General features: G+C 51.1%; 2 protein-coding genes across 5 annotated transcripts; one reads left to right on the top strand and one right to left on the bottom strand.

Annotated features, from left to right (window-relative positions):
• Positions 1-91,174: 91,174 nt before the first annotated feature.
• Positions 91,175-356,040, bottom strand: LOC140386467 (retroviral integration site protein Fli-1 homolog). Of its 2 annotated transcripts, XM_072468838.1 has the most exons (9): positions 355,895-356,040; positions 232,970-233,163; positions 226,524-226,675; positions 155,885-156,088; positions 153,775-153,846; positions 149,125-149,187; positions 141,770-141,829; positions 141,631-141,678; positions 91,175-92,920 (listed from the first exon to the last, which is right to left on the bottom strand). In XM_072468838.1, the coding sequence occupies exons 1-9, from the start codon at positions 355,910-355,912 to the stop codon at positions 92,397-92,399; spliced, it is 1,335 nt and encodes a 444-aa protein (XP_072324939.1). In that variant the 5' UTR covers positions 355,913-356,040; the 3' UTR covers positions 91,175-92,396. The 2 variants fall into 2 exon arrangements, with proteins under 2 accessions (XP_072324939.1, XP_072324940.1); XM_072468839.1 differs by lacking the exon at positions 141,631-141,678.
• Positions 356,041-423,073: 67,033 nt separating this feature from the next.
• Positions 423,074-473,807, top strand: LOC140386466 (protein c-ets-1-B-like). Of its 3 annotated transcripts, none has more exons than XM_072468836.1 (8): positions 423,074-423,553; positions 426,482-426,589; positions 448,899-449,015; positions 456,315-456,401; positions 460,817-461,050; positions 464,220-464,525; positions 470,189-470,307; positions 473,319-473,807. In XM_072468836.1, exons 2-8 carry the CDS (start codon positions 426,508-426,510, stop codon positions 473,529-473,531), a joined length of 1,158 nt encoding a protein of 385 aa, XP_072324937.1. In that variant the 5' UTR covers positions 423,074-423,553; positions 426,482-426,507; the 3' UTR covers positions 473,532-473,807. The 3 variants fall into 3 exon arrangements, with proteins under 3 accessions (XP_072324937.1, XP_072324938.1, XP_072324936.1); XM_072468837.1 differs by lacking the exon at positions 423,074-423,553 and adding an exon at positions 425,429-425,574; XM_072468835.1 differs by lacking the exons at positions 423,074-423,553; positions 426,482-426,589 and adding an exon at positions 448,139-448,355.
• Positions 473,808-496,731: the final 22,924 nt, after the last annotated feature.

The following is a 496,731-nucleotide window of genomic DNA, read 5'->3' as shown; positions in this document are numbered from 1 at the left end:
TGATCATTGTGTGTGAAGCGGGTACTCACATTTCTGCCAGTGCAATGTCTTGACACGTGAGAGGGCTGTGTCAGAGCTCTCGCTGCGGTTCCTCCTCGCTTCTTGTCTGTTTATGCTTCTCTCACAGGACAAGCCCAACTTTACTCGTTAAACAGCTCCTCCCACCATCAACCCACCTACAGGCAGACAGACCCACGCGTTCCACCCAACCAGGCGGAGTTTCCAATGCGTCAGACAGTGCCAGCAAAGAGAGAGAGTGCGAGAAAGAATGGAGAGAGAGAGGGGGCGGGGGAGAGAGAGGGGGGGGGGGAGAGAGAGGGGGGGGGGGAGAGAGAGGGGGGGGGGGGAGAGAGAGGGGGGGGGGGGGGAGAGAGAGGGGGGGGGGAGGGGGAGAGAGAGGGGGGGGGGGGGGGAGAGAGAGGGGGGGGGGGGAGAGAGAGGGGGGGGGGGGGAGAGAGAGGGGGGGGGGGGGAGAGAGAGGGGGGGGGGGGGGGAGAGAGAGGGGGGGGGGGGGAGAGAGAGGGGGGGGGGAGAGAGAGGGGGGGGGGGGAGAGAGAGGGGGGGGGGGGGGAGAGAGAGGGGGGGGGGGGGAGAGAGAGGGGGGGGGGAGAGAGAGGGGGGGGGAGGGGGAGAGAGAGGGGGGGGGGGAGAGAGAGGGGGGGGGGGGAGAGAGAGGGGGGGGGGGAGAGAGAGAGGGGGGGGGAGAGAGAGAGGGGGGGGGGAGAGAGAGAGGGGGGGGGGAGAGAGAGGGGGGGGGGAGAGAGAGGGGGGGGGGAGAGAGGGGGGGGGAGAGAGAGGGGGGGGGGGAGAGAGAGGGGGGGGGAGAGAGAGGGGGGGGGGAGAGAGAGGGGGGGGGGAGAGAGAGGGGGGGGGAGAGGGGGGGGGGAGAGAGGGGGGGGGGAGAGAGGGGGGGGAGGGAGGAGAGGGGGGGGGGGGAGAGAGAGGGGGGGAGAGGGGGGAGAGAGAGGGGGGGGAGGGGGAGAGAGGGGGGGGAGGGAGAGAGGGGGGGGGAGAGAGGGGGGGGGGGGGAGAGAGAGGGGGGGGGGAGAGAGGGGGGAGAGGGGGGGGAGAGAGGGGGGGGAGAGAGGGGGGGAGAGAGAGGGGGGGGGGAGAGGGGGGGGAGAGAGGGGGGGGAGAGGGGGAGAGAGGGGGGGGGAGAGAGAGGGGGGGGGGGGGAGAGAGAGGGGGAGGGGGGGGAGAGAGAGGGGGGGGGGAGGGGGAGAGAGAGGGGGGGGAGGGGGGGGAGAGAGAGGGGGGGGAGGGGAGAGAGAGGGGGGGGGGAGGGGGAGAGAGAGGGGGGGGGGAGAGAGAGGGGGGGGGGGAGAGAGAGGGGGGGGGGGAGAGAGAGGGGGGGGGAGGGGGGGGGGAGAGAGAGGGGGGGGGGGAGAGAGGAGGGGGGGAGAGAGGGGGGGGAGGGGAGAGAGAGGGGGGGGGAGAGAGAGGGGGGGGAGGGGAGAGAGAGGGGGGGGAGAGGGGGGGGAGAGAGAGGGGGGGGGAGGGGAGAGAGAGGGGGGGGGGAGAGAGGGGGGAGGAGAGAGAGGGGGGGGGAGGAGAGGGGGGGGGAGAGAGAGGGGGGGGGGAGAGAGAGGGGGGGGGGGGGAGAGGGGGGGGGAGAGAGGGGGGGGGGAGAGAGAGGGGGGGGGGGGGAGAGAGGGGGGGGGGAGAGAGGGGGGGGGGGAGAGAGGGGGGGGGGAGAGAGGGGGGGGGAGAGGGGGGGGGGGAGAGAGGGGGGGGGGGAGAGAGAGGGGGGGGGGAGAGAGGGGGGGGGAGAGGGGGGGAGAGGGGGGGGAGAGAGGGGGGGGGAGGAGAGAGGGGGGGGGGAGAGAGGGGGGGGGGGGGAGAGAGAGGGGGGGGGGGGGAGAGAGGGGGGGGGGGGAGAGAGGGGGGGGGGGGAGAGAGGGGGGGGGGTGAGAGAGGGGGGGGGGGGAGGGGGGGGAGAGAGGGGGGGGGGGGAGAGGGGGGGGGGAGAGAGGGGGGGGGGAGAGAGGGGGGGGGGGGAGAGAGGGGGGGGGGGAGAGAGGGGGGGGGGGGGAGAGTGGGGGGGGGTGAGAGGGGGGGGGGGGGGAGAGAGGGGGGGGGGTGGGGGGGAGAGGGGGGGGGGAGAGAGAGGGGGGGGGGAGAGAGGGGGGGGTGGGGAGAGAGGGGGGGGGGGGAGGGGGGGGGGTGAGAGGGGGGGGGGGGAGAGGGGGGGGGGGAGAGAGAGGGGGGGGGGGGGGGGGTGAGGGGGGAGTGGGGGGGGGAGAGAGGGGGGGGGGAGAGAGGGGGGGGGGGGGGAGAGAGGGGTGGGGGGGAGAGGGGGGGGGGAGTGAGGGGGGGTGGGGAGAGAGGGGGGGGGTGAGAGAGGGGGGGGGGAGAGAGGGGGGGGGGAGAGGGGGGGGGGGAGAGTGAGGGGGGGGGGGAGAGGGGGGGGAGAGAGGGGGGGGGGAGAGAGGGGGGGGGGGAGAGAGTGGGGGGGGGGAGAGGGGGGGGGGAGGAGAGGGGGGGGGGAGAGAGGGGGGGGGGAGAGGGGGGGGAGAGAGAGGGGGGGGGAGAGAGGGGGGGGGAGGGGGGGGGAGAGAGGGGGGGGGAGGGAGAGGGGGGGGGGGGAGAGGGGGGGGGAGAGAGGGGGGGGTGGGGGTGAGGGAGAGAGGGGGGGGAGAGGGGGGGGGAGGAGGGGGGAGAGGGGGGGGGGAGAGTGGGGGGGGGGGAGGGGGGGGTGAGGGGGGGGGGAGAGGGGGGGGGGAGGGGGGGGGGGGAGTGTGGGGGGGGGTGGTGGGGGGGAGAGAGGGGGGGGGGGGAGAGTGGGGGGGGTGTGGGGGGGGTGTGGGGGGGGGTGAGAGGGGGGGGGGTGAGGGGGGGGTGGGGGGGTGGAGGGGGGGGTGAGTGGGGGGGGGGGGGTGAGAGGGGGGGGTGGGGGGGTGTGTGGGGGGGGAGGGGGGGGGGTGTTGGGGGGGTGAGGGGGGGTGTGGGGGTGTGGGGGGGGTGAGGGTGGGGGGTGTTGGGGGGGGTGAGTGGGGGGGGTGAGGTGGGGGTGGGGGGGAGGGGGGGGGTGGAGGGGGGGGGGGGGGGGAGAGGGGGGGGGAGTGAGGGGGGGGAGGGGGGGGTGTGGGGGGGGGTGAGGGGGGGGGGTGGGGGGAGGTGGGGGGGGTGTGTGGGGGGGTGGGGTGTGGGGGGGGGAGAGGTGGGGGGTGTGAGGGGGGTGAGTGGGGGGGGGAGTGGGGGGGTGGGGGGGTGTGGGGGGGTGGGGGGGTGTGGGGGGGGTGAGTGTGGGGTGGGGGGGTGTGTGGGGGGGGGGGTGAGAGTGGGGGGGGAGTGGGGGGGGGTTGTGGTGGTGGGGGGTGGGGGGTGGTGTGGGGGGGGGGTGGGGGGGGTGGGGGGTGGGGGGGGGGGGTGTGTGAGGGGGGGGTTGTGTGTGTGGGGGGGGGGGTTGGGGGGGGAGTGGGGTGGGGGTGGTGTGGGGGGGTGTGGGGGGGTGTGTGTGGGGGGGGGGGAGAGGTGTGGGGGGTGTGTGGGGGGGGGTGGGTGTGTGGGGGGGGGTGTGAGGAGGGGGGGGGGGGGAGTGGTGGGGGGGGTGTGTGGGGGGGGTGGGGGTGTGTGGGGGGGGGAGTGTGAGGGGGGAGAGGGGAGGGGGGGGGGAGAGAGAGAGGGGGGGGGAGAGAGGGGGAGGGGAGAGTGTGGGGGGTGGGTGAGGGGGGGAGAGAGAGGGGGGGGGAGAGGGGGGGGGAGAGAGAGGGGGGGGGAGAGAGAGGGGGGGAGAGAGGGGGGGGGAGAGGGAGAGAGGGGGGGGCGAGAGAGAGGGGGGGCGAGAGAGGGGGGGGGAGAGAGAGAGGGGGGGGAGAGAGAGGGGGGGGAGAGAGAGGGGGGGGGAGAGAGAGAGGGGGGGGAGAGAGAGAGGGGGGGGGAGAGAGAGGGGGGGGGGAGAGAGAGGGGGGGGGAGAGAGAGGGGGGGAGAGAGAGAGGGGGGGGGAGAGAGAGGGGGGGGGAGAGAGGGGGGGAGAGAGAGGGGGGGAGAGAGAGGGGGAGGGGGAGAGAGAGGGAGGGGGGAGAGAGGGGAGGGGGGAGAGAGAGGGGGGGGGGAGAGAGAGGGGGGAGAGAGAGGGAGGGGGGAGAGAGGGGGGGAGAGGGGGGGAGAGAGAGGGGGGGGGGAGAGAGAGGGGGGGAGAGAGAGGGGGGGGAGAGAGAGGGGGGGGAGAGAGAGGGGGGGAGAGAGAGAGGGGGGGGAGAGAGAGAGGGGGGGGGGAGAGAGGGGGGGGGAGAGAGAGGGGGGGGAGCGAGAGGGGGGGGGGAGAGAGAGGGGGGGGGAGAGAGAGGGGGGGGGAGAGAGAGGGGCGAGGGAGAGAGGGGCGAGGGGGAGAGAGGGGCGAGGGGGAGAGAGGGGCGAGGGGGAGAGAGGGGCGGGGGCGAGGGGGAGAGAGGGGCGGGGGCGGGGGGGAAAGAGGGGCGGGGGCGGGGGCGGGGGGGGAGAGAGGGGCGAGGGGGAGAGAGGGGCGGGGGGGAGAGAGGGGCGAGGGAGAGAGGGGCGGGGGGCAGGGGGGAGAGAGGGGCGAGGGGGAGAGAGGGGCGGGGAGAGAGGGGCGAGGGAGAGAGGGGCGGGGGGGCGAGGGGGAGAGAGGGGCGGGGGGGAGAGAGGGGCGGGGGGGAGAGAGGGGCGGGGGGGAGAGAGGGGCGGGGGGGAGAGAGGGGCGCGGGGGGGAGAGAGGGGCGAGGGGGGGAGAGAGGGGCGAGGGGGGAGAGAGGGGCGAGGGGGCGAGGGGGAGAGAGGGGCGAGGGGGGAGAGAGGGGCGAGGGGGAGAGAGGGGCGGGGGGGAGAGAGGGGCGCGGGGGGGGAGAGAGGGGCGGGGGGGCGAGGGGGGGAGAGAGGGGCGGGGGCGAGGGGGGAGAGAGGGGCGGGGGGGCGAGGGGGGGAGAGAGGGGCAGGGGGGGAAGAGAAGGGCGAGGGGGGAGAGAGGGGCGAGGGGGGAGAGAGGGGCGAGGGGGGAGAGAGGGGCGAGGGGGGGAGAGAGGGGCGGGGGGGGCGAGGGGGGAGAGAGGGGCGGGGGGGCGAGGGAGAGAGAGGGGGGCGAGGGGGGAGAGAGGGGCGGGGGGGCGAGGGAGAGAGAGGGGGGCGGGGGGGAGAGGGGGGCGGGGGGGAGAGAGGGGGGGGGCGAGGGGGAGAGAGGGGCGGGGGGTTAGAGAGGGAAGGGGGAGAGAGGGGCGGGGGGTAGAGAGGGGCGGGGGGTAGAGAGGGGCGGGGGGTAGAGAGGGGCGGGGGGTAGAGGGGCGAGGGGGAGAGAGAGGGGCGAGGGGGGAGAGAGGGGCGAGGGGGAGAGAGGGGCGAGGGGGAGAGAGGGGCGAGGGGGAGAGAGGGGCGGGGGGGAGAGAGGGGCGAGGGAGAGAGGGGCGAGGGAGAGAGGGGCGGGGGGGAGAGAGGGGCGGGGGGGAGAGAGGGGCGGGGGGGGAGAGGGGCGAGGGGGAGGGGGGCGTGGGGGCGAGGGCGTGGGGGAGAGAGGGGCGTGGGGGAGAGAGGGGCGTGGTGGTGAGAGGGGCGTGGGGGAGAGAGGGGCGTGGTGGTGAGAGGGGCGTGGGGGAGAGAGGGGCGTTTGGGAGAGAGGGGCGGGGGGGAGAGAGGGGCGAGGGGGAGAGAGGGGGGCGAGGGGGAGAGAGGGGCGGGGGGGCGAGGGGGAGAGAGGGGCGGGGGGGAGAGAGGGGCGCAGGGGCGGGGGGAGAGAGGGGCGAGGGGGGGAGAGAGGGGCGAGGGGGGGAGAGAGGGGCGAGGGGGAGAGTGGGGCGAGGGGGAGAGTGGGGCGAGGGGGAGAGAGGGGCGAGGGGGAGAGTGGGGCGAGGGGGAGAGTGGGGCGAGGGGGAGAGAGGGGCGAGGGGGAGAGTGGGGCGGGGGGAGAGGGGGGAGAGAGGGGCGGGGGAGAGAGGGGCGGGGGGGAGAGAGGGGCGGGGGGGGGAGAGAGGGGCGGGGGGGAGAGAGGGGCGGGGGGGGAGAGAGGGGCGGGGGGGAGAGAGGGGCGGGGGGAGAGGGGGAGAAGGGCGGGGGGAGAGAGGGGCAGGGGGGCGAGGGGGAGAGAGAGTGGGAGAGCAGCGGGGGGAGAGAGAGTGGGAGAGCAGTAGGGGGTGAGAGAGTGGGAGAGCAGTGAGGAGAGAGAGTGGGAGAGCAGTGAGGGGAGAGAGAGTGGGAGAGCAGTGAGGGGAGAGAGAGTGGGAGAGCAGTGAGGGGAGAGAGAGTGGGAGAGCAGTGAGGGGAGAGAGAGTGGGAGAGCAGTGAGGGGAGAGAGAGTGGGAGCGTACAGATGGGGAGGGAGAGAAGGGAGCAGTGGGCGGGGAGTAGCGGGATAGCATAGAAACATGGAAAATAGATGTAAGAGGAGGCCATTCGGCCCTTCGAGCCTGCTCCACCATTCATTATGATGACGGCTGTTCAGCAAGTTCAGTCCCACCTTACCCCCATACCCCTGGATCCCTTTAGCCCCAAGAACTGTATCTAATTCCTTCTAGAAATTACACAACATTTTAGTAGTGAATTCCACAGCTTCACCACTTTCTGGGGCGGCACAGTGGTTAGCACTTCTGCCTCACAGCTCCAGGAACCCGGGTTCAATTCCAGACTTGGGGGTCTGTCTGGGTAGAGTTTGCATTTTCACCTATGTCTGTATGGGTTTCCTCCGGATGCTCCGGCCCACAGTCCAAGGATGTGCAGGTTAGGTGGATTGGCCATGCTAAATTGCCCCTTGATGTCCAAATGGCTTCGGTGCGGTACTGGTTTACGGGGATAATGTGGAGGTGTGGGCTTAAGTAAGGTGCTCTTTCCAAGGGCCGGTGCAGACTCGATGGGCTGAATGGCCTCCTTCTGCACTTTAAATTCTATGATCTATAATTTGAAAGTTCTCCTCACCTCAGTCCTAAAAGGTTCGCCCCTTATCCTCAAACTATGACCCCTGGTTCTGGACTCTCCCACCATCGGGCACATTCTTTCTGAATCTACCCTGTCTAATCCTGTTGGCAGTGAGGGAGAGAGCGATTGGGAAATTAGTGAAGGGGGAGAGAGAGAGAGTGAGAAAGCAGAGAGGGGGGGAAGAGAGCGGGAAAGCAGAGAGGGGGGAGAGAGCGGGAGAGCAATGAGGGGGAGAACGAGTGGGGTAGCAGCCAGGGGGAGAAAGAGCGGGAGATCAGTGAGGGGAGAGAGTCAGTGGGAGAGCAGTGAGGAGTGGGAGAGCAGTGAGGGGGGAGAGAACGGGAAGGAAGCGAGGGTGAGAGAGTGTGGGAGAGCATTCGGGGAGAGAGAGAGCAGGAGAGCACTGAAGGGGAGAGAGTGGGAGAGCACTGAAAGCGGAGGGTGAGTGGGAGAACAGTGAGGGGCCAGTGAGTGGGAAATCAGTAAGAGACAAAGAACTGGAGGGCAGTGAGGCTCAGAGAGAGCGGGAGAGCAGCGAGGGGAAAGGGGGAGTGGGAGGGGAGAGGGGGAGTGGGAGGGCAGAGACGGGGAGGGACAGCAGGAGAGTAGCGAGGGGGAGCGGGAGAATAGTGAGGGGGGGAAAGGATGTCGGAGAGTAGTGAGTGCATAGTGGAAGCGGGTAGCAGTGAGCGGAAAAGAGCACTGGAGAGGAGTGGAGGGAGTGCGCGGGAGCAGTGAGAGAGAGTGGTGTTGTGTTTGGTCCTCCATACCTTATGAAGGAATCCACCAAACACCTAGACTTGTCCAAACCAGGATCTTTATTGTATCTCGTGCGGTAAGATAGCAATCTGATTCAGAGCACGTTATCATAGAGTCTGCTAACTACTCCTCTGGAACCTGCACCTAGCAATGACCATTCACTTGTGTGTCTTATTACACCCTCTGGTGGCTGGATGTGGCTCTTCCTCAGAGTCAGTGTCAGAGTTGCCTACTATTGCGATCTCCACATCGCTGTCATCACAGTCGTCTCTATGTCCTCCCATTCGTCAACCTTGTTGTCGATGGTTTGGGAGTGAAATACAAGAACAGTTTCAAAGACCTGGAACCTACCTTCGATGCCAGCTTTTCAAAAATAGGATGATTTCTTCCGTTTCTGGCTCAGTCAATGGCTGATCTTCTGTTGTTTCAGCAGCTTCAATTTTTAAATCAACATCTCCAAACCCGCCCTCTCCACAGAGTCCAATGCGGCCTGGGCTCCCCTGTGACCACCTCATCATTGCTTGTGTCATGATATGCAAACATGCAGCTAACATACACATAGAATAGGGCACGACCAATGAGCAGTCAGGACACTCAGGGGTGGTATCTCACTATAAAAGGGATGAGGCACTCACACCCCACCTCTTTCCACAGACCAACATCTACAGAGTGAGACAGGGTGTATCTTCAGCATCACACCCTGTCTCACTCTGTGAGACATGGCTAAGAGCAAGGCTGGTTCAGTTAGACTGAGTTACTACATTCAGATTAGCAGAGTCAAACTCATTGAGAACTGTGCTAATAGTTCAATAAAACACATTGAACGTACTTCAAAGTCTGGAGCATCTTTTACTCAAAACTGCATCAAGTGGCAGCTTGTGTTATTCCAAATTACATAACACAACATGATACCAGGTGTCGGTTCAATCTAGTTAGTTCAACTCAGCAAGATCCGTGACGACCAGCGAATGTATACCGGCACAATGGAAAAGATTCCCGCTCCTCACCAGCTCAGGACCTCCGGCAATCTCAGTGCCAACTGGCGGACATTCAAGCAGAAATTTTAGCCTTACGTCGAAGCATCAGACCTCACTGGTGCGCCTGATGCACGGAAGATAGCTCTTTTCCTCACCACAGCGGGTGATCATGCCTTGGAAATATTCAACTCCTTTCACTTCGCCGAAGGCCAGGACAAGACGAAGTTTCAGACCATCCTGGACAAGTTTGACAGCCACTGTGAGGTGGACACCAACAAAATCTTCGAGCGCTGCATATTCAAGCAGCGATTGCAAGGTAAAGATGAATCCTTCAACTCATATTTAACTAACCTTAGACTGCTAGCGCAATCCTGCAACTTCGGTGATATCACTGACTCCATGATCAGAGACCAAATCGTTTTTGGAGTTCACTCTGATCCTCTGAGAGAGCAGTCACTGAAGATCAGGCATATCACCCTGCCAGTCGCGATTGAAACATGCACAGTGCATGAGCACGCTGAAAATCGCTATTCCCAGTACAAAACGGCAGAAAATGATAGACTAGCCTCCCACGAGGCGGAGAGTGTGCAGGCCATCTCTCGGATGCAGCGCCTCAACATTGATGAAAGCGGCCATTTCGCGCGTTCTTCCCGGGTCCCGACGCATGCGTGATGCGAACAGGATAACGAAGCAGCCGAAACCCACACTGCGCAGGTGCAGACGTCTGAGAACCACACTGCGCATGTGCAACGACGCACGGAGCATCAGGCCACCGACGTCTTGACGTGTTCGAACTGTGGCATCGCCCATTTAAAGAAACATTGCCCTGCAAGAGGCAGACGCTGTTTAAACTGCGGGAAGCCAGGCCACAATGCAGCCCTGTGCAGATCTGCACCACCAGTCAGGAGCCAGTGCCCAATTCTGACGACGGCGCATCCGGAGTGTGCAACAACGCCTACAGGATTCTGATCCCGGCAGTGCAACGGATCCAGATGATGAATGCCTGGACAATGCCTACCATGTGGGCATTATTACAACGTGTGAATATGCCACACCAGACACATCGCAAGTCCAATCCATCCTAGCTGTGGATTCCGAGGACGAAAGGCGAGCAGTGATGAAGGTCAACCACTGCCCCATCCAATTCAAGCTGGACACAGGTGCCTCTGCCAACCTCCTCCCACAGGCAGACTTCAGACGCATTATGAAGCCCCCCACGGTCCTTCCAGCTGCCTGCAAGCTCCTGGATTACAATGGGAATGTCATCACGGCACTGGGATGCTGCCATCTGCAGGTATCCAACCGACACACACAAGCACGGTTATGCTTTGAAATTGTTAAGCCGGATAGGGCATCCCTACTAGGTGCGCACGCCTGCAAACAGCTGAACCTCATTCAAAGGGTTTACACCACAACGCCCTCCCATGTGGATTTTCAGACCGGTATCGACGACATCCTCGCCCAGTATCCAGATGTGTTCAACGGGATGGGTATGCTGCCGTATCGATACAAGATTCTGCTACGACCTGATGCCAAGCCAGTGGTCCACACACCACGACGAGTTCCTGCTCCACCGAGAAAGTGCCTGGAGGCACAGCTCAAGGATGTTCAGCAAAAAGGCATATCCAAGGTCACCGAACCGACTGACTGGGTCAGCTCGATGGTGTGCATAAAGAAGCCTTCGGGGGACCTGCGCATCTGCATTGATCCCAAGGATCTCAATAAGAATATCATGCGGGAACACTACCCCATCTCGAAGCGGGTGGAACTCACGAGTGAGATGGCACACGTGCGCTTCTTCACCAAATTGGGTGCATCACAGGGATTTTGGCAAATCCAGCTGGAGGAGTCCAGCAGAAGGCTCTGTACCTTCAACACGGCTTTTGGCAGATACTGCTGCAATCGCATGCCATTTGGCATCATCTCGGCATCGGAGATCTTCCATCGCATCAGGGAGCAGATGATGGAAGGCATTGAAGGAGTTTGTGTGTACGTGGACGACATCATGATATGGTGAAGAACATGTGTCCCGTCTCCAGAAGGTATTCCGCCGTGTACATGCCAACAACCTAAAGTTAATCAGGTCCAAATGTTGTTTTGGCACATCGACGCTCAAGTTCCTAAGCGACCAGATCTCACAGCGTGGTGTGCGCCCGGACACTGACAAAATCAAGGCCACCGAGGTGATGAAGGTCCCTGAGGACAAAAAGGCAGTGCTGCGCTTCTTGGGTTTGGTCAATTTTCTGGGCAGGTTCATTCCAAACATGGCCACACACACCATGGCCCTATGCAACCTGGTGAAAACGTCAACTGCCTTTGAGTGGAAGGCGGCACACCAGACAGAGTGGCTGGAGCTGAAAGCCAAGCTCACCACTGCACCAGTCCTGGTAGGACTGGGAGACGAAGATATCCACAGATGAGAGTCAGGACAGCATCGGTGCGGTGTTGCTTCAATGAGATGACACATCATCCTGGGCACCAGTAGCCTACACATCAAGGGCGATGACGCCCACTGAAACCAGATATGCACAGAATGAGAAGGAGTGCTTGGGTCTTCTCACCGGCATCCTCAGATTTCATGATTATGTCTACGGCCTGCCGACGTTCACTGTCGAGACGGATCATAGGCCTCTGGTCCACATCATCCATAAGGACCTGAACAAAATTACGCCTCAGTTGCAGAGAATCCTGCTTAAACTTAGGAGGTATGACTTCAACTTGGTGTACACACCTGGCAAGGAACTCATCATCGCTCCGTCATTGTCCCGCTCCGTCACCTCGCCCAGTGAGCCGCTGGAGATCATCCAGCACATCGAATCGCAGGTGCAACTGTGTGCTAGCACTCTTCTGGCGACAGATGAGAAGGTAGTTCTCATCCGTGATGAGACAGCCAAAGACCCCCTCTTGCAGCTCGTCATCCACAACCTCACCAATGGCTAGCAGAAAGGGCAGTGCCCACAATTTTACAATTTGAAGGATGACCTGACGGTGATTGATGGTATCCTCCTCCAGCTGGACAGGATTGTCATTCTGCTGAGTCTCCAGAGCTTGGTGCTGCACCAGATTCATGAGGGACACCTGGGTGTCGAGAAGTGCAGACGCAGAGCCCGGCATGCTGTCTACTGGCCCGGCATCAGCTAGGACATCACGAACATGGTCCTGAACTGTGCTACCTGTCAGCGGTTCCAGCCAGCGCAGAGCAAGGAGATGCTCCAACAGCATGGCATAGTGACCTCTCCGTGGTCCAAGGTTGGCATCGACCTCTTTCATGCGAATAGTCGCGACTATGTATTGATCATCGACTATTTCTCGAATTACCTTGAGGTGCTGAAGCTCGCGGACCTCACCTCTCGGACCGTCACCAAAGCCTGTAAAAGGAGACGTTCTCATGGCATCCCAATCACTGTCATGAGCGACAATGGCCCGTGCTTTAGCAGTCGGGAATGGTCCACGTTTGCCAGGTCATACAATTTCCAGCATGTCACCTCCAGTCCGCACTATCTGCAGTCCAATGGAAAAGTCGAGAAAGGGGTGCACATTGTGAAACAGCTCATCTGCAAGGCTGCGGACTCTGCTTCCGACATACACCTTGCACTGCTCGCATACAGGGTGACTCCATTGTCCACTGGCATGTCGCCGGCTCAACTCTTGATGAACAGGGACCTGTGGACGACGCTTCCAGCCATACACCTGCCCAACCTGGATCACCTCCCGGTGCTTCAGAAGATGCAGCAGCTCAGAGACCATCAAAAGCAGAGCTATGATGCCCATGCCACCGATCTGGCCATGTTATCCCCAGCAGACACTATCAGGATCAAGATACCGGATGGTGGGTGGTCTGCCCCGGCTGTCGCTGTTCGACAGGCCGCGCCCCGCTCTTATGTTGTACGTATGGCTGATGGCTCCATCGTGTGAACGAATCGACAGGCACTGCGCAAAGTTGACTGCCCGCAACCACTTTCTCCTCCATTTCCATATGTTGAATTGCCACCTCCTTATACCTCGCACCACGAGGCCACCGGTTAGGCTTCCATCCCGCCTGTCAAGGCGCCATTGTCCCCTCCGCCACCTCTCCGGCGGTTGACCAGGATCAGATGCAAGCCTCAGTGACTGGACTTGTGAATGTTTGTTTTGTTTGCTCTGTTCTGTTGTCCTCTGTCAGTCACGTAAGACAGAATCATTCACATGTAAATACATTCACATACGCCAACAAAACATAAAAAAGGGGAGATGTCTTGATATGCAAATATGCAGCTAATGAACACACAGAATAGGAGACGACCAATGAGCAGTCAGGACACTCGGGGATGGTATCTCACTATAAAAGGGATGAGGCACTCACACCCCACCTCTTTCCACAGACCAACATCTACAGAGTGAGACAGGATGTATCCTCAGCATTACACCCCAGCATGTGGCTTCGAGCAAGGCTGGTTCAGTTAGATTGAGTTACTACATTCAGATTAGCAGAGTCGATCTCATTGAGAACTGTGCTAATAGTTCAATAAAACACATTGAACTCACTTCAAAGTCTGGAACATCTTTTACTCAAAACTGCATCAAGTGGCAGTTTGTGTTATTTCAGATTACACAACACAACAGCTTGCAGACCACTGGAGCCATGCCTCTGGAGCCTCATCTGTGCTTCTGGAGAAGAGATGTGCAAGTGGCTCATAGCGTTCGGCATCCGTCTCCCCTTCCAAGTCATCACTTTGTGCATCATTGTCGACAACTTCGAGCAGATATTCGTAGCAGTCGTCATTGTATTGAGCATCACCTGCAATGATTTGACCTGAAAAATATAACCTCGTATACGGAATTATTTGTTCACGAAATAGAGTGCCAATTTCAAAATCAGCCTTTTGTTTGGCCGCCGAAGCTTGGCTTAAAGTTCCACACGGTGGAACTTCAGTGGGACTGAAGAAATTGAAGAACGATTCATTTGGTACGGTTCTTGGAGTGCTCTGACCCCTGTACTTTGGTTTTGTTTGGACTGTTCTCATTTTACATTGTAACCCTCCCTCCAGTCGATTGTGCAGCCTGTGCAGCCGATGATTTGTGGCTCAGCAAAGAATGATTTCAGTGGCCATGAGTCCAACTGATACACTTTAGTGATCATCTCATTAGTCCCGAATGTAAACTCCAGAGGGAAGCTCCACGGCTTCCCATGCTCTGTCTATTTAACACTCACATCTTGCAGGTGCTATAATACAGGTTCATCAGGATCTCGTATCGTGCCATTGAGTCTGTGCACGTTCTTGAAGACTGTTAACCAGAATTGCGGAATGCTCACCAGCAGTTCCGTCCCTCCATCTGACTTACCATCCTCAACCAGGATTTCTTCTAAATCCTCATACACTGTGCACACTGTAATGTAGGAATCCACTGTGCTCAGGTGACTAGCTATCTTTGTGGATATTTAGCCGCTCAACTAGATTCAGGGATTCACATGATTTTATCCCAAGTATTGCGTCCACATTAATGTCGACACTATGAAAGAGTATGCTTCATGCCTGCTGTTGAGAACACTAGTTCGCAAACAGTAGAGGTCTCCAGAGTTCTTGTTCCGAAATCTATCAGCAGCTCTGGCCGATCAACAAAGTTCCACTGCACGTTTAGCTTTTGCAAAGCATGTCGACTCACGAGGTTGGCCGTCGCTTTAGGGTGAAAGTCACAACGTATGAAAGCATCATTCAGCATCACCATCGATTTTAATATATGTAAAGGTCTGCGGAGAGTTCTTACTATCTTCAGTCTTTCTTAGGATTTTGTTTTCATCTTTATTTTTCGTACTCTTCTGGTTCCTCGCTGCGATGAGAAAAACTGTTCTTCGGTATTTATCTCATCAACTGCATGCACCGCTCATGCATGGTCCATGGTGGAACGCGCAAAACATTGTTTTGCAAAGTGCCCAACACCACTGCACCTGGAACAAACTTTTCCAAAGTCCGGACATTGCCGTGGGGCATGTCGAGTGCCACCCTTTTGGCACAAGATGGCAGAGGTGGCTCATGTCGGCCGCTTAAAGTGGCTGCCCAAGCTGAGACCACGTTTCTTCATGACGTGCATCACAGCACTAATGGTGCTGGCTTCTCCTTTCAAGTTGGCGCCAAACATTTTTGAGAAGAGTGCACCAATTCTCTGTGCAGCTATCTCGCTTGCCTGGCAAATCGTCACTACCTTTTCCAGCACCAAATCTTCCTCCCGCAATAATATCACCCAAAGCTTATCATCATGTAAACCAAAGACAATTTGGTCGTGGATTAGCGAAGATTTCAGGTCACTGAAGTCGAATGAATTGGGCCTTCAGACTCAAGTTCTTGATAACACGGTAGCACAAGTGGCTAGCACTGTGGCTTCACAGCGCCAGGGTCCCAGGTTCGATTCCCCGCTGGGTCACTATCAGTGCAGAGTCTGCACATTCTCTCCGTGTGTGCGTGGGTTTCCTCCGGGTGCTCCGGTTTCCTCCCACAGTCCAAAGACATGCAGGTTAGGTGGATTGGCCATGATAAATTGCCTTAGTTACTAAAAAGGTTAGGAGGGGCTATTGGGTTACGGGGATAGGGTGGAAGTGAGGGCTTAAGTGGTCGGTGCAGACTCGATGGGCCGAATGGCCCCCTTCTGCACTGTATGTTCTATGTTCTAAGACTGTCAAATGATTCACAAGGTCTCTGGGTACACATATGGAACATATAGCACTCAAATGTTTCATTCTTCTTAGGGAAACAATGTTTATCAAAGTGCTTCATCACTTCATCAAATTTCTTGTGATCCTCCTCATTATCAAACACAAACCAGTTATACAGTTCAAGCACTTGTGGACTTGCCACTGTTAGCAGCAATGTGATTCTCTTTTCATCAGGCTGAGCCTGTAGGCGCAGGGCCAAAACATAAAGTTGGAACTTCTGTTTGAACACCTCAGGACTCATCTACATAACCGGACATCTGAAGCTGTGGGGGGCCCGTTTTGATGCCAATATTGAGAGCGGCGCCGGTTTTCGTATTCTCCGCCCTCTGCAAAGTGGGGTACTCTCGGTACTCCATTGCCTGAGGCCTGCCCCGCGATGTTCCGTCCCCAACCGGCCGAGTTCCCGACGGTGTGGGTTACGTGTGCTCACACCGTTCGGGAGCCTCGCATGGCGGCTGCGGACTCAGTCCGGCGCCGCCTCAGGCGGGGGAGGGCCATTCCGTGGGCTCGGGGACGTCATTCGGGGCTGTGGGCGGGTGGTACGGGGTGCGCGAGCAGCCGAAGGGGGGCACCACTTTTGCGGTCCGGTCCGCGGGCTGAGTCTGCCATGAAGCACGGCGCAGCTGCTCTACGCTGCCTCCCTGCTAGCCCTCAGCAAAATGGAGAATCGGTGGCCGTTTTGCGCCAGTTTTCCTGGCGTAAAAGACCACCATTTTCACGCCGGTGGAGGGACTTAGTCTCGCAAACGGAGAATCCAGCCCCTTGTGTTTGGTCCTCCATACCTTATGAAGCAATCTACCAAACACCTAGACTTGTCCAAACCAGGATCTTAATTTGTTACAGAGCACGTTATCATGGAGTCTGCTTATTACTCGTCGGGAACTGCACCTAGCACCGACCATTCACTTGTATGTCTTATCACCCTCTGTTGGATTCAACAATTATAGAGGGGGTCATTTAAGAGAATTAGCTAAAATATACTGGAAAATAAAATGATTCCTGAGGATGATTCTAGAGAAGGAATGCCTGGGTCTTCTCACTGGCATTCTCAATTTTCACGACTATGTCTACGGCCTGCTGACATTCACAGTTGAGACGGATCACAGGCCTCTGATCCACGTTATCCACTAGGACCTGAACGACATGACGCCTCGGTTGCAGCGCATCCTCCTCAAACTCAGAAGGTACGACTTTGTACACACCTGGCAAGGAGCTCATCATCGCTGATGCATTGTCCCGCTCCATCACCTTGCCTAGTGAACCGCTGGAAATCATCTGGCAGATTGAATCACAGGTGCAGCTGTGAGCTCGCAGCCTCCCGGCGTCTAATGAGAAGGTGGTTTGTATCCGCGAGGAGACAGCCAAAGACCTCCTCTTGCAGTGTGTCTTGCACCACCTCACCAATTATCATAGAATTTACAGTGCAGAAGGAGGCCATTCAGCCCATCGAGTCTGCACCGGCTCTTGGAAAGAGCACCCTACCCAAGGTCAACACCTCCACCCTATCCCTATAACCCAGTAACCCCACCCAACACTAAGGACAATTTTGGACACTAAGGGCAATTTATCATAGCCAATCCACCTAACCTGCACATCTTTGGACTGTGGGAGGAAACCGGAGCACCCGGAGGAAACCCACGCACACACGGGGAGGATGTGCAGACTCCGCACAGACAGTGACCCAGGATGGAATCGAACCTGGGACCCTGGAGCTGTGAAGCAATTGTGCTATCCACAATGCTACCGTGCTGCCCTCTTGGCTGGCTGGCAGAAAGGGCAGTGCCCTCAATTTTACAATGTAAAGGATGACCTGACGGTGATTGATGGTATCCTCCTCAAGCTGGACCGGATTGTCATTCCACTCAGTCTCCAGAGCTTGGTGCTCCGCCAAATCGTCGAGAAGTGCTGGCGCAGAGCCAGGCAGGCTGTCTACTGGCCAGGTATTAGCAAGGACATCTCGAACATGGTCCTCAACTGTGCGACCTGTCAACGCTTCCAGCCAGCAAATGAAATCGACACCTCCCCGTGGTCCAAGGTTGGCATCGACCACTTTCGTGCGAATGGTCGTGACTACATGTTGATTATTGACTATTTCTCCAACTACCTTGAAGTCGTGAAGCTCTCAGACCTCACATCTCGGACCGTCATCAAGGCCTGTAAGGAGACGTTCTCCAGGCATGGTATCCCACTCACTGTCATGAGTGACAATGGCCCATGCTTCAACAGCCACGAGTGGTCTATGTTTGCCAAGTCATACCATTTCAAACATGTCACTTCCAGCCCACACTTTCCGCAGTCCAATGGGAAGGTTGAAAAAGGGTGCACATTGTGAAACAGCTCATCTGTAAGGCCGCGGATTCTGCTTCTGACATCTACCTCGCGCTGCTTGCGTACAGGGCGACCCCACTGTCCACTGGCATGTCGCCGGCTCAACTCCTGATGAACAGGGACCTGCGGACGACACTTCCAGCCATACACTTGCCCAACCTGGATCACCTCCCGGTGCTGCAGAAGGTGCAGCAACTCCAAAACCAGCAAAAGCAGGGCCGTGATGCTCATGCCACCGATTTGCCCGTGTTATCCCCGGCAGACACAGTCAGGATCAAGATACCGGATGGTGGCTGGTCTGCTCCAGCTGTCATTGCTATGTTCTGTTTTCTCACATTAGACAGCTGTCTTCACATGTAAATACGTTCACATATGCCACCGCTTGTAAATATGTTAATATATGCCACCACATGTAAGTACGTTCCCATATGCCAACAAAACATAAAAACAAAAGGGGAGATGTCATGATATGCAGACATGCAGATAATGATTTTCAGACAGGCACAGACAGGCAGCTAATGAACACAGAGAACAGGACATGACCAATGAGCAGGCAGGACACTCAGGGGTGGTATCACACTATAAAAGGCACGAGGCACTCACACTCCACCTCTTTCCACTGATGAACATCTACAGAGTGAGTCAGGGTGTATTTACAGTATCACACCTCCAGCACGCGGCTAAGAGCTAGTCTGGTTCAGTCAGACAGAGTAACCACATTTAGGTAAGCAGAGAGTTGAACTCACAGAGAACTGTGCTAACTGTGCTACTGGTTCAATAAAGCAGATTGAACTAACTTCAAGGTCTGGAGTATCTTTTGGGTAAAGCTGCATCCAGTTGCAGCCTGTGTTACCCCAGAGTACATAACACAATACATGCTATGAAAACTATTCACAAGGCAACATCAGTAATCAGTATTTTTAACGCAGTTCATTATGAACTCAGTCTATCTGGGAACTTCCTCTTCCCCTGGGAGCAGGTAGTTCAACAGGTTGTGTCTCAACAGTAGAGGTCGTCCAGGTTGGATTTTCAGAAACCAGACTTTCCTCTTGCAACGGTGTAAAGTGTTCTTAACTTCTTCAGTCCCCACTGGAACAGTACTTGGCCTGTTTTGGCCCCTGCCACACACCTACATAGAACTTACAGTGCAGAAGGAGGCCATTCGGCCCATCGAGTCTGCACCAAACCAGTTCAGCCCTCACTTCCACCCCATCCCCGTAACCCAATAACCTCACCTAAACTTTTATGGTCATTAAGGCAATTTATCATGGCCAATCCACCTAACCTGCACGTCTTTGGACTGTGGGAGGAAACCAGAGCACCCGGAGGAAACCCACGCAGACACGGGGAGAACGTGCAGACTCTGCACAGACAGTGACCCAGCAGGGAATTGAACCTGGGACCCTGGCGCTGTGAAGCCACAGTGCTAATCACTTGTGCTACCTGGGACCGAACTCGGTCCACTTCTGCAAAACACTTGTGACCAACACAGGGCTATCTATTTCAAAAGGCCTCTCACTGCCCCCCTCCCCCCCCCCAAAACCACCCCCCCTCCAAAACCACCTCCCTCCAAAACCACCCCCCTTGATGCATCATGATTCTTCTTCTGATCGCTTTGCCTTGACTCCACCCTCCCCGACAAATTTGGAAACACAGGTCTGACTTGGTTCTTCACCCACAGTGTTGCTAACTTTTGCCTCAGTTTAATTGCTCTGTTTTATCACCTTTGCTCTTGAGTCGCCAGGTATCTTTTTGATACCGCCACGTGGTTCAAGTCTGAGTAATGATCAATAATCCAATACACCGCTTAGTAAGATTTAAATCAAAGCACATTTATTATACACAGTAATCACTACTCATGTATAAATTCTACGTCTAAGCTACTTCTACAGCTAACAGGCCTATACTTAACTTGGAACTGGCCCACCAGGTCAGGGAAACGAATGGCCTTTCGTTCGGGTTCTGAGCCTGCGGGATTCGAAGTTGGTACAGATTGGTAGTTAGGAGCGCCTATCTCGTAGCGAGCGTTGAAGTAAGACTTACTGGATATCGGCGGCGGCTGGACCGGTCACTGTCTAGGGTTGGTTCACGTTGCTGAGTGACCCGGTCCAGAAGAGAAGCAGAGGGACGATTTGCACTTGGGCTTGATTCTTATAGTCCCCCGGGGCTTCCCGCCTTTCGGGGTGGACCCTGTACCTGGTTCCAAGTGATTGGACTTTGTCCCTATCACTTGGTTCGATTTTCTCCAATGCTGGAGCGGTTCCCTGATCGATGGACGGTTCTGAGGTGGTCATTCACCTCCTTTTGTGTCGGCTTCTGTTGGTGCCGAGGAGTCTGGTTTTGCTTTGTGTGTCTAAATGTTGCTCATTGTTCCCGGGGATTGCTCATTAGTATGCAGATGGCTGGTGTTTTGTTATGCTGATGGTTGCCGGTATCGATCTTGTCTGGCCTTTCCAGAGGTAAATACACACTCAACCTGCAGCTGCTCGTTTGTGTCCTGTTGGCTGACTTTCCCATCAGCCTTTGCCGTTAGCCATTCTAAATCGGGAGTTAGCCATTCTAAATCGGGAGTTAGCCCGATTAGCTTTAACTGGCTACAACAGCCTAGCGTTAACTCAGCAGGTGTTACTCATGTGCGTGACCTGCTTCTGTGACTAATGAGGAAACGCACCAAGTCTGTCTCCAGGGACGCTGGTGGTTGGTTTTATATGACTGTCTTAATGGATTTTCCATTCGAGGAAGGGTGGCAACGTGCTGTATGTGTGTGTTTAATCCCGTTTGATGACATGAAGTGTTGGAACTCAGCACTGGTAAATGCTGTCCTGGTGTCTGAAACCAGTACCTCTGGCAGACTGTGAAGGACGAAGCCGTGACGTAGCTTCTCCACTCTAGCAATGGCAGTTGTGTACTTTGTTTTGTAAATGTCTAACCACTTTAAATGCCTGTCCAGTAACAGCAGGAACACTATACCCATGAATGGATATGCGCACTCGACATGCACTTTCACCCAAGGTGGGCCTGGCCATTCCCAAGGGTGCATTGGGGCTGCAGTTGGTAATTTCTGTTGCCGTTGGCATTGGACGCACTGCTTTACCATTCCTTTGATAGCTGTGTCTATCCCGGGTCACCAAACGTGACTACGAGCCAACATCTTCATCTTTCACATTCACGGGCAGCCGCTGTGCAATTCATCAAGTAGCTGCTTTCTTCCAGGTCCGGGGTGGGGGCGATCACTCTTGCTCTCCACAGGAGGAGACCATCCTTGCAGCTAAGTTCATCCTTCCTTGTTTGATAAAGCTTCATCAGTTGTGACGTCCTGTTTTGACACCAATCATGTCAAGTCACATGCATGACTTTTGACAATACTGGATCTCTCTCTGGGTCCGGTACTTTATCTGTTGCGCAGATACAGGTACGGTATCAAGAAAGTTAGGGCTAAGACGATTTCCTGAGGCATTGATGGGGGTGATGTACTTTCTGGTAACGGAAGACAACCTAAGGCATCTGTGTTGGCGATGTCTGTCTTGGTCAGTGTTGGAAAGTGTATACGTAAGCAGCCAATGACAAAGCCCAATGTTGTATCCTCACGGACGCAGTTGGGGGATTGCTTTGTCTCCCTTGAAAAGCCCAAGTAAAGGTTTATGATCAGCGATGACTGCGCAGTGTCTCCCATAAACGTACTGGTGACATTTTCTGATACCAAAGATTTCATAGAATTTACAGTACAGAAGGAGGCCATTCGGCCCATCGAGTCTGCACCGGCTCCTGGAAAGAGCACCATACCCAAGGTCAACACCTCCACCCTATCCCCAAAACCCAGTAACCCCACCCAACACTAAGGGCAATTTTGAACACTAAGGGCAATTTATCATGGCCAATCCACCTAACCTGCACATCTTTGGACTGTGGGAGGAAACCGGAGCACCCGGAGGAAACCCACGCACACATGGGGAGGATGTGCAGACTCCGCACAGACAGTGACCCAAGCCGGAATCGAACCTGGGACCCTGGAGCTGTGAAGCAATTGTGCTATCCACAAGGCTACTGTGCTGCCCTAACAAGGCTACCGTTAGGGCCTGGCCTGGCCTTCAGCCGCATTAAGGCAGATATTGCAAAAGCCGCGATGCACGCTGTGGACGAGTCCATTCCGTTCCAGGTGGAGAGCGATGTGTCGGACTTTGCCCTGGCCGCTACCCTCAACCAGGCGGGCAGGCCCGTGGCTTTCTACTCCCGTACCCTCAATGCCTCCGTAATTCGGCACTCCTCCGTCGAAAAGGAAGCCCAAGCCATTGTGGAAGCTGTACGACATTGGCGGCATTACCTGGCTGGCAGGCAATTCACTCTCCTCACTGACCAATGGTCGGTTGCCTTCATATTTAATAATACACAGCGGGGCAAAATCAAGAACGACAAGATTCTGAGGTGGAGGATCGAACTCCCCACCTACAACTACGATATCTTGTGCCAACCTGCCCCCAGAAGCCCTATCCCGTGGTAAATGTGCCAGCGCACAAGTAGACCGACTTCGGGCCCTCCACAATGACCTCTGTCACCCGGGGGTCACGCGTTTTTTCATTTTATCAAGGCTCGCAACCTGCCTTACTCCGTCGAGGAGGTCAGGGCCATGACCAAGGACTGCCAGGTCTGCGCGGAGTGCAAGCCGCACTTCTATCGGCCAGACAGAGCGCACTTAATAAAGGCCTCCCGCTCCTTTGAGTGCCTCAGCATCGACTTCAAAGGGCCCCGCCCCTCCACTGACCGTAACGTGTACTTCCTCAACATTGTTGACGAGTACTCAAGATTCCCCTTTGCCATCCCATGCCCTGACATGACCTCTGCCACTGTCAACAAGGCCCTGCACAGTCTCTTCACCTTGTTCAGTTTCCCCACCTACATCCATAGCGATCGGGGTTCCTCCTTCATGAGCGACGAGTTGTGTCAGTTCCTGCTTAGCAAGGGCATCGCCTCAAGCAGGACGACCAGCTACAATCCCCGGGGAACGGACAGGTGGAGAGGGAGAACGCGACGGTCTGGAAGGCCGTCCTTCTGGCCCGACGGTCTAGAAGTCTCCAGTCTCCCGCTGGTAGGAGGTCCTTCCCGATGCGCTCCACTCCATCCAGTCGCTCCTGTGCACTGCCACCAATGAGACCCCTCACGAATGTATGTTTGCCTTCCCCAGGAAATCCCCCTCAGGGGTCTCGCTCCCGTCCTGGCTGACAGTCCTGAGGAATTTAACAAACGAATGTGATATAAAATAGTTAGTTCAAATATTAGTTACAGTATTGTAGATAGTAGTGAGTTCACAGAGGACAAAGAACAAAGGAATTCACAAAGCATGGCAAGGAGAATGGGGAAAAGAATGCTGGGCAACAAGCGGCCTAGGGTTAAGGAATGCAAAGTGAGCCAATCAGGATATATGGCCAGGTCAGGAGGTGTATAGGATGACCTATGGGAATCTTGTATGTGAAACTTGATGCCATTTGAATGTATTTGCAGAGCTTTCTTTGTCTCCGACCTCACTCGGTTCTAGGGTTCCAGGAGACAGCTTGTGTGTTCTGAATCTCTGTGGAGCGAGTCAGCCTTCAAGCTGGTTAAAAATAAATAATACTATACCTACAAATCCATCTCGAGTTTTATTGAGGCCAGACTGACGGGTAAAGAATTCAATATTGTCAGTCCCAGGGCCCATCCTCCTCCGGAAGCATGCAAGGGGTCATAAATCAGATCCCCTCGTTGAGAAGGTCCTGCTCCTCCATGCCAATCCTCCATGCCAACCCACAATATGCCTACGTGGCACATCATGACGGGCGGCAGGACACAGTCTCCCTTCGGGATTTGGCACCTGCAGGTTCCCCAGCGACCATCACCTCCACCCCCGACCCTACACCGACTTCCCCCACCACTACCCGGCTACTTTGAGATTTGGCACCCGCAGGCCCACCGGCGACCATCACCATCACCCTCGCCCCTATGCCGCCCCCTCCCCAGCCCCCCCCTCCACCGACTCAACTGCTGTGCGAAGAAGAAGACAACACGCTCCCGGACACGCAGGTCTCGACACCAGTGCACACACCACAGCCGGGACTGAGGCGATCACGGCGGGAGGTCAAAGCCTCCGACAGACTCGAACTTTAAGTTCACTCACCCCTGCTGGACTCTTTTTTAACAGGGGGTGAATGTGGTAAACCACTGTTAGTGTATAATATGTATTGTGGTAAACTGTTACTGTACTACATGTATTGTGGCAAACCACTGCCTGATGGCTCCGCCTGAGGCTTCTCCCCTCGGGCTCGGTATAAAGGTGGCTGACCTCTGGCCCTGCCCCAGTGAAGACCCCCGCAAAGTGAAGATACCTGCAAAGTGAAAACACCCGCAAAGTGAGGACACACGCCAAGGTAAAACACCCGCAAAGTGAAGATACCCGCAAAATGAAAACATCCGCAAAGTGAAAACACCTTCAAAATGAAGACACCCGCAAAGTGAAGACACAGCAAAGTAAAGACACCAGCAAAGTGAATATACCAGCAAAGTGAAGACACCCGCAAAGGGTAGATACCGGTAAAGTGATGCCACATACAAACTGAAGACACGAGTAAAGTGAAGACACCAGTAAAGTGAAGACACCCGCAAAGTGAGGACACCCGTAAAGTGAAGACACCCGTAATGTGAAGACACCCGTAAAGTGAAGATACACGCAAAGTGAAGATACCCGCAAAGTGAAGAGACCTGCAAAGTGAAGACTCATGCAAAGTGAGGACACAGGCAAAGTGAAGACACCCGCAAAGTGAAGACAACAGTACATTGAAGACACCCGCAAAGTGAAGACACACGCAAAGCGAAGACACAAAGTTAGAATTGCGCAAAGTGATGGTACCAGTAAATTGAAGACACACGCAACGTGACGACATCAGCAAAGTGAAGACACCTACAAAGTGAAGACACACGCAAAGCGAAGACATCAGCAAAATGAAGACACCTGCAAAGAGAATACATCAGCAAAGTGAATACCCTGCAAAGCGAATACACTAGCAAAGTGAATACACCCGTATAGTGAAGATCTCAGCAAAGTGAAAACACCCGCAAAGTGAAATTACCCGCAAAGTGAAGACACCTGCAAAGTGAAGACACACGCAAAGTGAAGATACCAGCAATTAGAGACACCCCAAAAGTGAAGTTACCAGCAAAGTGAAAATACCTGCAAAGTGAAAACACCTTCAAAGTGAAGACACCTGCAAAGTGAAGACTTCAACAAAGTAAAGACACCAGCAAAGTGAACATACCAGCAAAGTGAATACATCAGCAAAGTGAATACCCTGCAAAGCGAAAACACTAGCAAAGTGAATACACCCGTATAGTGAAGATCTCAGCAAAGTGAAAACACCCGCAAAGTCAAAACAGCAGCAAAGTGAAAACACCCGCAAAGTGAAAATACCCGCAAAGTGAAGACACCCGCAAAGTGTAAATTCCGCAAAGTGAAGACACGCGCAAAGTGAAGATACCCGCAAAGTGAAAACAACATTCAAAGTGAAGATACCCGCAAAGTAAAGACACCCCAAAAGTGCAGGTACCAGCAAAGTGAAATTACCCGCAAAGTGAAATTACCCGCAAAGTGAAATTACCCGCAAAGTGAAGACACCTGCAAAGTGAAGATACCAGCAATTAGAGACACCCCAAAAGTGAAGTTACCAGCAAAGTGAAAATACTTGCAAAGTGAAAACACCCGCAAAGTGAAGACACCTGCAAAGTGAAGACATCAGCAAAGTAAAGACACCAGCAAAGTGAACATACCAGCAAAGTGAAGACGCTCGCAAAGGGAAGATACCGGTAAAGTGAAGAAACCCGCAAAGTGAAGACACCCGCAAAGTGCAGATACCAGCAAAGTGAAGACACCCGCAAAGTGAAGACACCCGCACAGTGAACATACCAGCAAAGTGAAGACACCCGCAAAGTGAAAACACCCGCAAAGTGAAGTCACCCGCAAAGCGGAGACACCAGCAAAGTGAAAACACCGGCAAAGTGAAAACACCCGCAAAGTGAAGTCATCCGCAACGTGAAGACACCCGCAAAGTGACTACACCTGCAAAGTGAAAATATCTGCAAAGTGAAAACACCAGCAAAGTGAATATACCCGCAAAGTGAAAACACCCGCAAAGTGAAGACACCCGCAAAGTGACTACACCTGCAAAGTGAAAACACCCAAAAGTGAAGACACCCGTAAAGTGAAGACACCAGCAAAGCGATGACACCCGCAAAGTGAGGACACCCGTAAAGTGAAGACACCCGTAATGTGAAGACACCCGTAAAGTGAAGACACCAGCAAAGTGAAGACACCTGCAAAAAGTGAGGACACCCGTAAAGTGAAGACACCCGTAATGTGAAGACACCCATAAAGTGAAGATACCCGCAAAGTGAAGACACGTGCAAAGTGAAGACTCATGCAAAGTGAGGACAGAAGCAAAGTGAAGACACCCTCAAAGTGATGACAACAGTACATTGAAGACACCCGCAAAGTGAAGACACACGCAAAGCGAAGACACAAACAAAGTTATAATCACGCAAAGTGAAGATACCAGTAATGTGAAGACACACGCAACGTGAAGACATCAGCAAAGTGAAGACACCTACAAAGTGAAGACACACGCAAAGCGAAGACATCAGCAAAATGAAGACACCCGCAAAGAGAATACAGCAGCAAAGTGAATACCCTGCAAAGCGAAAACACTAGCAAAGTGAATACACCCGTATAGTGAAGATCTCAGCAAAGTGAAAACACCAGCAAAGTCAAAACAGCAGCAAAGTGAAAACACCCGCAAAGTGAAAATACCCACAAAGTGAAAATCCCGCAAAGTGAAGACACGCGCAAAGTGAAGATACCCGCAAAGTGAAAACACCCGCAAAGTGAAGACACCCGCAAAGTGAAGATACTCGCAAAGTGAAAACACACACAAAGCGAAGACATCAGCATAATGAAGACACCCGCAAAGAGTATACATCAGCAAAGTGAATACCCTGCAAAGTGAAAACACTAGCAAAGTGAATACACCCGTATAGTGAAGATCTCAGCAAAGTGAAAACACCCGCAAAGTGAAGACCCCCGCAAAGTGAAGATACTCGCAAAGTGAAAACACACGCAAAGCGAAGACATCAGCATAATGAAGACACCCGCAAAGAGTATACATCAGCAAAGTGAATACCCTGCAAAGTGAAAACACTAGCAAAGTGAATACACCCGTATAGTGAAGATCTCAGCAATGTGAAAACAGCAGCAAAGTGAAGACACCCGCAAAGTGAAGATATCAGCAAAGTGAAGACACCCACAAAGCGAAAAGACTAGCAAAGTGAATACACGCATATAGTGAAGATACCAGCAAAATGAAAACACCCGCAAAGTCAAAACAGCAGCAAAGTGAAAACAGCAGCAAAGTGAAAACACCCACAAAGTGAAGACACCCGCAAAGTGAAAACAACAGTACATTGAAGACACCCGCAAACTGAAGACACACGCAACACGAAGACACAAAGATAAAATTCCGCAAAGTCAAGATACCAGTAAAGTGAAGACACACGCAATGTGAAGACACCTGCAAAGTGAAGACACCTACAAAGTGAGGACAAAAGCAAAGTGAAGACATCAGCAAAATTAAGACACCTGCAAAGAGAAGACATCCTCAAAGTGAATACCCCGCAAAGCGAAAACACTGGCAAAGTGAATACACCCGTATAGTGAAGATCTCAGCAAAGTGAAAACAGCAGCAAAGTGAAGACACCCGCAAAGCGAAAACACTAGCAAAGTGAAAAAAGCAGCAAAGTGAAAATACCCGCAAAGTAAAGACACCCCGAAAGTGCAGATACCAGCAAAGTGAAAATACCCGCAAAGTGAAGACACACGCAAAGTGAAAATATTACAAAGTGAAAATACCTGCAAAGTGAAGACACATGCCAAGTGAAGACACCCGCAAAGTGAAAATACCTGCAAAGTGAAGACATCAACAAAGTAAAGACACCAGCAAAGTGAACATACCAGCAAAGTGAAGACACCCGCAAAGGGAATATACCGGTAAAGTGAAGATACCCGCAAACTGAAGACACCCGCAAAGTGCAGATACCAGCAAAGTGAAGATACCAGCAAAATGAAGACACCCACAAAGTGACTACACCTGCAAAGTGAAAACACCTGCAAAGTGAGGACACCCGTAAATTGAAGACATCCGTAAAGTGAAGACACCGGCAAAGTGAGGACACCCGTAAAGTGAAGACACCCGCAAAGTGAAGACACATGTAAAGCGAAGACACCAGCAAAGTGAAAATTCCGCAAAGTGAAGACACCCGTAAAGTGGAGACACCCGCAAAGTGAAGATACTCGCAAAGTGAAAACACCGGCAAAGTGAAGATACCCGCAAAGTAAACATGACGAATGTGATAAAAAATAGTTACTTTAGAGATATTAGTTAATGTAATGTAGAAGATAGGCCACTTTAATTCTGGTTAGTTCACAGACAAAGGATTTCAGACCGCATGGAAAAGCAGGAAGAGGTGTGTCTACGAGAGTGATGCTGAGTAATAGGGGCCAGAGGAAGGGATTGGAAGTGAGCCAATAGGAATAGATCAAACAGGTCAGGAGGGACATAGGATGACCTATGGGCGTCGAGTATGTGAAACTTGATGCTATTTGAATGTATCAGTACAGAGCTCTTTGTTTGATAGCCTCACTTGATTCCGGAGGTACAGAGAGCAAGAGGCATTCTGTACTGCTGTGAACTGAGAAAGCTTGCAAGCTGAATAAAATAACTAATGCTGTACGTGCAAATCCATCTCGACTTTTATTGAGGCCAGACTGACGGGTAAAAAAACTGAGGATTTAACATTTGGTGCCGTAAAGCCGGGATTTCTCAGGACGGTCCTGACCAACTGCGAAATCAGGATTAGACTGATTATGAACAGGAGGATGGGGAAAAAAGGGCCCTCAATGTACAGCTGGAAAATGACCGCGCATTGATTTTTCCCCTCTTCTTATCGTCTGATTAGTCTGGTCACTCGCGGTTGGTACAGAAAGATCGTCTCGGCGAAATCAAAGGCCAGTCTGGGGATTAGCAATTTAATTGATGGGATTTCATATAGTTAATTCGGCTTGGGTTAGGTTATGTGGTTGATGCAACATTTGAAATTGTAAATGGTTCAACTTCATGTGTGAGTTAATTCGGCTTGGGTTAGGTTATGTGGTTGATGCAATATTTGAAATTGTAAATGGTTCAACTTCATGTGTGAGTTAATTTGGCATGGGTTAGGTTATGTGGTTGATGCAACATTTGAAATTGTAAATGGTTCAACTTCATGTGTGAGTTAATTCGGCTTGGGTTAGGTTATGTGGTTGATGCAACATTTGAAATTGTAAATGGTTCAACTTCATGTGTGAGTTAATTCGGCTTGGGTTAGGTTATGTGGTTGATGCAACATTTGAAATTGAAAATGGTTCAAATCTATGTGTGAGTGTGTTAAATATATAGTTGATTAAGCTAAAATTGTACCCTTGGACTGTGGTGGCGAAGGGTGCAGTTCTGAGGACTAGTTGAGATTGTGGGGAATGATGCATATTGGTTGAAGCAGAAGTCTCTCAAAGGGTTAACAGCAGCAGGCAAAATTAAAAGACAGACAGTGCTTCTCACTCAGGCTTTGAGATAACAGCAGCAGCCTGTAGTGTAATCGGATACCTTTCCTTTGAGTCAGTGAACACCAGCAAAGTTACGTTTTGAATTAATTAAAGGAAACCAGTGGGTTTCTCCACCTCTTTGATAAAAGTTATTATTTTTGAAAGCAATTGATTGAATTTGCCAGAATCTTAAGTTTTACTTACTTGAAATAATGTTTATCTCATTTTATCAGGAGATTAATAGAAACTTAAAGGAGGTCACGGACACCATTTTAAAAAGTGTAAATCTGGAGATGATAGTTGATTTTGCCAACATTTATGTGAATGTAAAAGAAAAAAAAACTTGTTAAAGAAAAATTGTTAAGATAAAGAAATAATTAAGTTGTAAATGTTATACAAGTTTGTGTTAAGCAAATCGTAAATTTAGTTCGGAGTTGAGATCAGAACTAAGCTTGCAAGTTGCAGTAATTCAATTTGAATTTTCAAACATTTTTAAGTTAAAAAAAAACCCCACTGTTAGAACCTTTTCAACCAAGTAGAGACAGGAAAGGCACAGGTGAAACAAAAGATGAGCTACGTAGTTCAATGGCTGGCCTTGAATTGACAGAAAATGATAAATTCAATAATTTAGAAAATGTTCACTAAATGTTCCGACTGCACCTGTAGCATTGTCTGCACTAATTCCAGAACCACCAGAGTATAATAATTGATATCCAGTCACTGCTCCCAGATTCCAATTATGCCAGTAACTCAAGCCCTTTTGGGTGATAGTGTGGGTCCTGATTTACCATCTTCACGATCAGTAGAGGAAGAGGAGCTCTGTTCCACAAGCCCAGTTAGCTCTAGGACAAGATCTCGGACAGCGAAAGAGGGACTTGACCCTCACCTGAAACAATTAAGTATACCACCTAAGTCTCTCCAAACTAAGGAGAAACCACAAGGTTCGGGAACAAAGGAACCTGCAATAGATGATTTTGAAGAGAAATAACTCCCCCTAGTGACAGGGAGAGACATTGAAGTCTTGGAACAAAGGGGAAATAACTAGAGAGCCCCCTGGTGAGATTCGGAGACAAGTGCCGATTAGGAAGATACCAAACCCACCCAAAGGGACCCTCAGCTCCTTTTTATGGCCCACCGAATGCACCAACAGCTTTACAACCGAAGCCCCCTCTGAGGGGCCATTGGTCTACTGGGAGAAGAGGACGAGGCAGATATAGAGGGAGCAATGCATGTTTTAATTGCGGCCGTGCAGATCACTGGCAACAGGAATGCCCCTTTAAAACACAGGCAGTAGAAGGAGATTATCCGACCCAAAGGAGAGGGTACCCACCGAGGGGAGGACAGACGAGATATACTGACTTCTCCCAGGAAAACCCTTTCCCAACACAGGATTGACTAGCTAATTTAGCCATAAGGACTCTCCAATCGGACAGGGAACCTATTATCTCTCTGCAGATAGGAGATCAACATCACCCATTTGTAATCGACACTGGAGCAGCCATGTCTTCTGTGCAATCAGCACTTCGACTACCATTATCCGACCACACGCAGCAATTGTCGGGGTTCCAAGGACAGGTGTGTGAGTGTCCTATTTCTGAACCTGTGACAGTCACTTACGAGAATAAGTCTGCACATCATCAGTTTGTAGTGACTACTGGATTGGACTGTAACTTGTTGGCCCGAGATTTACTGTGTATCTTCCAGCTACAGCTAGAGTGCGGAGATGAGGGAGTAACGGTTACATCATGGAGGATGAGACAACAGTGCTATATTTCCATCACCCCCCAGTGGTGGACGTTAGACATTGAACAGTCACTGCATCACGTTACCCTGGCCTATGACAGAACTGGACGAAACAGGGAGTTGGAGGACAAATACCGGCCATTAATTGGGACCGAATGGCCAGTCAAGGTTACAGCCACAGTCACGGGAAAAGAAGGTACAGCCGATTTTGTTACAATATCACCACAGTTATGGCCACAGTCAGCTTCGGTAAGCCCTCATATTACACGTCAGGTCCACGACCAGTACCATGCCAGGGATATGGGGCGAATGGTAAGGAGGGCAGTGGATCATTCGGATCCAACAGAGTACGCACTTCAAGTCATGCCGGACGGTACTACCATAAAATATTTTGAGGTCCCTGAAATGATTAACACTCGACTGCAGCATCACAGGGGACATCAATATGTCAATCCACAGGTCTGGGCGGAATACCCATCACAAGTGGGAAAGAGCCAGTAGGATTGAACCAATATGCCAATTCCCCGCCCCTACAATAGCCAAGGAGGTTCGTCATTGGCTGGGTATGGTGAATTATTGTCGGCAGTGGATACCAAACATCGCTGTCTATACAAAGCTGCTGACGCCTTACACTCGCGAAGAAGGGAACTTTACTCTCACCACCGAGGCACTCGAGGCCTTCCGTTGACTGAAGCAGGCCTTGTTACAAGCACCGGCCCTCGGTAGGCCCCTATACGACCGACCATTCCGGATATACTGTACTGTTCTGGAAGGATGTTCAACAGCGGTACTCACCCAGCAACATGGGGACAAGGATCGGCCCGTAGCATATTACTCTTCCAAACTCGACGCAGTGGCGTTGGGCCACCCTGTTTGCACCCAGATCTTGGCAGCGATATACAATAGTTTGCAGGCTGCTGCCAATATCACTCTCCAACAGGATATTACGGTGTATAGCTCCCACTCGGTAATCGCACTATTGGGGCAACTGCAAACTCAACATCTTACCGCAGCTCGTCAGAATAGGTATGAGACATACCTTTTGAACAATCCACGTCTGACATTTAAATACTGTACCACTATCAATCCAGCCTGTTTTCTTAGCGGTCCCCCTGTCCATGAAGACGCACCTGGCCATGACTGTTTAGCCTTGATTCAGGAAACTACAACAATAAGGGACGATCTGAGTGATATTCCGTTAGAACAACCTGACATGATTATGTATGTTGATGGCAGTGCATTAGTAAGCCCCACTGGCCGGAGACTGTCCGGTTATGCAATCGTAGATCAGGATGGTCTGATTCGAGAAGCGGCAGCTCTCCAGACCCCTTATTCAGCTCAACAAGCCAAACTTTTTGCCCTCACCCGTGCATGCATACTTGGGGGAGATCGTCGGGTAAATATTTACACTGACTCCCGATATGCTTTCGGGGTAGTTCATGACTTCGGACAACTCTGGAAGAATAGGGGATTCCTTACCTCGGCAGGCACAGAAATATCCAACCGGGGTTTAGTTAATGACTTACTGCAGGCCCTCCTTATGCCCGCGCAGATTTCCGTTATTAAATGCGCTGCCCACACGAATGGTAGGACCCCAGTTGACGTTGGTAATGAACAAGCAGATTGTGCAGCGCGAACAGCCGCGCAAATTCAGCAAGTGATGGTGCCTAAGATGTTAAGTCAGACTAAACGATCTACTATAAATATGTCTGCTTCTGACAAGTTAATGCCAACCATCCAAGACGTCATAAGGTTACAGGAGGACGCTCCTGAGAGTGATAAACAAATGTGGAAACGGTTAGGTTGTACAGATGATTCTGTTTCCTCTTTATGGACCACGCCAGCACATCAGACTTGTATGTGTACACTTTGCAACTCATTGTGGGGCTCGAGGGACTAGTGATTTGTTGCTGGACACTTGGTGGCACCCTAAAATGCAGGGGATGGCCCAAAGTATCAGTAATCGGTGTTTGATTTGTCAGCAATATAACACCGGAAAAGGTATCCCTTGTGGGATGGGGCAAACCCCGTTGCCCAGTGGTCCCTTTGAGACGCTCCAAATGGATTACATTGAGTTGGAAAGGTGTCAATGTTATAAATATGTTTTGGTCATTGTGGATGAATTCAGCAGATGGGTCGAGGCGTATCCGACTATCGATAATAAAGCTGCTACTGTGGTTAAAGTCTTGATGCGAGAAATCATTCCCCGGTACGGTATACCAGCTCAGATAAGTTCTGATAATGGGCCTCATTTTATTGGACAAATTAACAAGGAGTTTTGCTCCCTGTTGGGCATACGCCAGCTGTTACACTGTGCTTACAGTCCGCAGGCGGCCGGGTTGGTTGAGAGACACAATCAGACCCTCAAAACTAAATTGGCTAAATTAAGAGCAGACACGGGACTGACATGGCTTAAGTTGCTCCCCATTGCCCTCTTCCAGCTGCGGGCTACACCTGCGGGTCCGGCCCGGCTCTCTCCTGCCGAGATTCTTTATGGCAGGCCTCTTAGAACTCCCTGGAGCCTGCAGGTTCCCAGACTGGTTCAGTTTCACCAGATGACTGAAGAGATGACCACCTATGTTCTAGCCCTCACGCAAGTGCTCAAGGAACTCCATGGCCAGGTCCGCGCGGCTCACCAGCCATCGCCCCCAGTACCTAGCTCACTTTCAGTCCAGCCCGGCAGTTATGTCATGGTCAAAAATTAGACTAGGAAGGGGTCGGAGCCGCGATGGGACGGGCCCATCCAAGTTCTCCTTACCACCCCCACAGCAGTTAAAGTGGAGGGGCGAAGTGCTTGGGTCCACCTACATCACTGTAAATTGAGTCCATCTCCACTACTGTAAAAGGTCGGATACTAACCTGCCTCCCTTCTCCAGTGCTATTTTACAGGTGTGGAGCATGATGGAGTGGCTACGCACCGTCTGTGTGATATTTGGCCTCACTTCGCTTGGAGTGTTATTGGCGATGGACATGGAAAAGGGGAATATTATATAATTTTGTAACCCCAACCAATCTACAAGGATACGTCACCTATGCAAAGGTGATGTTCTTCGCTGCCCCCATATACGAGGACATGGTATCGACTCATGGAAGGTCGTCAAAGTTAAGGAGAATGCAGGACTCCTGAAGTAATTGCACAGGTCCCGGCGATGGGAAGGGAACATTATATGGACATTGCCTTGTTTTTGGAATACATGTAAATTCGATTTTGGATGTGTTAAGAGTGGTGCAATAAAGGTAACATCAGGCCGTCAGAAGAGCGTAGGAAGAGGCTATGAGAAAGTGAAAGGGACTAGAGAGAGGACGGGGCGTATGAGAAGGGAAGTACAGCTAGAACATAGGTTACCGGGAGATACACTTAAGTTAGTTAAAGGCCAAACTGAGGAAAACCAGGGTAGTATGAATCTCTTCTACCAGATTTACCACCGCTTGTATGGCCAGGGACGGGTTGTCTGCTACCCGAACCCCGCAGCGGTGTCTAGGTTATTTTCTGTTTCACCGCTTTGGGGCACTCCCCAAACGGTGGTTCATTGTCAGCGTTCCGAGCCACTGCCCGAGCAAGTCACTCTTCCTTACGATCCGGGTTCAGCACCAACGGCTATTTGCCTTCCCCTTCCTCGGGATAATTCCCATTCACAGTACGATAGGCTGCAACGGTGGAGGGCGTACATACCTAGCCACTTCACTCCCAATAGGGATTCCCGGTCGTATGAGAATTGTTTCAGCAGTGAAGGATACGGCTGTTTGCTGGTAGAGGTGGACACGAATATAACATGTCTGTTCCCCACCTGTACGGACAGGAGGTGCCATATCACCCAGGCGTCTGGCCAATGCGTTTGTTACAACACCACTTGCGTTCCATTGAACGCCAGCCTCCAGCTCCTTTGTGGCTGGGCGAATGTCTCTCATATCACTGTTGGGACTAGGGCTTTCCGCATTGCTAGGCGGCCCGAATGGGCGTTTCAAAGCTGGATAAACTGGGCTACTGGGGGGTCCTTACGCAACCGATATGCTGATTGTGATGCTAGCCTGCACACGGAGCAAGGATACTACTTTTTATTTAATGGTACAGCGACCAACGTTTTGTCAGCCCCATTTCCCCGCCGAAGTGCTTTTGGGACTCTAGTCCCTACCACAGTCCCCTGCCCTTCGGCGTGGAAGCTGCATAATCAGTTAGCACGCCGGGCAGTCTCTGCTGAATTTTGCGAGAACTGGAAAAAACCTCAGGTTCTTGCACCCAACCGGGGCCACTCAGCCGGGTGGGGGATTTTGAGCGTATTGACACTGGGAGGTGTGGGGGGTTCCTTGGCTGTCAGTGATAGGAATTATTTTATTTGTGGCCTTACCATCTTGGGAAATGAAACTTTGGGAGCCCTCGGGGCAATAACCAAGGAATTGTCTCAGCTACGGTTGTTTGCAATGCAGAACCGGTATGCTCTTGACTATCTTCTGGCCCGTGAGGGTGGGATATGTGCCATAGTGCAGGGCAAGAGTATCATGGGAGTTCAAGACTTGACCGCTAACATCACTAAATTTATGGATCGCATACGGGATCACCTGGACGGGATGCAGGATCCTGGCTCTTGGGGTAACTGGGGATTTGGAGGTTGGAAGGACTGGTTGATAAATATGGCCATGTATTTAGTGGTAGCTATCGGCTGCATCTTTGTGGGCCTGGCCATCCTTAAATGTGTGATGGGTAGAATGCGGGGTGCACTGGATCAGATCAACGCCCCTAAAAACTTAACTGTTAAAATCCATGAGGGTGAAGCAGATGAGGGGGGGGGGGGCTAAGCCAGGAATTGGAAATGCAGCGACGGATCTTTTTAGATGAGGAACCGTAGCTATGGATTGGATAGTCCGGTTATCATGGAATGATAAAAGGAGGGAATGACGAATGTGATATAAAATAGTTACTTTAGAGATATTAGTTAATGTAATGTAGAAGATAGGCCACTTTAATTCTGGTTAGTTCACAGACAAAGGATTTCAGACCGCATGGAAAAGCAGGAAGAGGTGTGTTTACGAGAGTGATGTTGAGTAATAGGGGCCAGAGGAAGGGATTGGAAGTGAGCCAATCGGAATAGATCAAACAGGTCAGGAGGGACATAGGATGACCTATGGGCGTCGAGTATGTGAAACTTGATGCCATTTGAATGTATCAGTACAGAGCTCTTTGTTTGATAGCCTCACTTGATTCCGGAGGTACAGAGAGCAAGAGGCATTCTGTACTGCTGTGAACTGAGAAAGCTTGCAAGCTGAATAAAATAAATAATGCTGTACCTGCAAATCCATCTCGACTTTTATTGAGGCAAGACTAACGGGTAAAGAAACTCAGGATTTAACAAACACACCCCAAAAGTGCAGATACCAGCAAAGTGAAAATACCCGCAAAGTGAAGACACCCGCAAAGTGAAAATACCTGCAAAGTGAAAACACCTTCAAAGTGAAGACACCTGCAAAGTGAAGACATCACCAAAGTAAAGACACCAGCAAAGTGAACATACCAGCAAAGTGAAGACACCCGCAAAGTGAAAACACCCGCAAAGTGAAGACACCCGCAAAGTGAAGACACCAGCAAAGCGATGACACCTGCAAAGTGAGGACATCCGTAAAGTGAAAGTATCTGCAAAGTGAAAACACCAGCAAAGTGAATATACCCGCAAAGTGAAAACACCCGCAAAGTGAAGACACGAGCAAAGCGATGACACCTGCAAAGTGAGGACGCCCGTAAAGTGAAGACACATGTAATGTGAAGACACCCGTAAAGTGAAGATACCCGCAAAGTGAAGACACCTGCAAAATGAAGACTCATGCAAAGTGAGGACACAAGCAAAGTGAAGACACCCTCAAAGTGGAGACAACAGTACATTGAAGACACCCGCAAAGTGAAGACACACGCAAAGCGAAGACACAAACAAAGTTAAAATTCCGCAAAGTGAAGGTACCAGTAAAGTGAAGACACACGCAATGTGAAGACCTCAGCAAAGTGAAGACACCTACAAAATGAAGACAACTGCAAAGTGAAGACAACAGTACATTGAAGACACCCGCAAAGTGAAGACACACGCAAAGCGAAGACACAAACAAAGTTAAAATTGCGCAAAGTGAAGGTACCAGTAAAGTGAAGTCACCCACAAAGCGAAGACACCAGCAAAGTGAAAACACCCGCAAAGTGAATACACCCGCAAAGTGAAGACACCCGCAAAGTGACTACACCTGCAAAATGAAAGCATCTGCAAAGTGAAAACACCAGCTAAGAGAATATACCCGAAAATTGAAAACACCCGCAAAGTGAAGACACCCGTAAAGTGAAGATACCCACAAAGTGAAGACACCTGCAAAGTGAAGACTCATGCAAAGTGAGGACACAAGCAAAGAGAAGACACCCTCAAAGTGAAGACACCCGTAAAGTGAAGATACACGCAAAGTGAAGACACCTGCAAAGTGAAGACTCATGCAAAGTGAAGACACAAGCAAAGGGAAGACACCCTCAAAGTGAAGACGACAGTACATTGAAGACACCCGCAAAGTGAAGACACACGCAAAGCGAAGACACAAACAAAGTTAAAATTGCGCAATGTGAAGGTACCAGTAAAGTGAAGACACACGCAACGTGAAGACATCAGCAAAGTGAAGACACCTACAAAGTGAAGACAACTGCAAAGTGAAGACATCGGCAAAATGAAGACACCCGCAAAGAGAATACATCAGCAAAGTGAATACCCTGCAAAGCAAAAACACTAGCAAAGTGAATACACCCGTATAGTGAAGATCTCAGCAAAGTGAAAACAACCGCAAAGTCAAAACAGCAGCAAAGTCAAAACAGCAGCAAAGTGAAAACACCCGCAAAGTGAAAATACCCACAAAGTGAAGACACCCGCAAAGTGTAAATTCCGCAAAGTGAAGACACGCGCAAAGTGAAGATACCCGCAAAGTGAAAACACCCGCAAAGTGAAGACACCCACAAAGTGAAGACACCCGCAAAGTGAAGATACCCGCAAAGTGAAAACACCGGCAAAGTGAAGATACCCGCAAAGTAAACACACCCCAAAAGTGCAGATACCAGCAAAGTGAAAATACCCGCAAAGTGAAGACACCCGCAAAGTGAAAATACCTGCAAAGTGAAAATACCTGCAAAGTGAAAACACCTTCAAAGTGAAGACACCTGCAAAGTGAAGACACCAGCAAAGCGATGACACCTGCAAAGTGAGGACACCCGTAAAGTGAAGACACCTGTAATGTGAAGACACCTGCAAAGTGAAGACACCAGCAAAGCGATGACACCTGCAAAGTGAGGACACCCGTAAAGTGAAGACACCTGTAATGTGAAGACACCCGTAAAGTGAAGACACCAGCAAAGCGATGACACCTGCAAAGTGAGGACACCTGTAAAGTGAGGACACAAGCAAAGTGAAGACACCCTCAAAGTGAAGACAACAGTACATTGAAGACGCCCGCAAAGTGAAGACACACGCAAAGCCAAGACACACACAAAGTGAAAACACCTGCAAAGTGAAGACACACGCAAAGTGAAGATACCAGCAAATAGAGTCACCTCAAAAGTGAAGACACCCGCAAAGTGAAAATACCTGCAAAGTGAAGATACCCGCAAAGTGAAAACACTGGCAAAGTGAAGATACCCGCAAAGTAAAGACACCCCAAAAGTGCAGATACCAGTAAAGTGAAAATACCCGCAAAGGGAAGACCCACACAAAGTGAAAACACCTGCAAAGTGAAGACACACGCAAAGTGAAGATACCAGCAAATAGAGTCACCCCAAAAGTGAAGTTACCAGCAAAGTGAAAATACCTGCAAAGTGAAGACACCCGCAAAGTGAAGGCACCCGCAAAGTGAAGACACCCGCAAAGTAAAGACACCCCAAAAGTGCAGATACCAGCAAAGTGAAAATACCCGCAAAGAGAAGACCCACACAAAGTGAAAACACCTGCAAAGTGAAGACACACGCAAAGTGAAGATACCAGCAAATAGAGTCACCCCAAAAGTGAAGTTACCAGCAAAGTGAAAATACCTGCAAAGTGAAGACACCCGCAAAGTGAAGGCACCCGCAAAGTGAAGACACCCGCAAAGTAAAGACACCCCAAAAGTGCAGATACCAGCAAAGTGAAAACACCAGCAAAGGGAAGATATCGGTAAAGTGAAAACACCCGCAAAGTGAAGTCACCCGCAAAGCGAAGACACCCGCAAAGTGAAAACTCCCGCAAAGTGAAGACACACACAAAGTGAAAACCCGCGCAAAGTGAAAATACCCGCAAAGTGAAGACACACACAACGTGAAAACACCTGCAAAGTGAAGACACATGCAAAGTGAAGATACCAGCGAATAGGGACACCCCAAAAGTGAAGTTACCCGCAAAGTGAAAATACCTGCAAAGTGAAGACACACACAAAGTGAAAACACCTGCAAAGTGAAGACACACGCAAAGTGAAGATACCAGCAAATAGAGACACCCCAAAAGTGAAGTTACCAGCAAAGTGAAGATACCCGCAACGTGAAAACACCTTCAAAGTGAAGACACCAGCAAAGTAAAGACACCAGCAAAGTGAACATACCAGCAAAGTGAACATACCAGCAAAGTGAAAATGCCCGCAAAGGGAAGATACCCGCAAAGTGAAAACTCCCGCAAAGTGAAGTCACCCGCAAAGTGAAAACTCCCGCAAAGTGAAAACTCCCGCAAAGTGTCTACACCTGCAAAGTGAAAGCATCTGCAAAGTGAAAACACCAGCAAAGTGAATATACCCGCAAAGTGAAAACACCCGCAAAGTGAAGACACCAGCAAAGTGAAAACTCCCACAAAGTGAAAACACCAGCAAAGTGAATATAACCGCAAAGTGAAAACACCCACAAAGTGAAGACACCAGCAAAGTGAATATACCCGCAAAGTGAAAACACCCGCAAAGTGAAGACACCAGCAAAGTGAATATACCCGCAAAGTGAAAACACCCGGAAAGTGAAGACACCAGCAAAGTGAATATACCCGCAAAGTGAAAACACCCGCAAAGTGAATATACCCGCAAAGTGAAAACACCCGCAAAGTGAAGACACCAGCAAAGCGATGACACCTGCAAAGTGAGGACACCCGTAAAGTGAAGACACCTGTAATGTGAAGACACCCGTAAAGTGAAGATACCCGCAAAGTAAAGACACCTGCAAAGTGAAGACTCATGCAAAGTGAAGACACCCGCAAAGTGAAGACACCCGCAAAGTGAAGATACCCGCAAAGTAAAGACACCCCAAAAGTGCAGATACCAGCAAAGTGAAAATACCCGCAAAGTGAAAACCCGCGCAAAGTGAAAATACCCGCAAAGTGAAGACACCCGCAAAGTGAAGACACCAGCAAAGTGAAAACACCGGCAAAGTGAAGAAACCCGCAAAGTGAAGACACCAGCAAAGTGAAAACACCGGCAAAGTGAAGAAACCCGCAAAGTGTCTAGACCGGCAAAGTGAAGAAACCCGCAAAGTGTCTACACCTGCAAAGTGAAAGCATCTGCAAAGTGAAAACACCCGCAAAGTGAAAACACCCGCAAAGTGAAGACACCCGCAAAGTGAGGACACCCGTAAAGTGAAGACACCTGTAATGTGGAGACACCCGTAAAGTGAAGATACCCGCAAAGTGAAGACGCCTGCAAAGTGAAGACTCATGCAAAGTGAGGACACAAGCAAAGTGAAGACACACGCAAAGTGAAAACCCGCGCAAAGTGAAAATACCCGCAAAGTGAAGACACACACAAAGTGAAAACACCTGCAAAGTGAAGACACACGCAAAGTGAAAACCTGCGCAAAGTGAAAATACCCGTAAAGTGAAGACCCACACAAAGTGAAAACACCTGCAAAGTGAAGACACACACAAAGTGAAGATACCAGCAAATAGAGACACCCCAAAAGTGAAGTTACCAGCAAAGTGAAAATACCTGCAAAGTGAAGACACCCGCAAAGTGAAGACACCCGCAAAGTGAAAATACCTGCAAAGTGAAGCCACCCGCAAAGTAAAGACACCCCAAAAGTGCAGATACCAATAAAGTGAAAACACCCGCAAAGGGAAGATATCGGTAAAGTGAAAGCACCCGCAAAGTGAAGTCACCCGCAAAGCGAAGACACCAGCAAAGTGAAAACTCCCGCAAAGTGAAGACACACACAAAGTGAAAACCCGCGCAAAGTGAAAATACCCGCAAAGTGAAGACACACACAACGTGAAAACACCTGCAAAGTGAAGACACACGCAAAGTGAAGATACCAGCAAATAGAGACACCCCAAAAGTGAAGTTACCAGCAAAGTGAAAATACCTGCAAAGTGAAGACACCCGCAAAGTGAAAACACCCGCAAAGTGTAAATACCTGCAACGTGAAAACACCTTCAAAGTGAAGACATCAGCAAAGTGAACATACCAGCAAAGTGAACATACCAGCAAAGTGAAAACACCCGCAAAGTGAAAACACCCGCAAAGTGTAAATACCTGCAACGTGAAAACACCTTCAAAGTAAAGACACCAGCAAAGTGAACATACCAGCAAAGTGAACATACCAGCAAAGTGAAAACACCCGCAAAGTGAAAACACCCGCAAAGGGAAGATGTTGGTAAAGTGAAAACACCCACAAAGTGAAAACACCCGCAAAGCGAAGACACCAGCAATGTGAAAACTCCCGCAAAGTGAAAACACCCGCAAAGTGTCTACACCTGCAAAGTGAAAGCATCTGCAAAGTGAAAACACCAGCAAAGTGAACATACCCGCAAAGTGAAAACACCCGCAAAGTGAAGACACCAGCAAAGCGATGACACCTGCAAAGTGAGGACACCCGTAAAGTGAAGACACCTGTAATGTGAAGACACCCGTAAAGTGAAGATACCCGCAAAGTGAAGACACCTGCAAAGTGAAGACTCATGCAAAGTGAAGACACCCGCAAAGTGAAGACACCCGCAAAGTGAAGATACCCGCAAAGTAAAGACACCCCAAAAGTGCAGATACCAGCAAAGTGAAAATACCCGCAAAGTGAAAACCCGCGCAAAGTGAAAATACCCGCAAAGTGAAGACACACGCAAAGTGAAGATACCCGCAAAGTGAAAACACCGGCAAAGTGAAGACACCCGCAAAGTGAGGACACCCGTAAAGTGAAGACACCTGTAATGTGGAGACACCCGTAAAGTGAAGATACCCGCAAAGTGAAGACACCTGCAAAGTGAAGACTCATGCAAAGTGAGGACACAAGCAAAGTGAAGACACACGCAAAGTGAAGATACCCGCAAAGTGAAAACACCGGCAAAGTGAAGATACCCGCAAAGTGAAAACACCGGCAAAGTGAAGATACCCGCAAAGTGAAAACACCGGCAAAGTGAAGATACCCGCAAAGTGAAAACACCCGCAAAGTGAAGATACCCGTAAAGTGAAAACACCCGCAAAGTGAAGATACCCGCAAAGTGAAAACACCGGCAAAGTGAAGATACCCGCAAAGTAAAGACACCCCAAAAGTGCAGATCCCAGCAAAGTGAAAATACCCGCGAACGTGAAGACACACACAAAGTGAAAACACCAGCAAAGTGAAAACACCAGCAAAGTGAAGACACCCGCAAAGTGAAGTCACCCGCAAAGCGAAGACACTAGCAAATGAAAACAGCTGCAAAGTGAAAACACCCACAAAGTGAAGACACCCGCAAAGTGACTACACCTGCAAAGTGAATGCATCTGCAAAGTGAAGATACCAGCAAAGTGAATATACCCACAATGTGAAAACACCCGCAAAGTGAATACACCCGCAAAGTGAAGACACCCGTAAAGTGAAGACACCAGCAAAGCGATGACACCTGCAAAGTGAGGACACCCGTAAAGTGAAGACACATGTAATGTGAAGACACCCGTAAAGTGAAGATACCCGCAAAGTGAAGACACCTGCAAAGTGAAGACTCATGCAAAGTGAGGACACAAGCAAAGTGAAGACACCCTCAAAGTGGAGACAACAGTACATTGAAGACACACGCAAAGTGAAGACACACGCAAAGCGAAGACACAAACAAAGTTAAAATTGCGCAAAGTGAAGGTACCAGTAAAGTGAAGACACACGCAACGTGAAGACATCAGCAAAGTGAAGACACCTACAAAGTGAAGACAACTGCAAAGTGAAGACAGCAGCAAATTGAAGACACCCGCAAAGAGAATACATCAGCAAACTGAATACCCTGCAAAGCGAAAACACTAGCAAAGTGAATACACCCGTATATTTGACGACTGTGAGATAAAATAATTGTTTTAGAGATATTAGTTACTGTAATGTAGAGATAGGCCAGTCTCATTCTGGTGAGTTCACAGACAAAGGATTTCAGAACGTATGGCAAAAGCAAGGGGGAGGAGTGTCCTGCAAAGGAGGAGAAAAGGATGCTGGGTAATAGGGGGCCAGAGGAAGGGATTGGAAGTGAGCCAATTAGGATATATGGCCACGTCAGGAGGGGTATAGGATGACCTATGCGAATCGTGTATGTGAAACTTGATGCCATTTGAATGTATCAGTAGAGATTCCTTTGTCCTACAGACTCACTCGATTCCGGTGGTACAGAAAGCAGGATGTGTTTTGTACCGCTGTGAACTGAGTCAGGCTTGCAAGTGAAATAAAATAACTAATGCTATACCTGCAAATCCATTTCGGCTTTTATTGAGGCCAGACTGACGGGTAAAGAAAATTGTGTTTTGACATTTGGTGCCTGAAACCCGGGATTTCTCAAGACGGTTCTGACCAACCGCGAAATCAGAATTAGACTGATTATGAACAGGGAGAGTGGGAAAAAGGGCCCACAATGTACAGCTGGAAAGTGACCGCGCATTGATTTTTCCCCTCTTCTTATCGTCTGATTAGTCTGGTCACTCGCGGTTGGTACGGAAAGATCGTCTCGACGAAATCAAAGGTCAGTCTGGGGATTAGAAATTTAATTGATGGGATTTCATATTGTTGATTCGGTTTGGGATAGGTTTTGGGTTGATGCAACATCTAAACAGAGATGATTCAATTCCATGTGTGAGTTCTGATTCGGCTTGGGTTAGGTTTTGGGTTAATGCAACATCTAAACAAAGATGATTCACTTCCATATGTGAGTGTTTTGAATAACTGATGTGACCTCAGGATGAGGGTTCAGTTCAATGAGTGTTTTTAAATCTGAAGGCGATTCAATTCCATGTGTGAGTGTTTTAAATCTATAGTTGATTAAGCTAAAATTGTACCCTTGGACTGTAGTGGCGAAAAACGCAGTTTTGAGGACTAGTTGAGATTATGGGGAATTGCTTGGATAACACAAATGATCCAGGCATGTCACTGCAAATATTATGCAATATTTATCCGGATAAAGCAAAAGATTTCATTAAAATGTCAGCAACGTTAAGGAGCAAATTGGGTGATGAATGGCCACTAGGGGGCACCAAGACCTAGAAATCATTAAGAAAATTCAGGGACACATCTGGAAAAAGAGTCAAAGTATGAAAGCAAAAGAATTAATTGGATTATGGAGACAATATTGTCAAGAGGAAAGAGATAAGATCATGTTATCAAGTTGGCAGGACAATGCCCTTAAAATGGGAATTCCAATTAGTGAAGGGGGTAACCAAAAAACATTACAGGTCTTGAAAAAGGAATGTGCATTCAAAAAACGCGCAAGTAAAGACAGGGAAGGCTCGGGTCAAACAAAAGATGGGCTACCTAGTTCAATGGCTGGCCTTGAATTGACAGAATATGACGAATTGGACGATTTGATTATGTCGGCAAGGGTTCCGACTGCACCTGTAGCAGTGCCTGCACTAATTCCAGAACCACCAGAGTATAATAATTTATATCCAGTCACTGCTCCCCAGATTCAAATCATGCCAGTCACTCCAGCCCTTTTGGTTGATAGCGTGGGTCCTAATTTACCATCTTCACGATCTAAGAGGGAAGAGGAGCTCTGTTCCACAAGCCCAGTTAGCTCTAGGACCCGATCTCGGACAGCGAGAGAAGGGCCTGATCCTAACCAGAAACAATCAAGCATACCACCTAAATCCCTTCAGACCGATAAGGGGGAACAGCAAACTCCGAGAACAAAGGGAGAGGGAAGGGATGGTTCTGAAGAGAAAGAGCTCCCTCTAGTGACAGGGAGGGACGTCGAAGTCTTGGAAGAGCCAGAGGAAATAGCTAGAGTGCCCCCTGGTGAGATTCGGAGACAGTTGCCGATTAGGAAGATACCAAACCCTGACGCTGTGACGGCCGGGGCCCAGCCCACGATAGACGTTTATTTCCCATGGAGATCCAGTGAGATGATGGCTATTATGGCTACAATCCCAGATAGAAAAAATCTCCTGCTGCTTTTCTGGATTCCCTGAGAATTACCATCTCAATTTATCAAGCTGATTCTAGGGACCTCTGGGCCCTAGTCCAGCAGGTTTTAACCCCAGCGAGTACTGCACTCACCTCAACCACTTGAATTATGCTAGCCACGCCGCACTTCAGCAAGCCCATGCGTTGGACGACGATAGACGGACACAAATCCTGAATGCGTTGAATAGCACATTTCAAAAGCCCATAAATATTTCTGCTATCTTAGACCTCAAACCTAAAAAGATTGAAGAGCCAGAGGAATTTCTGGAACGTTTTAATGAAATCTACTGTGGGCAGTCAGGCGACTTGCCATATCAAAATGGTCAGAATTCCCTTCAATATTGTGCTATGTTAATGCATTGCCTACCACCTTCCGTGGCTACTGCTGTGAAATGTCATAACATGAATTGGACAAAGAACAACCCTTCCCAGATGGCAAGGGCAGTCAGATTTTATTGGAAGGATGGTGTAAGCCAGGAAGGAGACTCAGTTACAAAGGTTAAGACTGAGTATGTAATGAAAAAGGATGATCTGAGACCCCAACAAGCGGCAGAAACGGTAGCTTACCAGCTGGAACCCCAATATTGTGACTTTGGGTGGGTGGATCAGCGAGGGGGAGGATATCAAACCCACCCAAATGGACCCTCAGCTCCTCTTTATGGCCCACCGTATGCACCAACAGCTTTACAACCGCCGCCCCCTCTGAGGGGCCATTGGTCGACTGGGAGAAGAGGACGGGGCAAATATAGAGGGAACAATTCATGTTTTAATTGCGGCCGTGCAGATCACTGGCAACAGGAATGCCCCTTTAAAAGACAGGCAGCAGAAGGAGACTTCTCGACCCAAAGGAGGGGGTACCCACCAAGGGGAGGACAGATGAGATACACTGACTTCTCCCAGGCAAACCATTTCCCAACACAGGATTGACAAGCTAATTTAGGAGAGCATAAGGACTCTCCAATCGGACAGGGAACCTATTATCTCTCTGCAGATAGGAGATCAACATCACTCATTTGTAATCGACACTGGAGCAGCCATGTCTTCGGTGCAATCAGAACTTCAACTACCACTATCCGACCACACCCAGCATTTGTCGGGGTTCCAAGGACAGGTGTGTGAGTATCCTATTTCTGAACCTGTGACAGTCACTTACGAGAATAAGTCTGCAGATCATCAGTTTGTTGTGACTACTGGATTGGACTGTAACTTGTTGGCCCGAGATTTACTGTGTATCTTCCAGCTACAGCTAGAGTGCGGAGATGAGGGGGTAACGGTTAAATCATGGAGGATGAGACAACAGTGCTATATTTCTATCACCCCCCAGTGGTGGACGTTAGACATTGAACATTCACTGCATCACGTTACCCTGGCCTATGACAGAACCGGACAAAACAGGGAGTTGGAGGACAAATACCGGCCGTTAATTGGGACCGAATGGCCAGTCAAAGTTACAGCCACAGTCACGGGAAAAGAAGGTACAGACGATTTTGTTACAATACCACCACATTTATGGCCACAGTCAGCTTCGGTAAGCCCTCATATTACACGTCAGGTCCACGACCAGAACCATGCCAGGGATCTGGGGCCTATGGTAAGGAGGGCAGTGGATCATTCAGATCCAACAGAGTACGCACTTCAAGTCATGCCAGATGGCACTGCCATAAAATATTTTGAGGTCCCTGAAACGATTAACACTCGACTGCAGCATCACCGGGGACATGATGTTTTGGAATATATCAATCCACAGGTCTGGGCGGAATACCCATCACAAGTGGGAAAGACAAATGTTACACCTATTAAGGTAACGATTAAGGACCATGTAAAGCTGCCTTCCATTCGGCAATACCCCCTGAAATCCCAAGCTGCCCCGTCTATAGACAAATTAATCCAAGAGCTGTTGCAACAGGGTATTTTGGTCCCTTGCCAATCAGAATGTAACACCCCCATACTTGCTGTGCCTAAACCAGCCAAACCAGACCAGTACCGATTAGTACAGGATTTACGTTCAATCAATGCCATCGTACAGCCGTTACATGCTCTCGTCCCTAACCCTGCCCACATACTGGCTCAAATTCCAGCTCAAGCCCGGGTCATCGCCATAATTGACCTTCAGCACGTCTTCTTTGCCCTCCCATTTGCAACTGAAAGCCAATATTTGTTTGCCTTCACTTACAATGGACAGCAGTATACCTGGACCCGACTGCCACAGGGGTTCGTCAACTCACCTACGCTCTTCTCCCGATGTCTGCAGACCCAACTCCAGGCCTTGACATTGGAGCATGGTTCCACTCTAGTGCAGTATGTAGATGACATATTGGTAGCAAGTCCTGACGAGCCCAGTAATAGGGATGATGTGATCCAGCTATTAAACCACCTATCCTCGTTGGGTTATGTTGTTTCACAATCAAAGGTCTTGGTAGCTCAGAGAAAGGTTAAGTTCTTAGGAGTTTTACTTACAGCCACAGAAATAAGTCTCGAACCCAGTAGGATTGAACCAATATGCCAATTCCCCGCCCCTACAATAGCCAAGGAGGTCCGTCATTGGCTGGGTATGGTGAATTATTGTCGGCAGTGGATACCAAACATCGCTGTCTATACAAAGCTGCTGACGCCTTACACTAGTGAAGGGGAGAATTTTACTCTCACTACCGAGGCACTCGAAGCCTTCCGTTGCCTGAAGCAGGCCTTGTTACAAGCATCGGCCCTCGGGAGGCCCTTGTACGACCGACCGTTCCAGATAGACTGGACTGTTCTGGAAGGATGTTCAACAGCGGTACTCACCCAGCAACATGGGGACAAGCACCGGCCCGTAGCATATTACTCTTCCAAACTCGACCCAGTGGCGTTGGGCCACCCTGTTTGCACCCAGATCTTGGCAGCGATATACAATAGTTTGCAAGCTACTGCCAATATCACTCTCCAACAGGATATTACGGTATATAGCTCCCACTCGGTAATCGCACTATTGGGGCAACTGCAAACTCAACATCTTACCGCAGCTCGTCAGAATAGGTATGAGATATACCTTTTGAACAATCCATGTCTGACCTTTAAATACTGTACCACTATCAATCCAGCCTGTTTTCTTAGCGGTCCCCCTGTCCATGAGGACACATCTGGTCACGACTGTTTAACCTTGATTCAGGAAACTACCACAATAAGGGACGATCTGAGTGATATTCCGTTAGAACAACCTGACATGATTATGTATGTTGATGGCAGTGCATTAATAAGCCCCACTGGCCGGAGATTGTCCGGTTATGCAATCGTAGAACAGGATGGTCTGATCCTAGAAGCGGCAGCTTTCCAGACCCCTTTTTCAGCCCAACAAGCCGAACTTTTTGCCCTCACCCGTGCATGTATACTTGGGGTAGATCGTTGGGTAAATATTTACACTGACTCCCTATACGCTTTCGGGGTAGTTCATGACTTCAGACAACTCTGGAAGAATAGGGGATTCCTTACCTCGGCAGGCACGGAAATATCCAACCGGGGCTTAGTTAATGACTTACTGCAGGCCCTCCTTATGCCCGCGCAGATTTCCGTCATTAAATGCGCTGCCCACACAAATGGTAAGACCCCAGTTGACGTTGGTAATGAACAAGCAGATTGTGCAGCGCGGACAGCCGCGCAAATTCAGCAAGTGATGGTGCCTAAAATGTTAAGTCAGACTAAACAATCTACTATAAATATGTCTGCTTCTGACAAGCCAATGCCAACCATCCAAGACGTCATAAGGTTACAGGAGGATGCTCCTGAGAATGATAAACAAATGTGGAAACGGTTAGGTTGTACATATGATTCTGTTTCCGCTTTATGGCCCATGCCAGCACATCAGACTTGTGTGTCTGATATACTGGCTTTATGGGTCATCGAATGTGTACACTTTGCAACTCATTGTGGGGCTCGGGGTACTAGTGATTTGTTGCTGGACACTTGGTGGCACCCTAAAATGCAGGGGTTGGCCCAGAGTATCAGTAATCGGTGTTTGATTTGTCAGCAATATAACACCGGCAAAGGTATCCCTTGTGGGATGGGGCAAACCCCGTTGCCCAGTGGTCCCTTTGAGACGCTCCAAATGGATTACATTGAGTTGGAAAGGTGTCAATGTTATAAATATGTTTTGGTCATTGTGGATGTATTCAGCAGATGGGTCGAGGCGTATCCGACTATCGATAATAAAGCTGCTACTGTGGTTAAAGTCTTGATGCGGGAAATCATTCCCCGGTACGGTATACCAGCTCAGTTAAGTTCTGATAATGGGCCTCATTTTATTGGACAAATTAACAAGGAGTTTTGCTCCCAGTTGGGCATACGCCAGCAGTTACACTGTGCTTACAGTCCGCAGGCGGCCGGGTTGGTTGAAAGACACAATCAGACCCTCAAAACTAAATTGGCTAAATTAAGAGCAGACATGGGACTGACATGGCTTAAGTTGCTCCCCGTTGCCCTCTTCCAGCTGCGGGTTACACCTGCGGGACTGGCCCGGCTCTCTCCTGCCGAGATTCTTTATGGCAGGCCTCTTAGAACTCCCTGGAGCCTGCATGCTTCCAGACTGGTTCAGTTTCACCATATGACTGAAGAGGTGTCTAGGTTATTTTCTGTTTCACCGCTTTGGGGCACTCCCCAAACGATGGTTCATTGTCAGCGTTCCGAGCCACTGCCCGAGCAAGTCACTCTTCCTTACGATCCGGGTTCAGCACCACCGGCTATTTGCCTTCCCCTTCCTCATGATAATTCCCACTCACAGTATGATAGGCTGCAACGGTGGAGGGCGTACATACCTAGCCACTTCACTCCCAACAGGGATTCCCGGTCGTACGAGAATTGTTTTAGAAGTGAGATCCCTGCACAACCGATATACTGATTGTGATGCTAGCCTGCACACGGAGCAAGGATACTACTTTTTATTTAATGGCACAGCGACCAATGTTTTGTCACCCCCATTTCCTCGCCAAATTGCTATTGGGACTCTAGTCCCTACCACAGTCCCCTGCCCCTCGGCGTGGATGCTGCATACTCAGTTAACCAGCCGAGCAGTCTCAGCTGAATTCTGCGAGAACTGGAAAAAACCTCAGGTTCTCGCACCCAACCGGGGCCACTCAGCCGGGTGGGGGATTCTGAGCGTCTTGACACTGGGAGGTGTGGGGGGGTTCCTTGGCTGTCAGCGATAGGAATTATTTTATTTGTGGCCTTACCATCTTGGGAAATGAAACCTTGGGAGCCCTTGGGGCAATAACCAAGGAAATGTCTCAGCTGCGGTTGTTTGCAATGCAGAACCGGTATGCTCTTGACTATCTTCTGGCCCGTGAGGGTGGGGTATGCGCCATTGTACAGGGCAAGTGTATCATGGGAGTTCCAGACTTAAGCGCTAACATCACTACATTTATGGATCGCATAGGGGATCACCTGGACAGAATGCAGGATCCTGGCTCTTGGGGTAACTGGGGATTTGGAGGTTGGAAGGACTGGTTGATAAATATGGCCATGTAATTAGTGGTGGCTATCGGCTGCATCTTTGTGGGCCTAGCCATCCTTAAATGTGTGATGGGTAGAATGCGGGGTGCACTGGAACAGATCAACGCCCCTAAAATCTTGGCTGTCAAAATCCATGAGGGTGCAGCGGATGAAGGGGGGCTACTACAGGAATTGGAAATGCAGCGACGGATCTTTTTAGATGAGGGACCGTAGCTATGGATTGAATAGTTTGGTTATCATGGGATGATAAAAGGAGGGAATAACGAATGTGATATAAAATAATTGTTTTAGAGATATTAGTAACTGTAATGTAGAGATAGGCCAGTCTCATTCTGGTGAGTTCACAGACAAAGGATTTCAGAACGCATGGCAAAAGCAACGGGGAGGAGTGTCCAGCAAAGGAGGAGAAAAGGATGCTGGGTATTAGGGGGCCAGAGGAAGGGGTTGGAAGTGAGCCAATTAGGATGTATGGCCAGGTCAGGAGGGGTATAGGATGACCTATGGGAATCGTGTATGTGAAACTTGATGCCATTTGAATGTATCAGTAGAGATTCCTTTGTCCTACAGACTCACTCGATTCCGGAGGTACAGAAAGCAGGATGTGTTTTGTACCGCTGTGAACTGAGTCAGGCTTGCTAGTGAAATAAAATAACTAATGCTATACCTGCAAATCCATCTCGACTTTTATTGAGGCCAGACTGACGGGTAAAGAAAATTGTGTTTTGACATAGTGAAGATCTCAGCAAAGTGAAAACACCCGCAAAGTCAAAACAGCAGCAAAGTGAAAAAAGGAGCAAAGTGAAAACACCCGCAAAGTGAAAATACCCGCAAAGTGAAGACACCCGCAAAGTGAAAACACCAGCAAAGTGAAGATACCCGCAAAGTGAAAACACCGGCAAAGTGAAGATACCCGCAAAGTAAAGATACCCCAAAAGTGCAGATACCAGCAAAGTGAAAATACCCGCAAAGTGAAGACACACGCAAAGTGACTACACCTGCAAAGTGAAAACACCTGCAAAGTGAAAATACCTGCAAAGTGAAAACACCTTCAAAGTGAAGACACCTGCAAAGTGAAGACATCAGCAAAGTAAAGACACCAGCAAAGTGAACATACCAGCAAAGTGAAATACCAGCAAAGTTAAGACATCCGGAAAGGGAAGAGCCGGTAAAGTGAAGATACCCGCAAAGTGAAGACATCAGCAAAGTGAATAACCTGTAAAGTGAAGATACCAGCAAAGTGAAGACACCCGCAAAGTGCAGATACCAGCAAAGTGAAGACACCCGCAAAGTGAAGACATCAGCAAAGTGAATACACCTGTAAAGTGAAGATACCAGCAAAGTGAAGATACCCGCAAATTGAAAACACCCGCTAAGTGAAGATACCCGCAAAGTGAAAACAGCAGCAAAGTGAAGATACCCGCAAAGTGAAAACAGCAGCAAAGTGAAAACAGCAGCAAAGTGAAGATACCCGCAAAGTGAAAACAGCAGCAAAGTGAAAACAGCAGCAAAGTGAAAATACCCGCAAAGTGAAGACACCGGCAAAGTGAAAACAGCAGCAAAGTGAAAACACCGGCAAAGTAAAGACACCCGCAAAGTGAAGATACCCGCAAAGTGAAAACAGCAGCAAAGTGAAAACCCCCGCAAAGTGAAGATACCCGCAAAGTGAAAACAGCAGCAAAGTGAAAACAGCAGCAAAGTGAAAATACCCGCAAAGTGAAGACACCGGCAAAGTGAAAACAGCAGCAAAGTGAAAACACCGGCAAAGTAAAGACACCCGCAAAGTGAAGATACCCGCAAAGTGAATGACACGCAAAGTGAAAACCCCCGCAAAGTGAAAACACTCGCAAAGTGAAAACACTAACAAAGTGAATACACCCGTATGGTGAAGATCTCAGCAAAGTGAAAACAGCAGCAAAGTGAAGGCACCCGCAAAGAGAAGGCATCAGCAAAGTGAAGACACCCGCAAAGCGAAAACACTAGCAAAGTGAATACACCCATATAGTGACGATACCAGCAAAGTGAAAACACCCGCAAAGTCAAAACAGCAGCAAAGTAAAAACAGCAGCAAAATGAAAATACCTGCAAAGTGAAGACACCCGCAAAGTGAAAACACCCGCAAAGTGAAAACACCCGCAAAGTGAAAACACACGCAAAGTGAAGAAACCCGCAAAGTGAAAACACCCGCAAAGTGAGGACACACGCAAAGTGAAGAAACCCGCAAAGTGAAAACACCCGCAAAGTGAGGACACACGCAAAGGGAAAACACCTTCAAAGTGCAGACACCAGCAAAGTAAAGACACCAGAAATGTGAACATACCAGCAAAATGAAGACACCCGCAAAGGGAAGATACTGGTAAAGTGAAGATACCCGCAAAGCGAACACACCCGCAAAGTGAAAACACCAGCAAAGTGAAGACACCAGCAAAGTGAAAACACCAGCAAAGTGAAAATACCCTCATAGTGAAGACACCCGCAAAGTGAAGATATCAGCAAAGTGAAAATACCTGCAAAGTGAAAATACCAGCATAGTGAAGACAACCGCAAAGTGAAGGTACCAGCAAAGTGAAAATACCCGCATAGTGAAGACACCCGCAAAGTGAAGATACCAGCAAAGTGAAAATACCCGCATAGTGAAGACACCCGCAAAGTGAAAATACCCACATAGTGAAGACACCCGCAAAGTGACTACACCTGCAAAGTGAAGACACCCGCAAAGTGAAAACACCCACAAAGTGAAAACACATGCAAAGTGAAGACACATGCAAAGTGAAGACACCCGCAAAGTGAAAAGACCCCCAAAGTGAAAACACCCACAAAGTGAAAACACATGCAAAGTGAAGACACATGCAAAGTGAAGACACCCGCAAAGTGAAAAGACCCCCAAAGTGAAAACACCCACAAAGTGAAAACACATGCAAAGTGAAAACACCCGCAAAGTGAAGACACCCGCAAAGTGAAAACACAGGCAACGTGAAGACACCCGCAAAGTGAAATCACCCCCAAAGTGAAAACACCCGCAAAGTGAAAACACCCACAAAGTGAAGATACCTGCAAAGTGAAGACACCAGCAAAGTGAATACACCCGCAAAGTGCAGACACCCGCATAGTGAAGACACCAGCAAAGTGAAGTCAACCGTAAAGTGAAAACACCAGGAAAGTGAAGACACTCGCGAAGTGAAGACACCAGCAAAGTGAAGACACCCGCGAAGTGAAGACACCCGTAAAGTGAAGACACCCGCATAGTGAAGACATCAGCAAAGTGAATAACCTGTAAAGTGAAGATACCAGCAAAGTGAAGACACCCGCAAAGTGCAGATACCAGCAAAGTGAAGACACCCGCAAAGTGAAGACATCAGCAAAGTGAATACACCTGTAAAGTGAAGATACCAGCAAAGTGAAGATACCCGCAAAGTGAAAACACCCGCAAAGTGAAGATACCCGCAAAGTGAAAACAGCAGCAAAGTGAAAATACCCGCAAAGTGAAAACAGCAGCAAAGTGAAAACAGCAGCAAAGTGAAGATACCCGCAAAGTGAAAACAGCAGCAAAGTGAAGATACCCGCAAAGTGAAAACAGCAGCAAAGTGAAAACAGCAGCAAAGTGAAGATACCCGCAAAGTGAAAACAGCAGCAAAGTGAAAACAGCAGCAAAGTGAAAATACCCGCAAAGTGAAGACACCGGCAAAGTGAAAACAGCAGCAAAGTGAAAACACCGGCAAAGTAAAGACACCCGCAAAGTGAAGATACCCGCAAAGTGAAAACAGCAGCAAAGTGAAACCCCCCGCAAAGTGAAGATACCCGCAAAGTGAAAACAGCAGCAAAGTGAAAACAGCAGCAAAGTGAAAATACCCGCAAAGTGAAGACACCGGCAAAGTGAAAACAGCAGCAAAGTGAAAACACCGGCAAAGTAAAGACACCCGCAAAGTGAAGATACCCGCAAAGTGAATGACACGCAAAGTGAAAACCCCCGCAAAGTGAAAACACCCGCAAAGTGAAAACACTAACAAAGTGAATACACCCGTATGGTGAAGATCTCAGCAAAGTGAAAACAGCAGCAAAGTGAAGGCACCCGCAAAGAGAAGGCATCAGCAAAGTGAAGACACACGCAAAGCAAAAACACTAGCAAAGTGAATACACCCATATAGTGACGATACCAGCAAAGTGAAAACACCCGCAAAGTCAAAACAGCAGCAAAGTAAAAACAGCAGCAAAATGAAAATACCTGCAAAGTGAAGACACCCGCAAAGTGAAAACACCCGCAAAGTGAAAACACCCGCAAAGTGAAAACACACGCAAAGTGAAGAAACCCGCAAAGTGAAAACACCCGCAAAGTGAGGACACACGCAAAGTGAAGAAACCCGCAAAGTGAAAACACCCGCAAAGTGAGGACACACGCAAAGGGAAAACACCTTCAAAGTGCAGACACCAGCAAAGTGAAGACACCAGAAATGTGAACATACCAGCAAAATGAAGACACCCGCAAAGGGAAGATACTGGTAAAGTGAAGATACCCGCAAAGCGAAGACACCCGCAAAGTGAAAACACCAGCAAAGTGAAGACACCAGCAAAGTGAAAACACCAGCAAAGTGAAAATACCCTCATAGTGAAGACACCCGCAAAGTGAAGACACCCGCAAAGTGAAGATATCAGCAAAGTGAAAATACCTGCAAAGTGAAAATACCAGCATAGTGAAGACAACCGCAAAGTGAAGGTACCAGCAAAGTGAAAATACCCGCATAGTGAAGACACCCGCAAAGTGAAGATACCAGCAAAGTGAAAATACCCGCATAGTGAAGACACCCGCAAAGTGAAAATACCCACATAGTGAAGACACCTGAAAAGTGACTACACCCGCAAAGTGAAGACACCCGCAAAGTGAAAACACCCACAAAGTGAAAACACATGCAAAGTGAAGACACATGCAAAGTGAAGACACCCGCAAAGTGAAAAGACCCCCAAAGTGAAAACACCCACAAAGTGAAAACACATGCAAAGTGAAAACACCCGCAAAGTGAAGACACCCGCAAAGTGAAAACACAGGCAACGTGAAGACACCCGCAAAGTGAAAACACAGGCAACGTGAAGACACCCGCAAAGTGAAATCACCCCCAAAGTGAAAACACCCGCGAAGTGAAGACACCCGTAAAGTGAAGACACCCGCATAGTGAAGACACCAGCAAAGTGAAGACAACCGTAAAGTGAAAACACCAGCAAAGTGAAGACACCAGCAAAGTGCAGACACCCGCATAGTGAAGACACCAGCAAAGTGAAGTCAACCGTAAAGTGAAAACACCAGGAAAGTGAAGACACTCGCGAAGTGAAGACACCAGCAAAGTGAAGACACCCGCGAAGTGAAGACACCCGTAAAGTGAAGACACCCGCATAGTGAAGACACCAGCAAAGTGAAGACAACCGTAAAGTGAAGACACCCGCAAAGTGATGATACCCGCAAATTGATGACACCCGCAAAGTGAAGACACCCGCGAAGTGAAGACACCCGTAAAGTGAAGACACCCGCATAGTGAAGACACCAGCAAAGTGAAGACAACCGTAAAGTGAAAACACCAGCAAAGTGAAGACACCAGCAAAGTGAAGACACCCGCAAAGTGAAGACACCCGCAAAGTGATGATACCCGCAAATTGATGACACCCGCAAAGTGAAGGCACCCGAAAAGTGAAGGCACCTGCAAAGTGAAAACACCCGCAAAGTGAAAACACCCGCAAAGTGAAGATACCCGCAAAGTGAAGACACCCTTAAAGTGAAGACACCAGCAAAGTGAAGACATCCGCAAAGTGAAGACACCAGCAATGTGAAGACACCCGCAAAGTGAATATAGCAGTAAAGTGAAGACACCCGGAAAATGAAGACACCCGCAAAGTGAAGACACCCGCAAATTGAAGATAGCAGCAAAATGAAGACACCCGCAAAGTGAAGATACCTGCAAAGTGAAGGCATCTGAAAAGTGAGAACACCCGCAGATTGAAGACACCAGCAAAGATCGGTGGTTAAAAAAACAATCCTTGTGTCAGCATATTGAGATGAATGTAGAAATCTCATATGTATTGTGTTATATGTGTTTGGTGCAGTAAGGATTAAAAGCCTGCGTTGGTGTGTGTGACTGCTACAATCATGTTTTAAAAGAATTCTGTTTTGAAAGGTTTTTGGGAGTTAGAGGTGCAATTAAAACATTGTTGAAGTTTGGGCTCATGGAATATTTTTGCATCAAGAGGGTTTCCTAGGGTGTATTTAATATGAGACCTTTGTGCTCAGTTAGTAAGATGATGTAATTAGTGAGAAAAGCTGGAGTACCATACTTCTTAGCAGAGAAGCAGAGATTGTTCAGTGGGTTTCTGAATGTCAAAATATGAACACATTTTCTGAAGACATCAGTTTGAGATCCTGCATTTTTCTGATAGGGTTTAGGTATATCTCTTAATATGGTCTCAAAGAACATATCCTAAGCAAGAATACCTGAGTCTGCTAACTGTATTTAAAAGTGCATTGAGATTTGAAATGTTTTTGTTGTTTGAGTAGAAGAAAAGATAGCAGTAAAGGGTTATTGTGTCACTTGTAAGGAGCCTATTTAAAATCCTTGTTTCATTTTTAATTCCTGTATTTTTGGCTGCTTCAACATTGCAGATTTTGGGTTTAAACTACAGACTTCTAAACTCCTCCACCCCCTCCCGCTGCTGCAAGCTGCTATTTGAACTGGCCCAAGGGGATGCCCCGTCATGCAGTGTGCTGTGTGGCATAGTCCCATGATGTAATTTTGCTGGACTTGGCTAGCAGACAAGCAACTCTTTTGGGTCTTGTTCGATTCTTGATTGTGATTGGTGCATCTCTTCAGAAGCTTGTGGAAAGTTTCTGCAAAGAAAGGCAGGCTGGTTCTCAGGTTTTAGTTTCACTTTGGGGTGAAGCTGAAGATGGCTTTAAGTTCTTTCCCCCTGAAGGGGATGAATCTCTGTCAAAACCGCCAGTTGGAGGCTCAATTTTCTCCTCAGCTGAGCTGGTGGGCATTCTCTGTGTGACTGTTTTCCAAGTTAGTTTTTGGTTGGATCAAGAAGCTGGAGAGTACCCACCCTGGTCTCTCTGTTCTGATAGATCTCTGTCTGAAGATGCAGAGTAAAGACCTTTCTCTCGCTACAGTCAGTTTGACTCAAGGACGGTCAGTCCAGGAGTAATTGCAGGCAAGGTCAGTGGCTTAAAAACCCTCTTTTAAATTCTCATATTGAGAACGTCAGATTGACTCAGTGAGGCTGGTAGTCCATCTGGTGAATGTGAGTTAGAATTGCACAGTCCTGCGGGTAATTTCCTCTGTGAAAGCCCAAATCAGTGGAGGGGAAAGTGGCTCTCCAGAAGAATTCCTGCAGCCCATGAGGTCTAAATGAAGGCAGATACTAGGAGATTCAAACCATCCAATTGTTTTCAACACTTCGCATTCTAAGAAGATCATCGCCTACAAAGACCACTACCTCAGCAGTGGAGATACGCATCTTCATCTCCAGTTTTAATCCCTTATTTTTGAAATCTTTCCTATCCACCCACCATGTGTGCCTGTCTTGTGTGTGACTGGGTGGAAGGTGGGACGGGGTTTGGGGAATATTTAGATTATTAGACCAATATTCTATTATTTCCATTACAAGTTTATCTCTGCTCTTGTTAGAAATAAACAGTTTTTAATATGTTTTACTGACAAATATGGTGCCTGTAAGTCATTGGAGCAGTCAAGGGTCAAACATCTTAGGAAAACATACAAATTATTGGTGAATTTACTTATGTTGGGACTTGCCTGTGGGGCTGGAATTGATCGGGCACTAGCCCAGCGTGTCGTAACGCACTTTATTGGTTAGCATTGTTTAAGTGGTAATTGTAAGCTTTTTTTTTGCGATGTTAAGGATTTTTTAATACTGTGTTAGTAATAACGTTTGTTTTCGCATACCTTTGGCAGGATTCTCCGTTGGCGGGATCCTCCACTTCACCGGCAGCGCACTGACACCCGCGGATCCCCCGACGGCTTGGGGCTGTCCACAATTTGAAACCCCATTGGTCGGCTGCCGGGACGGAGGGGTGCGCCGCACCTGAAAACGGGTCTGGCCGGAGGGAGAACCCCGCCCCATATCTTTATTCTGTGAAACCAACCCTGGAGCGAGGTATCCTTTCCTCACAGCCTTACACAATTAAAATAAAAGATTGAGGTTTCTGTCCAGTATCAGAGCCACTATTGGGGTCTGATCTTGATAATTTGAGAGTAGTTGTGGTTTTGTCCGCAAGGCTCGTGGACCCAAGTTAGAGGTGCAATTATGTGTAAAAAAAAAACTTTCTTTAAAAAAGTAATGAAGTCATAACTTTCTGTTCAATGTTGAAAAAAGGGTCATTTCATATCGAACGGGGATTCAGACTGTCATGACCAGCCCCGCAGGTCAACTTCCCCAACAGTTGATGATCTGGGAGAGACCCCTCGATTTGTCATCATCCGGCTGGGATAGCCCCCTGACTGTTACAAATCCGGGTTAGGAGGAATGTCTTCGTTTCTTTATTCAACCCACTCTCTGCTGGGAACAACACGTTTTAATCTAACAAGGTTCCCTTTCCCTTGGAAACCTTTTCATATCCAATAGGTACGTTCAAAAAGAAGCCAGCTTAACCAGGTTTTCTTGAGTTAAGATAGAGTTAGATTTTTAACTTCTAAAAAGGTAAGCAGAAATGGTCAAACACATTCATTTACATTAATGTGGATTACAGATAAGAATTGTGTCTGTCCAATGGTGAGTAAATATAAATAGAGTTAGAATCAACAATCCTTGAGCTGCGAGTAGTAGATGATGACGCATTGCAGCCGTTACGGATTGATTCCAATGTTGTCAACTTTTGCAGGGGAGTAGAGATTCTTCGATTCACATGTTCTGTAGTATGGTAGGGAGATTAAGCACACACTTATACACACCATACGCACACACTCGCACTCATACACACACTGACACACCCACACTCATACACACACACTGACACACCCATACACACACACACACTCGAACTCACACTCATACACACACATACATACACACTCATACACACACACTCATACGCACACTGGTGAACTCACACTCACACACTTGTACTCACACATAATCACAGGCACTTGTACACAAACTGACATGCTCACATACTCACACACACTCACATACACTTATACTTACAGACACTCTCACACATTGACACACATTCATAAACAGACACACACGTGCTCTCACACTCATACACACTCACGCTCATACATAAACTCATACTCATACACTCATACTCACACACTCGTACACAGTCACACTCATACACACTCTTACACAGGCACTCATACTCATTCACATACCATACTGACACACACTCACACACCCACTCATTCGCACACTCATAATCACACACAGACTCACTCACACACACACTCATACTCGCACACACTGACACACACACTCATGCACACACTCACTCATACATACACCTTCACACACACACTCATACTCAGACACACATACTCATGCACACACACTGATGCTCATACACAAACACACTCACATTCATACACACACACAAAAACACTCAAACAAATGTCTAAACTCAAACAGTGACACACTCACACAAAAACACACACATTCACTCACCCACAGACACACAGATACACACAGACTCACTCACACACAGACCTTGACACACAGACACAAACACACACAGCGACACACACATGTACACAGACACTACTACACACACAAACACACACACACACACTCATACTCGCACACACTGACACACACACTCATGCACACACTCACTCATACATACACCTTCACACACACACTCATACTCAGACACACATACACATGCACACACACTGATGCTCATACACAAACACACTCACATTCATACACACACACAAAAACACTCAAACAAATGTCTAAACTCAAACAGTGACACACTCACACAAAAACACACACATTCACTCACCCACAGACACACAGATACACACAGACTCACTCACACACAGACCTTGACACACAGACACAAACAAACACAACGACACACACATGTACACAGACACTACTACACACACAAACACACACACACAACCTTTACAGGGGAGTAGAGATTATTCGATTCACATGTTCTGTAGTTTGGTAGATTACACACACACACGCACACTCTCATACGCACCACATTCACACTCATACACACATTCACTCACACTCATACACACACACACACACATTCATACTCACACAAACACACGCTCATACGCACACACTGACACATCCACACTCATACATACACATTCACACACACTCACACTCATACACACACACGCGCTCACACTCATACACACACACTGGCATGCTCACACTCATACATACACACTCACACTCTTGTACTCACACACACTCACATGCCCTCGTACACACACTGACATGCTCACACTCATATTCACACACACTTATACTAACAGACACTCATACTCACACAGTTGTTGCTAATTTGTGTTTCTCTTTATTTGGCTCTGAATATGGCGGTCAATATGATCGCCTTCCTTAATTCTAATTACATTTTGCTCTAGAGTCGCCAGGTATCTTTCGATACCGCCACAAGGTTCAAACCGAATACTGATCAAAGGCACGATACACCAGTTAGTTAGTTCAAAGTTAAATGCTGATTTATTTACACACGCAGTTAAATATACTCATGCACAAATACTACAGACTAAACTAGCACTATTGCTAAAGCCTATACTTAGCTCCGGGCGCCCACTCAGTCAGAGGAACAATGGCCGTTGTTCGGTTCTGAGGCTGCTGGGGGGAACTGGTACAGGGGAACAGCTAAGGTCGTCTGTCTGGTAGCGTGCGTTGACCTTGGACTTACTTGTTCTGGTGCAGCTGTTGGGCAGGTCTCTCCTCGGTGAGAGCCAGAGTCAAGAGAACGATTCTCTCTTGGGGGATTCTTCTTATACCCAAAAGGGGCTTCGTGTGCTTTTGGGCAGGCCTTGAACTTGGGCCCAATTAATTGGGCCGTTTCTCGATCGTTCCTATTGATTTCCTCCAATAAAGGGGTGGGTGCCCTGATGGCTGGGCGTGTCTTAGGTGGTCGTTGGCCTGCTTTGTTCTGGTCTCCTCTGGCGCTGGGGTGTCTGCCTTAGTATCATTTACTTAAATGTTACTCTTTTGTCCCCAGAGATGGCCCATTAGTATGCTAATGGGTTTGCAGTGTAGGTCTTGTCTGGGAGCTGCGGCTCAAATCAACAGACAAACCCTGAACCTGCTTGTTTTCTCAGTATTGTCCATTTTCCATGCAATCTTTGCAAAGTGTCCATTTTTTAATCAGTAAGTGGCCGTGCCAGATGGCTACACACCCTCCTTGTGATCCTCAATGCGAAGCGTGAAAGATCACATTACTGCGTCGTCTTCGTTCTCTGACCAAGCGGGGCGCCCATAAGCACTTCACGGGCTCTACACAGCCCTATCTTATGAATTGCAATTTTTACCTAAAACCATTTTACGTACATACACCAGTATAAAACTCTACGGGCGCTATGACATTCAGGCATGCATTACAAATTTAAAAATCTGGAACCTCTAACTATCCTCAATAAACTATTCTCACTCAAACAATCAACAATAATTCTACAACACTTTAAATATACAGAAAGCAGCAACACAAGTTTCTCTGGCTTGACAGTCAAGCACAGAGGTTTATATTTCTTTATTGAACAAAACACACACAAAGAAAAATGGATGCACTTTAATTCACTCAAGGGGTTGGGGGTTTGGTGAAGTCCGAAAATAGGGGACCTATGCATGTATACCGGGGTGTGAGAGCAGGAGGCTCTCCTTCGACATTTTCTGAGTCTAAGTGTCTGCAAGACACTGCAGAGTATCGCCAGTACTAAGAGTGATTCTACTATGTACGATAGTGAATACCAGGTGATAAACTTGTCACACCAGGTCAGGGTGTCGGTAACTGTCTCGGGGGTAACTATCTCAGGGTACAGTGTATGGCGGGGTGGGAATCATTCACAGCCTGTGTGGTAGGGGTCAGGGGGGTAGCATCCACGTGCAACTGCAGAGATCCCGCTAAGATCCAGGTGTAGAACATGAAGGTTGTCTTCATCTTTCTGTCTTTTTTTTCTTCCTCTGGGGTTCCTGAGGTTCCGGAGTTCTAAGGACACAAGCATAATATCTGTTATTATCTTGCTTAAGATCTCGTATGTCTGTCTGTGTCCTTTGTTGCCAATTACCCATTATGATTGGTCACCATCTGTGACTCCCTCATTAAAAAAAAACCGAATCTTTGGACAAGACATCCGAGAAAAATACTGCCACAGTGCAAGCTGTCTCGCATCCTGTGCGATCTACCATCCTAGTGTTTGAGGATGTAAATAGCATACAGAAGCAACCTAAGGGTCGCCAAAAACAAACAAAAGTATTTCGAACTGAAAGTGCCAAAATGGGGTGCGTATGGGCCGCGGCGGGAAAGAAATGGGTGGAATCCCTGGGTAGGACGTTGATAAGTGCCATTTGTGCTCTACCCGAGCGCAGCTGACCAGAGGGGGGTCCTCAGGCAGGGCGGGGTTCAAAGCCGTTTCTCCACTGCCTGAGCAACCGGCAAGAACGGGTAAGAATGTGGTCGTCGTGGGGGCTGCCTCTCGTGATTGAATCAGAAGAGTAGCTATGAGCGGGGTCTGTCAACAAACTAGTTCCTCAGAACGGTTGTCTGTTGACAAACTGGTTCCTCTAACAGCCATTGGGCGTCAAAAGGGTGGTGGCGTGGGGCCATGAAAACTTTCAAATTCACGAACAACATTTAACATGTACATTAAATGAACAAACATACAAACATGGTGCAGGTCCCATCAGAAAGGACACCGTATCTCTCCATCAGTTCCTTTTTGCCATCATCTGGACACCTCATTGCTCAGTAGCGAACAGGGTCGCAAAGGGATTCGTTTGGTGGGAGTCAGACTCTATGTCATCATCTCCTCCCGGCTGCCATACGCTTGACTGGAGTAGTTTGGCTAAAGCTGCTTGGGGTGAATTGGTGTCCATCTCATCATTCCGGATGAGCCTGAACGAATTGTCTCGGTGCCAGAATCGTCTGTCGAGGTTGGAGCTACTAGGTTATAATCCGTAATCGTCGGGCGGTGGGTCTGGGTCAGGGGCTTTGATGTACATGATTTCGAAGGGGTCACTGGAATCATGCTCGGATTCGCTGGGAGTGGGGCCTGGTGCAGGGGTGTAATCATAACGTGGTGTGCTGTGGCTGTCGTCATTGCTATCGCTATCAATGTTGCTGTCGCTTCTGGTTGAAGGAAGGGAGATGAGGAGGCGTGCCTCTGGGGGTGGAGCTGCAATTGTGTCTGAGGACGAGCTGGACTGGCTGGGGAAGGGTAGGAATACATCATATGTGGGCGGGGCGTGCTCGTCTGCTGCTGCGAGCAAGATGTGATGCGAATGGTTGTTCTGCGAGCCATAAGACTTGAGCTGGTTTATGTGAAACCACGCAGACTTGCCATTGGGATATGTGATCTTGTATACAGAGGGGCTTACTTTGTCCAAAATGGAGTACGGTCCGGAAAATTTGGGGGAAGGAATGAACTGGGGTTGTATAGGGAAAGCATCACTTGCTGCCCTACTACAAACTCGGTGGCATGTACCTTTTTGTCGAAACAAGCTTTGCATTGTTACCTCCTGGTCCCAGGTCTCACAGCTGCTGTGAGCTGGGCTGCCTTTATGTTCTCAATTAGCTGCTGTACAGCATTTTCATGTGTGAGGGCGGTGACTGCGGGGCTGGCAAAATCCAGTCCTAATAGATACTCTGTCCCTTTCATGGGGTGTCCGGTCATGAGGGTGTGCGGGGTGTATCCTGTGGACGTGGATACCATGTTTCGTAGGAACATTAAAGCAAATGGGAGAACTGAGTCCCAGGTGCTGTTGTTCTGTTGTACCATTTTCCTGAGAGTGGCTTTTACAGTTCTGTTCATCCACTCTACAATGCTGCTTGACTGGGGGTGGTAGGCTTTGTGAAACTTCTGCCTAATTCCGAAGATTGTGAGGATGTTTTTCATTACTCGTCCTGTAAAATGGGAGCCTTGATCGGACTCTATACTGCGTAGGAGGCCCCATCTTGTAAAGATGTGCTGTGTTAGGATTTTAGCTGTTGCCTTGGCCGTATTCGTTCTGGATGGAAAAGCTTCCACCCATTTTGTGAAGGTGTCGATGACCACCAATACATACTTATAACCATTTCTGCAGGGGGGTAGGGGTCCTATGTAATCTATCTGCAGATTCGTCCAGGGGCCATTAACGGGGCGGGTGTGACTAAGCTGAGCCTTTTTTGCATATCTGTCCGGATTGTTCTGGGCACAAATTAAGCAATTTTCAATATAGTGAGTAACATCAGCTTTTAAATCAGGCCACCAGCAGAGAGGTCTGAGGTGGGTTAGGGTGGGTTCAATGCCTTGGTGTCCATGATTGTCATGGAACTGACAAATAATCTGGTTCCTGTTCTGGCTGGGAACTACATAGATGCCTTCTTTCAAAATCACACAATCATGTGTGCTAATTGTGTTCTTAAATTGGTTATATGGTGCTGGGAAGGTTCCTTTTAAAACTTCCCTGAGTTTTTCATCTTCCTTCTGGGCCTTTGCTAGATCCTGAATGTTGGTCTGTGAGACCTGAACCGTGTGTACTGGGCTGCTCTCGGAGGGGTTCCAAAAGTAACCATGTCTGGTACCTGCCTTCGCTAGGGCGTCTGCTTTAACGTTACCGGGGGGGGGGGGGGGGGGGGCGGGGAAGAATGGTGATGACTGCAAACCTTAATTATACTGTATTTCTTATCTTTAGCTGTCTCTAGGATATGCCGGAGTAATGGGGCTGAGGGTAGGGGCTTCCTTCTGCGGAAACAAATCCTCTAGTTTCCCACAGGGGTAGGAATTCCATTAAACTATTACAGACAGATAAGCTGTCCGAATATATGTCTGCTGGGGTCGGGAACGAGTCAGGGTAGTCTACAATGTACGCTATGGCTGCCAGTTCTGCTGCCTGTGAGCCTAGATGTCCTGGCAACTTTAGTGAAATCTCATCTAGGGTGCGTCCCTGTACGGCCTCTACGTAAATGCCGCAACCGGTGATTCTCTTTCCAATCAAACTGTGGAAGAGCCATCCACATAAATTTTCAGGGGTTCGCACGTGTCTGTGGGCTGGGGTCTCTGGGGTATATTACCTGCTTTCCTGGGAGCTGACTTAGGTATAAATGGGCCTGTGTTGTGCTTTGTGGTGATGATCTCACACTCATGTGGGGTACCTGCATGTTGCAAATTATCGGTAGGAAAGTGTGCGACTTGGTTCTTTTAACTGTAATGTCCCGTCCCTGTAAAAGAAGGGTCCAACGGGCTGCGCGGATTTGGCTGACTGTGTCATTTAAGTCGACCGTCTAATAATAGCTGTGTTGGGGTGTGTTCACTGAGAATGGTGATGGGGTTGAGTCCTATAATGTAGGCAAAGTACTGTACTGCCCAAAAAACTGCGAGCAGGTGCCTTTCGCAGGCAGAAAATCCTTGCTCGACAGGATCTAACACGCGTGAGGCGTATGTCACGGGGCGTAATTGGTCATGGCGTTCCTGGAGGAGCACGGCCGAAAGGGTTCGGTCGGCGTTTGCAACTTCGATTGCGCACGGGGAAAGTGGATCTGGAACCTGTAATGCGGGGGCTGTGCTGAGGGCTCTGTTTAAAGCATCCACGGCATCCGTGTGCTGTGGAAGCCATTCCCAAGGTGCCTGGTTCTTGAGAAGTTCGGATAGGGGCGCTGCTTTTGTGGCGAAACCATCGATATGGTTTCGACAGTAGTTAACCTGTCCTAGAAATGACCGGAGGGCTGAGACATTATGGGGAAGGGGCAATTTAACGATCAAGTCAATTCTCTTTTGCTCGATCTCGCGTTTACATTGAGGGATTACTGTACCCAAGTAAATCAATTTTTCCTGCAAAATCTGGGCCTTCTTGGGGTTGACTTTACATCCAATCTGTTTTAGGAGTCCTAGGAGTTCGGCGAGAAGCGAAATGTGCTCTCCCTTTGTGTCTGTTTGTAGCAGCAAGTCATCTACATACTGGACCAGACAATCGGGTCGGGAGAATTTTGCTAGTCCATTTGCCAGCTGTCAGTGGAAAATAGAGGGGGAGTTGTGGAAGCCTTGTGGAAGGCACGTCCATGTGTATTGTTGTCCCTGGAATGTAAATGCGAGTTTATATTGGCACACTTTATCCAATGGAATGGACCAAAAGCCGTTACTAATGTCCAAAACCGAAAATCCTTTTGACTGGAGTCCCTGTTTGAGCATGGTCTCGGGACTCGTGGCTACGGTGGGGGCTGCTACTGGGGTTACTTTGTTCAGTTCCCGGTAATCGATGGTCAGTCGCCATGATCCACCAGGTTTCCTGACGGGCCAAATTGGTGCGTTGTTTGTGGAGGCTACTGATCTGAGTACGCCTTGATCAAGCAGACTCTCTGTTACTTTGGAGATTTCTCCCTCTGCCTCTTGGGGAAAACCGTACTGCTTTTGGGGTCTGGGGTCGGGACCTGTAATATTCACCAAGCCAGCTATTTTGCCACAGTCGTGCTTGTGCTGTGCAAATGCTGCTTTGTGTTGCTGCAGGACTTCTGTAACTTCTTTATTCTGACTAATGGCTCGAGGGTCGAACCAGAAGTCTCCTACTGAGCTAATTCTGTTTTCATAGTCTCCAACTGTGAGCGTGGCAGGGGCTCGTGCTGCCGTTGCCATTCTCCATACACATTTATTAACTGGATCAAAAGAGAGGTAGTGGGAGCTCATAAAATGGATTCCTAGGATGTGTTCAGCTGTCTGGGGTAGATCGACCAAAACTACGGGGTGTTTAGTTGTAATGTTCCCTATTTGTATCGCTACAGGGGCTGTGACGTGTCCTTGTTGTAAATGACCTGTAAAGCCGCTGAGTGTGATGGTGTCTGTTGTAGGTCATGTGTCTCGCTGAAACATCGTGGAGGATTTGAGTGTGGTGCGGGACCCTCCTGTGTCCCAAAGAAATTCTACGGGGTGTCCCCGGACTTTGCCTGCTACGACCGGTCTACCGGACTTGTCCCAAAGGGTGTTGCAGACCCAGGTTGGGGAGCCCGAACACCGTCAGTCGGTGCCGTTCATGTCTATGTTCTCTGAAAGGGCGCTGACGCTATGGATTGGCTTTGTCCTATTCTTATTTAGGGTGCCTGTCTGTTGGTTTCTCTGCTGCTTTTGGGGCGCGTTGCACTCTGGTGCAAAGTGTCCTAATTGTCCACAGTTGTAACATTCCTGGGATTTAGGCTGTGGTGGGCTGTTCCTGCCCTCATTTACCCATGCAGGGTTCTGGTGCGCTTTAACTGGATTCATGTCTGCCTGCTCTTCCTCGGGTTTTGTACATATGGTTTTGCCTTGGACTGATTACTCCCAAGCGTGGGACAATCTTTTCAAAACCCATTTCTCGTTGTGGGCCTCGTCTGAGGGATTGTAATTTGCGCAAACTCTCTGTCCTGCCTCTGTCGCATGGGAGACAAGGATTCGAGTCCATTTTGCCATATTATCCGCAGAAAAATGGGCGCGGGCTAACTCCCCAAATATTGCTGTGAAATGTATCCACAAGTGTCCAGTAACCGCTGTGGGGTGCTCTGTTTTCTTTTGCCTACACTTGTTTAGGCCTTCTACGGGATCTCCTCTGTTAAAGCTGATCGCATCAAGGATCGCTGTGTGCATCTCTTGGAGTATGCCTCCTCCTACATTCTGTGGGTTGGGAAGGGCTGCCACGACAAGGGTCGAGGCTTAAAACTGTGAGCTACACTTGCTCCTTTTCATCCAGGCCGTACATGGTAGCCTGCTGTTTAACTCTAGCGAAAAATTGGCGGGGGTCTGATGTGGGAAGGAATGGTGTAATTTTTCCACACGCGTCCCGTAATTGGGTCACGGTTAACGGGGTTGTATATAGGAAATCTGCGTTTCCTTCTGCTGCGGCCCTGTGGAGTGTGGTTACAGGGTTCATGGGGGTGTGTTCTGCCTGTTCAGTCGGGGGTTGGGGTGCTTTTCTCTTTTGGGGTTTTTCTTGCGTCCATGTCCCGTGTACGTATCTGTGGGTAGTTTCATTTAACTCCTGCCAATTGGGGCCGTTTTCCTGGTCTAACTGGGGTCCAAATGTACTTTGAAACCCATTCTGGACAGAAAGCAGAAATTGCAATTCTGCAATTTGCTTCCGGCACTTTGCATGATCTACTGAGCTCTGTCTTTGTTCCGTCGTGGAAGTGTGGAGGGGTCATAGGACTGCTTTTAAATCATTGCACTGTTTCTGCAATTTCTCTACCTGTTGCTCGGTTTCTTGTTTTACCAAGACCGCACGTTGTGTGTTCTGTTTACCTTATATCCCTGTTAGTACACATGCATTAACACATTTCCGAATCTCGGAGGTTTGATCAGTATTGCTCTTACACTTGTGGTTTTTCTGTTTCCAATTGGATTCCAATTCAAATTTGGGTTCTCTCGGAGTGACTAGGCCACGTCTAGGTCGAGTCCTGTCAGAGGTTGGCAGTAAATGTTGCTAATTTGTGTTTCTCTTTATTTGGCTCTGAATATGGCGGCCAATATGGTCGTCTTCCTTAATTCTAATTACGTTTTGCTCTAGAGTCGCCAGGTATCTTTCGATACCGCCACAAGGTTCAAACCGAATACTGATCAAAGACTCGATACACCAGTTAGTTAGTTCAAAGTTAAATGCTGATTTATTTACACACGCAGTTAAATATACTCATGCACAAATGCTACAGACTAAACTATCGCTATTGCTAAAGCCTATACTTAGCTTCGGGCACCCACTCAGTCAGAGGAACAATGGCCGTTGTTCGGTTCTGAGGCTGCTGGGGTGGAACTGGTACAGGGGAACAGCTAAGGTCATCTGTCTGGTAGCGTGCGTTGACCTTGGACTTATTTGTTCTGGTGCAGCTGTTGGGCAGGTCTCTCCTCGGTGAGAGCTGGAGCCAAGAGAACGATTCTCTCTTGGGGGATCCTTCTTATACCCAAAAGGGGCTTTGTGCGCTTTTGGGCGGGCCTTGAACTTGGGCCCAATTAATTGGGCCATTTCTCGATCGTTCCTATCGATTTCCTCCAATAAAGGGGTGGGTGCCCTGATGGCTGGGCGTGTCCTAGGTGGCCGTTGTTCTGCTTTGTTCTGGTCTCCTCTGGCGCCGGGGTGTCTGCCTTAGTATCGGTTACTTAAATGTTACTCTTTTGTCCCCGGAGATGGGCCATTAGTATGCTAATGGGTTTGCAGTTTTGGTCTTGTCTGGGAGCTGCGGCTCCAATCAACAGACAAACCCTGAACCTGCTTGTTTTCTCAGTATTGTCCATTTTCCCTGCAATCTTTGCAAAGTGTCCATTTTGTAATCGGGAAGTAGCCGTCCCAGATGGCTACACAGTGACACACATTCATACACAGGCACACACATTCGCTCTCACACTCATACTCACACACACTCATACTCACACACACTCATACTCACACACACTCATACTCACACACACTCATACTCACACACACTCATACTCACACACTCGTACACACTCTTACACAGACACATACTCACATACATACACACACCATAATGACACACTCACACATCCATTCATTTGCACACTCATACTCACACACACTCACTCACACACACACACACACACTCATACTCACACACACTGATACACATATTCATACACACTCATACACACACTCATATATACACATTCACACACACATACTCACAAATACTCATGCACACACACTGATGCTCATACGCACACTCACATTCATACACACTCATGCTTACACATGCATACTCACATTCACACACTCATACAAACACTCATGCTCATACACACTCATCCATGCACACCCAGCCCACACACACAAACGCACATACTCACACACACACTGACACAAACACACTCACAGACACACACTCACACACAAACACTTAAACACATGTCCAAACTCAGTGACACACAAACGCTCACAAAAACACACAAGTCACACAGATATACACACACACAGACCCTGACACACAGACACAAACACACACACCGATACACACACTACTACACACACAAACACACACACACAGCCACTTACACACAGACACACACAAAGACACACACACACACTCATGCACACACTTTCACACACACTCTCACATGCGCACACACGTACTCTCACACTCATGCCTATACTCTGACAGGCACTTTCACACAGGCTCAATGTGATGAATGTAGCAATTTCAGATTTCTAGGGGGGACTGTTCCGTCGGCGGGATCCTCCACTTCACCGGCAGCAGACTCAAGCCTGCGGATTTCCCGATGGCATGCAGATGGCCACAATGAGAACCCCATTGGCCAGCTGCCGGGGTGGAGGGTCCCACTGCCAGCAGGCGCACGCCCTGCCAGAAAACAGGTCTGGTGTGATGGAGAATCCTGCCCGTTGTATTATATGCATTTTGTGCAGTAAGGGTTGAAAGCCTGGATTAGTGTGTGTATGTATGCCTGCTGAAATAATATTTTTTAAGAGTCCTGGTTTGAAAGGTTTTGGTAGCCAGAGGTGCAAGTAAGGCATCATAAAAGCTCGGGTATTGGAGTTTTGTTTGGATTAGGTGGTTTCCTGTGGAGTTAATGAGAGTTATTGTTTTTCACCTGGGTAAGATGATGTAATTAATGGGAGGAGCTAAGATGCCAGGCATTTTGCAGAAAAGTAGTTGGCTGAGTTTTAGATTGGGATGAGAACAGACATTACGCATCTGCACTCACTGCAGTTCAGTTAAAGATATGTCTGTAGACAGATTAGCAGCTTCTTTCTAAGCAGTTCAGAATTATGTGGCTGGAAGGTGAGTTGAAACAAGCTGAGAAGCCACTTCTCAAGGTATACAGCCAGAGTTTCTGCATGGTTCTGACAGGATTCAGGCCTACCTCTTACAGCAGTCTCAAAGTAGAGTATCCAGACATCTCTGTGCAGCAGGTATTCCTGAGTGCTAACTGTATTTGAAAGTGGATTGAGAGCTGAGGTGGTTTTTGTTGTTTCAGTGGGAATGAAGATAGCAGTTAAGGGTGTCACTGTATTGATTAGCATTATCCAAGCGGTAATTGTGAGCTATTTTCTGGTGTGATGTGACAGATATTTTAATAGTGTGTTAGTAATAAAGTTTGTTTTCATAAACTATATCCCTATTTCTTTGTGTAATCGCTCTTGGAGTGAGGTATCACTTCCTTACAGTCTTTTATTTTTGGAAAAATATTTTATTAAGGCACTTACTTGTATTATATATTTTAACAAAATAAGCAACCACCCACCAAACCAACAACAGAATCCAGCCAACATGGCTTACATAAACAACTCCCCAATCCCAATTCCCCACCAACCTTCCACCACCTTACCCAACTCCCCATGCCTCCCCTTTTTAACTCCCTCCCCCCCACTGCTGACAGCTTTATTGTTCCCAAAGAAGTTGATTAACGGCTGCCACCACCAGGCGAACCCTAGCATCGATCTCTTCAGGGCGAACTTGATTTTCTCAAGCCTGAGAAACCCGGCCATGTCACTGACGCATACCTCCCTCCATGTCAACAAAATCTGTCTCCGGGTTACCAGGGAGATAACGGCCAAGACATCGGCCTCTCTCACCCCCTGGACTTCCGGATCTTCTGACACACCAAAAATCGCAACCCCTGGACTCAGAACCACCCGTACCTTTAATACCTTCAACATGACGACGGCAAATCCTGCCAGAATCCCCCAAGCTTCGGACATGCCCAAAATATATGGACATGATTTGCAGGCCTATCCTCTATCCCTTCAAAGAACCTGCTCATCCTCATCACCGTCATGTGTGCCCTGTGGATCACCTCAAATTGTATCCGACTAAGCCTGGCACATGACGAGAACGCATTGACTCACCTCAGGGCGTACTCCCACAACCCAACCTCCAACTCCCCACCCAACTCTTCCTCCCACTTTCATTTCACCTCCCTTATCGGGGCTCCTCCCCTCCCATCAGCTCCTGATAAATCTTTGATACCTTCCCCTCCCCACTCCCACTTTCGACACCATCTTATCCTGTATCCCCTGGGGCGGTAGGTGCGGGAAGGTCGATACCTGCCTCCGCACAAAGTCTCTCACCTGCAAGTAGTGAAACCCATTCCCACCGGGCAGCTCAAACTCCTCCTCCAACTCTAACAAACACGGAAAGCCCCCATCTATAAACAGAATCCCAAACCGCTCGATCCTCGCCCGCTGCCACCACCGAAACTCCCCATCCAGCACCCCCCTGGAACAAACCGGTGATTCTTTCCTCACAGTCTTACAAAATTAAAATAAAATATTGGTGTTTCTGTCCAGTATCCGAGCCACCGTTGGAGTCTGGTCCGGGATCACACACACACACACACACACACACTGATACACACACACACTGACACTCACACTAGCATGCACACACTCACACACATTGACACACACACTGGCACACACATACTCACACACATTGACACACACACTGGCACACACACTCACACACATTGACACACACACACTCACACACATTCACACACATGCACATACACGCACATAGAGACATACACACAGACACCCACAGAAACAGACACACAGGAACATACACACAGGGACAGAGATACACACACAGACACACACACAAACACGCACACTGATACACAGGCACACACACTGACACACACAGAATCAGACACACACACACACACAGATACACCCGACATAGCCATTATGTTCCTTTGTCTTTACCCGGGATGGTAATCAGTCTGGACGTTTTTTTAAATGCACCTCATCTGGAAATACAGTGTGGGGTTCCATTGTCACTGAGACAAACACTCTGCAGCCACTCCTGTCAGTGGCTGACTGCGCATTCTTCTTTGTGTCCATTTTAAAATATAAAACACAGGACTTTTTATAATCCAGTATATTTGTATATAATTTCATTTATTTCTTTCTCCTCATCATAACAATAGATGCCATTGAACGCCAAGGGGCAATGGTTAGATTCTCTTGTATTGGAGGTGGTCATTGCCTTTGTAATGAATGCAGAAATTGTAATATATTATATTTTATATTTGTGGCAGTAATATTATTAAAGAACCTAGGTTGAGATATCCAGATTGTGTCTGCTAAAGGTGTAATTAAGAAGTCATAAAACATGAGGTCATGATTGATGTTAACCATTTACTTGCATACATATAGAGGGCTAATTGGACATTGTTATGATTGCTGTAGATTCCCCAGAGATAATGTATGAGGGGTCATACTTCGACCTAGCTAAGCAGGTAATGAGACATCTGGTTGGGATACAGACAATGTAATAAATGGGAGGAGCCAGGTCTGTCTGCAGTTTGCCATTGGTTTTGAGTCTGACAAGACAGAAGGATTTTAAGATGAACAGCAGTTTTGCGAAATCCTGCTAGGTTGAGCAGTCCTGGTTCTGCTCCTGAAATGGTCTCTCTCTCCAAAAGTCTCCACAAACAAAGGAAGTAATCTGTTCACTATATTTATAAGTGACATTTAAACTGTATTGGATTGCTGAAATTGAATTAGTATCTGGTATAGATAGTAAGTTTAAGTGTTTCCTTGTGACTAAGAACTGTTTAATTGTTAATTGTAAAGCTATTTCTTTGATGTTGATGTGGTTAATTCTGTGGTTAAATTAAAGTTTGTTTTAACAGAAAGGACGCCTTTTGGTCAGAGTCATCACTCTTGGGGTGAAGTATCCTTTCGTCAATGTTTTACAAATTTGAAACTAGTTTGGGGTTCATGTCCGGCATCTGAACAAAAGCTGAGGTCTGGTCCGGTGTCCTAACACCTGACACTTGTGTGTCGCGAATGTAACTTGCCACTTGTCAGCCCAAGCCTGGAGATTGTCCAAGTCTTGCTGCATTTGGACATGGACTGCTTCATTGTCTGAGGAGTCGTGAATGGTGTTGAACATTGTGCAGTTATTTGTGAACATCCCTACTTCTCAGCTTATGATGGAAGGGAGGTCATTGTTGAAGCAGCTTGATGAAGATGTTTCGGGTTCACGACCCTGAGGAACTCCTGCAGTGATGTCCTGGAGCTGAGATGATTGAACTCCAACTATCTTCCTTTGTGCCAGTTATGATTCCAACCAGCAGAGAGATTTCCCCCTGATTCCCATTGACTCCAGTTTTGCTGGGGCTCCTTGATGCCACACTCGGTCAAATGCTGCCTTGATGTCAAGGGCAGTCACTCTCACCTCACCTCTGGCATTCAGCTTTTTTGTCCATGTTTGAACCAAGGCTGTAATGAGGTCAGGAGCTGAGTGACCCTGGCGGAACCCAAACTGAGCGTATGTGAGTAGCTTATTGCTGAGTAAGTGTTGCTTGATTGCACTGTTAATGATTCCTCCCATTACTTTACTGATGTGGGGAGTAGACTGATGGGGTGGGAATTGGCCTGGTAGGAATTGGCTGGGTTAGATTTGTCCTGTTTCTCGTGTACAGGACACACTTGGGCAATTTTACACATTGCCATGGAGATGCCAGTGTTGTAGCTGTACTGGAACAGCTTGGCTAGAGGTGCAGCCAGTTATGGGGACAAGTACTAGTGCTGGAATATTGTCAGGGTCCATAGCCTTTCCAGTATCCGTGCCTTCAGCCGTTTCTTGATATCATGTGGAGTGAATCGCATTGGCTGAAGACTGACATCTGTGATGCTGGAGACCTGCGGAGGAGACTGAGATGGATCATCTACTCGTCCCTTCTGGCTGGAGATTGTTGCGAATGCCTCAGCCTTGTCTTTTACACAGATGTGCTGGGCTCCTCCATCATTGAGGATGGGATATTTGTGGAGTCTCCTCCAGTGAGTCGTTTAATTGTCCAGCACCATTCACGGCTGGATGTGGCAGGACTGCAGAGCTTAGATCTGATCCGGTGGTTGCGAGATCGCGCAGCTCTGCCTATTACTTGCTGCTTGAGCTGTTTGGCACACAGGTAGTCCTGTGTTGTAGCTTCCCCAGGTTAACACCTCAGTTTTAGACATGCCTAGTGCTGCTCCAGGCAAGCTCTCCTGCACTCTTCATTGAATCAGGGTTGATCCCCCGGCTTGGTGTTAATGGTAGAGTGGGGGACATGCCGGGCCATGAGGTTGCAGGTGAGACAGGATACATCCAGGAATGGTGATAGTGGTGTCCGGGCCATTATCTGTAAGGTATGATTCTGTGAGAGTGAATATGTCAGGCTGTTGCTTGACTAGTCTGTGAACTAGTCTGTGAGACAGCTCTCCCAACTTTGGCACAAGCCCCTCGATGTCAGTAAAGAGGACTTTGCAGGGTCGACAGGGCTGGGTTTGCTGTTGTCATTTGCGGTGCTGAGGTTGATGCTGGGTGATCGAGTGGAGAGAAAGTGTTGCAGGAGGTGTTGCTGGTGTAGGACCCACACAGGAACGGGGCAGGTCAGCAAATCACCGTGAATCTGGGCAAAATACCCTTGGCCATTCTACAGCATCACCAACAGAAAAAGCCCTGATGCCAGAAACATGCTAATCCGCGGATAGCTTCCTCCCTAGCCACACTCTGCAAGAGAAAAACAGTTCAAAATCCACCGGTATGCAGGTAAATGGGCTGGATTTTCATCAAGGCAGTTTAGATTCACAAAAGGAAGCAAGTGTGTAACCACAGAGAACTCCGCGAGTGAGTGATCGGTCCTCAGAGTGGGTTAAAATTAATCCAGAACATGGGGTGAAGAACACATTCTCCCCGTGTCTGCGTGAGTTTCACCCCCACAAACCAGAGATGTACAGGGTGGGTGGATTGGCCACGCTAAATTGCCCCTTAATTGAGAAAAAAATAAATTAGGTACCTTACATTTATTTTTTGAAAAGAAAAAGGGGCTGGGGAAAGGACACAGAGGAAAGAGGACATGGTAAAAGGGACATGGTAAAGAGGACAGGATAAAGGGGACTGATTAAAGGGCACAGGGTAAAGGGGGCATAGTAAAGGAAACAGGGTAAAGGGGATGGGGTAAAGGGGACATGGTAAAGGGAACAGGGTAAAGGGGATGGGGTAAAGGGGCCTGGGTAAAGGGGACTGGGTAAAGGGGACTGGGTAAAGGGGACGGGTAAAGGGGACGGGTACAAGGGGACGGGTACAAGGGGATGGGTACAAGGGGATGGGTACAAGGGGATGGGGTCAAGGGGATGGGGTCAAGGGGATGGGGTCAAGGGGATGGGGTCAAGGGGATGGGGTCAAGGGGATGGGGTCAAGGGGATGGGGTCAAGGGGATGGGGTCAAGGGGATGGGGTCAAGGGGATGGGGTCAAGGGGATGGGGTCAAGGGGATGGGGTCAAGGGGATGGGGTCAAGGGGATGGGGTCAAGGGGATGGGGTCAAGGGGATGGGGTCAAGGGGATGGGGTCAAGGGGATGGGGTCAAGGGAACAGGGTAAAGGGAACAGGGTAAAGGGAACGGGGTAAAGGGAACGGGGTAAAGGGAACAGGGTAAAGGGGACAGGGTAAAGGAGACAGGGTAAAGGGGACGGGGTAATGGGAACAGGGTAAAGGGGACAGGGTAAAGGGGACGGGGTAAAGGGAACAGGGCAAAGGGAACAGGGTAAGGCGGACACGGCAAAGGAGAAAGGGGAAAGGGAACAAGGTAAAGGGGATGGGTAAAGGGGACATGGGAAAGGGAACAGGGTAAAGTGGATGGGTAACGGGGATGGGTAAAGGGAACAGGGTAGAGGGTACGGGCAAAAGGGATGGGTAAATGGAACAGGGTAAAGAGGACGGGTAAAGGGAACAGGGTAAAGGGGACAGGGTAAAGGGGACAGGGTAAAGGGGACAGGGTAAAGGGGACAGGGTAAAGGGGACAGAGTAAAGGGGACAGGTTAAAGGGGACAGGGTAAAGGGGACAGGGTAAAGGGGACAAGGAAAAGGGGACAGGGTAAAGGGGATGGGTAAAGGGAACAGGGTAAATGGGATGGGTAAAGGGTACTGGATAAAGAGGACCTGGTGAAGGGAACAGGGTACAGGGGACGGGTAAATGGAACAGGGTAAAGGAGATGGGTAAATGGAACAGGGTAAAGGGGATGGGTAAAGGGGACGGGTAAATGGAACAGGGTAAAGGGGATGGGTAAAGGGGACGGGTAAATAGAACAGGGTAAAGGGAACAGGGTAAAAGGGACAGGGGAAAGGGAACAGGGTTAAGGGAACGGGTAAAGGGAACTGGGTAAAGGGGACGGGTAAAGGGAACAGGGTAAAGGAACGGGTAAAGGGTACTGGATAAAGAGGACCTGGTGAAGGGAACAGGGTACAGGGGACGGGTAAATGGAACAGGGTAAAGGAGATGGGTAAATGGAACAGGGTAAAGGGGATGGGTAAAGGGGACGGGTAAATGGAACAGGGTAAAGGGAACTGGGTAAAGGGGACGGGTAAGGGGAACTGGGTAAAGGGAACTGGGTAAAGAGAACTGGGTAAAGGGGACAGGGTAAAGGGGACAGGGTAAAGGGGACAGGGTAAAGGGAACAGGGTAAAGGGAACAGGGTAAAGGGAACAGGGGACAGGGAACAGGGGACAGGGTAAAGGGGACAGGGTAAAGGGGACAGGGTAAAGGGGACAGGGTAAAGGGGACAGGGTAAAGGGGACAGGGTAAAGGGGACAGGGTAAAGGGGACAGGGTAAAGGGGACAGGGTAAAGGGGATGGGTAAAGGGTACTGGATAAAGGGGATGGGGTGAAGGGAACAGGGTAAAGGGAACAGGGTAAAGGGGACTGGTAAATGGAACAGGGTAAAGGGGATGGGTAAATGGAACAGGGTAAAGGGAACAGGGTAAAAGGGACAGGGTAAAAGGGACAGGGTAAAAGGGACAGGGTAAAGGGGACAGGGTAAAGGGGACAGGGTAAAGGGGACAGGGTAAAGGGGACAGGGTAAAGGGGACAGGGTAAAGGGGACAGGGTAAAGGGGACAGGGTAAAGGGGACAGGGTAAAGGGGACAGGGTAAAGGGGACAGGGTAAAAGGTTCAGGGTTAAGGGTTCAGGGTTAAGGGAACAGGGTTAAGGGGACGGGTAAAGGGGATGGGGTAAAGGCACCGGGTACAGGGAACAGAGTAAAGGGGACGGGTAAAGGGGACATGGTAAAGGGGACTGGGTAAAGGGGACAGGGTAAAGGGGACAGGGTAAAGGGGACAGGGTAAAGGGGACAGGGTAAAGGGGACAGGGTAAAGGGGACAGGGTAAAGGGGACAGGGTAAAGGGGACAGGGTAAGGGGGACAGGGTAAGGGGGACAGGGTAAGGGGGACACGGCAAAGGAGACAGGGGAAAGGGAACAAGGTAAAAGGGATGGGTAAAGGGGACATGGGAAAGGGAACAGGGTAAAGTGGATGGGTAACGGGGATGGGTAAAAGGAACAGGGTAGAGGGGACGGGCAAAAGGGATGGGTAAATGGAAAAGGGTAAAGTGGACGGGTAAAGGGAACAGGGTAAAGGGGACAGGGTAAAGGGGACAGGGTAAAGCGGATAGGGTAAAGGGAACAAGGAAAAGGGGACAGGGTAAAGGGGATGGGTAAAGGGAACAGGGTAAAGGGGATGGGTAAAGGGTACTGGATAACGAGGACCTGGTGAAGGGAACAGGGTAAAGGGGACGGGTAAATGGAACAGGGTAAAGCGGATGGGTAAAGGGGATGGGTAAATGGAACAGGGTAAAGGGGATGGGTAAAGGGAACAGGGTAAAGGGGATGGGTAAAGGGGATGGGTAAAGGGTACTGGATAAAGAGGACCTGGTGAAGGGAACAAGGTAAAGGGGACGGGTAAATGGAACAGGTTAAAGGAGATGGGTAAATGGAACAGGGTAAAGCGGATGGGTAAAGGGGACGGGTAAATGGAACAGGGTAAAGGGGATGGGTAAAGGGGACGGGTAAATAGAACAGGATAAAGGGAACAGGGTAAAAGGGACAGGGGAAAGGGAACAGGGTTAAGGGAAGGGGTAAAGGGAACTGGGTAAAGGGGACGGGTAAAGGGAACTGGGGAAAGGGAACAGGGAAAAGGGAACAGGTTTAAGGGAACAGGTAAAGGGAACTGGGTAAAGGGGACGGGTAAAGGGAACAGGGTAAAGGGAACAGGGTAAAGGGAACAGGGTAAAGGGAACAGGGTACAGGGCACAGGGTAAAGGGGACAGGGTAAAGGGGACAGGGTAAAGGGGACAGGGTAAAGGGGACAGGGTAAAGGGGACAGGGTAAAGGGGACGGGTAAAGGGAAGAGGGTAAAGGGGAAGGGTAATGGGGGCAGGGTAAACGGAACAGGGTAAAGGGAACAGAGTAAAGGGGACAGAGTAAAGGGGACAGAGTAAAGGGGACAGGGTAAAGGGGACAGGGTAAAGGGGACAGGGTAAAGGGGACAGGGTAAAGGGGACAGGGAAAAGGGGACAGGGAAAAGGGGACAGGGAAAAGGGGACAGGGTAAAGGGGACAGGGTAAAGGGGACAGGGTAAAGGGGACAGGGTAAAGGGGACATGGGAAAGGGAACAGGTTAAAGGGGACAGAGTAAAGGGAACAGGGTAAAGGGAACAGGGTAAAGGGGACAGGGTAAAGGGAACAGGGTAAAGGGGACAGGGTAAAGGGGACAAGGTAAAGGGGACAGGGTAAAGGGGACAGGGTAAAGGGGACAGGGCAAAGGGAACGGGTAAAGGGAACGGGTAAAGGGAACAGAGTAAAGGGGACAGGTAAAGGGAACGGGTAAAGGGAACGGGTAAAGGGAACGGGTAAAGGGAACAGGGTAAAGGGGACAGGGTAAAGGGGACAGTGTAAACGGGACAGGGTAAAGGGGACAGGGTAAAGGGGACAGGGTAAAGGGATCAGGGTAAAGGGGACAGTGTAAAGGGGACAGGGTAAAGGGGACAGGGTAAAGGGGACAGGGTAAAGGGGACAGGGTAAAGGGGACAGGGTAAAGGGGACAGGGTAAAGGGGACGGGTAAAGGGGACGGGTAAAGGGAACGGGTAAAGGGGACGGGTAAAGGGAACGGGTAAAGGGAACGGGTAAAGGGAACGGGTAAAGGGGACAGGGTAAAGGGGACAGGGTAAAGGGGACAGGGTAAAGGGGACAGGGTAAAGGGTACTGGGTAAAGGGAACAGGGTAAAGGGGACAGTGTAAAGGGGACAGTGTAAAGGGGACAGTGTAAAGGGGACAGGGTAAAGGGGACAGGGTAAAGGGGACAGGGTAAAGGGGACAGGGTCAAGGGGACAGGGTCAAGGGGACAGGGTCAAGGGGACAGGGTCAAGGGGACAGGGTCAAGGGGACAGGGTCAAGGGGACAGGGTCAAGGGGATGGGTAAAGGGTACTGGATAAAGGGGAGGGGGTGAAGGGAACAGGGTAAAGGGAACAGGGTAAAGGGGATTGGTAAATGGAACAGGGTAAAGGGGATGGGTAAATGGAACAGGGTAAAAGGGAACAGGGTAAAAGGGACAGGGTAAAGGGGACAGGGTTAAGGGGACAGGGTTAAGGGGACAGGGTTAAGGGGACAGGGTTAAGGGGACAGGGTTAAGGGGACAGGGTTAAGGGGACAGGGTAAAGGGGACAGGGTAAAGGCACCGGGTACAGTGAACAGAGTAAAGGGGACGGGTAAAGGGGACAGGGTAAAGGGAACAGGGTAAAGGGAACAGGGTAAAGGGGACAGGGTAAAGGGGACAGGGTAAAGGGGACAGGGTAAAGGGGACAGGGTAAAGTTGAACAGGGTATAGTGGACAGGGTATAGTGGACAGGGTAAAGGGGACAGGGTAAAGGGGACAGGGTAAAGGGAACAGGGCAAAGGGGACAGGGTAAAGGGGACAGGGTAAAGGGGACAGGGTAAAGGGGACAGGGTAAAGGGGACAGGGAAAAGGGGACAGGTAAAGGGTACTAGGTAAAGGGGACGGGTAAAGGGACCGGTAAAGGGAACTGGGTAAAGGGGACAGAGTAAAGGGGACAGAGTAAAGGGGACAGGTAAAGGGGAGGAGTGAAGGGGACGGGGTAAAGGGGACAGGCTAAAGGGGAAGGGGTAAAGGGGACGGGGTAAAGGGAACAGGGTAAAGGGGACAGGGTAAAGGGGATGCGTAAAGTGAACAGGGAAATGGGTACTGGATAAAGGGGACAGGGTGAAGGGAACAGGGTAAAGGGGACGGGGTAAAGGGGACGGGGTAAAGGGGACGGGGTAAAGGGGACGGGGTAAAGGGGACGGGGTAAAGGGGACGGGGTAAATGGGACAGGGTAAATGGGACAGGGTAAAGGGGAAGCGTAAAGGGAACAGGGTAAAGGGTACTAGATAAAGGGGACAGGGTGAAGGGAACAGGGTGAAGGGAACAGGGTAAAGGGGACGGGTAAAGGGGACACGGTAAAGGAGACAGGGGATAGGGAACAGGGTAAAGAGGATGGGTAAGAGGATGGGTAAAGGGAACAGGGTAAAGGGGACAGGGTAAAGGGGACAGGGTAAAGGGAACAAGGTAAAGGGGACAGGGTTAAGGGAACAGGTTAAACTGTACTGGGTAAAGGGGACGGGTAAAGGGACCGGTAAAGGGAACAGGGTAAAGGGGACAGAGTAAAGGGGACAGAGTAAAGGGGACAGAGTAAAGGGGACAGAGTAAAGGGGACAGAGTAAAGGGGACGGGGTAAAGGGGACGGGATAAAGGGGACGGGGTAAAGGGGACGGGGTAAAGGGAACAGGGTAAAGGGAACAGGGTAAAGGGAACAGGGTAAAGGGGACAGGGTAAAGGGGACAGGGTAAAGGGGACAGGGTAAAGGGGACAGAGTAAAGGGGACAGAGTAAAGGGGACAGAGTAAAGGGGACAGAGTAAAGGGGACAGGGTAAAGGCGACAGGGTTCAGGGAACAGGGTAAAGGGGACGGGTAACGGGACCGGTAAAGGGAACAGGGTAAAGGGGACAGAGTAAAGGGGACAGAATAAAGGGGACGGGTAAAGGGGATGGGTAAAAGGGATGGGGCAAAGGGGACAGGGTAAAGGGGACAGGGTAAAGGGGACAGGGTAAAGGGGACAGGGTAAATGGAACAGGGTAAAGGGGATGGGTCAAGGGAACAGAGTAAAGATCACAGGTTAAGGGGACAGGGTGAAGGGAACAGGATGAAGTTGATGGGTAAAGGGATCAGGGTAAAGTGGACAGGGTTAAGGAGACAGGGTAAAGGGAGTGGGGTAAAGGGGTTGGGATAAAGGGGACGGGTAAAGGGAACGGGGTAAAGGGAACGGGGTAAAGGGAACGGGGTAAAGGGAACAGGGTAAAGGGTACTGGATAAAGGGGACAGGGTGCAGGGGATAGGGCAAAGGGGTCGGGGTAAAGGGGACAGGGTAAAGGGGACAGGGTAAAGGGGACGGGTAAAGGGGATGGGGTAAAGGAAACAGGGTAAAGAGGACATAGTAAAGGAGACAGGGTAAAGGGGATGTGTAAAGGGGACAGGGTAAAGGGGATAGGGTATGCACGGGGACAGGATATGGGCAGCACGGTAGCATTGTGGATAGCACAATTGCTTCACAGCTCCAGTGTCCCAGGTTTGATTCCCGGTTTGGTTCACTGTCTGTGCGGAGTCTGCACATTCTCCCCGTGTGTGCGTGGGTTTCCTCCGGGTGCTCCGGTTTCCTCCCACAGTCCAAAGATGTGCAGGTTAGGTGGATTGGCCATGATAAATTGCCCCTAGTGCCAAAAAAGCCCTTAATGTTGGGTGGGGTTACTGGGTTATGGGGATAGGGTGGAGGTGTGGGCTTGGGTAGGATGCTCTTTCCAAGAGCCGGTGCAGAATCGATGGGCCGAGTGGCCTCCTTCTGCACTGTCAATTCTATGATATTCTATGAAAAGGGGACACGATAAAGGGGACAGGCTAAAGGGAACAGGGTAAAGGGGACACGATAAAGGGAGCAGGGTAAAGGGTACCGGGTAAATAGAACAGGATAAAGGGGACAGGGTAAAGGGGACAGGGTAAAGGGGACAGGGTAAAGGGGACAGGGTAAAGGGGACAGGGTAAAGGGAACAGGGTAAAGGGAACAGGGTAAAGGGGACAGGGTAAAGGGGACAGGGTAAAGGGGACAGGGTAAAGGGGACAGGATTAAGGGGACAGGATTAAGGGGACAGGATTAAGGGGACAGGATTAAGGGGACAGGGTAAAGGGGACAGGGCAAAGGGGACAGGGCAAAGGGGACAGGGCAAAGGGGACAGGGCAAAGGGGACAGGGTAAAGGGGACAGGGTAAAGGGGACAGGGTAAAGGGGACAGGGTAAAGGGTACTGGATAAAGGAGACAGGGTGAAGAGAAAGAGGTAAAGGGGACAGGGAAAAGAGACATTGTAAAGGGGACAGGGTCAAGGATACTGGATAAAGGAGACAGGGTGAAGGGAACAGGATGAAGTTGATGGGTAAAGGGATCAGGGTAAATGGGACAGGGTTAAGGGGACAGGGTAAAGGGGACAGGGTAAAGGGGACAGGGTAAAGGGGACAGGTGAAGGGTAACAGGGTAAAAGAAACTGGGTAAAGGTGACGGGAAAAGGAGACACTAAAGAAGACAGGGTAAAGGGTGCTGGATAAAGGGGATGGGTAAAGGGGATGGGGTAAAGGGAACCGGTAAACGGAACAGAGTAAAGGGGACAGAGTAAAGGGGATGGGTAAATGAAACAGGGTAAAGGGAACAGTGTAAAGTGAACAGGGTAAAGGGGACAGGGTAAAGGGGACAGGGTAAATGAAACAGTGTAAAGGGGACAGGGTAAAGGGGACAGGCTAAAGGGGACAGGCTAAAGGGGACAGGCTAAAGGGGACAGGGTAAAGGGGACAGGGTAAAGGGGACAGGGTAAATGGAACAGGGTAAATGAAACGGGGTAAATGAGACAGGGTAAAGGGGACAGGGTAAATGGAACAGGGTAAATGGGACAGGGTAAAGGGGACAGGGTAAATGGAACAGGGTAAATGGAACAGGGTAAATGGAACAGGGTAAATGGAACAGGGTAAAGGGGACAGGGTAAAGGGAATAGGGTAAAGGGAATAGGGTAAAGGGGACAGGGTAAAGGGAACAGGGTAAAGGGAACAGGGTAAAGGGGACAGGGTAAAGGGGACAGGGTAAAGGGGACAGGGTAATGGGGACAGGGTAAAGGGGACAGGGTAAAGGGGACAGGGTAAAGGGGACAGGGTAAAGGGGACAGGGTAAAGGGGATGTGTAAAGGGGATGGGTAAAGGAAACAGGGTAAAGTGAACTGGGTAAAGGGAACAGGGTAAAGAGGAAAAGTAAAGGGGATGGGTAAAGGGAACAGGGTAAAGGGAACAGGGAAAAGGGAATGTGTAAAGGTGATGGGTAAAGGGAATAGGGTAAAGTGAACTGGGTAAAGGGAACAGGGTAAAGGGGAAAGGTAAAGGGAACAGGGTAAAGGGGACGGGTAAAGGGAACGGGGTAAAGGGGACAGGGTAAAGGGTACTGGATAAAGGGGACAGGGTAAAGGGGATGAGTAAAGGGGACGGGTAAAGGGGATGGGGTAACTGGGACGGGTAAAGGGGATGGGGTAAAAGGGACGGGTGAAGGGAACAGGATAAAGAGGACAGGTGAAGGGGAGTGGTGAGGGGGACGGGTAAAGGGGACAGGGTAAAGGGGACAGGGTAAAGGGGATGGGTAAAGGGGATGGGTAAAGGGGATGGGTAAAGGGGATGGGTAAAGGGGATGGGTAAAGGGGATGGGTAAAGGGGATGGGTAAAAGGGATGGGGTAAAGGGTAATGGGTAAAGGGTAATGGGTAAAGGGTAATGGGTAAAGGGAGCGGGGTAAAGGGGACATGGTAAAGGGTACTGGATAAAGGGGACCGGGTAAAGGGGACAGGGTAAAGGGGACAGGGTAAAGGGGACTTGATAAAGGGGACAGGTTTAAGGGAACGGGGTAAAGGGAACGGGGTAAAGGGAAAAGGGTAACGGGGACAGGATAAATGGCAAAGTGGAAAGGGTTCTCGATAAAGGGGACAGGTGAAGGGAATGGGGCAAAGGGGACAGGGTGAAGGGAACAGGGTAAAGTCCAAAGGGTAAAGGGAACAGGGTAAAGGGTACTGGATAAAGGGGACAGGGTGAACGGAATGGGGTAATGGTGACAGGGTAAAGGGAAGAGGGTAAAGGGCAAAGGGTAAAGGGTACTTGATAAAGAAAACATGGGGAAAGGGGACGGGATAAAGAGGATAGTGTAAATGGGACAGGGTAAAAGGCTGAGTAAAGGGCAGTGGGTTAAGGGGACGGGTAAAGGGAAAGGGTAAAGGGGACAGGGCAATAGGAACAGGGTAAAGGGGTTGGGGTAAAGGGAAAAGGGTAACGGGGACAGGGTAAAGGGCAAAGGATAAAGGGGACAGGATAAATGGCAAAGTGTAAAGGGTTCTGGATAAAGGGGACAGGTGAAGGGAATGGGACAAAGGGGACAGGGCAAAGGGAACAGGGTAAAGTCCAAAGGGTAAACGGAACAAGGTAAAGTCTAAAGGGTAAAGGGAACAGGATAAAGGGCAAAGTGCAAAGGATACTGGATAAAGAGGAGAGGGTGATGGGAACAGGGTAATGGTGACAGGGTAAAGGGAAGCGGGTAAAGGGCAATGGGTAAAGGGTACTTGATAAAGGGGACGGGGTAAAGGGGACGGGGTAAAGAGGATAGTGTAAATGGGACAGGGTAAAGGGCTGAGTAAAGGGCAGGGGGTAAAGGGGATGGGTAAAGGGAACAGGGTAAAGGGGCCAGGGCAATGGGAACAGGGTAAAGGGGTTGGGGTAAAGGGGACGGGTAAAGGGGACGGGTAGAGGGGATGGGTAAAGGGGACAGGGTAAAGGGGACAGGGTAAAGGGGACAGGGAAAGGGGACAGGGTAAAGGGGACAGGATAAGGGGGGCAGGATAAAGGGGGCAGGATAATGGCGGCAGGGTGAAGAGAATGGGGTAAAAGCGACAGGGTAAAGGGGTTGGGGTAAAGGGGACAGGGTAAAGGGGACACGTTAAAGGGGTCAGGAAAAGGAGACCGTAAAGGAGACAGGGTAAAGGGTACTGGATAAAGGGGACAGGGTGAAGGGAACGGGGTAAGGGGGACAGGGTAAAGGGGTTGGGGTAAAGTGGTTGGGGTAAAGGGGACAGGGTAAAGGGGAGAGGGTAAAGGGGACAGGGTAAAGGGGACTTGATAAAGGGGACAGGTTTAAGGGAACGGGGTAAAGGGAAAAGGGTAAAGGGGACAGGATAAATGGCAAAGTGGAAAGGGTTCTGGATAAAGGGGACAGGTGAAGGGAATGGGGCAAAGGGGACAGGGTGAAGGGAACAGGGTAAAGTCCAAAGGGTAAAGGGAACAGGGTAAAGGGTACTGGATAAAGGGGACAGGATGAACGGAACGGGGTAATGGTGACAGGGTTAAGGGAAGAGGGTAAAGGGCAAAGGGTAAAGGGTACTTGATAAAGAAAACATGGGGAAAGGGGACGGGATAAAGAGGATAGTGTAAATGGGACAGGGTAAAAGGCTGAGTAAAGGGCAGTGGGTTAAGGGGACGTGTAAAGGGAAAGGGTAAAGGGGACAGGGCAATAGGAACAGGGTAAAGGGGTTGGGGTAAAGGGAAAAGGGTAACGGGGCCAGGGCAATGGGAACAGGGTAAAGGGGTTGGGGTAAAGGGGACGGGTAAAGGGGACGGGTAGAGGGGATGGGTAAAGGGGACAGGGTGAAGGGGGCAGGATAAGGGGGGCAGGATAAAGGGGGCAGGATAATGGGGGCTGGGTGAAGAGAATGGGGTAAAAGCGACAGGGTAAAGGGGTTGGGGTAAAGGGGACAGAGCAAAGGGGACACGTTAAAGGGGTCAGGAAAAGGAGACCGTAAAGGAGACAGGGTAAAGGGTACTGGATAAAGGGGACAGGGTGAAGGGAACGGGGTAAGGGGGACAGGTAAAGGGGTTGGGGTAAAGTGGTTGGGGTAAAGGGGACAGGGTAAAGGGGAGAGGGTAAAGGGGGCAGGATAAAGGGGGCAGGATAATGGGGGCAGGGTGAAGAGAACGGGGTAAAAGGGATAGGGTAAAGGGGACAGGGTAAAGGGGACAGGGTAAAGGGGACAGGGTAAAGGGGACAGGTTAAAGGGGACAGGTTAAAGGGGGACAGGGTGAAGGGAACAGGGTAAGGGGGACATGGTAAAGGCGACTGTGTAAAGTGGACAGGATAAATGGTACTGGGTAAAGGAGGCAGTAAAGGAGACAGGGTAAAGGGTACTGGATAAATGGGACTTGGTAAAGGGAATGGGGTAAAGGGGACAGGGTAAAGGGGACAGGGTAAAGGGGGTTGTTTAATGGGGTGGGATAAAAGGGACTGGATAAAGGGGAACGGAGAAGGTATATGCTGACAGTTTGTGCGAGGTTTGAGTATTACACAGGTTGTCCTCTAAATGAATCTTTATTGATTTGAATACATAAAAGCTGAAGAAATCAGTGACAAGTATCTCCCCGATTTAAACAGAAGCATTCCGATAAATTATTTACAAACAAACAATCCCACAAAACCTCTTGAAACAAAATATGCTACAATTGACATCGGAGAGTGGGGAACGAGAGCTCAGGGACATCTTTCCATCGCCCCCAACAATCACTCACCCTCCCACCTCCCACCAAACGTTAGTCTTCTAAACCAAACACCCAGTATTTAACTGATGGGGAGAATCTCAGTATAACGGTGAGGTGAGTGAAACGTTGACAAGTCCCGGTCTCAATGTGATGCCGAATGAGTGGAACGTTCACATGGTCCGATCCCATTCAATCACTGACTCTACCCACCCATTTAATCCCCTCCCACATCCCCATGTACTCTCCCCTATCAGTGACTCTACCCACCCATTTAATCCCCTCCCACATCCCCATGTACACTCTCCCCTATCACTAACTCTATCCACCCATTTAATCCCCTCCCACATCCCCATGTACTCTCCCCTATCACTGACTCTACCCACCCATTTAATCCCCTCCCACAGACTCTACCCACCCATTTAATCCCCTCCCACATCCCCATGTACACTTTCCCCTATCACTGACTCTACCCACCCATTTAATCCCCTCCCACAGCCCCATGTACACTCTCCCCTATCACTGACTCTACCCACCCATTTAATCCCCTCCCACATCCCCATGTACACTCTCCCCTATCACTGACGCTACCCACCCATTGAATTCCCTCCCACAGCCCCACTGTTCCCAGGGGAAGGTTTGACGGGGGCCCATCAAAAGAATCATAGTATTGGGAAGCTGGTTTGGGGGCTGGGTGATGGTTGGATGGGCGGGGGTGGGGGATCTGGGTGGGTGTTTCTTTGAGGGGCAAGTTGTGGTGTTGGGGAGGTGTTCCTGTGGGTTTGGGTAGGGGCTGGTTGTTGGCCAGCTGGAGGGAGCTGTATCGGGGAGTCTGGGTGGGGATGTCTTGGTTTGGAGGTCTTGGTAGTGCGCTGTGTGGGGTCTGTGACTGGGGGGGACTGTGTGTGGGGAGGGCTGTGCATGGTATCTGGCTGGAGGGGTGTGTGGGAGGTTGTGTGAGGGGTCTGGCTGGGCGGCCTGGATGGGGGTCTGGGTCGGAGGGCTGTGTGTTTGGGGGGCTGTATGGGGGGAGGGGTGGGGGTCTGGGTGGGATGCTGCATTGGGGGCTGTGTGGAGTTCTATATTGGGGTTGTGTTGGGTGGCTGTGTTTGTTTGGGGGGCTCTGTTGTAATGGGTTAAGAGACATAGCAATTAGTTGTCTCATTTATGTTAAGTATCCAATAATTGACACTGATATGTAAAGGGGCTTCAGGTGGCCTCCGTGCCTGGTGATGTGTAGTTAGAGTTGTGTGCAGAGTCTGTTGGAATGGAATAAATGTGTGTTGGTGAAAAACGAACATAACTTTCACAACACAGAAACTAAAATGTCTAACATCTGTTTGGGGGGTTGTGTTTAAGGGGCTGTGTTGAAGGACTGTAAGGGGGTGGGCTGTGTGGGGAGCTGGATGTAGAGCTGGGTGGAGTTTTGCTTGGGTGCTGAGGGTGTCTTGGTGCATTTGGGGGAGAGCGGGGATGGAGGAGTTATTTGGGGGGAAGGCGGGGAATGGGGTAGTTGTTTGGGGAGGATGGGTGGTTATTAGGAATGAAGGAGGTGGGGGAGGGTGGGGGATGGGCTGGTGTTTTGGGGGATGGGCTGGTGTTTTGGGGGATGGGCTGGTGTTTTGGGGGAGGGCGGGGAATGGGCTGGTGTTTTGGGGGAGGGCGGGGAATGGGCTGGTGTTTTGGGGGAGGGCGGGGAATGGGCTGGTGTTTTGGGGGAGGGCGGGGAATGGGCTGGTGTTTTGGGGGAGGGCGGGGAATGGGCTGGTGTTTTGGGGGAGGGCGGGGAATGGGCTGGTGTTTTGGGGGAGGGCGGGGAATGGGCTGGTGTTTTGGGGGAGGGCGGGGAATGGGCTGGTGTTTTGGGGGAGGGCGGGGAATGGGCTGGTGTTTTGGGGGAGGGCGGGGAATGGGCTGGTGTTTTGGGGAGGGCGGGGAATGGGCTGGTGTTTTGGGGGAGGGCGGGGAATGGGCTGGTGTTTTGGGGGAGGGCGGGGAATGGGCTGGTGTTTTGGGGGAGGGCGGGGAATGGGCTGGTGTTTTGGGGGAGGGCGGGGAATGGGCTGGTGTTTTGGGGGAGGGCAGGGAATGGGCTGGTGTTTTGGGGGAGGGCGGGGAATGGGCTGGTGTTTTGGGGGAGGGCGGGGGATGGGCTGGTGTTTTGGGGGAGGGCGGGGGATGGGCTGGTGTTTTGGGGGAGGGCGGGGGATGGGCTGGTGTTTTGGGGGAGGGCGGGGGATGGGCTGGTGTTTTGGGGGAGGGCGGGGGGTGGGCTGGTGTTTTGGGGGAGGGCGGGGGGCGGGCTGGTGTTTTGGGGGAGGGCGGGGGGCGGGCTGGTGTTTTGGGGGAGGGCGGGGGGCGGGCTGGTGTTTTGGGGGAGGGCGGGGGGCGGGCTGGTGTTTTGGGGGAGGGCGGGGGGCGGGCTGGTGTTTTGGGGGAGGGCGGGGGGTGGGCTGGTGTTTTGGGGGAGGGCGGGGGGTGGGCTGGTGTTTTGGGGGAGGGCGGGGGGTGGGCTGGTGTTTTGGGGGAGGGCGGGGGGTGGGCTGGTGTTTTGGGGGAGGGTGGGGGGTGGGCTGGTGTTTTGGGGGAGGGTGGAGGGTGGGGGGTGGGCTGGTGTTTTGGGGGAGGGTGGAGGGTGGGGGGTGGGCTGGTGTTTTGGGGAAGGGTGGGGGGTGGGCTGGTGTTTTGGGGGAGGGTGGGGGTGGGCTGGTGTTTTGGGGGGAGGGTGGGGGATGGGCTGGTGTTTTGGGGGGATGGGCTGGTGTTTTGGGGGGATGGGCTGGTGTTTTGGGGGGATGGGCTGGTGTTTTTGGGGGGATGGGCTGGTGTTTTGGGGGGGAAGGGCTGGTGTTTTTGGGGGGATGGGCTGGTGTTTTTGGGGGGATGGGCTGGTGTTTTGGGTGGGGGATGGGATGGTGTTTTGGGGGATGGGATGGTGTTTTGGGGGATGGGATGGTGTTTTGGGGATGGGATGGTGTTTTGGGGATGGGATGGTGTTTTGGGGGATGGGATGGTGTTTTGGGGGATGGGATGGTGTTTTGGGGGAGGGTGGGGGATGGGATGGTGTTTTGGGGGAGGGTGGGGGATGGGATGGTGTTTTGGGGGAGGGTGGGGGATGGGATGGTGTTTTGGGGAGGGTGGGGGATGGGATGGGATGGTGTTTTGGGGGAGGGTGGTGGATGGGATGGTGTTTTGGGGAGGGTGGGGGATGGGATGGTGTTTTGGGGGAGGATGGGGGATGGGATGGTGTTTTGGGGGAGGATGGGGGATGGGATGGTGTTATGGGAGGGTGGGGGATGGGATGATGTTTTGGGGAGGATGGGGAAGTTGTTTGGGGTCGGTGAACAAGGCACTGAGATTTGATAAGAGATGATACCTCCAGCTCATTGGCCGGTGAAGCCAAGTGGAACATATATAGATCCTGGCACTTAATATTAACCACCATCAAATGAAACTATACAATAAAAACAATTATATATAAAATTGCTTGCCAATTCTGTGCTACAATACATATCACATGTAAAAACAAGAGATAGCAGTTTCCACCTTTTCTACTGTCTCTGCGAAGAAGCAAGTCAGCTGTCATTGGGAGTCCCAGCCAGCTCAAGGCCTTACCTTTACGTTCCTGTTTATTGCCAGTTAGACCACGCTGGGCTTAACGGAGGAACATTGGATGAACAGCCAGTTCAAAGCGAAACAAGATATAACATCAAATTCCCAAATCACCACTGGACCCAAAAGAGTGGATTGCACCTGCAGTGTCCTCCATCTCCAGGGGATATAACGGCAGGGACAGTGTCTCTCTCTCATTTACACATTGTCTTGGAGACCAGTTTCTCCGCTCCCTCGGGGCACTCCCGGTAACAAACACCCCTGTGTGGAGGGAAAGCCAAGGGCGGCGTGCTCCTGAACCGGCGCTGCTTTATTGCGGGTCAGTAGTAGGATGCGAGGTGGGACGGGACATGGGAGGCCGGGTGGCGGGTGGCACCGGGGCTGGGGTACATGGTCGTCGCGGCTGAGCTCCAGTAGGGATTCGTCGAGCCAAAGAAGCCTGCCGAAGACGCAGGGATGGGTGAAGGGTGAGACGGCACAAAGTTTATCTTTTGCGTGTGGTAAGTTGGCATGAAAGGCAGCTCAGATGAGTACTTGTAGATGGGTGACTCGGGCGGGTGAGGTTGGTGAGCCTGCGCGATGCCCTGGAAATCAAACTTGTAAGCGTAGCGTTTGCCGTGGACCTTCGTCATGATGTTTTTGTCGTAATAGTAACGGAGAGCCCGGCTCAGCTTGTCATAATTCATGTTGGGCTTGCTCTTCCTCTCTCCCCAGCGCCGCGCAACTTCGTCCGGGTCCGTCATCTTGAACTCTCCATTCGTCCCCTCCCAGGTGATGCAGCCAGAGTTGGTGGCATCCGAGAGCAGCTCGAGGAGGAACTGCCACAGCTGGATCTGCCCGCTCCCTGAAAATTAATCCACAGACCGAGAGTGAGATAGAGAGAGTGAGACCCGCATGACTGACGGTGAGACCCTCGAGAGTGAGACCCTCGAGACTGACAGTGAGACCCAGAGAGTGAGACCCTCGAGACTGACAGTGAGACCCAGAGAGTGAGACCCTCGAGACTGACAGTGAGACCCCAGAGAGTGACAGTGAGACCCCAGAGAGTAAGAACCCAGAGAGTGAGAGTGAGACCCCAGAGAGTGAGACCCTCGAGACTGACAGTGAGACCCCAGAGAGTGAGACCCCAGAGAGTGAGAGTGAGACCCCAGAGAGTGAGAACCCAGAGAGTGAGAGTGAGACCCCAGAGAGTGAGACCCTCGAGACTGACAGTGAGACCCAGAGAGTGAGACCCCAGAGAGTGAGAACTTCGAGACTGACAGTGAGACCCAGAGAGTGAGACCCTCGAGACTGACAGTGAGACCCAGAGTGAGACCCTCGAGACTTGACAGTGAGACCCCAGAGAGTGAGACCCTCGAGACTGACAGTGAGACCCAGAGAGTGAGACCCTCGAGACTGACAGTGAGACCCAGAGTGAGACCCTCGAGACTGACAGTGAGACCCTCGAGAGTGAGACCCTCGAGACTGACAGTGAGACCCAGAGAGTGAGACCCCTGAGAGTGAGAACTTCGAGACTGACAGTGAGACCCCAGAGAGTGAGACCCTTGAGACTGACAGTGAGACCCCGGAGAGTGAGACCCTCGAGACTGACAGTGAGACCCAGAGTGAGACCCTCGAGACTGACAGTGAGACCCTCGAGAGTGAGACCCTCGAGACTGACAGTGAGACCCAGAGAGTGAGACCCCAGAGAGCGAGCCCGTCGAGACTGACAGTGAGACCCCAGAGAGTGAGAACTTCGAGAATGACAGTGAGACCCAGAGAGTGAGACCCTCGAGACTGACAGTGAGACCCTCGAGAGTGAGACCCTCGAGACTGACAGTGAGACCCTCGAGAGTGAGACCCTCAAGACTGACAGTGAGACCCAGAGAGTGAGAGTGAGACCCCAGAGAGCGTGACCCTCAAGACTGACAGTGAGACCCCAGAGAGTGAGAACCCAGATAGTGAGAGTGAGACCCCAGAGAGTGAGACCCTCGAGACTGACAGTGAGACCCTCGAGAGTGAGACCCTCAAGACTGACAGTGAGACCCAGAGAGTGAGAGTGAGACCCCAGAGAGCGTGACCCTCAAGACTGACAGTGAGACCCCAGAGAGTGAGAACCCAGATAGTGAGAGTGAGACCCCAGAGAGTGAGAACCCAGAGAGTGAGACCCTTGAGACTGACAGTGAGACCCCAGAGAGTGAGACCCCAGAGAGTGAGACCCTCGAGACTGACAGTGAGACCCCAGAGAGTGAGAGTGAGACCCCAGAGAGTGAGACCCTCGAGACTGACATTGAGACCCCAGAGAGTGAGAACTTCGAAACTGACAGTGAGACCCAGAGAGTGAGACCCTCGAGACGGACAGTGAGACCCTCGAGAGTGAGACCCTCGAGACTGACAGTGAGACCCAGAGAGTGAGACCCCAGAGAGTGAGAGTGAGACCCCAGAGACTGACAGTGAGACCCTCGAGAGTGAGACCCTCGAGACTGACAGTGAGACCCAGAGAGTGAGACCCCAGAGAGCGAGACCCTCGAGACTGACAGTGAGACCCCAGAGAGTGTGAGTGAGACTGAGAGAGTGAGACCCTCGAGACTGACAGTGTTACCGAGAGAGTGAGACCCGGAGACCGAGAGTGAGACTGAGAGAGTGAGACCCTGGAGACTGACAATGAGACCCACACAGTGAGACCCCAGAGAGCGAGAGTGAGACTGAGAGAGTGAGACCCTTGAGACTGACAGTGAGACCCCAGAGAGTGAGAGTGAGACCCCAGAGAGTGAGACCCCAGAGAGTGAGACCCCAGAGAGTGAGACCCCAGAGAGTGAGACGCTCGAGACTGACAGTGAGACCCCAGACAGTGACGGTGAGAACTGAGAGACAGAGAGAAAGACCCCAGAGAGTGAGAGTGAGACCACGGAGAGTGAGACGTTCGAGAATAACAGTGAAACCGGAGAGTGAGACCCTCGAGACTGACAGTGAGACACAGAGAGTGAGAGTGAGACCCTTGAGACTGACAGTGAGACCCAGAGAGTGAGGCCCCAGAGAGTGACAGTGAGACCCAGAGAGTGAGGCCCCAGAGAGTGACAGTGAGACCCAGAGAGTGAGACCCCAGAGAGTGACAGTGAGACCACAGAGTGTGAGACCGAGAGAGTGAGAGTGAGAACTCAGAGACAGAGAGAGAGACTCCAGAGAGTGAGACCCTCGAGACTGACAGTCAGACCCCAGAGAGTGAGACCCCAGAGAGTGACAGTGAGACCCAGAGAGTCAGACCCTCGAGACTGACAGTCAGACCCCAGAGAGTGAGACCCTCGAGACTGACAGTGAGACCCAGAGAGTGAGACCCTCGAGACTGACAGTCAGACCCCAGAGAGCGAGAGTGAGACCCCAGAGAGCGAGAGTGAGACCCCAGAGAGTGAGACCCCAGAGAGTGACAGTGAGACCCAGAGAGTGAGACCCCAGAGAGTGACAGTGAGACCCCAGAGAGTGAGACCCTCGAGACTGACAGTGAGACCCCAGAGAGTGAGACCCTCGAGACTGGCAGTGAGACCCCAGACAGTGACAGTGAGAACTGAGAGACAGAGAGAGAGACCCCAGAGAGTGAGGCCCTCGAGACTGACACTGAGACCCGGAGAGTGAGACCCTCGAGACTGACAGTGAGACCCCTGAGAGGGAGACCCTTGAGACTGACAGTGAGACCCCTGAGAGCGAGACCCTCGAGACTGACAGTGAGACCCCAGAGAGTGAGACCCTCGAGACTGACAGTGAGACCCCAGAGAGTGACAGTGAGAACTGAGAGACAGAGAGAGAGAGACCCCTGAGAGTGAGACCCTGGCGACTGACAGTGAGACCCCTGAGAGCGAGACCCTCGAGACTGACAGTGAGACCCCAGAGAGTGAGACCCTTGAGACTGACAGTGAGACCCCAGAGAGTGAGAGTGAGACCCCAGAGAGTGAGACCCCAGAGAGTGAGACCCCAGAGAGTGAGACCCCAGAGAGTGAGACGCTCGAGACTGACAGTGAGACCCCAGACAGTGACGGTGAGAACTGAGAGACAGAGCGAAAGACCCCAGAGAGTGAGAGTGAGACCCCAGAGAAAGAGAGTGAGACCACGGAGAGTGAGACGTTCGAGAATAACAGTGAAACCGGAGAGTGAGACCCTCGAGACTGACAGTGAGACCCAGAGAGTGAGACCCCAGAGAGTGAGAGTGAGACCCCAGAGAGTGAGAGTGAGACCCCAGAGACTGACAGTGAGACCCTCGAGAGTGAGAACCTCGAGACTGACAGTGAGACCCAGAGAGTGAGACCCCAGAGAGTGAGACCCTCGAGACTGACAGTGAGACCCCAGAGAGTGTGAGTGAGACTGAGAGAGTGAGACCCTCGAGACTGACAGTGTTACCGAGAGAGTGAGACCCGGAGACCGAGAGTGAGACTGAGAGAGTGAGACCCTGGAGACTGACAATGAGACCCACACAGTGAGACCCCAGAGAGCGAGAGTGAGACTGAGAGAGTGAGACCCTTGAGACTGACAGTGAGACCCCAGAGAGTGAGAGTGAGACCCCAGAGAGTGAGACCCCAGAGAGTGAGACCCCAGAGAGTGAGACCCCAGAGAGTGAGACGCTCGAGACTGACAGTGAGACCCCAGACAGTGACGGTGATAACTGAGAGACAGAGAGAAAGACCCCAGAGAGTGAGAGTGAGACCCCAGAGAAAGAGAGTGAGACCACGGAGAGTGAGACGTTCGAGAATAACAGTGAAACCGGAGAGTGAGACCCTCGAGACTGACAGTGAGACACAGAGAGTGAGACCCTCGAGACTGACAGTGAGACCCAGAGAGTGAGGCCCCAGAGAGTGACAGTGAGACCCAGAGAGTGAGACCCCAGAGAGTGACAGTGAGACCACAGAGTGTGAGACCGAGAGAGTGAGAGTGAGAACTCAGAGACAGAGAGAGAGACTCCAGAGAGTGAGAACCTCGAGACTGACAGTCAGACCCCAGAGAGTGAGACCCCAGAGAGTGACAGTGAGACCCAGAGAGTCAGACCCTCGAGACTGACAGTCAGACCCCAGAGAGTGAGACCCTCGAGACTGACAGTCAGACCCCAGAGAGCGAGAGTGAGACCCCAGAGAGCGAGAGTGAGATCCCAGAGACTGAGAGAGAGCTCCCAGAGACTGAGAGAGAGCTCCCAGAGACTGAGAGAGAGCTCCCAGAGACTGAGAGAGAGATCCCAGAGACTGAGAGAGCGATTCCAGAGACTGAGAGAGAGAATCCAGAGACTGAGAGAGAGATCCCAGAGACAGAGAGATCCCAGAGACTGAGAGAGATCCCAGAGACTGAGAGAGATCCCAGAGACTGAGAGAGAGACCCCAGAGACCGGGACAGAGATCCCAGAGACTGAGAGAGAGATCTCAGAGAATGAGAGGGAGACCCCAGACACTGAGAGAGAATCCCAGAGACTGAGAGAGAGATTCCAGAGACTGAGGGAGATTCCAGATACTGAGGGAGCTCCCAGAGACTGAGAGAGAGATCGCATAGACTGAGAGAAAGATCCCAGAGACTGAGAGAGAGATTCCAGAGACTGAGAGAGAGATCCAGGGACTGAGAGAGAGATCCCAGAGAATAAGAGTGAAATCCCAGAGACTGAGAGAGAGATCCCAGAGACTGAGAGAGATCCCAGAGACTGAGCGAGCTCCCAGAGACAGAGAGAGAGGTCATAGAGACCTAGAGACCCCAGAGACTGAGAGAGAGATCCCAGAGACTAAGAGAGAGATCCCAGAGACTATGAGAGAGATCCCAGAGACTAAGAGAGAGATCCCAGAGACTAAGAGAGAGATCCCAGTGACTGAGAGAGATCGCAGAGACTGAGAGTGGGACCCCAGAGAGTGAGGGAGATCCCAGAGACTGAGAGAGAGATCCCAGAGACTGAGAGAGAGATCCCAGAGACTGAGAGAGAGATCCCGGAGGTTGAGAGAGAGATCCCAGAGACTAAGGGAGATCCCAGAGACTGAGAGAGAGATCCCAGAGACTGCGAGAGAGATCCCAGACTGAGAGAGAGATCCCAGAGACTGAGAGAGAGATCCCAGAGACTGAGAGAGAGATCCCAGAGACAGAGAGAGCGATCCCAGAGACTGAGAGAGAGATCCAAGAGACTGAGAGAGAGATCCCAGAGACAGAGAGATCCCAGAGACTGAGAGTGGGACCCCAGAGAGTGAGGGAGATCCCAGAGACTGAGAGAGAGATCCCAGAAACTGACAGAGAGATCCCAGAGACTGAGAGAGAGATCCCAGAGACTGAGAGTGAGACCCAGAGACTGAGAGAGAGATCCCAGAGACTGAGAGAGAGATCCCAGAGACTGAGAGAGAGATCCCAGAGACAGAGAGAGCGATCCCAGAGACTGAGAGAGCGATCCCAGAGACTGAGAGAGAGATCCCAGAGACAGAGAGATCCCAGAGACTGAGAGTGGGACCCCAGAGAGTGAGGGAGATCCCAGAGACTGAGAGAGAGATCCCAGAAACTGAAAGAGAGATCCCAGAAACTGAGAGAGAGATCCCGGAGATTGAGAGAGCGATTCCAGAGACTGAGAGAGAGATCCAGGGACTGGGAGAGAGATCCCAGAGACTGAGAAAGAGATCCCAGAGACTGAGAAAGAGATCCCAGAGACTGAGCGAGAGATCCCAGAGACTGAGAGAGATCCCAGAGTCTGAGAGTGGGTCCCCAGAGAGTGAGGGAGATCCCAGAGACTGAGAGAGAGATCCCAGAGACAGAGGGCGATCCCAGAGACTGAGAGGGAGATCCCAGAGACTGAGAGGGAGATCCCAGAGACTAAGAGGGAGATCCCAGAGACTGAGAGGGAGATCCCAGAGACTGAGAGGGAGATCCCAGAGACTGAGAGGGAGATCCCAGAGACTGAGAGAGAGATCCCTGAGACTGAGAGAGAGATCCCGGAGACTGAGAGAGGGTTCCCGGAGACTGAGAGAGAGATCCCAGAGACTTAGAGAGAGATCCCAGAGACTGAGAGAGAGATCCCAGAGACTGAGAGAGAGATCCCAGAGACTGAGAGAGAGATCCCAGAGCCTGAGAGTGAGACCCAGGGACTGAGAGAGAGTTCCCGGAGACTGAGAGAGAGTTCCCGGAGACTGAGAGAGAGTTCCCGGAGACTGAGAGAGAGATCCCAGAGTCTGAGAGAGAGATCCCAGAGACTGAGAGAGAGATACCAGAGACAGAGAGAGAGATACCAGAGACAGAGAGAGAGATACCAGAGACAGAGAGAGAGATCCCAGAGGCTGAGAGAGATCCCAGAGACTGAGAGATAGATTCCAGAGACTGAGAGAGCTCCCAGAGGCTGATGAGCTCCCAGAGGCTGAGAGAGAGATCCATGAGACTGAGAGAGAGATTCCAGAGACTGAGAGAGAGGTTCCAGAGACTCAGAGAGAGATCCCGGAGACTGAGAGAGATCCCAGAGACTGAGAGAGAGATTCCAGAGACTGAGTGAGACCCCAGGGACTCAGAGACCCCAGAGACTGAGAGAGAGACCCCGGAGGCTGAGAGAGAGATCCCAGAGACTGATGGAGATCCCAGAGACTGAGAGAGAGATCCCAGAGACTGAGAGAGAGACCCCAGAGACTGAGAGAGAGATCCCAGAGACAGCGAGAGAGATCCCAGAGACTAAGAGAGAGGTCCCAGAGACAGGGAGAGAGATCCCGGAGACTGAGAGAGGGTTCCCGGAGACTGAGAGAGAGATCCCAGAGACTGAGAGAGAGATCCCAGAGACTGAGAGAGAGATCCCAGAGACTGAGAGAGAGATCCAGAGACTGAGAGAGAGATCCCAGAGACTGAGAGAGAGTTCCCGGAGACTGAGAGAGAGATCCCAGAGACTGAGAGAGAGATCCCAGAGACTGAGAGAGAGATCCCAGAGACTGAGAGAGAGATAGCAGAGACAGAGAGAGAGATCCCAGAGGCTGAGAGAGCTCCCAGAGGCTGAGAGAGATCCATGAGACTGAGAGAGAGATTCCAGAGACTGAGAGAGAGGTTCCAGAGACTGAGAGAGAGGTCCCAGAGACTGAGAGAGAGATCCCGGAGACTGAGAGAGATCCCAGAGACTGAGAGAGAGATCCCAGAGACTGGGAGAGATATACCAGAGGCTGAGAGAGATATACCAGAGACTGAGAGAGAGATCCCAGAGACTGAGAGAGAGATGCCAGAGATTGAGAGGGAGATCCCAGAGACTGAGCGAGGGATCCCAGAGACTGAGTGAGAGATCCCAGAGACTGAGAGAGAGATCCCAGAGACTGAGAGAGAGATCCCAGAGACTGAGTTGAATATCCCAGAGACTGAGAGGGAGATCCCAGAGACTGAGAGGGAGATCCCAGAGACTGAGAGAGAGATCCCGAAGACTGAGAGAGAGATCCCAGAGACTGAGAGAGAGATCCCGGAGACTGAGAGTGAGACCCAGAGACTGAGAGAGAGATCCCAGAGACTGAGAGAGAGATCCCAGAGACTGAGAGAGAGATCCCAGAGACTGAGAGAGAGATCCCAGAGACTGAGAGAGAGATCCCAGAGACTGAGAGAGAGATCCTAGAGACTTAGAGACCCCAGAGATTGAGAGAGAGATCCCGGAAGACAGAGAGAGTGATCCCAGAGACTGAGAGAGAGATCCCAGAGACTGAGAGAGAGATCCCAGAGACTGAGAGAGAGATCCCGGAGGCTGAGAGAGAGATCCCAGAGACTGATGGAGATCCCAGAGACTGAGAGAGAGATCCCAGAGACTGAGAGAGAGACCCCAGAGACTGAGAGAGAGATCCCAGAGACAGCGAGAGAGATCCCAGAGACTAAGAGAGAGGTCCCAGAGACAGGGAGAGAGATCCCGGAGACTGAGAGAGGGTTCCCGGAGACTGAGAGAGAGATCCCAGAGACTTAGAGAGAGATCCCAGAGACTGAGAGAGAGATCCCAGAGACTGAGAGAGAGATCCCAGAGACTGAGAGAGAGATCCCAGAGACTGAGAGAGAGATCCCAGAGACTGAGAGAGAGATCCCAGAGACTGAGAGAGAGATCCAGAGACTGAGAGAGAGATCCCAGAGACTGAGAGAGAGTTCCCGGAGACTGAGAGAGAGATCCCAGAGACTGAGAGAGAGATCCCAGAGACTGAGAGAGAGATCCCAGAGACTGAGAGAGAGATAGCAGAGACAGAGAGAGAGATCCCAGAGGCTGAGAGAGCTCCCAGAGGCTGAGAGAGAGATCCATGAGACTGAGAGAGAGATTCCAGAGACTGAGAGAGAGGTTCCAGAGACTGAGAGAGAGGTTCCAGAGACTGAGAGAGAGATCCCGGAGACTGAGAGAGATCCCAGAGACTGAGAGAGAGATCCCAGAGACTGGGAGAGATATACCAGAGGCTGAGAGAGATATACCAGAGACTGAGAGAGAGATCCCAGAGACTGAGAGAGAGATGCCAGAGATTGAGAGGGAGATCCCAGAGACTGAGCGAGGGATCCCAGAGACTGAGTGAGAGATCCCAGAGACTGAGAGAGAGATCCCAGAGACTGAGAGAGAGATCCCAGAGACTGAGTTGAAGATCCCAGAGACTGAGAGGGAGATCCCAGAGACTGAGAGGGAGATCCCAGAGACTGAGAGAGAGATCCCGAAGACTGAGAGAGAGATCCCAGAGACTGAGAGAGAGATCCCAGAGACTGAGAGTGGGACCCCAGAGAGTGAGGGAGATCCCAGAGACTGAGAGAGAGATCCCAGAAACTGAAAGAGAGATCCCAGAAACTGAGAGAGAGATCCCGGAGATTGAGAGAGCGATTCCAGAGACTGAGAGAGAGATCCAGGGACTGGGAGAGAGATCCCAGAGACTGAGAAAGAGATCCCAGAGACTGAGAAAGAGATCCCAGAGACTGAGCGAGAGATCCCAGAGACTGAGAGAGATCCCAGAGTCTGAGAGTGGGTCCCCAGAGAGTGAGGGAGATTCCAGAGACTGAGAGAGAGATCCCAGAGACAGAGGGCGATCCCAGAGACTGAGAGGGAGATCCCAGAGACTGAGAGGGAGATCCCAGAGACTAAGAGGGAGATCCCAGAGACTGAGAGGGAGATCCCAGAGACTGAGAGGGAGATCCCAGAGACTGAGAGGGAGATCCCAGAGACTGAGAGAGAGATCCCTGAGACTGAGAGAGAGATCCCGGAGACTGAGAGAGGGTTCCCGGAGACTGAGAGAGAGATCCCAGAGACTTAGAGAGAGATCCCAGAGACTGAGAGAGAGATCCCAGAGACTGAGAGAGAGATCCCAGAGACTGAGAGAGAGATCCCAGAGACTGAGAGTGAGACCCAGGGACTGAGAGAGAGTTCCCGGAGACTGAGAGAGAGTTCCCGGAGACTGAGAGAGAGTTCCCGGAGACTGAGAGAGAGATCCCAGAGTCTGAGAGAGAGATCCCAGAGACTGAGAGAGAGATACCAGAGACAGAGAGAGAGATACCAGAGACAGAGAGAGAGATACCAGAGACAGAGAGAGAGATCCCAGAGGCTGAGAGAGATCCCAGAGACTGAGAGATAGATTCCAGAGACTGAGAGAGCTCCCAGAGGCTGAGAGAGCTCCTAGAGGCTGAGAGAGAGATCCATGAGACTGAGAGAGAGATTCCAGAGACTGAGAGAGAGGTTCCAGAGACTCAGAGAGAGATCCCGGAGACTGAGAGAGATCCCAGAGACTGAGAGAGAGATTCCAGAGACTGAGTGAGACCCCAGGGACTCAGAGACCCCAGAGACTGAGAGAGAGACCCCGGAGGCTGAGAGAGAGATCCCAGAGACTGATGGAGATCCCAGAGACTGAGAGAGAGATCCCAGAGACTGAGAGAGAGACCCCAGAGACTGAGAGAGAGATCCCAGAGACAGCGAGAGAGATCCCAGAGACTAAGAGAGAGGTCCCAGAGACAGGGAGAGAGATCCCGGAGACTGAGAGAGGGTTCCCGGAGACTGAGAGAGAGATCCCAGAGACTTAGAGAGAGATCCCAGAGACTGAGAGAGAGAGATCCCAGAGACTGAGAGAGAGATCCCAGAGACTGAGAGAGAGATCCCAGAGACTGAGAGAGAGATCCCAGAGACTGAGAGAGAGATCCAGAGACTGAGAGAGAGATCCCAGAGACTGAGAGAGAGTTCCCGGAGACTGAGAGAGAGATCCCAGAGACTGAGAGAGAGATCCCAGAGACTGAGAGAGAGATCCCAGAGACTGAGAGAGAGATAGCAGAGACAGAGAGAGAGCTCCCAGAGGCTGAGAGAGATCCATGAGACTGAGAGAGAGATTCCAGAGACTGAGAGAGAGGTTCCAGAGACTGAGAGAGAGGTTCCAGAGACTGAGAGAGAGATCCCGGAGACTGAGAGAGATCCCAGAGACTGAGAGAGAGATCCCAGAGACTGGGAGAGATATAACAGAGGCTGAGAGAGATATACCAGAGACTGAGAGAGAGATCCCAGAGACTGAGAGAGAGATGCCAGAGATTGAGAGGGAGATCCCAGAGACTGAGCGAGGGATCCCAGAGACTGAGTGAGAGATCCCAGAGACTGAGAGAGAGATCCCAGAGACTGAGAGAGAGATCCCAGAGACTGAGTTGAAGATCCCAGAGACTGAGAGGGAGATCCCAGAGACTGAGAGGGAGATCCCAGAGACTGAGAGAGAGATCCCGAAGACTGAGAGAGAGATCCCAGAGACTGAGAGAGAGATCCCGGAGACTGAGAGTGAGACCCAGAGACTGAGAGAGAGATCCCAGAGACTGAGAGAGAGATCCCAGAGACTGAGAGAGAGATCCCAGAGACTGAGAGAGAGATCCCAGAGACTGAGAGAGAGATCCCAGAGACTGAGAGAGAGATCCCAGAGACTGAGAGAGAGATCCTAGAGACTTAGAGACCCCAGAGATTGAGAGAGAGATCCCGGAAGACAGAGAGAGAGATCCCAGAGACTGAGAGAGAGATCCCAGAGACTGAGAGAGAGATCCCAGAGACTGAGAGAGAGATCCCGGAGGCTGAAAGAGAGATCCCAGAGACTGATGGAGATCCCAGAGACTGAGAGAGAGATCCCAGAGACTGAGAGAGAGACCCCAGAGACTGAGAGAGAGATCCCAGAGACAGCGAGAGAGATCCCAGAGACTAAGAGAGAGGTCCCAGAGACAGGGAGAGAGATCCCGGAGACTGAGAGAGGGTTCCCGGAGACTGAGAGAGAGATCCCAGAGACTTAGAGAGAGATCCCAGAGACTGAGAGAGAGATCCCAGAGACTGAGAGAGAGATCCCAGAGACTGAGAGAGAGATCCCAGAGACTGAGAGAGAGATCCCAGAGACTGAGAGAGAGATCCAGAGACTGAGAGAGAGATCCCAGAGACTGAGAGAGAGTTCCCGGAGACTGAGAGAGAGATCCCAGAGACTGAGAGAGAGATCCCAGAGACTGAGAGAGAGATCCCAGAGACTGAGAGAGAGATAGCAGAGACAGAGAGAGAGATCCCAGAGGCTGAGAGAGCTCCCAGATGCTGAGAGAGAGATCCATGAGACTGAGAGAGAGATCCCAGAGACTGAGAGAGAGATGCCAGAGATTGAGAGGGAGATCCCAGAGACTGAGCGAGGGATCCCAGAGACTGAGTGAGAGATCCCAGAGACTGAGAGAGAGATCCCAGAGACTGAGAGAGAGATCCCAGAGACTGAGTTGAAGATCCCAGAGACTGAGAGGGAGATCCCAGAGACTGAGAGGGAGATCCCAGAGACTGAGAGAGAGATCCCGAAGACTGAGAGAGAGATCCCAGAGACTGAGAGAGAGATCCCGGAGACTGAGAGTGAGACCCAGAGACTGAGAGAGAGATCCCAGAGACTGAGAGAGAGATCCCAGAGACTGAGAGAGAGATCCCAGAGACTGAGAGAGAGATCCCAGAGACTGAGAGAGAGATCCCAGAGACTGAGAGAGAGATCCCAGAGACTGAGAGAGAGATCCTAGAGACTTAGAGACCCCAGAGATTGAGAGAGAGATCCCGGAAGACAGAGAGAGAGATCCCAGAGACTGAGAGAGAGATCCCAGAGACTGAGAGAGAGATGCCAGAGACTGAGAGAGAGATCCCAGAGACTGAGAGAGAGATCCCAGAGACAGAGAGTGAGACCCAGAGAGTGAGAGTGAGATACAGGGACTGAGAGAGAGATCCAGGGACTGAGAGAGATCCCAGAGACTGAGAGAGAAATCCCAGAGACTGAGAGAGAGATCCCGGAGACTGAGAGTGAGACCCAGAGACTGAGAGAGAGATCCCAGAGACTGAGAGAGAGATCCCAGAGACTGAGAGAGAGATCCCAGAGACTGAGAGAGAGATCCCGGAGACTGAGAGAGAGATCCCGGAGACTGAGAGAGAGACCCCGGAGACTGAGAGAGAGATCCCGGAGACTGAGAGAGAGATCCCGGAGACTGAGAGAGAGATCCCGGAGACTGAGAGAGAGATCCCAGAGACTGAGAGAGAGATCCTAGAGACTGAGAGAGAGATCGCAGAGACTGAGAGAGAGATCCCAGAGACTGGGTGAGAGATCCCAGAGACTGAGAGTGAGATCCAGAGACTGAGAGTGAGACCCAGAGACTGAGAGAGACAGCAGAGACTGACAGAGAGATCCTAGAGACTTAGAGACCCCAGAGACTGAGAGAGAGATCCCAGAGACTGAGAGAGAGATCCCAGAGACTGAACGAGAGATCGTGGAGACTGAGAGAGAGATCCCAGAGACTGAGAGAGAGATCCCGGAGACTGAGAGAGAGGTCCCAGAGACTGAGAGTGAGATCCCGGAGACTGAGAGTGAGACCCAGAGACTGAGAGAGAGATCCCAGAGACTGAGAGAGAGATCCCGGAGACTGAGAGAGAGATCCCAGAGACTGAGAGAGAGATCCTAGAGACAGAGAGAGAGATCCCAGAGGCTGAGAGAGCTCCCAGAGGCTGAGAGAGAGATCCATGAGACTGAGAGAGAGATTCCAGAGACTGAGAGGGAGATCCCAGAGACTGAGAGGGAGATCCCAGAGACTGAGAGAGAGATCCCGGAGACTGAGAGAGAGATCCCAGAGACTGAGAGAGAGATCCCGGAGACTGAGAGTGAGACCCAGAGACTGAGAGAGAGATCCCAGAGACTGAGAGAGAGATCCCAGAGACTGAGAGAGAGATCCCAGAGACTGAGAGAGAGATCCCAGAGACTGAGAGAGAGATCCCAGAGACTGAGAGAGAGATCCTAGAGACTTAGAGACCCCAGAGATTGAGAGAGAGATCCCGGAAGACTGAGAGAGAGATCCCAGAGACTGAGAGAGAGATCCCAGAGACTGAGAGAGAGATCCCAGAGACAGAGAGTGAGACCCAGAGAGTGAGAGTGAGATACAGGGACTGAGAGAGAGATCCAGGGTCTGAGAGAGATCCCAGAGACTGAGAGAGAAATCCCAGAGACTGAGAGAGAGATCCCGGAGACTGAGAGTGAGACCCAGAGACTGAGAGAGAGATCCCAGAGACTGAGAGAGAGATCCCAGAGACTGAGAGAGAGATCCCAGAGACTGAGAGAGAGATCCCGGAGACTGAGAGAGAGATCCCGGAGACTGAGAGAGAGATCCCGGAGACTGAGAGAGAGATCCCGGAGACTGAGAGAGAGATCCCGGAGACTGAGAGAGAGATCCCGGAGACTGAGAGAGAGATCCCGGAGACTGAGAGAGAGATCCTAGAGACTGAGAGAGAGATCCCAGAGACTGAGAGAGAGATCCCAGAGACTGGGTGAGAGATCCCAGAGACTGAGAGTGAGATCCAGAGACTGAGAGTGAGACCCAGAGACTGAGAGAGACAGCAGAGACTGACAGAGAGATCCTAGAGACTTAGAGACCCCAGAGACTGAGAGAGAGATCCCAGAGACTGAGAGAGAGATCCCAGAGACTGAACGAGAGATCGTGGAGACTGAGAGAGAGATCCCAGAGACTGAGAGAGAGATCCCGGAGACTGAGAGAGAGGTCCCAGAGACTGAGAGTGAGATCCCAGAGACTGTGAGAGAGATCCCAGAGACTGAGAGAGAGATCCCGGAGACTGAGAGTGAGACCCAGAGACTGAGAGAGAGATCCCAGAGACTGAGAGAGAGATCCCGGAGACTGAGAGAGAGATCCCAGAGACTGAGAGAGAGATCCTAGAGACAGAGAGAGAGATCCCAGAGGCTGAGAGAGCTCCCAGAGGCTGAGAGAGAGATCCATGAGACTGAGAGAGAGATTCCAGAGACTGAGAGGGAGATCCCAGAGACTGAGAGGGAGATCCCAGAGACTGAGAGAGAGATCCCGGAGACTGAGAGAGAGATCCCAGAGACTGATAGAGAGATCCCGGAGACTGAGAGTGAGACCCAGAGACTGAGAGAGAGATACCAGAGACTGAGAGAGAGATGCCAGAGACTGAGAGAGAGATCCCAGAGACTGAGAGAGAGATCCCAGAGACTGAGAGAGAGATCCCAGAGACTGAGAGAGAGATCCCAGAGACTGAGAGAGAGATCCCAGAGACTGAGAGAGAGATCCTAGAGACTTAGAGACCCCAGAGATTGAGAGAGATATCCCGGAAGACAGAGAGAGAGATCCCAGAGACTGAGAGAGAGATCCCAGAGACTGAGAGAGAGATCCCAGAGACTGAGAGAGAGATCCCAGAGACTGAGAGAGAGATCCCAGAGACTGAGAGAGAGATCCCAGAGACTGAGAGAGAGATCCCAGAGACAGAGAGTGAGACCCAGAGAGTGAGAGTGAGATACAGGGACTGAGAGAGAGATCCAGGGACTGAGAGAGATCCCAGAGACTGAGAGAGAAATCCCAGAGACTGAGAGAAAGATCCCAGAGACTGAGAGGGATACACCAGAGACTGAGAGAGAGATCCCAGAGACTGGGAGAGAGATCCCAGTGACTGAGAGAGAGATCCCAGAGACTGAGAGAGTGATCCCGGAGACTGAGAGTGAGACCCAGAGACTGAGAGAGAGATCCCAGAGACTGAGAGAGAGATCCCAGAGACTGAACGAGAGATCCTGGAGACTGAGAGAGAGATCCCAGAGACTGAGAGAGAGATCCCGGAGACTGAGAGAGAGGTCCCAGAGACTGAGAGTGAGATCCCAGAGACTGTGAGAGAGATCCCAGAGACTGAGAGAGAGATCCCGGAGACTGAGAGTGAGACCCAGAGACTGAGAGAGAGATCCTAGAGACTGAGAGAGAGATCCCGGAGACTGAGAGAGAGATCCCAGAGACTGAGAGAGAGATCCTAGAGACAGAGAGAGAGATCCCAGAGGCTGAGAGAGCTCCCAGAGGCTGAGAGAGAGATCCATGAGACTGAGAGAGTGATCCCGGAGACTGAGAGAGAGGTCCCAGAGACTGAGAGTGAGATCCCAGAGACTGTGAGAGAGATCCCAGAGACTGAGAGAGAGATCCCGGAGACTGAGAGGGAGATCCCGGAGACTGAGAGAGAGATCCCGGAGACTGAGAGAGAGATCACGGAGACTGAGAGAGAGATCCCAGAGACTGAGAGAGAGATCCCAGAGACTGAGAGAGAGATCCCGGAGACTGAGAGAGAGATCCCGGAGACTGAGAGAGAGATCCCAGAGACAGAGAGAGAGATCCCAGAGACTGGGTGAGAGATCCCAGAGACTGAGAGAGGGATCCCAGAGACTGAGAGAGAGATCCCAGAGACTGAGAGAGAGATCCCAGAGACTGAGAGAGAGATTCCGGAGACTGAGAGGGAGATCCCGGAGACTGAGAGAGAGATCCCGGAGACTGAGAGAGAGATCACGGAGACTGAGAGAGAGATCCCAGAGACTGAGAGAGAGATCCCAGAGACTGAGAGAGAGATCCCAGAGACTGAGAGAGAGATCCCGGAGACTGAGAGAGAGATCCCGGAGACTGAGAGAGAGATCCCAGAGACTGAGAGAGAGATCCCAGAGACTGGGTGAGAGATCCCAGAGACTGAGAGTGAGATCCAGAGACTGAGAGTGAGACCCAGAGACTGAGAGAGACAGCAGAGACTGACAGAGAGATCCTAGAGACTTAGAGACCCCAGAGACTGAGAGAGAGACCCCAGAGACTGAGAGAGAGATCCCAGAGACTGAGAGAGAGATCCCAGAGACTGAACGAGAGATCCTGGAGACTGAGAGAGAGATCCCAGAGACTGAGAGAGAGATCCCGGAGACTGAGAGAGAGGTCCCAGAGACTGAGAGTGAGATCCCAGAGACTGTGAGAGAGATCCCAGAGACTGAGAGAGAGATCCCGGAGACTGAGAGAGAGATCCCGGAGACTGAGAGTGAGACCCAGAGACTGAGAGAGAGATCCCAGAGACTGAGAGAGAGATCCCGGAGACTGAGAGAGAGATCCCGGAGACTGAGAGAGAGATCCCGGAGACTGAGAGAGAGATCCCGGAGACTGAGAGAGAGATCCCAGAGACATAGAGAGAGATCCTAGAGACTGAGAGAGAGATCCCAGAGGCTGAGAGTGAGATCCAGAGACTCAGAGTGAGATCCAGAGACTCAGAGTGAGATCCAGAGACTCAGAGTGAGATCCAGAGACTGAGAGTGAGATCCAGAGACTGAGAGTGAGACCCAGAGACTGAGAGAGATACCAGACACTGACAGAGAGATCCTAGAGACTTAGAGACCCCAGAGACTGAGAGAGAGATCCCAGAGACTGCGAGAGAGATCCCAGAGACTGAGAGAGGGATCCCGGAGACTGAACGAGAGATCCCGGAGACTGAGAGAGAGATCCCAGAGACTGAGAGAGAGATCCCAGGGACTGAGAGAGAGATCCCAGAGACTGAGAGAGAGATCCCAGAGACTGAGAGAGAGATCCCAGAGACTGAGAGAGAGATCCCAGAGACTGAGAGAGAGATCCCAGAGACCGCGAGTGAGACACAGAGAGTGAGAGTGAGATCCAGGGACTGAGAGAGAGATCCAGGGACTGAGAGAGAGATCCAGGGACTGAGAGTGAGATCCAGGGACTGAGAGAGAGATCCAGGGACTGAGAGAGTGATCCCGGAGACTGAGAGAGAGATCCCGGAGACTGAGAGAGAGATCCCGGAGACTGGGAGAGAGATCCCGGAGACTGGGAGAGAGATCCCGGAGACTGAGAGAGAGATCCCGGAGACTGAGAGAGAGATCCCAGAGACTGAGAGAGAGATCCCAGAGACTGAGAGAGAGATCCCAGAGACTGGGTGAGAGATCCCAGAGACTGAGAGTGAGATCCCAGAGACTGAGAGTGAGATCCCAGAGACTGAGAGTGAGATCCAGAGACTGAGAGTGAGATCCAGAGACTGAGAGTGAGATCCAGAGACTGAGAGTGAGATCCAGAGACTGAGAGTGAGACCCAGAGACTGAGAGAGATACCAGAGACTGACAGAGAGATCCTAGAGACTTAGAGACCCCAGAGACTGAGAGAGAGATCCCAGAGACTGAGAGAGAGATCCCAGAGCCTGAGAGAGAGATCCCAGACACTGAGAGAGAGGTACCAGAGACTGAGAGTGAGATCCCAGAGACTGTGAGAGAGATCCCAGTGACTGAGAGAGAGATCCCAGAGACAGCGAGAGAGATCCCAGAGACTAAGAGAGAGGTCCCAGAGACAGGGAGAGAGATCCCGGAGACTGAGAGAGAGATCCCAGAGACTGAGAGAGAGATCCCAGAGACTGAGAGTGAGACCCAGAGACTGAGAGAGATTCCAGAGACTGAGAGAGAGTTCCCAGTGACTGAGAGAGAGATCCCAGAGACAGCGAGAGAGATCCCAGAGACTAAGAGAGAGGTCCCAGAGACAGGGAGAGAGATCCCGGAGACTGAGAGAGAGATCCCAGAGACTGAGAGAGAGATCCCAGAGACTGAGAGTGAGACCCAGAGACTGAGAGAGATTCCAGAGACTGAGAGAGAGTTCCCAGAGACTGAGAGAGAGATCCCAGAGACTGAGAGAGAGATCCCAGAGACTGAGAGAGAGATCCCAGAGACTGAGAGAGAGATCCCAGAGACTGAGAGAGAGATCCCAGAGACTGAGAGAGAGATACCAGAGACTGAGAGAGAGATCCTAGAGGCTGAGAGAGATCCCAGAGACTGAGAGATTGATTCCAGAGACTGAGAGGGCTCCCAGAGGCTGAGAGAGCTCCCAGAGGCAGAGAGAGAGATCCATGAGACTGAGAGAGAGATTCCAGAGACTGAGAGAGAGGTTCCAGAGACTGAGAGAGAGATCCCAGAGACTGAGAGAGAGATCCCAGAGACTGAGAGAGAGATCCCAGAGACTGAGAGAGAGATCCCAGAGACTGAGAGAGAGATCCCAGAGACTGAGAGAGAGATCCCAGAGACTGAGAGTGAGATCCAGAGACTGAGAGTGAGATCCAGAGACTGAGAGTGAGATCCAGAGACTGAGAGTGAGACCCAGAGACTGAGAGAGATACCAGAGACTGACAGAGAGATCCTAGAGACTGAGAGAGAGATCCCGGAGACTGAGAGAGAGGTCCCAGAGACTGTGAGAGAGATCCCAGGGACTGAGAGAGAGATCCCGGAGACTGAGAGTGAGACCCAGAGACTGAGAGAGAGATCCCAGAGACTGAGAGAGAGATCCCGGAGACTGAGAGAGAGATCCCAGAGACTGAGAGAGAGATCCCGGAGACTGAGAGAGAGATCCTGGAGACTGAGAGAGAGATCCCGGAGACTGAGAGAGAGATCCCGGAGACTGAGAGAGAGATCCCAGAGACTGAGAGAGAGATCCCAGACACTGAGAGAGAGATCCCAGAGACTGAGAGAGAGATCCCGGAGACTGAGAGAGAGGTCCCAGAGACTGAGAGTGAGATCCCAGAGACTGTGAGAGAGATCCCAGGGACTGAGAGAGAGATCCCGGAGACTGAGAGTGAGACCCAGAGACTGAGAGAGAGATCCCAGAGACTGAGAGAGAGATCCCGGAGACTGAGAGAGAGATCCCAGAGACTGAGAGAGAGATCCCGGAGACAGAGAGAGAGATCCCAGGGACTGAGAGAGAGATCCTAGAGACTGAGAGAGAGATCCCAGAGACTGAGAGAGAGATCCCAGAGACTGGGTGAGAGATCCCAGAGACTGAGAGTGAGATCCAGAGACTGAGAGTGAGATCCAGAGACTGAGAGTGAGATCCAGAGACTGAGAGTGAGACCCAGAGACTGAGAGAGATACCAGAGACTGACAGAGAGATCCTAGAGACTTAGGGACCCCAGAGACTGAGAGAGAGATCCCAGAGACTGAGAGAGAGATCCCAGAGACTGAACGAGAGATCCTGGAGACTGAGAGAGAGATCCCGGAGACTGAGAGAGAGATCCCAGAGACTGAGAGAGAGATCCCAGAGACTGAGAGAGAGATCCCAGAGACTGAGAGAGAGATCCCAGAGACTGAGAGAGAGATCCCAGAGACTGAGAGAGAGATCCCAGAGACTGAGAGAGAGATCCCAGAGACTGAGAGAGAGATCCCAGAGACTGAGAGAGAGATCCCAGAGACTGAGTGAGAGATCCAGAGACTGAGAGTGAGATCCAGAGACTGAGAGTGAGATCCAGAGACTGAGAGTGAGACCCAGAGACTGAGAGAGATACCAGAGACTGACAGAGAGATCCTAGAGACTGAGAGAGAGATCCCGGAGACTGAGAGAGAGGTCCCAGAGACTGTGAGAGAGATCCCAGGGACTGAGAGAGAGATCCCGGAGACTGAGAGTGAGACCCAGAGACTGAGAGAGAGATCCCAGAGACTGAGAGAGAGATCCCGGAGACTGAGAGAGAGATCCCAGAGACTGAGAGAGAGATCCCAGAGACTGAACGAGAGATCCCGGAGACTGAGAGAGAGATCCTGGAGACTGAGAGAGAGATCCCGGAGACTGAGAGAGAGATCCCGGAGACTGAGAGAGAGATCCCAGAGACTGAGAGAGAGATCCCAGACACTGAGAGAGAGATCCCAGAGACTGAGAGAGAGATCCCGGAGACTGAGAGAGAGGTCCCAGAGACTGAGAGTGAGATCCCAGAGACTGTGAGAGAGATCCCAGGGACTGAGAGAGAGATCCCGGAGACTGAGAGTGAGACCCAGAGACTGAGAGAGAGATCCCAGAGACTGAGAGAGAGATCCCGGAGACTGAGAGAGAGATCCCAGAGACTGAGAGAGAGATCCCGGAGACAGAGAGAGAGATCCCAGGGACTGAGAGAGAGATCCTAGAGACTGAGAGAGAGATCCCAGAGACTGAGAGAGAGATCCCAGAGACTGGGTGAGAGATCCCAGAGACTGAGAGTGAGATCCAGAGACTGAGAGTGAGATCCAGAGACTGAGAGTGAGATCCAGAGACTGAGAGTGAGATCCAGAGACTGAGAGTGAGACCCAGAGACTGAGAGAGATACCAGAGACTGACAGAGAGATCCTAGAGACTTAGGGACCCCAGAGACTGAGAGAGAGATCCCAGAGACTGAGAGAGAGATCCCAGAGACTGAACGAGAGATCCTGGAGACTGAGAGAGAGATCCCGAAGACTGAGAGAGAGATCCCAGAGACTGAGAGAGAGATCCCAGAGACTGAGAGAGAGATCCCAGAGACTGAGAGAGAGATCCCAGAGACTGAGAGAGAGATCCCAGAGACTGAGAGAGAGATCCCAGAGACTGAGAGAGAGATCCCAGAGACTGAGAGAGAGATCCCAGAGACTGAGAGAGAGATCCCAGAGACTGAGTGAGAGATCCCAGAGACTGAGAGAGAGATCCCAGAGACTGAGAGAGAGATCCCAGAGACCGCGAGTGAGTCACAGAGAGTGAGTGTGAGATCCAGGGACTGAGAGAGAGAGATCCAGGGACTGAGAGAGAGATCCAGGGACTGAGAGAGAGATCCAGGGACTGAGAGAGAGATCCAGGGACTGAGAGAGAGATCCCGGAGACTGAGAGAGAGATCCCGGAGACTGAGAGAGAGATTCCGGAGACTGAGAGAGAGATCCCGAAGACTGAGAGAGAGATCCCAGAGACTGAGAGAGACATCCCAGAGATTGAGAGAGAGATCCCAGAGACTGAGAGAGAGATCCCAGAGACTGAAAGAGAGATCCCAGAGACTGAGAGAGAGATCCCAGAGACTGAGAGAGAGATCCCAGAGACTGAGAGAGAGATCCCAGAGACTGAGAGAGAGATCCCAGAGACTGAGAGAGAGATCCCAGAGACTGAGAGAGAGATCCCGGAGACTGAGAGAGAGATCCCAGAGACCGCGAGTGAGTCACAGAGAGTGAGTGTGAGATCCAGGGACTGAGAGAGAGAGATCCAGGGACTGAGAGAGAGATCCAGGGACTGAGAGAGAGATCCAGGGACTGAGAGAGAGATCCCGGAGACTGAGAGAGAGATCCCAGAGACTGAGGGAGAGATCCCGGAGACTGAGAGAGAGATCCCAGAGACTGAGAGAGGGATCCCAGAGACTGAGAGAGAGATCCCAGAGACTGAGAGAGAGATCCCAGAGACTGAGAGAGAGATCCCAGAGACTGAGAGAGAGATCCCAGAGACAGAGAGTGAGACCCAGAGAGTGAGAGTGAGTTACAGGGACTGAGAGAGAGATCCAGGGACTGAGAGAGATCCCAGAGACTGAGAGAGAAATCCCAGAGACTGAGAGAAAGATCCCAGAGACTGAGAGGGATACACCAGAGACTGAGAGAGAGATCCCGGAGACTGGGAGAGAGATCCCGGAGACTGAGGGAGAGATCCCGGAGACTGAGAGTGAGACCCAGAGACTGAGAGTGAGACCCAGAGACTGAGAGTGAGACCCAGAGACTGAGAGTGAGACCCAGAGACTGAGAGAGAGATCCCAGAGACTGAGAGAGAGATCCCAGTGACTGAGAGAGAGATCCCAGAGACTGAGAGAGTGATCCCGGAGACTGAGAGAGAGGTCCCAGAGACTGAGAGTGAGATCCCAGAGACTGTGAGAGAGATCCCAGAGACTGTGAGAGAGATCCCAGAGACTGAGAGAGAGATCCCGGAGACTGAGAGTGAGACCCAGAGTCTGAGAGAGAGATCCCAGAGACTGAGAGAGAGATGCCAGAGACTGAGAGAGAGATCCCGGAGACTGAGAGAGAGATCCCGGAGACTGAGAGAGAGATCCCGGAGACTGAGAGAGAGATCCCGGAGACTGAGAGAGAGATCCCGGAGACTGAGAGAGAGATCCCAGAGACTGGGAGAGAGATCCTAGAGACTGAGAGAGAGATCCCAGAGACTGAGAGAGAGATCCCAGAGACTGGGTGAGAGATCCCAGAGACTGAGAGTGAGATCCAGAGACTGAGAGTGAGACCCAGAGACTGAGAGAGACAGCAGAGACTGAGAGAGAGATCCCAGAGACTGAACGAGAGATCCTGGAGACTGAGAGAGAGATCCCGGAGACTGAGAGAGAGATCCCGGAGACTGAGAGAGAGGTCCCAGAGACTGAGAGTGAGATCCCAGAGACTGTGAGAGAGATCCCAGAGACTGAGAGAGAGATCCCGGAGACTGAGAGTGAGACCCAGAGACTGAGAGAGAGATCCCAGAGACTGAGAGAGAGATCCCAGAGACTGAGAGAGAGATCCCAGAGACTGAGAGAGAGATCCCGGAGACTGAGAGAGAGATCCCGGAGACTGAGAGAGAGATCCCAGAGACTGAGAGAGAGATCCTAGAGACTGAGAGAGAGATCCCAGAGGCTGAGAGAGAGATCCCAGAGACTGGGTGAGAGATCCCAGAGACTGAGAGTGAGATCCAGAGACTCAGAGTGAGATCCAGAGACCCAGAGTGAGATCCAGAGACTGAGAGAGATCCCAGAGACTGGGTGAGAGATCCCAGAGACTGAGAGTGAGATCCAGAGACTCAGAGTGAGATCCAGAGACTGAGAGTGAGACCCAGAGACTGAGAGAGATACCAGAGACTGACAGAGAGATCCTAGAGACTTAGAGACCCCAGAGACTGAGAGAGAGATCCCGGAGACTGGGAGAGTGATCCCGGAGACTGAGCGAGAGATCCCAGAGACTGAGAGAGAGATCCCAGAGACTGAGAGAGAGATCCCAGAGACTGGGTGAGAGATCCCAGAGACTGAGAGAGAGATCCCAGAGACTGAGAGAGAGATCCCAGAGACTGAGAGAGAGATCCCAGAGACTGAGAGAGAGATCCCAGAGACTGAGAGAGAGATCCCAGAGACTGAGAGAGAGATCCCAGAGACTGAGAGAGAGATCCCAGAGACTGGGTGAGAGATCCCAGAGACTGAGAGTGAGATCCAGAGACTGAGAGTGAGATCCAGGGACTGAGAGAGAGATCCAGGGACTGAGAGAGTGATCCCGGAGACTGAGAGAGAGATCCCGGAGACTGAGAGAGAGATCCCGGAGACTGGGAGAGAGATCCCGGAGACTGAGAGAGAGATCCCAGAGACTGAGAGAGAGATCCCAGAGACTGAGAGAGAGATCCCAGAGACTGGGTGAGAGATCCCAGAGACTGAGAGTGAGATCCAGGGACTGAGAGTGAGATCCAGGGACTGAGAGTGAGATCCAGGGACCGAGAGAGAGATCCAGGGACTGAGAGAGAGATCCAGGGACTGAGAGTGAGATCCAGGGACTGAGAGAGAGATCCAGGGACTGAGAGAGTGATCCCGGAGACTGAGAGAGAGATCCCGGAGACTGAGAGAGAGATCCCGGAGACTGGGAGAGAGATCCCGGAGACTGAGAGAGAGATCCCAGAGACTGAGAGAGAGATCCCAGAGACTAAGAGAGAGGTCCCAGAGACAGGGAGAGAGATCCCGGAGACTGAGAGAGGGTTCCCGAAGACTGAGAGAGAGATCCCAGAGACATAGAGAGAGATCCCAGAGGCTGAGAGAGAGATCCCAGAGACTGAGAGAGAGATCCCAGAGACTGAGAGAGAGATCCCAGAGACTGAGAGTGAGACCCAGAGACTGAGAGAGAGTTCCCGGAGACTGAGAGAGAGATCCCAGAGACTGAGAGAGAGATCCCAGAGACTGAGAGAGAGATCCCAGAGACTGAGAGAGAGATCCCAGAGACTGAGAGAGAGATCCCAGAGACTGAGAGAGAGATCCCGGAGACTGAGAGAGAGATCCCGGAGACTGGGAGAGAGATCCCGGAGACTGAGAGAGAGATCCCAGAGACTGAGAGAGAGATCCCAGACACTGAGAGAGAGATCCCGGAGACTGAGAGAGAGATCCCGGAGACTGAGAGAGAGGTCCCAGAGACTGAGAGTGAGATCCCAGAGACTGTGAGAGAGATCCCAGAGACTGAGAGAGAGATCCCGGAGACTGAGAGTGAGACCCAGAGACTGAGAGAGATCCCAGAGACTGAGAGAGAGATCCCGGAGACTGAGAGAGAGATCCCAGAGACTGAGAGAGAGATCCCGGAGACTGAGAGAGAGATCCCGGAGACTGAGAGAGAGATCCCGGAGACTGAGAGAGAGATCCCGGAGACTGAGAGAGAGATCCCAGAGACTGAGAGAGAGATCCCAGAGACTGAGAGAGAGATCCCAGAGATTGAGAGAGAGATCCCAGAGATTGAGAGTGAGATCCCAGAGACTGAGAGAGAGATCCCAGAGACTGAAAGAGAGATCCCTGAGACTGAGAGAGAGATCCCAGAGACTGAGAGAGAGATCCCAGAGACCGCGAGTGAGTCACAGAGAGTGAGTGTGAGATCCAGGGACTGAGAGAGAGAGATCCAGGGACTGAGAGAGAGATCCAGGGACTGAGAGAGAGATCCAGGGACTGAGAGAGAGATCCCGGAGACTGAGAGAGAGATCCCGGAGACTGAGAGAGAGATCCCAGAGACTGAGAGAGAGATCCTAGAGACTGAGAGAGAGGTCCCAGAGACTGAGAGAGAGATCCCAGAGACTGGGTGAGAGATCCCAGAGACTGAGAGTGAGATCCAGAGACTGAGAGTGAGATCCAGAGACTGAGAGTGAGATCCAGAGACTGAGAGTGAGATCCAGAGACTGAGAGTGAGACCCAGAGACTGAGAGAGATACCAAAGACTGACAGAGAGATCCTAGAGACCTAGAGACCCCAGAGACTGAGAGAGAGATCCCAGAGACTGAGAAAGAGATCCCAGAGACTGAACGAGAGATCCTGGAGACTGAGAGAGAGATCCTGGAGACTGAGAGAGAGATCCCGGAGACTGAGAGAGAGATCCCAGAGACTGAGAGAGAGATTCCAGAGACTGAGAGAGATCCCAGAGACTGAGAGAGAGATCCCAGAGACTGAGAGAGAGATCCCAGAGACTGGGAGAGATATACCAGAGGCTGAGACAGATATACCAGAGACTGAGAGAGAGATCCCAGAGACTGAGAGAGAGATCCCAGAGATTGAGAGTGAGATCCCAGAGACTGAGCGAGGGATCCCAGAGACTGAGAGAGAGATCCCAGAGACTGAGTTGAAGATGCCAGAGACTGTGAGGGAGATCCCAGAGACTGAGAGGGAGATCCCAGAGACTGAGAGAGAGATCCCGGAGACTGAGAGAGAGATCCCAGAGACTGAGAGAGAGATCCCAGAGACTGAGTTGAAGATCCCAGAGACTGAGAGGGAGATCCCAGAGACTGAGAGGGAGATCTCAGAGACTGAGAGAGAGATCCCGGAGACTGAGAGAGAGATCCCAGAGACTGAGAGAGAGATCCCGGAGACTGAGAGTGAGACCCAGAGACTGAGAGAGAGATCCCAGAGACTGAGAGAGAGATCCCAGAGACTGAGAGAGAGATCCCAGAGACTGAGAGAGAGATCCCAGAGACTGAGAGAGAGATCCCAGAGACTGAGAGAGAGATCCCAGAGAATGAGAGAGAGATCCCAGAGACTTAGAGACCCCAGAGATTGAGAGAGAGTTCCCGGAAGACAGAGAGAGAGATCCCAGAGACTGAGAGAGAGATCCCAGAGACTGAGAGAGAGATCCCAGAGACTGAGAGAGAGATCCCAGAGACTGAGAGAGAGATCCCAGAGACTGAGAGAGAGATCCCAGAGACAGAGAGTGAGACCCAGAGAGTGAGAGTGAGATACAGGGACTGAGGGAGAGATCCAGGGACTGAGAGAGATCCCAGAGACTGAGAGAGAAATCCCAGAGACTGAGAGAAAGATCCCAGAGACTGAGAGGGATACACCAGAGACTGAGAGAGAGATCCCGGAGACTGGGAGAGAGATCCCGGAGACTGAGGGAGAGATCCCGGAGACTGAGAGTGAGACCCAGAGACTGAGAGTGAGACCCAGAGACTGAGAGAGAGATCCCAGAGACTGAGAGAGAGATCCCGGAGACTGAGAGAGAGATCCCGGAGACTGAGAGAGAGATCCTAGAGACTGAGAGAGAGGTCCCAGAGACTGAGAGAGAGGTCCCAGAGACTGAGAGAGAGATCCCAGAGACTGGGTGAGAGATCCCAGAGACTGAGAGTGAGATCCAGAGACTGAGAGTGAGATCCAGAGACTGAGAGTGAGATCCAGAGACTGAGAGTGAGACCCAGAGACTGAGAGAGATACCAAAGACTGACAGAGAGATCCTAGAGACCTAGAGACCCCAGAGACTGAGAGAGAGATCCCAGAGACTGAGAAAGAGATCCCAGAGACTGAACGAGAGATCCTGGAGACTGAGAGTGAGACCCAGAGACTGAGAGAGAGATCCCAGAGACTGAGAGAGAGATCCCAGAGACTGAGAGAGAGATCCCAGAGACTGAGAGAGAGATCCCGGAGACTGAGAGAGAGATCCCGGAGACTGAGAGAGAGATCCCAGAGACTGAGAGAGAGATCCTAGAGACTGAGAGAGAGATCCCAGAGGCTGAGAGAGAGATCCCAGAGACTGGGTGAGAGATCCCAGAGACTGAGAGTGAGATCCAGAGACTCAGAGTGAGATCCAGAGACCCAGAGTGAGATCCAGAGACTGAGAGAGATCCCAGAGACTGGGTGAGAGATCCCAGAGACTGAGAGTGAGATCCAGAGACTCAGAGTGAGATCCAGAGACTGAGAGTGAGACCCAGAGACTGAGAGAGATACCAGAGACTGACAGAGAGATCCTAGAGACTTAGAGACCCCAGAGACTGAGAGAGAGATCCCGGAGACTGGGAGAGTGATCCCGGAGACTGAGCGAGAGATCCCAGAGACTGAGAGAGAGATCCCAGAGACTGAGAGAGAGATCCCAGAGACTGGGTGAGAGATCCCAGAGACTGAGAGAGAGATCCCAGAGACTGAGAGAGAGATCCCAGAGACTGAGAGAGAGATCCCAGAGACTGAGAGAGAGATCCCAGAGACTGAGAGAGAGATCCCAGAGACTGAGAGAGAGATCCCAGAGACTGAGAGAGAGATCCCAGAGACTGGGTGAGAGATCCCAGAGACTGAGAGTGAGATCCAGAGACTGAGAGTGAGATCCAGGGACTGAGAGAGAGATCCAGGGACTGAGAGAGTGATCCCGGAGACTGAGAGAGAGATCCCGGAGACTGAGAGAGAGATCCCGGAGACTGGGAGAGAGATCCCGGAGACTGAGAGAGAGATCCCAGAGACTGAGAGAGAGATCCCAGAGACTGAGAGAGAGATCCCAGAGACTGGGTGAGAGATCCCAGAGACTGAGAGTGAGATCCAGGGACTGAGAGTGAGATCCAGGGACTGAGAGTGAGATCCAGGGACCGAGAGAGAGATCCAGGGACTGAGAGAGAGATCCAGGGACTGAGAGTGAGATCCAGGGACTGAGAGAGAGATCCAGGGACTGAGAGAGTGATCCCGGAGACTGAGAGAGAGATCCCGGAGACTGAGAGAGAGATCCCGGAGACTGGGAGAGAGATCCCGGAGACTGAGAGAGAGATCCCAGAGACTGAGAGAGAGATCCCAGAGACTAAGAGAGAGGTCCCAGAGACAGGGAGAGAGATCCCGGAGACTGAGAGAGGGTTCCCGAAGACTGAGAGAGAGATCCCAGAGACATAGAGAGAGATCCCAGAGGCTGAGAGAGAGATCCCAGAGACTGAGAGAGAGATCCCAGAGACTGAGAGAGAGATCCCAGAGACTGAGAGTGAGACCCAGAGACTGAGAGAGAGTTCCCGGAGACTGAGAGAGAGATCCCAGAGACTGAGAGAGAGATCCCAGAGACTGAGAGAGAGATCCCAGAGACTGAGAGAGAGATCCCAGAGACTGAGAGAGAGATCCCAGAGACTGAGAGAGAGATCCCGGAGACTGAGAGAGAGATCCCGGAGACTGGGAGAGAGATCCCGGAGACTGAGAGAGAGATCCCAGAGACTGAGAGAGAGATCCCAGACACTGAGAGAGAGATCCCGGAGACTGAGAGAGAGATCCCGGAGACTGAGAGAGAGGTCCCAGAGACTGAGAGTGAGATCCCAGAGACTGTGAGAGAGATCCCAGAGACTGAGAGAGAGATCCCGGAGACTGAGAGTGAGACCCAGAGACTGAGAGAGATCCCAGAGACTGAGAGAGAGATCCCGGAGACTGAGAGAGAGATCCCAGAGACTGAGAGAGAGATCCCGGAGACTGAGAGAGAGATCCCGGAGACTGAGAGAGAGATCCCGGAGACTGAGAGAGAGATCCCGGAGACTGAGAGAGAGATCCCAGAGACTGAGAGAGAGATCCCAGAGACTGAGAGAGAGATCCCAGAGATTGAGAGAGAGATCCCAGAGATTGAGAGTGAGATCCCAGAGACTGAGAGAGAGATCCCAGAGACTGAAAGAGAGATCCCTGAGACTGAGAGAGAGATCCCAGAGACTGAGAGAGAGATCCCAGAGACCGCGAGTGAGTCACAGAGAGTGAGTGTGAGATCCAGGGACTGAGAGAGAGAGATCCAGGGACTGAGAGAGAGATCCAGGGACTGAGAGAGAGATCCAGGGACTGAGAGAGAGATCCCGGAGACTGAGAGAGAGATCCCGGAGACTGAGAGAGAGATCCCAGAGACTGAGAGAGAGATCCTAGAGACTGAGAGAGAGGTCCCAGAGACTGAGAGAGAGATCCCAGAGACTGGGTGAGAGATCCCAGAGACTGAGAGTGAGATCCAGAGACTGAGAGTGAGATCCAGAGACTGAGAGTGAGATCCAGAGACTGAGAGTGAGATCCAGAGACTGAGAGTGAGACCCAGAGACTGAGAGAGATACCAAAGACTGACAGAGAGATCCTAGAGACCTAGAGACCCCAGAGACTGAGAGAGAGATCCCAGAGACTGAGAAAGAGATCCCAGAGACTGAACGAGAGATCCTGGAGACTGAGAGAGAGATCCTGGAGACTGAGAGAGAGATCCCGGAGACTGAGAGAGAGATCCCAGAGACTGAGAGAGAGATTCCAGAGACTGAGAGAGATCCCAGAGACTGAGAGAGAGATCCCAGAGACTGAGAGAGAGATCCCAGAGACTGGGAGAGATATACCAGAGGCTGAGACAGATATACCAGAGACTGAGAGAGAGATCCCAGAGACTGAGAGAGAGATCCCAGAGATTGAGAGTGAGATCCCAGAGACTGAGCGAGGGATCCCAGAGACTGAGAGAGAGATCCCAGAGACTGAGTTGAAGATGCCAGAGACTGTGAGGGAGATCCCAGAGACTGAGAGGGAGATCCCAGAGACTGAGAGAGAGATCCCGGAGACTGAGAGAGAGATCCCAGAGACTGAGAGAGAGATCCCAGAGACTGAGTTGAAGATCCCAGAGACTGAGAGGGAGATCCCAGAGACTGAGAGGGAGATCTCAGAGACTGAGAGAGAGATCCCGGAGACTGAGAGAGAGATCCCAGAGACTGAGAGAGAGATCCCGGAGACTGAGAGTGAGACCCAGAGACTGAGAGAGAGATCCCAGAGACTGAGAGAGAGATCCCAGAGACTGAGAGAGAGATCCCAGAGACTGAGAGAGAGATCCCAGAGACTGAGAGAGAGATCCCAGAGACTGAGAGAGAGATCCCAGAGAATGAGAGAGAGATCCCAGAGACTTAGAGACCCCAGAGATTGAGAGAGAGTTCCCGGAAGACAGAGAGAGAGATCCCAGAGACTGAGAGAGAGATCCCAGAGACTGAGAGAGAGATCCCAGAGACTGAGAGAGAGATCCCAGAGACTGAGAGAGAGATCCCAGAGACTGAGAGAGAGATCCCAGAGACAGAGAGTGAGACCCAGAGAGTGAGAGTGAGATACAGGGACTGAGGGAGAGATCCAGGGACTGAGAGAGATCCCAGAGACTGAGAGAGAAATCCCAGAGACTGAGAGAAAGATCCCAGAGACTGAGAGGGATACACCAGAGACTGAGAGAGAGATCCCGGAGACTGGGAGAGAGATCCCGGAGACTGAGGGAGAGATCCCGGAGACTGAGAGTGAGACCCAGAGACTGAGAGTGAGACCCAGAGACTGAGAGAGAGATCCCAGAGACTGAGAGAGAGATCCCGGAGACTGAGAGAGAGATCCCGGAGACTGAGAGAGAGATCCTAGAGACTGAGAGAGAGGTCCCAGAGACTGAGAGAGAGGTCCCAGAGACTGAGAGAGAGATCCCAGAGACTGGGTGAGAGATCCCAGAGACTGAGAGTGAGATCCAGAGACTGAGAGTGAGATCCAGAGACTGAGAGTGAGATCCAGAGACTGAGAGTGAGACCCAGAGACTGAGAGAGATACCAAAGACTGACAGAGAGATCCTAGAGACCTAGAGACCCCAGAGACTGAGAGAGAGATCCCAGAGACTGAGAAAGAGATCCCAGAGACTGAACGAGAGATCCTGGAGACTGAGAGAGAGATCCTGGAGACTGAGAGAGAGATCCCGGAGACTGAGAGAGAGATCCCAGAGACTGAGAGAGAGATTCCAGAGACTGAGAGAGATCCCAGAGACTGAGAGAGAGATCCCAGAGACTGAGAGAGAGATCCCAGAGACTGGGAGAGATATACCAGAGGCTGAGACAGATATACCAGAGACTGAGAGAGAGATCCCAGAGACTGAGAGAGAGATCCCAGAGATTGAGAGTGAGATCCCAGAGACTGAGCGAGGGATCCCAGAGACTGAGAGAGAGATCCCAGAGACTGAGTTGAAGATCCCAGAGACTGAGAGGGAGATCCCAGAGACTGAGAGGGAGATCCCAGAGACTGAGAGAGAGATCCCGGAGACTGAGAGAGAGATCCCAGAGACTGAGAGAGAGATCCCAGAGACTGAGTTGAAGATCCCAGAGACTGAGAGGGAGATCCCAGAGACTGAGAGGGAGATCTCAGAGACTGAGAGAGAGATCCCGGAGACTGAGAGAGAGATCCCAGAGACTGAGAGAGAGATCCCGGAGACTGAGAGTGAGACCCAGAGAATGAGAGAGAGATCCCAGAGACTGAGAGAGAGATCCCAGAGACTGAGAGAGAGATCCCAGAGACTGAGAGAGAGATCCCAGAGACTGAGAGAGAGATCCCAGAGACTGAGAGAGAGATCCCAGAGACTTAGAGACCCCAGAGATTGAGAGAGAGTTCCCGGAAGACAGAGAGAGAGATCCCAGAGACTGAGAGAGAGATCCCAGAGACTGAGAGAGAGATCCCACAGACTGAGAGAGAGATCCCAGAGACTGAGAGAGAGATCCCAGAGACAGAGAGTGAGACCCAGAGAGTGAGAGTGAGATACAGGGACTGAGGGAGAGATCCAGGGACTGAGAGAGATCCCAGAGACTGAGAGAGAAATCCCAGAGACTGAGAGAAAGATCCCAGAGACTGAGAGTGATACACCAGAGACTGAGAGAGAGATCCCGGAGACTGGGAGAGAGATCCCGGAGACTGAGGGAGAGATCCCGGAGACTGAGAGTGAGACCCAGAGACTGAGAGTGAGACCCAGAGACTGAGAGAGAGATCCCAGAGACTGAGAGAGAGATACCAGTGACTGAGAGAGATATCCCAGAGACTGAGAGAGTGATCCCGGAGACTGAGAGAGAGGTCCCAGAGACTGAGAGTGAGATCCCAGAGACTGTGAGAGAGATCCCAGAGACTGAGAGAGAGATCCCGGAGACTGAGAGTGAGATCCAGAGACTGAGAGAGAGATCCCAGAGACTGAGAGAGAGATCCCAGAGACTGAGAGAGAGATCCCAGAGACTGAGAGAGAGATCCCGGAGACTGAGAGAGAGATCCCGGAGACTGAGAGAGAGATCCCGGAGACTGAGAGAGAGATCCCGGAGACTGAGAGAGAGATCCCAGAGACTGAGAGAGAGATCCTAGAGACTGAGAGAGAGATCCCAGAGACTGAGAGAGAGATCCCAGAGACTGGGTGAGAGATCCCAGAGACTGAGAGTGAGATCCAGAGACTGAGAGTGAGACCCAGAGACTGAGAGAGACAGCAGAGACTGACAGAGAGATCCTAGAGACTTAGAGACCCCAGAGACTGAGAGAGAGACCCCAGAGACTGAGAGAGAGATCACAGAGACTGAACGAGAGATCCCAGAGACTGAGAAAGAGATCCCGGAGACTGAGAGAGAGGTCCCAGAGACTGAGAGTGAGATCCCAGAGACTGTGAGAGAGATCCCAGAGACTGAGAGAGAGATCCCGGAGACTGAGAGTGAGACCCAGAGACTGAGAGAGAGATCCCAGAGACTGAGAGAGAGATCCCAGAGACTGAGAGAGAGATCCCGGAGACTGAGAGAGAGATCCCGGAGACTGAGAGAGAGATCCCAGAGACTGAGAGAGAGATCCTAGAGACTGAGAGAGAGATCCCAGAGACTGAGAGAGAGATCCCAGAGACTGGGTGAGAGATCCCAGAGACTGAGAGAGAGATCCCAGAGACTGAGAGAGAGATCCCAGAGACTGAGAGAGAGATCCCAGAGACTGAGAGAGAGATCCCAGAGACTGAGAGAGAGATCCCAGAGACTGAGAGAGATCCCAGAGACTGAGAGAGAGATCCCAGAGACCGCGAGTGAGACACAGAGAGTGAGAGTGAGATCCAGAGACTGAGAGTGAGACCCAGAGACTGAGAGAGATACCAGAGACTGACAGAGAGATCCTAGAGACTTTGAGACCCCAGAGACTCAGAGAGAGATCCCAGAGACTGAGAGAGAGATCCCAGAGACTGAGAGAGAGATCCCGGAGACTGAACGAGAGATCCCGGAGACTGAGAGAGAGATCCCAGAGACTGAGAGAGAGATCCCAGAGACTGAGAGAGAGATCCCAGAGACTGAGAGAGAGATCCCAGAGACTGAGAGAGAGATCCGAGAGACTGAGAGAGAGATCCCAGAGACTGAGAGAGAGATCCCAGAGACTGAGAGAGAGATCCCAGAGACTGAGAGAGAGATCCCAGAGACTGAGAGAGAGATCCCAGAGACCGCGAGTGAGACACAGAGAGTGAGAGTGAGATCCAGAGACCGAGAGAGAGATCCAGGGACTGAGAGAGAGATCCAGGGACTGAGAGTGAGATCCAGGGACTGAGAGAGAGATCCCAGAGACTGAGAGAGAGATCCCAGAGACTGAGAGAGAGATCCCAGAGACTGAGAGAGAGATCCCGGAGACTGAGAGAGAGATCCCGGAGACTGAGAGAGAGATCCCGGAGACTGAGAGAGAGATCCCAGAGACTGAGAGAGAGATCCCAGAGACTGAGAGAGAGATCCCAGAGACTGAGAGAGAGATCCCGGAGACTGAGAGAGAGATCCCGGAGACTGAGAGAGAGATCCCGGAGACTGAGAGAGAGATCCCGGAGACTGGGAGAGAGATCCCAGAGACTGAGAGAGAGATCCCAGAGACTGAGAGAGAGATCCCAGAGACTGAGAGAGAGATCCTAGAGACTGAGAGAGAGATCCCAGAGACTGAGAGAGAGATCCCAGAGACTGGGTGAGAGATCCCAGAGACTGAGAGTGAGATCCAGAGACTGAGAGTGAGACCCAGAGACTGAGAGAGGCAGCAGAGACTGACAGAGAGATCCTAGTGACTTAGAGACCCCAGAGACTGAGAGAGAGACCCCAGAGACTGAGAGAGAGATCCCAGAGACTGAACGAGAGATCCTAGAGACTTAGAGACCCCAGAGACTGAGAGAGAGATCCCAGAGACTGAGAGAGAGATCCCAGAGACTGAGAGAGAGATCCCGGAGACTGAACGAGAGATCCTGGAGACTGAGAGAGAGATCCCAGAGACTGAGAGAGAGATCCCAGAGACTGAGAGAGAGATCCCAGAGACTGAGAGAGAGATCCCAGAGACTGAGAGAGAGATCCCAGAGACTGAGAGAGAGATCCCAGAGACTGAGAGAGAGATCCGAGAGACTGAGAGAGAGATCCCAGAGACTGAGAGAGAGATCCCAGAGACTGAGAGAGAGATCCCAGAGACCGCGAGTGAGACACAGAGAGTGAGAGTGAGATCCAGGGACCGAGAGAGAGATCCAGGGACTGAGAGAGAGATCCAGGGACTGAGAGTGAGATCCAGGGACTGAGAGAGAGATCCAGGGACTGAGAGAGTGATCCCGGAGACTGAGAGAGAGATCCCGGAGACTGAGAGAGAGATCCCGGAGACTGGGAGAGAGATCCCGGAGACTGAGAGAGAGATCCCAGAGACTGAGAGAGAGATCCCAGAGACTGAGAGAGAGATCCCAGAGACTGGGTGCGAGATCCCAGAGACTGAGAGAGAGGTCCTAGAGACTGAGAGAGAGATCCCAGAGACTGAGAGAGAGATCCCAGAGACTGGGTGAGAGATCCCAGAGACTGAGAGTGAGATCCAGAGACTGAGAGTGAGAGCCAGAGACTGAGAGTGAGATCCAGAGACTGAGAGTGAGATCCAGAGACTGAGAGTGAGATCCAGAGACTGAGAGTGAGATCCAGAGACTGAGAGTGAGATCCAGAGACTGAGAGTGAGACCCAGAGACTGAGAGAGATACCAGAGACTGACAGAGAGATCCTAGAGACTAAGAGACCCCAGAGACTGAGAGAGAGATCCCAGAGACTGAGAGAGAGATCCCAGAGACTGAACGAGAAATCCCGGAGACTGAGAGAGAGATCCCAGAGACTGAGAGAGAGATCCCGGAGACTGAGAGAGAGATCCCGGAGACTGAGAGAGAGATCCCAGAGACTGAGAGAGAGATCCCAGAGACTGAGAGAGAGATCCTGGAGACTGAGAGAGAGATCCCAGAGACTGAGAGTGAGATCCCAGACACTGAGAGAGAGATCCCAGAGACTGAGAGAGAGATCCCGGAGACTGAGAGAGAGATCCCAGAGACTGGATGAGAGATCCCAGAGACTGAGAGTGAGATCCAGAGACTGAGAGTGAGATCCAGAGACTGAGAGTGAGATCCAGAGACTGAGAGAGAGATCCCAGAGACTGAGAGAGAGATCCCAGAGACTGAGAGAGAGATCCCGGAGACTGAGAGAGAGATCCCGGAGACTGAGAGAGAGATCCCGGAGACTGAGAGAGAGATCCCGGAGACTGAGAGAGAGATCCCAGAGACTGAGAGAGAGATCCTAGAGACTGAGAGAGAGATCCCAGAGACTGAGAGAGAGATCCCAGAGACTGGGTGAGAGATCCCAGAGACTGAGAGTGAGATCCAGAGACTGAGAGTGAGACCCAGAGACTGAGAGAGACAGCAGAGACTGACAGAGAGATCCTAGAGACTTAGAGACCCCAGAGACTGAGAGAGAGACCCCAGAGACTGAGAGAGAGATCCCGGAGACTGAGAGAGAGATCCCGGAGACTGAGAGAGAGATCCCAGAGACTGAGAGAGAGATCCTAGAGACTGAGAGAGAGATCCCAGAGACTGAGAGAGAGATCCCAGAGACTGGGTGAGAGATCCCAGAGACTGAGAGTGAGATCCAGAGACTGAGAGTGAGACCCAGAGACTGAGAGAGACAGCAGAGACTGACAGAGAGATCCTAGAGACTTAGAGACCCCAGAGACTGAGAGAGAGACCCCAGAGACTGAGAGAGAGATCCCGGAGACTGAACGAGAGATCCTGGAGACTGAGAGAGAGATCCCAGAGACTGAGAGAGAGATCCCGGAGACTGAGAGAGAGGTCCCAGAGACTGAGAGTGAGATCCCAGAGACTGTGAGAGAGATCCCAGAGACTGAGAGAGAGATCCCGGAGACTGAGAGTGAGACCCAGAGACTGAGAGAGAGATCCCAGAGACTGAGAGAGAGATCCCAGAGACTGAGAGAGAGATCCCGGAGACTGAGAGAGAGATCCCGGAGACTGAGAGAGAGATCCCAGAGACTGAGAGAGAGATCCTAGAGACTGAGAGAGAGATCCCAGAGACTGAGAGAGAGATCCCAGAGACTGAGAGAGAGATCCCAGAGACTGAGAGAGAGATCCTGGAGACTGAGAGAGAGATCCCAGAGACTGAGAGAGAGATCCCAGAGACTGAGAGAGAGATCCCGGAGACTGAGAGAGAGATCCCAGAGACTGGATGAGAGATCCCAGAGACTGAGAGTGAGATCCAGAGACTGAGAGTGAGATCCAGAGACTGAGAGTGAGATCCAGAGACTGAGAGTGAGATCCAGAGACTGAGAGTGAGATCCAGAGACTGAGAGTGAGATCCAGAGACTGAGAGTGAGACCCAGAGACTGAGAGAGATACCAGAGACTGAGAGAAAGATCCCAGAGACTGAGAGAGAGATCCCAGACACTGAGAGAGAGATCCCAGAGACTGAGAGAGAGATCCCGGAGACTGAGAGAGAGGTCCCAGAGACTGAGAGTGAGATCCCAGAGACTGAGAGTGAGATCCCAGAGACTGTGAGTGAGATCCAGAGACTGAGAGTGAGATCCAGAGACTGAGAGTGAGATCCAGAGACTGAGAGTGAGATCCAGAGACTGAGAGTGAGATCCAGAGACTGAGAGTGAGATCCAGAGACTGAGAGTGAGATCCAGAGACTGAGAGTGAGACCCAGAGACTGAGAGAGATACCAGAGACTGAGAGAAAGATCCCAGAGACTGAGAGAGAGATCCCAGACACTGAGAGAGAGATCCCAGAGACTGAGAGAGAGATCCCGGAGACTGAGAGAGAGGTCCCAGAGACTGAGAGTGAGATCCCAGAGACTGAGAGTGAGATCCCAGAGACTGTGAGAGAGATCCCAGTGACTGAGAGAGAGATCCCAGAGACAGCGAGAGAGATCCCGGAAACTGAGAGAGAGATCCCGGAGACTGAGAGAGAGATCCCGGAGACTGAGAGAGAGATCCCAGAGACTGAGAGTGAGATCCAGAGACTGAGAGAGAGATCCCAGAGACTGAGAGAGAGATCCCGGAGACTGAGAGTAAGACCCAGAGACTGAGAGAGAGATCCCAGAGACTGAGAGAGAGATCCCAGAGACTGAGAGAGAGATCCCAGAGACTGAGAGAGAGATCCCAGAGACTGAGAGAGAGATCCCAGAGACTGAGAGAGAGATCCCGGAGACTGAGAGAGAGATCCCGGAGACTGAGAGAGAGATCCCGGAGACTGAGAGAGAGATCCCGGAGACTGAGAGAGAGATCCCAGAGACTGAGAGAGAGATCCTAGAGACTGAGAGAGAGATCCCAGAGACTGGGTGAGAGATTCCCAGAGACTGAGAGTGAGATCCAGAGACTGAGAGTGAGATCCAGAGACTGAGAGTGAGATCCAGAGACTGAGAGTGAGATCCAGAGACTGAGAGTGAGACCCAGAGACTGAGAGTGAGACCCAGAGACTGACAGAGAGATCCTAGAGACTTAGAGATCCCAGAGACTGAGAGAGAGATCCCAGAGACTGAGAGAGAGATCGCAGAGACTGAGAGAGAGATCCCAGAGACCGCGTGTGAGACACAGAGAGTGAGAGAGAGATCCAGGGACTGAGAGAGAGATCCAGGGACTGAGAGAGAGATCCAGGGACTGAGAGAGAGATCCAGGGACTGAGAGAGAGATCCAGGGACTGAGAGAGAGATCCAGGGACTGAGAGAGAGATCCAGGGACTGAGAGAGAGATCCCAGAGACTGAGAGAGAGAGATCCCAGAGACTTAGAGACCCCAGAGACTGAGAGTGAGACCCCAGAGACTGAGAGTGAGACCCCAGAGATTGAGAGTGAGACCCCAGAGATTGAGAGTGAGACCCCAGAGATTGAGAGTGAGACCCCAGAGATTGAGAGAGAGACCCCAGAGACTGAGGGAGAGATCCCAGAGACTGAGAGAGAGATCCCAGAGACTGAGAGAGAGATCCCAGAGACAGAGAGTGAGACCCAGAGAGTGAGAGTGAGATCCAGGGACTGGGAGAGAGATCCAGGGACTGGGACAGAGATCCAGGGACTGAGAGAGAGATCCCAGAGACTGAGAGAGAGATCCCAGAGATTTAGAGACCCCAGAGACTGAGAGAGAGACCCCAGAGATTGAGAGAGAGACTCCAGAGACTGAGGGAGAGATCCCGGAGACTGAGAGTGAGACCCAGAGACTGAGAGTGAGACCCAGAGACTGAGAGAGAGATCCCAGAGACTGAGAGAGAGATCCCAGTGACTGAGAGAGATATCCCAGAGACTGAGAGAGTGATCCCGGAGACTGAGAGAGAGGTCCCAGAGACTGAGAGTGAGATCCCAGAGACTGTGAGAGAGATCCCAGAGACTGAGAGAGAGATCCCGGAGACTGAGAGTGAGACCCAGAGACTGAGAGAGAGATCCCAGAGACTGAGAGAGAGATCCCAGAGACTGAGAGAGAGATCCCAGAGACTGAGAGAGAGATCCCGGAGACTGAGAGAGAGATCCCGGAGACTGAGAGAGAGATCCCGGAGACTGAGAGAGAGATCCCGGAGACTGAGAGAGAGATCCCAGAGACTGAGAGAGAGATCCTAGAGACTGAGAGAGAGATCCCAGAGACTGAGAGAGAGATCCCAGAGACTGGGTGAGAGATCCCAGAGACTGAGAGTGAGATCCAGAGACTGAGAGTGAGACCCAGAGACTGAGAGAGACAGCAGAGACTGACAGAGAGATCCTAGAGACTTAGAGACCCCAGAGACTGAGAGAGAGACCCCAGAGACTGAGAGAGAGATCACAGAGACTGAACGAGAGATCCCAGAGACTGAGAAAGAGATCCCGGAGACTGAGAGAGAGGTCCCAGAGACTGAGAGTGAGATCCCAGAGACTGTGAGAGAGATCCCAGAGACTGAGAGAGAGATCCCGGAGACTGAGAGTGAGACCCAGAGACTGAGAGAGAGATCCCAGAGACTGAGAGAGAGATCCCAGAGACTGAGAGAGAGATCCCGGAGACTGAGAGAGAGATCCCGGAGACTGAGAGAGAGATCCCAGAGACTGAGAGAGAGATCCTAGAGACTGAGAGAGAGATCCCAGAGACTGAGAGAGAGATCCCAGAGACTGGGTGAGAGATCCCAGAGACTGAGAGAGAGATCCCAGAGACTGAGAGAGAGATCCCAGAGACTGAGAGAGAGATCCCAGAGACTGAGAGAGAGATCCCAGAGACTGAGAGAGAGATCCCAGAGACTGAGAGAGAGATCCCAGAGACTGAGAGAGATCCCAGAGACTGAGAGAGAGATCCCAGAGACCGCGAGTGAGACACAGAGAGTGAGAGTGAGATCCAGAGACTGAGAGTGAGACCCAGAGACTGAGAGAGATACCAGAGACTGACAGAGAGATCCTAGAGACTTTGAGACCCCAGAGACTCAGAGAGAGATCCCAGAGACTGAGAGAGAGATCCCAGAGACTGAGAGAGAGATCCCGGAGACTGAACGAGAGATCCCGGAGACTGAGAGAGAGATCCCAGAGACTGAGAGAGAGATCCCAGAGACTGAGAGAGAGATCCCAGAGACTGAGAGAGAGATCCCAGAGACTGAGAGAGAGATCCCAGAGACTGAGAGAGAGATCCCAGAGACTGAGAGAGAGATCCCAGAGACTGAGAGAGAGATCCCAGAGACTGAGAGAGAGATCCCAGAGACTGAGAGAGAGATCCCAGAGACTGAGAGAGAGATCCCAGAGACCGCGAGTGAGACACAGAGAGTGAGAGTGAGATCCAGGGACCGAGAGAGAGATCCAGGGACTGAGAGAGAGATCCAGGGACTGAGAGTGAGATCCAGGGACTGAGAGAGAGATCCCAGAGACTGAGAGAGAGATCCCAGAGACTGAGAGAGAGATCCCAGAGACTGAGAGAGAGATCCCGGAGACTGAGAGAGAGATCCCGGAGACTGAGAGAGAGATCCCGGAGACTGAGAGAGAGATCCCAGAGACTGAGAGAGAGATCCCAGAGACTGAGAGAGAGATCCCAGAGACTGAGAGAGAGATCCCGGAGACTGAGAGAGAGATCCCGGAGACTGAGAGAGAGATCCCGGAGACTGAGAGAGAGATCCCGGAGACTGAGAGAGAGATCCCAGAGACTGAGAGAGAGATCCCAGAGACTGAGAGAGAGATCCCAGAGACTGAGAGAGAGATCCTAGAGACTGAGAGAGAGATCCCAGAGACTGAGAGAGAGATCCCAGAGACTGGGTGAGAGATCCCAGAGACTGAGAGTGAGATCCAGAGACTGAGAGTGAGACCCAGAGACTGAGAGAGGCAGCAGAGACTGACAGAGAGATCCTAGAGACTTTGAGACCCCAGAGACTGAGAGAGAGACCCCAGAGACTGAACGAGAGATCCTAGAGACTTAGAGACCCCAGAGACTGAGAGAGAGATCCCAGAGACTGAGAGAGAGATCCCAGAGACTGAGAGAGAGATCCCGGAGACTGAACGAGAGATCCTGGAGACTGAGAGAGAGATCCCAGAGACTGAGAGAGAGATCCCAGAGACTGAGAGAGAGATCCCAGAGACTGAGAGAGAGATCCCAGAGACTGAGAGAGAGATCCCAGAGACTGAGAGAGAGATCCCAGAGACTGAGAGAGAGATCCCAGAGACTGAGAGAGAGATCCCAGAGACTGAGAGAGAGATCCCAGAGACCGCGAGTGAGACACAGAGAGTGAGAGTGAGATCCAGGGACCGAGAGAGAGATCCAGGGACTGAGAGAGAGATCCAGGGACTGAGAGTGAGATCCAGGGACTGAGAGAGAGATCCCAGAGACTGAGAGAGAGATCCCAGAGACTGAGAGAGAGATCCCAGAGACTGAGAGAGAGATCCCGGAGACTGAGAGAGAGATCCCGGAGACTGAGAGAGAGATCCCGGAGACTGAGAGAGAGATCCCAGAGACTGAGAGAGAGATCCCAGAGACTGAGAGAGAGATCCCAGAGACTGAGAGAGAGATCCCGGAGACTGAGAGAGAGATCCCGGAGACTGAGAGAGAGATCCCGGAGACTGAGAGAGAGATCCCGGAGACTGAGAGAGAGATCCCAGAGACTGAGAGAGAGATCCCAGAGACTGAGAGAGAGATCCCAGAGACTGAGAGAGAGATCCTAGAGACTGAGAGAGAGATCCCAGAGACTGAGAGAGAGATCCCAGAGACTGGGTGAGAGATCCCAGAGACTGAGAGTGAGATCCAGAGACTGAGAGTGAGACCCAGAGACTGAGAGAGGCAGCAGAGACTGACAGAGAGATCCTAGAGACTTAGAGACCCCAGAGACTGAGAGAGAGACCCCAGAGACTGAGAGAGAGATCCCAGAGACTGAACGAGAGATCCTAGAGACTTAGAGACCCCAGAGACTGAGAGAGAGATCCCAGAGACTGAGAGAGAGATCCCAGAGACTGAGAGAGAGATCCCGGAGACTGAACGAGAGATCCTGGAGACTGAGAGAGAGATCCCAGAGACTGAGAGAGAGATCCCAGAGACTGAGAGAGAGATCCCAGAGACTGAGAGAGAGATCCCAGAGACTGAGAGAGAGATCCCAGAGACTGAGAGAGAGATCCCAGAGACTGAGAGAGAGATCCGAGAGACTGAGAGAGAGATCCCAGAGACTGAGAGAGAGATCCCAGAGACTGAGAGAGAGATCCCAGAGACCGCGAGTGAGACACAGAGAGTGAGAGTGAGATCCAGGGACCGAGAGAGAGATCCAGGGACTGAGAGAGAGATCCAGGGACTGAGAGTGAGATCCAGGGACTGAGAGAGAGATCCAGGGACTGAGAGAGTGATCCCGGAGACTGAGAGAGAGATCCCGGAGACTGAGAGAGAGATCCCGGAGACTGGGAGAGAGATCCCGGAGACTGAGAGAGAGATCCCAGAGACTGAGAGAGAGATCCCAGAGACTGAGAGAGAGATCCCAGAGACTGGGTGCGAGATCCCAGAGACTGAGAGAGAGGTCCTAGAGACTGAGAGAGAAATCCCAGAGACTGAGAGAGAGATCCCAGAGACTGGGTGAGAGATCCCAGAGACTGAGAGTGAGATCCAGAGACTGAGAGTGAGAGCCAGAGACTGAGAGTGAGATCCAGAGACTGAGAGTGAGATCCAGAGACTGAGAGTGAGATCCAGAGACTGAGAGTGAGATCCAGAGACTGAGAGTGAGACCCAGAGACTGAGAGAGATACCAGAGACTGACAGAGAGATCCTAGAGACTAAGAGACCCCAGAGACTGAGAGAGAGATCCCAGAGACTGAGAGAGAGATCCCAGAGACTGAACGAGAGATCCCGGAGACTGAGAGAGAGATCCCAGAGACTGAGAGAGAGATCCCGGAGACTGAGAGAGAGATCCCGGAGACTGAGAGAGAGATCCCAGAGACTGAGAGAGAGATCCCAGAGACTGAGAGAGAGATCCTGGAGACTGAGAGAGAGATCCCAGAGACTGAGAGTGAGATCCCAGACACTGAGAGAGAGATCCCAGAGACTGAGAGAGAGATCCCGGAGACTGAGAGAGAGATCCCAGAGACTGGATGAGAGATCCCAGAGACTGAGAGTGAGATCCAGAGACTGAGAGTGAGATCCAGAGACTGAGAGTGAGATCCAGAGACTGAGAGAGAGATCCCAGAGACTGAGAGAGAGATCCCAGAGACTGAGAGAGAGATCCCGGAGACTGAGAGAGAGATCCCGGAGACTGAGAGAGAGATCCCGGAGACTGAGAGAGAGATCCCGGAGACTGAGAGAGAGATCCCAGAGACTGAGAGAGAGATCCTAGAGACTGAGAGAGAGATCCCAGAGACTGAGAGAGAGATCCCAGAGACTGGGTGAGAGATCCCAGAGACTGAGAGTGAGATCCAGAGACTGAGAGTGAGACCCAGAGACTGAGAGAGACAGCAGAGACTGACAGAGAGATCCTAGAGACTTAGAGACCCCAGAGACTGAGAGAGAGACCCCAGAGACTGAGAGAGAGATCCCGGAGACTGAGAGAGAGATCCCGGAGACTGAGAGAGAGATCCCAGAGACTGAGAGAGAGATCCTAGAGACTGAGAGAGAGATCCCAGAGACTGAGAGAGAGATCCCAGAGACTGGGTGAGAGATCCCAGAGACTGAGAGTGAGATCCAGAGACTGAGAGTGAGACCCAGAGACTGAGAGAGACAGCAGAGACTGACAGAGAGATCCTAGAGACTTAGAGACCCCAGAGACTGAGAGAGAGACCCCAGAGACTGAGAGAGAGATCCCAGAGACTGAACGAGAGATCCTGGAGACTGAGAGAGAGATCCCAGAGACTGAGAGAGAGATCCCGGAGACTGAGAGAGAGGTCCCAGAGACTGAGAGTGAGATCCCAGAGACTGTGAGAGAGATCCCAGAGACTGAGAGAGAGATCCCGGAGACTGAGAGTGAGACCCAGAGACTGAGAGAGAGATCCCAGAGACTGAGAGAGAGATCCCAGAGACTGAGAGAGAGATCCCGGAGACTGAGAGAGAGATCCCGGAGACTGAGAGAGAGGTCCCAGAGACTGAGAGAGAGATCCTAGAGACTGAGAGAGAGATCCCAGAGACTGAGAGAGAGATCCCAGAGACTGAGAGAGAGATCCCAGAGACTGAGAGAGAGATCCTGGAGACTGAGAGAGAGATCCCAGAGACTGAGAGAGAGATCCCAGAGACTGAGAGAGAGATCCCGGAGACTGAGAGAGAGATCCCAGAGACTGGATGAGAGATCCCAGAGACTGAGAGTGAGATCCAGAGACTGAGAGTGAGATCCAGAGACTGAGAGTGAGATCCAGAGACTGAGAGTGAGATCCAGAGACTGAGAGTGAGATCCAGAGACTGAGAGTGAGATCCAGAGACTGAGAGTGAGATCCAGAGACTGAGAGTGAGACCCAGAGACTGAGAGAGATACCAGAGACTGAGAGAAAGATCCCAGAGACTGAGAGAGAGATCCCAGACACTGAGAGAGAGATCCCAGAGACTGAGAGAGAGATCCCGGAGACTGAGAGAGAGGTCCCAGAGACTGAGAGTGAGATCCCAGAGACTGAGAGTGAGATCCCAGAGACTGTGAGAGAGATCCCAGTGACTGAGAGAGAGATCCCAGAGACAGCGAGAGAGATCCCGGAAACTGAGAGAGAGATCCCGGAGACTGAGAGAGAGATCCCGGAGACTGAGAGAGAGATCCCAGAGACTGAGAGTGAGATCCAGAGACTGAGAGAGAGATCCCAGAGACTGAGAGAGAGATCCCGGAGACTGAGAGTAAGACCCAGAGACTGAGAGAGAGATCCCAGAGACTGAGAGAGAGATCCCAGAGACTGAGAGAGAGATCCCAGAGACTGAGAGAGAGATCCCAGAGACTGAGAGAGAGATCCCAGAGACTGAGAGAGAGATCCCGGAGACTGAGAGAGAGATCCCGGAGACTGAGAGAGAGATCCCGGAGACTGAGAGAGAGATCCCGGAGACTGAGAGAGAGATCCCAGAGACTGAGAGAGAGATCCTAGAGACTGAGAGAGAGATCCCAGAGACTGGGTGAGAGATTCCCAGAGACTGAGAGTGAGATCCAGAGACTGAGAGTGAGATCCAGAGACTGAGAGTGAGATCCAGAGACTGAGAGTGAGATCCAGAGACTGAGAGTGAGACCCAGAGACTGAGAGTGAGACCCAGAGACTGACAGAGAGATCCTAGAGACTTAGAGATCCCAGAGACTGAGAGAGAGATCCCAGAGACTGAGAGAGAGATCCCAGAGACTGAGAGAGAGATCCCAGAGACCGCGAGTGAGACACAGAGAGTGAGAGAGAGATCCAGGGACTGAGAGAGAGATCCAGGGACTGAGAGAGAGATCCAGGGACTGAGAGAGAGATCCAGGGACTGAGAGAGAGATCCAGGGACTGAGAGAGAGATCCAGGGACTGAGAGAGAGATCCAGGGACTGAGAGAGAGATCCAGGGACTGAGAGAGAGATCCCAGAGACTGAGAGAGAGAGATCCCAGAGACTTAGAGACCCCAGAGACTGAGAGTGAGACCCCAGAGACTGAGAGTGAGACCCCAGAGATTGAGAGTGAGACCCCAGAGATTGAGAGTGAGACCCCAGAGATTGAGAGTGAGACCCCAGAGATTGAGAGAGAGACCCCAGAGACTGAGGGAGAGATCCCAGAGACTGAGAGAGAGATCCCAGAGACTGAGAGAGAGATCCCAGAGACTGAGAGAGAGATCCCAGAGACAGAGAGTGAGACCCAGAGAGTGAGAGTGAGATCCAGGGACTGGGAGAGAGATCCAGGGACTGAGAGAGAGATCCCAGAGACTGAGAGAGAGATCCCAGAGATTTAGAGACCCCAGAGACTGAGAGAGAGACCCCAGAGATTGAGAGAGAGACTCCAGAGACTGAGGGAGAGATCCCGGAGACTGAGAGTGAGACCCAGAGACTGAGAGTGAGATCCAGGGACTGAGTGAGAAACACAGAGACTGAGAAAGACGCCAGAGAATGATGCATCCCGGGGACTGAGTGGAAGATCCCGGAGACTGACATATTCCCCTCCCCTCAAGGATTAATGCGTGTTTTCTGTTTAGTTTTTGTGTGGATGTGTTTGTGCGTTTATGTACCTATTTGTTTGTGTGAGTGTTTACCTGACTGTATGTGTATCTGTGGGAGGGTGTGTGTGTGTTTGTGTGAGTGTGTGATTGTGTGTAATTGTATGAGTGTGTGTGATTGTGTGCTTTGTGATTATGTGATTTGACTGCGTGTGTTTATGAGCTTGTGTGTTTGATTGTGTGTTAGTGTGCTGTGATTTTGTATATGTGTATGTCTGTGTGACTGTTGTATGTTTGTGTGTGTGTATCTGTGTGAGCATGTGTGTGTTTTTGTATGTGTGTGAGTGTGTGTGTGTGCGATTGTGTGGATGTGTGTGTGTTTGAGAGTGTTTATGTGTTTCGTGATTATGTGTTAGATTGCATGTTTTTATGTGTTTGTGTGTAGTGTGCGTGTGATTTTGTGTTCCTGTAAAAGTGTGTTTGTGTGTGAGTGTGTGTGTCTGTGTGAATGTGTGTGAGTTTGTGTTTCTGTGTGAGCGAGTGTTTGTGTATCTGAGTGTGTGTTTGTGTGAATGTATGTGTGTCGTATTTTTGTGTCTGTGTGAATGTGTGTTTGTGCGGCTGTGTTTGTTGTGTATCTGTGTGAATGTTGGTTTTGTGTTTGTGTGTCTGTGTGTGTGTGTCTGTTTATGTGTCCGTGTAAGTGTGTTTGTGTGACTGTGTGTTTATGTGTCTGTGAGTGTGTTTGTGGTTCTGTGTATGTGTGCATTTGTGTGTGCGTTTGTGCGAGTATCTGTTTGTGTGAGTGAGTATTTGCGTGAGTGTGTGAATGTGTGCTTGTTAATTTATGAGTGTGTGTTTGTGTGTGTCTGTGTTTGTATGATTATGTGATTGTATTTGTGTGCAATTGTATGATTGTGTGTTTTTGCGATTGTGGATTTGTGGGTCTGTGAGTGTGTTTGTGTTTGTGTGAGTGTGTGAGTGTATGTGTACCTGTGTGTCTGTGCAAGTGTGTGTATGTTTGTGTGTGTGTGTGTGTGTATTTTGTGTGAGTGTGTATATTTGTGTGATTGTGTGTTCATGTATGTATGTTTGTGCAATTATGTATTTGTGTGTCTGTGTGAGTGTTTATGTGGCTGTGTGAGTGTTTGTGTCTGTTTGTGTGTCTCTGTAAGTATGATTGTGTAAGTGAGTGTGTGTTTGTGTGCTTGTGTGAATGTGTTTGTGGGTGCATTTGTGATTGTGGCTGTGTGTGCTTGCATATTTGTGTGATTATGTGTTTGTGTGTGTTGATTGTGTGTTTTCATGATTGTGCGTGTGTGTTTACATTTTTGTGTTTGTGTGTGTGTTATGATCCCAGTCCAGACCCTAACAGTGGCAGATCTCTCTCTCAGTCTCTGGACTGAAACCCCATTATTTTAGTTTAGTTGTAAGACTGTGTGGAAAGAATGATTCGCTGCAGGAGTGTTTGCAAGGAGAAATAGGGGGCTAGATTCTCCATACCGCCGCGCCACTTTTCTGCCTCGACCCGCCGGTGGGATTCTCTGTGACGCCGGCCTGTCAATGGGGTTTCCCATTGTGGGGCAGCCCCACGCCGTCGGGAAACCCCCGGGCATCAGCAAAATGGAGAATCCCGCCGGGGGAGAATTCCGCCCCCAGTGTGGTTATTTTAAAATCAAAGCTTTATTATGGATACAATATTAAACTTCTTAACTACACACCCAAAAAGAGCAGCTTACAATTATCCCTTAAACACTCCTAATTTCCCATTAATCAACAAGAAAAGAAACATACAGCTCACAATCTATCTTACTGTGGGACAATTGTGGACTCAGCATCAGGCAGATCAGAATTCAACTCTTTTCCCCAAAGCTTTCTCCAAAATGCTGCCGCACTAAACCTTTTCTAAATGTCTATCTGTGACCTTGGCTCCACCCAACAATGACCTCACCTCCCCACGCTGAAATTCAAATCATCGCTGCGGGTTCCAAAGCACATTACTTCCCAGGTACTTTTCCAGCCAAATCGCAGTCCATTAGTCCAGACTGATAAACACATTCCTTTATCAATTTTGCCTTCTGTTCTTTGTTCTTTGTTCTGGCTACTAAAAGCACTCAGAATTCCTTTTAAAAAACCATGGCCACTGCAGTCAAACACACTCTAACCCCAAGCTTTTAACCCTTAAATTACCCAATATTTAGAATCCAATATTCCTAGTCTTCCAGTTGTCACAGTTTGTGTGTGTTTATATGTGTGTGAGAGTGTGTTTGTGTGTGAGAGTATGTGTGATTGTGAGTGTGTGGGTGAGAGAGTGGATATGTGTGAGCGTGTGCATGAGAGAGTGTGTTTGAGTGTGAATGTATGTGTGATTGTGTGTGAGTGTGTGTGTGAGAGTGTATGTGTGTGAGCGTGTGCATGAGAGTGTATATGTGTGTGGTTGTGTGTGAATGTGTGTGAGAGTGTTTGTGTGTGAGAGTATGTGTGATTGTGTGTGCGTGAGTGTGTGTGTGAGAGAGAGTGTATGAGTGTGCGTGTGTGTGAGTGTATGTGTGAGTGTGTGTGCGTGTATGAGGGAGTGTGTGTGAGTGTGTATGTGCATGTGTTTGTGTGCGTGTGTGTCAGGGAGTGTGAGTGTGCGCCTGTGTGAGGGAATGTGAGTGCGTGTGTGAGTGTGTGTATGTATGAGGGAATGTATGTGTTTGTGTGAGAGAGAGTGTGTGTTTGTGTGAGAAAGAGTGTATGTGTGTGTGAGTGCGAGGGTGTGTGCGTGAGGGAGTGTGAGTGTGTGAGTGTTTGTGTGTAAGTGTTTGTGTGTGTGAGTGAGTGTTTGTGTGTGTGTGTGTGAGTGTTTGTGTGTGTGAGTGTGAGTGTTTGTGTTTGTGTTTGTGTGTGTGAGTGTGAGTGTTTGTGTGTGTGAGTGTTTGTGTGTGTGAGTGTGAGTGTTTGTGTGTGTGAGTGTGAGTGTTTGTGTGTGTGAGTGTGGTTTTGTATTTGTGTGGTGTCAGGTGTTGTATTGAATATCTATGTATGGCGTCTCACCACCCACCTGGGTTAGCCAAGCGGCTAGTTGTCGGTCCCAGGAGCTGATACGGATCTGTCACGAGAAATCATGTCAGATAATTGTTAAGAGAGGCCTGACAGCTCAAGGACAAAACAAAGCAGTGGGGGAATGATGGTAAAGGTACCTGGGTGTAATCGAGGTGGCTCGTTAATCCTGGTTGGTGTCGGAGGCTGAGGGGGTGAACCTGCAGAATAACAGAAGCAAGAATGAAACCACAAATCACCCGAGCAGGCTCGGGGGTGGGTGACTGAAAACACATTGAACAAGACTGGAATGATAAGGGGACGGGTAAGATCACTGTGTGCGTGAGAACCCCCCACATTATTCATCGAGAGTGGTGGAACAATATCTTGCATTTTACTGGAACAATGTCCATAAATCAGACAATAAAATGAACAAAAACAGAATATGCTGGAAGAACTCAGCAGACATGGCAGCATTGTGCGGAGAGAGAAAGAGGGTTCACGTTTCGAGTCCTTGTGGCTCTTCATCAGAACTGAAGAGGGGTATAAATGAGCTAGGTTTTATGTTGTTGGAAGAGGGGGTGGTAGGAAGAACGAGGGGGAGGTATGGGATATGGTAGACGGTGGGAGAGACAAAATAACAGTGATGTAGTAGAACAAAAAGTCGAAGGGAGCGGGAATGGCTGTAATAAAGAAGTTTTCAGATGTCCAACATCAGCCATTTATTTTCGTTTGCTAATAAAATGAACTCTTAAGACAAGAGGGTGTGGTTGGGACAGGTGAGCTGAAACCTGGTTAGAGAATAGGTTGTAGGGAGAGTCTTGACTGAGTTGAGAATGTACACAGAGTGAGATCCCCAGAACTCAGAGCCCAGGCAGCCAAGGACATGCTCAAGGAGATGAAGGGGTAATGTTGTTGGATCCATAAGACCATAAGACATAGAAGCAGAATTGGGCCCATTGAGTCTGCTCCGCCATTCATTCATGGCTGATATTTTCTCATCCCCATTCTCCAGCCTTCTCCCCATAACCCCTGATCCTCTTATTAATCAAAAACCTATCTACCTCTGTCTTAAAGACACTCAGTGACTTGACCTCCACAGCCTTCCATGGAAAAGAGTTCCACAGATTCACCACCCTCTTGCTGAAGAAACTCCTCCTCATCTCAGTTTACAAAAAATTATTTTTATTCAGAATTTTCAACAGTCTTACAATTTACAGCAAACACAAACACCCCCATACATTAAGCCCCCACATCACCCCTTACCACTCTCCTCTCCCCCACCCCTCCCTCAACAGTCAATGGTAATCAACTCTCCAAAATGCTCCCTTCAGAGCAAATTTCACTTCCAGGGTCAGAAACTCCAACAGATCCCCCCGCCATGCTGAGGCACAGGGTGGAGTAGCTGACCTCCACCCCAACAAGACCCGCCTAACAGAAATTAACGAGACAAAGGCTAAAACATCTGCCCCCGCTCCTGCCCGTAGTTCTGCCTGGTCCGACACCCCGAATATGACTTTGAGGGGATCGGGCTCCACATCTGATGTATTGGGTGTTCTGGATCACAAACAGGTCACCAACACTGGAAGTGGTGCAACTCTATATTATTATAAGGTTAACTATATTAACATACTTGAACTGTGGGTAAATGCAATACCAGCTTTAACTGTTGACCCTTGCCTAGTCCTAACCAGGTGATGCACTCAGCACATGGTGAATGTCTGTGTTGCAGGCTGTGAGCTCTGTGCTCTGAGCTGGCTGCTACTAGAATGAGCGGGAACTCTCCTGTCCCCTGTATTTATAGTGCGTGTGCTCTCACTGGTGATTAGCTGCGGTGTTGTGAATGCTGATTGGTCCCACTGCATGTCCATCAGTGTGTGTGTGTGTGTCTGCACCATAATATTCTGGTGTATATTATGACATCCCCCCTTTTATATAAAGAACATGTGCCTGCGTGACAATAAATATCGTGTAGTGAATGTACCTGACTATGTGTGTGCATGTTATTTACATGACTATGTACATGAGGCTAATCTATTTACACGGGAAGGTGCCTGGTGCAGAGAAATAGGGTGTCACACCAACAACGAAATGAACATTCTATACAAACTACTGGAATGATGAAACAGGATAACAGAACAGATCAAAGAGTCCAACATTGTAAAACTCATAAGTCAAGTCTCTGAGGTGGGCGACGAATTCTGGTTGACTGCCTCAAGGGTGGGTCAGGAGCCACCGGCTGAGGAACGGGCTGGGCCACGGCAGAGTGAGGAGGATGCAGAGTATTCGGAATCTCCACATAGTCCAGGTTGGGGACAACAGGAGGGCGTGGCACCGGTGGAGGATCAGATAGCGAGCGTGGAAAGAGACGAAGAGCACGCCGATTGCAGCGGCGAATGGAACCATCTGGCAGACGAACCAGGAACGAGCGGGGAGACACCTGCCGAAGAACCACAGCAGTTGCAGACCAGCCATCCTCCGGAAGATGGATGCGGATGTTGTCATCCGGCGCCAGAGCAGGGAGATCAGTCGCCTGAGCGTCATGCGCCGCCTTGTGTTGTGCACAAAACTTGCATCCGCTGAAGGACCGGAACGTGGCCGAGGTCTGGGACGTGAATGGACGGCACCGTGGTCCTGAGGGTGCGACCCATGAGCAGCTGGGCTGGCAACAGGCCCGTGGAGAGTGGGGCCGAACGATAGGCCAGCAAGGCGAGGTAGAAGTCGGATCCTGCATCGGCAGCCTTGCAGAGGAGCCGTTTGACGATGTGGACGCCCTTTTCCGCTTTGCCATTGGATTGGGGGTGCAGGGGACTGGATATCACATGCACAAAGTTGTACCTGCTGGCAAAGTTGGACCATTCCTGGCTCACAAAGTAGGGGCCACTGTCCGACATCACAGTGAGTGGGATGCCGTGACGAGCAAAGGTCTCCTTGCAGGCACGGATGACCGCCGATGATATGATGTCATGCAGGCGTACGACCTCCGGGTAGTTAGAAAAATAGTCTACAATCAGTACATAGTCCCTGCTGAGCGCATGGAACAGGTCAACGCCTACCTTAGACCAAGGGGACATGACCAACTCATGGGGCTGTAGGGTCTCACGTGGTTGGGCCGGCTGGAACCGCTGACAGGTGGGGCAGTTGAGCACTGTGTTGGCGATGTCCTCATTGATGCCGGGCCAGTACACAGCCTCTCAGGCCCTCCTTCGGCACTTCGCCACGCCAAGATGGCCCTTGTGTAGCTGTTCCAAAACGAGCTGGCGCATGCTGTGCGGGATCACGATGTGGTCCAGCTTCAGGAGGACACCATCGCCGACTGCCAGATCGTCTCTGATATTGTAGAACTGCGGGCATTGGCCCTTGAGCCACACGTCTGTCATGTGGCGCATGACACGCTGTAGTAGGGGGTCAGCCGCAGTCTCGCGGCGAATGTGGAGAAGGCGTTCATCCGTGGCTGGCAGATTGGAGGCCGTGAAGGCCACATAGGCGTCAACCTGGCAGACGAAACCCTCTGGGTCACACGGGGTGTTGACTGCCCTGGACAGAGCGTCGGCTATGATCAGGTCCTTGCCCGGGGTGTATAGGAGCTGGAAATCGTACCGCCGGAGTTTAAGCAGAATGCGCTGGAGGCAGGGGTATTATCATTCAGGTCTCTTTGTATAATGTTGACCAGCGGGCGATGGTCAGTCTCGACAGTGAATTGGAGGAGGCCGTACACGTAATCATGAAATTTGTCGACCCCAGTCAACAGGCCCAGGCACTCCTTTTCGATCTGCGCGTAGCGCTGGTCCGTGGGGGTCATGGCATGTGACGCATATGCAACGGGGGCCCATGATGAGGCCTCATTGCGTTGCAGGAGCACAACCCCAATGCCGGATTGGCTGGCATCTGTTGAAATTTTTGTTTCCTTCGTGGGATCAAAAAATGCCAATACCGGGCTGTGGTAAGCTTGGTCTTAAGCTCCTCCCATTCGCGCTCGTGGGCGGGAAGCCATTGGAAGTCTGTCATCTTCCTGACCAGGTTCCGGAGACCTGTGGTATGGGAGGCGAGGTTGGGGATGAACTTCCCCAGGAAGTTGACCATGCCCAAAAATCGGAGGACCGCCTTCTTATCCACTGGCTTCTGCATGGCCGTGATGGCTGCCACCTTGTCCGCATCCAGCCGCACACCCAACCGGGAGATGTGGTCCCCGAGGAACTTGAGTTCCGTCTGGCCGAAGGAACATTTGACTCTGTTGAGGCGAAGGCCTTGGTCCCGTATTCGTTTGAAAACGCGCTGGAGGCGACTGATGGAGACAACTTCATCACCAAATGATGATGTCGTCAACATAGACGCGCACACCCTCAATGCCCTCCATCATTTTCTTCATGATCCGGTGGAATACTTCCGATGCCGATATAATCCCAAACGGCATCCTGTTGTAGCAGTATCTGCTGGACCTGTCTAGTTGAATTTGCCAGAATCCTTTCGAGGCGTCAAGTTTGGTGAAGATGTTGGCCCGAGCCATCTCGCACGTGATCTCCTCGCGCTTGGGGATAGGGTAATGCTCCCTCATTATGTTGCGATTCAGATCCTTTGGGTCAATGCAGATCCGGAGCTCGCCGGAAGGCTTCTTTACGCACACCATGGAACTGACCCAGTCGGTTGGTTCCGTCACTCTGGAGAGCACTCCTTGGTCCTGGAGGTCCTGCAGCTGCTGCTTGAGGTGGTCCTTGAGGGGTGCTGGGACTCTGCGAGGTGCATGACCCACAGGCGTGGCGTCTTGTTTGAGCAGGATTTTGTAAGTGTATGGAAGCGTGCCCATGCCTTCGAAACCGTCGCGGTGCTGGTCGATGATGGCATTGAGTTGCACCCTGATGTCCGCATCCTGGAAGGCAGACGTGTCCTCTGGAGAGAGAAAGTGTACTCGTTAAACGAGGTTTAGGAGTTTGCACGCCTGTGCGCCTAGCTGAGAGTCCTTCGAGGAGCCCACGATCTCGAACGGAAGGATGTCTTTTTGCGAGTTGTGCGTCACTTCGAGTTGGCATGAACCGGTAGCAGGAATGACGTTGCCATTGTAGTCCACTAGTTGGCAAGTCGACGGAAGAATGGTTGGTTTAACCCCAAGGGTCTGAAAGGCTGACCACGCTAGGAGATTAGCGGAAGCACCAGTGTCCATGCGGAATCGTATCTGGGATCGGTTGACCGTCAGGGTGGCACACCACTCGTCTGGATCATTGCTGTGCACCGACAGCGGCTGGTGGTTTTGATTCGGGGACAGCCTGTTCTTTGTTATAACAGCGACTCGAAAAGGCTCCCTCGGGTCCTCGGTGTCACTGGTCTGCAGGAAATTGTAATCGGACTCGGTGAACGTGGGTTGAATTGCCCGAACGTTCCTGCGAGGCTGGCTGAAGCGATGCGATTTGGTAGGCTGAGCTGCTCGACAGCAGGCAGCATAGTGGCCAAGTCTGCCACATCGTAGGCATTGTCACGATTTTGCAGGACATTGCTGCTTTAAATGGGCGGAGCCACAGTTGCCGCACGTCGTGACGTCAGTACGCTCGTTGCACCACCGCGCATGCGCGGTGCGGTCCTGCCTGGTGCGCGCCTGCACATCACGTTCCTCCTCGTCACCGTCCCCTCATTTGGCGCGAAAAGCACGCAAAATGGCTGCCCTCATCCAGGCTGCAGCCTTGGAGGTGTTCAATTGTTTGGACCTTTTCCGCCTCGTGGGGACCTTGCCGTGCCGTTTCAGCCGCCTGTATGTGGGAGTACCGGCTGGTGGCATTTTCATGCAGGACACAGGTCTCGATGGCAGTCGCTAGGGTGAGTTGCTTAATTTTGAGGAGCTGCTGACGCAGGGGGTCTGACAGAACACCAAATACGATCTGGTCGCGTATCATGGAGTCGGAGGTGGACCCGTAGCCGCAGGACTGTGCAAGGATGCGGAGGTGTGTTAAAAAGGATTGGAAAGGCTCGTCCTTACCCTGCAAGCGCTGCTGGAACAGGTATCTTTCGAAGCTTTCATTGATCTCTATGCTGAAGTGGGTATCGAATTTGAGGAGAACCGTCTTGTACTTTGTCTTGTCCTCGTTGTCTGCGAATGTGAGGGAGTTGAAGATGTGGATGGCGTGTTGCCCGGCCGTGGAGAGGAGCAGAGCAATCTTCCTGGTGTCCGAGGCGTTCTCCCTGTCCGTGGCTTCGAGGAAGAGCTGGAAGCGCTGTTTAAAAATCTTCCAATTGACCCCGAGATTGCCGGCGATGCGGAGCGGCGGCGGCGGGTTGATGTTCTCCATACTTCAGGATGCCGGAATGCTGATTAGTTGCAGGTGGGTCTCAGAAGTGCTAGTATGCAACCACTCCTTGTACCATGATGTGTTGGGTGTTCTGGATCACAAACAGGTCACCAACACTGGAAGTGGTGCAACTCTATTTTATTATAAGGTTAACTAGATTAACATATTTGAACTATGGGTAAATGCAATACCAGCTTTAACTGTTGACCCTTGCCTAGTCCTAACCAGGCCCAAAACATATGTACATGGTTCACAGGGCTCCTCCCACATGACTCACAGACATCCTTCACTCCCTTGAACAGCCGTTCATCCTAGACTTTGGAAGGTGTGCCCTGTACACCACCTTCAGCTGTATCAGCCCCAGCCTCACACATGAAGTCGAGACGTTCTCATCCTAGTTTTAAAGCATCGTCCCTTCAGTCTGAGGCTGTGCCCTCTGGTTCTAGTTTTTCCTAATGGTGCAAACATCCTCTCCACGCCCACTCTATCTAGGCCTCTCAGTATTCTGTTAGTTTCAATAAGACCCCCACCCCTCATCCTTCTAAACTCCAACGAGTACAGACCCAGAGTCCTCAACCGCCCCTCATATGACAAGCTCTTCATTCTGGGATCATTCTTGTGAACCTCCTCTGGACCCTTTCCAAGGCCAGCACCTCCTTCCTTCGATACGGGGCCTAAAACTGCTCCCAATACTCCAAATGGAGCCTGACCAGAGCCTCCGAAGTACATCCCTGCTCCAATCCAGAAATTCTGGGTTAGAGTCCCACCTCCAGGGATTTATGGCCAAATAGAGGGCGTTCATTATATGCCCAACAGATTGATTATCAAGGTTTAAGAACTTCTGAAACATTAATGGCAGGTGGTAAGATTGGGGCAAGATCGGTGGTATTTTGGGAAATAGCAGCTCTGGAAACAGCGCTTGGGTTGACGGTCCCACCTGTCACTGGACATGGCAGAGAGAGAGCCCACGTCCCGACACTTGGACCACATCCCGACACCGGGATCACATCCCGAGACCTGGTCCACGCCTCGACACTTGGACCACATCCCGACACCGGGATCACATCCCGAGACCGGGATCACATCCCGAGACCTGGTCCACGCCCCGACAGCTTGATCACACCCTGACACCTGATCATTACAGATTCTAAGGCCCAGGGCAGGGTGTGTTTAATCTCCAGGGGCCTTTAGAAATGAATCATATTCCGAATGTGCCGAGATTATGCCAAAGGTGTCCTTACCTTTTTGGATGGTGTTTCCACAGCCTGACCAACTGCCCCTCCGGACATCTTCATAGGAAACTTCTAGAAAGTGGGGGGGAGGAGACAGAAATGGGTCACATCAGCCCTCACCTGTTCAAGGATTCCCGGCCCCACACTCATGTTTCCTCCATTCCCCTTCCCAATAGACACCCTCCCACCCCCTCCCCACAGTTACCCCATCCCCACCAGCTCCCACGCTCACCCGCTCCCCTCCCCCACCAGCTCCCACACTCACCCGCTCCCCATCGCTTCCCCACGCTCACCCGCTCCCCATCGCTTCCCCACGCTCACCCGCTCCCCATCGCTTCCCCACGCTCACCCGCTCCCCATCGCTTCCCCACGCTCACCCGCTCCCCTCCCCCACCAGCTCCCACACTCACCCGCTCCCCATCGCTTCCCCACGCTCACCCGCTCCCCATCGCTTCCCCACGCTCACCCGCTCCCCATCGCTTCCCCACGCTCACCCGCTCCCCATCGCTTCCCCACACTCACCCGCTCCCCATCGCTTCCCCACGCTCACCCGCTCCCCATCGCTTCCCCACGCTCACCCGCTCCCCATCGCTTCCCCACGCTCACCCGCTCCCCATCGCTTCCCCACGCTCACCCGCTCCCCATCGCTTCCCCACACTCACCCTCTCCCCTCCTCCACCAGCTCCCACACTCACCCGCTCCACATCGCTTCCCCACACTCCCCTGCTCCCCTGTCCCAGCAGCTCCCACACTCACGCTCTCCCCATCGCCTCCCACACTCACTCCCTCCCCCACCACCTCCCCACATTCACCCGCTCCCCACCAACTCCCCACACTCACACCTCCCCCCACCACCTCCCACACTCACCCCCACCCCCACCACCTCCCCACACTCACCCCCACCCCCACCACCTCCCCACACTCACCCCCTCCCCACCACTGCCCCACACTCACCCCCTCCCCACCACCGCCCCATATTCACCCCCTCCCCCACCACCTCCGCACGTTCACCCGCTCCCCACCACCTCCCCACATTCACCCGCTCTCCACCACCTCCCCACATTCAACCCCCCTCACCCACCACCTCCCCACACTCGCCCTCCCACCACTTAGCGACACTCCCACCTCCCCACATTCACCCACTCCCCACCACCTCCCCACATTCACCCACTCCCCACCACCTCCCCACATTCACCCGCTCTCCACCACCTCCCCACACTCCCCCCCTCCCCCACCACCTCCCCACATTCACCCCCTCCCCTATTACCTCCCCACACTCGCCCTCCCACCACCTACCCACACTCCCACCTCCCCACACTCGCCCTCCCACCACCTACCCACACTCCCACCTCCCCACATTCGCCCCCTCCCCCACCACCTCCCCATACTCACCCCCTCCCCCACCACCTCCCCATACTCACCCTCTCCCCCACAACCTCCGCATATGCAGCCCCTCCCCCACCACCTCCCCACACTCGCCCTCCTCCCACCACCTACCCACACTCCCACCTCCCCACATTCACCCCCTCCCCCACCACCTCCCACACTCCCCCCCCTCCTCCACCACCTCCCCACACACAACACCTCCCCCACCAACTCCCACACTCACCCACCCACTCACCACGTCCCCATACTCAGCCCCCCATCACCACGTCCCCATACTCCCCCCTCCCCCCTCCCCATCACCTCCCCACACTCCCCCCACCACCTCCCCACACTCCCCCCTCCCCCACCACCTCCCCACACTCACCCCCTCCCCACACTCACCCCTTCCCCCACCACTGCCCCACACTCCCCCCTCCCCCACCACCTGCCAACATTCACCCAGTCCCACCCCTCCCCACACTCAACCACTCCCCACCCCCTCCCCACACTCACCCCCTCCCCCACCAACTCCCCCCACACACACCCTCCCCACCCCCTCCCCATATTCACCCCCTCCCCCACCACTGCCCCACACTCTCACCTCCCCACATTCACCCCCTCCCACACTCCCCCCTCCTCCACTACCTCCCCACATTGATCCCCTCACCCACCACATCCCCACACTCCCCCCCACCCCCACCACCTCCCACACTCACCCCCTCCCCCACCACCTCCCCACACACAAGCCCTCCCCCACCAACTCCCACACTCACCCACCCACTCACCACGTCCCCATACTCAGCCCCCCCATCACCACCTCCCCACACTCCCCCTCCCCCACCACCTCCCCACACTCCCCCCTCCCCCACCACCTCCCCACACTCCTCACTCCCCCACCACCTCCCCACACTCACCCCCTCCCCCACCACCTCCCACACTCACCTCCTTCCCCACCAACTCCCCACACTCACCCCCTCCCCACACTCACCCCTTCCCCCACCACTGCCCCACACTCCCCCCTCCCCCACCACCTGCCAACATTCACCCAGTCCCACCCCTCCCCACACTCAACCACTCCCCACCCCCTCCCCACACTCACCCCCTCCCCCACCAACTCCCCCCACACACACCCTCCCCACCCCCTCCCCATATTCACCCCCTCCCCCACCACTGCCCCACACTCTCACCTCCCCACATTCACCCCCTCCCACACTCCCCCCTCCTCCACTACCTCCCCACATTGACCCCCCTCACCCACCACATCCCCACACTCCCCCCCACCCCCACCACCTCCCACACTCCCCCCCTCCCCCACCACCTCCCCACACACAAGCCCTCCCCCACCAACTCCCACACTCACCCACCCACTCACCACGTCCCCATACTCAGCCCCCCCATCACCACCTCCCCACACTCCCCCTCCCCCACCACCTCCCCACACTCCCCCCTCCCCCACCACCTCCCCACACTCCTCCCTCCCCCACCACCTCCCCACACTCACCCCCTCCCCCACCACCTCCCACACTCACCTCCTTCCCCACCAACTCCCCACACTCACCCCCTCCCCACCCCCTCCCAACACTCACCCCTCCCCACCAACTCCCCACACTCACCCCTCCCCCAACCAACTCCCCATACTCCCCCCCCCCTGCCCCACCAACTCCCACACTCACACCCTCCCCCACCAGCTCCCCACACTCCCCCCTCCCCCACCACATCCCCACACTCACCCCCCCCATCACCAGTGCCCCACACTCACCCCCTCCCCAACTATCTCCCACACTCACACCCTCCCCCACCAGCTCCCCACACTCCCCCCTCCTCCCCCACCACCTCCCCACACTCCCACCTCCCACATTCACCCCTCCCCCACCATCTCCCCACACTTCACGCTCCCACATTCACCCCTGCCCACCATCTCCACACACTCCCCCTCCACCTCCCACACTCACCCCCTCCCCACCTCTGCCCCACACTCCCTCCTCCCCATCACCTCCCACATTCCCCCCTCCCCACCACATCCCCACATTCACCCCCCCCCCACATCCCCTCCCCATCAATGCCCCACACTCCACCCTCCCCCACTACCGCCCACACTCCCCCCTCCCCCCACACTCCCCCCTCCCCACCACTGCCCGCACTCCCCCCTCCCCATCACCTCCCCCTCCTCCCCTCCCCCACCAACACACTTCTACTCCCCACACTCACTCCTCCCCCACCTTCCCCCCCACGCACACCACTGTCCCACCACCTCCCAACGCTCACCCCCTCTCGACACTACCCCCTCCCCACTAACTCCCCCACACACCACCTCCCTCACCAATTTCCCACCTTCCCTCCCCCACCACCTTCCCCACAGTCACACCCTGCCCATCCCCTCCCCCACATTCACCCCCTCACCAACAACTCCCCCACACTCATCCCCATCCTCACCATCTCTCCCAAATTCACCCCATGCTCACCCACTCCTCCTCCCCCAAGCCCACCACCTGCTCCTCCCCCATATTCACCGACCACCATCCCCACTCCCACACTCACCCCCTCTTCCACCCCTGCCCCCACACTCACCTCCTCCTACCCCACACTCACCATTTCTACCACCACCTCCCTCACACTCACCCCCTCCCCCACCAACTCCGCCTCCCCCACCAATGCCCCCTCCCCCACCAACTCCCCCACACTCACCTCCCCTCCCCACACTCAGCTCCCCTCCCCCACACTCCCCTCCCCCATACTCACCTCCCCCATACTCACCTCCCCCACACTCACCTCCCCCACACTCCCCTCCCTTCCCCCCATCCGTTTCTTCCACTCTGCCCCTCCCCCTTACTCCATGCTTCTCCCCTCCCTCTTCCCCTTCTCTCTGCCTGCTCCTCTCTCTATATATATATCCCATTCCCTTCTTCCCACTTGTACTCCTCTGACTCTTGTGGTTACACTGTTACCCACCCTCCAGTCCTCCCTCCCTCTCATCCTCTCTCTCTCCCTCCCTCTCACCCTCTCTCTCTCCCTCCCTCTCACCCTCTCTCTCTCTCCCTCCCTCTCATCCTCTCTCTCTCTCCCTCCCTCTCATCCTCTCTCTCTCCCTCCCTCTTTCCCCCTCCCTCTCACCCTCTCTCTCTCCCTCTCTCTCATCTCCCTCTCTCCCTCCCTCTTTCTCCCCCCCTCCCTCCCCCCCCCTCCCTCCCACCATCTCTCCCTCTCTCCCTCCCACCATCTCTCCCTCCCTCTTCTCTCCCCTCTATGTCCCTCATTCTCCTCCTCCCACTGTGCCCTGTCTATCCAATCACATACCAGTTTTGACAGGAGCTCGTACTGGTTGCTGACTGTGCGAGTTGGAGTTTGGATAGGCGAATGTTGGGCTGTCTGTGAACAGAATAGAAAGTTATCCAGCTGTGTTCTCCAGCTGTGTTTCCAGCTGTGTTCTCCAGCTGTGCTATCCAGCTGAGCTCCCACAGGACATTGGCTGCAGCAAGAGTCATTGACACCTCTTTACACAGATTGATAACACAACTACACATGGAAACATGTTCCTCACCCCCCACTCCAGTTTCTCTTCTTACATTTTTAGGAGGGGAACCTCCAGGTGGTGGAGTTCCCACGTATCTGCTGCCCTTGTGCTCCTCTTCTAGATGTGATGTGGAGATGCCGGCGTTGGACCGGAGTGAGCACAGTAAGAAGCTTTACAACACCAGGTTAAAGTCCAACAGGTTTGTTTTGAAACACTAACTTTTGGAGCGCTGCTCCTTCCTCAGGTGAATGAAGAGGTGGGTTCCACAGTCACATATATAGACAAAGTCAATGATGCAAGGCGATACTTTGAATGTGAGTCTTCGCAGTAATTAAGTCTTTACAGGGCCAGACGGAGCGACTGGAGAGAGGGCCAATCACCGGTTAAAGAGGCGTGAATTGTCTTAAGGCAGGACAGTTGGTAGGATTTTGCAAGCCCAGGCCAGATGGTGGGGGGTGAATGTAATGAGACATGAATCCAAGGTCCCGGTTGAGGCTGTACTCATGCGTGTGGAACTTGCCTATCAGTTTCTGGATTCTGGATTCCTGAATTCATGTCTCATTACATTCACCCCCCACCATCAGGCCTGGGCTTGCGAAATCCTACCAACTGTCCTGGCTTGTAGGACTTCTTACTGTGTCCCTTCCAGATAGTAGCGGTCATGGATTTGGAAGGTGTTATCTAAGGAGCCTTGGTGAGCTCCTGCAGTGCAACTTGTAGATGGTGTACACGGCTGCTACTGTGCGTCGGTGGTGGAGGGAGTGAATGTTTGTGGACGGGGTGCTGATCAAGCGGGCTGCTTTGTCCTGGATGGTGTCGAGTTTCATGAGTGTTTTTTGAGCCGCACTCATCCATGCAAGTGGAGAGTATTCCATCACACTCCTGACTTGTGCCCTGTAGAAGGTGGACAGGTTTTGGGGAGTCAGGAGGTGAGTTACAGGATTCCTAGCCTCTGACTTGCTCTTATAGCTGCTGTGATCGGCAATGCCACCAAGGATGCACACAGACATATATTTTTTATAAATTTAGAGTACCCAATTCATTTTTTTTTTCAATTATGGGGCAACTTAGCGTGGCCAATCCACCTACCCTGCACATCTTTTGGGTTGTGGGGGCGAAACCGACGCAAACACGGGGAGAATGTGCAAACTCCACACGGACAGTGACCCAGAGCCGGGATCGAACCTGGGACCTCAGCGCCGTGAGGCAGCAGGGCTCACCCACTGCGCCACATGCTGCCCTCACACAGCCATTTATGTGTTCAACTGACACGATGATGTATTGTCAAACATGTGGAAGGATAACTAACAGAAATATATATACAGACAAAGTTACTTGACTTGCTTGGGAGCTACTCTAAGTGTGATTGTCCTGTTGAACGACCTATCACCAAATGATGCGGAACAGGTTAGTTAGGTGGACTGGCCATGCAAAATTATCCCTGAGTGTTCAAAAGATTACAGGGTACACAGGCATAGGACAGGGGAGTGGGCTGTGGTAGGGTGCTCTTTCAGAGGGTTGGTACAGACTCGATGGGCCGAATGACCTCCTTCTGCACCATAGGGATTCTCTGATTCTATGAACATTGTGCAATCATCCCCACTTCTGACCTTATGATGGAGGGAAGGTCGTTGATGAAGTAGCTGAAGATGGTTGGGTCTAGGACACTAGTCAGCGGGACTCCCGCAGTGATGTCCCAGGACTGAGATAATTGACCTTCAATCACCGCAACCATCTTCCTTTGTGCCATATATGACTCCAACCAGTGGAGAGTTTTCTCCCTGATTCCCATTGACTCCAGTTTTGGTCGATGTCAAGCTCAGTGAGCTCACCCCCCCCCCCCCCCCCCCCCCGTGCCCTGCCCGCCTGCACAAGGTAAGCAATGAGACTCACTCTCTCGGAGATAGTTGAGGTGGGAAAGCAGAATCTCCGCATTGTAGGTGGTGGTCAGGCGCGTCACATCATCCTTGGTCAGCTTACACAGTTCCTTCCCATCGATGTTTTGGAACAGGGAGCTGTCTATGTCCGAGAGGCTGTACTCCTTCACTGCCCAGTCCAGCCACTGCCTCACATGGTCCTGGCTCCACACACATGGGTCTGCAGAGAGGGGGGGAAGGGAGGGAGGGAGAGAGAGTCAGTGGCTAAATCAGCACCAGAGCTTAATTCTTCAGCTTCAAACCTCAGCTAATCCAATCGGCTCAGGCACACTCACAGGCAATGACGGACATTTGGAAGTGTAGGCAGCAATGGCCCTCACTCCACCACCCAGGACCCCTCCGCCCCACACCAAACTCTTTCTCGCTCTATGTGTGAGAAAGGATTCCCTGCCAGCGGCCCTGAACCCATCCCCACCCCACCCATCCACCCCCACTCCGCCCCCCCACCCCCACTCTGCCCCCCCACCCCGCAACCCCCCCCCCCCCACTCCACCATGGGATCTTTTACGCCAACTGGAGAGGGCAGACTGGTGCCTCGTCTCATCTGAATAAGCAACATGTTGGAGAGGAGGGGATTGAGGGGGTAAGGGAGAAAGTGAGCCTGTGGACGCGCAGAGGCGATCATGTTGTTAATTAATGCAGCCACAAGACTGAATATCACTCACTGAAAGTGTTACTGATTTCCCTCCCACACCGCTAGATAGACAATTGCTCATTTCAGCAGAAGGCATCGCCCATTCGACAGTATTGGATTATCCTTTCCTCCCGCTCAGCGGAAACACACTTTGCTGGAAAATCCGAATGAGCAGGAAGGTTCTGTCACAGTAATGCCACAATTCATCAGCAGAGGGCAGCGTCGCTGCACCCTCAGATCCTCACTCCCAATTTTCAGGTCAATATCGGTCTTCCAGATAAAGATTACTGAGGAAGATAGGGAAAGGGTGACCACCAGACAGAGGAAGAGTAGGAAGGCAGTGCAGGAGTCCTCTGTATACCGTTGTGGATACTGTTGTGGGAGATGGCTCACCAGAGGAAGGCAGCAGTAACCAGGTTCATGGCACAGTGGCTGGCTCTGCTACACAGGAAGACAGGAAAAAGAGCGGCAGAGCTATAGTGATAGGGGACTCAATGGTAAGGGGAATAGACAGGCATTTCTGTGGCCGCAACTTCAGGATGGTATGTTGCCTCGCTGGTGCAAGGGTCAAGGATGTTTTGGAGTAGCTGCAGGACATTCTGGAGTGGGAGGGTGAACAGCCAGCTGTCGTGGTGCATATAGGCACCAATGATATACGCAAAAAATGGGATGAGATCCTACAAGTTGAATTCAGGAAGTTAGGAGTTAAACTAAATAGCGGGACCTCAAAGGTAGTAATCTCAGGATTGCTACCAGTGCCACGTGCTAGTCAGAGTAGAAATGGCAGGATATCTAAGATGACTACATGGTTTGAGGGATGGAGCAAGAGGGAGGGATTCAAATTCCTAGGACATTGGAACCTGTTCTGGGGGAGTTGGGACCAGTACAAACCGGACTGTCTGCACCTGGGCAGGACCGGAACCAATGTCCGATGGGGAGTGTTTGCTAGTGTTGTTGGGGAGGGTTTAAACTAATGTGGCAGGGGGATGGGAAATGATGCAGGAAGTTGGAGGGAAGTAAAGTGGGAACAGAAACAAAAGGCAGTAAAAGGAAAAGTGGAAAGCAGAGAAACCAAAGCCAAAAATCAAAAAGGGCCGCATTACATCATAATCTACAAGTGCAACAAATGTCAAAATAACAAGCCTGATGGCTCTGTGACTCAATGTGAAATGCATTGTAATAAGGTTGATGAATCAACCCCACTGACAATTATTAATGGATATGATGTAATTGGGATCACGGAGACCTGGCTCCAGAGTGACCAATGAAATTAACGAAATGAAAATCGCTTATTGTCACAAGTAGGCTTCAAATGAAGTTACTGTGAAAAGCCCCTAGTCGCCACATTCTGGCGCCTGTTCGGGGAGGCTGGTGCGGGAATTGAACCCGCCAGGGGTATTCAATATTCAGGAAAGATAGAAGGAAAGGAAAGGGGAGGTGGGGTCGCATTGCTGGTTACAGAGGAGATTTATGAAATAGTAAGGATGGACATTAGCCTGGACGATGTGGAATTTATGTGGGTGGAGGTATGGAACACCAAAGGGCAAAAGGAGTTAGTGGGCTTCGTGTACAGACCACTAAACAGGAGTTGTGAAGTTGGGGATGGCATCAAACAGGTAATTAGAGATGCGTGCAGTAAGGGTACAGCAGTTATTATGGGTGATTGATTGGGCTAATCAAACTAGTAGCAATGCGCTGGAGGAGGATTTCCTGGAATGTATAAGGGATGGTTTCCTCAACCAATATGTTGAGGAACCAACAAGAGTGCAGGCCATCCTAGACTGGGTATTGTGCAATGAGAGAGGATTAATTAGCAACGTTGTGGTGCGAGATCTTTTAGGGAAGAGTGACCATAATATGGTAGAATTCTTCATTAAGATGGTGAGTGACACAGTTAAGCCTCAGGCAAGGGTCCTGAACTTAAAGAAAGCTAACTTTGATGGTATGAGACATGCATTGGCTAGGGTAAGCTGGCAAAGGATACTTAAGGGGTTGATGGTGGATAGGCAGTGGCAGACATTGAAAGAACACATGGATGAACTTCAACAATTGTACATCTCCGCCTGGCACAAGAGTAAGATGGGGAAGGTGACTCAACCATGGCTAACAAGGGAAATCAGGAATAGTGTTAAAGCTAAAGAAGAGGTATATAAATTGGCCAGAAAAAGCAGCAAGCCTGAGGACTGGGAGAAATTTACAATTCAGCAGAGGAGTTTAATTCGGAAGGGGAAAATAGAAAACGAGAGTCAAAGGTTGCAGAAAACATAAAATCTGATTGCAAAAGCTTCTATAGATATGTGAAGAGAAAAAGTCTGGTGAATACAAATGTAGGTCCCTTATAGTTAGAATCAGGTGAATTCATACTGGGCAATAAAGAGATGGCAGACCAGTTGAACAATTACTTTCAATCTGTCTTCACTAAGGAGGACAAAAATAACCTTCCAGAAATACTAGGGGACAGGGGGTCTAGCATGAAGGAGGAACTGAAAGAAATCCTTCTTAGTCAGGAAATTATATCGGGGGAATTGATGGGATTAAAACCCGATAAGTCCCCAGGGCCTGATGCTCTGCATCCCAGAGTACTTAAGGAAGTGGCCCTAGAAATAGTGGAAGCATTAGTGATCATTTTCCAGCATTCTTTCGACTCTGGAAGAGTTCCAAAGGATTGGAGGGCAGCTAATGTAACCCCACTTTTTAAAAAAGTTGGGAGAGAGAAAACGTGGACTTATAGACCGGTTAGCCTGACATCGGTGGTGGGGAAAGTGTTGGAGTCTATTATTGGATTGGTCCAAGTCAGCATGGATTCACTAAAGGGAAATAATGCTTGACAAATCATCTGGAATTTTTTGAAGATGTGACCAGTAGAGTGGGCAAGGGTGAAAACCAGTGGATGTTGTGTATCTGGACTTTCAAAAGGCTTTCGACAAGGCCCCCCACAAGAGATTAGTGAGCAAAATTAAAGCTCATGGTATTGTGAGTAATGTATTGACATGGATAGAGAACTGGTTAGCAGACAGGAAGCAGAGAGTGGAAATAAACAGGTCCTTTTCAGAGTGACAGGCAGTGACAAGTGGGGTACCACAGGGTTCAGTGATGGGATCCCAGCTGTTCACAATATACATTCATGATTTGTTTAAGGAATTGCATGCAGCATCTCCAACTTTGCAGACGACACTAAGCTGGGTGGCAGTGTGTACTGTGAGGAGGATGCAAAGAGGCTGCAGGGTGACTTGGACAGACTGGCTGAGTGGGCAAATATTTGGCAAATGCAAAATAATGTGAATAAATGTGAGGTTATCCACTCTGGTGGCAAAAACAGGAAGGCAGATTATTATCTAAATGGCGGCAGTTTAGGAAAAGGGGAAGTGCAACGAGACCTGGGTGTGATGGTGGAACAGTCGCTGAAGGTTGGCATGCAGGTACAGCAGGCGGTGAGGAAAGCTAATGGTTTGCTGGACTTCATAGTGAGAGGATTTGAGTATGGGAGTAAGGATGTCTTGCTGCAGTTATACAGGGCCTTGGTGAGGCCACACCTTGAATTGTGTATGCAGTTTTGTTCTAGTCTGAGGAAGGACATTCTTGCTCTTGAGGGTGTCCAGTGAAGGTTCACCTGACTAATTCCCAGGATGGCAGGACTGACATATGAAGAAAGACTGGAGCGACTGGGCTTGTACTCACTGGAGTTTAGAAGAATGAGAGAGAATCTCACAGAAATATATTAGAACGTGATGGGACTGGAGAAGCTAGATGCAGGAAGGATGTTCCCGATGTTGGGGACGTCCAAAACTAGGGGTCACAGCCTAAGAATAAGGGATAACCATTCAGGACTGAGATGAGGAGGAACTTCTTCTCTCAGAGTTATGAACTTGTGGAATTCTTTCCCACAAAATGTTGTTGGGGCCAGTCGTTAGATATATTCAAGAGGGAGTTGGACGTGGCCCTTTCTGCTAAAGGGATCAAGGGACATGGAGAGAAAGCGGGAGTGGGATACATAATTTACATGATCGGCCATGATCATACTGAATGGTGGTGCAGGCTCGAAGGGCTGAATGGCCTATCCTTCACCTATTTTCTATGTTTCTATGATTCTAATGTGTGTGCGGCACCTTCCACTGAGTATCAAAAGGCAATGAGTGTGTGTGTCTACTGCCACAGTGTGTGGGTGTGTTTGTACTGCCACAGTGTGTGGGTGTGTGTGTGTACTGCCACAGTGTGTGTGTGCTACCGTAGTGTGTGTACTGCCACAGTGTGTATGTGGCTGTGTGTGTACAGCAACAGTGTCTGTGTGTGTGCAGCCAAAAATATGTGTGTGTATGCTGCCACAGTGGTCTCTGTGTGTGCATACTGCCAGTGTGAGTGTGTGTGTACTGCCACAGTGTGTGTGTGTCTGTGTACTGCCACTGTGTGTGTGTACTGCAACAGTGTGTCTGTGTAAGTCTGTACAGCCACAGTGTGTATGTGCGTGTGTACTGACACAGTGTGTGTGTGTACTGACACAGAGTGTGTGTGTGTGTACTGCCACAGTGTGTGTGTGTAGCCATAGTGTATATGTGTACTGCCACACTGCGTGTGTTTGTGTGTATGTGTACTGCCACATTATGTGTGTGTCTGTGCGGCCATGGTGTGTGTGTGTGTGTGTACAGCTGCAGCATGTGTGTGTGTACTGCTACAGCTTGTGTGTGTGTGTCTGTGTGTGTGTGTGTGTACTGCTACAGCTTGTGTGTGTGTGTGTCTGTGTGTGTGTGTACTGCTGCAGTGTGTGTGTACTGCCAGTGTGTGTGCATGTGTGTACTGCTACAGCTTATATGTGTGTGGTACACTCAATAACGACGCTTAGAGTGTGAACGGTAAAGAAGGCTTTAATAAACTAAGAACTAGACTGGTGCCGAGACGTGTGCTAACAGCTATGCCGCCCACAAGGTGGCCCCTTATATACGGCTCCCAGATGGGCGGAGCCGGAGGCGGAATTCCCCAGGGTTCCAAGCCCGGTCTTAAAGGGGACATCACCTTACATGATGACAAGGGTACAGTGTTACAGTAACCGTTCATCACATTCACCCCCTGTTTAAAAAAGAGTCTGGCAGGGGTGATGTGCCATCATAAGTCCATCCGTCTCGGTGGCCGGATCGTCCTCATCGACCTCCTCAGTTCGGGCGGTGGTGCGGCGGACACGGACGTCTTGGTTGAGGGTACGTCCGGGAGCACAGCGGGTGGAGCTTCGGTCCGGGTCGGGGAAGGGGAACGGGGCGCAGGGAGAATAGGCGGAGCCGGGGGTAGCGGTGCCAGCGCCGGCGGGGTGTGTAAAGGGGGGTCGCGCGGTAGGTCCTCACCAATGGGGAGTGGGGCCGGGAGGGTGTATGTTGTAGGGGGTGCTGGTGTCCTGCAGGGGAGCGGCGCGGGAAGGGGCGTCTGTCGTGGGGGATCCAGCGGGCGCAAGATCCCAGAGGGAAACTGTATCTTGCCTGCCGTCGGGGTACTCGACGTAGGCGTAACTGGGGTTGGCGTGGAGTAAGCGGACCTTTTCGACCAGGGGGTCCGTTTTATGGCTCCTCGTGTGCCTCCAGAGAAGAACAGGTCCCGGAGCCGTCAGCCAAGGTGGAAGCGAGACCCCAGAGGTAGACTTCCTGGGGAAGACAAACAATCGGTTGTGAGGGGTCTCATTCGTGGCCATGCAGAGGAGCGACCTAATGGAGTATAGGGCATCGGGCAGGACCTCCTGCCAGCGGGTAGTTGGGAGACTTCTCGATCGTAGGGCCAGAAGGACAGCCTTCCACACTGTTGCGTTCTCCCTCTCCACTTGCCCGTTTCCCTGCGGGTTATAACTGGTCATTTTGCTGAGCAGATACTGACGCAGTTCATCGCTCATGAACGATGTACCCCGGTCGCTGTGGATATAAGCGGGGAAACCGAACAGAGTGAAGATGCTGTGCAGTGCCTTAATCACGGTGGCTGGGAATGGCGAATGGGAAGCGGGAGAACTCATCGATAACGGTGAGGAAATAGGCATCACGATTGGTGGACGGGAGGGGCCCCTTGAAGTCCACGCTCAGTCGCTCAAAGGGCCCCGAGGCCTTCACGAGCCGAACCTTGTCTGGCCGGTAGAAGTGCGGTTTGCACTCCGCACAGATCTGGCAGGCCCTGACCATGGCCTTGACCTCCTTGGTTGAGTAAGGTAGATTGCGGGACTTGATAAAATGGACGAGCCGGGTAACCCCCGGGTGGCAGAGGTCATTGTGGATGGCTTGCAGGTGGTCGTCCTGCGTGTTAGCGCATGTGCAGTGGGACAGGGCATCTGTGGGCTCGTTGAGCTCCCCTGGACGATACTTGATAGCGTACGTGTAGGTGGAGAGTTCGATCCTCCACCTCAAAATTTAATTGTTTTTTATTTTGCCCCTGTTGCGTGTTATCGAACATATAGGCGACTGACCGTTGGTCGGTGACGAGGGTAAACCTCCTACCGGCTAGGTAGTGCCTCCAGTGCCGCATAGCCTCCACAATGGCTTGTGCCTCCTTCTCGACTGCAGAGTGTCGAATCTCGGAGGCGGTGAGGGTTCGGGAGAAGAACGCTACTGGTCTGCCTGCCTGATTGAGGGTAGCAGCCAGGGCAATGTCTGATGCATCGCTCTCTACCTGGAAGGGGATAGTTTTGTCCACCGTGCACATAGCGGCCTTGACGATATCGGCCTTGATGCGGTTGAAGGCCAATCGAGCCTCAGCCGAGAGGGGAAAAATGGTGGTCTTTATGAGTTGGCGGGCTTTGTCCGCATACTTGGGGACCCAGTGGGCGTAGTAGGAGGAGAGCCCCAAGCACCATTTGAGGGCCTTGAGGCTGCGGGGGAGGGGGAGTTCCTTAAGGGGGCGCATGCGGTCGGGGTCGGGACCTAGGTCCCCGTTTTCCATGACATAGCTGAGAATGGTTAGCTGGGTTGTGTGGAAAACGCATTTTTCCTCATTATAGGTCAGTTTAAGGGCTCGGGCGGTCTGGAGGAACTTTTCGAGGTTAGCGTCATGGTCCTGCTGGTCATGGCCGCAGATGGTGACATTGTCTAAGTACGGGTATGTAGCCCGCAAACCGTACTGATCCATCGCCCTTTGAAAGATGGAGACCCCATTTGTGACACCGAAGGGGACCCTGAGGAAGTGGAAGAGCCGGCCGGCTGCTTCAAAGGCAGTATAGGGGCGGTCTTTTGGGTCGGATGGGGAGCTGGTGGTAGGCGGATTTGAGGTTGACCGTGGAAAAGACTCGGTATTGGGCGATCTGATTGACCATATCCGCGATGCGAGGCAGGGGGTACGCATCAAGCTGTGTGAATCGGTTTATGGTCTGGCTAGAATCCACGACCATCCGTTTCTTATCCCCGGACCGGACTACCACCACTTGTGCTCTCCAAGGGCTGTTGCTAGCCTCGATGACCCCCTCTCCCAGTAAACGCTGGGCCTCTGACTTGATAAACGTCATATCTTGGGCACTGTAGCGCCGGCTCCTGGTGGCGACGGGCTAACAATCGGGATTGAGGTTCGCGAATAGCGAGGGGGGAGCGAATTTCAGTGTCGCAAGGCAGCACACCGTGAGGGGGGGCAAGGGTCCGCCGTACTTCAGTGTCAGGCTTCGGTGGCTGCACTGGAAATCCAGTATCGAGCAGCAGGGGGGCACAGAGGTGGGATACGATATAAAATTTGAAACGGGTGTACTTGGCGCCCTGGATCGAGAGAGCCGCGATACAGTACCCCTGAGTGGGATTTGTACCGAGTGGGACCCAGATGCGAGGGCTATGGTTTGGGATGCGGGATGGGTGTGCAGGGAGCAGCGCCTTGCCATTTCAGGATGGATTAAGCTCTCCGTGCTCCCGGAGTCGAAGAGGCATGCAGTGTTGCGCCCGTTGACCTGGACCTGCATCATAGAGTTCTGCAAGCATTTTGGCCGAGTTTGGTCGAGGGTGATCGCTCTCACTCGCGGGTAGTCGGAGTCCTCAGCCGAGTCGGACTCGTAAAATTGCCGCCGCCATCGACTGCGCGTGTCGGGTCGAGAAGATGGCTGCTCCCATGATTCACACGAGGCTGATGACGCGTCAGAAGGGGGCGTGTCGGGTTGGTGTGCAGCCGCATTGCGAGGCCTGTGGGCCTGAAAGCCTGATTTTCTGTTCTTTGCTCATCTGGCCCCTGGGTCTGGCCAGGCAGACCATCGCAAAATGCCCCTTCTTCCCGCAGTCGCTGCAGATCGCGGAGCGGGCTGGACAGCGTGAGATTGGGTGCTGGCCCTGCCCGCAGAAGTAGCACGGTGTGCCCCCATGATGAGCGGGTCGCCGTATGGCGCAGGCCTGTAATATGGCTGAGTCTGAGGAAGTCCGGGGGGGCTCGCAGAGTCCGCGGGGTACGTACCCAAGTTATGTCGGGCCACCTCCAGCGTTAGCGTGTCCTGGAGGTCTTTTGCCCCGTTTCCGAGCAGCCGCTGCCGGATGTAGGTTGAGCGGATGCCGGACACGAAAGCGTCTCTTGACGTGCAGGTTCATATGGACTTCCCCTGTCACATCCTGGTGGTCACAGTCCCTGGCAAGCGCGGTGAGTTTTTCGACAAATTCGTCTAGCGATTCCCCCGAGCGCTGCCGGCAGGTAGAGAGCAGATGCCTGGCGTGCACCTCGTTGATAGGCTTGACGAACCGCTTGCGGAGTAGCTCGACCGCCTCTTCATAAGTCGTCGCCTTTTCGAGCGTGGCAGAGATTCTGTGACTCACCCGGGCGTGGAGTAGACGCAGCTTGCACGGCCCCAGGATGGGAGTCTCTGAGGAGTGCAGGTAAGCCTCGAAGCATCGGAGCCAGTATTAAAAAATTTCCTTTGCCTCCGGTGTCTGTGCTTCCAGGTTGAGCTTCTCTGCTTTAAGGCCTGCGTCCATCCTGATGTAGTTTAGCCTATTAAATTGTGGTACCCTCAATAACGACGCTTAGAGTGTGAACGGTAAAGAAGGCTTTAATAAACTAAGAACTAGACTGGTGCCGAGACGTGTGCTAACAGCTACGCTGACCACAAGGCGGCCCCTTATATACGACTCCCAGATGGGCGGAGCCGGAGGCGGAGTTCCCCAGGGTTCCAAGCCCGGTCTTAAAGGGGACATCACCTTACATGATGACAAGGGTACAGTGTTACAGTAACCGTTCATCACAATGTGTGTCTGTGTTTGTGTGTACTGCCACAGTGAGTGTGTGTACTGCCACAGTGTGTGTGTGTGTGTGTGCTGCCACAGTGTCTCTGTGTGTGCATACTGCCAGTGTGAGTGTGTGTGTGCTGCCACATTGTGTGTGTGTCTGTGTACTGCCACTGTGTGTGTGTACTGCAACAGCGTGTCTGTGTCAGTGTATGTGTAAGTGTGCACAGCCACAGTGTGTATGTGTGTGTAATGCCATAGTTTGTGTGTACACTGCCATGTGTGTGTGTGGGTACTGACACAGCATGTGCGTGTGCTGCCACAGTGTGTCTGTGTATGTGTAAGTGTGTATAGCCACAGTGTGTTTGTGTGTGTGTGCTGCCACAGTGTGTGTATGTACAGCCACAGTGTGTGTGTGTGTGTGTGTACTGCTACAGCGTGTGTGTGTGTACTGCCAGAGTGTGAGTGTGTGTGTATACTGCCACGGTGTGTGTGTGTACTGCCACGTTGTTTGTGTGTACTACCAGAGTGTGTATGTCTGTGAGGGTGTGCGTGTGTGTACTGCTACAGCTTGTGTGTGTACTTCCAGACTGTGAGTGTGTGTGTGTGTGTACTGCCGGAGTGTGAGTGTGTGTGTCTGTGTGTGCATGTGTGTACTGCTACAGCTTGTGTGTGTGTGCAGCCACAGTGTGTGTGTGTGTGTACTGCTACAGTGTGTGTGTACTGCCATGGTGTGTGTGTGTGTGTGTGTGTATACAGCCAGTGTGTGTGTGTCTGTGTGTACTGCCAGAGTAGTGAGGTAATGGGTAAGGTTTCAAAGTTGCAGGAGTGTACCGACAGGCAGGAAGGTGGTGTAAAGTGTCTTCTTCAATGCCAGGAGCATCCGGAATAAGGTGGGTGAACTTGCGACATGGGTTGGTACCTGGGACTTCGATGTTGTGGCCATTTTGGAGACATGGATAGAGCAGGGACAGGAATAGTTGTTGCAGGTGCCGGGGTTTAGATATTTCAGTAAGCTCAGAGAAGGTGTGAAAAGAGAGGGATGGGTGGCATTGTTAGTCAAGGACAGTATTACGGTGGCAGAAAGGACGTTTGATGAGGACTCGTCTACTGAGGTAGTATGGGCTGAGGTTAGAAACAGGAAAGGAGAGGTCACCCTGTTAGGGGTTTTCTATAGGCTTCCGAAAAGTTCCAGAGATGTAGAGGAAAGGATTGCAAAGATGATTCTGGATAGGAGCGAAAGCAACAGGGTAGTTGTTATGGGGGACTTTAACTTTCCAAATATTGACTGGAAATGCTATAGTTCGAGTACTTTAGATGGGTCCGTTTTTGTCCAATGTGTGCAGGAGGGTTTCCTGACACAGTATATAGATAGGCCAATGAGAGGCGAGGCTATATTGGATTTGGTACTGGGTAATGAACCAGGACAGGTGTTAGATTTGGAGGTAGGTGAGCACTTTGGTGATAGTGACCACAATTCGATTACGTTTACTTTAGTGATGGAAAGGGATAGGTTTATACCACAGGGCAAGAGTTATATCTGGGGGAAAGGCAATTATGATGCGATGAGGCATGACTTAGGATGCATCGGATGGAGAGGAAAACTGCAGGGTATGGGCACAATGGAAATGTGGAGCTTGTTCAAGGAACAACTACTGTGTGTCCTTGATAAGTATGTACCTGTCAGGCAGGGAGGAAGTGGTCGAGCAAGGGAACCGTGGTTTACTAAAGCAGTCAAAACACTTGTCAAGAGGAAGAAGGAGGCTTATGTAAAGATGAGACATGAAGGTTCAGTTAGCGCGCTCAAGAGTTACAAGTTAGCTAGGAAGGACCTAAAGAGAGACCTAAGAAGAGTCAGGAGGGAACATGAGAAGTCTTTGGCAGGTAGGATCAAGGATAACCCTAAAACCTTCTATAGATATGTCAGGAATAAACAAATGACTAGGGTAAGAGTAAGGCCAGTCAAGGACAGTAGTGGGATTTTGTGCTTGGAGTCCGAGGAGATAGGAGAGGTGCTTCAACTATATTTTTCGTCAGTATTCACACAGGAAAAAGACAATGTTGTCGAGGAGAATACTAAGATTCAGGCTACTAGACTAGAAGGGCTTGAGTTTCATAAGGAGGAGGTGTTAGCAATTCTGGAAAGTGTGAAAATACATAAGTCCACTGGGACGGATGGGATTTATCCTAGGATTCTCTGGGAAGCTAGGGAGGAGATTGCTGAGCCTTCGGCTTTGATCTTTAAGTTATCTTTGTCTACAGGAATAGTGCCAGAAGACTGGAGGATAGCAAATGTTGTCCCCTTGTTCAAGAAGGGGAGTAGAGACAACCCAGGTAACTATAGACCAGTGAGCCTTACTTCTGTTGTGGGCAAAATCTTGGAAAGGTTTATAAGAGATTGGATGTATAATCATCTGGAAAGGAATAATTTGATTAGCGATAGTCAACACCGTTTTGTGAAGGGTAGGTCGTGCCTCACAAACCTTATTGATTTCTTTGAGAAGGTGACCAAACAGGTGGATGAGGGTAAAACAGTTGATGTGGTGTATATGGATTTCAGTAAAGCGTTTGATAACGTTCCCCACGGAAGGCTACTACAGAAAATATGGAGGCATGGGATTCAGGGTGATTTAGCAGTTTGGATCAGAAATTGGCGAGCTGGAAGAAGACAAATGGTGGCGGTTGATGGGAAATGTTCAGACTGGAGTCCAGTTACTAGTGGTGTACCACAAGGATCTGTTTTGGGGCCACTGCTGTTTGTCATTTTTATAAATGACCTGGAGGAGGGCATAGAAGGATGGGTGAGTAAATTTGCAGATGACACTAAAGTCGGTGGAGTTGTGGACAGTGCGGAAGGATGTTACAAGTTACAGAGGGACATAGATAAGCTGCAGCGCTGGGCTGAGAGGTGGCAAATGGAGTTTAATGCAGAAAAGTGTGAGGTGATTCATTTTGGAAGGAATAACAGGAAGACAGAGTACTGGGCAAATGGTAAGATTCTTGGCAGTGTGGATGAGCAGAGTGATTTCGGTGTCCATGTACATAGATCCCTGAAAGTTGCCACCCAGGTTGAGAGGTTGTTAAGAAGGCGTACGGTGTGTTAGCTTTTATTGGTAGAGGGATTGAGTTTCGGAGCCATGAGGTCATGTTGCAGCTGTACAAAACTCTGGTGCAGCCTCAATGTTGGGGCTCGGCCCCCAAAGATGCGGAGCATTCCGCACCTTTGGGGCGGCGCGATGCCCGTCTGATTGGCGCCGTTTTGGGCGCCAGTCGGCGGACATCGTGCCGTTTCGGGAGAATTTTGCCCCCTGTCTCTGTGTGTGTGTGTGTTTCCCTGTCACTGTGTGTGTGTGTTTCCATGTCACTGTGTGTGTGTGTTTCCCTGTCACTGTGTATGTGTTTCCCTGTCACTGAGCGTGTGTGTTATCCTTTCCCTGTATGCATGTGTTACCCTGTCACTGTGTGTGTGTTTCCCTGTCACTGTGCGTGTGTGTTACCCTGTTATTGTGTGTGTTACTGTGTCACTATATGCATGTGATATCCTGTCCACTGTGTGTGTGTTACCCTGTCACTGTGTGTGTGTGTTACCCAGTCACTGTGTGTGTGTGTTACCCTTTCCCTGTATGCATGTGTTACCCTGTCACTGTGTGTGTGTTACCCTGTCGCTGTGTTATGTGTGTTACTCTGCCACTGAGTGTGTCTAACCCTGTCACTGTGTGTGTTTGTTACTCTGTCAACGTGTGTATGTGTTACCCTGTCACTCTGTTATGTGTGTTATTCTGTCACTGAGTGTGTGTTACCCTGTCACTGAGTGTGATTGTTACCCTGTCACTGTGTGTGTTTCCCTATCACGGTGTGTGTGTTACTCTGTCACTGTGTGTGTGTGCTACGCTATCGCTGAGTGTGTGTGTTACTCTGCCACTATGTGTGTGTTACTCTGTCACTTTATGTGTGTGTTACCCTATCGCTGAGTGTGTGTGTTACTCTGTAACTGTGTGTGTGTTTTCCTGTCACTATGTGTGTGTTACTCTGTCACCGTGCGTGCGTATATCACCCTGTCAATGTATGTGTATCTGTTACCCTGTCACTGAGTGTGTGTGTCTGTGTTACTCTGTCACTGTGCGTGTGTCATTCTGTCACTGAGTGTTACTCTGTCACTGAGTGTTACTCTGTCACTGTGTATGTGTCACTGTCACTGAGTGTTACTCTGTCACTGTGCGTGTGTCGCTCTGTCACTGAGTGTTACTCTGTCACTGTGTATGTGTTACTCTGAAACCGCGTATTAATCTGTCACTGTGTATGTGTCGCTCTGTCACTGAGTGTTACTCTGTCACTGTGCGTGTGTCACTCTGTCACTGAGTGTTACTCTGTCACTGTGTATGTGTCACTCTGTCACTGAGTGTTACTCTGTCACTGAGTGTTACTCTGTCACTGTGTATGTGTCACTGTCACTGAGTGTTACTCTGTCACTGTGCGTGTGTCGCTCTGAAACCGCGTATTAATCTGTCACTGTGTATGTGTCGCTCTGTCACTGAGTGTTACTCTGTCACTGTGCGTGTGTCACTCTGTCACTGAGTGATACTCTGTCACTGTGTATGTGTCACTCTGTCACTGAGTGTTACTCTGTCACTGTGTATGTGTCACTCTGTCACTGAGTGTTACCGTCACTGTGTATGTGTCACTGTCACTGAGTGTCACTCTGTCACTGTACGTGTGTCACTGAGTTTGTGTGTGTGTTACTCTGTCACTGTGTATGTGTCACTCTGTCACTGAGTGTTACTCTGTCACTGAGTGTTACTCTGTCACTGTGTATGTGTCACTGTCACTGAGTGTTACTCTGTCACTGTGTATGTGTTACTCTGTCACTGAGTGTTACTCTGTCACTGTACGTGTGTCACAGAGTTTATGTGTGTGTTACTCTGTCACTGTGTATGTGTCACTCTGTCACTGAGTGTTACTCTGTCACTGTGCGTGTGTCGCTCTGTCACTGCGTGTCACTCTGTCACTGTGTATGTGTCACTCTGTATGTGTCACTCTGTCACTGTGTATGTGTCACTGAGTGTTACTCTGTCACTGTGTATGTGTCACTCTGTCACTGTGTATGTGTTACTGAGTTTGTGTGTGTGTTACTCTGTCACTGAGTGTGTGTGTCTGTGTTACTCTGTCACTGTGCGTGTGTCGCTCTGTCACTGAGTGTTACTCTGTCACTGTGTATGTGTCACTCATTCACTGAGTGTTAACCTGTCACTGTGCACGTGTCGCTCTGTCACTGAGTGATACTCTGTCACTGTGCGTGTGTCGCTCTGTCACTGAGTGTTACTCTGTCACTGTGCATGTGTCGCTCTGTCACTGAGTGTTACTCTGTCACTGTGTATGTGTCACTCATTCACTGAGTGTTACTCTGTCACTGTGCATGTGTTGCTCTGTCACTGAGTGTTACTCTGTGACTGTGCGTGTCTTGCTCTGTCACTGAGTGTTACTCAGTCACAGTGTATGTGTCACTCTGTCACTGAGTGTTACTCTGTCACTGTGGTGTGCGCTCTGTCACTGAGTGTGACTGTCACTCAGTGTTACTCTGTCACTGTGTATGTGTCGCTCTGTCACTGAGTGTCGCTCTGTCACTGAGTGTCGCTCTGTCACTGAGTGTCGCTCTGTCACTGAGTGTCGCTCTGTCACTGAGTGTCGCTCTGTCACTGAGTGTCACTCTGTCACTGAGTGTTCCTCTGTTACTGTGCGTGTGTCGCTCTGTCACTGAGTGTTACTCTGTCACTGTATGTGTGTCACTCAGTTTGTGTGTGTGTTACTCTGTCACTGTGTATGTGTCACTCTGTCACTGAGTGTTACTCTGTCACTGTGCGTGTGTCGCTCTCTCACTGAGTGTTACTCTGTCACTGTGCGTGTGTCGCTCTGTCACTGAGTGTTACTCTGTCACTGTGTATGTGTCACTGAGTTTGTGTGTGTGTCGCTCTGTCACTGAGTGTTACTCTGTCACTGTATATGTGTCACTGAGTGTCACTTTGTCACTGTGTATGTGTCACTGAGTGTTACTCTGTTACTGTGTATGTGTCACTCTGTCACTGTGTATGTGTTACTGAGTTTGTGTGTGTGTTACTCTGTCACTGTGTATGTGTCACTCTGTCACTGTGTATGTGTCACTGAGTGTTACTCTGTCACTGTGTCTGTGTCACTGAGTGTTACTCTGTTACTGTGTATGTGTCACTCTGTCACTGTGTATGTGTTACTGAGTTTGTGTGTGTGTTACTCTGTCACTGTGCATGTGTCACTCTGTCACTGAGTGTTACTCTGTCACTGTGTATGTGTCACTCTGTCACTGAGTGATACTCTGTCACTGTGCGTGTGTCGCTCTGTCACTGAGTGTTACTCTGTCACTGTGCATGTGTCGCTCTGTCACTGAGTGTTACTCTGTCACTGTGTATGTGTCACTCATTCACTGAGTGTTACTCTGTCACTGTGCATGTGTTGCTCTGTCACTGAGTGTTACTCTGTGACTGTGCGTGTGTCGCTCTGTCACTGAGTGTTAATCTGTCACTGTGTATGTGTCACTCTGTCATTGAGTGTTACTCTGTCACTGTGCGTGTGTCACTTTGTCACTGTGTGTTACTCTATCACTGTGCGTGTGTCACTCTGTCACTGAGTGTTACTCTGTCACTGTGCGTGTCTTGCTCTGTCACTGAGTGTTACTCAGTCACAGTGTATGTGTCACTCTGTCACTGAGTGTTACTCTGTCACTGTGGTGTGTCGCTCTGTCACTGAGTGTTACTCTGTCACTGAGTGTTACTCTGTATCTGTTCGTGTGTCATTCTGTAACTGAGTGTTACTCTGTCACTGTGGTGTGTCGCTCTGTCACTGAGTGTTACTCTGTCACTGTGCGTGTGTCGCGCTGTCACTGAGTATTACTCTGTCACTTTGCGTGTGTCGCTCTCACTGAGTGTTACTCTGTCACTGTATGTTTCACTCTGTCACTGAGTGTTACTCTGTCACTGTGCGTGTGTCACTCTGTCACTGAGTGTTAATCTGTCACTGTGCATGTGTCACTCTGTCACTGAGTGTTACTCTGTCACTGTGCGCGTGTCGCTCTGTCACTGAGTGTTACTCTGTCACTGTGTGTGTGACTCTGTCACTCAGTGTTACTCTGTCACTGTGTATGTGTCGCTCTGTCACTAAGTGTCGCTCTGTCACTGAGTGTCGCTCTGTCACTGAGTGTCGCTCTGTCACTGAGTGTCACTCTGTCACTGAGTGTTACTCTGTCACTGAGTGTCACTTTGTCACTGAGTGTTCCTCTGTTACTGTGCGTGTGTCGCTCTGTCACTGAGTGTTACTCTGTCACTGTGTATGTGTCACTGAGCTTGTGTGTGTGTCACTCTGTCACTGAGTGTTACTCTGTCACTGTATATGTGTCACTGAGTGTTACTCTGTTACTGTGTATGTGTCACTCTGTCACTGTGCATGTGTTACTGAGTTTGTGTGTGTGTTACTCTGTCACTGTGCGTGTGTCACCCTGTCACTGAGTGTTACTCTGTCACTGTGTATGTGTCACTCTGTCACTGTGTATGTGTCACTGAGTGTTACTCTGTCACTGTGTCTGTGTCACTGAGTGTTACTCTGTTACTGTGTATGTGTCACTCTGTCACTGTGTATGTGTTACTGAGTTTGTGTGTGTGTTACTCTGTCACTGTGCATGTGTCACTCTGTCACTGAGTGTTACTCTGTCACTGTGTATGTGTCACTCTGTCACTGAGTGTTACTCTGTCACTGTGCGTGTGTCACTCTGTCACTGTGTATGTGTCACTCTGTCACTGTGTATGTGTCACTCTGTCACTGAGTGTGACTCTGTCACTGTGCGTGTGTCGCTCTGTCACTGAGTGTTACTCTGTCACTGTGCGTGTTTCACTCTGTCACTGAGTGTTACTCTGTCACTGTGCGTGTGTCACTCTGTCACTGAATGTTACTCTGGCACTGTGCGTGTGTCGCTTTGTCACTGATTGTTTCTCTGTATCTGTGCGTGTGTCACTCTGTCACTGACTGTTACTCTGTCACTGTGTATGTGTCACTCTGTCACTGTGTATGTGTCACTCTGTCACTGAGTGTTACTCTGTCACTGTGTGTGTGTCGCTCTGTTACTGAGGGTTACTCTGTCACTGTGTATGTGTCACTGTCACTGAGTGTTACTCTGTCACTGTACGTGTTTCACTGAGTTTGTGTGTGTGTTACTCTGTCACTGTGTATGTGTCACTCTGTCACTGAGTCTTACTCTGTCACTGTGTATGTGTCACTCTGTCACTGAGTGTTACTCTGTCACTGTGCGTGTGTCGCTCTGTCACTGAGTGTTACTCTGTCACTGTGTATGTGTTACTCTGTCACTGAGTGTTACTCTGTCACTGTACTTGTGTCACTGAGTTTGTGTGTGTGTTACCCTGTCACTGTGTATGTGTCACTGTCACTGAGTGTTACTCTGTCACTGTGTATATGTTACTCTGTCACTGAGTGTTACTCTGTCACTGTACGTGTGTCACTGAGTTTGTGTGTGCGTTACTCTGTCACTGTGTATGTGTCACTCTCTCACTGTGTATGTGTCACTCTGTCACTGAGTGTTACTCAGTCACTGTGCGTGAGTCACTCTGTCACTGTGTGTTACTCTGTCACTGTGCGTGTGTCGTTCTGTCACTGAGTGTTACTCTGTCACTGTGTATGTGTCACTGAGTGTTACTCTGTCACTGAGTGTCTTTCTGTCACTGAGTGTCACTCTATCACTGTGTATGTGTCACTCTGTCACTGAGTGTTACTCTGTCACTGTGCGTGTGCCACTCTGTCACTGCGTGTTACTCTGTCACTGTGCCTGTGTCGCTCTGTCACTGAGTGTTATTCTCGATCTGTGCATGTGTCACTCTGTCACTGAGTGTTACTCTGTCACTGTGTATGTGTCACTCTGTCACGGAGTGCTACTCTGTCACTGTGTATGTGTCACTCTGTCACTGGGTGTTTCTCTGTCACTGTGCATGTGTCACTCTGTCACCGTGTATGTGTCACTCTGTCACTGAGTGTTACTCTGTCACTGTGTATGTGTCACTCTGTCACTGTGTATGTGTCACTCTGTCACTGTGTATGTGTCACTCTGTCACTGAGTGTTGCTCTGTCACTGTGCGTGTGTCGCTCTGTCACTGAGTGTTACTCTTGTCACTGTGCGTGTGTCACTCTGTCACTGAGTGTTACTCTGTCACTGTGCGTGTGTCACTCTGTCACTGAGTGTTACTCTGGCACTGTGCGTGTGTCGCTTTGTCACTGAGTGTTACTCTGTATCTGTGCGTGTGTCACTCTGTCACTGAGTGTTACTCTGTCACTGTGTATGTGTCACTCTGTCACTGTGTATGTGTCACTCTGTCACTGTGTATGTGTCACTCTGTCACTGAGTGTTATTCTCACTGTGTATGTGCCACTCTGTCACTGAGTGTTACTCTGTCACTGAGTGTCACTCTGTCACTGAGTGTTACTCTGTCACTGTGTGTGTGTCGCTCTGTCACTGAGGGTTACTCTGTCACTGTGTATGTGTCACTCTGTCACTGAGTGTTACTCTGTCACTGTGTATGTGTCACTGTCACTGAGTGTTACTCTGTCACTGTGCGTGTGTCGCTCTGTCACTGAGTGTTACTCTATCACTGAGTGTTACTCAGTCACTGTACGTGTGTCACTGGGTTTGTGTGTCTGTTACTCTGTCACTGTGTGTGTGTCGTTCTGTCACTGCGTGTTACTCTGTCACTGAGTGTTACTCTGTCACTGTGCGTGTGTCGCTCTGTCACTGAGTGTTATTCTCGATCTGTGCATGTGTCACTCTGTCACTGAGTGTTACTCTGTCACTATGTATGTGTCACTCTGTCGCTGTGTATGTGTTACTCTGTCACTGAGTGTTACTCTGTCACTGTGTATGTGTCACTCTGTCCCTGAGTGTTACTCTGTCACTGTGCGTGTGTCGCTCTGTCACTGAGTGTTACTCTGTCACTGTGCGTGTGTCACTCTGTCACTGAGTGTTACTCTGTCACTGTGTATGTGCCACTCTGTCACTGAGTGTTACTCTGTCACTGTGCGTGTTTCACTCTGTCACTGAGTGTTACTCTGTCACTGTGCGTGTGTCACTCTGTCACTGAGTGTTACTCTGGCACTGTGCGTGTGTCGCTTTGTCACTGAGTGTTACTCTGTATCTGTGCGTGTGTCACTCTGTCACTGAGTGTTACTCTGTCACTGTGTATGTGTCACTCTGTCACTGTGTATGTGTCACTCTGTCACTGTGTATGTGTCACTCTGTCACTGAGTGTTACTCTGTCACTGAGTGTCACTCTGTCACTGAGTGTTACTCTGTCACTGTGTGTGTGTCGCTCTGTCACTTAGGGTTACTCTGTCACTGTGTATGTGTCACTCTGTCACTGAGTGTTACTCTGTCACTGTGTATGTGTCACTCTGTCACTGAGTGTTACTCTGTCACTGTGTATGTGTCACTGTCACTGAGTGTCACTCTGTCACTGTGTATGTGTCACTCTGTCACTGTGTATGTGTCACTCTGTCACTGAGTGTTACTCTGTCACTGAGTGTCACTCTGTCACTGAGTGTTACTCTGTCACTGTGTGTGTGTCGCTCTGTCACTGAGGGTTACTCTGTCACTGTGTATGTGTCACTCTGTCACTGAGTGTTACTCTGTCACTGTGTATGTGTCGCTCTGTCACTGAGTGTTACTCTATCACTGAGTGTTACTCAGTCACTGTACGTGTGTCACTGGGTTTGTGTGTCTGTTACTCTGTCACTGTGTGTGTGTCGTTCTGTCACTGCGTGTTACTCTGTCACTGAGTGTTACTCTGTCACTGTGCGTGTGTCGCTCTGTCACTGAGTGTTATTCTCGATCTGTGCATGTGTCACTCTGTCACTGAGTGTTACTCTGTCACTATGTATGTGTCACTCTGTCGCTGTGTATGTGTTACTCTGTCACTGAGTGTTACTCTGTCACTGTGTATGTGTCACTCTGTCCCTGAGTGTTACTCTGTCACTGTGCGTGTGTCGCTCTGTCACTGAGTGTTACTCTGTCACTGTGCGTGTGTCACTCTGTCACTGTGTATGTGCCACTCTGTCACTGAGTGTTACTCTGTCACTGTGTGTGTCACTCTGTCACTGAGTGTTACTCTGTCACTGTGCGTGTGTCACTCTGTCACTGAGTGTTACTCTGTCACTATGCGTGTGTCGCTCTGTCACTGAGTGTTACTCTGTCACTGTGTATGTGTCACTGTCACTGGGTGTTACTCTGTCACTGTACGTGTGTCACTGAGTTTGTGTGTGTGTTACTCTGTCACTGTGTATGTGTCACTCTGTCACTGAGTGTTACTCTGTCACTGTGTATGTGTCACTCTGTCACTGAGTGTTACTCTGTCACTGTGTATGTGTCACTCTGTCACTGGGTGTTTCTCTGTCACTGTGCATGTGTCACTCTGTCACTGTGTATGTGTCACTCTTTCACTGAGTGTTACTCTGTCACTGTGTATGTGTCACTCTTTCACTGTGTATGTGTCACTCTGTCACTGTGTATGTGTCACTCTGTCACTGAGTGTTACTCTGTCACTGTGCGTGTGTCGCTCTGTCACTGAGTGTTACTCTTGTCACTGTGCGTGTTTCATTCTGTCACTGAGTGTTACTCTGTCACTGTGCGTGTGTCACTCTGTCACTGAGTGTTACTCTGTCACTGTGCGTGTGTCACTCTGTCACTGAGTGTTACTCTGTCACTATGCGTGTGTCGCTCTGTCACTGAGTGTTACTCTGTCACTGTGTATGTGTCACTGTCACTGAGTGTTACTCTGTCACTGTACGTGTGTCACTGAGTTTGTGTGTGTGTTACTCTGTCACTGTGTATGTGTCACTCTGTCACTGAGTGTTACTCTCTCACTGTGTATGTGTCACTCTGTCACTGAGTGTTACTCTGTCACTGTGTATGTGTCACTCTGTCACTGGGTGTTTCTCTGTCACTGTGCATGTGTCACTCTGTCACTGTGTATGTGTCACTCTGTCACTGAGTGTTACTCTGTCACTGTGTATGTGTCACTCTTTCACTGTGTATGTGTCACTCTGTCACTGTGTATGTGTCACTCTGTCACTGAGTGTTACTCTGTCACTGTGCGTGTGTTGCTCTGTCACTGAGTGTTACTCTTGTCACTGTGCGTGTTTCACTCTGTCACTGAGTGTTACTCTGTCACTGTGCGTGTGTCACTCTGTCACTGAGTGTTACTCTGGCACTGTGCGTGTGTCGCTTTGTCACTGAGTGTTACTCTGTCACTGTGTATGTGTCACTCTGTCACTGTGTATGTGTCACTCTGTCACTGTGTATGTGTCACTCTGTCACTGAGTGTTACTCTGTCACTGTGTGTGTGTCGCTCTGTCACTGAGGGTTACTCTGTCACTGTGTATGTGTCACTCTGTCACTGAGTGTTACTCTGTCACTGTGTATGTGTCACTGTCACTGAGTGTTACTCTGTCACTGTACGTGTGTCACTGAGTTTGTGTGTGTGTTACTCTGTCACTGTGTATGTGTCACTCTGTCACTGAGTGTTACTCTGTCACTGTGTATGTGTCACTCTGTCACTGAGTGTTACTCTGTCACTGTGTATGTGTCACTGTCACTGAGTGTTACTCTGTCACTGTGCGTGTGTCGCTCTGTCACTGAGTGTTACTCTATCACTGAGTGTTACTCAGTCACTGTACGTGTGTCACTGGGTTTGTGTGTGTGTTACTCTGTCACTGTGTGTGTGTCGTTCTGTCACTGAGTGTTACTCTGTCACTGTGTATGTGTCACTGAGTGCTACTCTGTCACTGAGTGTCGTTCTGTCACTGTGTTTCACTCTGTCACTGCGTGTTACTCTGTCACTGTGCGTGTATCGCTCTGTCACTGAGTGTTATTCTCGATCTGTGCATGTGTCACTCTGTCACTGAGTGTTACTCTGTCACTATGTATGTGTCCCTCTATCGCTGTGTATGTGTCACTCTGTCACTGAGTGTTACTCTGTCACTGTGTATGTGTCACTCTGTCCCTGAGTGTTACTCTGTCACTGTGCGTGTGTCGCTCTCTCACTGAGTGTTACTCTGTCACTGTGCGTGTGTCACTCTGTCACTGATGTTACTCTGTCACTGTGTATGTGTCACTCTGTCACTGAGTGTTACTCTGTCACTGTGTATGTGCCACTCTGTCACTGAGTGTTACTCTGTCACTGTGTGTGTCACTCTGTCACTGAGTGTTACTCTGTCACTGTGTATGTGTCACTCTGTCACTGAGTGTTGCTCTATCACTGTGTATGTGTCATTCTGTCACTGTGTATGTGTCACTCTGTCACTGTGTATGTGTCATTCTGTCACGGAGTCTCACTCTGTCACTGTGTATGTGTCACTCTGTCACTGTGTATGTGTCACTCTGTCACTGTGTATGTGTCACTCTGTCACCGAGTGTTACTCTGTCACTGTGCATGTGTCACTCTTTCACTGAGTGTTATTCCCGATCTGTGCATGTGTCACTCTGTCACTGAGTGTTACTCTGTCACGATGTATGTGTCGCTCTGTCACTGAGTATGTGTCACTCTGTCACTGAGTGTTACTCTGTCACTGTGCGGGTTTCGCTCTGTCACTGAGTGTTACTCTGTCACTGTGCGTGTGTCACTCTGTCACTGAGTGTTACTCTGTCACTGTATATGTGTCACTCTGTCACTGAGTGTTACTCTGTCACTGTGCGTGTGTCGCGCTGTCACTGAGTGTTACTCTGTCACTGTGTGTGTCACTCTGTCACTGAGTGTTACTCTGTCACTGTGTATGTGTCGCTCTGTCACTGACTGTTACTCTGTCACTGTGCGTGTGTCGTTCTGTCACTGAGTGTTACTCTGTCACTGTGTATGTGTCACTGTCACTGAGTGTTACTCTGTCACTGTACGTGTTTCACTGAGTTTGTGTGTGTGTTACTCTGTCACTGTGTATGTGTCACTCTGTCACTGAGTCTTACTCTGTCACTGTGTATGTGTCACTCTGTCACTGAGTGTTACTCTGTCACTGAGTGTTACTCTGTCACTGTACGTGTGTCACTGAGTTTGTGTGTGTGTTACCCTGTCACTGTGTATGTGTCACTGTCACTGAGTGTTACTCTGTCACTGTGTATATGTTACTCTGTCACTGAGTGTTACTCTGTCACTGTACGTGTGTCACTGAGTTTGTGTGTGCGTTACTCTGTCACTGTGTATGTGTCACTCTCTCACTGTGTATGTGTCACTCTGTCACTGCGTGTTACTCAGTCACTGTGCGTGTGTCACTCTGTCACTGTGTGTTACTCTGTCACTGTGTGTGTGTCGTTCTGTCACTGAGTGTTACTCTTTCACTGTGTATGTGTCACTGAGTGTTACTCTGTCACTGAGTGTCTTTCTGTCACTGAGTGTCACTCTATCACTGTGTATGTGTCACTCTGTCACTGAGTGTTACTCTGTCACTGTGCGTGTGCCACTCTGTCACTGCGTGTTACTCTGTCACTGAGTGTTACTCTGTCACTGTGCCTGTGTCGCTCTGTCACTGAGTGTTATTCTCGATCTGTGCATGTGTCACTCTGTCACTGAGTGTTACTCTGTCACTGTGTCTGTGTCACTCTGTCACGGAGTGTTACTCTGTCACTGTGTATGTGTCACTCTGTCACTGGGTGTTTCTCTGTCACTGTGCATGTGTCACTCTGTCACCGTGTATGTGTCACTCTGTCACTGAGTGTTACTCTGTCACTGTGTATGTGTCACTCTGTCACTGTGTATGTGTCACTCTGTCACTGTGTATGTGTCACTCTGTCACTGAGTGTTGCTCTGTCACTGTGCGTGTGTCGCTCTGTCACTGAGTGTTACTCTTGTCACTGTGCGTGTTTCACTCTGTCACTGAGTGTTACTCTGTCACTGTGCGTGTGTCACTCTGTCACTGAGTGTTACTCTGGCACTGTGCGTGTGTCGCTTTGTCACTGAGTGTTACTCTGTATCTGTGCGTGTGTCACTCTGTCACTGAGTGTTACTCTGTCACTGTGTATGTGTCACTCTGTCACTGTGTATGTGTCACTCTGTCACTGCGTATGTGTCACTCTGTCACTGAGTGTTATTCTCACTGTGTATGTGCCACTCTGTCACTGAGTGTTACTCTGTCACTGAGTGTCACTCTGTCACTGAGTGTTACTCTGTCACTGTGTGTGTGTCGCTCTGTCACTGAGGGTTACTCTGTCACTGTGTATGTGTCACTCTGTCACTGAGTGTTAGTCTGTCACTGTGTATGTGTCACTCTGTCACTGAGTGTTACTCTGTCACTGTGTATGTGTCACTGTCACTGAGTGGTACTCTGTCACTGTGCGTGTGTCGCTCTGTCACTGAGTGTTACTCTATCACTGAGTGTTACTCAGTCACTGTACGTGTGTCACTGGGTTTGTGTGTCTGTTACTCTGTCACTGTGTGTGTGTCGTTCTGTCACTGAGTGTTACTCTGTCACTGTGTATGTGTCACTGAGTGCTACTCTGTCACTGAGTGTCGTTCTGTCACTGTGTGTCACTCTGTCACTGCGTGTTACTCTGTCACTGAGTGTTACTCTGTCACTGTGCGTGTGTCGCTCTGTCACTGAGTGTTATTCTCGATCTGTGCATGTGTCACTCTGTCACTGAGTGTTACTCTGTCACTATGTATGTGTCACTCTGTCGCTGTGTATGTGTTACTCTGTCACTGAGTGTTACTCTGTCACTGTGTATGTGTCACTCTGTCCCTGAGTGTTACTCTGTCACTGTGCGTGTGTCGCTCTGTCACTGAGTGTTACTCTGTCACTGTGCGTGTGTCACTCTGTCACTGAGTGTTACTCTGTCACTGTGTATGTGCCACTCTGTCACTGAGTGTTACTCTGTCACTGTGTGTGTCACTCTGTCACTGAGTGTTACTCTGTCACTGTGCGTGTGTCACTCTGTCACTGAGTGTTACTCTGTCACTATGCGTGTGTCGCTCTGTCACTGAGTGTTACTCTGTCACTGTGTATGTGTCACTGTCACTGAGTGTTACTCTGTCACTGTACGTGTGTCACTGAGTTTGTGTGTGTGTTACTCTGTCACTGTGTATGTGTCACTCTGTCACTGAGTGTTACTCTGTCACTGTGTATGTGTCACTCTGTCACTGAGTGTTACTCTGTCACTGTGTATGTGTCACTCTGTCACTGGGTGTTTCTCTGTCACTGTGCATGTGTCACTCTGTCACCGTGTATGTGTCACTCTGTCACTGAGTGTTACTCTGTCACTGTGTATGTGTCACTCTGTCACTGTGTATGTGTCACTCTGTCACTGTGTATGTGTCACTCTGTCACTGAGTGTTGCTCTGTCACTGTGCGTGTGTCGCTCTGTCACTGAGTGTTACTCTTGTCACTGTGCGTGTTTCACTCTGTCACTGAGTGTTACTCTGTCACTGTGCGTGTGTCACTCTGTCACTGAGTGTTACTCTGGCACTGTGCGTGTGTCGCTTTGTCACTGAGTGTTACTCTGTATCTGTGCGTGTGTCACTCTGTCACTGAGTGTTACTCTGTCACTGTGTATGTGTCACTCTGTCACTGTGTATGTGTCACTCTGTCACTGTGTATGTGTCACTCTGTCACTGAGTGTTATTCTCACTGTGTATGTGCCACTCTGTCACTGAGTGTTACTCTGTCACTGAGTGTCACTCTGTCACTGAGTGTTACTCTGTCACTGTGTGTGTGTCGCTCTGTCACTGAGGGTTACTCTGTCACTGTGTATGTGTCACTCTGTCACTGAGTGTTACTCTGTCACTGTGTATGTGTCACTCTGTCACTGAGTGTTACTCTGTCACTGTGTATGTGTCACTGTCACTGAGTGTTACTCTGTCACTGTGCGTGTGTCGCTCTGTCACTGAGTGTTACTCTATCACTGAGTGTTACTCAGTCACTGTACGTGTGTCACTGGGTTTGTGTGTCTGTTACTCTGTCACTGTGTGTGTGTCGTTCTGTCACTGAGTGTTACTCTGTCACTGTGTATGTGTCACTGAGTGCTACTCTGTCACTGAGTGTCGTTCTGTCACTGTGTGTCACTCTGTCACTGCGTGTTACTCTGTCACTGAGTGTTACTCTGTCACTGTGCGTGTGTCGCTCTGTCACTGAGTGTTATTCTCGATCTGTGCATGTGTCACTCTGTCACTGAGTGTTACTCTGTCACTATGTATGTGTCACTCTGTCGCTGTGTATGTGTTACTCTGTCACTGAGTGTTACTCTGTCACTGTGTATGTGTTACTCTGTCACTGAGTGTTACTCTGTCACTGTGTATGTGTCACTCTGTCCCTGAGTGTTACTCTGTCACTGTGCGTGTGTCGCTCTGTCACTGAGTGTTACTCTGTCACTGTGCGTGTGTCACTCTGTCACTGAGTGTTACTCTGTCACTGTGTATGTGCCACTCTGTCACTGAGTGTTACTCTGTCACTGTGTGTGTCACTCTGTCACTGAGTGTTACTCTGTCACTGTGCGTGTGTCACTCTGTCACTGAGTGTTACTCTGTCACTATGCGTGTGTCGCTCTGTCACTGAGTGTTACTCTGTCACTGTGTATGTGTCACTGTCACTGAGTGTTACTCTGTCACTGTACGTGTGTCACTGAGTTTGTGTGTGTGTTACTCTGTCACTGTGTATGTGTCACTCTGTCACTGAGTGTTACTCTGTCACTGTGTATGTGTCACTCTGTCACTGAGTGTTACTCTGTCACTGTGTATGTGTCACTCTGTCACTGGGTGTTTCTCTGTCACTGTGCATGTGTCACTCTGTCACTGTGTATGTGTCACTCTGTCACTGAGTGTTACTCTGTCACTGTGTATGTGTCACTCTTTCACTGTGTATGTGTCACTCTGTCACTGTGTATGTGTCACTCTGTCACTGAGTGTTACTCTGTCACTGTGCGTGTGTTGCTCTGTCACTGAGTGTTACTCTTGTCACTGTGCGTGTTTCACTCTGTCACTGAGTGTTACTCTGTCACTGTGCGTGTGTCACTCTGTCACTGAGTGTTACTCTGGCACTGTGCGTGTGTTGCTCTGTCACTGAGTGTTACTCTTGTCACTGTGCGTGTTTCACTCTGTCACTGAGTGTTACTCTGTCACTGTGCGTGTGTCACTCTGTCACTGAGTGTTACTCTGGCACTGTGCGTGTGTCGCTTTGTCACTGAGTGTTACTCTGTATCTGTGCGTGTGTCACTCTGTCACTGAGTGTTACTCTGTCACTGTGTATGTGTCACTCTGTCACTGTGTATGTGTCACTCTGTCACTGTGTATGTGTCACTCTGTCACTGAGTGTTACTCTGTCACTGTGTGTGTGTCGCTCTGTCACTGAGGGTTACTCTGTCACTGTGTATGTGTCACTCTGTCACTGAGTGTTACTCTGTCACTGTGTATGTGTCACTGTCACTGAGTGTTACTCTGTCACTGTATGTGTGTCACTGAGTTTGTGTGTGTGTTACTCTGTCACTGTGTATGTGTCACTCTGTCACTGAGTGTTACTCTGTCACTGTGTATGTGTCACTCTGTCACTGAGTGTTACTCTGTCACTGTGTATGTGTCACTGTCACTGAGTGTTACTCTGTCACTGTGCGTGTGTCGCTCTGTCACTGAGTGTTACTCTATCACTGAGTGTTACTCAGTCACTGTACGTGTGTCACTGGGTTTGTGTGTGTGTTACTCTGTCACTGTGTGTGTGTCGTTCTGTCACTGAGTGTTACTCTGTCACTGTGTATGTGTCACTGAGTGCTACTCTGTCACTGAGTGTCGTTCTGTCACTGTGTGTCACTCTGTCACTGCGTGTTACTCTGTCACTGTGCGTGTATCGCTCTGTCGCTGAGTGTTATTCTCGATCTGTGCATGTGTCACTCTGTCACTGAGTGTTACTCTGTCACTATGTATGTGTCCCTCTGTCGCTGTGTATGTGTCACTCTGTCACTGAGTGTTACTCTGTCACTGTGTATGTGTCACTCTGTCCCTGAGTGTTACTCTGTCACTGTGCGTGTGTCGCTCTGTCACTGAGTGTTACTCTGTCACTGTGCGTGTGTCACTCTGTCACTGATGTTACTCTGTCACTGTGTATGTGTCACTCTGTCACTGAGTGTTACTCTGTCACTGTGTATGTGCCACTCTGTCACTGAGTGTTACTCTGTCACTGTGTGTGTCACTCTGTCACTGAGTGTTACTCTGTCACTGTGTATGTGTCACTCTGTCACTGAGTGTTACACTGTCACTGTGTGTGTGTCGCTTTGTCACTGATTGTTACTCTGTATCTGTGCGTGTGTCACTCTGTCACTGAGTGTTACACTGTCACTGTGTATGTGTCACTCTGTCACTGAGTGTTACACTGTCACTGTGCGTCTGTCACTGTCACTGAGTGTTGCTCTATCACTGTGTATGTGTCACTCTGTCACTGTGTATGTGTCACTCTGTCACTGTGTATGTGTCACTCTGTCACTGTGTATGTGTCACTCTGTCACTGTGTATGTGTCACTCTGTCACTGAGTGTTACTCTGTCACTGTGCATGTGTCACTCTTTCACTGAGTGTTATTCCCGATCTGTGCATGTGTCACTCTGTCACTGAGTGTTACTCTGTCACTGTGTATGTGTCGCTCTGTCACTGAGTATGTGTCACTCTGTCACTGAGTGTTACTCTGTCACGATGTATGTGTCGCTCTGTCACTGAGTATGTGTCACTCTGTCACTGAGTGTTACTCTGTCACTGTGCGGGTTTCGCTCTGTCACTGAGTGTTACTCTGTCACTGTGCGTGTGTCACTCTGTCACTGAGTGTTACTCTGTCACTGTATATGTGTCACTCTGTCACTGAGTGTTACTCTGTCACTGTGTATGTGCCACTCTGTCACTGAGTGTTACTCTGTCACTGTGTGTGTCACTCTGTCACTGAGTGTTACTCTGTCACTGTGTATGTGTCGCTCTGTCACTGACTGTTACTCTGTCACTGTGCGTGTGTCGTTCTGTCACTGAGTGTTACTCTGTCACTGTGTATGTGTCACTGAGTGTTAATCTGTCACTGTGTATGTGTCACTGAGTGTTACTCTGTCACTGTGTATGTGTCACTCTGTCACTGAGTGTTACTCTGTCACTGTGCGTGTGCCACTCTGTCACTGCGTGTTACTCTGTCACTGAGTGTTACTTTGTCACTGTGTATGTGTCACTCTGTCACTGTGTATGTGTCACTCTGTCTCTGTGTATGTGTCACTCTGTCACTGAGTGTTACTCTGTCACTGTGTATGTGTCACTCTGTCACGGAGTGTTACTCTGTCACTGTGTATGTGTCACTCTGTCACTGGGTGTTTCTCTGTCACTGTGCATGTGTTACTCTGTCACTGTGTATGTGTCACTCTGTCACGGAGTGTTACTCTGTCACTGTGCATGTGTCGCTCTGTCACTGAGTGTTACTCTGTCACTGTGCGTGTGTCACTCTGTCACTGATGTTACTCTGTCACTGTGTATGTGTCACTCTGTCACTGAGTGTTACTCTGTCACTGTGCGGGTTTCGCTCTGTCACTGAGTGTTACTCTGTCACTGTGCGTGTGTCACTCTGTCACTGAGTGTTACTCTGTCACTGTGCATGTGTCACTCTTTCACTGAGTGTTATTCCCGATCTGTGCATGTGTCACTCTGTCACTGAGTGTTACTCTGTCACTGTGCATGTGTCGCTCTGTCACTGAGTGTTACTCTGTCACTGTGCGTGTGTCACTCTGTCACTGATGTTACTCTGTCACTGAGTATGTGTCACTCTGTCACTGAGTGTTACTCTGTCACTGTGCGGGTTTCGCTCTGTCACTGAGTGTTACTCTGTCACTGTGCGTGTGTCACTCTGTCACTGAGTGTTACTCTGTCACTGTATATGTGTCACTCTGTCACTGAGTGTTACTCTGTCACTGTGTATGTGCCACTCTGTCACTGAGTGTTACTCTGTCACTGTGTGTGTCACTCTGTCACTGAGTGTTACTCTGTCACTGTGTATGTGTCGCTCTGTCACTGACTGTTACTCTGTCACTGTGCGTGTTTCGTTCTGTCACTGAGTGTTACTCTGTCACTGTGTATGTGTCACTGAGTGTTAATCTGTCACTGTGTATGTGTCACTGAGTGTTACTCTGTCACTGTGTATGTGTCACTCTGTCACTGAGTGTTACTCTGTCACTGTGCGTGTGCCACTCTGTCACTGCGTGTTACTCTGTCACTGAGTGTTACTTTGTCACTGTGTATGTGTCACTCTGTCACTGTGTATGTGTCACTCTGTCTCTGTGTATGTGTCACTCTGTCACTGAGTGTTACTCTGTCACTGTGTATGTGTCACTCTGTCACGGAGTGTTACTCTGTCACTGTGTATGTGTCACTCTGTCACTGGGTGTTTCTCTGTCACTGTGCATGTGTTACTCTGTCACTGTGTATGTGTCACTCTGTCACTGAGTGTTACTCTGTCACTGTGCGTGTGTCACTCTGTCACTGATGTTACTCTGTCACTGTGTATGTGCCACTCTGTCACTGAGTGTTACTCTGTCACTGTGCGTGTGTCACTCTGTCACTGAGTGTTACTCTGTCACTGTGTATGTGTCACTCTGTCACTGAGTGTTACACTGTCACTGTGCGTCTGTCACTGTCACTGAGTGTTGCTCTATCACTGTGTATGTGTCACTCTGTCACTGTGTATGTGTCACTCTGTCACTGTGTATGTGTCACTCTGTCACTGTGTATGTGTCACTCTGTCACTGTGTATGTGTCACTCTGTCACTGAGTGTTACTCTGTCACTGTGCATGTGTCACTCTTTCACTGAGTGTTATTCCCGATCTGTGCATGTGTCACTCTGTCACTGAGTGTTACTCTGTCACGATGTATGTGTCGCTCTGTCACTGAGTATGTGTCACTCTGTCACTGAGTGTTACTCTGTCACTGTGCGGGTTTCGCTCTGTCACTGAGTGTTACTCTGTCACTGTGCGTGTGTCACTCTGTCACTGAGTGTTACTCTGTCACTGTATATGTGTCACTCTGTCACTGAGTGTTACTCTGTCACTGTGTATGTGCCACTCTGTCACTGAGTGTTACTCTGTCACTGTGTGTGTCACTCTGTCACTGAGTGTTACTCTGTCACTGTGTATGTGTCGCTCTGTCACTGACTGTTACTCTGTCACTGTGCGTGTGTCGTTCTGTCACTGAGTGTTACTCTGTCACTGTGTATGTGTCACTGAGTGTTAATCTGTCACTGTGTATGTGTCACTGAGTGTTACTCTGTCGCTGTGTATGTGTCACTCTGTCACTGAGTGTTACTCTGTCACTGTGCGTGTGCCACTCTGTCACTGCGTGTTACTCTGTCACTGAGTGTTACTTTGTCACTGTGTATGTGTCACTCTGTCACTGTGTATGTGTCACTCTGTCTCTGTGTATGTGTCACTCTGTCACTGAGTGTTACTCTGTCACTGAGTGTCACTCTGTCACTGAGTGTTACTCTGTCACTGTGTGTGTGTCGCTCTGTCACTTAGGGTTACTCTGTCACTGTGTATGTGTCACTCTGTCACTGAGTGTTACTCTGTCACTGTGTATGTGTCACTCTGTCACTGAGTGTTACTCTGTCACTGTGTATGTGTCACTGTCACTGAGTGTCACTCTGTCACTGTGTATGTGTCACTCTGTCACTGTGTATGTGTCACTCTGTCACTGAGTGTTACTCTGTCACGGAGTGTCACTCTGTCACTGAGTGTTACTCTGTCACTGTGTGTGTGTCGCTCTGTCACTGAGGGTTACTCTGTCACTGTGTATGTGTCACTCTGTCACTGAGTGTTACTCTGTCACTGTGTATGTGTCGCTCTGTCACTGAGTGTTACTCTATCACTGAGTGTTACTCAGTCACTGTACGTGTGTCACTGGGTTTGTGTGTCTGTTACTCTGTCACTGTGTGTGTGTCGTTCTGTCACTGCGTGTTACTCTGTCACTGAGTGTTACTCTGTCACTGTGCGTGTGTCGCTCTGTCACTGAGTGTTATTCTCGATCTGTGCATGTGTCACTCTGTCACTGAGTGTTACTCTGTCACTATGTATGTGTCACTCTGTCGCTGTGTATGTGTTACTCTGTCACTGAGTGTTACTCTGTCACTGTGTATGTGTCACTCTGTCCCTGAGTGTTACTCTGTCACTGTGCGTGTGTCGCTCTGTCACTGAGTGTTACTCTGTCACTGTGCGTGTGTCACTCTGTCACTGTGTATGTGCCACTCTGTCACTGAGTGTTACTCTGTCACTGTGCGTGTGTCACTCTGTCACTGAGTGTTACTCTGTCACTGTGCATGTGTCACTCTTTCACTGAGTGTTATTCCCGATCTGTGCATGTGTCACTCTGTCACTGAGTGTTACTCTGTCACTGTGTATGTGTCGCTCTGTCACTGAGTATGTGTCACTCTGTCACTGAGTGTTACTCTGTCACGATGTATGTGTCGCTCTGTCACTGAGTATGTGTCACTCTGTCACTGAGTGTTACTCTGTCACTGTGCGGGTTTCGCTCTGTCACTGAGTGTTACTCTGTCACTGTGCGTGTGTCACTCTGTCACTGAGTGTTACTCTGTCACTGTATATGTGTCACTCTGTCACTGAGTGTTACTCTGTCACTGTGTATGTGCCACTCTGTCACTGAGTGTTACTCTGTCACTGTGTGTGTCACTCTGTCACTGAGTGTTACTCTGTCACTGTGTATGTGTCGCTCTGTCACTGACTGTTACTCTGTCACTGTGCGTGTGTCGTTCTGTCACTGAGTGTTACTCTGTCACTGTGTATGTGTCACTGAGTGTTAATCTGTCACTGTGTATGTTTCACTGAGTGTTACTCTGTCACTGTGTATGTGTCACTCTGTCACTGAGTGTTACTCTGTCACTGTGCGTGTGCCACTCTGTCACTGCGTGTTACTCTGTCACTGAGTGTTACTTTGTCACTGTGTATGTGTCACTCTGTCACTGTGTATGTGTCACTCTGTCTCTGTGTATGTGTCACTCTGTCACTGAGTGTTACTCTGTCACTGTGTATGTGTCACTCTGTCACGGAGTGTTACTCTGTCACTGTGTATGTGTCACTCTGTCACTGGGTGTTTCTCTGTCACTGTGCATGTGTTACTCTGTCACTGTGTATGTGTCACTCTGTCACGGAGTGTTACTCTGTCACTGTGCATGTGTCGCTCTGTCACGGAGTGTTACTCTGTCACTGTGCATGTGTCGCTCTGTCACGGAGTGTTACTCTGTCACTGTGTATGTGTCACTCTGTCACTGTGCGTGTGTCACTCTGTCACTGATGTTACTCTGTCACTGTGTATGTGTCACTCTGTCACTGAATGTTACTCTGTCACTGTGTATGTGCCACTCTGTCACTGAGTGTTACTCTGTCACTGTGTGTGTCACTCTGTCACTGAGTGTTACTCTGTCACTGTGTATGTGTCACTCTGTCACTGAGTGTTACACTGTCACTGTGCGTCTGTCACTGTCACTGAGTGTTGCTCTATCACTGTGTATGTGTCACTCTGTCACTGTGTATGTGTCACTCTGTCACTGTGTATGTGTCACTCTGTCACTGTGTATGTGTCACTCTGTCACTGTGTATGTGTCACTCTGTCACTGTGTATGTGTCACTCTGTCACTGTGTATGTGTCACTCTGTCACTGTGTATGTGTCACTCTGTCACTGTGTATGTGTCACTCTTTCACTGAGTGTTACTCTGTCACTGAGTGTTATTCCCGATCTGTGCATGTGTCACTCTGTCACTGAGTGTTACTCTGTCACGATGTATGTGTCGCTCTGTCACTGAGTATGTGTCACTCTGTCACTGAGTGTTACTCTGTCACTGTGCGGGTTTCGCTCTGTCACTGAGTGTTACTCTGTCACTGTGCGTGTGTCACTCTGTCACTGAGTGTTACTCTGTCACTGTATATGTGTCACTCTGTCACTGAGTGTTACTCTGTCACTGTGTATGTGCCACTCTGTCACTGAGTGTTACTCTGTCACTGTGTGTGTCACTCTGTCACTGAGTGTTACTCTGTCACTGTGTATGTGTCGCTCTGTCACTGACTGTTACTCTGTCACTGTGCGTGTGTCGTTCTGTCACTGAGTGTTACTCTGTCACTGTGTATGTGTCACTGAGTGTTAATCTGTCACTGTGTATGTGTCACTGAGTGTTACTCTGTCACTGTGTATGTGTCACTCTGTCACTGAGTGTTACTCTGTCACTGTGCGTGTGCCACTCTGTCACTGCGTGTTACTCTGTCACTGAGTGTTACTTTGTCACTGTGTATGTGTCACTCTGTCACTGTGTATGTGTCACTCTGTCTCTGTGTATGTGTCACTCTGTCACTGAGTGTTACTCTGTCACTGAGTGTCACTCTGTCACTGAGTGTTACTCTGTCACTGTGTGTGTGTCGCTCTGTCACTTAGGGTTACTCTGTCACTGTGTATGTGTCACTCTGTCACTGAGTGTTACTCTGTCACTGTGTATGTGTCACTCTGTCACTGAGTGTTACTCTGTCACTGTGTATGTGTCACTGTCACTGAGTGTCACTCTGTCACTGTGTATGTGTCACTCTGTCACTGTGTATGTGTCACTCTGTCACTGAGTGTTACTCTGTCACGGAGTGTCACTCTGTCACTGAGTGTTACTCTGTCACTGTGTGTGTGTCGCTCTGTCACTGAGGGTTACTCTGTCACTGTGTATGTGTCACTCTGTCACTGAGTGTTACTCTGTCACTGTGTATGTGTCGCTCTGTCACTGAGTGTTACTCTATCACTGAGTGTTACTCAGTCACTGTACGTGTGTCACTGGGTTTGTGTGTCTGTTACTCTGTCACTGTGTGTGTGTCGTTCTGTCACTGCGTGTTACTCTGTCACTGAGTGTTACTCTGTCACTGTGCGTGTGTCGCTCTGTCACTGAGTGTTATTCTCGATCTGTGCATGTGTCACTCTGTCACTGAGTGTTACTCTGTCACTATGTATGTGTCACTCTGTCGCTGTGTATGTGTTACTCTGTCACTGAGTGTTACTCTGTCACTGTGTATGTGTCACTCTGTCCCTGAGTGTTACTCTGTCACTGTGCGTGTGTCGCTCTGTCACTGAGTGTTACTCTGTCACTGTGCGTGTGTCACTCTGTCACTGTGTATGTGCCACTCTGTCACTGAGTGTTACTCTGTCACTGTGTGTGTCACTCTGTCACTGAGTGTTACTCTGTCACTGTGCGTGTGTCACTCTGTCACTGAGTGTTACTCTGTCACTATGCGTGTGTCGCTCTGTCACTGAGTGTTACTCTGTCACTGTGTATGTGTCACTGTCACTGGGTGTTACTCTGTCACTGTACGTGTGTCACTGAGTTTGTGTGTGTGTTACTCTGTCACTGTGTATGTGTCACTCTGTCACTGAGTGTTACTCTGTCACTGTGTATGTGTCACTCTGTCACTGAGTGTTACTCTGTCACTGTGTATGTGTCACTCTGTCACTGGGTGTTTCTCTGTCACTGTGCATGTGTCACTCTGTCACTGTGTATGTGTCACTCTTTCACTGAGTGTTACTCTGTCACTGTGTATGTGTCACTCTTTCACTGTGTATGTGTCACTCTGTCACTGTGTATGTGTCACTCTGTCACTGAGTGTTACTCTGTCACTGTGCGTGTGTCGCTCTGTCACTGAGTGTTACTCTTGTCACTGTGCGTGTTTCACTCTGTCACTGAGTGTTACTCTGTCACTGTGCGTGTGTCACTCTGTCACTGAGTGTTACTCTGTCACTGTGCGTGTGTCACTCTGTCACTGAGTGTTACTCTGTCACTATGCGTGTGTCGCTCTGTCACTGAGTGTTACTCTGTCACTGTGTATGTGTCACTGTCACTGAGTGTTACTCTGTCACTGTACGTGTGTCACTGAGTTTGTGTGTGTGTTACTCTGTCACTGTGTATGTGTCACTCTGTCACTGAGTGTTACTCTCTCACTGTGTATGTGTCACTCTGTCACTGAGTGTTACTCTGTCACTGTGTATGTGTCACTCTGTCACTGGGTGTTTCTCTGTCACTGTGCATGTGTCACTCTGTCACTGTGTATGTGTCACTCTGTCACTGAGTGTTACTCTGTCACTGTGTATGTGTCACTCTTTCACTGTGTATGTGTCACTCTGTCACTGTGTATGTGTCACTCTGTCACTGAGTGTTACTCTGTCACTGTGCGTGTGTTGCTCTGTCACTGAGTGTTACTCTTGTCACTGTGCGTGTTTCACTCTGTCACTGAGTGTTACTCTGTCACTGTGCGTGTGTCACTCTGTCACTGAGTGTTACTCTGGCACTGTGCGTGTGTCGCTTTGTCACTGAGTGTTACTCTGTCACTGTGTATGTGTCACTCTGTCACTGTGTATGTGTCACTCTGTCACTGTGTATGTGTCACTCTGTCACTGAGTGTTACTCTGTCACTGTGTGTGTGTCGCTCTGTCACTGAGGGTTACTCTGTCACTGTGTATGTGTCACTCTGTCACTGAGTGTTACTCTGTCACTGTGTATGTGTCACTGTCACTGAGTGTTACTCTGTCACTGTACGTGTGTCACTGAGTTTGTGTGTGTGTTACTCTGTCACTGTGTATGTGTCACTCTGTCACTGAGTGTTACTCTGTCACTGTGTATGTGTCACTCTGTCACTGAGTGTTACTCTGTCACTGTGTATGTGTCACTGTCACTGAGTGTTACTCTGTCACTGTGCGTGTGTCGCTCTGTCACTGAGTGTTACTCTATCACTGAGTGTTACTCAGTCACTGTACGTGTGTCACTGGGTTTGTGTGTGTGTTACTCTGTCACTGTGTGTGTGTCGTTCTGTCACTGAGTGTTACTCTGTCACTGTGTATGTGTCACTGAGTGCTACTCTGTCACTGAGTGTCGTTCTGTCACTGTGTTTCACTCTGTCACTGCGTGTTACTCTGTCACTGTGCGTGTATCGCTCTGTCACTGAGTGTTATTCTCGATCTGTGCATGTGTCACTCTGTCACTGAGTGTTACTCTGTCACTATGTATGTGTCCCTCTATCGCTGTGTATGTGTCACTCTGTCACTGAGTGTTACTCTGTCACTGTGTATGTGTCACTCTGTCCCTGAGTGTTACTCTGTCACTGTGCGTGTGTCGCTCTCTCACTGAGTGTTACTCTGTCACTGTGCGTGTGTCACTCTGTCACTGATGTTACTCTGTCACTGTGTATGTGTCACTCTGTCACTGAGTGTTACTCTGTCACTGTGTATGTGCCACTCTGTCACTGAGTGTTACTCTGTCACTGTGTGTGTCACTCTGTCACTGAGTGTTACTCTGTCACTGTGTATGTGTCACTCTGTCACTGAGTGTTGCTCTATCACTGTGTATGTGTCATTCTGTCACTGTGTATGTGTCACTCTGTCACTGTGTATGTGTCATTCTGTCACGGAGTCTCACTCTGTCACTGTGTATGTGTCACTCTGTCACTGTGTATGTGTCACTCTGTCACTGTGTATGTGTCACTCTGTCACCGAGTGTTACTCTGTCACTGTGCATGTGTCACTCTTTCACTGAGTGTTATTCCCGATCTGTGCATGTGTCACTCTGTCACTGAGTGTTACTCTGTCACGATGTATGTGTCGCTCTGTCACTGAGTATGTGTCACTCTGTCACTGAGTGTTACTCTGTCACTGTGCGGGTTTCGCTCTGTCACTGAGTGTTACTCTGTCACTGTGCGTGTGTCACTCTGTCACTGAGTGTTACTCTGTCACTGTATATGTGTCACTCTGTCACTGAGTGTTACTCTGTCACTGTGCGTGTGTCACGCTGTCACTGAGTGTTACTCTGTCACTGTGTGTGTCACTCTGTCACTGAGTGTTACTCTGTCACTGTGTATGTGTCGCTCTGTCACTGACTGTTACTCTGTCACTGTGCGTGTGTCGTTCTGTCACTGAGTGTTACTCTGTCACTGTGTATGTGTCACTGTCACTGAGTGTTACTCTGTCACTGTACGTGTTTCACTGAGTTTGTGTGTGTGTTACTCTGTCACTGTGTATGTGTCACTCTGTCACTGAGTCTTACTCTGTCACTGTGTATGTGTCACTCTGTCACTGAGTGTTACTCTGTCACTGAGTGTTACTCTGTCACTGTACGTGTGTCACTGAGTTTGTGTGTGTGTTACCCTGTCACTGTGTATGTGTCACTGTCACTGAGTGTTACTCTGTCACTGTGTATATGTTACTCTGTCACTGAGTGTTACTCTGTCACTGTACGTGTGTCACTGAGTTTGTGTGTGCGTTACTCTGTCACTGTGTATGTGTCACTCTCTCACTGTGTATGTGTCACTCTGTCACTGCGTGTTACTCAGTCACTGTGCGTGTGTCACTCTGTCACTGTGTGTTACTCTGTCACTGTGTGTGTGTCGTTCTGTCACTGAGTGTTACTCTTTCACTGTGTATGTGTCACTGAGTGTTACTCTGTCACTGAGTGTCTTTCTGTCACTGAGTGTCACTCTATCACTGTGTATGTGTCACTCTGTCACTGAGTGTTACTCTGTCACTGTGCGTGTGCCACTCTGTCACTGCGTGTTACTCTGTCACTGAGTGTTACTCTGTCACTGTGCCTGTGTCGCTCTGTCACTGAGTGTTATTCTCGATCTGTGCATGTGTCACTCTGTCACTGAGTGTTACTCTGTCACTGTGTCTGTGTCACTCTATCACGGAGTGTTACTCTGTCACTGTGTATGTGTCACTCTGTCACTGGGTGTTTCTCTGTCACTGTGCATGTGTCACTCTGTCACCGTGTATGTGTCACTCTGTCACTGAGTGTTACTCTGTCACTGTGTATGTGTCACTCTGTCACTGTGTATGTGTCACTCTGTCACTGTGTATGTGTCACTCTGTCACTGAGTGTTGCTCTGTCACTGTGCGTGTGTCGCTCTGTCACTGAGTGTTACTCTTGTCACTGTGCGTGTTTCACTCTGTCACTGAGTGTTACTCTGTCACTGTGCGTGTGTCACTCTGTCACTGAGTGTTACTCTGGCACTGTGCGTGTGTCGCTTTGTCACTGAGTGTTACTCTGTATCTGTGCGTGTGTCACTCTGTCACTGAGTGTTACTCTGTCACTGTGTATGTGTCACTCTGTCACTGTGTATGTGTCACTCTGTCACTGCGTATGTGTCACTCTGTCACTGAGTGTTATTCTCACTGTGTATGTGCCACTCTGTCACTGAGTGTTACTCTGTCACTGAGTGTCACTCTGTCACTGAGTGTTACTCTGTCACTGTGTGTGTGTCGCTCTGTCACTGAGGGTTACTCTGTCACTGTGTATGTGTCACTCTGTCACTGAGTGTTAGTCTGTCACTGTGTATGTGTCACTCTGTCACTGAGTGTTACTCTGTCACTGTGTATGTGTCACTGTCACTGAGTGGTACTCTGTCACTGTGCGTGTGTCGCTCTGTCACTGAGTGTTACTCTATCACTGAGTGTTACTCAGTCACTGTACGTGTGTCACTGGGTTTGTGTGTCTGTTACTCTGTCACTGTGTGTGTGTCGTTCTGTCACTGAGTGTTACTCTGTCACTGTGTATGTGTCACTGAGTGCTACTCTGTCACTGAGTGTCGTTCTGTCACTGTGTGTCACTCTGTCACTGCGTGTTACTCTGTCACTGAGTGTTACTCTGTCACTGTGCGTGTGTCGCTCTGTCACTGAGTGTTATTCTCGATCTGTGCATGTGTCACTCTGTCACTGAGTGTTACTCTGTCACTATGTATGTGTCACTCTGTCGCTGTGTATGTGTTACTCTGTCACTGAGTGTTACTCTGTCACTGTGTATGTGTCACTCTGTCCCTGAGTGTTACTCTGTCACTGTGCGTGTGTCGCTCTGTCACTGAGTGTTACTCTGTCACTGTGCGTGTGTCACTCTGTCACTGAGTGTTACTCTGTCACTGTGTATGTGCCACTCTGTCACTGAGTGTTACTCTGTCACTGTGTGTGTCACTCTGTCACTGAGTGTTACTCTGTCACTGTGCGTGTGTCACTCTGTCACTGAGTGTTACTCTGTCACTATGCGTGTGTCGCTCTGTCACTGAGTGTTACTCTGTCACTGTGTATGTGTCACTGTCACTGAGTGTTACTCTGTCACTGTACGTGTGTCACTGAGTTTGTGTGTGTGTTACTCTGTCACTGTGTATGTGTCACTCTGTCACTGAGTGTTACTCTGTCACTGTGTATGTGTCACTCTGTCACTGAGTGTTACTCTGTCACTGTGTATGTGTCACTCTGTCACTGGGTGTTTCTCTGTCACTGTGCATGTGTCACTCTGTCACCGTGTATGTGTCACTCTGTCACTGAGTGTTACTCTGTCACTGTGTATGTGTCACTCTGTCACTGTGTATGTGTCACTCTGTCACTGTGTATGTGTCACTCTGTCACTGAGTGTTGCTCTGTCACTGTGCGTGTGTCGCTCTGTCACTGAGTGTTACTCTTGTCACTGTGCGTGTTTCACTCTGTCACTGAGTGTTACTCTGTCACTGTGCGTGTGTCACTCTGTCACTGAGTGTTACTCTGGCACTGTGCGTGTGTCGCTTTGTCACTGAGTGTTACTCTGTATCTGTGCGTGTGTCACTCTGTCACTGAGTGTTACTCTGTCACTGTGTATGTGTCACTCTGTCACTGTGTATGTGTCACTCTGTCACTGTGTATGTGTCACTCTGTCACTGAGTGTTATTCTCACTGTGTATGTGCCACTCTGTCACTGAGTGTTACTCTGTCACTGAGTGTCACTCTGTCACTGAGTGTTACTCTGTCACTGTGTGTGTGTCGCTCTGTCACTGAGGGTTACTCTGTCACTGTGTATGTGTCACTCTGTCACTGAGTGTTACTCTGTCACTGTGTATGTGTCACTCTGTCACTGAGTGTTACTCTGTCACTGTGTATGTGTCACTGTCACTGAGTGTTACTCTGTCACTGTGCGTGTGTCGCTCTGTCACTGAGTGTTACTCTATCACTGAGTGTTACTCAGTCACTGTACGTGTGTCACTGGGTTTGTGTGTCTGTTACTCTGTCACTGTGTGTGTGTCGTTCTGTCACTGAGTGTTACTCTGTCACTGTGTATGTGTCACTGAGTGCTACTCTGTCACTGAGTGTCGTTCTGTCACTGTGTGTCACTCTGTCACTGCGTGTTACTCTGTCACTGAGTGTTACTCTGTCACTGTGCGTGTGTCGCTCTGTCACTGAGTGTTATTCTCGATCTGTGCATGTGTCACTCTGTCACTGAGTGTTACTCTGTCACTATGTATGTGTCACTCTGTCGCTGTGTATGTGTTACTCTGTCACTGAGTGTTACTCTGTCACTGTGTATGTGTTACTCTGTCACTGAGTGTTACTCTGTCACTGTGTATGTGTCACTCTGTCCCTGAGTGTTACTCTGTCACTGTGCGTGTGTCGCTCTGTCACTGAGTGTTACTCTGTCACTGTGCGTGTGTCACTCTGTCACTGAGTGTTACTCTGTCACTGTGTATGTGCCACTCTGTCACTGAGTGTTACTCTGTCACTGTGTGTGTCACTCTGTCACTGAGTGTTACTCTGTCACTGTGCGTGTGTCACTCTGTCACTGAGTGTTACTCTGTCACTATGCGTGTGTCGCTCTGTCACTGAGTGTTACTCTGTCACTGTGTATGTGTCACTGTCACTGAGTGTTACTCTGTCACTGTACGTGTGTCACTGAGTTTGTGTGTGTGTTACTCTGTCACTGTGTATGTGTCACTCTGTCACTGAGTGTTACTCTGTCACTGTGTATGTGTCACTCTGTCACTGAGTGTTACTCTGTCACTGTGTATGTGTCACTCTGTCACTGGGTGTTTCTCTGTCACTGTGCATGTGTCACTCTGTCACTGTGTATGTGTCACTCTGTCACTGAGTGTTACTCTGTCACTGTGTATGTGTCACTCTTTCACTGTGTATGTGTCACTCTGTCACTGTGTATGTGTCACTCTGTCACTGAGTGTTACTCTGTCACTGTGCGTGTGTTGCTCTGTCACTGAGTGTTACTCTTGTCACTGTGCGTGTTTCACTCTGTCACTGAGTGTTACTCTGTCACTGTGCGTGTGTCACTCTGTCACTGAGTGTTACTCTGGCACTGTGCGTGTGTTGCTCTGTCACTGAGTGTTACTCTTGTCACTGTGCGTGTTTCACTCTGTCACTGAGTGTTACTCTGTCACTGTGCGTGTGTCACTCTGTCACTGAGTGTTACTCTGGCACTGTGCGTGTGTCGCTTTGTCACTGAGTGTTACTCTGTATCTGTGCGTGTGTCACTCTGTCACTGAGTGTTACTCTGTCACTGTGTATGTGTCACTCTGTCACTGTGTATGTGTCACTCTGTCACTGTGTATGTGTCACTCTGTCACTGAGTGTTACTCTGTCACTGTGTGTGTGTCGCTCTGTCACTGAGGGTTACTCTGTCACTGTGTATGTGTCACTCTGTCACTGAGTGTTACTCTGTCACTGTGTATGTGTCACTGTCACTGAGTGTTACTCTGTCACTGTATGTGTGTCACTGAGTTTGTGTGTGTGTTACTCTGTCACTGTGTATGTGTCACTCTGTCACTGAGTGTTACTCTGTCACTGTGTATGTGTCACTCTGTCACTGAGTGTTACTCTGTCACTGTGTATGTGTCACTGTCACTGAGTGTTACTCTGTCACTGTGCGTGTGTCGCTCTGTCACTGAGTGTTACTCTATCACTGAGTGTTACTCAGTCACTGTACGTGTGTCACTGGGTTTGTGTGTGTGTTACTCTGTCACTGTGTGTGTGTCGTTCTGTCACTGAGTGTTACTCTGTCACTGTGTATGTGTCACTGAGTGCTACTCTGTCACTGAGTGTCGTTCTGTCACTGTGTGTCACTCTGTCACTGCGTGTTACTCTGTCACTGTGCGTGTATCGCTCTGTCGCTGAGTGTTATTCTCGATCTGTGCATGTGTCACTCTGTCACTGAGTGTTACTCTGTCACTATGTATGTGTCCCTCTGTCGCTGTGTATGTGTCACTCTGTCACTGAGTGTTACTCTGTCACTGTGTATGTGTCACTCTGTCCCTGAGTGTTACTCTGTCACTGTGCGTGTGTCGCTCTGTCACTGAGTGTTACTCTGTCACTGTGCGTGTGTCACTCTGTCACTGATGTTACTCTGTCACTGTGTATGTGTCACTCTGTCACTGAGTGTTACTCTGTCACTGTGTATGTGCCACTCTGTCACTGAGTGTTACTCTGTCACTGTGTGTGTCACTCTGTCACTGAGTGTTACTCTGTCACTGTGTATGTGTCACTCTGTCACTGAGTGTTACACTGTCACTGTGCGTGTGTCACTCTGTCACTGAGTGTTACTCTGTCACTGTGTATGTGTCACTCTGTCACTGAGTGTTACACTGTCACTGTGCGTCTGTCACTGTCACTGAGTGTTGCTCTATCACTGTGTATGTGTCACTCTGTCACTGTGTATGTGTCACTCTGTCACTGTGTATGTGTCACTCTGTCACTGTGTATGTGTCACTCTGTCACTGAGTGTTACTCTGTCACTGTGCGTGTGTCGCTCTGTCACTGAGTGTTACTCTGTCACGATGTATGTGTCGCTCTGTCACTGAGTATGTGTCACTCTGTCACTGAGTGTTACTCTGTCACTGTGCGGGTTTCGCTCTGTCACTGAGTGTTACTCTGTCACTGTGCGTGTGTCACTCTGTCACTGAGTGTTACTCTGTCACTGTATATGTGTCACTCTGTCACTGAGTGTTACTCTGTCACTGTGTGTGTCACTCTGTCACTGAGTGTTACTCTGTCACTGTGTATGTGCCACTCTGTCACTGAGTGTTACTCTGTCACTGTGTGTGTCACTCTGTCACTGAGTGTTACTCTGTCACTGTGTATGTGTCGCTCTGTCACTGACTGTTACTCTGTCACTGTGCGTGTGTCGTTCTGTCACTGAGTGTTACTCTGTCACTGTGTATGTGTCACTGAGTGTTAATCTGTCACTGTGTATGTGTCACTGAGTGTTACTCTGTCACTGTGTATGTGTCACTCTGTCACTGAGTGTTACTCTGTCACTGTGCGTGTGCCACTCTGTCACTGCGTGTTACTCTGTCACTGAGTGTTACTTTGTCACTGTGTATGTGTCACTCTGTCACTGTGTATGTGTCACTCTGTCTCTGTGTATGTGTCACTCTGTCACTGAGTGTTACTCTGTCACTGTGTATGTGTCACTCTGTCACGGAGTGTTACTCTGTCACTGTGTATGTGTCACTCTGTCACTGGGTGTTTCTCTGTCACTGTGCATGTGTTACTCTGTCACTGTGTATGTGTCACTCTGTCACGGAGTGTTACTCTGTCACTGTGCATGTGTCGCTCTGTCACTGGGTGTTTCTCTGTCACTGTGCATGTGTTACTCTGTCACTGTGTATGTGTCACTCTGTCACGGAGTGTTACTCTGTCACTGTGCATGTGTCGCTCTGTCACTGAGTGTTACTCTGTCACTGTGCGTGTGTCACTCTGTCACTGATGTTACTCTGTCACTGTGTATGTGTCACTCTGTCACTGAGTGTTACTCTGTCACTGTGTATGTGCCACTCTGTCACTGAGTGTTACTCTGTCACTGTGTGTGTCACTCTGTCACTGAGTGTTACTCTGTCACTGTGTATGTGTCACTCTGTCACTGAGTGTTACACTGTCACTGTGCGTCTGTCACTGTCACTGAGTGTTGCTCTATCACTGTGTATGTGTCACTCTGTCACTGTGTATGTGTCACTCTGTCACTGTGTATGTGTCACTCTGTCACTGTGTATGTGTCACTCTGTCACTGAGTGTTACTCTGTCACTGTGCATGTGTCACTCTTTCACTGAGTGTTATTCCCGATCTGTGCATGTGTCACTCTGTCACTGAGTGTTACTCTGTCACGATGTATGTGTCGCTCTGTCACTGAGTATGTGTCACTCTGTCACTGAGTGTTACTCTGTCACTGTGCGGGTTTCGCTCTGTCACTGAGTGTTACTCTGTCACTGTGCGTGTGTCACTCTGTCACTGAGTGTTACTCTGTTACTGTATATGTGTCACTCTGTCACTGAGTGTTACTCTGTCACTGTGTATGTGCCACTCTGTCACTGAGTGTTACTCTGTCACTGTGTGTGTCACTCTGTCACTGAGTGTTACTCTGTCACTGTGTATGTGTCGCTCTGTCACTGACTGTTACTCTGTCACTGTGCGTGTGTCGTTCTGTCACTGAGTGTTACTCTGTCACTGTGTATGTGTCACTGAGTGTTAATCTGTCACTGTGTATGTGTCACTGAGTGTTACTCTGTCACTGTGTATGTGTCACTCTGTCACTGAGTGTTACTCTGTCACTGTGCGTGTGCCACTCTGTCACTGCGTGTTACTCTGTCACTGAGTGTTACTTTGTCACTGTGTATGTGTCACTCTGTCACTGTGTATGTGTCACTCTGTCTCTGTGTATGTGTCACTCTGTCACTGAGTGTTACTCTGTCACTGTGTATGTGTCACTCTGTCACGGAGTGTTACTCTGTCACTGTGTATGTGTCACTCTGTCACTGGGTGTTTCTCTGTCACTGTGCATGTGTTACTCTGTCACTGTGTATGTGTCACTCTGTCACGGAGTGTTACTCTGTCACTGTGCGTGTGTCGCTCTGTCACTGAGTGTTACTCTGTCACTGTGCGTGTGTCACTCTGTCACTGAATGTTACTCTGTCACTGTGTATGTGTCACTCTGTCACTGAGTGTTACTCTGTCACTGTGTATGTGCCACTCTGTCACTGAGTGTTACTCTGTCACTGTGTGTGTCACTCTGTCACTGAGTGTTACTCTGTCACTGTGTGTGTCACTCTGTCACTGAGTGTTACTCTGTCACTGTGCGTGTGTCGCTCTGTCACTGAGTGTTACTCTGTCACTGTGTGTGTCACTCTGTCACTGAGTGTTACTCTGTCACTGTGTGTGTCACTCTGTCACTGAGGGTTACTCTGTCACTGTGCGTCTGTCACTGTCACTGATTGTTGCTCTATCACTGTGTATGTGTCATTCTGTCACTGTGTATGTGTCACTCTGTCACTGTGTATGTGTCACTCTGCCACTGAGTCTCACTCTGTCACTGTGTATGTGTCACTCTGTCACTGTGTATGTGTCACTCTGTCACTGAGTGTTACTCTGTCACTGTGTATGTGTCACTCTGTCACTGTGTATGTGTCGCTCTGTCACTGACTGTTACTCTGTCACTGTGTATGTGTCACTGAGTGTTAATCTGTCACTGTGTATGTGTCACTGAGTGTTACTCTGTCACTGAGTGTCTTTCTGTCACTGAGTGTCACTCTGTCACTGTGTATGTGTCACTCTGTCACTGAGTGTTACTCTGTCACTGTGCGTGTGCCACTCTGTCACTGCGTGTTACTCTGTCAGTAAGTGTTACTTTGTCACTGTGTATGTGTCACTCTGTCACTGTGTATGTGTCACTCTGTCTCTGTGTATGTGTCACTCTGTCACTGAGTGTTACTCTGTCACTGTGTATGTGTCACTCTGTCACGGAGTGTTACTCTGTCACTGTGTATGTGTCACTCTGTCACTGGGTGTTTCTCTGTCACTGTGCATGTGTTACTCTGTCACTGTGTATGTGTCACTCTGTCACGGAGTGTTACTCTGTCACTGTGTATGTGTCACTCTGTCACTGGGTGTTTCTCTGTCACTGTGCGTGTGTCGCTCTGTCACTGAGTGTTATTCTCGATCTGTGCATGTGTCACTCTGTCACTGAGTGTTACTCTGTCACTATGTATGTGTCACTCTGTCGCTGTGTATGTGTCACTCTGTCACTGAGTGTTACTCTGTTACTGTGTATGTGTCACTCTGTCCCTGAGTGTTACTCTGTCACTGTGCGTGTGTCGCGCTGTCACTGAGTGTTACTCTGTCACTGTGCGTGTGTCACTCTGTCACTGAGTGTTACTCTGTCACTGTGTATGTGCCACTCTGTCACTGAGTGTTACTCTGTCACTGTGTGTGTCACTCTGTCACTGAGTGTTACTCTGTCACTGTGCGTGTGTCACTCTGTCACTGAGTGTTACTCTGTCACTGTGTATGTGTCGCTCTGTCACTGAGTGCTACTCTGTCACTGTGTATGTGTCACTGTCACTGAGTGTTACTCTGTCACTGTACGTGTGTCACTGAGTTTTATGTGTGTGTTACTCTGTCACTGTTTATGTGTCACTCTGTCACTGAGTGTTACTCTGTCACTGTGTATGTGTCACTCTGTCACTGAGTGTTACTCTGTCACTGTGTATGTGTCACTGTCACTGAGTGTTACTCTCTCAGTGTGTATGTGTCACTCTGTCACTGAGTGTTACTCTCACTGTGTATGTGTCACTGTCACTGAGTGTCACTCTGTCACTGTGTATGTGTCACTCTGTCACTGTGTATGTGTCACTCTGTCACTGAGTGTTACTCTGTCACTGTGCGTGTGTCGCTCTGTCACTGAGTGTTACTCTGTCACTGTGCGTGTGTCACTCTGTCACTGAGCGTTACTCTGTCACTGTGCGTGTGTCACTCTTTCACTGAGTCTTACTCTGGCACTGTGCGTGAGTCGCTCTGTCACTGAGTGTGACTCTGTATCTGTGCGTGTGTCACTCTGTCACTGAGTGTTACTCTGTCACTGTGTGTGTGTCACTCTGTCACTGTATGTGTCACTCTGTCACTGTGTATGTGTCGCTCTGTCGCTGAGTGTTACTCTGTCACTGAGTGTTACTCAGTCACTGTAAGTGTGTCACTGGGTTTGTGTGTGTGTTACTCTGTCACAGTGCGTGTGTCGTTCTGTCACTGAGTGTTACTCTATCACTGTGTGTGTGTCACTGAGTGTTACTCTGTCACTGAGTCTCGTTCTGTCACTGTGTGTCACTCTGTCACTGCGTGTTACTCTGTCACTGAGTGTTACTCTGTCACTGTGCGTGTGTCGCTCTGTCACTGAGTCTTACTCTGTCACAATGTATGTGTCACTCTGTCACTGTGTATGTGTCACTCTGTCACTGAGTGTTACTCTGTCACTGTGCGTGTGTCGCTCTGTCACTGAGTGTTACTCTGTCACTGTGCGTGTGTCACTCTGTCACTGAGTGTTACTCTGTCACGGTGCGTGTGTCGCTCTGTCACTGAGTGTTACTCTGTCACTGTGCGTGTGTCGCTCTGTCACTGAGTGTTACTCTGTCACTGTGCGTGTGTCACTCTGTCACTGAGTGTTACTCTGTCACAATGTATGTGTCACTCTGTCACTGTGTATGTGTCACTCTGTCACGGAGTGTTACTCTGTCACTGTGCGTGTGTCACTCTGTCACTGAGTGTTACTCTGTCACTGTGCGTGTGTCGCTCTGTCACTGAGTGTTACTCTGTCACTGTGCGTGTGTCGCTCTGTCACTGAGTGTTACTCTGTCACTGTGTATGTGTCACTGTCACTGAGTGTTACTCTGTCACTGTCCGTGTGTCACTGAGTTTGTGTGTGTGTTACTCTGTCACTGTGTATGTGTCACTCTGTCACTGAGTGTTACTCTGTCACTGTGTATGTGTCACTCTGTCACTGAGTGTTACTCTGTCACTGTGTATGTGTCACTGTCACTGAGTGTTACTCTGTCACTGTGTATGTGTCACTCTGTCACTGAGTGTTACTCTCACTGTGTATGTGTCACTGTCACTGAGTGTCACTCTGTCACTGTGTATGTGTCACTCTGTCACTGTGTATGTGTCACTCTGTCACTGAGTGTTACTCTGTCACTGTGCGTGTGTCGCTCTGTCACTGAGTGTTTCTCTGTCACTGTGCGTGTATCACTCTGTCACTGAGCGTTACTCTGTCACTGTGCGTGTGTCACTCTTTCACTGAGTCTTACTCTGGCACTGTGCGTGAGTCGCTCTGTCACTGAGTGTGACTCTGTATCTGTGCGTGTGTCACTCTGTCACTGAGTGTTACTCTGTCACTGTGTATGTGTCACTCTGTCACTGAGTGTTACTCTGTCACTGTGCGTGTGTCGCTCTGTCACTGTGTATGTGTCACTCTGTCACTGAGTGTTACTCTGTCACTGTGTATGTGTCACTCTGTCACTGTATGTGTCACTCTGTCACTGTGTATGTGTCACTCGGTCACTGAGTGTTACTCTGTCACTGAATGTTACTCAGTCACTGTACGTGTGTCACTGGGTTTGTGTGTGTGTTACTCTGTCACTGTGCGTGTGTCGTTCTGTCACTGAGTGTTACTCTATCACTGTGTGTGTGTCACTGAGTGTTACTCTGTCACTGAGTCTCGTTCTGTCACTGTGTGTCACTCTGTCACTGCATGTTACACTGTCACTGTGTGTTACTCTGTCACTGTGCGTGTGTCGCTCTGTCACTGAGTGTTATTCTCGATCTGTGCATGTGTCATTCTGTCACTGAGTGTTACTCTGTCACTATGTTTGTGTCACTCTGTCACTGTGTATGTGTCACTCTGTCACTGAGTGTTACTCTGTCACTGTGTATGTGTCACTCTGTCACTGAGTGTTACTCTGTCACTGTGCGTGTGTCGCTCTGTCACTGAGTGTTACTCTGTCACTGTGCGTGTGTCACACAGTCACTGAGTGTTACTCTGTCACTGTGTATGTGTCACTCTGTCACTGTGTATGTCTCACTCTGTCACTGAGTGTTGCTCTGTCACTGTGCGTGTGACACTGTCATTGAGTGTTGCTCTGTCACTGAGTGTCGTCTGTCACTGAGTGTTACTCTGTCACTGTGTATGTGTCACTGTCACTGAGTGTTACTCTGTCACTGTGTATGTGTCATTCTGTCACTGTGTATGTGTCACTCTGTCACTGTGTATGTGTCACTCTGTCACTGAGTGTCACTCTGTCACTGTGTATGTGTCCTTCTGTCACTGTATATGTGTCACTCTGTCACTGAGTGTTACTCTGTCACTGTGCGTGTGTCGCTCTGTCACTGAGTGTTACTCTGTCACTGTGTATGTGTCACTGTCACTGAGTGTTACTCTGTCACTGTGTTTGTGCCACTCTGTCACTGAGTGTTACTCTCACTGTGTATGTGTCACTGTCACTGAGTGTCACTCTGTCACTGTGTATGTGTCACTCTGTCACTGAGTGTTGCTCTGTCACTGTGCATGTGTCGCTCTGTCACTGAGTGTTACTCTGTCACTGTGCGTGTGTCACTCTGTCACTGAGTGTTACTCTGTCACTGTGCGTGTGTCACTCTTTCACTGTGTCTTACTCTGGCACTGTGCGTGTGTCGCTCTGTCACTGAGTGTTACTCTGTATCTGTGCGTGTGTCACTCTGTCACTGAGTGTTACTCTGTCACTGTGTATGTGTCACTCTGTCACTGTATGTGTCACTCTGTCACTGTGTATGTGTCGCTCGGTCACTGAGTGTTACTCTGTCACTGAATGTTACTCAGTCACTGTACGTGTGTCACTGGGTTTGTGTGTGAGTTACTCTGTCACTGTGCGTGTGTCGTTCTGTCACTGAGTGTTACTCTATCACTGTGTGTGTGTCACTGAGTGTTACTCTGTCACTGAGTCTCGTTCTGTCACTGTGTGTCACTCTGTCACTGCATGTTACTCTGTCACTGAGTGTTACTCTGTCACTGTGCGTGTGTCGCTCTGTCACTGTGTATGTGTCACTCTGTCACTGAGTGTTACTCTGTCACTGTGTATGTGTCACTCTGTCACTGTATGTGTCACTCTGTCACTGTGTATGTGTCGCTTGGTCACTGAGTGTTACTCTGTCACTGAATGTTACTCAGTCACTGAACGTGTGTCACTGGGTTTGTGTGTGTGTTACTCTGTCACTGTGCGTGTGTCGTTCTGTCACTGAGTGTTACTCTATCACTGTGTGTGTGTCACTGAGTGTTACTCTGTCACTGAGTCTCGTTCTGTCACTGTGTGTCACTCTGTCACTGCATGTTACTCTGTCACTGAGTGTTACTCTGTCACTGTGCGTGTGTCGCTCTGTCACTGAGTGTTATTCTCGGTCTGTGCATGTGTCATTCTGTCACTGAGTGTTACTCTGTCACTATGTATGTGTCACTCTGTCACTGTGTATGTGTCACTCTGTCACTGAGTGTTACTCTGTCACTGTGTATGTGTCACTCTGTCACTGAGTGTTACTCTGTCACTGTGCGTGTGTCGCTCTGTCACTGAGTGTTACTCTGTCACTGTGCGTGTGTCACACAGTCACTGAGTGTTACTCTGTCACTGTGTATGTGTCACTCTGTCACTGAGTGTCACTCTGTCACTGTGTATGTGTCACTCTGTCACTGTGTATGTCTCACTCTGTCACTGAGTGTTGCTCTGTCACTGTGCGTGTGACACTGTCACTGAGTGTTGCTCTGTCACTGAGTGTCGTCTGTCACTGAGTGTTACTCTGTCACTGTGTATGTGTCACTGTCACTGAGTGTTACTCTGTCACTGTGTATGTGTCACTCTGTCACTGTGTATGTGTCACTCTGTCACTGTGTATGTGTCCTTCTGTCACTGTATATGTGTCACTCTGTCACTGAGTGTTACTCTTTCACTGTGCGTGTGTCGCTCTGTCACTGAGTGTTACTCTGTCACTGTGTATGTGTCACTGTCACTGAGTGTTACTCTGTCACTGTGTATGTGCCACTCTGTCACTGAGTATTACTCTCACTGTGTATGTGTCACTGTGTGTCACTCTGTCACTGTGTATGTGTCACTCTGTCACTGTGTATGTGTCACTCTGTCACTGAGTGTTGCTCTGTCACTGTGCGTGTCTCGCTCTGTTACTGAGTGTTACTCTGTCACTGTGCATGTGTCACTCTGTCACTGAGTGTTACTCTGTCACTGTGCGTGTGTCACTCTTTCACTGTGTCTTACTCTGGCACTGTGCGTGTGTCGCACTGTCACTGAGTGTTACTCTGTATCTGTGCGTTTGTCACTGAGTGTTACTCTGTCACTGTGTATGTGTCGCTCGGTCACTGAGTGTTACTCTGTCACTGAATGTTACTCAGTCACTGTACGTGTGTCACTGGGTTTGTGTGTGTGTTACTCTGTCACTGTGCATGTGTCGTTCTGTCACTGAGTGTTACTCTATCTCTGTGTGTGTGTCACTGAGTGTTACTCTGTCACTGAGTCTCGTTCTGTCACTGTGTGTCACTCTGTCACTGCATGTTACTCTGTCACTGAGTGTTACTCTGTCACTGTGCGTGTGTCGCTCTGTCACTGTGTATGTGTCACTCTGTCACTGAGTGTTACTCTGTCACTGTGTATGTGTCACTCTGTCACTGTATGTGTCACTCTGTCACTGTGTATGTGTCGCTCGGTCACTGAGTGTTACTCTGTCACTGAATGTTACTCAGTCACTGTACGTGTGTCACTGGGTTTGTGTGTGTGTTACTCTGTCACTGTGCGTGTGTCGTTCTGTCACTGAGTGTTACTCTATCACTGTGTGTGTGTCACTGAGTGTTACTCTGTCACTGAGTCTCGTTCTGTCACTGTGTGTCACTCTGTCACTGCATGTTACTCTGTCACTGAGTGTTACTCTGTCACTGTGCGTGTGTCGCTCTGTCACTGAGTGTTATTCTCGATCTGTGCATGTGTCATTCTGTCACTGAGTGTTACTCTGTCACTATGTATGTGTCACTCTGTCACTGTGTATGTGTCACTCTGTCACTGAGTGTTACTCTGTCACTGTGTATGTGTCACTCTGTCACTGAGTGTTACTCTGTCACTGTGCGTGTGTCGCTCTGTCACTGAGTGTTACTCTGTCACTGTGCGTGTGTCACACAGTCACTGAGTGTTACTCTGTCACTGTGTATGTGTCACTCTGTCACTGAGTGTCACTCTGTCACTGTGTATGTGTCACTCTGTCACTGTGTATGTCTCACTCTGTCACTGAGTGTTGCTCTGTCACTGTGCGTGTGACACTGTCACTGAGTGTTGCTCTGTCACTGAGTGTCGTCTGTCACTGAGTGTTACTCTGTCACTGTGTATGTGTCATTCTGTCACTGTATGTGTCACTCTGTCACTGTGTATGTGTCACTCTGTCACTGAGTGTCACTCTGTCACTGTGTATGTGTTCTTCTGTCACTGTATATGTGTCACTCTGTCACTGAGTGTTACTCTGTCACTGTGCGTGTGTCGCTCTGTCACTGAGTGTTACTCTGTCACTGTGCGTGTGTCACTCTGTCACTGAGTGTTACTCTGTCACTGTGCGTGTGTCACTCTTTCACTGAGTCTTACTCTGGCACTGTGCGTGTGTCGCTCTGTCACTGAGTGTTACTCTGTATCTGTGCGTGTGTCACTCTGTCACTGAGTGTTACTCTGTCACTGTGTATGTGTCACTCTGTCACTGTATGTGTCACTCTGTCACTGTGTATGTGTCGCTCTGTCACTGAGTGTTACTCTGTCACTGAGTGTTACTCAGTCACTGTCCGTGTGTCACTGGGTTTGTGTGTGTGTTACTCTGTCACTGTGCGTGTGTCGTTCTGTCACTGCGTGTTACTCTGTCACTGAGTGTTACTCTGTCACTGTGCGTGTGTCGCTCTGTCACTGAGTATTATTCACGATCTGTGCATGTGTCACTCTGTCACTGAGTGTTACTCTGTCACTATGTATGTGTCACTCTGTCACTGTGTATGTGTCACTCTGTCACTGAGTGTTACTCTGTCACTGTGTATGTGTCACTCTGTCACTGAGTGTTACTCTGTCACTGTGCGTGTGTCGCTCTGTCACTGAGTGTTACTCTGTCACTGTGCATGTGTCACACAGTCACTGAGTGTTACTCTGTCACTGTGTATGTGTCACTCTGTCACTGAGTGTCACTCTGTCACTGTGTATGTGTCACTCTGTCACTGTGTATGTCTCACTCTGTCACTGAGTGTTGCTCTGTCACTGTGCGTGTGACACTGTCACTGAGTGTTGCTCTGTCACTGAGTGTCGTCTGTCACTGAGTGTCACTCTGTCACTGAGTGTTACTCTGTCACTGTGTATGTGTCACTCTGTCACTGTGTATGTGTCACTCTGTCACTGTGTATGTGTCCTTCTGTCACTGTATATGTGTCACTCTGTCACTGAGTGTTACTCTTTCACTGTGCGTGTGTCGCTCTGTCACTGAGTGTTACTCTGTCACTGTGTATGTGTCACTGTCACTGAGTGTTACTCTGTCACTGTGTATGTGCCACTCTGTCACTGAGTGTTACTCTCACTGTGTATGTGTCACTGTGTGTCACTCTGTCACTGTGTATGTGTCACTCTGTCACTGTGTATGTGTCACTCTGTCACTGAGTGTTGCTCTGTCACTGTGCGTGTCTCGCTCTGTTACTGAGTGTTACTCTGTCACTGTGCATGTGTCACTCTGTCACTGAGTGTTACTCTGTCACTGTGCGTGTGTCACTCTTTCACTGTGTCTTACTCTGGCACTGTGCGTGTGTCGCTCTGTCACTGAGTGTTACTCTGTATCTGTGCGTGTGTCACTGAGTGTTACTCTGTCACTGTGTATGTGTCACTCTGTCACTGTATGTGTCACTCTGTCACTGTGTATGTGTCGCTCGGTCACTGAGTGTTACTCTGTCACTGAATGTTACTCAGTCACTGTACGTGTGTCACTGGGTTTGTGTGTGTGTTACTCTGTCACTGTGCGTCTGTCGTTCTGTCACTGAGTGTTACTCTATCTCTGTGTGTGTGTTACTGAGTGTTACTCTGTCACTGAGTCTCGTTCTGTCACTGTGTGTCACTCTGTCACTGCATGTTACTCTGTCACTGAGTGTTACTCTGTCACTGTGCGTGTGTCGCTCTGTCACTGTGTATGTGTCACTCTGTCACTGAGTGTTACTCTGTCACTGTGTATGTGTCACTCTGTCACTGTATGTGTCACTCTGTCACTGTGTATGTGTCGCTCGGTCACTGAGTGTTACTCTGTCACTGAATGTTACTCAGTCACTGTACGTGTGTCACTGGGTTTGTGTGTGTGTTACTCTGTCACTGTGCGTGTGTCGTTCTGTCACTGAGTGTTACTCTATCACTGTGTGTGTGTCACTGAGTGTTACTCTGTTACTGAGTCTCGTTCTGTCACTGTGTGTCACTCTGTCACTGCATGTTACTCTGTCACTGAGTGTTACTCTGTCACTGTGCGTGTGTCGCTCTGTCACTGAGTGTTATTCTCGATCTGTGCATGTGTCATTCTGTCACTGAGTGTTACTCTGTCACTATGTATGTGTCACTCTGTCACTGTGTATGTGTCACTCTGTCACTGAGTGTTACTCTGTCACTGTGTATGTGTCACTCTGTCACTGAGTGTTACTCTGTCACTGTGCGTGTGTCGCTCTGTCACTGAGTGTTACTCTGTCACTGTGCGTGTGTCACACAGTCACTGAGTGTTACTCTGTCACTGTGTATGTGTCACTCTGTCACTGTGTATGTCTCACTCTGTCACTGAGTGTTGCTCTGTCACTGTGCGTGTGACACTGTCACTGAGTGTTGCTCTGTCACTGAGTGTCGTCTGTCACTGAGTGTTACTCTGTCACTGTGTATGTGTCACTGTCACTGAGTGTTACTCTGTCACTGTGTATGTGTCATTCTGTCACTGTATGTGTCACTCTGTCACTGTGTATGTGTCACTCTGTCACTGAGTGTCACTCTGTCACTGTGTATGTGTTCTTCTGTCACTGTATATGTGTCACTCTGTCACTGAGTGTTACTCTGTCACTGTGCGTGTGTCGCTCTGTCACTGAGTGTTACTCTATCACTGTGCGTGTGTCACTCTGTCACTGAGTGTTACTCTGTCACTGTGCGTGTGTCACTCTTTCACTGAGTCTTACTCTGGCACTGTGCGTGTGTCGCTCTGTCACTGAGTGTTACTCTGTATCTGTGCGTGTGTCACTCTGTCACTGAGTGTTACTCTGTCACTGTGTATGTGTCACTCTGTCACTGTATGTGTCACTCTGTCACTGTCTATGTGTCGCTCTGTCACTGAGTGTTACTCTGTCACTGAGTGTTACTCAGTCACTGTCCGTGTGTCACTGGGTTTGTGTGTGTGTTACTCTGTCACTGTGCGTGTGTCGTTCTGTCACTGCGTGTTACTCTGTCACTGAGTGTTACTCTGTCACTGTGCGTGTGTCGCTCTGTCACTGAGTATTATTCTCGATCTGTGCATGTGTCACTCTGTCACTGAGTGTTACTCTGTCACTATGTATGTGTCACTCTGTGACTGTGTATGTGTCACTCTGTCACTGAGTGTTACTCTGTCACTGTGCGTGTGTCGCTCTGTCACTGAGTGTTACTCTGTCACTGTGCGTGGGTCACTCTGTCACTGAGTGTTACTCTGTCACTGTGTATGTGTCACTCTGTCACTGAGTGTTACTCTGTCACTGTGTATGTGCCACTCTGTCACTGAGTGTTACTCTGTCACTGTGTGTGTCACTCTGTCACTGAGTGTTACTCTGTCACTGTGCGTGTGTCACTCTGTCACTGAGTGTTACTCTGTCACTTTGTATGTGTCACTGTCACTGAGTGTTACTCTGTCACTGTACGTGTGTCACTGAGTTTGTGTGCGTGTTACTCTGTCACTGTGTATGTGTCACTCTGTCACTGAGTGTTACTCTGTCACTGTGTATGTGTCACTCTGTCACTGAGTGTTACCGTCACTGTGTATGTGTCACTGTCACTGAGTGTCACTCTGTCACTGTGTATGTGTCACTCTGTCACTGTGTATGTGTCACTCTGTCACTGTGTATGTGTCACTCTGTCACTGAGTGTTACACAGTCACTGTGCGTCTGTCACTGTCATTGAGTGTTGCTCTGTCACTGTGTATGTGTCATTCTGTCACTGTGTATGTGTCACTCTGTCACTGTGTATGTGTCACTCTGTCACTGAGTCTCACTCTGTCACTGTGTATGTGTCACTCTGTCACTGTGTATGTGTCACTCTGTCACTTTGTATGTGTCACTCTGTCACTGAGTGTTACTCTGTCACTGTGCGTGTGTCACTCTTTCACTGAGTCTTACTCTGGCACTGTGCGTGTGTCGCTCTGTCACTGAGTGTTATTCCCGATCTGTGCATGTGTCACTCTGTCACTGAGTGTTACTCTGTCACTATGTATGTGTCACTCTGTCACTGAGTATGTGTCACTCTGTCACTGTGTGTTACTCTGTCACTGTGTATGTGCCACTCTGTCACTGAGTGTTACTCTGTCACTGTGTGTGTCACTCTGTCACTGAGTGTTACTCTGTCACTGTACGTGTGTCACTGAGTTTGTGTGTGTGTTACTCTGTCACTCTCTCACTGTGTATGTGTCACTCTGTCACTGAGTGTTACTCTGTCACTGTGCGTGTGTCACCCTGTCACTGTGTGTTACTCTGTCACTGTGTATGTGTCACTGTCACTGAGTGTTACTCTGTCACTACGTGTGTCACTGAGTTTGTGTGCGTGTTACTCTGTCACTGTGTATGTGTCACTCTGTCACTGAGTGTTACTCTGTCACTGTGTATGTGTCACTCTGTCACTGAGTGTTACCCTCACTGTGTATGTGTCACTGTCACTGAGTGTCACTCTGTCACTGTGTATGTGTCACTCTGTCACTGTGTATGTGTCACTCTGTCACAGTGTATGTGTCACTCTGTCACTGAGTGTTACACAGTCACTGTGCGTCTGTCACTGTCAGTGAGTGTTGCTCTGTCACTGTGTATGTGTCCTTCTGTCACTGTGTATGTGTCACTCTGTCACTGTGTATGTGTCACTCTGTCACTGAGTCTCACTCTGTCACTGTGTATGTGTCACTCTGTCACTGTGTATGTGTCACTCTGTCACTTTGTATGTGTCACTCTGTCACTGAGTGTTACTCTGTCACTGTGCGTGTCTCACTCTTTCACTGAGTCTTACTCTGGCACTGTGCGTGTGTCGCTCTGTCACTGAGTGTTATTCCCGATCTGTGCATGTGTCACTCTGTCACTGAGTGTTACTCTGTCACTATGTATGTGTCACTCTGTCACTGAGTATGTGTCACTCTGTCACTGTGTGTTACTCTGTCAGTGTGTATGTGCCACTCTGTCACTGAGTGTTACTCTGTCACTGTGTGTGTCACTCTGTCACTGAGTGTTACTCTGTCACTGTACGTGTGTCACTGAGTTTGTGTGTGTGTTACTCTGTCACTCTCTCACTGTGTATGTGTCACTCTGTCACTGAGTGTTACTCTGTCACTGTGCGTGTGTCACCCTGTCACTGTGTGTTACTCTGTCACTGTGCGTGTGTCGTTCTGTCACTGAGTGTTACTCTGTCACTGTGTATGTGTCACTGAGTGTTAATCTGTCACTGAGTGTCTTTCTGTCACTGAGTGTCACTCTATCACTGTGTATGTGTCACTCTGTCACTGAGTGTTACTCTGTCACTGTGCGTGTGCCACTCTGTCACTGAGTGTTACTCTGTCACTGAGTGTTACTCTGTCACTGTGCGTGTCTCGCTCTGTCAGTGAGTGTTACTCTGTATCTGTGCGTGTGTCACTCTCTCACTGAGTGTTACTCTGTCACTGTGTATGTGTCACTCTGTCACTGTGTATGTGTCACTCTGTCACTGTGTATGTGTCACTCTGTCACTGAGTGTTATTCTCACTGTGTATGTGCCACTCTGTCACTGAGTGTTACTCTGTCACTGAGTGTCACTCTGTCACTGAGTGTTACTCTGTCACTGTGTGTGTGTCGCTCTGTCACTGAGGGTTACTCTGTCACTGTGTATGTGTCACTCTGTCACTGAGTGTTACTCTGTCACTGTGTATGTGTCACTGTCACTGAGTGTTACTCTGTCACTGTACGTGTGTCACTGAGTTTGTGTGTGTGTTACTCCGTCACTGTGTATGTGTCACTGTCACTGAGTGTTACTCTGTCACTGTGCGTGTGTCGCTCTGTCACTGAGTGTTACTCTATCACTGAGTGTTACTCAGTCACTGTATGTGTGTCACTGGGTTTGTGTGTGTGTTACTCTGTCACTGTGTGTGTGTCGTTCTGTCACTGATGTTACTCTGTCACTGTGTATGTGTCACTGAGTGCTACTCTGTCACTGAGTGTCGTTCTGTCACTGTGTGTCACTCTGTCACTGCGTGTTACTCTGTCACTGAGTGTTACTCTGTCACTGTGCGTGTGTCGCTCTGTCACTGAGTGTTATTCTCGATCTGTGCATGTGTCACTCTGTCACTGAGTGTTACTCTGTCACTGTGTATGTGTCACTCTGTCCCTGAGTGTTACTCTGTCACTGTGCGTGTGTCGCTCTGTCACTGAGTGTTACTCTGTCACTGTGCGTGTGTCGCTCTGTCACTGAGTGTTACTCTGTCACTGTGTATGGTTCACTCTGTCACTGAGTGTTACTCTGTCACTGTGTATGTGCCACTCTGTCACTGAGTGTTACTCTGTCACTGTGTGTGTCACTCTGTCACTGAGTGTTACTCTGTCACTGTGTATGTGTCACTCTGTCACTGAGTGTTACTCTGTCACTGTGCGTGTGTCGCTCTGTCACTGAGTGTTACTCTGTCACTGTGTATGGTTCACTCTGTCACTGAGTGTTACTCTGTCACTGTGTATGTGCCACTCTGTCACTGAGTGTTACTCTGTCACTGTGTGTGTCACTCTGTCACTGAGTGTTACTCTGTCACTGTGTATGTGTCACTCTGTCACTGAGTGTTACTCTGTCACTGTGTGTGTCACTCTGTCACTGAGGGTTACTCTGTCACTGTGCGTCTGTCACTGTCACTGAGTGTTGCTCTGTCACTGTGTATGTGTCATTCTGTCACTGTGTATGTGTCACTCTGTCACTGTGTATGTGTCACTCTGTCACTGAGTCTCACTCTGTCACTCTGTATGTGTCACTCTGTCACTGTGTATGTGTCACTCTGTCACTGAGTGTTACTCTGTCACTGTGCGTGTGTCACTCTTTCACTGAGTGTTGCTCTGTCACTGTGTATGTGTCATTCTGTCACTGTGTATGTGTCAATCTGTCACTGTGTATGTGTCACTCTGTCACTGAGTGTTACTCTGTCACTGTGTGTGTCACTCTGTCACTGAGTGTTACTCTGTCACTGTGTATGTGTCGCTCTGTCACTGACTGTTACTCTGTCACTGTGCGTGTGTCGTTCTGTCACTGAGTGTTACTCTGTCACTGTGTATGTGTCACTTAGTGTTATCTGTCACTGTGTATGTGTCACTGAGTGTTACTCTGTCACTGAGTGTCTTTCTGTCACTGAGTGTCACTCTGTCACTGTGTATGTGTCACTCTGTCACTGAGTGTTACTCTGTCACTGTGTATGTGTCACTCTGTCACTGGGTGTTTCTCTGTCACTGTGCATGTGTCACTCTGTCACTGTGTATGTGTCACTCTGTCACTGTGTATGTGTCACTCTGTCACTGAGTGTTACTCTGTCACTGTGCGGGGGCGCTCTGTCACTGAGTGTTACTCTGTCACTGTGCGTGTTTCACTCTGTCACTGAGTGTTACTCTGTCACTGTGCGTGTGTCACTCTGTCACTGAGTGTTACTCTGTCACTGTGTATGTGTCACTCTGTCACTGTGTATGTGTCACTCTGTCACTGAGTGTTGTTCTCACTGTGTATGTGCCACTCTGTCACTGAGTGTTACTCTGTCACTGAGTGTCACTCTGTCACTGAGTGTTACCCTGTCACTGTGTATGTGTCACTCTGTCACTGAGTGTTACTCTGTCACTTTGTATGTGTCACTGTCACTGAGTGTTACTCTGTCACTGTACGTGTTTCACTGAGTTTGTGTGTGTGTTACTCTGTCACTGTGTATGTGTCACTCTGTCACTGAGTCTTACTCTGTCACTGTGTATGTGTCACTCTGTCACTGAGTGTTACTCTGTCACTGTGCGTGTGTCGGTCTGTCACTGAGTGTTACTCTGTCACTGTGTATGAGTTACTATGTCACTGAGTGTTACTCTGTCACTGTACGTGTGTCACTGAGTTTGTGTGTGTGTTACCCTGTAACTGTGTATGTGTCACTGTCACTGAGTGTTACTCTGTCACTGTGTATATGTTACTCTGTCACTGAGTGTTACTCTGTCACTGTACGTGTGTCACTGAGTTTGTGTGTGTGTTACTCTGTCACTGTGTATGTGCCACTCTCTCACTGTGTATGTGTCACTCTGTCACTGAGTGTTACTCTGTCACTGTGCGTGTGTCACTCTGTCACTGTGTGTTACTCTGTCACTGTGCGTGTGTCACTGAGTTTGTGTGTGTGTTACTCTGTCACTGTGCGTGTGTCGTTCTGTCACTGAGTGTTACTCTGTCACTGTGTATGTGTCACTGAGTGTTAATCTGTCACTGTTTATGTGTCACTGAGTGTTACTCTGTCACTGAGTGTCTTTCTGTCACTGAGTGTCACTCTATCACTGTGTATGTGTCACTCTGTCACTGAGTGTTACTCTGTCACTGTGCGTGTGCCACTCTGTCACTGCGTGTTACTCTGTCACTGAGTGTTACTCTGTCACTGTGCGTGTGTCGCTCTGTCACTGAGTGTTATTCTCGATCTGTGCATGTGTCACTCTGTCACTGAGTGTTTCTCTGTCACTGTGTACGTGTCACTCTGTCACTGTGTATGTGTCACTCTGTCTCTGTGTATGTGTCACTCTGTCACTGAGCGTTACTCTGTCACTGTGTATGTGACACTCTGTCACGGAGTGTTACTCTGTCACTGTGTATGTGTCACTCTGTCACTGGGTGTTTCTCTGTCACTGTGCATGTGTCACTCTGTCACTGTTTATGTGTCACTCTGTCACTGTGTATGTGTCACTCTGTCACTGAGTGTTATTCTCACTGTGTATGTGCCTCTCTGTCACTGAGTGTTACTTTGTATCTGTGCATGCGTCACTCTGTCACTGAGTGTTACTCTGTCACTGTGTATGTGTCACTCTGTCACTGTGTATGTGTCACTCTGTACTGAGTGTTATTCACACTGTTTATGTGCCACTCTGTCACTGAGTGTTACTCTGTCACTGAGTGTCACTCTGTCACGGAGTGTTACTCTGTCACTGTGTGTGTGTCGCTCTGTCACTGAGGGTTACTCTGTCACTGTGTATGTGTCACTCTGTCACTGAGTGTTACTCTGTCACTGTGTATGTGTCACTCTGTCACTGAGTGTTACTCTGTCACTGTGTATGTGTCACTGTCACTGAGTGTTACTCTGTCACTGTGCGTGTGTCGCTCTGTCACTGAGTGTTACTCTGTCACTGTGTATGTGTTACTCTGTCACTGAGTGTTACTCTGTCACTGTACGTGTGTCACTGAGTTTGTGTGTGTTACCCTGTCACTGTGTATGTGTCACTGTCACTGAGTGTTACTCTGTCACTGTGTATATGTTACTCTGTCACTGAGTGTTACTCTGTCACTGTACGTGTGTCACTGAGTTTGTGTGTGTGTTACCCTGTCACTGTGTATGTGTCACTGTCACTGAGTGTTACTCTGTCACTGTGTATATGTTACTCTGTCACTGAGTGTTACTCTGTCACTGTACGTGTGTCACTGAGTTTGTGTGTGTGTTACTCTGTCACTGTGTATGTGTCACTCTCTCACAGTGTGTGTGTCACTCTGTCACTGAGTGTTACTCTGTCACTGTGCGTGTGTCACTCTGTCACTGTGTGTTACTCTGTCACTGTGCGTGTGTCGTTCTGTCACTGAGTGTTACTCTGTCACTGTGTATGTGCCACTGAGTGTTACTCTGTCACTGAGTGTCTTTCTGTCACTGAGTGTCACTCTATCACTGTGTATGTGTCACTCTGTCACTGCGTGTTACTCTGTCACTGAGTGTTACTCTGTCACAGTGCGTGTGTCGCTCTGTCACTGAGTGTTATTCTCGATCTGTGCATGTGTCACTCTGTCACTGAGTGTTACTCTGTCACTGTGTATGTGTCACTCTGTCACTGTGTATGTGTCACTCTGTCTCTGGGTATGTGTCACTCTGTCACTGAGTGTTACTCTGTCACTGTGTATGTGTCACTCTGTCACGGAGTGTTACTCTGTCACTGTGTATGTGTCACTCTGTCACTGGGTGTTTCTCTGTCACTGTGCATGTGTCACTCTGTCACTGTGTATGTGTCACTCTGTCACTGAGTGTTATTCTGTCACTGTGCGTGTGTCGCTCTGTCACTGAGTGTTACTCTTGTCACTGTGCGTGTTTCACTCTGTCACTGAGTGTTACTCTGTCACTGTGCGTGTGTCACTCTGTCACTGAGTGTTACTCTGGCACTGTGCGTGTGTCGCTTTGTCACTGAGTGTTACTCTGTATCTGTGCGTGTGTCACTCTGTCACTGAGTGTTACTCTGTCACTGTGTACGTGTCACTCTGTCACTGGGTGTTTCTCTGTCACTGTGCATGTGTCACTCTGTCACTGTGTATGTGTCACTCTGTCACTGGGTGTTTCTCTGTCACTGTGCATGTGTCACTCTGTCACTGTGTATGTGTCACTCTGTCACTGAGTGTTATTCTGTCACTGTGCGTGTGTCGCTCTGTCACTGAGTGTTACTCTTGTCACTGTGCGTGTTTCACTCTGTCACTGAGTGTTACTCTGTCACTGTGCGTGTGTCACTCTGTTACTGAGTGTTACTCTGGCACTGTGCGTGTGTCGCTTTGTCACTGAGTGTTACTCTGTATCTGTGCGTGTGTCACTCTGTCACTGAGTGTTACTCTGTCACTGTGTATGTGTCACTCTGTCACTGTGTATGTGTCACTCTGTCACTGTGTATGTGTCACTCTGTCACTGAGTGTTATTCTCACTGTGTATGTGCCACTCTGTCACTGAGTGTTACTCTGTCACTGAGTGTCACTCTGTCACTGAGTGTTACTCTGTCACTGTGTGTGTGTCGCTCTGTCACTGAGGGTTACTCTGTCACTGTGTATGTGTCACTCTGTCACTGAGTGTTACTCTGTCACTGTGTAAGTGTCACTGTCACTGAGTGTTACTCTGTCACTGTACGTGTGTCACTGAGTTTGTGTGTGTGTTACTCTGTCACTGTGTATGTGTCACTCTGTCACTGAGTGTTACTCTGTCACTGTGTATGTGTCACTCTGTCACTGAGTGTTACTCTGTCACTGTGTATGTGTCAATGTCACTGAGTGTTACTCTGTCACTGTGCGTGTGTCGCTCTGTCACTGAGTGTTACTCTGTCACTGTGTGTGTTACTCTGTCACTGTGTGTAGATGTTACCCTGCCACTGTGTGTGTGTCACTCTGTCACTCTTTGTGTGTTGCCCTGTCACTGAGTGTGTGTTACTCTGTTACTGAGTTAGTGTTACTCTGTCACTGAGTGTGTGTTACTCTGTCACTGAGTGTGTGTTACTCTGTCACTGTGCGTGTGTCACTCTGTCACTGCGTGTTACTCTGTCACTGTGCATGTGTCACTCTGTCACTGAGTGTTACTCTGTCACTGTGTATGCGTCACTGAGTTTGTGTGTGTTTTACTCTGTCACTGTACGTGTGTCGTTCTGTCACTGAGTGTTACTCTGTCACTGTGTATGTGTCACTGAGTGTTACTCTGTCACTGTGTATGTGTCACTGAGTGTTACTCTGTCACTGAGTGTCTTTCTGTCACTGAGTGTCACTCTGTCGCTGTGTATGTGTCACTCTGTCACTGAGTGTTACTCTGTCACTGTGCGTGTGCCACTCTGTCACTGCCTGTTACTCTGTCACTGAGTGTTACTCTGTCACTGTGTATGTGTCACTCTGTCACTGTGTATGTGTCACTCTGTCACTGTGTATGTGTCACTGAGTTTTACTCTGTCACTGTGTATGTGTCACTGAGTGTTACTCTGTCACTGAGTCTCGTTCTGTCACTGAGTGTCACTATGTCACTGTGTATGTGTCACTCTGTCACTGTGTGTTACTCTGTCACTGTGCGTGTGTCACTCTGTCACTGCGTGTTACTCTGTCACTGAGTGTTTCTCTGTCACTTTGTATGTGTCACTGTCACTGAGTGTTACTCTGTCACTGTACGTGTGTCACTGAGTTTGTGTGTGCGTTACTCTGTCACTGTGTATGTGTCACTCTGTCACTGAGTTTTAATCTGTCACTGTGTATGTGTCACTGTCACTGAGTGTTACTCTGTCACTGTGTATGTGTCACTCTGTCACTGAGTGTTACTCTGTCACTGTGTATGTGTCACTGTCACTGAGTGTTACTCTGTCACTGTGTATATGTTACTCTGTCACTGAGTGTTACTCTGTCACTGTACGTGTGTCACTGATTTTGTGTGTGTGTTACTCTGTCACTGTGTATGTGTCACTCTGTCACTGAGTGTTACTCTGTCACTGTGTAGGTGTCACTCTGTCACTGAGTGTTACCCTGTCACTGTGCGTGTGTCGCTCTGTCACTGAGTGTTACTCTGTCACTGTGCGTGTGTCACTCTGTCACTGTGTGTTACTCTGTCACTGTGCGTGTGTCACTGAGTGTTACTCTGTCACTGAGTGTCTTTCTAGCACTGAGTGTCACTCTATCACTGTGTATGTGTCACTCTGTCACTGAGTGTTACTGTGTCACTGTGCGTGTGCCACTCTGTCACTGCGTGTTACTCTGTCACTGAGTGTTACTCTGTCACTGTGCGTGTGTCGCTCTGTCACTGAGTGTTATTCTCGATCTGTGCATGTGTCACTCTGTCACTGAGTGTTACTCTGTCACTGTGTATGTGTCACTCTGTCACTGTGTATGTGTCACTCTGTCTCTGTGTATGTGTCACTCTGTCACTGAGTGTTACTCTGTCACTGTGTATGTGTCACTCTGTCACGGAGTGTTACTCTGTCACTGTGTATGTGTCACTCTGTCACTGGGTGTTTCTCTGTCACTGTGCATGTGTCACTCTGTCACTGTGTATGTGTCACTCTGTCACTGAGTGTTACTCTGTCACTGTGTATGTGTCACTCTGTCACTGTGTATGTGTCACTCTGTCACTGTGTATGTGTCACTCTGTCACTGAGTGTTACTCTGTCACTGTGCGTGTGTCGCTCTGTCACTGAGTGTTACTCTTGTCACTGTGCGTGTTTCACTCTGTCACTGAATGTTACTCTGTCACTGTGCGTGTGTCACTCTGTCACTGAGTGTTACTCTGGCACTGTGCGTGTGTCGCTTTGTCACTGAGTGTTACTCTGTCACTGTGTATGTGTCACTCTGTCACTGTGTATGTGTCACTCTGTCACTGTGTATGTGTCACTCTGTCACTGAGTGTTATTCTCACTGTGTATGTGCCACTCTGTCACTGAGTGTTACTCTGTCACTGAGTGTCACTCTGTCACTGAGTGTTTCTCTGTCACTGTGTGTGTGTCGCTCTGTCACTGAGGGTTACTCTGTCACTGTGTATGTGTCACTCTGTCACTGAGTGTTACTCTGTCACTGTGTATGTGTCACTGTCACTGAGTGTTACTCTGTCACTGTACGTGTGTCACTGAGTTTGTGTGTGTGTTACTCTGTCACTGTGTATGTGTCACTCTGTCACTGAATGTTACTCTGTCACTGTGTATGTGTCACTCTGTCACTGAGTGTTACTCTGTCACTGTGTATGTGTCACTGTCACTGAGTGTTACTCTGTCACTGTGCGTGTGTCGCTCTGTCACTGAGTGTTACTCTGTCACTGTGTGTGTTACTCTGTCACTGTGTGTATATGTTACCCTGCCACTGTGTGTGTGTCACTCTGTCACTCTTTGTGTGTTGCCCTGTCACTGAGTGTGTGTTACTCTGTTACTGAGTTAGTGTTACTCTGTCACTGAGTGTGTGTTACTCTGTCACTGAGTGTGTGTTACTCTGTCACTGCGTGTTACTCTGTCACTGTGCATGTGTCACTCTGTCACTGAGTGTTACTCTGTCACTGTGTATGTGTCACTGAGTGTTACTCTGTCACTGTGTATGTGTCACTGAGTGTTACTCTGTCATTGAGTGTCTTTCTGTCACTGAGTGTCACTCTGTCGCTGTGTATGTGTCACTCTGTCACTGTGTGTTACTCTGTCACTGTGCGTGTGCCACTCTGTCACTGCCTGTTACTCTGTCACTGAGTGTTACTCTGTCACTGTGCGTGTGTCGCTCTGTCACTGAGTGTTATTCTCGATCTGTGCATGTGTCACTCTGTCACTGAGTGTTACTCTGTCACTGTGTATGTGTCACTCTGTCACTGTGTATGTGTCACTGAGTTTTACTCTGTCACTGTGTATGTGTCACTGAGTGTTACTCTGTCACTGAGTCTCGTTCTGTCACTGAGTGTCACTCTGTCACTGTGTATATGTCACTCTGTCACTGTGTGTTACTCTGTCACTGTGCGTGTGTCACTGCGTGTTACTCTGTCACTGAGTGTTTCTCTGTCACTTTGTATGTGTCACTCTGTCACTGAGTGTTACTCTGTCACTGTGTATGTGTCACTGTCACTGAGTGTTACTCTGTCACTGTGTATATGTTACTCTGTCACTGAGTGTTACTCTGTCACTGTACGTGTGTCACTGATTTTGTGTGTGTGTTACTCTGTCACTGTGTATGTGTCACTCTGTCACTGAGTGTTACTCTGTCACTGTGTATGTGTCACTCTGTCACTGAGTGTTACTCTGTCACTGTGCGTGTGTCGCTCTGTCACTGAGTGTTACTCTGTCACTGTGCGTGTGTCACTCTGTCACTGTGTGTTACTCTGTCACTGAGTGTTACTCTGTCACTGTGTATGTGTCACTCTGTCACTGCGTGTTACTCTGTCACTGAGTGTTACTCTGTCACTGTGTATGTGTCACTGTCACTGAGTGTTACTGTGTCACTGTGCGTGTGTCGCTCTGTCACTGAGTGTTACTCTGTCACTGTGTGTGTTTCTCTGTCACTGTGTGTATATGTTACCCTGCCACTGTGTGTGTGTCACTCTGTCACTCTTTGTGTGTTGCCCTGTCACTGAGTGTGTGTTACTCTGTTACTGAGTTAGTGTTACTCTGTCACTGAGTGTGTGTTACTCTGTCACTGAGTGTGTGTTACTCTGTCACTGCGTGTTACTCTGTCACTGTGCATGTGTCACTCTGTCACTGAGTGTTACTCTGTCACTGTGTATGCGTCACTGAGTTTATGTGTGTTTTACTCTGTCACTGTACGTGTGTCGTTCTGTCACTGAGTGTTACTCTGTCACTGTGTATGTGTCACTGAGTGTTACTCTGTCACTGTGTATGTGTCACTGAGTGTTACTCTGTCACTGAGTGTCTTTCTGTCACTGAGTGTCACTCTGTCGCTGTGTATGTGTCACTCTGTCACTGAGTGTTACTGTGTCACTGTGCGTGTGCCACTCTGTCACTGCCTGTTACTCTGTCACTGGATGTTACTCTGTCACTGTGCGTGTGTCGCTCTGTCACTGAGTGTTATTCTCGATCTGTGCATGTGTCACTCTGTCACTGAGTGTTACTCTGTCACTGTGTATGTGTCACTCTGTCACTGTGTATGTGTCACTCTGTCACTGAGTGTTACTCTGTCACTGTGCGTGTATCACTCTGTCACTGCGTGTTACTCTGTCACTGAGTGTTACTCTGTCACTTTGTATGTGTCACTGTCACTGAGTGTTACTCTGTCACTGTACGTGTGTCACTGAGTTTGTGTGTGTGTTACTCTGTCACTGTGTATGTGTCACTCTGTCACTGAGTTTTAATCTGTCACTGTGTATGTGTCACTGTCACTGAGTGTTACTCTGTCACTGTGTATGTGTCACTCTGTCACTGAGTGTTACTCTGTCACTGTGTATGTGTCACTCTGTCACTGAGTGTTACTCTGTCACTGTGTATGTGTCACTGTCACTGAGTGTTACTCTGTCACTGTGCGTGTGTCGCTCTGTCACTGAGTGTTACTCTGTCACTGTGTATGTGTTACTCTGTCACTGAGTGTTACTCTGTCACTGTACGTGTGTCACTGAGTTTGTGTGTGTGTTACTCTGTCACTGTGTATGTGTCACTGTCACTGAGTGTTACTCTGTCACTGTGTATGTGTTACTCTGTCACTGAGTGTTACTCTGTCACTGTACGTGTGTCACTGAGTTTGTGTGTGTGTTACTCTGTCACTGTGTATGTGTCACTCTGTCACTGAGTGTTACTCTGTCACTGTGCGTGTGTCGCTCTGTCAGTGAGTGTTACTCTGTCACTGAGTGTGTGTTACTCTGTCACTGTACGTGTGTCACTCTGTCACTGTGTGTGTGTTACTCTGTCACTGTGTGTATATGTTACCCTGCCACTGTGTGTGTGTCACTCTGTCACTCTTTGTGTGTTACTCTGTCACTGAGTGTGTGTTACTCTGTCACTGAGTGTGTGTTACTCTGTCACTGTGTGTGTGTCACTCTGTCACTGTGTGTATATGTTACCCTGCCACTGGGTGTGTGGGTGTTACCTGTCACTGAGTATTTTTAAATTCATTCAAGGGACTGGGCATAGCAGGCTGTGCCAGCATTTATTGCCCATCTCTAATTGTCCTTGAGGGGGCATTGAAGAGTCAACCGCATTGCTGTGGGTCTGGAGTCACATGTAAGCCAGACCAGCAAATGATGGCAGATTTCCTTCACTGAAGGACATTAGTGAATCAGATGGGTTTTTATGACAATCAACATTGGTTTCATGGTCATTTGGTGTTACCCTGTCACTGAGTGGGTGTGTGTGTTACGATGTCACTGTGTGTTTGGATATTACCCTGTCACAGTGTGTGTTGCCCTGTCACTGTATTTGTGTGTGTGTGTGTGTGTGTGTTTGTGTCTCTGTTTACCTCCTGTAACAATGTCTCTGTTACTTGTACAGCTTACCTGCAGGAACAATAACTCTTTTCTCATTCGCAGTGCTGTTTGGTGGGCTCTCTCTCTGCTCACTGTAACCAGCTGTATAGGGAGTTGGATTTGTGTCAGCTCCACTCATCATCTTTGTCCGTCTGACTACACTGCAGTCCACAGGAGACTCCCTGTTGGGAGAAGGAATATTACACCATGATTAAAGACTGGTTCCTGCAGTGACCACTTAACTGAGGGAGGATATGCTGAAGGTAAATCTTTGCACAGTCTGTCAAGCTCGCCTGAATTTCAGATTACATATAATGATGACGACCTTATTTGATAAGTTATGGTCTCTCTCACGACTTCTCCACCCACAACCCAACCCTTCCCTCGTCCTTGCCCTTTCCCCAGCACAAATGGAAGCTTCCTCCTGACCTGTTATCTATTTAACTCTTTCATCATTTTAAAGGCCTCAATTGGATCCACAATCATTCTTCTCTTTAACTGAGGAACTTGGCCCAGACTGCTCAATCTTTGCTGACAAGTCACAAACTCCCAGTTCTGCTCACATCCTTGCCAAAATTTTTGAACCTTCCCCACTGCCTTGATAGCGTTAAAATAACGTGTAACTTGGACTTTTCCCAATGCTCCAATTCTAGCCTGACAGAAGGATATAGAACATAGAACATAGAACGATACAGCGCAGTACAGGCCCTTCGGCCCACGATGTTGCACTGAAACAAAAGCCATCTAACCTACACTATGCCATCATCATCCATATGTTTATCCAATAAACTTTTAAATGCCCTCAATGTTGGCGAGTTCACTACTGTTGCAGGTAGGGCATTCCACGGCCTCACTACTCTTTGCGTAAAGAACCTACCTCTGACCTCTGTCCTATATCTATTATCCCTCAGTTTAAAGCTATGTCCCCTCGTGCCAGCCATTTCCATCCGCGGGAGAAGGCTCTCACTGTCCACCCTATCTAACCCCCTGATCATTTTGTATGCCTCTATTAAGTCTCCTCTTAACCTTCTTCTCTCCAACGAAAACAACCTCAAGTCCATCAGCCTTTCCCCATAAGATTTTCCCTCCATACCAGGCAACATCCTGGTAAATCTCCTCTGCACCCGCTCCAAAGCCTCCACGTCCTTCCGATAATGCGGTGACCAGAACTGTACGCAATACTCCAAATGAGGCCGCACCAGAGTTTTGTACAGCTGCAACATGACCTCCCGACTCCGGATCTCAATCCCTCTACCAATAAAGGCCAACACTCCATCGGCCTTCTTCACAACCCTATCAACCTGGGTGGCAACTTTCAGGGATCTATGTACATGGACACCTAGATCCCTCTGCTCATCCACACTTCCAAGAACTTTACCATTAGCCAAATATTCCGCATTCCTGTTATTCCTTCCAAAGTGAATCACCTCACACTTCTCTACATTAAACTCCATTTGCCACCTCTCAGCCCTGCTCTGCAGCTTATCTATATCCCTCTGTAACCTGCTACATCCTTCCACACTGTCGACAACACCACCGACTTTAGTGTCGTCTGCAAATTTACTCACCCACCCCTCTGCGCCTTCCTCTAGGTCATTGATAAAAATGACAAACCGCAACGGCCCCAGAACAGATCCTTGTGGTACGCCACTTGTAACTGAACTCCATTCTGAACATTTCCCATCAACCACCACCCTCTGTCTTCTTTCAGCTAGCCAATTTCTGATCCACATCTCTAAATATCCCTCAATCCCCAGCCTCCGTATTTTCTGCAATAGCCTACCGTGGGGAACCTTATCAAACGCTTTACTGAAATCCATGTACACCACATCAACTGCTCTACCCTCGTCTACCTGTTCAGTCACCTTCTCAAAGAACTCGATAAGGTTTGTGAGGCATGACTTACCCTTCACAAAGCCATGCTGACTATCCCTGATCATATTATTCCTATCTAGATGATTATAAATCTTGTCTCTTATAATCCCCTCCAAGACTTTACCCACTACAGACGTGAGGCTCACCGGTCTATAGTTGCCGGGGTTGTCTCTGCTCCCCTTTTTGAACAAAGGGACCACATTTGCTATCCTCCAATCCTCTGGCACTATTCCTGTAGCCAATGATGACATAAAAATCAAAGCCAAAGGTCCAGCAATCTCTTCCCTGGCCTCCCAGAGAATCCTAGGATAAATCCCATCAGGCCCCGGGGACTTATCTATTTTCAGCCTGTCCATAATTGCCAACACCTCTTCCCTACGTACCTCAATGCCATCTATTCTAATAGCCTGGATCTCAGCATTCTCCTCCACAACATTATCTTTTTCCTGAGTGAATACTGACGAAAAATATTCATTTAGTATCTCTCCTATCTCTTCAGACTCCACACACAACTTTCCATCCCTGTCCTTGACTGGTCCTACTCTTTCCCTAGTCATTCGTTTATTCCTGACATACCTATAGAAAGCTTTTGGGTTTTCCTTGATCCTACCTGCCAAATATTTCTCATGTCCCCTCCTTGCTCGCCTTAGCTCTCTCTTTCGATCCTTCCTCGCTACCTTATAACTATCCATCGCCCCAACTGAAACTCCACACCTCATCTTCACATAGGCCTCCTTCTTCCTCTTAACAAGAGATTCCACTTCTTTGGTAAACCACGGTTCCCTCGCTCTACACCTTCCTCCCTGCCTGACCGGTACATACATATCAAGAACACGCAGTAGCTGATCCTTGAACAAGCTCCACTTATCCAGTGTGCCCAACACTTGCAGCCTACTTCTCCACCTTATCCCCCCCAAGTCACGTCTAATGGCATCATAATTGCCCTTCCCCCAGCTATAACTCTTGCCCTGCGTTGTATACTTATCCCTGTCCATCATTAACGTAAACGTCACCGAATTGTGGTCACTGTCCCCAAAGTGCTCTCCTACCTCCAAATCCAACACCTGGCCTGGTTCATTACCCAAAACCAAATCCAACGTGGCCTCGCCTCTCGTTGGCCTGTCAACATATTGTGTCAGGAAACCCTCCTGCACACACTGTACAAAAAATGACCCATCTAATGTACTCAAACTATATCTTTTCCAGTCAATATTTGGAAAGTTAAAGTCTCCCATAACAACTACCCTGTTACTTTCGCCCTTATCCAGGATCATCCTCGCCATCCTTTCCTCTACATCCCTAGAACTATTTGGAGGCCTATAGAAAACTCCCAACAGGGTGACCTCTCCTTTCCTGTTTCTAACCTCAGCCCATACTACCTCGGCAGAAGAGTCCCCATCTAGCATCCTCTCCGCCACCGTAATACTGCTCTTGACTAGCAGCGCCACACCTCCCCCTCTTGTGCCTCCTTCTCTGAGCTTACTAAAACACCTAAACCCCGAAACCTGCAACATCCATTCCTGTCCCTGCTCTATCCATGTCTCCGAAATGGCCACAACATCGAAGTCCCAGGTACCAATCCATGCTGCCAGTTCCCCTACCTTATTTCGTATACTCCTGGCATTGAAGTAGACACACTTCAAACCACCTACCTGAACACTGGCCCCCTCCTGCGACGTCAAATCTGTGCTCCTGACCTTTATACTCTCATTCTCCCTTACCCTAAAACTACAATCCAGGTTCCCATATGGAGATTGGAACTGTGCACAGTGCCCCAAGTGTGATCTAACCAAGGGGTATGGAGGGGGAACTGTGCACAGTGCCCCAAGTGTGGTCTAACCAAGGGGTATGGAGGGGGGAACTGTGCACAGTGCCCCAAGTGTGGTCTAACCAAGGGGTGTGGAGACGGGAACTGTGCACAGTGCTCCAAGTGTGATCTAACCAAGGGATATGCAGACTGGAATTGTGCACAGTGCTCCAAGTGTGATCTAACCAAGGGATATGCAGACTGGAATTGTGCACAGTGCTCCAAGTGTGATGTAACAAAGGGACGTGAGATGGGAACTGTGCACAATGCTCAAAGATTGATCTAAACGAGGGATATGGAGACTGTAAATGTGAACAGCCCACCAAATGCAGTCGAAACAAGGAATATGGATACCAAAACTGTGCACAGTGCTCCCAGTGTGGTCCACCAAGGGATATGGAGACCAGACCTGTTCACAGTGCTCCAGGTGAGGTTGATCCAAGGAATATGGAGAAAACTGTTCACACTACTCCAAATGTGGTCAATTTAAGAGTTATGTTGACTGGGAGTGTGCACATTGCTCCAAGTGTGAACAATTCAAGGGTTATGGAGACAGGAGCTGTGCACAGTGCTCCAAGTGTGGTCAAACTAAGGGACATGGAGACTGGAACTGTGCACAGTGCTCCCAGTGTGGTCTAACCAAGGGATATGGAGACTGAAACTGTGCACAATGCTCCAAGTGAGGTCTAACCAAGCGATATGGAGACCAAAATTGTGCATAGTGCGCCAAGTGAGGCCTAACCAAGCGATATGGAGACCACAACTATGCAGAGTGCTCCAATTATGGTCTAACCGAGGAATATGGAGGCAGGGCTGGTCTCTGTTCCCTGACGCTGAAATTGCGTTCGGCGATGGGGCAGAGAATGTGTTTTGATGCCAATATCGGGAGTGGCGCCGGTTTTGTATTCTCTGCCCCTGAAAAGCGGAAGTGGTGTACTCTAGGAGTACGCTGAGCCGATTATCCACGGCTGCAGGCCATTGCCGAATGCCCGCCCTGTGATTCTCCATCCCCGATCGGCCGAGTTTCCGATAGCGTGGTTTACGTGTGCTCACACCATCCGGGAACCTCGCGTGGTGGCTGCGCACTCACTCCAGCACCGCCACTGTCAGGGGAGGGTCAATCTGTGGGCAGGGGGGCTTCATTCGGGCCTAGGGACACTGTGGGCGGGTGGTCCGGGGCACGTGGGCGGCCGAAGGGGGGCACTACATTTGCAGTCCGGGTCTGTGAGCTGAGTCTGCCATGAAGCACAGCGTGGCTGCTGCAGGCCGCAGCGGTGCGCGTGCGCCGCTACAGATCCGTAAATGCTCAGGGCCGTATCGGCAGCTAGAGCTGCGAGCTCTACGCTGCCTCCCTGCCATTCCCCCGCAAAACGGGGAATCGGCGACCATTTTGCGCCAGTTTTCCCGGCGTAAAAGACCACCGTTTTCACGCCTATGTGAGGACTTAGTCTCTAAAACAGCGAATCCAGCCCTGGAATTGTGCGCAGTGCTCAAAGTGTGCTCCAACCAAGGAATATGGAGACGGGAACTGTGAACAGTGATCCATCCAAGGCTGGTCTAACCGAGGGATTTGGACACCGGAAATGAGTGCAGTACTCTATGTGTGGCCTAATCAAGGAATGGAAACCGAACTCTGGACAGAGATTTAAGTAAGGTCTAACCAAGTGATATGGAGATCGGAATTGTGCACAGTACTCTCTGAGTGTGGTCTAACAGAGGGATATGGAGACTGGCACCGTGCACAGTGCTCCTAGTGTGGTCGAAGAAAGGAATATGGAGACAGGAATTGTGCACAGTGCTCCAAGTGTGCTCCAACCAAGGAATATAGAAACAGGAACTGTGAACAGTGATCCAAGTCTGGTTTCACCGAGGGATATGGAGACCGGAAATGAATGCAGTGCTCTACGTGTGGCCGAACCAAGGAATATGGAAACCAGGACTCTGCATAGGGATTTAAGCACAGTCTAACCAAACGATACAGAGACAAGAACTGTGCAAAGTGTTCCAAGTGTGGTCTAACCAAGGGATATGGAGACCAGAACTGTGCACAGTGTTCCAAGTGTGGTCCAACTGAGGGATTATGTTGACTAGAACTGTGCATAGTGCTCCAAGTGCAGTATAAACAAGGGTTATGGAGACCAGAACTGTAAACAGTGCCCCACGTGTGGTGTCACCAAGCGATATGGAAACCGAGACTGTGCACAGGGATTTAAGTGAGGTCTAACCAAAGAATGCGGAGACAAGAACTGTGCACATTGCTCCATGTGTGGTCAAACTGAGGGACAAGGAGATTGGAACTGTGCCTAGTGCTCCAAGTGTGGTCTAACCGATGGATATGGAGACTAGAACTGTGCACAGTGCTCCCGGTGTGATCTAACCGAGGTATATGGAGATTGAAACTGTGCACAATGCCCCAAGTGTGTTCTAACCAAAGGATGTAGAAACCAGAACTGTGTGTCATGCCCCAGGTCTTCTCTAACAAAGGGATATGGAGACAGGAACTGTGCACAGTGCTCCAAGTATCGTCTAACCAAATGATATGGAAACTGGAATTGTGTACAATGCTCCAAGTACGGTCTACTCAAAGGATTTGGAGACCAGAACTGTGCACAGTGCTCCAAGTGTGGTCTAATCAAGGGATATGAAGACCAGAACTGTGCACAGTGCTCCAAGTACGATCTATTCAAAGGATATGGAGACCAGAACTGTGCTCCCAGTGTGGTCTAACCAAGAGATTCTGGGACTATAACTACCGCGTTGGTCACTTGCAGAGTATAGATGTTGTTTACCCTACCTTGAACCGTTCACTTGCTCAACCTCCCGCTTCACCATCACACGGCTGGTTGGAGTGTTCCAGTCTGGTTCCCCCATCTCTGGGCTCGTTTTCCCAGGCTGACTATAATCACCAATCTCTGTCTTCATCAGTTGGGAGGCAGCAAATGAAGATTCATAAAGAGCCTGGTCTTCACTCACAACAGAAAGAGCTTCCTGGAGAAAGAAAATAATACACTGAGCATTAACTTCAGAATCAGACACACTGACTCGCAAAGGGGTACGGGTTCCGCACACACTGACTCTCACTGGGGTACGGGTTCCACACACACTGACTCTCACTGGGGTACGGGTTCCACACACACTGACTCTCACTGGGGTATGGGTTCCACACACACTGACTCTCACTGGGGTACGGGTTCCACACACACTGACTCTCACTGGGGTACCGGTTCCACACACACTGACTCTCACTGGGATACGGGTTCCACACACACTGACTCTCACTGGGGTACGGGTTCCACACACACTGACTCTCACTGGGGTACGGGTTCCACACACACTGACTCTCACTGGGGTACGGGTTCCACACACACTGACTCTCACTGGGATACGGGTTCCACACACACTGACTCTCGCTGGGGTACGGGTTCCACACACACTGACTCTCACTGGGATACGGGTTCCACACACACTGACTCTCACTGGGGTACTGTTTCACACACACTGACTCTCACTGGGATACGGGTTCCACACACACTGACTCTCAAAGGGGTACGGGTTCCGCACACACTGACTCTCACTGGGGTACGGGTTCCACACACACTGACTCTCAAAGGGGTACGGGTTCCGCACACACTGACTCTCACTGGGATACGGGTTCCACACACACTGACTCTCACTGGGGTACGGGTTCCACAAACACTGACTCTCAAAGGGGTACGGGTTCCGCACACACTGACTCTCACTGGGGTACGGATTCCACACACACCGACTCTCACTGGGGTACGGGTTCCTCACACACTGACTCTCACTGGGGTACGGGTTCCACACACACTGACTCTCACTCGGGTACGGGTTCCTCACACACTGACTCTCACTGGGGTATGGGTTCCACACACACTGACTCTCACTGGGGAACGGGTTCCACACACACTGACCCTCACTGGGGTACGGGTTCCTCACACACTGACTCTCACTGGGGTACGGGTTCCACACACACTGACTCTCACTCGGGTACGGGTTCCTCACACACTGACTCTCACTGGGGTACGGGTTTCACACACACTGACTCTCACTGGGGTACAGGTTCCACACACACTGACTCTCACTGGGGTACGGGTTCCTCACACACTGACTCTCACTGGGGTACGGGTTCCACACACACTGACTCTCACTGGGGTACGGGTTCCACACACACTGACTCTCACTGGGGTACGGGTTCCACACACACTGACTCTCACTGGGGTACGGGTTCCACACACACTGACTCTCACTGGGGTACGGGTTCCACACACACTGACTCTCACTGGGGTACAGGTTCCACACACACTGACTCTCACTGGGGTACGGGTTCCACACACACTGGGCGGGATTGACCATCCCGCGCACCCATTTTCTGGTGCTGCGCGCCCCAGTCGGCAACGGTATCTTCCGTCCTGCCAGCCGACCCATTGTGGCCACCTCCAAATCGTTGGGAAATCGGCGGGTGTGAGTGCACTGCCGTGAAGCGGAGCATCCGCTGATGGAGAATCCAGCCCACTGATTCTTTCTGGGGTTATATCTATCCACGATGTCCTGCTGATTTGCTTTGTCTCTCTCTGGAGGAGACAGATACGTTTTTGTCCCCTTTCGGACAGTGTTGCTAAATGTGGTTTTTCAGAAGTCGAGATGAAGAGTCATATCTGTTTTCGGATTCTAATTTACTGACAGCACTGACAGGCATTATCTTGCATCCCTCTACAACCGACTGCTAAAATATCCCCCAGACCTCCTGTCAACACTTCTGTTAGGCTGTGGTTTAGTGGCTCCCTCAGACTATTTTAAGTGATGATTAATGCTGATACGAAGACATGTGTTGTCCTGAGATAACTTGTGTCACGATGACATCTGCGGCCGCCATCCAATCCCTGCACTAATTTCTCTCAGCGTTAGTGCCAGAAGGGCCTAGGCCAGTGATCATGACACCAGGAAAGGGGTCAGTTCACCAGTTGAGTGCCACCAGGTGAGGGGCAGGTCAGCCAGTGAGGGGCAGTACACTGGGTGAGGGGCAGGGCACCAGGTGAGGGGGCGGGGCACCAGGTGATGGGCATGGCAGCGGGTGAGTGGCATATCACCAGGTATGGGGCAGGTCACTAGGTGAGGGGTGGTGCAGTAGGTGAGGGGTGGAGCACCAGGTGAGAGGCAGGTCACCAAGTGAGGGGCGGTGTACCAGGTGAAATACAGAGCAGTGGGTGAGTGGCGGGTGACCAGGTGAGTGGCGGGTCACTAGGTGAGGGGTGGGTCACAGGTGATGGGCGGGGCTGCAGATGGGGAGCAGGTCATCAGATGAAGGATGAGGCACCAGGTGAAGGTCAAGGCACCTGGTGAAGGACAGGGCACCACGTGAGGCGCTGGGAACCAGGTGAGGAGAGGGGCACCAGGTGAAGGGTGGGGTACTAGGTAAAGTGTGGGCACCAGGTGAGGGGCAAGCACCAGGTGAGGGGCAGGGTACCAAGTGAGGGGTGGGGCACTAGGTGAGGGGCAGGGCACCAGATGAGCGGCAGGGTACCAGGTGAGGGATGGGGCACCACGCAAGAGGAGGAGCACCAGATGAGGAATAGGGCACCAGATGAAGGGCGGGGCAACAGGAGATGGGGGCATCAGGTGAGGAAGAGGGCAGCTTCTGAGGGTGGGGCACCAGGTGAGGGGAGGTGCACCAGGTGAGCATGAGGGCCGTAGTTGGGCAATTGGACACCAAGTGAAGGACCAGATGAGGGGCAGGGCACTAGGTGAAAGACAGTAGGTGAGGCCAACTCTGCTAGTTACATCTTCAAAGAATTTGAGTATATTTGTCAATACGATTTCCCTTTCAGAAATCCATGCTGATTTTGTCTAATTATACCACAACTTTCCAAATGCCGTGCTATGAAATCCTTGATAATGGACTCTTAATAATCGGCTCTAATGTGGTCTCTAGTTCCCCGTTTTCTCTCTATCTCCCTTTTTGTATAGCGGGGTTACATTCGCTACCCTCCTGTGGTAGTCGGTATTAGGGGTATTACGGTACCCAGGTTGATGCTGCAAGACCATTGGTGTGGGAGGTACCTGAGACAGCAATATCATTGGTGAAGCCGGCCTGCTGGTTCCACCCAGTAAGGCGGAGTATAAGAGTCTGTGTCTCCCTAGCAGCTGCATTCTGTACCTGCGCTGCTGGGGGAAACATCTAGTCCAATAAAGCCTTCGATTGTCATCCAATCTCACTTCTGGAGTCATTGATCGAGCATCACCTCCAATCTGTAGGAACCATTCCAGATTCCAAAGAATTATGGAAAATGACCACCAATGGATCTACTATTTCTAGGGCCACTCCCTTAAGTCCTCTGGGATGGAGATTATCAGACCCTGGAGATTTGTCCGCCTTCAATCCCATTGATTTCCCCAAAACTATTTCTTTCGTAATAATAATTTTTTTCAGCTCCTCAATAAAACTTGTGCTTCTCAGAACTTCCGTACATTATTCATGTCTTCCTTTGTGAAGACAGAAGCAAAGTATGAATTTAGTTCACCAGCCATTTCTTTGTTCCCTGTTATGAATTTCCCATTTCTGACTGTAAAGGGTCTACATTCGTTTTTATCAATCTTTTTCTCTTACATATCTCCAGAAATGTTTGCACTCAGTTTTTATGTTCCCCACTAGCTTACTATCAAATAGTTTTTTCCCCTGCTTACTCAATCCCTTGGTCTGTCTTTGGTGAATTTTAAACTATCACTTTTTCTTGCTAATTTTGTGCCTCTTCTTTGAATCTAATACTACCTCTAATTTCCCTGGTAGAATCATAGAATCATAGAATTTACAGTGCAGAAGGAGGCCATTCGGCCCATCCAGTCTGCACCGGCCCTTGGAAAGAGCAACCCACCCAAGCCCACACATCCACCCTATCCCTGTAACCCAGTAACCCCACCTAACCTTTTTGGACACTAAGGGCAATTTAGCATGGTCAATCCACCTAACCTGAACATCTTTGGACTGCGGGAGGAAACCGGAGCACCCGGAGGAAACCTACGCAGACACGGGGAGGAAATGCAAACTCCGCACAGACAGTGACCCAAGCCGGGAATCGAACCTGGGACCCTGGAGCTGTGAAGCAACTGTACTAACCACTGTGCTGCCGTGCTTCCTGTGGTTTGGCCACAGTTCCCTTTCTACTCTTGCATCAGATAAGAATTAGGAGCTTTTCGAGTTCACCTATTCGTTCCTTGAATGCCTGCCATTGCCTGTCCACTGTCTTTCCTTTCAGTAATGTTTATCAGTCCGTCATGGCCAACTCATGCCTCATAACATCATAGTTTCCTTTGTAGAGATTCAGGGCCTTGGTCTCAGAATCAACTACCTCACTATTCACCTTGATAAAGAATTCTGTCATATTATGGCCACTCATCGCCAAGGATTCTCCCATAACTAGATTGCCAACTAATCCTTTCTCATTGCACAACACCCAATCCAAGATGGCCTGTTCCCTTGTTGTCCTCAACGTATTGGTCCAGAAAACCATCCCGCACACAGTCCAGAAATTCCTCCTCTATTGTACTGTGGCTAATTTGACTCACCCAATGTAAATGCAGATTAAAGACACCCATAATCACAGATGTCCCTTTATCACATGCATCTCTGATTTCCTGTCTAACGCTATTCCCATAATTACCACCGCAGTTTGGTGGTCTGTATAGCACCCCTATGAATGATTTTGCCCTTTGGTGTTTCTTAACTCGACCCAGACAGATTCCACATTGTCTTGTGCTAATATCTTGCCTCAATATTGTGTAAATATCCTCTTTAATCAATGAGGCGAAGCATGAACTCTTTTTCCTCTCCCTACAGATGCTGCCGGATGTACATAGTGAGTTTTTTCAGCATCTTCTGTACTTGCTTCAGATTCCAGCACCCGCAATATTTTGTTTTTATTTTTATAGTGCAGAAAGGTGACAGTTAAACCCGAAACACTTCTTCAGTGTTTCCCTCCCTCCTCCTCTAACCAAAAAAAAAGACAATCACTGTAAGGACCCCAGCCGAGAAAAGGTCAAGAGGGAGACGCGAGGGCAGGTAGAAGTAGAAAGAAGTTGAACCGTGACGTCACAGCCTGCAGGTAAGTGATTGGCTGGTGACTGGTAAGTAGTTTTTCTTTTCCCTGAAGTGTTATCGTGCGGGGTGCAGTAGTTGCTGAGTGAGTGCTTGCTGAGAAGGGGAGTAAAACATTTAAAAAAAACTTACTGTTGGGAGTTTCCAGCTGAATCCGGTCGGAGTGAGGACAGAGTGACTGCTGGGCAAGTAGTAAAGATTAAAATTGTTTGCGCAAGCCCGTAACAGCAGATTGCTGTCCTCATGTGGGGCGCAGTGGTTGCTGGTTAAGTGTTTTATTTTTACCTGTATTTAAGTTGGGCAGTTTCTAAACCCTAGACACTATACTTGTAGTGTCCCCCACCCTTCCACCGCCTTTAACCTGAGGGGCAGAGTGAATAACAGGTAAGCTCTTTCTTTCTTTTTCTTTTTTTATCTAGAGGGGATGGCAGGGAAGGCAGTGCAATGTTCCTCCTGCAGAATGTTTAAGGTGAGGGACGCCATCAGTGTCCCTGCTGATTTCACCTGTGGGAAGTGCACCCATCTCCAGCGCCTCAGAAACCGCGTTAGGGAACTGGAGCTGGAGCTGGATGAACTTCGGATCATTCGGGAGGCAGAGGTGGTCATAGATAGTAGCTTCAGGGATGTAGTTACTCCGAAGAATCAAGATAGATGGGTGACGGTGAGAGGGGCTGGGAGGACTCAGTGCAGGGATCCTCTGTGGCCGTTCCCCTCAGTAACAAGTATACCGTTTTGGATACTGTTGAGGGGGACGGCCTACCAGGGGTAAGCCATGGTGAACAGATCTCCAGCACTGAGTCCGTCCCTGTGGCTCAGAGGGGAAGGAGGGAGAGCAGGAGGGCAATAGTTATTGGGGACTCGATAGTTAGAGGGACAGATAGACGGTTCTGTGGCAGCGAAAGAGACTCACGGATGGTATGTTGCCTCCCGGGTGCCAGGGTCCGTGACGTCTCGGACCGTGTTTTCAGAATCCTTAAAGGGGAGGGGGAACAGTCACAAGTCGTGGTACACAGCGGTACCAATGTCATAGTTAAGAGTAGGGACGGGGATTTAAAACAGGAATTTAGGGAGCTAGGGTGGAAGCTGAGAGCCAGGACAAACCATGTTGTCATCTCTGGTTTGTTGTCGGTGCCACGTGCTAGTGAGGTGAGGAACAGGGAGAGAGTGCAGATAAAGACGTTGCTGCAGGGATGGTGTAGGAGGGAGGGTTTCAGGTACGGATAATTGGAGCACATTCTGGGGAAGGTGGGACCTGTACAGGCAGGACGGTTTGCACCTGAACCAGAGGGGCACGAATATCCTGCGAGGAAAATTTGCTACGGCTCTTCGGGGGGGGGTTTAAACTAATTTGTCAGGGGGCTGGGAAAACGAGCTGTAGTCCAGAAGCCAGTGTCGAGAGTAGTGAGGTACTGAGGAGGGTATCAAGGTCACAGGAGTGTACCGGCAGACAGAAAGGTGGGTTGAAGTGTGTCTACTTCAATGCAAGGAGCATCTGGAATAAGGTAAGTGAACTTGGAGAGTGGATTGGTACTTGGGATTACGATGTTGTGGCCATTACGGAGACATGGTTAGGACAGGAATGGTTGTTGGAAGTTCCGGGGTATAGATGTTTCAGTAAGAGTAGGGAAGATGGTAAAAGAGGTGGAGGAGTAGCATTGTTAATCAAGGATAGTTTAACGGCTGCAGAAAGGCAGTTTGAAGGGGATCTGTCTACTGAGGTAATATGGGCCGAAGTTAGAAATAGGAAATGAGCGGTCACATTGTTAGGAGTTTTCTATAGGGCCCCAAATAGTAATAGAGATGTGGAGGAAGAAATTGCAAAACAGATTATGGATAGGTGTGGAGGTCTCAGGGTAGTTGTCATGGGTGACTTTAACTTTCCAAATATTGATTGGAACCTCTATAGGTCGAACAGTTCGGATGGGACAGTTTTTGTACAGTGTGTGCAGGAGGGTTTCCTGACACAATATGTGGATAGGCCGACAAGAGGGGGGCCACATTGGATTTGGTACTGGGTAATGAACCGGGCCAAGTGTTAGATTTGTTTGTGGGAGAGCACTTTGGAGATAGTGACCATAATTCGGTGTCTTTCACTATTGCAATGGAGAGGGGTAGGGCCATACGGCAGGGCAACGTTTATAATTGGGGGAGGGGTAATTATGATGCGATTAGGCAAGAATTAGGGAGCATAAGATGGGAACAGAAACTGTCAGGGAAAGGCACAAATGAAAAGTGGAGCTTGTTCAAGGAACAAATACTGCGTGTCCTTGATAGGCATGTCCCTGTCAGGCAGGGAGGAAATGGCCGTGTAAGGGAACCATGGTTCACAAAAGAGGTTGAATGTCTTGTCAAGAGGAAAAAGGAAGAGTATGTAAGGATGAGAAAACAAGGTTCAGTAGGGTCGCTTGAGGGTTACAAGGTAGCATGGAATGAGCTGGAAAAAGGGCTTAGGAGAGCTAGGAGGGGGCATGAGAAGTCCTTGGCGGGTCGGATCAAGGAAAACCCCAAGGCTTTTTATTCTTATGTGAGAAATAAAAGAATGACCAGGGTGAGGGTAGGGCCGGTCAAGGACAGTAGTGGGAACTTGTGCATGAAGTCAGAAGAAATAGGAGAGGCGTTGAATGAATACTTTTCTTCAGTGTTCACAAAGGAGAGGGGCCATGTTTTTGAGGATGAGAGTGTGATTCAGGCGGGTAGGCTGGAGGGAGTAGATGTTCTGAGGAAGGATGTATTGGCAATTTTGAAAAACCTGAGGGTCGACAAATCCCCTGGGCCAGATGGGATATACCCAAGGGTTCTTTGGGAGTCAAGGGATGAGATTGCAGAGCCTTTGGCTTTGATCTTTGGGTCCTCGCTGTCCACGGGGATAGTGCCAGAGGATTAGAGAGTGACGAATGTTGTTCCTCTGTTCAAGGAAGGGAATAGGAATGACCCTGGTAATTATAGGCCAGTTAGTCTTATTTCGGTGGTTGGGAAGATAATGGAAAAGGTCATGAAGGATAGGATTTATGACCATTTGGAAAGATGCAGCTTAATCCGGGATAGTCAACACGGATTCGTGAAGGGTAGGTCTTGCCTCACAAATTTGATTGACTTCTTTGAGGAGGTAACTAAGTGTGTAGATGAAGGTAGAGCAGTTGATGTCATATACATTGATTTTAGTAAGGCGTTTGATAAGGTTCCCCATGGTCGGCTCATGAAGAAAGTAAGGAGGTGTAGGATAGAGGGAAATTTGCCCAATTGGATAAGTAACTGGCTATCACATAGAAGACAAAGGGTGATGGTGGATGGAAAATTTTCAGACTGGAGACCAGTTACCAGCGGTGTACCACAGGGATCAGTGCTGGGTCCTCTGCTATTTGTGATTTTTATCAATGACTTGGAGGAGGGGGCTGAAGGGTGGGTCAGTAAATTTGCTGATGACACCAAGATTGGTGTAGTGGATGAGGTGGAGGGCTGTTGTAGGCTGCAAAGAGACATTGATAGGATGCAGAGCTGAGCTGAAAAATGGCAGATGGAGTTTAACCCTGATAAGTGCGAGGTGATTCATTTTGGTAGAAAAAGTTTGAATGCGGATTACGGGGTCAACGGCAGGGTTCTGAGGAATGTGGAGGAACAGAGAGATCTTAGGGTTCATGTCCACAGATCTCTGAAGGTTGCTACTCAAGTGGATAGAGCCGTGAAGAAGGCTTATAGTGTGTTAGCGTTTATTAATAGGGGGCTTGAGTTTAAGAGCCGTGGGGTTATGCTGCAACTATACATGACCCTGGTGAGACCACATTTGGAGTATTGTGTGCAGTTCTGGTCACCTCATTATAGGAAGATGTGGAAGCATTGGAAAGGGTGCAAAGGAGATTTACCAGGATGCTGCCTGGTTTGCAGGATAGGTCTTATGAGGAAAGGTTGAGGGAGCTAGGGCTTTTCTCTTTGTAGCGGAGGAGGATGAGAGGTGACTTAATAGAGGTTTATAAGATAATGAGGGGGATAGATAGAGTGGACGTTCAGAGAATATTTCCTCGGGTGGATGTAGCTGTTACAAGGGGGCATAACTATAAGATTCAGGGTGGGAGATATAGGAGGGATGTCCGAGGTAGGTTCTTTACTCAGAGAGTGGTTAGGGTGTGGAATGGACTGCCTGCTGTGATAGCGGAGTTGGATACTTTAGGAACTTTCAAGCGGTTATTGGATAGGCACATGGAGCACACCAGAATGACAGGGAGTGGGATAGCTTGACCTTGGTTTCGGACAATGCTTGGCACAACATCGAGGGCCGAAGGGCCTGTTCTGTGCTGTACTGTTCTATATTCTATGTTCTAAAGATGACCTCTGGGTTTGGACAGCGCTGCCGGCTTTAAGCAGCAGAAAGTGAGCGCTGGCGAGTTCAGACCCGGCTCCCTTTCTCCATGTCGGAGACGGTTTTTAAAAATTCGTTTTTGGGATGCGGGCGTATCTGGCTGGGCCCAGCATTCATTGCCAATCCCTAATTCTCCTTCGAAAAGATGGTGGTGAGCCGCCTTCTTGAACCGCTGCAGTCCCCTGCTGTGTAGTACAGCCACAGTGCTGTTAAGGAGGGAGTTCCAGGATTTACGGCAGTGAAGGAACTGCAGATATATTTCTAAGTCGGGATGGTGAGCAGTTTGGAGGGGAACCTCCAGGTGGCGTTGTTACAAAGTACCCGCTGGTCTTGTCCTTCTAGGTGGTAACGGCCATGGGTTGGCAAGGTGCTGGTGCTCCTAAGGAGCCTTGGTGAGTCCCTGCAGTACACACGGCAGCCATGTGCGTGTGGTGGTGGTGGAGGGAGTTTTTCCTATTCATTTATGGGATGTGGGCATCACTGGTTAGTCCAGCATTTATTGCCCATCCCAAAGGAAGAATGGCGCTATCCAAACCCAGAGGTCATTTATTGCCCATCCCTAGTTGCCCTTCAGAAGGTGGTGGTGAGCTGCCTTCTTGAACCGCTGCGGTCCCTGCGGTGTAGGTACACCCACAGTGCTGTTAGGGAGGGAGTTCCAGGATTTTGTGGAATGGGTACCAGTCAAGTGGGGCTGCTTTGACCTGGATGCTGTGCTTCTTGGAGCTGCACTCATGTGAAGAGTATTCCATCACACTCCTGACTTCTGCCTTGTAGATGGGGGACAAGCTTTGGACGGCATCACGAGGCGAGTTACTCGTCATATTATTCCCAGCCTCTGACCTGCCCTGGTAACCACAGTATTAATATGCCTGGTCCAGGGCGGCACGGTGGCACAATGGTTAGCACTGCTGCCTCACAGCACCACAGACCAGTGTCCAATTCCGGCCTTGGGTCACTGTTTGTTTTGAGTTTGTATGTTCTCCTATGTGGGTTTCCTCCAGGTGCTCCGGTTTCCTCCCACAGTCCAAAGATGTGCAGGTTAGGTGGATCGGCCATGATAAAATACCTTTAGTGTCCAGTGATGTGCAATTTAGAATATGGGGTTACGGGGATAGAGCGGGGTGGACATGGATAGAGTGCTCTTTTTAAGGGTTGGTGCAGACTTGATGGGCCAAATGGCCTCCTTCTGTAAGTTTCTAGTTCTAGTCCAGGAGGTGATAGTGGAGGGTTCAATGATGGTAATTCCATTGAATGTCAAGGTACAATGGTTAGATCCTCGCGTGTTGGCGATGGCCATTGACTGGCACTTGCGTGGTGCAAATGCTACTTACCACTTGTCAGCCCAAACCTGGATATTGTCCAGGTCTTGCTGCATTTGGACATCGGCTGCTACAGTATCTGAGGAGTCGTGAAGGGGACTGAACATTATGCAATCATCAGCAAACATCCCCATATCTGCCCTTATGACGGAAGGAAGGTCATTAATGAAACAGCTGAAGATGGTTGGACCAAGGTCACTACACTGACTTGTACCTTATAGATGGGACTTTGTGTCCACAAGGACAACACAGGAGTGTATGTAGCGATGCATATAAGTGTAAGTAAGACCGACCATAAGACCATAAAACATAGGAGCAGAATTAGGCCACTCGGCCCATCGAGTCTGCTCCGCCATTCAATCATGGCTGATATTTTTCTCATCCCCATTCACTGCCTTCTCCCCATAACCCCTGATCCCCTTATTAATCAAAAACCTATCTATCTCTGCCTTAAAGACACTCAGTGATTTGGCCTTCACAGCCTTCTGCGGTAGAGTTCCACAGATTCACCACTCTCTGGGTGAAGAAATTCCTCCTCATCTCAGTTTTAAAGTTTAAACCCTTCAGTCTGAGGCTGTCCCGTCAGGTTCTAGCTTTTCCTACAAGTGGAAACATCCTCGCCACGTCGACTCTATCTAGGCCTCTCAGTATCCTGTAGGTTTCAATAAGATCCCCTCTCATCCACCTAAACTCCAACGAGTACAGACCCAGAGTCCTCAACTGTTCCTCATACGACAAGTTCTTTATTCCAGGAATCATTCTTGTGAACCTCCTCTGGACCCTTTCCAAAGCCAGCACATCCTTCCTTAGATACGAGGCCCAAAACTGCTCACAATGCTCCAAATGGGGTCTAACCAGAGCCTTATACAGCCTCCAAAGTACATCTCTGCTCTTGTATTCTAGCCACTTGACATGAATGCTAAAATTGCATTTGCCTTCACATTAACCTTAAGAGAATCTAGAGCTCTTAAGTCCCTTTTTTTCTTCTGATTTCCTAAGCCTTTTCCCATTTAGAAAATAGCCTATGTCTCCATTCTTCCTACCAAATTGTATTGTATAACCTCACACTTTTCACATTTTATTCCATCTGCTACTTCTTTGCCCACTCTCCTAGCCTGTCCAAGTCCTTCTGCAGTCCCCCTGCATCCTCAATGTTATAACCTGCTTACCACTGGCTGGGGACAAATGGCAATCCCACAACCCTTTGAGGGTATTAGCTTCCCCAATGAGGGAGGCGGAGACATCATTAGCAAATTCCCTGCATAAATAAAGCTGGCCAGTTTGGAACCAGCTAGAGGAGAGTGAGCAGCAAGGGAGTTGCTGCTGCTGTATATATATGTGTTATTGTAAATAAATGTTATTTCTTTCTATCCTTCAACTCGTGCTGGATTCTTCGTGGCCCTCACAAAACTGGCGACGAGGGTTAAAGTGAATAGCCCTGCTGAAGCCACCTCCCTGGATTTTTGTTGGATACAGGTTGGAAGGTGTTTTCTATTACACCATGCCTCTGTATGGACGTTTGGATGTTTTTGACGCTGTGCTGGAAAGCTGGAACCAATACGCACAACGGATGTGCTACTATTTCTGGGCAAAAAACATCACTGAAAACGAGCGCCAGGTGGTCATATTGCTCACCGCCTGCGGCCTGCATACATTTGGGGTAATTAGGAGTCTTACGTGCCCAGCTGCGCCGGACACCAAAACGTTTGATGAACTTGTGAACTTAGTGGGGCAACATTTTAACCCAACCCCATCCACGATAGTCCAGCGTTACCGGTTTGACACTGCTGAGAGGACCCCAGGAGAATCCCTTGCCGAGTTTCTATCCAGGCTATGCAGGATTGCGGAGTGCTGTGACTATGGCGAGACCTTATCAGAAATGTTACGCGACCGTTTGGTTTGCGGTATTAACAATGCGGCCACCCAGAGAAAGTTGTTAGCTGAGCCAACATTGACTTTTCAACAAGCCATTCAAATAGTATTGTCCCGAGAGAGCGCAGAATGGGGAGTGCAGGAGCTACAGGGAATGGACGTGTATGCCTTGGGGCACAGCCCCTTCTGTCCGAAAGCGTGCCCCCGCACCCCTGTGGTAAGTTGGGTGAGGCGACGTCCGGATCGACACCAGTGGCCGTTGTACATTCCTCCCCGAAGGAAGCCTTCTCCAGAACCAATGGATGAGGAACCATGACCGTGTCAGACTTGTGGGCGCCGACCCCGTCCACGATAGTTGGTCCTGGGGGCGCCAGAGGCGCCGTCGCTCCGACAGAAACTGGGGCCAGCCCAGGGGCCGTACCTTCCATTCGGATGAACCTGCGGCGACTACTCCCGAGGACGTGGAGACGGAGGATGACTGCCTGCAGCTGCATTGTGTGGCAGCTCCCCGTGTGGCCCCCATTAAGGTGACAGTATGGGTCAATCGTCACCCGCTTGAGATGGAGTTGGACACTGGCGCAGCAGTCTCCATGATCGCCCAGAGGACATTCGACTGCATCAAGCAGGGTATACAGACCCTTACATTAACCGACACACAGGCCAGGTTGGCCACCTATATGGGGGAACCATTGGACATTGCAGGAACTACGATGACCCCTGTTGTTTATGGACGCCAGGAGGGGTGTTTCCCACTTATCGTGGTGCGCGGCCACGGGCCCAGCCTGTTGGGTCGGGACTGGTTGTGCCATTTGCGGGTGCAGTGGCAGCACATCCTCCAAACAGTTTCTGGAGGGTTGACTGAGGTGCTAGGATGGTACCTAGATGTATTCCAGCCCAGTTTGGGGAAAATAAAAGGGGCCGTAGCCCGTATCCAAGTCGAACCATTTCCGGGCACGCCCGGTGTCTTACGCCTAGCTTGAGAAGGTAGAAGGGGAGCTCACTCATTTGGATACTTTGGGTATTATCAGGCCCATCCGTTTCCCTGACTGGGCAGCACCAATTGTACCTGTAATGAAGCCAGATGCCACAGTTCGCTTGTGCGGCGACTATAAACTTACAGTGAATACGGCTTCCCGGCTCAACCGATATCCAATGCCTCGCATAGAGGATCTCTACGCGACGCTTGCAGTCGGACTCTCGTCCACAAAATTAGATATGAGTCACACCTACCTACAGTTGCAGCTGGACCCTGCCTCCCGGCCATATGTGACGATTAATACACACCGGGGCCTGAATGAATACACACGGTTGCCCTTTGGGGTATCCTCTGCCTGCACTATTTTTCAATGCGTCATGGAGGGCATTTTGAGAGGTTTACCGCGTGTCGCTGTCTACTTAGACGACGTTTTGATCACAGGGACGTCGGAGCAGGAACATTTGTAAAATTTGGAGGCTGTCCTTAGATGCTTTTCGGAGGCTGGAGTCCGTTTACGTCGCACAAAGTGCATCTTTCAGGTGAAGGAAGTAGTCTACCTGGGTTATCGGGTGGACCGCGAAGGTTTGCACCCCGTCACAGAAAAGGTGCGCGCAATTCAACAGGCCCCCACCCCGACTGACACTTCGCATCTTTGTTCTTTTCTCGGCCTCATAAACTATTTGGGAAGTTCCTCCCCAATCTGACAACTACGCTGGCCCTGTTGCACCTTCTGCTAAAGAAGAATCACGCCTGGGTTTGGGGTCAGCCGCAAGAAGCCGCTTTCTGGCGGGTAAAACAACAATTGTCGTCATCTGGGTTACTAACCCACTATGATCCTGGAAATCCTTTGCTCGTCACATGTGATGCATCCCCGTATGGTATTGGGGCCGTCCTGTCCCACAAGATGGAGAACGGGGCCGAGCGGCCGATAGCTTTCGCCTCCCGCACATTGACTGCAGCGGAAAAGAAGTACGCGCAGATTGAGAAGGAGGGCCTGGCAGTGGTCTTTGCGGTGACACGCTTCCACCAGTACGTGTATGGCTGCCACTTCACTATCGTGACTGATCATAAGCCTCTGCTGGGACTTTTCCGAGAGGATAAGCCAATACCCCCATTGCTTCCGCACGGATCCAGCGCTGGGCTTTGTTGCTCGCTGCCTACGAGTATTCTCTGGAGCACAAACCAGGAATCCAGATAGCAAATGCCGACGCACTGAGCCGATTGCCTTTATCGACCGGCCACATGTCGACCCCCACGACCGGTGAGGTGGTTGCAACCCTAAATTTTATGTACACCTTGCAAGTCACGGCATCACAGATCCGTGAGTGGACCCAGACAGAGCCAGTCCTGTCAAAGGTTCGGCACAAAGTCCTGTATGGTGGGAAGCAAGGACAGCTCCCAGGCGAGTTGCGGGCATTTTCCTCCAAGCTGTCAGAATTTAGCGTGGATGACGGCATCCTCTTGTGGGGGATGCGTGTGATTGGCCCAGAAAGTGGACAGGAACTGATACTAAGAGACTTGCATCCGGGTGTGACCAAAATGAAAATGTTGGCCCGGAGTTATGTCTGGTGGCCAGGCTTCGACACCGACATTGAGAAGGTGGCCCAAAACGGCTCCATTTGCCAGGAGCATCAGAAGCTTCCGCCGGCCGCGCCCCTACATCACTGGGAATGGCCAGGGCGGCCTTGGGCACGCTTGCATGCGGATTTCGCAGGCCCTTTTCAAGGATCCATGTTCCTTCTATTAATCAATGCCCAGTCTAAATAGTTAGAGGTGCATAAGATGGTAGGCACAACGTCCTGCGCAACAATCGAGAAGATGCGTTTGTCTTTCAGTACGCATGGCCTCCCCGAGGTGCTGGTCACGGATAACGGCACTCTGTTCACAAGTGAGGAGTTTGCAAGGTTCATGAGGATGAACGGCATACGCCATATGCGCACCGCCCCATACCACCCAGCTTCAAATGGGTTGGCGGAGCGCGCTGTGCAGACATTCAAATGAGGCCTAAAGAAACAGTCTTCCGGGTCGATGGACACGAGACTGGCTCGTTTTTTGTTTTCATATAGGACCACCCCACATGCAGTGACTGGGGTAGCTCCCGCAGAACATCTAATGGGCCGGAGACTTCGCACCCGCCTTAGCATGGTTTTCCCGGACATTGGCGCAAAAGTATGCCGCACACAAGAACGGCAGGGACATGGTTTTTCTCGGCATCGGCCGATTCGGCATTTTGCTGGTGGTGCCCAGTGGGTCCCTGGGCGTAATCTTTCACCAAACGGGCCCTATCTCTTACCAGGTGCAAATCCAGGGTCGTCTCCAGTGCAAGAATGTAGACCACGTTCGGTCCAGAAGACCATCCCTTCCAAAGATTCCCCGCCCCCGGAGCTCATTTCTACAGCCACAGAGACCAGACACAGTGGAAAGTATTCCTCACAATCTTCCTCTGGTGCCGCACTCAAAGCCTGCGCAGGTCGTTGCAGAACCGCGTGGAGATAGAGATGACGAGATGACGGAGGCAGCGGACTCCGACTCCGAGATGGAGACACAGAATGCCTCAGAGGGGAAGTCCTCAGGCCCACGGGCCGTGAATGTACAACCGCTATGCCGTTCATCACGGAAGTGCCGTTCTCCGTCTCGTTACACGGCGCCCGATCCAGCTCCTCGTGCAAATGGTGTCCGGCCTGCGGCACAACGAGTCCGATGCCCTCCTTCGCCAGGGTCTTCGCTGGATTCCTTGGACTTTGGGGGGGAGGGGGGAGAGAGGTTATAACCTGCCTACTTACCACTGGCTGGGGACTAATGGCAATCCCACAATCCTTTGGGAGTATGAGCTTCCCCAATGAGGGGGCCGGAGAAATAATTAGAAGATTCCCTGCATAAATAAAGCTGGCCAGTTTGGAACCAGGTAGAGGAGAGTGAGCAGCAAGGTAGTTGCTGCTTTGTATATATATGTTATTATAAATAAATGTTATTTCGTTCTATCCTTCAACTCATGCTGGATTCTTCGTGGCCCTCACAAAACTCAATATGACCTATCCCTCTGCATATTTTTGTATCATCTGCAAACGTAGCAATTGTGCCCTCAGTTCCTTCTTCCAGATTGTTAATGTATATTGTGAAAAGTTGAGGTCCCAACACCGACCCCTGAAGCACACCACCATTCATGGTGTATGTAAAGCTGTGTATAAGTGTATGTAGAGCTGTGTATAAGTGTATGCAGAGCTGTGTGTAAGTGTATGTAAAGCTGTGTATAAATGTATGTAGAGCTGTGTATAAGTATGTAGAGCTGTGTGTAAGTGTATGTAGGGCTGTGTGTAAGTGTATGTAACGCTATGTATAAGTGTATGTAGAGCTGTGTGTAAGTGTATGTAGAGCTGTGTGTAAGTGTATGTAGGGCTGTGTGTAAGTGCGTGTAAAGCTCCATATAAGTTCATCTTGAAGTGATGAGGAAGTTGCGTCACGATTTCACAAGCACATTGTGACATGTGAGAGAATTGTGCAATAGTAAGGTTGTGCTATTCGGGACAGACTGCACTTTCAGACTCTGTTTTCTCGACTGAAGTCAAAAATGTTAGACTTCAGAATGCTTTCTCCGCAATGACATCGGTTGACCGCTCCAGACACGGTCATTGCAGAAAAACATCAAGTTGAACGATAGTATTTGAAGGCAATTAATTGACACTGTCCCCATCAAACACTCCCACGGCAGGTACAGCAAGGGGTTAGATACAGAGTAAAGCTCCCTCTACACTGTCCCCATCAAACACTCCCACAGCAGGTACAGCACGGAGTTAGATACAGAGTAAAGCTCCCTCTATACTGTCCCCATCAAACACTCCCAGGACAGGTACAGCACAGGGTTAGATACAGAGTAAATCTCCCTCCACACTGTCCCTGTCAAACATTGCCAAGACAGGTACAATACGGGGTTAGATACAGTGTAAAGCTCCCTCCACACTGTCCCTGTCAAACATTGCCAAGACAGGTACAATACGGGGTTAGATACAGTGTAAGGCTCCCTCTACACTGTCCCCATCAAGCACTCCCAGGACAGGTACAGCACAGGGTTAGATACAGTGTAAATCTCCCTCCACACTGTCCCTGTCAAACATTGCCAAGACAGGTACAATACGGGGTTAGATACAGTGTAAAGCTCCCTCCACACTGTCCCTGTCAAACACTCCCAGGACAGGTACAGCATGGGGTTAGATACAGTGTAAGGCTCCCTCTACACTGTCCCCATCAAGCACTCCCAGGACAGGTACAGCACAGGGTTAGATACAGTGTAAAGCTCCCTCTACACTGTCCCCATCAAGCACTCCCAGGACAGGTACAGCACAGGGTTAGATATAGAGTAAAGCTCCCTCTATACTGTAGCTCCCTCTATACTGTCCCCATCAAGCACTCCCAGGACGGGTACAGCACGGGGTTAGATACAGAGTAAAGCTCCTTCTACACTCTCCCCTTCAAACACTCCCAGGAACGGGACTTCTGGTGGCAGCCATGAAGCTACCAAATTTGGTCGCTCCTGCTCAAGGTGGAATTTTTCGGTCCTTTCCCCATCTGAGGGGTGGAAGTTTGGATGGAAAAAGGTGTAGGAGTACCTGGAGAAGGTGAAATGAAAATGAAATGAAAATCGCTTATTGTCACAAGTAGGCTTCAAATGAAGTTACTGTGAAAAGCCCCTAGTCACCATATTCCGGCGCCTGTTCGGGGAGGCTGGTACGGGAATTGAACCGTGCTGCTGGCCTGCCTTGGTCTGTTTTAAAATCCAGCTATTTAGCCCTGTGCTGAACCAGCCCTTCTGGTGTGGCTGGTGAATGGATCCACGAACTAGGAGTGGGTTGAGAAGAAGGGAGTTGGTGGAGCAGGAGAGTCTTCGCACACTGCAGGTTAAAATGGTGGAGGGCAAAGGGCCTATTCTGCCTGCCCAATGGTCAACAGAGCAGCAGGGGGACGTCTTAAATGAGCTGACAGCAGAGAAGGGAAGCCGCTCAAAGCAGGGAACCTGTGGAGGTTTGGGAGGCCAAGGGTGAAGGAACTTTCGTATTTCTCCCATGTGTAAAGGGTGTACTCCCAGGTTGACTTTTTGTGGTGGACAAGGCGTTGTTGGTGGGGGTGGTCGATTCCGACCATGCACCACACTGGGTGGATTTGCAAATGGACGGGGGGGGAGGGGGGGGGCGCGGTGTAGAGGGTGGTTTGGTGGCCAGTGCCCGCAGTGGAGGCTGGATGTGGGGCTGTTGGCGGATGAGGAGGTGTGCGAGCAGGTGAGGGCTGCCATTCTAAGGTACGTGGAGCTGATCGACATGGGGGATGTCACGGCCACCACGCTGTGGGGAGGCGCTCAACGCAGTGGTTCGGGAGAGTTTATCTCGATTCAGGCACATAGGGAGAAGGCGGAACAGACAGAAATGGTAACGTTGGTGGAAGAGATTCTGAGGGTGGACTGGAAGTACCCGGAAGCCCGGGAGGCAAGGTTGTTGAGGAAGTGGCAGAGACTCCAGATAGAGTTTGGATTGGTGTCCATGGGGAAGGCAGTAGGGCAGTTGCAGAGGGCCAGGAGGGCAATATATGAGTATGGAGAGAAGGCGAGCAGGATGCTGGCCCACCAGCTTAGGAAAAAGGAGGCATCGAGAGAGATTGGTAGCGTGAAGGACGGGACGGGAAGGGTGGTGCTGGGCCCGGTAGGGGTGAATGGAGTGTTTGAGGAATTTTTTACAGGAGGTTGGATGAGTCGGAGTCCCCGGCCGGGGGGGGGGGGATGTGGCGGTTCCTGGATGGGCTGGAGTTTCCCAGGGTGGACGAGGAGTTGGTGCAAGGTTTGGGGCCCTGATTGGGTTGAGGGAGGTGTTGGAAAGTATGGGGGCGATGCAGGCAGGGAAGGCCCCGGTTTCCTGGTGGAGTTTTATAAAAGTTTAGAGGGAGACCTGGTCCGTTGCTGGTGAGGTGTATAATGAGGCTAGGGAGAGGGGGAACTCCCCCTACACTATCGCAGGCATCCATCTCCCTGATATTGAAAGAAGTTAAGGATCAGGAGCAGTGTGGATCGCAACTTCCGATATCATTGCTGAATGTGGATGCTAAGTTGTTGGCGAAGGTGTTGTCTTCTCGAATTAAGGACTGTGGCCCGGGAGATATAGGTGAGGATCAAACGGGGTTTGTGAAAGGGAGATAGGTGTCGGCAAATGTGAGGAGGTTGCTTAAGTGCTTATGATGCCCCTGGAGGGGCAGGAAGCGGAGGTGGCAGTGGTGATGGACGTGGAGAAGGCTTTCAACCGGGTGGAATGGGAATATCTGTGGCGGTTTGGGTTTGGGCAGGTGTTTCTGGACTGGGTCCGGTCACATGTGTGCGGATAATCGGGTGAGCTCAGGATATTTCTGGTTGCGCTGTGGGACAAGGCAGAGGTGCCCGCTCTCCTTATTGCTTTTTGCCTTGGCTATAAAGCCCTTGGCAATGGCGCTCAGAGCATCGAGGGACTGGAGAGGGATTGTGCGGGGGATCATAGAGCACAGGATTTCACTGTACATGAACGATCTGTTGATATATTTCAGATACATTGGGGGACATCGGCAGCATTATGGGGATTTTGGAGAACTTTGGCTGGTTCTCCGGGTACAAGTTGAACGTAGGAAAGAGCGAGGTGTTCCCAATTGAGACCAGAGGCCTGGAGAGGAGGTTAGGGGAGCTGCCATTCAAGATGATGGGGGCAAGCTTTAGATACTTGGGCACAGCTGCATAAGTTAAATTTGACTCGGCTTGTGGAGCAGATGAAGGGGGATTTTAAGAGGTGGGATGTGCTGCCACTGTCGTTGGCGGGATGGGTGCAGGCAGTGAAGATGACAGTGCTGCCAAGATTCCTGTTTATATTTCAGAACCTTCCCATCTTTGTCTCAAAGTCATTCTTTAAGAAGTTTAACACGGTAATATCTCGGGTTGTATGGGTGAGGAAGACCCTGCGGATCAAGTGGGCTTTTGTGGAGTGGGAGCGAGGGTGTGGGGCTGGGGGCATGGGGCTGGGGGCGTGGGGTGTGGGGCTGGGGGTGTGGGGTGTGGGCTGGGGGGGGTAGGGGTTGGGGATGGGGCTGGGGGCGTGGGATGTGGGGCTGGGGGTGTGATGTGTGGGGTTGGGGGCTTGGGGTGTGGGGCTGGGGGCATAGGGTGTGGGGCTGGGGCGTGGGCTGTGGGCGTGGGGTGTGGGGCTGGGGGCGTGTGGTGTGGGGCTGGGGGGCGTGTGGTGTGGGGCTGGGGGTGTGGGGCTGGGGGCCTTGTGGACAGCACCTCTGCCATTCTCACCGGCCAGGTACTCCGTGAGCCCAGTGGTGGTCTGGGCCTTGAGGGAATGGGGGCAGTGGAGGCAGCATTTGAAATTGGAGGAGGCCTCGGTTTGGGCATCGATCTGTGATAATCATAGGTTTGCAGCGGGGAGGGGGGGCTGAATGTGAGGTTTTGGGGTGGTGGCAGGCAGGGATTGAGTGATTTGGGGACCTGTTCGTAGGGAGCAGCTTTGCAAAATTAGAGGGCCTGGAGGAAGAATATGAGCTGCCCAGGGGGAACGGTTTTAAGGACTTTTAGTTCTGGGATTTTGTGAGGAGGGAGGTGCCTTTCTTTCCTGGGTTGCCGCCCCTGGGGCTGCAAGATAAGGGGTTGTCCAAGGAAGGGGTAGGAGAGGGGATGGTGTCCGAGGTCTAAAAGGAGCTGATGGATTAAGAGGGGGCCCCAATGGGAGACAGTAAACGGAAGAGGAAGGAGGAGCTGGCGGGGGTGGTGGAAGCCGGGACGTGGGAGGAGGCTCGGCGGAGGGTGAATGGGCCCTCATCATGTGCAAGGCTCAGTCGTATTCAGTTTGATGTAGTCCACATGACACATATGACGGTGGCGAGGACGAGTAGCTTCTTTGAGGGAGTAGCAGGCAGGTATGGGCGTTGCGCTGGAAGGCCCATGAATCACGTCCATATGTTTTGGGCATGTCTGAAGTTGAAGAGGTCTTGGCAGGGGTTTGCGGATGTAATGTCAGAGGTGTTGGGGGGTGAGGTGACCCCGAGTCTCGAGGTAACAATATTTGGGCTGTCGGAAACCCGGAAGTCCAGGAGGCGAGAGAGGCCGATGTCTTGGCCTTTGCCTCCATGATAACCTGGTGATGGATTTTGCTTGTGTGACAGCATAGAAGGAGGACAGGCACAGCACGGGGTTAGATGCAGGGTAAAGCTCCCTCTCCACTGTCCCCATCAAATACTCCCAGGACAGGTACAGCATGGGGTTAGGTACAGAGTAAATATCCCCTACATAGCCCCCACCAAGCACTCCCAGGAGAGGACCATCATAATAATAAAAATAACTTATTGTCACAAGTAGGCTTCAATGAAATTACTGTGAAAAGCCCCTAGTTGCCACTTTCCGGCGCCTGTTTGGGGAGGCTGGAATGGGAATTGAACCCGTGCTGCTGATCTTGTTCTGCATTACAAGCCAGCTGTCTTAGCCCACTGTGCTAAACCAGGGTTAGATACAGAGTAAAGATCCCTTTAAACTGTCACCATCATGCACTCCAAGGACAGGTACAGCAAGGGATTCAATACATAGTATAGCTCAATCTACACTGTCAAACACCCCAGGATAGGTACAGCACGTGGTTGTATGCAGTAAGGCTTCCACTACACAGTCCCCATCAAACACTCGTAGTACAGCTACAGTGCTGGGTTAAGGACAGAGTAAAGTTCTCGCTACACCGTCCTGAGCAAACACTCCCAGGTAGGTACCGCACGGAGTTACATACAGAGTGTAGCTCATGTTGCACTGTCCAAATCAAACACTCGGAGGAAGGTTGCAGCACAGGGTTAGGTACGGAGTAAAGCTCCCTCTACACTGTCCCCATCAAACACTCCCAGAGCTGCTTGAAGCACGCAGTTAGATACAGAGTAAAGTTCCCTTTACACTCCCCTATCAAACACTCCCAGGACAGGTACAGCACGGGGTTAGATACAGAGTAAAGCTCCCTCTATACTGTCCCCATCAAACACTCCCAGGACAGGTACAGCATGGGATCAAATATAGAGCAATGCCCCCTACACACTGTCCCCACAAAACACTCCTGCAGCAGGTACAGCACACGGTTAGACATGCTCCCCGACACATATTCTGAAGACAAGTACAGCACAAAGTTAGATACAGAATAACTTTCCCTCCACACTGTCCCCATCAAACACATCCAAGAACAGGGGTAGCAGGGGGTTAGATACAGAATAAAGCTCCCTTTGCACTGTCCCAAACAAACATTTTTTTTATTTGTTCAGGGGTGGTGGGTGTCACAGGCTGAGCCAGCATTTAGTGCCCATCACTAATTGCCCTTGAAGGGGGGGAAGTAAAGAGTCAACCATGTTACTGTGTATCTGGAGTCAGACCAGGTAAGGACGGCAGATTTCCTTCCCTAAAGGACATTAGTGAACCAGGTGGGTTTTTACAACAATCAACAATGTTTCATTGTCATCATTAGACTTTTAATTCCAGATTTTTGTTGAGTTCAAATTTCACCATCAGTGGCGTTATTTGGACCTGGGTCCCCAGGGCATTCATCTGGGTCTCTGGTTTACTAGTCCAGTGACAATACCACTACGTCACTGCCTCCCCAACTCTCCCAGGACAGTTACAGTGTAGGATTAAACACAGAGTAAAACTCCCTCTAAAGTGTACTCATGAAACAGTCCCTGACAAGGTACAGCTCGCTAATGGATACAGAGTAAAGCTCCCTCTATACCGTCCCCATCAAACACGCCCAGGACAGGGACAGCACGGAGTTAGATACAGAGTAAAGCTCCCTCTACACTGTCCCCATCAAACACTCCCAGGACAGGTACAGCACGGGGTTAGATACAGAGGAATGCCCCCTCTACCCTGTCCTCGTCAAACACTCCCAGGACAGGTACAGCACGGGGTAAGATACAGAGTAAAGCTCCCACTATACTGTCCCCATCAAACACTTCCAGGACAGGGACAGCACAAAGTTAGATACAGAGTAAAGCTCCCTCTACACTGTCCTCTTCAAACACGCCCAACGCAGGTACAGAATGGGGTTAGATACAGAGTAAAGATCCTTCTACACTGTCCCCATCAAACACTCCCAGGACAGGTACAGCACGGGGTTAGAGACAGAGTAAAGATCCCTCTACACTGTCCCCATGAAACACTCCCAGGACGGGTACAGCACGGGGTTAGATACAGAGTAAAGCTCCTTCTACACTCTCCCCTTCAAACACTCCCAGGAACGGGACTTCTGGTGGCAGCCATGAAGCTACCAAATTTGGTCGCTCCTGCTCAAGGTGGAATTTTTCGGTCCTTTCCCCATCTAAGGGGTGGAAGTTTGGATGGAAAAAGGTGTAGGAGTACTTGGAGAAGGTGAAATGAAAATGAAATGAAAATCGCTTATTGTCACAAGTAGGCTTCAAATGAAGTTACTGTGAAAAGCCCCTAGTCACCATATTCCGGCGCCTGTTCGGGGAGGCTGGTACGGGAATTGAACCGTGCTGCTGGCCTGCCTTGGTCTGTTTTAAAATCCAGCGATTTAGCCCTGTGCTGAACCAGCCCTTCTGGTGTGGCTGGTGAATGGATCCACGAACTAGGAGTGGGTCGAGAAGAAGGGAGTTGGTGGAGCAGGAGAGTCTTCGCACACTGCAGGTTAAAATGGTGGAGGGCAAAGGGCCTATTCTGCCTGCCCAATGGTCAACAGAGCAGCAGGGGGACTTCTTAAATGAGCTGACAGCAGAGAAGGGAAGCCGCTCAAAGCAGGGAACCTGTGGAGGTTTGGGAGGCCAAGGGCGAAGGAACTTTCGTATTTCTCCCATGTGTAAAGGGTGTACTCCCAGGTTGACTTTTTGTGGTGGACAAGGCGTTGTTGGTGGGGGTGGTCGATTCCGACCATGCACCACACTGGGTGGATTTGCAAATGGACGGGGGGGGAGGGGGGGGCGGTGTAGAGGGTGGTGGGGTGGCCAGTGCCCGCAGTGGAGGCTGGATGTGGGGCTGTTGGCGGATGAGGAGGTGTGCGAGCAGGTGAGGGCTGCCATTCTAAGGTACGTGGAGCTGATCGACATGGGGGATGTCACGGCCACCACGCTGTGGGGAGGCGCTCAACGCAGTGGTTCGGGAGAGCTTATCTCGATTCAGGCACATAGGGAGAAGGCGGAACAGACAGAAATGGTAAAGTTGGTGGAAGAGATTCTGAGGGTGGACAGGAAGTACCCGGAAGCCCTGGAGGCAAGGTTGTTGAGGAAGTGGCAGAGACTCCAGATAGAGTTTGGATTGGTGTCCATGGGGAAGGCAGTAGGGCAGTTGCAGAGGGCCAGGAGGGCAATATATGAGTATGGAGAGAAGGCGAGCAGGATGCTGGCCCACCAGCTTAGGAAAAAGGAGGCATCGAGAGAGATTGGTAGCGTGAAGGACGGGACGGGAAGGGTGGTGCTGGACCCGGTAGGGGTGAATGGAGTGTTTGAGGAATTTTTTACAGGAGGTTGGATGAGTCGGAGTCCCCGGCCGGGGGGGGGGGTTGTGGCGGTTCCTGGATGGGCTGGAGTTTCCCAGGGTGGACGAGGAGTTGGTGCAAGGTTTGGGGCCCTGATTGGGTTGAGGGAGGTGTTGGAAAGTATGGGGGCGATGCAGGCAGGGAAGGCCCCGGTTTCCTGGTGGAGTTTTATAAAAGTTTAGAGGGAGACCTGGTCCGTTGCTGGTGAGGTGTATAATGAGGCTAGGGAGAGGGGGAACTCCCCCTACACTATCGCAGGCATCCATCTCCCTGATATTGAAAGAAGTTAAGGATCAGGAGCAGTGTGGATCGCAACTTCCGATATCATTGCTGAATGTGGATGCTAAGTTGTTGGCGAAAGTGTTGTCTTCTCGAATTAAGGACTGTGGCCCGGGAGATATAGGTGAGGATCAAACGGGGTTTGTGAAAGGGAGATAGGTGTCGGCAAATGTGAGGAGGTTGCTTAAGTGATTATGATGCCCCTGGAGGGGCAGGAAGCGGAGGTGGCAGTGGTGATGGACGTGGAGAAGGCTTTCAACCGGGTGGAATGGGAATATCTGTGGCGGTTTGGGTTTGGGCAGGTGTTTCTGGACTGGGTCCGGTCACATGTGTGCGGATAATCGGGTGAGCTCAGGATATTTCTGGTTGCGCTGTGGGACAAGGCAGAGGTGCCCGCTCTCCTTATTGCTTTTTGCCTTGGCTATAAAGCCCTTGGCAATGGCGCTCAGAGCATCGAGGGACTGGAGAGGGATTGTGCGGGGGATCATAGAGCACAGGATTTCACTGTACATGAACGATCTGTTGATATATTTCAGATACATTGGGGGACATCGGCAGCATTATGGGGATTTTGGAGAACTTTGGCTGGTTCTCCGGGTACAAGTTGAACGTAGGAAAGAGCGAGGTGTTCCCAATTGAGACCAGAGGCCTGGAGAGGAGGTTAGGGGAGCTGCCATTCAAGATGATGGGGGCAAGCTTTAGATACTTGGGCACAGCTGCATAAGTTAAATTTGACTCGGCTTGTGGAGCAGATGAAGGGGGATTTTAAGAGGTGGGATGTGCTGCCACTGTCGTTGGCGGGATGTGTGCAGGCAGTGAAGATGACAGTGCTGCCAAGATTCCTGTTTATATTTCAGAACCTTCCCATCTTTGTCTCAAAGTCATTCTTTAAGAAGTTTAACACGGTAATATCTCGGGTTGTATGGGTGAGGAAGACCCTGCGGATCAAGTGGGCTTTTGTGGAGTGGGAGCGAGGGTGTGGGGCTGGGGGCGTGGGGCTGGGGGTGTGGGGCTGGGGGTGTGGGGTGTGGGCTGGGGGGGGTAGGGGTGGGGGATGGGGCTGGGGGCGTGGGATGTGGGGCTGGGGGTGTGATGTGTGGGGTTGGGGGCTTGGGGTGTGGGGCTGGGGGCATAGGGTGTGGGGCTGGGGCGTGGGCTGTGGGCGTGGGGTGTGGGGCTGGGGGCGTGTGGTGTGGGGCTGGGGGGCGTGTGGTGTGGGGCTGGGGGTGTGGGGCTGGGGGCCTTGTGGACTGCACCTCTGCCATTTTCACCGGCCAGGTACTCCGTGAGCCCAGTGGTGGTCTGGGCCTTGAGGGAATGGGGGCAGTGGAGGCAGCATTTGAAATTGGAGGAGGCCTCGGTTTGGGCATCGATCTGTGATAATCATAGGTTTGCAGCGGGGAGGGTGGGCTGGATGTGAGGTTTTGGGGTGGTGGCAGGCAGGGATTGAGTGATTTGGGGACCTGTTCGTAGGGAGCAGCTTTGCAAAATTAGAGGGCCTGGAGGAAGAATATGAGCTGCCCAGGGGGAACGGTTTTAAGGACTTTTAGTTCTGGGATTTTGTGAGGAGGGAGGTGCCTTTCTTTCCTGGGTTGCCGCCCCTGGGGCTGCAAGATAAGGGGTTGTCCAAGGAAGGGGTAGGAGAGGGGATGGTGTCCGAGGTCTAAAAGGAGCTGATGGATTAAGAGGGGGCCCCAATGGGAGACAGTAAACGAAAGAGGAAGGAGGAGCTGGCGGGGGTGGTGGAAGCCGGGATGGGGGAGGAGGCTCGGCGGAGGGTGAATGGGCCCTCATCATGTGCAAGGCTCAGTCGTATTCAGTTTGATGTAGTCCACATGACACATATGACGGTGGCGAGGACGAGTAGCTTCTTTGAGGGAGTAGCAGGCAGGTATGGGCGTTGCGCTGGAAGGCCCATGAATCACGTCCATATGTTTTGGGCATGTCTCAAGTTGAAGAGGTCTTGGCAGGGGTTTGCGGATGTAATGTCAGAGGTGTTGGGGGTGAGGTGACCCCGAGTCTCGAGGTAACAATATTTGGGCTGTCGGAAACCCGGAAGTCCAGGAGGCGAGAGAGGCCGATGTCTTGGCCTTTGCCTCCATGATAACCTGGTGATGGATTTTGCTTGTGTGACAGCGTAGAAGGAGGACAGATACAGCACGGGGTTAGATGCAGGGTAAAGCTCCCTCTCCACTGTCCCCATCAAATACTCCCAGGACAGGTACAGCATGGGGTTAGGTACAGAGTAAATATCCCCTACATAGCCCCCACCAAGCACTCCCAGGAGAGGACCATCATAATAATAAAAATAACTTATTGTCACAAGTAGGCTTCAATGAAATTACTGTGAAAAGCCCCTAGTTGCCACATTCCGGCGCCTGTTCGGGGAGGCTGGAATGGGAATTGAACCCGCGCTGCTGATCTTGTTCTGCATTACAAGCCAGCTGTCTTAGCCCACTGTGCTAAACCAGGGTTAGATACAGAGTAAAGATCCCTTTAAACTGTCACCATCATGCACTCCAAGGACAGGTACAGCAAGGGATTCAATACATAGTATAGCTCAATCTACACTGTCAAACACCCCAGGATAGGTACAGCACATGGTTGTATGCAGTAAGGCTTCCACTACACAGTCCCCATCAAACACTCGTAGTACAGCTACAGTGCTGGGTTAAGGACAGAGTAAAGTTCTCGCTACACCGTCCTGAGCAAACACTCCCAGGTAGGTACCGCACGGAGTTACATACAGAGTGTAGCTCATGTTGCACTGTCCAAATCAAACACTCGGAGGACGGTTGCAGCACAGGGTTAGGTACAGAGTAAAGCTCCCTCTACACTGTCCCCATCAAACACTCCCAGAGCTGCTTGAAGCACGCAGTTAGATACAGAGTAAAGTTCCCTTTACACTCCCCTATCAAACACTCCCAGGACAGGTACAGCACGGGGTTAGATACAGAGTAAAGATCCCTCTACACTGTCCCCATCAAACACTCCCAGGACAGGTACAGCACGGGGTTAGATACAGAGTAAAGCTCCCTCTATACTGTCCCCATTAAACACTCCCAGGACAGGTACAGCATGGGATCAAATATAGAGCAATGCCCCCTATACACTGTCCCCACAAAACACTCCTGCAACAGGTACAGCACACGGTTAGACATGCTCCCCAACACATATTCTGAAGACAAGTACAGCACAAAGTTAGATACAGAACAACTTTCCCTCCACACTGTCCCCATCAAACACATCCAAGAACAGGGGTAGCAGGGGGTTAGATACAGAATAAAGCTCCCTTTGCACTGTCCCAAACAAACATTTTTTTTATTTGTTCAGGGGTGGTGGGTGTCACAGGCTGAGCCAGCATTTAGTGCCCATCACTAATTGTCCTTGAAGGGGGGGAAGTAAAGAGTCAACCATGTTACTGTGTATCTGGAGTCAGACCAGGTAAGGACGGCAGATTTCCTTCCCTAAAGGACATTAGTGAACCAGGTGGGTTTTTCCAACAATCAACAATGTTTCATTGTCATCATTAGACTTTTAATTCCAGATTTTTATTGAGTTCAAATTTCACCATCAGTGGCGTTATTTGGACCTGGGTCCCCAGGGCATTCATTTGGGTCTCTGGTTTACTAGTCCAGTGACAATACCACTACGTCACTGCCTCCCCAACTCTCCCAGGACAGTTACAGTGTAGGATTAAACACAGAGTAAAACTCCCTCTAAAGTGTACTCATGAAACAGTCCCTGACAAGGTACAGCTCGCTAATGGATACAGAGTAAAGCTCCCTCTATACCGTCCCCATCAAACACGCCCAGGACAGGGACAGCACGGAGTTAGATACAGAGTAAAGCTCCCTCTACACTGTCCCCATCAAACACTCCCAGGACAGGGACAGCACGGAGTTAGATACAGAGGAATGCCCCCTCTACCCTGTCCTCGTCAAACACTCCCAGGACAGGTACAGCACGGGGTAAGATACAGAGTAAAGCTCCCACTATACTGTCCCCATCAAACACTTCCAGGACAGGGACAGCACAAAGTTAGATACAGAGTAAAGCTCCCTCTACACTGTCCCCATCAAACACTCCCAGGACAGGTACAGCACGGGGTTAGACACAGAGTAAATCTCCCTCTACACTGTCCCCATCAAACACTCCCAGGATAGGTACAGCACGGGGTTAGATACAGAGGAATGCTCCCTCTACCCTGTCCTCGTCAAACACTCCCAGGACAGGTACAGCACGGGGTAAGATACAGAGTAAAGCTCCCACTATACTGTTCCCATCAAACACTTCCAGGACAGGGACAGCACAAAGTTAGATACAGAGTAAAGCTCCCTCTACACTGTCCTCTTCAAACCAGCCCAACGCTGGTACAGAATGGGGTTAGATACAGAGTAAAGATCCTTCTACACTGTCCCCATCAAACACTCCCAGGACAGGTACAGCACGGGGTTAGATACAGAGTAAACCTCCCTCTACACTGTCCCCATCAAACACTCCCAGGACAGGTACAGCATGGGGTTAGAGACAGAGTAAAGATCCCTCTACACTGTCCCCATCAAACACTCCCAGGACAGGTACAGCACGGGGTTAGATACAGAGTAAAGATCCCTCTACGCTGTCCCCATCAAACACTCCCAGGACGGGTACAGCACGGGGTTAGAAACAGAGTAAAGCTCCCTCTACACTGTCCCCATCAAACACTCCCAGGACAGGTACAGCACGGGGTTAGATACAGAGTAAACCTCCCGCTACACTGTCCCCATCAAACACCCCCAGAACAGGTATAGCACGGAGTTAGATACAGAGTAAACCTCCCTCTACACTGTCCCCATCAAACACTCCCAGGATCGGTACAGCACTGGGTCAGATGCAGAGTAAAGATCCCTCTACACTGTCCCCATCAAACACTCCCAGAATAGGTACAGCACTGGGTCAGATGCAGAGTAAAGATCCCTCATACTGTCAAACACTCCCAGGGGAGAAACAGCACAGAGTCTGGTTACAGAGTAAAGCTCCCTCTAAAATGTCTTTATCAAACACTCCCAAGACAGGTACAGAATGGGCTTAAAGTTACCTCGACACTGTCCCGAACAAAGGGCAGGATTCTCCGATTTGCAGACTAAGTGCTGATGCTGGCATGGGAACAGTGGCGTTTTACACCCGCGAAACTGTGTAAATGCTGCACCGTTCCTCCGTCTGGTGGGGGCTAGAAGCCGCGCAGTGTAAAGTTCCGCTGCGGATATGGCCAGAGAATTGCCGGGTCTGTGGCCGTGCATGTGCACCGCGGCGGCCTGCAGCGGCCGGGCCGTGCAACATGACGCCTGCCGAGCTCGGACCCAACCTGTCAAAAACTGCCCTCCTTTGACCTGGATCACCAACTCCAGACCACCCACCAACCGTGCCCCCAGCCGCCACCAAAGCCACCTTGCCCGCGGAAAAGCGCCCACCCGACTGTGGCGGCGCTGGACTCAGCCCGCAGCCTCCACGCCGGGTTCACAAAAATAAATAGGATAAGTGTTCCACGCCGTTGGAAACTTGGCCCATCGGGGGCAGAGCTTCAGGGGAGGGCCTCAGGTCATGCTGTTTTCAAGGGGGTGGAGCATCGTAAAAGCAACGCTGCACCCGATTTTGCCGCAACCGGGGATTCTCCGGCCGAACGGGATTACGGCATCTGAGACCGTAAAATACCATCCAAATACTCCCAGGACAGGTACAGCACAGGGTTAGATACAAAGTAAAGCTCCCTCTACACTGTCCCCATCAAACACTCCCAGGACAGGTACAGCACGGGATTAGATACAGAGTAAAGCTCCCTCTACACTGTCCCCATCAAACACTCCCAGGACAGGTACAGCACAGGGTTAGATACAAAGTAAAGCTCCCTCTACACTGTCCCCATCAAACACTCCCAGGACAGGTACACCACGGGGTTAGATACAGAGTAAAGCTCCCTCTGCACTGTCCCCCATCAAACACTCCCAGGACAGGTACACCACGGGGTTAGATACAGAGTAAAGCTCCCTCTATACTGTCCCCCATCAAACACACCCAGGACAGGTACACCACAGGGTTAGATCCAGAGTAAAGCTCCCTCTACACTGTCCCCATCAAACACTCACAGGACAGGGACAGCACGGAGTTAGATACAGAGTAAAGCTCCCTCTACACTGTCCTCCATCAAACACTCCCAGGACAGGTACAGCACAGGGTTAGATACAGAGTAAAGCTCCCTCTACACTGTCCCCATCAAACACTCCCAGGACAGGTACACCACGGGGTTAGATACAGAGTAAAGCTCCCTCTACACTGTCCCCCATCAAACACTCCCAGGACAGGTACACCACGGGGTTAGATACAGAGTAAAGCTCCCTCTATACTGTCCCCCATCAAACACACCCAGGACAGGTACACCACAGGGTTAGATACAGAGTAAAGCTCCCTCTACACTGTCCCCATCAAACACTCCCAGGACAGGGACAGCACGGAGTTAGATACAGAGTAATGCTCCCTCTACACTGCCCTCCATCAACCACTCCCAGGACAGGTACAGCACTGGGTTAGATACAGAGTAAAGCTCCCTCTACACTGTCTCCATCAAACACTCCCAGGACAGGTACACCACGGGGTTAGATACAGAGTAAAGCTCCCTCTATACTGTCCCCCATCAAACACACCCAGGACAGGTACACCACAGGGTTAGATACAGAGTAAAGCTCCCTCTACACTGTCCCCATCAAACACTCCCAGGACAGGGACAGCACGGAGTTAGATACAGAGTAATGCTCCCTCTACACTGTCCTCCATTAAACACTCCCAGAACAGGTACAGCACTGGGTTAGATACAGAGTAAAGCTCCCTCTACACTGTCTCCATCAAACACTCCCAGGACAGGTACAGCACGGCGTTAGATACAGAGTAAAGCTCCCGCTATACTGCCCCCATCAAACACTCCCAGGACAGGGACAGCACGAAGTTAGATACAGAGTAAAGCTCCCTCCACACTGTCCACATCAAACACTTCCAGGGCAGGTACAGCACGGGGTTAGATACAGAGTAAAGGTCCCTCTACATTACCCCATCAAACACTCCCAGGACAGATACAGCACGGGGTTAGATATCGTGTAAAGCTCCCTCTATACTGTCACCAACAAACACTCCCACGACAAGTACAGTGCACGGTTAGTAAGGGGGGTGGGCACAGACTGCCAGCAGAATAGGGACACAGCATTACACAGAACAGCCAACAAGTCACGAGGACTACAGCGGTAGTAAGTTTCATGGGAATAAGACATGGCTTGAAACCCTCCACTTTAATGCCAGGAGTATTACAGGTAAAATGGATGAGTTAAGGACGAGGATTGACACATGGAATTGTGATATAATAGCCATCACGGAGACGTGGTTGAGGGAGGGGCAGGTTTGCTAGCTCAACATTAATGAATATAGAATCTTCAGGTGAGACAGAGGAGGGGATAAAAAATGGTGGATGGATTGCATTTCCATCAAGTTACTGCTGTAAGGAGAGATGATGTCTTGGAGGGGGCATCAAATTAAGCTTTGTGGGTAGAGCTCAGGAATAGAAAAGTGACAGCCACTTTGTTCAGTGTTTATTATAGACCCCAGATAGTGAGCCGGAAATTGAGGAGCCAATATGTGTGCAATTCGCAAAGGTGTGTAAAAATAATAATAGGGTAATTATAAGATCATAAGAACATAAGAATTAGGAGCAGGAGTAGGCCATCTGGCCCCTCAAGCGTGCTCCGCCAGTCAATGAGATCATGGCTGATCTTTTGTGGACTCAGCTCCACTTTTCCGCCCGAACACCATAACCCTTAATCCCTTTATTCTTCAAAAAAACTATCTATCTTTATCTTAAAAACATTTAATGAAGGAGCCGCAGCTGCTTCACTGGGCAGGGAATTCCATAGATTCACAACCCTTTGGGTGAAGAAGTTCCTCCTAAACTCAGTCCTAAATCTACTTCCCTTTATTTTGAGGCTATGCCCCCTAGTTCTGCTTTCACTCACCAGTGGAAACAACCTGCCCGCATCTATCCTATCTATTCCCTTCATAATTTTATATGTTTCTATAAGATCCCCCCTCATCCTTCTAAATTCCAACGAGTACAGTCCCAATCTACTGAACCTCTCCTCGTAATCCAACCCCTTCAGCTCTGGGATTAACCTAGTGAATCTCCTCTGCACACCCTCCAGTGCCAGTACATCCTTTCTCAGGAAAGGAGACCAAAACTGAACACAATACTCCAGGTGTGGCCTCAATCACACCTTATACAATTGCAGCATAACCGCCCTAGTCTTAAACTCCATCCCTCTAGCAATGAAGGACAACATTCCATTTGTCTTCTTAATCACCTGTTGCACCTGTAAATCAACTCATGCACTAGCACACCCAGGTCCCTCTGCACAGCAGCATGTTTTAATATTTTATCATTTAAATAATAATCCCTTTTGCTGTTATTCCTACCAAAATGGATAACCTCACATTTGTCAACATTGTATTCCATCTGCCAGACCCTAGCCCATTCACTTAACCTATCCAACTCCCTCTGCAGACTTCCAGTATCCTCTGCACTTTTTGCTTTACCACTCATCTTAGTGTCGTCTGCAAACTTGGACACATTGCCCTTGGTCCCCAACTCCAAATCATCTATGTAAATTGTGAACAATTGTGGGCCCAACACTAATCCCTGAGGGACACCACTAACTACTGATTGCCAATCAGAGAAACACCCATTAATCCCCACTCTTTGCTTTCTATTAATTAACCAATCCTCTATCCATGCTACTACTTTCCCCTTAATGCCATGCATCTTTATCTTATGCAGCAACCTTTTGTGTGGCACCTTGTCAAAGGATTCTGGAAATCCAGATGTACCACATCCATTGGCTCCCCATTATCTACCGCACTGGTAATGTCCTCAAAAAATTCCAATAAATTAGTTAGGCACGACCTGCCCTTTATGAACCCATGCTGCGTCTGCCCAATAGGACAATTTCCATCCAGATGCCTCGCTATTTCTTCCTTGATGATAGATTCCAGCATCTTCCCTACTACCGAAGTTAAGCTCACTGGCCTATAATTACCCGCTTTATGCCTACCTCCTTTTTTAAACAGTGAATTATATTAGATGATTTCAACTTTCCCAACATTAACTGTGGACAGTTATCGTGTTAAGGGCTCAGATGGACTGGAGTTCTTAAAATGTGTGCGGGTGAACCTTTTAGCTCAATATGTAGAGGATCCAATAAGGGACAGTGCAGTGCTGGACCTAATTCTGGGGAATTAAGCCAGACAGGTGGTTGATGTGTTGGTCGGGGAGCATTTTGGTGATAGTGGCCACAACATGGTACAATTTAAGTTTGTTGTGGACAAAGAAATAGACAAGTTGCAAAAAAAGGTTTTGGATTGGCGGAGTGCAAATTTTAGTAAAATAAGGCAGGATCTGGCCAAGGTAGACTGAAAAGAGTGACTTGTGGGGAAATCTACATAAGAGAAGTGGGGGGGGCGCTCAAAAAGGAAATGGCGAGGAAACAGGCCCAACATGTTCCCTCTAGGGTAATAGGAAGGAGTAACCAGCCCAGAGAACCATGGATACCACAGATATTCGGAATACGATGAGAAGGATAAGAGAGGCCTTTAGCAAGTACAAGGGGAACAAATCAACAGAGGCATTAGTGGAGTACAGAACGTGCAAGATGGAGCTTAAGAAAGAAATTAGGAGAGCACAGAGGGGATATGACCCAAATTTCTAATTTTCTCTCTGGCCATGGGGGAGATGCCAGAGGCCTGGAGAACAGCTAATGTGGTTCCACTATTTAGCAAATGTTGTAGAGATAAGCCAGACAGTGAGTCTTATCTCAGCGGTAGGGAAACTATTGGAGAAAATTCTGACGGAGAGAATCTATCTCCACTTGGAGAGACAAGGTTTGATCAGGAATAGTCAGCATGGCTTTGTCAGAGGAAGGTCATGCCTAACAAAAATTTGATTGCATTTTTAGAGCATGTGACCAGGTGTATAGATGAGGGTAGTGCAGTTAATGTAGTTTACATGGATTTAAGCAAAGTCTTTGACATGATCCCAGATGGGAGATTGATAAAACAGGCAAATGCACACGGGAAACAGTGTAACTTGATAATTGGCTTAGCTGTAGGCGACAGAGGGTGATGACAGACGGCTGCTTTAGTGACCGGAAGTCAGTGTCCAGTGGCATAGCACAGGGATCTGTGCTGGGTCCCCTATTGATTGTCATTTTTATAAACAACATAGATGAGTATGTGGGGGTAGGATCAGTAGGTTTGCGGATGACACAAAGATTGGGCAGGTGGTTAACAGTGAGAATGAGTGTCTTGTGCTGCAGGAAGATATAGGCGGGATAGTAAAATGGGCAGAAAAGTGGCAGATGGTGTTTAACCCTGAAAAGTGTGTGGTGATACACTTTGGAAGGAGTAAGATGGCAAGGAAGCATTCAATGAATGGCATGACACAGGGAAGTTCCGAGGAACAAAGGGACCTTGGCGTGTTTGTCCATAGATCTCTGAAGGCACAAGGGCAGGTTAATGGGGTGGTGAAAAAGGCATATGGGACATTTGCCTTTATCAATCGAGACATAGATTACAAAGCAGGGAGCTCATGTTTGAGTTGTACAGAACTTTGGTGAGGCCACAGCTGGAGCACTGTGTGCAATTCTGGTCGCCATATTGTAAGAAGGATGTCATTGTACTGGAGGGGGCGCAGAGTCAATTCACCAGGATGTTGCCTGGGATGGAACATTTAAGTTATGAAGAGATATTGGATAGGCTTGGATTGATTTCTCTGGAGCAGAGAGGCGTGACCTGATTGAGGTGGACACGATTATGAGGGGATTGGACAGGGTGGATAGGGAGCAGCTGTTCCCCTTCGTTGAAGGGTCAGTTACAAGGGGACACAAGTTCAAAGTGTAGGGAAGGATGTTTAGGGGTATTTGAGGAAAGATTTTGTACCCAGAAGGTAGTGACGGTCTGGAATGCATTGCTGGGAGGGTGGTAGAGGCGGGTTGCCTCACAACCGTTAAAAGGTACCTGGATGAGCACTTGGCACATCATAAAATTAAAGCCTATGGGCCAAAAGCTGGAAAATAATAATCTTTATTGTCACAAGTAGGCTTACATTAACACTACAATGAAGTTACTGTGAAAAGTCCCCAGTCGCCACATTCCGGAGCCTGTTCGGGTATACAGAGAGAGAATTCAGAATGTCCAAATTACCTGACAAGCACGGCTTTCGGGACATGTGGGAGGAAACGGGAGCACCCTGAGGTGCAATCACAGGGAGAATGTGCAAAATCTGCACAGACAGTGACCCAAGCAGGAATCGAACCTGGGATTCAGGCACTGTGAAGCATCAATGCTAACCACTGAGCTACCGTGCAGCCCTTAGGTAGGCACGTCAGGAGTCTTTCGTGCGTCGGTGCAGACTCGATGGGCCGAAGGAGCTCTTCGGAATTGAACTATTCTGTGATTGTGTGAGAAACAGAGTAAACTGTTTTCATCAAACACTCCCAGGACAGGCACATCATGGGGTTATACACAGTAAAACTCCCTCAACACTGTCCCCATCAAAAACTCCCAGGAAGGTAGAGCACGGGGTTAGATACACAGTAAAGCTCCCTCTACGCTGTCCCCATCAAACACTCCCAGGACAGGTACAACTCGGGGTTAGATACAGAGTAAAGCTCCCTCTACACCGTACCTATCAAACACTCCCAGGATAGGAACAGCATAGGGTTAGATACAGAGTAAAGCTCCCTCTACACCGTACCCATCAAACACTCCCAGGATAGGAACAGCATGGGGTTAGATACAGAGTAAAGCCCCCTCTACACTGTCCCCATCAAACATTCCCAGGACAGGTACAGCACGGGGTTAGATACAGAGTAAAGCTCCCTCTACACTGTCCCCATCAAACACTCCCAGGACAGGTACAGCACGGGGTCAGATAGAGAGTAAAGCTCCCTCTACACTGTCCCCATCAAACACTCCCAGGACAGGTACAGCACGGGGTCAGATACAGAGTAAAGCTCCCTCTACACTGTCCCCATCAAACACTCCCAGGATAGGAACAGCATGGGGTTAGATACAGAGTAAAGCTCCCTCTACACTGTCCCCATCAAACACTCCCAGGACAGGTACAGCACGGGGTCAGATAGAGAGTAAAGCTCCCTTGAAACTGTCCACATCAAATACTCTCAGTTCAAGTACAGAACGAGCTGAGAGTAAATCTCCATCTACACTGTTCCCAACAAACACTAGCAGGATAAGTACAGCATGGGGTTAGAGAGAGCAAAGTTCCATGACACTGTCCGCATCAGATTCTACCAGGACGGGGATAGATACAGAGTAATGTTCTTTCCACATAGTCCCGAAGAAGCTGACCCAGGGCAGGTTTGCACTGCTTTGGCTACAGAGTAAAGCTCCCTTTACGTCCCACCAACACTTGTAGGACAGGTACAGCACAGGGTTAAATAGAGAGTAAAGTCCCCCTACACTGTCCCCATCAAACACTCCCAGGACATGTATAGCACGGGGATAGATACAGAGTAAAGCTCCCAGCATACTGTCGCCATCAAACACTCCCAGGACAGGTACAGCACAGGGTTAGATGCAGAGTAAAGCCGCCTCTACAATGTCCCCATCAAATACTCCCAGAACAGGTACAGCACGGGGTCAGATTCGGAGTAAAACTCCCTTGACATTGTCCGCATCCAGGTCTCCAAGGCCACGTTCATTACAGGCTTAGGTACAGCGTAAATGTTCCGCAACACTGTCCCGATCAACCACTTCCGGGACAGGTACAGCACGGGGTTGGATACAGAATTAAGTTCCCTCTACACTGTTCCCATCAAACAGACCCAGGACAGGTAAAGCACGGGGTTACACACAGAGTAAAGATACCTCTACACTGTCCCCATCAAGCACTCCCAGAACAGGTACATCACGGGGTTAGATACAGAGTAAAGCTCCCTCTACACTGTCCCCATCAAACACTCCCAGGACAGGTACAGCACGGGGTTAGATACAGAGTAAAGCTGCCTCTACATTGTCCCCATCAAATACTTCCAGGACAGGTACAGCACGGGGTCAGATATGGAGTAAAACTCCCTCTGCACTGTCCCCATCAAATCCTCCCAGGACAGGTACAGCACGGGGTCAGATACGGAGTCAAACTCCCTTGACACTGTCCGCATCCAGCTTTCCAAGGCCATGTTCATTACAGACTTAGATACAGCGTAAATCTTCCTCTACACTGTCCCGATCAAACACTTCCGTGACAGGTAACGCACGGGGTTACTCTGCACTGTCCCCATTGAACTCTCCCAGGACAGGTATGGCACGGGGTTGGATACAGAGTAAAGCACCCTCTACATTGTCCCCATCATACTGTGCCAGGACAGATACAGCATGGGGTTAGTTACAGAGTAAAGCTTTCTCTCCACTGTCTCCGCCAAACAGTCCCAGGACAGGTGAGTTAGAAATTGTTGAATCCATGGTAGTCGAGCACATAGAATATAGTAAAAATTACGAACAAGTTTTATTTCAATGCAATTACAATGCTCCTCCACCCCCATGAGGGTCTCTTTCTCGACCTGCACCTAGGTCAGGGTTTTTATACAGATGGGGCCCTCCTTGTAGAGGGGAAGCCTCGCCCATTTAAAAGGGAAGTCCAGCCTCCCGATTAAAAGGGAATTCATATTCCGGGGAGGTCATGGGAAATCGTATTATCCTGATCCCAGGACCTCCATTGGGATTACAACACACAGCGACATTGCTGGTGCAGTCACGAGAACCGGCATTGACACTCCCGGTGGTGGCAAAATGTTCATCTCGGTTTCCGAGTCGGAGCTATTGTCCGGTACCTTGGTGCCCTCAAAAATGACCTCTACATCGTTGATAACCGGCGGAGCCGGGGGCGGTGGCGGTAACTGGGGAAATAAGGGCGGTGGTGATGGCAGCAGAGCTGGGACATCCAAATCAATGGTCAGAACAGCTGTAGTATCCAACACACAGCTTCAAAGATGGTCCACGTGGTGATTAGACTCCTGGCTCTGTGTCTGTACTTAGCAAGAATCCAGACCCGTTTTCACCAACACGATGCCTGGGATCCAAGTGGGCCCATTGCTGAAGTTCCGGCATGCACTGCGTCTACCTGGGCGAACTCGTGTAGTGGCCTGCGGCGGCCTGTGTCCACCTGGGTTTGGTCCGGACGCCGGTGGATTTTCCCACCAATATCCAGAGTGATGAGACTCAAATGAGTGCGGAGGCAGTGACCCATCAACATCTTGATTGGAGCAATGCCCGCCGTGGCATGCAGGGTTGTCCGGTAGCAGAATAAGAACCTGGCCAAGCAGGTCTCCCAGGACCCCAATGTTTGATTTTCCATTCTGGGCTTAAAGGTTTGCACTGCCCGCTCGCTCAACCCATTCAAAACTGGGTGTTATGAGGTGGCCCTCATGTGTTTGGTCCTGTTGGCGGACATGAATGCAGCAAATTCAGCGCTGGTAAACGCTCTACCATTGTCCGATACTGGCATCTCAGGTATAGCGTGCATGCTGAAAATGTGCCAGAGTTTCTCTGTGGTGGTCCGGGCCTTCATCACCTGCATCTTGAGTACCTCCATCCACTTGGAGTGGGCATGGACGAGGACGTCCTACATTGCCCCCTGAAAGGGGCCCACAGAATCTATATGGAGGAGAGATCACAGATGACCTGGCTATTCCCACGGTTGGAGCGGGACTGCAGGAGGCAACTTCTGGTGTGCCTGACACTGGACACAGCTCTGGGCCACCCGCTCGATGTCTGCATCAATGCCGGGCCACATTTGAGTTTTGGGCAAGCCTGGGTGTCCATTGTGGAGATCTGTCAAGAGCGGGCCACGTCCACGTTCGGGGACCACCACATCCTCTATGCTAAGCTCCTGCACCTTTGTGTTGTAGGCTTTCAGGTCCTGTGGTAAAGCCGTGTCCTGAGCCCCATACTGCACAAGCAGCTTAACGCATCAGCATGGGAATATTGGCCCCAGAGCGGTGCTCCAAAATGTAGTCATATGCCATGAGCAGCAATGCTCATCACTGGATGTGGGTGGAAGCAATGGGGGAAATCACTCGATCTTCCTTGAAGAGCATTACGAGGCGCTAGTGGTCCATGAAAACAATGCAGTGATGCCCATAGACATATTGATGACATTTCCTGACCCCACAACACGACAGACAAACCCTCCTTCTTGATCTGAGCATATTGCTTGCTTCTCTGCGTCGGCCAATGTTCTTGAGGCGAAGGTGTTGGGCTGTTCGGATCCGTCGTCCAGGGTGTGGGCCAGCACGGCCCTGACGCCATATGGAGAAGCATCGCACGTCAACAGGAGCGGTTGGGATGGGTCAAAGTGGGGTAGCAGTCTTGATGATGAGAGTTGTTGCCTCCATTGAAAAAAGCCGCCTGCTCGTCACGAGCCCACTCCCACTGTTGCCCCTACTTTAACAGATGGTGGAGTGGGGCTAAAGTCATGATGTACTGATCCTTCCGGTTTCATGACCGGGACAACTGCTGCCGTCCAGTCGGAGAACTGTACCTGGTGGATAATGCTCAAATTCTCCATCCGGTCCAATTCAGCAACCACCTTGGGTCATAAGATGTACGGGACAGGCCGGGTGTGGGAATAGCGTGGTTGAGCCACTGAGTCCACTCTTATTCAGTCCACAGCCCCTTTTATGATGCCCAAGCTAACCTGGAATACCGATGGAAATCTTGTCAGAACGCCTTCAGGGCCATGTGGGTGCATGCGACACATCCGCTGCAAATCTAACCACAGGTGGTTTAGCCAGTCGTGCCCCAACAAGCTCTGACCACTCCCGTGGACCACCACCAGAGGAAGGTTTGCAGACTGTTGACCGTACTTGACTGAACAGTTGAAGTGCCCGCAATTGTCAGTGGTTCCCCTATATAAGTGGCCAGCCTCGCATTGGTGTCTGACAGGGTCAGCGATAGAAGGTCAGACCGAATGCAGTTGAACGTATGGCGACGGACTAGCGACACTGCTGCAGTGTTGAGCTCCATGCAGATTGGGTGTCCATTAATCCGCAGGGCGATCTGGATGGGCGCTACTCTTGGCGCAGCCACGCAGTGTAACTGTTGGTAGGTATTGTCACCACCTTCCACACAGTAAGCCTTGTCTGGTGGAAGGTGGTCACACCTCGCTGGTCGGCGGGCGGGTGGGCAGATCCTCACAGGGCCTTCTGTTTCCGTGGTTCTGCGGCCTGTTTCGCCCCTTGCTGGCTGGTGGCCTTACTCCAGATCCTCGGGGGAGAATATCTGGTGGCATTCGTGGGCTCTATTATGGAGGCCAGTATTGTCGGAGGGCCACCTCCTCAGTTCTAGCCGAGTGTGATTGGTGCTTGCTTTGGCACTGCCAGTCTTGGGAGTTCCTGGAACTCCTGGTTTGTCGCTTTCCATGGAGATGGCTATCGCCACCGCACGTTGCAGATCCAGGTGGGCCTCAGCTCGTCATATCTGTTGCGTAGCCGTATCGCAGAGACCACACACCAAGTCTCATTCAATGTCTCTCCGAATTCGCAAGTCTCAGCCAGTCTTCGAGTCGGGCCAGGAAGTCACTCATTGACTCAGCCAGGGCCTGAGCAGCCACGTGGAACTGGAAACAGTGTGCGATAAGCAGTGGTTTCGGGTTGAAATGCTCCCCACTAGGCCCACCAGGGCGGTGAAAGACAGGGTATCTGGGTGGATGGTAGGTGGGCCCTCCACAATCTGTTAATAATATTATACTTTGTCTCGCATCACAGGAAATCACATTTGTTTGAAAAAAATAGCTAATGCGTTCCAGGTATTGTCCCCAATCGGCTGTACTGCGTTGAAAGGTCACAGCATTCCTATGTGCAGCATTTCAGTGGTTAGTAGTGGGGCCTCCAGAAGCCTAGACAAGGTGGACAGGATGCGTACCAACCAGTGTTGATCGCAGAGCCACTGAATTCTCGTCGCCAGTGTTGAATCCGCATGAAGCAGAACACATAGATGATAGTAGAAATTACAAACAAGGTTTATTTCAATACAATTCTAATACTCCCCCACTCCGCTACGGGTCTTCTTCACCTACCTGCACTTAGGCAGGGTTTTTATACAGCTGGGGCCTTCCTTGTAGAGGGAAAACTCCACCCTCTTAAAAGGAAAGTCACACCCCGCGTTAAAGGGGAAGTTCATTCCGGGGAGATCATGGGAAATCGTAATGTCCTGATCTCGGGAACTCCATTGGGGTTACAACAGATACAGAGTAAAGTCAACAACTAAAGTGGCCCCATCGAACACTCCAAGAACTAACATGGTTAGTTATAAAGTAAAGCTCTCTTGACACTGTGCCCATCAAACATTTCCAGAACAGGTACAGGACAGGGTGAGATACAGAGTAAAATTACCTAGGCATTGTCCCCATCAAACACTCCCCGGATAGCTTGGGCATGGTGCTAGATACGGATGAAAGCACCCTCTACACCGTTCCCATCAAACACTCCCAGGACAGGTACAGCAGGGACTCAAATATAGAGTAAAGCTCTCTCAACGCTGTCCCCATCAAACACTCCCAGGACAGGTACAGCACAGTGTTAGATGCAGAGTAAAGCTCCCTCGGCACCGTTCCCATCAATCAATCCCAGGACAGATACAGCACAGGGTTAGATACAGAATAAAGCTCCCTCGACGCCGTCCCCATCAAACACTCCCAGGGGAGGTACAGCACGGTGTTAGATACAGAGTAAATCTCCCTCGACACTATCCCACCAAACAGTCCCAGGACAGGTACAGCAAAAGGTTAAATATAAAGTTAAATTCCCTCTACACCGTCCCATTCGAACACTCCCAGGAGTGGTATAGCACAGAGTTAGATATAGAGTGAAGCTCCCTCTACACTGTCCCCATCAAACTCTCCCAGGACAGGTACAGCAGGGGATGAGATACAGAATAAACCTCTCTCTGTCCCTATTAAACACTTACATTCAGAGTAAATCTCGCTCTACACTGCCCTATCAAACACTCCCAAGGTGAAGTACATCTAAACTGCACCCATCCCAAGACAGGTACAGCACGGAGTTAGATACAGAATATTGTTCCCTCTACAATGTCCCCATCAAACACACCAGGACAGGTACAGCACAGGGTTAGATACAGAGTAAAGCTCCCTCTCCACTGTCCCCATCAAACGGTCCCTTGATCGGTACAGCACTGGGTTAGATACGGAGTAAAGTTCCCTCTGTACTGTCCCACCAAACATTCCCAGGACAGGTGGACCACTTGAGTAAAGCTGCCTCAACACTGGCCCCATCAATACCCTTTGGACTAGAACAGCATGGGGTTAGATACCTTGCAATGCTTCACCTACACTGTCCCCATCAAACCGTTCAAGAAGAGGTACAATACAGTGTCAGATTTAGAGTAAAGCTCTCTCTACATTGTCTATATCACACACTCCAGGACAGGTACAGCAGGGTGGTAGGTGCACAGTAAAGCTCCCTCTACACTGTCCCATCAGAGTCTCCCAGGACAGGTACAGCACGGGGTTCGATATCAGCAATGCTTCTTAGAGAGATTCCACATTCCTGGGAAATGTACAGCACTGGGTTAGATATCATGCAGAGTTCTCCCTACACTGTCCCCAACAAACACTCCCAGGACAGATACAGCATGGGGTTAGATACAGAGTCAAGCTCCCTCTACACTGTCCCCATCAAACACTCCCAGGACAGTACAGCACGGGGTTAGATACAGAGCAAAGCTCCCTCTACTCTGTCCCCATCAAACACTCCCAGGACAGGTACAGCACTGGGTTAGATACAGAGTAAAGCTACCGCTACACTGTCCCCATCAAACCAGGACAGGTACAGCACGGGGTTAGATACAGAGTCAAGCTCCCGCTACACTGTCCCCATCAAACACTCCCAGGACAGGTACAGCATGGGGTTAGATACAGAGTAAAGCTACCGCTACACTGTCCCCATCAAACACTCCCAGGACAGGTACAGCATGGGGTTAGATACAGAGTAAAGCTCCCGCTACACTGTACCCATCAAACACCGAACAAAAACATCCCCTTACCCTCCACAACACAAGGTCTAACAGAATACCAGGAAGCAGCAGCTCCAGAGGCCATAGAGAAATACAAAATGGCTGCAAAGGACAGGAGTGGTGAGCGAGCGGGTCAGCGGACCCACGAGGTGGGGGTTTCCGGCCAGTCCCGAGAGAGGGAGACAAGCAACTCGCAAAATGATCTCCCATAGACCCATATGTCGCTCTGGCTGAAACCCAAGGTGGGGAAACAGCCAAGAGCGATCATTACCAAGTTACACCGGTACCTGGACTGGGAAAGAATCCTACGTTTGGCCAAGCAAATGAAGGCCTGCAACGGGGCGTCTGCAAACATCTCTGCAAGTGCAGGGTCAGTGCTGCCGTGAATGGTTTATAGAAGTACATCGGGAACCCTTAGTCTCCACCTGTCTGCACAGAGCTGATGCGTCGGGGAGGACCTCCTGCCAGCAGGGGGTTGGGAGACTTCTAGACCGGAGGGCCAGAAGGACAGCCTTCCATAACGTCGTGTTCTCCGTTTCCATTTGCCCGTTTATAGAAGTCCATCGGAAACCTTGGTCTCCACCTGTCTGCACAGAGCTGATGCGTCGAGGAGGACCTCCTGCCAGCAGGGGGTTGGGAGACTTCTAGACCGGAGGGCCAGAAGGACGGTCTTCCATAACGTCGCCTTCTCCCTTTCCACCTGCCCGTTTCCCTGCGGGTTATAGCTCTTAGTCCTGCTCGAGGCGATGCCTTTGCTGAGCAGGTACTGACGCAGCTCATCGCTCATGAATGATGCGCCCTGGTTACTGTGGACGTAAGCAAGAAAACCGAACAGTGTGAAGATGCTGCGCAGTGCCTTTATCACAGTGGCCGAGGTCATGTCGGGGCAGGGGACTGCGAAGGGGAAGCGGGAAGTACTTGTCGACGATGGTTAGAAAGTATATATTACAGTTGGTGGAGGGGAGGGGCCCTTTGAAGTCCATACTTAGGCGCTCAAAGGCCCGGGAGGCCTTGTCTGGCCGGTAGAAGTGCGGTTTGCACTCCGCGCAGACCTGGCAGTCCCTGTTCATGGCCTTGCCCTCCTCGGTGGAGTAGGGCAGGTTGCGGGCCTTAATAAAGTGGGTAAGCCGGGTAATCCCTGGGTGACAGAGGTCATCATTGATAGCCCGAAGTCGGTCATTTTGCGCGCTGGTGCATGTGCCGCGGGACAGGCCATCTGGGGGCGCGTTGAGCTTCCCAGGATGATACTTGATATTGTAATTGTAGGTAGAGAGTTCGATCCTCCACCTCAGGATTTTGTCATTTTTTATTTTGCCCCATTGTGCGTTGTCAAACATGAAAGTGACCGACCGCTGGTCAGTGACGAGGGTGAACCTCCTACCAGCTAGGTAGTGCCTCCAGTGCCACATGGCTTCCACTATGGCTTGTGCTTCCTTCTCGACCGAGGAGTGTCAGAAGCGTGGGGGGTTCTAGAGAAGAATGCTACTGGCCTGCCCACCTGGTTGAGTGTGGTGGCCAGTGCGACGTCTGACGCATCGCTCTCTACCTGAAAGGGAACGGACCCGTCCACCACGTGCATAGCGGCCTTGGTGATGTCGGCCTTGATGCGGCTGAAGGCCGAGCGGGCCTCAGCCGTCAGGGGGAATATCGTGGCTTTACTAAGTGGGCGGGCTTTATCCGCATAGTTGGGGACCCACTGGGCATAGTAGGAGAACAGCCCCAGGCATCGTTTGAGGGCCTTGAGGCTGTGGGGAGGGGGGGGTTCCGTGAGGGAGCGCATACGGTCGTGGTTGGGCCCTAGGACTCCGTTCTCCACGACGTAGCCGAGGATGGCCAGTCGTGTCGTGCGGAAAACTCACTTCTCTTTGTCGTACGTGAGGTTGAGGGATTAGGCGGCCTGGAGGAACCTCTGAAGGTTGGCGTCATGGTCCTACTGATCATGGCCGCAGATGGTGACATTGTCCAAGTACGGGTATGTAGACCGAGACTCCGTTAGTGACGCCGAAGGGGACCCTGAGGAAGTGGAAGAGTCAGCCGGCTGCTTCAAAAGCAGTGTAGGACGTTCTTCCGGGCGGATTGGGAGCTGGTGGTAGGCCAACTTCAAATCGACTGTTGAGAACACACGGTACTGTGTGATCTGATTAACCATCTCCGCTATGCGGGGGATGGGGTACGCATCCAGTTGCGTGAACCGGTTAATAGTCTGGCTGTAGTCTACAACCATCCGGTTCTTTTCCCCGGTCTCAGCGACCACCACTTGCGCTCTCCAGTGGCTGTTGCTGGCCTCGATGATCCCTTCACTCAACAGTCGCTGGACCTCCGACTTGATAAAAGCCATATCTTGGGAACTGTACCGCCTGCTCCTGGTGGCGATGGACTAACAGTCAGGAGTGAGGTTCGCAAAGAGCAAAGGGGGGGAGACCTTGAGGGTCGCAAGGCTGCATACCGTGAGGTGGGGTAAGGGTCCGCTGAACTGTAGGATCAGGCTTCGGTGACTGCATTGGAAGTCTAATCCAAGCAGTAGTGGGGCGCAGAGGTGAGGGAGGACGTACAGCTTAAAACGGGTGTACTCGGCACCCTGCATCACGAGGTTAGCGATACAGTACCCCCCGGATCTGGACCGAATGGCATCCGGAGGCAAGGGAGATGGTTTGGGATGCGGGGTATATGGGAAGGGAGCAGTGCCTTACCGTGTCAGGGTGAATAAAGCTCTCCGTGCTCCAGGAGTCGAAAAGGCAGGGGGTCTCGTGCCCGTTGACCCGGACGACCATCATTGAGTTTTTCAAGTGCTTCGGCTGTGACTGGTCGAGGGTGACTGCGCCCAGCTGCGGGTAGCCAGCATGGTCGGCGGTGTCGTGGTCACAAAATGACGGCCCCCATGAGTCGCACGTGTCGGGCTGAGTCGAAGATGGTGACCAAGATGGCCGCTCCCATGAGTCGCACGTGTCAGGTCGGGTCGAAGATGGCGACCAAGGTGGCCGCCCCCATCGGTCGCACGTGTCGGTCGGTTTTGGAGCCGGTGGGCAAGATGGCGACCCGCACGAGTCGCACGAGGCTGATGACGCGTCTGAAGGGGGCGTTCTGGGCAGGCACGCAGCCAGGTTGCGGGGTCTGGGAGCCTGTGAGTCCACGGGTCGGGCCTGGTGAGTGTTCGATTTCTGGGCTTTAGATCGGCCCAGACAGACTCTGGCGAAGTGTCCCTTTTTCCCACAGTCGCTGCACGTCGCTGTGCGGGCTGGGGAACGCTGCCGGGGGTGTTGACCCTGACCACAGAAGTAGCACTGCGGTTCCCCGGGCTGGACTGGCAGTCGCGCGGCACAGGCCTGCGACATAGTCGGGTCCGACGGGGCCGTGACGATGGCATCCACGAGGGGTTCGCCGGGTCCGTGGGAACGCACTGAAGTTCTGGTAGGCCACCTTTAACGAGGTAGCTAGCTTTACTGTGTCCCACAGGTCAGTGGTCCTGTTTTCCAGCAAGCGCTGCCTGATGTAGTTTGATCGGACCCCAGCCACGTAGGTGTCCCAGATCTGTAGGTTCATGTGTTCCTCCGCCGTCACATCCCGGTAGCTGCAGTTCCGCGCGAGTAGGGTCAGTTTTTCCAGGTACTCATCTAGCGATTCCCCAGCGCGTTGACGGCGAGTCGTGAGGAGATGTTGGGCGTACACCTTGTTTACAGGCTTCACGAAATGCGCCTTGAGGGTTGCGACCGCCGCCTCATACGTGGCCGCTTTCTCGATCATCACGGAGATTCGATGGCTCACCCGTGGGTGGAGGAGACGCAGCTTGAGGGTTTCAGTGGGAGGTGTTGTGGAGGAATCGAGGTAGGCCTCGAAGCAGCGAAGCCAATGTTCGAAGATCTCCTTGGCTTCCGACGCACACGCGTCGAGTTCGAGCTTATCTGGCTTTAGAGCGGCTTCCATGATGCTGTCTATGGATATTAAATTGTTATACCGTCAATTCACTGTGAGACCGTGAGAACGAGCGAACATTAGGCTTTAATATCCATGAACCCGCCTGCCAGAATCGGCTGTACAAATGAGTGCAACCCACAGGTGGCTGCACTATATATGGCCCCGGAGAGGGTGGATTCAGATGTGGAGCCCACCGAGGTTCCAGTACAGTACCTGGAAGTAGCCCGTATCATCACTTCCAGGTCATGGGTCACATCATTATACAGACAGTACAGACAGCTCATGCATTAGGTGAAATACATTCACCACAATATGTAATTACAGGGTGATCTCTTTCTGTAAACTATAAAAAATGCAAAATTACTATAAAAATATTGCAAAACAAAAGATACAGCGTAAAGTTCCCTCTACACTGACCCCTTCAAACACTCCCAGGACAGGTACTGCACGGGGTTAGATACAGAGTAAAGCTCCCTCTACACTGTTCCCATCAAACTCTCCCAGGACAGGTACTGCACGGGGTTAGATACAGAGTAAAGCTCCCTCTACACTGACCCCATCAAACACTCCCACGACAGGTACTGCACGGGGTTAGATACAGAGTAAAGCTCCCTCTACACTGACCCCATCAAACACTCCCAGGACAGGTACTGCACGGGGTTAGAAACAGAGTAAAGCCTATATATAGTCGCTGGAGCGACTGCTGCTCCCGGATGTGGAAGGGGAGGGAAGAATATGGGATATATACAAATGGCTGGGGGAGTAGGGAGGCGAGCGGGTGGTGAAGGTCAAGGAGAAATGGGAAGCAGAGTTGGGAATGGTGACCAATTGGAGAGTATGGAGTGAGGCACTGCGAAGGGTAACGGGACCTCCTCTTGTGCAAGGATGAGCCTGATACAGTTTAAGGTGGTGCACAGGGTGCACTTGGGCGAGAATGCGTGGGTTCTTTCAGGGGGTAGCAGATGAGCGGGAGGTGTGGGCGGGGGCCAGCGAATCATGCGCACATGTTTTGGAGTTGCGAAAAATTGGGAAGATTCTGGGCGGGAGTGTTCGCGGTCATAGCCAGGATAGTGGAGGAGGGAGTGGGCCCGGATCCTTTGGTTGCGATATTTGGGGTTTCAGGAAAGCCGGAGCACATGGGGAGGAGGAAAGCTGATGTCTTGCCCTTCGCCTCTCTGATTGCACGGCGATGAATTTGGAGTGGCGGTCGGCATTGCCACCGGGGGTAGCGACTTGGTTGGGTGACCTGTATGACTTCCTGCGATTAGAGAAGATAAAGTATAAGTTAAGGGGCTCTTCAGGGGGGTTTGAGGAAAGGTAGGGGTTGTTTGTGACCGTGTTTGAGAGGCAGTTTGTCGCGGGGGAGGGGTGAAAAAGAGGAAAAATCTGGACAGACTGTATAGTTGATTGTTGGGAAGCATGTCCCCCCCCCCACCCCCCGCAAGGAGCAAAGGTCCCTCTACACTGTCCCCATCAACACTCCCAGGACAAGTACGGCATGGAGATAGATACAGAGATAAGCTACCAGGACATGTCCCCATCAAACACTCCAGGATAGCTACAGCACATCTTTAGGTATCGAGCAAAGCACCCTCAATCCTGTCCCCATTAAACACTCCCAGGACATGTACAGCACAGGGTTGGATGCAGGGTAAAGCCCCCTTGACAGTGTCCCCATCAGAAACTTCCAGAACAGGAACAACACAGCTCCTGATACAGTGCAAAGCATCTTTACACTGCCCCCATTAACACTCCCAGGACAGGTACACAACCAAGTGAGATGGAAAGTAAAGCTTTCTCTACACTACCCCATCAAACACACCCAGAACAGGTACAGCACGGTATGAGATAAAGAGTAAAGGTCCCTCTATACTGTCTCCCCCTAACACTCTGAGGATAGTTATAGCACAGGATTAAATACAGACGAATGCTCCAGCTACACTGTATCCATCAAACATTTCCAAGTCAGGTACAGTACAGGGTTAGATACAGGCTAAATCTCCCTCACCTTTGTCCCCATCAAACACTCCCAGGACAGGTACAGCACAGAGTTAGATACAGAGTAAAGCTCCCTCTACACTGTCCCCATCAAACACTACCAGGGCAGGTACAGCACAGAGTTAGATACAGATTAAAGCTCCCTCTACACTGTCCCCATCAAACAGTCCCAGGACAGGTACAACACGGGGTAAGATACAATGTAAATCTCCCTCTACACTGTCCTCATCAAACATTCCCAGGACAGGTACAACAGGGGGTTAGATATAGAGTAAAAGTCCCTCTACACTGTCACCATCAAACACCCCCAGGACAGGTACAACAGGGGGTTGGATACAGAATAAAGGCCCCTCTACATTCTCCCCATCAAACACTCCCTGGACAAGTACGATAGCACAGTAGTACTGTGGTTAGCACAGTTGCTTCACAGCCCCAGGTTCCCAGGTCCGATTCCAGGCTTGGGTGACTGTCTGGGCGGAGTCTGCACATTCGCCCCATGCCTGTGTGTGTTTCCTCCGGGTGCTCCGGTTTACTCCCACTGTCCAAAAATGTGCAGGTTAGGTGGATTGGCCATGATAAATTGCCCTTAGTGTCCAAAACGGTTTGATGGGGTCATTGGGTTATGGGAATGGGGTGGGGATATGGCCTTAGATAGGGTGATCTTTCCATGGGCCGGTGCAGACTCGATGGACCCAATGGCCTTCTTCTGCGCTGTAAATTCTATGATCAATGATAAGTACAACATGGGGTTAGATACAAAGTATTGCTCCCTCGGCACTCTCTCCATCAAACACTCCCAGGACAGGTACAGCACCGGGTTAAATACAGAATAAAGCTCCCTGTAAACTGTTGAATAGAACTTCATTGTCCACGCAAGTGTGAAAGTTTATTTTTGGCTTCACCTCCAATATAACATATAATCATACTCTTTCTTTAGAAATCGGAATAATTATATATACCCACACTGATACATGTGTACAGATATAACATACATCCACACCATACCAATATAACACAGAGCACTCTGCCGATAAATCACTTCCTGCAGTTAAAATAACTAAAAACAGCAAGTTAAGTTTCCACTATGTTGTTTAGCAAGCCTATGGCACTGGGAACAAAAAAAACTCAAACAGATTTTCCCTGGCCCAAAGTGAACCTTCCTAATTGACGATATGAAGAGTGAGAGGGGTCGCCAATAATGGCCTGGGCTTTCCTTTGAACTGCCTTGGTAAATCAATGATCGAGATGTGTCTGCTGTCTGCCGAGGTTTTTACCTGCAGTGTTGGCAATTCTGACCAGTTAACTTTTGTTTTTCACATTCAGGTTGACGAATGTGATATAAAATAGTTACTTTAGAGATATTAGTTAATGTAATGTAGAAATAAGCCACTTTGATTCTGGCAAGTAGAGACAAAGGATTTTAGACCGCATGGAAAAAAGCAGGAAGAGGTGTGTCTATGAGAGTGATGCTGAATTGATAGGGGCCGGAGAAAGGGATTGGAAGTGAGCCAATCAGAATAGATCAAACAAGTCAGGAGGGACATAGGATGACCTATGGGTGTCGAGTATGTGAAACTTGATGCCATTTGAATGTATCAGTACTGATCTCTTTGTCTGGGACATTCACTTAGTCCCGGGGCTGCAGAGAGCAACATGTTATCTGTATCACTGTGGACTAGGTAGCTTGCAAGCTGAATAAAATAACTATTGTTATACTTGCAAATCCATCTCGACTTTTATTGAGGCCAGACTGACGGATAAAGAAATTTGGGATTCAACATTTGGTGCCGAAAACCGGGATTTCTCAGGGCGATCCTGGTCCAACTGCGAAATCAGAATTAGACTGATTATGAACAGGAGGATGGGGAACGAGGGCCCTCAATGTAGAACTGGAAAATGACCGCGCATTGATTGTTCCCCTCTTCTTATCATCTGATTAGTCTGGTCACTCGCGGTTGGCACAGAAAGACCGCCTCGACGAAATCACAGGTCAGTCTGGGGATTAGCAATTTAATTGATGGGATTTCATATTGTTGATTCGGCTTGGGTTAGGGTTTTGGGTTGATGTGACATCTCAAATGATGATTCAATTCCAAGTATAAGGGTTCAGAGGCTGATGGGACTTCAGTAATGAAGGTTCAGTCTATTATATGGGTTCAGGGGCTGATGGGACTTCAGTACTGAAGGTTCAGTCCAGTATAACTGTTTTTAAATCTGAAGATGGTTCAACTCTATGTGTGAGTGTTTTAAATATATAGTTGATTAAGCTAAAATTGTCTCCTTGGACTGTATTGGCGAAAAACGCAGTTCCGAGGACTAGTTGAGATTGTGGGGAATGCTGCATATTGGTTGAAGCTGAAGTCTCTCAAAGGGTTAACAGCAGCAGGCAACATCAAAAGACAGACAGTGCTTCTCACTCAGGCTTTGAGATAACAGCAGCAGCCTGTAGTGTAATCGGATACCTTTCCCTTGAGTCAGTGAACACCAGCAAAGTTACGTTTTGAATTAATTAAAGGAAACCAGTGGGTTTCTCCACCTCTTTGATAAAAGTTATTATTTTCGAAAGCAATTGATTGAAATTGCCAGAATCTTAAGTTTTACTTACTTGAAATAATGTTTATCTCATTTTATTTGTGAATTAATAGAAACTTAAAGAAGATCACTGACAGCATTTTTTTAAAAAAAGTGTAAATCTGGAGATGATAGTTGATTTTGCCAACACTTATGTGAATGTAAAAGGAAAAAAAAACTTGTTAAAAGAAAAATTGTTAAGATAAAGAAATAATTAAGTTGTAAATGTTATACAAGTTTGTGTTAAGCAAATTGTAAATTTGGTTCTGAGTTGAGATCAGAGCTAAGCTTGCAAGTTGCAGTAATTCAATTTGAATTTTCAAACATTTTTAAGTTTAAAAAAAAAGCGCAAGTAGAGACAGGAAAGACGCGGGTCAAACAAGAGATGAGCTACGTAGTTCAATGGCTGGCCTTGAATTGACAGAAAAAGAAAAATTCAATAATTTGGAAAAGTAAGCATATCACCTAAGTCTCTCCAAACTAAGCAGAAACCACAAGGTTCGGGAACAAAGGAAGCTGAAACAGATTCTTTTGAAGAGAAAGAACTCCCCCTAGTGACAGGGAGAGATGTTGAAGTCCTGGAACAACCAGGGGAAATAGCTAGAGTGCCCCCTGGTGACATTCGGAGACAGTTACCGATTAGGAAGATGCGAAACCCCGACTCAGTGACTGCGGGAGCGAACCCCACGATAGACGTTTACTTCCCATGGACACCCAGTGAGATGATGGCTATTGTGGCTACAATCCCAGATAGAAAAAAATCTCCTGCTGCCTTCGTGGATTCCTTGAGAACTACCATCTCAATTTATCAAGCTGATTCAAGGGACCTCTGGGCCCTAGTCCAGCAGATTTTAACCCCAGCAGAGTACCGCAATTATCTTAACCACCTGAATTATGCTAGTCATGCTGCACTTCAGCAGGCCTATGTGTTAGACGACGATAGAAGGACACAGATCCTGAATGCGTTGAATAGCACATTTCAAAGGCCCATAAATCTTTCTATTATCTTAGACCTAAAACCTAAGAAGACTGAAGAGCCAGAGGAATTTCTGGAGCGTTTTAATGAAATCTACTGTGGGCAGTCAGGCGACTTGCCACATCAAAATGGTCAGAATTCCCCTCAATATTGTGCTATGTTAATGCATTGCCTACCACCTTCTGTGGTTACTGCTGTGAAATGTAATAACATGAATTGGACAGAGAATGACCCTTCCCAGATGGCAAGGGCAGTCAGATTTTATTGGAAGGAGGGTGTAGGCCAGGAAGGAAGCTCAGTTACAAAGTTTACGACTGAGTATGTAATGAAAAAGGATGATCTGCGACCACAACAAGCGGCAGAAATGGTAGTTTACCAGCAGGAGCCCCAATATTGTGACTTTGGGTAGGTGGATCAGCGAGGGGGAGGATATCAAACCCACCCAAAGGGACCCTCAGCTCCTTTTTATGGCCCACCGAACGAATCAACAGCTCTACAACCGCAGCCCCCTCTGAGGGGCCATTGATCTACTGGAAGAAGAGGACGGGGCAGATATAGAGGGAGCAATGCATGTTTTAATTGCGGCCGTGCAGATCACTGGCAACAGGAATGCCCCTTTAAAAGACAGGCAGCAGAAGGAGAGGGTACCGACCAAGGGGAGGACAGACGAGATACACTGACTTCTCCCAGGAAAACCCTTTCCCAACACAGGATTTACTTGCTAATTTAGCCATAAGGACCCTCCAATCGGACAGGGAACCTATTACCTCTCTGCAGATAGGAGATCAACATCACTCATTTGTAATCGACACCGGGGCAGCCAAGTCTTCTGTGCAATCAGCACTTAAATTACCATTATCCGACCACACACAGCAATTGTCAGGGTTCCAAGGACAGGTGTGTGAGTATCCTATTTCTGAACCTGTGACAGTCACTTACGAGAATGAGTCTGCAGAGCATCAGTTTGTAGTGACTACTGGATTGGACTGTAACTTGTTGGCCCGAGATTTACTGTGTATCTTCCAGCTACAGCTAGAATGCGGAGATGAGGGGGTAACGGTTCCATCATGGAGGATGAGACAATAGTGCAATATTTCTATCACCCCCCAGTGGTGGACGTTAGACGTTGAACAGTCACTGCATCACGTTACCCTGGCCTATGACAGAACTGGACGAAACAGGGAGTTGGAGGACAAATACCGGCCATTACTTGAGACCGAATGGCCAGTCAAGGTTACAGCCAGTCACGGGAAAAGAAGATACAGCCGATTTTGTTACAATATCACCACATTTATGGCCACAGTCAGCTTCGGTAAGCCCTCATATTACACGTCAGGTCCATGACCAGTACCATGCCAGGGATATGGTGCGAATGGTCAGGAGGGCAGTGGATCATTCGGATCCAACAGAGTACGCACTTCAAGTCATGCCGGACGGCACTACCATAAAAAAATTTTGAGGTCCCTGAAACAATTAACACTCGACTGCAGCATCACAGGGGACATGATGTGTTGGAATATGTCAATCCACAGGTCTGGGTGGAATACCCATCACAAGTGGGAAAGACGAATGTTACACCTATTAAGGTGATGATTAAGGATCATGTAAAGCTACCTTCCATTCGACAATACCCCCTGAAATCTCAAGCTGCTCCTTCAATAGATAAATTAATTCAAGAGCTGTTGAAACAGGGTATTTTGGTCCCTTGCCAATCAGAATGTAACACCCCCATACTTGCTGTGCCTAAACCAGCCAAACCAGACCAGTACCGATTAGTACAGGATTTACGTTCAATCAATGCCATCGCATAGCCGTTACATGCTCTCACCCTCCAACAGGATATTACGGTGTATAGCTCCCACTCGGTAATCGCACTATTGGGGCAACTGCAGACTCAGCATCTTACCGCAGCTCGTCAGAATAGGTATGAGATATACCTTTTGAACAATCCACGTCTGACATTTAACCACTGTACCACTATCAATCCAGCCTGTTTTCTTAGTGGTCCCCCTGTCCATGAAGACGCACCTGGCCACGACTGTTTAGCCTTGATTCAGGAAACTACCACAATAAGGGGCGATTTGAGTGACATTTCGTCAGAACAACCTGACATGATTATGTGTGGTCAAATATCCCACCGGGGTTTAGTTAATGACCTACTGCACGCCCTCCTTATGCCCGCGCAGATTTCCGTTATTAAATGCGCTGCCCACACGAATGGTACAACCCCAGTTGACGTTGGTAATGAACGAGCAGATTGTGCAGCGCGAACAGCCGCGCAAATTCAGCAAGTGAGACTAAACAATCTACTATAAATATGTCTGCTTCTGACAAGTCAATGCCAACCATCCAAGACGTCATAAGGTTACAGGAGGACGCTCCTGAGAGTGATAAACAAATGTGGAAACGGTTAGGTTGTACATATGATTCTGTTTCCTCTTTGTGGACCATGCCTGCACATCAGACTTGTATGTCTGATGTGCTGGCTTTATGGGTCATTGAATGTGTACACTTTGCAACTCATTGTGGGGCTCGAGGGACTAGTGATTTGTTGCTGGACACTTGGTGGCACCCTAAAATGCAGGGGTTGGCCCAAAGTATCAGTAATCGGTGTTTGATTTGTCAGCAATATAACACCGGAAAAGGTATCCCTTGTGGGATGGGGCAAACCCCGTTGCCCAGTGGTCTCTTTGAGACGCTCCAAATGGATTACATTGAGTTGGAAAGGTGTCAATGTTATAAATATGTTTTGGTCATTGTGGATGTGTTCAACAGATGGGTCGAGGCGTATCCGACTATCGATAATAAAGCTGCTACTGTAGTTAAAGTCTTGATGAGGGAAATCATTCCCCGGTACGGTATACCAGCTCAGTTAAGTTCTGATAATGGGCCTCATTTTATTGGACAAATTAACAAGGAGTTTTGCTCCCAGTTGGGCATACGCCAGCAGTTACACTGTGCTTACAGACCGCAGGCGGCCGGGTTGGTTGAGAGACACAATCAAACCCTCAAAACTAAATTGGCTAAATTAAGAGCAGACACGGGACTGACATGGCTTAAGTTGCTCCCCGTTGCCCTCTTCCAGCTGTGGGTTACACCTGCGGGACCGGCTCGGCCCTCTCCCGCCAAGATTCTTTATGGCAGGCCTCTTAGAACTCCCTGGAGCCTGCAGGTTCCCAGACTGGTTCAGTTTCATCAGATGACTGAAGAGATGACCACCTATGTTCTAGCCCTCACGCAAGTGCTGAAGGAACTCCATGGCCAGGTCCGCGCGGCTCACCAGCCATCGCCCCAGTACCTAGCTCACTTTCAGTCCAGCCCGGTAGTTATGTCATGGTCAAAAATTGCACTAGGAAGGGGTCGGAGCCGCGATGGGACGGGCCCTTCCAAGTTCTCCTTACCACCCCCACAGCAGTTAAAGTGGAGGGGCGAAGTGCTTGGGTCCACCTACATCACTGTAAATTGAGTCCATCTCCACTACTGTAAAAGGTCGGATACTAACCTGCCTCCCTTCTCCAGTGCTATTTTACAGGTGTGGAGCATGATGGAGTGGCTACGCACCGTCTGTGTGATATTTGGCCTCACTTCGCTTGGCGTGTTATTGGCGATGGACATGGAAAAGGGGAATATTATGTATCTGTGTAGCCCCAACCAATCTACAAGGTTACATCACCTCTGCAAAGGTGATGTTCTTCGCTGCCCCCATATACGAGGACATGGTATCGACTCATGGAAGGTCATCAAAGTTAAGGAGAATGCAGGAGTCATGAAGCAGTTGCACCGGTCCCGGCGATGGGAAGGGAACATTATATGGACATTGCCTTGTTTTTGGAATACATGTAAATTTGATTTTGGATGTGTTAAGAGTGGTACAATAAAGGTAAAATCAGGCTGTCAGAAGAGCGTAGGAAGAGGCTATGAGAAAGTGAAAGGGACTAGAGAGGATAGGGCGTATGAGAAGGGAAGTACAGCTAGAACGTAGGTTACCGGGAGATACACTTAAGTTAGTTAAAGGCCAAACTGAGGAAAACCCGGGTAGTAAACCTTGGGAGCCCTCGGGGCAATAACCAAGGAGTTGTCTCAGCTACGGTTGTTTGCAATGCAGAACCGGTATGCTCTTGACTATCTTCTGGCCCGTGAGGGTGGGGTATGCGCCATAGTGCAGGGCAAGTGTATCATGGGAGTTTAGGACTTGACCGCTAACATCACTAAATTTATGGATCGCATACAGGATCACTTAGACGGGATGCAGGATCCTGGTTCTTGGGGTAACTGGGGATTTGGAGGTTGGAAGGACTGGTTGATAAATATGGTCATGCATTTAGTGGTGGTTATCGGCTGCATCTTTGTGGGCCCAGCCATCCTTAAATGTGTGATGGGTAGAATGCGGGGTGCACTGGAACAGATCAACGCCCCTAAAATCTTAGCTGTCAAAATTCATGAGGGTGCAGCAGATGAAGGGGGGCTACACCAGGAATTGGAAATGCAGTGACAGATCTTTTTAGATGAGGAACCGTAGCTATGGATTGGATAGTTCGGTTATCATGGAATGATAAAAGGAGGGAATGACGAATGTGATATAAAATAGTTACTTTAGAGATATTAGTTAATGTAATGTAGAAATAAGCCACTTTGATTCTGGCAAGTAGAGACAAAGGATTTTAGACCGCATGGAAAAAAGCAGGAAGAGGTGTGTCTATGAGAGTGATGCTGAATTGATAGGGGCCGGAGAAAGGGATTGGAAGTGAGCCAATCAGAATAGATCAAACAAGTCAGGAGGGACATAGGATGACCTATGGGTGTCGAGTATGTGAAACTTGATGCCATTTGAATGTATCAGTACTGATCTCTTTGTCTGGGACATTCACTTAGTCCCGGGGCTGCAGAGAGCAACATGTTATCTGTATCACTGTGGACTAGGTAGCTTGCAAGCTGAATAAAATAACTATTGTTATACTTGCAAATCCATCTCGACTTTTATTGAGGCCAGACTGACGGATAAAGAAATTTGGGATTCAACAAGGTTACCATGCCAGACTGTCATGTTGAGTGTTAAAATACTCTCCACCAGGTTATCGTACACCTTCTCTGAAGCATCATGTCTCACTCCAAATCCTTTCAGTTTTCTGATTAAAAACCGACGTTGATGAACCTTTTTATAAATAGTCGGTATTATCTGTGAAATGTAACTTCTGGTCTATATGTTTTCCCAGATACTTGAAACACTCTACAACCTCTACTGGCTGGCCAATAAGATACAGAGGTTCACACATATACAGGCCACTGCTACATTAAAGCAGGCCTTTGGATTTACCTACATTGATCTGCAGGCCACTCAATTAACACAATTTCTGAAGGGTGGCAGCATGTTGAAAGTCATTTCTTCAGTTCCCATTTTATCTTTTAAAAATAACCCCACCAAACCCTTATTATCTGCTAACTTAAATAAATAAGTATTAGTCCCATTGATTCTCATATCGTTGGTGGGTATGGAACATAACAGAGGTGACAGGTCACAGCCCTGAGGAGCACCCGTGTTTGAAATAAATTTATCTGATAAAAAAAAACATTCATAAAAATGCTGAGGGCGATCAGCGAGAAAATCCCTGATCCAGTGGATCAGGTCCCCATTTAAATGTTGAAAGTAAACGACCTTTATAACAGGAAGTGAATTTGCATTGTGTTAAATGCTGAACTAAAATCAATAACTAAAACACGCATAAAAGATTTTGGCTGTTGGAGGTGGTTAGTTACCAGCTTCCTAGAGAAAGGGTAACATCCTCAGCTCCCCTGTGTGCTCCATAAGCAAATTGTGGGGGGTCAAGATAACCTGACACAGACAAGGTGAGGTAGTTACGAACGACTCTCTCCAGACGATTAGCCAATAAAGAAGTTAGGGTCACAGGTCTAAAATCATGAAATGATTTTGCTCCAGGCTTCTCAGGCACAGGTCTGATGGTTGATACTTTCCAAGTGTTTAGAGCAGCGTTTCCATCCAATAAAGATTGAAATAACTGTAAATGTCCCTTTAAACTGATGAGCACAGTCTTTCGGTTTTTACCTCCTAGTCCATCAGGACCAGGTGCTTCATACCGTTCAATACGGAAAGACATGTTGCAAACTCATGCTCTGATCACCGCACATGTGAATAAAGCTGGATCCTATCACATACCCTGTTACATTGATTTCTAACATCAACCACGTCAGATCTTCCACAAAAGTGGTGAAGATCATTAACGAAGATTGCACAGTCCATCAAACGCCTTTTGTGTTTTTTTTCATTTGCCGACCCATCATTGTATTAAGCCATTCCCATGCTTGCCTTGGGTTGCCTGGTCAAAATCTATCTTCTACTTTATTTTTCAAATCAATTTGTGCTCTCCTCATTTCGGATTTGAATTCTCTTGCTTTCTTTTGCCCTCCTTGCAAGTGTCAAGTTTGCCTTGAAGAAATGCCAACTTCCTCACGCTCAGACACTTCAAAAAAAATCCCTCGGCACCCAAGGTTTATTGTTTGTCAGAACCTGAACTGTTTTGTCATCAAGCACCGCATCCTCACTATGTAGGATCTATGCTGTCAAAGCGTCTGTCAATTTGTGGGTCACTGCACCAATCAAATAAAACAGGCTGGATTCCCCGTTTCTGAGATGAGGTGTTGGCGCCAACGGAGAATCCGTGGACTTTTACGACAGAAAAACCGGCGCCGCACCTGGACCGATTCTGCTACCGTTGAGGGGCTAGAACTGGAGCCGCATGGAACACACTCAATTCCACTGAAAAGTGGTGTAGGATTAGCCGGGTCCGTGATCAACACTCGGGAGACTGACAAGCTGCAGCCGCGCATACATATTACACTCCCCATGCACACATAGCCAAGCCAAAAAGAAGGTACTGGTTGTGCTGAAGTGCACCCATACTGGTGATGGGTTGGCTGGCACCAGAGGTCACACAGCGGGGTGCCCTGGGGGACACCTATACGACCCGTGGCACCAGGTTCAAAGCAGGCTGTTAGCGGTGTGCGCAGCTGCATGGCTGCCTTGCTGGCTCCGGCAATGTGTTCCATGTCTGTGCACTCTGACCCTACAGCCCACTTCCTGGCCACCCCCGGCCCTGGCAGAAGCCCCCTGGCCAGCGGCACAACTGTCAGCACACTATGACCATGTTGGACACTTTCCGTACCCCCTCTCTCTCCCTCAGCAGCCATGACGCCGGTTTCACGATTTTTAAAAGCACAAGCGAACCACGCCGTCGGGAACACGGCCCATTGGAGGCGGAGAATCGCGGAGGCCCTGGAGAATATCAGGTCGGGCCCGCTAATGATATGCAAATGGTGCCTACAGTATGCTAGATTTTGTTAAGCACAGCTAGTGATATATTTATAATTCTCTGAGTTGTTGAGCTTCAGCACAAGTTTCTAAATGTCCAAATTCCCACTTTCACTTCTTTAATTTGTGATGCTCCCTACATTCAGATTAACACCCTCTTCTAAGTACAACTCACAACCCCAAGAGTCAAACTCTTTTACTTCCTCTATCAACAGAATTTTCATTCTGAATAACTTTCAGAGAAAATAATTTGAGTCTTTTAAGCTCTGTACTTTATTTCTTTGATTTGACTGCGTTCCTTTTAGTGTGTCTGTACCTGAGCGTGGTTTGCATACTTGTATGAGTGCTGTCTGTGTTTATGTGTGTGTTCACCTGTTTGCATGGGTTTATATCTATGTTGTTTGTATTTTCATATGTGTATGTTCCAGTTCATGTGTGTGTGTGGCTTCATACATGTGTGCCTTTGTTTCCATGTGTGTTTGTACGTGTGTGTTGATGTGTACACTTGTATATTCATGTTAGCACAATTGTGTGTGTTTATATGTGAGTGCATGAGTGTTTGTGTGAGAGTGAGGGATAGTGTGTGAGAGAGATATGTTTTAAGTGTGTTTGCGAGAGTGTGTGTATCTGTGTCACAGAGAGAGTGTGTGTGAGAGAGAGCGTATGTGAGAGTCTGTGTGTATGCATGAGAGTGTGTGTGTGCACAAGAGAGTGTGTGAGTGAATGTGTGTGAGAGAAAGATTGTGTGTGAGAGAGAGAGCAAGTATGTGTGTGAGAGAGTGTCAGAGAGAGATGGTGGGTTGGATTCTCAGATTTTGAGGCTATGGCCGGGATTCTCCGACCCTCCACCGAGTCAAGAATCCCCAGGGGAGGCGCGAATCTCGCCCTGATGCCGGCTGCCGTATTCTCCGGCGCCGTTTTTCAGGCGGCGGCGGGATTCTCCGGGCCGTCCATTTTTGGCCAGTCCCGCTGGTGTGAATTACTCACCACATGCACGGCGGGACCTGGCAGGTGATTGTGCGGAGGCAGTCCCCAGGAGTGCCTACCGATCTGCGGGCAGGCTTGTTCTGTGGGAGACTTCTTTCTTCCGCGCCGGGCCCTGTAGGGCTCCGCCATATTGCCCGGAGGACGGCGTGGGGAAGAGAACCCCCCCCGCGCATGAGCGAAAATACATCGGCCGGCCTGCGCATGCACAGAATCACGCCGGCCGTTCTGTGCATGCGCGAACACGCGCCGGTCCTTTGGCGCCAGCTGGAGCGGCGTCAACCCCTCCAGCATCAACCTAGCCCCCAAAAATGTGGAGAATTCCTCACTTTTGGGGGCTGTTGACGCCCTTTGTGTCTAGTTTTACAATGAAAATGTTGGTGCCACCCCCGCACCAATGCTCCGCCCAGTGGGGGGCTAGCAGCCATGCCACATAAACCCCCCAGCATTCCCAACATAAACGGCCGGAGAATTGCCGGGTTCATGGCCGCGCATGCGCACGGTGACAACCTGCAGCAGTTGTACTGGACAACATGGCGCCAGCCGCGCGCGGACCGGACCTACCAGATAGTGCCTCCCCTGCACCCCACTCACGACCCCCGGACCAGCCCCCACCAGACCCCACAGCCCCGGCCGAAGCCCCCCCCGGCCAGCAGAACGGTACCCGCCCCCCTGACTGTGGCGGCACGAGATACAGTCCGCAGCTGCCACGTGAGGTTGATGAAAATGCAGAGCGCACATGTTCCATGCCGTCGGGAAGTTGCCCCATCGGGAGCGGAACATCGGGAGAGGGCCTCAGGTGATGTCCTGAGGCCGTCCCAACGGTATGCGGCGTACTCACCGATGATGCCGATTTGGAAGGGGCGGAGCATCCGAAAACAGGCACCGCTCCCGATTTTGTCGTCAAACGGGATTTTCCACCCGACCGCCGAATACGATTTTGGCGTCGGACAAAGGAGAAACCCGCCCAGTGTGTTTGCAAGAGAGTGTGTGTGAGAGAGAGCAAGAGAGAATGTGTAAAAGAGGAAGTGTGTGTGAGAGAGTGTGTACGTGTATGTTTGAGAGAGAGAGTGTGTGTGTGAGAGGGCATTTGTCTGGGTTTTGTTTTGTTTGTGTGTTGCTTTTATTTTGTCTGTGCCTGAGCTGTCTCTGTGCGTGTGAGTTCAAGTCTGTGTTTCTGTGTTTATTCATGCCTGTGTGAGTGGGTATTTCTATGTTTGTATTTCTGTGTATGTGTATGTGCACTCATGTCTGTGTCTGTATGAGTATGTGTATTTGTGTTTGTTTGTAGTAATGCCTGTATTCGTGCCTGTGTTTGTGTGTGTGTTTGTATGAGTATGTATATTTGTGTCTGTGTTTGTATGAGTGTGTGTATTTGTGTCTGTGTGTGTGTATTCGTGTCTGTGTGTATATGTTTGTGTCTGTGTGTATTCGTGTCTGTGTGTGTGTATTTGTGTCTGTGTGTATATGTTCATGTCTGTGTTTGTATATGTGTATATATCTGTGTCTGTGTTTGTGTCTGTGTTTGTATGTGTGTGTATTTGTGTTTATGTGAGTATCTGTGTTTGTGTCTGTGTTTGCTTGTGTGGGTGTATTCATGTCTGTGTTTGTGAGTGTGTGCATATTCTTGTTTGTGTTTGTGTGTTCATGTGTATTTGTGCGTGTGTGTATTCGTCTCTGTGTTTGTGTGTCTTTGCATCAGTGTTTGTGTGAATGTTTGTGTTCATGTCTGTGTTTCTGTGTCCACATAATCATGTCTGTTTTGTGTGTGTATTCAAGTCTGTATTTTTGTGTGTGTATTCGTATCTAAGTTGGCGTGTGTATATTTGTTTCTGTGCATATGTTCATGTCTGAGTGTGACCGTGTATTTGTGTCTGTGTTTGTGTTTGTGAGTGTGTGTATCTGTGTCTGTGTGTGTCAGTGTGTGTATTTGTGCCTTTGCTTGTGTGTGTAGGTGTTTATATGTGTGTGTTTGTATGTGTATTCGTGTCTGTGTTTGTGTGTACATGTCTATATTCATTTCTGGGTTTGTGTGTGAGAGTATTCATGTCTGGTTTGTGTGTGTGGTTGTATTCATGTCTGTGTTTTTGTGTCTGCATTTGTGTGAGCATGTATTTGTGTCTATGTTTATGTGTACTAGTGTCTGTGTTTGTGTGTGTATTAATGTCTGTGTTTATTTGTGTGTTTTAGTGTCTGTGATTGTGTATATTAGTGTCTGTGTTTATTTGTGTGTTTTAGTGTCTGTGATTGTGTATATTAGTGTCTGTGTTTATTTGTGTGTTTTAGTGTCTGTGATTGTGTATATTAGTGTCTGTGTTTATTTGTGTGTGTTTGGAATTGTTTAACATAGAATCACAGAATTTTACTTATTTCACAGAAGGCGGACACTCGTCCCTTCATGTCTGTGCTGATTGCTGGAATAATTCACCTTGGGCCATGCCTCACCTTCTCCCCATAACGCAGCACATTCTTCTTTCTTCCTGTTCGGATTCTGATCCAATCACTTTTTGAAAGCCTCATTTGCATCTGCCTCCCGCCCCCCCCCCCCCCCGCCCCACCCCCCACCCCGCCCAACCAACACTCTCAGGCAGGGAATTCCAGATCCCAACCACTTGCTGTGTGAAAACGATTCTCCTTGTGTCGCCCTCACCTTTGTCCTTGAGCCCAGGGATCCCACATTGACCCCTGGGAAGCTCCAGTACAAACCATCGTCTAGAGTGAAAAACATTCATTAAGCATTGCTGCCTGATTCCTGAGTTTAGGGGTGAGGTACGGTGAATTTGGCGATGGTCATTGCGGCGATTGTCCCTTGAAGAGCGACACAATCGAGTCAGCGTCACGTGCTCGGGGCGACCAGTCGGGGCTCAATGCAGGGAATCTCCTCAAGGTGGAACAGTTCTCCTGAGGCAGAGGGTGCTTTGGATTAGCTGTGAGCATGCAGCTCAGGTAACTGTCTTGTAAATAAAACCCTTTTTTTAATCCAACGGGAGAAGTCTGCGAAAGTGCATCATTACAGTAATGCTGTGCAGTGGGACCTGGTTGGATTCTCTCTAGTTGGAGATAGCCATTTCCTGGTACTTGTGTGCCATCAATTTATGAGCCCAAATCTGCATGCTGAAGACATGCTTCAATATTGGAAGAATTGTGAATGAGACCAAGGAGGGTACTAGAGTCACTGCAACACATGTCGGTCAACCCTGCGCACCTATTAATCTAACCCATCAGAATAAACCTCATGGATAGGTCGTTAATGTCAGGAATTTAATATCTGGGACATTCAGGCTAAAACCCTTCCAATTCTATACGGTTGAACAGCCCGAGTTGGAGTTTGGAGGCCAAATCACTGAGTGTCTTTAAGACCGAGATAGATAGGTTCTTGATTAATAAGGGGATCAGGGGTTATGGGGAGAAGGCAGGAGAATGGGGATGAGAAAATATCAGCCATGATTGAATTGCAGAGCAGACTCGATGGGCGAGTGGCCTAATTCTGCTCCTATGTCTTATCGTCTTATGGAGTTCAAAGTTCAATTCCCAACTCCCATTTGCTGCACGCATTTGACAGCTAAAATATTACAGTGCTGGGGAGTTTTAGAGAGTCAGGAATCTCCCAATCCGATTCGATTATACAGGTAAAATGAAAATTGGCCTTCAAAAAGACAAAATATTCAACAAATCTGATTACTGAAAGAAAGGCAGATTATTAAATTAGAGTACATTCTGAGGAAGGCATTGGATCTGACATGGTCTACTGACCTGCTTGCACCTGTCAAAGCATTTCAGAAATACAGGGCCTTATTATAAGCTGCTTCTTTGCAATAAACTCACTTGTAGATCAATTTGCAAGGTACATTTTTTGGTGTGAATGTGAGTGGTAACCATTCTAATTCAGTCTTTGGTGCTTAGTAATATGAGGAACTGACAGTTGTGAACTGTGCTGTTTTCTGAAACAGAGAACCACCTCTTATCTCCTCAGCATAACAGGAAACGCTTCCTGACCAATAGATTGCTATTGAAGTGTGGGCAAGGTTTATGCACAGGCTGCTCATCACACATGTGTGATCAATGGCTTTCTAAATACAGGTACAAAGTGCAAAAACAAGTAAGTTCTGGTAAACCTTTGAAGAACACTGGTGAGACCCCAGTTAGAGCACTGTGTTGAATCCTGGGCACTACACTTCTGAGAGGAGGTCAGAGCCAAGGGACGCGCACAGCAGAGATTTGCTAGAATGTTTCCAGGGATGAGAGACTTAATTTACTGCTTAGAGACCGGAGAAGCTAAGATTGTTCTCCTTAGAGCAGAGAAAGTTAAAGGGCAGATTTAATGTTCAATAAAATAGAGGGCCATAACATTTGTGCTGGAAATGCGGCAGTAATCAGAGGTACTGGAATTAAGGTAGGATAATCTTCACCAGCTGGATCGATGGTTCCTCAAAATTACTAACTGGAATACTCATCAGTGAGATCTCCTGTTCCAATAGACCAATAACTGGAATAACCTTAATCAGTGATATCTCTAGTTCTAATAAATGCATAACTGGAATAATCTTCATCAGCGAGATCTCCTGTTCCACTAGACTCATAACTGGAATAATCTTCAGCAACAAGAACTCCTGTTCGAAGAGATCAATAACTGGAATAATCTTCATCAGTGAGATCACCTGTTTCACTAGATAAATAACCAGAATAATCTTCATCAGTGAGATATCCTGTTCCAATAGGTCAATAACTGGAATAATTTTCATCAGAGAGATCTCTATTTCACTAGATCGATAACTGGAATAATTTTCATCAGCGAGATCTCTATTTCACTAGATCGATAACTGGAATAATCTTCATCAGCGAGATCTCCTGTTCCAATAGACCAATAACCAGAATAATCTTCATCAGTGAGACCCCCAGTTCCAACACAACAATAACTGGAATAAATGTCATCAGCGAGATCTCATGTTCCAGTCGATCAATAACTGGAATAATCGTCATCAGTGAGATCTCCTGGTCCAATAGATCAATAACTGGAATTATCTTCATCAGCGAGATCGCCAGTTCCAATAGATCAATAACTGGAATAATCTTCATCAGCGAGATCTCCTGTTCCAATAGATCAATAACTGGAATAATCTTCATCAGTGAGATCTCCTGTCCCAATAGATCAATAACTGGAATAATCATCACCAGCGAGATCTCATATTCCAGTAGATCAATAACTGGAACAATCTTCATCAGCGACATCTCCTGTTCCAATAGACCAATAACTGGAATAATCTTCATCAGTGAGATCTCCAGTTCTAATAGATCAATAACTGGAATAATCTTCATCAGTGAGATCTCCTGCTCCAATGGATCAATAACTAGAATAATCTTCATCAGTGAGATCTCCTGTTCCAATAGAGCAATAACTGGAATAATCTTCATCAGCGAGATCTCTGTTTCACTGCATCAATAACTGGAATCATTTTCATCAGCGAGATCTCCTGTTCCAATAGACCAATAACTAGAATAATCTTCATCAATGAGGTCTCCTGTTCCAATAGATCAAAAACTGGAATAATCTTCACCAACAATATCACCTGTTCCAATAAATGCATAACTGGAATAATCATCATCAGCGAGGTCTCCTGTTCCAATATATCGATAACTGGAATAATCTTCATCAGCGAGATCTCCTTTTCCAATAGATCAATAACTGGAATAATGGTCATCAGCAAGATCACCTGTTCCAATGAATGCATGCTTGGAATAACCTTCATCAGTGAGATCTCCTGTTCCAATAGATCAATAACTGGAATAATCTTCATCAGCGAGATCTCCTGTTTCAATAGATCAATAACTGGAATAATCTTCATCAGTGAGATCTCCTGTTCCAATAGATCAATAACTGGAATAATCTTCATCAGCGAGATCTCCTGTTCCAATAGATCAATAACTGGAATAATCTTCATCAGTGAGATCTCCTGTCCCAATAGATCAATAACTGGAATAATCATCACCAGTGAGATCTCATATTCCAGTAGATCAATAACTGGAACAATCTTCATCAGCGACATCTCCTGTTCCAATAGAACAATAACTGGAATAATCTTCATCAGTGAGATCTCCAGTTCTAATAGATCAATAACTGGAATAATCTTCATCAGTGAGATCTCCTGATCCAATGGATCAATAACTAGAATAATCTTCATCAGTGAGATCTCCTGTTCCAATAGAGCAATAACTGGAATAATCTTCATCAGCGAGATCTCTGTTTCACTGCATCAATAACTGGAATCATTTTCATCAGCGAGATCTCCTGTTCCAATAGACCAATAACTAGAATAATCTTCATCAATGAGGTCTCCTGTTCCAATAGATCAAAAACTGGAATAATCTTCACCAACAATATCACCTGTTCCAATAAATGCATAACTGGAATAATCATCATCAGCGAGGTCTCCTGTTCCAATATATCGATAACTGGAATAATCTTCATCAGCGAGATCTCCTTTTCCAATAGATCAATAACTGGAATAATCTTCATCAGCAAGATCACCTGTTCCAATGAATGCATGCTTGGAATAACCTTCATCAGTGAGATCTCCTGTTCCAATAGATCAATAACTGGAATAATCTTCATCAGCGAGATCTCCTGTTTCAATAGATCAATAACTGGAATAATCTTCATCAGTGAGATCTCCTGTTCCAATAGATCAATAACTGGAATAATCTTCATCAGCGAGATCTCCTGTTCCAATAGGCCAATAACTGGAATAATCATCATCAGTGAGGTCTCCTGTTCCAATAGATCAATAACTAGAATAATCTTCATCAGCGAGATCGCCAGTTCCAATAGACCAATATCCAGAATAAACATCATCAGTGAGATCTCCAGGTCCAATAGACCAATGTCCAGCATAATCTCCATCGGCGGGATGTCCTGTTACAATAGGCCAATAACTGGAATCATCTTCATCAGAGGAATGTCCTTTCACAATAGATTAATAGCCAGAATAATCTTCAACAGCGAGATCCCCTGTTCCAACACAACAATAACTGGAATAATCTTCACCAGCGAGATCACCTGTTCCAATAAATGCATAACTGGAATAACCATCATCAGCGAGATCTCCTGTTCCAATAGATCAATAACTGGAATAATCTTCATCAGCGAAACCTCCTGTTCCAATAGACCAATAACTAGAATAATCTTCATCAGCGAGATCTCCTGTTCCAATAGACCAATAACTGGAATAAACTTAATCAGCGAGACCTCCTGTTCCAATAGACCGATAACTGGAATAATCTTCATCAGCGAGATCTCCTGTTCCAACGGATCAATGATTGGAATAATCTTCATCAGCGAGATCTCCTGCTCCAATAAACGCATAACTGGCATAATCTTCAGCAGTGAGATCTCCTGTTCCAATAGATCAATATCTGGAATAATCTTCATCAGCGAGATCTCCTGTTCCAATTGACCAATAACTGGAATAACCTTCATCAGTGAGGTCTCCTGTTCCAAAAGATCAATAACTGGAATAATTTTCATCAGTGAGATCTCCAGTTCCAATAGACCAATATCCAGAATAATCTTCATCAGTGAGATCTCCAGGTCCAATCGACTTTTATCCAAAGTAATCTTCATCAGCGCGACCTCCAGTTCCAATAGACCAATATCCAGAATAATCTTCATCAGCGGGATGTCCTATTCCAATAGACCAATAATTGGAATAATCTTCACCAGCCGGATGTCCTGTTGCAATAGATTAATAGCCAGAATAATCTTCATCAGCGAGACCCCCTGTTCCAACACAGCAATAACTGGAATAAATGTCATCAGCGAGATCTCATGTTCCAGTAGATCAATAACTGGAATAATCTTCATCAGTGAGATCTCCTGGTCCAATAGATCAATAACTGGAATTATCTTCATCAGCGAGATCTCCAGTTCCAATAGATCAATAACTGGAATAATCTTCATCAGTGAGATCTCCTGTTCCAATAGAGCAATAACTGGAACAATCTTCACCAGCGAGATCTCATGTTCCTGTAGATCAATAACTGGAATAATCTTCATCAGCGAGATCTCGGTTTCACTGCATCAATAACTGGAATAATCTCCAGCTCCAATGGACCAATAACTGGAAAAACCTTCATCAGCCAGATCTCCTGTTCCAAAAGATCAATAACTGGAATAATCTTCATCAGTGAGATCTCCAGTTCTAATAGATCAATAACTGCAATAATCTTCATCAGTGCGATCTCCTGTTCCAATGGATCAATAACTGGAATAATCTTCATCAGTGAGATCTCCTGTTCCAAAAGATCAATAACGGGAATAATCTTCATCAGCGAGATCTCCTGTTCCTATAGATCAATAACTGGAATAATCTTCATCAGTGAGATCTCCTGTTCCAATAGAGCAATAACTGAAATAATCTTCACCAGCGAGTTCTCATGTTCCAGTAGAGCAATAACTGGAATAATTTTCATCAGCGAGATCTCTGTTTCACTGCATCAATAACTGGAATCATTTTCATCAGTGAGATCTCCTGTTCCTGTAGATCAATAACTGGAATAATCTTCATCAGTGAGATCTCCAGTTCTAATAGATCAATAACTGGAATAACCTTCATCAGTGAGATCTCATGTTCCAATGGATCAATAACTGGAATAATCTTCGTCAGTGAGATCTCCTGTTGCAAAAGATCAATCACTGGAATAATCTTCATCAGCGAGATCTCCTGTTCCAATAGACCAATAACTGGAATAATCTTCATCAGCCGGATGCCCTGTTGCAATAGATTAATAGCCAGAATAATCTTCATCAGCGAGACCCCCTGTTCCAACACAACAATAACTGGAATAAATGTCATCAGCGAGATCTCATATTCCAGTAGATCAATAACCGGAATAATCTTCATCAGTGAGATCTCCTGGTCCAATAGATCAATAACTGGAATGATCTTCATCAGCGAGATCTCCAGTTCCAATAGATCAATAACTGGAATAATCTTCATCAGCGAGATCTCCTGTTCCAATAGACCAATAACCAGAATAATCTTCATCAGTGAGACCCCCTGTTCCAACACAACAATAACTGGAATAAATGTCATCAGCGAGATCTCATGTTCCGGTAGATCAATAACTGGAATAATCGTCATCAGTGAGATCTCCTGTTCCAATAGAGCAATAACTGAAATAATCTTCACCAGCGAGATCTAATGTTCCAGTAGAGCAATAACTGGAATAATATTCATCAGCGAGATCTCCTGTTCCAATAGATCAATAACTGGAATGATCTTCATCAGAGAGATCTCCAGTTCCAATAGATCAATAACTGGAATAATCTTCATCAGTGAGATCTCCTGTTCCAATAGAGCAATAACTGGAACAATCTTCACCAGCGAGATCTCATGTTCCAGTAGATCAATAACTGGAATAATCTTCATCAGCGAGATCTCTGTTTCACTGCATCAATAACTGGAATAATCTCCAGCTCCAATGGACCAATAACTGGAAAAACCTTCATCAGTGAGATCTCCAGTTCTAATAGATCAATAACTGGAATAATTTTCATCAGTGCGATCTCCTGTTCCAATGGATCAATAACTGGAATAATCTTCATCAGTGAGATCTCCTGTTCCAATAGATCAATAACTGGAATAATATTCATCAGCGAGATCTCCTGTTCCAATAGGCCAATAACTGGAATAATCATCATCAGTGAGGTCTCCTGTTCCAATAGATCAATAACTAGAATAATCTTCATCAGCGAGATCGCCAGTTCCAATAGACCAATATCCAGAATAAACATCATCAGTGAGATCTCCAGGTCCAATAGACCAATGTCCAGCATAATCTCCATCGGCGGGATGTCCTGTTACAATAGGCCAATAACTGGAATCATCTTCATCAGAGGAATGTCCTTTCACAATAGATTAATAGCCAGAATAATCTTCAACAGCGAGATCCCCTGTTCCAACACAACAATAACTGGAATAATCTTCACCAGCGAGATCACCTGTTCCAATAAATGCATAACTGGAATAACCATCATCAGCGAGATCTCCTGTTCCAATAGATCAATAACTGGAATAATCTTCATCAGCGAAACCTCCTGTTCCAATAGACCAATAACTAGAATAATCTTCATCAGCGAGATCTCCTGTTCCAATAGACCAATAACTGGAATAAACTTAATCAGCGAGACCTCCTGTTCCAATAGACCGATAACTGGAATAATCTTCATCAGCGAGATCTCCTGTTCCAACGGATCAATGATTGGAATAATCTTCATCAGCGAGATCTCCTGATCCAATAAACGCATAACTGGCATAATCTTCAGCAGTGAGATCTCCTGTTCCAATAGATCAATATCTGGAATAATCTTCATCAGCGAGATCTCCTGTTCCAATTGACCAATAACTGGAATAACCTTCATCAGTGAGGTCTCCTGTTCCAAAAGATCAATAACTGGAATAATTTTCATCAGTGAGATCTCCAGTTCCAATAGACCAATATCCAGAATAATCTTCATCAGTGAGATCTCCAGGTCCAATCGACTTTTATCCAAAGTAATCTTCATCAGCGCGACCTCCAGTTCCAATAGACCAATATCCAGAATAATCTTCATCAGCGGGATGTCCTATTCCAATAGACCAATAATTGGAATAATCTTCACCAGCCGGATGTCCTGTTGCAATAGATTAATAGCCAGAATAATCTTCATCAGCGAGACCCCCTGTTCCAACACAGCAATAACTGGAATAAATGTCATCAGCGAGATCTCATGTTCCAGTAGATCAATAACTGGAATAATCTTCATCAGTGAGATCTCCTGGTCCAATAGATCAATAACTGGAATTATCTTCATCAGCGAGATCTCCAGTTCCAATAGATCAATAACTGGAATAATCTTCATCAGTGAGATCTCCTGTTCCAATAGAGCAATAACTGGAACAATCTTCACCAGCGAGATCTCATGTTCCTGTAGATCAATAACTGGAATAATCTTCATCAGCGAGATCTCGGTTTCACTGCATCAATAACTGGAATAATCTCCAGCTCCAATGGACCAATAACTGGAAAAACCTTCATCAGCCAGATCTCCTGTTCCAAAAGATCAATAACTGGAATAATCTTCATCAGTGAGATCTCCAGTTCTAATAGATCAATAACTGCAATAATCTTCATCAGTGCAATCTCCTGTTCCAATGGATCAATAACTGGAATAATCTTCATCAGTGAGATCTCCTGTTCCAAAAGATCAATAACGGGAATAATCTTCATCAGCGAGATCTCCTGTTCCTATAGATCAATAACTGGAATAATCTTCATCAGTGAGATCTCCTGTTCCAATAGAGCAATAACTGAAATAATCTTCACCAGCGAGTTCTCATGTTCCAGTAGAGCAATAACTGGAATAATTTTCATCAGCGAGATCTCTGTTTCACTGCATCAATAACTGGAATCATTTTCATCAGTGAGATCTCCTGTTCCTGTAGATCAATAACTGGAATAATCTTCATCAGTGAGATCTCCAGTTCTAATAGATCAATAACTGGAATAACCTTCATCAGTGAGATCTCATGTTCCAATGGATCAATAACTGGAATAATCTTCGTCAGTGAGATCTCCTGTTGCAAAAGATCAATCACTGGAATAATCTTCATCAGCGAGATCTCCTGTTCCAATAGACCAATAACTGGAATAATCTTCATCAGCCGGATGCCCTGTTGCAATAGATTAATAGCCAGAATAATCTTCATCAGCGAGACCCCCTGTTCCAACACAACAGTAACTGGAATAAATGTCATCAGCGAGATCTCATATTCCAGTAGATCAATAACCGGAATAATCTTCATCAGTTAGATCTCCTGGTCCAATAGATCAATAACTGGAATGATCTTCATCAGCGAGATCTCCAGTTCCAATAGATCAATAACTGGAATAATCTTCATCAGCGAGATCTCCTGTTCCAATAGACCAATAACCAGAATAATCTTCATCAGTGAGACCCCCTGTTCCAACACAACAATAACTGGAATAAATGTCATCAGCGAGATCTCATGTTCCGGTAGATCAATAACTGGAATAATCGTCATCAGTGAGATCTCCTGTTCCAATAGAGCAATAACTGAAATAATCTTCACCAGCGAGATCTAATGTTCCAGTAGAGCAATAACTGGAATAATATTCATCAGCGAGATCTCCTGTTCCAATAGATCAATAACTGGAATGATCTTCATCAGAGAGATCTCCAGTTCCAATAGATCAATAACTGGAATAATCTTCATCAGTGAGATCTCCTGTTCCAATAGAGCAATAACTGGAACAATCTTCACCAGCGAGATCTCATGTTCCAGTAGATCAATAACTGGAATAATCTTCATCAGCGAGATCTCTGTTTCACTGCATCAATAACTGGAATAATCTCCAGCTCCAATGGACCAATAACTGGAAAAACCTTCATCAGTGAGATCTCCAGTTCTAATAGATCAATAACTGGAATAATTTTCATCAGTGCGATCTCCTGTTCCAATGGATCAATAACTGGAATAATCTTCATCAGTGAGATCTCCTGTTCCAAAAGATCAATAACGGGAATAATCTTCATCAGCGAGATCTCCTGTTCCAATAGATCAATAACTGGAATAATCTTCATCAGTGAGATCTCCTGTTCCAACAGAGCAATAACTGAAATAATCTTCACCAGCGAGATCTCATGTTCCAGTAGAGCAATAACTGGAATAATTTTCATCAGCGAGATATTCTGTTTCACTGCATCAATAACTGGAATCATTTTCATCTGCGAGATCTCCTGTTCCAGTAGATCAATAACTGGAATAATCTTCATCAGTGACATCTCCAGTTCTAATAGATCAATAACTGGAATAACCTTCATCAGTGAGATCTCATGTTCCAATGGATCAATAACTGGAATAATCTTCGTCAGTGAGATCTCCTGTTCCAAAAGATCAATAACTGGAATAATCTTCATCAGCGAGATCTCCTGTTCCAATAGATCAATAACTGGAATAATCTTCAGCAGTGAGATCTCCTGGTCCAATAGATCAATAACTGGAATGATCTTCATCAGAGAGATCTCCAGTTCCAATAGATCAATAACTGGAATAATCTTCATCAGTGAGATCTCCAGTTCCAATAGAGCAATAACTGAAATAATCATCACCAGCGAGATCTAATGTTCCAGTAGAGCAATAACTGGAATAATATTCATCAGCGAGATCTCCTGTTCCAAAAGATCAATAACTGGAATAATCTTCATCAGCGAGATCTCCTGTTCCAATAGATCAATAACTGGAATAATCTTCAGCAGTGAGATCTCCTGGTCCAATAGATCAATAACTGGAATGATCTTCATCAGAGAGATCTCCAGTTCCAATAGATCAATAACTGGAATAATCTTCATCAGTGAGATCTCCAGTTCCAATAGAGCAATAACTGAAATAATCATCACCAGCGAGATCTAATGTTCCAGTAGAGCAATAACTGGAATAATATTCATCAGCGAGATCTCCTGTTCCAATTGATCAATAACTGGAATAATCTTCATCAGCGTGATCTCCTGTTCCAGTAGATCAATAACTGGAATAATCTTCATCAGTGAGATCTCCAGTTCCAATAGACAAATAACTGGAATAATCTTTGTCAGTGAGATCTCCTGTTCCAATAGAGCAATAACTGGAATAATCTTCATCAGCGAGATCTCCTGTTCCAATAGATTAATAACTGGAATAATCTTCATCAACGACATCTCCTGTTCCAAAATATCAATAACTGGATTAATCTTCATCAGCGAGATCACCTGTTCCAGTAGATCAATAACTGCAATAACCTTAATCAGTGAGATTTCCTGTTCCAAGAGATCAATAACTGGGAATAATCTTCATCAGCAGGCTCTCCTGTTCCAATAGACCAATAACTGGAATAATCTTCATCAGCGAGATCTCCTGTTCCAATAGACAAATAACTGGAATAATCTTTGTCAGTGAGATCTCCTGTTCCAATAGAGCAATAACTGGAATAATCTTCAACAGCGAGATCTCCTGTTCCAATAGATTAATAACTGGAATTATCTTGATCAGCAACATCTCCTGTTCCTAAAAATCAATAACTGGAATAATCTTCATCAGCTATATCTCCTGTTCCAGTAGATCAATAACTGGAATAATCTTCATCAGCGAGATCTCCTGTTCCAAAATATCAATAACTGGAATAATCTTCATCAGCGAGATCTCCTGTTCCAGTAGATCAATAACTGCAATAACCTTAATCAGTGAGATTTCCTGTTCCAAGAGATCAATAACTGGGAATAATCTTCATCAGCGAGATCTCCTGTTCCAATTGACCAATAACTGGAATAATCTTCATCAGCGAGATCTCCTGTTCCAATAGATCAATAACTGGAATAATCTTCATCAGCGAGATTACTCCTGTTCCAATAAATGCATAACTGGAATAACCTTCAGCAGTGAGATCTCCTGTTCCAATAGACCAATAACTGGAATAATCTTCATCAGCGAGATCTCCTGTTCCAATAGACCAATAACTAGAATAATCTTCATCAGTGAGATCTCCTGTTCCAATAAATGCATAACTGGAATAATCTTCATCAGCGAGATCTCCACTTTCTAGAGATCAATAACTGGTCTAATCTTCATCAGTGAGAACTCCTGTTCCAATAATTATAATTTTTAACAAGTAGGTTTATTGCAATGAGGTTACTGTTAAAAGCCCCTAGATTAATTACTGGCATAATCTTCATCAGTGGGATCTCCTCTTCCAATAGATCAATAACCGGGATAATTTTCATCAGTGGGAACTCATGTTCCAATAGATCAATAGCCAGAACAATTTTCATCAGCCAGATGTCTTGCTCCAATAGATTAATAGCCAGTATAATCTTCACCAGCGAGATTTACTTTTCCAATAGACCAATAACTGGAATAAGCTTCGATGTGGAGATGCCGGCGTTGGACTGGGGTGAGCACAGTAAGAAGTCTTACAACACCAGGTTAAAGTCCAACAGGTTTGTTTCAAACACTAGCTTTCGGAGCACTGCTGGTTCCTCAGGTGAATTCACCTGAGGAAGGCGCAGTGCTCTGAATGCTAGTGATTGGCAACAAACCTGTAGGAGTTTAACCTGGCGTTGTAAGACTTCTTACTGGAAAAAGTTTAATCAGTGAGATCTCCTGTTCCAATAGATCAATCACTGGAATAATCTTCATCAGCGAGATGTCCTGTTTCACTAGATCAATAACCAGAATAATCTTCATCAGCGAGATGTCCTGATCCAATCGATCAATTTCAGGAATAATCTTCATCAGGGAGATCCCCTGTTCCATTATACCCATAGCCGGAATGATCTTTATCAGAGGGATCTTTGCATGGTCCGTCGCATTCTCGGCAGCGTGAACACTTTTACATTTCACTTCAGGCAATCTCTGCTGCTCACGTTCAGTGAAACATTGACCACAGTGTTGTCATTGGAGGGAACTAGGTCATCATTTTTTACACAATAAGCCTTCCTTAACCAGCAATACATCCATGAACTGAGAAAGGCATGTTACTGGCTGTGGGATGAATATTGCTCAGGGTCGCCAGAGGGAGTTACCTCTTGGCCTTTGGATAACCGTCTTGTTTTGTTCTCGAAAGTCTGGCCTGAAGCCGAAACATGTAATTTACTGGCAAATGTGCTAGTGTGAACACCCGGGACACCAGGTATGAAAAGAAAGCCTGATTTGCTGTCTTTTGAGGACAGCTATGTTCCTGGTGCCCCGAGAAATGTGTCTGCCATTAATTATGGATTCTGGCTATTCAATAAACTGTCTGGATTCTTTCCAATATCTGGGTTCTTCCGAAAAGGTCATGGTTTAAAACACTTATCAATGTTTCTACTCAGCACGGAAGTATCAGGGTCTGAATGACTATGTGAATCAACATCTTCCTAAAGCTCTCGATCTGTTTCTGTATCGATACGTAGCTGCATATAAGCAGCTATGTCTCCTCCTGCCTCGCTGTCTCCCTTGCTCACCTATTCCGACCACTACCTTTCCCTCCCTCTCCGTTTAGGATCTGGAAAAGATTTCTGAGAGTGAGCATGGGGCAGATTCAATCCAGTGGAGGATTAGGTAACTATCTCGAAGGGGTGAATGCGACGGGGTAACAGGGAGGAGACAAGCGAATGGGACTCAGTAATGCTCCATCCGAGAGCAAGTACAATGAAGAGGGGCTGAACGCCTCATTCTACATTGCAGCCATCCGATGTGTCTATATTTATCTATCACCCTATCTCCATCTCCTACATCTCAATCCGTTATTTTCTCTCTCATGCTCTTTTCTATCTCTGCATTACTCCTTTCACCCTTTCTATCTCAATTTGTTTCTTTATTTATATCCATCTGTGTCTATCTACCCACCTAACTACCCACCTACCAACCCACCTCACTACCACCTAACTGCCCATCTAACTACGCACCTACCTACCCACCTACCTACCCACCTAACTACCCACCTACCCACTTACCTATCTACCTACCTACCCACCTACCTACCCACTTAACTACCCACCTAACTACCCACCTACCCACCTCACTACTACCTAACTGCCCATCTAGTTACACACTTAACTGTCCACCTAACTACGCACCTACCTACCCACCTACCTACCCACCTCACTACCACCTAACTGCCCATCTAACTACACACCTAACGGCCCTTCTAACTACACACCTAACTGCCTACTAACTACGCACCTACCTACCCACCTACCCACTTCACTACCGCCTAACTGCCCATCTAACTACACACCTAACTGCCCATCTAACTACACACCTAACAGCCCACCTAACTACGCACCAACCTACCCACCTACCTACCCACCTCACTACCGCCTAACTGCCCATCTCGCTACACACCTACCTACCCACCTAACTACGCACCTACCTACCCACCTAACGACGCACCTACCTACCCACCTAACTGCCCACCTAACTACGCACCTACCTACCCACCTACCTACTCACCTCACTGCGACCTAACTGCCCATCTAACTACACACCTAACTGCCCACCTAACTACGCACCTACCTACCCACCTACCTACCCACCTCACTACCACCTTACTGCCCATCTAGCTACACACCTACCCACCTACCTACCCACCTAACTACCCACCTAACTACCCACCTACCTACCCACGTACCTACCCACCTCACTACCACCTAACTGCCCATCTAACTACACACCTAACTGCACACCTAACTATGCACCTACTTACCCACCTACCTACCCACGTACCTACCCACCTCACTACCACCTAACTGCCCATCTAACATACCACCTACCTACCCACCTAACTACCCACCTACCTACCCACCTACCTACCCACCGCACTACCGCCTAACTGCCCATTTAACTACGCGCCTATCTACTCACCTACCTACCCACCTACCTACCCACCTACCCACTTACCTATCTACTTACCCATCTAACTACCCACCTAACTGCCCACCTAACTACCCACCTACCTACCCACCTACCGACCCACCTACCCACTTACCAATCTACCTACCTACCCACCTACCTACCCACCTAACTACCCACCTACCCACCTACCTACCCACCTACCCACTTACCTATCTACCTACCTACCCACCTACCTATCCACCTACCCACTTACCTATCTACCTACCCACCTAACTACCCATCTAACTGCCCACCTAACTACCCACCTACCTACCCACCTACCCACTTACCTATCTACCTACCTACCCACCTACCTACCCACCTAACTACCCACCTACCCACCTACCTACCCACCTACCCACTTACCTATCTACCTACCTACCCACGTACCTACCCACCTCACTACCACCTACCTACGCACCTACCTGCCCACCTCACTACCACCTAACTGCCCACCTAACTACGCACCTACCTACCCACCTACTTACCCACCTACCTACCCACCACATTACCACCTAACTGCCCATCTACCTACCCACCTACCTACCCACCTAACTACCATCCTAACTGCCCAAATAACTACACACCTACCTACCCATCTACCTACCCACCTACCTACCCACATACCCACCTACCTACCCACCACATTACCACCTAACTGCCCACCTACCTACCCACCTACCTACCCACCTAACTACCATCCTAACTGCCCAAATAACTACACACCTACCTATCCATCTACCTACCCACCTACCTACCCACCTACCCACTTACCTATCTACCTACCTACCCACCTACCTACCCACCTAACTACCCATCTAACTACCCATCTAACTACACACCTAACTACCCACCAAGATACCCATCTAACTACCCACCTACCTACCCACCTAACTACCGACCTGCCTACCGACCTAACTACCCTCCTAACTACCCATCTACCTACCCATTAACCATCCACCTACCTACCTGCCTACCCACCTAACTGCCCACCTACCTACCCACCTATCTACCCACCTAACTACCCACCTACTTACCCACCTAACTTCCCATCTACCTACCCAACTCACTACCATCTAACTGCCCACCTAACTACGCACCTACCTACCCACCTACCTACCCACCTAACTGCCCATCTAGCTACACACCTAACTGCCCACCTAACTACGCACCTACCTACCCACCTACCTATCCACATAACTACCCACCTAATTGCCCATATAACTACACACCTACCTACCCACCTAACTACCCACCTACCTACCCACCTACCCACTTACCTATCTACCTACCTACCCACCTACCTACCCACCTACCCACTTACCTATCTACCTACCTACTCACCTACCTAACCATCTAACTACACACCTAACTACCCACCTATATACCCATCTAACTACCCACCTAACTACCGACCTACCTACCGACCTAACTACCCTCCTAACTACCCATCTACCTACCCATTAACCATCCATTTACCCACTAACTATCCACCTACCTCCCCACCAACCTACCCACCTCCCTACTCACCTAACTACCCAATTGATTATCCACATACCTACCCACCTAACTACCCAGCTAACTACCCACCTAACTACCCACCTAACTACCCAGCTAACTAGCCACCCAACTACCCACATAACTTCCCACCTACCTGCCCACCTAACGACCCACCCACCTACCCACCTAACTACCCACCCACCTACCCATCCACCGACCCACTTAACTGCCGATCTGTCTGTGCGACCATCATCCACCCATTTACCGACCTGGGGACAGACGGACCCACCTATTCTGCTGGTTACATATTTCTGGTGATTTTCTGACGCGATTTTCCTCGCTCTGTCCAGTCTGCCAACGTTCTTTGCGTTGGACAAAACCCCAAGTGTATCTGCTCTCCTTTATTCTGTTATTGTGGTGGCTGTGTTTCCGATCGCGACAGTGAGAGCTGTGCATGGCCCTGACATGAAAGAATGTGTGAACGTCCGGCCCGGGAGACTGAATGAGCGGGGGCCAGAGGGCAGTGTTGACTCCGTCGCCTCGCTTCCGGCTCGGCTGCGCATTGTTATAAGGCATGATGAGAGGAAATGAGTGTCTCTCTCAATGAGCACAGAGTTAACACATCGACAAACAACACAAACAATTCCTTGCGTCAAAGCTGAGGCAAACCAACATCTGATTTACCAATGGAACGCAGGCTGACAACTAACCCTCATCATGACTGAGAAGAGATCAAAACTGAGTGAATTCACCAGCAGACAACTCCCAATGTCCTGGGCATTGCCGCAGTGACTCACCGTGTCACACCCTGTGAAAGACAATGTAATCATAGAATTTACAGTGCAGAAGGAGGCCATTCGGCCCATCGAGTCTGCAGCAGCCTTGGAAAGAGTTCACTACCCAAACCCACACCTCCACCTCATCCTCGCAACCCAGCAACCCCACCCAAACATTTCCGGACACTAAGGGCAATTTAACGTGGCCAATCCACCAAACCTGCACATCTTTGGACTTGTGGGAGGAAACCGGAGCATCTGGAGGAAACCCTAGCAGACACGGGGAGTACGTGCAGACTCCGCATACACAGTGACCCAAACCGGGAATCGAACCTGAGTTCCTGGAGCTGTGAAGCAACTGTGCTAACCACTGTCCTACCGTGCTGCCCTCATGACTCTGCAATCACTCGCCCACAGAGGGTGAAAAATGCACTGTCACGGTGTCAGTACTGAGGGAGTGCTGCACTGTCAGAGGGTCAGTACTGAGGGAGTGCTGCACTGTCAGAGGGTCCGTACTGAGGAAATGCTGCATGGTTAGAGGGTCATTACTGAGGGAGCGGTGCACTCTCATATGGTCAGTACTGAGGGAGTGCTGCACTGTCAGGGGTTCCATACTGAGGGAGTGCTTCACTGTCAGGGTCAGTACTGAGGGAGTGCTGCACTGTCAGAGGGTCAGTACTGAGGGACTGCTGCACTGTCAGAGGCTGCATATTGAGGGAGTGCCGCACTTTCAGAGGGTCAGTACTGAGGGAGCGCTGCACTGTCCGAGGGTCCATACTGAGGGAGTGTTGCACTGTCAAAGGGTCAGTACTGAAGGAGAGCAGCACCATCAGAGAGAAGTACTGAGGGAGTGCTGCATTGTCAAAGGGTCCATACTGAGTGAGTGCTGCGCTGTCAGAGGGTCAGTACTGAGGGAGTGCTGCAGTGTCAGAGGGTCAGTACTGAGGGAGTGCAGCATTGTCAGAGGGTCAATACTGAGGGAGCGCTGCACTGTCAGAGGGACAGTGCTGATGGAGTTCTGCACTGTCAGAAGGTCCGTTCTGAGGGAGTGCTGCGCGGTCAGAGGGTCAGTACTGAGCGAGTGCTGCACTGTCAGAGGGTCAGTACTGAGGGAGTGCTGCACTGTCAGAGCGTCAGTACTGAGGGAGTGCTGCACTGCCAGAGGGTCAGTACTGATGGAGTTCTGTACTGTCAGAACGTCCATACTGAGGGAGTGCTACGCGGTCAGAGGGTCAGTACTGAGGGAGCGCTGCACTCTCAGAGGGTCAGTACTGAGGAAGCGCTGCACTGTCTGAGGGTCAGTACTGAGGGAGCGCTGCACTGTCAGAGGGTCCATACTGAGGGAGTGCTGCATTGTCAGAGGGTCAGTACTGAGGGGGTGCTGCATTGCCAGTGGGTCCGTACTGAGGGGTTGCTGCACTGTCAGTGTGTCAGTTCTGAGGGAGCGCTACACTGTCAGAGGGACAGTACTGAGGGAGTGCTGCACTGACAGAGGGTCCATACTGAGGGAGTGCGTCACTGTCAGCGTCAGTAATGAGGGTGCGCTGCACTGCCAGAGGGCCAGTACTGAGGGAGTGCTGCAGAGTCAGAGGGTCCATACTGAGGGAGTGCTTCACTGTCAGCGCCAGTACTGAAGTAGCGCTGCACTGCCAGAGGGTCAGTACTGAGGGCGTGCTGCACTGTCAGAGGATAAGTACTGAGGGAGTGCTGCAGTGTCAAAGAGTCAGTACTGAGGGACTGCTGCACTGACAAAGGGTCCATACTGAGGGAGTGCTGCATTGTCAGAGGGTCAGTACTGAGGGAGAGCTGCACTATCAGAGAGCAGTACTGAGGGAATGCTGCATTGTCAAAGGGTCCAGACTGAGGGAGCGCTGTACTGTCAGAGGGTCCATACTGAGGGAGTGCTGCACTGTCAGAGGGTCAGTACTGAGGGAGTGCTGCACTGTCAGAGTGTCAGTACTGAGGGAGTGCTGCACTGTCAGAGGGTCCATATTGAGGGAGTGCTTCACTGACAGGGTCAGTACTGAGGGAGCGCTGCAATGTCAGAGGGTCCATACTGAGGGAGTGCTGCACTATCAGAGGGTCAGTACAGAGGGAGTGCTGCAGTGTCAGTGGATCAGTACTGAGGGGGTGCTGCAGTGTCAGAGAGTCAGTACTGAGGGAGTGCTCCATTGTCAAAGGGTCCATACTGAGGGAGTGCTGTGCAGTCAGAGGGTCAGTCCTGAGGGAGTGCTGCAGTGAATGAGTGTCAGTACTGAGGGAGCGCTGCACTGTCAGAGGGTCAGTACTGATGGAGTTCTGCACTGGCAGAAGGTCCGTACTGAGGGAGTGCTGCACGGTCAGAGGGTCAGTACTGAGGGAGCGCTGCGCTCTCAGAGTGTCAGTACTGAGGAAGCGCCGCACTGTCAGAGGGTCAGTACTGAGGGAGCGCTGCAATGTCAGAGGGTCCATATTGAGGGAGTGCTTCACTGACAGGGTCAGTACTGAGGGAGTGCTGCGCTATCAGAGGGTCAGTACTGAGGGAGTGCTGCACTGTCAGAGGGTCAGTACTGATGGAGTTCTGCACTGTCAGAAGGTCCGTTCTGAGGGAGTGCTGCGCGGTCAGAGGGTCAGTACTGAGGAAGCGCTGCACTGTCAGAGGGTCAGTACTGAGGGAGCGCTGCACTGCCAGAGGGTCAGTACTGAGGGAGTGCTGCACTGTCAGCGCCAGTACTGAAGTAGCGCTGCACTGCCAGCGGGTCAGTACTGAGGGCGTGCTGCACTGCCAGAGGGTGAGTACTGAGGGACTGCTGCACTGTCAAAGGGTCCATACTGAGGGAATGCTGCATTGTCAGAGGGTCAGTACAGAGGGAAAGCTGCACTATCAGAGAGCAGTACTGAGGGAGTGCTGCATTGTCAAAGGGTCCATACTGAGGGAGTGCTGCGCAGTCAGAGGGTCAGTACTGAGGGAGAGCTGCACTATCAGAGAGCAGTACTGAGGGAGTGCTCCATTGTCAAAGGGTCCATACTGAGGGAGTGCTGAGCAGTCAGAGGGTCAGTACTGAGGGAGTGCTGCAGTGTATGAGTGTCAGTACTGAGGGAGCACTGCACTGTCAGAGGGTCAGTACTGAGGGAGTGCTGCACTGTCAGAGGGTCAGTACTGATGGAGTTCTGCACTGACAGAAGATCGGTACTGAGGGAGTCCTGCGCGGTCAGAGGGTCAGTACTGAGGGAGCGCTGCGCTCTCAGAGGGTCAGTACTGAGGAAGCGCCGCACTGTCAGAGGGTCAGTACTGAGGGAGCGTTGCACTGTCAGAGGGTCAGTACTGAGGGACTGCTGCACTGTCAGAGCGTCAGTATTGAGGGAGCGCTGCACTGTCAGAGGGTCAGTACTGAGGGAGTGCTGCATTGTCAGAGGGTCAGTACTAAGGGGGTGCTGCATTGTCAGAGGGTCCGTACTAAGAGGTTGCTGCACTGTCAGTGGGTCAGTACTGTGGGAGCGCTACACTGTCAGAGGGTCAGTACTGAGGGAGTGCTGCACTGTCAGAGGGTCCATACTGAGGGAGTGCTGCACTGTCAGAGGATCAGTACTGAGGGAGTGCTGCAGTGTCAGAGAGTCAGTACTGAGGGACTGCTGCACTGTCAAAGGGTCCATACTGAGGGAGTGCTGCATTGTCAGAGGGTCCATACTGAGGGAGTGCTTCACTGTCAGAGGGTCAGTACTGAGGGAGTGCTGCACTGTCAGAGGCTCAGTACTGAGGGATTGCTGCACTGTCAGAGGCTCAGTACTGACGGAGTGCTGCACTGCCAGAAGGTCAGTACTGAGGGATAGCTGCACTATCAGAGAGCAGTACTGAGGGAGTGCTGCATTGTCAAAGGGTCAGTACTGATGGAGTTCTGCACTGTCAGAAGATCCGGACTGAGGGAGTGCTGCACGGTCAGAGGGTCAGTACTGAGGGATTGCTGCACTGTCAGTGGGTCAGTACTGAGGGAGTGCTGCACTGTCAGAGGTTCAGTACTGAGGGAGTGCTGCACTGTCAGAGGGTCCAAACTGAGGGAGTGCTTCACTGTCAGCGCCAGTACTGAGGGAGCACTGCACTGCCAGAGGGTCAGTACTGAAGGAGTGCTGCAGTGTAAGAGTGTCAGTACTGAGGGACTGCTGCACTGTCAAAGGGTCCAAACTGAGGGAGTGCTGCATTGTCAGAGGGTCAGTACTGAGGGAGAGCTGCACTATCAGAGAGCAGTACTGAGGGACTGCTGCATTGTCAAAGGGTCCATACTGAGGGAGTGCTGCACTGTCATAGGGTCAGTACTCCGGGACTGCAGCAGTGTCAGAGTGTCAGTACTGAGGGAGCGCAGCACTGTCAGAGGATCAGTACTGATGGAGTTCTGCACTGTCAGAGGGTCCTTACTGAGGATGTGCTGCACTGTCAGAGGGTCAGTACTGATGGAGTTCTGCAGTGTCAGATGGTCCACACTGAGGGAGTGCGGCACTGTCAGTGGGTCAGTTCTGAGGGAGTGCTGCACTGTCAGAGCGTCAGTACTGAGGGAGTGCTGCACTGTCAGAGGGTCAGTACTGATGGAGTTCTGCACTGTCAGAAGGTCCGTACTGAGGGAGTGCTGCGCGGTCAGAGGGTCAGTACTGAGGGAGCGCTGCATTCTCAGTGGGTCAGTACTGAGGAAGCGCTGCACTGTCAGAGCGTCAGTACTGAGGGAGTGCTGCACTGTCAGAGGGTCAGTACTGATGGAGTTCTGCACTGTCAGAAGGTCCGTACTGAGGGAGTGCTGCGCGGTCAGAGGGTCAGTACTGAGGGAGCGCTGCATTCTCAGTGGGTCAGTACTGAGGAAGCGCTGCACTGTCAGAGCGTCAGTACTGAGGGAGTGCTGCACTGTCAGAGGGTCAGTACTGATGGAATTCTGTACTGTCAGAAGGTCCGTACTGAGGGAGTGCTGCGCGGTCAGAGGGTCCATACTGAGGGAGTGCTTCACTGTCAGCACCAGTACTGAAGTAGCGCTGCACTGTCAGAGGACCAGTACAGAGGGAGTGCTGCAGTGTCAGAGGGTCAGTACTGATGGAGTTCTGCACTGTCAGAAGGTCCGTTCTGAGGGAGTGCTGCGCGGTCAGAGGGTCGGTACTGAGGGAGTGCTGCACTGTTAGAGCGCCAGTACTGAGGGAATGCTGCACTGTCAGAGGGTCAGTACTGATGGAGTTCTGTACTGTCAGAAGGTCCGTACTGAGGGAGTGCTGCGCGGTCAGAGGGTCAGTACTGAGGGAGCGCTGCACTCTCAGAGGGTCAGTACTGAGGAAGCGCTGCACTGTCAGAGGGTCAGTACTGAGGGAGTGCTGCATTGTCAGAGGGTCAGTACTGAGGGGGTGCTGCATTGCCAGTGGGTCCGTACTGAGGGGTTGCTGCACTGTCAGTGTGTCAGTACTGAGGGAGCGCTACACTGTCAGAGGGTCATTACTGATGGAGTTCTGCACTGTCAGAAGGTCCGTACCGAGGGAGTGCTGCGCGGTCAGAGGGTCAGTACTGAGGGAGCGCTGCGCTCTCAGACGGTCAGTACTCAAGAAGCGCCGCACTGTCAGAGGGTCAGTACTGAGGGACTGCTGCACTGTCAGAGCGTCAGTACTGAGAGAGAGCTGCACTGTCAGAGGGTCAGTACTGATGGAGTTCTGTACTGTCAGAAGGTCCGTACTGAGGGAGTGCTGCGCGGTCAGAGGGTCAGTACTGAGGGAGTCCTGCACTGTCAGAGGGTAAGTACTGAGGGAGTGCTGCACTGTCAGAGCGTCAGTACTGAGAGAGAGCTGCACTGTCAGAGGGTCAGTACTGATGGAGTTCTGTACTGTCAGAAGGTCCGTACTGAGGGAGCGCTGCACTGTCAGAGGGTCAGTACTGAGGAAACGCTGCACTGACAAAGGGTCCATACTGCGGGAGTGCTTCACTGTCAGCGTCAGTACTGAGGGAGCGCTGCACTGCCAGCGGGTCAGTACTGAGGGCGTGCTGCACTGTCAGAGGATCAGTACTGAGGGAGTGCTGCAGTGTCAGAGAGTCAGTACTGAGGGACTGCTGCACTGTCAAAGGGTCCATACTGAGGGAATGCTGCATTGTCAGAGTGTCAGTACTGAGGGAGCGCTGCACTGTCAGAAGGTCGGTACTGAGGGAGTGCTGCGCTCTCAGAGGGTCAGTACTGAGGAAGCGCCGCACTGTCAGAGGGTCAGTACTGAGGGAGCGTTGCACTGTCAGAGGGTCAGTACTGAGGGAGTGCTGCACAGTCAGAGCGTCAGTATTGAGGGAGCGCTGCACTGTCAGAGGGTCAGTACTGAGGGAGTGCTGCATTGTCAGAGGGTCAGTACTGAGGGGGTGCTGCATTGCCAGAGGTTCCGTACTGAGGGGTTGCTGCACTGTCCGTGGGTCAGTACTGAGGGAGTGCTACACTGTCAGAGGGTCAGTACCGAGGGTGTGCTGCACTGTCAGAGGATCAGTACTGAGGGAGTGCTGCAGTGCCAGAGAGTCAGTACTGAGGGACTGCTGCACTGTCAAAGGGTCCATACTGAGGGAGTGCTACATTGTCAGAGGGTCCATACTGAGGGAGTGCTTCACTGTCAGAGGGTCAGTACTGAGGGAGTGCTGCACTGTCAGAGGCTCAGTACTGAGGGAGTGCTGCACTGTCAGAGGCTCAGTACTGAGGGAGTGCTGCACTGCCAGAAGGTCAGTACTGAGGGATAGCTGCACTATCAGAGAGCAGTACTGAGGGAGTGCTGCATTGTCAAAGGGTCAGTACTGATGGAGTTCTGCACTGTCAGAAGGTCCGGACTGAGGGAGTGCTGCCCTGTCAGAGGGTCCATACTGAGGGAGTGCTTCACTGTCAGCGCCAGTACTGAGGGAGCGCTGCACTGCCAGAGGGTCAGTACTGAAGGAGTGCTGCAGTGTAAGAGAGTCAGTACTGAGGGACTGCTGCACTGTCAAAGGGCCCAAACTGAGGGAGTGCTGCATTGTCAGAGGGTCAGTACTCCTGGACTGCTGCAGTGTCAGAGTGTCAGTACTGAGGGAGCGCAGCACTGTCAGAGGGTCAGTACTGATGGAGTTCTGCACTGTCAGAGGGTCCTTACTGAGGGAGTGCTGCACTGTCAGAGGGTCAGTACTATTGGAGTTCTGCAGTGTCAGATGGTCCACACTGAGGGAGTGCTGCGCGGTCAGAGGGTCAGTAATGAGGGAGCGCTGCGCTCTCAGAAGGACAGTACTGAGGAAGCGCCGCACTGTCAGGCGGTCAGTACTGAGGGAGAGCGGCACTGTCAGTGGGTCAGTTCTGAGGGAGTGCTGCACTGTCAGAGCGTCAGTACTGAGGGAGTGCTGCACTGTCAGAGGGTCAGTACTAATGGAGTTCTGCACTGTCAGAAGGTCCGTACTGAGGGAGTGCTGCGCGGTCAGCACCAGTACTGAAGTAGCGCTGCACTGCCAGAGGATCAGCACTGAGGGCGGGCTGCACTGTCAGAGGATCAGTACTGAGGGAGTGCTGCGCTGTCAGAGGGTCAGTACTGATGGAGTTCTGCACTGTCAGAAGGTCCGTTCTGAGGGAGTGCTGCGCGGTCAGAGGGTCAGTACTGAGGGAGTGCTGCACTGTTAGAACGCCAGTACTGAGGGAATGCTGCACTGTCAGAGGGTCAGTACTGATGGAGTTCTGTACTGTCAGAAGGTCCGTACTGAGAGAGTGCTGCGCGGTCAGAGGGTCAGTACTGAGGGAGCGCTGCACTCTCAGAGGGTCAGTACTGAGGAAGCGCTGCACTGTCAGAGGGTCAGTACTGGGGGAGTGCTGCATTTTCAGAGGGTCAGTACTGAGGGGGTGCTGCATTGCCAGTGGGTCCGTACTGAGGGGTTGCTGCACTGTCAGTGTGTCAGTACTGAGGGAGCGCTACACTGTCAGAGGGTCATTACTGATGGAGTTCTGCACTGTCAGAAGGTCCGTACCGAGGGAGTGCTGCGCGGTCAGAGGGTCTGTACTGAGGGAGTGCTGCTCTGTTAGAGCGCCAGTACTGAGGGAATGCTGCACTGTCAGAAGGTCCGTACTGAGGGAGTGCTGCGCGGTCAGAGGGTCAGTACTGAGGGAGTCCTGCACTGTCAGAGGGTAAGTACTGAGGGAGTGCTGCACTGTCAGAGCGTCAGTACTGAGAGAGAGCTGCACTGTCAGAGGGTCAGTACTGATGGAGTTCTGTACTGTCAGAAGGTCCGTACTGAGGGAGCGCTGCACTGTCAGAGGGTCATTACTGAGGAAACGCTGCACTGACAAAGGGTCCATACTGCGGGAGTGCTTCACTGTCAGCGTCAGTACTGAGGGAGCGCTGCACTGCCAGCGGGTCAGTACTGAGGGCGTGCTGCACTGTCAGAGGATCAGTACTGAGGGAGTGCTGCAGTGTCAGAGAGTCAGTACTGAGGGACTGCTGCACTGTCAAAGGGTCCATACTGAGGGAATGCTGCATTGTCAGAGGGTCAGTACTGAGGGAGAGCTGCACTATCAGAGAGCAGTACTGAGGGACTGCTGCACTGTCAAAGGGTCCATACTGAGGGAATGCTGCATTGTCAGAGGGTCAGTACTGAGGGAGAGCTGCACTATCAGAGAGCAGTACTGAGGGAGTGCTGCATTGTCAAATGGTCCATACTGAGGGAGTGCTGAGCAGTCAGAGGGTCAGTACTGAGGGAGTGCTGCAGTGTAAGAGTGTCAGTACTGAGGGAGCGCTGCACTGTCAGAAGGTCGGTACTGAGGGAGTGCTGCGTGGTCAGAGGGTCAGTACTGAGGGAGCGCTGCGCTCTCAGAGGGTCAGTACTGAGGAAGCGCCGCACTGTCAGAGGGTCAGTACTGAGGGAGCGTTGCACTGTCAGAGGGTCAGTACTGAGGGAGTGCTGCACAGTCAGAGCGTCAGTATTGAGGGAGCGCTGCACTGTCAGAGGGTCAGTACTGAGGGAGTGCTGCATTGTCAGAGGGTCAGTACTGAGGGGGTGCTGCATTGCCAGAGGGTCCGTACTGAGGGGTTGCTGCACTGTCCGTGGGTCAGTACTGAGGGAGTGCTACACTGTCAGAGGGTCAGTACCGAGGGTGTGCTGCACTGTCAGAGGATCAGTACTGAGGGAGTGCTGCAGTGCCAGAGAGTCAGTACTGAGGGACTGCTGCACTGTCAAAGGGTCCATACTGAGGGAGTGCTACATTGTCAGAGGGTCCATACTGAGGGAGTGCTTCACTGTCAGAGGGTCAGTACTGAGGGAGTGCTGCACTGTCAGAGGCTCAGTACTGAGGGAGTGCTGCACTGTCAGAGGCTCAGTACTGAGGGAGTGCTGCACTGCCAGAAGGTCAGTACTGAGGGATAGCTGCACTATCAGAGAGCAGTACTGAGGGAGTGCTGCATTGTCAAAGGGTCAGTACTGATGGAGTTCTGCACTGTCAGAAGGTCCGGACTGAGGGAGTGCTGCCCTGTCAGAGGGTCCATACTGAGGGAGTGCTTCACTGTCAGCGCCAGTACTGAGGGAGCGCTGCACTGCCAGAGGGTCAGTACTGAAGGAGTGCTGCAGTGTAAGAGAGTCAGTACTGAGGGACTGCTGCACTGTCAAAGGGCCCAAACTGAGGGAGTGCTGCATTGTCAGAGGGTCAGTACTCCTGGACTGCTGCAGTGTCAGAGTGTCAGTACTGAGGGAGCGCAGCACTGTCAGAGGGTCAGTACTGATGGAGTTCTGCACTGTCAGAGGGTCCTTACTGAGGGAGTGCTGCACTGTCAGAGGGTCAGTACTGATGGAGTTCTGCAGTGTCAGATGGTCCACACTGAGGGAGTGCTGCGCGGTCAGAGGGTCAGTAATGAGGGAGCGCTGCGCTCTCAGAGGGACAGTACTGAGGAAGCGCCGCACTGTCAGGCGGTCAGTACTGAGGGAGAGCGGCACTGTCAGTGGGTCAGTTCTGAGGGAGTGCTGCACTGTCAGAGCGTCAGTACTGAGGGAGTGCTGCACTGTCAGAGGGTCAGTACTAATGGAGTTCTGCACTGTCAGAAGGTCCGTACTGATGGAGTGCTGCGCGGTCAGCACCAGTACTGAAGTAGCGCTGCACTGCCAGAGGATCAGCACTGAGGGCGGGCTGCACTGTCAGAGGATCAGTACTGAGGGAGTGCTGCAGTGTCAGAGGGTCAGTACTGATGGAGTTCTGCACTGTCAGAAGGTCCGTTCTGAGGGAGTGCTGCGCGGTCAGAGGGTCAGTACTGAGGGAGTGCTGCACTGTTAGAACGCCAGAACTGAGGGAATGCTGCACTGTCAGAGGGTCAGTACTGATGGAGTTCTGTACTGTCAGAAGGTCCGTACTGAGGGAGTGCTGCGCGGTCAGAGGGTCAGTACTGAGGGAGCGCTGCACTCTCAGAGGATCAGTACTGAGGAAGCGCTGCACTGTCAGAGGGTCAGTACTGGGGGAGTGCTGCATTTTCAGAGGGTCAGTACTGAGGGGGTGCTGCATTGCCAGTGGGTCCGTACTGAGGGGTTGCTGCACTGTCAGTGTGTCAGTACTGAGGGAGCGCTACACTGTCAGAGGGTCATTACTGGTGGAGTTCTGCACTGTCAGAAGGTCCGTACCAAGCGAGTGCTGCGCGGTCAGAGGGTCAGTACTGAGGGAGTGCTGCTCTGTTAGAGCGCCAGTACTGAGGGAATGCTGCACTGTCAGAGGGTCAGTACTGATGGAGTTCTGTACTGTCAGAAGGTCCGTACTGAGGGAGTGCTGCGCGGTCAGAGGGTCAGTACTGAGGGAGCGCTGCACTCTCAGAGGGTCAGTACTGAGGAAGCGCTGCACTGTCAGAGGGTCAGTACTGGGGGAGTGCTGCATTGTCAGAGGGTCAGTACTGAGGGGGTGCTGCATTGCCAGTGGGTCCGTACTGAGGGGTTGCTGCACTGTCAGTGTGTCAGTACTGAGGGAGCGCTACACTGTCAGAGGGTCATTACTGATGGAGTTCTGCACTGTCAGAAGGTCCGTACCGAGGGAGTGCTGCGCGGTCAGAGGGTCAGTACTGAGGGAGCGCTGCGCTCTCAGAGGGTCAGTACTCAGGAACGCCGCACTGTCAGAGGGTCAGTACTGAGGGACTGCTGCACTGTCAGAGCGTCAGTACTGAGAGAGAGCTGCACTGTCAGAGGGTCAGTACTGATGGAGTTCTGAACTGTCAGAAGGTCCGGACTGAGGGAGTGCTGCGCGGTCAGAGGGTCAGTACTGAGGGAGTCCTGCACTGTCAGAGGGTAAGTACTGAGGGAGTGCTGCACTGCCAGAGTGTCAGTACTGAGAGAGAGCTGCACTGTCAGAGGGTCAGTACTGATGGAGTTCTGTACTGTCAGAAGGTCCGTACTGAGGGAGCGCTGCACTGTCAGAGGGTCAGTACTGAGGAAACGCTGCACTGACAAAGGGTCCATACTGCGGGAGTGCTTCACTGTCAGCGTCAGTACTGAGGGAGCGCTGCACTGCCAGCGGGTCAGTACTGAGGGCGTGCTGCACTGTCAGAGGATCAGTACTGAGGGAGTGCTGCAGTGTCAGAGAGTCAGTACTGAGGGACTGCTGCACTGTCAAAGGGTCCATACTGAGGGAATGCTGCATTGTCAGAGGGTCAGTACTGAGGGAGAGCTGCACTATCAGAGAGCAGTACTGAGGGAGTGCTGCATTGTCAAAGGGTCCATACTGAGGAAGTGCTGCGCAGTCAGAGGGTCAGTACTGAGGGAGAGCTGCACTATCAGAGAGCAGTACTGAGGGAGTGCTGCATTGTCAAAGGGTCCATACTGAGGGAGTGCTGAGCAGTCAGAGGGTCAGTACTGAGGGAGTGCTGCAGTGTAAGAGTGTCAGTACTGAGGGAGCGCTGCACTGTCAGAAGGTCGGTACTGAGGGAGTGCTGCGTGGTCAGAGGGTCAGTACTGAGGGAGCGCTGCGCTCTCAGAGGGTCAGTACTGAGGAAGCGCCGCACTGTCAGAGGGTCAGTACTGAGGGAGCGTTGCACTGTCAGAGGGTCAGTACTGAGGAAGTGCTGCACAGTCAGAGCGTCAGTATTGAGGGAGCGCTGCACTGTCAGAGGGTCAGTACTGAGGGAGTGCTGCATTGTCAGAGGGTCAGTACTGACGGGGTGCTGCATTGCCAGAGGGTCCGTACTGAGGGGTTGCTGCACTGTCTGTGGGTCAGTACTGAGGGAGTGCTACACTGTCAGAGTGTCTGTACCGAGGGTGTGCTGCACTGTCAGAGGATCAGTACTGAGGGAGTGCGGCAGTGTCAGAGAGTCAGTACTGAGGGACTGCTGCACTGTCAAAGGGTCAGTACTGAGGGAGTGCTGCACTGTCAGAGGGTCCATACTGAGGGAGTGATTCATGTCAGAGGGTCAGTACTGAGGGAGTGCTGCACTGTCAGAGGCTCAGTACTGAGGGAGTGCTGCACTGTCAGAGGCTCAGTACTGAGGGAGTGCTGCACTGCCAGAAGGTCAGTACTGAGGGAGAGCTGCACTATCAGAGAGCAGTACTGAGGGAGTGCTGCATTGTCAAAGGGTCAGCACTGATGGAGTTCTGCACTGTCAGAAGGTCCGGACTGAGGGAGTGCTGCACGGTCAGAGGGTCAGTACTGAGGGATTGCTGCACTGTCAGTGGGTCAGTACTGAGGGAGTGCTGCACTGTCAGAGGTTCAGTACTGAGGGAGTGCTGCACTGTCAGAGGGTCCATACTGAGGGAGTGCTTCACTGTCAGAGTGTCAGTACTGAGGGAGTGCTGCAGTGTAAGAGAGTCAGTACTGAGGGACTGCTGCACTGTCAAAGGGTCCAAACTGAGGGAGTGCAGCATTGTCATAGGGTCAGTACTGAGGGAGAGCTGCACTATCAGAGAGCAGTACTGAGGGACTGCTGCATTGTCAAAGGGTCCATACTGAGGGAGTGCTGCACTGTCATAGGGTCAGTACTCCGGGACTGCTGCAGTATCAGAGTGTCAGTACTGAGGGAGCGCAGCACTGTCAGAGGGTCAGTACTGATGGAGTTCTGCACTGTCAGAGGGTCCTTACTGAGGGAGTGCTGCACTGTCAGAGGGTCAGTACTGATGGAGTTCTGCAGTGTCAGATGGTCCGTGCTGAGGGAGTGCTGCGCGGTCATAGGGTCAGTAATGAGGGAGCACTGCGCTCTCAGAGGGACAGTACTGAGGAAGCACCGCACTGTCAGACGGTCAGTACTGAGGGAGAGCGGCACTGTCAGTGGGTCAGTTCTGAGGGAGTGCTGCACTGTCAGAATGTCAGTACTGAGGGAGTGCTGCACTGTCAGAGGGTCAGTACTGATGGAGTTCTGCACTGTCAGAAGGTCCGTACTGAGGGAGTACTGCGCGGTCAGAGGGTCAGTACTGAGGGAGCGCTGCATTCTCAGTGGGTCAGTACTGAGGAAGCGCTGCACTGTCAGAGGGTCAGAACTGAGGGAATGCTGCACTGTCAAAGGGTCAGTACTGAGGGAGTGCTGCACTGTCAGAGGGTCCATACTGAGTGAGTGCTGCAATGTCAGAGGGTCAGTACTGAGGGAGAGCTGCACTGTCATAGGGTCAGTACCCAGGGATGCTGCACTGTCAGAGGGTCCATGCTGAGGGAGTGCTGCAATGTCAGAGGGTCAGTACTGAGGGGGTGCTGCATTGCCAGAGTGTCCGTACTGAGGTGTTGCTGCACTGTCAGTAGGTCAGTACTGAGGGAGCGCTGCACTCTCAGAGGGTCAGTACTGAGGAAGCGCTGCACTGTCAGAGGGTCAGTACTGAGGGAGCGCTGCACTGTCAGAAGGTCCGTACTGAGGGAGTGCCACGCGGTCAGAGGGTCAGTACTGAGGGAGTCCTGCACTGTCAGAGGGTCAGTACTGAGGGAGCACTGCACTGTCAGAGGGTCAGTACTGAGGGCGTGCTGCATTGTCAGAGGGTCCATACTGAGGGAGTGCTGCACTGTCAGAGGGTCAGTGCTGAGGGAGTGCTGCAGTGACAGAGGGTCAGTACTGAAGTAGCGCTGCACTGCCAGAGGGTCAGTACTGAGGGCGTGCTGCACTGTCAGAGGATCAGTACTGAGGGAGTGCTGCAGTGTCAGAGAGTCAGTACTGAGGGACTGCTGCACTGTCAAAGGGTCCATACTGAGGGAATGCTGCATTGTCAGAGGGTCAGTACTGAGGGAGTACTGCACTATCAGAGGGTCAGTACTGAGGGAATGCTGCATTGTCAGAGGGTCAGTACTGAGGGAGTGCTGCACTGTCAGAGGGTCAGTACTGAGGGAGAGCTGCACTATCAGAGAGCAGTACTGAGGGAGTGCTGCATTGTCAAAGTTTCCATACTGAGGGAGTGCTGAGCAGTCAGAGGGTCAGTACTGAGGGAGTGCTGCAGTGTAAGAGTGTCAGTATTGAGGGAGCGCTGCACTGTCAGAAGGTCGGTACTGAGGGACTGCTGCGCGGTCAGAGTTTCAGTGCTGAGGGAGCGCTGCGCTCTCAGAGGGTCAGTACTGAGGAAGCGCCGCACTGTCAGAGGGTCAGTACTGTGGGAGCGTTGCACTGTCAGAGGGTCAGTACTGAGGGAGTGCTGCACTGTCAGAGCGTCAGAACTGAGGGAGCGCTGCACTGTCAGAGCGTCAGTACTGAGGGAGTGCTGCACTGTCAGAGGGTCAGTATTGATGGAGTTCTGCACTGCCTGAAGGTCCGTACTGAGGGAGTGCTTCTTGGTCAGAGGTTCAGTACTGATGGAGCACTGCACTCTCAGAGGCTCAGTACGGAGGAAGCGCTGCACTGTCAGAGGGTCAGAACTGAGGGAGCGCTGCACTGACAGAGGGTCAGTACTGAGGGAGTGCTGCATTGTCAGAGGGTCAGTACTGAGGGGGTGCTGCATTGCCAGAGTGTCCGTACTGAGGGGTTGCTACACTGTCAGTGGGTCAGTACTGAGGGCGGGCTGCACTGCCAGAGGGTCAGTACTGAGGAAGTTCTGCACTGTCAGAGGGTCAGTACTGAGAGAGTGGTGCACTGCCAGAGGGTCAGTACTGAGGGAGTGCTGCACTGTCAGCGCCAGTACTGAGGGAGCACTGCACTGTCAGAGGGTGAGTACTGAGGGAGTGCTGTACTGTCAGAGCGTCAGTACTGAGGGAGTGCTGCACTGTCAGAGGATCAGTACTGAGGGAGTGCTGCAGTGTCAGAGAGTCAGTACTGAGGGACTGCTGCTCTGTCAAAGGGTCCATACTGAGGGAGTGCTGCATTGTCAGAGGGTCCATACTGAGGGAGTGCTTTACTGTCAGCGCCAGTACTGAGGGAGCGCTGCTCTATCAGAGAGCAGTACTGAGGGAGTGCTGCATTGTCAAAGGGTCAGTACTGATGGAGTTCTGCACTGTCAGAAGGTCCGGACTGAGGGAGTGCTGCACGGTCAGAGGGTCAGTACTGAGGGATTGCTGCAATGTCAGTGGGTCAGTACTGAGGGAGCGCTACACTGTCAGAGGTTCAGTACTGAGGGAGTGCTGCACTGTTAGAGGGTCCATACTGAGGGAGTGCTTCACTGTCAGCGCCAGTACTGAGGGAGCGCTGCACTGCCAGAGGGTCAGTACTGAGGGCGTGCTGCACTGTCAGAGGATCAGTACTGAGGGAGTGCTGCAGTGTAAGAGAGTCAGTACTGAGGGACTGCTGCACTGTCAAAGGGTCCATACTGAGGGATTGCTGCATTGTCAGAGGGTCAGGACTGAGGGAGTGCTGCATTGTCAAAGGGTCCATACTGAGGGAGTGCTGCGCTCTCAGAGGGTCAGTACGGAGGGACTGCTGCAGTGTCAGAGTGTCAGCACTGAGGGAGTGCTGCACTGTCAGAGGGTCAGTACTGAGGGAGTGCTGCATTGTCAGAGGGTCAGTACTGAGTGAGAGCTGCACTATCAGAGAGCAGTACTGAGGGAGTGCTGCATTGTCAAAGGTTCCATACTAGGGAGTGCTGCACTGTCGGAGGATCAGTACTGAGGGACTGCTGCAGTGTCAGGATCAGTACTGAGGGAATGATGCACTGCCTGAGGGTCAGTAATGAGGGCGTGCTGCACTGTCCGAGGATCAGTACTGAGGGAGTGCTGCAGTGTCAGAGAGTCAGTACTGAGGGACTGCTGCACTGTCAAAGGGTCCATACTGAGTGAGTGCTGTATTGTCAGAGGGTCAGTACTGAGGGAGAGCTGCACTATCAGAGAGCAGAACTGAGGGAGTGCTGCATTGTCAAAGGGTCCATACTGAGGGAGTGCTGCACTGTCAGAGGGTCAGTACTGAGGGAATGCTGCACTGTCAGAGGGTCAGTACTGAGGTAGTGCTGCATTATCAGAGGGTCAGTACTGAGGGAGAGCTGCACTATCAGAGAGCAGTACTGAGGGAGTGCTGCATTGTCAAAGGGTCCATACTGAGGGAGTGCTGCACTGTCAGAGGGTCAGTACTGAGGGACTGCTGCATTGTCAGAGTGTCAGTACTGAGGGAGTGCTGCACTGTCAGAGGGTCAGTACTGAGGGAGTGCTGCATTGTCAAAGGGTCAGTACTGAGGGAGAGCTGCACTATCAGAGAGCAGTACTGAGGGAGTGCTGCATTGTCAAATGGTCCATACTGAGGGAGTGCTGCGCTGTCAGAGGGTCAGTGCTGAGGGACTGTTGCAGTGTAAGAGGGTCAGTACTGAGTGAGTGCTTACTGTCAGAGGTTCAGTACTGATGCAGCGCTGCACTGCCAGAGGATCAGTACTGAGTGAGTGCTGCACTGTCAGAGGCTCCATATTGAGCGAGTGCCGCAATTTCAGACCGTCAGTACTGAGGGAACGCTGCACTGTCGGAGGGTCCATACTGAGGGAGTACCGCACTGTCAAAGGGTCAGTACTGAGGGAGTGCTGAACTGTCAGAGGTCCAGTACTGAGGGAGTGCTGCACTGTCGGAGTTTCCATACTGAGGGAGTGCTGCACTGTCAAAGGGTCCATACTGAGGGAGTGCTGCGCTCACAGAGGGTCAGTTCTGAGGAAGCGCTGCACTGTCAGAGGGTCAGTACTGAGGGAGTGCTGCACTGTCGGAGGGTCAGAACTGAGGCGGTGCTGCATTGTCAGAGGGTCCATACTGAGGGAGTGCTGCATTGTCAGAGGGTCAGTACTGAGGCGGTGCTGCACTGTCAGAGGGTCAGAACTGAGGGAGTGCTGCACTGTCAGCATCGGTAATGAGGGAGCGCTGCACTGCCACAGGGTCAGTACTGAGGGAGTGCTGCACTGTCAGAGGGTCCGTACTGAGGGAGTGCTGCACGGTCAGAGGATCAGTACTGAGGGAGCACTGCACTCTCAGAGGGTCAGTACTGAGGGAGTGCTGCAGTGTCGAAGGGTCAGTACTGAGGGAGTGCTGCACTGTCGAAGGGTCAGTACTGAGGCGGTGCTGCATTGTCAGAGGGTCCATACTGAGGGAGTGCTGCATTGTCAAAGGGTCAGTACTGAGGGAGAGCTGCACTATCAGAGAGCAGTACTGAGTGAGTGCTGCATTGTCAAAGGGTCCATACTGAGGGAGTGCTGCGCTCTCAGAGGGTCAGTACTGAGACGGTGCTGCACTGTCAGAGGGTCCAAACTGCGGGAGTGTTTCACTGTCAGCGTCAGTAATGTGGGAGCGCTGCACTACCACAGGGTCAGTACTGAGGGAATGCTGCACTGTCAGAGGGTCCACACTGAGGGAGTGCTTCACTGTCAGGGCCAGTATTGAGGGAGGGCTGCACTGCCAGAGTATCAGTACTGAGCGACTGCTGCAGTGTCAGAGAGTCAGTGCTGAGGGACTGCTGCACTGTCAAAGGGTCAATACTGAGAGGTGCTGCACTGTCAGAGGGTCCATACTGAGGGAGTGCTTGACTGTCAGGGCAAGAACTGAGGGAGGGCTGCACTGCCAGAGGGTCAGTACTGAGCGACTGCTGCAGTGTCAGAGAGTCAGTACTGAGGGACTGCTGCAATGTCAAAGGGTCCATACTGAGGGAGTGCTGCACTGTCAGCGTCAGTAATGAGGGCGTGCTGCACTGTCAGAGGATAAGTACTGAGGGAGTGCTGCATTGTCAGAGGGTCAGTACTGAGGGTGAGCTGCACTATCAGAGAGCAGTACTGAGGGAGTGCTGCATTGTTAAAGGGTCAGTACTGATGGAGTTCTGGACTGTCAGAAGGTCCAGACTGAGGGACTGCTGCGCGGTCAGAGGGTCAGTACTGAGGGATTGCTGCACTGTCAGTGGGTCAGTACTGAGGGAGCGCTACACTGTCAGAGGGTCCATACTGAGGGAGCGCTACACTGTCAGAGGGTCAGTACTGATGGAGTTCTGCACTGTCAGAAGGTCCGGACTGAGGGAGTGCTGCGCGGTCAGAGGGTCAGTACTGAGGATGCGCCGCACTGTCAGAGGGTCAGTATTGGGGAAGCGCTGCACTGTCAGATCGTCAGTACTGAGGGAGTGCTGCACTGTCAGAGGGTCAGTACTGAGGAAGTGCTGCACTGTCAGAGGGTCCATACTGAGGGAGTGCTTCACTGTCAGGGTCAGTACTGAGGGAATGATGCACTGCCAGAGGGTCAGTAATGAGGGCGTGCTGCACTGTCCGAGGATCTGTACTGAGGGAGTGCTGCAGTGTCAGAGAGTCAGTACTGAGGGACTGCTGCACTGTCAAAGGGTCCATACTGAGGGAGTGCTGCATTGTCAGAGGGTCAGTACTGAGGGAGAGCTGCATTATCAGAGAGCAGTACTGAGGGAGTGCTGCATTGTCAAATGGTCCATACTGAGGGAGTGCTGCGCTGTCAGAGGGTCAGTACTGAGGGACTGCTGCAGTGTCAGAGGGTCAGTACTGAGGGAGTGCAGCACTGTGAGAGGCTCAGTACTGATGCAGCGCTGCACTGCCAGACGGTCAGTACTGAGGGAGCGCTGCACTGCCAGAGGGTCAGTACTGAGGGCGTGCTGCACTGTCAGAGGATCAGTACTGAGGGAGTGCTGCACTGTCAGAGGATCAGTACTGATGGAGTTCTGCACTGTCAGAAGGTCCGGACTGAGGGAGTGCTGCGCGTTCAGAGGGTCAGTACTGAGGAAACCCTGCGCTCTCAGAGGGTCAGTGCTGAGGAAGCGCTGCACTGTCAGAGGGTCCATACTGAGGGAGAGCTGCACTGTCAGTGCGTCAGTTCTGAGGGAGTGCTGCACTGTCAGGGCGTCAGTACTGAGGGAGAGCTGCACTGTCAGAGGGTCCATACTGAGGGAGTGCTGCATTGTCAGATGGTCAGTACTGAGGGGGTGCTGAACTGGCAGAGGGTCCGTACTGAGGGGTTGCTGCACTGTTAGAGGGTCAGTACTGAGGATGCGCCGCACTGTCAGAGGGTCAGTCTTGGGGAAGCGCTGCACTGTCAGATCGTCAGTACTGAGGGAGTGCTGCACTGTCAGAGGGTCCATACTGAGGGAGTGCTTCACTGTCAGGGTCAGTACTGAGGGAATGATGCACTGCCAGAGGGTCAGTAATGAGGGCGTGCTGCACTGTCCGAGGATCTGTACTGAGGGAGTGCTGCAGTGTCAGAGAGTCAGTACTGAGGGACTGCTGCACTGTCAAAGGGTCCATGCTGAGGGAGTGCTGCGCTCTCAGAGGGTCAGTACTGAGGGACTGCTGCAGTGTCAGAGTGTCAGTACTGAGCGAGTGCTGCACTGTCAGAGGGTCAGAACTGAGGGAGTGCTGCATTGTCAAAGGGTCAGTACTGAGGAAGAGCTTCACTATTAGAGAGCAGTACTGAGGGAGTGCTGCATTGTCAAATGGTCCATACTGAGGGAGTGCTGCGCTGTCAGAGGGTCAGTACTGAGAGACTGCTGCAGTGTCAGAGGGTCAGTACTGAGGGAGTGCTGCACTGTGAGAGGCTCAGTACTGATGCAGCGCTGCACTGCCAGACGGTCAGTACTGAGGGAGTGCTGCACTGGCAGAGGCTCCATATTGAGGGAGTGCCGCACTTTCAGAGCGTCAGTACTGAGGGAGTGCTGCACTGTCAGAGGGTCCATACTGAGGGAGTTCTGCGCGGTCAGAGGGTCAGTACTGAGGGAGCACTGCACTCTCAGAGGGTCAGTACTGAGGAAGCGCTTCACTGTCAGAGGGTCAGTACTGAGGGAATGCTGCACTGTCGGAGGGTCAGTACTGAGGCGGTGCTGCATTGCCAGAGGGTCCATACTGAGGGAGTGCTGCATTGTCAGATGGTCAGTACTGAGGGAGAGATGCACTATCAGAGAGCAGTACTGAAGGAGTGCTGCATTGTCAAAGGGTCCATACTGAGGGAGTGCTGCACTCTCATAGGGGCAGTACTGAGGCGGTGCTGCACTGTCAGAGGGTCCATACTGCGGGAGTGCTTCACTGTCAGCGTCAGTAATGTGGGAGCGCTGCACTACCACAGGGTCAGTATTGAGGAAATGCTGCACTGTCAGAGGGTCCATACTGAGGGAGTGCTTCACTGTCAGGGCCAGTACTGAGGGAGGGCTGCACTGCCAGAGGGTCAGTACTGAGCGACTGCTGCAGTGTCAGAGAGTCAGTACTGAGGGAGTGCTGCATTGTCAGAGGGTCAGTTCTGAGGGAGAGCTGCATTGTCAAAGGGTCCATACTGAGGGAGTGCTTCTCTGACAGAGGGTCAGTACTGAGGGAATGCTGCAGTGTAAGAGTGTCAGTACTGAGGGAGCACTGCAATGTCAGACGGTCAGTACTGAGGGAGTGCTGCACTGTCAGAAGGTCTGTACTGAGGGAGTGCTGCGCCGTCAGAGGGTCAGAATTGAGGGAGTGCTGCATTGTCAGAGGGTCAGTACTGAGGGGCTGCTGCACTGTCAGAGGGTCAGTACTGAGGGAGTGCTGCACAGTAAGAGGGTCCTTACTGAGGGAGTGCTGCACTGTCAGAAGGTCAGTACTGAGGGAGTGCTGCACTGTCAGAGGGTCTGTACTGATGGAGTTCTGCACTGTCAGAAGGTCCGTACTGAGGAAGTGCTGCGCGGTCAGAGGGTCAGTACTGAGGGAGTGCTGCACTGTCAGAGGGTCAGAACTGAGGGAGTGCTGCATTGTCAGAGGGTCAGTACTGAGGGACTGCTGCACTCGCAGATGGACCGTACTGAGGTGTTGCTACACTATCAGAGGGTCAGTACTGAGGAAGCGCCGCACTGTCAGAGGGTCAGTATTGAGGAAGCGCTGCACTGTCAGATCATCAGTACTGAGGGAGTGCTGCACTGTCAGAGGGTCAGTACTGAGCAAGTGCTGCACTGTCAGAGCGTCCATGCTGAGTGAGTGCTGCACTGTCAAAGGGTCAGTACTGAGCGAGTGCTGCACTGTTAAATCGTCAGTGCTGAGGGAGTGCTGCACTGTCAGAGGGTCAGTACTGAGGGAATGCTGTAATGTCAGAGGGTCAGTACTGAGGGAGTGCTGCACTGTTAGAGCGTCCATACTGAGGGAGTGCTCAGTACTGAGGGAGAGCTGCACTGTCAAAGCGTCAGTGCTGAGTGAGTGCCGCACTGTCAGAGGGTCAGTACTGAGTGAGTGCTGCACCGTCAGAGGGTCCATACTGAGGGAGTGCTGCATTGTCAGAGGGTCAGTACTGAGGGAGAGCTGTACTATCAGAGAGCAGTACTGAGGGAGTGCTGCATTGTCAAAGGGTCCATACTGAGGGAGTGCTGCGCTGTCAGAGGGTCAGTACTGAGGGAGTGCTGCACTGTAAGATGGTCAGTACTGATGCAGCGCTGCACTGCCAGAGGGTCAGTACTGAGGGAGAGCTGCACTGTCGGAGGGTCAGTACTGAGGCGGTGCTGCATTGTCAGAGGGTCCATACTGAGGGAGCGCTGCATTGTCAGATGGTCAGTACTGAGGGAGAGATGCACTATCAGAGAGCAGTACTGAAGGAGTGCTGCATTGTCAAAGGGTCCATACTGAGGGAGTGCTGCGCTCTCATAGGGGCAGTACTGAGGCGGTGCTGCACTGTCAGAGGGTCCATACTGCGGGAGTGCTTCACTGTCAGCGTCAGTAATGTGGGAGCGCTGCACTACCACAGGGTCAGTATTGAGGGAATGCTGCACTGTCAGAGGGTCCATACTGAGGGAGTGCTTCACTGTCAGGGCCAGTACTGAGGGAGGGCTGCACTGCCAGAGGGTCAGTACTGAGCGACTGCTGCAGTGTCAGAGAGTCAGTACTGAGGGACTGCTGCAATGTCAAAGGGTCCATACTGAGGGAGTGCTGCATTGTCAGAGGGTCAGTTCTGAGGGAGAGCTGCATTGTCAAAGGGTCCATACTGAGGGAGTGCTTCTCTGTCAGAGGGTCAGTACTGAGGGAATGCTGCAGTGTAAGAGTGTCAGTACTGAGGGAGCACTGCAATGTCAGAGGGTCAGTACTGAGGGAGTGCTGCACTGTCAGAAGGTCTGTACTGTGGGAGTGCTGTGCGGTCAGAGGGTCAGAACTGAGGGAGTGCTGCATTGTCAGAGGGTCAGTACTGAGGGGCTGCTGCACTGTCAGAGGGTCAGTACTGAGGGAGTGCTGCACTGTCAGAGGATCAGTTCTGAGGGAGCGCTGCACTGTCGGAAAGTCCATACTGAGGGAGTGCTGCACTGTCAGAGGGTCAGTACTGAGGGAGTGCTGAACTGTCAGAGGGTCAGTACTGATGCAGCGCTGCACTGCCAGAGGGTCAGTACTGAGGGAGAGCTGCACTGTCAGAGGCTCCATATTGAGGGAGTGCCGCACTTTCAGAGCGTCAGTTCTGAGGGAGCGCTGCACTGTCGGAGAGTCCATACTGAGGGAGTGCTGCACTGTCAGAGGGTCAGTACTGAGGGAGTGCTGAACTGTCAGAGGGTCAGTACTGAGGGAGTGCTGCACTGTCGAGGTTCCATACTGAGGGAGTGCTGCACTGTCAGAGGGTCAGTACTGAGGGAGTGCTGCACTCTCAGAGGGTCTGCTCTGAGGAAGCGCTGCACTGTCAGAGGGTCAGTACTGAGGGAATGCTGCACTGTCAGAGGGTCAGTACTGAGGGAGTTCTGCACTGTCGGAGGGTCAGTACTGAGGCGGTGCTGCATTGTCAGAGGGTCCATACTGAGGGAGTTCTGCACTGTCGGAGGGTCAGTACTGAGGCGGTGCTGCATTGTCAGAGGGTCCATACTGAGGGAGTGCTTCACTGTCAGCGTCAGTAATGTGGGAGCGCTGCACTACCACAGGGTCAGTACTGAGTGAGTGCTGCACCATCAGAGGGTCCATACTGAGGGAGTGCTGCATTGTCAGAGGGTCAGTACTAAGGGAGAGCTGTACTATCAGAGAGCAGTACAGAGGGAGTGCTGCATTGTCAAAGGGTCCATACTGAGGGAGTGCTGCGCTCTCAGAGGGTCAGTACTGAGGCGGTGCTGCACTGTCAGAGGTTCCATACTGCGGGAGTGCTTCACTGTCAGCGTCAGTAATGTGGGAGCGCTGCACTACCACAGGGTCAGTATTGAGGGAATGCTGCACTGTCAGAGGGTCCATACTGAGGGAGTGCTTCACTGTCAGGGCCAGTACTGAGGGAGGGCTGCACTGCCAGAGGGTCAGTACTGAGCGACTGCTGCAGTGTCAGAGAGTCAGTACTGAGGGACTGCTGCAATGTCAAAGGGTCCATACTGAGGGAGTGCTGCATTGTCAGAGGGTCAGTTCTGAGGGAGAGCTGCATTGTCAAAGGGTCCATACTGAGGGAGTGCTTCTCTGTCAGAGGGTCAGTACTGAGGGAATGCTGCAGTGTAAGAGTGTCAGTACTGAGGGAGCACTGCAATGTCAGAGGGTCAGTACTGAGGGAGTGCTGCACTGTCAGAAGGTCTGTACTGTGGGAGTGCTGTGCGGTCAGAGGGTCAGAACTGAGGGAGTGCTGCATTGTCAGAGGGTCAGTACTGAGGGGCTGCTGCACTGTCAGAGGGTCAGTACTGAGGGAGTGCTGCACTGTCAGAGGATCAGTTCTGAGGGAGCGCTGCACTGTCGGAAAGTCCATACTGAGGGAGTGCTGCACTGTCAGAGGGTCAGTACTGAGGGAGTGCTGAACTGTCAGAGGGTCAGTACTGATGCAGCGCTGCACTGCCAGAGGGTCAGTACTGAGGGAGAGCTGCACTGTCAGAGGCTCCATATTGAGGGAGTGCCGCACTTTCAGAGCGTCAGTTCTGAGGGAGCGCTGCACTGTCGGAGAGTCCATACTGAGGGAGTGCTGCACTGTCAGAGGGTCAGTACTGAGGGAGTGCTGAACTGTCAGAGGGTCAGTACTGAGGGAGTGCTGCACTGTCGAGGTTCCATACTGAGGGAGTGCTGCACTGTCAGAGGGTCAGTACTGAGGGAGTGCTGCACTCTCAGAGGGTCTGCTCTGAGGAAGCGCTGCACTGTCAGAGGGTCAGTACTGAGGGAATGCTGCACTGTCAGAGGGTCAGTACTGAGGGAGTTCTGCACTGTCGGAGGGTCAGTACTGAGGCGGTGCTGCATTGTCAGAGGGTCCATACTGAGGGAGTGCTTCACTGTCAGCGTCAGTAATGTGGGAGCGCTGCACTACCACAGGGTCAGTACTGAGTCAGTGCTGCACCATCAGAGGGTCCATACTGAGGGAGTGCTGCATTGTCAGAGGGTCAGTACTGAGGGAGAGCTGTACTATCAGAGAGCAGTACAGAGGGAGTGCTGCATTGTCAAAGGGTCCATACTGAGGGAGCACTGCACTCTCAGAGGGTCAGTACTGAGGAAGCGGTTCACTGTCAGAGGGTCAGTACTGAGGGAATGCTGCACTGTCGGAGGGTCAGTACTGAGGCGGTGCTGCATTGTCAGAGGGTCCATACTAAGGGAGCGCTGCATTGTCAGATGGTCAGTACTGAGGGAGAGATGCACTATCAGAGAGCAGTACTGAAGGAGTGCTGCATTGTCAAAGGGTCCATACTGAGGGAGTGCTGCACTCTCATAGGGGCAGTACTGAGGGAGAGATGCACTATCAGAGAGCAGTACTGAAGGAGTGCTGCATTGTCAAAGGGTCCATACTGAGGGAGTGCTGCATTGTCAGATGGTCAGTACTGAGGGAGAGATGCACTATCAGAGAGCAGTACTGAAGGAGTGCTGCATTGTCAAAGGGTCCATACTGAGGGAGTGCTGCGCTCTCATAGGGGCAGTACTGAGGCGGTGCTGCACTGTCAGAGGGTCCATACTGCGGGAGTGCTTCACTGTCAGCGTCAGTAATGTGGGAGCGCTGCACTACCACAGGGTCAGTATTGAGGGAATGCTGCACTGTCAGAGGGTCCATACTGAGGGAGTGCTTCACTGTCAGGGCCAGTACTGAGGGAGGGCTGCACTGCCAGAGGGTCAGTACTGAGCGACTGCTGCAGTGTCAGAGAGTCAGTACTGAGGGACTGCTGCAATGTCAAAGGGTCCATACTGAGGGAGTGCTGCATTGTCAGAGGGTCAGTTCTGAGGGAGAGCTGCATTGTCAAAGGGTCCATACTGAGGGAGTGCTTCTCTGTCAGAGGGTCAGTACTGAGGGAATGCTGCAGTGTAAGAGTGTCAGTACTGAGGGAGCACTGCAATGTCAGAGGGTCAGTACTGAGGGAGTGCTGCACTGTCAGAAGGTCTGTACTGAGGGAGTGCTGTGCGGTCAGAGGGTCAGAACTGAGGGAGTGCTGCATTGTCAGAGGGTCAGTACTGAGGGGCTGCTGCACTGTCAGAGGGTCAGTACTGAGGGAGTGCTGCACAGTAAGAGGGTCCTTACTGAGGGAGTGCTGCACTGTCAGAAGGTCAGTACTGAGGGAGTGCTGCACTGTCAGAGGGTCTGTACTGATGGAGTTCTGCACTGTCAGAAGGTCCGTACTGAGGAAGAGCTGCGCGGTCAGAGGGTCAGAACTGAGGGAGTGCTGCATTGACAGAGGGTCAGTACTGAGGGACTGCTGCACTCGCAGATGGTCCGTACTGAGGTGTTGCTACACTATCAGAGGGTCAGTACTGAGGAAGCGCCGCACTGTCAGAGGGTCAGTATTGAGGAAGCGCTGCACTGTCAGATCATCAGTACTGAGGGAGTGCTGCACTGTCAGAACGTCAGTACTGAGCAAGTGCTGCACTGTCAGAGCGTCCATGCTGAGTGAGTGCTGCACTGTCAAAGGGTCAGTACTGAGCGAGTGCTGCACTGTTAAATCGTCAGTGCTGAGTGAGTGCTGCACTGTCAGAGGGTCAGTACTGAGGGAGTGCTGTAATGTCAGAGGGTCAGTACTGAGGGAGTGCTGTAATGTCAGAGGGTCAGTACTGAGGGAGTGCTGCACTGTTAGAGCGTCCATACTGAGGGAGTGCTCAGTACTGAGGGAGAGCTGCACTGTCAAAGCGTCAGTGCTGAGTGAGTGCCGCACTGTCAGAGGGTCCATACTGAGGGAGTGCTGCATTGTCAGAGGGTCAGTACTGAGGGAGAGCTGTACTATCAGAGAGCAGTACTGAGGGAGTGCTGCATTGTCAAAGGGTCCATACTGAGGGAGTGCTGCGCTGTCAGAGGGTCAGTACTGAGGGGCTGCTGCACTGCCAGAGTGTCAGTACTTAGGGAGTGCTGCAGTGTCAGAGGGTCAGTACTGAGGGAGTGCTGCACTGTCAGATGGTCAGTACTGATGCAGCGCTGCACTGCCAGAGGGTCAGTACTGAGGGAGAGCTGCACTGTCAGAGGCTCCATATTGAGGGAGTGCCGCACTTTCAGAGCGTCAATACTGAGGGAGCGCTGCACTGTCGGAGGGTCCATACTGAGGGAGTGCTGCACTGTCAGAGGGTCAGTACTGAGGGAGTGCTGAACTGTCAGAGGGTCAGTACTGAGGGAGTGCTGCACTGTCGAGGTTCCATACTGAGGGAGTGCTGCACTGTCAGAGGGTCAGTACTGAGGGAGTGCTGCGCTCTCAGAGGGTCTGCTCTGAGGAAGCGCTGCACTGTCAGAGGGTCAGTACTGAGGGAATGCTGCACTGTCAGAGGGTCAGTACTGAGGGAGTTCTGCACTGTCGGAGGGTCAGTACTGAGGCGGTGCTGCATTGTCAGAGGGTCCATACTGAGGGAGTGCTTCACTGTCAGCGTCAGTAATGTGGGAGCGCTGCACTACCACAGGGTCAGTACTGAGTGAGTGCTGCACCATCAGAGGGTCCATACTGAGGGAGTGCTGCATTGTCAGAGGGTCAGTACTGAGGGAGAGCTGTACTATCAGAGAGCAGTACAGAGGGAGTGCTGCATTGTCAAAGGGTCCATACAGAGGGAGTGCTGCGCTGTCAGAGGGTCAGTACTGAGGGAGTGCTGCAGTGTCAGAGGGTCAGTACTGAGGGAGTCCTGCACTGTCAGAGGCTCAGTACTGATGCAGCGCTGCACTGTCAGAGGGTCCATATTGAGGGAGTGCCGCACTTTCAGAGCGTCAGTACTGTGGGAGTGCTGCACTGTCAGAGGGTCCATACTGAGGGAGTTCTGCGCGGTCAGAGGGTCAGTACTGAGGGAGCACTGCACTCTCAGAGGGTCAGTACTGAGGAAGCGCTTCACTGTCAGAGGGTCAGCGCTGAGGGAATGCTGCACTGTCGGAGGGTCAGTACTGAGGCGGTGCTGCATTGTCAGAGGGTCCATACTGAGGGAGTGCTGCATTGTCAGATGGTCAGTACTGAGGGAGAGATGCACTATCAGAGAGCAGTACTGAGGGAGTGCTGCATTGTCAAAGGGTCCATACTGAGGGAGTGCTGCGCTCTCAGAGGGTCAGTACTGAGGCGGTGCTGCACTGTCAGAGGGTCCATACTGCGGGAGTGCTTCACTGTCAGCGTCAGTAATGTGGGAGCGCTGCACTACCACAGGGTCAGTATTGAGTGAATGCTGCACTGTCAGAGGGTCCATACTGAGGGAGTGCTTCACTGTCAGGGCCAGTATTGAGGGAGGGCTGCACTGCCAGAGGGTCAGTACTGAGCGACTGCTGCAGTGTCGGAGAGTCAGTACTGAGGGACTGCTGCACTGTCAAAGGGTCCATACTGAGGGAGTGCTGCACTGTCAGAGGGTCCATACTGAGGGAGTGCTTCACTGTCAGGGCCAGTACTGAGGGAGGGCTGCACTGCCAGAGGGTCAGTACTGAGCGACTGCTGCAGTGCCAGAGAGTCAGGACTGAGGGACTGCTGCAATGTCAAAGGGTCCATACTGAGGGGGTGCTGCATTGTCAGAGGGTCAGTACTGAGGGAGAGCTGCATTGTCAAAGGGTCCATACTGAGGGAGTGCTTCTCTGTCAGAGGGTCAGTACTGAGGGAATGCTGCAGTGTAAGAGTGTCAGTACTGAGGGAGCACTGCACTGTCAGAGGGTCAGTACTGAGGGAGTGCTGCACTGTCAGAAGGTCTGTACTGAGGGAGTGCTGCGCGGTCAGAGGGTCAGAACTGAGGGAGTGCTGCATTGTCAGAGGGTCAGTACTGAGGGGCTGCTGCACTGTCAGAGGGTCAGTACTGAGGGAGTGCTGCACAGTAAGAGGGTCCTTACTGAGGGAGTGCGGCACTGTCAGAAGGTCAGTACTGAGGGAGTGCTGCACTGTCAGAGGGTCTGTACTGAGGGAGTGCTGCACAGTAAGAGGGTCCTTACTGAGGGAGTGCGGCACTGTCAGAAGGTCAGTACTGAGGGGCTGCTGCACTGTCAGAGGATCTGTACTGATGGAGTTCTGCACTGTCAGAAGGTCCGTACTGAGGAAGTGCTGCACTGTCAGAGGGTCAGAACTGAGGGAGTGCTGCATTGTCAGAGGGTCAGTTCTGAGGGACTGCTGCACTCGCAGATGGTCCGTACTGAGGTGTTGCTACACTGTCAGATCATCAGTACTGAGGGAGTGCTGCACTGTCAGACGGTCAGTACTGAGCGAGTGCTGCACTGTCAGAGCGTCCATGCTGAGTGAGTGCTGCACTGTCAAAGGGTCAGTACTGAGGGAGTGCTGCACTGTCAGAGGGTCAGTGCTGAGGGAGTGCTGTAATGTCAGAGGGTAGGTACTGAGGGAGTGCTGCACTGTCAGAGCGTCCATACTGAGGGAGTGCTCAGTACTGAGGGAGAGCTGCACTGTCAAAGCGTCAGTGCTGAGTGAGTGCCGCACTGTCAGAGGGTCAGTACTGAGTGAGTGCTGCACCGTCAGAGGGTCCATACTGAGGGAGTGCTGCATTCTCAGAGGGTCAGTACTGAGGGAGAGCTGTACTATCAGAGAGCAGTACTGAGGGAGTGCTGCATTGTCAAAGGGTCCATACTGAGGGAGTGCTGCAGTGTCAGAGGGTCAGTCCTGAGGGAGTGCTTCACTGTCAGATGGTCAGTACTGATGCAGCGCTGCACTGCCAGAGGGTCAGTACTGAGGGAGAGCTGCACTGTCAGAGGCTCCATATTGAGGGAGTGCCGCACTTTCAGAGCGTCAGTACTGAGGGAGCGCTGCACTGTCGGAGGGTCCATACTGAGGGAGTGCTGCACTGTCAGAGGGTCAGTACTGAGGGAGTGCTGAACTGTCAGAGGGTCAGTACTGAGGGAGTGCTGCACTGTCTGAGGTTCCATACTGAGGGAGTGCTGCACTGTCAGAGGGTCAGTACTGAGGGAGTGCTGCGCTCTCAGAGGGTCTGCTCTGAGGATGCGCTGCACTGTCAGAGGGTCAGTACTGAGGGAATGCTGCACTGTCAGAGGGTCAGTACTGAGGGAGTTCTGCACTGTCGGAGGGTCAGTACTGAGGCGGTGCTGCATTGTCAGAGGGTCCATACTGAGGGAGTGCTGCATTGTTAGCGGGTCAGTACTGAGGCGGTGCTGCACTGTCAGAGATCCATACTGCGGGAGTGCTTCACTCTCAGCGTCAGTAATGAGCGTGCGCTGCACTGCCACAGGGTCAGTACTGAGGGAGTGCTGCACTGTCAGAGGGTCCGTACTGAGGGAGTGCTGCACTGTCAGAGGGTCAGTACTGAGGGAGTGCTGCACTGTCAGAGGGCCAGTACTGACGGACTTCTGCAATGTCAAAGGGTCCATACTGAGGGAGTTTTTTTGAGGGGTAGGAGTGACCTGGGCCGGAGAAGGTGGCAGCGCCTGCTACCTCAGCAAGAACTTGGGCAGCACAGTGGGTAGCACTGTTGCTTCACAGGGCCAGGGTCCCAGGTTTCGATTCCCGGCTTGGGTCACTGTCTGTGCGGAGTCTGCACGTTCTCCCCATGCCTGTGCTGGGTTTCTTCCCACAGTCCAAAGATGTGCGGGTTAGGTGGATTGGCCATGCTAAATTGCCTCGTAGTGCCCAAAAGTTAGTTGGGGTTGCTGGGTTACGGCAACATGGTGGAGGTGTGGGCTTAGGTAAGGTCCTCTTTCAGGGCCGGTGTAGACTCGATGGGCCGAATGGCCTCCTTCTGCGCTGTAAATTCCATGATTCTCTAAATTCTATAAGAAGCGGTTGCTGAAGGCGGCGTCCTTGTCGAGGAGAAACGGGCTCCGGCCCATTAGCGAAGATACCGGGGGGAATTCCCGGGATTCTGGCGGAAATCCAGGAATACTGGCGGGAAATCCAGGAATATTGGGGGGCGGGGTGTTCCCGTGATTCTGGTTGGAGATCCAGGAATAGTGTCGATAAATCTAGGGATACTGGCGGGAGATCCAGGAATATTGGCGGGGAATTCAGAACTTCTGGCGGGAAGTTCAGGAATACTGGCGGAAAAACCAATGGTTCTGGTTATTCATGGGAAATCCTGGCTTCCTGCTAGCAGACAGGGTGAAACAGGCGATAGAGAATTGCAGCCGTTTAAAAACGTGTCCTGAATTTTATTTCCATGATAATATTGCCTTGGTGACCGGGCGGGGGATGGGGGAAAGAGAAGATGGTCTGACACCAATGAAGAGCTAAAGCCAATGTCTGACCTGCGACTTTCTGCGGGACCTTTGTACAAATTCATTGTAATGTCTTTTTATTTTCTAAATTTCTCGGGTTTCAATCTCAGTATCGATTAAAGACAAATTAAACTTTCCAATCATTGGACAAAGACGGGTGCCAATTTATTTGTTGGAAGGTTTAAACATAACTCAAATTAAGATGAGGAAAGACATTCTGTATGTTCCTCCCTCCCTCGGTACCCTACTGATCCTAAGATTAATATTGCCTCACTTCAAATAGTACAACATGACAGTCAGGTACTGCCAATTTGATTTTTTTAAAATCTTATGCTTTCAGACAATGCTCAATTCAAGAAGATGGAAGGCTTGGATTTTTTAACTTCATGGAAGATTGTTGAGTACAAAATAAGGAGGACAACAAATATATATTCAGCAATCCTTATCCTCTGACTGCCTCGCAGACGTTTTGGACGAATTTTAATCCTCATTTTCTACTTGAAACATAAAAGGCGACATAAACTTCAGCTGAGTTTAACAATCGCACTTTATTCTCGACATCGTTTTATTTCCAAGTAATTTGGAAAATTGGATTTCAAAACAAAATAGCTTAACTACTGCATGCCGCTCCTGCGTCCTGGGAAGGTGGCTACACTTTGTGCGCTTAGAGTGAATTTGCGCGCGAACGCAGTTTACAAGGCGACCATTCAGCCCATTCTGCCTGTCCTGGATCTTTGGTGTAACCTGGATACCTGAGATAAGCAAGGCAGTTTACTTTAAATAAATGTTTAATGGAAGCAATTGCAGGACCCAATACAATTTACACGACAGGTGTTTTCAGGCCATGATGCAATATTTGCTCTTTCATTCTTATTTTGTATATTGATCATTTAAGTCACTTCGGAAAATTGTTAATTTCTCGAACGAGAACCCAACTATCTTCAATTTGTAAAACTGAGGAGCGATAACACGAACCCATAGGTATATTTGATGTTAAAACAAACTTTAATTAAATCACAAAACTAACATTAGCAACAAGTAATTGGTTTACAGTTAGAGGTTACAACAGTTCTTGCAGAAAAGAGGAAAGCTTAACTTACTTTCTAAACCTGCCACTATATTCCAATTAAGCAAACCAATTTATTTCAAATTCCATTCATGAATAAAGTTAACAACCAGGGTTTTACTTGCTTTTCTCTGAGCAGAATCTTTGAAGAGGGAATCTTTCAGGAGCAAACTGAAACACCTCTGTTCAGATTAGATATCTAGGACCTACTGACTCTCCAGACAGACCTGGTTCCTCCCATTAACTACATCAGCTGTACCCAAAGCATAAGGTGTTCTTTTGTCACTTCTTACAAGATGCCCCTTGACTTGTTTAGCCAGCACCAAATTCAACACCCCTCATAGATTATCTACATACCAGGGATCCTTCAAACCTAAACAATATTCTATTATCTAGCTATCTGTAAACAAGTGGATGGTTCTCAAGAGCTATTAGCAGAACACTTCACCTGCAGCTCAACGATTACCTCAATTTTACGACACTCCAATCACCGCTTTAGCAGTCATACTATCAGTATGCACCATAACCCAGGTTTTAATAACAATATTGCATAAATAAATAAAATATGAGAATCTATTATATTCGTCACACATTGTGAAAGATGGTTTTCTTACAATAATGATCTTGAGCGATGTTGGAGGGTAAGAGGTGACGTTTGACATTTGGAACGTGGCAGTTTCTGTCGGCAATAGTTGCAGAGGGGAGCAGGCATCGCAAACGGGGTGGAGTTCCTTTTACACTGACATTTCCATGGCTTACACACAGCCCTGAGGTAGAACGCAGCATTTCCCAGCACCAAACACACAGAACACAACCCATATCACAAATAGCAAAGGCCATTCCGGATCGCAGGATCTTCCAGGGAGCCCCAGTATAGCCAGAAACAGACCGGCACGTCCCAATCTGCGACAAACCCGGGTCAGGTCAGCAGTGAACTCCTGAGATGAGAGCAGAGATGTGCAGGTCAGATACCGGTGTCTGTGGAGAGAGACACAGACTTAACTCTGTGCTCTGAAGAAGTCACTATGGACTTGCACAGTTGCTGCCAGACCTGCTGTGCCTTCCCAGAATGACCTGCTTTTATTTCAGATCCAGTATTTTGCTGGAGTATAGAGGTTTCCCGCCCGCCTTTGCACAATGGAAGCTGACGGATGACAGGCCGAGATAATCCAGCAGCCGACGTTCAGCAAGGTTTGTAAAAGAGGCTCTCTCACACACATGTAGGCAATTGTGGCTGGAGGCGCCGCCGAATTTCAGGTCTAGCCATTGGGCCAGGGCTCTGCCTTCAGCTCTGGGCGCATGAACCTCAATTGCATTTAGCACATTTAGTATCACAGTTTCTCAAGATCTGAGCGTGGAGTCCTCCTCATCTTTCGCTGCGATTGAACCCATCTCTCCCGCACCTACCCCCTCCTCCCCCCTAACCCAACCCCAACACCAGAAAGGACCAACAGTTTGAATTCAACATGTTATTTTTTAAAGAATTCTCTGCTGGTTCCAGTGAAGTATGAACCACAATGAAGTTGACAGGAATGTTACTGTTAACAACGGGCTGTGTGTGGTTAATCAGCCTCTCACCACCAGTAACATTGCAAGCCCAACTGGTGTCTCCCGATTCACCAAGAGCGTTTAGTCTCCCCATTGGACGGGTTAAGTGGCCTCAAACTGCGGAATAGTTGACACTGACGAGGGAACTCTATGTGGGCTGGGGAGGCAGGGTTTAGTCCTGATCTGGCTGAGGTTAGGTTGGCCCGGGTGGCAGCTTCCTGTGTGTTGATCTAGGCGTGAGGCCTAGGGTTGAATTCACTGCCGAACTGATCGTTCATCCCCTCGACCCCTCAAAACATTCTCCCCCGTCCCTCTCTCCCCCCACCCCCACCCCCCAACAGCAAGACCACCATCGTCCCACACCTCAAGCCCCGCCCAGGAGTGGGGTTGATGGGGTTTCTGTCTGTACTTGGGTGAGAATGTCAGGTAAGACCTGCATTCTCAATTCCACCATCTGGATCTGCATTTGATCTCATGAATGGATGTTCCTATCTATCGGAGAGTGGAGAGTGCCCTTAACAATCCCAGACAACAGACAGACAGAGAGATGGGCAGGGTGACAGGCCGAATGAGAAATAGAGAGATAAAGAGAGAGATAGATTGACAGAAATGGATTGGATTAGATTTGTATATTGTCACGTGTATGGAGGTACAGTGAAAAGTATTTATCTGCGAGCAGCTCAACAGGTCATTCAGTACATGGGTAGAAAAGGGAATAGAACAAAATACATAATAGGGCAACACAAGGTATGATGGGCTGATTTTTGCGAAGCAAAGATACTGAGGGACAGGGTCCCAAGGCAGGTATATGGAGTTAGGTCACAGGTCAGCCATGATCTCATTGAATGGCGGGACAGGCTCGAGGGGCTGAATGGCCTATCCTGTTCCTATGTTCTAGACAGAGAGAGAGAGAGAGACAAAGAGAGAGGGCAGGGAGAGGGAGAACCGGAGAGGGAGAGAGAGGGGAGACAGAAAGAGCGGCAGAGTGAGGGGGAACAGAAACAATGACGGGGACGGTGAGAGGGAGACAGAGAGAGACACACACAGACATACATTGAGAATGACACAGTGAAAGAGACAGAGAGGGAGGCAAAGAGACACACACACACAAACAGAGGGAGCGGGGAGAGAGTCAGAGAGAGAGGGAGGCAGAGAGAGTTCGCTTTGTTCTAACATTGGAGTTAGGGGTGATATGGAGATGCCGGCGTTGGACTGGGGTGAGCACAGTAAGAAGTCGGACAACACCAGGTTAAAGTCCAACAGGTTTGTTTCGAATCACTAGCTTCTGGAGCACCGCTCCTCCCTCAGGTGTTAGGGGGAGGAGGTCAGGTGACAGTGGAATCTAACTGTCAGAGATGATTGGTTGATGATGAAATGGCTGACGGTGAATAATGCAGCAATATCCAGCGATGTTGTGGACTCGGCTGGAGTTCAACTGGAAGGCCCTTGTCATTGTCTCTCTCTCCTTCACTGTTTTTGCCTCTTTCCTTTTATCTTTCCCAGTCTCTCTCGCTCTCTGTGCCTCTGTGTTTGTCTCTGTCTCTGCCTCGCTTTCTTAGTCTCACTCTTTCTATCTGTTTTGTTACTCTTTTTGTTACTCCATCCTTCTCCCTATTTCTCTCTCTTTGAGACGGTGTGTGTTTTTGTGTGTGTACGTTTGAGTATGTGTGTGTCTGCGTGTAATTTGTGTGTATATGTGTGCATTTGTGTGCAAGTGTGTGTAAGTCTGTATGTGACTGTGTGTGCGAGTAGTGTGTGTGAGGGCATGTGCGTGAGATTGTGCGTGTGTGAGGGTGTGTGTGTGAGGGTAAGTATGTGTGTTTGAGTGTGTGCGAGAGTGTGTGTGAGTGTGTGTGTGTCAGTATGCGTGTGTGCGCGAGGGTGTGTGTTTGTGTGTGTATGAAAATGAAAAATGAATGAAAATCGCTTATTGTCACAAGTAGGCTTCAAATGAAGTTACTGTGAATAGCCCCTAGTCGCCACATTCCGGCGCCTGTTCGGGGAGGCTGTTACAGGAACTGAACCGTGCTGCTGGCCTGCCTTGGTCTGCTTTCAAAACCAACGATTTAGCCCTGTGCTAAGGGTGTGTGTGAGGGTGTGTGTGAGTGTGTGAGTGTGTGTGTGTGAGGGTGTGTGTGAGGGTGTGTGTGTGAGGGTGTGTGTGTGAGGGTGTGCGAGGGAGTGTGTGAGGGTGTGTGTGTGAGTGTGGGTGAGGGTGTGTGTGAGGGTGTGTGTGTGAGGGTGTGTGTGAGGGTGTGTATGTGTGAGGGTGTGTGTGAGGGTGTGTGTGTGGTGTGTGTATGAGGGTGTGTGTGAGGGTGTGTGTGAGGGTGTGCGTGAGTGTGTGTGTGTGAGGGTGTGTGTGAGGGTGCGTGTGAGGGTGTGTGTGAGTGTGTGAGGGTGTGTGTGAGGGTGTGTGTGAGGGTGTGTGTGAAGGTTTGTGTGTGAGTGCGTGTGTGTGAGTGTGTGTATGTGAGGGTGTGTGCGAAGGTGTGTGTGTGAGTGTGTGTGTGTGAGTGTGTGGGGGGGGGGATGTGTGAGAGTGTCTGTGAGTCTGTGTGTGTGTGAGGGTGTGAGAGGTATTTGTATTAATTAATGGAAACTGCACGTTTGCTGCACAGCCTGGCATTTATTACCCATTTGTAATTGACAGTGAGAAGGTGATGGTGAGGCACCTTCTTGAACCTCTGCAGTCCCCTAGGTGTAGGTACACCCACTGTGCTGTTTGGGAGGGAGTTCTAGGATGTTGCCCCAGCGACAGTGAAAGAACGGCGATATATTTCCAATTTGGGGTGGTGAGTGACTTGGAGGGGAACCTCCAGGTGGTGGGCTTATCAGGTATCTGCTGCCCTTCTTCTCGATGGGAGAGGCCGTTGGTTTGAAAGGTGTTGTCTAAGGAACCTTGGTGAGTTTCTGCAGTGCACCTTGTATATGGTACACACGGCTGCTACTGTGTGTCAGTGATGCAGGGAGTGAATATTTGTGGAAGGGGGAGCAATCAAGGGCACTGCTTTATCCTGGATGGTGTTGAGCTTCTTGACTGGTGTTGGAGCTGCACTCATCCAGGCAAGTGGAGATTATTCCATCACACTCCTGACCTGTGCCTTTTAGATGATGGAGAGGCTTTGGGGAGACAGGAGGAGAGTTATTCGCTGCTGGATTCCTAGTATCTGACCTGCTCTGGTAACCACGGTGTTTGTGTGGCCGGACCACACGGACTGCAGTGTTTTAAGAAGGCAGGTCAGCTCCATCTTCTCAAGAGGCAATAAGGATGGGATAAAACTCCTGGCCAAGCCAGCGAGACCTACATCCCGTAAAAATTAAGAGAAACATCAGCTCGTGGACCCTGAAGTTGGATTCCGCACTTATACATCCAAGATCTCTTTCAGAATTCAGAGGAGTCTGTAACACATGGCCGCAAGATCGGACTTTCACCCGGGAAACGAGAGATATTTCTCGTTTCATCGGAACGAGAGATATGTCCAAGTCAACTTGTGTCGGATTTCCGTCTCCTGAGCATCCTCTTGGGGTATCTATTGAAGTTGTCCCTTTGTAACGGGAGGTTGAGTTGTAAAGGAGAATATTGCAACTGGATCCTGGAGGGAGAACGTTGTGTTGCATCAGAGAAGCGCAAATGCAGTGGACACACTGGGAGTTGCCCATGGGGATTGAAGCCGAACTCGTATCCAATGCAATGTTTGAAGTGGGTTCGGAAAACTCCGTGACAATTTCCAGACGATACTATGCGGACCCGATAGAGCGCGCGCTCCCATTAATAGTGGATTTGACTGGATTGGTTATTCCAGGAATTAGCCAGTGGACGCAGCATTGCCCATTCCATGTGTTCTATGTATATCCTACAACTACCCTCAGAGTTTTGCTGAGCAATGCAGAGGGAGCTTTACTCTGTATCTAACCCCGTGCTGTACCTGTCCTGGGAGTGTTTGATGGGGACAGTGTCGAGGGAGCTTTACTCTGTATCTAACCCTGTGCTGTACCTGTCCTGGGAGTGTTTGATGGGGACAGTGCAGAGGGAACTTTACTCTGTATCTAACCCTGTGCTGTACCTGTCCTGGGAGTGTTTGATGGGGACAGTGCAGAGGGAGCTTTACTCTGTATCTAACCCCGTGCTGTACCTGTCCTGGGAGTGTTTGATGGGGACAGTGTCGAGGGAGCTTTACTCTGTATCTAACCCCGTGCTGTACCTGTCCTGGGAGTGTTTGATGGGGACAGTGCAGAGGGAACTTTACTCTGTATCTAACCCCGTGCTGGACCTGTCCTGGGAGTGTTTGATGGGGACAGTGTAGAGGGAGCTTTACTCTGTCTCTAACCCCGTGCTGTACCTGTCCTGGGAGTGTTTGATGGGGACAGTGTACAGGGAGCTTTACTCTGTCTCTAACCCCGTGCTGTACCTGTCCTGGGAGTATTTGATGGGGACAGTGTACAGGGAGCTTTACTCGGTATCTAACCCCGTGCTGTTCCTGTCCTGGGAGTGTTTGATGGGGACAGTGTCGAGGGAGCTTTACTCTGTATCTAACCCCGTGCTGTACCTGTCCTGGGAGTGTTTGATGGGGACAGTGCAGAGGGAGCTTTACTCGGTATCTAACCCCGTGCTGTCCCTGTCCAGGGAGTGTTCGATTGCATTCATATTCCTCTTTGAAGGAATGAATTGTAAACGGCTGAGTAAAATGCCCCCGCTAAATAGTTAATCGTTTCCTGTTCAGTTATTTAATAGGGTGTGCTTTAAAATGGGATTCCCCGTTTGGGCAAAGAGCACCTGGAAACCAGAAGACTGAAACTCTGAAACTACTGCATGCTGGGAATATCCAGGCCAATGGCGGCAGGGCCTCATTGGGATGACCTCCAGCTGCCCGCGCCTCTGTCTAGTTTCAGTAAAATGGGCGACATTTTCACATTTCTGTCTGTTCCCTTGTGCTGGCTGGGTGAAGCTGAGTATTGAACCCTCCCTGGGAGCCGCTGTGGGCGCCTCGGGGTGTTTCGTGGAATGACATCACATCTGAAGATGTTCCGAAGCAGGGTGGGTGTTAGTCCTGGGATGGGCAGTGGGGAGGAGGGGGGTTGGGTCGGTCACCGAATCTCCCCACCTCCCCCCCGCCCCCCCCCCGCGCCACCTAGTCCAGGAACTAACTCGCAACGGCCTTGTATTCATACTGCTCCTTTCGATTGATTTGTAAGGGCCCGAATGTGGAGATGCCGATTCTTATCGCTGTGAGCTCTGGGTTTGCAGGCAGCTGCTGTTGTGAAGCTCTGAGAAAAGCAGAAGTTTTTTTTTTTTCTCCTCTCTCTCTCTCTCCCTCTCTGATAGGGTGCTGGCTCAATCTGCAAAGCCCCATGTTTCTCCAGCGACTCCTCGGTAGCAGCAACAGCAGCAGCAAGCAGCTCAGTCTGCGGTTTCACACAGAAACACTGAGAGATTTCTGCAGCAGCTCCACAGAGCAATGGCCAGGCTGCACAAAAAAGTTTTTTTTTTTAAAAACCTAGATAAAGACACGCAGACAGAGAGAGAGAGAAAGGGATAGAGTAAAATAGAGCGAGAGAAAAACAGGTTTGACTGTCGGTGCCTTGTTTATTTACTCAAAAACACACGTCAGCAGTTTGTAACTGGCACTGCTCAAGAAGAGTCTCTCCCTCTCTCTCTCTCTCTCTGTTGCCTTGCTGCAAACCCTCAGGAAACTAGCACAGGAAACATGATTCTGCGGCCGGAAGTGCCTGCTCTGGAGATAAGGCACCTGATGAAATGTGTTCTGGGTTGATGTCAATTCTGCTTTAAATAAAGCCCAACCATCCTTGAAGCAAAAGAAAATAAAGAGGGAAAAATCCCGGACACGTCCACCCCACTCCCCAGCCACTGGTTGCCCAAAAGCCTTAGTGCCCCTCTCTCTCTCTCTCTGTCTCTCTGACCCCCTCTCCCCCTCTCTCTGTCTCAATCCCTCCCCCTCTCTCTCTGCCTCTCTCGCTCTCTCTCTGCCCCCTCTCTCTCCGCCTCTCTCTTTCTCTCTCTCCTCCTCTCTCTCTCTCTCTCTGCCCCCCTCTATCTCCACCTCGCTCTCTTTCTCTCTCTCTGTCTCTCTCTCTCTCTGTCTCTCTCTCTCTCTGCCTCTCTCTCTGGCCCCCTCTCCCTCAGCCTCTCTCTCTCCCGCTCTCTGTCTCTCAGTCCCTTGTGTCATTCCACAGCTGGGGGATACTGTCCAGAGGTTTTACTTGCACCGACTGTAAAGTTGACAGCTTCGCTCAGCGGCTGATCAAAACCTGCCGAGCCACCCCGGAGAGAGAGAGGGGGAGAGAGAGATATAGTGAGAGAGGGAGATATATAGATAGAGAGAGATAGCGAGAACGAGAGATAGAGAAAGACAGAGTGAGAGAGAATGACGAGAGGGAGAATGCAGAAATGGAAAGAGAGGTGTAGAGATGGAGAGAGAGAGAAATGGAGATAGAGAGAGATAGTTAGAGAGAGATGGGGAGAGAGAGTTAGAGAGAGAGATGGTGAGAGATAGTTAGAGAGAGAGATGGAGAGAAAGAGAGAGGGAGAGATAGAAAGATGGAGCGAGAGGTAGATAGAGAGAATGAGATAGATAGGGAGAGAGATGGAGAGGGAAAGAGAAAGAAAGAGATAGAGATGGTGGTATTTTCCTCCACTTGGACAACTGGACGTCCAAAGCCTCCTCCAAGTTGAGTAAAAGCAGCTCCCATTGGTGTTGTCAGGAGAGAGGGAGATGGGAAGAGGGTGGGATGGGGGAGAGGGTGGGGAATGAGTTGGAATGGTGTCTTGGAGGGAGGCGCCGTTCACTGAACACCCGCTCGCTCTATCAGCCGGGGCACCCTTTGCATTCCAGCCCCTCTCTCACCTGCATTTCATTTCAAATTCAAAATGACAAACTCGCGGAAACGTCTCGTTCTGGTTTATTTCCTTCAGAGAGAGAGAGAAATATCTAATAGAACGGCATTCCCGCTTCAAACTTCAGCAGAGAGGTGGGTGGGGTCGTCGCCAATTCAACATAAGATGTATTTTATTTATTCAATGATGTGTAAAAGTGAGCGGTCTGCCGGACCCTACTTTTGTTTGTTATCTGTGTGTGTATGCCTCTCTCTCTCTCTCCACTCTCCCTCCCCAACAGTGGTTTCTCGTCTTATTAAATTGCTCAGTCTTACAACCGCCGACGGGAAGGAAGAGATGATTTTTTACCAGAGGAAGGAGTGGGGAGCCCGGATTGTCAACGAGCTCTTTGCTTCACATGAAAGGGCTGTGGGTGTTCAATCCGCACTCAGAGCATCGCCTCTTACCTTAATGGTGCAATCCATGACTCCGGCCCGCTCAACACACTACAGACAAATACAACTTTTCAAAAATAAAATAAACCAACAAAAAAAAAAGTGGCTCAGGATCCACGCTCTTCACCCGCCAGCGTCGCGAACATTGCAAGTTTTTTTTTGTGACTTTTTGCAACCATAAACCGGATGAGAAGAGCTTTTTCTAAATTTGGGAAGTGAAGTCAGCGGCTAGCGCAGACTGGGTTCCTATTGGTGCATACCGCTGTTAGTGAAGGTCTCAGCCAGAAGGTTACAGTTGTGTGTAAGTTTGAGAGGCAGAATGGGCGACAGAGAGATACACGGAGACAGAGAGTATCAGAAAAATCAGAGAGGATGTGAGACACAAGCAAGGAGGAGAGCGAGAAATAGACAGACCGAGAGAGATGGAGGGAGAGAATAACAGAGATAGAGAGAATAGAGGCAGAGAGAGAATAACAGAGAGATAGACAGAGAGGGTCTGAGAGAGAGAATAACAGAGAGATAGACAGAAAGAGAGAGACAAGTGGAGAGACAGAATCAGAATGCAGAAGAGGCTATTCGGCCCATCGAGCCTGCACTGGCTCACGAAAGATCCCGACCTGTCCATCTAATCCCATTTTCCAGCACTTGCCCCATGGCTTTGAATGTTATGACGTGTCAAGTGCTCATCCAGGTACCTTTTGAAGGATGTGAGGCAACTCGCCTCTACCACCCTCCCAGGCAGTGCATTCCAGACCGTCACCACTCTCTGAGTAAAAAAGCTTTTCCTCAAATCCCCCTTAAACCACCTGCCCCTTACCTTGAACTTGTGCCCCCTCGCACCTGACCCTTCAACTAAGGGATGTAGCTGCTCCCTATCTACCAGAGATAGAGAGATTCAGGAACTATAGCCAAATTTACAGATGACACTAAATTCATGGGGTAGTAAGTTACAATGAACTAAGAATCTTACTAATGGACATAGATAGGTCAGGTGAGTGAGCCAAAATTTGGCAGATGGAGTTTAATGTGGATGAGTGTGAGGTTATCCATTTTTGGTCGGAAAAATGGAAAGGCAACTTCTTATCTAAAGTGGAGAGAAACTTCAGAGTGCTCTGGTGCAGCGGGATCTGGGTGTCCTCATGCAGGAGTCACAGAAAACTAGTATGCCGGTACAGCAGGCAATAAGGAGGAAAATTGACTTTTATTGCTGAAGGAATGAAGTCTAAAAGTAGTGGTGTGTTGTTTGAACTGTACAAGGCATTGCTGAGATCACACCTGGAGTACTGTGTACAGTTTTAATCCCCTTATTTGTGGAGGGATGTAGTTGCATTGGAGGCAGTTCAGCGGAGGTTCACCAGATTTATTCGTGAGATGAAGAGTTAATCCTGTGAAGAGAGATTGAGCAGTTTAGGCCTATAAGCACCTGAGTTTAGAAGAATGAGAGGGGATCTAATTGAGGTATATAAGATGATAAAAGGTATTCACAAATTATTGATGTAGAGCGGATGCTGCCTGTTGTTGGGCAATCTGGAACGAGAGGTCATAGTTTTAGGATATGCGGTAGAAGATTTAAAACAAAATTTAAGAGAAATTAGTTCTCTCAAGGGGTCATGAATCTGTCGAATTCACTACCCCAGAGTGTGCTGCATGCCGGCACATTGAGTACATTTAAGGAGGAGTGGGAGAGATTTGTAATTAGTAATGGGTTGAAGGGTTATGGAGACGGTGGAGTTGAGCCCTAGAGGAGATCAGCCATGATCGAATTGAATGGTGGAGCGGGGTCGAGGGGCTGAATTGTCCAATCCAGCGCAAGTTCTTATGTTCAAAGAGAGAGATTCAGAGAGAAGCAGAAAAAGATTGAGAGGGTCAGAGAGTAGCAGAGAGAGAGGGAGAGAGAGATCAGCGGAGAGTAACAGAAATATCAGAGAGACAATCGGAGAGACATCTACAGCTATAGGTGGGGGGGGGGGGGGGGGGAGCGGGAGGGGGGGGGGGGGGGTAGAGACCAAACCTCAGCGGCAGAGCCAGCAAAGCAGATCGTAAGAAAAGCGAGCAACAGAGAGAGGAGCAGCAAGTGAGGCGGGAGGGTTCTGATGTTAACAGATATCATAGTGTGGCAGTCAGAGAGAAGACACGCCAGAGTTAAAGAGATAACGGGTGAGAGAGAGAGAGATAATGGGCGAATAGTGAGAGAGAGAGAGAGAGAGAGAGAGAAAGACAGCGAGGGGGAGAGACAGAGGGAGAGAGAGAATGGGAGAACGAGTGTGTGTGAGAGAGAGAGGTAAAGGGTGAGCCAGAGAGAGAGGGAGCGATAGAGAGAGAAAAGAGGGGGGGGGGGGGATAAGAGTGACTGAATAAAGACAAACACAATCTTAGAGAGTAACAGAGAGAGAGAGAAACAACGCAGAGAGAGAAAATGGAGAGAATAATATGAGATAGAGTCATCAGAAAGGGAGATAGGGAGGTGTATCAGAGTGTAAAGGAGAGAAGATACAGAACATATGGCCTGTGCCGGGGGAGGATAAGATTCATTGAATTGGAAATGTTGAGTGTGGTTTGGAGGGCGGGGTCCCTCCAGATTTTTGTTTTCAGTGAGATATGGTCCGAAATGCTTTGTCTCACAGCTGATCCGAGAACATTGCCAGCGAGGGGGGAGGACCAGAGAGGGATCTGATCCCACCAATGAGTCATTGGTCCTCAGTCCCTTCATGGCGAACACAAGCTGGCACGGGGGTGGGGGTGGAGGTGGGGGCGGGGGTGGTGATAGTGGGGGAGGGTGTGTGTTCAACCTGGGCAAACTCTGATCAAATCCACTAGACTCTCGCCCCCTGGAGCGGATGGTGAATGTGGTCTGAAGGAGATGTCACCGAGTTGGAACAGGAAGCGGGGAGTGCATCGCCCACATGGTTACCAGTCTGAGAAAGACAGAGAGGGGGTTGGCTGAGAGAGGCGCCGCTGGCATCTTATACAATCCCCATTCTGGTGACCCCCGGTTCCCGGGCGGCGCACGTCTCGATTTTTTTTAAACCAATACTTCCCCTTCAGGAAGGCACCTTGCAGAGGCCTCAGTCGAAAGTGGGCAATTTGGGTAAGAAGGACTAGGGACCTACAATTCGCGGAGGTCTGAGGAAAGTTGAAGAGTCCACTCTTTACCCGGAGCTTTTCCAATCATTTTGTTATTAAGGGAGGGAGACAGGGGTATTGCGCTCCCGAGAGAAGGGATTTAATCCACCTGATGTAAATCAGGAAGGGATTTTGGCGAAGCAGACCAGAAGAAATTGTTTCCAGTGTAGGACACAGGGTCCATGGGAAATGGGTTTGGAGGCCGGTTGGTGTGGAGGGTGGGGGGGGGGGGGGGGTGACAAAGGGAGGTGGCCTCTTAACTGCAAAGGAAACCAGGGCCTGAATGGACGGTGACTTACAGCAGGTTCAGCTTTCAAAGGTCGAGGGTGTGGGTGGGGTGGGGGGGTGGGGGGCGGGGTCATCCACGGCGGGAGAGGGGGGGAGTTGGAATAACTGGATAAATATTTATATATAGAGAGAGGGTGTAATAGAGAGAGAGGGGCAAAGGGTGTCATAGGGAGAGAGGTAGAAGGTGATATAGATAGAGATAAAGAGAGAGAAAGGGTGTGATAGAGAGAGAGGGATAGAGGGTGTAGTAGAGAGAGGGGTGGTTTGATAGAGAGAGACGGTATGATAGAAAGGGTGTGGTAGAGAGAGAAAGTGAGAGAGAGGGTGCAGGAGAGAGAGAGAGATGGGGTGTGATGACGTGAGAGAGAGAGAGGGTGTGATAGAGAAGAAGAGAGAAAAAGAAGGGAGTGATAGAATGAGAGAGCGGGTGTAATAGAGAGCGAGATATAAGGTGTGAAAGAAAAAGATAGAGGGTGTGAGAGAGAGAGAGGGTGTGATAGAGACAGATATAGGGTGTGATAGAGACAGAAAGAGGGTGTGATAGAGACAGATAGAGGGTGTGATATAGAGAGAGAGTGTGATAAAGACAGATAGAGGGTGTGATAGAGAGAGAGAGGGGGGTGTGATAGAGGGACAGATAGAGGGCATGATATAGAGAGAGATAGAGTGTGTTATAGAAAGAGAGATAGAGGTTGTGATAGAGAGAGATAGCGAGAAGGTGTGATAGAAAGAGAGACCGAGGGTGTGATCGAGAGAGACATAGAGGGTGTGACAGATGGAGAGGTAGCAGGGGGTGTGAGAGAGAGTGGTAAAGGGTGTAATAATGAGAGAAGGTGAGAGAGCGAGATAAAGGGGTTGATCGAGAGAAGGTATGATAGAGAGAGGTCGAGGGTGTGATAGCGAGAGAGGATGTGATAGAGAGAGGGGAGATTGAGAGAGCTAGAGGGCGTGATAGAGAGAGGGGAGATTGGGAGAGCTAGAGGGTGTGATAGTGAATGAGACAGAGGGTTCAATAGAGAGAGAGGCAGGGTGCAATAGAAAGTGTGGGTGCGATAGAGAGAGAGGGTCTGAGAGAGAGAATGATAGAGGGTGTGATAGAGAAAGAGGTAGAGGGGGTGATAGAGAGGTAGAGGGTGTGAAAGGCAGAGAGACAGACGATGTGATAGAGAGTGATACGGAGGGTGTGATTGGGAGAGAGATAGAGGGGTGATAGAGAAAATGAGCGTGTGACAGAGAGAGAGAGATAAGGAGAGCGATAGCGAGATAGAGGGTGCGATAGAGTCAGTTGGAGGTGATAGAGAGAGCGGTAGAAAGTGGAATAGACAGAGAGTGGTAGAGTGTGATAGATAGATTGGTCGAGAGTATAATACACAGATAGAATGTGTACCAGTGAGTTGGAGAGTTGGAGGCAAAGACGTCAAGTCAGTTAAAACGTGAGAAAGATAGTGAAATCAGGCGTGTGGTGTGTGATCAGTTAAATAGTCAACCTGAGTCAAGTGGCATCGTAACTGGTATTGCTACCACAGCTGAAACGCCTGAATCATCTACGCTAATCATAGGAAGAGGCCTTTGCTGAAAGTTTATACTTCCCGCCTCAAACCACTGACCTCTAAATCTGCAAGTTGAAATGCAGTTTGAGGGTTTGGGCCTAAGGAGCCAAACAGGAAATTAGGCGGTTGGCGCGTTACTGCGCACGAGCATCAAGTGTGATGTTATACCCGAGGCACCCAATGGAGGGCGCTGTTCCGGCACAGCATCAAAATCAACTTCCAAAACTGTTGAGTTTTAATATTTTCAAACGGCCAGGTTTTCACAGAATATTTATCTGCAAAGAGTAGAGAAAATGATTGCAGAGACACTAGCAACGCGAGAGCAAAGGTTGACTCAAAGGGGATGTTTAAGGGATTTCTCAAACGAAGAGGGGGGAGAGAAGCGGACTGGTTCAAGGAGTGAGTTCCAGAGTTGAGGGTCCTGGTGTCTGAAGGCGCCTCCACAAGTCCTGGAACAATGGAAATCAGAGAAAGGGCGAGAGATCAGAATAGGGGAGGGAAGAGATCTCGGAGCGGTGTAGGGCCTGGAGGAGATTACTGAGATAGGGAGAGTTGCAGGGGCCAGTGGGGGGTGAAAAATAGAGCGGGTTGTGAGGGCTGGAGGAGGATCTGGAGATGGGGAGGGGTGCAGGCTTTGGAGAAGGTTACGGAAATAGGGAGGGTTGTAGGGGTTAGCGGGAATTTCTGAGTTAGGGCGGGTCGTAGGGGCTGGAGGAGGTTACAGAGATAGGGGGACGTGTAGGGACTGGGTGAGAGGATCCAGAGATGTGGAGGGGCGTAGGGTCTGGAGGAGCTCACAGAGACAGGGAGGCACGTAGGGGCTGGAGGAGATGACGAAAATAAGGATGGTTGTAGGGGCTAGAAGACGTTACAGAACTAGCGCCTGTTGGGGTGCTGCTGGCCTGGTGTGCTTTCAAAGCCAACGATTTAGCCTTGTGCTAAACCAGCCCCTTAGGCACCAGATAGGACGATTGTAGGGGTTGGAGGAGGTTACAGAGATAGGGAGGGGTGTCGGAACTGGAGGAGGTTACAGAGACAGAGAGGGGTGTAGGGGCTGGAGGAGGTTACAGAGATAGGGAGAGTTGTAGGGGCTGGCGGAGGTGACCGAGATAGGGAGGGATAGAGGTGCTGATGGAAGTAACAAGGAGCGGAGTGCAATAGGCAATGGGGGAGGTTACAGAGATAGGGAGAATTGTAGGGACTGGTGGAGGTTACAGAGAAGCGGAGGGCTTTGGAGGCTATGGAGTGACGTGAGAAAATGTTGGAAATTTCACATTCAAGGCATTCCTTAAGCCTGAGCCTGTGTAGGTCAACGCCTGGGAGCGTGTGTGTGTGTGTGTGTGTGTGTGGCGGTGGTGGCGGTGGTGGCGGGGGGGGGGGGGGGGGGGCGGGTGGTGAAGTAGTCTTGGTCTGATTTAAGGTACAAGCAGCCGGGCCTCCTTTGGGATTCTGCTTAGTGAGGAGTGGGCTATTGGTGTTGGCGCAGGACAGTGTTGTAATAAGAAACCTGCAAATCAAAGAAATAAGAAACATGCTGTAAACGCTGAGAATCTTTCGAAAAAGAGGGTTAACTATTCATGGTGATAAAATAGGGTCAGAACTGAAGAGAGTATTGTGACAGTTGAGTGCGGAGCGAGCAGATTGATAGCTGAGAGGTTCAGCAGGGGGCGAGCAAAGGAAAAGGCCGCGGCAAATATAATTATAACTGGAAACCGTTCTGGATAGGAAAGGGTACAGGAAACTAGCATCACGGGCAAACAGGACTCTATACGTATTGACTGCGTAAGACTGCGTTTAATCCTATGTGTACTGAGCTTGGATCAGAGAGTGTGTAACCCTGTGTGTACTGAGCTTGTATCAGAGGGTTTATCCTTTTGTGCACTGAACTTGTGTCAGAGAGTGTTTAACCCTGTGTGTACAGAGCTTGTATCGGAGAGTGTTTAACCCTGTGTGTACTGAGCTTGTATCAGTGTATTTAACGATCTTCTATCCCCAGTGTTTAACCTTGTGTGTACAGAAAGTGTATAACCCTGTGTGTACTGAGCTTGTATCAGAGAGTGTTAAACCCCGTACTGAGCTTGTATCGAGGGCGTTTAACTCTGTGTGTCATGAGCTTGTATCCCGACTGTTTAACTTTGTGTTTACAGAGCTCGTACAGAAAGCATTTTACCCTATGTGTACTGAGCTTGTACTGGAGAGCGTTTAACCTTGTGTTTACTGATCCAGAATCAGAATGTGGTTAACACTATGTGTACCATTCCTGTATCAGAATAACATAGAATTTACAGTGCAGAAGGAGGCCATTCGGCCCATCAAGTCTGCACTGGCTCTTGGAAAGAGCACACTACCCAAGTCCACACCTCCACACTATCCCCATAACCCAGTAACCCCACCCAACACTAAGGGCAATTTTGGACACTAAGGGCAATTTAGCTTGGCCAATCCACCTAACTTGCACATCTTTGGACTGTGGGAGGAAACCGGAGCACCCGGAGGAAACCCACGCAGACACGGGGAGAACGTGCAGACTCCACACAGACTGTGACCCAGCGGGGAATTGAACCTGGGACCCTGGAGCTGTGAAGCAATTGTGCTATCCACAATGCTACCATGCTGCCGTGGTTAACTCTGTGTGTACTGAGCTGCTATCAGAATGTGGTTAACCCTGTGTGTTCTGAGCTTACTGAGTTTGTATCAGAGAGTGTTTAACCCTATGCACACTGAGATTCTTTCAGAGGGTGTTTAACCCTGTGTGTACTGAGCTTGTATCAGAGAGTGTTTAACCCTGTGTGTACTGAGCTTGTATCAGAGAGTGTTTATCCTCATGTGTACTGAACTTGTATCCGAGAGTGTTTAACGCTGTGTACTGAGCTTGTATCGGAGACTGTTTTACCCTGTGTGTACTGAGTTTGTATCAGAGAGTGTTTAACCCCATCCGTACTGAACCTGTATCAGAGAGTGTTTAACCCCACATGTACTGAGTTTGTATTGGAGGGTGTTTAACCCTGTGTGTACTGAGTTGTATCAGAGAGTTTTTAACCCTGTGTGTACAAGAGCTTGTATCAGAGAGTGTTTAACCCTGTGTGTACAAGAGCTTGTATCAGAGAGTGTTTGATCCCATCCGTACTGAGCTTGTATCGAGGGTGTTTAACCCTGTGTGCACTGAGCTTGTATCTGAGCATGTTTAACTCTGTGTGGACTGAGCTTGTATCAGTGTGGTTAACACTGCGTTTACTGAGCTTATATCCTGAGTGTTTAACCTTGTGTTTATAGAGCTTGTACAGAAAGCTTTTTACCCTATGTGTACTGAGTTTGTATTAGAGAGTGTTTAACCTTGTGTTTACTGATCCAGAATCAGAATGTGGTTAACCCTACGTGTACCAATCCTGCATCAGAATGTGGTTACCTCTGTGTGTACTGAGCTCCTGTCAGAGTGTGGTTAACTCTGCGTGTTCTGTACTTGTATCAGAGAATGTTTAACCCTGTGTGTACTGAGATTCTTTCAGAGGGTGTTTAACCCTGTGTGTACTGAGCTGGTATCCGAGAATGTTTCTCCCTGTGTGTACTGAACCTGTATCAGAGTGTGGTTAATCCTGGGCACAATTCTCCCATCGGGAGACTAAGTCCTGACGCCGGAGTGAAAACCGGAGTGTTTCACTCCGGCATCGGAGGCCGCTCCCAGCTCCCTATTCTCCCGCCCCCGGGGGGCTAGGAGGGGCGTCGCGTCATTTACGCACGCCGGGCCTTGGCACCGCGTAGACGTGGCGCCGTGTAAATGACGCAGCCGGCGCCGAGTAAATTACGTCACCTGCGCACGCGCGGGTTGGTCAGCGCCAACACGCACATGGGCGGTTGCCATCCTCCCCGAGGCCGCCCCGCAAGATGATGTCGGATGGATCTTGCGGGGTGGCGGAGGAAAGGAGGTCCACCTTCAGAGAAGCCCGTCCGCTGATCGGTGGGCACCGATCGTGGGCCAGACCCCTTTTGAGGCCGCCCCCGGTGCAGGAAACCCCTCCCCTCCCACAGGCCGCCCCCCCCCCCCCAGCGTTCCCGCACTGTTTCCGCCGGCAATGACCAGGTGTGGACGGCGCCGGCGGGAAGCCGTCATGTTGGGCAGGCCGCTCGGCCCATCCGGATCGGAGAATCGCCGCTCGCCCATTACAAACGGCGGGGGGGGGGGCCAGTGGCCAGCCTTGATTCTCGCCGCGCCGGTTTGGGGGGGGGGGGAGAATCCCATGCCGGTGCCGGGGCGACGTAGCGGGACTCGCGCGGCGCCCTGGCAATTCTCCCACCCAGCGTGGGCGGGGGGGGGGGGGAGAATTCCGCCCCCTGTGTGTACTTAGCTTGTATCAGAGGGTTTTTAACCCTCTGTGCGCTGAGCTTGTGAGAGCATGTTTAACCCTCTGTGTACTGAGCTTGTGTCAGAGTGTGTTAACCCTGTGTGTATTAATCCTGTATCAGAGAGTTGTTCAAATCTGTGTGTACTCATCCTGTTTCAGATTGTGTGTTAATGCAATATGCTGACCCACTATCAGAGTGTTTAATCCAGTGTATACTGACCCAGGATCTGAGTGTGTTCAACACCTTGTGTCGTGTCCCTGGATTAGAGTGTGCTTAAGTGTGTATCAGATAATGACACTATAAAAAATTAGGGACGGAACAAGGACCATTAAATGAACTAACCTTCAGGGTTTGGAGCTGAACACACGGAGCATTCAAAATAAAATGGATGAATTAGATGTGCATATAGATGGAAAGGGGTATGATATAGTTTGGATTGTGGAGATAAGGCTCCAAGGTGACCAAGACTGGGAACTAAACATTGAATGCTATTCAATTCCTACGAAGGACAGCCAGAACGGAAAATGCGGTGAAGTTGCATTGTTGATTAAAGAGGATATTGATACATTATTGAAAGAAGGTATTAGCACAGACATAGTGGAATCAGTAAGGACCGAGTTAAGAAGCAACATGGGGCAAGAAACATTCATAGGGGTGGGATACAGACCACCAAACTGCAATGGTAATGTTGGCAATAGCATGAGACAGGAAATCAGAGATGTATGCGATGCATGCGATTATGGGTGACTTTACCTGCATTTAGATTTGGTGAGTCAAATTAACCACAGCACAAGAGAGGAGGAATTTCTGGGTTGTATACAGGATGGTTTTCATAGAACCATAACATTTACAGTTCAGGATCAGGCCAATCAGCCCATTGAGTCTGCATCGGCCTTTGGAAAGAGCACCCTACAGAATTCCAAGCCTCTACCCTGTCCCCATAACCCAGTAACCCAACCTAACCTTTTGGACACCAAGGGGCAATTTATCATGGCCAATCCACCGAATCTTCACATGTTTGGACCGTGGGAGACAACTGGAGCACCCGGAGGAAACCCATGCAGACACGGGAAGAAAGTGCAAACAGACGGTCACCCAAGGCCAGAATTGAGCCCAGGTGCCTGGGCTCAATGCGTTTTCTGGACCAATGCACTGAGGAACCAACAAGGGAACAGGCCATCTTGGACTTGGGGTTGTGCAATGATAAAGGGTTAGTTGGCAATCTAGTTGTGAGAGAACCCTTGGGGATGAGTGACCATAATATCATAGAACTGTTTATCATGGTTGATAGTGGGGTCGTTGATTCTGAGACTTTTTTGAATCTCAATAAAGGTAACTATGATGGTATGAGACATCAGTTGGCTATGATGGACTGGGAAACATTACTGAAAGGGAGCACAGTGGACAGGGAATGGCAGGCATTCAAGGAACGAATAGGTGAACTCCAAAAGTTGTTTATTCCTATTTGGCACAAACCATGTGGCCAAACTATGGTTTAGAAAGGAAATTAGAGATAGTGTTAAATTCAAAGAAGAGGCATACAAGTTAGCAAGAAAAAGCAATAGGAGTGGGAACAGTTTAAAATTCAACAAATGTGGACCAAGGGGTTGATTAAGAAGGGGAAATTACAGTATGAAAGTAAGCTAGTGGGGAACATTAAAACTGACTGTAAAGTTTCCACCGGTATGTAAAGAGAAAAAGATTGATACAAATGAACTTTCAGTCAGAAATGCGGAATTCAGAACAGGGAAAAAGAAATGGCTGAGGAAATAAATTCGTACTTCACAAAGGAAGAGATGAATAATGCACCAGAAGTTTCAGATAACACAAGTTTTAGTGAGGAGCTGAAGGAAATTAGTATTAGTAGAGTAATTATTTGGGGGAAATTACTGGGATAGAGGGCGGATATAACACCAGGGCCTGATAATCTTCATCCCAGAGTACTTAAGGAAGTGGTGCTGGAAATCGTAGATCAATTAGCGGTCATTTTCAAAAATTCTTTGGGCTTTGGAATGTTTCCTATAGATTGGAGGGTATCTAATATAACCCTACAATTCAAAAAGGAAAGTGAGCGAAAACAGGGAACTATAGATCAGTGAGCCTAACGTCAGTAGTAGGGAAGTGGCTGGACTCCATTATCAAGAATTTCGTCGCGCGGCATTTGGAAAGCAGTGGTATAATTAGAGAAAATCAGTATGGATTTATGAAAGGGAGATCATGCTTGACAAATCTGCTTGAATTCTTTGAAGACGTAACCAGCAGCATTGACCAGGGAGAACCGCTAGATGTGGGTTGTTTAGACTTTCAGCAGGCTTTCAACAAGGTTTCAGGTAGCAGATTACTGTTAAAGTTAAAGCACATTGCGTTGCAGGATGAGTCTTGAGATGGGTAGAAAGCTGCCTAGCAGACAGGAATCAAGAACTTAGAATGAATGGGTCTCTACTTGATTGGCAGGCAGTGACTAGAGGGGTCCCACAGGGATCTCTGCTAGAACCCCAACTGTTCACATTATATATTAATGGTTTGGACTAGGGAACTAAATGTATTAACTCCAAATTTGCAGATGATACAAAGTTGGGTGGGAGGATGAGCTGTGAGGAGGATGCACAGATGCTTCAGCAGGATTTGGACAGGCTGGGAGAGTGGGCAGATGCATGGCAGATCCAGTATAATGTGGATAAATGTGAGGTTCTATGCTTCGGTAGAAAAATAGGAAGGCAGATTATTATTTGAATGGGTGTAAATTGAAAGAGGTGAATACTCAGCGAGACCTTGGTGTCCTCGTGCATGAGTTGCTAAAAGTATGCCCAAAGGTTCAGAAGGCAGTAAAGAAGGCAAATGGTATGTTGGTCTTCGCAGCGACAGGATTTGAGTATAAGATTAGTGATGTTTTACTGCAATTGTATAGGACATTGGTGAGGTCGCACTTGGATTATTGTGTGCAGTTTTGGTATCTTATCTAAGGAAGGATGTTCTTGCTATCGAGGGACTGCAGCGAAGGTTTATCAAGCTAATTCCTGGGATGGCAGGACTGTCATATAAGGAGAGACTAAGTCAGTTAGGATTATATTCATTGGAGTTTAGACGAGTGAGAGTGGATCTCATAGAAACTTACAAAATTCTAACAGGATTAGACAGGGTAGATTCAGAAAGAATGTTCCCGATGGTGGGGGTCCAGAACTAGGGGTCATAGTCTGAGGATAAGGGGTAAACCATTTGGGACTGAGGTGAGGAGAGGTTTCTTCACCCAGGGAGTGGTGAATTTGTGCAATTAATTACCACAGAAAGTAGTTGAGGCCAAAACGTTGTGTAATTTCAAGAAGAAATTAGATATAGCTTTGGGGGCTAAAGGGATCAAGGGATATGGAGGAACACGGGATCAGGGAATTAAACTTGATGATCAGCCATGATCATAATGAATGGCAGAGCAGGCTCGAAGGTCCGAATTGTCTCTTTCTCCTTCTATTTTCTATGTATGTTTCGATGGAACCCAGAGTACTGACACTATATCGGAGTATATTTAATCCTGTGTAACTTACCCTGTATCAGAGTGTGCTCAAATTTGTGGGTACTGATGCTGTATAATGTTGACATTGCCCTGCGTGCACTGACCTTGTTTGAAGGTGTCTAACACTGTGCTGCACCTGTCCAGGGAGAATTTGTTGGGGACAGTGTCAAGGGAGCTTTATCTTGTATCTAATCCCGTGCTCTACCTGTCCTGGGTGTGTTTCATGGGGCCAGTGTAGAGGGAGCTTTACTCTGTATCTAACCCCGTGCTGTACCTGTCCTGGGAGTGTTTGATGTGGACAGTGTAGAGGGAGCTTTACTCTGTATCTATCCCCGTGCTGTACCTGTCCTGGGAGTGTTTGATGTGGACAGTGTAGAGGGAGCTTTACTCTGTATCTAACCCCGTGCTGTACCTGTCCTGGGAGTGTTTGATGTGGACAGTGTAGAGGAAGCTTTGCTCTGTATCGAACCCTGTGCTGCACCTGTCCAGGGAGAATTTAATGGGGACAGTGTCGAGGGAGCTTTGTTCTCTATCTAACCCCATGCTGTACCTGTCCTGGAAATGTTTCAGCTTCAATCTGCATCCCACACCGTGCTTTATGGAGTGTTTGATGGGGACAGTGTAGAGGGAGCTTTACTCTGTATCTAACCCTGTGCTGTACCTGTCCTGGGAGTGTTTGATGGGGACAGTGTAGAGGGAGCTTTACTCTGTACCTGACCCCGTGCTGAACATGTCCTGGAAGTATTTGAAGTGGACAGTAGAAATAAACTTTACTCTGCATCTAACCCCGTGCTCTAACTCTCCTGGGATTTTTTTTTGGGGGGTGACAGTATAGAGGGAGCCTTACTCTGTATCTAACCCCGTGCTGTACTCATCACGTGAGACTTGGTTACAGATTTGGGGGCTGTTTGATGGGGACAGTGTAGAGGGAAATTCATTTTATATCTAACCCCGTGCTGCATCTGTCCTGGTGTGTTTGAGCGGGACATTGTAGAGGTAGATTTTCTTTGTATCTGTACATATTCTGGGAATGTTTGATGGGGACAGTATAGAGGGAGTTTTACTCTGTATCTAACCCCGTGCTGTACCTGTCCTTGGAGTGCTTGGTGGGGACAGTATAGAGGGAGCTTTACTCTGTATCTAACCCCGTGCTGTACTCATCCTGTGAGACTTGGTTACAGATTTGGGGGCTGTTTGATGGGGACAGTGTAGAGGGAAATTCATTTTATATCTAACCCCGTGCTGCATCTGTCCTTTTGTGTTTGAGCGGGACATTGTAGAGGTAGCGTTTCTTTGTATCTGTATATATTCTGGGAATGTTTGATGGGGACAGTATAGAGGGAGTTTTACTCTGTATCTAACCCCGTGCTGTACCTGTCCTTGGAGTGCTTGGTGGGGACAGTATAGAGGGAGCTTTACTCTGTATCTAACCCCGTGCTTTACTCATCCTGTGAGACTTGGTTACAGATTTGTGGGCTGTTATCCATTATACTTGTAATTGGTCACCATGCACTTAAGCTAAATTGAGATTTTCTCACTGATAATAAATGTGAATTGGGCTGAGGATCTTCTCCTCAGAAAGCAGAATCCTGCATATGATGTCATAAAGGTCTATAAAATTATTAACTTGTTTCAATGAGGTAGACAAAGAGAAGATGTTTCCTTTGTCTCGGGGCAGAGACCAGTGGCAGGATTCTCCATTTGAGAGACTAAGTGCTGACGCCAGGACTGAATGGTGAGTGTTTTATGTGGACAATGCAGTGCCAGTCCCGAAGCGATTCAAGTCCGTTAATGGGCTAGCAATGGCACCACATAGATCTTGTGCAATTCGAAAGCCTACCGACCCTCATCCCAGCCAAGCTGATGGCACTGGGGCCCATTCCATTGATGGGCCGGCTGGAGCCAGAAGGTACATGGGGTGTGGCCTGGGGTGACACCCATACACCCACAGTGCTAAGTTCCCAGTGGGCAGTCTGCGGCGTAAGATAGCACAGTAGCACAGTGGTTAGTACTGTTGCTTCCCAGTGCCAGGGGCCCGGGTTCGATTTCTGTCTTGAATCACTGCCTGTGCGGAGTCAGCACGTTCTCCCTGTGCCTGTGTGGGTTGCCTCCAGGTGCTCCGGTTTCCTCCCATAAGTACTGATAGACATGGGGCTGAATTCTCTGATTTGGAGACTATGTCCCCACGCCGGCGTGAGAATGATGGGAAAACCGCCGCAAAAGGGCCACCAATTCACTGTATTGCTGGGGGCTAGCAGGAAGGCAGCTTAGAGCACCCAGCTCTAGCTGCCGATACGGCCTGGAGAATTGCCGAGTCCGTGGTCCTGCATGCACACGAAGGTGGCCTGCAGCGGTGTTTTATGGTGGATGCCACTCACTGACCCGGCCCACAAAATAGTCCCCCCCTTCAGGCGGCTCACACGCCCCGGACCACCCCACCACAGTGTCCCAGCCCCGAACATGTTCACTCCTGCCCACGGATTGGCCTTCCCCCGACTGTAGTGCCGCTGGACTGAGTCCGCAGCTACTCCGCTGAGTTCCCAACGGATGAGACCACATGTGTCCCGCGCCGTCGGGAACTTGGCCAGTTGGAGGCGGAGCATCGGGGTGTGGGCCTCAGGCCATGGATACGTGGCATGGCGTACTTTGGAGTGGGCGGAGCATCACAGAAGCGGCACCACCCCTTGATTCTGTCCGGGAATTTGAATTCTCCGGCCCGTTGCCAAACGCGATTTTGGCATCGACGACCGGAGAACCCAGCCCATGCTGTTAGGTAATTTGGGCATTCTGAATTCTCCCTCTGTGTACCCAAACAGGCTCCGGAATGTGGCAACTAGGGGCTTTTAATGGGAACTTCATTGCAGTGTTAATGTAAGCCTACTTGTGATAATAAAGATTATATTTTTAACAAGCTGCATGGCATGCAGCACTGGTGGTCCGTGCCCCACGGCCCTCCATCAACTCCTGCTACCTACCCGGCCCTGGCAGACGCCACCAGGCCTGTGGCACAACTGCCATCACACTATAGCAATGCCAGACACAGTTTGTACCCCCTGCCACACCCTCAGCAACCACGGCGCCTGTTTCCCAATTTGAAATTTAAATCATGCCATCTATAATTCTTCCTAGCAGAAGTGGAGCACTGTGGAAGGCCTGGAAAATACCCATTAATGATATGCCAACGGTCTTTACTGTACAATTTGCCAGCCCACACAGGGAGAATGTTGGACTCACTCCCACAGGGTTTGGGGAGAATGTGGGACTCATTCATGCACTGGGGGGGGGCATGTGGGACTCGCTCACAAAAGGGGCTGGATTCTCCCAAAATAGGACTATGTCCCAACGCCGGCGTGAAAACGCTGGAGTTTTACTCTAGATATTCCTGGAAACAAGTACAGCTAATTCAATGCCCTGCAGGGGACTAGCAGGGACCCAGAGTAATTCACGCAGCTTTAGCTGCGGATACGGGCGCTCGTACATCCAGTTTGGTGTCCGTGCATGCGCACGGCGGCGGGCTCCAGCAGCCACGCCGAGCTCCATGGCGGACTCAGACCGTGGAGCCAGACGCAAAAATGTGACCCTCCCGATTGGCCGTGCACGCGTGCATCTGACTGCGCGGATCTAACCCCCGGCCACTTATAAGTGTCCGATTCACCCAAACCCCACCACGCCAACATCCCGACCAGCAATAGATGTTTAGTTCCACGTCATCGGGAACTCGGCCGGTAGGGAGCGGAGGATCGCTGAGCTGGCCTCTGTCAATGGGCCCGCAGCCACACGGATTATTCTGCAATCCCACCGATTCGAGGGTCCCGGAGAATCGCCAGACCTGCGCCGGGCCCAATTTTGGCGTAAAATTGAATTCTCCGCCCTTACGCTGAACGCAATTTCGGTGTGGGGCTGTGGAAAATCCAGCCCAGGGAGTGGGGAGATGTGGGACTCGATCCCAAGGGGAATGAGGGGAATGTGAGACTCACTCCCACGGGGAGAGGGGAGAATGTGGAACTCGCTCCAACGGGGAATGGGGAGGATATGAGACTCGATCCCACCGAGATTGGGGGTAATATGGGACTCGATCCCACGGGCGATGGTGGGAATGTGGAACCCACTCGCAAAGACAGGGCCCGATTCTCCACTCCCGGGCCGGTTGGGTGAATCACCTGGCGCACCATTTTTCCCCACGACGCCAGTCCGACGCCCCCCCCCGCGATTCACCCAAGCGGCAAGAACGGCCCCGTTGAGTTATGCGCGGCGCAGGCCGGAGAATCGCCCGGGACACCCAAAGTGACGATTCTCCGCTACACCCACTATTCTCCAGCCCGGATGGACCGAGCGGCCTGCCCAAAACGACGGCTTCCCACCGCCACCATCCACACCTGGGGCGAAATTCTCCATTATCGGTGCAAAGTCCGCCTGCATCACGCCGCCAAAAACATCGCAAAGTCTCCGGCCCGGAATGGGCTAGCAGCGACGTGACGCTATCCGCGCTGGCTCATGTGGTTCATGCCGTGCGGCATCATACACGCCGCATGGCGTGATGGCTCATTAAGGACGCGCTGCTCCCCCCACCCGACCAGAGCACCCGACCGGATGGCCGCCCGCCGCTCAGCCCTGAGGTTCCAGTCTCGTGACATTGAGGCGCTCCTGGACGCAGTGGAGCAGAGGAGGGAGGCCCTGTATCCCGGGCATGGCCGCAGAGTTGCTCCACGCCACAGCCGGCGTCTGTGGAGGGAGGTGGCAGAGGCCGTCACCGCTGTGGCCCTGACACCACGGACAGGCACCCAGTGCTACAAGAAGGTGAACGACCTCGTCAGAGCAGCCAGGGTGAGCCTCCCCCCCTGCCGGATATCCATATCCCCCATATCCCCCTCCCCCATATCCCCCCTTCCCCATATCCCCCATATCCCCCCTCCCCATATCCCCATATCCCCCATCCCCATATCCCCCCTCCCCATATCCCCCCTCCCACATATCCCCCTCCCCCATATCCCCATATCCCCCCTCCCCCATATCCCCCATATCCCCCTCCCCATATCCCCCCTCCTCCATATCTCCCTCCCCATATCCCCCTTATGCCCCCTCCCCCATATCCCCCTCCCCATATCCCCTATATCCCCATCCCCATATCCCCCTCCCCCATATCCCCCCTCCCCATAGCCCCCCTCCCCATATCCCCCTCCCCATATCCCCATATCCCCCTCTCCATATCCCCCTCCCCCATATCCCCCACATCCCCCTTCCCCCATATCCCCCCTCCCCCAAATCCCCCGTCCCCCATATCCCCCCTCCCCATATCCCCCATATCCCCCCTCCCCCATATCCCCCCGCCCCCATATCCCCCTCCCCCATATCCCCCATATCCCCCCTCCCCATATCCCCCCTCCCCCATATCCCCCATATCCCCCCTCCCCATATCCCCCCCATATCCCCCCTCCCCATAGCCCCCATATCCCCCCTCCCTCATAGCCCCCCTCCCCATATCCCCCATATCCCCCCTCCCCATATCCGCCTTCCCCCATTTCCCCAAGTGAATCCAGCCCTAACCTTAACCTCTGCAATACACGCGCAACCGATGGCGTCATTCATATACCTGTCTAACACTGGTGCCTTTTACCCCTGCCACCACGACCCCCCCCCCTCCCCACAGGAGAAACGCGCACACAACACCAGGGAGCATGTGAGGACTGGAGGAGGCCCCGCTGATGAGAGGCTACTGACCGAACATGAGGGAAGGGCCTTGGAACTGGCTGGCGGACCTGAGGACCGGGAGATTGCTGATTCAGAGGCCGGGGGCCCACCAGCAAGTGAGCCACCGACAGCCCGTCCCCATATCCCCCCTCCCCCATATCCCCCCTCCCCCATATCACCTGATCATTGCATGCGTGTCTAACCATGCATGCTTCATTGTGTATCGCAGGAGCAAATATCGAGGCACCCATCCCCGCAGATGCAGACCGCCCGCATGATGCGCCTCGGAGACCACGGGGGACAGAGAGACCCGGACCCTCTGGCATGCGACGCCCGCATGATGCGCCTCGGAGACCACGGGGGACAGAGAGACCCGGACCCTCTGGCATGCAACGCCCGCAGGATGCCCCTCGGAGACCACGGGGGATGGAGAGACCCGGACCCTCTGGCATGCGACGCCCGCAGGATGCCCCTCGGAGACCACTGGAGATGGAGAGACCCGGACCCTCTGGCATGCGACGCCCGCAGGATGCCCCTCGGAGACCACTGGAGATGGAGAGATCCGGACCCTCTGGCTTGCGACGCCCGCAGGATGCCCCTTGGAGACCACTGGAGATGGAGAGACCTGGAGCAACAGGGAGACGACGCCCCCGTCTCGTGCGGGTGCGACGACGCAGGCGTGTGCCACCCAGCGATGAGAGGGGCAGCCACAGGCCCCTGTCACAGCCGAGCCATGAAACCACTACCCAGGACACCACTACCCAGGACACCACTACCCAGGACACCCCTACCCAGGACACCACTACCCAGGAATGGTGGATGGGTGGGGGGTGTGGGTGGTCGGCTGTTGCCATGGTGTGCGGTCTGTGGCCATACTACCCGATTCCCACGCCCATCTAGTCAGTGAAGCGGGCGGCTATCAGCCTGTCCCGTGCCCGCTGGCCCAGCCGGTAACGGTGGACAGCCACCCGCCTGTGTCTAGCCCGTCTGCCCTGACCATTGCCCCCATTCCCCTCATCTGGGGAGGACTGCGCCTCTTCCTGCTGCTCCTCCACTCCGCCCTCCTCTGCCTGCGGCACATCGCCCCTCTGCTGGGCTATATTGTGCAGGGCGAATCACACCACAGTGATGCGGCCAACCCTATCTGACCGATACTGGAGGGCGTCCCAGAGAGGTCCAGGCACCTGAAACGCATCTTCAGCACGCCAAAGCACCTCTCTATCACTCCCCTTGTCGCTACATGGGCATTATTGTAGCGGTTCTCCTCCTCATTGCGTGGCCTCTGTATAGGCGTCATCAGCCACGATCGCAATGGGTAGCCCCTGTCGCCCAGTAACCAGCCCCTCAGCCGGGGATGGCGTCCCTCGTACATGCCGGTGATGTATGACCGCGACAACACGTATGAGTCGTGTACACTGCCCGGGTAATGGGCGCAGACGTGCAGGATCATCATGTGGTGGTCACAGACCACCTGTATGTTCATCGAATAGGTCCCCTTCCTATTGGTGAACACGGCCCTGTTATCTGCAGGTGGCCGCACGGCGATGTGCATCCCATCAATCACGCCCTGGACCATGGGGAACCCGGCCACGGCAGAGAAGCCCACGGCCCGGGCATCTTGGCTGGCCCGGTCCACAGGGAAGCGGATGTAGCGGTGCGCCATGGCATATAGGGCATCTGTCACTGCCCGGATGCACCGGTGCACCGATGTCTGCGATATGCCGGACAGGTCCCCACTCGGTGCCTGGAATGACCCCATTGCATAAAAGTTCAGGGCCACTGTAACCTTGATGAACACGGGGAGAGGGTGTCCCCCGCCAGTGCCACGCGGTGACAGGTGCGCCAGCATGTGGCAGATGAGTGCCACAGTTTCCCGGCTCATCCGGAGTCTCCTCCTGCATTCTCGGTCCGTGAGGTCCTGGTATGGCTACCGGGGCCGGTACACATGGGGCGCCCTCAGGTGCCTGCGTTGCCGTGGGGCCACGACGTCCTCCTCCCCCTCCTCATCCTGTCGGTCAGGTGTCCCTCCAGCCTGGTCGGCTGCCGCCTGCCCCGCCTCTCTGGCACGCTCCTCCTCCTCCTCATCCAGGGCAACATGGACATTAGCGGCTGCCGCCGCGGCGGCCAACATCGCTGGATGATCGGAAAACGTGACGGCCTGGTGGGGGGGGGGAACGCCGGCATGTCATCATTGCCCATACGCCCTCATCCTCCCAGCCAGGTGGCATGGACCGCATGGGTCCGACTGTTGGAGGCTGGCACATGGCCAGGTGGACCAACACACTTGCCCCCCCCCCCCCCCCACGTCCCTCCCCGGCACGGACCCCGTCCTCCCATCCGCCTTCCGGGCACGGACCCCATCCACCTCCCCGGCACGGACCCCATCCTCCTTCCCGGCACGGACCCCATCCCCCTCCCCGGCATGGACCCCATCCTCCTCCCCGGCATGGACCCCAGCCTCCTCCCCGGCACGGACCCCGCCCCCCCATCCCCCTCCCCATCACGGACCCCGTCCTCCTCCCCGGCACGGACCCCGTCCCCCCATCCCCCTCCCCGGCACGGACCCCATCCTCCTCCCCGGCACGGACCCCATCCCCCTCCCCGGCACGGACCCCATCCACCTCGCCGGCACGGACCCCATCCCCCTCCCCGGCACAGACCCCATCCTCCTCCCCAGCATGGACCCCAGCCTCCTCCCCGGCACAGACCTCGTCCCCCCTATCCCCCTCCCGGGCACAGACCCCATCCTACTCCCCGGCACGGACCCCATCCCCCTCCCCGACATGGACCCCATCCCCCTCCCCGGCACAGACCCCATCCTCCTCCCCGGCACGGACCCCATCTTCCTCCCCGTCATGGACCCCGTCCTCCTCCCCGGCATGGACCCCGTCCCCCCCCATCCCCCTCCCCGGCATGGACCCCATCCTCCTCCCTGGCACGGACCCCATCCCCCTCCCCGGCACGGACCCCATCCTCCTCCCCGGCACAAAACAAAGAACAAAGAACAAAGAAATGTACAGCACAGGAGCAGGCCCTTCGGCCCTCCAAGCCCCGCCAACCATGCTGCTAGACTAAACTACAATCTTCTACCCTTCCTGGGTCCGTATCCCTCCATTCACATCCTATTCATGTATTTGCCAAGATGCCCCTTAAATGTCACTATCGCCCCTGCTTCCACCACCTCCTCCGATAGCGAGTTCCAGGCACCCACTACCGTCTGCGTAAAAAACTTGCCTCGTACATCTACGCTAAACCTTGCCCCTCTCACCTTAAACCTATGCCCCCTAGTAATTGACCCCTCTACACTGGGGAAAAGCCTCTGACTATCCACTCTGTCTATGCCCCTCATAATTTTGTAGACCTCTATCAGGTCTCCCCTCAACCTCCTTCGTTCCAGTGAGAACAAACCAAGTTTATTCAACCGCTCCTCATAGCTAATGCCCTCCATACCAGGCAACATTCTGGTAAATCTCTTCTGCACCCTCTCTAAAGCCTCCACATCCTTCTGGTAGTGTGGCGACCAGAATTGAACACTATACTCCAAGTGTGGCCTAACTAAGGTTCTATACAGCTGCAACATGACTTGCCAATTCTTATACTCAATGCCCCGGCCAATGAAGGCAAGCATGCCGTATGTCTTCTTGACTACCCTCTCCACCTGTGTTGCCCCTGTCAATGACCTGTGGACCTGTACTCCTAGATCTCTTTGACTTTCAATACTCTTGAGGGTTCTACCATTCACTGTATATTCCCTACCTGCATTAGACCTTCCAAAATGCATTACCTCACATTTGTCCGGATTAAACTCCATCTGCCATCTCTCCGCCCAAGTCTCCAAACAATCTAAATCCTGCTGTATCCTCTGACAGTCCTCATTGCTATCCGCAATTCCACCAACCTTTGTGTCGTCTGCAAACTTACTAATCAGACCAGTTACATTTTCCTCCAAATCATTTATATATACTACAAAGAGCAAAGATCCCAGCACTGATCCCTATGGAACACCACTGGTCACAGCCCTCCAATTAGAAAAGCATCCTTCCATTGCTACTCTCTGCCTTCTATGACTTAGCCAGTTCTGTATCCACCTTGCCAGCTCACCCCTGATCCCGTGTGACTTCATCTTTTGTACTAGTCTACCATGAGGGACCTTGTCAAAGGCCTTACTGAAGTCCATATAGACAACATCCACTGCCCTACCTGCATCAATCATCTTAGTGACCTCCTCGAAAAACTCTATCAAGTTAGTGAGACACGACCTCCCCTTCACAAAACCGTGCTGCCTCTCACTGATACGTCCATTTGCTTCCAAATGGGAGTAGATCCTGTCTCGAAGAATTCTCTCCAGTAATTTCCCTACCACTGAAGTAAGGCTCACCAGCCTGTAGTTCCCTGGATTATCCTTGCTACCCTTCTTAAACAGAGGAACAACATTGGCTATTCTCCAGTCCTCCGGGACATCCCCTGAAGATAGTGAGGATCCAAAGATTTCTGTCAAGGCCTCAGCAATTTCCTCTCCAGCCTCCTTCAGTATTCTGGGGTAGATCCCATCAGGCCCTGGGGACTTATCTACCTTAATATTTTTTAAGACACCCAACACCTCGTCTTTTTGGATCTCAATGTGACCCAGGCTATCTACACACCCTTCTCCGGACTCAACATCTACCAATTTCTTCTCTTTGGTGAATACTGATGCAAAGTATTAATTTAGTACCTCACCCATTTCCTCTGGCTCCACACATAGATTCCCTTGCCTATCCTTCAGTGGGCCAACCCTTTCCCTGGCTACCCTCTTGCTTTTTATGTACGTGTAAAAAGCCTTGGGATTTTCCTTAACCCTATTTGCCAATGACTTTTCGTGACCCCTTCTAGCCCTCCTGACTCCTTGCTTAAGTTCCTTCCTACTTTCCTTATATTCCACGCAGGCTTCGTCTGTTCCCAGCGTTTTAGCCCTGACAAATGCCTCCTTTTTCTTTTTGACGAGGCCTACAATATCTCTCGTTATCCAAGGTTCCCGAAAATTGCCCTATTTATCTTTCTTCCTCACAGGAACATGCCGGTCCTGAATTCCTTTCAACTGACACTTGAAAGCCTCCCACATGTCAGATGGTGATTTGCCCTCAAACATCCGCCCCCAATCTATGTTCTTCAGTTCCCGCCTAATATTGTTATAATTAGCCTTCCCCCAATTTAGCACATTCATCCTCGGACCACTCTTATCCTTGTCCACCAGTACTTTAAAACTTACTGAATTGTAGTCACTGTTACCGAAATGCTCCCCTACTGAAACATCTACCACCTGGCCGGGCTCATTCCCCAATACCAGGTCCAGTACCGCCCCTTCCCTAGTTGGGCTGTCTACATATTGTTTTAAGAAGCCCACCTGGATGCTCCTTACAAACTCCGCCCCGTCTAAGCCCCTGGCACTAAGTCCCAGTCAATATTGGGGAAGTTGAAGTCTCCCATCACCACAACCCTGTTGTTTTTACTCTTTTCCAAAATCTGTCTACCTATCTGCTCCTCTATCTCCCGCTGGCTGTTGGGAGGCCTGTAGTAAACCCCCAACATTGTGACTGCACCCTTCTTATTCCTGATCTCTACCCATATAGCCTCACTGCCCTCTGAGGTGTCCTCCCACAGTACAGCTGTGATATTCTCCCGAACCAGTAGCGCAACTCCGCCTCCTCTTTTACATCCCCCTCTATCCCGCCTGAAACATCTAAATCCTGGAACGTTTAGCTGCCAATCCTGCCCTTCCCTCAACCAGGTCTCTGTAATGGCAACAACATCATAGTTCCAAGTACTAATCCAAGCTCTAAGTTCATCTGCCTTACCCGTAATACTTCTTGCATTAAAACATATGCACTTCAGGCCACCAGACCCGCTGTGTTCAGCAACTTCTCCCTGTCTGCTCTGCCTCAGAGCCACACTGTCCCTATTCCCTCGTTCTCCCTCAATGCTCTCACCTTCTGACCTATTGCTCCCGTGCCCACCCCCCTGCCATACTAGTTTAAACCCTCCCGTGTGACACTAGCAAACCTCACGGCCAGGATATTTATGCCTCTCCGGTTTAGATGCAACCCGTCCTTCTTATATAGGTCACACCTGCCCCAGAAGAGCTCCCAGTGGTCCAGATAACGGAAACCCTCCCTCCTACACCAGCTGTTTAGCCACGTGTTTAGCTGCTCTATCTTCCTATTTCTAGCCTCACTGGCACGTGGCACAGGGAGTAATCCCGAGATTACAACCCTAGAGGTCCTGTCTTTTAACTTTCTGCCTAGCTCCCTGAACTCCTGCTGCAGGACCTCATGCCCCTTCCTGCCTATGTCGTTAGTACCAATATGTACAACGACCTCTGCCTGTTTGCCCTCCCCCTTCAGGATGCCCTCTACCCGTTCGGAGACATCCTGGACCCTGGCACCAGGGAGGCAACATACCATCCTGGAGTCTCTTTCACGTCCACAGAAGCGCCTATCTGTGCCCCTGACTATAGAGTCCCCTATTATTATTGCTCTTCTGCGCTTTGACCCTCCCTTCTGAACATCAGAGCCAGCCGTGGTGCCACTGCTCTGGCTGTTGCTGTTTTCCCCTGATAGGCTATCCCCCCCGACAGAATCCAAAGGGGTATACCTGTTCGAGAGGGGGACAACCACAGGGGATTCCTGCACTGACTGCCTGCCCTTTCTGGTGGTCATCCATTTCTCTGCCTGCACCTTGGGTGTGACCACATTTACATAACTGCGATCTATGATGCTTTCCGCCACCTGCATGCTCCTAAGTGCATCCAATTGCTGCTCCAACCGAACCATGCGGTCTGTGAGGAGCTCCAGTTGGGTGCACTTTCTGCAGATGAAGCCATCCGGGAGGCTGGAAGCCTCCCGGACCTGCCACATCTCACAGTCAGAGCACTGCACTCCTCTAACTGACATTGCGTCAATTAATTTTTAAAATTTTAATATATTTTTTTTTTAATTTCAAAGTTACTGTTAACTATCTGTTTCCTAGCACGAGATTTCTAATAGAAATGCGAAAGCTAAATATAGTAGTCTCCGATCTCTGGCTTAGATATCCCTCTAAATTATAATTAAGTAATTATGTTTAATTAGTTACCAATGCTTAATTTTTTTAATTTAGTGTAGATTACCAACCAGCCACTCAGGCCACAGCTTTTCTGTGATGTCACTTCAGTTTCCCCCCGACACACACAATTTGAGTAAAAATCACTTACTTACCTTCTTACCTTCTGAGTGTCTTAGATGTTCTCAGGTTCTCTCCCTGACAGAGACTGCTCCTCCACCTCCGAACCTTGACCTGCACAATGCTAATAATATAATATAATAATAATATAATATGGCAATTACCTCACACCAATGGGTCTTATTATTAGGTTAGAGGAGGAGGGCGGGTGGGAGACACTACACGTGTAGTGTCTCGGGTTTCCTCTCCACCAGAATTTATTGGTTGGGGGTTGGGGGGGGTCTTTATTGGTTGGGGGCACAGACCCCATCCTCCTCCCGGCACGGACCCCATGTTCCTCCCCGGCACGGACCCCATCCTCCTCCCCGGCATGGACCCAATCCCCCTGCCCGGCACGGACCCCATCCCCCTCCCCGGCATGGGCCCCATCCCCCTCCCCAGCATGGACCCCATCCTCCTCCCCGGCATGGACCCCATCCCCCTCCCCGGCACGGACACCCCCCCCCACATCCTCCTCCCCGGCATGGACCTCATCCTCCTCCCCGGCACGGACACCATCCTCCTCCCCGGCACGGACCCCATCCTCCTCCCCGGCACAGATCCCATCCTCCTCCTCGGCACGGACCCCATCCCCCCCCAGCACGGACCCCATCCCCCTCCCCGGCACGGACCCCATTCCCCTCCCCGGCACGGACCCCATCCTCCTCCCCGGCACGGACCCCATCCCCCTCCCCGGCAAGGACCCCCCCCATCCTCCTCCCCGGCACGGACCCCATCCTCCTCCCCGGCATGGACCCCATCCCCCTCCCCGGCACGGACCCCCCCCCATCCTCCTCCCTGGCACGGACCCCATCCTCCTCACCGACACGGACCTCGTCCCCCATCCCCCTCCCCGGCACGGACTCCATCCCCCTCCCCGGCACGGACCCCCGCCCCAACCTCCTCCCCGGCACGGACCCCATCCTCCTCCCCGGCACGCACCCCGTCCCCCCCATCCCCCTCCCCGGCATGGACCCCATCCTCCTCCCCGGCACAGAACCCCCCCATCCCCCTCCCCGGCACGGACCCCATCCTCCTCCCCGGCACTCACCCCCACTCCCGGCACTCCCCCGGAGCCCAGCCCACTCTAACCACCCAACCCCCCCGCCACACACACAAAACCCTACACACACCTCTCCCCCACACATTCAGACTGCGGCCACGCCATCGCCCCTCCAGCGGCCAAACCCCAGGCTGTCACCCACCTCCACGCTGGTCGGCGTAAACCTTGAGCACTGGTTGACGTCGATTGAAAGGTGGTTTGATTTACGCCGACGTGACCCGTCATCACGTCGGCGGGACTTCGGCCCATCTGGACGGGAGGATATCGGCAGCCCCAAAATCCATTGCCTTGCGCCCACCCGTGCCATTCTCCGGGGTGTGCGGCGCCATTAACAACCCGCCGACTTTTCTCCCTTCGGAGACTTCGGCGGGCGGCGGGGGCGGAATTCACGGCGGCCAACGGCCATTCTCTGACCCGCTGGGGGGTTGGAGAATCTCGCCCCTGGTCGCTGCCGGTGGGAACAGCGTGGGAACGCTGAGGGGGCGGCCTGTGGGGGGGGGCGAGGGGGGTTCTTTCACCAGGGTAGGACTCAAAAGGGGTGTGGCCCACGATCGGTGCCCACCGATCGGCGGGCCAGCAACTCTGAAGGAGGACCTCCTTTCCTCCGTGTCTCACAAGATCCATCCGACATCTTCTTGCGGGGCGGCCTCGGGGAGAACGGCAACCATGCATGCGCGGGTGACGGCAGTTACGCGGCGGATGACGCGGCGCCGCTTTTATGCGGCGCCAATGCCTGGCACGCGCTGACGACGTTGCTTCAGCGCCATGCCCCCCGAGTTTCTCCCGGCCCCAATCCTAGCCCATTTTCGGGCCCTGAATAGGTCGAGATCGGGGCCGTTTCGTGCCGTCGTGAATCTCAACGGCGTTCACGATGGCGTGGGCATTTAGTTGCGGGAGCGGAGAATCGCGCCCACAGTGTGTAGAATGTTGGACTCGCTCCCACAGAGAATGGGGAGAATGTGGGACTCGCTTCCACGGGGAGTGGGGAGAATGTGGGACTCGCTCCCACGGGGAGTGGCGAGAATTTGGGACTCGCTCCCACGGGGAGTGGGGAGAATGTGGGACTCGCTCCCACGGGGAGTGGCGAGAATTTGGGACTCGCTCCCACGGGGAGTGGGGAGAATGTGGGACTCGCTCCCACGGGGAGTGGGGAGAATGTGGGACTCGCTCCCACGGGGAGTGGCGAGAATTTGGGACTTGCTCCCACGGGGAGTGGCGAGAATTTGGGACTCGCTCCCATGGGGAGTGGGGAGAATATGGGTCTTGCTCCCGTGGGGAGTGGAGAGAATATGGGTCTCGCTCCCACGGGGAGTGGGGAGAATGTTGGACTTGCTCCCACAAGGAGTGGTTTAGATGAATAGTGTCGATGTATATCAGGGGAATCTGGATAAACACAGGAGGGTGAGCGGAATAGAAGGGCATGGTGATGGGGTGGGGGATGGGGGGGGAGGCTTTGGTGGGACAGAAACACCGGCGCAGGGCAGAAGGGCCGAATGGCCTGTTTCAGCGCTGGAAATGCTGTGCAATAGTGTGTACACTAACAACAGAACATGTTTCTGGAGGATCTGTTGCCACAGATTGAGGTTAAGATGACTGATAGAGGGGGCAGAGTTAACACTAATTCAGGTTTACACTAAGTTTGCAATTCTGTTTCTCTCTCCGAGAGTGAGGCGTGTACGGATAATATTTCTCAGCCCCTGGGTCGTGACTGTTACTGACTCAGTTCCTGGCCGGCAGCGCGATGCTGACATGTCCAAATCCCAAGTGGCCAGTGACCTGGAGGGTTACCTGTGGTCACTCTGTGAGTGGAAACGCTTGACCTGTCACGTCCTGGCTTCGCGCCCTCACTCATTGGAGACGGTTGCACTATTATCCTCATTTATTCGTGAAATTGATCAAGTCAATTTCCGAGTTTTAAATCTAACTCTCCTTAAATCCTGATGCACTCGGGTTTTGTGTCGTGTTCACTCTCCGCGCAACCCCCCCCCCCCCGCCCCCATCCCTCACCGCAGGACTGGGAACAGAGAAAATAAATGTGTAACTAAAATTCCCTGACACGGTTCTGTGTCCAGTTGTTAATTTGTCCTTGTTTTCTCACATTGTTTCTCGGTTATATTCTCTCTGGCCCTCCCTTTCTCTCTCTCTCGCTCTATTTATGTCTCTTTCTCTCTCTGTCTTCCGCTCTCTCTTTGTCGCTCTCTCCGTTTCTCTATGTTTCTCTCTGTCTCTCACATTGTTTCTGTCTCTGTCTCGCTCACAGTTTATCTCTGTTTCTGTCTCTCTCTCCCTCTCAGTTTCTGTCTCTCTGTTTCTGTGTGTGTGTGTCTCTCTCTCTCTGTTTCTTTCTCACTCTCTCCCTTTGTCTCTCCCTCCCTCTCGCTCCCTCTCTCCCTATGCCTCTCCCTGTCTCTGTTTCTTTCTCACTCTCTCCCTTTGTATCATTCTGTCTCTCTTGCACTCTCCCTCCCCTTTCTCAATCTCTTCTGTCCCTCTCTCATTCTTTCTGTTTCTCTCTTTCTGTATTGTTGTCTCTCTCAATTTCCCCCTTTCTCTCTCCGTCTCTCCCTCCCCTTTCTCAATCTCTTTCTGTCCCTCTCCCATTTTCTCTCTGTTTCCCTTTGTCTCTCAGTCTGTCTCTCCATTTCTCCCTTTTTCTGTCTTTCTCTCTCCATTTGTCTCTCCCTCACTCTAGCTCCCTCTCTCCCTATGTCTCTCCCTGTCTCTGTTTCTTTCTCACTCTCTCCTGTTGTCTCATTCTGTCTCTCTTGCTCTCTCCCTCCCCTTTCTCAATCTCTCTCTGCCCCTCTCTCATTCTCTCTCTCTTTCTCTCTTCGTCTCTCAGTCTGTCTCTCCATCTCTCTCTCTCTCTCTCTATCTCTGGGTGCGACAGAGGTCACAGATTGAAGAAAATCGATAAATAAAGCCAAGCCAAGCTGTGAAGTAAAGCTGTTTTCACACAGTGAATGTTTCGGATCCGGAATATCCTGTCTGGGATTAATGGAGACACATTCAATCGAGGATCCCAAAGGGGTGTTTAATCATTATCTGTAGAGGCAAAAATGTGCAGGTTGCGGGGAAAGGTAGGGAAGTGGCACTCGGTGAATTGTTCCTGCAGAGGGACAGCAGGAACCGGTGGGCCGAGTGATCTCCTTCTGTGCTGTAACCATTCAATCATTCGGTTTCAATTGTGTTTCGTTATCTCTTTGTCTCTGACTCTTTCTCTCCCTCTCCAGAATCTCAGCTCCACCACAATGACTCTCTCCATTCTCTCCATCTCTCTCTTTCCAACTCTCACCATCTCTGTCATTTTCTTTCCAATTTTGCACCTCTCCCTCTTTCTCTTCCTGGCTTTTCGCTCACTATACCTTGGTTCACTTTCTGTGTCTCCCTGCCTATCTCTCTCTCCCATTCCCCGCTCTGTGTCTCCCTGCCTCTCTCTCTCCCATTCCCCACTCTGTGTCTCCAGTGCCTCTCTCTCACTTATTCCCCGCATGTGTCTCCCTGTCTCTCACACATTCCCGGCCCTGTGTCGCCCTGTCTCTCTCTCTCCCATTACCGGATCTGTGTCTCCCTGTCTCTTTCTCTCTCCCCCATTCCCCGCTCTGTGTCTCCCTCTCGTCTCCCATTCCCCGCCCTGTGTCTCTCTGCCTCTCTCTCTCCCATTCCCGGCTCTGTGTCTCCCAGTCTCTCTCCCATTTCCCGCTCTGTGTCTCCCTCTCTCTCCCATTCCCGGCTCTGTGTCTCCCCGTCTCTCTCTCTCCCATTCCCGGCTCTGTGTCTCCCTCTCTCTATCTCCCATTCCCCGCTCTGTATCTCCCTGCCTCTCTCTCTCCCATTCCCCACTCTGTATCTCCCTCTCTCTCTCCCAACCCGGCTCTGTGTCTCCCAGTCTCTCTCTCTCCCATTCCCCACTCAGTGTCTCCCTCCCTCGCTCCCATTCCCGGCTCTGTGTATCCCTCTCTCTCTCTCTCTCCCATTCCCCGCTCTGTATCTCCCTGCCTCTCTCTCTCCCATTCCCCACTCTGTATCTCCCTCTCTCTCTCCCAACCCGGCTCTGTGTCTCCCAGTCTCTCTCTCTCCCATTCCCGGCTCTGTGTCTCCCTCTCTCTATCTCCCATTCCCCGCTCTGTATCTCCCTGCCTCTCTCTCTCCCATTCCCCGCTCTGTATCTCCCTGCCTCTATCTCCCCCATTCCCCGCTGTGTGTCTCCCTGTCTCTCTCTTTCCCATTCCCCACTCTGTATCTGCCTCTCTCTCTCCCAACCCGGCTCTGTGTCTCCCAGTCTCTCTCTCTCCCATTCCCCGCTCAGTGTCTCCCTCCCTCGCTCCCATTCCCGGCTCTGTGTATCCCTCTCTCTCTCTCTCTCCCATTCCCCGCTCTGTATCTCCCTGCCTCTCTCTCTCCCATTCCCCGCTCTGTATCTCTCTGCCTCTCACTCTCCTATTCCCCGCTCTGTATCTCGCTCTCTCCCATTCCCCGCTCTGTGTCTCCCTCTCTCCCATTCCCCGCTCTGTGTCTCCCTCTCTCTCTCCCATTCCCCGCTTTGTGTCTCCCTCTATCTCTCCCATTCCCCGCTCTGTGTCTCCATCACTCTCTCCCATTCCCCGCTCTGTGTCCCCTGCCTCTCTCTCTCCCATTCCCCGCTCTGTGCCTCCCTCTCTCTCTCTCTCTCTCCCATTCCCCGCTCTGTGTCTCCCTCTCTCTCCCATTTCCCGCTCTGTGTCTCCCTCTCTCTCCCATTCCCGGCTCTGTGTCTCCGCGTCTCTCTCTCTCCCATTCCCGGCTCTGTGTCTCCCTCTATCTCTCCCATTCCCCGCGCTGTGTCTCCCTCACTCTTTCCCATTTTCCGCTCTGTGTCCCCTGCCTCTCTCTCTCCCATTCCCCGCTCTGTGCCTCCCTCTCTCTCTCTCTCTCCCATTCCCCGCTCTGTGTCTCTCTGCCTCTCTCTCTCCCATTCCCGGCTCTGTGTCTCCCTCTCTCTCCCATTCCCGGCTCTGTGTCTCCCCGTCTCTCTCCCTCCCATTCCCCGCTCAGTGTCTCCCTGCCTCTCTCTCTCCCATTCCCCACTCTGTGTCTCCTCTCTCTTTCCCATTCCCCGCTCTGTGTCGCCCTGCCTCTCTCTCTCTCATTTCCGGCTCTGTGTCACCCTCTTTCTCTCCCATTACTCGCTCAGTGTCGCCCTGCCTCTCTCTCTCCCATTCCCCGCTCTGTGTCTCCCTCTTTCTCTCCCATTCCCCGCTCTGTGTCACCCACTCTCTCTCCCACTCCCCGATCAGTGACGCCCTGCCTCTCTCTCTCCCATTACCCACTCTGTGTCTCCCTCTCTCTCTCCCATTCCCCGCTCTGTGTCTCCCACTCTCTCTCCAATTCCCCGCTCTGTGTCTCCCTCTCTCTCCCATTCCCCGCTCCGTGGGCGTCATTCTCCGACCGCCCGCTGGGTCGGAGAATGGCCGTTGGCCGCCGTGAATCCCGCCCCCGCCCCCGCCGAAGTCTCCGAAGGGAGAAAAGTCGGCGGGGCGTTAATGGCGCCGTTGCCGCGGAGAATGTCACGGGTCTGCGCAAGGCAGCCGATTTTCGGCCTGCCGATATTCTCCCTTCCGGATGGGCCGAAGTCCCGTCGACGTGATGACCGTTCACGTCGACGTCAATCAAACCTCCTTTTCATCGGCGTGACCCGGTGCTCCAGGCTCACGCCGACCAGCGAGGAGGTGAGTGACGGCCTGGGGGGTTGGCTCTGGGCAGGAAATGGCGTGGGCGCAGACTGATTGTGTGAGGAGAGGTGTGTCTCGGCTTGTGTGTGTGTGTGGCGGGGGGGGGGGGGGGTGGTTAGAGTAGGCTGGGCTCCGGGGGAGTGCCGGGAGGGGGTCCGTGCCGGGGTGGAGGTTGGGGGTTGTGGAGGGGGTCCGTGCCAGGGTGGAGGTTGGGGGGGGTCCGTGCTGGGGTGGAGGTTGGGGGTTGGGGAGGGGGTCCGTGCCGGGGTGGAGGTTGGGGGTTGGGGAGGGGGTCCGTGCCGGGGTGGAGGTTGGGGGGGGGGGCTCCGTGCTGGGGTGGAGGTTGGGGGTTGGGGAGGGGGTCCGTGCCGGGGTGGAGGTTGGGGGGGGGTCCGTGCTGGGGTGGAGGTTGGGGAGGGGGTCCGTGCCGGGGTGGAGGTTGGGGGGGGGTCCGTGCTGGGGTGGAGGTTGGGGGTTGGGGAGGGGGTCCGTGCCGGGGTGGAGGTTGGGGAGGGGGTCCGTGCCGGGGTGGAGGTTGGGGGGGGGTCCGTGCTGGGGTGGAGGTTGGGGGTTGGGGAGGGGGTCCGTGCCGGGATGGAGGTTGGGGGGGGTCCGTGCTGGGGTGGAGGTTGGGGGTTGGGGAGGGGGTCCGTGCCGGGGTGGGGTGATGGGAGGGCAAATGAGTTGGTCCACCTGGCCAGGTGCCAGCCTCCAACAGTTGGGCCCATGCGGTCCATGCCACCTGGCTGGGGGGAGGAGGGGATATGGGCAATGATGACATGTCGTCGTTCCCCTCCCCCCCACCAGGCCGTCATGTTTTCAGACCATCCAGCGATGTTGGCCGCCGTGGTGGCAGCCGCTCATGTCTATGTTGCCCTGGATGAGGAGGAGGAGGAGGAGGAGCGTGCCAGAGAGGCGGCGCAGGCTGCCGCAGAGGGGCAGGCGGCAGCCGCCCAGGCTGGAGGGACACCTGACCGACAGGATGAGGAGGGGGAGGAGGACGTCGTGGCCCCACGGCAACGGAGGCACCCGAGGGCGCCCCGTGTGTACCGGCCCCGGCAGTCATACCAGGACCTCACGGACCGGGAATGCAGGAGGAGACTCCGGATGAGCCGGGAAACCGTGGCACACATCTGCCACCTGCTGGCACACCTGTCACCCGCGTGGCACTGGCGGGGGACACCCTCTCCCCGTGTCCGTCAAGGTTACGGTGGCCCTGAACTTTTATGAAACGGGGTCATTCCAGGCACCGAGTGGGGACCTGTCCGGCATATCGCAGACATCGGTGCATCGGTGCATCCGGGCAGTGGCAGATGCCCTTTATGCCATGGCGCACTGCTACATCCGCTTCCCCGTGGACCGGGCCAGCCAAGATGCCCGGGCCGTGGGCTTCTCTGCCATTGCCGGGTTCCCCATGGTCCAGGGCGCGATCGATGGGATGCACGTCGCCGTGCGGCCACCTGCAGAGAACAGGGCCGTGTTCACTAATAGGAAGGGGGACCTATTCAATGAACGTACAGGTGGTCTGCGACCACCGCATGATGATCCTGCACGTCTGCGCCCGTCACCCAGGCAGTGTACACGACTCATTCGTGTTGTCGCGGTCATCCATCCCCGGCATGTACGAGGGACGCCATCCCCGGCTGAGGGGCTGGTTGCTGGGCGACAGGGGCTACCCATTGCGATCGTGGCTGATGACGCCTATACGGAGGCCACGCAATGAGGCGGAGAACCGCTACAATGATGCCCATGTAGCGACAAGGGGAGTGATTGAGAGGTGCTTTGGCGTGCTGAAGATGCGTTTCAGGTGCCTGGACCTCTCTGGGGGTGCCCCTCCAATATCGGTCAGATAGGGTCGGCCGCATCATTGTGGTGTGCTGCGTCCTGCACAACATAGCCCAGCAGAGGGGCGATGTGCCGCAGGCAGAGGAGGGCGGAGTGGAGGAGCAGCAGGAAGAGGCCCAGTCCTCCCCAGATGAGGGGGATGGGGGCAATGGTCAGGGCAGACGGGGTAGACACAGGCGGGTGGCTGTCCACCGTTACCGGCTGGCCCAGTGGGCAGGGGACAGACTGATAGACGCCCGCTTCACTGACTAGATGGGCATGGGAATCGGGTAGTATGGCCACAGACCGCACACCATGACAACAGCCGACCACCCACACCCCCCACCCATCCACCCACCCAGCACCCTCACCCCCCTCCCCAACCCCACACACCCCACCCGCATGCACACCACCCCCCCACCCCCAATTGCCGATCCACCGGCGGCACAACGGGCCGGGCTCACCCAGTTGCGGGTGGACGCGTGTCTATCGCAGGCCATGGAGGATGATGACAACCCGCCTCCGATGAGCTCCTGTCTCTACATCGTTGGACTATGTCTGACCCATGGCCACAGTACCACCATCCACCCGGACCATCCCTGCATGCGGCTGTGACACTGCAGCGCACGGTCCCGTCCTCTGCCCGGGGGATGTTGATGGCGGCCCAGGGGGAAGGGGGCACACTCACCTGGGGCTGAGGTAAGACCAACCGTCACACACACACTTGCGCTCAACGTACATGACACGCCCGCACACTTTGGACAGAGCACAAAGGCAGCTTCGGTAGGTGTAACATTGACTTTAATAACCAAAGGAGTTCATGCACGTGCCCTAGCCCCTAAAACTCATCTGTGCCCTGCACCCGTGCCAACTTACTCAGTGTCTAATTGTTTGGCCTTACGGGCCCTTTGACTACGTCTACGTGGTTCCCCAGACGGTACAGCAGAACTGGAGGTGGACTCCTGTGAATCCTGCCCTCTGACACCGGATCCCTTTGGCGGCTGTTTCCTGAGGCGTCCTGGCCTAGATGGGACAGGCTGCGGCCCGGGCGACTGGGATGGCGAGCTGCCAGCCTGTCCTGCCCGTTGCCCACCCGATGCACCTGGGACGGAAGGGGGGAGTCCGAGGTGTCGCGGTGTACCGGGACCTCCCCTACAGAGGGAGCCGGGACGGACCACACCACCTCCTCCTCCCTCGGGGTGCCCGATGGCCCCCAGGCCTCTCCATGGGTGGGGGATGCGAACGGACTGGCCATCCGACGCGCCCCCGACATCTGGCGCTGCCAGTCCTGGAGGCCCGTGCTGGTATCGACAGGGGTCTGCAGGTTTGCAGCCATGGAGCCCAGGGGGTTGTCGAACCCTGTCTGCGACAGTGCGACGCCAGCTCGCACATGGCCACTGGCGCCGATGCCCTCAGGGATGGCCTGCTGAGACTGGGCCATGGCCTGCAGAGACTGGGCCATGACCTGCAGAGACTGGGCTATGGCCTGCTGAGACTGGGCCATGGCCTGCTGAGACTGGGCCATGGCCTGCTGAGACTGGGCCATGGCCTGCTGAGACTGGGCCATGGCCTGCTGAGACTGGGCTATGGCGTTGAGCGCCTCTGCCATCTGGCGCTGGCACTGGCTCATGGCCTCCTGTGAGAGGGCAGCCATTTCTTGGGCCACAGACGCCGCCTGCACGGAAGGCCCCAGGCCTCGCAAACCGTTCCCCATGTCTGACACCGTCGCACCCATTGCCTCCACCGCGGACGCCACCCGTGCGGTGTCAGCCTGGGTGGCACGCATGACCGGGACCACTCCCAGCACCTGGACGCGGGTGGACTCCTCCACCTGCGACCGCAGCCGCCGCAAGCCACCCGTCACTCTATTCGCTCGTCTCCGTGTCGGTGGTTGCATCGGATCTATGTGTGGGTGTGGCAGATGTTCGCTTGGCCTGGGCTGCCCTCCGACCGCCCGGTCCCTCTGCTGCTCCTACCTCCACCTGCTGTACCGGGACGGCTGTGTTGTGCGCACCAGTGAGTGTACCAGACGCCTCATCACTAAAGTGCCCAACCGTGGTGAGTGTTTCTGCGATGGTGGAGGGTGTTGGTGACAGCAGTGGCGTTGTGTCGTGCTCTTCGTCCACTCTGAGTCCATGGCACTTTGGGGTGGGGGTTCGTCTCCACCCATCCACTCTGAGTCACTGTCCGGTATTTCGTCTTCCCGGGTAGGGGTGTCCTGGATAGTGGTGTCCTGGGTAGTGGTGTCCTGGCTCGGATGTGACGGGGGCCTGTGGCTGCCCCCCTCATCACTGGGTGGTCGCTCCCGCACGTGACGGGGGTGTCGTCTCCCTGTTGCTCCAGGTCTCTCCGTCTCCCGTGGTGTGCGAGGGGCATCCTGCAGGCGTCGCATGCTGGAGGGTGCGGGTCTCTCCGTCTCCCGTGGCCTCCGAGGGGGCATCCTGCGGGCCGTCGCATGCTGGAGTGTGCGGGTCTCTCCGTCTCCTGTGGTCTCCGAGGGGCATCCTGCGGGCGTCACATGCTGGGAGGGTGCGGGTCTCTCCGTCTCCTGTGGTCTCCGAGGGGCAACCTGCGGGCGTCGCATGCTGGAGGGTGCGGGTCTCTCCGTCTCCCGTGGTCTCCGAGGGGCATCCTGCGGGCGTCGCATGCTGGAGGGTGCGGTCTCTCCGTCTCCCATGGTCTCCGAGGGCATCCTGTGGGCGTCGCATGCTGGAGGGTGCGGGTCTCTCCGTCTCCTGTGGGTCTCCGAGGGGCATCCTGCGGGCGTCGCATGGTGGAGGGTGCGGGTCTCTCCGTCTCCCGTGGTCTCCGAGGGGCATCCTGCAGGCGTCGCATGCTGGAGGGTGCGGGTCTCTCCGTCTCCTGTGGTCTCCGAGGGGCATCCTGCGGGCGTCGCATGCTGGAGCGTGCGGGTCTCTCCGTCTCCTGTGGTCTCCGAGGGGCATCCTGCGGGCGGTGTGCATCTGCGGGGATGGTGCCTGGACGTTTGGTCCTGCGATACACAATGAAGCATGCATGGTTAGACATCAGGCAGTGATCAGGTGATACGGGGGAGGGGGATATTGGGGAGGGGGGATATGGGGAGGGGGGGATATGGGGAGGGGGGATATGGGGGAGGGGGATATGGGGGATATGGGAGGGGGGATATGGGGAGGGGGGATATGGGGAAGGGGGTATGGGGGATATGGGGGAGGGGGGATATGGGGGATATGGGGGAGGGGGATATGGGGAGGGGGATATGGGGAGGGGGGATATGGGGGAGGGGGGTATGGGGGAGGGGGGATATGGGGGATATGGGGAGGGGGGATATGGGGGAGGGGGGATATGGGGGATATGGGGGAGGGGGATATGGGGGAGGGGGGTTATGGGGGATATGGGGGAGGGGGGGATATGGGGGAGGGGAGATATGGGGGAGGGGGTATATGGGGGAGGGGGGATATGGGGGAGGGGGGAATATGGGGGATATGGGGGAGGGGGGATATGGGGGAGGGGGGATATGGGGGATATGGGGGAGGGGGATATGGGGGAGGGGGATATGGGGGAGGGGGGATATGGGGGAGGGGGGATATGGGGGAGGGGGGATGGGGGATATGGGATATGGGGAGGGGGGATATGGGGGATATGGGGGAGGGGGGATATGGGGGAGGGGGTATATGGGGGATATGGGGGAGGGGGATATGGGGGATATGGGGAGGGGGATATGGGGGATGGGGGATATGGGGGATATGGGGGAGGGGGGATATGGGGGAGGGGGGATATGGGGGAGGGGGGATATGGGGATATGGGGGAGGGGGGATATGGGGGAGGGGGGATATGGGGGATATGGGGGAGTGGGGATATGGGGAGGGGGGATATGGGGGATATGGGGAGGGGGGATATGGGGGAGGGGGGGATATGGGGGAGGGGGGATATGCGGGATATGGGGGAGGGGGGATATGGGGGGAGGGGGGATATGGGGGGAGGAGGGATATGGGGATATGGGGGAGGGGGGGATATGGGGGATATGGGGAGGGGGATATGGGGGATATGGGGAGGGTCACCCTGCCTGCTCTGACGAGGTCGTTCACCTTCTTGTGGCACTGGGTGCCTGTCCATGGGTTAGGGCCACAGCGGTGACGGCCTCTGCCACCTCCCTCCACAGACGCTGGCTGTGGCGTGGGGCAACTCTGCGGCCGTGCCCGGGATACAGGGCGTCCCTCCTCTGCTCCACCGCGTCAGGAGCGCCTCCACATCGCGTGACTCGAACCTCGGGGCTGAGCGCCGGCCAGCCATCAAGTCGGGTGTTGCGGTCGGGTGTTCCGGTCGGGTGGGGGGGAGCTGCGCGGCCTTATGAGCCGTCACGCCATGCAGCGCGTATGACGCTGCACGGCGTGAACCACTGCGCAAGCGCGGATCCCGTTACGTCGCTGCTAGCCCATTTCGGGCCGCAGACTATCGGCCCATTTTTATGACGTGACGCAAGTGGGATTTGCGCCGTTTTTTGCGCCGATCGGCGGAGTTTCCGCCGATAACGGAGAATTTCGCCCCGTGTCTCTTGCGTCTCTTTCTCCCATTCCCCGCTCTGTGTCTCCCTGCCTCTCTCTCTCCCATTCCCCACTCTGTGTCTCCCTCTCTCTTTCCATTCCTCGCTCTGTGTCGCCCTGACTCTCTCTCTCTCATTCCCCGCTCTGTGTCTCCCTCTCTCTCTCCCATTCCCCGCTCTGTGTCTCCCTCTCTCCCTCCCATTCCCCGCTCTGTGTCTCCCTCTCTCTCTCCCATTCCCCGCTCTGTGTCTCACTCCCTCTCTCCCATTCCCCGCTCTGTGTCTCCCTCTCTCTCCCATTCCCCGCTCTGTGTCTCCTGCGTCTCTTTCTCCCATTCCCCGCTCTGTGTCTCCCTGCCTCTCTCTCTCCCATTCCCCGCTCTGTGTCTCCCTTTCTTTCTCCCATTCCCAGCTCTGTGTCTCCCTCTCTCTCTCTCTCCCATTCCCGCTATGTGTCTCCCTCCTTCTTTCTCTCCTATTCCCCGCTCTGTGTCTCCCTGCCTCTCTCTCTCTCTCATTCCCCGCTCTGTGTCTCCCTCTCTCTCTCCCATTCCCCGCTCTGTGTCACCCTGCCTCTCCCTCTCCCATTCCCCGCTCTGTGTCTCTCTGCCTCTCTCTCTCCCATTCCCCGCTCTGAGTCTCCCTCTCTCTCTCCCATTCCCCGCTCTGTGTGTCCCTCTCTCTCTCCCATTCCCCGCTCTGTGTATCCCTGCCTCTCTCTCTCCCATTCCCCGCTCTGTGTCTCCCTCTCTCTCTCCCATTCGCCACTCTGTGCCTCCTTCTCTCTATCTCCCATTCCCCGCTCTGTGTCTCCCTCTCTCTCTCCCATTCCCCGCTCTGTGTCTCCCTGCCTCTCTCTCTCTCCCATTCCGCGCTCTCTGTCTCCCTGCCTCTTTCTCTCCCATTCCCCGCTCTGTGTCTCCCTCTCACTCCCCTATTCCCCGCTCTGTGTCTCCCTCTCTCTCTCCCATTCCCCGCTCTGTGTCTCCCTGCCTCTCTCTCTGTCTCCCATTCCCCGCTCTGTGTCTCCCTGCCTCTCTCTCCCATTCCCCGCTCTGTGTCTCCCTCTCTCTTCCCATTCCCCGCTCAGCGGCTCCCTCTCTGTCCCATTCCCCGCTCTGTGTCTCTCTCTCTCTCCCATTCCCCACTCTATGTCTCCCTGCCTCTCTCTCACTCTCCCATTTCCGACTCTGTGTCTCCCTCTCTCTCTCCCATTCCCCGCTCTGTGTGTCCCTCTCTCTCTCCGATTCCCCGCTCTGTGTCTCCCTCTCTCTCTCCCATTCCCCGCTCTGTGTGTCCCTCTCTCTCTCCCATTCCCCGCTCTGTGTCTCCCTCTCTCTCTTCCATTCTCCGCTTTGTGTCCCATGCCTCTCTCTCTCCGATTCCCCGCTCTGTGTCTCCCTCTCTCTCTCCCATTCCCCGCTCTGTGTCTCCCTGCCTCTCTCTCTCTCCCATTCCGCGCTCTCTGTCTCCCTGCCTCTTTCTCTCCCATTCCCCGCTCTGTGTCTCCCTCTCACTCCCCTATTCCCCGCTCTGTGTCTCCCTCTCTCTCTCCCATTCCCCGCTCTGTGTCTCCCTGCCTCTCTCTCTCTCTCCCATTCCCCGCTCTGTGTCTCCCTGCCTCTCTCTCCCATTCCCCGCTCAGCGGCTCCCTCTCTGTCCCATTCCCCGCTCTGTGTCTCTCTCTCTCTCCCATTCCCCACTCTATGTCTCCCTGCCTCTCTCTCACTCTCCCATTTCCGACTCTGTGTCTCCCTCTCTCTCTCCCATTCCCCGCTCTGTGTGTCCCTCTCTCTCTCCCATTCCCCGCTCTGTGTCTCCCTCTCTCTCTTCCATTCTCCGCTTTGTGTCCCATGCCTCTCTCTCTCCGATTCCCCGCTCTGTGTCTCCCTCTCTCTCTCCCATTCCCCGCTCTGTGTCTCCCTCTCTCTGTCCCATTCGCCGCTCTGCGTCCCCTGCCTCTTTCTCTCCCATTCCCAGCTCTGTGACTCCAACTCTCTCAATCATTTCCCACTCTGTTTCTCCCACTCTCTCACCCATTCCCCGATCAGTGTCTCCCTGCCTCCCTCTCTCTCTCCTCTTCCCCGTTCTGTATCTCGCTCTCTCTCTCCCATTCCCCGCTCTGTGTCCCCCTCTCTCTCCCATTCCCCGCTCTGTGTCTGCCTGCGTCTCTTTCTCCCATTCCCCACTCTGAGTCTCCCTGCCTCTCTCTCTCCAATTCCCCGCTCAGTGCGTCTCTCTCTCTCTCCCTTTCCCCGCTCTGTGTCTCCCTCTCTCTCTCTCTCTCTCCCATTCCCGCTATGTGTCTCCCTCCTTCTTTCTCTCCTATTCCCCGCTCTGTGTCTCCCTGCCTCTCTCTCTCTCATTCCCCGCTCTGTGTCTCCCTCTCTCTCTCCCATTCCCCGCTCTGTGTCACCCTGCCTCTCTCTCTCCCATTCCCCGCTCTGTGTCTCTCTGCCTCTCTCTCTCCCATTCCCCGCTCTGTGTCTCCCTCTCTCTCTCCCATTCCCCACTCTGTGCCTCCTTCTCTCTATCTCCCATTCCCCGCTCTGTGTCTCCCTCTCTCTCTCCCATTCCCCGCTCTGTGTCTCCGTGCCTCTCTCTCTCTCCCATTCCGCGCTCTCTGTCTCCCTGCCTCTTTCTCTCCCATTCCCCGCTCTGTGTCTCCCTCTCACTCCCCTATTCCCCGCTCTGTGTCTCCCTCTCTCTCTCCCATTCCCCGCTCTGTGTCTCCCTGCCTCTCTCTCTCTCTCCCATTCCCCGCTCTGTGTCTCCCTGCCTCTCTCTCCCATTCCCCGCTCAGCGGCTCCCTCTCTCTCCCATTCCCCGCTCTGTGTCTCTCTCTCTCTCCCATTCCCCGCTCTGTGTCTGCCTGCGTCTCTTTCTCCCATTCCCCACTCTGAGTCTCCCTGCCTCTCTCTCTCCAATTCCCGGCTCAGTGCGTCTCTCTCTCTCTCCCTTTGCCCGCTCAGCGTGTGTCTCTCTCTCCCATTCCCCGCTCAATGTCTCCCTCTCTCTCTCCCATTGCCCGCTCTGTGTATCTCTCTCTCTCCCATTCCCCGCTCTGTGTCTCCCTTTCTCTCTCTGCTCTACCATTCCCCGCTCTGTGCCGCCCTGCCCCTCTCTCTCTCCCCCATTCCCCGCTATGTGTCTCCCTCCTACTCCCTCTCACATTCACCGCTCTATGTCTCCCTGCATCTCTCTCAATCTCTCCCATTCCCCGCTCTGTGTCTCCCTCTCTCTCTCCCATTCACCGCTCTGTGTCTCCCTCTCTCCCTCTCCCATTCCCCGCTCTGTGTCTCCCTGTCTCTCTCTCTCCCATTCCCCGCTCTGTTTCTCCCTGCCTCTCTCTCTCCCATTCCCCACTCTGTGTCTCCCTGTCTCTCTCCCATTCCCCGCTCTGTTTCTCCCTGCCTCTCTCTCCCATTCCCCGCTCTGTGTCTCCCTCTCTCTCCCCATTCACCGCTCTGTGTCTCCCTGCATCTCTCTCAATCTCTCCCATTCCCCGCTCTGTGTCTCCCACTCTCTCTCCCATTCACCGCTCTGTGTCTCCCTCTCTCCCTCTCCCATTCCCCGCTCTGTGTCTCCCTGTCTCTCTCTCTCCCATTCCCCGCTCTGTTTCTCCCTGCCTCTCTCTCCCATTCCCCGCTCTGTGTCTCCCTATCTCTCCCCATTCACCGCTCTGTGTCTCCCTGCATCTCTCTCAATCTCTCCCATTCCCCGCTCTGTGTCTCCCTCTCTCTCTCCCATTCACCGCTCTGTGTCTCCCTCTCTCCCTCTCCCATTCCCCGCTCTGTGTCTCCCTGTCTCTCTCTCTCCCATTCCCCACTCTGTGTCTCCCTGTCTCTCTCTCTCCCATTCCCCGCTCTGTGTCTCCCTCTCTCTCCCCATTCGCCGCTCTGTGTCTCCCTGTCTCTCTCCCATTCCCCGCTCTGTGTCTCCCTCACTCTATCCCATTCCCCGCTCTGTGTCTCCCTGCCTCTCTCTCTCTCCCATTCACCGCTCTCTGTCACCCTGCCTCCGTCTCTCCCATTCCCCGCTCCGTGTCGCCCTCTCTCTCTCCTGTTCCCCGCTTTGTGTCTCCCTCTCTCTCTCCCATTCCCGGCTCAGTTTCGTCCTACCTCTCTCTCTCCCATTCCCCGCGCTGTGTCTCTCTGCCTCTCTCTCTCTCCCATTCCCCGCTCAGTGTCTCCTTGCCTCTCTCTCACTCTCCCATTCCCCGCTCTGTGTCTCCCTCTCTCTCCCCTGTCCTATTCCCCGCTCTGTGTCTCCCTCTCTCTCTCCCATTCCCCACTCTGTGTCTCCCTGTCTCTCTCCCATTCCCCGCTCTGTGTCTCCCTCTCTCTCTCCGATTGCCCGCTCAGTGTCTCCCTGCCTCTCTCTCTCCCATTCCCCACTCTGTGTCTCCCTCTCTCTTTCCCATTCCCCGCTCTGTGTCGCCCTGCCTCTCTCTCACATTCCCCGCTCTGTGTCTCCCTCTCTCTCTCCCATTCCCCGTTCTGTGTCTCCCTCTCTCTCTCCCATTCCCCGTTCTGTGTCTCCCTCTCTCTCTCTCCCATTCCCCGCTCTGTGTCACCCTGCCTCTCTCTCTCCCATTCCCAATCTGTGTCTCTCTGCCTCTCTCTCTCCCATTCCCCGGTCTGTGTCTCCCTGCCTCTCTCACTCCCATTCCCCGCTCTGTGTCTCCCTGTCTCTCTCTCTCCCATTCCCCGGTCTGTGTCTCCCTACCTCTCTCACTCTCCCATTCCCAACTCTGAGTCTCCCTCACTCTCTCCCAATCCCCGCTCTGTGTCTCACTGACTCTCTCTCTCCCATTCCCCGCTCTGTGTCTTCCTGCCTCTCTTTCTCCCATTCCCCGCTCTGTGTCTCCCTGCCTCTCTCTCGCTCCCATTCCCCGCTCTGTGTCTCCCTGCCTCTCTCTTTCTCATTCCCCGCTCTGTGTCTCCCTCACTCTCTCCCAATCCCCGCTCTGTGTCTCCCTGCCTCTCCCTCTCTCCCGTTCCCCATCTGTGTCTCCCTGCCCCATTCTCTCTCTCTCTCCCATTCCCCGCTCTGTCTCTCCATGCCTCTCTCTCTCTCCCATTCCCCACCCTGTGTCTCCCTGCCCCTCTCTCTCTCTCTCTCCCATTCCCCGCTCTGTGTCTCCCTGCCTCTCTCACTCTCTCATTCCCCGCTCTGTGTCTCCCTCTTTCTCTCCCATTCCACGCTCTGTGTCTGCCTGCCTCTCTCTCTCTCTCTCTCCCATTCCCCGCTCTGTCACCACCCTGCCATCTCTCTCTCTCCCATTCCCCGCTCTTTGTCTCCCTGCCTCTCTCTCTCTCTCCCATTCCCCATCTGTGCCTCCCTGTCTCTCTCTGCCATTCCCCGCTCTGTGTCTCCCTTTCTCTCTCTCTCCCATTCCCCGCTCTGTCTATCCCATTCCCCGCTCTCTGTCTCCCTGCCTCTCTCTCTCTCTCTCCCATTCCCCGCCCTGTGTCTCCCTCTCTCTCTCTCTCCCATTCCCCGCTCTGTGTCTCCCTCTCTCTCTCTCTCCCATTCCCCGCTCTGTATCTCCCTGCCTCTCTCTCTCTCCCATTCCCCGCTCTGTGTCTCCCTCTCTCTCTCTCTCTCGCTCTCCCATTCCCCGCTCAGTGTCTCCCTGCCTCTCTCGCTCTCTCCCATTCCCCGCTCTGTCTCTTCCTGCCTCTCTCTCTCTCTCCCATTCCCCATCTGTGCCTACCTGTCTCTCTCTCCCATTCCCCGCTCTGTGTCTCCCTCCCTCTCTTTCTCGTCTCCCATTCCCCGCTCTGTGTCTCCCTCTCTCTCTCTCTCTCCCATTCCCCGCTCTGTGTCTCTCTCTCTCTCTCTCTCTCCCATTCCCCGCTCTGTGCCTCCCTGCCTCTCTCTCTCTCTCTCCCATTGCCCGCTCTATGTCTCCCTCTCTCTCTCCCATTCCCTGCTCTGTTTCTCCCTGCCTCTCTCTCTCTCCCATTCCATTTCAGTGCCTCCCTGTCTCTCTCTCCCATTCCTTGCTCTGTGTCTCACTGCCTCTCTCTCTCTCTCTCCCATTCCCCGCTCTGTGTCTCCCCCTCTCTCTCGCTCTCTCCCATTCCCCGCTCAGTGTCTCCCTGCCTCTCTCTCTCTCTCCCATTTTACCGCTCTGTCTCTCCCTGCCTTCTCTCTCTCCCATTCCCCGCTCAGTGTATCCCTCTCTCTCTCTCACATTCCCCGCTCTGTCTCTCCCTGCCTCTCTCTCTCTCTCCCATTCCTCGCTCAGTGTCTCCCTGCCTCTCTCTCTCTCTCCCATTCCCCGCTCTGTCTCCCTGCCTCTCTCTCTCCCATTCCCTGCTCTATCTCTCCCTGCCTCTCTCTCTCTCCCATTCCCCGCTCAGCGTCTCCCTCTCTCTCTCTCTCTCCCATTCCCCCTCTGTCTCTCCCTGCCTCTCTCTCTCCCATTCCCCGCTCTGTCTCTCCCTGCCTCTCTCTCTCTCTCCCATTCCCAGCTCTGTCTCTCCCTGCCTCTCTCTCTCTCCCATCACCCGCTCTCTCTCTCCCTGTCTCTCTCTCTCCCATTCCCGGCTCCGTCTCTTTCTGCCTCTCTCTCTCTCTCTCCCATTCCCCGCTCTGTCTCTCCCTGCCTCTCTCTCTCTCTCCCATTACCCGCTCTGTCTCTCCCTGCCTCTCTCTCTCTCTCCCATTCCCCGCTCTGTGTCTCCCTGTCTCTCTGTCTCTCTCCCATTCCCCGCTTTGTGTTTCCCTGCCTCTCTCTCTCTCTCTCCCATCCCCGCTCTATGTCTCCCTCTCTCTCTCTCTCTCCCATTCCCTGCTCTGTTTCTCCCTGCCTCTCTCTCTCTCCCATTCCATTTCAGTGCCTCCCTGTCTCTCTCCCATTCCTTGCTCTGTGTCTCACTGCCTCTCTCTCTTTCTCTCCCATTCCCCGCTCTGTGTCTCCCTCTCTATATCTCTCTCTCCCATTCCACGCTCAGTGTCTCCCTCACTCTCTCCCAATCCCCGCTCTGTGTCTCCCTGCCTCTCCCTCTCTCCCGTTCCCCATCTGTGTCTCCCTGCCCCTCTCTCTCTCTCTCTCTCTACCATTCCCCGCTCTGTCTCTCCCTGCCTCTCTCTCTCTCCCATTCCCCGCTCTGTGTCTCCCTGCCCCTCTCTCTCTCTCTCTCCCATTCCCCGCTCTGTGACTCCCTGCCTCTCTCTCTCTCTCATTCCCCGCTCCGTGTCTCCCTCTTTCTCTCCCATTCCACGCTCTGTGTCTGCCTGCCTCTCTCTCTCTCTCTCTCCCATTCCCCGCTCTGTCACCACCCTGCCATCTCTCTCTCTCCCATTCCCTGCTCTGTGTCTCCCTGCCTCCTTCTCTCTCTCTCCCTATTACCCATCTGTACCTCCCTGTCTCTCTCTCCCATTCCCCGCTCTGTGTCTCCCTGCCTCTCTCTCTCTCTCTCCCATTCCCCGCTCTGTGTCTCCCTCTCTCTCTCTCTCCCATTCCCCGCTCTGTGTCTCCCTCTCACTCTCTCTCTCTCACTCTCCCATTCCCCGCTCAGTGTCTCCCTGCCTCTCTCGCTCTCTCCCATTCCCCGCTCTGTCTCTCCCTGCCTCTCTCTCTCTCTCCCATTCCCCATCTGTGCCTACCTGTCTCTCTCTCCCATTCCCCGCTCTGTGTCTCCCTCCCTCTCTTTCTCGTCTCCCATTCCCCGCTCTGTGTCTCCCTCTCTCTCTCTCCCATTCCCCGCTCTGTGTCTCCATCTCTCTCTCTCTCTCCCATTCCCCGCTCTGTGTCTCCCTGCCTCTCTCTCTCTCTCTCCCATTGCCCGCTCTATGTCTCCCTCTCTCTCTCCCATTCCCTGCTCTGTTTCTCCCTGCCTCTCTCTCTCTCCCATTCCATTTGTGTGCCTCCCTGTCTCTCTCTCCCATTCCTTGCTCTGTGTCTCACTGCCTCTCTCTCTCTCTCTCCCATTCCCCGCTCTGTGTCTCCCTCTCTCTCTCTCTCTCCCATTCCCCGCTCAGTGTCTCCCTGCCTCTCTCTCTCTCTCCCATTTTACCGCTCTGTCTCTCCCTGCCTTCTCTCTCTCCCATTCCCCGCTCAGTGTATCCCTCTCTCTCTCCCCCATTCCCCGCTCTGTCTCTCCCTGCCTCTCTCTCTCTCTCCCATTCCTCGCTCAGTGTCTCCCTGCCTCTCTCTCTCTCTCCCATTCCCCGCTCAGTCTCCCTGCCTCTCTCTCTCCCATTCCCTGCTCTATCTCTCCCTGCCTCTCTCTCTCTCCCATTCCCCGCTCAGTCTCCCTGCCTCTCTCTCTCCCATTCCCTGCTCTATCTCTCCCTGCCTCTCTCTCTCTCCCATTCCCCGCTCAGTGTCTCCCTCTCTCTCTCTCTCCCATTCCCCCCTCTGTCTCTCCCTGCCTCTCTCTCTCTCCCATTCCCCGCTCAGTGTCTCCCTGCCTCTCTCTCTCTCTCCCATTCCCCGCTCTGTCTCTCCCTGCCTCTCTCTCTCCCATTCCCCGCTCAGTGTCTACCTCTCTCTCTCGCTCCCATTCACCGCTGCCTCTCCCTGCCTCTCTCTCTCTGTCCCATTCCCCGCTCTGTCTATCCCTGCCTCTCTTTCTCTCTCTCTCCCATTCCCCGCTCTGTCTCTCCCTGCCTCTCTCTCTCTCTCCCATTCCCAGCTCTGTCTCTCCCTGCCTCTCTCTCTCTCCCATCACCCGCTCTGTCTCTCCCTGTCTCTCTCTCTCCCATTCCGCGCTCCGTCTCTTTCTGCCTCTATCTCTCTCTCTCCCATTCCCCGCTCTGTCTCTCCCTGCCTCTCTCTCTCTCTCCCATTCCCCGCTCTGTGTCTCCCTGTCTCCCTGTCTCTCTCCCATTCCCCGCTCTGTGTCTCGCTGCCTCTCTCTCTCTCTCTCTCCCCCATTCCCCGCTCTGTGTCCCCCTGTCTCTCTGTCTCTCTCCCATTCCCCGCTCTGTGTCTCCCTGCCTCTCTCTCTCTCTCTCCCATTCCCCGCTCTGTGTCTCCCTCTCTCTCTCTCTCTCCCATTCCCCGCTCTGTGTCTTCCTGCCTCTCTCTCTCTCCCATTCCGCGCTCTGTGTCTCCCTCTCTCTCTCTCTCTCCCATTCCCCGCTCTGTCTCTCCCTGACTCTCTCTCTCCCATTCCCCGCTCAGAGTCTCCCTCTCTCTCTCTCTCCCATTCCCCGCTCTGTCTATCCCTGCCTCTCTTTCTCTCTCCCATTCCCCGCTGTGTGTCTCCCTGCCGCTCTCTCTCTCTCTCCCATTCCCCGCTCTGTCTCTCCATGCCTCTCTCTCTCTATGCCATTCCCCGCTCTGTCTCTCCCTGCCTCTCTCTCTCTCTCCCATTCCCCGCTCTGTGTCTCCCTGTCTCTCTCTCCCATTCCCCGCTCTGTGTCTCCCTCTCTCTCTCTCTCTCTCGCTGTCCCGTTCCCCGCTCAGTGTCTCCCTGCCTCTCTCGCTCTCTCCCATTCCCCGCGCTGTCTCTCCCTGCCTGTCACTCTCTCTCCCATTCCCCATCTGTGCCTCCTGTCTCTCTCTCTCCCATTCCCCGCTCTGTGTCTCCCTCCCTCTCCTTCTCGTCTCCCATTCCCCGCTCTGTGTCTCCCTCTCTCTCTCCCATTCCCCGCTCTGTGTCTCCCTCTCTCTCTCTCTCCCATTCCCCGCTCTGTGTCTCCCTGCCTCTCTCTCTCTCTCTCCCATTCCCCGCTCTATGTCTCCCTCTCTCTCTCTCTCCCATTCCCTGCTCTGTTTCTCCCTGCCTCTCTCTCTCTCTCATTCCATTTCAGTGCCTCCCTGTCTCTCTCTCCCATTCCTTGCTCTGTGTCTCACTGCCTCTCTCTCTCTCTCTCCCATTCCCCGCTCTGTGTCTCCCTCTCTCTATCTCTCTCTCCCATTCCCCGCTCAGTGTCTCCCTGCCTCTCTCTCTCTCTCGCTCTCCCGTTCCCCGCTCAGTGTCTCCCTGCCTCTCTCGCTCTCTCCCATTCCCCGCTCTGTCTCTCCCTGCCGCTCACTCTCTCTCCCATTCCCCATCTGTGCCTCCTGTCTCTCTCCCATTCCCCGCTCTGTGTCTCCCTCCCTCTCCTTCTCGTCTCCCATTCCCCGCTCTGTGTCTCCCTCTCTCTCTCCCATTCCCCGCTCTGTGTCTCCCTCTCTCTCTCTCTCCCATTCCCCGCTCTGTGTCTCCCTGCCTCTCTCTCTCTCTCTCCCATTCCCCGCTCTATGTCTCCCTCTCTCTCTCTCTCTCCCATTCCCTGCTCTGTTTCTCCCTGCCTCTCTCTCTCTCCCATTCCATTTCAGTGCCTCCCTGTCTCTCTCTCCCATTCCTTGCTCTGTGTCTCACTGCCTCTCTCTCTCTCTCTCCCATTCCCCGCTCTGTGTCTCCCTCTCTCTATCTCTCTCTCCCATTCACCGCTCAGTGTCTCCCTGCCTCTCTCTCTCTCCCCATTTTACCGCTCTGTCTCTCCCTGCCTTCTCTCTCTCCCATTCCCCGCTCAGTGTATCCCTCTCTCGCTCTCCCATTCCCCGCCCTGTCTCTCCCTGCCTCTCTCTCTCTCTCTCCCATTCCCCGCTCAGTGTCTCCCTGCCGCTCTCTCCCTCTCCCATTCCCCGCACTGTCTCCCTGACTCTCTCTCTCCCATTCCCTGCTCTATCTCTCCCTGCCTCTCTCTCTCTCCCATTCCCCGCTCAGTGTCTCCCTCTCTCTCTCTCTCTCCCATTCCCCCCTCTGTCTCTCCCTGCCTCTCTCTCTCTCTCCCATTCCCCGCTCAGTGTCTCCCTGCCTCTCTCTCTCTCTCCCATTCCCCGCTCTGTCTCTCCCTGCCTCTCTCTCTCCCATTCCCCGCTCAGTGTCTCCCTCTCTCTCTCTCTCCCATTCCCCGCTTTCTCTCCCTGCCTCTCTCTCTCTCTCCCATTCCCCGCTCTGTCTATCCCTGCCTCTCTTTCTCTCTCTCTCCCATTCCCCGCTCTGTCTCTCCCTGCCTCTCTCTCTCTCTGCCATTCCCAGCTCTGTCTCTCCCTGCCTCTCTCTCTCTCTCCCACCCCCCGCTCTGTCTCTCCCTGTCTCTCTCCCTCCCATTCCCCGCTCTGTCTCTCCCTGCCTCTCTCTCTCTCTCTCCCATTCCCCGCTTTGTCTCTGCCTGCCTCTCTCTCTCTCTCTCACATTCCCCGCTCTGTCTCACCCTGCCTCTCTCTCTCTCTCCCATTCCCCGCTCTGTCTGTCCCTGCCTCTCTCCCTCTCTCCCATTCCCCGCTCTGTGTTTCCCTGCCGCTTTCTCTCTCTCCCATTCCCCGCTCTGTCTCTCCCTGCCTCTCTCTCTCTCTGCCATTCCCCGCTCTGTCTCTCCCTGCCTCTCTCTCTCTCTATCCCATTCCCCGCTCTGTGTCTCCCTGTCGCTCTCTCTCTCTCCCATTCCCCGCTCTGTGTCTCCCTGTCTCTCTCTCTCCCTGCTTCTCTCTCTCTCTCCCATACCCCGCTCTGTGTCTCCCTGCCGCTCTCTCTCTCTCCCATTCCCCGCTCTCTCTCTCCCTGCCTCTCTCTGTCTCTCCCATTCCCCGCTCTGTGTCTCCCTGCCGCTCTCTCCCTCTCCCATTCCTCGCTCTATGTCTCCCTCTCTCTCTCTCTCCCATTCCCTGCTCTATTTCTCCCTGCCTCTCTCTCTCTCCCATTCCCCGCTCAGTGTCTCCCTCTCTCTCTCTCTCCCATTCCCCCTTCTGTCTCTCCCTGCCTCTCTCTCTCTCTCCCATTCCCCGCTCAGTGTCTCCCTGCCTCTCTCTCTCTCTCCCATTCCCCGCTCTGTCTCTCCCTGCCTCTCTCTCTCCCATTCCCCGCTCTGTGTCTCCCTCTCTCTCTCTCTCCCATTCCCCGCTCTGTCTCTCCCTGCCTCTCTCTCTCTCTGCCATTCCCAGCTCTGTCTCTCCCTGCCTCTCTCTCTCTCTCCCATCCCCCGCTCTGTCTCTCCCTGTCTCTCTCCCTCCCATTCCCCGCTCTGTCTCTCCCTGCCTCTCTCTCTCTCTCTCCCATTCCCCGCTCTGTATCTGCCTGCCTCTCTCTCTCTCTCTCCCATTCCCCGCTCTGTCTCTCCCTGCCTCTCTCTCTCTCTCCCATTCCCCGCTCTGTCTCTCCTTGCCTCTCTCTCTCTCTCCCATTCCCCGCTCTGTGTCTCACTGCCGTTCTCTCTCGCTCCCATTCCCCGCTCTGTCTCTCCCTGCCTCTCTCTCTCTCTGCCATTCCCCGCTCTGTCTCTCCCTGCCTCTCTCTCTCTCTCCCATTCCCCGCTCTGTGTCTCACTGCCGTTCTCTCTCGCTCCCATTCCCCGCTCTGTCTCTCCTTGCCTCTCTCTCTCTCTGCCATTCCCCGCTCTGTCTCTCCCTGCCTCTCTCTCTCTCTCCCATTCCGCGCTCTGTGTCTCCCTGTCGCTCTCTCTCTCTCCCATTCCCCGCTCTGTGTCTCCCTGTCTCTCACTCTCCCTGCTTCTCTCTCTCTCTCCCATACCCCGCTCTGTGTCTCCCTGCCACTCTCTCTCTCTCCCATTCCCCGCTCTGTCTCTCCCTGCCTCTCTCTCTCTCTCCCATTCCCCGCTCTGTCTCTCCCTGCCTCTCTCTCTCTCTCTCCAATTCCCCGGTCTGTGTCTCCCTGTCGCTCTCTCTCTCTCCCATTCCCCGCTCTGTGTCTCCCTGTCTCTCTCTCTCTCTGCCTCTCTCTCTCTCTCCCATTCCCAGCTGTGTGGCTCCCTGCCGCTCTCTCTCTCTCCCATTACCCGCTCTGTCTCTCCCTGCCTCTCTCTCTCCCTCCCATTCCCCATCTGTGCCTCCCTGTCTCTCTCTCCCATTCCCCGCTCTGTGTCTCCCTCCCTCTCTTTCTCGGCTCCCATTCCCCGCTCTTTGTCTCCCTCTCTCTCTCTCTCCCATTCCCTGCTCTGTGTCTCCCTGCCTCTCTCTCTCCCATTCCCCGCTCTATGTCTCCCTCTCTCTCTCTCTCTCTCTCTCCCATTCCCTGCTCTGTCTCTCCATGCCTCTCTCTCTCTCCTATTCCATTTCAGTGCCTCCCTGTCTCTCTCTCCCATTCCCCGCTCTGTGTCTCCCTCTCTCTCTCTCCCATTCCCCGCTCAGTGTCTCCCTGCCTCTCTCTCTCTCTCCCATTTTACCGCTCTGTCTCTCCCTGCCTCTCTCTCTCCCATTCCCCGCTCAGTGTCTCCCTCTCTCTCTCTCCCATTCCCCGCTCTGTCTCTCCCTGCCTCTCTCTCTCTCTCCCATTCCCCGCTCAGTGTCTCCCTGCCTCTCTCTCTCTCTCCCATTCCCCGCTCTGTCTCCCTGCCCCTCTCTCTCCCAGTCCCTCCTCTATCTCTCCCTGCCTCTCTCTCTCTCTCCCATTCCCCGCTCAGTGTCTCCCTCTCTCTCTCTCTCTCCCATTCCCCCCTCTGTCTCTCCCTGCCTCTCTCTGTCTCTCCCATTCCCCGCTCAGTGTCTCCCTGCCTCTCTCTCTCTCTCCCATTCCCCGCTCTGCCTCTCCATGCCTCTCTCTCTCCCATTCCCCGCTCAGTGTCTCCCTCTCTCTCTCTCCCATTCCCCGCTGTCTCTCCCTGCCTCTCTCTCTCGCTCTCCCATTCCCCGCTCTGTCTCTCCCTGCCTCTCTTTCTCTCTCTCTCCCATTCCCCGCTCTGTCTCTCCCTGCCTCTCTCTCTCTCTCCCATTCCCAGCTCTGTCTCTCCCTGCCTCTGTCTCTCTCTCCCATCCCACGCTCTGTCTCTCCCTGTCTCTCTCTCACCCATTCCCCGCTCTGTCTCTCCCTGCCTCTCTCTCTCTCTCTCCCATTCCCCGCTCTGTCTCTCTCTGCCTCTCTCTCTCTCTCCCATTCCCCGCTCTGTCTCTCCCTGCCTGTCTCTCTCTCTCCCATTCCCCGCTCTGTCTCTCCCTGCCTCTCTCTCTGTCTCCCATTCCCCGCTCTGTGTCTCCCTGTCGCTCTCTCTCTCTCCCATTTTACCGCTCTGTCTCTCCCTGCCTCTCTCTCTCCCATTCCCCGCTCAGTGTCTCCCTCTCTCTCTCTCCCATTCCCCGCTCTGTCTCTCCCTGCCTCTCTCTCTCTCTCCCATTCCCCGCTCAGTGTCTCCCTGCCTCTCTCTCTCTCTCCCATTCCCCGCTCTGTCTCCCTGCCCCTCTCTCTCCCAGTCCCTCCTCTATCTCTCCCTGCCTCTCTCTCTCTCTCCCATTCCCCGCTCAGTGTCTCCCTCTCTCTCTCTCTCCCATTCCCCCCTCTGTCTCTCCCTGCCTCTCTCTCTCTCTCCCATTCCCCGCTCAGTGTCTCCCTGCCTCTCTCTCTCTCTCACATTCCCCGCTCTGTCTCTCCATGCCTCTCTCTCTCCCATTCCCCGCTCAGTGTCTCCCTCTCTCTCTCTCCCATTCCCCGCTGTCTCTCCCTGCCTCTCTTTCTCGCTCTCCCATTCCCCGCTCTGTCTCTCCCTGCCTCTCTTTCTCTCTCTCTCCCATTCCCCGCTCTGTCTCTCCCTGCCTCTCTCTCTCTCTCCCATTCCCAGCTCTGCCTCTCCCTGCCTCTGTCTCTCTCTCCCATCCCCCGCTCTGTCTCTCCCTGTCTCTCTCTCTCCCATTCCCCGCTCTGTCTCTCCCTGCCTCTCTCTCTCTCTCTCCCATTCCCCGCTCTGTCTCTCTCTGCCTCTCTCTCTCTCTCCCATTCCCCGCTCTGTCTCTCCCTGCCTGTCGCTCTCTCTCCCATTCCCCGCTCTGTCTCTCCCTGCCTCTCTCTCTGTCTCCCATTCCCCGCTCTGTGTCTCCCTGCCGCCCTCTCTCTCCCATTCTCCGCTCTGTCTCTCCCTGCCTCTCTCTCTCTCTCCCATTCCACGCTCTGTCTCTCCCTGCCTCTCTCTCTCTCTCTCTCTCCCATTCCCCGCTCTGTGTCTCCTTGTCGCTCTTTCTCTCTCCCATTCCCCGCTCTGTCTCCCTGTCTCTCTCTCTCTCCCTGCCTCTCTCTCTCTCTCCCATTCCCCGCTCTGTGTCTCCTTCCCGCTCTCTCCCTCCCATTCTCCGCTCTGTCTCTCCCTGCCTCTATCTCTCTCTCCCATTCCCCGCTCTGTCTCTCCCTGCCTCTCTCTCCCATTCCCTGCTCTGTGTCTCCCTGTCGCTCTCTCTCTCTCCCATTCCCCGCTTTGTGTCTCCCTGTCTCTCTCTCTCCCTGCCTCTCTCTCCCATTCCCCGCTCTGTGTCTCGCTGCCGCTCTCTCACTCTCCCATTCCCCGCTCTGTCTCTCCCTGCCTCTCTCTCTCTCTCTCCCATTCCCTGCTCTGTGTCTCCCTGTCGCGCTCTCTCTCTCCCATTCCCCGCTCTGTGTCTCCCTGTGTCTCTCTCTCCCTGCCTCTCTCTCTCCCATTCCCTGCTCTATCTCTCCCTGCCTCTCTCTCTCTCCCATTCCCCGCTCAGTGTCTCCCTCTCTCTCTCTCTCCCATTCCCCCCTCTGTCTCTCCCTGCCTCTCTCTCTCTCCCATTCCCCGCTCAGTGTCTCCCTGCCTCTCTCTCTCTCTCCCATTCCCCGCTCTGTCTCTCCCTGCCTCTCTCTCTCCCATTCCCCGCTGCCTCTCCCTGCCTCTCTCTCTCTCTCCCATTCCCCGCTCTGTCTATCCCTGCCTCTCTTTCTCTCTCTCTCCCACTCCCCGCTCTGTCTCTCCCTGCCTCTCTCTCTCTCTCCCATTCCCAGCTCTGTCTCTCCCTGCCTCTCTCTCTCTCTCCCATCACCCGCTCTGTCTCTCCCTGTCTCTCTCTCTCCCATTTCCCGCTCCGTCTCTCCCGGCCTCTCTCTCTCTCTCTCCCATTCCCCGCTCTGTCTCTCCCTGCCTCTCTCTCTCTCTCCCATTCCCCGCTCTGTCTCTCCCTGCCTCTCGCTCTCTCTCCCATTCCCCGCTGTGTGTCTCCCTGCCGCTCTCTCTCTCTCTCCCATTCCCCGCTCTGTCTCTCCCTGCCTCTCTGTCCCTCTGCCATTCCCCGCTCTGTCTCTCCCTGCCTCTCTCTCTCTCTCCCATTCCCCGCTCTGTGTCTCCCTGTCGCTCTGTCTCTCTCCCATTCCCCGCTCTGTGTTTCCCTGCCTCTCTCTCTCTCTCTCCCATTCCTCGCTCTGTGTCTCCCTCTCTCTCTCTCTCCCATTCCCCGCTCTGTGTCTCCCTCTCTCTCTCTCTCCCATTCCCCGCCCTGTGTCTCCCTGCCTCTCTCTCTCTCCCATTCCCCGCTCTGTGTCTCCCTCTCTCTCTCTCTCTCGCTCTCCCTTTCCCCGCTCAGTGTCTCCCTGCCTCTCTCGCTCTCTCCCATTCCCCGCTCTGTCTCTCCCTGCCTCTCTCTCTCTCTCCCATTCCCCATCTATGCCTCCCTGTCTCTCTCTCCCATTCCCCGCTCTGTGTCTCCCTCCCTCTCTTTCTCGTCTCCCATTCCCCGCTCTGTGTCTCCCTCTCTCTCTCCCATTCCCCGCTCTGTGTCTCCCTCTCTCTCTCTCTCTCCCATTCCCCGCTCTGTGTCTACCTGCCTCTCTCTCTCTCTCTCCCATTCCCCGCTCTATGTCTCCCTCTCTCTCTCTCTCTCCCATTCCCTGCTCTGTTTCTCCCTGCCTCTCTCTCTCTCCCATTCCATTTCAGTGCCTCCCTGTCTCTCTCTCCCATTCCTTGCTCTGTGTCTCACTGCCTCTCTCTCTCTCTCTCTCCCATTCCCCGCTCTGTGTCTCCCTCTCTCTATCTCTCTCTCCCATTCCCCGCTCAGTGTCTCCCTGCCTCTCTCTCTCCCCCCATTTTACCGCTCTGTCTCTCCCTGCCTTCTCTCTCTCCCATTCCCCGATCAGTGTATCCCTCTCTCGCTCTCCCATTCCCCGCTCTGTGTCTCCCTCTCTCTATCTCTCTCTCCCATTCCCCGCTCAGTGTCTCCCTGCCTCTCTCTCTCCCCCCATTTTACCGCTCTGTCTCTCCCTGCCTCTCTCTCTCCCAATCCCTGCTCTATCTCTCCCTGCCTCTCTCTCTCTCCCATTCCCCGCTCAGAGTCTCCCTCTCTCTCTCTCTCCCATTCCCCCCTCTGTCTCTCCCTGCCTCTCTCTCTCTCTCCCATTCCCCGCTCAGTGTCTCCCTGCCTCTCTCTCTCTCTCCCATTCCCCGCTCTGTCTCTCCCTGCCTCTCTCTCTCCCATTCCCCGCTCAGTGTCTCCCTCTCTCTCTCTCTCCCATTCCCCGCTGTCTCTCCCTGCCTCGCTCTCTCTCTCCCATTCCCCGCTCTGTCTATCTCTGCCTCTCTTTCTCTCTCTCTCCCATTCCCCGCTCTGTCTCTCCCTGCCTCTCTCTCTCTCTCCCATTCCCCGCTCTGTGTCTCCCTGCCTCTCTCCCTCTCTCTCCCAATCCCCGCTCTATGTCTCCCTCTCTCTCTCTCTCTCCCATTCCCTGCTCTGTTTCTCCCTGCCTCTCTCTCTCTCCCATTCCATTTCAGTGCCTCCCTGTCTCTCTCTCCCATTCCTTGCTCTGTGTCTCACTGCCTCTCTCTCTCTCTTTCTCCCATTCCCCGCTCTGTGTCTCCCTCTCTCTATCTCTCTCTCCCATTCCCCGCTCAGTGTCTCCCTGCCTCTCTCTCTCCCCCCATTTTACCGCTCTGTCTCTCCCTGCCTTCTCTCTCTCCCATTCCCCGCTCAGTGTATCCCTCTCTCGCTCTCCCATTCCCGGCTCTGTCTCTCCCTGCCTCTCTCTCTCTCTCCCATTCCCCGCTCAGTGTCTCCCTGCCTCTCTCTCTCTCTCCCATACCCCGCTCTGTCTCCCTGCCTCTCTCTCTCCCATTCCCTGCTCTATCTCTCCCTGCCTCTGTCTCTCTCCCATTCCCCGCTCAGTGTCTCCCTCTCTCTCTCTCTCCCATTCACCCCTCTGTCTCTCCCTGCCTCTCTCTCTCTCTCCCATTCCCCGCTCAGTGTCTCCCTGCCTCTCTCTCTCTCTCCCATTCCCCGCTCTGTCTCTCCCTGCCTCTCTCTCTCCCATTCCCCGCTCAGTGTCTCCCTCTCTCTCTCTCTCCCATTCCCCGCTGTCTCTCCCTGCCTCTCTCTCTCTCTCCCATTCCCCGCTCTGTCTATCTCTGCCTCTCTTTCTCTCTCTCTCCCATTCCCCGCTCTGTCTCTCCCTGCCTCTCTCTCTCTCTCCCATTCCCAGCTCTGTCTCTCCCTGCCTCTCTCTCTCCCATCCCCCGCTCTGTCTCTCCCTGTCTCTCTCCCTCCCATTCTCCGCTCTGTCTCTCCCTGCCTCTCTCTCTCTCTCTCCCATTCCCCGCTCTGTCTCTCCCTGCCTCTCTCTCTCTCTCCCATTCCCCGCTCTGTCTCACCCTGCCTCTCTCTCTCTCTCCCATTCCCCGCTCTGTCTCTCCCTGCCTCTCTCTCTCTCTCCCATTCCCCGCTCTGTGTTTCCCTGCCGCTTTCTCTCTCTCCCATTCCCCGCTCTGTCTCTCCCTGCCTCGCTCTCTCTCTGCCATTCCCCGCTCTGTCTCTCCCTGCCTCTCTCTCTCTCTCCCATTCCCCGCTCTGTGTCTCCCTGTCGCTCTCTCTCTCTCCCATTCCCCGCTCTGTGTCTCCCTGTCTCTCTCTCTCCCTGCTTCTCTCTCTCTCTCCCATACCCCGCTCTGTGTCTCCCTGCCGCTCTCTCTCTCTCTCATTCCCCGCTCTGTGTCTCCCTGTCTCTCTCTCTCCCTGCCTCTCTCTCTCTCCCCCCATTCCCAGCTATGTGTCTCCCTGCCGCTCTCTCTCTCTCCCATTACCCGCTCTGTCTCTCCCTGCCTCTCTCTCTCCCTCCCATTCCCCATCTGTGCCTCCCTGTCTCTCTCTCCCATTCCCCGCTCTGTGTCTCCCTCCCTCTCTTTCTCGTCTCCCATTCCCCGCTCTTTGTCTCCCTCTCTCTCTCACTCTCTCTCTCCCATTCCCCGCTCTGTGTCTCCCTCTCTATCTCTCTCTCGCTCTCCCTTTCCCCGCTCAGTGTCTCCCTGCCTCTCTCGCTCTCTCCCATTCCCCGCTCTGTCTCTCCCTGCCTCTCTCTCTCTCTCCCATTCCCCATCTATGCCTCCCTGTCTCTCTCTCCCATTCCCCGCTCTGTGTCTCCCTCCCTCTCTTTCTCGTCTCCCATTCCCCGCTCTGTGTCTCCCTCTCTCTCTCCCATTCCCCGCTCTGTGTCTCCCTCTCTCTCTCTCTCTCCCATTCCCCGCTCTGTGTCTCCCTGCCTCTCTCTCTCTCTCTCCCATTCCCGCTCTATGTCTCCCTCTCTCTCTCTCTCTCCCATTCCCTGCTCTGTTTCTCCCTGCCTCTCTCTCTCTCCCATTCCATTTCAGTGCCTCCCTGTCTCTCTCTCCCATTCCTTGCTCTGTGTCTCACTGCCTCTCTCTCTCTCTCTCTCCCATTCCCCGCTCTGTGTCTCCCTCTCTCTATCTCTCTCTCCCATTCCCCGCTCAGTGTCTCCCTGCCTCTCTCTCTCCCCCCATTTTACCGCTCTGTCTCTCCCTGCCTTCTCCCTCTCCCATTCCCCGCTCAGTGTATCCCTCTCTCGCTCTCCCATTCCCGGCTCTGTCTCTCCCTGCCTCTCTCTCTCCCATTCCCCGCTCTATCTCTCCCTGCCTCTCTCTCTCTCTCTCCCATTCCCCGCTCAGTGTCTCCCTCTCTCTCTCTCTCCCATTCCCCCTCTGTCTCTCCCTGCCTCTCTCTCTCTCTCCCATTCCCCGCTCAGTGTCTCCCTGCCTCTCTCTCTCTCTCCCATTCCCCGCTCTGTCTCTCCCTGCCTCTCTCTCTCCCATTCCCCGCTCAGTGTCTCCCTCTCTCTCTCTCTCCCATTCCCCGCTGTCTCTCCCTGCCTCGCTCTCTCTCTCCCATTCCCCGCTCTGTCTATCTCTGCCTCTCTTTCTCTCTCTCTCCCATTCCCCGCTCTGTCTCTCCCTGCCTCTCTCTCTCTCTCCCATTCCCCGCTCTGTGTCTCCCTGCCTCTCTCCCTCTCTCTCCCAATCCCCGCTCTATGTCTCCCTCTCTCTCTCTCTCTCCCATTCCCTGCTCTGTTTCTCCCTGCCTCTCTCTCTCTCCCATTCCATTTCAGTGCCTCCCTGTCTCTCTCTCCCATTCCTTGCTCTGTGTCTCACTGCCTCTCTCTCTCTCTTTCTCCCATTCCCCGCTCTGTGTCTCCCTCTCTCTATCTCTCTCTCCCATTCCCCGCTCAGTGTCTCCCTGCCTCTCTCTCTCCCCCCATTTTACCGCTCTGTCTCTCCCTGCCTTCTCTCTCTCCCATTCCCCGCTCAGTGTATCCCTCTCTCGCTCTCCCATTCCCGGCTCTGTCTCTCCCTGCCTCTCTCTCTCTCTCCCATTCCCCGCTCAGTGTCTCCCTGCCTCTCTCTCTCTCTCCCATACCCCGCTCTGTCTCCCTGCCTCTCTCTCTCCCATTCCCTGCTCTATCTCTCCCTGCCTCTGTCTCTCTCCCATTCCCCGCTCAGTGTCTCCCTCTCTCTCTCTCTCCCATTCACCCCTCTGTCTCTCCCTGCCTCTCTCTCTCTCTCCCATTCCCCGCTCAGTGTCTCCCTGCCTCTCTCTCTCTCTCCCATTCCCCGCTCTGTCTCTCCCTGCCTCTCTCTCTCCCATTCCCCGCTCAGTGTCTCCCTCTCTCTCTCTCTCCCATTCCCCGCTGTCTCTCCCTGCCTCTCTCTCTCTCTCCCATTCCCCGCTCTGTCTATCTCTGCCTCTCTTTCTCTCTCTCTCCCATTCCCCGCTCTGTCTCTCCCTGCCTCTCTCTCTCTCTCCCATTCCCAGCTCTGTCTCTCCCTGCCTCTCTCTCTCCCATCCCCCGCTCTGTCTCTCCCTGTCTCTCTCCCTCCCATTCTCCGCTCTGTCTCTCCCTGCCTCTCTCTCTCTCTCTCCCATTCCCCGCTCTGTCTCTCCCTGCCTCTCTCTCTCTCTCCCATTCCCCGCTCTGTCTCACCCTGCCTCTCTCTCTCTCTCCCATTCCCCGCTCTGTCTCTCCCTGCCTCTCTCTCTCTCTCCCATTCCCCGCTCTGTGTTTCCCTGCCGCTTTCTCTCTCTCCCATTCCCCGCTCTGTCTCTCCCTGCCTCGCTCTCTCTCTGCCATTCCCCGCTCTGTCTCTCCCTGCCTCTCTCTCTCTCTCCCATTCCCCGCTCTGTGTCTCCCTGTCGCTCTCTCTCTCTCCCATTCCCCGCTCTGTGTCTCCCTGTCTCTCTCTCTCCCTGCTTCTCTCTCTCTCTCCCATACCCCGCTCTGTGTCTCCCTGCCGCTCTCTCTCTCTCTCATTCCCCGCTCTGTGTCTCCCTGTCTCTCTCTCTCCCTGCCTCTCTCTCTCTCCCCCCATTCCCAGCTATGTGTCTCCCTGCCGCTCTCTCTCTCTCCCATTACCCGCTCTGTCTCTCCCTGCCTCTCTCTCTCCCTCCCATTCCCCATCTGTGCCTCCCTGTCTCTCTCTCCCATTCCCCGCTCTGTGTCTCCCTCCCTCTCTTTCTCGTCTCCCATTCCCCGCTCTTTGTCTCCCTCTCTCTCTCACTCTCTCTCTCCCATTCCCCGCTCTGTGTCTCCCTCTCTATCTCTCTCTCGCTCTCCCTTTCCCCGCTCAGTGTCTCCCTGCCTCTCTCGCTCTCTCCCATTCCCCGCTCTGTCTCTCCCTGCCTCTCTCTCTCTCTCCCATTCCCCATCTATGCCTCCCTGTCTCTCTCTCCCATTCCCCGCTCTGTGTCTCCCTCCCTCTCTTTCTCGTCTCCCATTCCCCGCTCTGTGTCTCCCTCTCTCTCTCCCATTCCCCGCTCTGTGTCTCCCTCTCTCTCTCTCTCTCCCATTCCCCGCTCTGTGTCTCCCTGCCTCTCTCTCTCTCTCTCCCATTCCCGCTCTATGTCTCCCTCTCTCTCTCTCTCTCCCATTCCCTGCTCTGTTTCTCCCTGCCTCTCTCTCTCTCCCATTCCATTTCAGTGCCTCCCTGTCTCTCTCTCCCATTCCTTGCTCTGTGTCTCACTGCCTCTCTCTCTCTCTCTCTCCCATTCCCCGCTCTGTGTCTCCCTCTCTCTATCTCTCTCTCCCATTCCCCGCTCAGTGTCTCCCTGCCTCTCTCTCTCCCCCCATTTTACCGCTCTGTCTCTCCCTGCCTTCTCCCTCTCCCATTCCCCGCTCAGTGTATCCCTCTCTCGCTCTCCCATTCCCGGCTCTGTCTCTCCCTGCCTCTCTCTCTCCCATTCCCCGCTCTATCTCTCCCTGCCTCTCTCTCTCTCTCTCCCATTCCCCGCTCAGTGTCTCCCTCTCTCTCTCTCTCCCATTCCCCCTCTGTCTCTCCCTGCCTCTCTCTCTCTCTCCCATTCCCCGCTCAGTGTCTCCCTGCCTCTCTCTCTCTCTCCCCCATTCCCCGCTCTGTCTCTCCCTGCCTCTCTCTCTCCCATTCCCCGCTCAGTGTCTCCCTCTCTCTCTCTCCCGTTCCGCGCTGTCTCTCCCTGCCTCTCTCTCACTCTCCCATTCCCCGCTCTGTCTCACCCTGCCTCTCTTTCTCTCTCTCTCCCATTCCCCGCTCTGTCTCTCCCTGCCTCTCTCTCTCTCTCCCATTCCCAGCTCTGTCTCTCCCTGCCTCTCTCTCTCTCTCCCATCCCCCGCTCTGTCTCTCCCTGTCTCTCTCTCGCCCATTCCCCGCTCTGTCTCTCCCTGCCTCTCTCTCTCTCTCTCCCATTCCCCGTTCTGTCTCTCTCTGCCTCTCTCTCTCTCTCCCATTCCCCGCTCTGTCTCTCCCTGCCTCTCTCTCTCTCTCCCATTCCCCGTTCTGTCTCTCCCTGTCTCTCTCTCTGTCTCCCATTCCCCGCTCTGTGTCTCCCTGTCTCTCTCTCTCTCCCTGCCTCTCTCTCTCTCCCATTCCCCGCTCTGTGTCTCCCTGCGGCTCTCTGTCTCCCATTCTCCGCTCTGTCTCTCCCTGCCTCTCTCTCTCTCTCCCATTCCCCGCTCTGTCTCTCCCTGCGTCTCTCTCTCTCTCTCTCCCATTCCCCGCTCTGTGTCTCCTTGTCGCTCTCTCTCTCTCCCATTCCCCGCTCTGTGTCTCCCTGTCTCTCTCTCTCTCCCTGCCTCTCTCTCTCTCTCCCATTCCCCGCTCTGTGTCTCCCTCCCGCTCTCTCTCTCCCATTCTCCGCTCTGTCTCTCCCTGCCTCTCTCTCTCTCCCATTCCCCGCTCTGTCTCTCCCTGCCTCTCTCTCTCTCTCTCCCATTCCCTGCTCTGTGTCTCCCTGTCTCTCTCTCTCCCTGCCTCTCTCTCTCTCTCCCATTCACCGCTCTGTGTATCCCTGCCACTCTCTCTCTCTCCCATTCCCCGCTCTGTGTCTCCCTGTCTCTCTCTCTCCCTGCCTCTCTCTCTCTCTCCCATTCACCGCTCTGTGTATCCCTGCCGCTCTCTCTCTCTCCCATTCCCCGCTCTGTGTCTCCCTGTCTCTCTCTCTCCCTGCCTCTCTCTCTCTCTCCCATTCCGCGCTCTTTATGTTCCTGCCTCTTTCTCTTACATTTGATCCCTATAACGCGGTCTCTCTCTCTCTCTGCCATTCCCCGCTCAGTGTCTCCCTCTCTCTCTCTCTCCCATTCCGCCCACTTTATGTTCCTGCCTCTTTCTCTTACATTTGATCCCTATAACGCGGTCTCTCTCTCTCTCTGCCATTCCCCGCTCAGTGTCTCCCTCTCTCTCTCTCTCCCATTCCCCCCTCTGTCTCTCCCTGCCTCTCTCTCTCTCCCATTCCCCGCTCAGTGTCTCCCTGCCTCTCTCTCTCTCTCTCTCCCATTCCCCGCTCTGTCTCTCGCTGCCTCTCTCTCTCCCATTCCCCGCTCAGTGTCTCGCTCTCTCTCTCCCATTCCCCGCTCTCTCTCCCTGCCTCTCTCTCGCTCTCCCATTCCCCGCTCTGTCTCTCCCTGTCTCTCTTTTTCTCTCTCTCCCATTCCCCGCTCTGTCTCTCCCTGCCTCTCTCTCTCTCTCTCTCCCATTCCCAGCTCTGTCTCTCCCTGCCTCTCTCTCTCTCTCCCATCCCCCGCTCTGTCTCTCCCTGCCTCTCTCTCTCTCTCCCATTCCCAGCTCTGTCTCTCCCAGCCTCTCTCTCGCTCTCCCATTCCCCGCTCTGTCTCACCCTGCCTCTCTTTCTCTCTCTCTCCCATTCCCCGCTCTGTCACTCCCTGCCTCTCTCTCTCTCTCCCATTCCCAGCTCTGTCTCTCCCTGCCTCTCTCTCTCTCTCCCATCCCCCGCTCTGTCTCTCCCTGTCTCTCTCTCGCCCATTCCCCGCTCTGTCTCTCCCTGCCTCTCTCTCTCTCTCTCCCATTCCCCGTTCTGTCTCTCTCTGCCTCTCTCTCTCTCTCCCATTCCCCGCTCTGTGTCTCCCTGTCGCTCTCTCTCTCTCCCATTCCCCGCTCTGTGTCTCCCTGTCTCTCTCTCTCTCCCTGCCTCTCTCTCTCTCTCCCATTCCCCGCTCTGTGTCTCCCTGCGGCTCTCTGTCTCCCATTCTCCGCTCTGTCTCTCCCTGCCCCTCTCTCTCTCTCCCATTCCCCGCTCTGTCTCTCCCTGCCTCTCTTTCTCTCTCTCTCCCATTCCCCGCTCTGTGTCTCCTTGTCGCTCTCTCTCTCTCCCATTCCCCGCTCTGTGTCTCCCTGTCTCTCTCTCTCTCCCTGCCTCTCTCTCTATCTCCCATTCCCCGCTCTGTGTCTCCCTCCCGCTCTCTCTCTCCCATTCTCCGCTCTGTCTCTCCCTGCCTCTCTCTCTCTCCCATTCCCCGCTCTGTCTCTCCCTGCCTCTCTCTCTCTCTCTCCCATTCCCTGCTCTGTGTCTCCCTGCCGCTCTCTCTCTCTCCCATTCCCTGCTCTGTGTCTCCCTGCCGCTCTCTCTCTCTCCCATTCCCCGCTCTGTGTCTCCCTGTCTCTCTCTCTCCCTGCCTCTCTCTCTCTCTCCCATTCCCCGCTCTGTGTCTCCCTGCCGCTCTCTCTCTCTCCCATTCCCCGCTCTGTGTCTCCCTGTCTCTCTCTCTCCCTGCCTCTCTCTCTCTCTCCCATTCCGCGCTCTTTATGTTCCTGCCTCTTTCTCTTACATTTGATCCCTATAACGCGGTCTCTCTCTCTCTCTGCCATTCCCCGCTCAGTGTCTCCCTCTCTCTCTCTCTCCCATTCCCCCTCTGTCTCTCCCTGCCTCTCTCTCTCCGATTCCCCGCTCTGTGTCTCCCTGCCTCTCTCTCTCTCTCTCTCCCATTCCCCGCTCTGTCTCTCCCTGCCTCTCTCTCTCCCATTCCCCGCTCAGTGTCTCGCTCTCTCTCTCTCCCATTCCCCGCTCTCTCTCCCTGCCTCTCTCTCGCTCTCCCATTCCCCGCTCTGTCTCTCCCTGTCTCTCTTTTTCTCTCTCTCCCATTCCCCGCTCTGTCTCTCCCTGCCTCTCTCTCTCTCTCCCATTCCCAGCTCTGTCTCTCCCTGCCTCTCTCTCTCTCTCTCATCCCCCGCTCTGTCTCTCCCTCCCTCTCTCTCTCTCTCCCATTCCCAGCTCTGTCTCTCCCTGCCTCTCTCTCTCTCTCCCATTCCCAGCTCTGTCTCTCCCTGCCTCTCTCTCTCTCTCCCATCCCCCGCTCTGTCTCTCCCTGCCTTTCTCTCTCTCTCCCATTCCCCGCTCTGTGTCTCCCTGTCTCTCTCTCTCCCTGCCTCTCTCTCTCTCCCCCATTCCGCGCTCTTTATGTTCCTGCCGCTTTCTCTTACATTTGATCCCTATAACGCGGTCTCTCTCTCTCTCTGCCATTCCCCGCTCAGTGTCTCCCTCTCTCTCCCTCTCCCATTCCCCCCTCTGTCTCTCCCTGCCTCTCTCTCTCCCATTCCCCGCTCAGTGTCTCCCTCTCTCTCTCTCCCATTCCCCGCTGTCTCTCCCTGCCTCTCCCCCCCCCCAACCGGCTATTTATTTCACTCTCACTCTGCTTCTAAGTGTGTCTCGCCCTCTCTCCCCCACACTTTCTCCCTCACTGCTTGTCTCGCTACCTCCTCATTCTGTACCTTTCTCTCTCTCTGCATTTTCCCCTATCGCTCTTCCCCCTCCCGCTCTGTCTCTCTCTCTCCGTATCTGTCTCTCTCTCTCCCTCTGTCTCTCTGTTTATCTGTCTGTGTCTCTGTCTCTCCCTCTCTCTCTGCCTCGCTCCCCTCTCTCTTCTATCTCTCCCTCTCTCTCTCTCTCTCTCATTCACTCTCGATCTCCCTTTGCCCCCTCTGGGTTATTTTCAGTGCTTCTACCTCTCAAATACCCCCTCCCCACTTCCCGTGATATATTTCCGATTCTGCACTTTCCACTCTCTCTCTCTCACTTTCTCTTTCTCTCACTCTCTCTCTATCTCTATGTCTCTATCTCTTTCTCTCTCCCTTTCCATTCATGGATCTGCACCCCACAATGGGTCTTTCCTTTCTATCTGCCCGCTCTTTTCTGTTCACTCTCTCTCTCTCACTGTCTCTCTCACTCGCTCACTGTCTCATACTCTCTCCCACACTCTCTCACTGTCTCTCTCTCACTGTCTCTCACACACTGTCTCTCACACTGTCTCTTACACTGTCTCTCACACTCGCTTACTGTCTCACACTCTGAATGTCTCTCACTGTCTCTCTCACACTGGCTCTGTCACTCTCACACTGTCTCACACTCTCTCCGAATGTCTCTCACTGTCTCACACTCTCTCTGAATGTCTCTCACTGTCTCTCTCACACTGGCTCTGTCACTCACACACTGTCTCTCACACTGTCCCTCTCACACTGGCTCTGTCACTCGCACACTGTCTCTCACACCCTCTCTCACTGTCTCACACTGTCTCTCTCACACTGCCTCTGTCACACACACACTCTCTCTCACTGTCTCTCTCACAGTGCCTCTGTCACACACACACTGTCTCTCTCACACTCGCTCACACTGTCTCTCACACTCTCTTCACTGTCTGACTCTCTCTCGCTGTCTCTCTCTCATACTCGCTTTGTCTCTCTCTCTCTCACTCACTGTCTCGTGCTCTCTCTTGCTGTCTCTCACTGTTTCCCTCTCACACTATCTGTCTCTCTTACTGTCTCTCTCACTGTCTCTCTCGCACTCTCCCTGTCTCTCTCACTGTCTCACTGTTTCTCTCTCTCACACAGACGCTCTTTCACACATTCGCTCACACAATTTCATACTCTCGCTCTCACTCGTACACTATCTCATGGGCTGATTCTTTCACACTCCCTCTCACACTGCCTCTGCCTCTCTCACTCTCTCGCTGCCCTTCTCTCACTGCCTCTCTCACTGTCTTTCACTCTCTCTCTCTCTCACTGTCTCTCTCACACTCTCTCTCTCTGTCTCTCTCACACTCACACAAACTCTCTCACACACTCTCTGTCTCTTTCACTGTCTCTCCCACTCTCTCTCACTCTGTTTCTCTCACACTCTCACTCTCTCATTGTCTCTCTCATTGTCTCTCTATCCCTCTCATTCTCTTTGTCTCTCACTGTCTCACACTCTCTCTCTCTCACTGTCTCTCCCACTCTCTCTCTCACTGTCTCTCCCACTCTCTCACTCTCTGTTTCTCTCATTGTCTCTCACTCCCTCTCATTCTCTCTGTCTCTCACTGTCTCACTCTCTCTGTCTCTCTCTCGCCGTCCCTCTATCACTGCCGCTCTCACTGTCTCTCTCACACTCTTTCCCTGTCTCTCTCTCTCCGTCTCTTACAATTTTTCTCTCACACACTCACTCTCTATCACACTCTCTCACACACTGCCCCTCTCTCTCACTCTCTCTCACTGTCTCTCCCACTCACTCTCACTCGCTGTTTCTCTCAAACTCTCACTCTCTCTGTCTCTCTGATTGTCTCTCTCACTCCCTCTCATTCTCTCTGTCTCTCACTGTCTCACACACTCTCTCACCCTCACTGTCTCTCTCACTGTCACACTCCATCTCGCACTCTCTTACTCTAACACGGTCTCTCTCCCACAATTTCTCTTTCACTCTTACTCTCGCTCTTTCTCACTCACACGCACTTCTCGCACACTTCCTCTCACACTGTCTCACTCTCACACCACCTCTCACTGTGTCTCTCACATACACTCATTCTGTCCAGCTTTTTCTCACACACACTGTGTCTCTCTCTCCTGTCACTGTACTTTATTCCCCCCTTCTCTCTCCCCATCCTTTAACCCATGGAATCTGCTCTGGAACTCACACACTCTGCCACTGATGTGAACATTTGACTGCCGCTGGAATAGAAGTTTTGAAATGTCAGTAAATATTCCGGAGCAAATTGCTCCTTGTATAATTTTTAAAAAGCGATTGTTTTGGAGTTTTATCCTGCAGTGTTTTTAGTTAATGCATTTTACAAACTGGCTGCATTTAAGCTGAAGACGGCGTGTAGTCTCAGAGAGAGTTCACTTTATCTCGGGAAATGCACCACAGGCTTGAAGACGGAGGTGTAAATTTCCACCCTTTCCTTCCACATTCCGCTCGTTAAGTGAACTTTGATGAACCGCCCAGTTTGTTGGCCGTTCCACAGCGTTGTTGGGACATTTGCGCAGACAGTTGTAAACAGAGAGATGGGCTCGGGGAATGGGTCCTCTTCATTCGCACTTTCTGCAACCTCCACTGCTTCGTGACCGGGAGTGCGTCAGGGAGATTGTGCCAGTGTCCGTCACGACTCTGCTGTGGGTGGGCTGGACTCGGATGTGAGGCCCCAGGGGAGCCGGAGCAGTGAGATTGCTGCAAACAGCCCTATAACTACAGGCTGCCTGTCAAGGAGTCAGAGGAAATCAGCGAGAGGGGACATTTGTTGGCAGCTCCGGGATAAAGGACACACAGCAGGATCGCTGCTTTACACAGTAACCTGGTCAGTCTCTCTCCTTATTGCGATAATCTGTAATAGCTCAACCGTCTTTCTCTCCGCTAAAGTGGCTGTTCCTAGTTCTTACTGAACTCTCACATCCATCATCACCTCTCTGTCTTCCTCTCTATCTCTTCCTCTCTGTCTCTTCCTCTCTGTCTCTTCCTCTCGTTCTCTGTCTCTGTCTGTCTCTCCTAGTCTGTCTCCTTCCTCCCCTCTCTCTGTCCCAGACTCGCATTCCCTCCTCTCTCTCCCCCCTTCTCTCGGTCTCTGTCTGTCTCCCCCTCTGTCTCTCCCTCCCTCAGACTCTGCCTCTCGCTCTTCACTGCCTCTGCCTCTCTCTGTCTCTCGCTCTTTACTCTCTCTGCCTCTCTCTTTCTCTCGCTCTTCACTTTCTCTGTCTCTCGCTCTTTACTATCTCTGCCTCTCTCTGTCTCTCGCTCTTCACTCTCTCTGCCTCCCTCTGTCTCTCGATTTTTACTCTCTCTGCCTCTCTTTGTCTCTCGCTCTTTACTCTCTCTGCCTCTCTGTCTCGCGCTCTTTACTCTCTCTGACTCTCTCTGTCTCTCGCTCTTCACTCTCTGTCTCTCTCTGTCTCTCCCTGTTTCTGTCCCACATACACATTCGCTCCTCTCTCTCCCTCTGTCTGTCTCTCTTCCTATGTCTCTCCCTCTCTATGTCTCTCCCTCTCTCTGCTTCTCGCTCTTCACTCTCTCTGCCTATCTCTGTCTCTCGCTCTTCACTCTCTCTGTCTCTCTCTTCTCTCGCTCTTTACTCTCCCTGCCTCTCTCTGTCTCTTCCACTCTCTGTCTCTCCCTGTTTCTGTCCCACATACACATCCGCTCCTCTCTCTTCCTCTGTCTGTCTCTCTTTCTATGTCTCCCCCTCTCTCTCCTTCTCGCTCTTCACTCTCTCGGCCTCTCTCTGTCTCTCGCTCTTCAATCCCTCTGTCTCTCTCTTCTCTCGCTCTTTACTCTCTCCCATTCTCTGTCTTTCCCTGTTTCTGTCCCACATACACATTGGCCCCTCTGTCTGCCTCTATTTCTATGTCTCTGCCTCTCTCTGTCTCTCGCTCTTCACTCTCTGCTTCTCTCTGCCTCTCTCTGTTTCTTCCTCTTTGTCTCTCCCTGTCTCTGTCTCCCACACCCAAATCCCCCCCCCCCTCTCTCTACCTCTCTGTCCCTCTCTCTCTCCTCACTCTCTCTCTCCATGTCTCTCCCTTTATTTGTCTCTTTTTCTCTTCCTCTCTGTCTCACCTTTTCTCTGCCTTTCCCTCGCTCTAGCTCTGTCTTCTCTCTGTCTCTCCCTCTCTCTTCTCTTTCTCTCTCTCTCCCCTTCTCTCTCTCTGCACCCCCCCCCCCCTCTCTCTGATTCTCTCTCTCACACACACACACATTGTGGCTCCATTATCCTGGGTCACTTTCTCCGCCCGCTGCTTACTCTCTCACCACCACCCCCCCCCCCCCCCCCCGCACCCCCTCCCCTTTTGGAAAGTTGTTATGGGGGGTTCTGACCCCTCGCTTTTCTGCGGCGGAGTTCCCGCTGTTGTGTTGGAGGAGCCTCGGAGGCGGGAGGCCAAAGGCCCCCACCACCCACTCAACTCGTGCACAGAAAGAGGCCATTCGGCCCAGCGAGGCCGGGTCGCCCACCTTTGCTCCAAAAGAAACGGGAAGGACCAGGGCCCTCGCTGCAAGCGGCAGATTTAACATCCAATTCCAATTCTCGCCCACTTTACCACTTTCACGTTTTAGTCTTGTTGCATCTGCTCCGAAGCGCACGGGCACATACCCAGCCCCACGGTCCAGCCGGAGCCCGCCCTTAACCAACTCCAGAGACTTCCCCTCAACTCGCAACCGCTGCTCCAACTCCGCCCCTCCCCCCCCCCCCCCCCCCCAAAAAAAAAAACAGCCCCGGTTTGGCCAGGAGACCGGCCCGGGCCCGGGTCCATTGACTTCACTCGGAATTGATTGAAGCTCCTCACTGGGGTGACTTTCCTGGGCCTCTTCTTTACCAACAAACTCTTACAGGTGAGACCTGTCTGTTCCTGCAAAACTGCCCAAGGCACAGTCTGGATACAGGGGCAAGTGGCTGAAAGTAAGCACGCAGGTACAGCAAGCAGTAAAGAAGGCAAATGGTATGTTGGCCTTCACAGCGAGAGGATTTGAGTGTAGGACTATAATGTTTTACTGTAATTGTATAGGGCATTGGTGAGGCGACACCTGCAGTATTGTGTGCTGCTTTGGTGTTGTTATCTGAGGAAGGATATTCTTGCTATGGAGGGAGTGCAGGGAAGGTTTATCAGGCTGATTCCTGGGATGGCAGGACTGTCATTTGAGGAGACACTAAGTCAGTTAGGATTATGTTCATTGGAGTTTAGAAGAGTGAGAGGGGATCTCATAGAAACGTATAAAATTCTAACCGGATTGGACAGGGTAGATTCAGAAAGAATGTTCCCGATGGTGGGGAGTCCAGAACTAGGGGTCATAGTCTGAGGATAAGGGTTAAATTCTTTAGGACTGAGGTGAGGAGAAATTTCTTCACCCAGAGAATGGTGAATCTGCGGAATTCACTACCACAGAAAGTAGTTGAGGCCAAAATCTTGTGTATTTTCAGGGAGGAATTGGATATAGCTCTTGGGACTAAAGGGATCCAGGGATATGGGGAGAGGATCAGGGTATTGAATTTGATGGTCAGCCATGATCATAATGAATGGCCGGGCAGGCTCGAAGGGCCGAATGGCCTCGTGCTCCTGTTTTCTATGTTTTCTGTGTGAAAGGGTGGCGGGGAATGATAATGTGAAGTGGCGCCGCCTGAGTGACCAGAGAGGGAGAGCGAGTAAATGGTCAGAATGGGAATGGATGGGGTAAACAGGAATGGGTGGATGAGCAATAGATTGTATCTTGATGTTTAAAACTCCATCCATTTCTTCCACAGATCCCTGCTCTGGATTTAACTGGGGAATGGAGCCATATCCGCTGCACACCCTGTACAATGACTGCTCCCTCCAACAGGTTCCCAGCGAACTGGACCTCAGCTTGTACGGTGAGTTCGGCCATTCGGCTCAGGGACCTTCACTCAAACTAAGAAAGCAGCAACATCGGCAACACTGCCGAGCAGTGAGTGTACTGCCTGATGCCAGCTCCTCCTCAGCCCACATCATATCAGATTGGCCAGCCCACTTTGAAAGGTTACTGTGTAAATGGAGCTGGACATAGATGTCCTCAGTTTCGGAAACAATATATTTTAATATCAAACTAGAGCGAGTGACGGAAGTGGCAAGGGCGAGAATATCTGAAGGCGACGTCCCAGTGAGGCTGCGCACAGATCCAATCGATCAGCAAGGGATCATTACTTTGTATCTAATCCTGTGCTGTCCCTGTCCTGGAGTGTTGATGGGGACAGCGGAGAGGGAGATTTACGCTGTATCTAACCCCGTGCTGTACGTGTCCTGGGAGTGTTTGATGGGGACAGTGTAGAGGGAACTTTACTCTGTATCTAACCCTGTGCTGTACCAGTCCTGGGAGTGTTTGATGGAGACAGTGTAGAGGGAGCTTTACTCTGTATCTAACCCCGTGTTGTACCTGTCCTGGGAGTGTTTGATGGGGGACAGTGTAGAGGGAACACTTTACGAAACCCCGTGCTGCCTCTGTCCTTGGAGTATTTGATGGGCACAGTATAAAGGGATAATTACTCTGTACTTAAACCGGTGCTGTACATGTCCTGGGAGTGTACAATGGGGACAGTGTAGCGGGATTTGTACTCAGTATCGAACTCTGTGCTGTACCTGTCCTGGGAGTGTTTGATGGGGACAGTGTAGAGGGAGCGTTACTCTGTGTCTAACCCCGCGCTGTTTCTGTCCTGGGAACATTTGATGGGGACAGTGTAGAGGTATATTTACACTCTATCTAACCCCGTGATGTACCTGTCCTGGAAGTGTTTAATGGAGACAGTGTAGAGGGAGCTTTACTCTGTATCTATCGCTGTGCTGTACCCGTCCTGGGAGTGTTTGATGGGGACAGTGTAGAGGGAACTTTACTCTTTACTTAACCCGCGCCGCCTCTGTCCTTGGAGTATTTGACGGGCACAGTACAGAGGGATCATTACTCTGTACTTAAACCGGTGCTGTACATGTCCTGGGGGTGTACAATGGGGACAGTGTAGAGGGATTATTACTCTGTATCTTACTCTGTGCTGTACCTGTCCTGGGAGGTTTGATGGGCACCGTGCAGAGGCAGCTTTACTCTTCACCTAACCCTGTGCTGTACCTGACCTGGGAGTGTTTGATGGGGACAGTGCAGAGGGAGCTTTACTCTGTATCTATCCCTGTGCTGTACCCGCCCTGGGAGTGTTTGATGGGGACAGTGTAGAGGGAACTTTACTCTTTACTTAACACGCGCTGCCTCTGTCCTTGGAGTATTTGATGGGCTCAGTGTAGAGGCAGCTTTACTCTGTACTTAAACCTCGTGCTCTATCTGTTCTGAGAGTGTTTGATGGGGACACTGTAGAGCGAGCTTTACTCTGTATCTAACCCCATGCTGTACCTGTCCTGAGAGTGTTTGATGGAGACAGTGTAGAGGCAGCTTTACTCTCATAGAATTTACAGTGCAGAAGGAGGCCATTCTGCCCATCAAGTCTGCACCGGCTCTTGGAAAGAGCACCCTACCCAAGGTCAACACCTCCACCCTATCCCCATAACCCACTAACCCCACCCAACACTAAGGGCAATTTTGAACACTAAGGGCAATTTATCATGGCCAATCCACCTAATCTGCTCATCTTTGGACTATGGGAGGAAACCGGAGTACCCGGAGGAAACCCACGCACACACGGGGAGGATGTGTAGACTCCGCACAGACAGTGACCCAAGCCGCAATCGAACCTGGGACCCTGGAGCTGTGAAGCTATTATGCTATCCACAATGCTACTGTGCTGCCCTTACTGTTTCTAACTCCGTGCTGTAACGGTCCTGGGAGTCTTTGATGGGGACAATGTAGAGGGAGCTTTACTCTGTATCTAACCCCGTGCTGAACCTGTCCTGGGAGTGTTTGATGGGGACAGCGTAGAGGGAGCTTTACTCTGTATCTAACCCCGTGCTGAATCTGTCCTGGGAGTGTTTGATGGGGAACAGTGTAGAGGGAACTTTACTCTGTATCTAACCCCCTTCTGTACCTGTCCTGGGAGTGTTTGATGGGGACAGCGTAGAGGGAGATTTACTCTCTATCTAACCCCGTGCTGTACCTGTCCTGGGAGTGTTTAATGGGGACATTGTTGAGGGATTATTACTCTGTCTCTAACCCCGTGCTGTACCTGTGCTGGGAGTGTTTAATGGAGACAGTGAAGAGGGAGCTTTACTCTGTATCTATCCCCGTGGTGTACCTGTCCTGGGAGTGTTTGATGGGGGATAGTGTGAAGGGAACTTTACTCTTTACTTAACCCACGCAGCCTCTGTCATTTGAGTATTCGGCGGGCACAGTATAGAGGGATCATCACTCTGTACTTAAACCGGTGCTGTACATGTCCTGGGGGTGTACAATGGGGACTGTGTAGAGGGATTATTATTCTGTATCTCACTCTGTGCTGTACCTGTCCTGGGAGGTTTGATGGGGAACGTGCAGAGGGAGCTTTACTCTGCACCTAACCCCGTGCTGTACCTGTCCTGGGAGTGTTTGATGGGGACAGTGTAGAGGGACCTGTACTCTGTATCTAACCTCGTGTTGTACCTGTCCTGGGAGTGTTTAATGGAGACAGATAGAGGGAGCTTTACTCTGTATTCATCCGCGTGGTATATCTGTCCTGCGAGTGTTTGATGGGAGACAGTATAGAGGGAACTATATTCTTTACTTAAATCCGCGCTGACCCTATCCCCATAACCCAGTAACCCCACCCAACACTAAGGGCAATTTTGGACACTAAGGGCAATTTATCACGGCCAATCCACCTAATCTGCACATCTTTGGACTGTGGGAGGAAAGCGGAGCACCCGGAGGAAACCCACGCACATACGGGGAGGTTGTGCAGATTCCGCACAGACAGTGACCCTAGCCGGAATCGAACCTGGGACCCTGGAGCTGTGCAGCAATTGTGCTATCCACAATGCTACTGTGCTGCCCTGACTGTTTCTAACCCCGTGCTGTATCTGTACTGGGAGAGTTTGATGGGGACAGTGTAGAGCGAGCTTTACTCTGTATCCAACCCCCTGCTGTACCTGTCCTGGGAGTGTTTGATGGGGACAGCGTAGAGGGAGCTTTACTCTGTATCCAACCCCGTGCTGTACCTGTCCTGGGAGTGTTTGATGGGGGACAGTGTAGAGGGAACTTTACTCTGTATCTAACTCCCTGCTGTACCTGTCCTGGGAGTGTTTGATGGGGACAGCGTAGAGGGAGCTTTACTCTCTATCTAACCCTGTGCTGTACCTGTCCTGGGAGTGTTTAATGGTGACAGTGTTGAAGGATTATTACTCTGTCTCTTACCCCGTGCTTTATCTGCCCTGGGAGTGTTTGATGGGACACTGCAGAGGGAGCTTTACTCTGTATCTAACCCCGTGCTGTACCTGTCCTGGGAGTGTTTGATGGAGACAGTGTAAAGGGACTTTACTCTGTTTCTAACCCTGAGCTGTTCCTGTCCTGGGAGTGTTTGATGGGGACAGTGTAGAGGGAGCTTTACTCTGTATCTAGCCCTGTGCTGTACCTGTCCTGGGAGTGTTTGATGGGGACAGTGTAGAGGGAGCTTTACTCTGCATCTAACCCCATGCTGTACCTGTCCGGGGAGTGTTTGATGGAGACAGTGTAGAGGCAGCTTTACTCTTTACTTAACACGCGCTGCCTCTGTCCTTGGAGTATTTGATGGGCTCAGTGTAGAGGCAGCTTTACTCTGTACTTAAACCTCGTGCTCTATCTGTTCTGAGAGTGTTTGATGGGGACACTGTAGAGCGAGCTTTACTCTGTATCTAACCCCATGCTGTACCTGTCCTGAGAGTGTTTGATGGAGACAGTGTAGAGGCAGCTTTACTCTCATAGAATTTACAGTGCAGAAGGAGGCCATTCTGCCCATCAAGTCTGCACCGGCTCTTGGAAAGAGCACCCTACCCAAGGTCAACACCTCCACCCTATCCCCATAACCCACTAACCCCACCCAACACTAAGGGCAATTTTGAACACTAAGGGCAATTTATCATGGCCAATCCACCTAATCTGCTCATCTTTGGACTATGGGAGGAAACCGGAGTACCCGGAGGAAACCCACGCACACACGGGGAGGATGTGTAGACTCCGCACAGACAGTGACCCAAGCCGCAATCGAACCTGGGACCCTGGAGCTGTGAAGCTATTATGCTATCCACAATGCTACTGTGCTGCCCTTACTGTTTCTAACTCCGTGCTGTAACGGTCCTGGGAGTCTTTGATGGGGACAATGTAGAGGGAGCTTTACTCTGTATCTAACCCCGTGCTGAACCTGTCCTGGGAGTGTTTGATGGGGACAGCGTAGAGGGAGCTTTACTCTGTATCTAACCCCGTGCTGAACCTGTCCTGGGAGTGTTTGATGGGGAACAGTGTAGAGGGAACTTTACTCTGTATCTAACCCCCTTCTGTACCTGTCCTGGGAGTGTTTGATGGGGACAGCGTAGAGGGAGATTTACTCTCTATCTAACCCCGTGCTGTACCTGTCCTGGGAGTGTTTAATGGGGACATTGTTGAGGGATTATTACTCTGTCTCTAACCCCGTGCTGTACCTGTGCTGGGAGTGTTTAATGGAGACAGTGAAGAGGGAGCTTTACTCTGTATCTATCCCCGTGGTGTACCTGTCCTGGGAGTGTTTGATGGGGGATAGTGTGAAGGGAACTTTACTCTTTACTTAACCCACGCAGCCTCTGTCATTTGAGTATTCGGCGGGCACAGTATAGAGGGATCATCACTCTGTACTTAAACCGGTGCTGTACATGTCCTGGGGGTGTACAATGGGGACTGTGTAGAGGGATTATTATTCTGTATCTCACTCTGTGCTGTACCTGTCCTGGGAGGTTTGATGGGGAACGTGCAGAGGGAGCTTTACTCTGCACCTAACCCCGTGCTGTACCTGTCCTGGGAGTGTTTGATGGGGACAGTGTAGAGGGACCTGTACTCTGTATCTAACCTCGTGTTGTACCTGTCCTGGGAGTGTTTAATGGAGACAGATAGAGGGAGCTTTACTCTGTATTCATCCGCGTGGTATATCTGTCCTGCGAGTGTTTGATGGGAGACAGTATAGAGGGAACTATATTCTTTACTTAAATCCGCGCTGACCCTATCCCCATAACCCAGTAACCCCACCCAACACTAAGGGCAATTTTGGACACTAAGGGCAATTTATCACGGCCAATCCACCTAATCTGCACATCTTTGGACTGTGGGAGGAAAGCGGAGCACCCGGAGGAAACCCACGCACATACGGGGAGGTTGTGCAGATTCCGCACAGACAGTGACCCTAGCCGGAATCGAACCTGGGACCCTGGAGCTGTGCAGCAATTGTGCTATCCACAATGCTACTGTGCTGCCCTGACTGTTTCTAACCCCGTGCTGTATCTGTACTGGGAGAGTTTGATGGGGACAGTGTAGAGCGAGCTTTACTCTGTATCCAACCCCCTGCTGTACCTGTCCTGGGAGTGTTTGATGGGGACAGCGTAGAGGGAGCTTTACTCTGTATCCAACCCCGTGCTGTACCTGTCCTGGGAGTGTTTGATGGGGGACAGTGTAGAGGGAACTTTACTCTGTATCTAACTCCCTGCTGTACCTGTCCTGGGAGTGTTTGATGGGGACAGCGTAGAGGGAGCTTTACTCTCTATCTAACCCTGTGCTGTACCTGTCCTGGGAGTGTTTAATGGTGACAGTGTTGAAGGATTATTACTCTGTCTCTTACCCCGTGCTTTATCTGCCCTGGGAGTGTTTGATGGGACACTGCAGAGGGAGCTTTACTCTGTATCTAACCCCGTGCTGTACCTGTCCTGGGAGTGTTTGATGGAGACAGTGTAAAGGGACTTTACTCTGTTTCTAACCCTGAGCTGTTCCTGTCCTGGGAGTGTTTGATGGGGACAGTGTAGAGGGAGCTTTACTCTGTATCTAGCCCTGTGCTGTACCTGTCCTGGGAGTGTTTGATGGGGACAGTGTAGAGGGAGCTTTACTCTGCATCTAACCCCATGCTGTATCTGTCCGGGGAGTGTTTGATGGAGACAGTGTAGAGGCAGCTTTACTCTGTATTCATCCGCGTGGTATATCTGTCCTGCGAGTGTTTGATGGGAGACAGTATAGAGGGAACTATATTCTTTACTTAAATCCGCGCTGACCCTATCCCCATAACCCAGTAACCCCACCCAACACTAAGGGCAATTTTGGACACTAAGGGCAATTTATCATGGCCAATCCACCTAATCTGCACATCTTTGGACTGTGGGAGGAAAGCGGAGCACCCGGAGGAAACCCACGCACATACGGGGAGGTTGTGCAGATTCCGCACAGACAGTGACCCTAGCCGGAATCGAACCTGGGACCCTGGAGCTGTGCAGCAATTGTTCTATCCACGATGCTACTGTTCTGCCCTGACTGTTTCTAACCCCGTGCTGTATCTGTACTGGGAGAGTTTGATGGGGGACAGTGTAGAGTGAGCTTTACTCTGTATCCAACCCCCTGCTGTACCTGTCCTGGGAGTGTTTGATGGGGACAGCGTAGAGGGAGCTTTACTCTGTATCTAACCCCGTGCTGTACCTGTCCTGGGAGTGTTTGATGGGGGACAGTGTAGAGGGAACTTTACTCTGTATCTAACCCCCTGCTGTACCTGTCCTGGGAGTGTTTGATGGGGACAGCGTAGAGGCAGCTTTACTCTCTATCTAACCCTGTGCTGTACCTGTCCTGGGAGTGTTTAATGGTGACAGTGTTGAAGGATTATTACTCTGTCTCTTACCCCGTGCTTTATCTGTCCTGGGAGTGTTTGATGGGGACAGTGTAGAGGGAGCTTTACTCTGTATCTAGCCCTGTGCTGTACCTGTCCTGGAAGTGTTTGATGGGGACAGTGTAGAGGGAGCTTTACTCTGCATCTAACCCCATGCTGTACCTGTCCGGGGAGTGTTTGATGGAGACAGTGTAGAGGCAGCTTTACTCTGTATCTAACCCCGTGCTGTATCTGTCCTGAGAGTGTTTGATGGAGACAGTGTAGAGGGACTTTACTCTGTTTCTAACCCTGTGCTGTTCCTGTCCTGGGAGTGTTTGATGGGGACAGTTTAGAGGGAGCTTTACTCTGTATCTACCTCCGTGTTGTACCTGTCCTGGGAGTGTTTGATGGGGACAGTGTAGAGGGAGCTTTACTCTGTATCTAACTCCGTGTTGTACCTGTCCTGGGAGTGTTTGATGGGGACAGTGCAGAGGGAGCTTTACTATATATCTAACTCCGTGTTGTACCTGTCCTGGGAGTGTTTGATGGGGACAGTGTGGAGGGAGCTTTACTCTGTATCTAACCCTGTGCTCTACCAGCCCTTGGAGTGTTTGATGGGAAAAGTGCAGACGGAACTTTACTCTGTATCTAACCCTGTGCTCTACCAGCCCTTGGAGTGTTTGATGGGAACAGTGCAGACGGAGCTTTACTCTGTATTTGACCCTGTGCTGCACCTGTCCTGAGAGTGTTTAATTGGGACAGTGTAGGGGAAGTGTAGGCTGTATCTAATCCCGTGCTGTACTGTCCTTGGAGTATTTGATCGGGATATTGTAGAGGGAACCTTTTTTGGAATCTAGCCGTGTTCTGTGCCTAGGACTGATCGATGGAGATAGTGCAGGGGGTGCTTTACTCGGTATCATACTCCTTGTTATTCAAGTCCTGGGATCGTTTAATGAGCTGCATCTAGAGAGGGATTTTAAACCCTGTGGTGTACCTGTGCTGGGAGTGTTCGATGGGGATAGTGCAGAGGAAGCTTTAAGCAGTATCGAACTCCGTGTTGAACCTGTCCTGGGAATGTTTTATGGGGACAGTGTCGAGGAGCTTAAATCTGTATCTAACCCCATGCAGTTTCTGTCCTGGGAATGTTTGATGGGGAAAGTGTAGAGGAACCGTTATTTTACATCTAATCCGAGCTGCTCTCGCCCAGGGAGTATTTGATGGGGACAGTGTAGAGGAAGCTTTACTCTGTATCTAACCCCGTGCTGTACCTGTGTTGAGGGATTATTACTCTGTCTTTAACCATGTGCTGTACCTGTCCTGGGAGTGTTTGATGGGGACAGTGTAGAGGGAGCTTTTCTCTGTATCTAACCCCGTGCTGTACCTGTCCTGGGAGTGTTTGATGGGGACAGTGTAGAGGGAGCTTGACTCTGTATCTAGCGCCGTGCTGTACCTGTCCTGGGAGTGTTTGATGGGGACAGTGTAGAGGGAGCTTTACTCTGTATCTAGCCCTGTGCTGTACCTGTCCTGGGAGTGTTTGATGGGGACAGTGTAGGGGGAGCTTTACTCTGCATCTAACCCCATGCTGTACCTGTCTGGGGAGTGTTTGATGGAGACAGTGTAGAGGCAGCTTTACTCTGTATCTAACCCCGTGCTGTACCTGTCCTGAGACTGTTTGATGGAGACAGTGTAGCGGGACTTTACTCTGTTTCTAAACCTGTGCTGTTCCTGTCCTGGGAGTGTTTGATGGGGACAGTGTAGAGGGAGTTTTACTCTGTATCTAACTCCGTGTTGTACCTGTCCTGGGAGTGTTTGATGGGGACAGTGTAGAGGGAGCTTTACTCTGTATCTAGCCCTGTGCTGTACCTGTCCTGGGAGTGTTTGATGGGGACAGTGTAGAGGGGGCTTTACTCTGCATCTAACCCCGTGCTGCACCTGTCTGTGGAGTGTTTGATGGAGACAGTGTAGAGGCAGCTTTGCTCTGTATCTAACCCCGTGCTGTACCTGTCCTGAGAGTGTTTGATGGAGACAGTGTAGAGGCAGCTTTACTCTGTATCTAACCCCGTGCTGTACCTGTCCTGAGAGTGTTTGATGGAAACAGTGTAGAGGGACTTTACTCTGTTTCTAACCCAGTGCTGTTCCTGTCCTGGGAGTGTTTGATGGGGACAGTGCAGACGGAGCTTTACTCTGTGTCTAACCCTGTGCTCTACCAGCACTTGGAGTGTTTGATGGGAACAGTGCAGACGGAGCTTTACTCTGTATTTGACCCTGTGCTGCACCTGTCCTGAGAGTGTTTGATTGGGACAGTGTAGGGGAAGTGTAGGCTGTATCTAATCCCGTGCTGTACTGTCCTTGGAGTATTTGATCGGGATATTATAGAGGGAACCTTTTTTGGAATCTAGCCGTGTTCTGTGCCTAGGACTGATCGATGGAGACAGTGCAGGGGGTGCTTTACTCGGTATCATACTCCTTGTTATTCAAGTCCTGGGATCGTTTAATGAGCTGCATCTGGAGAGGGATTTTAAACCCTGTGGTGTACCTGTGCTGGGAGTGTTCGATGGGGATAGTGCAGAGGAAGCTTTAAGCAGTATCGAACTCCGTGTTGAACCTGTCCTGGGAATGTTTTATGGGGACAGTGTCGAGGAGCTTAAATCTGTATCTAACCCCATGCAGTTTCTGTCCTGGGAATGTTTGATGGGGACAGTGTAGAGGAACCGTTATTTTACATCTAATCCGAGCTGCTCTCGCCCAGGGAGTATTTGATGGGGACAGTGTAGAGGAAGCTTTACTCTGTATCTAACCCCGTGCTGTACCTGTGTTGAGGGATTATTACTCTGTCTCTAACCATGTGCTGTACCTGTCCTGGGAGTGTTTGATGGGGACAGTGTAGAGGGAGCTTTACTCTGTATCTAGCCCTGTGCTGTACCTGTCCTGGGAGTGTTTGATGGGGACAGTGTAGGGGGAGCTTTACTCTGCATCTAACCCCATGCTGTACCTGTCTGGGGAGTGTTTGATGGAGACAGTGTAGAGGCAGCTTTACTCTGTATCTAACCCCGTGCTGTACCTGTCCTGAGACTGTTTGATGGAGACAGTGTAGCGGGACTTTACTCTGTTTCTAAACCTGTGCTGTTCCTGTCCTGGGAGTGTTTGATGGGGACAGTGTAGAGGGAGTTTTACTCTGTATCTAACTCCGTGTTGTACCTGTCCTGGGAGTGTTTGATGGGGACAGTGTAGAGGGAGCTTTACTCTGTATCTAGCCCTGTGCTGTACCTGTCCTGGGAGTGTTTGATGGGGACAGTGTAGAGGGGGCTTTACTCTGCATCTAACCCCGTGCTGCACCTGTCTGTGGAGTGTTCGATGGAGACAGTGTAGAGGCAGCTTTACTCTGTATCTAACCCCGTGCTGTACCTGTCCTGAGAGTGTTTGATGGAGACAGTGTCGAGGCAGCTTTACTCTGTATCTAACCCCGTGCTGTACCTGTCCTGAGAGTGTTTGATGGAAACAGTGTAGAGGGACTTTACTCTGTTTCTAACCCAGTGCTGTTCCTGTCCTGGGAGTGTTTGATGGGGACAGTGCAGACGGAGTTTTACTCAGTGTCTAACCCTGTGCTCTACCAGCACTTGGAGTGTTTGATGGGAACAGTGCAGACGGAGCTTTACTCTGTATTTGACCCTGTGCTGCACCTGTCCTGAGAGTGTTTGATTGGGACAGTGTAGGGGAAGTGTAGGCTGTATCTAATCCCGTGCTGTACTGACCTTGGAGTATTTGATCGGGATATTATAGAGGGAACCTTTTTTGGAATCTAGCCGTGTTCTGTGCCTAGGACTGATCGATGGAGACAGTGCAGGGGGTGCTTTACTCGGTGTCATACTCCTTGTTATTCAAGTCCTGGGATCGTTTAATGAGCTGCATCTGGAGAGGGATTTTAAACCCTGTGGTGTACCTGTGCTGGGAGTGTTCGATGGGGATAGTGCAGAGGAAGCTTTAAGCAGTATCGAACTCCGTGTTGAACCTGTCCTGGGAATGTTTTATGGGGACAGTGTCGAGGAGCTTAAATCTGTATCTAACCCCATGCAGTTTCTGTCCTGGGAATGTTTGATGGAGACAGTGTAGAGGAACCGTTATTTTACATCTAATCCGAGCTGCTCTCGCCCAGGGAGTATTTGATGGGGACAGTGTAGAGGAAGCTTTACTCTGTATCTAACCCCGTGCTGTACCTGTGTTGAGGGATTATTACTCTGTCTCTAACCCCGTGCTGTACCTGTCCTGGGAGTGTTTGATGGGGACAGTGTAGAGGGAGCTTTACTCTGTATCTAGCCCTGTGCTGTACCTGTCCTGGGAGTGTTTGATGGGGACAGTGTAGAGGGAACTTTACTCTGTATCTAACCCCGTGCTGTACCTGTCCTGGGAGTGTTTGATGGGGACAGTGTAGAGGGAGCTTTACTCTGTATCTAGCGCCGTGCTGTACCTGTCCTGGGAGTGTTTGATGGGGACAGTGTAGAGGGAGCTTTACTCTGTATCTAGCCCTGTGCTGTACCTGTCCTGGGAGTGTTTGATGGGGACAGTGTAGAGGGAGCTTTACTTGCATCTAACCACATGCTGTACCTGTCTGGGGAGTGTTTGATGGAGACAGTGTAGAGGCAGCTTTACTCTGTATCTAACCCCGTGCTGTACCTGTCCTGAGACTGTTTGATGGAGACAGTGTAGAGGGACTTTACTCTGTTTCTAAACCTGTGCTGTTCCTGTCCTGGGAGTGTTTGATGGGGACAGTGTAGAGGGAGCTTTACTCTGTATCTACCTCCGTGTTGTTCCTGTCCTGGGAGTGTTTGATGGGGACCGTGTAGAGGGAGCTTTACTCTGAATCTAACTCCGTGTTGTACCTGTCCTGGGAGTGTTTGATGGGGACAGTGTAGAGGGAGCTTTACTCTGTATCTAGCCCTGTGCTGTACCTGTCCTGGGAGTGTTTGATGTGGACAGTGTAGAGGGAGCTTTACTCTGCATCTAACCCCATGCTGTACCTGTCTGGGGAGTGTTTGATGGAGACAGTGTAGAGGCAGCTTTACTCTGTATCTAACCCCGTTACTGTACCTGTCCTGAGAGTGTTTGATGGGGACAGTGTAGAGGCAGCTTTACTCTGTATCTAACCCCGTGCTGTACCTGTCCTGAGACTGTTTGATGGAGACTGTGTAGAAGAAGGTTTACTCTGTATCTAACCCCGTTACTGTACCTGTCCTGAGAGTGTTTGATGGAGACAGTGTAGAGGGAATTTACTCTGTTTCTAACCCTGTGCTGTTCCTGTCCTGGGAGTGTTTGATGGGGACAGTGTAGAGGGAGCTTTACTCTGTATCTACCTCCGTGTTGTACCTGTCCTGGGAGTGTTTGATGGGGACAGTCTGAAGGGAGCTTTACTCTGTATCTAACTCCGTGTTGTACCTGTCCTGGGGGTGTTTGATGGGGACAGTGTGGAGGGAGCTTTACTCTGTATCTAACCCTGTGCTCTACCAGCCCTTGGAGTGTTTAATGGAAACAGTGCAGACGGAGCTTTACTCTGTATTTGACCCTGTGCTGCACCTGTCCTGAGAGTGTTTAATTGGGACAGTGTAGGGGAAGTGTAGGCTGTATCTAATCCCGTGCTGTACTGTCCTTGGAGTATTCGATCGGGATATTGTCGAGGGAACCTTTTTTGGAATCTAGCCGTGTTCTGTGCCTAGGACTGATCGATGGAGACAGTGCAAGGGGTGCTTTACTCAGTATCATACTCTTTGTTATTCAAGTCCTGGGATCGTTTAATGAGCTGCATCTAGAGAGGGATTTTAAACCCTGTGCTGTACCTGTGCTGGGAGTGTTCGATGGGGATAGTGCAGAGGAAGATTTAAGCAGTATCGAACTCCGTGTTGAACCTGTCCTGGGAATGTTTTATGGGGACAGTGTCGAGGAGCTTAAATCTGTATCTAACCCCATGCAGTTTCTGTCCTGGGAGTGTTTGATGGGGACAGTGTAGAGGGAGCTTTCAACTGTATCTAGCTCTGTGCTGTACCTGCCCTAGGAATGTTTGATGGTGACAGTGCAGAGAGAGATTTACTTTGCACCTAACCCAGTATTGTACTTGTCCTGCGAGTGTTTGATGGGTACAGTGTAGAGAGAGCTATTCTGTATTTAATTCCTTGCAGTACCTGTGCAGGGTGTGTTTGACGGGGACAGTGTAAAGGGGCGCTTACTCAGTATTTAACACCGTCCCTGCACCAGTCCTGGGAGTGTTTGATGAACTCAGTGTAGAGGGAGCTTTACTCTGTATCGAGCGCCGTGCTGTACCTGTCCTGGGAGTGTTTGAATGGGACAGTGTAGAGGGAGCTTGACTCTGTATCTAGCGCCGTGCTGTACCTGTCCTGGGAGTGTTTGATGGGGACAGTGTAGAGGGAGCTTTACTCTGTATCTAGCCCTGTGCTGTACCTGTCCTGGGAGTGTTTGATGGGGACAGTGTAGGGGGAGCTTTACTCTGCATCTAACCCCATGCTGTACCTGTCTGGGGAGTGTTTGATGGAGACAGTGTAGAGGCAGCTTTACTCTGTATCTAACCCCGTGCTGTACCTGTCCTGAGACTGTTTGATGGAGACAGTGTAGCGGGACTTTACTCTGTTTCTAAACCTGTGCTGTTCCTGTCCTGGGAGTGTTTGATGGGGACAGTGTAGAGGGAGTTTTACTCTGTATCTAACTCCGTGTTGTACCTGTCCTGGGAGTGTTTGATGGGGACAGTGTAGAGGGAGCTTTACTCTGTATCTAGCCCTGTGCTGTACCTGTCCTGGGAGTGTTTGATGGGGACAGTGTAGAGGGGGCTTTACTCTGCATCTAACCCCGTGCTGCACCTGTCTGTGGAGTGTTTGATGGAGACAGTGTAGAGGCAGCTTTACTCTGTATCTAACCCCGTGCTGTACCTGTCCTGAGAGTGTTTGATGGAGACAGTGTAGAGGCAGCTTTACTCTGTATCTAACCCCGTGCTGTACCTGTCCTGAGAGTGTTTGATGGAAACAGTGTAGAGGGACTTTACTCTGTTTCTAACCCAGTGCTGTTCCTGTCCTGGGAGTGTTTGATGGGGACAGTGCAGACGGAGTTTTACTCTGTGTCTAACCCTGTGCTCTACCAGCACTTGGAGTGTTTGATGGGAACAGTGCAGACGGAGCTTTACTCTGTATTTGACCCTGTGCTGCACCTGTCCTGAGAGTGTTTGATTAGGACAGTGTAGGGGAAGTGTAGGCTGCATCTAATCCCGTGCTGTACTGACCTTGGAGTATTTGATCGGGATATTATAGAGGGAACCTTTTTTGGAATCTAGCCGTGTTCTGTGCTTAGGACTGATCGATGGAGACAGTGCAGGGGGTGCTTTACTCGGTATCATACTCCTTGTTATTCAAGTCCTGGGATCGTTTAATGAGCTGCATCTGGAGAGGGATTTTAAACCCTGTGGTGTACCTGTGCTGGGAGTGTTCGATGGGGATAGTGCAGAGGAAGCTTTAAGCAGTATCGAACTCCGTGTTGAACCTGTCCTGGGAATGTTTTATGGGGACAGTGTCGAGGAGCTTAAATCTGTATCTAACCCCATGCAGTTTCTGTCCTGGGAATGTTTGATGGAGACAGTGTAGAGGAACCGTTATTTTACATCTAATCCGAGCTGCTCTCGCCCAGGGAGTATTTGATGGGGACAGTGTAGAGGAAGCTTTACTCTGTATCTAACCCCGTGCTGTACCTGTGTTGAGGGATTATTACTCTGTCTCTAACCCCGTGCTGTACCTGTCCTGGGAGTGTTTGATGGGGACAGTGTAGAGGGAGCTTTACTCTGTATCTAGCCCTGTGCTGTACCTGTCCTGGGAGTGTTTGATGGGGACAGTGTAGAGGGAACTTTACTCTGTATCTAACCCCGTGCTGTACCTGTCCTGGGAGTGTTTGATGGGGACAGTGTAGAGGGAGCTTTACTCTGTATCTAGCGCCGTGCTGTACCTGTCCTGGGAGTGTTTGATGGGGACAGTGTAGAGGGAGCTTTACTCTGTATCTAGCCCTGTGCTGTACCTGTCCTGGGAGTGTTTGATGGGGACAGTGTAGAGGGAGCTTTACTTGCATCTAACCACATGCTGTACCTGTCTGGGGAGTGTTTGATGGAGACAGTGTAGAGGCAGCTTTACTCTGTATCTAACCCCGTGCTGTACCTGTCCTGAGACTGTTTGATGGAGACAGTGTAGAGGGACTTTACTCTGTTTCTAAACCTGTGCTGTTCCTGTCCTGGGAGTGTTTGATGGGGACAGTGTAGAGGGAGCTTTACTCTGTATCTACCTCCGTGTTGTTCCTGTCCTGGGAGTGTTTGATGGGGACCGTGTAGAGGGAGCTTTACTCTGTATCTAACTCCGTGTTGTACCTGTCCTGGGAGTGTTTGATGGGGACAGTGTAGAGGGAGCTTTACTCTGTATCTAGCCCTGTGCTGTACCTGTCCTGGGAGTGTTTGATGTGGACAGTGTAGAGGGAGCTTTACTCTGCATCTAACCCCATGCTGTACCTGTCTGGGGAGTGTTTGATGGAGACAGTGTAGAGGCAGCTTTACTCTGTATCTAACCCCGTTACTGTACCTGTCCTGAGAGTGTTTGATGGGGACAGTGTAGAGGCAGCTTTACTCTGTATCTAACCCCGTGCTGTACCTGTCCTGAGACTGTTTGATGGAGACAGTGTAGAAGAAGCTTTACTCTGTATCTAACCCCGTTACTGTACCTGTCCTGAGAGTGTTTGATGGAGACAGTGTAGAGGGAATTTACTCTGTTTCTAACCCTGTGCTGTTCCTGTCCTGGGAGTGTTTGATGGGGACAGTGTAGAGGGAGCTTTACTCTGTATCTACCTCCGTGTTGTACCTGTCCTGGGAGTGTTTGATGGGGACAGTCTGAAGGGAGCTTTACTCTGTATCTAACTCCGTGTTGTACCTGTCCTGGGGGTGTTTGATGGGGACAGTGTGGAGGGAGCTTTACTCTGTATCTAACCCTGTGCTCTACCAGCCCTTGGAGTGTTTAATGGAAACAGTGCAGACGGAGCTTTACTCTGTATTTGACCCTGTGCTGCACCTGTCCTGAGAGTGTTTAATTGGGACAGTGTAGGGGAAGTGTAGGCTGTATCTAATCCCGTGCTGTACTGTCCTTGGAGTATTCGATCGGGATATTGTCGAGGGAACCTTTTTTGGAATCTAGCCGTGTTCTGTGCCTAGGACTGATCGATGGAGACAGTGCAAGGGGTGCTTTACTCAGTATCATACTCTTTGTTATTCAAGTCCTGGGATCGTTTAATGAGCTGCATCTAGAGAGGGATTTTAAACCCTGTGCTGTACCTGTGCTGGGAGTGTTCGATGGGGATAGTGCAGAGGAAGCTTTAAGCAGTATCGAACTCCGTGTTGAACCTGTCCTGGGAATGTTTTATGGGGACAGTGTCGAGGAGCTTAAATCTGTATCTAACCCCATGCAGTTTCTGTCCTGGGAGTGTTTGATGGGGACAGTGTAGAGGGAGCTTTCAACTGTATCTAGCTCTGTGCTGTACCTGCCCTAGGAATGTTTGATGGTGACAGTGCAGAGAGAGATTTACTTTGCACCTAACCCAGTATTGTACTTGTCCTGCGAGTGTTTGATGGGTACAGTGTAGAGAGAGCTATTCTGTATTTAATTCCTTGCAGTACCTGTGCAGGGTGTGTTTGACGGGGACAGTGTAAAGGGGCGCTTACTCAGTATTTAACACCGTCCCTGCACCAGTCCTGGGAGTGTTTGATGAACTCAGTGTAGAGGGAGCTTTACTCTGTATCTAAGCCCGTGCTGAACCTGTCCTGGGAGTGTTAGTTGGGCTCCCAGTATACAGGGAGGTTAAATCTGTATCTAACCCTCTGATGTGCTTCGCCTTGGAATGTTTGATGGGGACATTGTAGAGGGCGATTTACTCTGTATGTAACCCCCTGTTGTACCTGGCCTGGGAGTGTTTGATGGCGACAGTGTAGAAGAATCTTTACTCTAAACCTAACCCCGTGCTGAGATTGTTTCATGGGAATAGTGTACAGGGAGCTTTACTCTGTATCTAACCCCTTCTGTATTTGTCCTCAGAGAATTTGATGGGGAGAGAGTAAAGGGAGCTTTTCTCTCCATCTCATAGAATAGAATCATAGAATTTATTGTGCATGAGGCCATTCGGCCCATCAAGTCTGCACTGGCCCTTGGAAAGAGCACCCTAGCTCCACCCTAACCCCATAACCCAGTAACCCCACCCAACCTTTTTGGACACTTAGGGTAATTTAGCATGGCCAATCCACCTAACCTGCGCATCTTTTTGGACTGTGGGAGGAAACCAGGGCACCCGAGGAAACCCACGCAGACACGGGGAGAAACTTCACAAAAGACAGTGACCCAAGCCGGAAATCGAACCTGGGACCCAGCAGCTGTGAAGCAACTGTGCTTATCAATGTGCTACCCCTAACCCTGTGCTGTACCTGTCCTGGTATAATTTGATTAGGCCAGTGGAGAGGGAGCTTGAGTCTGTATCTAACCCCGCGTTGTAGCTGTGCCTGTATTGTTCGATGTGCTCAGCATATAGGGAGCTTCAATCGATATCTAACCCTCTGATGAACTTCTCCGAAGAGATGGGGGCTGTTTAGAGGGAGCTTTACTCTGTATGTAACCCCGTGCTCTATCTGTCATGGAGTGGTTGATGGTCGACAGTGCAAAAGGAGCTTTACTGTGCATCTAACCCCGTGCTGTACCTGTCCTGGGAGTGTTTGATGGGGACAGTGTAGAGGGAGCTTTACTCTGTGTCTAACCCCGTGCTGTACCTGTCCTGGGAGTGTTTGATGGGGACAGTGTAGAGGGAGCTTTACTCTGCATTTAACACTGTGCTGTACCTGTCCTGTGAGCGTTTGATGGGGACAGTGTGGAGGGAACTTTACTGTGCATTTAACGCCATGACGTACCTGTCTAACAGTGTTTGAGGCGGACAGTTTGTTGGAGCTTTACTCTGTATCTAACTCCAGTCCAAAGGTGTGCAGGTTAGGTGGATTGGCCATTCTAAATTTCCTTTAGTGTCCACAAAGGTTAGGTGTGGTAACTAACTGGGTCACGGTGATAGGGTGGAGGTGTGGCTTAAGTAGGGTGCTCCTTCCAAGGGCTGGTGTAGACTCGTTGGGCCGAATGGCCTCATTCTGTAATGTAATTTCAATGATTCTCTCATTCTATACTGTACATGTCTAGAGGTTGTGTGATGGCGACAGTGCAGTAAGAGATTTACTCTGTATCTAACCCCGTGCTGTACCTGTCCTGGGAGTGTTTGATGGGGACAGTGCAGTCAGAGATTTACTCTGTATCTAACCCCGTGCTGTACCTGTCTTGGGAGTAATTGATTGGGACAGTGTAGAGGGAGCTTAACTCTGTATCTAACCCCGTGCTGTACATGTCCTGGGAGTGTTTGATAGGGACAGTGTAGAGGGAGATTTACCCTTGTCTAACCCGTGCTGTCCCTGTCCTGTGATTGTTTGATGGTGACAGTGTAGAGGGAGCTTTACCCTGCCTCTAATGCCATGCTGTACCTGGCCTGGGAATGTTTGATGGGGACAGGGTAGAGGTTTGTTTATTCTTCATCTTTTCTGTGCCATGGCTCCTGTTTGCTATTGATGGTGTTGTTCAAAACACGTCTCATCACATTTTAATCAAATGGGTTTATATCTTGTGAAATCTTCGTTAAAAAGCTAATTGACTTGAGTGCTTTGATACCTCTTAATGGGGCATACATTATTTTAGATCACTGGGCGTTGCTCATCCCATATTCTCTGGCCTGTTTCTTGAGAACCAAGCCAATATCGTTCCCCTTATATGACAGGCAGTCATATCTGGATTAGATCTAGAACCTTATTAGTGTTAATCCTGCTTTCTCTGCAAGTCCACCTACCGATCCCCATGGCATTGGCAGTGGAATTTGTAGTTTTCTGTGCCCACTTTAGCCCTTCCTGAGGCGTGTCCTGATAGAGGTCTACAAGATTATGAGGGGCATTTATAGGTAGATGGACTGGCACTCTTGCCCAGGGTGGAGGTGTCAATCACCAGGGGGCATGGGTATAAGGTCCGTAGGGCAAAGTTTAGAGGAGATGTGCGAGGCATATTTTTTACGCAGAGGGTGGTGAGTGCCTGGAACGCATTGCCAGGGGAAGCAGCAGATACATTAACGGCGTTCAAAGGCATCTTGACAAATACATAGATAGGATGATATAGAGGGATATAGCACAAGGAAGTGCTGAGGGCTTTGGCCACGGTTGGTATCATGACCGGTACAGACTTGGAGGGCCGAAGGGCCTGTTCCTGTGCTGTATTGTTCTTTGTTCTTTGACTTCCTCCTGGTTGTTCAAGGGAGGCCGGCGATTGGTAATACAGCTGCCGTCATACGTAGAAGAAATATTGCAAATATTTGGAGCTAATATTCTTTCTTCACGAACCATTCATCAAACCACAGAGCCAATTTCCTCCAGTCAGATACTTTTTCATCCTAGTGAGTCCCCCGTTAATTATTTTTATCCTGGATTGCTACTTCCCCTTACCCAAGTCTTCCGAAACATTGTGATATTATTTACCTAGCAATTTACCAGTGGGTTTTGGTCAGCTGCCCACTGGTAGAAGGTACTTTGTTCCTCCCTCCCTACTCGACCAAAACTGCTCATCATCCTGAATGTGATCTTAGATTAAACATTTCTCCAACCATTCATCCAACTGGATCATCGTCATCAGATCTGACAGCTGATGGTGAAGCCAGATTTGAATTCAATCTCTGGTCAGAGTCGGGAACGTCACATTGATCGCACCATATTCGTCAGGCAGATTTACTCTCATTTCCAGCTCAAAGGTTTTGGAAGAAAACTTTAGCCACATCCTGTGCAGAGCAGGATAATGTTTATAAGGCAGCCCTTCATCGCAACGGGCTTCAGGTACTGTTTAGACATTGAGACTGGTTGCTAAGGACCATATCTTGATCTCTATCTCCCCTATTGTCACTTTGTCTCAGTACCTACCTCTATCCCTGTTCCTCTCGGAGTCTTTGTCCTCAGTCCTGTCTCCCTCTGCCTCACTCCCAAACTCGTTATCTTCTTGCCTGCTGATTCATTCCAACGGCCTTTCTCCATCTCTGTCTCTATCGTTTTCTCTCACTTTTACTGTGTCTCTCTGAACCTCATTATCTCCCTGTTTTCTGTTCCTGTCTTTCAGTCTTTACGACTAAATCACTTCCATGCCCTGTATCTGGTTTTATCTGTCCCTCTTTGTCGCTATCCCCATCTCCGTTTATAAGTCTGCTTCTGTTCTCTCTCCCTCTCTGTCTGTCTCTGTCTGTCTCTGTTTTTCTCTATGTCACTCTCTCTGCCTCTGTCTTTCTCTCTGAATCTCTCTCCCTCTCATTGTCTCTCTTTCTCTGTCTATGTATCCTCTCCCTCTTTGTCTGTCTCTCTCTGTCTGTTTTTCTCTATGTCACTCTCTCTCTGCCTCTGCCTTTCTCTCTGAATCTCTCTCCCTCTCACTGTCTTTCTCTGTCTCCATCTCTCTCCCTCTCTCTCTGTCTTTCTCTCTGTCTCTCTCCCTCCCGGTCTCTGTCACCCCCGCTCTCGCTCTGTGTGTCTCTCTCTCTGTCGCTCTTTCCCTCTCTCTCTCCCTGTTTCTCTCTCCCTCTTTGTCTGCCTGTCTGTCTCTGTCTTTCTCCCCCTCTCTCTCTCCCTCTGTCTCTCTGTCCTTCTCTCTGTTTCTCTCCCTCCCTGTCTCTGCCCCCACCCACAATCCTCCTCTCTCTGCGTGTCTCTCTATTTCTCTCGCTCTCTCTGCCACGCTCTCCCTCTCTCTCTCGCTATCGCCCTCTCCCTCTCTCTGTACCTCTCCCTGCCTGTCTTTCTCTCACTCTCTCTCTTTCTCACTGTCTTTTTCTCTCCCTCTCTCGCTGTGTACCACGTCTCAATGGGTCACAGTCCCACTCTCCGCGTGTGGGTGCCTGACTCATTCTATGTCTCTCTATTTCTCTCTAACTTTCTTATTTCCCCTCATTGCAGAATTGGGAATAGGAACAGGCGGAGGCCATTCGGCCCATCAGTGTTCTGTTCCTCCATTCCTCCTGATATTCCTCCTGACATTGTCCAACTTGCCAGCCTGTTTCCAATATCCCTCAATCTTTTGTCCCTCTCTCTCCGCCATCCCCATGTCTCCACCTCACTCCAAGTTTGTCTCTTTTGCTTTGCTCTCGCGCTCTGTCTCTGCCTCTCTGTACGCCTCTCTCTCTTTCTCTACGTGTCTGCACTACCCCCCATCCCCCGTCCTTCCCCGCTGTCCAGGATAGATTTGCTAAATCAATGAAGACTTTTTAAATTGTCGTTCACGCCTTAAGCTGCGGTAATGAAAATAGCATTGCCTCTTGACCGGACCTGGGGCGGGGGGGGGGGGGGGGGGGGGGGTCATATCTATTGACCCAGTCTTGTATCTGGAATCTGCAGGCTTCCTGTCAGAGTTACATCCACTTCCACCGCCTGGGTTTATTTTCTGCACGCTCCTTTCCTGGAATTTCCTGCTGGGACGCACAGATAAAGTCAGCTCTCCCAATTCTCCATCCTTCCCTCTTCCAACAAAACCAGTGAGTGGCCACGAGTCACCCCCGTCCCCCCCCCCCCCCCCCCCCCATGGTGGATGGTGTGAATGAGGAGCAGGGGGTGGGGGGGAGAGAGCGGCACCATGTTCTGAGAGCAGGTGGGGGCTCTCTGAGTTGGCAGGGGCCGGGGACATGGACGGCTGGCCCCCCGTCCCGGACGCCAGAGGCTGGGCGGACGAGCGGTGCAAGGCGGAGAATGCGAGGCTCCGAAATGTGGGCGAGACGCTGAGATCCAACCCCGGTCGAATAGGTACGAAATTTAGAAAGTAATTCAGTCACAGGACAGCGAATGGAAGATGTGGGGGTGAGTAGGGGGGGGGGGTGAGTAGGGGGGGTGAGTAGGGGGGGGGGGGGGACAAGGGCTTTGCAGGTGAGAGTTTGACAAGGGGGGCAAAGAGTGAAGGGGGGTCTGAATTGTCCCAATGATTTGAACCTTGGTCCTATTAAGTTTGTGGAAATTGACATCAGGGTTGAGGACTGGGACGTTAACTATTTGGTTGAGTTTGCGTTTTTCTTTCGGTTCTGGACAACAATGAAATGCAAACTCCATTCTCTCCAACTGGCTGGCTAATTACAGCTGTTAAAATATCCACTTCCTGCCTCTGATTTAATTGTGCTTTTTTATTGTTAAGCCAGGGATCAACACAACAGGAGGATTCGACCTCCCGACTTCCTTCAACACAGGATAACACGGTCACTGCTGACTGGAAGGGGGCAGGTACCACAGCCCAGTCACGGGACAGTGTGACCATCGCCTTTACTAACTCTGTCCTCCACTGTACTTTTTTTCCAGAACTGGACCGAGAGTTCTCGCTCCTAACCCCGGGTGGCTCACAGCTGATGTACCAGACACTTGGGACCTCCTTCAACAGACCTGCCAACGAGGGGCAAAACTCCCAAATACCTAAAGGTAGGAGTTGGGGTGTTCTCACCCACATAGGAATTAGGGTCAGCCGGAGTCGAACATTCAGCCCCTCGACCCTGCGCCACCATGGTCCTGACCCCATTCATACAATAGAATCCCTGCAGTGCAGAAGGAGGCCATTCGGCTCATTGGGTCTGCACCAACCCTTCGAAAGATCACCCCACCCAGGCCCACTCCCCCACCCTACTCCTGTAACCCAGTGGCCCCAACCTAACCTTTTGGACACTAAGGGACAATTTTGTACGGTCAATTCACCTAACCTGCCCATCTTTGGACTGTGAGAGGAAACCGGAGCGCCCGGAGGACACCCACGCAGACACAGGGAGAAAGTGCAAACTCCACACAGACAGTGACCCAAGCCACAGGGAATCGAACTTGGGCCCCTGGTGCTGTGATGCAGTAGTGCTAACCACTGTGCCACCGTGATGCCCTTATTGTTGCCTGATTGTCCCTTCAAACTCCAACTTTCCCTGCCCGCTCCCGACCTCCATCCACCTACCAATGAACCTTGCCTGCCTGTTTTGTCGGAAGTCTGTCTGACTCCACTTTGAATGGACTCCAATGACTACTGCCCTCTGCTGGGGTTATCAATAATCACCACTGACCAGGCAAAAGCAATAAGGGGGCTTTAGAGTCTACATAGGAACAGGAGTAGACTATTCAGCCATCAGACCTGCACCGCCATCATGGCTGATTTGTGACCAAACTCCATATTAAGAAGGGTAGCAAGGATAATCCAGGGAACTACAGGCCGGTGAGCCTTACGTCAGTGGTAGGGAAACTACTGGAGAGAATTATTCGAGACAGAATCTACTCCCATTTGGAAGCAAATGGACGTATTAGTGGGGGCAGCATGATTTTGTGAAGGGGAGGTCGTGTCTCACTAACTTGATAGAGGTTTTCGAAGAGGTCACAAAGATGATTGATGCAGGTAGGGCAGTGAATGTTGTCTATATGGACTTCATATTGGCCTTTGACAAGGTCCCTCATGGTAGACCTGTACAAAAGGTGAAGTCACACGGGATCAGGGGTGAGCTGGCAAGGTGGATACAGAACTGGCTAGGTCATAGAAGGCAGAGAGTAGCAATGGAAGGGTGCTTTTCTAATTGGAGGGCTGTGACTAGTGGTGTTCCTCAGGGATCAGTGCTGGGACCTTTGCTGTTCGTAGTATATATAAATGATTTGGAGGAAAATGTAACTGGTCTGATTCATAAGTTTGCAGACAACACAACGGTTGGTGGAATTGCGGATAGCGATGAGGACTGTCAGAGGATACAGCAGGATTTAGATTGTTTGGAGACTTGGGCAGAGAGATGGCAGATGGAGTTTAATCCGGACAAATGTGAGGTAATGCATTTTGGAAGGTCTAATGCAGGTAGGGAATATACAGTGAATGGTAGAACCCTCAAGAGTATTGAAAGTCAGACAGATCTAGGTGTACAGGTCCACGGGTCACTGAAAGGGGCAACACAGGTGGAGAAGGTAGTCAAGAAGACATACGGCATGCTTGCCTTCATTGGCCGGGGCATTGAGTATAAGAATTGGCAAGTCATGTTGCAGCTGTATAGAACCTTAGTTAGGCCACACTTGGAGTATAGTGTTCAATTCTGGTTGCCACACTACCAGAAGGATGTGGAGGCTTTAGAGAAGGTGCAGAAGAGATTTACCAGGATGTTGCCTGGTATGGAGGGCATTGGCTATGAGGAGCGGTTGAATAAACTCGGTTTGTTCTCACTGGAACGACGGAGGTTGAGGGGCGACCTGATAGAGGTCTACAAAATTATGAGGGGCATAGACAGAGTGGATAGTCAGAGGCTTTTCCCCAGGATAGAGGGGTCAATTACTAGGGGGCATAGGTTTAAGGTGCGAGGGGCAAGGTTTAGAGGAGATATACGAGGCAAGTTTTTTACGCAGAGGCTAAGGGGTGCCTGGAACTTGCTGCTGGAGGAGGTGGTGGAAGCAGGGACGATTGTGACATTTAAGGGGCATCTTGACAAATACATGAATAGGATGGGAATAGAGGGATACGGACCCAGGAAGTGTAGAAGATTGTAGTTTAGTCAGGCAGCATGGTCGGCACTGGCTTGGAGGGCCGAAGGGCCTGTTCCTGTGCTGTACTTTTCTTTGTTCTTTGTTCTATATGTTTGGCCACATCCCTTAATATCTTTGCTTAAGAAAATTGTATCTCAGATTTAAAATTAATAACTGATCCAGCTTTAACTGCTGTTTCTGGGAGAGAGTTCAAAATCTCTCCCACCCTTTGAATGAACGGGTTCTTCCAAATATCTCTCCTGAATGGTCCAGCCCTAATTTTTAGACTATGCCCTCTCGTTTTAGAAACTCCAACAAATGGAAATAGTTTATCTTTATCTAACCTCTTTTTCCCTGTTAATATCTTAAATACTTTGATCAGATCATCCCTTAACCTCCTAAATTCTAGCAAATTCTAGTGTAGTCTCTCCTCATAACCTAACCCCTGTAGTCCAGGTATAATTTTTGTAAACCTACATTGCACCCCTCCAAGGTCAAAATATCCTTCCTAAGGTGTGGTGCCCAGAACTGCTCAGAGTGACTCCATGTGGGGTCTAACCAGGGTTTTGTAAAGCTACACCATAACCCCTGTTTCTTTATATTCCAATCCGCTAAATATAAAGTCTGCATTCCATTAGTCTTTTTGATTATTATCTGCTCTTGTTCCTGGCAGTTTAAAGATCTGCGCTTCTTGAATCCCCAGGTCTCTTTGAATATTCACTGAAATCAGCTTCATACCACCTGGAAAGTATCCTGATCTCTCCTTGTTTGGTCCAAACCAGATAACCTCACACTTGCTTACATTGTCTTTATACTACAATCCTCTCGAACCAATCCTCTGCCCTGAGCTGAAATGGGCCGAATGGACTTCGTCATCTCATTACATTACTCAGTTCAGAATGTAGTCTTTCTGTCCCTCCTGAATGTACTGTTATTTGGTGAGCTATCCCATTGCTCTCACTCTTCGCCAACTGTAACCCGTGATTCATTTTTCTTGATCAAGTATTTCTCCAATTGCCCCTTTTGAAAGTTCCGAATGAATCTGCTTCCTCCGCCCTTTCAGGCAGAACCTTCCAGATCACAACAACTCGCTGTGTGAAATAAATAAACATTCTCCTCATCTTCCCCCGCCCCCATAGCCCTTTCCCCGGTTCTCGGCTGTGTGCTCCTCTGGCTACCGAGCCTCCTGCCGCTTGGGAAACACTTTCTCCGCCTTGACTACGGAAACCTCACAGTGCAAACGCCCCAATTGGGACATGGTTTTCTCCAAAGCAGGATTGTGCATTCCCTGTCTGCTGTGAGCCAGGGGCTGATTGTATCGCCCCTGTCGGCCGTGTTAGGTAACTGCTGCCCAGTCCCTGTCACAGGGTGAGCGACATGAGCGCAGTAAAGAGCGGCCTGGGGGTTGACAGAAGCTGGATCTCCAATCCTGCAGCTGTCTGAATCACCCAAATCCTTCCAGACACACAGCCAAGGGGGCCCTGTGATCCACGCCTGTGTTTGCCCACATGAACAGCCATTTCTTCCAAAATAACCACCAAGCTTTCTTTCCAAACACTTTATCGAATTTGTTTCCAGGACAGTTACAAACAGGTTACATGGCAACCGTCCTTTATCGTTCTGTTTCTCGGTCCCGCTATTAAAATATTCTTTGTCGCGGTTTTTAACGAATAACAGCTGCATGGTCAATGGAGGGATATGGAACTGATGGGGCACATTCCGGATCAGGCCTCAATGTGGAGTTAGTTATCACATTAATCAAACCGTCAACCTACCCCCCCCCCCCACCCCACACACACATCCCCCCTCCTACACACGCCCTCCCCCCATCTCACCCCACCCCCTCACCCTCCCCGTCCCACTCCCAACCTCCCACACACACACACACCTCCCCTCCCATACACCCCTCCCATCCCACACACACACCCTCTCCCTCCAACAACACACACCGCCGCCCACACACAAACCTTCACCTCCCACCCCCCCACACACCCCTCCCCCTCTCACAACACACACACCCTACCCCACCCCCCACCCTCGCCCTCCCACAACATCCTCCACCCCCCACACACACTCCCACTCTCATCCCGCACACACCCCTCCCCTCCCTTCCCACATACCCCCTCCCACCCAACCCCTCCCCCCCCCCCCACACACTCACACATCACCTCCCCCTCCCACAAACACCCCCTACCATACACAACCCCTCCCCAACCCCCCCCCCCAAATATCCCTTCCCACTCCGGTACACACCCTTCCCCTCCCACACATCCCTCTCCCATACACACCCTCCCACACACACACCCTTCCTTGCACATACACCCCACCCCCACAAACACAGTGTCCCACACACACACTCTCCTCCCACACACACTCTCCTCCCAGACACACCCTATCCCACCACTCACACACCCTGACCCCCCAACCCACATCCCACCCACACACATCCCATTCCCCTCCCATACACACCTCTCCTCCTCCTACACATACACATTCGCACACACATACCCCCTCCCACACACATCCCCATCCCCTCAAAGACACACACCCTCCCCCACACATCCCCATCCCCTCACAGACACACTCCCTCCCCCACACATCCCCATCCCCTAGAGACACCCACCCACCCACACACATCCCATTCCCCTCCCATACACACCTCTCCTCCTCCTACACATACACATTCGCACACACATACCCCCTCCCACACACATCCCCATCCCCTCAAAGACACACACCCTCCCCCACACATCCCCATCCCCTCACAGACACACTCCCTCCCCCACACATCCCCATCCCCTAGAGACACCCACCCACCCACACACATCCCATTCCCCTCCCATACGCACCTCTCCTCCACCTACACATACAAATTCCCACACATACCCTCCCCCACACATCCCCATCCCCTCAAAGACACACACCCTCACCCACACATCCCCATCCCCTCACAGACACACTCCCTCCCCCACACATCCCCATCCCCTAGAGACACACACCCACCCACACACATCCCCTTCCCCTCACAGACACACACCCTCCGCCTCACATCCCCTTCCCCTCACAGACGCACACCATCCCCCACACATCCCCACCCCCTCACAGACACCCCCTCTCCCACACACATCCCCTTCCCCTCACAGACACACACCCTCCCCCATACACCCCTTCCCCTTGCAGACACACACCCTCCCCCATACACCCCCTTCCCCTTGCAGACACACACCCTCCCCCACACATCCCCATCCCCTAGAGACACATCCCCTCCCATCCACATCCCCTTCCCCTCACAGACACACACCCTCCCACACACATCCCCATCCACTCAGAGACACATCCCCTCCCATCCACATCCCCGTCCCCTCACAGACACACACTCTCCCACACACATCCTCTTCCCCTCACAGACACACACCCTCCCACACACATCCCCATCCACTGACAGAGAGACACCCTCCCACACATATCCCACTCACACACCCGTCTCTCTCCTTCCCATACACATACCTGCCCCCTCACACACACACACACACTCCCACACACGTCCCCTTTCCCTCACAGACACACACCCTCACCCACATATCCCCTTTCCCTCACAGACACACACCCTCCCACACACATCCCCATCCACTCACAGAGAGACACCCTCCCACATATATCCCACTCACACACCCATCTCACTCTTTCCCATACACATCCCTCCCCCTCACACACACACATCCCCTCCCACACACATCCTCTTCCCCTCACAGACAGAAATCTTCCCACTCAAATCCCCTCCCCCTCACACACAACCCCTCCCCCACACATCCCCATCTCCTCACAGACACACACCCTCCCACACACATCCCCTTCCCCTCACAGACACATTCCCTCCGACACATATCCCCTCCCCCTCACACACACACACCCTGCCACACACATCTCCTTACCCCTCACACACACACTCCCACTCACCTCTCCATCCCCTCACAGACACACACCCTCCCACACACATCCCCTTCACCTCACAGATACACACCCTCCCACACACACACCCTTCCCCTCACAGACACACACCCTCCCACACACGTGCCCTTCACCCCACATACACACACACCCTTCCACACACATCCCCTTCCCCTCACAGACACATTCCCTCACATCCCCTTTCCCTCACAGACACACACCCTCCCACACATATCCCTTTCCCTCACAGACACACACAATCTCACACACATCCCCTCCCACACATATCCCCTTCCCCCTCACAGACAGAAATCCTCCCACACAAATCCCCTCCCCCTCACACACACACCCTCCCCCACAGATCCCCATCCCCTCACAGACACACACCCTCCCACACATATCCCCATCCCCTCACAGACACACACCCTCATACACACATCCCTTCCCCTCACAGACACACTCCCTCCGACACACATCCCCTCCCCCTCACACACACACACCCTCCCACACACATCTCCTTACCCCTCACACACACACACAGCCTCCCACTCACCTCTCCATCCCCTCACAGACACACACCGTCCCACACACATCCCCTTCCCCTCACAGACACACCCCCTCCCACACACACCCCCTTCCCCTCACAGACACACACCTTCTCACACACACACCCTTCCCCTGACATACACACACACTCTCCCACACATATCCCCTTCCCCTCGCAGACACACATTCTCCCACACACACACCCTTCCCCTCACAGACACACACACCCTTCCACACACATCCCCTTCCCCTCACAGACACACTCCCTCCCACACACATCCCCTTCCCCTCACAGACACACACCCTCCCACACACACACCCTTCCCCTCACATACACACACCCTCCCACACACATCCCCATCCCCTCACAGCCACACACACCCTTCCACACACATCCCCTCCCCCTCACATACACACACACCCTCCCACACACATGCCCTTCCCCTCACAGACACACACACCCTTCCACACACATCCACTTCCCCTCACACACACACACCCTCCCACACACATCCCCTTCACCCTCATATACATACATACCCTCCCCTTTCCCAAACACATCTCCCCCCTCCCCCGCCTCCCCTTCCTTGGTACATTTAAGCAGAAATGGCAGACGGAATTCCGTCGAACAGTTGAAAATTGGATGTAATGAGGCCACAGCAGTGATTCACCCGCAGACATTAGTCATATTTCCCGCCAATCCCAGCTGCAGATATGTTTACCCAATGCATGTTCAGATCTCTGACACTGTCGCCGCAGATTTCCAGGATGCTCTGGGACCGTTCGCTGGAAATGGACATCCCGCCAATTACTCCAGGCCGCCGTGCTGGGCAGATTATGCTCTCAGTAAGTCTCTTCAGTATTTTCAAGACAGCTTCAATTTGACAGAAAACAATCCACAAAAGAAGAAGGTATAAATGCACGGGGAGAGGGAGGGTCTGTGCGTGGAGGGGGTGGTTTTATGCAGAGCCTGCTCGCAGAGGAAATCTCTCTCAACACTGTCCCCATCAAACACTCTCAGGGCAGGTACAGCACGGGGTTAGATACAGAGTAAAGCTCCCTCCACACTGTCCCCATCAAACACTCCCAGGACAGGTACAGCACGGGGTTATATACAGAGTAAAGCTCCCTCTACACTGTCCCCATCAAACACTCCCAGGACAGGTACAGCACGGGGTTAGATACAGAGTAAAGCACCCCCCACACTGTCCCCATGAAACACTCCCAGGACAGGTGCAGCACGGAGTTAGATACAGAGTAAAGCTCCGTCCACACTGTCCCCATGAAACACTCCCAGGACAGGTACAGCACGGAGTTAGATACAGAGTAAAGCTCCCTCCACACTGTCCCCATGAAACACTCCCAGGACAGGTACAGCACGGAGTTAGATACAGAGTAAAGCTCCGTCCACACTGTCCCCATGAAACACTCCCAGGACAGGTACAGCACGGAGTTAGATACAGAGTAAAGCTCCCTCTACACTGTCCCCATCAAACACTCCCAGGACAGGTACAGCACGGAGTTAGATACAGAGTAAAGCTCCCTCCACACTGTCCCCATGAAACATTTGGCTGTTAAATTATAATCGGATAAATCACAGCGCTCTCTCCAGGGTCAGAGCCGGTGAAAAAAAATTGTGAGATGCCCGGGGAATTTGAAGGTGTGGAGTGGCCCAAAGGGTGATCGTGTGCCGTATGAGGAAAGGGGGTGGATCCGGAATCTGACCAGTATTCTGGGGGAGAGTGGATTTGAAGAACAGAATAATTGCCGTGTTGTGTGTGTGATTCGGTTACATTTTCCCAGCTTCCAAGCAGCATTCAGCTGGGGGTTAGGTGATCTGCTTTGCTCAATGTGATAGCAGCACCGCAGAACGCGTGTCCTATTGGGAGGGAGTGGTTTGAGAGGGAGCAGCTGACTCTCCCCTCTGTGTCGGAGATCACTCTGTCGCCACACAAATCTCGATTGTTCAATAAACCTCTGCCAGCAGTTTAATGGCGGCGCCACTTGAGCTACAATGATCATTCACGTAATTTTCAGTGGCAACTTTAACTGTGTTGGTCCCCTGTGCTCCCTGCTCTAAAAGATTATGCAGAAATAATCTCGGGAACATCCGAATCTCATCAGAATGACATTACCCCCAAGGCATTTCATCACGGGTACGGAATGTCCCCACGTCCTTAGATATGACCTTGATGTTGAAACACACATATAGCTCCCTAGAGTCACGTGTCATAACATGTGGCACATACTCATTTATGGAAGGAAATCTGCCGCCCTCACCCGGTCTGGCCTACACGTGACTCCAGACCCAAAGCATTGTGGGTGACTCTTACCTGCCCCTCTGAAATGGCCTGGCAAGCCCCTCAGTTCAAGGGCAATCAGGGATGGGTAGAAAATCCTGGGGTGACGGGGATCAAAGGATATGGGGGGGAGGCGTGATGAGGCTATTGAGTTGGATGGTCAGCCATGATCATAATGAATAGTGGAGTAGGTTCGAAGGGACGAAAGGCCTCCTCCTGCTCCTATTTTCTGTTTCTATGCCCACATCCCATGAGTGAATAGGAGAAGTCTGAATCATGAGTAGGGCCACTCTGCCCCTCGAGGCTGTTCCGCCATTCAATAAGATGATTGGTTGATCTGATTGTAACTCCAACCCGGCATTCCTGCGGACCCCCGATGACCTTTCAATCCTTGTTAATCAAGAACCTGTCGAGCTCTGCCTTACAAATGTTGAAAGAATCTGCTTCACCCAGGATGTGACCAGGGGTGAGGGGACTAGAGGAGGTGGTAAAATGTTGAAAGAACCTGCTTCACCCAGGATGTGACCAGGGGTGAGGGGACTAGGGGAGGTGGTAAAATGTTGAAAGAACCTGCTTCACCCAGGATGTGACCAGGGGTGAGGGGACTAGGGGAGGTGGTAAAATGTTGAAAGAATCTGCTTCACCCAGGATGTGACCAGGGTGAGGGGACTAGGGGAGGTGGTAAAATGTTGTGACCATTCTGCCTGGAACAGAGAAGGTTGAGATGTAAATCTCATAGGGGTTTCCAAGGGAAGGAATAAGCGCAATGGATATCAGGTCAGCCAGGTTCTCATTGAATGGTGGAACAGACTCAATGAGTCAAGTGGCGTACTTCTGCTGCTCTGTCTCATTCTCTTATAGAATCCACAGAATCCCTACAGTGCAGAAGGAGGCCATTCAGCCCATCGAGGCTGTACAAACGCTCCAAAAGAGCACCCTATCCAGACCCACTCCCCCGCCCTATCACTGTAATGCCACCTAACCTGAACATCGTTGGACACTAAGGGGCAATTTAGCATGGCCAATCCACCTAACTTGCACACCATTAGACACTAAGAAGCAATTTTAGCATTGTCAATCCACTGAACCTGCACATCTTTGGACTGTGGGAGTAAACTGGAGCACCCGGAGGAAACCCATGCAGACACAGGGAGAACATGCTCCATATCCAGCCTGTCCATGCTCCTCATAAACTTGTCCAGCTCGATCAGACCGTCCCTCAGTCTTCTCTGCTCCAGCAAAAACAACCCAAGCCTATGCAACCTCTCTTCATAACTTAAATGTTCCATCCCAGGCAACATCCTGGTGAATCGCCTCTGCGCCTCCTCCAGTGCAATCACATCCTTCTTATAAAGTCGGGACCAGAATTGCACACAGTACTCCAGCTGTGGCCTCACCAAAGTTCTATACAATTTTAACATGGCCTCTCTGCTTTTATAATCTGTGCCTCGATTGATAAAGACAAGTCTCCCATATGTCTTTTTCACTACTCTATAAACCTGCCCTTCTGCCTGCAGAGATTAATGGACAAGCATGCCAAGGTCCCTTTGTTCTTCGGACTTCCCAGTGCCATGCCGTTCATTGAATGCTTCCTTGTCACATTATGCCTTCCAAAGTGTATCTCCTCACACCTTTCAGGGTTAAATTCCATCTGTCACTTCTCTGCCCATTTCATAGAATTTACAGTGCTGCAGGAGGCCACTGGCCCATTGAGTCCGCACCAGCACTTGGAAAGAGCACCCTACTCAAGCCCACACCTCCACCCTATCCCAGTAACCCCACCTAACCTTTCTGGACACTAAGGGCAATTTAGCATGGCCAATCCACCTAACCTGCACATCTTTGGACTGTGGGATGAAACTGGAGCACCAGGAGGAAATCTAGGCAGACAAGAGGAAACGTGTAGACTCCACACAGACAGTGAGCCAATCGAACGTGGGACCCTGGAGCTGTGAAGCAATGGTGCTAACCACTGGGCTACCATGCTGCCCATCTTCACCATCCCGACTATATATTCATGTAACCCAAGACACTCAACCTTACTTTTAACCACCCAACCAATCTTTGTGTCATCTGCAAACTTACTGATCCTACATGTCACCTATATCTATCTACATTTGTAATATAAATGACAAACAACATGAGACCCAGCACAGATCCCTGTGATACGCCACTGGACACTGACTTCCAGTCACTGAAGCAGCCTCTATCTACTACAACTAAGCCAATTTTGATTCCACTTTATCAAGTTACCCTGTACCCCATGTGCATTTACCTCTTTTGTCAATCTCCCATGTGGAAACTTGTCAAGGGCTTTGCTGAAATCCATGTAAACTGCATCAACTGCACTACCCTCATCTACACGCCTGACCCACGTTCTCAAAAAATTCAATCAAATTTGTTAGGCATGACCCCCCCTCTGACAAAGCCATACTGACTATCCCTGATCAAGCCTTGCCTCTCCAAGTGGAGATAGAATCTCTCCGTCAGAATTTTCTCCAATAACCCAAAGATCAGGAATTGAAAATCCCGAGGGGAAAATGTTTTCGCTGAAAGGGTTGAGGGGCTCTGGACCCGGCAAGTCGGTGGTCGCTGATTGGGCAATTGATTTAGAAAGAGCTTTGGACAAGCTTTCAGGGGCGAGGGACTCACAGGATTACAGGTGACAAGTCGGGATAATGAAACTAAACATGCCTGTTCTGTCAAAGAGGTGGAATGGCCTCTTTCTCTGGTGGAGGGTTTTACTACTCTGTGAACGGCGACCTCTGGCGGTGGTTACAGTGTAATGTTTATTTGGATATTGCTTCACACAGCTCACCAAGTGAACACCTTTTAACTCCAATACTACGAACAACGCGCGTGTGTGTGTTGGGTTATAGCTTCCTGCATGACAAGTTACATTGGAGACGGCTGTTCTGAGGAACTGATCACAACGTACTTGTTGCTTCACCCCCTCCCCAGGAGAGACTGTCGAGCCCTCCCAGTGTGTCCCGCCTTCAGGTTACGGCGAATCCGGCTTCACCTCGGTGTCCTTTCAAACTCTGCTGCCCGTCAGTTCCGAGGAGCTGTACACGCTGAAATCTCAATGCCACTACACTGCACTGGGGCAGGTGGATCCCGGAGTGCACACGGACTACCTCCAGGTCAAGCAGGAGGCCGAGCTAGCAGACACGTTTACAGGAGTCACTTACCCAGGTAGGCAGAAAGGTGGAATGAATCGGAGGTTCGGACCTGGCGGCAGGGGGAATGTTGGCGCGGTGATAATGTGTACTAAATTAGCAAACCAGAGGCCCAGGGTGATGGGTTCAAATCTCCCCACCGGAATAGCCGGAATTTCAATTCAATCTACAAGTCTAGGCTAAACCAGGAAACTACCGACCAGCCATTCTAACCCCTCTGTCCTGGGAAATTATTGGAAGCATGGGTGGCACGGTATTATCCAGGGTTTAATCAGCATGGTTTTGTTAAGGGGAGGTCATGTCTGACCAATTTCATAGAATTTACAGTGCAGAAGGAGGCCATTCGGCCCGTCGACTCTGCACGAGCCCTTGGAAAGAGCACCCTACTTAAACCCACACCTCCCCCATATCCCAGTAAACATTTTGGATATTGAGGACAATTTAGCATGGCCAATCCTAATGGCACATCTTCCGACTGTGGGATGAAACCAGAGCACCCGGAGGAAACCCACGCAGACAGACACGGGGCGAAAGTGCAGACAGTGACCCAAGCTGGGAATTGAACCCAGGTCCCTGGCGCTGTGAAGCCACTGGGCTAACCACTGTGCTACCATGCCACCCATGCCAACTTGATTGAATTTTTCAAAGAGGTTACCAATTTTTCAAAGAAGTGACCAAACGTGTAGGTAAGGGAAACTTAGGACCTTGGTGTGCATGTACACCTGTGCCTTAAGGTAGCAAAGCAGGCAGATACAGCCTTTATTAGCCAAGGTTTAGAGTTTAAGAGCAGGGAAGCTATGCTGGAACTGTATAAAATGTTAGTTAGGCCACAGCTAGAGTATTGTGAGCAGTTCAGGATTCCACATTATAGGAGGGATGTGATTGCACGGGAAAGGGTGCAGAGGAGATTTACCAGGACGTTTCCTGGGCTGGAGAGTTTTAGCTATGAAGAGAGATTGAATAGACTGAGGGGAGACATGATTAAGACATATAAAATTATGAGGGGCATAGATAGAGTAGACAGGAAGAAACATTTCCTCTTGGTGGAGTGATCAATGACCAGGGGGCATAGATTTAAGATAAGGGGCAGGAGGTTTACAGGGGATGTAAGGAAATCTTTTTCACTCGGAGAGTGATAGGAGTTTGAAACTTGCTGCCTGAAAGGATGGTGGAGGCAGAGACCCTCATAACATTTAAGAAGTATTTAGATGTGCACTTGCGATGCCAAGGCATACAAGGCTATGGGCCAAGTGCTGGGAAATGGGATTAGAATAGTCAGGTGGGGTTATTTTGACCGGTGCAGATGCAGCGGTCCGAAGGGTTTTTTCTGTGCTGTAAGATCTCTATGACACTAAGTGTAATGCCAAATATAATTGTTGCAAATACCCATCTGGTTCACTAATGTCCTTCAGAGAAGGAAATCTGCCTTTCTCACCCAGCCTACAAGTGACTCCAGACCCATAGCAATGTGATTGACTCTAACCTGTCCTCTGAAGTGACCGAGCCAGCCGCCCAATTTGGGGGCAATTAGGGATGGGCCCATCCCGTCTGTGTGGGCCATCAATCACCTATCCATTCTAGTCCCATTTACCAGCACTTATTCCGCCCCCTTGTCTGCTGTGGAGTATTAAGTGCTCACCTAAATACTTCTTAAATGTTGTGAGGGGTTCCCACCTCGACCACCCCTTCAGGTAGCAAGTTCCAGATTCCCCCAACCGTCTGGGTGAAAAAGGTTTCCCTTAATTCCTCCTTGAACCTGCCTTCCAAATGAGAAGTGAACGATACACAGAGGAAGGCAGACAAGTGACAGATGTAGCCAGAGGAGGTGAGAGAGGTGTTGCATTTACCAGCGAGATGGAGGATTTAACACTCGGGGGGCCTGTGGACATGTCTCAATGCTGATGAAGGATCTCAGTGGGGGGTATCACATCCAAAGGGTCTCTGAGTGGATTTCCACTTCCAACTCCCACACTGTTAACCATGAACCCCTCTTATTTCACCCCCACACAGTGCTTCTAGATGAAAACATTCAAGGACACTCCAGAGAGCTGGTGACTGCCAGCTCTGCCTGGTCAACAGATGTGTCCGCCCTTGTTTATTTTGTGTCAGACTCCTTGGCCGACACCCAGCCCAGGATGAATGAATTATTCCTTCAAAATCAAACATGGAGAGAAACAGAACCAACTCCATAGTCTTCGGTATGGCCATAGAGTGACTTTATCCAGCCACCCCACCCCAGCCCTCCTGCTGGCTCCTGTATGAGGACGACCTGGAGAATTTGTAACCTTGGCCCTGAAACACTGAGATTCGGTCCTGAGTTTATCCCCAATACTGATTTGCTCCATCTCTGCTGCTGCCCCAGCCTCTCCCACCACCTCGGACATGCCTTTGCTAGCTCTGGATGACCCCCTACATTCTGATGACCTTCCACATTCTGATGACCTCCCACATTCTAACCCTCCTTAAACAGCAGTCCACCCGAAGTACTGCTGCCTCAAGACTCATTCAGCCACCGGCTCTGAGAACCATAGAAGCTCCCGGCCTTTGTTTCCAAATTCCTCCATAGCTCCGGCCTTCCCTCTCCCTGCAACCTCCCCAATCCTCATTTGTCCTGAGCTCAACCCCCAGATCCAGACTCAGTCCCAGTGACCACTTCCTTCGCCCCCAGTTCGGGGAGGATTTAGAGGGGATTTGGTTATCCCAGTCTTGCTCTGTGGTTCCCCCCTTGTTGAATCTCTCTCCCTCTCTTCACTGGATTCTTCTTCTTTCAAACCTTTCTGTACAAATATTTTATTAACCGTCTCCCTGGACACACAATCTCCTTTCACCCACTCTCTGTTTAGTTGGGACCATGCCTCTGTGCCACCCCCCCCCCCCCCTGTGCCCCCGCCCCCCTTCGGACCTACATCCAGTTTCAATGTTGCTTCAGAAATGCTGTCATATTTTTCACCCGCTGACTGGTATCCGAGAAAAACACAGAAAGAGAGAGAGAGAGTTATAGATAAGACCAATGGACAATCATGTACATAATATTAACACAGAAGAAGAAATGGAGAGATAGATGGGTTTATTTGGGTTTAAGCCAGGCTTAAATGTGATGTACCTTAATGCATTAAAATGTCAACACAAGACACATTGCCCTTTGGATGCATTACCTGTGATTATCTCTCTTACTATTGACTCAGGTGGAGGGACTCTGTCAAACAGGCACCAGGGTAATACCCACCGTCACCACTCTGGTACAGGAGTGAAGGTGAAAACGGAACATTCCTTCGGCCTGCCAGACTCCCCGGGGAGTGGCGATGACATTGGCTTGTACTGGGACAGGTATTTATCCATTGACACCTTCACGGGACTCCCTTCCTACCAGGATGCGACCTGCGAGCAGAGGGCCCAAGCCCCACAGCACAAAGGGATCTACTGCAGGAAGGGTCCCGGCACCCTCACAGAATCCCCAGCCTCCTCCAGGCCAGTCCTGACTGAGTACACAGGTAAGAGTGATCAAATCCTGTCCAAAGCTACAAAAATGTTATAGGATCACAAGCATTAGGAGCAGCAGGAGACCATTCAGCCCCTCGAACCTGCTCCACCCTCTGGAGATCGACTCCACTCTGTCCCCACTCCCCAGAACTCTCAACTCACTTGTCAAACAGAATTCTGTATAATTGAGTCTCCAATATATATAAAATAGATTTTCATAGAATTTACAGTGCAGAAGGAGGCCATTCGGCTCATCGAGTCTGCACCGGCACTTGGAAAGAGCACCCTACCCAAGCCCACACTTCCACCCTATCCCCATAACCCAGTAGCCCCACCCAACACTAAGGGCAATTTTGGACACTAAGGGCAATTTATCATGGCCAATCCACCTAACCTGCACATCTTTGGACTGTGGGAGGAAACTGGAGCACCCGGAGGAAACCCACGCACACACGGGGAGAACGTGCAGACTCTGCACAGACAGTGACCCGGGAATCGAACCTGGGACCATGGAGCTGTGAAGCAATTGTGCTAACCACTATGCTACCGTGCTGCCCACTGATGGTCCACCCTCCACTCCTATCTGGGGAAGGGGATTGCACACACTCTCCACCCTCTGAGAGAAGAAATTCCTCCTCATTTCCATCTTAAATGGGAGACCCTTTGAACGGAAACATCCTCTCTGTATCCGCCCTGTCAAGCCCCCCTCAGAATTGTGTGTGTCAATGAGATCGATCACCTCTCATGCTTCTAAACTTTAGTGGGTACAGGCCCAACCTGCTCAACCTCTCCCTGTAAGACAAACCCCTCTTTTGTCCCAGGAGTCAGCCCAGTTAACCTCCTTCTGTAGTGCTTCCGATGTAACTATATCCCTGCTGTAGTAAGTGGGGATATAAACTGTACACCTTGCTCCAGGTGCAGCCTCACCAGTTCCCTGTACAGATTTAGCAAGACTGCACTTCTTTCATATTCTTCCCTCTTGCAATTAACAAGAACATTGCATTTGTTGTCTAATCACTTGTATCTTTTCATGTGATTCAAGCACAAAGGGCATCACGGTGGCACGCTGGTTAGCACTGCTGCCTTCAATTCCCGGCCTTGGGTGACTGTCCGTCTGGAGTTTGTACTTTCTCCCCGTGTCTGCGTGGGTTTCCTCCGGGTGCTCCTGTTTCCTCCCACAATCCAAAGATGTGCAGATTGGATTGATTGGCCATGATAAATTGCCCCTTTGTGTCCAGAGATGTACAGGTTAGCTGGTTAGGGGTTAAGGGGATAGGAAAGGGGAGTGGGCCTAGGCAGGGTCAGTTCAGCCTTAGTGGACCAAATGGCCTCCTTCTGCTCTCTAGGAATTCTATGGTTCTACAGATAGGCAGGTCCCTCTCAGCCACATTGTTCTCCAATTCCTCCCTATTTAAATCATATTCCCCTTTGCTATTCCTCCTGACAATCACATTTTCCCACATTATACTCCATCTGCCAATTTCCTTTCTGACTCACCGAACCGACTATATCCCTTTGCTACCCATCCTCCTCACAACTTGTTTTCCTGTTTATCTCCATGTCACCAATACATTTAGTAGCAATAGTGCCGGTCCCTTCATCCAAGACATCTTAGATCTTAAAGATCTTAAAAGGCCAGTTCCCACAGCATTGATTCCTGTGGCAATCCACTCGTCACAGTTCGACAAAATAAAATTGACTCATTTATCCCGACTCTCTGTTTCCTGTGAGTGAACCAATCCTCAATCCATGTTAACATAAGACCTCCCAACATCCCGAGGTCTTGTGTTGCAGGGTAACCTTTTTACGTCTCATATTATCAAAAGCCTTTTGGAAATCCAAATTCAACACATCTCCTGATTTTCCCTTTATCCCCCCTCCTTGTTCAAAAACTGGACTAAATTAGTCAAACACAATTCCCTTTGCATAGTGTAAGATATGCAGGTTAGGTGGAATGGCCAGGCTAAATTGCCCCTTAGTGTTCACAAATGTGGAGGTTAGGTGGGGTTGCGAGGATAGGGTGGGGCAGTGCGCCTAGGTAGGGATCTCTTTTGGAGCGTTGGTGCAGGCTCGATGGGCTGAATGGCCTCCTTCTGCACTGTGGGGATTCTCTGGATTCTATGGATAGATTCATTATGACCCTGCCTGATTGTAACAGGATTTTCCAAATGTCCCCCTAGTTCCTCATTAATAATGAATTCTGCCATTTTCCCAAAGACAAATGTTAGGCCAGCTGTCTGAGAGTTTCCAACTTCCTGTCTCCCTCCTTTATTAAAGGTAGGTGTCACATTTCTGGTTTTCCAAATCCACTGGGACCTTTCCAGAATGTAGGGAACTTTGGGAGATTGAAACTAATGCCACCATCACTGCAACCACTTCAACCTACTGTGGAGGCAAATTATTAGAAATACAAATTATTGTTGAGGGTTTCTGCCATTTCCTCATTTCCCATTATTAATTCCCTCATCTTGCCCTCAACAGACCAAGGCTATTTTTTCCTTTATTATACTCATAGAAACTTTTGTTGTTCGTTTTCACATTTCTCACTGGTCTTCTCTCACACTCCAATTTCTCACTCTTTATTTCTGTTATTTTTTTTCTTGTTTCTCGAATTTTCCCAGCCCTCTCAGCTTCCACTTTTGGTTCAGTTTTGATACCATCCATTACTTTGTTCGGTAGCCATAAATGGTGCATCCTTCTCATAGAGTCTTTATATGTCAATGGAATAAACCTTGATCCGTGGGTGGCATGGTAGCATAGTGGTTAGCACAGTTGCATCACAGCTCCAGGGTCCCAGGTTCGATTCCCGGCTTGGGTCACTGTCTGTGTGGAGTCTGCACGTTCTCCCCATGTCTGTGTGGGTTTCCTCCGGGTGCTCTGGTTTCCTCTCACAGTCCAAAGATGTGCAGGTTAGGTGGATTGGCCATGCTAAATTGCCCTTCGTATCCAAAAAGGTTTGGTGGGGTTACTGGGTTGTAGGGATGGGGGGGGGGGGGGGGGGGCTGGCCTTAAGTAGGGTATTCTTTCCAAGAGCCGTTGTAGACTCGATGGGCCGAATGGCATCATTCTGCACTGTAAATTCTATGATTCAGATTATGACCAACCTCATTAAATCCCTGCTACTGTACTGTCTTACCTTTTACCCTATTTTTCAGTCCACTTTGACCATTTCAGTCCTTATCCTTTCAATCAAAGAGACTAATTTCAGACCCAAGTTTCTCACCTGCAAACTGAAAGTGACATTTTATCATGTAATGATCACTCTTCCCCAGAGAATCCTTTCCGATGAGGTCATTAGTTAATCCTGTGTCCTTACATATTGCCAGTTCTCAAATAGCCTGTTCCCTACTTGGTTTCAGACTGCTCTAAGAAACTGGCCTGAATATGCTCTAAGAATTCATACTCCAGGCTACCCTACTAAATTTGATTTGTCTAATCCATATGTGGATTACAATCTCCCAAGATTATTTACCTTCCTTAGCACCCCCCATTATTTTTTCATTACTTTTCTGCTTTAAATGCTGAGATACCACTCCCACCAGTAATTACTCTTGTTGCTCCATTAATAATGTTGGTGAACCACAAGCCTTCCCTTATATCGATCAAATGACCACACAACCAGTTAGTTAGTCCAAAAGATGGTTTATTTACATACACAAGAGCTATCTCAACATGCAAACACAATATCTACTAAGAGTTAAACTACACCTATCAGCTACAATAACCTATACTTAACTTCAGGGCGACCGGCACTGTGCAAGTGGATAAGGTCTTTATCTGGATTTCACTTGGCTGGTATGAAGAAAGCGGCTCTCTCTCTGCTGGGCTCATCCGTCAGGTAGCGATCGTTGGTCTTGAACTTAGCTGGCTGTTCCTGCTACAGTTGGGTTGGCACAGACCGGATCCAAAAGAGACAGAACACATGGCTGCGCTCTCTTTTATCCCCCTGGGATTTTGTGCTCTTTGGGGGGGGTCCTTAACCTTGGACCCAATAGTTCAACAGGGCTCTGATCATTGTCTTCGATTTTGACCAATAAAGGGGTGGGTGCCTTGGTGGCTGGGCGGGTCCTTAGCGGTCATTGACCTTGGCAGTTGTGCTTTCTGAGCAAGGGAGTGGCGCCGATCAGTCTGTGGCTGTACCGGTTGCTTGATTGGAGTTCTATTGTCCTGGAAAAATGGGCCATTGAAATGCAAACGAGCGGGGTTTTAGATCAGGCCTGGTTACCTGTATTTCAGATACACATATGTATCTGTCTGAGTCCTGGGTTGGCCATAATTCCCATGGTCCTTTGCAGGTGGCCACCTTAGATGGCTACACTCTCCTTTGCTCTTTCCTGTCTCCACACAAACTGATTCTACAGTTTAATCCTCTGGACCAAGATCCTTTCTCACTTCTCTGCAGATCCCATATTTTATTAAGAGAGCTACCCACCTCCTTTTTCTTTCTTCCAGTCCTTCCAAAATACTCTCAAGGTGCACGTTTCACCCGTGGTCATATATCAACCATGTTTCTGCAATGGCTGTCACATCATACTGCTTTTGTTTATTTGTTGTATCAATCCATCCATCTTCTTGCATGTATTGTGTATACTCAGATAGAGAACCGTTGACTCTGTCATTTTTATCCTTTTACATACTGGAAGTATTAGGAAATTATATTAAAATATTTGTAATAATTTAGAGAAGTAGTAAATTCGAGTAGATGTTTAAAACACTGGTCAGGCCACAGCTGGAATACTGTGTGCAGTTCTGGTCGCCACACTATATGAAGGATGTGATTGCTTTGGAGGGGGTGCAGAGGAGATTCACCAGGATGCTGCCTGGGTTGGTGCATTCCAGCTGTGAAGAGAGGCTGGTTAGGCTTGGATTATTTTCCTTGGAGCAAAGAAGGATGAAGGAGGGGACCTGACTGAGGTGTATAATATTATGAGGGATATAGATAGGGGACATAGGAAGGACCTTGTTTCCATGGTGGAGGGTCAATAACCAGGGGGCATAGATTTAAGGTAAGGGGGCAGGACATTTTAGATGGGATGTGAGGAAAAACCTTTTTATCCAGAGGGTGGTTGAAATCTGGAACTCGCTGCCTGAAAGGGTGGCAGAGGCGGGAACCCTCACAACATTTAAAAAGTATTTAGGTGAGCACTTTAAACTCCACCTTGAAATGTCAGAGCATACAAGGCTATGGACTAAGTACTGGAAAATGGGATTAGAATAGATTGGTGCAAGATGGCCAGCACAGGCACGATGGGGCGAAGGGCCTATTTCCGTGCTGGAAAACTCTATGACTCCATGGCTCTATAAACTGTGAAAGGTGGTGTTGGGGTCAGGAGCAGGGTGACGGGGCAGGGGATAGAAGGGGGTCACTTCCTCACACAAAGTGGGGTGCAAATCTAGAACTTACCTCAGCCCCAAAAAAAGGCTGTCCTGACTGGGTGGGGTCAATCAAATATTTCCAAACTCAAATTGATAGACCTTAGCTTTTTTTAAAGGTTTCTCCAAGATTTTCTTTACGGTTTATGGAGCCCGGATGGGCAGGTTCAGACCATTGATGATCTCAGTGAAGGAAGGAGCTGGACTCAGCAGATTTGAATTGCCTTCTCTTCCTCCACTCATAAGAAATGCTGTTTAGTTTCATATATTTTATGGATGTTTGATCTGTCATCCCCTCCAGGAAATGGTCCCATCCAACTCTGGCAATTTCTTCTGGAGCTCCTCCTGGATAAATCCTGTCAATCCTTCATCAGCTGGACCGGAGACGGCTGGGAGTTTAAACTCTCGGATCCCAACGAGGCAAGTTAATTCACCATAGAATCCCTACAGTGCAGAAATAGGGCACTCGGGTGATCGTGTGTGCACCAACCTTCTGAAAGAGCACCATACCTAGACTCAATCCCCCACCTTATCCCTATAACCCTGTTACCTTGTAACCCCATCTAACCTTTGGACACTCTGGGGCAATTTATCATGGTCAATCCACCTAACCTGCACATCTTTGGATTGTGGGAGGAAACCCGAGCACCAGGAGGAAACACATGCAGACATGGGGAGAACGTGCAGACTCCATACAGTCAACCTAGGCTGGAATTGAACCCAGGTCCCTAGCGCTGTGAGGCAGCAGTGCTAACCACTGCGCCACTGCTGTGACTGATTCTGTCGGTCCGCAACCTAACACAAGAACTGGAATTGGACCTAGCACCTTTCCTGACCACAGCACATCCCAATGTGCTTTCTGGCTGAAGCGAAGCACATTTTGAAAAATGCACTCACTGTCCCAGCGCAGGAAGAGCAATTTTCACACCGCAAGATCCCACAAAAAGAAACGCAATTGAATGTCTGACTAGGTAACCTGTCTTAGTGACTTAAGTTGATGAATAAATATTGGCCCATAGACACCAGAGCTCGCAAATTAGATTCATATGGGGGGCGGCCGGGGGGGGGGGGGGTCCACCATATTGAATCCCATTGTGAACAGAACATATCAAAACATATCACAATGTAGTCGCAGTCATTCCCATCCTGTCGGTTTGAGTAGAATCTATGTGTCTCACACCTTTAAACAGGTAAAGCGCCTTAAGTTCTTGTTCAACTTTACAGGCAGCGAATACAGAAATATTCAACTTACCTGCTAGAGTAATAGAGTCATACATAGAAACATAAATCGATAATAGAAGCTGGATGAGGCCATTCAGCCCTTCTAACTTGTTCCGCCATTCATTATCATCAAGTTCAATATCATGATCTCACATTCCCTCCCATATCCCTTGATCGCCTGAGCCCAAGAGCTATATCTAATTCCTTCTTGAAATTACACAATGTTTTGGCCTCAACTGCTTTCTGTGGTAGTAAATTCCATACATTCACAACCCTCTGGGTGAAGAAATGTCTCCTCACCTCAGTCCGAAAAGGTTTACACCTTATCCTCAAACTATTTATATCATTCCGAGTTTACCTTCTCTAATCCTATTAGAATTTTATACGTTTCTGTGAGATCCCCTCTCTTATAAATTCAATGAGTATAATCCTAACCGACTTAGTCTCTCCTCATATGAGAGTCCCACCATCCCAGAAACCAGCCTGGTAAACCTTCACTGCACTTCCTCCATAGCAAGAAGATCCTTCTTCAGATAAGGACACCAAAGCAGCACACAATACTCCAGGTGTGGCCTCACCACTGCCCTATACAATTGCAGTAAAACAGCTGTATTCCTATACTCAAATAACCAAGGTTTCACTGAGTATCCAAACTCTCCCAATTTACACCCATTCAAATCTACAGATTCAGATCTACAGCACAGAAAAACCCTTGGTGCATTTCGTCTGTGCCAGTCAAAAACAACCAAATAATCTAATCCCATTTTCCAGCACTTGGCCCATAACCTTGTGTGCCTTGGGATTGCAAGAGCACATCTAAATACCTCTTAAATGATATGAGGGTCTCTGCGTCCACCACCCTTTCAGGCAGCGAGTTCCAGACTCCCCCATGGGTGAAAAGGTTTTTCCTCACATCCCCTCTAAACCTCCTGCCCCTTACCTTAAATCTATGCCCCCTGGTCATTGATCCCTCCCCCAAGGGAAAAAGTTTCTTCCTGTCTACTCAATCTATGCCCCTCATATTTTATACACCTCATTCATCCGCACCCCCCCCCCCCCCAGTCTCCAATGCTCCAAGGAAAACAACCTCTCTTCGTAGCTAAAAATCTCCAGCCCAGGCAACATCCTAGTAAATCTCTTCCCTGAGCTATCAAATCCCTCCTATAATGTGGATTCCAGAACTGAACACAAAACTCTAGCTGTGGCCTAACCAACATTTTATACAGTTCCAGCATAACCTCCCTGCCCTTAAACTCTATGCCTTGGCTAATAAAGGCAAGTCTACCATCTGCGTCCTTAAACACTGTATCCACATGTTCTGCTACCTTAAGGAACCGGTGTACTTGACAAACACATGGATGGGATGGGTATAGAGGGATACAGCACAAGGAAGTGCTGAGGGTTTTGGCAAAGGTTGGTATCATGACCGGTACAGGTTTGGAGGGCAGCACGGTAGCATAGTGGTTAGCACAATTGCTTCAGCTCCAGGGTCCCAGGTTCGATTCCTGGCTGGGTCACTGTCTGTGCGGAGTCTGCACATCCTCCCCGTGTGTGCGTGGGTTTCCTCCGGGGGCTCCGGTTTCCTCCAACAGTCCAAAGATGTGCAGGTTAGGTGGATTGGCCATGCTAAATTGCCCTTAGTATCCAAAATTGCCCTTAGTGTTGATTGAGTGGGGTTACTGGGTTATGAGGATAGGGTGATGTGGGCTTGGGTAGGGTGCTCTTTCCAAGAGCCGGTGCAGACTCGATGGGCCGAATGGCCTCCTTCTGCACTGTAAATTCGATGATTATATGTATTGTTCTTTGTACATGCACACGAAGGTCCCTCTGATCCTAGATGCTTCCCCGTGTCCTACTGTCCATCATGAATTCCCTTGCGTTGTTTGTCTGCCCTAATAAATCACCCTACACTGATCCGGAATGAATTGCATTGGCCACTGACCAGCCCGCCCTGCAGGGAACTGGGTGTTCGGGAGGGCTGGGGCGAATGAAACTAGACGTGGGGATCCAATGTAATTAGAGCGATAGCTGTGTTACACTCTTCCCACTTTACACCAGCTAATGTTCACCTGAATGAGTTGCTTTGCATTCCAGATCTGACCTGGAGTCGGTCTCCCTCTCTCTCTCTCCCGCCGGTCTCTCTCTCTCTCTCCCTCCCGCCCCCCCCCCCCCCCCCCCATTAACTCAGCGTCTCACTGCTGTTCCTTCAGGTTGCCAAGCGCTGGGGGAACCGGAAGAACAAGCCTAAGATGAACTATGAAAAGTTGAGCCGGGGCCTGCGCTATTATTACCACAGAGACATCATTTACAAAACGGCGGGGAAACGCTACGTCTACCGTTTTGCCTCTGATATGCAAACCCTCCTGGGAGAGACAGCCCAGCAGCTCCACGCTCGGCTCGATGTGAAAAGCCGGCAAGACTAGTGAGGGTTGGCAAGCAGACCGCCCCCAACGCGAGAGACTGCTGGACTTGTGTGTGAAACAGACTGAGGGCCAATTGGAAACCGCACGGACTGATACATTGTCCAATCATCAGTATTTAGGGCGAATGGAAAATCCAAATGGTTTCTCATTCCGAAAAAATACATCAGCAATAATCTCTCTTGTGTCAGTGTCTGAAAGGGAAAGCTCAGTGAAGCAATTGGAGATTAGTGCAGAGCAGGGGTTCCGGTGGAGGGGGAAGCGGGAAGGGGAAAGATGGAGTGGGAATGGGAGGGGGAGGGAGAGTAGGATGGGAAGGGGGGGGGGGGGAAGAGGAAGGGGGAAACTGGGAGAGGGAGGAAATAGGAGGGGAACTTAAGATTGGGGTGGGGAATGGTCATTTGGAGGGCTAATGGGAGCAGAGAGGGAATGGGAGAGGGAGAAGGGGGAAGAGAGGGAGGAGGGAGAGGGGGCAATGGGAAGGGGAGGAGAGATGGAGGGAGAGGGGCCAATGGGAAGGGGAGGAGAGATGGAGGGAGAGGGGCCAATGGGAAGGGGAGGAGGGATAGGGGAGAGAGGGCAATGGGAGGGGGAGGAGGGATAGGGGGCAATGGGAAGGGGCGGAGGGATAGGGGCAATGGGAGGGGGAGGAGGGATAGGGGAGAGGGGGCAATGGGAAGGGGAGGAGGGATAGGGGAGGGGGCAATGGGAGGAGGAGGAGATAGGGGAGAGGGGGCAATGGGAAGGGGAGGAGGGATAGGGGAGAGGGGGCAATGGGAGGGAGAGGGGGCAATGGGAAGGGGAGGAGGGAAAAGGGAGAGGGGGCAATGGGAGGGGGAGGAGGGGTAGGGAGCAATGGGAAGGGGAGGAGGGATAGGGGAGAGGGTGCAATGGGAGGGGGATAGGGGAGAGGGGGCAATGGGAGGGGGAGGAGGGATAGGGGTCAATGGGAAGGGAAGGAGGTATAGGGGAGAGAGGCAATGGAAGGGGGTGGAGAGATACTAGAGAGAGGGCAATGGGACAGGGAGGAGAGAGGAGGCAATGGGAGGGGAGCAGATGTAGAGAAAGAAGGGGAAGCTAGAGACCAATGGAAAAGTGGAGCGAGAAGGGGATCTGGAAATGCAAGGGCGGGGTGGAGGGAGGCGGGAGAGTAAAGCAGAAGGTGGTAGAAAAAGGGAGCAGGCAGGGTGCAGAGAGGGGACAGGAGAAGTGGTTTGGGAATTGGCGTGGGAGGGTAAGGGGAGGGGCAGGGTAAGCAGATGGAGAGGCGGCAGGGGAGTGATCGAGAGCAGGAATAGGGGCTGGGGGTAAGGATGGGGCTGGGAAGCGGGTAAGGATGGGGCTGGGAAGCGGGGAGGGCGGGGGAAAGAGTGGGTGTGCGGGAGCAGGCAGGAGAAGGGGTGGGGGGGTGTTGAGAAAGGGGGTGGGGTGGGGGCAGTGCAGGGGGGGTGCTGAAGAAGCGGAAGGGGACAGGAGACAACAAGGAGCAGAAGGCAGCGGAATGGGGAAGGGGCATTGGACACTGGAGGAGCAGCAGAAGGGGGCAACAAAAATGAAAAGGGATGGGGAAGGCGCAGCAGAAGGGGCAAGGGATGTGGCAGCGGAAGGAGAAGCGGTCAGTGGAAGGAGCAGGAGATGGGATCAGTGGAAGGGGGCTGGGGAGGGGACAGGAGAAGCGGAAGGGAGCAGCGGGACAGCAGTTCTGCTGTTTTGAGTTTATGAGCGACAATGAACCGAGTGAGGAGCACAGCGCCACAATGTGGCCGGATTGAAACGTGAGCGGCCCCTAGTGGGGAACCGGACAAACAGCAGAAAGACTCAGAGGCGCTTTCCCGCCAAAAGATACCCAATTTCAGCTGTTTTGATGGAAACTTTGGCGTGCGGCTGATGAAAGAATTTCCGCTGGTAGAAGATGAGAAAACCTGAACCTTTTCCCACCAGACAGAACAAATGTCGGCCCGATGAACCCTCCCGTTCCCCGTTATAGATTTTCTTTGGTGTGATCAGTATTTGTACTCTGCAGATTTATTACCCCCCATCTGTTTTTTTCTATAAAACTCTCCAATCCAAGACAAGGGGCCTCACAAGCCTGTGAAGGGCAGTAGTGACCAATGTCCAATGTGCCACCCCAGCTCAGTCACCCTCCTCCGCAGGGACACGGTTTCTCGACCCCTGCGGACAAGGATCTGGGTTAATACCGCCCGAGCTCATGTCACTTCCACTCTTCCAATTAAAAGGATAGAAAAGGCTGATTTTAGCCGCAGCCGATCCCCACCGCAAGACGAAACAGAAAGTGGTTAACCCACTGTGGGCTCCATTTGAAATTTGAGGGGGTATGGAGGGGTGAAGAGTCTTAAGTAAGTTGAAATCTTCCCCAGTTCAGCCTCGGACAACACTCTCAGCTTAACATTTCTTACCCGGTTAAAATAACCGTAAACCATTGAAATTAGTCAACGACTCGACCACCGAATAATGGGGTAAACTGACTTTAACCCAGTGGCGTTTTGAAGTAACATTGACACGTTTTGAGACATGCACACTAAAGATTTCTTCCAGATAAAATGAGAAGAATCCGATATCCTGGAGCCGAACCATTGGAACATTATAGAAGTTGAACGTTAAAACATTGCAATCGTTTATATTTTTATACACTGCATTTAATGGATATTTTCCGCTGTTAATTCAGTACAATATTGTATTAATGAGTTTAAACGAGGTTCCATAAGAGTGGATTAGATATCACATTTGTTTGTAAATAAATGTATCATTTTGATTCTAGTTCTCTCACTAAGAACAAATTGTGTCTTCCACGTTATTTGGACGATTTTTGACCACCGAGTAGTTTAAGGGCCTCTTCCTGTAGTCACACTACTGAATTTCAGTGTCGATTTTGCTGAAATTTCTCCATGTCTCCTTGAAGTCGCCAGCTCTCAGCTCCTCCCAGTGTCATTGCGCATTCCTCAACCAAGACACCATTTGGGTCAATACAACTTCGACACTTTGTCACTCATCATGTCTCGGATAGACTCTGTCTTTGTGTATTGTTAGTTGGGCAAAGCAGCGACCCTTCACGCACCTACACGGTGGTGTACAAGTCTATGTACAACTTATCGGGAAGGTGGTATACAGGTATGTGTTCATCATGTATAGAAGGTGGTATATAGGTCTGTGTTCACCATGTATAAACGGTGGTACAGAGGTCTGTGTTCACCATGTATAAAACGTGGTATACAGGTATGTGTTCATCGTGTACAGAAGGTGGTATACAGGTCTGTGTTAACCATGTATAAAAGGTGGTATACAGCTATGTGTTCATCTGCTCCAGAAGATGGTATACAGGTATGTGTTCATCTTGTACAGAAGGTGGTATACAGGCATGTGTTCATCTTGTATAGAAGGTGGTATACAGACCTGTGTTCACCTTGTATTTATGGTGGTATACAGGTCTGTGTTCCCCAGACATAGAATGTGGTGTACAGGTCTGTGTTCATCATGTATCGAAGGTGCTATACAGGTCTCTGTTCACCATATATAGAAGGTGGTATACAGTTCTATGTTTACCTTATATAGAAGGTGGTATACAGGTCTGTGTTCACCATGTATAGAAGGTGGTATACAGACCTGTGTTCACCTTGTATTTATGGTGGTATACAGGTCTGTGTTCCCCAGACATAGAAGGTGATATACAGGTCTGTGTTCACCACGTATAATGGTACTATACAGGTCTGTCTTCACCTTATATAGAAGGTGGTGTGCAGGTCTGTGTTCACTATATACAGAAGGTGGTATACAGGTCGGTGTTCATCATATATAGAAGGTGGTTTACAGGTCTGTACTCGCTATGTACAGAAGGTGGTATACAGGTCTGTGTTCACCACATATAAATGGTGGTATACAGGTCTGTACTTACTATGTACAGAAGGTGGTGTACAGGTGATCTGTGTTCATCATATATAGAAGGTAGTTTACAGTTCTGTACTCACTATGTATAAAAGGTGGTATACAGGTCTGTCTTCACCTTGCATTGAAGCTGGTATACAGGTCTGTACTCACTATCTATAGATGGTGGTATATAGGTCTACTCACTATATATCGCAGATGGTATACAGGTAAGCATTCACCATATATAGAATGTGGTATATAGGTCTGTGTTTACCTTCTAGAGAAGTTGGTATACAGGTGTATATTCACCTTGTATAGAAGGAGGTATACAGTTCTGTGTTAATCATGTATAGAAGGTGGTATCCAGGTCTGTGTTCATCATGTACAAAAGGTGGTATACAGGTCTGTCTTCACCTTGCATAGAATCTGGGACACAGATCTGTACTCACTATCTATAGATGGTGGTATATAGGTCTGTACTCATATATAGAAGATGATATACAGGTAAGCGTTCACCATGTACAGAAAGTTGTATATAGGTCTGTGTTTACCTTCTAGAGAAGTTGGTATACAGGTGTATGTTCACCTTGTATAGAAGGAGGTATACAGTTCTGTGTTAATCATGTACAGAAGGTGGTAGACAGGTCTGTGTTCATCATGTATAGAAGGTGGTATGCTTGTCTGTGTTCGCCATGTATACAACATCATACACAGGTTTGTGTTCATCATGTGTAGAAGGTGGTATACAGGTCTGTGTTTATCATGTATAGAAGGTGGTTTACAGGTCTGTACTCCCTATGTACAGAGGTGGTATACAGGTGTTTATCGTCTGTAGAAAGTGGTATATAGGTCTGTGCTCACCATGTATAGAAGGTGGTATACAGGTGTGTTTTCACCATGTATGAAAGGTGGTATACAGGTCTGTGTTCGCCATGTATAGAAGGTGGTATACAGGCCTCTGATCATAATGTATAGAAGGTGGCATACAGGTCTGTGTCCACCTTGTATCGAAGGTGGCATACAGGTCTGCATTCACCATGTATAGAAGGCGGTATACAGGTCTGTGTTCACCATGCATAGAAAGTGTTATACAGGTATGCATTCACCATGTATAGAAGATGGTATACATGTCTGTGTTCACCTTGTATAGAAGGTGGTATACAGATATATGTTCACCTTGTATAGAAGGTGGTATACAGATATATGTTCACCATGTATAGAAGATGGTATACATGTCTGTGTTCACCTTGTATAGAAAGTCTGTGTTCACCTTTTTTAGAAGGTGCTTTACAGGTCTGTGTTCACCATGTCGTAAAGATGGTATACGGGTAAGTGTTCACCATGAATAAAAGGTGGTGTACATGTCTGCATTTACCTTCTAGAGAAGTTGGTATGGAGGTCTGTGATCACCTTGTATGTATGGATGTATACAGGTCTGTGTTCACCTTATACGAAGGAGCTATACAGATCTATATTCACCTTGAATAGGGATTGTATGCAGCTCTACATACACCAAATATAGAAGGTGTCATACAGATCTATATTCATCCTATATAGAAGATGGTGTACAGGTGTATATTCATCTTATACAGAAGGCTATACACAGGTGTGTGTTCACCTTGTATAAAAGGTAGTATACAGGTGTGTGTTCACCATGTATAGAAGGTGGTATACAGGTGTCCGTTCACCATGCATAGAAGGTGGCATACAGGTCTGTGTTCACGATATATAGAAGGTGGTACACTGGACTGTCTTCACCATGTACAGAGGTGGCATACAGGCCTGTGTTCACCATGTATAGAAGGTTGTATACGGGTCTATATTCAACTTCTCTGGAAAGTGGTATACTGGCCCGGGAGGGGGAGACTTACCTGGACACTGTGTTTCAGGAGGCAGTCACACCTGTCAGAGTAAGTAGTTTAAATCCTGCCAGTGGCCAGGGACAGCAGGGTGTGACTGCAAGTCAGGCAGGTAAAGGGAACCAGCAGTCAGGAACTCAGGAGCCTCAGCCCTTGACCCTGTCCAACAGGTATGAGGCACTTGCTCCCTGTGTGGATGGCGAACAGGGCTGCAGGAAGGATGAGTCAGCTGACCAAGGCACCATGGTTCAGCAGGCCATTCAAGGGGAGGGAGTAAATAGGCAAGTTGTAGTTCTAGGGGATTCTATTATCAGGGGGATAGATAGTATCCTTTGTGAGCAGGATAAAGCGTCCCGCATGGTATGTTGCCTACCCGGTGCTAGGGTGCGGGACATCTCTGACCGGCTTGAAAGGATACTGGAGAGGGAGGGGGAGGATCCAGTTGTTGTGGTCCATGTCGGTACCAACAACATAGGCAAGTCTAGAAAAGAAGACCTGTTTCGAGATTATAATGAGCTAGGATTCAAATTAAAAAACAGGTCCTCAAGGGTCATAATCTCCGGATTACTGCCCGAGCCAAGTGCAAATTGCCATAGGGAGGCAAGAATAAGGGAAGTTAACACATGGCTGAAAGAGTGGTGTGAGAAAGAGGGGTTCCTTTTCATGGGACACTGGCATCAGTTTTGGGACAGGGGGGACCTATACCGTTGGGATGGTCTCCACCTGAACCGAGCTGGGACCAGTGTTCTGACGAAAAGAGTAAATAGAGTTAAATGCGCGCAGTGTACGGAACAAGGTAGATGAGCTGTGGCCCAGATTGTGACTGGCAGGTATGATGTGGTAGGCATCACAGAGACATGGTTGCAGGGGGTTCAGGACTGGCATTTAAACATCCAGGGATTCACAACCGATCGAAAAGACAGAGAGGTGGGCAGAGGGGGCGGGGTTGCCTTGTTAATTAGGAATGAAATTAAATCAATAGCACTAAACGACATAGGGTCAGATGATGTGGAGTCTGTGTGGGTAGAGTTGAGGAACCACAAAGGCAAAATAAACATAATGGGAGTTATGTACAGGCCTCCTAACAGTGGTCAGGACCGGGGGCACAAAATGCACCACGAAATAGAAAGTGCATGTCAGAAAGGCAAGGTCACAGTGATCATGGGGGACTTCAATATTTTTCCTTTAAAAAACACTTACCTCCACAGGAGCAGGCCGTTGGATTTCGGCGGGAGCGGTGCGCAAGGCATTTCTGGGAGGTAAGTTTTTCCTTTAAAAAACACTTTTCTGTTTTATTTCTTTCGACCCGCGGACTTCTGGGAAGGCCCCCAAACCAATAAATTCTGGTGGCGAGGAAACCCGAGGCACTACACCTGTAGTGTCTCCCACCCACCCTCCTCCTCTAACCTAATAATAAGATCCATTGGTGTGAGGTAAGTGCCATATTATATTATTATTAGCATTATTATATTATATTATTAGCATTGCGCAGGTCAAGGAGACACAACCGGAGTGAGAGAGATTCAGACAGTGAGAATTTGGTAGTTTGGTGCAGTAAGGTAACCAGGAAAGGTAAGTGGTTAATCTAATTGTGCTGTTTTTCAGTTAAAAGTGCAGGGTAGTGTCTGATTGGCTGAAGCTGCCCCCACCATAAACTTAAATTAAACTAATTAATTAGTGATGGCTGGTCAGGTGATGTGCTTGAGCTGCTTGATGTGGGAGCTGGCAGATCCCATTGCGAGCTGCAGCGACCACATCTGCAGTAAGTGTTGGCTGCTCGAAGAGCTCCGGCTCAGAGTTGATGAGCTGGTGTCAGAGCTTCAAACACTGCGGCACATCCGGGAGGGGGAGACTTACCTGGACACTGTGTTTCAGGAGGCAGTCACACCTGTCAGAGTAAGTAGTTTAAATCCTGCCAGTGGCCAGGGACAGCAGGGTGTGACTGCAAGTCAGGTAGGTAAAGGGAACCAGCAGTCAGGAACTCAGGAGCCTCAGCCCTTGACTCTGTCCAACAGGTATGAGGCACTTGCTCCCTGTGGATGGCGAACAGGGTTGCAGGAAGGAGGAGTCAGCTGACCAAGGCACCATGGTTCAGCAGGCCATTCAAGGGGAGGGAGTAAATAGGCAAGTTGTAGTTGTAGGGGATTCTATTATCAGGGGGATAGATAGTATCCTTTGTGAGCAGGATAAAGAGTCCCGCATGGTATGTTGCCTGCCCGGTGCAAGGGTGCAGGACATCGCTGACCGGCTTGAAAGGATACTGGAGAGGGAGGGGGAGGATCCAGTTGTTGTGGTCCATGTCGGTATCAACAACATAGGCAAGTCTAGGAAAGAGGACCTGTTTAGAGATTATAAAGAGCTAGGATTCAAATTAAAAAACAGGTCCTCAAGGGTCATAATCTCCGGATTACTGCCCGAGCCACGTGCAAATTGGCATAGGGAGGCAAGAATAAGGGAAGTTAACACGTGGCTGAAAGAGTGGTGTGGGAATGAGGGGTTCCTTTTCATGGGACACTGGCATCAGTTTTGGGACAGGGGGGACCTATACCGTTGGGATGGTCTCCACCTGAACCGAGCTGGGACCAGTGTTCTGGCGAAAAGAGTAAATAGGGTGGTCAATAGGACTTTAAACTAAAGATTGGGGGGGAAGGGAAAGTCAGGGAACCAAGAGGTGAAGTAATCAGCGGGGAGCGTAGCTGCTTAGGAATACAAAAAAACACAAACAGACAAAACTCAAGAGTGGTTACGATTGTCCCCATCCCACAAAATATGACACAGTGTATGGAAAGGCTCAGTAAACCAAGGTCCACCACACTAAGAAAACAAAAAGGGACGGTCAATAGAGAATTAAAGGTGCTATATTTAAATGCGCGCAGTGTACGGAACAAGGTAGATGAGCTGTGGCCCAGATTGTGACTGGCAGGTATTATGTGGTAGGCATCACAGAGACATGGTTGCAGGGGGTTCAGGACTGGCATTTAAACATCCAGGGATTCACAACCTATCGAAAAGACAGAGAGGTGGGCAGAGGGGGCAGGGTTGCCTTGTTAATTAGGAATGAAATTAAATCAATAGCACTAAACGACATAGAGTCAGATGATGTGGAGTCTGTGTGGGTAGAGTTGAGGAACCACAAAGGCAAAAAAAACATAATGGGAGTTATGTACAGGCCTCCTAACAGTGGTCAGGACCGGGGGCACAAAATGCACCACGAAATAGAAAGTGCATGTCAGAAAGGCAAGGTCACAGTGATCATGGGGGACTTCAATATGCAGGTGGACTGGGTAAATAATACTGCCAGTGGACCCAAGGAAAGGGAATTCATTGAATGTTTACAGGAGGGCTTTTTGGAACAGCTTGTGATGGAGCCCACGAGGGAACAGGCCATTCTGGACTTAGTGTTATGTAATGAGCCAGACTTGATTAAAGATCTTAAAGTAAGGGAGCACTTAGGAGGCAGTGATCATAATATGGTAGAATTCAATCTCCAATTTGAAAGAAAGAAGGTAGAACCAGATGTAAAGGTGTTACAGTTAAATAAAGGTAACTACAGGGGCATGAGGGAGGAACTGACGAAAATCGACTGGGAGCAGAGCCTAGTGGGAAAGACAGTAGAACAGCAATGGCAGGAGTTTCTGGGAGTAATTGAGGACACAGTACAGAGGTTCATCCCAAAGAAAAGAAAGGTTATTAGAGGGGGGATTAAGCAGCCATGGCTGACAAAGGAAGTTATGGAATGCATCAAAGCAAAAGAGAAAGCCTATAATGTAGCAAAGAGTAGTGGGAAGTCAGAAGATTGGGAAGGCTACATAAACAAACAGAGGATAACAAAGAGAGAAATAAGGAAAGAGAGGATCAATTATGAAGGTAAGCTAGCCAGTAACATTAGGAATGATAGTAAAAGTTTCTTTAAATACATTAAAAACAAACGGGAGGCAAAAGTAGACATTGGGCCTGTTGCTCTTTTTAACCTTAGTCTATTTGCTCTGATTACGTCACCTTTGCTCATGAGTCACCAGGTATCTTTATGATACCGCCACGTGGTTCAAGTTCAGGTTATGATTAATAATACAGCACACCGCTTAGTAAGGATTAAAACAACGGTCATTTATTATATACAACAAGCAATATTAATACCCTAATACTACTTTCTATATAACAAACCTATCACTACTGGCCAATACTTAACTTAGGAAGAGTCCACCAGGTCAGGGAAACGAATGGCTTGTCCAATCAGATCTGGCCCGCGGGATTCAAAAGGCTGCTACAGGTCGGTGGCTAGGTGTCTCTACCGGATAGCGATCGCTGGATTCAAACTTACTGTTGCCGGTTGCTGTTCTTGCGAAGGTCTCGAGCAGGCGAAGAGGAGAGAGAGAGAGATCTGAACTTGGACCCCCACTTTTATAGGGCCCAGGGGCTTCCCGCCTCCCGGGGCGGCCCTTGACCCTGAGTCCCAAGTGATTGGATCTGTCTCCAATCTCTGGGGTCGATGTGTCCAATGGTGAGGCGATTCCTCGATCGGGGGGTGGTCGCTCACCTGTCTTTGTTTCGGCCACTGCAGGCGCCGACAGGTCTGGCCCGGTATTCAATTGCTAATATGTTGCAATTGTTCCCGGGGATAGCCGATTTAACTGTGGATGTCTGAATAGATGGGCTGCAAACAGTCCTGAATGCAACTGAAAATACCTGGGTTGATGGGCTGTTGATAGCCCTGAGTATCGATCTGGGCTAACTTCCCAGAGCCGAATATGCAATACTGTCTGCAGCTGCCTGCTTGTGTCTTCTTAGCTGCTTTTCCCAGCAGTCTTTCGGATTAGCCATTTTAAACTGGGTTTTGGCCAGATTAATCGGAGCGCAGCCATTTTACGTGGCTACAATCCCACCTTGTGATCCTAACGCGAAGCGTGAAGGATCACATAAATTTTGTCCTCTTCGTTTCCTGACCGGGGTGGGGGGAGGGGCACCTCCTACATGGCCACTACTCTGACCCTAGTTATGCACAAAAATTTACCTAAACAATTCTTGAGGGCGCTATGTCAGGCAGGGGCATGTATCTATAAAATAAATAAACTGGGAACCTCTAACTTTACCTAAACAATTCTTCAAGCATTATACAATCTTATCTCTCTAAACATACAATAACAATCACGACATTTAATATATTCTTTCCTGGCTTGGCAGTCAAGCTCAGGATCATACATTTCCATACATTCTCTTTTTATTTACAGGAAAAATCGGCAGTGCATGTTTTATTATTCATATGTCGCGGGGGTCTGGGGTCTGGTCATAGCCGAATATCGGCGATCGGATCCGATAGACAGACCGGGGTTCGAGCGCGGTACGCTCTCCTTTTCCACTTGCGGAGGCACATGGTCTGTACTGCATAACTGAGTATAGCCAATGCCAACAGTGCCTCAATGATGTACGACAGGGAGTACCAAGTTGTGAACTTGGCACACCAGGATAATGCAGCGTGGTTGGTGACTGGGCCCTCGGTACTACTGGGCAGTGAAGTGTTAACAGTAAAGGGGTTTGGAGTGATGGGGGCCGCGTTCCCGCACAACCAAAAGTTCATCAAAAGAGCGTTGAGCACGATGAAAGGAGTCCTCATGGCTGTCTTCTTTCCTTCCTTTTCCTGTGTTCGCTGGTTTTCTCTGGACTTGGAGCTTCTGGAGTTCTGTAAGACAAGCGTAGTGTGTGTAAATACTTCGGTTTAATATCTGGTGTGTTAGTGTGTCTGTCCTTCTTGGGGCCAATTAAACCTTTATAATTGGTCACGATATGAGACTCTCCCCCCATTTTTTTTTTTCAAAACAAATGTTTGGACACGGCACACTTCCCAATGGTGGACCAGTGCAAGGTTTATCATCCAAATGTTCCAGGATGTAAATAGCATGTGGCAGCAACCCAAAGGTTGCCTAAATAAAATAAACAGTTTTTGAAAGAAAAGGTCGAATGGGCGTGTGGGCCGCGACGGGTAAGACTTGGGTGGAGTCCCCGGGTAGGACGGCTACCAATACCGTATCTTCCCTACCCGAGCGTTTTTGACCAACGGGGGGGTCCCCAGGCAGGGCGGGTCTCACACCGTTTCTCCACTGCCTGAGTGACCAAAGAACGGACAAAAATGTAGTCATCATGGTGGGGTTACCGTTCTGATTCTACCATCAAATCAGAAGAGTAGTTACGATCGGGTGTCTGAGGCAAGTCCTCAGAGGTTTCAACAGAATGGGCGTGTGGTGGTGGTGGGTGTCTGAGGCAAGTCCTCAGAGGTATCGGCAGAATGGGCGTGTGGTAGTGGTGGGTGTCAGTGGGAAAGTTAAAAAGTTCAGGTGAATGGGTGCGGGGCGGTGAGAACATTCTCCTGTAGGACGAACAACATTTAACAAACAGACAGACAACGAACAACATTTAACAAACAGACAACGTAAAACATTCTGCAGGTTCCATCAGGAAGGACAACACTTTTCACCAAGTGTCTCCTTTAAATCATCATGTGGACACCTCAGTTCTCGGTTGCGAACAGGGTCGCAAAAGGGTTGGCGGAGTCAGGCCCGAGGTCGTCACCGTCTCCCTGGTGCCAAACTCTGGAGTGGATCAGGGCGGAAAGGGCTGTGTGGTGTGAGTTGGGATCGGCCTCGTCGTTGCGGACGAGTCTGCAGGAGTTGTCGCGGTGCCAATGAGCGGTGTCGAGTTGGGTGGGGACAAAGGCGGGGTCGTCCGTGTAGTTCGGTGGTCGGTGGTGGGGTTTATTTAAGTAGGTGATGAGGAAGGGGTCACTGGAGTCGAGGTCGGAGTTGCTGGGTGTGGGACCAGGATGGTAGGGAGGCGTGCTGTGGCTGTCGTCAGAGTCACAGTCGCTGTCTGTGCTGCTGCAGTCTGTGGGCGTTCCGGGGCGGAGCGTAAAGTTTGTGGGTGGAGTCGGTGGAAAGTCCGTGTCTGGGCTGGATGTGGAAGGGGTGGGAGTGGTCACGTTGGATGTGGGCGGGGTTTGGTCGGCTGCGTCAAGCATGACGTGGTGGGAGTGGTTTGACTGTGCTCCATAAACCTTGAGCTGGTTTATGTGAAACCATGCAGTCTTACCATTTTGGTATTTAATTTTATATACCAACGGGCTTATTTTGTCCGTAATTGAATAGGGACCCGAGTATTTTGGAGACAGAAACGTGCTGGGGTTATACACGGACAACATTACTTGCTGTCCTATGTTGTACTCCGTGGCATGTACTGCCTTAGCAAAACAGGCCTTGCTCTGTTTTCTTTTAGTGCCCAGTTTAACAGCGGCTGCTAGCTGAGCCGTTTTTATATTTGCAAGTAGTTGTTCCACGGCCTTCTCGTGGGTGAGGGCCGTGACTTCGGGGCTGGTTTGGTCTAAACCTAGCAAGTATTCTGTCCCTTTCATGGGGCGTCCGGTCATGAGGGTGTGTGGGGTGAAACCTGTGGAGGTGGAAACAGTGTTACGCAAAAACATCAGCGCAAAGGGGAGGACCGAATCCCAAGTGGTGTTGTTTTGCTGGACCATTTTTCTAAGGGTGGTTTTTAGGGTCCGATTCATGCGCTCCACTATACCACTCGACTGAGGGTGGTACGCAATGTGAAATTTTTGGGTTATGCCAAATATCGTGAGGACGTTCTGCATGACCCGTCCCGTAAAGTGAGAACCTTGGTCCGATTCAATACTGCGGGGGAGTCTCCATCTTGTGAAGATGTGGTGGGTTAGGATTTTGGCGGTGGTTTTCGCGGTGTTGGTGCGGGCTGGAAATGCTTCCACCCACTTTGTAAAAGTGTCAATGACCACCAGAACATATTTATAGCCATTCCTGCAAGGGGGCAATGGACCTATAAAATCGATCTGGAGGTTAGTCCAGGGGCCGTTAACGGGTCGGGTGTGGCTGAGATGTGCCTTTTTGGCATACCTATCTGGGTTGTTTTGCGCGCAGATGAGGCAATTTTCGATGTAATGGGATACATCCTCTTTAAGATTTGGCCACCAACAAAGCTGCTTGAGGTGGGCTGCGGTGGGTTCTATTCCCTAGTGTCCATGGCCGTCATGGAATAGACAGATCATCTGATTCCTATCTTGTACAGGAACCACGTAAAGGCTGTCTTTTAGCACCACACCATCATGTGTGGCTATGGTATTCCGGAACCTCTCATATGAGGCTGGAAACTTCCCTTTCACGATCTCAGTGAGAGCGCTATCCTGCTTCTGGGCCGCTACTAGATCCTCGATCCTAGTCTGCGCGACCTGAACTGCACTCACTGGCGCACTCACTGGGGCGCTCCCGGGGGGCTTCCAAAAGTACCCATGCCTGGATCCTGCCTTAGCCAGCGCGTCGGCTTTTACATTTCCAGGGGGGGGAAGAACGATGGTTGCTGCGGACTTTTATAATGCCAAAAGTCCTGTTCTTGGCCTTTTCCAGAATATGGCGGAGTAATGGGGCTGAGGGGAGGGGTTTTCCATCCGCGGAAACAAATCCTCTTGTTTCCCAGAGGGGCAGAAATTCGGTGAGGCTGATGCAGACGTACAGACTGTCTGAATATATGTCTGCTGGGCTGGGGAAGGAATCTGGGTGGTCTACAATGTAGGCAATGGCCGCAAGCTCTGCTGCCTGCGCGCCTAAGTGCCTGGGCAATTTTAATGCGATTTCTTCGAGGGCGCGTCCCTGCGCGTCCTCCACATAAATCCCACAACCTGTTATGCGTTGCCCATCCAGGATTGTGGAAGATCCATCCACATAAATCCTGATGGGGTCACACGTGTCCGGGTGAGGGGGGTTCTGAGATGGAGTGGCTAGTTTTCTGGGGGGTGTTCTGGCTATAAAGGGGCCTGTATTATGGTGGGGCGAGATGATTTCACACTCATGGGGGGTTCCGGGGTATTGTAGATTGTCCGCTAAGTATGTGTGAGTCTTTCTCCGTTTTACTGTGATGTCCCGTCCTTGTAAGAGAAGGGTCCACCTAGCAGCGCGGATTTGGCTGATGGTACCGTCTTTAAGTCGTCCGTCCAGTAAAAGTTGTGTGGGGGTGTGTTCGGTCAAGATGGTGATGGGGTTCAGTCCGGTAATGTAGGAAAAGTACTGGACTGCCCAGAAAACTGCGAGCAGGTGCCTCTCACAGGCTGAAAATCCCTGCTCCACAGCATCTAAAATTCGGGAGGCATAAGTGTGGTGATACACCACTGTACCTCCCTACCATTGTACATAGTATATAATAGTTGTGCGTAACGTGGCCCTGTAATACTGTGTATTGTACTGTAACTCTGCAGAGGTTCGGTCACTGGTAGGTAACCCGATCTGGCCACGGAGAGCTCCGCCTTAGCCACTCCCCCGGGAGTCAGTGTAAGAACCTCTTCTGGGACAGGCCCCATTCTGTCTGGGGTCGTCTGTGTCGGGTAAGCCTCCCATGTAGTATATTAAAGCCTGAGTTAAAGTCTCACATGTCTTTGTGGTTCTTGACGCTTAGCGCATCAATAAGCTACGGGTCTTAGCTGGTCGTGCCGTTCCTGGAGGAGCACGGCTGAAAGGGTGCGGTCTGTGGTCGCTACCTCTATGGCGAAAGGGGAAAGCGGGTCGGGAACCTGTAGTGCGGGGGTGGCTATGAGTGCCTGTTTTAGTGATTCCACAGCCTCCATATGCTGCGGAAGCCATTCCCAGGGGGTTCCTTTCTTTAGGAGGTCTGAGAGGGGCGCTGCCTTGCTGGCGAAACCGTCAATGTGGTTTCGGCAGTAGCCAACCAATCCTAAAAACAACCGGAGGGCTGACACGTGTTGGGGAAGTGGCAATTTAGCGATCGAGTCAATTCTTTTGTGCTCGATCTCGCGTTTGCCGTGTGTGATGATAGTACCCAAATATATCACCTTTTCTTCCAATATTTGGGCCTTTTTGGGGTTTACTTTACAGCCAATGGAGTGTAGTAACTCCAGGAGTTCGGACAGAAGCTCAATGTGCTCTTCCTTTGTGTCTGTCTGCAGTAGTAGGTCATCTACATACTGTACCAGACATTCGGGACGAGAACATTTTGCTAGTCCATTTGCCAGCTGTCGGTGGAAAATGGAGGGGGATTTGTGGAAGCCTTGTGGCAGGCATGTCCACGTGTACTGCTGAGCTCGGAAAGTGAAGGCAAATTTGTACTGGCACGCCTTTGCCAATGAAATGGACCAGAACCCATTACTGACGTCCAAAACCCTGAAATATCGGGCCTGGAGTCCCTGTTTGAGCATGGTCTCGGGACTTGTTGCAACGGTGGGGGCTGCTGCGGGGTGACGTTATTGAGTTCCCGATAATCAGTGGTTAAACGCCATGATCCGTCGGGTTTCCTTACTGGCCAAATCGGGGCATTGTTAGTCGAGGCTACCGGTCTTAGGATGCCCTGTTCTAACAAGCTTTCTATGACCTTTAGGATTTCTCTCTCTGCTTCTAGGGGAAATCCATACTGTTTCTGGGGTCTTGGGTCCGGTCCGGTTATCTGTACGGAGCCGGTCATCCGTCCGCAGTCGTGTTTATGGGTTGCAAATGCTGCCCTGTTTTTCTGCAGGACTGCCCTAACCTGTCTGTCCATGCTGAGTGTGCTGGGGTTAAACCAAAACTCGCCTACGGTGCTGATTTTGTTCATGTAGTCCCCTATATTGAGTGTTGAGGGGGCTCTAGCGGATTTCGCCATCGTCCAGACACACTGGTTGACTGGATCGAAGGAGAGGTGGTGTGAGTTCATAAAATCGATCCCTAAAATGTGCTCTGCTGTTGGGGGCAGGTCGACTAACACTACGGGGTGCTTTGTATTAATATTTCCGATCTGGATGGGTACAGAGGTCGTGATATGCTCCTGTTGTGAGTGGCCTGTGAAGCCGCTGGGGGTGATAGTGGATGTGGTGGGCCACGTGTCCTTACCAAGGGTGGAGGAATTTAAGCTTGTGCGGGACCCTCCTGTGTCCCAGAGAAGCTAGATCGGCTGTCCCCTAACCTTTGCTGCGACTACGGGTCGTCCTGACCTATCCCAAAGGGTATCGCAGACGCAGCTGGGGGAGACTATACAGCGTCAGTCCGTTCCGGTCACGTCTGTCTGATCGGACTGGGCGCTAACGCTATGTATGGGCTCTGCCTTTTTCTTATTGGGAGTGCCGGTCTGATGGGCTCTCTGTGGTTTTTTAGGGCCATTGCATTCTCTAGCAAAATGTCCCAAGTGTCCGCAATTGTAGCACTCTTGCGGTTTGGCTGGGGGCTGTTTTTTCCCTCGTTTACCAAGGCGGGGTTGTGGAGAGTGGTTCTTACTGCCTGCACGTCTGCGGCGGCTTGGTTTTCCTCGGGGGTTCTAGCTGCTGATGTACCGTGAGCCGCTTGTTCCCAAACGCGGGACAATCTTTTGACCACCCACTTTTCATTATGAGCCTCCTCCGAGGGGTCATAATTGCTACAGGCATTCTGTCCTGCTTCCGTGGCATGGGAGATAAGGGTGTGGGTCCACTTGGCCATATTGTCTGGGGACAAATGATCTACGTTGCCGAAAACGGCTTCAAAATGAATCCACAAGCGTCCTGCGAACGCTGTGGGGTGTTCAGACTTTTTCTGTCTGCATTTATTCAGACCGTCTACGGGGTCGCCCCGGGTGTACCCAATCGCATCCAGGATCGCGGTATGCATTTCTGCAAGGGTGCCTCCTCCTACGTTCTGTGGGTTGGGAAGGGCTGCTGCGACCGATGGGTCGAAGCTGAGGACCGTGAGCTTTACCTGCTCTTTCTCATCCAGGCTGTACAAGGTCGCCTGGTGTTTGACGGTGGCAAAGAAATGGTGTGGGTCTGAAGCGGGGAGGAACGGTGTGATTTTGGCACACGCGTCCCGTAATTGGGTCACTGTGAGGGGGGTGGAATATAAGACGTCCGCCTCGTCTGCTGTGGCGGTGCGGTGGGTTGTTCCAGGGTTCATGGGAGCCTGTATTATCTGTTGTGTGGGGGTGCTTTCCTCTTTTGGGGTTTTTCCTGCGCACATGCTCCCTGAACATATCTCTGCGCTGTCTCTTGCAATTCTTCCCAATCAGGGCCGTCTTCCTGGTCTAAACTTTCCCCAAAGGTTTCTTGAAATCCCTTTTGGACAGAAAGCAGTGCTTTCAAGTCTGCAATCTGCTTTCGGCACTTTGCATGGTCCAAAGTACTCTGCCTTTGTTCCGTGGTTGTGTCATGGAGCGCTCTCAAGGCTGCCTTGAGATCACTGCATTGTTTCTGGAGCGTCTCTACCTGGTTTTCTGTTTCTTTCTTTACCAGGACTGCACACTGCAGGTCCTGATATGCCTTTTCATATTGTGACTGGAAACTACTCAAGAGCGCCAGATAAGATTGGTGACCCCGTTTGGCGTCAGCCACCTCTTCGTCCTTTGCTGCTAATTCCCTTTTAACTCCAGGTTCTCTTTCTCAACTTTGCATACATCGATTTTACTCGTCCGATGTATGCCTTCTATTTCTTTGCGGAGCGTCCTGACGACCTCCTCTGTGCCTCGCAATTGTGCCAGACAGGACACAATTGCCATCGGCTTGCGCGCTTTTGCTAAACTCTTTTTGTGGATCTCGCTCAGGTTCTCCCACCAAGTTTGCCCTATACTTCCAGGACCTGAGTCGTCGTTATTGCAGAAATCCTTCCACATGGGCCATCCTTTGCCCTGCAGAAATTTGCGGATTTCCACTTCCCAAACGGGACACTGTCCCGCTCTACGCTGCTGACTGGTGCGACAGCAAAATATTCGGGGTTCATGAGGCGCTGCATCGCTTGCAATGCCTGCATGGCTCTCTCTTATCTGCTCGTTACATTCAAATTTGGAACAGGGGGCTAAGGTGGTGTGGTAGATGCGGGTACGGCTTGCGCTAATTTCCGAAATACCAACTGCCGATAGTTTTGACGCAACAGAAAATCTATCAGTTTTGCCTTATAACCCTGTTAGTTACGCATGCATATACACACTTCCGAATTGTGAATTATTAACCAGAACCGCTTGAACATTTGTGGTTTTTTCTTTTGTTTCCGATTGGATTCTAATTCAAAATGTTGGGGTTCTCCCGGAGTGGTTTTCCACTTCTGAGTCGAGTCCCGTCAGGATGTCGCCAATTATGTTGCTCTTTTTAACCTTAGTCTATTTGCTCTGATTACGTCACCTTTGCTCATGAGTCGCCAGGGAGCTTTATGATACCGCCACGTGATTCAAGTTCAGGTTATGATTAATAATACAGCACACCGCTTAGTAAGGATTAAAACAACGGTCATTTATTATATACAACAAGCAATATTAATACCCTAATACTACTTTCTATATAACAAACCTATCACTACTGGCCAATACTTAACTTAGGAAGAGTCCACCAGGTCAGGGAAACGAATAGCTTGTCCAATCAGATCTGGCCCGCGGGATTCAAAAGGCTGCTACAGGTCGGTGGCTAGGTGTCTCTACCAGATAGCGATCGCTGGATTCAAACTTACTGTTGCCGGTTGCTGTTCTTGCGAAGGTCTCGAGCAGGCGAAGAGGAGAGAGAGAGAGATCTGAACTTGGACCCCCACTTTTATAGGGCCCAGGGGCTTCCCGCCTCCCGGGGTGGCCCTTGACCCTGAGTCCCAAGTGATTGGATCTGTCTCCAATCTCTGGGGTCGATGTGTCCAATGGTGAGGCGATTCCTCGACCGGGGGGGTGGTCGCTCACCTGTCTTTGTTTCGGCCACTGCAGGCGCCGACAGGTCTGGCCCGGTATTCAATTGCTAATATGTTGCAATTGTTCCCGGGGATAGCCGATTTAACTGTGGATGTCTGAATAGATGGGCTGCAAACAGTCCTGAATGCAACTGAAAATACCTGGGTTGATGGGCTGTTGATAGCCCTGAGTATCGATCTGGGCTAACTTCCCAGAGCCGAATATGCAATACTGTCTGCAGCTGCCTGCTTGTGTCTTCTTAGCTGCTTTTCCCAGCAGTCTTTCGGGTTAGCCATTTTAAACTGGGTTTTGGCCAGATTAATCGGAACGCAGCCATTTTACGTGGCTACAGGCCGCTCCAAAATGACGCTGGTAATCTAGTGATGGGAGACAAGGAAGTAGCTGAGGAACTAAATAAGTACTTTGTGTCAGTCTTCACAGTAGAAGACATGAGTAATATCCCAACAATTCAGGAGAGTCAGGGGGCAGAGTTGAATATGGTAGCCATCACAAAGGAGAAAGTGCTAGAGAAACTAAGAAGTCTAAAAATTGATAAATCTCCGGGCCCAGATGGGCTACATCCTAGAGTTCTAAAGGAGATGGCTGAAGAAATAGTGGAGGCGTTAGTTATGATCTTTCAAAAGTCACTGGAGTCAGGGAAAGTCCCAGAGGATTGGAAAATCACTGTTGTAACCCCCCCCTGTTCAAGAAGGGAACAAGGAAAAAGATGGGAAATTATAGGCCAATTAGCCTAACCTCGGTTGTTGGCAAGATTCTAGAATCCATTATTAAGGATGAAATTTCTAAATCCTTGGAAGTGCAGGGTCGGGTTAGGACAAGTCAGCGTGGATTTAGTAAGGGGAGGTCGTGCCTGACAAACCTGTTAGAGTTCTTTGAAGAGATAACAAATAGGTTAGACCAAGGAGAGCCAATGGATGTTATCTATCTTGACTTCCAAAAGGCCTTTGATAAGGTGCCTCACGGGAGACTGCTGAGGAAAATAAGGGCCCATGGTATTCGAGGCAAGGTACTAACATGGATTGACGATTGGCTGTCAGGCAGAAGGCAGAGAGTTGGGATAAAAGGTTATTTTTCGGAATGGCAACCGGTGATGAGTGGTGTCCCGCAGGGTTCAGTGTTGGGGCCACAGCTTTTCTCCTTATATATTAACGATCTAGATGACGGGACTGGGGGCATTCTGCCTAGGTTTGCCGATGATACAAAGATAGGTGGAGGGGCAGGTAGTATGGAGGAGGTGGGGAGGCTGCAGAAAGATTTAGACAGTTTAGGAGAGTGGTCCAAGAAATGGCTGATGAAATTCAACGTGGGCAAGTGCGAGGTCTTGCACTTTGGAAAAAAGAATAGAGGCATGGACTATTTTCTAAACGGTGACAAAATTCATAATGCTGAAGTGCAAAGGGACTTGGGAGTCCTAGTCCAGGATTCTCTAAAGGTAAACTTGCAGGTTGAGTCCGTAATTAAGAAAGCAAATGCAATGTTGTCATTTATCTCAAGAGGCTTGGAATATAAAAGCAGGGATGTACTTCTGAAGCTTTATAAAGCATTAGTTAGGCCCCATTTAGAATACTGTGAGCAATTTTGGGCCCCACACCTCAGGAAGGACATACTGGCACTGGAGCGGGTCCAGCGGAGATTCACACGGATGATCCCAGGAATGGTAGGCCTAACACACATTGAACGTCTGAGGATCCCGGGATTATATTCATTGGAGTTTAGGAGGTTGAGGGGAGATCTAATAGAAACTTACAAGATAATGAATGGCTTAGATAGGGTGGATGTAGGGAAGTTGTTTCCATTAGCAGGGGAGACTAGGACCCAGGGAAACGGGGTGCTAATAGCCACAGAAACCAAGTTCAAAGAGTGCTAATGGTAGACCCCAGAGAGAACAACATTTGTGAAAGGCCAAACAGCAGAGAAACTAACATCAGAGGATAAACTGTGACAGATGTAGATGTGGGGGGAGGGGAAGGGGGAAGCAAAGGGGAAGAAAGGGTAAGGAAAGGTGGACAAGATGGGGCGGCAGGTTAAATATATATAAAGAAAGACAAGAGAGAAAGAAATGGTGCAAGACAGTTAAAATGAAATGGGATGAAAACAAATGGGTCGAGGTGGGGTAGAGCTAATCATCTGAAGTAGTTTTCAATCCTTTCCTTGTCAGCTTGGATCTTGTATGTCTCCCTTGTGAAGACCATGAATTGGATTCAATTTGAATTAGTTTTTGGAGCAAGCAATAAGAAAGGAAGGAATGGCCTGTCTGCCTTTGTAACTTTAAGAATTGAATAATAAAAAAAAAAATTCCAGTTTTTCACCAGAACGTTCAAACACGCGACAATACATAGTTTGGCTGGTGGTGAGAAAGGCCCACCCGACAAATCCTTCCTACACGCCCAGAGTCTCTCACCACCTGCACATTGCCCTCAAGGTGGCTGTAGTGGGGAGGAGACAATTGTCCACTTCCTTGTGGAATGTGCTTTTGCAAAGAAAGTCTGGAGAGAGAGTTGGTTTTTGTTGAGGTTCATCCCAAGCAGCTCCGTGATGTGGGACTCTGTGCTACAAAGAACAAAGAAAAGTACAGCACAGGAACTGGCCCTTCGGCCCTCCAAGCCCGTGCCAACCATGCTGCCGACTAAACTACAATCTTCTACACTTCCTGGGTCGGTATCCCTCTATTCCCATCCTATTCATGTATTTGTCAAGATGCCCCTTAAATGTCACTATCGTCCCTGCTTCCACCACCTCCTCCGGTAGCGAGTTCCAGGCACCCACTACCATCTGTGTAAAATACTTGCCTCGTACATCTACTCTAAACCTTGCCCCTCACACCTTAAACCTATGCCCCCTAGTAATTGACCCCTCTACCCTGGGGAAAAGCCTCTGACTATCCGCTCTGTCTATGCCCCTCATAATTTTATAGACCTCGATCAGGTCGCCCCTCAACCTCCATCGTTCCAGTGAGAACAAACCGAGTTTATTCAACCCTCCTCATAGCTAATGCCCTCCATACCAGGCAACATCCTGGTAAATCTCTTCTGCACCCTCTCTAAAGCCTCCACATCCTCCTGGTAGTGTGGCGACCAAAATTGAACACTATACTCCAAGTGTGGCCTAAGGTTCTATACAGCTGCAACATGACTTGCCAATTCTTATACTCAATGCCCCAGCCAATGAAGGCAAGCATGCCATATGCCTTCTTGACTACCTTCGCCACCTGTGTTGCCCCTTTCAGTGGCCTGTGGACCTGTACACATAGATCTCTCTAACAGTGCTCTACAGGCTGTTCCCAGAGACACACACCGAGATAAACATCAGCTGTTGCTGGAGAATCATCAACTCGGTGAAAGACGCTGTTTGGTGTTCCCGAAGTGTTGGTCTTCCAGCGCAAAGAATTGTCCTCGGGTGAGTGCGGTAGAATGGCACATTCCAAAGCCCATGACTACGTGCTGAGGGAAGCACTAAAGCTTGGGGCGGCCGCCACAGAGACACAATGGGTGAAAGTCGCTGTCTAAGCCCTTTCAGACATAGTGAAGTGAGGGGAGGGGAACTGTACAGAACCCCCTTGAGCCAACTGCCCGGCCCAAGACCATAAGCAACTACAGAGAGTTGTGAACACAGTCCAGTCCATCACGTGAACTTGCCTCCCATCCTTTGACTCTGTTTGCACCTCCCGCTGCCTTGGGAAAACAGGCAGCATAATCAAAGATCCCCCCCACCCTGGTAATTCACACTTCCAACTTCTTCCATCGGACAGGAGATAGAAAAGTCTGAGAACACGCACCAAC

This window comes from Scyliorhinus torazame, chromosome 12, assembly GCF_047496885.1.
Source record: "Scyliorhinus torazame isolate Kashiwa2021f chromosome 12, sScyTor2.1, whole genome shotgun sequence".
Taxonomy (NCBI): domain Eukaryota; kingdom Metazoa; phylum Chordata; class Chondrichthyes; order Carcharhiniformes; family Scyliorhinidae; genus Scyliorhinus; species Scyliorhinus torazame.
The sequence above is the reverse complement of the archived record's forward strand: the minus strand, read 5'-3'. Positions and strand labels throughout refer to the sequence as shown.

What these genes read in the sequence shown, in the direction of transcription:
- LOC140386467 (XM_072468838.1), bottom strand. An exon ending in ACGAGCTCCTGTCAAAACTG is followed by an intron (nt 149,188 to 153,774) that starts GTATGTGATTGG and finishes CCCACTTTCTAG; the next exon opens with AAGTTTCCTATGAAGATGTC. An exon ending in TGGAAACACCATCCAAAAAG is followed by an intron (nt 141,830 to 149,124) that starts GTAAGGACACCT and finishes GTTATTCTGCAG; the next exon opens with GTTCACCCCCTCAGCCTCCG.
- LOC140386466 (XM_072468835.1), top strand. Translation starts at nt 448,238, where the DNA reads ATGGACGGCTGGCCCCCCGTCCCGGACGCCAGAGGCTGGGCGGACGAG. An exon ending in AAACTCCCAAATACCTAAAG is followed by an intron (nt 449,016 to 456,314) that starts GTAGGAGTTGGG and finishes CTGTCGCCGCAG; the next exon opens with ATTTCCAGGATGCTCTGGGA. An exon ending in TACAGGAGTCACTTACCCAG is followed by an intron (nt 461,051 to 464,219) that starts GTAGGCAGAAAG and finishes CTATTGACTCAG; the next exon opens with GTGGAGGGACTCTGTCAAAC.